Source organism: Amia ocellicauda, chromosome 8 (genome assembly GCF_036373705.1).
Source record: "Amia ocellicauda isolate fAmiCal2 chromosome 8, fAmiCal2.hap1, whole genome shotgun sequence".
In the NCBI taxonomy this organism is placed as follows: Eukaryota; Metazoa; Chordata; class Actinopteri; order Amiiformes; family Amiidae; genus Amia; species Amia ocellicauda.
In genome coordinates this window covers 34,637,019-35,192,669 of record NC_089857.1, presented here as the reverse complement: position 1 = coordinate 35,192,669, position 555,651 = coordinate 34,637,019, and the positions used below count along the sequence as shown (strand labels likewise).

At 37.5% G+C, this 555,651-nt stretch overlaps 14 protein-coding genes across 37 annotated transcripts; 9 read left to right on the top strand and 5 right to left on the bottom strand.

Moving 5' to 3' along the window:
• Positions 1 to 23,840: 23,840 nt before the first annotated feature.
• Positions 23,841 to 52,776, top strand: fancc (FA complementation group C). 4 transcript variants are annotated; one of them, XM_066711214.1, is made up of 15 exons: positions 23,841 to 23,923; positions 27,567 to 27,784; positions 29,377 to 29,461; positions 30,156 to 30,250; positions 37,592 to 37,702; positions 38,200 to 38,264; positions 39,267 to 39,431; positions 40,702 to 40,858; positions 43,027 to 43,082; positions 45,550 to 45,649; positions 46,446 to 46,521; positions 47,635 to 47,719; positions 49,324 to 49,498; positions 50,674 to 50,877; positions 51,415 to 52,776. In XM_066711214.1, exons 2-15 carry the CDS (start codon positions 27,620 to 27,622, stop codon positions 51,550 to 51,552), a joined length of 1,677 nt encoding a protein of 558 aa, XP_066567311.1. In that variant the 5' UTR covers positions 23,841 to 23,923; positions 27,567 to 27,619; the 3' UTR covers positions 51,553 to 52,776. The 4 variants fall into 4 exon arrangements, with proteins under 4 accessions (XP_066567311.1, XP_066567309.1, XP_066567310.1 ...); XM_066711212.1 differs by having other exon boundaries at positions 51,412 to 52,776; XM_066711213.1 differs by lacking the exon at positions 23,841 to 23,923 and adding an exon at positions 26,915 to 27,073 and having other exon boundaries at positions 51,412 to 52,776.
• A 154-nt stretch (positions 52,777 to 52,930) lies between these two features.
• On the bottom strand, positions 52,931 to 132,295 carry aopep (aminopeptidase O (putative)). Of its 4 annotated transcripts, XR_010817607.1 has the most exons (19): positions 132,256 to 132,295; positions 130,159 to 131,763; positions 129,283 to 129,449; positions 128,360 to 128,504; positions 127,715 to 127,963; positions 117,994 to 118,183; positions 115,413 to 115,519; positions 112,675 to 112,777; positions 111,445 to 111,552; positions 110,642 to 110,685; positions 105,520 to 105,580; positions 103,241 to 103,303; positions 102,604 to 102,687; positions 69,237 to 69,353; positions 62,167 to 62,253; positions 60,170 to 60,316; positions 57,454 to 57,614; positions 54,714 to 54,781; positions 53,227 to 53,336 (listed from the first exon to the last, which is right to left on the bottom strand). XR_010817607.1 is itself a non-coding variant. In XM_066711210.1 (17 exons), exons 2-16 carry the CDS (start codon positions 130,947 to 130,949, stop codon positions 60,176 to 60,178), a joined length of 2,457 nt encoding a protein of 818 aa, XP_066567307.1. In that variant the 5' UTR covers positions 130,950 to 131,763; positions 132,256 to 132,295; the 3' UTR covers positions 52,931 to 53,336; positions 60,170 to 60,175. The 4 variants fall into 4 exon arrangements, 2 of the variants coding, with proteins under 2 accessions (XP_066567307.1, XP_066567308.1); XR_010817606.1 differs by lacking the exon at positions 54,714 to 54,781 and having other exon boundaries at positions 53,234 to 53,336; XM_066711210.1 differs by lacking the exons at positions 54,714 to 54,781; positions 57,454 to 57,614 and having other exon boundaries at positions 52,931 to 53,336.
• A 594-nt stretch (positions 132,296 to 132,889) lies between these two features.
• Positions 132,890 to 198,795, bottom strand: dock8 (dedicator of cytokinesis 8). Of its 3 annotated transcripts, none has more exons than XM_066711207.1 (48): positions 198,619 to 198,795; positions 186,315 to 186,420; positions 182,537 to 182,712; positions 181,212 to 181,283; positions 180,637 to 180,745; positions 179,569 to 179,781; positions 178,218 to 178,303; positions 177,212 to 177,278; positions 174,759 to 174,908; positions 174,181 to 174,261; positions 173,511 to 173,670; positions 172,622 to 172,755; positions 172,394 to 172,487; positions 172,049 to 172,211; positions 161,213 to 161,330; positions 160,947 to 161,017; positions 160,369 to 160,513; positions 159,841 to 159,942; positions 159,276 to 159,371; positions 158,173 to 158,407; positions 157,534 to 157,698; positions 156,984 to 157,159; positions 156,210 to 156,305; positions 155,628 to 155,723; positions 155,227 to 155,376; positions 154,256 to 154,369; positions 153,653 to 153,808; positions 153,280 to 153,419; positions 151,386 to 151,552; positions 150,703 to 150,857; positions 150,067 to 150,249; positions 149,670 to 149,802; positions 149,096 to 149,177; positions 148,610 to 148,706; positions 148,158 to 148,289; positions 143,052 to 143,204; positions 141,731 to 141,889; positions 141,498 to 141,598; positions 140,853 to 141,045; positions 140,491 to 140,634; positions 139,984 to 140,115; positions 139,204 to 139,338; positions 138,908 to 138,997; positions 137,361 to 137,597; positions 136,919 to 137,062; positions 136,117 to 136,223; positions 135,067 to 135,237; positions 132,890 to 134,541 (listed from the first exon to the last, which is right to left on the bottom strand). In XM_066711207.1, exons 1-48 carry the CDS (start codon positions 198,669 to 198,671, stop codon positions 134,505 to 134,507), a joined length of 6,276 nt encoding a protein of 2,091 aa, XP_066567304.1. In that variant the 5' UTR covers positions 198,672 to 198,795; the 3' UTR covers positions 132,890 to 134,504. The 3 variants fall into 3 exon arrangements, with proteins under 3 accessions (XP_066567304.1, XP_066567303.1, XP_066567306.1); XM_066711206.1 differs by having other exon boundaries at positions 132,890 to 134,556; positions 198,619 to 198,794; XM_066711209.1 differs by lacking the exons at positions 186,315 to 186,420; positions 198,619 to 198,795 and adding an exon at positions 185,183 to 185,237 and having other exon boundaries at positions 132,890 to 134,556.
• A 4,446-nt stretch (positions 198,796 to 203,241) lies between these two features.
• Positions 203,242 to 220,214, top strand: cbwd (COBW domain containing). The gene is made up of 16 exons (XM_066711204.1): positions 203,242 to 203,393; positions 204,088 to 204,228; positions 204,522 to 204,608; positions 205,391 to 205,487; positions 205,922 to 206,013; positions 207,681 to 207,740; positions 208,381 to 208,418; positions 210,479 to 210,525; positions 211,448 to 211,534; positions 211,621 to 211,665; positions 214,544 to 214,600; positions 216,600 to 216,651; positions 218,372 to 218,440; positions 218,854 to 218,919; positions 219,354 to 219,483; positions 219,826 to 220,214. The coding sequence occupies exons 2-16, from the start codon at positions 204,114 to 204,116 to the stop codon at positions 219,897 to 219,899; spliced, it is 1,116 nt and encodes a 371-aa protein (XP_066567301.1). The 5' UTR covers positions 203,242 to 203,393; positions 204,088 to 204,113; the 3' UTR covers positions 219,900 to 220,214.
• A 2,080-nt stretch (positions 220,215 to 222,294) lies between these two features.
• Positions 222,295 to 224,625, top strand: foxd5 (forkhead box D5). The gene has a single exon (XM_066711205.1). It carries the CDS (start codon positions 222,711 to 222,713, stop codon positions 223,758 to 223,760), a length of 1,050 nt encoding a protein of 349 aa, XP_066567302.1. The 5' UTR covers positions 222,295 to 222,710; the 3' UTR covers positions 223,761 to 224,625.
• A 2,257-nt stretch (positions 224,626 to 226,882) lies between these two features.
• Positions 226,883 to 257,863, top strand: pgm5 (phosphoglucomutase 5). The gene is made up of 11 exons (XM_066711203.1): positions 226,883 to 227,707; positions 231,101 to 231,263; positions 232,268 to 232,414; positions 232,748 to 232,873; positions 233,260 to 233,450; positions 233,667 to 233,821; positions 245,351 to 245,466; positions 248,316 to 248,451; positions 249,176 to 249,359; positions 252,573 to 252,707; positions 255,426 to 257,863. Exons 1-11 carry the CDS (start codon positions 227,450 to 227,452, stop codon positions 255,513 to 255,515), a joined length of 1,701 nt encoding a protein of 566 aa, XP_066567300.1. The 5' UTR covers positions 226,883 to 227,449; the 3' UTR covers positions 255,516 to 257,863.
• An 8,985-nt stretch (positions 257,864 to 266,848) lies between these two features.
• unc45b (unc-45 myosin chaperone B) lies at positions 266,849 to 281,881 on the bottom strand. 2 transcript variants are annotated; one of them, XM_066711201.1, is made up of 20 exons: positions 281,761 to 281,881; positions 280,180 to 280,341; positions 279,491 to 279,527; positions 278,872 to 279,047; positions 278,509 to 278,598; positions 278,169 to 278,336; positions 277,514 to 277,679; positions 276,924 to 277,094; positions 274,804 to 274,975; positions 274,338 to 274,638; positions 274,063 to 274,157; positions 273,091 to 273,232; positions 272,760 to 272,900; positions 272,505 to 272,632; positions 271,798 to 271,864; positions 270,222 to 270,335; positions 269,636 to 269,751; positions 269,306 to 269,423; positions 267,825 to 267,980; positions 266,849 to 267,506 (listed from the first exon to the last, which is right to left on the bottom strand). In XM_066711201.1, the coding sequence occupies exons 2-20, from the start codon at positions 280,339 to 280,341 to the stop codon at positions 267,246 to 267,248; spliced, it is 2,781 nt and encodes a 926-aa protein (XP_066567298.1). In that variant the 5' UTR covers positions 281,761 to 281,881; the 3' UTR covers positions 266,849 to 267,245. The 2 variants fall into 2 exon arrangements, with proteins under 2 accessions (XP_066567298.1, XP_066567299.1); XM_066711202.1 differs by lacking the exon at positions 281,761 to 281,881 and adding an exon at positions 281,493 to 281,576.
• Positions 281,882 to 284,430: 2,549 nt separating this feature from the next.
• On the top strand, positions 284,431 to 345,755 carry pip5k1bb (phosphatidylinositol-4-phosphate 5-kinase, type I, beta b). Of its 3 annotated transcripts, XM_066711199.1 has the most exons (16): positions 284,431 to 284,597; positions 313,728 to 313,804; positions 313,922 to 314,000; positions 315,305 to 315,376; positions 316,514 to 316,644; positions 319,134 to 319,251; positions 321,654 to 321,806; positions 321,962 to 322,261; positions 334,601 to 334,806; positions 335,545 to 335,628; positions 336,015 to 336,063; positions 336,549 to 336,633; positions 337,509 to 337,664; positions 339,303 to 339,441; positions 341,366 to 341,483; positions 344,370 to 345,755. In XM_066711199.1, the coding sequence occupies exons 4-16, from the start codon at positions 315,305 to 315,307 to the stop codon at positions 344,370 to 344,372; spliced, it is 1,614 nt and encodes a 537-aa protein (XP_066567296.1). In that variant the 5' UTR covers positions 284,431 to 284,597; positions 313,728 to 313,804; positions 313,922 to 314,000; the 3' UTR covers positions 344,373 to 345,755. The 3 variants fall into 3 exon arrangements, with proteins under 3 accessions (XP_066567296.1, XP_066567295.1, XP_066567297.1); XM_066711198.1 differs by lacking the exon at positions 313,728 to 313,804; XM_066711200.1 differs by lacking the exons at positions 284,431 to 284,597; positions 313,728 to 313,804 and adding an exon at positions 308,900 to 308,985.
• Positions 345,756 to 347,742: 1,987 nt separating this feature from the next.
• On the top strand, positions 347,743 to 357,061 carry fxn (frataxin). Of its 2 annotated transcripts, none has more exons than XM_066711196.1 (5): positions 347,743 to 347,936; positions 348,444 to 348,532; positions 350,443 to 350,563; positions 353,823 to 353,920; positions 355,952 to 357,061. In XM_066711196.1, the coding sequence occupies exons 1-5, from the start codon at positions 347,811 to 347,813 to the stop codon at positions 356,088 to 356,090; spliced, it is 573 nt and encodes a 190-aa protein (XP_066567293.1). In that variant the 5' UTR covers positions 347,743 to 347,810; the 3' UTR covers positions 356,091 to 357,061. The 2 variants fall into 2 exon arrangements, with proteins under 2 accessions (XP_066567293.1, XP_066567294.1); XM_066711197.1 differs by having other exon boundaries at positions 347,745 to 347,930.
• A 2,006-nt stretch (positions 357,062 to 359,067) lies between these two features.
• On the top strand, positions 359,068 to 414,354 carry LOC136754927 (tight junction protein ZO-2). Of its 8 annotated transcripts, none has more exons than XM_066711192.1 (24): positions 359,068 to 359,155; positions 370,154 to 370,274; positions 394,604 to 394,657; positions 396,109 to 396,233; positions 396,737 to 396,839; positions 397,026 to 397,641; positions 398,648 to 398,751; positions 400,035 to 400,188; positions 402,989 to 403,100; positions 403,481 to 403,608; positions 404,261 to 404,324; positions 405,506 to 405,656; positions 406,389 to 406,497; positions 407,528 to 407,747; positions 408,207 to 408,391; positions 408,867 to 408,962; positions 409,075 to 409,154; positions 409,419 to 409,629; positions 409,784 to 409,884; positions 410,491 to 410,712; positions 411,086 to 411,196; positions 411,984 to 412,322; positions 412,415 to 412,500; positions 413,270 to 414,354. In XM_066711192.1, the coding sequence occupies exons 3-24, from the start codon at positions 394,613 to 394,615 to the stop codon at positions 413,436 to 413,438; spliced, it is 3,531 nt and encodes a 1,176-aa protein (XP_066567289.1). In that variant the 5' UTR covers positions 359,068 to 359,155; positions 370,154 to 370,274; positions 394,604 to 394,612; the 3' UTR covers positions 413,439 to 414,354. The 8 variants fall into 8 exon arrangements, with proteins under 8 accessions (XP_066567289.1, XP_066567287.1, XP_066567288.1 ...); XM_066711190.1 differs by having other exon boundaries at positions 359,083 to 359,241; XM_066711191.1 differs by having other exon boundaries at positions 359,085 to 359,320.
• A 2,855-nt stretch (positions 414,355 to 417,209) lies between these two features.
• fam189a2 (family with sequence similarity 189 member A2) lies at positions 417,210 to 437,921 on the top strand. Its single transcript, XM_066711183.1, has 11 exons — positions 417,210 to 417,823; positions 421,538 to 421,594; positions 425,198 to 425,308; positions 427,920 to 428,039; positions 428,485 to 428,592; positions 428,956 to 429,089; positions 429,662 to 429,794; positions 430,449 to 430,521; positions 431,266 to 431,403; positions 435,635 to 435,921; positions 436,512 to 437,921. Exons 1-11 carry the CDS (start codon positions 417,533 to 417,535, stop codon positions 436,731 to 436,733), a joined length of 1,674 nt encoding a protein of 557 aa, XP_066567280.1. The 5' UTR covers positions 417,210 to 417,532; the 3' UTR covers positions 436,734 to 437,921.
• Positions 437,922 to 438,449: 528 nt separating this feature from the next.
• On the bottom strand, positions 438,450 to 511,032 carry apba1a (amyloid beta (A4) precursor protein-binding, family A, member 1a). Of its 3 annotated transcripts, none has more exons than XM_066711179.1 (14): positions 510,923 to 511,031; positions 481,163 to 481,299; positions 462,561 to 464,240; positions 454,742 to 454,843; positions 453,835 to 453,874; positions 452,797 to 452,942; positions 450,276 to 450,308; positions 448,730 to 448,816; positions 446,532 to 446,717; positions 445,805 to 445,984; positions 444,297 to 444,509; positions 443,059 to 443,178; positions 442,444 to 442,584; positions 438,450 to 441,549 (listed from the first exon to the last, which is right to left on the bottom strand). In XM_066711179.1, exons 3-14 carry the CDS (start codon positions 464,157 to 464,159, stop codon positions 441,478 to 441,480), a joined length of 2,919 nt encoding a protein of 972 aa, XP_066567276.1. In that variant the 5' UTR covers positions 464,160 to 464,240; positions 481,163 to 481,299; positions 510,923 to 511,031; the 3' UTR covers positions 438,450 to 441,477. The 3 variants fall into 3 exon arrangements, with proteins under 3 accessions (XP_066567276.1, XP_066567277.1, XP_066567279.1); XM_066711180.1 differs by lacking the exon at positions 510,923 to 511,031 and adding an exon at positions 509,876 to 510,498; XM_066711182.1 differs by lacking the exon at positions 450,276 to 450,308 and having other exon boundaries at positions 510,923 to 511,032.
• Positions 511,033 to 512,851: 1,819 nt separating this feature from the next.
• Positions 512,852 to 534,253, bottom strand: ptar1 (protein prenyltransferase alpha subunit repeat containing 1). Of its 3 annotated transcripts, XM_066711185.1 has the most exons (9): positions 534,137 to 534,253; positions 531,969 to 532,138; positions 531,036 to 531,086; positions 528,281 to 528,347; positions 527,528 to 527,632; positions 525,532 to 525,754; positions 523,661 to 523,968; positions 522,936 to 523,232; positions 512,852 to 513,324 (listed from the first exon to the last, which is right to left on the bottom strand). In XM_066711185.1, the coding sequence occupies exons 1-9, from the start codon at positions 534,220 to 534,222 to the stop codon at positions 513,276 to 513,278; spliced, it is 1,356 nt and encodes a 451-aa protein (XP_066567282.1). In that variant the 5' UTR covers positions 534,223 to 534,253; the 3' UTR covers positions 512,852 to 513,275. The 3 variants fall into 3 exon arrangements, with proteins under 3 accessions (XP_066567282.1, XP_066567281.1, XP_066567283.1); XM_066711184.1 differs by lacking the exon at positions 512,852 to 513,324 and having other exon boundaries at positions 516,798 to 523,232; XM_066711186.1 differs by lacking the exons at positions 512,852 to 513,324; positions 531,036 to 531,086 and having other exon boundaries at positions 516,798 to 523,232.
• A 1,193-nt stretch (positions 534,254 to 535,446) lies between these two features.
• On the top strand, positions 535,447 to 545,771 carry LOC136754923 (cilia- and flagella-associated protein 95-like). The gene is made up of 6 exons (XM_066711178.1): positions 535,447 to 535,773; positions 536,144 to 536,255; positions 537,198 to 537,319; positions 538,098 to 538,166; positions 539,944 to 540,013; positions 545,438 to 545,771. Exons 1-6 carry the CDS (start codon positions 535,739 to 535,741, stop codon positions 545,633 to 545,635), a joined length of 606 nt encoding a protein of 201 aa, XP_066567275.1. The 5' UTR covers positions 535,447 to 535,738; the 3' UTR covers positions 545,636 to 545,771.
• The last annotated feature ends 9,880 nt before the right edge of the window (positions 545,772 to 555,651 follow it).

Sequence of the window (555,651 nt, the reverse complement as noted above, 5' to 3'; positions counted from 1 at the left end):
CGGTCTCTGTAACATTGGCCACAAAACCAAATCTTTTTCCCCTTTTTAATACAAATTAGATTTTGGTTACATGAGTTTCACAGTTTTCACACTGAGGTCAAATGACAATAAAATTCTCCCAGGACACCGATGGCAGTGTGTCCGTATTATTTATTTTCCTCCTGTAATATGTTTCAGTGGGTGGGGGAACTCCACCTACATTCCTCGCTTGCAGTCTGCTCTAGAAGCTTGTTATGGAGAGAGCACAAATTAACTGAAATATTTAGACGCACAAACAAGCGAATGAGTGCAGGTTGGCGTGCCATTTAAATTGGATGAGACTGTGCATCCATGGATCCATGCATCCATCCACGCTGCTTTTCCAGGGAGGAGGGGAAGAGGGAGTGTGAGGGGGTGGTGAATACTGTAAGAAGCAATGTTCATCACTGGTAATGCTTCACAGCTGTGCCGCTGCTCCATGAAGACTGTATACAGGTGTTGGGCATTAATTGCCGAGCATACCATTTCTTATGGGAGATTCCTTTCTCTGTCTCCTGGGAGAGCTGCAGCTAATTCCTGAATATTAAACGGCAGAAGAGAAGCCCTTTCTCTAGACCCCTGTTCTTCCTGTAAATTGACGTGTTCTGTCCACAAAGCGGTTTGAAGTTGCTAAAAAGAAAGCAAAAATAAATACTCTTTTTCAAGTGCATTCAGGTATAACATTTGTTTTGATCATCTTTCATTCTGCACTTTATAACCCATTTAATCGACTGATAAAAGGGACCTGACATGTTTTATCCAAGAGGCTTTAAATTACTTTTTAAGCTTTGGTACATTTTTTTAAACTCCGCTGACCTTTCATATACAGCACATCATGTGCAAAAGTACACATGTCTTTAGTATAAAAAAATATTCACAGAAACTTGGAAACAAAGCATAAACCTATCATGTGCAGTGGTGTGAAAATACTTTTACACTATATAATAGGATGTGTGAGAAATGAAACATCAGAGGTCATTTTCTTCCTGAACACTTTAATTCTTCCCTGTGCAATAAAATCCAAAATAAACAACTCTGTCATGGTGCTTAAAAATGTCTGCTTGTTTTATTAGATACATGATGTTTAAAGTAAAAGTGAAAAATGCAGTATTATCAGCCATAAAGATGCCAGGATCTTTCTATGAAAATAATCTGACATTGAAGACTGTTGGTCACCATGAATTCCAACTATAAATAAGCAAACTAATGAACATGTTTTCTCTCCAGACTTAAAAGATTCATCTGCCTTATTGTTTGTGGTGTTAATTGAGAAGGAGTTTCAAAGTTTAGCATCATCACATCTTGGCTCCTGGCCCAGCTGTTGTGACAATGGATGGAGAAAATATGTTTTTTAAAAGAAAGGTTTTTTAATTTGGACGTGCAGAGCATTAGTTCGAAAGCAAGACTTGGATTACATTTCATACGACAACATTATTTTCCTTGCTCACATCTTTTTTTAAGTCTTGTACATCACCACATTGCTGGTAATGCTAAACTCTCCAAATGTACTTATCCACTGAAAGAATGATTGCTCTGTTGACATTAACATAATGGATTATATTTATACTGCCAGCATCTGCAAGATTTACTGATCTTTTATTAGAAATCAAAAATAAATCTGCAAGAAACATTAGACAGAAGTGTTTTACAATTCAGTTCTTGAAAAAAAATGTGGAATGATAGATATTTAACATTGAGGTAAACACCTTGAAAAACACTTAATACAGTGTTAAATGCATGTACCTCAAGCAAATGAATTAAAATGTATTTGTAATTTCAAAAATGTTTTAAGTGACAACCACACTTTATTTATTACGTGGGTGAATGGAAAAGTCAGTTACAAGTTAGTCCAGCAGAGTTTTGCTACAAGGCCAAAAAAATAAGTCCAACTGGAAAAGTGTTTTTAAAGACTGGGAAATACTAATTTAATTATTCAACTTGCCCACTGAAATGTAAGGAATTCACAGAGTAAAAAGGAGTCTTAAGTAAACCAAAACAACATGAATATTTGCATTTCACACACACACAGAAGGACATGCATAAGCAATGTAAATATACACTCATAGAGCACACAGGCAAACAACTTTTAACAAATATTTAAAATACATTTTAGCAAATGCACATCCTTCCTGTTACCCACAGTCCCGTGCAGTGAGCCCTAAGGCTTCTGGGTTGATTGATTTTCCTTTGCCAACCTGCTGTCAGTGTGGCCATGTGTTAGCAGTGAAGACAAACTCACTGCAACAGTTGATTCAAGTAAAGCATGGGTAAATGAAATTAAAGTAAGTAATATGCTATTCTTATTTACATAAATTCTGTGATGTACCAAAAAATTGTGTTGCAATTCTCGTAATCAATAAAGTTACCCATATTACCAAGTGTCTAACTATGATTTCATTTTGTTATTTATTTTTGATTTGATTTGCTTTGCTTTATAATTACTGAATTAACTTTTTGGCTACCTGAGGAACTAATTAATGTGTTCTGGATGCTGACAGCACGAACATTCCCATAACAAGTAAATATACTTTTAAATCTTTAATTTATATCTAAAATAAGACAAGAAATATTGGAAAAACCTTCCTCAACTCTTAATCTGTTGAACTGCTAAATATTTAGCATGTTTTTGCATATGATCTGATTGGAGCAGACCTATTTCTCTATGTGTGTGCTTCCATTTAGAAGCTAATTTCTGAGAGTTTTTGTTTAGCACATAGACTCTGTGTGGGAGCCCAGTGAGCACATTGTGTCATTTCTTTTGTTTAACTCTTTTGTTTGATATAATATGTTGCAGTTCCATTCCGTTGGCAAGTGTGCTTGTTGCCCTGGGAGTTTAACTTGAGCACACAGGCATCAGTGATGTGTTTGTCACTCAGAACTGGATCAACTCATAGGTGACAGTGACCTCTGCCTGTAAGTGACTCAGAAAGCTTTGCAAATGAAAATATTTCCAGGCAGGTTTATGTGTTTGAAGTTGAATCAGAAGACTTTTGTCATCATTTATTTCCAGATGCATGACTGGCAGGAAACAAGACAAAAATGAATAAATTAGCTGGTCTAACACTGGTAGCTCTAGGAAAATTCTTTACTACTGCCTGATACGTTAGAAATGGTTCCTGTGATGAACCCCACACCCACAATACAATGCATACAAACAAACAAATGTCAAATACCATTGCATTTGAAGCATCATTGAAGCCATTTCCACAGGTAATGCTTGACATAAAATGTAAACAAATACAGTATTGGAATTCAACTTATACTGGCTGACGATGAACCAGTGTTTAATCAAATTCTGAGATCAACAAAGAATAGATCTGAGTCTCAAAGGAATTTGCATCTGCCATTTCATGCTTCAGTATCCATCATAGATGTGAAAACCTGGCAAACTCTCCTACAGAATGCAGATTATTCTTGGACTCACAGCTTAGATATGTACAATTGTTTCATTCCTCTCTCTTTCCAAGTTTAAATGCAACTGTATAATTTACCAAATGCCTCTGAGGTTCAAAACCGGCATTGAATCATTAATGATGAATGGAATTTAGAGAGCCGAAATCAGGGCTTTTAATGAAAAATGGAAGATGAAGTTAAAGGTGCTTTTTTTCTTTTAAAGTTCAGAACCTCGGCTCCAGCTGTTTGGCAACAATAGGTTTACATTTGGAAAGTAACACCCAAAGGCACACTGCAGGGACTATTGTTATTAGCCAGGAAAGAAAGAAAAATACAAAAATTCCCATGAATTCAAGATCAGTGCACCAGTGTATTGGGTGGCTATATTCAATATTTTTGTCAAATAAATTAATATAAGTGGTCATTTGTTTAAGGAGGAAGCTCAGTCCTATTATCAGTATATAAACATAAAATTGCTACATAACAAAATTTGCACATGTTTCAAAAGGAGTGTAGTGGTGAAATCAGAAATCATTAGTAACAGCACCTGAAACTGATTGCACTACATTTTCAGGGTTTAGAGATGATTGCTCTTTGTGCTTCAGACTAACAGCCTCTGTCCCTGAACTTCCTGTGTATGGATGGTGACCAGGCTATTTCCAAGATGGCCAAATGCTCTGATCTGAAGGATCACCTTATTTTGATCATGCCTTAATTTGACTTAAAACACATTATTCCAAACTGAAGACTTCCCTGGAGCTTTTCCTAATGTTTATCTAACAGCTAAGATCACCTATGTCTTTTCGATAGAAGGTTTGTAAACCTAGAGAAAGACTGATTAGAGTAAGCACACACTTTGACTTAATGATGGCGATATTCTTCATCATCAGGAACAGTTCTGGTGACACAAAACCCGTTAACATGGAAGTCAGAAAATAAACTGTTCCTCATGCCTACACTTACACAAATGCATTGCCAGAAAACACTACAGGCCAGTATGGAAACACAGAATAAACCAGTTTACTTGACTATTGATTAGCTGTGCATGAATAATTCCAGCACCTACGGCACATCCAGCATCATGATTAAGTTATCCCACTTATGCTCTATATGTTTAGAACAATGTTTTGATTATTTCAATGGTCTTTTTAAAACATCAGGTTGAACATATTAAAAGGGATAGAGCTTAATTTCCCATGGAAGCTAAAGAGAGGTATGTTGAATATAGATGCTCATTCCAAATACTTCTCTATGAAATCTGTTACATCTATGCTCAAGAATCCTGACATTATTTAAAATATCCCACATTAACAATTAAAGGAGGGGAATGATCCTTTATATATTAATATGAATCTGTGTGTGTGTTTTTTTTATTCCTTTTGTGTGTGTGTTGTAAAATAGACCCTTATAAGCATACATCTAAAAAATGTATATGTTTGAAAATGTGGAGTGAACTTTGAACTCTACTCTCTGTCGTTCTCAGGCAAAATCTTTTCTTTTTTTTAGTTTTGCTTTGCTTTGACGTCTGGTGTTCAAACAGATGTACTTTTTTCTAAAGCACTTCTCTTTAATCCAGTCAACATGTAAGTTAATAGTAACATTTAAAAATCCCTGGTTCTCATCAAACGTGAACAGGCTACTTATGTCTGTACTGTTTTGTGCTGATGATATCCTTCAAAGGAGCTTTAACTCAACTTTATTTTTAGGTATTTGTAGTGTGTTTCTTAGTAAAATGATCTCAATTTATCAAAAAGATTCAGTTATATGTAGTGTTCAACTCATTCTTTTTATTTTTTGTTTTAATTTTTATACTTAGAAATAAAATAGCTTTGTGAAGCTTATGCATCTTCACTTTAGAAGTTAAGTTAAAATATCCTACCGGAAATGGATCACACAACTGGCCTAGACAAGTGTGAATTCAAATGTTCTCAGCTGAGTTATTCAGAGTGCAGAGCCAAACTGGGATGAGCAGCAGATGTGCCTCAGACTGAAATAAGTCAGAGTTTAAAATTCTGGCTGCAAAGAGCATCAACTGCAGTTTCAATGTCCCACTTCAGCGAAACAGCATCTTTAAAAGACAGAAAAGAAAAGAACTCTGTGTCAGGGGAGGTCAACGTGATATAAACAAACACATGTCAACTGGTTGCAGTTTCTGGGGTGGGGTGCTGCCCTGATTTTATTTTGGAGTTCTGGGGATGGAAGAAAGACTAAAGCAGGAATTGATATCCTGGTAAACATTAGAGAAAAAAAGTCTCACTGAAAAAAATTGTGTGAAAGGCAGGACTCCCATTTGCATTTACTATTTATGTCATTAGTACCATTGGTACCAAGTACCATTAACTTGCATCCATTGAGTATGTATTGAATGGAAGCAGGAGCACTGTGCATCTTAGCCATGAAAATCTCATATATTTTGGAAGGACTCATTACAACACAGCTTTTGGAATAAATATAAATAGGTTTATACTGTCATACAGAAACATATATATATATATATATATATATATATATATATATACACTCACCTAAAGGATTATTAGGAACACCAAACTAATACTGTGTTTGACCCCCTTTCGCCTTCAGAACTGCCTTAATTCTACGTGGCATTGATTCAACAAGGTGCTGAAAGCATTCTTTAGAAATGTTGGCCCATATTGATAGGATAGCATCTTGCAGTTGATGGAGATTTGTGGGATGCACATCCAGGGCACGAAGCTCCCGTTCCACCACATCCCAAAGATGCTCTATTGGGTTGAGATCTGGTGACTGTGGGGGCCAGTTTAGTACAGTGAACTCATTGTCATGTTCAAGAAACCAATTTGAAATGATTCGACCTTTGTGACATGGTGCATTATCCTGCTGGAAGTAGCCATCAGAGGATGGGTACATGGTGGTCATAAAGGGATGGACATGGTCAGAAACAATGCTCAGGTAGGCCGCGGCATTTAAACAATGCCCAATTGGCACTAAGGGGCCTAAAGTGTGCCAGGAAAACATCCCCCACACCATTACACCACCACCACCAGCCTGCACAGTGGTAACAAGGCATGATGGATCCATGTTCTCATTCTGTTTACGCCAAATTCTGACTCTACCATCTGAATGTCTCAACAGAAATCGAGACTCATCAGACCAGGCAACATTTTTCCAGTCTTCAACTGTCCAATTTTGGTGAGCTTGTGCAAATTGTAGCCTCTTTTTCCTATTTGTAGTGGAGATGAGTGGTACCCGGTGGGGTCTTCTGCTGTTGTAGCCCATCCGCCTCAAGGTTGTACGTGTTGTGGCTTCACAAATGCTTTGCTGCATACCTCGGTTGTAACGAGTGGTTATTTCAGTCAAAGTTGCTCTTCTATCAGCTTGAATCAGTCGGCCCATTCTCCTCTGACCTCTAGCATCAACAAGGCATTTTCGCCCACAGGACTGCCGCATACTGGATGTTTTTCCCTTTTCACACCATTCTTTGTAAACCCTAGAAATGGTTGTGCGTGAAAATCCCAGTAACTGAGCAGATTGTGAAATACTCAGAGCGGCCCGTCTGGCACCAACAACCATGCCACGCTCAAAATTGCTTAAATCACCTTTCTTTCCCATTCAGACATTCAGTTTGGAGTTCAGGAGATTGTCTTGACCAGGACCACACCCCTAAATGCATTGAAGCAACTGCCATGTGATTGGTTGGTTAGATAATTGCATTAATGAGAAATTGAACAGGTGTTCCTAATAATCCTTTAGGTGAGTGTATATATATATATAAAAAAAAATCTTTTCAATATTCATGTAAAACCATTCCCATCTGTTAATGGTTTTATTAGCCTTTGTAGAAGAATTACAGAAAACCCAGGTAAGAGCAGAAACATACATTTAAATAGCTCTAAAACTCTGAGACACGTGTATTATTTAAAACAAAATATGAAAGCTGTTTGCCTGTCCCTTTAAACAATGCCATGAACCAAAGAACCGATTCCATTCTAGCTCAGCTACAGCCAAATTGCTACAGCTTGGCTGTTTTATCATTATTTCCAACCAATGCTCATCCAGTAGTATACTTTGTGGAAGCAACATTACTTTCTTAAAGGTTATCATTTTAAGCTATACAAGTTACTAAAATAGAATGCAAATGTAAAAATCACAGATCCCTAACTTATACACTCTTACTGATACATCAGTACATATAGACCAATCATTTTGGGGACTGCAAGAGCTACATTTTAATGGTCTGTATATTGGATATATTGTATTGGAGAGTAGCAACCCCTTGAAGTGAGCCACACCCAGAGTCTTCATTTTGAGAAGCTATGGAAGGCATTTATTTCAATTAGCTTTCTTCTCTGTAAGTCAATGTCGATCCACACACCAAACTATTTGAACATATGAATGGAGTTCAGCACGTTTATTTAAAGGAAGATTTACATATGTTTACTATTACTATGGCAGAGTAACGTTGCTAAAAGCCTGCGTTTATATAATTCTTGATGCATTAATTTCTTCACTTTTTGAAACACTCCTCTGTCTGTCAAAGCTAAAGCTGGTTTTCTTAATAGGACAAAAAAAAATGCAATGATGTATGGAAACATGTGCGTCACCAAAAAGGGAAAAAAAAAAATCTAATTCTAATGTTTAAATACTTTCATGTGTATTTGGGAGGGTTGGACAAATGTATGATCCTGCTAATCCAAATTACATTACAGCATTTAATTTCACAATGCAATCTGTCATCCTTACACCAGCAAGACTCCTTTGACCTAGGCATAGCATTCCTATTTTCAGGTTGTAATAGGAAGGAATGCAGTATGTACAGAAATGCAGATTAAATGTTCTACTTGCTTAAACTTCACAGGACCTAAACGTCACGATTGTTCATTAGGTTTGATAAATTTACATAATTTAATTACACCTTGCTGTTGTTTTTCTTTAGGTTAATTTTAAGTTGCTGTATCATTTACTTCAAAAGCACACAAAGCACCTAATATATTATGCCTGTATTTGTATTGCAGTTCTGTTCTACTTGCTTTTACATGACATTACGTTTTTTTATTTCACACATCTTTACTACCCCTTATTGGCATCCTTTTCAATCACCACAATGTAATCACATTATCCCTTGTGGCTATATCACATTAGACATGATCTTGGTAATGGATTATAATTATTTTATAATTATTTATTATCTTATATAACAAGATCTTTAAACAAATGCGTTCAAGATTCACATGTTGTTCCAGCACGGGCAACACTGGTTTACCAAATTAACTCAGAGCCTTTTAAGCTTTCAGTCAAATGCACTGTAGACTGGGTTAACTATGATGACTCCTGTGTATAGTTTCTGAGTTTTAAATGCAGATTTTTATTTTACTGCTGGAGGATTTTTCAATTCAAGATACAAGGACTATGCTCAGTTTGTGTCTGGGTGGGAAAGGAACCATATTAAAATAACTGGAACTACTACTGACTACTGGGCCCAAGTTAAGTTAGTGAGGTAGAATTTAAAATTCTATCGTTCTAATGTCGCCTTGTGATTGCTTATCCTGCTCTTAAACATTTGGCAAATGCTATGCTTTATGCTTGTTAGTGTTATATCAGGCCGTTTACTTTAATCAGGCTGTATAACTCCTGCCTTCCTGCTCAGTCCCAGCCACATAGGAAATGTATTCACACTGATGTAAACAGTAACTTTTCAGTTTTTGTCCTACACTAACTAGACCTGGATTTTTTTCTGAACAAAATAAAGTCCAGTTTGATCCCACCTTTCATTTGAGTCTGTTTACTGTGTCAGATCACCAGTCAAATGGAGGTGGCAGTGGGAAACTAAAGGAGTGACTTAAAAATCCCCTACACTTCCATGCAGGTGCAGTGCTGCATTAACAGAAACAAATAAGGGAGACCTGCAAAACAAATTTCATTTACTGCCTCAGAGACAGCCTGATCGGGTAAACTGTTCATGTCATCCCAGCACATAGCAGTCATATTTCTCTGTCTGTAAACAAGATGTGGGAGGACCTCACTGTTTCAAATTGGTCACAGGGCTTTTCAGGAGGATTCAAAGCTCTCTTGGTAGACAATAAAGACCACTTTGAAAAAATCTCAGGAATCGCGGTTAACTCTTTTTGAAGGTGATTGTGCTTGCAATGAAACTGTGGGCTGCCTTAGTCAACACTGCAATAGGCAAACCAACAAACATAGTTTTTCCACTAAATGAAACCAATCTATATCTTAAATGAATCACAGCCTTTTTATTATATTCCTTTCTTATATTATCCAGGGCAACTTAAAATATACCACATCTATTTGCATATAATTACCCTTTTGTATAGCTCAGGTTTTACTGAAGCAATCTCACATAACAGTAGTTTCCCCCACCTGGGATTAAATCCACAACCTTTTACTTCAGAGGCCAGAGCCACTACTAACTAACCACTACTCCACTGCCTGCAAAACTGAAGATATTTTTTTAAGTTTTTCAGAAACCCTGATTAATGCTGGAATATTTTCTGTGACATTCCTCCACTGGGAAATACAGATGAAATATCATATGCGTCTGGGGACATAGAAACTGATTGTTTGCTGCTTTCACACTAAGTGAGTTTTCATCACCAGTGAAGTTTCGGTGTGTTTAGACTTTCTGCAGCAGTGCTGATTTTCATTCTTTGCAGGAAGCAGCCCTCATTACTCGAAGCAGTGTGTATTCCCCTGAATGAGAAGCTTTTATGAAAATGAGATGCCTCTTAATTTATTCAGCTGTTAAACCAAATTACATCACAACTGGTATGTACCCACAGTGACCTGTACTGCAAACTTCAATTAATCATGGCTAACCTGGTCACACCATCTAAAAAGAATAATATTGTGGCGTGGACTGCTGCAGTTACAATTCGTGCTGGTGTGTTTTTGTAAGGGTCCAAATGCATTTGCTTTACAATGATGACATAATTTCCCCTGCCTTGACACTTTTGCCTTCTAATGAAACCCCTAATGCTGTAGCTCTGAACAGGCCCGAAAATGTTAATCTCTTTCTCTCCAACTCCAAACAGCCGCTCAGGCAGCAGTGGAATGTGGCGTTTTGCTTCAGAAGACAATGCCTGTTCTCTAACGAAGTTGCTCTATTAACTACACATCTGCAAGGCATCCTCAAATATCTCCTTGAGATTTGCGTGATTCAGCCAGAGCGAGCTTCAACAAAGACTTTCCGAAGAATAACAAAGACTGATGTCCTGGAGAGAAGACTCCTCATCTGAAGCATATTAACCCAAAAGCTTACTTATGAGTTTCTGTCGAGTCGAACCTACAGATGTGCCGCCTGTGTGGGAATCGTAACAGTTGATTTGCTCTGGTGGGTTAAGTAACAGTGTCTGGGAAGCTGTGGCTACTGCCCAGCTGCAGAAGAGGAAACAGAAGCCACAGTGAGATGAGGTTTTATGATGAGCAGGTGACAGTCATTTGGTGTCAGGCCAAACAGACACCTGCTAACTAAATGACTGAACACATGGAAATCTAAGTAAGCAGGAGCTGCTCACCTTTAGGGATGTAACTTTAACATTTAAATTGCAAATAAAAACTATATAAGCAATCAAATATAGATGTTTCTACCTTGCTGCATTGATCATATTTAATAATTATTTGTGCTAAAAAACTACAACTTAACTACAGGCCCTAATGGCCATGGAACTGGTCTTGCAAGTCCTGACGTCATGTTCATATAGGGTATGGATGGTTACTGAAACACCCCTAAAGGGAGTAGGGAGTGTTTGTGGCTATTATTCTATTAACTATATCCCCATATCACAAGGTTGAAAATCAAGATAAATAAAAAAAAATGTCTAGCATCTAAGTCTGGAAACCATAGACATCACCAGATGTTGGGTTTCTTCCCTGGTGATGCTCTGCCAGGCCTGGACTGCAGCTGTCTTTAGTTCCTGCTTGTTCTTCGTGCTTTTGGCTTCAGTTTTGCCTTCAAAACTCAAAATAAACCAATCAGAGCAATAACAAAAACATTAGGTGTGGCCAAATCAACTATTTGGTACATTCTTAAAAAGAAAGAACAGGAACACCAAAAGGCCCGGAAGACCCGGAAAACAATTGTGGTCGTGTAAAGAACCCTATACAGCTCTGGAACAACATCCTATGGACAGATGAGACAAAGATCAACTTGTACCAGAATGATGGGAAGAGAAGAGTATGGAGAAGGGAAGGAACTGCTCATGATCCGAAGCATACCACCTCATCTGTGAAGCATGTTATGGCATGGGCATGTATGGCTGCCAAGGGAACTGGTTCCCTTGTATTTATTGATGATGTGACTGCTGACAAAAGCAGCAGGATGAATTCTGAAGTGTTTAGTGATATATTAGCTGCTCAGATTCAGCCAAATGCTTCAAAACTCATTGGACGGCGCTTCACAGTGCAGATGGACAATGACCCGAAGCATACTGCGAAAGCAACCCAAGACTTTTTTAAAGTGGAATGTTCTGCAATGGCCAAGTCAATCACCTGACCTGAATCCATCTGAGCATGCAATTCAATTGCTGAAGGCAAAACTGAAGGAAAAACGCCCCAAGAACAAGCAGGAACTAAAGATAGCTGCAGTGCAGGCCTGGCAGAGCATCACCAGGGAAGAAACCCAGCATCTGGTGATGTTTATGGGTTTCAGACTTCAGGCAGACATTGACTGCAAAGGATTTGCAATAAAGTATTGAAATTCACAATTTAATTCATGATTATGTTAGTTTGTCCAAATACTTTTGTGCCCCTACAATTGGGGGGACCACATATAAAAATGAGTGTAATTCCTACACCGTTCGCCCAATTTGGATGTAACTACCCTCAAATTAAAGATGAACGTCTACACTTAAAGCACACCTTGATTGTTTCCTTTCAAATCCATTGTGGTGGTGTACAGAGCCATAATGATTACAATTGTGTCACTGTCCAAATATTTATGACCTATGTGAAGTACAGTTAGCACCTCAATCATACTAGATGTAGGCCATGCCCTAGCAATGGTAAAGTATGTATTACTTTTTCAGTTTAATACTATCCGAAGGTGGCCAGCTTTTGTAGGAGAGGATTTGTTAACCTCTTAGAAGTTAATAAGATGTCATGAGATCTCCACCACTGTTGTCTACTCCAGATGTGAACTTGTCATCCCCACTCCACACTTCCATTGTTCGTCACCAGAGGTCATCATCCCCCAAATTCTAAGCTGTCTTTCTCATTCCCCAGCATCAATCATCCAATTGACATTCCACAGCACCATGTGCACTTGCAACTCTCACCTCCACTCTCATTGGATCAGCACCTCACATCCCTGTCCCCTGCTTCACTCTGCTCTGTATATAAACCCCCTGTTCCTTGAATTGTGTGCTAAGTCTTGACTTTCTTCATTGTGTCATCTCTAAGTGTTTCCCCTGTTTTGCCTGCCCCCGACTATTGATTCTTGGATTCCCTCTTCTGCCTTGTTTGAATGATTGCCTGACCTCCTGCCTGCCCCCTTGATGACTCTTGCCTATTTCTAAGGATCCTGTTTGCCTGCTCTCGATCCTCGCCTGTTTCGATTCCTCGGTGCTTCTCCGCATCTGGGTTTGTCCCTTCTGTGCCTAGTCTGACATGACACAACAACTGCCTACAAACATGGTAGGCCTCTGTACATCTAAATATGACAACATGACATTGTTAATAAGCAGTTTACAGCAGATTGTTTCACAAATATGAAACTATTAGATCCCTCTATGAACAATTTAAGACTTGTCATGTGCTTTTTTTTTATCACCTGGTTGAAACATTCTTTAGTCTCTTGATAGAGCTTTTTACTGTTGCCACAGTTAAATTGTATTCACTCTTAAGATTTAGAACAGGGGTATTCTGTTTCAGTTTCAAATCTGTTGAAACATTTGTTTTGTTAATAACATGTTTTCAGTTTGGTACAAAGGCTTTCTAGGCATGGTGTATCTTTCATTTGTGTCACAGCTAAGGCTGTCCAATTTAGCTGGAGCACTATCGACCACGCCACCCTCTGTTTAACGAGAGAGGGAACTCATGCCACCAACCACACCCTGCGTGCAGGTTCGGACCATCACCCCAGAACGCCACAATAGACCCAGGTAAATTGTATTTATTCCAATAAACAGAAATGAAAGTCTGCAAATTAACAATCACTAAAATCGCTTTTAATAAAAAGGGGTGATATAAGCTAAAACCCTAACCTAATGACAAATTAATACAAAAAGAGAACCAAATGCTAGTAAAAATATACAATAAAAATAGCTATACACCACACTAATAAGAATCTTTTTCCATAGGCAAAACAAACGCAGATATTAAATGATGGTAAATATTCATCCAATCACTATAATAATGTTTGTTTGGGGAGTAACAAATTTGTTTGTAACCAAACAGTGTAAGCTAGAATAACTGTCTTCATCCTCCCTCATATAGTTGCTGTTGCAGAAGCCCTCATCAGGTGAGTGGAAACGTTCTTAGGTAAGCTATACATTGGGGAGTACAAATGTTAATCTTCCTGGCTTCTCTCTTTGCAAGTTTCCTGCCGACTGCACGGAGAAACACCCCTCAGCAACACAGCCTCCAGGTTAGTAAGTCCCGTATGTAAACAAAACCCTGTTCCTGTTCAATGTCTTTCCCCAACAGATTAAGCTCAAAGGGTAGAGAAGGGGAGAACGGCAGGAAATCAACCCAGCAGCTTGGCGTCTTAAGCTTCTCTGTACTTCAACACTCCATGGAAGTAACGAAACTGAAAGCGCACTCACTGCAGCCTCTGGAGGAATCCATCCCTCTCTGCCATGCACCGCATCTGTATTTCTGCCCTTCTGTGCCATGGTGATCTCCTGACCCGTTCTACCGCTTCCCCTTCTGTCTGCCAGTAATCTGTCCCATTTCCAATGCGGGGCCGTCAATGACAAACAAGGTTTTCAAAATGGGAAAAAAAATGCACAGCAAAATGTATGTAAAATAATGTATTCCATGAATTCTTGTTCATTTTATAGCTCTTAAGATGGCTTTTTTTTAATATAAGATTTACTGATTATACCACCCAAGAAATGTCAGGTGGCACAACAGTATATTAATAAAAAATATATACTTTTAATGTATTTCCCACAACTGGAGATACAAGTACATATTAATCATTGTACTGTCTAAAATACATAAGACACACTAAATTTCCCTTTAAGTTCTTTATTTATGGGGCTTTTATTACATTTCTTACAAATGGATACTTGTTTATGTTTTTAAGCATCCAATTTCCCATAGGGAGAAATGTAAAAATTATTTGTATACATTGTATAAGGTGTTAAAGCTATATTTATTGACTTAACTTTGCAGTTGCAATGACAATTGATGTTTTAAAATATAATTTTGCTGGTTGCACCACCTGCCATGCTCAATAACAGTTGATTATCACAAAATGAGAGAGAATTTCATGCATTAGGCTTAGGCTAAGTTTTGTTATATACGTTTTTAATATTACATTTTTAATATGGAGATTATAAGGAATGCAGGTACAGTGCATCCGGAAAGTATTCACAGCGCTTCACTTTTTCCATATTTTATGCTACAGCCTTATTCCAAAATGGATTAAAAAAAAAAGCACATGTACATAAGTATTCACAGCCTTTGCCATGACACTCAAAATTGAGCTCAGGTGCATCCTGTTTCCACTGATCATACTTGAGATGTTTCTACAACTTGATTGGAGTCCACCTGTGGTAAATTCAGTTGATTAGACATGATTTGGAAAGGCACACACCTGTCTATATAAGGTCCCATAATTAACAGTGCATGTCAGAGCACAAACCAAGCCATGAAGTCCAAGGAATTGTCTGTAGACCTCCGAGACAGGATTGTATTGAGGCACAGATCTGGGGAAGGGTACAGAAAAATGTCTGCAGCATTGAAGGTCCCAATGAGCACAGTGGCCTCCATCATCCATAAATGGAAGAAGTTTGGAACCATCAGGACTCTTCCTAGAGCTGGCCGCCCAGCCAAACTGAGCGATCGGGGGAGAAGGGCCTTAGTCAGGGAGGTGACCAAGAACCTGATGGTCACTCTGACAGAGCTCCAGCATGTCTCTGTGGAGAGAGGAGAACCTTCCAGAAGAACAACCATCTCTGAAGCACTCCACCAATCAGGCCTGTATGGAAGAGTGGCCAGATGGAAGCCACTCCTCCGTAAAAGGTACATGACAGCCCGCCTGGAGTTTGCCAAAAGGCACCTGAAGGACTCTCGGAACATGAGAAACAAAATTCTCTGATCTGATGAAACAAAGATTGGTCTGAATGGCAAGCGTCATGTCTGCAGGAAACCAGGCACCGCTCACCACCTGGCCAATACCATCCCTACAGTGAAGCATGGTGGTGGCAGCATCATGCTGTGGGGATGTTTTTCAGCGGCAGGAACTGGGAGACTAGTCAGGATCGAGGGAAAGATGAATGCAGCAATGTACAGAGACATCCTTGATGAAAACCTGCTCCAGAGCGCTCTGGACCTCAGACTGGGGCAAAGGTTCATCTTCAAACAGGACAACGAGCCTAAGCACACAGCCAAGATAACAAAGTAGTGGCTACAGGACAACTCCCGCCTGGACTACTGCAACTCCCTCCTGGCCGGCCTGCCTGCATCTACTACCCGCCGCTCGAGCTCATCCAGAACTCTGCGGCTCGTCTGGTATTCTCTCTGCCACGGTTCGCACACGCTACTCCACTGCTCCGCTCCCTCCACTCCCTCCACTGGCTCCCGTTACCGGCACGCATTCAGTTCAAGACATTGACCCTCACCAACCCTGTCTTGACCACACTGCACCAAGCTACCTTCAGTCACTCGTCTCTCCATACATCCCCTCCAGACCACTGCGCTCCTCCAGTGCCAGAAGACTAACTCTGCCTCCTCTCCACTTCCCTTCCTCCAGAGCCGCTCCTTCTCATCCTTGACCCCTAAATGGTAGAACAACCTGCCCACTGAAGTCAAAACAGCAGAGTCCTTGACCTCATTCCGGCGCTTACTCAAGACGCATCTTTTCCGACAGTACTTGTAATATTAGTCCTCTATCCCTGCTAGATAGCACTTTTTTTATTATGCTTCTTGTGTTTTTGATTGTTTTCCTCCTTGCTCCCTTTCCCGTAGCCCTTGACTGTGACCCTACATCTTGACAGCACTTAGCTTTCACCGTCCAGGATGTAGGAAGTCACTTACTGTACTTGTGTAAATTGTAAATTGGAATTTGTAAAATATATTTTGAATTGCTATGTTTTAGCTAAATTTAATTTGTAATGATTGATGCCTTGTACTTAACTGTATTTTTGCACTTATGTTGTAAGTCGCCCTGGATAAGGAAGTCTGCCAAGAAATAAAAATAATACAAATAATAATAATGTCCTTGAGTGGCCCAGCCAGAGCCCAGACTTGAACCCGATTGAACATCTCTGGAGAGATCTGAAAATGGCTGTGCACCAATGCTCCCCATCCAACCTGATGGAGCTTGAGAGGTCCTGCAAAGAAGAATGGGAGAAACTGCCAAAAAATAGGTGTGCCAAGCTTGTAGCATCATACTCCAAAAGACTTGAGGCTGTAATTTGTGCCAAAGGTGCTTCAACAAAGTATAGAGCAATGGCTGTGAATACTTATGTACATTTGTTTTTTATTTTTAATAAATTTGCAAAGATTTCAAACAAACTTCTTTCACATTGTCATTATGGGCTATTGTTTGTAGAATTTTAAGGAAAATTATTAATTTAATCCATTTTGGAATAAGGCTGTAACATAACAAAATGCGGAAAAATTGAAGCGCTGTGAAAACTTTACGGATGCACTGTATGTGACACCTTTCAAATGAAAATAGATAAACTGTACTATAATTGTCTGCATAGTTGATCATGATCAGACAAACTATATTACCAAGTTTTTTTCATAAAAACAGAAATGCGTTTTATTAAATTGACACTTTTGACTTTTTCCTCCATTAAAGTGTAAGGGATATTTTTAGATGAAAATGTAGTGTTGAAATACCACTCAAATTGAAATTTGTAGAAGTTGTTGGGTGGAAATAACATAAGAAATGAAGGAATAATGTGCAATTCTAATAACCTAACCAATGCGGAAAAGTTTAGAGAAAATTTGTGCCCCAAAATGCAATAATATGTTTGCTATATTAAATGTATGAATTGATAAGCCTGACCATAAATTCAGTATTACATACATTAACTATAAAACATTCTTTCATGTATTACTCTGTGTCACTGTGGACTGGAGGCTCACAATGAGATGTTGGGTTAATTTATTTAGTTCAGGTGTTTCTTTTGAAACAAAAATGAATTAAAATAGATGCACTTAATTAACTTAATATCATACAGAAAATTTATTATGATCATTCAAATGTATGTAATATATTCAAAAACATGAATTAACATGACTTTTTTCCATTGGTGTGACTGTAATTCTGGTTGCACTGTTTGACTTATTGGTTGCTTTTCAAACTCAATTCAATTCTAACAAGCATTAACTTGGACACCTATACTAACTTTTGGCCTTGAAGTAAAGTGTATACAAACATTTTTTAAATAAAACATAAATTGCTACAAAACCATTTTTGTTTTGTAGTTTTCCAGGGGTCATACCACTTGACAAAGTAAATTGACCCACCCTCAACATGGCTCAAAAATGTCAAATTATCAAATATTTGTGAGAGAATTGCTAATCTTGTTACTGCAGCATAGGGGTCATTTGGGGTTTTCTTTTGTGATGCCATCTCCTGTTCATAGTTTTCTTAAAGTGATATTACATAAAAATGCTTTTTTGCATGGGTTGCGCCATTTGACATTTGGAGAAATGCATTTTTCAGACAAAAGGTTTTTTAAATAGAATACATTTAACATAGCACTGTTTTACAACTTTTAATAATTTAAAAGCAATTTAACATACAATTGTGCCAAAATATTTGATTAAGAATTTTATTGAGTAAAATAACCTTTGTTATTTGTTCTCTGCATATATGTTTGGATGGTTGCACCACCTGACATTTTGGGGCTTTGGAACACCAAAACTCAAAAAATGTATTATAATTAAATAAAATGAAATTGGTTCCATATAAATTAGATATCATAGAATAATTTTATATATTACATTTAAAAAAATGTTGAGGAAAATAATGGCTTCAGACACAAAAAAATGCACGTCATGTCATTGACCCAGGGAGAGCTACCTTGTTCATCACTGATGCTCTGTTTCATCTTGTCCCAGGGCAGGGTGATTAAGTGAGGATGCCTGGTGATGGAATGCAGGGGGACCCAGGTGAGTTGTGCGGCGGTGATTCGATCAAAGGAAACAAATTATAATAAGGCACATGTGCAATTAATAATAGTGAATAAAGAATTAAACAATAAGGTGAAGGACATATCGAAACACTATATATCAAATATAATTACCAAAACAAAATACACACAACTGTATTGAATAAAGTGAAAGTGAAAAATAAGTGTAATAGTGAATAAAGAGCTCATTAACCCCGTCCATGACACTTGCAGCAATAATGTTGCATCTTTCTCATATTTTGCACTCTGCTGAAGAATATAGAAATATTTCCAAAAGTTCCTCTAAACCTTTTTCTTTATTTTCCTTTGTTGTATTTCACTGAAAAATTATATAATACAATGTATAAATGAAATTGAGAGGAATAAAAAAAAAAGGTCTCTACTATGTTTAAACTACCATTGTCTTCAGTGAGCAGGGAAGGATTCCAATATATTCTAGATACTTTAAAATTGTCTGGGTCTTGGTTCTTTTAAATTAGTTGGTTTTAAAAATTCCAAATGGAGTAACTGTGGCTACACATACTGGTTAATTATGAAAGTGAAGAAGGATAAAATAAATATCAGTCCCACCAGGCATAAAACCTGAGATGATCTGAGTTGCAGTGTTGATTAAGAACTTGCAGGGATTAAAAAAGCAGCCTTATATAGAAACTGCCAGGTGAGGTCAGGCAGAGATAGCACAGACTGTGGTAAGTCCTCCAGTCTCTCCGAAATCTGGATCTCCTGAGTGCGCTGAAGCTGGTACTGAGACGTTAAGAAACTCGTCTGCCTTGTGTATTGTACACTCACTTGCGGGTTGCAGGTTTTTGTAGATGTAATGGGGCTCATAGTGTGTGAACTCGATTTGGTGATGTCATCCTTCTCTGGACTTGGTAGGGCATTCAAAATCCCGGGTTAGGTGTTTTGGGGTAGAGAGCTTGTTACTCTGCTGGTGGATGTGTGCATGAGACATTGGTTCGAATGCTAGTGGGGATCTGACTACACAAGCTGTATAGACATTCAAATAGGTACAAAGACATGTAACAATTGTAGTAATGTACAAGTGTACCTAACTATACATGCAGGATAACAAACACTGCAATTACAACCAGATTTTGTCCTTCGTTAAGTAACACCTAAGCAAGCCTTACATGGTTTATTTTAAACGCTCTGGATTGGGGCTTTACTGACTAATCAGCACTACCAGCTGTGCTTTTCTTGGTCTGCTTGATTCTAGGACAGGATCCAGCGGTTGATATCTTAGCTGCTTAAAATTTCTATATTATATTCCTTTTTTTTTTGGTTTATTGCTGGAATTTCGCAACCTGCCACCCACTTGGTGATCTCGGGATCTGGCCTTCTTTCCGAAAGCCCTTCCCTGACATTCATTGGCATTGTTAATCACCGAACAAATTTAGCTATAAGTTTCAAACAAGCATAACAGAAGCGGTTTCACTCTGGGCTTTCTACCACACTTTTTTTCATGTTCCTGCTTAGTTGCCAAATAAGTTCTTCAAAGGCTCGATTATTTTTTTGCAACTACCAGAGGAATCTGGCCTCTGTGACCCAAATTCACTTTGACTGAAATAGGGTGGAAACCATTCTAACCACCGAGAGTAAGGAAAGAAGACAAATTAATTTCCTACATTTGTTTCATTGCCAGATTTGGGGGGGTTCAAATTATGCACTTTTTAATAATGAAATGATACATATATGAAACTTCAGTGAGCGTCACGGGGATGTGGTGCCTCAAGAGTGAGTGTTGACACTGGTGACTGGTCACTGAACCATCTAAAAATCCCAGTGTTACTTAATATATATTCAAATACTACCAATGAAAGTAAATTAGCACATTGCATCATGAGATATCAATCAAGCATCCCTGTGTACAAGTAAAGAGTAATATTTTCCAGGTCAAGTGGAATTCCTCTGAAGACAAATAGCATCCACCCTGTCAGCATGTCCCTCCTGGCTCAGTAACAACAAAGGAATGGCCCATTACCGTTCTCATTTCAGAGGATACCTCTGCAAAATATCTGTTTTCAAAGGGTCATATCTCATATCTCACTGTACCGAGCCTGTTTAACATCATTACATTCTTTCATATATATAATATATACATATAGAAACAGATATATGTCAGTGTCACTAGTGTTCAGTTTTGCAAGCTATAGTACAGAGACTAAAACCAGCCACATGACAAAACATACAGAAATGATGGAATACTAAAGAAGTGCTGTTTCCTTTATTTAAACAACACATTCCCCGAGTTATAGATTGACTCTACTGTCTTCTTTGAGTCACTCAGGGGATATTTATCAGACAAGCTGCAGTGTTCCAGCTCTGCACAGGTTTGTTTCAAGGTTTCTAAGGGACGGTTTTGAAGAATCTTGAATTCCTGCAGTTGGTATGCAATCAGAATACCATTCGGAGTTCAGCTTCTGCTCGTGTAGTTGAAGACAGTCTTCCTATTGTTCACAGTTTCATACAAATTTTGGTTTCTTTCCGATGGAACCTAAATAGTTCAGTAAACACTGTAGTAATCCTGGGGGTTAATCTTCCTATATGTTGTGGAAAGTCGGGCTACATAAACATGGTTTATATGTGCCGGTGGTGAGTGCTTGGTTTAAAAACAAAATAATGATATATCCTTCTTATCTGACTCTATTTCCACAATCATATTCATGCACGGCTGAGATGCATTGGAGTGAACTGCTGATGATGTTCCTTCTTACATACTGGCACACGTCCAGCAACTTCAGATTTGGTCCATCGCTCTTTCTTTCCTGTCTTTGTGCTGCGATCACTGGCCATGACAGGAGGTGTGGCTTTGCCATTGCTGGGTGTGTGGCTGACCTCTGCCATGGTTTCAGAAGTAATGGATGGCTGCAGATTGAAGAACGCAGGCTTTGAGAAACTTCTCGTCCATTCACACTCGTTTCCAAACAGTTCTGATTCTGTGGGATCTCTTCAACGAGTGACTTGAGATTCATAGATCAATATGTTAATATCTACTGGACAAGCATGGTGGGCCAAATGGCTTCCTCATTTTTAATGCTGTTTTTGTTGTTGTTTTATGTTTAAAGACATTTTCTCAATTAAAGTTTTTAGCTGGAAACAAAAATAGAACTAGGGAACTAAGCTGACAGTTTCTGTAAAACATTGTTTTTTTGGTTTGATTATTATTTATATATCCTTAATGTTTTGTCACCTATGCGTACTACATCAACTACAGTTTTTTTCCTTGAATCCCTTTTTTTTAAGATAAAGGAGTGCTCTTTCATAACAGAGGGACATATTGTAAAAAAAGAGGTGTACTCACATACCCAGAATGTGAATGAGAAATATGTTAGTAAACAGTGAATTCAAAGTGCATTGATAATTCTGTTTCTGTGGGGAAACCAAATATACAGTACATTTACACAAAGCAAAAATACTGCCTTGGCACTGCAACTTGAGTTGAACTAGTTACCATAGACATCCTTTGCACTTCAAAGAGCAACCATGTAGTTTATTTAAAGACAAAGTTGAAAAATGAAACACTAACAGATTTAGCAACTTGTTTTTAATAAATGTTGGTTTATACATCAGTTTCCAAAAGCAATGCTGTCTGGTTTTCCATTGAAGTATTGTTAGTCATAAGAGCTATGGTGTACCACGTTTTTTTTCAAGGGATAAATGGATGATGACGTATGCCATTCTGTCAGGCCATGTTATGACACAACTGCTGTTTACTTTTTGCAACACGTTTTATTTCTTAACTAAAACATCATTTTAAATATCTGTGTTGAAAAAAATGTACCCAGACCGCCAGATATGGGAAATAAATCATAAAAGTACTCAGATTTGTATATTTAACATTTTCAATGTCCTGAAGTTCAAACTATCATATATTGTTTTTATATATTTTTTTCCAACTTTAAACGGATTTGTTTCTAAGGGAATTGATTTGTATTTCGCGTTATATCACGACAGACAGTACTGACACCTTATTTGCAACTTTTTGCTAAACCTTTTATAATGTACGCCTTATTCCTTATTGGTGGTGTTCAAATTGAATCAATGCAGTTTTTAGATATGAAATATGAAATGGCTAAAGAATGGCTCAATTGACAGATGTAACTTATTTCTGACAATGTCACAAGCTTTATTTTAACTTCTTAATACACGTTTGAAGGGTATTTTACTCAATTTTCATTCAATTGGCATATTTTTGTATTTGTTCTTAGCAGAGCGCCACCTGCTGTCTCAGTGTTGAAATTGTATTAATTGTAACTGAATAGTTCCTGCGTAAGCTATAAAGATTAGAAGTGAATCCTCTGCAGCATTTAATTGTAACAATAATCATCAGGTATACGGACAAATATTCAAGTCTCGCTAGGAGCTCATTTACCAAAAAAAAATATTGTTTACTTATGTGCCTGTACATATGTGTGCAGGCTTGCGATTCATTAAGTGGGTGGCTTCTTAGCATTTTGCCTGACATACTGAATTAATTTCCTGGGCATGCATAAACCCATTAAAACCTCAGTGGTTCATTTTAATTAAATGTGACCAGCATTGGCCCAAATATGAGGTTAAACATCTTCAGTCTTTCATCTCTAAAAAATGTTAGAAAAAAATTGCACAGCACAAAGAAGACATTAAAATTAAGGTTAAAAATGTAAATATATGTTTTATGTAATATATGTAACTGCTAAGCAGTAACAAGATAAGTGTGTGTGTTTGTTTTTTAACTAATTTAAAAATATTAGTTTTTCAGGTACTTCAGTTAATATTCCTGTCAATTACACACACATTCAACGAGCATTTTCACAAATACATGTCATTTTCAAAGAATAAAAGCCCCGTTTGAACAGCTGTCTGTGAAGGGTTACATATCATTTCTGGATAAAACATCCTAGAATCTTTCCCAATGGAAACAGTTGTATGTATTGCATGAATTTAAACAGCCTTATTAAACTGTCATATTTCATACTCATTCATCCGACCCCTGAAGGGTACAATTGCAAAGCGGCTCTGACTTCTGCAGCGCGTCTCCTCACCTAAACAGAAGCACATGTGCTGCCCGCGCTGGGGCCCCGCCCCGCGGCTGCGCAACAACGAGGGAAGTTTGAGTTCAGCCAATGAGCGGCCACTTCCGCCTGCGCCGGCCCGGCGCGCTGCGACGTCTGTGAAGAAGCACCGGCGGCGGCCGCACAGTGGCGAGGAGTGACTGCGAGGTTAGTGTTTCAATTATCTCTCGGTCAAACACAACACACAAAAGTGGAAAACGTCATAAAACACCACACATTATTGCACTTTAGATGTGCCGTACTCCCTCGACAGCATGTACTTTTCCCGGGTAGTCCCGACATGCGTGTTTCGCGCTATACTTGTGACTTAGCACACAGAAAATATAAGCGAAATGATTTTACTAAAATTAAAATACATTGTTATACGATTGTGAAATTGCATCGTGTGCCTGGATTGAAGTATTCAGCAGCATAACGTGCATGTTCTTACACAGGCATGTTTACCATATAAATCACACAATTGGGCTATATATGTATGTACAATAAGCGGCTCTCTGCACATTTCTAGCTCTGCAGTGGTGAGCTCTACTGCTGTGCACTGTCTTCGCCTACACTAGACCACACCGGCCCTAAACTAGTGTTGGTCATTAAACAGGAACTTTTATTTTCATGTTAAACTTGCTAAAGAAAATGGCCTGATTTCTGCACTACCATTCTGTTATTCTGTAACACCGACCGTAATATGTTCAAGGTGTTACAGCTATCCCACTTTAAATATCATCACTTTTATGTTTCTATGTATTTTTTATCCACTTTTCCCCCCTATTGAGTGAATTCAAAAATGTTCACCATCCACTTCTATCCAGATAAGCATAAAAACACGTGACTGCGGCTGTCACTTTGTATTGCGATGCAGTGAGATGAACCTGATTGTCTCTTCTTCCCAACTGTATATGTGTGGAGAGAGACAAGCCAGATATTTAATTCAAAATTCAAATCCCCAAATAGGTAGTTGATTATAGAGATATTGCTTTCCATTACTTCCTCTGTTTTTGTTATGCTACCTTTCTTTCAGCATGTTTTTTCTTACATTTAAGAAGCTGTGGAGTCACGTTTTTGAAATCGTCTGCGTGCTTTAAGCCTAACATTAGTAATGTTATTAAATTCTCTTGATTAAATGTCTTAAGCTATATACCTATATTTTTTATTTATTTTACAACATAGCCTATATATGTTTGTTAGGTATTCAAATGTTATCAGACATGAATGAAAAGATTAAACTGTATGGCTCGAGCAGATTTTTAGAAATAGTTGAGAAAATAAACTCAATGGGAAGCTGATCTGTTCAGTGCTTCAGTAATTTAATTAAAAACATGAATATATTGTTAATATTTTATGTATTGTAAATATTTAAAACATATTTCAGTTCAATATCCTTGTAAAGTTTTAAAAAGATGGAATATTTCCATTAGTGTTGGTGAAATATTTGTATTTATTTGATATGAATTCAGACGCTAGTAATTGTTTTTAATCTCATTTCAGCTACATGTTTTTTTACAAAAGTAACCACTGTTTGTCAACAAATATTTATAATTACATTTTCATTGATGCTACAGACATACACTTCTCTCTCAGTTGGAAAACACAATACAATTTATGTCAGATAAAAGTCTGACAGTTCTTTTTTTCTAGTCAGTGTGCACAACATTATTTTGTAATGATTGCAAATTATTTGGTACCCTATCTGTTCCACCTATCCTTTTTTTTTTTTCTGGAGTGGAGCTATCCCGTAAACAGCTTATTGTTCTTTTCATCTTCCTTTTTGTAATCCTGATTTAATTATAAATGCGTATATTTTTTCTTTCTAAACCAGTTTTAATTTTGATAGAGAAGCAGACATTTTTCTATTATGTTACTTCTTTAAAGTCTGTTGTGTCTCTTAGGGTTCTTGCCTAATCAAACATGTGGGCTCTGTTTCTGTGCTGTTATGCCTAAGGGTAAGAGTTAATTAACTTATTAAATCACAAGGTGGATTTGAGCAAATGCTTTCTTCTGTAGTATTCCTTTTTTTAATTTAATGAAGAGTAATGGAGATTGTGTATCTCAGAAGTTTTCATTAAAAAAAGACCAGCAAACTCATTATCCTGTGATCTATGGCCTTCGGTCAGTGTGTGTACAATAGTGCACCGTACGCCACTTCTATCAGGTGTACATGTTAAAATGTGACTGAATGTTGTGTTCATTGTGTTATAAAAGCTCAACAATCACATAGCATAAAGATAGTCAGTGTAGGAATAATGGAATCAGACATGAGGTATTGAGAGCAGAGAAATGGGCAGAAAGCGTTTGTGGATAGAGCTGAGGCTCTGTTTACATGACCATAGACCTGCAGCTGTAATGAAGTGGGGAGCGGGAGGAGCAGGCCACGGGGCTGGCTGGCTGGCTGTGTGGCTCTCTCTCCCACAGACAGTGCAGCTCCAGTACACTCCCTGGGAGCTGAAAGAAAACCAGGCCCAGCAGCAGCAACAGTAATCAGGGGCAAGCAGAGCTTGCACTGGGGTCTGGCAAGCTCTTTGTTTCTCAGGCACCACAGCCAGAAGAAACAGAGGAGTCTGAGGCCGGAACAATGCAGTAAAGGGCTGAATGAGAGGATGGATTTTACAGGTCCATAAGTAACATGTTTCTTATCACAGACTTAACCCTTCTAGGTCTACTTATCTATTTGATCAAATATAAGACCAAACAAAGGTATGTGCCTTGGGGTCATATTTATTTATTTAAAAGTTTTTTTTTTTTTTAGAGAGTATTATTTTTCAAAGTTATGAATGGCTGTAAACAATATGGGTCTAATTAAAACTTGGTATGTGCTTTGGTGCAAATGTTTCTGATTTTAACTTCTAGAAAACTGATGTTGATTAAGTACAATAATTATCTTAGTTCTGATGTATGTATAAATTGCATTCAGCAGAATCTGTTTTTAAGCCTGTTTAAATTAAGGTGTTCATTCCAGCTGTATCTTATCAGAAATTGAATAAAATTCTGTGCTATGGGGTACTGGTTTAAGCTGAGAGAGAACAAAGAGGGTTTGTCATTTAAAATGTTCTCTCTTCTCTTTTTTTATATCAAGAATTAAATGATATATTAATGCATTTGAAATGTATGTTGCCATGGGGCTTTCCAGTGAAGATCATGGCAAGACATAAAACGTTTCGTGTAAACAGATGATTAAATATGCCTGCTTTGTGTCTGTTGCAGGCCCATAATTATGTTTAAAAACAATGTAGTGTGAAATAACAGTTGCCAAGATTGAAAACAAGTTTGAATTATCTCACATTCATGAAACTATTTCTGACAAGGGTAAGGCTGTTTTTGTAGCAAAACTGAATAATTTGTATGTTTCGTGTTATGTTTTTTATTTCTTAAACTGGTAATTTTCCTTGTGAGAACTAAACTATAAGGAATGCTACAGATGCTGTCCTACTGTTAATGATGTTAATTTGTTAGAAAAACATTTGTGCTGAGAGTGAGGAGGTGCTAAAAGTTAAATTTGAGCCCTGAGACTTTATTACACCCACTGCCATATATAAAATAGCAGTGTTTTACAGCTCAACTAATGAAATGCTGGTGATGACAAATTCAGATGGTAAAAATTTGAGCCCCAGCTGGGCAACACATTTAACAGCAATTTTCTGATTACAACTCAGTCACTGTAGCCTTGGCACAAAAGGTTCATTATTTTTTTTTCCACCTTGTTCATTTTAACAAACTGTTTAGCATTTTTTTGTAATGGAAAGTGGACAGAAGTAATTCTGTAAAAAAAAAAATATATATATATTTTTGTGCCTTTCAGTCCCTGACTGTCCCAGTCTGGCTGGATTGTGACAAGCAGTTGCGTGTGGCAATATGGCCCAGATGAGTCCCACCACTGAAGAACTTGTGAAATTTTGGCTGGACAAAGCAGTTGAGTGGGGCCAGGCCACGACCTTGACATCCCAGCAAGATGTCTGTCTGCACCTGCAAAAATTGAAGGCCTTTCTACAGCACATATGCCAGAAGTTGCAGCACATGGTAAGTTGTCTTTTAACAGAAGCTACAGTAGCCATGTTTGTCCAGACAGTGGAGGCAGACAATCTGCCAGGAGCTGGACTGAATAAGCAAACTAATAGCAGCCTTGAGACTTTAGTTGCTAAACTAATGTTTTACTGGATCAAGTGCTGCAAATTGAGGGAGCGGTCAGAGGCAGTGTGAACAGGAATGCTACTTCCTGTAATTTTGATTTATTGTGAAAGGGGGCCTTTATTCTGCATTGGTCACCTTGTCACACCAGACTTCCTAGCCAATCAAGTTGCCTCAGTTCCTGGCACTTTGGAAAAACTGTGGAGTCCATTTGACAGGCCTTTAATTGGGTCATTATGAGGCCTGCACAGGCAAGATATAATCATCCCTCTGATTTTCATAGTTTTGAATGCAAGTCAGCTGAGTGACATAATCAGGAACTTTGGGATGAGATCTTAATTAGAAATGAATTCACCAGGAAAGTGACTTAAATTACTCCTCAACAAAATTATTAATTTCTCACTGGGACTGTGTACATGCAAAGAACTGCATAAAATCAAATATAATGTAAATGTAATGGGAAAACTGGAAAAATAAGAAATGGCAACTGCTTCTAATGTATTTAATGGAGTGTCCATCCACCCTTAAAATCAGAAGTCAAAGAAGGAACCCTTTTCACCAATTTCAATAGATGCCTGGCCACATATCACCACTCCTTCAGCTGCACTTCTTTTGTATAGTAAGAGAAACTGGGGTGTTTAATCATTCCTGGTTTGCATCACTACATTCAATGGCTTCTAGGTCACTGTAGCCTATATCTGTACGAATGTGTGATCTTTGATTTGCAAAAGTTTCACTTTTTTGGTCATGCTCAGTATGCCTCCTGCCAGTTCTAACTGTCTCACAGTACTGTTCATTATGAGCTGCAGTTAACTCTGGGAACCATGTGTCTCCTTAATCTTACAAGTCAAACACTATTCCATTATGTAAAATGAGCCATATATTGTGATGAGAAACATTTTACATTTCTGATTGTTTTATTAATTATATAATAGTAATAGCCCCTAGACTTGAAACATCTCTGTTAGGAAATGGAGAAAAAGCATTATAACAAAATGAGCCAAAAGTTCATTAGAAATATATTTCTTTCCTGCTGGTCTAAAGACCTAATAGAGGGTTTGATTTTCAGTCATTTCAAAGCCAAATGGAAAAATCCCAAGGACCTCACTGGTTGGGTGTCTTGAATACTGTTGTCATGACCTCTTGTCAAAAAATATGCCTCAGGAAAATCAGGCTCATGCTGCTAGTGAAAAAATATTATTTTAAAGAACTACACATTGGTTTAATTAAAACTGGCATATGTAAAATTTTGCAGTTATTTTTGTTGCCTTGAAGCTTTTCTGTAGTTTAATTACTGCAAGTAAATCTTGAAATCCTCAGAACAATGCTGAGTTTGTTATTAAGACGACAACCCCCCCCCTCCTTCAAAAAAAGAAACTTTAACTGAACCTATAAACTGCATGATAACCCATCCCCAGACAGTAAAGTTTTTGTGTTCTGTTAGGTCTAATTCTGCCTTGTTTTGGGTTGCTGTGTCGTTGCAGAGTACCACTGTGGCCATGAGAATGTTTCCCCTTGTTGGCCAGTTGTTTGGAAGACTGTGTTGGAATCCGTATGTTATAGCGGATGGTAAATTTATTGCTGAACAGTTTTGCTGATTTTCTTTCCCATTTGGGACAATGTTAAGCTGTTGAACTTTTACTTTTCCATTTTGATGCCAAATTTTCACATCATTGATATATGTATATATTTTACTGATGCTGGATTATAGTACAGTGCTTCAGCATTGTGACTTCTGCTGAAAAGAGGTTTTATTATTTTGTTACATTTTTCAGGCCTCTGTACTCTCAACTACTATTTTATATTTGAATTGTATGTGTATTTTCTGATATATTTGATTTATAGTCATTTGGAAAACTGTAGCAACTACTTGCTTTCCCCATTTTGCTATATGAGGGGTATCATCCCTGTCTTTAATAAAAAAAAAAACAGTTCTGAATAAGTGGACAGATTGGACATAGTGAGGAAATGTTTAACTATATTACAAAATTGTTAACAGTCAGCCTTTCCAACTTTTCTTTTTGCTTACCTTAGTAAACAAGATTGTTCTGCCAAAGTATCGTGAATAAGTTTCATTAGTGTGAAAGTCTGCACATTTATTGAAAATGAATTGTGTAAATTGAGTGTAACAAGAATCAGTGTACAAGGTTAGTTTATTGTGGTAATCTTTTTTTTTTTTCATTACCTCTGCTGTCCAGATGGGGAATTGACTTAGTTAGTATACCAAAAAAATGAAACAATTGTTTCTTTTGTTTCCAAACAGAAGAGAGCCAGAGGAGCCTGCTTCAGTGTTTATGGTGTCTGTATAGCACCGAACCACAGAATACTGTAGAACTCAAAGCCAACAACTGGATACGGGTATGAGAACAAACTTTAACTGACCTGTTTTCAATTGCAATGACTTCTTCCATGTCTGGGTTATTATATAGGATTTTGTCAAACTCTTTAGCACTTTGTACCTAGATGTATTGTCTATATTCATTCACATAGTTGATTTTACTCTGCCCTTGTGATAAAATGTTTGAATTGTATTTATTTTAACACTTAAAATGAGAGAGACACACTTTATAAACAGTCTGCTGTCCATAAACAGACAGGTGTGTAACCTTGGAAAGTACATTTACATTGGAAGCAGTGTTATTTTTTTCGTCACTCACCCTCAGTGTGTTCTATCAATCAAGTGTAATTAATAGGGTTCAAAACAGGTGCACATTAAAATCCAAGTTAAATCTTCTTGTATCAGCAGTGCGAAGTCCATATAAAGGGTCAGAGTGTTGATGTAGAGGCATTCCAGTAATGCCTCCTGATCATTTTACTCTCCACAATACTAGTGCTGTTTTGATCTCAGAAAATGTGATTCATGTACAAACAACACATTTACATTAGAATATCTCAATTGAAAAACCTGATCAAATTTCATGATAACTTTATAAAGTAAAGAATACAGTAAAGCCTTGTAGTCTAACCATTTCATACCTAGGTGTTTAATTCTTGAAGTGCTCCTGCCTGCCCTTCTTTTCAAATGGTATAGTTTGGGTTCAGGCTATTAATTAATAATGTGTCAGTTTATCTGTTGGAACGTAACAAGACTGAAGACTAGAATTGGGGAAGTGAATAAATCCCATCCTTTATTTTTTTAGCGAGTTTGAACCTTTCATATGTTTTATCAGCAAATATACTTGGCGTCTAAAGAACATTCAAACAAATAAAAGCATCCACTTTTCATCTTGAAATTACCCACTGGAAACCGCTTTGTAATGCCTCGCTCTTGATAAATTGTTTACAGTACAATTCCAAATGTTTAAGTCCTTAAAATCGGCATCATTCTGTACAGTAAAAAAGATAAATATCCAAAATTTCTGTTGTCGTTGCTGTTGTTTAGCAAAGTATTCTAAATTAGGTAGAATACTGAAATGTTCTCCACAATACAAGAGTTTTAATGAAAGCAGTCTTTCAAGTTTGCACAGTTTGAAAAAACAATCTGATACTGAAGCTTGTGGTGAAGTTATTGCCAGATTAAACAATACATCAACAGTACATTACTGATGGTTTTGCCTAATAAAGCCTTTTTGATTAGGACAATCTTTTTAAGGAAACTTTTCATCTGCCAGATGTTTTTCGACCAATTATAAAGATGGGCTAAGGGTAGGGTATTATGGAAAAGTGTTTTAAGTGACATTAAATAAGTGTTGATTTAAAGGGTTTAATTGAAAAATTAGATGTAAACAATCTTCAATAGGTACACATCACAGTTTCTTGTGGGCAATCTCATTTGATATGTGATCTGTAATATGATGCATCTTTTCATAGAAATAATAGGAATGCTTTCACTTCAATGATTGCAGTCTACTGTACTTGTGTTCCTTAGAGAGCATGATTAAATGTTTAATTAAATGATTAAACACTGTACAACAATTTACAATGTATTGCATGTTCATTTCATGCCTCCAAACACTTTTAGGAGAAAACTGAACACCCCAACCAAACATCTCATCCCAAATAAAGTCCTTGGGACTTCACTTTAATGCAAACCCTGTTGCTAAACTAAATGCATATATATATACCTCACTAAGAGTATTCACACAAAAAATTGCATTTTCTTTTAAGAAATTATATTGTTTTCTTAAAATTAGAAATGATCAATTCAGTGATGGTTGACTTTTCCATGATTCTCATGACTTGCAATACATTTAGAGCAAATGAGAACCCAGCATGAAACAGTACTGTATGTACGGTTTGTTAGCAAATTCCCAGTACAGTAATGTATAGTAATCTCTTTTTGCAGATGATCAGATTTATGTATGTATTTATTTATTCATTCTCATTGTTGATACCCTGACAGTCTGAAATTAAACATCAATGGCTGGGTGTTTTGCGCATTGTTGAATGTGCTGACTTGCCAGAGCACATGCAAGAGATTACGACGATGAGACTGTTAATATTATAATTACTGTGTTGAGCAGACAGTGTTGGCAGAAATTAGATCTTAGATTTCCTTTAATCACTGTCTTTCCCATAGTGTGGGTGGTCACAGTGTGCAGGCAGGGGGGGCTGTTGCTGTGGAGAGTCCTCTCATGTGTGCCTCACATCGTGGCGACTGCTTATTCTTTTGGTGCGTCTTAATGGACGGACGTACGGTCATCTTTACCAAAACAACAACATGCCGTAAACCTAAGAGTATGAGATGGAATATAGGAATTAAATATTTATTATAATGATGAACATAACACATTGTTCTGCTTTTGTTGATGTTTTGCCATTTTGTTAGTGAGAAATCATTTCAGAAGCACCTGGATTTTATAATATATTAGAAATGTACACGCCAATAAGAATAAAGAATGCTGCTTTTAGATGTTGAATTACAAAAGACTAAGAAAAGCAGAATCTGTGGTTTTGAGACGCCAGCCTGATGTTTTCAATCTGGGCCTTTGGGTTTATTTCTGTCTCGCTGTGCTTACTTCTGGAAACGCCGAGATAATTTTCTTCACAAATTTTTCTTTTGGTAGTACAGCAAAGTACCAATTATGTTCGTATATCAGCGGTGCTGCTTAAATAATTTTCACAGATCCAGAACATTAGCTTACTAATTAATTAGCTCAATGTCAGCTTAGCTTTCAGGCCCTTTCACTTTCTGTAACTATTTAAAGAAACTGCAGTGAATATATTAACAAACAAACATAGCCTCTAAAGTCTCTCCAGCACTCTCCAGTTGCATTCAGGAATCGAGATGTGAGTGTGTACAACCTTGCTAGGCTTACGAATCAGGTGTATACTACATGTGCTGAAAGAATAGAATATTCTCAACTAGTCACCAGGGAAGGAGAGCCAGGAGTATTGCAGGCTGGGAGTCTTTTCTAGCAATTATGCTAAATCTGGAATCCCATGAATTGCCAGGCCCACACTTCCACATCTGAATGTCGACCATGTTTTGATGGTTTTCTTAGTGACTAACACATGGTACTTCAAGCTCTGGAACTTTTCCACTTAGAATCTGTGTGGTCTGCACTACAGTAGCTTGGACTTGTTATGCGCTCTTTGGTGAAGGACATGGGGTTGGAAAATGACCACTTCCTCCCTTCGTAGGTTCAGAGACTTTCACCTACTCAAGCTTTGTGTTCGTGTGTATATCTGACCATGACAAACCTAGATTCTCAGTTTTGTAGGAGGTTTTGGTTTATAGCATTTGACTATGACTTTATAATTGTTAACAGCAGTCGAAATTACTCGTCTAACCAGCTGAGATCCATTGACCCTACCATGTTTTGTTTGCTTGTTTCTTTTTTTTTTTTATCAAACAGTATATGTATGCAAAGCATTTTATTCTCTGAAAGATAAGTCATTCAATATAGGTGATATTATTTAAGGGTTTAAGCTTTATTTTTTACTAGTGCTTTTGTCAGAGTGTGAGTTACTTGTTTTTGTACATCAGATGGGAATAATTTTACATAATGAAAGAGTCTATGGTAAATGACTAGCGTGCTGAGGACCAATAAAAAAACATAGAACAAACCACTATAAGTACAACAACCCTTTAGGCTGACAAGAACAAAATTAGTTTAAATTGAATAGACTTCAGAAAGTGGTCGATCAAAACCTTCCATCAGGCAACTAGATTATTTTCCAGACAAATAACTGATGCTTCAGAGAACAACAGTCATGTTCCATTTTTACTCTAAAATAAATGTTTTTGGTATTCTGCTACCCTGTCTTTTAATGTAAACAAGACTATATTGAGCTCTTGGGTTTGTTGGAGACTTTTTTATTGTTGTTTAAGAATCAAAACCCCATTACTAACTGAACAAATGCATTCCTTTGATTCATTCCACAAAAGAAAAGGGAGCATTTGTGAAGTTTGAGTAAAATATTGTGATATTTAATAACGCACTTAAAGAGCATGCCTTTAACTTTACTGAACTTAAGTAGCCTTTGCTCCTGTACCCCCACCTTTACCATAAAATACCATAACAAGCTTGATGCACATACTGTTTAGATCTGGTATTGCTTGAGTATAGAGAGAGACTCCTTTTTATATACATCTTGGGGGGAAAAAATGAAAAGTTAAAAGCACATTTGGAACAAAAGTCCGAACCAGCCAGTTATCTGGTTAAAGTAATCTTATGCAGATGATAATGACATTTCCACCAAAGTTTTGTGGTAGATAATGGGGGAGAATTAAAGCGAACACACGCAGTTCAGGGTAGATGCCTGTTGTGACATGACACTGTACATTTGGACCCAATTTTGTTCCGTCTTCTCTGTCACATAAGGATTTAATCAGATTGGTACAAAGCAAAAAAATGAAACAAGTCTCATTTTGAAATGTGTCAATGGCTGCCTTGTTTTCAGCTTGATCTGCTTCTGTACTGGGATGTTGAAAAATGCTAAAGGTTTTCTGGAGTTAGTGAGGGAATGAAAGAGAGAGAGAGACGTGGCTCAATTAAAAAATCTGCAGTCTGTGTTATGATTGGATGCAAGTGTGGAAATTCAGTGAGTTGTGTTATGTCAGCATCCTTCTTGGGAATCGGTTGTATAAACATCACGTGAATAAATGTATAGTTTGTTTAGGAGAAAAATGCCTGAAACTTTTTGTGAAAATTTGTTTTCTTTAATTATATATATAACACAAACAACAACACATAAAACATTGGACATTCAACATGGCAGTTAGTCTGACACGTATTAACACAAGTAGGGGAAGGTGAGCCAGTATAGAAGGTGCGGTTAAGTGTGAATATATTTGGGCCGTAATATTTGGTCTTGTAATTATTCAATCTGGTCTGACTTTTAAAAAGTGCAAAAGTACAGCTTTTGAGTATATGCATTCTAGCTCCTTTCATCCATCTATCCCGACACAGAACAATTAGACTTGATAGCAACACAAATTTGTATACCTCGGGGAATGTTGTCTAAACCTTTGTGAAATAACATTTTCAAATTACATTTATTTAACTATATTCTAGTGAAAATATTAAAAAATACATGAAAACAACCTGACAAAATGAACTTTATATATTCAAGCAACATGATAGAATTGCGATTGTATTGAAGAGATGGATACAGTGAGGGAAAAAAGTATTTGATCCCCTGCTGATTTTGTACGTTTGCCCACTGACAAAGAAATGATCAGTCTATAATTTTAATGGTAGGTGTATTTTAACAGTGAGAGACAGAATAATGACAAAAAAATCCAGAAAAACGCATTTCAAAAAAGTTATAAATTGATTTGCATGTTAATGAGGGAAATAATATTTGACCCCTATCAATCCGCAAAATTTCTGGCTCCCAGGTATCTTTTATACAGGTAACGAGCTGAGATTAGGAGCACTCTCTTAAAGGGAGTGCTCCTAATCTCAGCTCGTTACCTGTATAATAGACACCTGTCCACAGAAGCAATCAATCAATCAGATTCCAAACTCTCCACCATGGCCAAGACCAAAGAGCTGTCCAAGGATGTCAGGGACAAGATTGTAGACCTACACAAGGCTGGAATGGGCTACAAGACCATCGCCAAGCAGCTTGGTGAGAAGGTGACAACAGTTGGTGCGATTATTCGCAAATGGAAGAAACACAAAATAACTGTCAGTCTCCCCCGGTCTGGGGCTCCATGCAAGATCTCACCTCGTGGAGTTTCAATGATCATGAGAACGGTGAGGAATCAGCCCAGAACTACACGGGAGGATCTTGTTAATGATCTCAAGGCAGCTGGGACCATAGTCACCAAGAAAACAATTGGTAACACACTACGCCGTGAAGGACTGAAATCCTGCAGCGCCCGCAAGGTCCCCCTGCTCAAGAAAGCACATGTACAGGCCCGTCTGAAGTTTGCCAATGAACATCTGAATGATTCAGAGGAGAACTGGGTGAAAGTGTTGTGGTCAGATGAGACCAAAATCGAGCTCTTTGGCATCAACTCAACTCGCCGTGTTTGGAGGAGGAGGAATGACCCCAAGAACACCATCCCCACCGTCAAACATGGAGGTGGAAACATTATGCTTTGGGGGTGTTTTTCTGCTAAGGGGACAGGACAACTGCACCGCATCAAAGGGACGATGGACGGGGCCATGTACCATCAAATCTTGGGTGAGAACCTCCTTCGCTCAGCCAGGGCATTGAAAATGGGTTGTGGATGGGTATTCCAGCATGACAATGACCCAAAACACACAGCCAAGGCAACAAAGGAGTGGCTCAAGAAGAAGCACATTAAGGTCCTGGAGTGGCCTAGCCAGTTTCCAGACCTTAATCCCATAGAAAATCTGTGGAGGGAGCTGAAGGTTCGAGTTGCCAAACGTCAGCCACGAAACCTTAATGACTTGGAGAGGATCTGCAAAGAGGAGTGGGACAAAATCCCTCCTGAGATGTGTGCAAACCTGGTGGCCAACTACAATAAACGCCTGACCTCTGTGATTGCCAACAAGGGTTTTGCCACCAAGTACTAAGTCGAAGGGGTCAAATACTTATTTCCCTCATTAACATGCAAATCAATGTATAACTTTTTTGAAATGCGTTTTTCTGGATTTTTTTGTTGTTATTCTGTCTCTCACTGTTAAAATACACCTACCATTAAAATTATAGACTGATCATTTCTTTGTCAGTGGGCAAACATACAAAATCAGCAGGGGATCAAATACTTTTTTCCCCCACTGTATACGTCATGTGGATACGACATTACTGTGCAACATTCAGAAAACATTGGTGACAGCGTGTGGTCAGGGTAATTTGTTTCAGTGTTTTTCTGACACTGTCAAAACCAAAATACAAAGTCGCACAATGTCAGAATTAAACGCTTTAGCTGGCATGAAAGCACGTGTTACCCTAGTTTAAAAACAGAATTACTACATGATTGTGTTTTCATTACTACTGCAGTGACTTCCCTCATTTTGAGAAACATTAACACAGTGACCAATTAGGAAAATAGATTTAAGTAGGCAGTCGCTTCACAGAAGGGGGAACAAGTTAATTCCCCCTTTAGAGCCACTAGAGGGCAGCACAGGTTTTTTAGGAATGACTGTTCAATGATTCACCCTTAATGAGTGCAGATACGCAGCAGAGACTTACATTACAAATTCAATAGAAGTATTGCCTTTGGTATTGATAGCCTGATGTAATGCTGATTCATTTATCGAACAATATTTAAAAAGTAAAATGTTTTTACATGACCCTTGATTTGTTAGTTTTCTTTCCATCGTTTGTCCTTTTTAGAATTTATTACGTCACCTTATTTCTGAGGAAGAAAGCAGCACAGTGAGCACTTTCCTTCAAAGTGTTGTCTACATAAGTGAGGATGAATATCACTCAAGCCTTGTCAAAGATGTAAGAAAAAAACTTTGTTTATTGATTAATTGATGTACATACATTTCAGTTACATTTCAAGTATGGGCACACTGGAGTAAAGAGTATTGATTTCCATAGTGCACACCAAAATAAGCAATGATCTCAACACATATTGACTTGGGATTTTGAGTTTTGAAAGTACAGTATTGTTATTAAAACCAATTAAAAATCTATTTAATATGTAATAATAATCTTGTCTTAATCCCTCTATATTTGAAATTAAAGTATGAATCTTTTATTAATAAGTATTGCCACTTTGTATTAGCCAAGTCTAAGGTGCAGCTCAGCCTGAACAAACATTAATAATGGTAAACCAATCTGAAAAAATAAAGGGACCACGTGCAAATGGAAATTATCCCAACTGTTAGCGTTAGCCTGTAAAAGGAAAGGAAATGAGCTAGTCAGATTGCCAACTAAAAATAATGCCATCTTGTCCTCTGCATGTGTGTGTAACGTGTCACTGACTTTCTTGACAGATGGTTTTGTCATTAGTGACAGAACTCAGAGGAAAATACAGGGATGGAATTCACATATCTGGAAGGTAGGAATTAAGACATACTATTACAAGAGTGGCTTATTGGCTGAATATGCATTTGTTAATGCGAACTATGTCAACTTTGAGTTAAGCTCTCAGTCAGTGATTTGACTAAAATAATATGTAATAATCTTCCATGAAAATGTGTATTTATTTATAATTACTTGTTCTCCATAAGGTTTTGGTGACTTTGATGACATTGTCCCCTAACATATTTGATTATACTCACTGTGGGTTTAGCTCACTGCATTTTTATTAGAAAGACCACAGTATGCTGATAGACTTTAAAATCTAGCAATTTCTACTCTTTAATTCAGCTCATGTGTCTGAGTGTAGTTTGGTGTTAGGTGGATTAAGTTAATTAATTTGTGCCACATATCTTCTAAGATTCTCCTGGGATTCTGTAAATTCCTCCAAAACTCATCAAAGCATTAGATGATGTGACCCTTGTAGAAACAAATAAATTACATGTACAAGAAAAAGTGTGGCATTATATTGGCTTTATTGCAGTAGCCATTTAAAAAATGGTCAGTTAAGAAACCATTGCTTTTAGCATCTGGGTTCATGTTCAGTACATTTAAATGTACTAAGTGCCATAGTAAATTTGTCCTGTATGTGTCATGCGACTAAAATGTTTTACTTGGCCAGCTGCAATGTTGTTTTTATATTTTTTTCTTTCTATTGCTGTTGATGTTTTTGGTTGATTCAAATTCTTCAAAGTTTTCTTATATAGAACTGAGTACTAAGTGCCTACACTCTGGCACCCCCTATAAGAGCTGGCCATACATCCTCTCTCAGGTTGTCATGAAAAATCACTTCTCTCAGCTAGTCAACCCCACCTATTGAGCTTTACTTCAAAGTATTCTTAATGATATAATATGCCTTTTAAAATCCAGCCATTAAAATCCACAACCATTCACTCTTGGATTAAGCAGTCTTGTGCCTAGAAAAACATTGATAACCTGCTGTTTTATTCTGTGGTTTTCATACAAGATCTATATGTTTCAGGTCTCCCTCTGATAGACTGCGAAGCTTGTCCGTTTTGTGCGTACCTCTGGTGACCCATCCAGAAGCAGCTCCTTTAATTCACGCTCTGCTCATGAGCCCTGAGTTTGGTCAGAAGGGAACTCTCAGCACCGAATTCTTGGAAGCTGTCAGCAACGCTCTGCTGAAGTGAGTACAGACTAAGGGCTGCACCTGTCCCAATGTAAAGCTGAGTTAATGAGGGTAGACAATGTTGCTGGAAAGCAGATCTAGTAGATACTTTTAAAGCAGGAGTTCTTACCCCACAGAGGGGGTCCAGGGGAGAGGTGTGAGGTGCCTTCCAGCTGTAAATTGTTTTAATAAATTCTTCTGATATATGCAACTTTCAGTTTTTTTTTGTATTCTTGCTTCTGCTGGATCAAGTAAAATAAACTCAATATATGGTTGCTGACTTATTGGGTATACAGAATCCCTTTGTCCTCTTAATTATTGGTTGACTGATTTTCAAGGGAGGTGTGAGGGCAAAAAGGATATGAACCCCTGCTTTAAAGGTATGCATGTTGTTGTTGTTTTTTTCTTCATGCAGTTAAGCTACTCTATTTATAATTTATCAGTCATATATATGGATATATTCCCTCTTCCTTTTGTCACACAGTACCTAGTAAGTACAGTAAATATTCTGTGCAGGCAGCATTGTGGAGCTGTTTATAATCCAGTTGCCTATAGGTATTCAGACAATGTCACTGGTTAATTTGTATTCTTCAAGTAGACTACATCCGTGATTTCTCCCCTATAGGATCTGTATGGTGTGTGGAGCTCTGATTTATTTCACCTCCCATAACAGTCTTTTTTCTATGTAATTCAAGTGCTTAGCTCCTATTATGGTGTTCTTTCATTCTGGTGTTCAACCTTCTTTTGGTCTCACCCACATATTTTAAACCACATCCCCATATTAGATTCACTCTGGAATTTGAGGGTAACCACGGCATTCCTCTCCTGGATGTTCCTCCTCTCATTGCAGACAGTGATTGAACTGCAAGCTCGCTCTGCAGCTGCATGGCATTATCCCTTCAGATAAAAAAATACATTGAAAAATAAAACGCCCAAGTTGTGTGTTTTGGAGGTACATCACGTTAAAACCCCATCCTAAGAAATGACAGATTATTTTTCTGTTCCATACGAATTTCAGTGTGTGTTTTGTGCTTTCATTAGGTCCAATTTATGAAGGCTGTTTCCATTAAGAAGTTTGTTTTACTGTTTGTACCTGCCAATGACAGCAGAGCCGAATGGGAAGCCATTGGGTTGGCACTGTTTTCTGCACCTGACTGGAATCTAGTCACAAAGAATTAATGGAGATGCTTCACAGAATCATATGCAGTGAAAATTAAATTAGATCCAATATACACACATTTCCATACTGCCTCTGTTGAATTATTTCTTTTGAATTGTTTAACTAAAGGAAGAAGTTGATTCTCCCAGAGCAGGGAGTCATGGGTCTCTGGCTCTGTAGTCTTCAGAGCCTTGAAGACGCCACATTACACCTGATTGACTCATCGCTCTCAGATCAGCACTTGACCTCACTGGACATGGAACACCTCATAATGGATTCTCTACTGGTAGGTAATTAGCCTAAGACAACTGGCTGAAGGGGCTATTTTCAGTTTTTCATTGAGTATGAGAATGATGCAACATTATTGAAACAAATCTCACAAGACACAGCCTTCAGTGCTCTGAATGCACTGAATGGTGTATCGAGCACTGGGTATATGAGTATATAACTAAATGAAGCTGCACTCCATAACAAACACCTGGTGGTTGGTGTTCCTTTACAACTATCAGAGAAGGATTTGAGAGATATCCTGTCTTCCATGACCTAAACTATACATTGTTTTTTAAACTTTTCCCCCAAACACAAAAATGTAAATTATTTTGCTTCAGCAGGAAAACAAAGCGATTTTCTGTGGTGAAAGTGTCTCCCAAAAGCTTAACAAGTTAATTAAGCTTTTACAATTTGGCAGTATGTATTATTGGTTATCCAACTATCATATTTTAAGTGTAGCTCTAAAGTTACTTTAGTATTTACGTATTTGTTTATATTAGACTGTGGGTGTAGGCTTGCTTGAAGTCTTTATTGCTTATTGGCTGTAATGCCCAGAAGGCAGTAACCCTGAATACATAGTTGCGAGCAGTGCTTAAAATGCAATCAGAGAATGGGAAACTTGAAATCAGTTTCACATTTCCTTTCTTCTGCTTTTCAAAAGTTTTAAATCCAATAACAATAAACAGCAACTTCTATGGCATAGCTGCCAAAACAGGATGTTTTCAAAGTAGTGTAATTTACCAACCCCACAGTGTTTGTGTTACGATAGAAAAAGACTGTACTAAGTACATCTGTTTCTACTAGGGTGAACCAAGACCCTTCAGACAACACTGTTTACATAATTACATTTTTTCATGTATCTCTTGTACCTTTAACTCAAAGAAAGAGACATAGATTGAAATAATTTATGAGAGAGTGTCTTGAGAGCTCAAGTTCATATCTTAATGATTTTAGGGTAAGATTCACAAAGAAGCACAAAATCAATTAAACAAGCTGAGGTACTTACAGAAAATAAGCACTAGGTGGCATCCGCAACCAGCATTTTCAACTTGTAAAGTAGCATACAGCTTATAAGATTCAATTGTCCCCTTTTATTATATTTCCTTGTTTTTAAGTTATTTAACTTAGCCTATGTTAGGTTTACATAAAAGCTGGTCTCTCCCATCTCAGCAATATAATAATGATAACTGTTGTTGGGCTGGCATAAAAAGCTTATTTTGCCAGTCAGAAGGGTTTTAAAAGTGGATGAATAAATATTTATTTTACTATTAGGTTTCAGTTCACTAACGAGTTATTTGTATAAGGTTCTTTTGGAACGCTAGTTGTATATTTCTGGGCAGAGTAATATTTTGTTGGAACTCTAGAATGCATTACAACTTGGGGTTGTAAATATCAATTTAGAAAGTCATATTGCTGAAAAAACCCAAGCTAAGTGCTACAAACAACAGACTGTACCATTGGAGGAGGCTGCAGCCAGTGCTGGACTCGATCTGTGATCTCCACACTTCCCTGGCCCAGCTGTGCTGGCTCTAGTTTCTGTAGAAAGCCACTGGAAGGCAGTACTCAAAGGCTACATCCTCCTTGGATTAATTTGCAGGATTGTGCATGTTACAATACACACCCTGCCAGATTAATTTTGTATTTTACTTATTGTAGTAGTGTTAACTGGGCAAATTGATCCAAACCAAAGGAATGTAAATATAAATAAGTTTACAAATATGGGAATGGATGAGTTAAAAACTGTGCCCTAATATTTATCTGCATTCATACCAGTAGCAAAGTGTTTTTTTTTTTTCATTATATATATATATATATATATTTTTTTTTTAATTCACCAAATTGACAATTTTTTTGCTTTTGCTTTTTGGCAGGGTTTATTTACCTGCATTAGTGTGCAAACTTCAATCCTATTGGTTAGTGAATCTAGCCCATTTAAATTGGAATGCTGTATGTAAGACATCGTTGGTTTTGGCATTTAGTGTTTTAACTTGGTAGCACAACGGGTTTGATGCGTTTTAAAGTAGTAACGGTCCTCCTTTTTGTTTATTTAATTTTATTTTAAGATGCTTTCACCAGTTATGAAGCCTGGTTTAGGAAGATAAAATGTAAGCAAATTGTATTGTATTGAACAGATTTAAAATAAATAAATACAGATTATAACCATGTCTTTCTTTTCTTTTTTAGCCCAAAGCATCAGCCTTCCATCCTTCAATATTTCTGATAGTTAATGACATCTTCAGGTAGGTGCTGAATTTACTAGTATGTGGTAAAAACACTTCATACCAAATGATCTTGTAGTACCACGGTCCCACCACACAGGGGCGCCACCTGTGTGTCCAGTGATTAAGTCAAAAGCCATGGGTTTCTTTCAGTGCTGTGTGTTTTTGTATTCATAGATTCCAAGCCCCCCAGATTGCTGTTTGTTAGCTGTGTTCAGTATGAAATGGTGTGTTGTTCAACTACATTCCTACCATCACTGTAAAAGGGCTGTTTTTGACTTTCCCCTCTATATCGGTCTTCAGATAGTCACACAATGAGCTTAACCTTTCTTTTTAACTCTGTGATAGTGTTGAGGGTCGACACACTTGTTACAGTCAGATAAGTACATAGAGACTAGGGAGGGGCAGGTTAGAAAGATAAACCTCTACAGTACAATGGTTTGGTTTATTTTTACACTTTGAATCATAACAGTGCAGTGTTTAAAATACTTTTCTGGCAAATGCAGTAAGATAATTAGAATTCTTTGAGTGTCTTCAGTTTTTGAATTTGAGTGGCTCCTGAGGACTGAAAAAGAAGAAGAGAAGTGAATGTTTCTTAAGTTCTGATCATGAAAATCGGGAGGATGTTGTCTTGCATCATCATGCACTTACATTGAAAAGATAATGTTTGGAAGAAACCCCAGGCAGTAGTGTTGACCGTGCAGGGCTCTTCAGTGTTCCTGGTCACATATAGGCAATTTTCAGAGGTTTTAGTCACACAAGGGTCTAATCTGAACTCTGCAGAGTGCAATCTGTCACAGTTACAGTTTGGGGATCTATGTCAAATTTCCATATGTGCTACTTTCATATTTTTTATTATAAAACAGACAGGGCTCCAATGACTCATCAAGGCTCTTTATTGGAATTTTATGTGTCAGATTAAGAACCATTGTCTGTAAATGGAATGAAACATTGAAGACATTGAAAAATTGAAGAAACATTTTCAACATGACTTGACTGATTCCAACTCACCTAATGTGGCCTTGAATGGTCAACAAGGTCACATGTAGACCAAACTAGTTCCTTTTAAACCAACATGATGAACTTTTAAAGGTTGAACAGAAAGTAAAGTAGTTCAAAAGGTATGCTCTACAACGCCTGTTTCATCAGAGAAATGCTCCCCTAATCTAAACCCACATAAAACGCCAGTATAATGTTCTACTTTGCCTGTACATCAAAAGATGGGTTGTGCATTCAAAAGCAATAGATAAAACACAAATCCACCTAGTGAATATATGTGCAGACAATTAACTCTTCCTACATGTCTAAAAACAATAAAGAGAATATGCTACGAGAGTGCTTGAAGTGGGATCCAGCACAAGATGCATTTGCTGGCCTTGGACTAAATGAATCCTGCAAGAGAAGCTTCTACCTGCTTTGACTTGAGTTCAGACCTGCCTGAATATCCCCTGACTTGCAAAAGACCATCTGTTTACTATCTGCTGTGGGCAACAAGATTAAAAATTCATCGGAGAGGATTAACGGGAGACCTGCCATCATCCTCCCGTGGTTTCACTCTCTGTAATTACAAAGGTGCCTTTTAAGACCACTCTGTTCTCTGATCATCTGTGTTTGATCTTGGTAAGGCAGTCTCCAATAAAATGAAATGCATTTATTACAGATCGTATCCTTTAACATGGCTTCTCATCTTAGTTTTTTTTCTGGGGATGCTTTTTAATTTCTAATTACTTAGCCCATGCATGGCGTCATGAAAATCAGTCTTTCTATAATACTGTAGAAGTCAGTTTCTACATGAAGAGGGTCTTTTGTTGACTGATTTTTTCTTCTTCCCTGTATATGGCAGAGCAATTATTCCTAGTGCAGGTTTAATTTAGAAAGCCTTACACCACTTCCTTTTTCAGGATGATAATGGCCCCATATGCTTTAAGTTAATTTTGAGATTGGCAGCCAGCAATTTAGAGTGTGATTGTGTTTAAAGACTATTCATTTTAGCCTGGTATTTTATTTTAGCAGTGTCTATAAACTGGAAGTGTGGAAAAATAATCAACTCAGAGAGTCTTTAATGGGGTCTGTATGTGTGTTTTTCTAAAAATTCATGAGTTCATATTTCTTCATTTGGGTTTCCTCATGCTCAACAAGAATGGTCTTTATTTGATTTTAAAAAAAGCTTGACATTAAAAATGGTCTGAACTCATGGTGTTTAATGTGCAGAATAGTCAAGTATTATATATAGACACTACTGATGTCTAAAAAGTATGTGCTGAAAATAACCTTTGAAGGAGTGGCCAACAATGTACTAAATGGACACATTGGTTTTAAGTTCTCTTGTATTGTTCTTTTCCACATACTGGAGTTTGTGTTCTCCACATTAAGACTATTTTACTCCATTTAAGTGGTTAAATTTGTGTTTTGTGGTATATTATACTTAATGCAGATTTAATAGTTTCTGAATTTATTTATTGTCTAATTTTGGTTCTTTATTACCCAGGACTTTGCTTCTGGAGTCAAACGGAGACTTTGTGTTACTAAGACTTATAAAGATGTTCACTTGCTGTTTTCTCCAGTCCTTTCTGCTTGTGGAGGCAAAGGTAGAGGATACAAACCTTTTTTTCTTCTTCAATGCAATTAATTTTCACCTTAGATAGGCCTATATGATGAGTGGGAGTACATTTTACATTTTCATCTTACATTCGTGATTGGCTTTGGTTTCTTACTCAAGTGTCGTTCTGCTATTAAAGGTCTGCAGTTGTGAGGGATACAAAATGCAACATACACTGTTGTGTGTTGTATAACTTAGCATAGACTAATTGACTAACTAGTCAAGAATTATATGGACAGAACTGTCAGAAAGGTCAAGTGAGTGCAGTTACAGTGTGAACTAGTCTACCAGTAGTTGATATTTAAAAATAATAAATGCATACATCTCTCTGGTCTTGACTGAATTGTCATGCCACTATCTTGATGTATATATTCCATGGATGATGTATGATCAAAATATTTAGCATTAAAACAGAGACAACAGTTAAAATGTGTACAGTTTCACAGAGTATTATGTATGCTGTGTTATTGTCCAATTGTTGAAGATGATAAATGAGAAAAAGATGAAAAACAATAGTATTATATTATCTGCTGGTCTTCCTGATTAAATTTATACAGAAACTGTATTTGAAACAATTTATTTTTACTATAACTTAGGGTTATAACCTCACTTTATAGACAGCATGAAAGAAAGCCTATCAGATTCTATCGATCAGCATCACTTTATGATCTTTCAATGGCCTATTGGAAATGTTCCACTCCAGACAAGTAGCACCCAAATTAAATCAAGGGCCTAGCCATCCTTTCCCCTCATTCCGTATATTCATCATATTTGTTTTGTCGCAGGAGAAGTTGCCCTTGAAGGCTTTCTTTCCTCACAACCCTCAGTCTCTGGTGATGGCACTCCTGATGCTTCCCTCAGGTACCGTCTCCAGGCAGTCCCTGCTTCAAGTTTCAAGTGCACCCGCTGAAGAAAATACAGCTTATTAAATATAAAATGTTCTCCTGTTTCTGCTTACAGGGAGAATAAGCTGCTTTATTTTTCATGTTCTACAGATTTAATTCAGACTGTGTTTTTTTTTGTTCTTGTTTTTTTTAATTCTGCAGCAGGCTTTGAAATATTACCCCATAGAAATATTTTCCTCTGACTGTATATGTGAATTGTAGACAATGCCCATATCCTTTTTTCAAGGTTTATTTTGTTTTGTTGTTTTTAATACAGTAACCACATACTCACTTACATTTTTGAGATGATAAAAGGAAATAGGAAGGAAACTGAGCCCTATCCACATGTGACATACCTTCTGCTGGCTAGTTATAAAAGCTTGTCTAAGACACTGAAACTTGACATATTAATACACCTATCACATCATTATTTTTGCTTCATGTAAAGGTTTCATCTATGATTTTTTTGTCGTAAAGCTACCACTATATTATAGATGAAGGGGGAAAATAGCCAAGCAGAGCTGTAATGAGACGATACATTGTTGAAACTTTCTCATACTGATCTTATCACTCTAGACTTAAGTAAAAGCACACATTTTACTATTTAAGATTAGATGCAACAGCAGTACTTTGGACTAGAATATTATCTGCAATGTTCACTTTAACTGCAGCAGTATTATCCTTGGGGAAACAGGCAACCAGTGAAAAATTGTGCACTTAATTATCATTTATAATACTAATTAGAATGATTAATATATGTGTAAAATATGCTTTGAAATGGTGTTTCATGGAAATAGATTCTGTCTCTTCTATTTATGGGGTTTGGTTTACAGTGGCCAGACGCAGTTACCACATGGTTAATTTTGTAAAACTAACACTAAAGGTAGTGCATGTGAGTGAGCACACTGTACATTACATTTTTTGCTCAAGAATGATTGCGTTTACACCTCATAACCAATGCCCTGTTCATATGATGAGATGTATGTTTTATGTATTTTATGTGTCTCCCAGTCTGTTCTGCTCCCACATTCATCTGTGCAGATGTGTGTGTTGACCCAGTGTTTATATCTCCTGGCGTCTCTCCCCACAGATGTGCCCCCACAGGCATGGCAGCAGCACACAGAGTGGATCAGCCACTCCTTAAAGAGAGCCGTGGAGGGCCAGGAGAGCGCAGGGTGGGTGATAGGAGACGGGAACAGTAAATATTCTGTTTCTCCATGTTAGTAAGGTGAAGCTTTAGGAAAAAATAGATTGATTAGAAGAGATGTAAAATTAAGTAGTGTGTTCAGAATAAATTAACTAGAGTTAATATTTTGTGGAATTTACCATTTTGTTGAAGCAATTTGTGGAAGGTATTTAACTACTACTGGTTATCACAGATTAATTGACCACAAACAATTATTTACCTGTGGAATGTGCAGTGTTATTTTCTTTATTCTGCCTTTGAAATGTTGTAGTGTTAAATAAGTGTAATGAGATGATGTTGTGTTGTAGAAGACCGCTGTGAGTGCTGCTAGTATTAAATTAGATTAGTATTGATATCTCTGGTGGTTATTAGTGCTTCTATCCTGAATAAGCCAGAAGATGTATAGTATTTAATTTATTTACGTGTCATTGTTTGTTTAAGATAAACCCACATTACATCCGTTAGAGCCTTTTAAGTGCGTCTAATCTGAGGAAATGTGTGAACCATCAGCGGAATTTATGAATATTTGGAAGATACTTTTTCATTAGACGATTTCACATCTTGGTGTACACTTCAGGATTAATGGCTGATTTGTGTGTTTGAGTGTGTTTTAAAACCATTAGATTTGTAAGTAATTTTGGTGCATCACTAGACTACCAGCAGCAGATAGAGATCGCTACACTGAAAATGAGCTCATAGAACAGCCCTGTAAATATTCTGTTTATCAAAACTGAATTATTTATCTTGATTTCATGTCAGCTGGCCCAACTTTAAGGTTGATCAAATGTGATCCTCACTATGCCAGTGAGAGAGTCTGTAACTCACCATAAGACTCGATCACAGTAAAGTCTTCTTGATTCCAAGTACATGATTTGAAGTTAGCTGTGGAAATAGGCTGTGCTTTCCAAAGCCGTGATGGAAATCTTAATTTCTTTCCCCTTGGTTTGACAGTCCACTTGAGACTGTGGTTTATGCCACTATGCAGGCGGAAACTGTGCTCTATTTTTAGTATAATACAAATTCCATTTTAGGAAAGATTGTGTACAATACTATATGGAAGTGGTGTCAAGTATTATCTGTGTATTATTAGGGTAGCATTGTGGAGTTGTGGTTAGGGCCCTGGACTTGGGAGTGGAGGGTTGAGGGTTGTGGGTTGTAACCTTGAGCAAGCTTTTGTACTTCAGCAGCTACCTTAATCGTGGCCTCATACCCTCACTACTTTACTTCACAGATTCTGCTGCATTGTTTCTTTCCGAGTCCAAATGGTGGGAAACTACATTAGAGAACGGATCAGACAGCAGAAAAAGGCGAACAGCTGCCAGGGATGCAGGAGTGCATTAGACAGATTTAATGATGAAATTAGGAAACTTGAGAGTAGACTTGATCAGAATCAACCCCAAACAAGCACAGCTGTTTCTTAAGGCAAATTGCTCTTGAGGCAAACAAGGGTAAAATGACTGCTCAACGCTTTGTTTGAAAACTTGGCACAGAATAAGGAAAGGGATGTAGTGATTTTTATTTTAAGGTTGGGTAGGAATTATAAATGTGATTTGAGTGAAAGATAAATGGGCAATGCATTTGATTTCGTTCCAGATCGGGCCAAGACCTCTTTGAGAGTTGGTTCTTGCTGGTCCGGTGTGGAGACTGGGTGGATATCGCTGCACAGCATTTAACTGCGTCACAATCTGAACCCTCGGAGGCACTGCTGTGGCTTTTGGCATTTTACCATCATCCAAACAATGAAAGCCAGCAGAGGACTGACTCACTGGTGGGTTTGTTTGGGGGATAGTTTTCGTTGGTAGGAGAGAAACATGAATCATAACCTGCTAAAGAAAATTAAATAAAGACCACCCTAGGAGTTAGTATTATGAACATGTATTGCCTTACAGAATACAGAATATACATGTATATATTATTAACTCTCTTACAGTTATTAGTACACAAAGGAATGCATTAGCATAACAAATAAATACAAATACAATTAATATGTAAAATGTATTAGTCTTTTAAATGATTGTGACAAACCCGTTTTAGTGTCTTCAAACCTCGTTAAATGATAGAAATAAACGCACAACCAATTAAAACAAATTTTCTCTTTTTTATTCTATTTTTTTAGAATATATATTTAATTGATTTTAGTACTAATTAAAGCTATAGTCCACATTTAAAGAGTATACGAGTAAATCAGAAAACAATTTTTGTTTTATTTTAAAATATGTAATAAAGCATTTTAAATAGATATACAAAAACTTACTTATTTACCTTACATTTTCATAATTCACATATCTCAGTTCTACATAATCACATCTGTTTCTGTATAAGGATCTGATTAGAATAACGCTCCTTTGTAGGTTTTTCTCTGATCTCAGTTGCTCTTGAACTGATTCGTCACCCATTTGTCTGGGTGAAAACCATGTGCTGGCTGGCTGCAGAGCAGAACCAAATAGTTTAAATTTTCACCCATAATTCTACATGGGATGTTTAATTTAGTAATTTATTAATGTTGTTAAGCACTAAGACTAGAAAGAAAAGAGAAAACCACAAAGGCTTTTGTTATCAGTCTCTCATCACTTAAGGTCAGATTGCTCTGTGAGGGGGAGGTATTGATCCGAGTCTGCAGTGTGTGTAGCGTCTCCTCGAGGAGGAGTCCGACTCCTCTTCCCACAGCTCACACTACACCGGTTTACGTTCTGATTATATAAAGAAGGCAGAACCTGGCTCCATGCCCTGGGCCTGTAATTGTTAGGGACCAAAGTCCGGAGAAATTTCCATTGCACCCATATGCTATTAATTCGTTTCCCAATGACCGCTGTAGTGTTTCAATTTCCAACAAAAGTGCTCACTTCCCTTACTCAGGGGTTTGCTTAGAGGGGATGAACATAATGAAACCACCACTGTGCTCTTATAAACCCTGCGTCTTTAATCCCCTTCAATTCCCCGCAGGTGGCGGCTAGAGACGTGTGTGATCAGCTGAAGGTGCTCTTCAGCAGCACTTCTCCCTCTCTGTTGCATCTTGAGAAGTTTTTCGGCCGCGCAGCAGCCGGCTCTCAGCACCGCCACACAGCGCCCCTCATTCAGCAGCTCTTCGTGAACTTTGTGCTCTTCTCTGATGGTGGACACACTGTTGCCAAGGAGGCTGTCCAAGCGGTAAGACTCGGTTCTAATAGAACGTTGGTAATGAAGGCTTGAGACAGTGAGTGGTTTGTTTGTTCGTTACATGGTGATCATGATCCGTAAATATTTGTATAATCCCGTATTTATGATGAGCTACATAGCTGTGCTGGTTTTGGGGGATTTCGTTTGGTTGGAGTGAATAATTTTCTTCTGAGTAAAATCAACCAGTGTAAAATTCCAAAAAGATCCATTTCAATTATTTGTAATTGACCTATTTGCATAGTCTGCATGTATATTGTAAATCAAAGAGACATACATTAATTTTAGGAACACAGTGCATCCTATATGGAGGAAATACAGACAGCTTTTTTTACACATGATTTTATGAAATATGGGGTTTAAGTATTCGAGTCACTGTGCTCTGTCTGTTTCTCCCCACTCGTTTTTTAAGTGTAGACTGATAGGGTCTGTGATTTTAGCTGAAACACAGGAGCTGTATTTAGCCTGTAACACAACATCAAAAAGATAGACCACCTTTCAGAAAGGCTGTTTTCTTTTTCTTTCTAGCAGATGATGCAAGAAAGTTCAACAAATGGACTGTCTGCTCTCCTAGCTGGTGTTGAATATAGACTAAACAGATACGGATTAATGGACGTCAAAGCTCTTTCAAGACTGAGGACAATGCAGGAAAGTCTTCAGAAGCAGTGAGGTGAAACCGAGAACATAAAACATGCCACATACTGACACAGATTTGTCATGACTGTATTAACATCCATACAGGAAAACTATATTAAACACTCATCTGTCAGATATTTTATATACACTATTGTAAAACAACATTTGATATTTGTTTGTAATTAAAAGTGATATATTCTATGCCTGATGTAAATATTTAATGTAAATATTTAAACACTGGGTCAAAATAATTTCTGGGAAGTAAAACAAATAGCCCAATGCCTTAATCTACAAGCTAAAACAATGTATATATCTGTTCCCGGCATTTTGTCATTAGTAATTCTGAATACCCTGATAAGAAATTAACTGGAGGTATTAATTACGTATATTCATAGCTAAATTTTCCAACAGGCTCTAGATAAATCTCTTGTGAGTTGTTAGACCAATGCCATATCTCAAAGTCCAACAGCTGTATCACAGTAGGTGAGATCATGCAGAATTGTGATACTGTATGGCACCATACAAATATTCATTACCCCTAGCAGTCAAAAATATTTTAGCAAGTGTACAGGAGTTAGACTCACAAAATAAATGTTCTCTACATGGATGTGCTAATCAAGCCCTTGGGTTTCCCCTTTTTACCAGCTAAACAGAGTACAATACTGTTCTAAATGAAGGTATGATGGCTCTCGAACCTGTTCAGTTATTAAACTATGAACATAGCATATTACAAGGCTTTTGGGCAGCTCTTTAATTATGATATTCTGTAGATAATAGGTAATTTATCCTACTTAAGCAGATGTATTTATCCATGATCTTATCTTAATTAGTCACCTTGCGAGAATAGTGTGAAATGTAATTCGTAAAAGCTGTATTTTCTATAAATTCCCTATACAGGATTGCTTTTGAAACTCAAAGCCCACTTCCAGAAGCGTGTCCAGAAGGGCAGGAACCGCTTTCATTGCTTTTTATGACTGGGCTCCACAAAGCTGAGCTTCCGAGGCCGAGTGCAGGTTTTAGAAGCAGACATCTGCATTCACATTCTTTCTGTCTGTGTCATCCAGGCCTGTGTAAATCTCTTATATTTATACTACTGATTTATAGTGTTTGACATTTACCTTCAGCTCAAGAAGCTGGAGGCCAGATCTTACATTAAAGGCTTTTTAGCCATGTACACACTTACGTTCTTTTAAATGCAAATGTTTGGTGAGAGTTTGTGTATTGTCAAAGCATACTGATTAAAAAAACATTATTGTTCGTCTTGTTCCATGGAAAGTTGAATGCAGTTATGTATTCTGAATATTTATTTTTGCCTGAACCCCTAAAATATATTTTTATACCCACCGTGAACTCTTTACTCAACATTTCAAGAATTACTGTGCAATTAAATATAAAACTGCATATTTTAGCCTTTAGCTTTAATGGGGTCTTTAATGAACGCTGTATACTTGACACAAAAGGGTGGTATTGCTCTCCTGATAACAACAGTTCTTATCTGAGAAGCCAAACACTGTTAAATTTAATATAGCATACAAAACCGAATCAGGCCCGCTATTCAGTTTTATTACAAAAATATAAAAAGAATCCTATTGAAACATCATTTCGGAGATAAACTGGTTTATATTTGTTCACACGCTACTCAATTATTCAGATCCACACAATTTCCCATGACCCAATAAGTTCCATTCCAGTGATGTATTGCTCTTATATATCTATAATAGTTCTGCCCTGCTAGTATGAGCTCCTGTGAAGCTTTGTAGTGAGATCCAGTGAGCAGCTCTTTGGGGCTCTCCTTGACTCGCAGCTTCACACCGGCCCTGGAAAAGATGAGCAGATAAGAATGAGCAACATATCAGTTGATTGTTTTAGCAGCTCTACCGCCAAGTATGTTAGGTACAGGACAAAGAAATACCCAAAGTAGGTCCAAGTTTCACATGACATTATTAAGTTTTTTTTTTATAATTCAATTAAATCTACATTTATCTTTCAAATCAATGCTGCGTTGCTGAACATGTAGGTCCCTACAGCATTCATGCTGATACATGCTATGATATACATTCACACACACACACACACACACACACACACACCAAAAATTGGCCGCTACAGAGACCGAAAAGCTGGAGAATAATGCTCTATTGTCTAGTATATTTCAAATGAATAAAGGTCATTCAGAGACTGAAAAAAATACAACAAGGCCAACGGAACAATACCTTTGTATCCTTGACTTGACTATGGGGCCAGACTCCTGTTCCTGCTGAACTGAGCCAGTATGTACAATTAGAACTGTTATCAGCTCAGTAGGCACAGGAGGCCAGGTCCAATCTCACTGCCACCCCAGGGCACGGAGTGACCGTGCCGACCCATTGCAGGCATTTTAACACACCACTGAAAAGAAACAAGATCAACAAAACATGGGGAAGAAACATTGTGTCTGTGAGACTCGAAAAGTGGGGGGGAGGGGGTTTACCTCTATTTGTTCATTATTGAGCCAAAATTAAATAGATGTAGCTTTTCACGTTCCATATTATACCGTGCTTATGAAACTGAAGACCTGTTTTGTTTAGTTTAGGCAGCTTTTCATAAAAGGATAATTGGAAATAGTTTGTCCTGTAGTGTGATCACAGTGAACTCTCTGCACTGTAAAATAAATAAATAAATACATACATACATACATAAGAACCGTGTAGAAATAAAACTGTCCCATTGCCTGTAAATCACAAAGATGGTGAATGAGTCACTTTTCTTCCCCACCATTTCAAAATCTCATTACAATCCATATAAGGCTTTCTACTCCATCAACACTGCTGTACACCACCAACTGCAGCTCCGAGATATATCCCTTTCATTTCCATTTAGATAACGTAATTCTAAGAAAATAGGGTTAATATGGAAATGCACAATCCTTTTCCTTTCATGTCTTTGGTGTTGGGTACCCTATTCCTTTTTCAGCATTGTATTACATCACCAACTATTAAATCATAGGAAACATGTTGATATTCAGCCTACAATGTGGCTTTAACAGCATTCAGTTTTAGTCTCCACAGCAGAATTCTACTGGCCCTTTGTTTTAAGTCGAAACATTTGATAACTCCTCCCATAACTCTTGGGTAAGGCTATTATGACTGAAGTTGGTTATACTTAAGATCCTGCTTCAAGGGTATTCTACTCTAAACAATATTTAAACTTAGTACCTTTATTTATTGTTGTTTTTCCAGTGTGCAGAGGCAAGAAATAGACACTTCACTGTTGATGTAGATCCCTAATGGAATAAAATAAAATATATATCGAACTCTTTATACCCAGAGGTAGTACTTCATCTAAATATATTAGTTAAGGAGACCTTGATGCTTCACAATACAGTGCTCTCATGGTTAACAATATTAATTGGTACCACAAATTAAGTTATCATTAATCAAATATAGGAAATATATTAATACATGTTAATTCGTTCCAAGAAGATGGATGCCATAAAATTACAGTGCTGAAATGTATACAATTAATGGTTATATTACATCAACCTGCGGCAGTACAATGTTTAGGCATTTCTGAATTTCACTTTTAAATATGTTCAAATAGCCTATAGTACATAGGCGTGTACAATGACAGTTCTCCTCAACACGTGACGTCATGCGACAGACAATCCTGATCAACATCTTGCTGCTACTGTTCGGAAGCGCGTTAAAAATGATATCACAAATGAAAAGATGTATCAATTGATGCATTAACATGTTATATTATTGTTTTGTAAAAAGTTGTAGAGAACTTTACAGTGGGATGTTAAGGTGTAGATGGAGAGGTTGAAAGAGAGAGCTGTTTTCACAAGCAACTGAATGTCCGAATCTGAATGTCTTTCCTGGTGAACGAGAGTCTGATGTTATTTTGCAAGACTTTGAAAGCTTAACAACTACTGAGTTTTATTTTTTTAATACTATCAGATTGCTAAACTGGTGGCGGCGGGGGGGACAGTATTTTTTGCTAATAAAACTCCCACCTGTGTCCCAAATGTGCTGTTGATAAAAAAAAAAAAAAAACCTGAGGTGGTATTTTGGATGTTGGTGAGCGCTGTAAAGTGTGGAGTGTGAGAATCTGTTTTATAGCTGAAGTGATAAATCTGCCTACAATGCCCGAAGCAAACAGAATGGTGGGTGTGGCTAAAGGAAGAGCACGAACTATTAATAGCTGGGAATTTAGAAAATAAAGCTCTAATAAGCCCAATGTGTGTGTGCTGTGCGTAGTTATGCACAGACCTGTAATTTGAAGCACACTAACTGGTTCACAGCCTTATGGAACAAAGTATTATTGTCAACTCGTGTCTTACTGTACCCTTTTTTGTTTTCCATGACATCAACAAGTTATTGCACTTTTTTTTTTTAGACATCATTAAAGTTTTACTGTCAGTCAGTAATGTAAGAATGCTCATGACAAATAACATTAAAATTGCCCCCTCTGGAATTTCTGACTGGATTCTTTACAAGTCTCGACAACCTCTACTGTTCAGTTGAGTAACTTATGGTTTTGGTTATGGCTGTACCCTTTTTTAAATTATTTTTCATTATTATTATTAAATGTCGAATCACAGTTTCTTCTAGAACCTCCCAGGGTGGAATTACCAATTGGTAATCGGCTCAGCTGATCGCTTGATCTTCTGTACTAACACCAGTGAGATATTGGTAGCTCATATGTGTTCTTCAAAATGTGGGCTGCCAGGCAATCTGCTTCTGGACTAACTCAATCTCACCACAGCACTATGGGCCCACACATGCCCAGTAAACCACAGCAATTCGTTCTGCACCACACGCTAAGGCAACCCTGGCTAACTAAAGCCCCACCAACCCCTTCCAGTGCTATGTCAAGTTTGTGCCTTCCTGTGGATCCTAGTCACAGTCAGCTCAGAGGGAGCCCAGATACAAACTACTGGTGTCTGGACTTCTCATGGTCCTTGGTTACAGTGTTATTTCTTGGCAAACAAGCAAGCTGAATAACAAGCTTAATTATCATGTTGAGTGTATAGATATTTTTTATGCATCTATACATTAGATTGCATACATACATTTAATGTATGCACCTTATATATTGTAATGCTCCCTTTTTTTACATTTTTAATTACATTAAAATGTTAATGTAGTAAAAACTACACAATTAGTTCCACTCATGTAAACTCTTTAATACTTGTTGTGCTAAACATCTATAACTCTTTGAACTTAACTAATGTGACCTACTTTACAGGGAATATCATTCAAAGATTGCGAAACCAGGCGTTTATGAGAGATTAATGACAGATATTCTGCTAATTAGCTAGATCAAATATGTTTCTTTTTTTTCCAATTACTTCAGTGACTTGCATTATATATTGGCAGATTGTAACATATTAGAAATTAAATATTTTTTTCATTTAACCAAAATAGAATGTGGAAAGGTAGTTTTAAATATGAATAGGGCTTAGAGAAAATTCACCAATCCTCATTGCTCCTGTTAAGCTATTAAGAGGATCAGCATTAACTTTATATTTGTTGTTACTTAGTTACTGTAAATATAAATCAAATTCATGTGCAGACATTTTTCAGTTGTAACAGAGATGCGCTATTATCTTAAAATAGATATTAAGTGAATTATTAAAGGAGACTAGGAAAATCTGAGAGGAAACCGAAGCCCTAATAGCACAGTTCTAGTTCTCAAAGTATTTGTAAAAGGAAAGTTTGACTTAAAATCCAAAGAATCTGTGAAGCACTCAACTGAACTGCGAGGTATTTTCATAAAAGGATCACATTCATTGAAAGTAGATCACTCTGTGGTGCACTCCTATCACTTTCTAACATAATCTATTAAACAACTGTAACAGAATCATGACTTTATCTGAATTTAACTGAAGTACATTTAAAGCACAGTGAGTGAACATTTCTGAAGTGATTGTTTTTTTGTTTTTCCTCTTACCAGCAAGATTTACAGTCAAGCTTTGAACAAATCCAGAAGGAAAGCACACACAATCCCAGAGCAGCAACACGTTTCCTTGTGACAGCTGTTTTCTTTCTGTTCCTAGTAGTGTCAGAGCCTGGTTTATTTCTCACCCTCTCTTCAGGTGCAGAACTTAGCCACTGTGAACAAAGAGGAAATAAATCACTGTTCACCAATCAGCTAAGCTCTGCACCTTGTTAGAGAGGTCACTTTCTGGCAGCATAGAAACATCATCGGCAGGATTGTGTCCGTTCTTTTGTTTTTCTGAACGGCCGTGCAGATCGATCTTGTCTGTAACTCTCACTTGCGATAGTGCCTCCGGTTTCCATAACAGCCGCCAAGGCCGTGGTTGTGTGGTAATCCCTGGCAATGTGATTTTTATCTTAAGTCACAAATCAGCATGCCAGGAACCCACACAGCCACAACATGAAAGGAAACCTGCAGATCCTCTCTCCCCAAATTCTCCACGCTCCACTAAACAAGGGATATTTCCCTCATTAACCATGGCTCTCAGATTGGGAAAGGTTCCAAAATAAAATGCAGTATTTACTCAGCCATTAAAGTGGAGCCTTGAACTGCACAAAAACACACCAGGATGAATAGGATTTGGGTGGAGTCAGTGTCTGGTGTAGACATGAGAAGAACCCTGAGCTGAGCTGAATGAAAGGTAAATGAAGACATGTCAGAGGCTTTGTAATTTGGAAACATGCTGGAGAGGTGAAGCACTGCTGGTGACTGAAGCGGAGCTGTTGTCTGTAAACGCACACAGCTGTCATCCCATCACTTAATAAAGTGCACTTAAGCCCACAACATTTCCTGGGTAGAAGAAGTACACTAGCGCTTTACTGTTTATCCTTAAATCACGGAAAGCCATGCTCGGTGCATTTGTTTGCTTTTCCCCATTGCCTTTCCTTTGTAAATCATCCTGAATCCCTCCTTATGTTGGACTGTTGGAGTTTCTTTTGTCTCGATGAGAGTGCCGTTTGCGTGTGGAATTTCAGGATAAACAGTTTAAATACCATCTGACAGGCGTACACAGAGCAGCGGTGGAGGCAGCTCACATAATTATCAGAAACGAAGAACTGAAAATCGCAGCGCTGTTGTTTATCAGAGTCTTTTGAAAACTTGCTGACCCCTGTTTTAGATTTGTTTGAGGAACATGTTCCGAATTCCTTCTTTCTCCCAAACAAATGTTGGAAGGTCTTCCACAAAACCACAGAGTAAGTTCCTTTGGCTGTATGAAGAGGGCAAACTCACTTCAGGGCTGTCTTTAATAAGGCCAAACTGAAAAGCAGTGAAAGTGTCTCTCACTTTTGGTACCTTCGTAATACATTTGGTTTCCTAGTTAAATGAGATGTATTGTTCGGAATGTATATAAAACTATTGAAATACCCTTTGTGCTATTATTTGTGCGTGAAACACTTAAAAATGTGAATGAAGTAATTAAAAATATACTGATATATCAAGAGCAACAAAAGGTATCCTGGAAGTATGGCTCTAGCAGACGTCATAAACAAAATACTCACACTGCCTTCAAACTATTCCAATCGCTACACACATGTGCAGACCTGCGTTCCTGTACACACACATTTACAGTTCAGTTGGCTGAGGTTTGCCAAGCAAGATAGCTGAATTTGGATATCACAAATCAAGTGTGAAAGTATGTTGGCACAGGGAGAGCAGTCTGTTAAAGCATGGGTGATTTCATTAGTGAAAAATGTGAGGCAGGCTGTACAGGGAGAGATCTTTAAACTACAGCTAATTGAATCTAGTCTTAATGTGCATTTGTAAACTTCAGGAGTTTATATTTGGATGCACTTTTCTATTGCCTTTCTTGTTTTAAAAAAAAAATAATTTACAGTTTCTTGCTGACACTTATTTAAAACAAAAATCAAGTTTACTGCCGTGTTCTAGTGGAGAAAGTTGTGTTCTCTCTTCAAGAGCCAACACATTATTCCAGTGACATTTCAATGTAATATGTGGAATCAAATAATCTGTTTTACACTATAGTCTACCCACAGCCCACCTTTAAACCTAACAAAGTAAGGTCTCGAACGGTAGAGCAATGGAAAGCAAGACCTGAAAGAAAAAAACCTTCATGTTTCTTTGTAGAAACCTCAAGTTGTTCAGATAATACATTGTCAAAGAAGTGCAATACCCAGGGGCACAATATATATTTTTGCCATTAGAAATGTTTACATAAAGGTTTATTGCTGTATTTCCTTACCCCCCTCCATTTTAAATGATATCTAAATGCACAGTTCACTAGTACGTATAAGGTAGGCCAAAAACATAATCAAGCCTGATCTTTTACTGATACTAGTAGTGTAGTGTGTTACTGTTAAAACAGCAAGTGAAAATCTGACTAAGACATTTTGGGGAATATGGATTCCTGATTTGCAGCCTAAACATAAACAAGCATACACTTAATTGTGGACTGGAGGAGTTTCAAAATTGACAAAATCAAGGGTGCCCAAAAGAGAGCAGCAATGAAGGCAAATCTACCCCATAGTTGTTACATTCCACACAGCCAAATGAGGACGAATACAAGAAAATCCAAATACGATTACAAGCACGAATAACATGTAATACAAGTATAATGTAATACAAGTAACGGACCAGTTGGGATAATTCCACTAATTTCCAGGGTGTCCGATACATTTTGTCAGAAAATGTGCATTTCCAAGTCCAATACCTCTGTTCAGAAAATCATCTCCTCCACAACTTGCTTGGAAGTCGGGTCCATTTCCTCCTGCACTGCTGAGAAGCACCGTCTGGCCAAGTCCTGCTGCTTGCCATCCTCATTGACCATCAGTTCCCCATACAGATAGACCCCCATAGCCTGCAACACAACATAACAGTTGTTCAGGTAAAACAGCACCTCGGTGCCCTGGACGAAAACCCACCAATGCAATGGCAGGAGGCTGAATAGTAGCTGCTTTAATGTGTGTTTGTCAGCTGGAGTATTTTACAATGTATCCAATGGTCAGATTGATCTGCAATTCTGTATCTGGTTCGGACTTACTGCTTAATGTTTCGGAAAAGTATGTTAATTGAGCAATTATTCGGATTCAGATAAGAAAGGAACCTTGTCTAGTTCTTTTCCACCACAACATAATTCTGATTCATTCAGCAAATGCTATAGGGATGGATATAGATGCAGGGGGGAAGAAACTTTACAGAACAATTGATTTTCTTTGATTAAACTAGACTAGCTCTCAATAAACACCCTTTCTGAAAGCCGTACTTTCCTGTACTCGTGCTGGTTTTGCATGGGCTGCTCAGCCTTAAATCCTATTACACTCCATTCTGCTCGGCCGAGCTGCGTTCACGCTCCCTGGCCTGATCTAAAATTCAAAGCACTTTCAGCTCTGTATACCCTAAACAGAGGGTCATATTTAACAGGTGCCCAGGTCCAGAACCCGGTAGTGTGTGCTTTAAGCTTACCTATGCATTTCTTTAACAGAAAGCCAGGGGAAATGAGACTAAGACTGGGAAATACAGTAGCATAAACCACTGCTATCAATTATTTAAAGGTATCTTCAGATCCCCACCCCCACCACTGCTGACTTGCCACAGTTTGTGTGAAATCATTGTAAAGCTTTTATCTCTAAGAAATACGGTGGGATCATGAAGAAACTATTCCGTCTAGTTAGGTGTCACACTGTGCTCAGCTCCCACACATCTGAAGCCAGAGTAGCATGAGTTACTTTGAATCATATTAAAACACTACCTTTATCTCGGTTATGAGAGAAACTGGGGACCACTGTGCTTATGCAGAACGAAGGGTTTTGCAAATGCTATTGATTTATAATTTGTTTTTAGGCCACACTGAAGTGCTGCAGACGCATTGCATACACTAAAAATGTTAAGGAATAACAGGAATGATGTGTTGCTGTGGCATCTGAAGGTTTGTCTGCAGTGTGAAGGGCAGCCCGAGGCCGTGCTTTAACATTCATTTTCATCTCCTTTCCAGCAAAGTGCAAGCAGACAGTAAAGTCCTAAAACACTCAGTATTGAGTCCACAGGTCTCTGTAAAATATCCCACCCCACTCCCAACAACTACACAGTTTGTCCTGTACAGCTTCATCACTAAGACAATGTTCTAGCAAAGACATGAAGGAAGTGGAGGCTCCAGGATTTCACTTTATTGTTTTATTTTTCTTTTGGCTATTTTCCATCGGTTCAATGGTAACGTAGAGGATTTCTTTACTGTCCTGGGTTCTGATTACTTCACTTTTTTAAGCACAGAAAAAGGACACAACTGCAAATCCACCATAATCCGCCAAATCAAATTTGCAAGGGGAGAGGAGGCGTTTCTCTGTCACCACTCAGTCTCACTGTATAACACCAAACGAGGAGAAAATACAGGCTAGCTAAATAACCCTCCAGGGATACCATTGTACTTGACCGTTTCTCAGAGTACTTCAAACTGTACGGTCCAAACGGGAGTAGTCAGGGGAATAAAGGGGTTACCTGATAGTTACTATAGGAAGAGTAACACATTTCTCCTGCAACTTTCTTTTAAGGAATATATAAAGTGTTACACCGAATTAGCTTAATCAAATTAAACTCCATTTGAGCAGAACTGAAACAGTCAATAATTATGAACTTGCTGTCCCTTTTAAGAGCTATATTGTTGATCGGGTTCAGAAGAGCAGAGTGAAATAAACGGTTAAACTAGTGTCATACCTGATCCTGCTTTAGAAAATGTCCCACATGTCCATATGCTTCAGTGTGTTTGTGTTTAATAACAAGCTCACACCAGCGATGTCTCACCTGCAAAAGAAAAAAATCTATAATTAATTCTGGAGACCACTGTATAAATACCTTAGGAACTCCTCATGAAAATCTGCAAATAACTTTGCCGATTCCCCATGGTTTATAACACTAGCATGTTACACTGTTCCATTTCATAGCATTCGGAGGCATCTGTAATTCATTGTAAATAATTTAAAGGGAAAGCCAATGGAGAGAAACAAGATGTTTTTCTGCTGTGTTTTAGGTGAGCAGTGGGATGGGAGGTCTTGAGAACAATTATGTACATGTTTGTATTTTGGGAGGTAGTTTAGACAAGGTCAAGAAGTTCAGGGGAAATAGAAAACAATATATCTCCCCACCTCTTATTTGGTGACCTCAAACCACAACTGGATAAAAGATGTTGCCCATAAATAATGAGTATGTTCTGTTGAAGGATAATTTAATCCATTACTTGACTCTTTATTTTTTGGTTCTTGTTGTTAAGATGGGTATCACAGACTGAGGTCTTGTGCTTTTCCAGTGATAGAAGAGTCTAGAAGTGTGATAGTGAGAGACTGGCCCTGGAGCAACACACCTAACTAAAGTGATGCAGCAATTTACTTTATCCATACCCACACAATTCTGCTTTTTAGGAACACAAAGTGGTGCCAGTTCTGTGACTCTTAGGTGATGATAACTAGTTTCAGAGGAGAATGAAACTAAACTTGTGACCTGCTGTGATTTTGATTTCGGATCAAGGAAAATATTTTCAACACACATATACTAGAACACCCAGTCCGCATCTGGGAAGTGCTGTTCCTGTAAGGGATAAAATAATTGTATTTTTGCCATTTTCTATTGAGGGGAACATCAATCCAAAAATACAATAATCTGAATGGAAGAGGAGGCACAGTGTCAAATGTGGTTTTAATAGCCAGCGGGAGCAGGAACCTTCAGGTTTTGGGTACATTATGAACACATACAAACTTATAGCTGGGCAACATAAAACAGATTCGATTTAGAGATGTGGACCGAAAGCCTATACTTTGCCTATTGTGGCCGTATAACAAAGCTTACATTTTTGGCATTTTAAATCTGTGGTAAATTGTCCCTGATCACAGTCAACGAGTTACATTAGGGAATGTGCGGAATGCCTAAGGACCAAGTATACTTCTCTTTAATGTATTTTATAAAGACAATTATTTTTTGTTGTTCTCTGTTTTTTCACACTAGCCCTGCTGTGATCTGGGACTATTAGATCCTCCTCAACAAAGTTAGCGAGCACACAGGGGCAGTTTTTCACTGTACTGCTGTGTAAATCTGGACCTGACAACAAATCCTCCCAGTGTCGAGGCTGGTGAAGGTCGACAAAATGAGCAATGTTTGGAATTCCTATCTGGTTTAGAGAGGAGACAAACGCACAGTTAAAAAAAAAAAAATCTACTTAAATGCCTACTAAATACATTTATCAGGGAGCTAGTAGAGACAAAGAAATAATAGGTCAGCCTAAAATCCCTACTGGATTCCAGTCTTTTCAACGCTTCATTTCTTTAGCCCCTGTGCTTTCTCAAGAAGCAGTCAGTAGTGCAGTAAAACGATGCCTTGCTTTTTCAAAAGGATCAATAGAACCACTGTTAATTCAATGCCCGGAGAGATCAGAGGCAGGCTTTGTATTATTTGCTTCTTGTACTATTATCAAATTCACATTGATTGGACAGATCCAAAGCTTATGTTTATTTTGTACAAAAGGATTGTGTGTATATGTATAGTATGCATTCCCCTCATGAAATTACAATGCAGCTAATACACCATATTGTAAAAATAAAGCAAACCGTGTAAGAAGATGCACAATGTAATGTTCCGGCAAATCCAGCTGTACATTTGCCCTGTTTATTCTACTAATAGTTAGTTATAACAAGTGAGAAGCAGTCAGACCATTGATTACTGCTATTTCCAGAGTAGTGTCTATCTCCAAGTCCACACCACCATAAAGAAAAATGTTTTATTTTCCCTGCAAGTATCTTTCTGCATAATATAATCCAAAATGTAATTTAAAATGGCATGATACTATATTTCATGACCAGGATGTAATGGGATTTTATGTTGGTGACTTGAATTGAGTTTCCGAATAAGCCTGCATTGACCATCTATAGTAAAATGTATTAGCACTCTTCTAGGTAGTACTTTTAGACAAATATGGTTTTGTATCTTTGAGCGAAAGACAACTGTAAGTATTGGCCATTTTGTGTGTACACTAAATGAACACTTCAAAATCTGGTATTCTCCTGCTTGGATATTTGCCCTTCTTAAGCAAATACATGAAACACATAATACTGATTTTGGCAGTCAGAACCTACTTCCATCCCAGACAATACATGTAAAGACATAGTTTTTAATTGGGTTTCATGTTTCCAGTTTTGCTTTCTGTCTGGACTTTATTCCTGAAGTCAACACATGAGTGTGAAGAGCTCAAGATCAAAGCATGACCTCCACAGCACATGGACCACATCCACAGAGCGAGCATTTCGCAATGGCCTGAATGAAACCCGGAATACAGCTGGGCCACTGATTGGAAAATCCAAATGTGTCACTTGATGGAGGCTTACTGTTTTACAAGGGGCTCCCTTGGAGTCCCTTGGAAAACAGTACGCCTTCATTAATCGACACCTGCATCTGCCCTGTGGAAAGTTACCATCAAGTATTGTTGAGACTTCAGTATTTACAATAAGTGGTTGATATAAACTAGTTCAGGGAGTTTATTGAAGCTATGAAAGACTTCCATTTGTATCTCCTTAACCTAAGGATAGCTGGAAGCTCCAAGTGCAGGTGGGTAGACTTAACTTTCTTTTCAAAACAATTGTGTTTCGTGTGACTGGAACAGAGGAAGCAGACTTTCTACATTTACTGTGAGGACATACATAAATGCCTAAAAATATATATTTATTTATGGGACAATGATTTATCTAAGGTGGGAGGATTGACACTTAAGCCAAAGCTTTCATTGAATGCAGGCAGTGTTATTATCTCTACACAACACCTGTAAGGCAATACACCCTGGCAATGTGCAGAGCTTTTGTTCAGAATCAAGGGTACGACAGTGTTTGATCGCAACGGCACTGAGCCCTCTGCCATAAAAACTCTGTGATAATGGATAAGCCAGATATCGGTCAGAAAAAGGAATCAAAACAAACAGAGTACTGTCACGTATTGGCAACATCTGCTGGAAACTGTGACTCAGTTTAATAGCCAAGGTCTTTCCTTTGTTGGTTGTATTTATGGTCCGCAGGAAGACAGGTTCCATGATATGAAAAATATTTTGCAAGAAATTAAAACAATATAATATGTGTACTAGTGATTTCATTCAGTGTCTCTATATCAGTGCAAAGACAAAACTATCTTAGCAATATTATTATGACAACAAAAAGCTAGCAGAATTTAGGACCAGGAATGAATTAGAAAAGAAAGATTTCTTATAAAAAGTGCTTTACACATTTTGGGACACTAGTTCCTTATCGGAATCTTTGTACTTTTGATGCATATATCCCCTTTGGAATTACAATAAATATATATAATGTATATGGAAGTCTTTCTAATGTCTTTAAAATCTGCTTCAATAAATCAGCACTCAAGTCACTTTACATAATGCATGTTCCACAGTGCCTGTATACTATATACCGCAGTTCTGATCCTATACTAATGTGCCAAATTGTATGGCTTACATCTGAACTTATGTCTGTGGTTAAGATGCCTGGAGCCAATACAGATCTGCTTTAATGTTGATTAATGAGCTGACACTCCACATGCAATTTTCGAAGTATTTAGACATTTTAATCTTATAGGTGTTTTCAGGTTACACCTGCTTCTACTGTACTTATGATTTATGTATACGTTTCATCATAAGATTATACAGAAAGGTGGAGTACACAGCCAAAGATATTACAAATTGGTAACACCATTTTTCTCTTCATGACTGCTTTGCATGACCCATCAATGGACACAGACCTCTTCTACCATGTGACCTGTGTTTCAGCAATCACTGCAAAAGTCTCCCAGTAAGTTCTTGGGACTCAAACTGGAATTTGTGTCAGGAATCAACAATAATGCAACCAAAAACAGGTGCTGATCTCATCCACACTGGGCCTTATTGTCAACTGTTGGTTTTGAGCGGTTGTTAGCTGAGTGACTTGAGTATGATTGATTTGTAAGTGAAGTTGTTTCTGGTCACTCTGGTTCCATTCTGATAGATCATGGCTAGTAATATGAGCAGACACATCCCTATGTGCGAGGCAAGGCATGGTAAAATAAAAAGGAATCTGAAATAATGGATTACAGAGAAGCATTTTATGGGAAATATCCCTGAGGTTGAGTTCAAAGTATATACTCAGTGCTTTGGCATATTACAGATTTAATTTTGAAAGACTGAAAGTTAGAAATGCCCCCAGGAGATTATTTTTTTCTTTAGAAAAGAAAAAGGGGAGAACTAAAAGAGCTGGAAACCTGCCAAGCATAAAGAAAAGGCATTCTGCTTTCTACACAGTCAAATTATTCTTTTTCTCAGGGAACTCTGAGAAGTTAAATAGGAAACTTTTCTAAAGTTTCTTGTTCACTTCAACACTTTCACTTTGTCTTTGATTGGTGTAAACACCTATAGCAACAAGTGAAGCTGGTCACTACCTCTTTCAAACAGTATTTTAATTGCATCTCAAACAGACACAGACAGACTACCCATAACCCTCAGCAGACTGGTATCACAGTACTCCAGGTTTGCAAAGCAGGTCTCTCTCTTTGGGCAGATCATCTAGGGTCTCATAAACAGACTGACTTGCTAGTGGATATGTCTAAGGTACTTACATTGAAGTCAAGCATAGCCTTTATTAAAGAGAAGATCTAAATTTTGAGAAAAGAACTAGAATAGAACATATGAAAAAAAATAAGCATGTGCTTATCTTTTCATTATCCTCATCTCTTTCAAGAGCACGAACGTCTGCATCGGAGTAGGAATAATCAAATCTGTAATGGCAGATGTAATTATGCCTTCTCCCTGCAAGCTAAATAATACCTGATCAACAGCTCTTCAAAGCCTTAATTCCATTAATTTTGAATTATGTCACCACAATGTGATGACTGCACATTATTTGGGTCGTGTGAAACGGGTATTAACCTTGTCTGTAATATATACACCTACAGCTAATTAGGATTTTTGTTTGCGTTAGTCTCGATAGGATAACTCCGGCACAAATATATGATAACTATTGTAAATACAGCCGAGGGTATAGCATAGGTTATGGTCACAGAAATATTACAGTAACATCTAAAATATATAATTTCCAACTTTAATAATAACAATATACAAAAAACAACTTTGCAAAAAATAAATAAATACAAATCTGTAACAATTCTTGATTATTGTGAAATTCAAAATCAATCTCCATGTGTTTCTTACACAACTACCCAGATATAAATAAATATGTATTCCTGTATGCAGCACTGTAAGGGAAAATGTACACTAAGAACAATCCTGTTTTTTAAAGAAGCCTAGAAAGATCAACCGAAACTGCCTTGCATTCTCCACCAATGCACATTGTTAGTTCACAGAAAGTATTACTTATAATGATGTATAAATTCCTAAAGATGTTTAAGAACTTTTGAATCCTATCCAGTCTCTGACATTCACTCTCACAATCCCTTATTCATAAACTGGCAAACACTTTTTCTCAGAACCTAAGAAAATCAACCAATTTCACTTGAGCAAAAAAATTAATATTAAACACAAACCTACAACTGACATGCATTGAGATCTGCTGCCTTCAGTCTTTTATCTCTGGTCATGCTCTCTAACAGAATAAAACCAACGCTGAACACAGCAGGAGTGAAAATGAATAAACGGGCACAGTTTTACATACACATTGCTTAACAATGTTTTTTTTTTCTATAGCAAGAAAGCAAACATGTATTGGGTTTCCATTTTCTCATTACACAAACTCTATTTTCTAACGTTCCATGGAGCATTTGGGTCACGGAATATATTTCCATTCTGTGGCAGAAACGACTTCCTGAATGTTATTATACTGTCTGGTACAGCATGTACTGTATGTGTGTTCTCTGGATGGAGACTGTGCTGTTCATGTCACAAGACCACATCAAAAGGCAGCACAAACATAATCGAAATAACCCATAACAACATGAGAATTGTGCAGACAGTATCAAACGCATCATCTTACATCAAACTGTGTACACCACTGATGTATAATTATGTAGATCCTGAACCAAGGGGGAAAGAAATATGGAATATGTGAGGATTTATGGAAAATTACATGCCAAAGGGTAATAACGAAATGCTATATTTAAACCGAAATAAAACATAATAAATCTTCTGAAGTGTCACCGCTGTTTGGGTCAGATTTTTATCCTAAACACCATTTATTTTTAGTTTGTGTAGTCCCTGGAATTTCCTGTTTGAAAACCTTCTCCTGTCTCTCGTTATAAACAGAAACTCAAATCCTTCAAAAAAAGGAAATAAAAAAGGTGGAAATGAGATGACTAAAAAGCAGAGGAAACACTCTTTGAACTGTAATGAAATCTCTGCCAGCATGTCACTTTTGGAAGCAGGATGTTCATGAGAGTCCACAGGCTTATTAAGAATGTAACTTTTAAGCTTTAGTGGAATTACAGATAATTCTATCAAAACTCTCTGAGACAAAACCATCATTATAAAGAGGCCACAAAGAAATGCAGCACTAGCGCAAATATAATTGGCCTGGAACTTGTCATACACATCGACATGGACAAATTACATAACAGGTTCATAGTGTGTGGATAACCCCCCCACTGTACGAAAATACATGTTTATTAGATGTTCAGATGCCCCTGTTTAGATTAAGTTTGGACACTATATATTTCTTCCCATTTTTTCTTGGCCCTTCCTATATATTGCAAATTGTCTCTTTCTCATTTATTTTCAAAAGGGCATCTCCAATGCTGTTTCCCAGGGGATCATGCTGTGCAGTTGCCTGTGCCGTTACCTCAGCATCCTGCGTCTGCAGACCGTAGCTCTGGACCAGACTGCGCAGTGTCCCCACGCTCAGATCGGGCTCCTCCAATAGCAGCTCCAGTAGCAGCACCAACTGCTCAGGGGCTATCTGAGGACACAAACAGAAACACTTTGAGAAGCAGGCCACAAGGGAGCAATTAAAACTCAACCTACACTAGACACCCAAGTCTGGGCCCCTATGGGTAATTATAGACTAGCAGGAGCTCCTTTTAAGTGGAATTTCAAAAGAATTATATACAATTTTGAGAGGAACAAAAATAAAAAAAGGTTTACCAACTTGACATGAAATAACGTGACTGGGGATGTATTTAGGCCTTTTATGTTATGTACTAAAGTTTAACAAAGGAAATGTTTTACAATTGGACAAAGGCACCCTACATGTGTTTGTCACAGGAGCTGTATGAGGCAAGAAATGACTGAAGTGAACAGACAAAAAAAGATCTGAAAAGTCAGCACTGTATCGTTCAATTCTTGTAACTGTTACTTGAAACTACTTTTACCTAGACCTTACACAGAGGTTACAATAAAATGACCATCTTTGGCTACCGTGTATTAATTTTGGTGTGGTTGACAGAGTTCTTTCACTTTTGCTGAAACCATATTCTGAAGCAAGAGGGATATGTATGGCCTGTTAGCATTTTTTAATTAGGACTGTCATAAGGGAGAGGGAGAAATAGATCAGGGTTACTGATTGGTTACTGTTTAACTCAGAGAAATGTCTTTGCTAAAATAAAGAAGAGCAGCAGGGAAATGCTGCCTGGGGCTACGGTGGGCTGGCACTGTCATTGGGTGCCACTGCTGGATTCTGGAGCAGCAGGTTGCCTTTACAACCAAAGGAACACTTGCATAGCCAGAAGAATTGTGCAGTGCCAGATATAGACAAATACTCACTCTTGCTATTTACAGCTTGTGTGACTCATATACCCAGAATCCTCTCTCTAACTCAGAAAGTAACCTTTATCTGCAACAGGTCATGGGAAACGGCCATTCTTAATTCAGTTTGGGGTACTTCAACTTTGTTAGCTATCCTCTGTATAGATAGCATAACCTAATATGACCTATAACTCTTGACACTGTATACATATTTGATAGCTAATGAATCACTATTTATAACTATAATGATTGTATTTATTATTTTATCTTAATCATAAGTACGTGAACAGTACCTATGAGAAAATGTAAAGATTGATACTGAAAGTAAGGGTAAAAATATATATGCAATAGAACTTCAGCATCCATTTAGAAGTAACATTTATCAGCAATAAATTCAATTCAGGGCAATAATAACTTTTTTTTGGTCATTATCCTCTGACAGTGAAAACTAATTTAATCGAGTATGGTTTTAAAAATTAAATATCCTTTAAAGCACACATTGAGAGGGAGAAAATCTTAAGAGAGTGGCTTGCTTGTCTTTTCATAAAGCAGGACTTTCAAATTTGAATGTGTGCTCTATATAGCACACATGCATGTTATTTAATGGACTGCACTGCAGGAAACCCACTTTTGTGTGAAGGTTGCTATACTGCGAATGGCATGCCTTTGGGTATAGCCAAGTCTCTAGATGAAACATGTTTCCTTTTGAAGGCCCATTACAGATCCTTAAAAAGAACAGAATCTTTGTTGTGCTCCAGTCTGCACAAAGAACACATCCTGGATCCCTTCAGATGGTCCCCTTTCCTTTCCGCTACGGTTGTCTTTTCTCACTCGGCAGGTGTGAGCTAAAACCAGCCATAAATAATGTACACCCTTTCTCTCTCTCAGAAGTGGAAACTAAGGCCGGCGCTGATCATGTGTACATTCTGAGACACCTTTTAATCAAGCCCAGACGAGGACCAGTTTTTCGGTGTCTCCGGTGGCCCCTTGTCTGGGTCATAGTGTCACGCATTCCCCCACTCTATCTCAGGCTTAAATACATCAGTTTATATACTTGCAAGGAACTTGTAGGAGCCTTCTCCTTGTAGATCAATTAAAGATTTCCATTAAAAAGTGAAACTGCCAAACCCTGACAGGAATCAATTGATAAATGGGAAACCTAATGGTGTTTTGAAATTGTGTTCATTATTTCTCTGGGTTTGCGCTGTTCAAAGGTACAGCAGTTCCGCCATAAATTAAAGGGGCCCAACGAGGGAGATAGCAGGCAGATCTGTAGCTGTTTTTCACCGTTTAAATCTACCTGTGTTGAACATCCATTACTCTGCTGTTGTTTTGGGATAGAAGTCAAGGATTTCAGTTAAAACTAGGAGAGACATATGGGTTAATTCAGAGACACTCTGAAAATGGAATGGGGAAAAAAACTGCATAAGAAGCCAGAAATAAAACACTGTCCGGTGTGTTTTTGAAGTTCAGTGGTGGCCCAAAGTAACTGAAAGTGATAAAACAAATGTATAAGTATAACCTTCTTATCTGTCTTCAGCTTTCTGGACAGTTAGTTGTGTAGTGAACCAGCTTGTGGGGACAGTAAACCACACCACTTTTACCTGAATTTGAAGGACAGAAGTAACAGTTGCTCTTTGACAGTGATAACCTCCACAGGGTTGTATGACACACTCTAAACACCATCCAGAATATCTTCTTATTTTCTTTGACAGAGGTTAGTGATTATAGGACACAAACGCACCCAATCTGCTTCTCACAAATTAGTATAATTATACAATCCCGTGCTTACAAAGGTACTGTGGGAAATTGCCAGGATATTGCCAATACGTCTAGGATAACTGAGTAAATCTGTCTCCACTCCCCATAAATAACAAAGACAAACACATATGCCTTTAACTCTCTACCGATCATTAATAATCTCAGATGTGTAACAAACAACACTATTCTGCTCTCAAAGCTTGTTTTAAATTTTAATAACAATAATGTTATATCCAACAACAGTGCAACAATGACCTGTGCTTACTCCTTTTTGCCACCCTCTTGCATTCCATGTAATTACCATTGTTAAAAGTAACAATCGCACAGATTTCCTTTATGTCACCATGCCCTTGGAATACCTGACACTGTTTATTTAGCCTGATTAGACCATAACCCAGATTCATACAGAATTCTTGTTTTTGTAGTGTCAGGGCGGTACAGTGTTTTTTGTTCATCTGTTAGAGATAAGGTCCTTTTCTTGCTGAATGTCCCATCAGGCTACTCACATGTACTACACACAAGTGTGTTGCTCTCTGTGTGAGAGCAGGCGTATGCCACATTTGCCTGATGTAGCTTTGTTAAAGGCTTAGGTGTGATAAGGTTCCTATGCTTTTTTTTTTTTTTTTTTTTTTTTTTTTTTTTTTTTTACTGTTCTGGATGATGCATGACTAGAGCTGCTCTTGGCTCAAATAAGTCCATTTCATCTCGTTAGCATGGGTCCCTATTAATCTAGGTTTCTTAATGATTCTCTGCAATGTAGTTTTTGGCATGGTCTGCTGTTCTGTAGATTCCCTGTACAATTTACCCGCTTTTAAAAATCCCAGTGATAGTTAGGAGATTTAGTTTTTACCGGTTTGTCATAAATCAAGGGAAAAAAGCACACACACTCCAATACATAAATGCCCCATTGGCAATTGTGTGTTGTACAATGAATGACAATGAAGGTACATCATAGTCTAGTATGAGGGAGAGCCACTGCATATGCACAACAAACATACACATTTCATGAGAATAAATATTGTGCATTTAAAACCTATTTTATTTACTTTTAATATACATTTAAAAATAAAATTTTATTTCATTGACATTTCCTATAGTGTATAAACACAAAATGTTGTTATTTTTTTTTATAAAAGGATAAAAAGTTTTCTTTTAACTAACATATTTTTCCATACACTACAAAACAGGCCTACTTACACCCACACAGAGAAACTAAAACAATCTTAACCCCATTTAGCAGTGTCTCTAGAGCCGATTCTTGTTGTCCTTGGGTTACTTTAAACTCCTTGCCAGTGCAGGGAATCACATATTTTGACACATTGATGGCTGCAAGATGACTTTCTCTATTTATTTACATTCGATTCCACTCGGTCATATGTTATAGACTTCATATTGAGAAATAAAGAAAAATCGTGACCTCAATACTCATTTAACAAGCTTTTCCAAATCTGCGTGAGTACCAAATAAGAGAACATCGCTACTGCTCACACAGAGCTCATATTTATAATATGCATTCAAACAAGGCAGCACATGGCAGATGTCATCGGTTTTTACTTTACACAGCTGTCTTTTGTGGTCTGCCCCTGTGTGTCAAACCGAGACAGTGTCAAGTTTCTACACGTCTGAGTCGTACATTCTGCATTCACATCCCTCCCATCCGCTCAAATACCAATCTTGTGACATCACTACTTCCTCGTTTTAAATACATTTTCTCACAAGCAGTACAAGTAAAACAATTTGGTTTACTTCACAACAACAACAACAAGTCTTATCATTTTACAATCATACTTCAACAACTCTGGTAGTTAAAACAACCCCTCTACACACTGAGCTTCTACATAAGCCTATAAAGAAAACTGCAGTAGAATAGCTTTCTAGAGTCTGCTACCTCTTAGCTGTGGTAATCCAGCAACCCATTTTACCACAAAGATGAAGAAAATAACAAATCCTAATGAAAATGGTAAAATAAAATGGAGATGTATATACTGACCTTTCGGCGTTGCAGAATCTGCCACAGTGATGCACTTATGCATCCTGGAGGGGACAGCTTGCAGTGCGACCACAGACAGGGCACAAATCACCCTAAAGAAGTACAGCTGGTACACTGAACATCCCGCCTGCCGGAGCCTGCTCTTGAATGAAATCATTGAGAGGCAGCTCTGAAGGGAAACTGATGCAGCAGCCGATTGACAGTGGCGTGATTTCTATTATTACTCCATTATCACACTGGGATCTGTGCCTAAATGATGCATACTTCCTCCCTGATGCCATTTCCTTTTATCCTGGCTGGAGTCTAAAAGCAGATCAATGGGAGAAATACATATGATGTCACTTCAATTTACAGCTACTACCTCCATCGCGCGCACACCCTCGCCGACTCGCTGGCTCTCCCTCTCCCGACCCTCTCGCTCGCTCGCTCTCTCTCTCTCTCTCTCTCTCCTCTTCTCGCTCACTTGCTTGCTTTCTCACACTTGCACTTCAATTGATTCTTCCCTAAAATGGTTAAGAAATGCTTAAAGAGCCTCACCCTACCAGACATGGGTCCTCTGCTATATTTGTCTACATTACTAAAGCAGGAACTATTTGTGCGAGTAGTCTGCAAGAATTACAGAAAATAAAAAAAGGGGGGGTGAGTCCTTTAAATACAGAAAGCAGTTGGCAGGACTTCAACGCAAATAGGTCCAAACAGAATTAGAGTAATTTGACCTTTAAAAATTATACACAGAAGGCATTTAGATGTTGTCCCACAGTGCAAGTTTTGGCGGTGAAAGGTCATCTCCTAAAAAGACATAAATTCCCTTTCATCTGCGCTTTATACTTTTGCTTAAAACCACAAGCATTTCAGGAGAAAAGAGGCCTTGATACAAGCATTCTTGCTTGTAAAAGAGTGCCTTTTCTCCTCATTACAAGATAAGAAAGCTTTGCTACTGCTCCAACTTAAAGGGATTTATGGGGCCACACCATCCTTTCCGACTGCGTTTTGAAAGGAAAGGAATCTGAAGTCGTAAACCACTTGCATGGTCAATTTGCATCTGGGAACGTCAATTGTTTTGGTATGACAACAACCTAAGTCCTTTGACTCTAAAGCAGGAACAACAAGTGTTTGTCATGAACACTGCGAAGGAAACATTATTTTAAATGGATTAAATAGCACAAAAGCTGTCAAAAACATATATATTTCATAGTGATCTTTACAATGAACCCAGATAAAATAATTTGTTGTTGTTTTAAAGAGCACTACTGAACTACTCATTACTACTATGCATTTGTATCCTGCAAAGTAATCAAGATAATGGAATATTTTTGTCTTAATTCCTGCTATTATGTAGACAATAGTTTTCTTACACCATCAATACCATCACAATTTCGATGAAGTGCATTTTAATTAAATTTTCATTTTACACAAGAAGTAGTAAGTGAAAGCAAAACATGACAATGAACAAAAGCAATTATAATACATCTATTGTAGCAACTATACATCATGTAAAACAAATCAGCAGCACTCAAGTTGAAGGGGGGGATGTTTAAGAAATCCTTAAACTACTGCAGAATAAATTAAATTTGACAAACAGAATATACCATCACTATTAAACTACAAAGCACAAAATGTATGACATCTAACACGGCTATTAAAGAGTTTCAGATTATGGAAATTGCGGGAGAATGGATTTTAATTGACTTCATACACATTTTCCCTGAAGACAAACCTGTATAAATTAGTGAATTATAAAACCTGGGCTTAAAATACTATGCTGCTTTAGCATGCAATTCATTACCAAGAGTACCCCCGTGTCCATTGTTTGAAAATCCCAGAAGTGACTACCCACAGTTTTATAGTGGAATAACCAGTTCTCAAATAACATGTGAACAAAACACTGGCACAGGCAGTAGCGGACTGGCCATCTGGAGCAACGGGAAAATTCGACCACGGGCACGATGTAAAAAAATCATCTCCAGGCCCTGGTAGTTCGACTAGGCCGGCCTAATAAAATATAACCACAGTACATTGATCTAACAGCTATCAAGGGAAGTCCGCTTCATTTTTGGAAAATATCATGGAAAAGCAACGCAGTAAAAAATGCAAAAGTGCGGCTGAAAAAGTAAAGTCCCTTGACTCGAATGCAGTCAAATGTAAGGAATTTAACCAACGTATTCTGTAGTAGTGCTGCTAGTAGTGCCAATGCCAACAACGTGCATGTAGCAGACCATGGCATGGAGGATGCCCCAGCCCTGGTTCAAACTAGAGTAGAACCAGAAGAAGGATACAGCAACAGCATAGCCGATGACGATTGTTAGTCTTGCACAAGCAAAATCAGTACAGTGTGCAGTAACAGCAGTAGGCAGGCTGGGAGGGGGACAGATAACACAACATCAATATGACAATTCGGTGTGTGTTCTGTAGAGCGCTATAAAAATATAGAGTGTGTGTGTTCTGTAGTGATGCAGCTTGGTGATGTTATTAGGGTCTGTAGTGTGAACGTGTGTGCGTCAGCGGGGCAGGGGCGGCTGAGTATCCGTGGGCCAGTTGTGGTGGGCCAATCTGGGTCAAAGTCCAGGTCTATTAGTCCCAGTCCGTCCCTGGGTAAAACTCTACATAACTGACATAGGCATATTTTGTGCATGTTTGATGCCACACAATTACAACCACACAGGAGTCGCTGTTGCAACTGATGCATCCCCAGTCAACTCCGAACACACAGCCAAAAGTGCAGAGAATGTGCAGTCATGTGAACCGGTTATCTCCGCTCCATACTGCACAATATGGTGGTTAAAATACAGACAAAATATTTAACCTTACTTTCTAGTATTAGACATTTTATTTGGAAACACTGGCCCTATTAAACGTAGGGGGGCATTCATTGTGAGTCCAACGATGGGGTGGGAGTGCTGCTGAGTGTTAGTAAGTGTGTGTGTGTGTGTGTGTGTGTGTGTGTGTGGTGAGGGAATAATATATTCTTATTTTTTCATTATGATAATTACTTTCATAGATAATGTTATCGAAAGCAATAAAACAACATACACAAAAACAAATCAACCCTTTGAAATATAGAAAAAGTAAAAAGATGGCATTGGAGTGAATGACAGCATAAATTTCAGCTATCAGCAAATACATAAATAAATAAATAAATAAATAAATAAATACATAAATACATAAATAAATAAATAAAACTGGCTTCAGAGCAATCTCCCTTGGCACGTTATTCTACACACTAAGAGGGCATTGAAACACAATCCCCAGTGACTTAGTGGGGATCCTGTACTTGTCACTATAGTCTACTCTGACTATGACTATCACTTGTCATGAAAAATAAACTGTAAATTCTTGCCCTGCTGGAACCATTCACACTTCACTGACAGCTATGACACATTTCTCAATGCCGACTCTGTAAGTCTTTGGCAGAACAACTGGGAGTTGTTTCTTGGGACTGCTAAGCAATGCATTGGAAATGTTAAGCAACAGCAAAAAAAAATTAAACATGCAGCATGCAGTGTCTGATACAGAGCTGGGGAGAAGATAGATGACAGTGTAATGTTTAATGAGTTGATATAAGGCTTTAAAAACTACTCTTATTCACCTTCCTTTCGCGTACACTGCCTTCCTCTCTCATTTGATTAAGAAACACTGGTCCTATTATTGTAGTACCATGATAAGGAGAACGAATTACTAAAGTAACATTAACCTTCTGTTCTGTATAGCTTTCGTTTAATAGGTCAGAAGAACATTTGGCCAACAGAGACTTTTTGGGTTCCCTGATAGCAAATTGGGTTCTAAATCAGTAGCTGGTCTTTCTTGCAAGACTTCAAAGAAGGTTCAAACATATTTGACTGAAATCTTCAAAGACTAAAGGCTAGTGCCAAAGTAAACTCCAGACTCCGCAGTGCAATCTCGGTGAAAAGGCCAATAGTGATGAAATTAGGTGGGTGTGGAAGTATGTGTGCTTTAGCTTTAGTGTACTTCACTACACTTTGTGTAATGACAACATCCATCCCCATTCATCCTGCTCTAGATGTTAATTCAGCAGGGTTAGTTCGTAAGGCAAATATGAGTTTAAATATAACACAGAGCACACATAATGATGTATGTAGCAAAACACTGAATACATAAACATATAATCAACATGTAAGTTTGGATTACATTACATTGTTCTAGAATATTGCAGCCCACTGTGTATTGATGGGTCAATGAATTGGACACTTAAATTAAAGCAACAATTTAAGGTGGTGCTTGAAATACTCTGTCGAAGATTTCGACATGGGCCACATACAAGAAACTCAGTTGTTTGAAAAGGTCCGCATACCTCTTACCTCAAACCTGGAATTCACCCACTAGCACTTCCTCCAACTCGTTTTAAAGTATCAGCAAGTATTTCATTTTGTGATTAACAAAGTTTAGTTAAATAGTCAGATCTGCAGTCACATTTGAAAGTCATTAAATCTCATCTAAATTGCAACTAGGCAATAGCTTTAAAAACCTGTTGTTTAGAGCTTCCAAAAAAACTTTAGCCTACACAAAGTAATCATAATTATACCTCATGTTCACTCAGATATCCTTTTACTCTCACCTTATTATTAGTCAGTGTTTTTCTTTTAAATAAAGTATAATTTCTCAAGTACAAATCCACTTCCAGAATAGTCTCACAGAGAGGTGGTCTGATGGTTTATTGCTTTTTAATTATTTTCTTGTGGTAAAAATCTGTACTGAATAAGTTTTTATTTTTTAATCTTTTGAACATAGGATACAGATGTTTAAAAATAGATAAATACAATGTTTCTACACACTGTGCCAAACTATAGCAATCTTAATTTCTAATCTTCAGGCCTGGATAATAATACCTTTTTAGGTCAGGAGGATAAAATGGTTGTTTATTTACTTGGTATTGGTAAAGCTTATCAGAGAGTAATTCAGATGTCTGTTTTTTATTTTTTAGCAACAGGCACCAGATTCTTTGAAAAATCTGTCTATTAGAATCTGTGCCAGGCAAAATAAACTCACCATTGCCAGAAGACAAAATGCAAGCACTAAAAGTAGTTACCACTAAGGTATGATTAAAATCCCATAGAGTCCCTTTCACAAAATAAGTAACTACATCATCAGATTGTGTAGTAAAATACTTTTTGAGATTCCCTCTAAAAAAGTTAGATCCATCCATCGTGATGTTGAAAGTATTCACACCCTTCATTTGAATACATTTTATATGCAGATTCATTTTGATTTAATACATATTGTTCATTCAATTATATTTCAGTAATGCTGTTGAACACAGATTCAACCGAGAGAAAACTAAAAAGATTCCAGTGAACTGAAATGAGCGAAGACAGGGTCTCTGTAAGGTTTGGACAAATCCTTAAATTTCTTAAGATTTTCTGAAAAACGTGGATGGTTTCTCATTTTCTCCAGGCTTAAGACCATGTATTGCATCATGGCACAGTGCTAGAAAGCAATAAATCATTTAAATCCATAGAAGAACAAATATCACTAAATAAATATATAAATATATTGCCTTATTCTGCACTTCGATAGAAAATATTTCGAATACCCATTATTTCAAATGGGGAGATTCCATCAGACAAATTACCACATCTTTTAGGTGTGCACAGGAGATGTAATGTACAGTCTGCTTTCTGATAGTACCATATTGATCTCATCCAGCAGTAAACTGTAAATTGTAAGGAATGTATCCAAAGAGAACAGATGGCTGGAATATAAACACTTGCCATTAAGGATTCACCTCTAAAAAGAGAGTAGTGCTGCAGGAAATCCTGGAGAGACCCAATACAGAAGATAGAAGGTAATAATAAAATCAGTAATAATCATGGCCTGTGACTGCGTTCAGTCACATAGGGACTTAATGAAAATGAATAACCAGGACAAAATTGTTGAGGTTCTGTTAAACAAAGAATAGGAAAGCATTACTATTGAACTTTCCTTTACAAATAGGTTAATCTTCACAAGTGATCAGCTGCAAAGGTTTCAGCGTAGAAATCTCAGACAAAATCACAGTTGCTGTAATCCATCGGCTCTTGAAGCTCGTAAACGCCCTTGTGAGACCCTGCTTCCTATAATTGTTCATGCATTTCAATGGGAATGTCATCAGATATTAAATATAACAGCAAAGGGAGGTGAGGGATTTCTAAAAATTACAGTATTTTGAATCACTCAACCTAACATTTATTAGTTTATCAAATTCATTATTTAATGCTAAAATATATGTATTCATTTCTTTGTTCGTTTGTTTATTTTTCTACTGGGAATCCAATTATTAATCCAATGATCCAATTCACTAAAAAGATGAGTGCAAGGTGGTACTGTGGGAACCAAGTTTCAATATTATAACCAGCTTCTGTAAAAATACAGGGTTCTTTTTAATTGCATAGGAATTGATGAATCACTCTTGTGATTGTATGCCACTGCTGCTTCTACACAATACAATGCCACAATAACAAAGTCTGTTTGTTGCACTCGAATGCCAAAACTGACTTATGTACTTTCAAGACAATACACTACTGATCGTTTCCAAATCACATTTTCCACACAAAACAGCTATTTTCTGCATGTTTCTGTATACCATTTGAAATTCAACAGAACATATCCCTTACTTTAGGAAACAATGTATCAATTTATACAACAATATAATTTTTAAAGTTCAAATCTCATTTTTAAAGACTTGTCTTGGCACAGTGTGCATTTCGCAGTAGACAAGTATTTCCCCCCCTCAAATAAAGTAGTTCATTACTGGAACTGAAATCAGATTTTGCTTACCTAAGCAAGAGCTCTGTGTAGCAACTCCTAACTGACCCTTGCTGTTCACACCTGTGTGTTCTGTGCAGTTCATACCACAGTTGCTTTAGTTTAACACTGTGCTTCCCAGGCTGCCGAGCAGAAAATCATAAAGCAAATCTCTGCAAGTAAGACAGCTGAAGTAAGTGGCATTTACTGAGTAGCCTGTCTCAGATCTAAAATATTGGAACGCTGAACTGACAGTAAAGAACATAATATGCTAAAGTAGCTAGTGCCATGAAGAGCCATGAGCCCTAACCAAATCATTAAATAAATGAAACCTTGAAAACATGCAAGCATTCTTTCCATCTACAGTGAGGGAAAAAAGTATTTGATCCCCTGCTGATTTTGTATGTTTGCCCACTGACAAGGAAATGATCAGTCTATAATTTTAATGGTAGGTGTATTTTAACAGTGAGAGACAGAATGACAACAAAAAAATCCAGAAAAACGCATTTCAAAAAAGTTATAAATTGATTTGCATGTTAATGAGGGAAATAAGTATTTGACCCCTTCGACTTAGTACTTGGTGGCAAAACCCTTGTTGGCAATCACAGAGGTCAGACGTTTCTTGTAGTTGGCCACCAGGTTTGCACACATCTCAGGAGGGATTTTGTCCCACTCCTCTTTGCAGATCCTCTCCAAGTCATTAAGGTTTCGAGGCTGACGTTTGGCAACTCGAACCTTCAGCTCCCTCCACAGATTTTCTATGGGATTAAGGTCTGGAGACTGGCTAGGCCACTCCAGGACCTTAATGTGCTTCTTCTGGAGCCACTCCTTTGTTGCCTTGGCTGTGTGTTGTGGGTCATTGTCATGCTGGAATACCCATCCACAACCCATTTTCAATGCCCTGGCTGAGGGAAGGAGGTTCTCACCCAAGATTTGATGGTACATGGCCCCGTCCATCGTCCCTTTGATGTGGTGCAATTGTCCTGTCCCCTTAGCAAAAAAACACCCCCAAAGCATAATGTTTCCACCTCCATGTTTGACGGTGGGGATGGTGTTCTTGGGGTCATTCCTCCTCCTCCAAACACAGCGAGTTGAGTTGATGCCAAAGAGCTCGATTTTGGTCTCATCTGACCAGAACACTTTCACCCAGTTCTCCTCTGAATCATTCAGATGTTCACTGGCAAACTTCAGACGGGCCTGTACATGTGCTTTCTTGAGCAGGGGGACCTTGCGGTTGCTGCAGGATTTCAGTCCTTCACGGCGTAGTGTGTTACCAATTGTTTTCTTGATGACTATGGTCCCAGCTGCCTTGAGATCATTAACAAGATCCTCCCGTGTAGTTCTGGGCTGATTCCTCACCATTCTCATGATCATTGAAACTCCACGAGGTGAGATCTTGCATGGAGCCCCAGACCGAGGGAGACTGACAGTTATTTTGTGTTTCTTCCATTTGCGAATAATCGCACCAACTGTTGTCACCTTCTCACCAAGCTGCTTGGCGATGGTCTTGTAGCCCATTCCAGCCTTGTGTAGGTCTACAATCTTGTCCCTGACATCCTTGGACAGCTCTTTAGTCTTGGCCATGGTTTGGAATCTGATTGATTGATTGCTTCTGTGGACAGGTGTCTTTTATACAGGTAATGAGCTGAGATTAGGAGCACTCCCTTTAAGAGAGTGCTCCTAATCTCAGCTCGTTACCTGTATAAAAGACACCTGGGATCCAGAAATGTTGCTGATTGATAGGGGATCAAATACTTATTTCCCTCATTAACATGCAAATCAATTTATAACTTTTTTGAAATGCGTTTTTCTGGATTTTTTTGTTGTCATTCTGTCTCTCACTGTTAAAATACACCTATCATTAAAATTATAGACTGATCATTTCTTTGTCAGTGGGCAAACGTACAAAATCAGCAGGGGATCAAATACTTTTTTCCCCTCACTGTATAAATAGTAAAAAAAAAAAAAAAGCAAATTGATCTGCATGGTAAAGAGCTTTCAATTTACACTAGCATGCTTGAAAATTATGTGTTGCGGAGGATTACACCCCAAGGACCACATTTAACATTTGTTTTTTTTAATCTGATAATTCTGTTCATAGCAAGATCTGGGTGTCTTGTATGTATATTATGTGTACATGTGAGGTTTTGTGCAAATGAAGGGAGGACTTTATTTTTTAAGGCTCTTTGTTTGCAGATTGTTCCAATATTACTATAATCACAAAACACACCTCTGTGTTCAGGGAACACTTGCTTACTAAACACTTTACAGAAAACAAAGCTGCCAGCTGACAGAGCTTCATGGGCACATAAATAAGCAGAGCAATAAAAAGACAGACATGAAACTCAGTCACACCTGAAATTAAAGCAATTACCATAATAATAATAATAATAATAATAATAATAATAATAATAATAATAATAATAATTACTACTACTACTACTACTACTACTACTACTAATAATAATAATAATAATAATAATAATAATAATAATAATAAAATGTTCCCAAACATATGTGTTCAAACCACAACAATAACTATGACGACAAACATAAATTATGGCATTATAACTGTAGTTCTCCTCATTCCCAGAATTATATATATAAACAATTATTAACAATTAACTATTGTTATTATTCTATGCGATGAAGGATTTTTGGTGCAGACTCTTGAATGGATTTCTCAGTTGTGAAGATGTGCTAATTGGGCCGCTACAGGGATGTTTTTATGGGTATTTTAAATAATTTAATTAAAGTAACTCTACTAAGGCCTTGTATGTCTATATTAATGTTCAGGCTGTTGCAGTTGTTCCCATAAGAGAGCATTTGAAAGGCGAGCCAGCGAATATTCTCACACCAATAAGCCTTCCTTCGGGACTGACATCTAAATGAGATGAGTCAGAGAAATGGATTTTCCTGTAAGAAAATATTCTCAGGAACAAATAGGAAACGCTCATTTTAGCTAGTGCAGGAAAGAGACATTGGACTTCATTCTGTTCTCATATTAATTTCTATTGTACTTATCTGTTCTAAAGCCAATACAGCGATGTTTCCCCGAGTGCTCAGACTTGGATTGCATCTTAGTCTGGTGAGAGTCTCTGTACTAATTTTGGGATAAGGCTATGCAAAAGAGCACTGCCGATCTTCTCCTCTTCACCAATACTGACACAAATATAAGTCAGTCTATTTATTTTTACACCTAACAGCTGTCTTAGGAGATGGTATCTTGGTTTCCTTGCCATGGGGTTTCAACAGCGTGATGGCTGATCCATTGAATTTCTCAGTTTGAAACTGATCGATATGAATGAATATTCATACTACTAGTTCAGAGTCCTTGATCGATAAAGTGTCACTTTGGCAAAATGTTTCTTCTCTCTCTCTCTCTCTCTATATATATATATATATTACACTCACCTAAAGGATTATTAGGAACACCATACTAATACTGTGTTTGACCCCCTTTCGCCTTCAGAACTGCCTTAATTCTACGTGGCATTGATTCAACAAGGTGCTGAAAGCATTCTTTAGAAATGTTGGCCCATATTGATAGGATAGCATCTTGCAGTTGATGGAGATTTGTGGGATGCACATCCAGGGCACGAAGCTCCCGTTCCACCACATCCCAAAGATGCTCTATTGGGTTGAGATCTGGTGACTGTGGGGGCCAGTTTAGTACAGTGAACTCACTGTCATGTTCAAGAAACCAATTTGAAATGATTCGACCTTTGTGACATGGTGCATTATCCTGCTGGAAGTAGCCATCAGAGGATGGGTACATGGTGGTCATAAAGGGGTGGACATGGTCAGAAACAATGCTCAGGTAGGCCGTGGCATTTAAACGATGCCCAATTGGCACTAAGGGGCCTAAAGTGTGCCAAGAAAACATCCCCCACACCATTACACCACCACCACCAGCCTGCACAGTGGTAACAAGGCATGATGGATCCATGTTCTCATTCTGTTTACGCCAAATTCTGACTCTACCATCTGAATGTCTCAACAGAAATCGAGACTCATCAGACCAGGCAACATTTTTCCAGTCTTCAACTGTCCAATTTTGGTGAGCTTGTGTAAATTGTAGCCTCTTTTTCCTATTTGTAGTGGAGATGAGTGGTACCCGGTGGGTTCTTCTGCTGTTGTAGCCCATCCGCCTCAAGGTTGTACGTGTTGTGGCTTCACAAATGCTTTGCTGCATACCTCGGTTGTAACGAGTGGTTATTTCAGTCAAAGCTGCTCTTCTATCAGCTTGAATCAGTCTGCCCATTCTCCTCTGACCTCTAGCATCAACAAGGCATTTTCGCCCACAGGACTGCCGCATACTGGATGTTTTTCCCTTTTCACACCATTCTTTGTAAACCCTAGAAATGGTTGTGCGTGAAAATCCCAGTAACTGAGCAGATTGTGAAATACTCAGACCGGCCCGTCTGGCACCAACAACCATGCCACGCTCAAAATTGCTTAAATCACCATTCTTTCCCATTCAGACATTCAGTTTGGAGTTCAGGAGATTGTCTTGACCAGGACCACACCCCTAAATGCATTGAAGCAACTGCCATGTGATTGGTTGGTTAGATAATTGCATTAATGAGAAATTGAACAGGTGTTCCTAATAATCCTTTAGGTGAGTGTATATATATATATATATATATATATATTACCTGAATAAAGATCCCCTTAATCAATTATTTTGAAATATATATATATATATATATATATATATATATATATATATATATATATATATATATATATATATATATGTAATTATACACCCATGACAGTGTAATGTTTCCTGTTGAAATGAGACAAGGGCACTTGGTTACCCATGTTAAATATGAAAAACTCCTTTAATAATAATACTAAAATAAGATGGCAAGGAGGCTTCACAGAAGATGTGACGTGTTTCAAGTAGATTTGCAGAGAAATGTAATTCGATGCAAGAAAATCAGAAAACAAAAGGACTGGCAATTTAGCTTCTTGTTATCTGACAAATAATGTTGATAGAACATACAAACACAAACGAATGTCTGAAGTGAAGGCTAATAGACCAGACATTCCATTTGTTACTCTCCTTTGGGGACTCTCGCATGAAAAGAAAACTACAGTTCTCAGGATACCATTTTACGAAAATACTTCCCCCTTCTGAAAACCACAGTGGCCCGATTAACTCTTCCCCATGCAATTATTGTGTCCACAGCACAAAAAGATTAAATTCTAATCCCTGCAAATTCTTAAGGTGGTTTTCTATTAATTTGGCTAATTTAAGTATAATCATACATCATTAGCAACATTTTAAAGAAAACAGAAAAGCCTTCACAGATCAAACACAGGATTCTAGCCCTTTTGTGAACCTTGCAATCAAGACGATTTATGACTCAGTGGCGTTTCTGAGAGGTGAAAGCATTGAAATCATGTTTTTGATTTCCAAATGCATTTTGTGTCATTCTGCAAAGAAAGGAGATAGGGGATCAAATTATATTTATCAATTTTAGGTGCTTGAACACTCCCCACTGTGGCTTGGCATGTTATCCATGAAGTACTCAATGCAGTGGTAAAATCTTTACAATCCCCTTACAGTCATCCCTAAGCTTGTAATTCCTCATTAATACTCTCTTTCTGGAGGGTTTAAAAATTAGGGTTTGTAAGAAAAAAATTACTTAATCATTAATGAGATTCCAGTTTGGAGAAAAATGTCTTGAAAGGCTCTGCAGCTAAAATATTTAGCAAAAATAAAATAAATGAATAACGATATAACAAAATAGATGCTGCTGAATATATAATAGAGATTGAACTATTAATTAAACAACTTGAGATTTGAGTCCAGTTTGCATCAAAGAGTTAGACAACCAAGGTGACAAAGCTCAGACTCTTAAAAAGGATGACAGAACATTCACATTTTTAAAACATTTTAACACCGCCTTTAAATGACATGTTTCTGTATAGCATATTGAGCATATTTTATTAAATCTGTCATTCAATATTGATGTAATTATTGACATTTGAATCTTGAACTTTTTGAAGGCAGAAGGAAAGGTCAAATTTCTGAAAATAATTCAAACAAAAATAATGTAGTCTAGATATGAGCCATTGGGGATGTCAAAAAAGAGTCCTCCGTGGTTTCTTGCTAGCGTATTATACCTTTAAATATGCCTTACTCCGTCCCAAAATCATGCCTCCTACCACTGTATTCACAGTTTGGCAGGACCAATGATTTGGTCCCATTTAGGGCAGTGGATATACACTCACCTAAAGGATTATTAGGAACACCTGTTCAATTTCTCATTAATGCAAGTATCTAACCAACCAATCACATGGCAGTTGCTTCAATGCATTTAGGGGTGTGGTCCTGGTCAAGACAATCTCCTGAACTCCAAACTGAATGTCTGAATGGGAAAGAAAGGTGATTTAAGCAATTTTGAGCGTGGCATGGTTGTTGGTGCCAGACGGGCCGGTCTGAGTATTTCACAATCTGCTCAGTTACTGGGATTTTCACGCACAACCATTTCTAGGGTTTACAAAGAATGGTGTGAAAAGGGAAAAACATCCAGTATGCGGCAGTCCTGTGGGCAAAAATGCCTTGTTGATGCTAGAGGTCAGAGGAGAATGGGCCGACTGATTCAAGCTGATAGAAGAGCAACTTTGACTGAAATAACCACTCGTTACAACCGAGGTATGCAGCAAAGCATTTGTGAAGCCACAACACGTACAACCTTGAGGCGAATGGGCTACAACAGCAGAAGACCCCACCGGGTACCACTCATCTCCACTACAAATAGGAAAAAGAGGCTACAATTTGCACAAGCTCACCAAAATTGGACAGTTGAAGACTGGAAAAATGTTGCCTGGTCTGATGAGTCTCGATTTCTGTTGAGACATTCATATGGTAGAGTCAGAATTTGGCGTAAACAGAATGAGAACATGGATCCATCATGCCTTGTTACCACTGTGCAGGCTGGTGGTGGTGGTGGTGTAATGGTGTGGGGGATGTTTTCTTGGGGCCCCTTAGTGCCAATTGGGCATCGTTTAAATGCCACGGCCTACCTGAGCATTGTTTCTGACCATGTCCATCCCTTTATGACCACCATGTACCCATCCTCTGATGGCTACTTCCAGCAGGATAATGCACCATGTCACAAAGGTCGAATCATTTCAAATTGGTTTCTTGAACATGACAATGAGTTCACTGTACTAAACTGGCCCCCACAGTCACCAGATCTCAACCCAATAGAGCATCTTTGGGATGTGGTGGAACGGGAGCTTCGTGCCCTGGATGTGCATCCCACAAATCTCCATCAACTGCAAGATGCTATCCTATCAATATGGGCCAACATTTCTAAAGAATGCTTTCAGCACCTTGTTGAATCAATGCCACGTAGAATTAAGGCAGTTCTGAAGGCAAAAGGGGGTCAAACACAGTATTAGTATGGTGTTCCTAATAATCCTTTAGGTGAGTGTATAACACAGCAGAAGTGGGCTGCTACCTTGTCTAACAGAGGACAGCTGAAAAAACAAATGCTGGAAGGACAGGAATGACCCTGCAATTGAATATGTCACAAAGAACTAGAGTTGACTGTAGATTTTGATTTAACCTCAAAAAGTAAAAGGAACACCACTACATGGGGAGGTTTAATTAATTTTCTGTCAATCACCACCAGAGCTGTTTAATGTAACCTAAATTAATTTGTTGTTTCACGACCAAAACTGTTTTTACATTTAATAAGGCAAGGTATGTGATATAAAGAATTTTTGCAATGGAAACAAAAGCCCCACTGTATAAAAGTTGTTTTTTAATTATTATCAAAACAAATGGCTGTAGGTCAATTTTGACAAAGAAAGGGCAGCTGGGTGTATGGGATTTCTGGACAAGGGTACGGTTTTTATAACAACATTTAATTTAAAAACCAAGCATTCATATGTCAATGGAACAGACCATTACTCTGTGGGCAAGAAGAAGGCTTGAGTTATTTTGTTTTTATTTTACTATGCAACATGTATGTTTCTCCCCTAATGTCACTATTTTAACATGTGTCCTTTAATATGCTTCTATACCAAACCGTAAAGACATGCTTAATAACTCAGTCCTGTGTGTCCTTGTCTCCAGTAGTCCTAGGAAGAGACAGTGTGCTTTTTAGAGAAAATAACTACATTTCATCATCTTCACTTTTAGGAAAGAAAACAGAAGAATAAGCAGATGTTCAGTGAAAAAAAAAAAAAAGAAAAAGGCTTGGAAAGAAACAGCAAATACCTTAAGGTAAATTTTGAAAGGGATTCTCCATTACTAAGGGCTGTACAATGCTACATATCCTGTTCTATATATATATCCACTGCCCATCCTAATACTATTCATTTTTCTGACAAAGAATAATGACACATTATAAATCATATTTCATCAAATTCCAAATAAAAGAAAAAAAGTAAAAAAATGACCAAATAAGTAAATGAGAAGTTGCCTGTAATAGATGAGGACATGATTAAGAAGGGAAAGATTAAACAATGACAAACACAGCGATGACCGACACATCTGACACCATGAACTTGAATCCCAAGCGTTACAGAACCACTATAAAAGGTTATTATTTATGCAAAGCACAAAATAAGTGCTGAAAAAGATAGGCCCCTCTCCCAAATAAATGTCTTGCTTTCAACTGCATGCAATTACAACAGCACTCCTACATATAAGGAGATGTTTGTATGCCTCGAAAATGTCTCTTTCCTGCCAAAACTAAATCCTTGTCTCTTGTCTGTTCTTTTGTTATACATATTTATGCGCCATCCTCGGTTTCTTTTACAATAGATTTTACATTATATACAGAATAGACCCAAAATAGATTATATACAGTATATTTTATTAAACAAATAAAAATGATTCAATCTTTATTAACCCCACTCAGATATATATATATATATACATACCTCTGGAAAACCACTTAACATTGATTTCTGAACTTGGAGTGGTCTAAATATTTTCCAGAGCTATATATATATATATATATATATATATATATATATATATATATATATATATATACACACACACACACACACACTAACATTAAGATCTTTCAAAGCTTCTTATCCAAAGACAGAATGTGAAATTAATCATGTTTGTAAAACATCAAAGAAACATACAAATAAATTAAATATCCCACTGAAAGAAACTGTATCTTGAGATATAGGAGAGCACCATAGGGAAACTAAGATTACAAAACAAGTCTAATTTTCTAATGCAAAATAAAAATAGAAAATAGAAAACAACAACAGCAAATTGCAACAGTGAGTTAGGGGGGAAATGCTGCTGACCATTCTGTAGGATGAACAGAATCACAAACAAGTTATTAAGCAGATTTATTATTATTTGCATTCTCAATAAGATTTACAAAATACATTTTATATGGACCTAGGCAGACTTACTGACTGTGTATTTGGTATTTAGATGTGTTTTATATTGCTTTCTTTCACAAAATGTATAGCAAAGAGTTTACAAAATCAAGGCCTACACAAGTAACTTAGAAGACAACTGAAAGATTTAAATTGGTTGCTAAGCATTTCTTTCTTGACTTTTACATGGGAATTTTGAGGCTTCTCGTTATCCAGGAGGTGAGAGAGTTTGTGAATATCCTGCAAGTGCGCTTAAAGGATGCTCAGTATGCTTTGTATGGCGCCTCTTTCCACATGATGGACAACAGATTAAAAAAAAAAATCTTGAGTTTCTGTCCTTCCTCATTATTTAAAGTGTCAGAAATTCTACACAATACTTTCCCTCAAGGAATGATTCATTACAAAGAAAATCCACTTCGGCCTAAAACCCAGTGCCCATTCTTTAAATGCCCTTTTATAAACTTTTCAACAAGATTACAATAAAAAGAAAATTACTGACTTGGTATTGTATTTTACTCATTATGGGGCATTTTGGGTGTATGGATATTGTGTCACTTCACATATGCTGTTACTAGCACAACCTTCCAAAAAAGATTGCATTAACCAAAGGGGCTAACCATATGGTGATGGAATAGGTACTGTGCCTAAATTTTGAGTATTTTGAGCACACCAATTTAAACAACCCATTTCTTCTGTACCTGTGATATGGTGATCTGTTGTGCAAATGAAAATCAAATAACTGTAGAAACACCCTTCAAAAATGCTGATCGTTCAAACGTATTAATAAGTGAACTATATTCTGTAGTAAATGCCTTTGAGTTTATGTGTGTTGCTGACTGCACAACCAGCCATACAGACAGTAGAAAACCTTAAAAGATGGACTTTATAAAAGAGCTCACTGTTCTATGCAGGTGGATGAAAAGATACAAAAAAGTAAAGATCTTCTTTTAATGCCTCATGCTAGTTCTGCCAATTACATTTCTATTTCCAGTGAGACAATCAGAACATAATCCGTCTTTTCAAGCTTCAAAAGTGTCTAAATAATGACAGACACAAAGAAACCTCTCCATGTCCACAGTCACAAGGATAATTAAATCTAATTAGATGAAAAGCCAGAACAAAAGTCAATGGCAGAAAAATCTGGTTATATTTTTATCCTAAAATGTACTAAACACTGTCTTAAAAATACAATAAAATAAACAAAACTTAAATATATTTCATTTGAATTTGGTGTTACAATATGTAAAACTGAATTTTAATTGTAATAAAAACATTTCTTCTTATTTAATATAACAAATAATTTACAAATGCCTTCATCACACTTTTTTATTCTAATGTAAGTGTGTGCAATACATGGCATATGGTAACAGCTTGAGAGGATCAAATGTATAGCTTAAATAATGCAAATAGCAAAAGTCACACAGACTCCCAAATCTGCATACCGCCCTCCCTCCTACTGTGTCTGTCCGACAGGTAGACCCATAAGACCAGCACTGTCATGTTTAAGCCTGGCCATGTTATCAAATTCAGTATAAAACAGGTGTTACTAAAGAACTCAGCTCCCCATTTAGATGGTAAACAAATCAATGCTACTGTCAAAAATAATCAAGCTACAATCATGCTTAAGACACCTTCTGTGATTGAACACACATGAAAATTAACCACAAGCTCTGTGATACTACAGCAAAGTAAAACTGCTGAAACTAATCTAAATATGAAACCTGAGAGGTTTTACATAATCTCCCACCTCCTGAAGTAGTCAAATCTTTCTACGACATTTGGTTTCCTGACTTTGTAATGTTTGTTTGTAATGTCGACCCGTTTTGAAAAGTCTAAACGTTTTTTTCATTATAAACATTGAAATTAATGTGGTCTCTGCTTCAGCTGGCTATGTCGACAAGTATGATTATATGGATGTGGGATCAGAATCGTTCCCTATTTGGAATGGAAATCCATCAGACATTTTATTGGTTATTTCTTCTTATTTGCGGTCACATTCTTAAAAGACATGCGAGTCCCTTGCTAGTTGTTCTCATTAGCTTTCTTCCAGGGTGATGAAGCATGTAATTGCCATTAGAAATTCATTCTTATGTTCAGTGCAGTTTTGTCTCTTGAGACTGATTACATACAGAAATAATGAGTTAACTATGATTGAAATGTATTTCAATGTTAATCTTACTGTAGTAGTCAAAGTTCAGTTTTTATATGTAAACATAGCAACATATATCTCATAAGGGTCACGTTCATTTACCTGGACTTTTGCCACTAGTCTCTCAATTGCTGCAAATTTGTCTGTGGCATTCATTCAAGGGAATGGATTTGAAATTTGACTTTAGACAGGAACTTGACATTTTCTAAGCTTATTATGATCTTGGAAATGGAATATTTGGCATCCACTTGAATTACTGAAAGCCAGGCAATAGGATCACAAGATCAGTCTTAGAATCACTAGAGTCACTAAGGACAAAGCTGTGTAACTTGTTTGATGAAAGATATGTCAACCCTATTTAACTTAGCTAAAAAATGCATATATGTATATATACAGACACATATACATACACACATATACTATAAACATATAGCGGCCAACCTAAAACATGCACCACATGTTTTTGAGGTTGGTGAAGCTTTACAAATGGATGATCCATGTCTAGAAGTGTTTAAAATTAATTATAGCCTATTTGGAAAGTTAAGCACATGACAAATGTTGATCATCGGTGACTTACATGTACTCTGTATTGTCTGTAGAATATTGGGAGTCAAAATTATGAGTCTATTTACCTTCCATTAGTGGTAGAAGCCTAACTGATTGATTGGGTGCCTAAATAATTGCTTGGGTCCTTCCTACTGCAATCCTGGACAAAAAATAACATTTAGTGAGCAAAGATTCTGAAGTAGTTGTTGACATTGCAATATGCAATAAGATTAATCTCACAGGTGTTTAGCTGATGCTATTTTAGGTTATCAGGCTGGCAGAGGAAGCAGTTAGGCCTTTTGGCAATGCAGGTAATGATGCAGAAGACAATAACAGAAGGATACAGGCTCGTTTACAGACTTGTATTTTATATAGTCTCATAGGTCCCAAACCTAAATGTGCATTACAAAGGCATCTGCACTCCAGAACTGCATGTGCTCAGCCAGGACATAACAACTCCAGCACTTTTTTAGATGCCACACCAAAATTGTGGACTACATACTCCGTATAGTTATAAGAACATAAGAAAGTTTACAAACGAGAGGAGGCCATTCCACTCATCATGCTAACTAAGTGATCCAAGGATCCTATCCAGTCTATGTTCCCAAATTGTCAGCTTCAACCACAACGCTGGGGAGTTTGTTCCAGATTGTGACGACTCTCTGTGTGAAGAAGTGTCTCCTGTTTTCTGTCTTGAATGCCTTGAAGCCCAATTTCCTATTGTGTCCCCGGGTCTGTGTGTCACTGCTGATCTGGAAAAGCTCCATTAAAAGTAACTATGGCTAAAATTATCTTCCTATGCTCCTAGCAATTCACACACCTGGACTGAATGTAATGCACTATTGAGTCTTGGCAATATATTTTAAAACCTACCTACCTATATATATATATATATATATATATACACTCACCTAAAGGATTATTAGGAACACCTGTTCAATTTCTCATTAATGCAATTATCTAACCAACCAATCACATGGCAGTTGCTTCAATGCATTTAGGGGTGTGGTCCTGGTCAAGACAATCTCCTGAACTCCAAACTGAATGTCTGAATGGGAAAGAAAGGCGATTTAAGCAATTTTGAGCGTGGCATGGTTGTTGGTGCCAGACGGGCCGGTCTGAGTATTTCACAATCTGCTCAGTTACTGGGATTTTCACGCACAACCATTTCTAGGGTTTACAAAGAATGGTGTGAAAAGGGAAAAACATCCAGTATGCGGCAGTCCTGTGGGCGAAAATGCCTTGTTGATGCTAGAGGTCAGAGGAGAATGGGCTGACTGATTCAAGCTGATAGAAGAGCAACTTTGACTGAAATAACCACTCGTTACAACCGAGGTATGCAGCAAAGCATTTGTGAAGCCACAACACGTACAACCTTGAGGCGGATGGGCTACAACAGCAGAAGAACCCACCGGGTACCACTCATCTCCACTACAAATAGGAAAAAGAGGCTACAATTTGCACAAGCTCACCAAAATTGGACAGTTGAAGACTGGAAAAATGTTGCCTGGTCTGATGAGTCTCGATTTCTGTTGAGACATTCAGATGGTAGAGTCAGAATTTGGCATAAACAGAATGAGAACATGGATCCATCATGCCTTGTTACCACTGTGCAGGCTGGTGGTGGTGGTGTAATGGTGTGGGGGATGTTTTCTTGGCACACTTTAGGCCCCTTAGTGCCAATTGGGCATCGTTTAAATGCCACGGCCTACCTGAGCATTGTTTCTGACCATGTCCATCCCTTTATGACCACCATGTACCCATCCTCTGATGGCTACTTCCAGCAGGATAATGCACCATGTCACAAAGGTCGAATCATTTCAAATTGGTTTCTTGAACATGACAATGAGTTCACTGTACTAAACTGGCCCCCACAGTCACCAGATCTCAACCCAATAGAGCATCTTTGGGATGTGGTGGAACGGGAGCTTCGTGCCCTGGATGTGCATCCCACAAATCTCCATCGACTGCAAGATGCTATCCTATCAATATGGGCCAACATTTCTAAAGAATGCTTTCAGCACCTTGTTGAATCAATGCCACGTAGAATTAAGGCAGTTCTGAAGGCGAAAGGGGGTCAAACACAGTATTAGTATGGTGTTCCTAATAATCCTTTAGGTGAGTGTATATATATGGGTAGGTTTTAAATTATATTTAAAATATATATATTTTTTTTAAATATAGTGTGTATATGAAGATGTTTTATTATGTTTTTCTTAATAAAAAAAATATATACATAACCTGTATTATTTTTTGTAATGATTTTTTGAGCCATTATTAAGCAGAATAATCGTATTACCTAACTTTCCACAGTAATGTCCGTGTTTGATACTAACCTCTGTTTAATATTTGCCAAAGACAAAGCAGTAAATTATCTAGAGGCATCAATAACCGGTTGCTCCTTAAACAAAGCAACATAATTTATACCACATGATACAGTTCTATCCTTTGGCCATTTACCATGTATGGAAGAAATAAATTAGTTAGTGCTTGATTTATTATAAAACAAAAGTTGTATTAATCAGGAGGTCAATGAACGCAGTTTAATTGATCACTTATTAAACAAACAGTTTTAAAAACAATACTGAAATTCTTAATTCAGCGTTGTATGGTTAAAAATCTGTACATGATATATGCAATCCATAGACACAAAGGGTTGGGAGTATTTTTTCAGCTGTGTGTGTGTGTGCGTGTGTGTGTGTGCGTGCGTGCACATGTGTGCTCTGTGCTAAGAAAGCCTTTTTTTAACACTGTTGCTCCACAAGGTTGTTTTTCAAGTGAAGTGTGCAGAGTAATTGGGATCACAATGGTTAAGCAGGTCCTCATTAAACCATTTTAGATATGTATCTGTTTTGTCTCAGTTGATCAGAGAACCCAACCAAATACCTAGTTTGATAGACTTTTGAAGCATTCTTTTAAATATAAAAATGGATAGCCAAACATATAAAATATATAAGACAACCAAAATTGATTATTTCCATCTTCAAACATTGTATCCCCTTTCTATCTCTGACTTCACCTAGCAGGAAATCATGCTTGTAATGGGCCATTGAGTACATGATATTAAAAACAATTATTCAACCCTTGCTAAAATGTATTACATCTCAATAGCCTAAAATTGTTTCTTTAAGAATATATCAAAGTAGGGATACAGAATCCTTTATTTGCACCTCGGTGACATAAATAGATTTAATAAGAAGAAAGGCACAAAAGCCATCCATCCAGGTTCAAAATGAAGATGAAAAAAACAGATTATATTACTTATAGAGACCTACATATGTAAATTGTTTCCCAGTGAACATACATGAACACCAACATAAAAGTTAGTAACAAGAGTCAAGACATAATTTAGATTATGATTATTTAGATCAAAGTACATGGTACAAAACTGTCATGTTTACCTATGATGTTGACTTTTTAAGTAAACTCACAGTAAAAGCTGCCATCACTTCAACTCCCCTGACAGGCTTACAGAAAATATAGAGCAATTTTAGTTCTGCTTGTCCAGTGTTTGAAATATTATTGTCAAAAAAGGAGCAGAAATGTGCTTGATGTCAAAATGAAGAGTAAACACATCCATGGTAATAATTCAAATTCAACTGACTTTAATGAGAACATATTATGAATACCTTACAAAACAAGGTTTTATTTCAAGGTTTCTAAAGATGTAAGTATTATATACAGTGAGCTTTTTTCATAGCACAAATTCTGTCATCTGTTCAACCTGTAAATGTTCAAGTAGTGTCGTTGTTTTCTTCCAAATAATCAATTTAGTTGTTTTTTAATACAATAATGACCATTAACACACAGCCAGACAAAACCTGTATTACTTAAATTCAACAAACAAAGGAACAGGTTTAAAAAAAAAATGCTACTCTTAACAACAGTCTCACCCTGCCATCAACCAAATTTAAATTATATAGGATGACCTTTAAAGGAGAGTGAAAAAGAAAAGTGCAGGGAATATACACCTTGTGCCGATATGTGATTAGGACTGAACTGAGCCAAATGAACATGGTAGTAATAAAAGTGTGTGACATACTATCTAGAGTATGTGAAGCATGTCATAGCTAACAAGGGTGAAAATCAGGATTAGAAAAGCATGCAGTAAAATTAGAGCGTAACGGCCTCTTGTTTTTTACTGAAGGTTAATATATTTCAATATTAATCAAATGTGTATGATGATTTGTCCTTCCCAAGTTGAATTCCAGTCTTGATTCTCAACAATCTTTTGTATTTACTAAAATACATACTGTGCAATTTTATTGCTACACATTTTCCTCCTCTTGCCCAGAACTGAAGTAACTGATCTATGTTTCTGGAAGTGTCATAGGAGTCTTGCCACGTGGCAGTAGGATACCATGCATCCTTACAAGTGTCTAGCTGTGGAATGTGCCAGACTGATAAATTACAGACAGTCAGAATACCAGTAAAGGCTAGTTTGATCCAGGGCTGTGAATTTCATAGCAAATTAGCTCTTAAGGATTGAACAACAGCATTTCATTTAAAATACATAATGAACAACTTTTTTCTGTGTCCTTCTTTCAACCAGTTCATCCTGGATTTCCTTAAGGTAAAGAAACTGGTCATTTACAAGTGACTTAACACTGTAAATCAGTGTGTTTTAAAGGGCTGTTTTACATTTTTGCTTACAATTATAGCAATAGCATTATACAGGACAAATGTATTCTCTTAAAAATAAAGTTATTCAAGGAATGCCATCCATTTCCCAGAAGATTTTAAATAAAAACATGTGATAACACGCATTGTCTCACATACTCTGGCTTGTCTGTACCTCATTGTTTTATTCTTTGAAGAAGCACAACCATTGATTTTCCATATGGCTTAAGATATGCATCAGATGATCATGGATTTCACTGTGCAGATTAACTTTATTTTTCTGAACAGCTGCACATTCTTCTTTCATACAATATGCTAGGGCAAGTCCAGCCCAGGCCAGGATTTGACAGTTAGAAATTAGCCAAATAAACTCCAGCTCAAGGGAACTGACCAGAAACATGACCGTAATTAAAAAAAACTACTAAGTGACATGCACGATCATGCTAATAGACATGAAAAAATAAACACTTTTTTTCTCTTTTATTTCTACCCAGACTGCTGTATTTTATACGAGTAAATGTAAGAATTGCATAAAAGGAATAGGAAAATACGGTGCATTATCTAAGTTACTGATTCCTAGTAATAACCATGTTAATGCAGCACCTATAATAATTAAATGATAATTCACGTTTAAGTAGATAAAAAAGTAGATATAAAAAGATACAGGGATGAACGAGGGTGTTACAAATGGAAGAACATGCTGAACATAGTACATGTTCTAGGAAACAATCAAAGGAAGTATGTGTGAAGATTGCTATGTTAATATACAGTACTGTGTTATGATACTAACAATAGTAATATCATAGCAATGAATATTAGAAATAATAATAGTGATGGTAATAGACTGGAAATCAGCATTCTGGGGAAAGCTGCACAGTGATCCTTAACCATTAATAAGAATTATTAACCTTCTCAAGAGAAAATTCAATGAAGGACATGTCTCTCATCATAATATCCCTCTATTGTTCGCAATCTTGTTAGCACACACCCTATGAACTCTGTTACACACCTAGTGAATTCCTATTCATTCAGTCATAATCCTCTGATAGAATACATTCACCAGCTCCATTCCTGTCTTGCACCACATTCTATTTTTTAACACTACGATTAAGGTCAAGTGATCCTGGTTGTTTCTTAACATATCTGCATACATTCGTAGAGTAACATTGTAATAATGCATTTTTGTGACTCCACGGAAAGGTGGACATCCAAGCTAGGATCTCAAAATGCCTAATTGTTTCGGCCAGTTTGACGTTTTGGTGTTGTAACAAATCAAATTACAGGATCCATCATGATGTTAATGGGGTAGATTGCTGCCCAACCTTTTGTTAAAACAACAGCACTGTGTGAGCTCTGACTATGGCAGCAACTCTGGCAGTGACAGCAGTCGCAGCAGCAATCACAAACCAGACCTTTGGCAGGCTGCTTCACCCTCCAGGCTCAGCCTACATTATCATTTAGGTTATGCCCTGGCCATTATAAAAGTTCCCATTTACATAGTAATTGAGATTCCAATACACAGCTACATTTCCAATTTAATTGATTAACAGTCAAAATAGTACTTTTGGGTTAAAATGGATGGTTTTATCAATCATATAAATCCAATTTTCACCAAGAACTGATGCTGCCCAGCAAGGATGGCAATGTGAATAATACAATGGAAGACTTTTGTAGCATAAAACAATAGTTAATGAGAGCATATTCAAAGGCAACAGGACTGCATTGTAAAGGATGGTTTTACTCAGTGTAGATTATTAGAATAGACACCATTGACTACTTATTTAAATCAACAAAAAACAAACACCTAAAACCTCTTCCCACAGTACAGTACATAAACAACAACAAAGGCAACTGCAAAATTACCTCTGATTTCCCAAGTTCAGCACTGTGATGGACAGGAGTTTCAGCACAAGCTGTTTGGCTTTCCAAATCAATCAAACATTTTGGTTGATGTACAGTACTGTGAAACACTTATTCCACACAGACTGGTTAAACAAATATGCTCGTACTCAAACAATGTAAAGTACATATCAATCTGAAGTAAAAAATGGCTTAGATGTGAAATAGATGAGGTGAAGAAGCAGATCTATCAAGTGGAAATTAATAGAGATATTGTAGCAGACAACACATTTTCAACTTGTGTCTACAAGAACTAACACACAAGTTATGCCTCATGTAATCCACCAAATCTACAGAAGCTATGTGAAACTGTTCCTTCACCAGGCTTAATAGGAGTCCCAGCAAAAATGAGAGAGCCCTGTTTATGAACAATGTTTTTTTCAGTTCCAGTCGGAAACAGTAAAGATATGAAACTGCCCGGCACAGTGCCCTGCCTCCCACTGGATTAAAGGAGCAACAGACGTGCGCAATCCTGTTAACGGAAGCATCAGAACTCCCACCTATAAATCCCTGCTGTATTCTCCACACACCCCGAGCTCAGAGTGTTCATTTGCTGCTAAACATAACACTCTTCCACTCTGGATATCTGGTATCCACATTCATCTCCCATTATTAACCAACATGGTCAAAATGTGAAAAACAACACCCATGCTAGAGGCCTACATCAAAGAGCTCTTGAGGTCTGAGCTACATGTCACTGCTTCCACTGAAACAACTTCAACTGCAGTAGCTCTGTAGGCCCAGCAAGCCACCCACTTCAATCCTTACACCTCTGAGCATATTTATTTGAATGGACATCATCACATTGTTTAATTTAAAATCATATTGGAATTTCATAACCAGAAAATGACATATAACACAGCATTAGAGTTATTACAGGAAAATAAATTTATAACATCATACGTCAATAAGTACAAGCCTCCTGCTTTAGTGGATTTGGTGCGGATTTGGATAGTATTCTATGACTCAATCGTGGGTATTTTTAATTCCACTTCTGCTTCCAATGCCCAAGCATCTTTCAACCAAGGAGTGGATGTGTGTGCTAGCTGGGGACTTCCATTAGGCTTAGCCTTAGCTTTCAGGCCTGGGTTATTGTTCCACAAAGATTTATAGTGCTAGATAACCGAGACAAACAAAATGTCATCCTCCCCAAATCCCCCAAACCCCCAGAATTCCTGCAAAATGGTTTTCTACAGGTTGCAGAAAACAATACAGGATCACAGAACCAAAAAATGTACAGTTTTTCATCCAGTCAAGTAGATGTGCAACCTAGTTAACCTTGCTCGTTTATAAAATTACATCATGTCCTACACTCTGGAAGGTGGTACCAAAGGCAACACAGTCAGAGAACAGCAGCCTATTGCTGTATCATGTTTTTTTATGTACAGTAATAGGTCATCATACCCTTGTCATTAGCATGCACAAAAAGTAATAATGAAAATTATAGCAAAATGAAACACATTACTACAAGAGCATGACTAATATCATCCCCAAAAACATAAGGCAATAAAACTCCATTCTCTCCTGCATAGACCTTTCATTTTACATAAAAGTGACCCTAATCCTTCAGCTGCACAGGAGGGGTAAGCTGTTGGCATTCAACCTCAATAATTATCTCTGATGTAATTATCTGTAAACTTCAAACTATTTGTGAATGCGACTATGCAGAGCCAGCTTCTCCTAAATTAGAAATCACAGGCTGCTTTATGGTCTGGCTGTCCGGGGGGGTTGTGTTTGAAGCACATTAAAGCGTATTATAAAGGAACACTAATGTGTGCACACCTGGAACTATAGCAGGTTGCTGCAGAACAAAGGTGCACAAGTAATGGCCAGGGGATACATGCTTTATTTCAGGATCCTTTACACATAGTACTCAACAAACGCTGTCTCTGTGAAAGCAAAACCTCCTTTGTTACAGAGCTGGACACTAACAGCAGTATGCTCAACCTACCTTTAATGTTATTGAAGTTATTCTCATTTAGTGTGCAGTGTGCAGTTTCCATAATAGTGATGAATAGCTGGGCTAGATGTTGTCCCAGAAATGGGGATTTTATTATCAAATTATTATTATCATTATTATAATTGTCCAAACCAGAAGTAGGCATTTCTGTGGTTCGGCTTTCTTTGGTGTGGCAGTGGTTTAGCACTCTAGAGCAGAGAACTCCATGATGAAAAAAACAGGATGTTCATCATTTAGTGAGATCATTTTAATATTAATAAACTTTGCATGCAGCCAACAGGAGGAAACATGTGACTATATTTATAAACAGTTCCAGATGCAGTCACAGTCAATACGTAGGTTCTTCACATTGCAAACTCCCCCATAGGAAATGTAGTAATCCATTTTGTTTTGGACATTACCCAAGGTCTTTGCAGGTCACTGCTAACATATCTTGAGAAGTCAGTTCTAGCCACTTCATTTATGGTTTGATGAGAGAAGATGACTGCCTTTTACTTTGGCCTTAGTAGGACATAAATATGATGGTACCAGAAGAAACTTTTCAAACGTTACACGCTTAAGTCTGGACTGAATTATTAATCATTATTGTAATACCCTTTGTAGAAATATGAATAAACGTCCACTTATAAGATACTCAGTAAGAAGCAGAACAGGTTCGAAGTATGTTAACACACAGGGGACAAATAACTCTGTCTTTGTAATAGTAAGTTTAAATAGTCAGGAAACGACTCAGAAAGGATACAAAGACATTTCGCAAAATACAAAACATACAAAAGCACAAATAATGAAACATCTTCCTTCACTTTAGTGTTGTTTTATTCTTTATACATTTACCTGCAGCCATATCAAAGAAAAACAAACCATCACTTCCTTGTTTACTACATTCACTTTCAACTACCATAAGAAAACATGATTTATATTTGCATATTAATTTGTTTTAAGCTCTTGCCAAACACTTTTTGGCAGACTGTATTGCCAATTTATAAAAAAGTTGACTTACACTTTCTTATACAAAAACAAATACATTTAATATAATTGTGTGTGTGTATGTGAATTTCCCATGTCTCGGGTATGATATCAGGGATACAAGTTACCAAAAAAGGAAAATGTATGAGATACTGACTGTATCAAACCTGTCTCAAATAACTCCTGGCAAAATCAAAGCCTTTTACGTTTTAAGCTGTGCTCTATTCAACATGGTTATCAAGGATAATTATTTATTGAACAAGCTGAATTGAAGCAAATACTTTGTCCTGTAGCCTTTTCCATCAATAGTGTGCAGGTTATTTTAAGCCATAAGAATTGATCTGAAACATGTTATCGTAATAACAATGCTTGGGTAGACAAATTAAGAAAACCTAGGTCAACTCATATGAAAAGCAAATAGCCCATAATCTATTTAAAGCTTGCATAACAGTACCTACCTCTTTGAAGATCACCTTCCCTTCTCCCCTTTTCCGTTTGCTGCCCTTTCTGTGGCTCTGACTGAAGCGAGTCCATTTTGCAACCTGCGGTTCAGATCAGAGGAGACTGGGGAGTTAAAACTCCACGACAGAGCGGCAATCCAATATGAGTAAGAGACTATAAACAGACTTTAGACACACTTTCCATTGCTTCACTGGAAAGAAATACTTTCCTGAGGCCAGAGCAAAAAGACAAACTAGGGAAACCCACTTAGTCAATTTTGTGATGTTTGATCTGATCAAATTTTGAGCTGCTACGCCCCCATCTCGTGACAATTTAAGATGCACAGATAAAACCAATTGTTGACCTCTTCACTACATAACTGGCTTAGACAGGGTAGCGTTAATCCTCTGAGATACTGACATTTTCAATGAAACACTGAATGTGATCGAACATTGAAATACTGTCTCCCCTGCAAAACAGAAATTAAGGCAAGCATTTTTTCTTTCTGAAAGGGTAACAAATGTTTTACATTGCATAATATAATGAGGCTCCAAATCAAATTACACATTACAAAAATCACTCACTGAACACGACATTTGTTTTGATTTTTAAAGGTATTAAAAGCACAGTAAACATAATATATACATGACTTACCTCCTCCTTGACTGCCTGAACCAGATTATTGTGAAGCCAAGCATTACTCCCTTCAAACAATGGCTAAATAAAATAATATAGAATAAAAGTAGTAAATGAAATTTGCCGCTCGGTAACTTCAGTTCACTTTGTTTTCTCAGATTGTAAATTGCTGTGTAACTCCAGAGGATGAACAGCACTCTTATTAACTTCTGCGTTGTATACTGCTACACTGATCTTTAGGAAATCTCTGTCCACAGTAACTAGCACTTACTATGTTTTTATCACTACCTATTTAAAAATATATATAACATGTGAAAGAAAACTGGTCAGACCCTTCACCTCTGTCCAAACCCTGCTACCACCAGTTGTTGAATCCTTTGAGTGACTCAGACCTCCAGAAGCCAGTGTGCAGAGCTTTCATTGTAATCAAACACTGCTCACTTGCTGGTCACACAGGGGAGGGGCTTGCTGTGACTGTGTACACACACACACACACACACACACACATACGCAGAGCCACACACATTCATGCTCTCATACACACACACTCTCTCTCTCACTCAAACACAGATACAGGACATATAGTAAGAAAGTTCAGATATCAAGTAAAAATTTCTCGATGAAGGATTCTTGGCCTCATTGAAATCTTGTTGTTTTGACTTTTAAGATATGCTCAAGAAATAAATCCTAATAAATAATGAAATCCACCATCAACACCACAACAACATTTAAGAGTTCACATATGGCTGAGGACTGTAATGCACATAACTACTTTCACATTTTTAAAAATGTAACTTTTTTAGATCTTTATATGATATATGAAGACTAATTAGTTTGTTGTATTTCAGAAGCTCACACAAAACATATCTGCAAAAACACTTATTTTATCTACTTGTTTTATAGACTGTTTTATAAAAAGTAAAATGGTAACAATAAAACTTAGCTTGATTTGCTTTTAAGATAAACCAGAACATGTCATGTTTAGACACCACTGTTGAAGGTTTTTTAATATTCTATGTGGAATTGCTTGGTGTCGATGTATACTGGAAAAAATCCATAATTTAGGCTGAGTAAGAATTAATTATCAAATGCAGCCTTTTATAAGTGCCAGGAATGCAATTAGCCCCTGTGATGTTTGGATGTAAAAGTCTCCTATCCTTACAAAGGAAAGCACAAGTGCCTGTATGATAGATTCTAGCAATTCACTTTGGTTATATTAATACATTCTTGAAAAACATTAAATGTTTAGATACATTATCAGATAATGTATTTATTAATCTATACAGCTTTGACAAATCCATATTGATTTATAACATTTTATCATTAAACCCACTCTTAACTAATTTTACAGGGGATACAGTGACTTGAAAAATATAAATAGAATTATTCTGTTTGCCTGGCATTGATCACTTATAAATTTTCAAGCTGATCAACACCCAGTTGTCAAATAATACTTTGCATATTCTCTAAAACAAGCATGTTTTTGGGAAAGACCTAAAATACATAAACAAAGAATTTTATATGAAGTACAGTTTTAAAAAGGTTGACATGAATACTTTGTAGCACTGTCCATACTGGGTAAGACCTGTGCCGCATAACTTCAGTTTACTTCAACTCCTCTGCTTGTGTAGGTGGGTGAGTGGGTCTTGGGGAATGTGAACCTGATCCAGCATTGATCACTCGGGCAGTAAACTTGTATTGTTCACTGGATACCACACATAACTGCTCTCTAGCAGGGATAACTCCCCTCATTCCCTGCATAACACAGCTTTTGTTTTCAGCAGTCCCATGGTAAAAGCAAGAAACTGCTTTCCTTTTTTGTCTTTGGTGTTGTTGTTGCTCATATAACTCTGGAATGTCAGAGTACAAATGTGAAACATACTTGAAAGCTTTATGTATCCATAAAGGAAATCCCTTTTCTTATAAATAATCACTCTAGACAATCTTGCAGAAGATGCATATTGGACACGCACATGTGGTTCATATAGTTAGATGAGGTTGAGTGGTTCTTTGGCATAAGAGGGTCAAGCGATTTGCTCAGGGAAACACTAATAAGAGGTGGTGAAAGGATAGGAAACCCATCCTGCTGGAAAACAGCAAAGAATTTAGATCTAGTTTAAAGGTTGGAAGCAGACTGCTGGACATTACTCTCTTTATTCTGTTACCATATTTCTCTTGACATTATTAACAAATATATGTTGTCCTGCAGTTGGGGAAAACTTTATTTAGATTAATATTATGTATTTATTAGCTGACTTTGCACAAAAAAAGCATTTACAAATTAACAAAAGACTTACCTTTGGAATTCCTGCACTGTCCAGCCAATCTTGATAAATGGCTTCAAGGGTAAGGCCTTGTCTGGAACACAACCATGTAATAATAATATTAGTAGTAGCAGTAGTAGTAACCATGATAAGAGATCAAGAGCAGCACCTACACTTTGGTAGCAAATGTGGTGTGGTATTTGTGAAAAAAAATCTTGTTCTCAATTAAGTACAACCAGCAATATATTTACTCCTACATATTTCTAAATTGTTAACATACTTCAACCCTTTTGCCAATGAGAGAGCTGCCAACAGCAGTGCAAAGTTACAAATACTCACTGAAACTTTTCAATTCATTAAAACAATCGCCTAATTTATATAGTAGTCAATTAGACAGAGCTACTGTATGTGTAAATATATATATATATATATATATATATATATATATATTTTTTTTTTTAATCTATTCTACCCTCGTTTACAGAAATACTATGCTTTACGATTGTGAAGCAATTCAGTCTATATAAAATGTCAATAAATTGTTGCTCCATACCTGTCTAAACAACTCTTAATTTGGTACCAAGAACACTGTGTCTCACACTCCCATAATACGAATGGCTAGTTTTGCCTGGGTCCAATTGCTGAAATTCCAGACACCTGGTCATTGAAGCAATAAATCTAACTGAAAGGAGTTATGATTTGCAGCATTTAGGTTAATGCTCATTTCTAACCTCATTTTCATGGGTGTACAAATCTTTGGAAAGGTCTAATCAAATACATACTTCAATCATAGAAATGTATAAACCCCCATAATAATGGGTGAGCTTAGCAAGAAAGTAAAAAACAAAACAAAAATTAAAAAAGAAAATGCTACTAAATAATTAGGTTTTAGGAACGTGTATGCACAGCTGTGATTTCTAACATAAGGTGATATTTTAAAATGGTATGCAGTAAAATACCTACAAAACATACTGTGTTGTACTGAAGTTTTAGAAATAATCTTAAATTAATAGTTTAATCTGATTATTTCTTTATGGGTTTTATTTCAGAAGGACTGTCCAGGTGTCCCTGTAATTTTGACTGCCAGTGTATACGACACATTGTTACCACTTCAAGTCAAAGACACAACATGAACAAAGTAATTAGCCTTTAAACCTCAATTAAAAATAAGTGGGGCTGGTGAGCTCCAAAAAATAATGCAGGCATGGGAGTAGCAAATCATTGCTTCATTAACTTTGTTTTGAAAGGATCAATTCAGCAAAGGAAAAAAAAAAGGAAAATGGGTTTTCCCCCATTGCAAGGGTGTTTGGCTTTTGCCTCCAGTAATGACCTTAGTGAGGGCTCCAAAGTGGTTTCCATTAAACATCTGCTCAGCATATAAAAAAGTAAAAGTCTATTGGCTTACTCTTGGATAACAAAGATATATATTTTAAAAAATCACTGGGGCATACTTTGTCTAGACATCTAAAGCTGACACTTTATAAAGTGTGAATACAGGGAGACTGCTAAATATAGTCAGAAGTTATATGTTCTGAAAGCTGGAATTAATACATTTAAACAAGACTTGTGAATGAAGCCAACAAAAAAACATACGACTACATAAAACATATAAACAAGTATGGTGGACACATATGTTCATAATTGCAGGGCGGTCTATTGTGTCACGTTTACAGGCAACTGCATATATCAATTCCCTACATGGTCAGTTTCAATGTCATGGAAATGTAATGTAAGCTGCTATATTTACTTTGTCTACATTCTCTTCTCTGATTTGCTAATCAAAAGATAAACAAATGAAAGAGCGGACACACAAGCCTGGTAGATGACAATATGGTACAAATGTATTTCTCTCTGGCAACAAATTACTGAAAAAAGCCTCATAGCCAGACAGCATAAAGAAAAATCTTCATCCTTGTCTACATTAATTATGAGCTAATGAGTTGTTTAATTGTTTGTGAAACAGTTGCAGGATCATTGTAAAATTACATATAAATTAAGATTCCAGCTTCTCACCACAAGTTCATATGTTGATTTTCCTGGAACTACAGAGGTAGAACTCTAAAAGGTAAAACCTTTTCTAGGACTGATACACTAATAATGTAAGGACAGTGCATATACAGTTAGGTCCATAAATATTTGGACAGTGACACAATTGTCATAATTCTGGCTCTGTACGCCACCACAGTGGATTTGAAAGGAAACAATCAAGAAGTTCTTGAAGTATAGACTTTCATCATTAATTTGAGGGTAGTTACATCCAAATTGGTTGAACGGTGGAGGAATTACACCCATGGTCCCCCCAGTTTTAGGGGCTCAAAAGTATTCAGACAAATTAACATAATCATGAATTAAATTGTGAGTTTCAATACTTGATTGCAAATCCTTTGGAGTCAATGACTGCCTGAAGTCTGGAAACCATAGACATCACAAGATGCTGGGTTTCTTCCCTGGTGATGCTCTGCCAGGCCTGTACTGCAGCTGTCTTTAGTTCCTGCTTGTTCTTGGGGCGTTTTGCCTTTAGTATTGCCTTCAGCAAGTGAAATGCTGCTCAATTGCATTCAGGTCAGGTGATTGACTTGGCCATTGCAGAACAATCCACTTCTTCACCTTAAAAAACTATTGTGTTTCTTTCACAGTATGCTTCTTGACATTGTCCATCGCCGTCCAATGAGTTTTGAAGCATTTGGCTGAATCTGAGCAGATAATATAGCACTAAACACTTCAGAATTCATCCTGCTGCTTTTGTCAGCAGTCACATCATCAATAAATACAAGGGAAACAGTTTCCTTGGCAGCCATACATGCCCATGCCATAACATGCTTCACAGATGAGGTGGTATGCTTCGGATCATGAGCAGTTCCTTCCCTTCTCCATACTCTTCTCTTCCCATCATTCTGGTACAAGTTGATCTTTGTCTCATCTGTCCATAGGATGCTGTTCCAGAACTGTACAGGGTTATTTCGATGTTTTTTTTGGCAAACTCTAATCTTCCTGTTACCTGTTTACATCTTATGGTAAACCCTCTGTATTTACTCTGGTGAAGTCTTCTCCTGATTGTTGACTTTGACACAGATACGCCTACCTCCTGGAGGGTGTTCTTGAGCTGGCCAACTGTTGTGAAGGGGTTTTTCTTCACCAGGGAAAGAATTCTTCTGTCATCCACCACAGTTGTTTTCCATGGTCTTCCAGGCCTTTTGGTGTTCCTGACCTCACCAGTGTGTTCTATAGGGACCACCTATAAAAATGGGTGTAATTCCTACACTGTTCACCCAATTTGGATGTAACTACTCTCACATTAAATATGAAAGTCTACACTTCAAGGACATCTTGATTGTTTCCTTTCAAATATACTGTGGTGGCCTACAGAGCCACAACTGATGACTGTATTTATTAGAGTTATTTAAACATACAGCGAGGGAAAAAAGTATTTGATCCCCTGCTGATTTTGTACATTTGTCCACTGACAAAGAAATGATCAGTCTATAATTTTAATGGTAGGTGTATTTTAACAGTGAGAGACAGAATAACAACAAAAAAATCCAGAAAAACGCATTTCAAAAAAGTTATAAATTGATTTGCATGTTAATGAGTGAAATAAGTATTTGATCCCCTATCAATCAGCAACATTTCTGGCTCCCAGGTGTCTTTTATACAGGTAACGAGCTGAGATTAGGAGCACTCTCTTAAAGGGACTGCTCCTAATCTCAGCTCGTTACCTGTATAAAAGACACCTGTCCACAGAAGCAATCAGATTCCAAACTCTCCACCATGGCCAAGACCAAAGAGCTGTCCAAGGATGTCAGGGACAAGATTGTAGACCTACACAAGGCTGGAATGGGCTACAAGACCATCGCCAAGCAGCCTGGTGAGAAGGTGACAACAGTTGGTGCAATTATTCGCAAATGGAAGAAACACACAAATAACTGTCAGTCTCCCTCGGTCTGGGGCTCCATGCAAGATCTCACCTCGTGGAGTTTCAATGATCATGACAACGGTGAGGAATCAGCCCAGAACTACATGGGAGGATCTTGTTAATGATCTCAAGGCAGCTGGGACCATAATCACCAAGAAAACAATTGGTAACACACTACGCCGTGAAGGACTGAAATCCTGCAGCGCCCGCAAGGTCCCCCTGCTCAAGAAAGCACATGTACAGGCCCATCTGAAGCTTGCCAATGAACATCTGAATGATTCAGAGGAGAACTGGGTGAAAGTGTTGTGGTCAGATGAGATCAAAATCGAGCTCTTTGGCATCAACTCAACTCGCTGTGTTTGGAGGAGGAGGAATGACCCCAAGAACACCATCCCCACCGTCAAACATGGAGGTGGAAACATTATGCTTTGGGGGTGTTTTTCTGCTAAGGGGACAGGACAACTGCACTGCATCAAAGGGACGATGATCTGGGGGCCAGGTGCCGTCAAATCTTGGGTGAGAGCCTCCTTCCCTCAGCCAGGGCATTGAAAATGGGTCGTGGATGGGTATTCCAGCATGACAATGACCCACAACACACAGCCAAGGCAACAAAGGAGTGGCTCAAGAAGAAGCACATTAAGGTCCTGGAGTGGCCTAGCCAGTCTCCAGACCTTAATCCGATAGAAAATCTGTGGAGGGAGCTGAAGGTTCGAGTTGCCAAATGTCAGCCTCGAAACCTTAATGAATTGGAGAGGATCTGCAAAGAGGAGTGGGACAAAATCCCTCCTGAGATGTGTGCAAACCTGGTGGCCAACTACAAGAAACGTCTGACCTCTGTGATTGCCAACAAGGGTTTTGCCACCAAGTACTAAGTCGAAGGTGTCAAATACCTATTTCACTCATTAACATGCAAATCAATTTATAACTTTTTTTAAATACGTTTTTCTGGATTTTTTTGTTGTTATTCTGTCTCTCACTGTTAAAATACACCTACCATTAAAATTATAGACTGATCATTACTTTGTCAGTGGACAAACGTACAAAATCAGCAGGGGATCAAATACTTTTTTCCCTCACTGTATTATAGCATAGCTTCTTACATAAAATATTTTCAGAATGCCCCTAATAATTATCATTATTTGAAAAACTGCAACATTTAACAAATTGAAATAAAACTCGTCTTACTTTTGAGTAAATATTTTATCAGCTTCGGAAAATGATATGTGCGATGTGCGTACCTACCTCTTTATCTCTGGGAAATTCTCCAGCAACCTATGCAAAAAGTCCTGGGTGAACAACAAAGAAGAGTTGCTTGTTTGCCTTTCCAAACATATTTCTGTACACTACACAAAATTCAGAAATGTACAACTGCTTAGCTATGATGCAGGAATTCAAAATGCTTAATCTACATATTCACACATTTATACATAATATTTCAAAATACGGATGTTTAGCCTACCTACCATTAATCAATCAGACAAGATAGAGCTGATAAATATGCAGGGTTGACTTTCAGAGAAGTGTATATTAAATTAAAACAATTCATTTCTGTTTCTGCTGTTAAGATATGATTGGATGGCAAGACATGAAAAACAGCAACAGGGAAAAATCTGATGCCAAGCCATACAAATCAATGCCTAACTTTCTAGAGATATTTTTATATTGCGTTTTATTTCCTAAATATAGTACACAAATCAATAAAAACACATTTTGCCCAGTGCTTCAAAGACACAATGCCTCCTATTATTAAAGAGCTGTGCAGCTTATATGATATCTTAAAATCTATGTCACTTATCTATTTCAGTAAATATTATTGAAAATGGGAAAAAAAGACAACCTACAAATTGAAAAAGCACACTAAACTCTTGGCTGTTATGAATGGATCACAGAGCTGTTTCATAGTGGAACAGTTGTCGTTTCTCACTGCAAAATGTCTTTTTAAGTAGCATTTGCATTTTACACTTATGGAACAAAAGCAATAACATCTGGATCAAAATGTATTCTGGTTTCTACTCCACTTTAGAAAATAAACATTAACGGCCTACCTGAGACAGAATGAGCTGACCATGAAATTCATGCACAAAATGGCAAAAGAACTGAAGGAACAGATCTTCTCCTATTTTACTTGCCAGAAACTGGAGAAGAAAGTATCCCTTTAAAACAAAGAGCAAGGTTCCTAAATATATCATCTTCACTTCAAGGAATTAAAGGAAATGCTATAAAATGTTGGGGTAGGTACCTACTATGCACAGAAATGCATTATTTGACTGTCCCCATAGGACTATTGAAACTTAAACAAAATTATGTTTACCTAATCTTTTCAACTCAAAGGATTATCATTAAAATAAAATAAAGTAGTATAACCTCAATTAGTATTTAGAATTACTATAGAGAAGTATATCATAAATTGTGTGCAGTTCTGTAGATGACTACATCCTCAACTATTTAGGAAATATAATTACTACTATGTTTCGAAATTGGTTATTTGTTGTACATTATTAACTGGAAATGTATAGAGATTTTTTGTCCCCCCCCCCATTACATTAAAAAGGCTATACTGGACAATATAAAGGAACTAAAGCCATATGTGTCATCTGTTTATTGTGGTAACAGTAGAAGGAAGGCAGGAAGGAAGGAGCTACATAACTAAATAGCAAACTCTTAGAATGCTTTTCTGACTCATCCATTATGACCAAGATATTAAAAAAAAACGCATATTTCATCACTCAATGTATTAGCTAGAGGAATATTTTAAGAGTAATACTAGGTAAATGGCATAATAAAAACAAAACAAAAAAAGAGATATGCACTACACAAACAGAAAAATAAGACACAATGATATTCTTAATTCCTTACATGCTCCCGTGTGAGTAACACCCTCTCTTAAATGTTTAAAATAAAACAGTCAAACACATACCGGTTGAACATTTTATTACTCTTCTTCTGCTATCCATATTAGTAATAAAAAAATCCCACTCAGATTCAACTATGTGAAGGTTTTTTGTTTTCATGTAGAGTAGAAGACAAAAATTTTAATCATTATAAAGCAGCTCACATAGACCTAGTATCCATTCTCTTCCTTTGCAATTCCTGAATAATTTATTTCTCATTAAAATGATTATCAGTTTCTTTTATCACTTCAAAAGAGTGGAAGAGAGAATAGTATATTTGACCTATGAAATGAATGTCATATTATTTTCTTGATTTAATGATGACATAGTAATAACTAAACGTGCCTTGTGTACATACATATTGTTGTTGTTGTTAGAGCTTACCTTTAAATAGTGAACCTGCATGAAGACTTTTCCTGGATTGAGTGCATGTTTGACTAGGGAGGTACCCGAGTCACTCACCTCCCCAGTCCGTTCTCTGTTTGGCCTATAAAACACAACCCACAGCAGTCATTCTATCATTCTGCAGAAAACAAATTGTCAATTATTTTGGAGTACATCTTCTTTGAACTTATATATACAGCCTATGCTATGTAGCTAAGTTCATGCATTATTTTTGCTGTGTTCTTTAAAACACAGAAGGCCAGGAATAATAATCAGCACAAGAACACTGTTCAATGAATCTGTCTGCTGTAACTCTTCAGCTTTTTCATGAACTTTACTTGCACACCGAAACCCTAGGGCAATACAATAAAACAGTACCCTGGGAGGGGGGCGGGGGGAGTGTATTTGATGTTGTGTTCTGTAATTAGTCACAAGTTCAGCACCAAAATCAATCCTTTCTACATGTAAGAACCAGCAAGCAAGCTATTAAATAAACTCACAGGGTCCTGGGAATTAACCATAGGGCAACATGCTCAACATAGCGAAAGCTAAACTACAACAAATACACACACAATAAAAGTAATTTTTAAATGGATGTTTTAAGGAATGCCTGAGAACAAAAAGGTTTCCAAATTATAAAATTACCATGTCAGGCCTTACGGGGGCAGCTGCTGTTGATAATTACAACAATCAACATTTATCCTCTCCGGTACTCCGATAATGGACCTCAAATGCATTCCAGCGTATCTTCATATCATCCCAAACATCTTAAACTCTGCCTATTTTTAATCTTCTTAGAAGTCACAGAAAACCTAATTAATTCAGCTTTTTTAACTTTACAGATCTTTTTTATTCCAATTGTTTCATTGTGTTATTTAGTTGCTACACTTGGTGATTATGTGATTTCTATATATTATGTATTTTTCTCTGCTGTAGCAATGTTTGTTTTTAACTGTCGCCATACATACACAACTCTTGAATGTCTGTTCTATCTACAGAAACCTTTATTTTTTGTAAATCTGTGCTTTTTATTAATTTAAATTGTCTACATACTAGTAATGCAAGACAAACAAGCCAAAGCTTGCTCATGCAATTATAAATATAGCACCAAAATGAGCAAATATATTATTCAAATACGCAAGTAAATACTTCCAAAAAAGATACTGATAGCTTGTAGCTCACATTGAAACTTGTTAAAGTAACAGGTTAACCAGATAAGCTCTTTATCGCAACTGCACATTTTTACAGTTTTCAAATAACTGCTGTCATTTTAGAAATGCATCACAGACCTTCATTTAAATATTTTCCTCCGGTATGGCGGGAAATGATAAGCCTGACCCTTTTGTATGAATACCTATCTCACTGAACCACATACAACCTGCATCAAGCTTTGAGTGGTGGAGATGTGGCCCTGTGTGTACTATAACACTGACACCAATTCATCAGAAACATATAAGACAATGCTTCTTTGGAGATGAAAGCAAAGAAGTGCCTTATTAAAGTGATTCATCTTCTCCTCCAGAGGCTGATCAGTCCCATTTCAGCTGTAAGATTATTTTGAACATCAGTGGGAAATTAAATTGTGTGTAATTCAGATGCCAGATGAATATTTCATCATAAGTAACTGGCTTAAAAACTAAAACTATGGCAGGAAAAAACAACCCAAAAAAGGTTTAACCCTCAGTATGTATCTGAAATGTGAAATAAACGAAAGATGTCATAACTCTCTGCCATAAATAATCTCCTTTCATCAGACATCAGTATATGATTCTTGGTAAACTCGTGGTAAGCACAGGATTTGGTTTTATTAAAATAAATAAAAACATTTGTATTGGAATGAGTGTTGTGTCAGAGTGGTGAAAATCCTTCAGCACACAGTCACACCTTGTAGTAGGTATTGCTATGGACCAGGTTGTTGAACTGACAACAAAATAACAACAAGTCACTTTGTATCATTGAGCACATCACTCAAACTGATATGAACTTAGAATATGGCAATATTTCTTTTTGAACCGGTACTCTGACCAGCAGAAGTAAAAAGCTGTACATTTAACAGTGAATTAGAACTTTTTATTCAAAGCAGTAAAACTGGAACAAAATAGCTTCCATTGGTTCTGTACAAAACAGAAAATGGGGAGGGGGGAGCACAGCTGATTGAAGTTTACACTAACTTGATCCATCCCATAGCATTTGCCAGATGTCATGGCCAATACAGAAACCACGTGTAATATAGTATTCTTGACCAGAATGTGGAAAATACAATAAAAACAAACAAATGATTTACATCAAAAGTAATGTTTGGTAAGAGTTGGTCTAATGATTGAAGCTGCTGAATGATATAAGCACAATGCTCACATGATACAATGCATTCATTTTTTGTTAATTATTATATAATTAACATATATACACTGAAACGTTGTTCTTATACCAGTTAGCAGAGTTGACTGTGATAACAATAATAATACAAAATCTGAATTTATATACAGAAATATAACACATATAACACAAATTGAATAATGTTTTAAAAAATAAAATAAAAATATTTTAAAAAATGAGTATATAAATATAGATAGGTACAATAAAATATAGGATCTTGGCAGGCATACCTACAGATACCTCCAGTCACTAAAACCATTAAAAATCATGTGTTTGTCAGGGGGAAATGAAGAGGGGATACTGATTTCATGACAGTTTTCACACTGCGGCGCTGCAGTGTGAAAAGCTCACAGACGACACACCTCAGAATTTGCAGCTCCTCCTCAGAGTTTTGGAGTTCGTCTCGAAGACGCCTCCAGCGCAAGAGCGCCTTGAGTTGGCACAACTCCTGTGCTTCCTTCTGGGAAAGCTGGAAAAAGAAGAGAAGAGGGGCCCTCCTGAGAGTCTCTGTATCACCAGCTCCACACTCTGAACCATAGTGCGATCAAATATGCAACCGATCCACTGTAGAAGTGTGTTTTTCCCCCACAGGTGTTTTCTCTATGTGTGGGTTAGTGGTAAGAAGCATAAAGAAATACACACTCATATATATTTGAGATATTTTAGATATTTATTCAGAAATGGCAGCCCTGGTGGAATTTTAAAAGGCATTTGCATTCCATGTGGCAAATGGAATATTTCATTAATGTTATTAACCACATATCTGTGGGTGCCAAGTAAAGCAAATACTCTTTAGAGGGAATATGTATTGTTAAGAGATCTGCTTAATTTAGGTTGAGTATATTTAGTAATAGATATGGATTAGACTATGCTAAATGTGTGTATATATACATTATATACATATACATACACTTTTATTGTTTCCTGTAAAGCTTTTATTTTTTATTTTTTACTTCACAGTATTTAAAAATTTGCAGACAAAGTTTATCATCCTCAGATAAAATTCTTGGACTGTGTTGCCTTGGTCTATGTTCCAAAGGCTCCATAGTCTCAATACAGTTTTTAAATGTCTGGAATGCTTATAATGAGTAATGAGGACAGAATGGGCTATGTCAATGTGCAGGATATTTCGGTCTCATATTGGCAGCTGATGTGAGACACTGGGGCTATGAATTCTCATGGAGAAGAAAGTGTGGTTGCCGGTTAATTGTTAAATCATTTAAAAAAATGCCTATTTGTGTGTGTGTTTTGGCATAGCTTTTTGTGCTGGGGAGTAACTCGAGATACGCCAGGTAAACCATATGGCTGAAATCTTAAGAGACTCAATACTACTTCTGCTTGTAGTTTATATGCCACTCGGAAGCTATTGTAAAACAACTGAGCCTACCTTTATGGCCACACTGCCTGAAAAATGTGCTTTTGCTTTACCTTGAGGAAGGTAATTAATTATATACGGTGAGGGAAAAAAGTATTTATCCCCTGCTGATTTTGTACGTTTGCCCACTGACAAAGAAATGATCAGTCTATAATTTTAATGGTAGGTGTATTTTAACAGTGAGAGACAGAATAACAACAAAAAAATCCAGAAAAACTCTCCACCATGGCCAAGACCAAAGAGCTGTCCAAGGATGTCAGGGACAAGATTGTAGACCTACACAAGGCTGGAATGGGCTACAAGACCATCGCCAAGCAGCTTGGAGAGAAGGTGACAGCAGTTGGTGCGATTATTCGCAAATGGAAGAAACACAAAATAACTGTCATTCTCCCCCGGTCTGGGGCTCCATGCAAGATCTCATCTCGTGGATTTTCAGTGATCATGACAACGGTTAGGAATCAGCCCAGAACTACACGGGAGGATCTTATTAATGATCTCAAGGCAGCTGGGACCATAGTCACCAAGAAAACAATTGGTAACACACTACGCCGTGAAGGACTGAAATCCTGCAGCGCCCGCAAGGTCCCCCTGCTCAAGAAAGCACATGTACAGGCCCGTCTGAAGTTTGCCAATGAACATCTGAATGATTCAGAGGAGAACTGGGTGAAAGTGTTGTGGTCAGATCGAAATCAAAATCGAGCTCTTTGGCATCAACTCAACTCACTGTGTTTGGAGGAGGAGGAATGACCCCAAGAACACCATCCCCACTGTCAAACATGGAGGTGGAAACATTATGCTTTGGGGGTGTTTTTCTGCTAAGGGGACAGGACAACTGCACCGCATCAAAGGGACGATGGACGGGGCCATGTACCGTCAAATCTTGGTTGAGAACCTCCTTCCCTCAGCCAGGGCATTGAAAATGGGTCGTGGATGGGTATTCCAGCATGACAATGACCCAAAACACACAGCCAAGGCAACAAAGGAGTGGCTCAAGAAGAAGCACATTAAGGTCCTGGAGTGGCCTAGCCAGTCTCCAGACCTTAATCCCATAGAAAATCTGTGGAGGGAGCTGAAGGTTCGAGTCACCAAACGTCAGCCTCGAAACCTTAATGAATTGTAGAGGATCTGCAAAGAGGAGTGGGACAAAATCCCTCCTGAGATGTGTGCAAACCTGGTGGCCAACTACAAGAAACGTCTGACCTCTGTGATTGCCAACAAGGGTTTTGCCACCAAGTACTAAGTCGAAGGGGTCAAATACTTATTTCACTCATTAACATGCAAATCAATTTATACCTTTTTTGAAATGTGTTTTTCTGGATTTTGTTGTTGTTATTCTGTCTCTCACTGTTAAAATACACCTACCATTAAAATTATAGACTGATCATTACTTTGTCAGTGGGCAAACGTACAAAATCAGCAGGGGATCAAATACTTTTTTCCCTCACTGTATATTTGTTACATCGAAGTGTCATGACTGTGGAGGGCATTTTTCAACTGAAATTAAATACGTGGAGCCCTTGAATAGGCTAGATCATTTGTTTCAGTAGATACAATATGAGTGGTGTTACCTGTTGTGCACGAGCCCAAAATACATCTTCCAAGTAGGTGGCAAAACCCTCACTGATCCACTCTTCTGTCCAATCCTGGGCACCAATTGCCAGTCCAAACCAGGCGTGGGCAATTTCGTGACACAACCGGGCTCCACAGAGGTTATTCTTCCCAGATAATACACTTTGTGACAGAAACATTATGTGCGGGCTGTGTAAATAGACAGAGAGTAAAACATACACATGTATGTATGGATATATATTTACATAACATAAAATATAGTCATACAAAAATATTCCAGTTACAAAATGCACAGTGCAGATATACTGTACTGACATCTGAACAAACTGGGTTACTATTTAAAAACCTATCATTATGAAAGAAGAAAGACATCATTTAAGTCTAATGAGCTTTACAGCTTTGGGAGCATTTGGGATGGATGAGTTGCAGATACATTTTTTGGAAATGTGTGCCTCTCCCTTGCTGCTATATTTTACACAACAAGTGCATTCCTGGAAACTGTTAATAACCCAAAACACACAGGTATTTTGACCAAACAATTGTAAGTGAATCAAGAACAGAAATGTGAATAAATATAGCCTACATTAGTAAATAGACTCTAATGAAGGTTGATTGCAGTCAAAGTGTAGACAAAGGAAGAAAACCAACACCCATTTCTTTTGTGTCCTCAAGCATCTGCATACCAGCATAATGGTTAGCAAATGTGAAATGCACATAATGTAGGTACTTCTTTATAAGGTGTTTCGCCTTCAATTCATAATTTAGGGACACATAAAATCTCCAAATTAAAATATTTGAGCCTTTTCCACATTTATTCAGTAGCTCCTAAAAGTAAATTAGCTTCCTGATTGTCATGTGTTTAAACCAGTAAGCAGTAACACATGACACTGTGTGTGGTAAGACATAATATACAGTACTTCTGTCTGGCTAGCTGAAGGGAAGAGCTAGACAAAACATTTCTGACCATGGAAGACATTAATAATGTTATTTTTTTTATATATATAAGACCACAGAACATAGACCCATAAGTGTCAATGCTAAGTGATATACAAAAGGAATGACATTGATAATTTGGTTTACATTAAAAACATTTTGGTAATCTCATTCTTTCTTCAGATACATACTCCACAACTTATAATTTTGGGGGGAAAAACATAAAAAAGAGAGAGCAATAAATTACCAAAATCTAAATGATATAAGGCAGTGGGGATAATGTAATTATTGTTTGTATAATAGTTCACCTGAAATGTAAAACTAAAACATCAACAACAAGAAGTTTTCAAATTATTCTTATTTAGACCAACAATTCTCCATCCTCTTTCTAATGTTAATTGGTAATGTGAAACTCCCTCTCACCACCAATGCAGAGACTCCTCAAAGACCTGTTGCTGCTTTTCACATGGCACAATGGACACTGCAGAACCGCACATGCAATGTAAGGACAGACACTTCCCAATTATACCACCCAATGGTGCAGAAATCCATTCACGTACTGTTGTGCAGTAAGCCTAGTAGGGCTATGTGGTTGACTCCTGTATAATCGCAGGGCACTGTGGCAATCTGAAGTTGTTGATGGTAACTCTTAGCCACAGAAATCCAGTGGCACAGCATGGATTGAACTGAATGCTTTTGATAGAGACGTTTACCAGAAGAGTCACTCAGGAGGCTCCCAGAAGAGTTTCTTTATCTAGAAATTCACTGCCTGGCAATTAAGCAATTCATCAAGTTTTAAGCAAGGTCAGAGAACTCAAATGTATTCTGTATTTACATTTTTTTTCAGAAGACTAGTTTGTGTAGTTGCTATTCAAATACATATTGTTTTCACATAACAGTAAAATGTTTTATTTCATTTCATTATAAGGTTTCTTGTGGGCTTTGGGAGCATGATTTGCTAGGTTGTTTTCTTGCATTTACTGCAGAGCCTGGGTTTGTTTTCCTGCAATTTTATATGGATGGGATAAAATGATATCCATATGTTCAGTGAAAAGATATCCAAGGCTCACAGCCTAAACATTTCCAAGATAAACAGCAACCATGCCAAGCAAACTGTGGGTGTATTTCACCTGAATGCTTAATAGTGAGGGAAAAGTAATATTTCAGGTAAGGTAATATGGTAAAGAAACGTTTTTAGTTTTTTGTTCTTTCATCCATTAAAACATATCTGGTACAAAGAATACTTTGGAAATGAAAACCTATTTCATATAAAGGGAGGTATAAGGGGTCTTTGACTGTTTAAGAAGACACACACACTCAGTGTTGCTGAAGATCAACATATTGCAATGGGGGGGGGTAAACCACACTCCTTCTGATGTGACAAACACTTTCAGGAAAGAAAATCTGTTTACCTCCCGTATTTGAAACATTCAAAGTCTGTTATGCATGATTCATCATTGCATTAAAGTAGAAGACCTTAATTTGAATACATGTTTTAAAATGTGACTTGTAATAATAACCTACTGTTGGACCCCCTGCAAAAGACAACAGGAACAAAGGCATGTGTCGTGTTGAGACTGGAATCCTTTATTATTCTAAAATTAGTTTTATGAGTTTATTTTGTGCCATTTGTGCGTTAATCTTATTCCATAAAAAGTCAATAAGCTGTTTGTTGTTCTCTCCTACACAAGACAAAGAGTTCCTTTCAGCAATTGTTGCGATCTGTGGGAATGCCTGTACATGCTCTTCGGCAAATAAAGGAATCCATCAGTGACAAATGTCAGCCCACTGCTCCATTTCATACATAACAAGAGTGGTATTCAGGCTTGATATTTCACTGTCATATCAGCACTATGGTTTGTTACAACTTTATGCCTGACATATAACTCAGACAACACCGGCGAAAAAAGTTGTCAGTAGCTAATTAGCAAGTTATTGATTAATTTGCTTGTTGATATAACATGAGATCGTTACGATATGCTTGAGAAGTACATCTCCTTGTACAGCTGGAAAGACAATACTTCCCTTTCCTTGGTTTAGAAATATAAATAGATGTTTTGGTTTTGTTGTCAATGTATTGCCATAAAATTGAGCCCCATACTTTTCTACTGGTTGTCGTTCTTTTTTTTTTTTAATAAAAAATTGCAATTATTATAAAAAGTAAAATAATTATTATTTTGGACTCAAATTTAAATGAAATCATTCAGAGAACTAAAAAGTTAAGTCAAAATCAATTGCAAGAGTATGGCCAGATGGAATTTACAATGATAGCTTAGAAAAATAGAAGTTTAATAGCTTTTTTCTGTATCTGAGGTTGGTTTATTTTAGACACAGGCTTATTTGAAGTAACTCCTACAGCTCCCCAGTTAAATGTATGACTTCAAATGTCTGGCATTTCTGCCTAGTTGCGGTTCAGACTCTTTGGAATGAGATTCACAGAGAGGCTTGAATGCCTGTCCATTTTGGGAAAATCACATGTGCTAAACATCAGATTCTGAAAATAAAAATCACAGATATAAAAACCATTATTGAGAAACCAATCTTCCTCACACAAGAGTGACTTATCATTGTAATTAACTACAAATTGTCAGGACCAGAGTAAATACAGACTACATCTATTTAAAATGCTGTATAGACATGCAGGCTATATAATGTTTTTTAAGAGCAATTCTACTATTTTACATAGTACCTCAATGTAAACATTTAAGGAATAAGAAGCAGTAATGCAAATACAAGTAGCTGGAGTTGAGTAAGAAACAACCCTGGACGTTTGTAGCTACTGTAGCAACACAAGGAGACATAAGGTTACTTATTTTCTGTACCCAGCTTGTGCTTCTAAATGCTTCACAACTGTGTAACACAAACAGCGGCAAGCATAACAATAATTTTATGGAATATTGTTAAAAGTTTTCTGAATTAAAAAGTACTAAATAAAAATCCTCAAATTAATTTGTTTTATAATGAAACCTTAGACAGTAATACAGAGACAGAATAAGAGATCTAGAGATTAATTATTGTCCTTATCACGAAGTATAAATAACACATTGCAAATACAGTGCCTAGATCTTTCCACGGTTTCCTTGCCCACCTGAGTTTTAAAATAATATTTTGACATCCTTCTAATTACAGATTCAATGTGTATGCATTTTTTATGTTTGCAACGTCCCATCGATAAACCATACATTGGATTTGTGGAAAGAATATGCACACATATTAAGATATTAAATGGTGCAATGTAGTGCTCAATGAATCAAAGCTACTCTCTGAATAAAACTAAAAAAATGCAACCCTCTCCAGACAAAATATAAAACAAATTCACTCTCCTGAAAAAATGATTGCACACCACTCTTGTAAAACAGAAATAAGGACAATCTCTTGTTGCAAACATTCTTAACAGATTCTGTCGTCCTTCTAGTGGCCTGTTTTCTCCTTCTTAATACAAAGTTATGATATGGTAGTGATTGATTAAAAGTTTCCAAAATAAATCTGCTAAAACAACAAAAGTAAGCATTTAAAGAATGCACCATCTGCTGGAAAAGCAAATTATCACACAAGAAACTACTTACTGTGACTGGTGTGGTTTGTTTTTTTAAGTAAAGAAAAAAGTTAGCAGCTTTAGATTTTTAAGTATCGGAGTGCTACCTTTCTTTTTAATAATGCAATCTTGCATACTTCAAGAGCAACCGTGGCAGAGTAGCAGTTTATTACAACAGAGAGTAAAAATACAATGCATGTTTAAAATCTTAATCTGTGCAGCTGCATTCAAATTAACCTACAAATGTGCAGTTGCATGGAAATGTATTGATATGCTTGACAAAATGTGACAATCTTGCTTTAATGAGACAGTTGCAGGAGCCAATTTGATGAGGAACATTCAGAAAGACAGAATTTCATGATGTGTGAAGGGTTTACCAGATTAAGATACATGATTTGACTGAGAACATCCAGCGACCTGCAGCACTAAAACTCATCTGAACTGAGTATTTAGTTAAACTCTGATTCTTTCGATGCTTCTTCAGGTGGTTTAATTTGCAGTGCTGAGACGAAAGGGTTAAGCAGAACGGTTGTGTAGCCGAGAAGCTTAAATAGATGGTAACCTCTATGACAGATAATGTTAGGAAACAGAGCCCGATAATGAGGGTGGAATGTACTTTGAAATAACAACACAGTTTCTAAATTGGACACTGCTATCGTCATTAAATGTGAAGGACACTTTTGATAGAAGTATAGGGGCTCACTTTTAAACTACAGAGGGGAAGATCACTCCTCCCACAGCAACAAATAACCTTGTCTTTTGGCGTTAATTAAAATGTTCAGAACACTTCACATTTTTCTACAGGGTCCTGATGATTCTTTTTTTTCTTCTCCAGGTGCAAGAGTGTGTGCAGCTTTCTTTCAGCACAGCTTTTGTTACAAAAAGCACTCTAAAGACCTTCAATAAGGAACACCTCATCCTTGACGGCTTGATTAACAACTGTCTTTCATGCCAAGGCTAAGTTTAAAGCCCAGGTCTGTCACACACTTCTTAAGTTACCTGGCAATCACACCTCACTAATAAAAAATAACAGGAGGAAGGAACTTTACTGAGACCAGAAAGAAAGATATAAATCGTGTTATCTTAGTCTCTTTTCTCCTCCAAGAGTAAACATTCCAAGTTCCTTTCACCATTCTGCTAAATACTGTAGAAATGGGGTGCCTTATTCATATCTGTTGTGAATTTATTTCCAGGTAACTGTAATCCCTCTTGACACTATTTCAGTCAGTTTCTGTCACAGATTTACAGGCCCTGCAATTTAACATCAGATCAGGTATGTATTGACACCTAAAACTCAGTAATACCAGTGGTATAGCTATTTTTTCCTTCTGTGCTTATGCACAAGAGCACATCTGCAGGATTCATCTTGCATTTAAAGGTGGTGGTGAAGAATAGTTCCAATGAGCTATTTTTTTTTTTTAATACTAATAAGCATAATACTAATAAAAGTAAAGACAAAACACTGAAAATCTGGTGTATGTAATGGACTGGAGAACCCAGAACAAATATGGTATTTGAAACAAAACATGTCAACATGCTCTGGTAAATAGATATTTCTTTCACTTTTCCAGAGAGAGTTAGATAGCATGAACAGTTGCTTAAAAATGGAAGACCATTATAGTTATGCCAACATTCCAATGTAAATAACGGTAAAGTGATACTTTAGGGTTTCCAGAGGTCTATAATGGGGCCATCCTTTGACAAGTGCAACGCACAAAGGTAAGTCTTGATAGCATTTGTGATGTCCATCAACAGAACGGCATTTTGAGGCAATCAAGAGGACAAAGATAAAAGATTTTGAATGGGTTCCACATTTGTCTTGAAGACATTCTTCATGAAGCATTACGATGAATTATTCAATTATTCTATTAGATTTTAAGGATGATACAGACATCGCTAGACAACAAATTAATAAAAATCTACTTTATGTAAGAAGCTGGTACTGCTGTGAAGTATTTATACTACAGTCTCTACACTGAGAGGTTATGTTGTGGCTGTAAATCATAACAAACCACAAAGTTTCTCCTTAAAGTATATTTTCTTTTGTGACTTATATACCATTAATATATTGGTTGATTTTAATGGTGTATTTATAGAAGTCAATGGAGTTTTGGGAAATACACTGAAAGTCTCCATCAACTCTTGGGACCAGAAAATGTAATAAACAAAGCCAATAAGGTCAGCGTCAGTGGCTTTCTCATACACACGCAAAATACACCAAATCAGGGATAATATCAGCATTGGAAGAGTGTATTGCCTTATGTGGCCCGTTCTCTCAGATGTCTGTTTAATTGAAACACATTCAATATAATTATAACATGTTTTGATGGCTGTTCAATAAAGCTCACACCTCTCCCACACCTTCCTAGGGAATATGTAATGAAAACATTCTTGATTTTGACAGGATATTTGACATGGTAATGTGTTCATAATTTTTATTAATAATATTTTACAAGAACCATGACAGAAGTTTCATCACCTGCAATTACATTTTCGTGAGTTTATATTAAATTTGAATCGTATCGTATCGCGAAACTAAAACCCAATATGATAACATATGTTTATTTTATCATCTATACTACAATAATAGCCAGAAAACCTCAATATGCTGCTTATTCAATACAAACTTTACATTTCTCACACGTTAAAAGATAATTGTTGAACAATGGATATAAAATAGATACTTTACCATTTTAGTTGTTTCAGCTGTAAAATTCAGATCAGTATACTTGCACATCTGAATACTAAACTGAAGAAACAGTGTAAAAGTGTTCAAAAACTGCCACAGATACCCAATGTGTGTGACACTTCAAAGAACTTCAGGATGACTAGACATGTCTTAATAACATGCTTTCTACAAGGTAAACTGTTCAGCGAATGTTGAAAGCATATCTGTTGCAAATTAAAACAAATAAAAGCAAAACATTTAAATCCAGATCAAATATATTTTTAATATAGGTGTATTTAGGCCTCAGATAAATAATGTCTTGCTTAAAGAAGCCAGGTGGCACGTTTCAAAAGACTGCCTTGCATTGCTTGAAAGAACAGTAAGATAACGAAGTACACATTATTTACGAATACAGTAATGGATAGTATACATCCTGCTATATTTTCGTTGCAAAATCCCTTCATTCATGTGGATATTGTCATCTCACAGAAATGTGGAAATACAGTATATTTAATTATTATTAACATTTTTAAATATTAAATAATTTAATATGTTAATGATAATGACATTTAGCATATGTATAAAAAGGCATAAGGAGATGAAAGTACAGAGACAAAACCCCAGAGAGCAGTGGTCTTTTAAAACTCTCTCCATACGAGTTGCCACAGAGACAAATTTAGAGCTCTCTAGTGAAGCATTCAATATCAAGTCCACATTCAGTGTTTCACCTTTTAGTTTTCAGTTCTGAGAAAAGTACACCCACTGGTGTATGGATTAGGAGATTGCTGAAGTATCTGAGCATCTTAATCATAAAACCCTCCAATTCCAGGTGAATACCAAGTCAAGGGCCTAGGAAGTAACTCTAATTTCTTAGTGTTTTAGATGAACATTGGATCTATGGATTTATATTTACATTGACATTTGATCACTTATCCATATGATGCACCCTCTGTGGCTTTATATATCAGTCTGGCTGTAGCTGATAGTGTTAACACCCCACAGGGGATACATTTACAAGGTGGGAAACTAATGGCAGTTTGTTGCCATCAGGGCCTAAGAGCACCCACTAGCTAAATTAAAGGTTACAGTGCTTCTCTTCTATGAACTGGATCATTTTTAAACAGAAATTATAATACTCAGGCAGCAGTCTCAGTTCTGACCACAGTGCTAGAGACATACATCTAGGAATGAGCTATAGCTACAACACTAAATCAGTGTGATGTTCATCATAATACTGGTAATAGTAACATTATTTCCAGGTAATTTTCACTTCTTTCTTTCTCTCTGTCTTTTAAGAAGAGATCTAGAATCTCAAATAATACTGCATGTCCTTTTCATGAGCAAATGAACAATTGCCTTGCTGGAAAATCAAAGCCTTTGTCCCAGACAGTGGAAAAAAATGTGAATTGCAGAAAGGAACATGGTATGTTTTGGAAAGCGGAAAAAGCCAATCAAATATGCTATGATTTGATTTTTAACAATTTTGCCTTTCCTGCGGTTTTCTTCTATCAGTGTCTTGACGAAACACATCCAGTGCTGTCCTTTACACCCACTGCATGAATTATTTCTGTGTAGAAAGGCTTCCTCCACCACACCAAGCTGTACGTCATATTACATTAGTTGGTTTAATTCCATTTTGGGCTGACATACTTCCTAATTTTTTAGATTACATCACTTTGAAGTCCTTCTAAGAGCTAATAGCTGTTGTTCAGAATAATCTTTTGTCTCTCTGAAATATCCCTCTTTAATGCAGTTCATCCCACAGTATCGCACTGTACTTCCTCTCCCACATAAAATACAGCTTCAAAGTTCAGCTCTGAAGTACTGCAGGACATGTAATATTTGTTAAAAACACCTGTATAATACAAATTGAAAACTGAAATAGATACATTGACTAAAACCCAGCTGTCAAGATACTACTGTATACTACTTGGCACTGTAAGTATTCTGTCATTCAAGAAGAGTTCAGGTTGGATATTTTAATATTGTGGGATGGAATGGGCTGATTCCCAAACTCTGGAGACATGAGCTTCAATCCAGCTTAGATTGATGACCTCATTTTTTCCCAGTGGATATCAAATTACAAACCAACACCCACATCAAGGTTTACACATTCAGGCACAGCTGGTTGGTGAGACTTGGAGGAAAATAAAATGGCTGCAATGGCTCCTGCTGTCACTGTTCAACTTTAGTTAGAGACACAGTCATACGGTATAGCATAGCAAGGAATTTGATTATATTTACACAAACATATCCCAAAACATCGAAACGTTCTCATGGCAGTATGTATAAATGAGGGATTAGACTCACATCTGTGTTCTTCAAATCTGCCCCCTGCTTCTGGTTTACACTCCATCTGACATCTTAATTAGTCAACTGAACTCATTATTCAATTTAATAAGCAATTAAAATTATTATTTCAGGTCAATGCAAGTAGTTATTTAAAGATATCCATTAAACCTGTTGGGTTTGAATAATTTGGACCTACATCAAGGGGTTATGTGGGAATTGCAGCTGTAACAAGCTGTAAAGTAATGGTGTCAGATTGGACAGGGCCCAGTGTGTTCGGGCTGAGGGAGAGTACCTTGCCATTCCTAGACTGGAGAAGCCGGTGGGGACAATCAGCACGTCCAGTCTGGGGAAGGGGTGGGCGCCCAGGACAGAATGCGCCGCAGACAGGCAGGAAGGCAGCAGGGGAAGCAACACGTCTTCTGCCTGCTCCCGTAGACAGGCCGGAGCAAACACTCGGTGAGGAATCACGGCCTGCACCTGAGCTTCCCGCCTCTGGAAACGGCACGGGTAATCCACATGGTGGCACGGCGTCTCCGTCAAACTGCAACACACAAAGAATTTCACTGCACCGAAGGAGGAGACTTCATGTATTAAATATCAATGTAGTATTGGATATGAAAAGCAGGAAGATTTAAGTTTTTCTGATCATGTGATCTATGTAACCGTATAGTAGGCTGATTTGCATTGTTAATTTAACTCAAAATTGGTTTCACAGAGAATCACACTAGTCTTCAGTGGGTTGGTAGAGAGAATATTAATAAAATGAAATCTGAAATTTACGGGGGAAAAAAGGCTATATCCCTCATTCCTCAATGATGCAAACTAAACAGTTGCTATAAGCAGATCAAGAAGAATGAACATAAAAATGATCATTTCAATCAAAGTATATTTCCCCAAACAATTATACGTTTTGTTTTGGGGTGGGTATACAGGATACCTGCAAGCTTCTGCAGGAATGGGAACAGTCTCTCTGTCTGCTGTCGATGCTTCTTTTCTCTCCGCCTTAATCCAGTGGCCCACTGCTATGGTGAAAGTGGATGCGGGCATTGGCATCGTGACATAATAAAACCACTGGGACGAAACTGAAGAGAAGAAAATAAACTTGTTAGAAAAGGATCTGCTTTTCAAAAAGAAAGGCACTTTTTCCAAAAAGTAGCAAGAGTAATTAAAGTAGGTTCTATTATTGAATATAGACACAAAATGCAGGTAAGGAATTACATGAGGAAATTTCTGTGGGCAATCAATACAAAAACACGTTAACACCTTTTTAATCAACAGTCATTTGACTAATGCTCTTTTTTTTCATATTGGAAATCACAATCTAGTGTATTCCTCAAGCCACCTTCTGGACAAGGATTCAGGAACATTAAATTAACTTTTTATTGTGAGGAATGAAAATGGGAGGTGGGGGACACTGGCAGTCTTATTTATGGTATGATGATATTATATGAAACAATTTAAAGCTGGCATGTCAAGTCTCTAGATTGTGAGGGTTTACATTTTGAAATTCCAGTCCACAGTTTAAGATCTGCTGCTGATTTCCAGTGTAGTCATTGACAGGGGTGGTTCAATAGCACGGGTTTATTAGCAACCCATCAAAGGGTGCATATCAAGCAACATTCAGCATAAAGGAGATTGGTGAACGGGAACACTGGCGTGGCCGTCAGTACAGACATGCAACAGTCCAGGATACAGCTGTGAAAATCATGCAGAACAAAACTTGAACAAGTTAAAGTAAAAAATAGTTTAAAAATATGTATATTTGTAAATGAAAGAGGCCTGTTTTTATAAGAAAAAATATTATTAAGGCAACTAAATGAACACTTCAGCATTCAGAGTAAACTGAAAGACAGGTAGCACCTTCCTTGTGCCGGGCAGGTTGGGCCTCTTTCTCTCCACTCAACAGAACTACACACTCCGGCGGCGCCTCAATAGCAGCCTGCCATGTTGACATGGCAACTGGGGGCTCCTGACATGGAAAGAGGGCCCGGTTGTTAATGGGAGACCCCACAGTGTACACGCAGGCTCTGCAACGACAGCACAACAAAGCCTGCAGTTAACGATCACGGGAAAATGAAATTCACTTTAAAAACATAGTGTGTCAGTCAGGAACTTGTTTACAGTGCTGAGTTATGTTTCTCAGTATTGTGAACTAAATCAAAAATACTTATTTGTGATGATTGTGCGTCTTACAATACTGTTACAGAAAGTATATTTAAAGAATTAGACCAATAATAGTAATTGGGAGATGAGTTAAGCTAGAACAAAAAACACACTCCAGGAATTAAATCTAAAGTCGTTGAGCAAATGTACACAGGTGTCTGGCTCTAGCATGCAGAACAGGTTCCCTCCTGGTCCTTGAATGTATTGAGCTTTATGATCAATTTTAAATTGCAAATTCTATTACGCATAGTGTCAATGCTCAACTGTCAAGACTAAGTGAAAATAACTATACAAAAATAAAGACATGGGTTATATAAGTGATCTGAAAAACATTGTTTAGTTAAAGTGTATGAAGTCTGCAACAGTACACCTTCAGTTGATTATATTGCACCTAATGACACAAAACTGCCATTAAAAGTCTAAAACTTCTAAAAATGATAACTGCCAGTGAACCGTGGCAGCCGTCCAACTCCAAAGAGTCTCTATGTGTTTAAGTCTCTATGTAGAAATCCTGCAGCACATTCATTCAGATCCTGACCGGCACTGTAAGAGAGTGCCAGCACACAGACCCACCTGCCACTTTGGTCTTTGGTCCACCTAACTGACGCGCCCTCAGGCATGGTTTCATAATAGATCCTCAAGGCATGAGGGAAGTCACAGGGAGAGTGAATTCCCTCCTTTCGGATTTGTAGACTCCATGAATCAGTCTCAAAGGAAAGGTCCCCACATCCTGGAGCTTGACTGCACTGCATGTATAAGTCATGCTGCTCCTCCCAGCATTCTGCCGGTAGAGTGACAAGTTTCTGCACGCTGTGACTCCGGAGACAGTCTGTCACCCCGTGTGCAAGATCCTCTTCCACACAACCGCTTCGCAGCTCCTGGACACCTCTCACGGAGGTCACATCGACCTCTTCAACCTTGCTCACTGACAGATCGCAACAGTCTAACACCAGGACAAAATCCTCCCTCTCGCTGCAGTCCTGCTTTGTACTGGAAAGAGATGTCAACTGCGAGTCACCATGGCAACTGTTTTCACCCAAGGTATCCTTTCCGTCACTTCCACCGGCATCAGTAGTGTCAGATGAAGCTGAATAAGCACTCACACCTTTCAAAGGGAACTGCGACCGATCAGGTGTCTCCACTCCACTGTGCGGCGAATGCCTTTGGGGAAGGGGCTCGCTTGCCTCAGTATTACATAATTTATGGCCACCTTTCCCGGTTTCAAAGAAAAGGACCACGTTGCCACTGATGACCTTTCTTTCAAAGTGCACAGCCAAGTCCAGCACATAGTGTCTTACTAGCATGTGGTTAGTGTTGGCTCTGAGGGGCAGATCATCTTTACTGGGGTCCAGGTTCATCTCCATTTATAACACTGCGTTTTAGGTCTTCTTGCATAGAAAGTCTGTTTTTTTTTTTATCAAATAATTAAATAGTCACAGGCCTCAAGATTTATGTTAACTAGTCATGCATTTACCATGTACAGTAAATTGCATGTTTTTTTCCCATGAACCACAGTCTATAATTATGCCTAAGGCCAGGACTTCAGAAATCAGATTTCATTTGTGACATTCTTTGTGATCCCTAAATAGAAACAGCTGCACACCGCAGTTGTAAAAATGCCTTAATTCAGGCCACATTAATTCCACTCTAGAAATTAAACTGCCTACAGCATATCCGAGAAAAGTGTTTTAACTTCCCAACTGCTTTCACGCCTGTGATTATTGTGATTAACTGAGTTTAGATTATGTTCCATATCTGTGGTTTGGTCAATTAAAAAACATATTTAATGCAGAAATAATTTCATGAATTAGAACTATTATCCAAACACTCCAAACACACCTTTTTTGACTTAAATAGAATGGAGTAATATAAGAATATTCCTTGTTCCCTTAGTAACTTCTTTACAAAGTTTGACTGGGGCTGATTATGCTTTACCATTTATTCTGGGTGCAGCGTGACAGCTTGATCCCCTACACAACATAAATCTGAAAGTGCCAACAAACTATAAACAAAGAAGCTCTAAAACCTTTTTTTTTCAATACTTAAGTCCCAAGATTTCAAAGAATAGCATGTTGTCTTTTCTGACACCACATCCTAAAAACTCCTCTAGGTGAACAGGGTCCACAGTAACAGGTGTAATTTGCTCCCCCTGCTGCTGGTAATGTGCACTGCACGGCTCTGTCGAAGGATGAAAGAAAAAATGATCAATAATCAATGGTCTCCATTATGCTAACATTACCTGCCTTATTTTATCAGGAAGATTTTGATTAAAAAAAAGCATAGGAGAAGACAATTTTTAAAAAGCATAAAAAAGTGTAGTAGTCTTTACTACAAGTAGCTATGGCCCGTGTACAGATGCATACATACGAATGACAATAGTTCACAAACAAGCGTCCTTAACAAGCAACACATAATATAGTGTATAATTTAAATTATTGTCCCATAGATAAGCCTTGATGAATATAGTGTTTAAGTGGTTATCCTCTCGGATCATGTCCGAATAAGAAGGAAATATTTAAAGTTAAAGGATGGCACTTAATAGTTAACAAGACTGGTCATGGATTTGCTCTCTCTATTGGAAAGTACTAACTTTAAATAAACAAAAATAGTGATACAACACAAAGCAAAGAGCAACGCATTTCCCGGGACAGCGACACATCGCACACAGACCTGAACGCGAATTCCTCTCATTGCAGCTTCGGCGCGTTTTAATGACGTCATCGTACCGTACCAGGAAGTTAAATAAGTGTCAGTCTGTATGGAAGTCGCTTTTTGTTTTTTACCTTACTTTTTTCATTGCGTAATAAATAAATAAAAATTTTCTATGAATTTAAATGAAGCAACTGACACTAATACATAATAAATAAGTGGTAAGTCGTGCGTTGTTCTGAACAGGGTTTACTAGAAGGTACGTCTTAAGGTGCTAAGGTAAATTGAAGCCATAGGTACAATCAGGCTGCACCTGTCCAACTATGCTGAACATATCCGTCTCAAGTACTTGTTTGCTGTATGCTACAAGTGATTAATTTGCATAACCTCACACTTTCAGTAGGTACATTATACGTTGACCAACTTTACTAGTGTTAATTATCCACAATGCAATTAATCAATGGCGTTTTATCGTAAGATATTATTTTCTATTTTGTCACATGACTTGGACACTGACACTATAGCATTGCTGGTGGAATGTGAAGTTTTCTTTAAAATTGAGATTACACTGCCATTATATGACTGTGACAGCTTAAATACAGAAGAGAATCAGTGAAGATTACAGAACTTAATTAGAAAATAAAGACACGTTACATATTTGAATAAAGATTTATTACAAAGGTAAACATTTCCATGATTTCACCTTAAGTTGTATCAGCTCAGCTCTTTGTACAAGAAAACTCTTTAAGATTCCAGTTATTTAAAACAAAAAGTTTTTTTAATTAAAAAAAGCAGCAAATTGTATTATGTAACAGACTGTAAGATGCTATGATATGTTCAAGTTGAGAAAAAGAAGAAAAAAAGATCAACAAAGAAACACTTCCTTCTGACACTGTACCTTATTTTCTCTTGCAGACTGTTCTGATATTGGAACATATTCTGCTGTAAACTAAACAAATATTACATCATAAACTAAAATGTACATTATACAGAGATACTTTAAAACATTTTTAAAATGCTTCTGAAATAATATGCCTAACCACATTTTTTCCGTTTTTGTTGTTGTTGTTTCGTTGTCAAACTGAGAAATTCCAACCACTGTCAGGTGCTCTCCCTGCTCTTCACGACTGGTCATTAGTTTTGTTTCACCCCATTCATAGGATTGATTTTTATGGGAGTGGTCCATGTAACATATACATTGAAGTGATAGTTTTGTTTCACACTGTGCATTCATCATTTATATTCTTATTATTCATATAAAAACTGGCCTACTTCATAAAAAGGCTATAATCTAGCAGTCTTTCACGGTTCCAAGCAAAATAATTTTTGTATTTGACAAAAAGGCACATTCTCCTTAAACTATTGTTAAGCCAATAAATTAAAACATCTACACAGAGAAGCCTCTGTGTGTTATATACTTTGATGTCCTGCTTGGAATATGTCTGAGTGAGACAAATGTCTGTGGTACCTTGAACCATTAAGGCTGGTTGTACTGTATAGTAAATTAAAAATGTGCACACAACATTCAAATAAATAAAAATGAATGACAACTGTATACATCTAATATAATTTCCATAAAATCTAATGTATTTCTACTTTGTTTATTAGTTATCATCTTTATGTCTTCTACAAGAAACTGTGGAAGAATCTGCTAGTTCACTGCCAGCAATCGGCAATGGATCTCATGCAAATGAAGCTCATTCACCGAACTAAGGCCTGCATGACATTTCTAAATCTAACATTTTTACTTCTATGTGTATGGTCAAGTCTATGTTCTACTTTCAAATGTTAAATAAGTATGATATGATAAAAACAATAGCATATTTACAAACAACTAAAATATAACTGTACAGTGCTGTTATTTCTTAAGTGTGCTTAGTCACTGGACCTGCAGAGACTACTGATATGAACCCTTTAATCTTATAAATGAAACCAGCTTTTAAGAAGTAAAACTCCAGATTTCTGAAATGTGTTAATTAAAGGCTGGGGAACTGTAAATCACATGACCTTTATCAAAAGCCACTTCGCACAAATACTGTGCTGATGTAATTTTTAGGCAACCTACTTCAGTCTTCTATTTTTTTCCCCCCTAATTATATTAAGTGCGTGACTTTTCATCAGAATTAATTGTGACGTCAAACTTATAACTTTTCTCATACATGGCCTCTGCAATTTTCAGCAAATAGAGATCACATTTCTCTTCTCTCCCACAACTGTTGTTTCAATCGAGATGGTCTTCTGAGCACACACATGGGAAACCGCTCATCTCTTCATGAATTTTCATCGGCTGTTCTTCGGAAACTATGTCTTTTAAAGGATTCCCTTCCAAACAAAGCGAAACAGAGGAAGGAAAGGTTAAACACGAACAAGCTGCCTGGTGTTCAGTACAGGAAGTGTGCCATGGCCTTAAGTGTACAACAGACATCATTTGATGTTTATTAATCAAAACATTTAAATAGCTGATTTACCTCAATGTATGTTATATAAATGTGATTGTAAAGGAGTTCCTTTTTAATGATGGTACCATGTACTGCAACCATTTTCTTGCTCATTTCCACATCTTGTCAGACGTACACTAGAGATGCTTCCACTACAACTAATCTACAGTGTAACTCAGATATAGCCGATTCACAACCAGGCCAAAAAAACGAGATTGAGTAAATCAAGCTAGGAAATACATTTAGAATGCTAAAAAAAAAAAAAAGCCATGTGGAATCCAAAGCAGATGTTTATGTAACTGGCCTCACTGTGTAGAAACTGTAGATTTAAAGACAAGTAATGTGTAACAGAAGATTATTCATTTCACTTGTTAAAGTTGAAGGGAAGGGTCACCTGTTTTCAATGCGAGGCTTGATTATAGGTTTATATAGTTCTGGGATCTTTCTTTCAAGCATTGGCCTTAGGTTTTCTTTCAGTCTATTGTAGTTCTTTTTGAGCTCCTGTTGATACTCCTTTTGGTCAGATGCGATAAGATGTTTGTTCTTCTCCACGGCCTCTCCACACCTATCAGAACGTCACCATAAGAAAAAACATGAATTAACAGAACTGCACTCACAGGTTTATATGAAACACTGCTATGTGCTGTGGGTTTACTCATTCTATTAATCTTACAGTGTCAATGAAGGCCTTTTCAGTTTGACTGATATATTTTAGCATGACTGATTGAGAACTAACGTAGCCTATTTCACTACTTGAAAATTTGACAGCTTTGACAAACGTTGATTTGTATATTTTTTGGCAATGCTGAGTGCATGCAAGCTTATAGAAAGAAAACATTTTCTAAAGTAAAATAAACATTATTCAGGGGGCTGGCAGCAATCAGAGGAACTTGACATCAAAAGAGCTAATCTAAGCCAGGTTTAGGTGAGAACATTCCCTTGCAAGACACACATACACATGTATACATTTTCCATATATGGAATTTTATATTTTTCACTCATTACTGAAAGGGTTTAACTCCTAGCGGGATACAGGCACTGTTTTACTAAATGTAAGGTGACAAGCTTTCCTCAGCCAGAATTGAGGTCATGTACTATGTAGAGAGTAGTTTTTGTGAAGGGTGCCATAACTGCCAGTATATATTGTTAAGTTTAGTGTGACTGGTTCAAGGACAATAATGATGAGATCATTTCATGGCTTGACCAGAGTCCTGAACTCATGTGCATTGCCAGAGGAATTGTACAGTATTCCATCAGAAGAACTGCAGTGATCAGCAAGGCCAAGGATGGGCCTACATACCCTATTAACTATGAAAACAAACTGTGCTCCTTTGTATTGTTCCAAAACATTTAGTAATACGACATTATATCAAGAACACAAACATATACAGAACCATCAAAGGACAAAGACAACTAAAACACCTTAGATCACTGTTTTACTTACCGCATAATGAACTCTTTAAAGCACAGCCTCAGTTTGTTATGGTGTCTGAAAAGCTTGGGGTCTCCTGGGATCTCATTCAGAAACACCTGTGCTACCTCTAGAGGCCCCTTAAAAAGACCAATAAAAAAAAGGTTTGCAGGCTGGCAAAAAGAGGGTCTGGGTGTAAACAGATCCAATCCCATTCCAAGATGTTAAGCCTAAACATTAGCAAGTAACATCAAACCTACAATATACATCAGTGATTATGCTGTAAATGTACACTTAAATAAGCATCAGAGCAGTACCGTTCAGAAAGTATTTCCTCGATGTAGCCTGCTTGCTAATAGCCCCATGTTGTGAGGGTAGGCTGCTTCACTGAAGTTACCTCTGTGCAACAATACATAATCTAGACTGCCCTTTGGTGTTGCAGGATTACTTGGTTATTATTCTAGGTTTCGCTGCATGTTTATGCCTCAAAGGCATCTGGAGATTGAATTAATGTTTTGACTACTGAATCAACAACATTAACCACTATATAAAACTGTAACAATCAGAAAAATAACATAAAACAGTCATATTGTTTGTGGTCAAGTATGAAATGTGTACTTGCCTTTGAAGTTTATATAGATCTGTATTCTTTATGCCTCATTATGTTCCTCTTGCAAAATATCACATTTATAGTTTTGAACTTTCCAATCTAAGTTCTGATGTCTGGATGTATTAAAAGTTTGTAAATGGATAAATTAGCCTGAATCAATATGAAACAGAGACACCCTGGCACCGTTTTTAGAGATGCATTGGGAAATCACATCTAGCAACAAACCTGATTGACTGTGGCCCCCACGGACCCTTGCAAAACCATCTGAAGCATCTTGGCATCGGGCTGCTCTCGATGCGTGGCAACTGCCAGCTCCAGGGTTTTCTTCTGCATGTCTTCAATGGCAACTTCAATGGGTGTGAGATCAAACTGGAGCCAGAGAAAGACAGGGGTGTGTCAGAACCCTACATGACTGGTAAATGAGAGATAAGCTGAAAAGACCTTATAAAATAGAAATAAAAATCCTCCTAGAGTACTGGTATTTCTTTAATGAGCTGCTGTGAATTCCAGCATTTTACAGCTAAGGGTATCACACTCTGCACAAGAAGTGTGCCATTGTCACAAGTAGCCCAATATGTTTCATGGTGTCTGTCAGAATTACTGAAAGATGATGTTTTAGAATGACCCCCGGTTTCTTCATACATGGACCACTACTGGGCTCACTTACCTCTTCCTTCTGAATGACATTGATCCGGGTCTTGATGTATGGAAAGGCGTGCATGGTGGTGAGGATGGTCTTGCGCTTGTATTGCTCATTGAGCTCTCCCCTGGGACGCCCGCTCTTTGTGAAGGGGGTGGTGTACATGAACCGCCGTAGGTTGAAGTTCTTTTCAAAGTTGGTCAGCCTGTCTTTCATCTCGTACTCGTCAAAGAAAGGTTCCACAAAGGTTATCTGAATGTAAGCCTAAAGAAAGGAGAGAATACATGAACCGTAAACAGTTAACTTGGTACAACTGAGGCAATGTTTCATGGGAAGAAGTATTATATACCGACTCTAGATACATTTGATCAATTAGAAGATCAAACAGAGTTTCCTATTGACTATTGACTTACTCCACCAGTGGCTGCTGAAAATACACACAATTGTTCCCATAGCAGGACCTTTTTGTATGCAGATGGAGCTTATCTATTGATAATAGAGGCCGACCGATACAGGTTTTTTGGGTCCAATACTGATACTGATACCAATAATTTGGATGCTAAATTTCCCCATTACCGATATATCTGCCAATATTTAAAAAAAAAAAATTTAGCATGCAAAACAGACATTTTCTAGCATGGATCCCTCAAAGCTCTCCCTATCAGAGAAAAATTGTATCAAATATGCACTGAAGGCAGGTTTTTTTTAATTTTTACATTTTACATAATCAACTTAACATTAATTTCCACCATAAATAACAACCACAAATCAAGCATTGTAAAGATAAATTAGAATAAAGGTAGAATATAAATACAAAAATATGCATGTTCTATACATTAGAACAAAGACCAAGATATATGAGCAATACATACACAGATAGAAAAATGTGCATGTTATATACATTAGAGCAAATACTATGATAGTGTTCAGTGCTGGTTTGGTTTATATTTGCACACATCAGGTTCTCTCAAGTCCTCCTCAGTGCTCAACACTGCCAATTCCACGGTGGCAGGTTATAGTACAGGCAGATGGTTTAAAAAAATATATATTTAAAAATGCCCTCAAAAGTGTAACTTATTTAATACATAAGTTAAACATATTTGCAATACGAATCACAGCCAAAACATGATGTAGGATTTGAAATAGTTTTATAAATATCATGTATAGTTTCAGTTTTATCGAGCATTGTCTGAGAGATGCATTTTTCACTAATTGTCTTTAGATGTTTTAGTTTAGTTTAGATTTTTAGTTTGAGAATATTGGTGCATTATCGGTGGAATATGTGCCGATACAGATATTTATGTAAAAGGCCTATATCAGCCGATAATATCGGTGCTCCGATATATCTGTTGGGCCCTAATTGATAATTTATTTAAAGAATATTACTTCTGATTAAAAAATATTGGGCTACACAGATGAAAACAGGCCTGGTGGTTATTTTATCAGGTAACGTATACATTTTACCTGGTCAAAAATACCTAATGAAAAGTATCTGATTCCTATTGCATATATCCTATTGCATATATCAGCACGATCATATAACACCGGTTCTACAAATGTAAACCACAACATACCTTGTTAGGATTCAACTTGGTTTTGTCAACCGGAGCAGAATCCTTTATCACCTCCAAGGCGTCTTGTCCAAAGCACTGACTGTAAAAATTCTGAATCACAAAATAATAAGAAAAGAAAAAAGGTTTCAGTAGTTTACATTTATTCCCTTCTGGCAAACATAAAAGGTGGAAGTCTTTTCATTTTATGTTTTTATTTTAATTAATGGTTTTGAACAACATACACTAATTGCAGTCAATGTTATAACTTCAAAGACATGCTTCTTTTTAGAAGAACATAAGAACATGCTTCTTTTTACCTCTAATCGATGGGAGATTTCCGGAAGTTTGGTGATATTAGGTTCCTTGTAAACAAATTCACGTTCATCCAGATCTCCAAACTTTGTACCATAGAAACCAACACGGAAATATGTTCCAAACATTCTTTTGTGACCCTTTGAAGACAAAAGTTAAAAGACATGTTTTTGTATATTCGGCATACAGCAGTTGGTATTTTCCTTCAAAGACGATTTTCATTGGGAGATTTATTTTATCTGAAGTTCCTGAAACCTGGCCAGGAATTGTGTGTGAACATCTAGAGAAATGGTATAAGTTTTACTTGAGAGAGAAACACATTTGCATGATTTCAATACTTGTTTTAAGGTGTTTTTTTTTCTGGGGGCTGTTGAGGTGCCTTTGAACTATCTCAAAATGGCTGATTTAAGCAATGCATCTATATAGTTTATTCTGTAATCTGCTTCCCCATAAGTAATTCTAATTGGATTTTTTTTCCATCAGTTAAAAAACACAACATTGACACACTTGTTTTGAATGTATGCAAATCAACATGAAAAAGGCAAATAATATTTCACTTAAATAATTTCATGATATTTAAAAATTATTAAGAACACTTCAGGGACATGTACAAAAGCAAGGTCCACAGTTGCTGGTTTGTACTAGAATGTGGCAAATGTATGTTGTTTTGTACTTTTTTTAACAAAACTGTACACCTTCCAAAACATGCATCTGTGTGCGTTGTTTAAACTCTTTCAAAATGTCAGTATCCACTGCGTAGTCCACACTTTGTGTGCACATCTCACCTTCTGGATGATGTTCTCAAAGGCTTTCTGCAGCTTATCGTGGGTGGAGCACAGCTTCCGGAAGTCTCTGTGAGCCTCCAGAATAGGAATGACGATTTTGTAAACCTCATTTACAGTTTCATACAATCCACCCTGCAATGATAAGATTCCGTAAAATAAGCACACACAATGATATGCTTGTACATGTGATAAATGCCAATATAGAGTTGCAATAGGTGATTGCATTTAATTAGCACATAATGAGGCAGTTAGTGTAGTGTCTAATTCTCAGTCCAGTTCTCCAGCTCCTTATGATTATTATTGTATGACAAAACATCAGTAAATCTGATTAAAAAGACCAAACTTGGGGGATAATTTACTGAGAGACTTTATAATACCTTTTGGCCATAATGGTAACATTTTTCCAAAACACTACAAGGATATCACCTCATCGGCATGAAAGTGTGGTCCCCTGCACTTTAACTGTGAAGGTAGAGCCCTCCCCTAGAAGCCTCCTGAATCACTCACACTGCTAAAGAGCTCTGCGGCCTGTTCCAGCAGCCCCACCAGCCCATTCTCAGTGAAGTACCGGCCCGTACACATCCCATCTTCATCTGGGGACAGGATGTCGTCTGACACTGCCGACTCCTCCAAGACGTTAGAAGAGACATTCTGGAAAATCACAGCAAAAAATATAGTAAAATCATAGTTCTTTAATTAGTAAATGGAAATGAGGAGTTACATTGAAAAGGTGGTACATTCTGGTAAATGTTAGAAGCTGGTTCACTTGGTCACAGACCACTAGCCGCTACTTGTGTGCAAGCAGTAAGTAATAGACATTCTCCAGGAGTTAGTTAGAGCAGCAGGAGTACGCAGGTGTTGTGCGTTACCTGGAAGCTGACACTTCCCACGGGCAGGTACTTGTGGTCCTCCAGCATGCTCAGATACTCAGCCACCAGGGCAGCTGCATGCACCAGGCACATGGCAGCCTCTGTGTAGCACTTCTTCTTGCTGTGCTTCTCTGCCATGTTCTGCAGCCAGGTCAAGCGCAGGTCAGGAGACGTCTGATAGCCCTTAGCTATTCTGGGGGGCGGAACAAATCGACAGGCCGTGATCAGTAAAAGGAGCAGTGCGTTCACTCTCTAAATTCCCTGCCTGGCAGTCCGCGAGGGAAGTGATGTGAAAGGTGTCTGACCTGAGTTCACAGAACCTGAGCTGTAGGGTCACAGATTGTAGGGAAGGCCGTATATATCATTCACAGAGAAAGATCAAACCATTCTGGAGTAAACCATGGAGGCTGTATTGTGTTTTATATTGATGTACATATCCGACACTGTTTTCAAGTTACCAAAGGACCGGAAAACTTATTACAATTAATAGTTTTATAGATGAGATGTAGGCACAACATGTAGCAGCAGTATCTGGTAGCTGTATAGGGCCTAATGTAGATTTTGATATTATACATGAGGAACATGACACTTGATGAGCCTTTGGGGCTGCTGTAGGAACTGAAAAGCCTAGACTGGTGAATCTACCTATACATAAGGTCCATCAGCATCTCTGGGTCTTCTTGGAACTCCCTCATCTTCACAGTGTCAGACAGGATACTGTTCAGGTTTCTGAGCAGCTCGTCAACCTAGAGACAAAACCATAATTATCTCACTGCACTGGTCATTCCCTTTGTTAGTCTGCATTGGGCGAAAGCTTAAAAGGCCTCACTTCCTCATGCATGGTTCCAATTCATGTTTCCAAATTATTTTTGTCTTACTTGTAACGGTAATAGCGTGGGCTGCATCTCACTGTCCTCATCCGCATATGCCAGGATGGTTCGTAAAGACCTTCTCAGGTATTCTTCGTGAAAATCTGATGATTTACCCACAAGGGAGGCTAAGGACATTGTCACTTGCATCTTCACACGGGAGAAATTCTGGAAATGAAGGCAAAACCAATGACAAATTGTTCTTTGAATGCTTATCTGCACTATGGTGTATCTTGAACAAAAACTGATGTACTATGATGAAGATGATAGAAACATGTAGAAACAATTATTTCAGAATTATTATTCCTTTTGACTATGTTAATTCTTTATCAATTACAAATACTTGTAATAGTGGGACTGAATGTCCACATTTCAGAAAACATAATGCATGCCTGGGCAATTGATATATTTACTTATTTTTGACTCTTCAATGAGAAACCTACCAACTTATTTTTACTATCAGAAAGTACACACTGAAATATACCACTAACAGGAACTTTTCTTGTAATGTGCCCACACAATGGCCTGAAATACATCCTGCATCCTGCTTTTCTATGTACTGAATATTTCCTTTTTATAGGTAGCCTAATTACATATGCCTATATGTTAAAGATAACTTTCAGACAGGTAACCTTGTGAGAGATTCCAGTTTTAAAATCAATAAATACAATGGTAACTGTACTGCTTTTTTCTACACTGGTGGTACCATTGTTTATGACCAATCTCATTCAAAGCTCTCTCTGAAATGTATCATGTTGTACAAGGTTAAACTGTACCTTATGAATGACACAGTTCAATAAAAATAAACCTTCTGTGGATCACTTTAATCTTACTTAGTAGAAATCTGAAGAGCAACTTAATCCAACATATCATTATCCGAGTGTTCAAGTTAGAAAAAACCTTTTGATGTTGAATATTCAATATGTTTGGTAACTTCAAAGAAATAAATGTATTTTCCAGAAAAAGATAGTGCTGAAGATATGTAGGATTGACTTCCATTATCTAGTTCTGAGTTCTCAACTAACATTTAAGGAAAAACACCACAAAAAATGTATTGCACTTCATATTGAAATACCAATACTGAAAATTAGACAAAATATCACTAGGTGATTCTTAGAAACAGAACAAGTCCAAACCACACAGGCCTAAGTAAGTGTGGAGTGTAGGAGTTTTGTCCAGCATTTCTTTAAAAAAGACCAGGGAAAAACAACTTATTTCTCTACTTACTATACTATACAGCACTGCTGCCTACAATTATAGTCTTCAAAACCTAGGTGTATGAAAATGCGTCTCTCTGGTAAGTGGCAGAGGGGAATTAAGCCTGACTTACATTGGCAGAGCTGAAGCTGTATCTCATGATGAGGTAGAGGGTGGCACAGGCCTGGCTGCGGTTGCCATCAATGCAGCTGCTGCAGTGCTGAAGGACTTTCTGGCACAGATCTGCGCATTGCTCCGCTTCCTCTTCAAACAGGAAGTCACCAAACTGGAACACACAGCAGATGCCAATGGCTTGACAACTCATAAAGTTACTCCGACAGACAAGATGACAAGGTACAAGGTGACCGGTGACAGGGTTTAAGAAACTTAAGCCATACAGTAAAGAGGCCAGACATGGTGGATCAAACTCATCACAGAGAATTACTAAAAGAAAAGAGGTTTAACTTTCAAGACAAATTAAAACGTTATTTTTCATGTCGTAAGCACTGCCCAAGGGGGAGGGGTTTCTGCGCACTTCCATAGGAACCCGATCGAAAACGTCATTCCATCAAAGCTGCCATTGGCCCCTGCGTATGTCACTCAGAACAGGTCCCGTCCTACTTCCTGTTCTATAAACATGACATCTGCGCAGGTTCGTTCTCTTTTGCCATATCGCTGGACCCGAGAACATGAGCTTTCTGTGTCTTTGTGTTGCATTAGACCTTAAAAACTGTGTATTTCGGCTGGCTGTCTTCACTAGTGTTGTTCACCACCATTTCGCTACATCTCTGTCTCTATTGTGTGTCTTATTAGTTATATTTATATCTAATTTCGATCCTGTCCCTCCGCGCACCAGAGCTCCAGCTGCACTTTCGGTTTCAGTTTCAGTTCACAATTAGAGATTTTCAAAATAATGATCATGTTAATATGGTGCCATATATTATCCAATTGCTTGCTGTGTTGGTTCTTTTTGTCCACAGGGCTTTTTCAACCACAGCAGGAGCACTAGCAGTGGCAGTAAAATCCGAGGCCAGGCCACCTGGCCTAAGCCTCAGTCTGTCAAAAAAGATCTCGCCCGCTAGAGGTGCTCCTCCACTGGCTTGCGTCTGCACTACAGTCCATGGCTGCGGTTTTGGGAGATCTCACTCTCTCAGTTTGCTGGGATCGAGCTCTGCTGCGCTCCACCATCCACGGGTGCAGCCTCGCTAAGCCCTGCTTCGGCTGGTAGCCTACCTCCCTCAACCCCCCGGACCCTGGACCCCGCGTCACCCGGAGTCCCCAGAATCCCCAGCACAACACGGTGTGGTTAAGCCTAAGGGCCTACGCGCCACTTGTATCCTGCACCTGGTGTTTGGAATATACAGTGTTCTGTCTGGCAACAACAAGGTTGTGTCTGGCTGGTGTTGCAGTGCCCCGTGTCCAATAATGTTGCAGAGTGGAGACGCAGTTACAACAGTCTCTGGCCCACTCTTACACCTCCCAGCAACTACAAACTATAACAGTTGGCTACTCCCTGTAGTTTCAGGCCTGTCCACCCCCCTTCTGAGGCATGGTGTGGATGCGAGTAAGGGACCCGTTGCAGTGTGTGGCACTTTGCAACGAAATCATCGCTCTCCAGGAGAAGCAAGCAATTTGAGAAGCACCCCCACTGGGGCAGCATGGGGGATTCTAATCCCCATACTTCCTAGTACCCAAGGGAAAGGGTGGTTTCCTCCACAGCTTGGATTGGAGACACCTGAACCACCACCTCAGGGTGCTGCGCTTCAGAACGCTAGACCTGCGCACCATGTCCGAGGCCATCAAGCCTGGTGACTGGTTCATTATGGTGGATCTGAAAGTCACTTATTTTCACATCCCTATTGTGCATGTACACAGGAAGTTCCTACGCTTCGCCTACGAGGACCAAGTTTGAGTTTGCTGTTTGCCCCTTCAGCCTGTCGCTAGCCCCACGCACAAGTGCATGGACGTCATGTTCACCTAAAAAGTTGGTGGCTTTTCATCCTCCTCCCTTCGCTTCGGAGCAAGAGTCGGCTTCACCTGCTCTGCCTGTGTGGGATCTTAGGTGCTATATGGAACGCACTAAGGACATTAGGTGCTCGGACCAACTGTTTGTGTCTTATGGAGCACGGCCACAGGACCATGCACTTTCAAAGCAGTGCCTCTCACATTGGATTGTGGACACCATTACCATGGCCTACGAGTCCACCAGGACCCCGGTGCCTGAACACTTGGTGGCCCACTCGACTCAAGGCGTTGCCACATAATGGGCCCTTTTTCAAGGCGCCCCCTTGGCAGACATTTGTGCAGCCCATGGGCTCTGGCTCCTGATTTCCTCTCCCAGTCTGCCCCAACAGGATGCACCTGAGATGGCGGTTAAGCGCATCCTGATGGAGCTATTTGAAGCGTGTCTTTCCCTTCCACCAGACTCTGCCTTCCAGTCGAGCACCCAAGCGAGGACTTGCTGATAGGCTGTCGATGTGTTCCCAGGGTCTGTCATGCAGCCTACAGGTACGTTGCCTTATGAGGCCACCCTGTATATAGTTCATTCACTATTGCATTGTGTTGCGGTGGTGCATGTGTCTGGCTTGTCCCTGCTATATATACACTCACCTAAAGGATTATTAGGAACACCATACTAATACTGTGTTTGACCCCCTTTCGCCTTCAGAACTGCCTTAATTCTACGTGGCATTGATTCAACAAGGTGCTGAAAGCATTCTTTAGAAATGTTGGCCCATATTGATAGGATAGCATCTTGCAGTTGATGGAGATTTGTGGGATGCACATCCAGGGCACGAAGCTCCCGTTCCACCACATCCCAAAGATGCTCTATTGGGTTGAGATCTGGTGACTGTGGGGGCCAGTTTAGTACAGTGAATTCATTGTCATGTTCAAGAAACCAATTTGAAATGATTCGACCTTTGTGACATGGTGCATTATCCTGCTGGAAGTAGCCATCAGAGGATGGGTACATGGTGGTCATAAAGGGATGGACATGGTCAGAAACAATGCTCAGGTAGGCCGTGGCATTTAAACGATGCCCAATTGGCACTAAGGGGCCTAAAGTGTGCCAAGAAAACATCCCCCACACCATTACACCACCACCACCAGCCTGCACAGTGGTAACAAGGCATGATGGATCCATGTTCTCATTCTGTTTATGTCAAATTCTGACTCTACCATCTGAATGTCTCAACAGAAATTGAGACTCATCAGACCAGGCAACATTTTTCCAGTCTTCAACTGTCCAATTTTGGTGAGCTTGTGCAAATTGTAGCCTCTTTTTCCTATTTGTAGTGGAGATGAGTGGTACCCGGTGGGGTCTTCTGCTGTTGTAGCCCATCCGCCTCAAGGTTGTACGTGTTGTGGCTTCACAAATGCTTTGCTGCATACCTCGGTTGTAACGAGTGATTATTTCAGTCAAAGTTGCTCTTCTATCAGCTTGAATCAGTCGGCCCATTCTCCTCTGACCTCTAGCATCAACAAGGCATTTTCGCCCACAGGACTGCCGCATACTGGATGTTTTTCCCTTTTCACACCATTCTTTGTAAACCCTAGAAATGGTTGTGCGTGAAAATCCCAGTAACTGAGCAGATTGTGAAATACTCAGACCGGCCCGTCTGGCACCAACAACCATGCCACGCTCAAAATTGCTTAAATCACCTTTCTTTCCCATTCAGACATTCAGTTTGGAGTTCAGGAGATTGTCTTGACCAGGACCACACCCCTAAATGCATTGAAGCAACTGCCATGTGATTGGTTGGTTAGATAATTGCATTAATGAGAAATTGAACATGTGTTCCTAATAATCCTTTAGGTGAGTGTATATATATATATATATATATATATATATAACATGTGTAAACAGCAGGACTGTGGCTTCGTTCTAGCTTGTGTAGACTGGAGCTTACTGCCACTGTTCCCAGCTGATGGCGCTCAAGTTGTTCTCACTATCTCGCTGTGTACATAGTTCCTTGGTCAGCCGGTCTGTGGCCCGCTCTGGCTGTGTGCCATAGAGCAAGAGGCCACTGCTGCTGTCCTCAGTGGTAAGCACTTGAGCGGGCTCTCGTGTTCTGCTGTGTACATAGTTCATTTGTCAGCTAATGTTGCCCTTCGTTAGCTGGTCTAATCAGCAGGCATCAACTGCTCCTGTGTTCCGCGGGTGGCGCATGAGTTGGTTTCTGCGCCCAGTGGTGTATATAGTTCGTTTGTACGACATTGTAGAGCTGGTGTGGCCTCATTCCTAGCTGGGCTATTGGAGCAAGCGACCAATGCTCCCATGTTATGCGGAGAGTGCATGAACGGTTTTCCTGCACACCGTAATGTTTATGGTTTGATTGTCATGATAGAGCCTGCTGTTGTCCTGCATTAGCTGCTCTAATAGGTGACAACTGCTCCAGTGTTACGTGGAGGTGCATGATCTGCTTCTGCACCCCACGATGTGTATAGTTGTTATGACAGCACAGTGGAGCTGGCCGCTCTGTACTGTTCAGTGAACGTGATTTCTCCTGTGCTGCACGGAGGAACATTCATGCTGCCACACTGTATATAATGTTATGTCCAGCTGTGGCTACTCAGTTGACTAGTCAGCTGTGTGTTATACAGTGGACCTGTGGCCCCGCTCCTGCAGCATCAGGGGTTCACTGCCATGTTAATGTGCGGAGGGCGCAGAAGTTGCTTGATTGCCCGCGCCATATATTATGCAAGTAGATATACAGCCTCACTCCTAGATGCACTAGTAGAGCAGCCTGCCTTGCTATTGTAAGTGGAGGGGGTAAGAGTTTATCTCTGTAGCCCTGCTTTGTATATGCTGATTGCAGACAGTTCCCGGTAGATCGTGACTGCAGTCCTCGCTCCTGGACAGCCCAGGTTGGCCCCAAGGAGCCTCTGTGGCTCCTGTCTGGAGTTGTGTTGCTGAGGCCCCCTAGTGGTCACCTTGAGGCAGTGCTTCCTTTTGCAGATAACCAGGATTGCATTCGCAACCTATCATTCATTCTTGTGTCTCCTTGAATCTGAATAATTACTATTAAGAAACATTACTATTAAGAATTAGTAATAGACTTGAACTTTTAAACACGTTCTCCTTTACCTTATTGTATGGAAAGGAAAAAGATGAAAACTTTCAAGTTAAAAAAACATGTTAGGAGGCATGTTCATATTTACAGTAAGGAAACAAAGTTAAATATATTCTGCTCTATTTTGTTACAAAGTAAAAGCACCAGGTCTATGAGCGCAATACCTTTACAATGAGGGATCGGAGCGTGCTGAAGCAGTGCGCCAGGAAGGAGGTGCTCTGGTTGCAGCTGAGGGAATGTAACAGGACTCGCAGCACCCCACCCAGGGTGTCCTTGCAGTCTGATGGAGAAATGCCCTGCAGAAACACGAACACAGTGGTAATCCAGAAAACAAAATGGAAAAAGACTAACTGATGTACAAAATCTAACTTTTTATTTTTTCTTCTTTTCAACATTCAATAGATCATGAAGATGTCCCAATACAAAGTATGAACATTAATTCACATATCAGGAAATGCTTCTCGAAATGCACAACCAGGCTAACAGAATGCTCAGTGTTCAACAGAAAGACAATGTACATAACCTTAGAGATGTGAGGTCCTCACGGTCAATGTCTGATAACGAGTATTTGCAAAAGCAACAGAAATAATTATGTTTTGGTGACTGATGCTCTTACCTGGATGAGAGTTTCCACCAGGTCTAAAATTATCAAGTTGGTCTCCGTGGCCAAATTTCCACTAATGAGAGCTTCTTGGTCGAGTTCTGCCTTTGTTCTGAATAAAATTAACAGAAATTGATTAAATCAAATTGTTAAACACTAACTGGAATCAAACGCTGAATTTAATATGGTATCAACTGCTTTGCCAAAGGGGAAATTGAAAACTGACCCTAAAATTTCCCTTAAAATTATATGCTACTTGTACTCATAAAAAGTTTCCCATTACAAAACACTCAAATGGGAGAACTATTAAAGGACAAAAAGCAGTTTATTTTTGTCTTCTCATGTATTGATTTAATTTGTTTTAAACAACTGAAATGGCAAACAAGGACTTCAACCAAGAAAATGAACTGAAAGGCTTAGAAAAAAGGCTTAGTAAAACCATAATAAGCACATTCGTGAAACACAATCAGAGTACTAGAGGCATTTTCCATAAGCACTTACTTATCCTGCCTGTCGTTCGTCTGTCTCCACTGGGTCAGATCTTTTCTCCACCTCAGGTTCTCGTTTTGTGCCCTGTCATTGCCTGGGAAAAATACAAACAGGTATGTCAGGTGAGTTGGTCTACTGACCGCAATAAAAGTGCCTACAGTCAGAACTTGAAGGGAGACGCAAGTAAAATGGCAAACATTCTCATTCTAAATTCTTGGAAGGGAATGAGGACCCACATATCTAACACCCTGTACAGTGTAAATATGAATCTAGGAAATGGAAAGATACAGTGAAAAGACTGTCATTTTTCTTTCTTAATTCTAACTTTACTCTCTGGAAAATAACTTTGACATGTTTCCAACACATCACCAACTACTATTCGGTTGTAGTTTCATAGTTTCCCATGACCTATGAAATCACAAACGCAGTGGTGTTCTTTGAGAAGGTAAAATAGCATGAGTTTTCACTCTGAGCCTTTTCGGGTCCTTCCCTCATGTCTTTCAAAAATTCAGTTTGGTCTGATGGAAGGTTCTGCTCAAAACAATGTGGGATTCTAGGGATATGGCAGACGAGCGGCTGACATCACCTGTGACCCCCCGGCGTTTCATCATCTCTCCCCGGGCACCCATGCCCCCCAGCAAGGCCTCCTCCAGCCGCGCCTTGGCAGCCTGTGATTTCTGTAGTGCCTGGGTGCTGACCTTGTCTGAGCTCTGCTTTCCCTGGAGGAAAAACAAAAAAAGGACACATCCAAATGTAGATACATCAAATGGCATACATGTTTTTTTCATTCTCTTCCAACTCCATAAGGGTCAACAACCTCTCTTTTTTAAGACCGAGCCTCAGAGACAGGAATTAAAAATAACCCCATTTATCTGTAGTCAATAGTAAATCATTCTGGGAAGAAATTACTGTGTACATTATAAATGGATTGATTCTGTCATCCACACGTTGACATGATTGTATGATTGAAGATGGGGCTTTACCCTGTACTCAAAACAGGAGACGCATATATACAGCAGCTCCAGCAGTCGATTCAGCTGGGAGGAGGGCAGGTCTGCAGTCCACTTGTGAATGAGGGTTTGATCAGCGTTTTTCATTATCCACAAGAAGCAGATGAGCAGATTTCGGCTCGTTTCAGCTGACAAAGTGCCACACTGTTTACCGCTCTGAAAAAAAAGATTCTTAATGAGCACCTACTGATAGAGCACGGTTTCACTCCAGTAATGGACCCGACTGCTTAACTGTCCCTTGTTTTTTAACTTTGTACTTGTCTTTCCTTTCAAATGTTATCTGTCCTGCTGCAACTTTGAACTACAGTTATCATCTCAGAGAGCTCGCTGAGGACACCCCAACACTGAGAAATAATGTATTCAAATATTCATTAACTTTTGTTTCACATTTATGAGCATTATTTCTCTCACTCGATTTAATGAATCATGCTGTTTAATGACTAAAACAAACAGATAGATATCAGGTTATAAATAAGAGCACTTCATCATCACAATTGGTTATAAAACGGACAAAACCTAAACAGAAAATTGCTAGGAATAATATAGATGTTCTGTTGCTGCTGGCAAACAATTTCATAGGGATTTATAAAGTATAACGGCCTCCCATACCACAGATGATGACAACGACGCAAGTGTGGCTTTTCCAAGAGTGTTGAAAGGATTCCCTGCTATCGCCATAGCAACTGATTGACTGATAGGTGTGACAGCCTCAGTCTCCTCCTCTAGTCCTGATGTCTTTCCTTTCCCACTCCAGGATTCAGCAACTGCAAGGACATCGATTCCAGAAGGAGTGGGTACAACATATTATAACATTCATGAAAATGTCCCTTGTACAGCGAACAGGACAATCCCAGATGAGAATCCATAAATATATTGGGAACCATGTCAGTGGCGCTGCACGATACTACAACAAATGTACTGGCATGCTTGAATCCTTTGACTCGTGTGTTCATGCAATCTATGAAAAAAGCGGTAGAACAACTAAGAAATGTTTTGGGAGTCCATAAAAAAAGATAATTTGTGGAAAAGTATTAGTTTAATCTCTTACAGCACGCTACTGCACCAGTACTCCGTTTGTGAATTCTGCCCAACATCTGCCATAGCTTATAAGGAAACAGGCCAACAACAATATCTTCAATATCCAGAGCTTTTACTATAACTTAACTGACAGGCACAGTGAAGTCCTACTGCAGTTTCCATAACATGATGCTCGATTGCTTGCTGAGTGTATTTCTATTTGCCATCTAATGCATCTGCCCTCACATAAAAACCCTGCTTTCTACTCTACTGACCTGTGAAGTCCAAATGGCTGAGGGATTCCATAATGATGCCCACCAGAGGGAGGTACAGAGCAGCTATTTTTGACCTGACATCGGGACGGATGCACCGATTGTCCAGGTCATGTGAACACAGGAGGCTGTATATTGCGTTGATGGCTTTCTTTTGAACTTTGCATATTCTGAAACAGAAAAAAATAAAATGCCATTAGGCCAACTGAGAAATTAAGCACCTGCCATCTACAAAACTTAACTTATTCAATGTTTATTTACAGCTGATGACACTATGATATACAGTACTGTGCAAAAGTTTTAGGCAGGTGTGGAAAAAATGCTGTAGGGTAAGAATGCTTTCAAAAATAGACATGTTAATAGATTATTTTTCAATTAACTAACTGCAAAGTGAGTGAACAGAAGAAAAATCTAAATCAAATCCATATTTGGTTTGACCACCATTTGCCTTCAAAACAGCATCAATTCTTCTAGGTACACTTACAAAAGATTTTGTAGGCATTTAGTCAGGTGTCTGATTAAACAGTTATACTAAACAGGTGCTAATGATCATCAATTCAATATGTAGGTTGAAACACAATCATTAACTGAAACAGAAACCACTGTGTAGGAGGAATAAAACTGGGTGAGGAACAGCCAAACTCAGCTAACAGGGTGAGGTTGCTATAAACAGTTTACTGTCAAAAGTCAAACACCATGGCAAGACTGAGCACAGCAACAAGACACAAGGTAGTTATACTGCATCAGCAAGGTCTCTCCCAGCAGACATTTCAAGGCAGACAGGGGTTTCCAGATGTGCTGTCCAAGCTCTTTTGAAGAAGCACAAAGAAATGGGCAACGTTGAGGACCGTAGACACAGGAAACATACTGCAGCAGTTGAAAGACACATCATGCTTACTTCCCTTCGCAATCGGAAGATGTCCTGCAGTGCCATCAGTTCAGAATTGGCAGAAAACAGTGGGACCCTGGTACACCCATCTATTGTCTGGAGAAGTCTGGTCAGAAGTGGCCTTCATGGAAAACTTGCGGCCAAAAAGCCATACCTCCGACATGGCAACAAGGCCAAGCGACTATGCATGAAAACACAGGAACTGGGGTGCAGAACAATGGCAGTAGGTACTCTGGACTGATGAGTCAATATTTGAAATATCTGGCTGTGGCAGAAGGCAGTTTGTTCGCCGAAGGGCTGGAGAGCGGCACACGAATGAGTGTCTGCAGGCAACAGCGAAGCATGGTGGAGGTTCCTTGCAGGTTTGGGGCTGCATTTGTGCAAATGGTGTTGGGGATTTGGTCAGAATTAATGGTCTCCTCAGTGCTGAGAAGTACAGATACTTATCCATCATGCAATACCATCAGGGAGGCATCTGATTGGCCCCAAATTTATTCTGCAGCATGACAACGACCCCAAACATACAGCAAAAGTAATTAAAAATGATCTTCACCGTAAAGAAGAACAAGGAGTCCTGGAAGTGATGGTATGGCCCCCACAGAGCCCTGATCTCAACATCATCGAGTCTGTCTGGGATTACATGAAGAGACAGAAGCAACTGAGGCTGCCTAAATCCACAGAAGAACTGTGGTTAGTTCTCCAAGATGTTTCGGCCAACCTACCTGCCGAGTTCCTTCATAAACTGTGTGCAAGTGTACCTAGAAGAATTTATGCTGTTTTGAAGGCAAAGGGTCGTCACACCAAATATTGATTTAATGTAGATTTTTCTTCTGTTCACTTACTTTGTATTTTGTTAATTGATAAATAATCTATTAACGTCTATTTTTGAAAGCATTCTTACTTTACAGCATTTTTTCACACCTGCCTAAAACTTTTGCACAGTACTGTACATCAGATTCTGTCGTAGTTTTATTTCTGTCACCAGACAGCCCAGACTGTCTCACTCACCCATCGACCTCCATGTCCAACGCTGAACTGAGCTCGGTGAGCAGTAGTCCGGTCAGGTAGTGCTGCTGTTTGAAGTCTTGAGAAAGATCAAACATGTTGGCGATCTTTTGGTCCTGAAAACTGGAACAAGTGCTTGAGGTCTGTCCGAATAAGAGATCTAGTTAGAAAGCTAGGAGATGGATGATTTGTGGCAAACAGGTATCTCCTATACCTTTGGTTCTGTATTACATGCATTAAGAAGGACTGTGAAAAACATGTGCAGACTGATTAAACATTTTCAGTTGCATTCAAATATGTAACTCTAGCAAACAGTAAACAAAAAACCCAAGTGACCCCCTTGTAGTGCCAAATCTCTCAAGAGATGCAGATTTACCTGGGAGGAGACTGAGGGGCACGGGGAGGCGGGGGCAGAGGCCGGGTTGGCGAAAAAGAGATTGAGATTGAGATAGTGCTCGTGACTGCACAGAATCCGTAGGAACTCTAGCCTCATTGATATGAGAGTGGGGACAGAGATCGCCTTGGCAGACATCTGAAAAAGAGGCAACTTTCATTTGCACCAAAGAACACACACATTAGAGAAGCCCAAGCACAGAAGCACCTCAGCAAGGAAATAAATGGGATTCTAAAGGAGAAATAAATAAATAAATTATTATTTTGAATCTCATTGGAGCAATGAAATGCAATGTTCTTTGTTTTTTGGCATTTTTATAAATACCAAAGTGAAAGCTACACCTAAAGCTGAAAATATTTGTGCATACTGAACGCTCTTGCTTTTCTTTTCATACTGTCATGCATAGCATTATTTCTGGAATATCTGATTACATCCTTCTACATCACGTATTACTATCCTACTTTACTTGCAGTATTCCCTATTTTATAGTGACATGTAGAGTGGCTCGAGATGGAGCTCATCACGAAAGGGCAGTCTCTCAAATACAACACTGATTGAAATTTTTGCCTCAGTGCAGAGAGTTACCTGATTGCAGTAGTTTCTGACGAGGTGGAATACATAGCCACGGTCCATGAGAGACAGAAGATCATACAGGAAGAATGCCAGGCTAATGTTGATCTTCTCGGCTTGTTCAATTTCCTGCCAACCAATCAAAATAGTCAAGTGTTATACAATGTCTGTCTATAAAGTCAGAGGCAATCATTTACATGATGGTCTATTGATTGCTTAAGTCTCATCTGTCACAGTTTGCACTTTAGCTCACAGCTGGCCATTTCAGTCTCATCAGTAACTGTTCTGCTTTGTTTGGCCAAAGACTCAGCCTGATTAGATGGGCTTTGTGAGTCAGAACAGAGTTACAATTCTAGGGCCGTGGAGCTGTAGAGCCCGGACTCCTAGCATTGCCAATAAAATAAATGGTGTGCTTTATCCACTAGCTTCTGTCCCCTTAACATCATGTTTTACATAGAAGATAACTATGTTTTATGGGAGAAACCATAAAATGAATTTGAAAAGACCAGATGTATCACAGTCTGTAAAAGAAATATCCAGTTCTGCTGCTGACATTACACTAGCTGGAAATGTTGAAAGCACAGAGATGTCCAGGCCACAGACTCAAGACAGTTTGACCACACAGCCACTGCATTACTGTTCTCAGATCAACAGGCACCAATTGGGTCTGTGCCTCGCAGGCCAGAAACTGCAGCCACAGTGTGCAGTACCGCGGTTAGCTACTCTGCCATTTACATTAGCCAGCAGGGTATGAAAAGCTTCCGATTTCAGAGAGCTCACGAAAGCCAAATCACAACTACAATGGTGGCGTCAAAACAGTATATAAGGTATATGGGTTGTCATTCCATTTCCATTATGAAGCCAAGACATTCTCAGCTGTTGTGTTTATCCTGCAGCATAAAGTCCCTTTTTGGAGTCTCTGTTTAAACGAACAATGAAGACACAGGTATTATAATGCAGTAGAAGGGATTAATTTATTCGTTTACCTTCTGCTGTTTGATCAAAATGGTCCCGATCTCCGCAGTCACAACATTCACTATTGTGGTGATGTCATCCTTGAATCTGTCAGAGAAACGGTTCCTGCGAGGGGTGTCTTGTTTCTCCATCTGGAAGACATACTGTGCCATGCTCTTCACCTACAAGATGAACAAGGTCATGTCAATTCTTTTAAAAATAAACCCTGTAATATCTGTTTATTAAAAATACAAACAAAAGTATCAAGCTGTGATGGAGAAATATATCAAAACCATATATGATAAAATGTAAGGCACATCTCGGTCTTTTCTTAGGTGAAGAATTCTTCAGGACCTCACTCTGAACGTTAATGAGTCTGCAGCAACACAGGTAAACAAAGACATGGGAAGAGATAAAGTCAAAGGATTCGTACCAAGAGTTCAAAGAAGAACCAGGCATATTTGTAGGCATTTTCTCTGCACACCCCAGTACTGACGACCATCTGCAGAGCCAACTCCTCATGAAATAGCTAGAAATAAGAAAAAGAATATTAAAAGGTGGATTCATACACTGTTTCAGAAGTGCCCTGTTGAACACACTGCTGTGCTGTGAATATCATTGATGAAATGCTGACAGAACAAGGTCAGTAAAACTGAGGGTTCCTGATGCAAAGACATGATCATTTGCGAAGCTAGTTAATAAATAATTATTTACTCCTGCAACTCAGTATGTGTTTGATTGCTACACAGCTGATGTCATGTGATTGATATACTTTTCTTTACTGGATCTATTTTGGATGATCAAACATTTATTAAATCATGTGCTGTTCAGTAGTCTCCTTTTAGGGTCTATATGTATGAGATGTTTGAAATCACTTTGTTGCAATGTTACTCAATGTACTCTTATCTAAGAAAGAGATGTGCACCGAATTGTGGAGTGTAGCACACTTTTACCCATTGCTGACAAAAAGACAGCATGGATTATCAAATGCTGACCTCTAGTGGTCACAACCTACCTTTTTATTTGTTGGTCTTGGCCCCCCTGCAGTATTTTGGAAGTAGTTGCTGACTTCTATATAGGAAGACATGCGACTGCCAGGATTATTTAAGCCCTGAAATGGAAAACAAAATACAAGAAATAAAGCTGCAGTTCAGAAACTCTACAGATGTGCGTCAGCAATGTTATCTTTCATCCCACCACCGAATTATTTACCTTTCTCAGCTGCTAAAGCAAACTCCACTTTTATTTTGATTGTGACCCGCAAAATAACTTTAATCTAGTATTTTGCCAATTTACACTGCACAAGAAGGGGAAGTCTGCATATTTTAAAGCAGGTTGATTCTTGAGCAAACAAGGACATTAAATAAAAATAAAAAAACACATCAACTGTTATTAAGGAGCTACTGTTAAAGGAACACTAAAAGGATTGAGGATCATAGTGAAATACACTTCAGAGCACATAAACAGTGGCAGGATGAATGACAGTGCTCTTAAAAAATGTGACCTTAAATGTTTTGTTTTTACAGCGTAGCTTATAGCATTATGCCCTATAATTTTAATTAAACGACTATAATCAATGTCATGTTTTCACTATATTATAGACTTTTTGCATAGCTCACCATCAGTTTAAAGTGTAATTCGGTCACTGAATGCAAGATGCACCGGTCAAACCCCCAAAAAAAACACACAATTTCAGTTTTCTAATTCTCTCTCTTCAGTTTGGACAAAATCCTCCCTGGATCTGCAGCCCCGGGCCGTGTGTGATGTGCTACAGTGTGCAGCAGTGTACCTTGGCAGCTAGGATGTTCTTGACCTCCTCGTCGTCCGCAGCCTGTGGGGCAGGGATGTCCGGGTTGCTGCTGCTCAGGACCCGAGACTGCAGGAGTTTGGAGCCCACCGAGGAGGCGCTGGCTCGGCCTATTGTGTTGTAGCGGCTCTCTGGATGAAGCAGGGACATGCCAGAGCCTGCAGCCAAAACACAAACACACACCTCTGCAGCAAAGTACATCTTAACCCAGGTTCTCACCATTGGTCCCTAGTATTGGCTTCTCAGGTATGCGGTCTGAATAATGAGCATTTCCAGCCAGTGTGCAGAAAGGATAGAAGAAACTCCCTATCAATTTACCCCCCATTATGCAGTGACTCCATTAATATAATACATGTTGTTCATTAAACTATACCTATTTGTCAAAGGTACCATTCCAGAGTGTGCCAATTCATCCCAGGGAAAACTTTTCAGTTGACTGAATAAAGACTGAGTGAACTGCCAATGTGAGAAAAAGCTATAAATACTAGTTATTTCTTAGATTAAGCTGGTTTTCTTGTAGAAAAAGTATTACCTGTGTTCAATATATCTTTTTGTGTGTCTGGAAGCCTGAATACATAGTACAGATACGATGCCAGGAGATAGTTTCTTCCATGCTGGTCCTTGCTGAGCTCACTGCTGTTGTGGAGGCTGTTCACCACGGACACGATGGACTCAAATGCAATTTGGGCGAGATTAGCTGTGGGAAAAGACAACAGACATGATCAGTGGCTTCTTTGATTAAAGAAGAGAAGGCTAAACCCTATATTCCTTTAATGGGGGTGATACTGATTACTTAGCATTAAATAAAGGGAACACAAAATGGCACAGCAGTGAAATAAAAAGTGAATAAATAAAAATGTCAGCACTGAGAAATGGCTATGAAGACATGTCTGTCTGACTTCCTAGACTCTGTTCATGTAAAATCACAGGGTCAGAGCAGAATTACCCAGAGCCCCTGACACCCCATCTCCATCTCTTTATATCTGACCATCTCTCTCTCTCTCTTTACCCATTCACGGTACTAAAGCGCAGAAGTACATAATCTGTCTATGTATTATTTTTCATTTTGTTACTTGAAATACATGACCTCACTCCTCCATACTTTGCAGGAGAGAAAGAGGCTGACTCTCAGGCAGGACAGTGAGGAGCCTGTAAGAGAGTTCACACCCACCTGTCTGTCCTGCGATGACCATGGGCTGCACAACCAATTTGAAGAGCTTATCCATGACCTGGTGCAAGAACAGAACCAGGGGCTCCAGGCGGGACGAGGACAGCGAGATGATGCTCAGCTTCAGCTCTTGCTCCAGTTTGCTCTCGGGAATCTTCTCCTCCAGAACCCGGATGGGAAACGTCACCCTGTTCTCCAGGGCGTGACAAAGAGTGAAGAACCGCTCCAAATGGTTATCCTTGAAAGAATAAAAGAGCAAAGTTATCAATAAAGAGCTGATTATAACCTGAGGGGGAAGGAGGCCTGATTAATAGCTAACTATTAATAAATAAGTGATTATTTTATAGGGTTAAGAAAGTGCCATTGTTAAACAAGGAATGGGTCATTAATCAGTAACAATACAACCCATTTAACAATTCACATACTGTTTGAAACACATACACTTTAAATAGGCCCTAACCAAATTATTATCATACAAGTAACCACACACACGTAATACCATGTTTATTGATCATTACAATGCTATTTTAGAGATATTTATATAACTAAGACCTTAAAAGATTTTGAGAATTAGCAGCTACAATTAACACTATAAACAGTATGAATGTCTATGAATAATGAATAATGGTTTACACTGCGCAACTATTGCTTAAAAGAACGTTGTACTGGTCTGTATCCTTGCCACAATCTTGTTATGCCAGGCAATTACAGGCTAATATTAGAGTGCACTAGTGTGTTCATGTCCCTGGGGTTACATAACTGAATTATCTTGAGTAAAAAGCACAGATAAAAGAGTCTTCTGAATTAACCTAACAAATCTCCTTCACTGTAAGTCATACAAGCACTACAAGAACTGTAGCTTTTATAATACTGTCAACCTAATACCAGCTGGGAGGAATTTATGCCACATATAAATTACTTTGAACATTGAAAAACAATACGTTGCTTTAAATGCACAAAAAAATATTATGATTAGTCGAAAATAACCAATGAAACCTTACCTGAATAATTGGTTTTCATTATAATTATAAAACTAGGAAAATAGACAAAATGATAAAACACCTTTAAAAAAAGAAAAAAGAAATTATGCAAACTATACAGCTTACTTGTGTGTGCACAGATGATATCACTTGTGTTTCAAGGCTGAAGACTCCTTTGTGGCCTTCCATCCACTTTATCGGAGGATTCTGCACAGGGATTTTCTGAAATACAGGATTATTATCATTATTATTATTATTATTATTATTATGTATTTATTAGGAGACGCCCTCATCCAGAGCAACTTACAGTTGACATAAGAAACATTTCAACACAGTGCACTAATACTTCGTAATGATGTCACCCGGTTATTAAACTAAAGGCATGCATTTTACATTGTTACACAGAACTTGGAGCTCAGAATGGCCGAACAGTATTACATCTATGCTGCATTTAAGCCCTTTATGTGTCGATGAGATCATGTACACAATGGACAACAGTTGGCATGTAAAACTGGAGCTGGGTGAAACCTCACAACACAGTCAGTGTGAAAACAAAATATATCAAAAGGTGAAAGTACAAAGTGGAATATTTCTGTAAGAACAAATACAGCCAATGTTCTCATATTATTCAGTGACATAACGGTCTTTATAGTTTCTGAGAGATCCTGAGTGGGGTGAGTGCTGAACATACCTCGGGAGAGTGCAGTGAGTAATTAGCGGGCAGTCGATCCAAGGCTATAGGCAGGCAGTTTTGTCCAGTCTGCAGTCTATCATTGTTCACAATAGGAAGCCACTGTAACATGTAATAAAAACATCAATCAGGTATTTCTTAAAAAAATGTAAATGAAAAATAATAATTCAACAGCAATATTGGGAAATCTGATGTGTGTAGCTACTCAGAAAACATGTCTATGTGTATCTCTATTTAATCAACAGTTACCTGACAGCATTTTGGGAGTGTATGTATATTAAGATGTACTGGAGAATGCAGCAGTGAATTAAAGGATAAGTCCTTCCTGTTGAATTGAAGGGTCACTTCTGATATTAGCTTTAGTTTCATTTCACCATTACCCAAAAACTAGTCCACAGACTTCTCTTATGTGTGGTTTAACGGATTAATAAACTCTGGATTGCTGTGCCTCAGTTGGGCGTTAAGAACCAAGATGCTGAGCCGTGACTTGACTACATGATTGAAAGCAGGAGAAAAGCCGATGCTCACAGAGAAGCCGATGAGGGTCTCCATGTTGCCCGCCTGGATTTGCTTCTGCTGGCAACTGATGTGGTAGAAGGTGAACAGGAGATGGTGCCTCTCTGTCAGTTTGGCTGGCAGCCTAATCTTCACTTCTTCATAAAAGTCAGGAGACCTAAATAAAGGGGTGAGAGTGCCCGTCACTCGGATTTTCCCCCTTACTTAGAGAGACTAAAGACTTATATTCTCCTGTTTTTTAATCACAGAAATGGCTGTGAAACAGTTACAGAAAGTGAACACTGTTGAAGATTTTTCAGAAAAATTGCTATCCTAAATCCTGTATTTTTTCCTAAAATATATGTAGGAGATTTTTACCAAATAACCTTGACACAAGTCTGACACATCGCTTCAGGGTAAACTATTTTTATTCCAGAAATATCCAGTACCTATATTGTTTTTAATGGCCAAGTAGAAAGCACATTATCCTTGTACAAATGACACAACTTCTAAAAAGTATATTGCTCCAAGTGATTGAAAAACTAATCCTGCTTTCACTTTCCATTACCACTGCAAACAGAATAAACAATGCATGACTCCACTCCACTTACTTATTGTGATATGTAACTGAAGTATACACTTCCTGGACAAACTCTGCACCACTTGACTTTCCAAAAATAACCTAATTGAATAAAGTGAGAAGATGTTAAAACATGCTTTTAATCAAAACACAATACTACATTTTAATTATAAATAACATAAATAAAACGTTTGAAATACCAGAATAAATTAATATATAAACATATATTTAAAGGCCTTCTTATTACTATTCATTAACAGAAATAGAAGTGAATAAATTAAGCTAGTATATATTTACAGGCATTGCACAGCTGGCGTCCTCCCCAGACATAAACTGGATTTTGATAGTGATGTTCCTGGACGAAGTCAGCCGGGTAGTCAAGCTCAGCCTTTGAGGATAGACGTAGAGCAAGTTTCTGAAAAACAAAGGTTACAGTTTTTAACTGAAACAGGTCAAATTCAATCATGAATGTCGATCAACAAATTACATTTCAAGTCAGTCTCTTGTTTTTTCTGGGTGTGTGTCTGTAAGTATGTCTACCAGTGCTCCCCAGACAGTGTGCCATGGCACCTTGCTGAGACTTCAAGCTTCACCAGGTGTGCCACAAAAGTTTTGAAAAGTCAATAATAAATAAATAAATACTACTACTAAATAATTTCAAATTAATACATTACTGACACAATTAACAAAGATTGCTGTGTTGCAAATGATGTATGGTATGAAGTTTGGTAGGTGTGCCTTCCATATGCTACAGATTTACCATAAACATCCAATTCCTTATTCACAGGGAAGTACATAATCTTATTTACAAATTTTACAAATCCTTTTTCTAGTCTTGAAAGTATACCTGACTCAACAGGTTTCTAACACAATTTGAAGATCAGAACAACATTCTGAACCCTCAAAATAATACTCTAAAATACCTAAATGTAATTGTGAGTTCATTAAAACCTTCATCTCTAATTCCTCAATTTGTAATTGTGAAATTCTTCTTAATCACCCAAATCCTCCTTCAAGATAAATATGGAATATAATAAACGCAATACCTAAATAATACTCACTCTTACATTACATCAGTAGGTTACCTGCCTCATTTTAAGGCCAAACACCATAATGTCCAGCTAGACTCATACAAATCCACACATATTTCAGTTAAATCACTAGAAGAGCAACCCTAACCTTAACGACAGCCTGGGGACTGGGGACTCTTAACCCAAGCCTGGACCAAAATACAACCCTAATTTGATCACTGAATCTCACTAGAATAATAAACTTGTAACCGATCATGGTTAAATCTATTGTCAAAAGCCACTTTCTACTACTTAGAAACAAAAACGTGATTAGGTACCGATAGGGCTGTGCGATATGACGATATATATCGTATGACGATAGAAAAACGTCTATCGTTTCATATTAAGCTATATCGTTTATATCGTAGTGTCGCAAATTGCCATCTTTACGGCAGTATTTTTCGTCATTAGGACGCTTTGCGTTCTTCCCGGTTCTTCCATACGTGTCGGATGCGGCAAGAAATGAGCATCAGAAACAGACAGACATGAGAGAGACGCGACACACAATAACACACAACCAAGAGATTCGTTAATGCGCAGGCGCACACGGTCCGCCCCGCTCTCGTCGCCGGGCTGAACTCGATCTGCAAGCACCCCCGCTAATATAGACTGATATCATTTGTATAAAATTCATAATAACGTTTGTTTGCATTTTAATAAATTGGAAAGCAATGCAAACACATGCAGAATGTATCATTTTCTTTTTATTAAGATGGTGAAGTGGTTCAACAGTTGTATTATAATAATAATAATAATAATAATAATAATAATAATAATAATATTTTGTATTAACATCGTGCTGTACCGGTCAGCAGAATCGAGACGCGACAGTCACAGGAGAAACGTCTGTCCAGCAGATGTTAATGCGCCGCTATAGACCCGGCTGTGCTCAATCTGCCTCAATCTGCACCTTTACTGCGCATGTGCTGCGTGATCACTATTACTGGTGCGACAGTAAATCATGCTGCGTGTCCATGTGCTCTGAGGAAGAGAAGTCGAAACGCGTAGGCATTGTGATGTTCACTTTCTCTAATAAATCATTTGAGACATCGGTGAATATGGACTGTTTTTAGACGGGAGCTGCTGTACCATCGTAATATAATACAGATAATTGTTCTATATAAAATCCCTGGGATAAGGCACACCGCATTTAAGATTTATTAAAACTATTGTAACGCCAGCTAAACGTATGTGTGTGTGTGTGTATATATATATATATATATATATATATATATATCCCATAACAACATAACACATGTAATAGTAATCACACAACACTTGCCCTGTAATGTGTTGCATTCTGCATATATTTACCATGACAGCCTATTTGTTAGTTTTGCTTATTGAAGGATTAACGAAATACTTGTAGTTTGAATGTCTTTGGTCTTATTTTGTGGCTTGATTGGATAAAAAAAAAAATATCGAGATATATATCGTGCGTCGCCCAAACTTCTAAAAATATCGAGATATTATTTTTAAGTCATATCGCCCAGCCCTAGGTACCGATCATTTAATATCATATAATGCATGGCCAGGTCAAAATCTTGATTTAGTCCAGTCCTTTGTTCAATATCTCCATTGAGCACTAGAGGTCTCTGTTCTTCTAATTTATACAGGTTAATTCTTGGAAAGTTTAGGGATTTTCTTTGCTTTTGAATGCACCTTGGGTCTACAGAGCATGTGCACATCTTTTAAATAAAAAAGGGGAATTACAGAGTGAGATACGCTGATATTAATCAATGACGTCACATACAATGTAATATTTTAACAAATTTATAAAATTGAGAAGTTTGTCAACAAGGGCAGTGACACAACAGTAAAGGGGGAAGAACTGACTGAACGCTCACTAGTCTAAATCGTTCATAACCATCCTTTGAGCTCTGTGCTGACTATGTATTGCTCATCACAATAAGAATAAGGCAAGAGCTCTTTAATCTGATCATTTTTGTTGTACACCTAAAACATAGGGTCACACTTTATAATACATACCCATCATTCTATGGAACATGTATATGAAACACATGAAAAATCAAGTCATTTTAGTGCTACCAGAATTATGAACAAATGAAAAACCCCAGAATTCAAATTGCAGAACGTATTATACAATCACCTCATCTCTGTCCTCTGACATAGTGTTTAAATGTCATCATGCCTGTAGTATTAAATTATTCTTAAACCTTGGAAAGATGTTTACACACTCCGAGTCTGTGAGACTACACTGACGTTCAGCTCGGCCACCGAGTTGATTTTTGCCTTGTTGAGGACTTGCCAAAGTTCAAGAAAGAAAAACACTTTCCCTGAAGGCAGATAAATACTTAAATGTGTGTTCCCTGTGTTATCACAAATATCTGTATTATTGTTTGGCCTAGCTTCACACTTTGTAACTCAACAATTTCACTGTTTACATAATTTGCAAGGTAACATTACACCACAAAGTAATAACAGGGGATGACATTTTAACCATGTCAACTAAGTAATACACATCTGTAGTATCCAGCCAATTGGCAATGGTTGGTTGAAAATGAACAGCATAGGGATTATATAACATGCAAATTAGCACAGATGGCTATACTGAATTTCAAACAATCACTGACCAATTCGTTTTTGAAGTAAACTGAAGTTGACAGAAAATGTCTGAGAGATGCCACTACAATTTAGTGTGATTGTTAACAGTGTGAATATGTGAATTCATATGGTTCCTTTGGACGCATTGAAATATTACACACAACTGCATTTTTAGGAAGAAAGGACTTGATTTCTAATTTGATGCCCTGAGAAGCTTTAAAAACATAAATCATTTTACAAAAATGGTTACTAATATAACTGACTACATGCTATAAAAAAGTAATATTTGCTGAAACAAATGCATTCACTTACTCTTCATGTAATTATCCATATCAAATGTACAGCCTAAAATCTTCCGAAGAGAAAACATCCAAAATATAATGAAGTGAACAGAGTAAATAATATTCTGTTTGCAGGTTCATGAGTTAATGGGATGGCATTTTTAAGGAAACTCCCTCTTGGTTTTGTCATGCTGATGCTACTGTACAGTCACATGACTTCACAAAGATTCAAATTCCCCCATACTAACCCTCAAGCCCTGAGTGCCAGTCCCCCCTGTCCTAACAAGGGAAAGCAGGATCCAAAAGATAGAGACAATAATGAAGGCGGGCTATGTTGTTCAGTGGTCTTTTTGTATCCTTGGCCTCGGCCTCACTGACAACAGTCCTGGAAAAGACCCAGAAGAAATCTTTGCCCCTCCTGAGCAGGTTGGGGTGCATTCACATGGTCTTATGCAGCTGGCATCAGTACTTAGGGGGAATTCGCAGTACATCAAAGAACACATGGAGAGGTTCTCTGTACACCTGACAGTCTACAACAAGGCGCTGTCCGAGCTGAGCAAGAAGAGAGCAGCAGTGTGTAAGACATGGTCGGGTCTGAAGAGGGATGCCCAGGTATCTGCAGCTCAGAGTGAACGGCTACAGAAGCGTGCAGAAGTGCTGAGGCAGCAGCTCAGAGCTCTCATGGGCTACAAAGATTCAATGGCCAATCGACTGGCAAACCTGGAGGAGAAGGTGCAGTGGATCTCACAGCCTGGAGCAGCAGTGCACAAACCTCTAGATCTGACTCATCTCAAAGTAAGTGTGATATTGTATTTGCCAACAAAAACAGAAATACATCAACATGAATTAAATATATAAATGAGAAATACCATGCTTGTTGTCCACATCTATGGTTTTGTTGTTAGATGATACATTCATTAAAATAAATAACCAGTTTCAATGCCCATGTGTGAAAAAACTGATCTAAACTAATTGTTTCTACAATATGTTGCTACTTGTATTTGTATGATTTTCAGTTTTAATATCCATGGTGAACTAGGAAAGAAAAATGTATTCAAATAATTATTAACAAGGTTTTGTGTAATCCCCCAAATTTCAGTGCTCAGGATACAGTAAAATTATGATTATTCATTTATCATAAAACAGAACATTTTCTGTTATAGAATACAGAAGAGTTATTTTAAAAGAGGCTGGTTACTTGACTGCACAACAAGTTTAAACTACTGCCTTCTTACTTATGTTGCATGAATAACTGCATATGTTATGCAAATCCAACAATCCAAAGAGCTAAAGTCTTTCATGTATAATCAGTCCTTAATAGGAGTCCGGACACAACGCCTTAATGAACTGGAGGCAGAGGTAGTGACTCAAGAGGAAGAGATGGGACTGCAGGAACAACACACAGATACTATGCTAAACTGGATTTGATGTACTGTTTTCTTCCTACACAAACTATAGCCAAGACTTCACAAACACATAATATTTCTGCCACAGGTTTCCACACTGGATTTTCAACACACTCATAGCATTCATATGTCATACCTGACATAGCATTTCAATTAATACAACTATTTTTTTGTTATAAACACATAGCTAAGACGCCAAGAAGTGACACAGGTTTATAACAGCACAACTTCAACAATGCTTTACAGGTAAATTACTTAAGAAGATGACATTTTTTATGAAATTATGTTCATACTGCAGCAAAATGGGGTGTAATGAAATTGTAAAGGATGCTCTTAAGTCCTGGCATAATAATATAGTAATATTTAATTAATTATGATATTTAACTATCATAATAACAAATTCAACTCTGTTAGTTAGATCAATTATGTCTCATTTTATTTTTCAAAAGTTGGGTATTAAAGACTTAAAGCCTTAGTCCAATACCACTAGTATGTCCATACTAGTGACTCTGTCAATTATAATAACATTAGCCTAAAAAAAACACTAGGACAATAAAATGTTCCTGGCATTGGCTAATCAGATGGCCTTCAGTCTGTATTCTCAGGCCTCCTTAGAGTAGTGTCTGTGGACTTCTCCCCAGCAATACAAGCATCACCACAACATTAACTATGACCTACAGTGAGGGAAAAAAGTATTTGATCCCCTACTGATTTTGTACGTTTGCCCACTGACAAAGAAATGATCAGTCTATAATTTTAATGGTAGGTGTATTTTAACAGTGAGAGACAGAATAACAACAACAAAATCCAGAAAAACGCATTTCAAGTTATAAAAGTTATAAATTGATTTGCATGTTAATGAGGGAAATAAGTATTTGATCCCCTATCAATCAGCAAGATTTCTGGCTCCCAGGTGTCTTTTATACAGGTAACGAGCTGAGATTAGGAGCACTCTCTTAAAGGGAGTGCTCCTAATCTCAGCTCGTTACCTGTATAAAAGACACCTGTCCACAGAAGCAATCAATCAATCAGATTCCAAACTCTCCACCATGGCCAAGACCAAAGAGCTGTCCAAGGATGTCAGGGGCAAGATTGTAGACCTACACAAGGCTGGAATGGGCTACAAGACCATCGCCAAGCAGCTTGGTGAGAAGGTGACAACAGTTGGTGCGATTATTCGCAAATGGAAGAAACACAAAATAACTGTCAGTCTCCCTCGGTCTGGGGCTCCATGCAAGATCTCACCTCGTGGAGTTTCAATGATCATGAGAACGGTGAGGAATCAGCCCAGAACTACACGGGAGGATCTTGTTAATGATCTCAAGGCAGCTGGGACCATAGTCACCAAGAAAACAATTGGTAACACACTACGCCGTGAAGGACTGAAATCCTGCAGCGCCCGCAAGGTCCCCCTGCTCAAGAAAGCACATGTACAGGCCCGTCTGAAGTTTGCCATTGAACATCTGAATGATTCAGAGGAGAACTGGGTGAAAGTGTTGTGGTCAGATGAGACCAAAATCGAGCTCTTTGGCATCAACTCAACTCGTGTTTGGAGGAGGAGGAATGACCCCAAGAACACCATCCCCACCATCAAACATGGAGAGGGATTACACCACTGTAATGAGCTTATACACTATGAGCCCCATGACACCAGCACAAGATTACTTGTACTACTAGATAAATAGGGACTACCACCAAGTGTGGGACCCTGACAATTAGCCTTGCACCTAGTTAAGCAGCTGATACACTTTGACAAACTCTCAACTGCCCTTTTCTTAGTCTTGTATGAAAATAAATGCAGTAAAGTGTGCAGACATGCTTAACAAAACTTTAATAAAGTCACACATTGCAGGCCAATATAGACAATACTCTGACACTGATATTGACTGCTGAAGATCTGTCTCTCTTAAGTTGCTTCTTCATAGCTATCCACCATCACTGTAAGTGTCACTTTCACAGAAAACAGCTAGAGACCGCAATTACGAAATTCTCACCTCACACGGGTCCAATACAAATTGCACCGGAGGCTACATGATGACTCATCACAGCAAGGAACAACACTCCTATGCTCCACGGTGCAGCTGCATCCAAAGTACACAACTCCCAACATCTACTCAAGTTCTCTGGCATATCTGGCAGAGGGTCTGCGTTTGTGTAACTGATTCCTGATGCTTCAATGCTTCAATTGAAACAGAACTATGCTATTATTAAGTGTCATTAAGCAAATACAGCGCCCAAGAGACTAACTTAAGTCTTCAGCTTTGCCACAGTCTACACCTATTTAATACAATCCTGAACTCATTTTCAACACAGGGATTTCTACATATTAGAAGTGGGTGCTTTTATTCAGTTCTGCAGTCTCAGCCGTGACAACACTGACTTGATAAGATGTTCCTTCCAATCACTGGTGAATCATCCGCACTGAAGAAAAATTTAATAAGATTTATTTTCCAAGGATAAAGACTAATTCACCACACAGGACTGGGAACTACTACAGTACACCAGAGAGCTCTGCTATTGTGACTAAGCAGATATTTCTTTATGTCAAACAAAAGTACATTTTGAGGTATATTTGAACTTCAAAGTAAGATTCAAATCAAAATAATAATAATAAATAAATAAATAAATAAATAAATAATAGGCTACAGCTGAATTCCTTCTTTTTTGCACATTAAAAAAGTTTTCTCCTGGTGAGTGATGGAGAATTAATTCTCTGTAAAGACATGTTTACTGCACTTGGGTGACTGATTTGACAATGTACTCTAAAAGAAGTGCTCAGTCATTGGACATAAGTTTATTGCCAGGAAAACCTGATTTCTTATGCAACCCTGTGAACAAACAAGCTGCACAACACAAAGTCGATGGGAACATGGAAGTCCATCTTGTAAGAATTATGTCTATCATAGAGGCAGATTTATTATAGACATAAAATTTAGCAAAGCTTGCCATGAAAAACATTACCTCATTAAGAGGGTTTTGGTCTAATATGACAACATATAACACACACACACACACACACACACACACACACTACACATTTATGTTGTAACTACCCAGCTTAATTCCATCATGCTACTGAAACAAATGGATCTATACATATTTCTGCTACTTATTTTTTAATTGGCGTCACCTGTCGAATTTCCAAATGTGAGGCACTGAATTGAATATGTGTATGTATTCAAAAGAAACTTGTATGAAATAAATGTACACAAATCAAGTGGAATTACAGTTCATTACCTATGTGAAAAGTAATGCTGTTTTAAGATAGTTGGATGATTTTAGATTTTGTGATCTAGTCTGCAAAAGCCTATAAACAATACCCTTCAGAGTTCCAGGGTTCTTATCTCTCCACAAGGAATTCAGACAATTCTAGCTCAGTATGAAATATACATCCTATCAGCATTTAGGTGTGAACCATTACTATTTTTGGTTTGTTATGACTGTCTCAACACAGAAACAGTTCTGTGTGTATTTCCTCTAGGTACATGGTGTAACATGTTATATATTGTTCACAGCTTTTGCACTGTTAAATCAACATAATAAGTATAACAACTTATAAGTGCAAACCGTAAGATAATAAATTATTAGTTAGAACTTATTTTTGACTGGATATTTGTATTCAAAATATTGGTTTTTCATTTTTCTGTGATGTCAATAAAGTCCTTCCGATTTGAAGCAACACTATATAGTCTATTTTGAATGCCAGCAACATTTTTTAGTTTACAAAAGTAAATAGAATACTTCTATTGTATTTGAGAGATTAGAGTATGATGTTGCTTTGATAAAGTAAGAGGTTTAACTACAGTATAACTATGCATTCTTAAAGAAGAGGAAATAAAAAGCATACTGCACAGAGTGGTCCTCCTTGTGTTGAATATCAGAACTGAGATATCTATAAGTCACATGAAAATATGCAGTTTTTTTTTCCTTTAGGTAGCTGAAGCACTTTAAATATGTCCCATGGTGACACGTTGTTCTGAGACATAAAAGGAAGCACAAATTGTTAAATGTGCTTACACATCACGTTTTGACATGATGTTTAGAGATTTAACATAGGTTCTCTTATTCTTCACCAGAACAGATTATTTAAAAAGAAACCCCAACTAGGGATGCACCGATACCACTTTTTTTTAGACCGAGTACAAGTACGAGTACTTACATTTGGGTACTTGCCGATACCGAGTACCGATACCAAGTACTTAATAAGGCAGGATTTCTCCCATAAAAATGACAATTACCATCAAAGTGCAATGCATTTGAAGAACGTTTTTATTTGTCAGATGCACTCTGGTTGATATAAAATAAAATATAAATAATATCTGAGTATTAAATAAAATGTATAACAGGAGGCTATTTCTGACATTCAAAAATGAACATAAAACTTTCTGTGTAAACAAACACAGCCTCCACACTGGCACTGTCTCCACATTTCAATGAAATGTCTAAACTCACTGAATAGCAGTACTACACCACAAAGCCTACTGTAACAGAACGACTGAAATAGTCATCATACATTAGTGCCCTGTCTAAGGGCTAAGCCTTTCTTGGAAAGGTGAGAGGCAGGTTCTTTTTGATGAAGAGAATCATCTCAGTATGATCAGCTGTGAGCTTACTTATGAACCAGCACGAATACATAATGTGCAGAACACCAGGTGAATATTTGTAGTTTGTGGTCACTCAACTAAAGTTTTTTTTGTTGTAGTACATGTTGCATTTATTTTTACTTCTTAGTTAATGTTATTTTGTAACTATTTATTATTAATTAATAATAACAATTAGTCGAGAGAGAGAGACGGGGGTGTTTAAAATAGGGCTAGCACAATTATTGTTATATTTACAACATAAAACCATTTATACATATTTTATTAACTCGAAATATTAAATACATATTTTACTTTTTACTTAATACAACATGAAGTGCTTTGAAATGGATCCGCCTGTCTATTACAGCTGTGTACATCAATGCAGAAAACACGCTTTTCAACAGGGCTGTGTGTTGCATTAGTAACCCGGCAGTGTCTTATTCCGTGTGCCCGGGGGCAGCTGGCTGAAGGCAAGAGGCTCCTTCAGTCCTGTATCGATGCTGAAGCCAACAGCAGTCTAAACGCCACACCAGCAAGCCACCAATACAAATCTGTCCGATCAGAGGACAGGCAGACAAGGTAGATCACCTGCGATTCTTCAATTTATCAAAATGTGCGCATAAAGGCAACATAAACAAAAAAAAAACGTTTTGCAATAAACTGTGTAAACTGGTGTAGCTATAAATCGGTATGCACATATCTTAGCAGACTTGTATAATATAACCACAATATAAACATAAATAACCAGTTAGAAAACACTTTGAAATGGCTCTGTCATACAGCTGCGTATCAATGCAGAAAACACACTTTTCAAATCTACAGTGCCTACACTAATACAAAAATTAGCATCATGGTTAAACAGCTGACTGATCAAGGCATTGATCCAGAGACCTGGGTTTGCAACAAGATCATTTAGACATTAAGGAATATTCAATCTAAATCAAAAGAGACAGACCATGTGAAATTTGTAACTGAATATGCATATTGCTGATGAAGTGCGCGACGAAAAGATGTAGTGGTATCGGTGAGTGGTATCGAAAAATTTCTATCAATACGAGTACGAGTACGAGTACATGAGCACGGTATCGGCCCGATACCCGATACTGGTATCCCTAACCCCAACATTCACATTACAACTTTTAAAATGTTTAGAATATATAGGTTGTTCACCTTGTGTTAATGTAACACTCAGTCAATAATATCAATTAAAGGAAAGCTCAGATCATACCTGTATGTGCTGTGGGGAACATAAACCTCTCGAGATGGGAATTCCAGAACCTCTTTAACGGCCCGTACGTTCTTCTCAGAAACTGGCCGTACCGGGATCAGCTCAGAGGACAAACATCCTGACATAGTGTCTGGAGCTGGGACCAGGTCCAGCTTAATGGTTCCTTCAACGCAAACACAATACCGGATTTAGGCATCTGTAAGTCTTCACACATACAAATGGTTTTCTATTACACAATACAGGTGTATGTAAAAAAACTGTGTTTTTAATAAGGACACTTTACATGATATTTCGACAATTTATAAACTTCTAGAGCAAGTAATAAAGTGGGTTGTGGTGACTCACCTGTCATTGTCTTTATTCTTCTCTGCAAGGATGAGGATCTTTTAAGATCTGCTAAAAACTTGAATAAGTCCTCGTCACTTAGTCGATCTCCCTCCTAGTGACAGAAGTACATGCATTTGGTATACTCAGCCGACTGTAACAGTGATTTGATACACTACTTTGTATATCATTGCGTATTTTTAATATGAGTTCCCCCATCTTAAAAGATTGTGCTGGGAAATTATGTACCTGTTTGCAGAAGGTGCTGATGGTAATAGTGGCTGGTTTGAATCCTGTCAAGTTATAGTGATCTTCCAGAGAGTTAAACCGCTCAGAATTTCTTCTGTATGGTACTAGGTTTCTTCTATCGCCACCAGCTCTGCCTACAAATTCAAATAGGAAACAGAAACACACATTTCTTTCCAAGCTCTATGTATATGGGTTATACAACAATGGAACTAGACCAAGTCTAAATGTCATTGCTGACCTTCAGCACAAACCTAAAATAGAAAAGACTGAAAATACAAATCATACATGTAATTGAACTATAAACCTTTGATCTAATCAAAAGCTATGAACTTTAAACACTGTCAGGGCCTTCATATTAGCTTTATTTAGTCTTCAGTTTTTTCAGTTCTTGGTTCAATAGCTTTTTTATTAATGTCATATAAAAGTCAATTTCTTAAATAATTACTGTTTCTATGGAAGGTGAATTTCACAGGAAGTGATGATGTACATGCATATTTTGTGGGAAAACTTAAAAATGGTGTATGTGGACAAAACAAACAGTGTCAGAGAACGTCAGTAACAAAAGTTTAAATGGCAAAATTTGACATTTATCATGAGAACACCGGTTTAATGTAAAAATGTTAATGGAGGTCTTGACCCACCTGAGAATCACAAATTATTAACTTTCTTTCATTATCAGAGGGTACTTTAATTATAAATAAAAAAGTGATCAGTTAAGAGATTGCAATCTGCAATTTATGGGGAGGTCAAAGTTTCAGTTTGGTCTAGGCTCAAAATGTGTTAGTTACAAAAAAAGGTAATCATACCCAGAAATGCATCATGAACATAAGCATGCAATTTAATAAAGTAACTGAACTTAAATGATGTTGAATTGAAACAGAACTCTTACCATTCATATTTTCCAGGTCTGTAACATCTCTGTCCAAGGTGGCTGTGCTGATCACACTCATGATATTCACAGTGGCCCAGGCAAAAGGCATCCTGTATTTTCCCAGCCTCTGGCAGAAAGATTCAGCTTGATTTCTTAACTTCTCAAGCTTGTCCTTATTCTGAAAAATGCAGGACCACTTTTAACAAAAATACACGCAGAAGAAGAATATTATCTCTATGTTATTACCTGTGTTATGTCTTTGCTTGGCAGAGAGTTACTCATCTTCCTGAAATGTACAGTTTTTTTATAAACCTTATATTCTAGGAATTAAAACCAAAATGGGTGAAATACTTTGACAATAAAGACATGGGAGAGGCAGAATTGTCTTGGAACCTATTCAAAATGCCATCAGTAGCTGGGCTTCAATCAATGCACAGGTTATTGCTAAAACAGCAACAAGAAAAATATCTGTTCAAAGCACTTTCCACATATATTATCGACCATGGTATTACACTGCTGTGTTTATTTGAACGTGATGTCAGAACTTTGGTTTTATCTTCATTTATCAGATAAAAAGTAAAAAGGGTGTTCTGTACTATGTGGGGGTCAGCTTTCTGTACTTTAAAGCATACACAGGCATTAAGAAGTGATTTGTAAAGCCCCTTTTGAGTGTAACAGCACGATTTACCTTAGAAGCCTCACTCTCTTTCATCACCATGTATGGTTCTGCACACTCACTGATCTCCCCCTGCTGGAGGACTTTCTCAATCTGAAACACGGGACACACAGGACAGACACAGCATGAGACAAGCCTTAATAGGTCTTCATTTGATATAGTAAAATAGCATAAACTGTAATGTTCTTGGTTGTTCCCAGTAAATTCTAATTACAAACGTGTAGTTGTGTATGTGGAGCTTTACACTACAGCTCGCTTCAGTGCTCTTTAGGCTGCCAAACCATTAAAGCAGAAGAATGTCTCCATCATATTTGGTAACTAGGAAACAAGAGTTCTGTTCAAGAAGCACTAAAAGCGTATTTTGTCAAATACAAAAATGTACAAGTCAGTGAAGACCATTTACTTTCTATTATGTACCTTCTTCTCATTTCTCACTTGCACCTGCAGTACCATATTTGCTACTGATAATACAATGACTTTTGATACAGGAACGGTAGATGTTGAACAGTCGGTCAAGAGGGTTGAGGCTGGACAGAGTGTCAGGGAGGCCCACAATGTTGACATCAGTGATAATTCATTAAAGCAGGTACCTTGATGACGAGGTAGATGTCTTGAGAAGGGTAGGTGATGGAGAAGATTGCAGACCTGGCCTGGCTGGATGGAGCAATCTGAGGTGTATGGCCACGCACAAAGCTTTTCAGTGTGTCAGAGTTCAGGTCACAGTAAAAGTTCTCTGAGATCTAAGGAGAAGAATAACGCCTCTCTGTTAACTCACTGAAGATCAGTACAGGCAGCATTCTCAGAAATATTATTACACTTCAGCTGGATCAGGTCTTAACCCAGGGGTTCTCAAACTCTTCCAATTGACAACCCCATTTTCAATCAAGAAAACAAGGGGTTTAGCGCTGGCAAAGTGTGGTCTGGGAAGGCGGATGCACAAATGAAGTGCGGTCAGGGGGAGGGGAATGCTGGCGAGGTCTGGTAATTTATTTTATATTACATTTCAGCCATTCTCTTGCAACCCCATTTGCATGTCAGGTGACTCCACGCGAGAATCTTAATCCATAATTGACCCACACTGAGTTCTTACACAGTCTGATAACTGCAGTTCAAATTTCCATTAAGCAAATCAGACCTACAGTATAAATGCAGATCAGCGCATAGCCCTGTTGGTTACTGAAGCTTTATTGGTTTTATTGCTGAGAAACCACAGGCTCCTTCCATTAAAATGTGTTTGTCAATTGCCTGATAAAACTCACATTCCTATGGCATGTTAACTATGAAATACAGTGCTTTCCTAATCATCACAATGTAAAGAATGTAAAACAGGGCATTGCTCCTTTGTCGAATGATATTTCTGTGGTTCACATATTTGATAAAAGCCAACATTTTGATCATTGGCATTTGCTGGCCTTCACATTTCTAAAACATGGGATAATTAATGTTATAGTTAATTATCTCCTAAATCCATCACAAGTATGATTCTGATTTAAGGACTTGTCTTAATGCAGAACATGTTACTAAAAATATCTAAAGAAAAAACAAACACTGTCTATTGCCAGCATCATTTACTTTATTACAAGGAATTTCCTGTAAAAGAAAAAAATGCTCCTTAAGCCAAGCAAGTTGAAGAATATTAAATTAACTGCTCATTCTGTGTTAAGCCATTTCTTCCTAGTTATAAATTCATTAGCTTTCTTTTCTGTTAAAAGGAACATAATCTGAACAGGACCAGAATTGTCCTGTAAAAGATTGAATGAAAAATACAAATCAGATTATCTTTAGATTCACAAAACATAAATCAGAAAAAGTTGTGACCACACACTTTTCACTTTTGATTTTGGAGAGATTCTGGAAGACATATTCTATTGAGTATTACTATAAAAATGCAGAAGTCTGTGTAGTACATAACTTTGGAGGCAAAATACTTTGTGGGGAGATGAACTGTTCTTCGGATTAATTATGTGAAATAAATCAAGCTAAATGCTGATTCTACAGTTCGGGTAAATGCAGCTTATTGCTTTTATTCCAAACAGCTGCTATCATTAAAGCCATCTCATCATGGTGGATAAAGTTAATCTAGAATATTTTGTGCTGACAAATAAGAATTCTCATTTTGCACACAGTTCCAAAATTGTTTGACTTACAAGCTAATTCTTTACATCACCACAGTCATCCCTACTTCCACAATTAAGTGGTTTATAAGCTGTGCAATGTCCCATAGAGTTTTGTCATAACTCACCAATAATTCAATAATTATCACATTGAAAACGTCACTACAAAACCACACCAGTGGCTCTGCAGATACACTCTATAGATCACCCCAAAACAAAAATGCAGACATGTATAGAGTCACAGACAAATGTATTAAAACTCTTAATATTGTGTCTTAGCTTTGTTTCTTATGTAAAAATAATGGGGGAGAAAATAGTAATATGGTACCCATATGACCTGGAAATACAGTCAAAACTAATATTGGGGAAGTGGAACCCACAGGGGAGTCTAGGGGGACAAATCAAAGATTTCTGCTAACTGAAACAATGTTATTAACAAATTAATTCCCTGTAATAAATTATGTATTACTATTCTTATTGATCAATGACAGTGAGTTGTAATAGAGACTGCAGTATATATCTATGCAGGTACAGCAAAAAGTATTGGCATGTGAACATCTATTATACTAAATCAATTAATTAATGACATAAGACTAGACCAAATCAAAACTTTGACCTCCCCATGACTCACAAAGTACAAACCTGAATCCATTTGCGTTTTAATTTATTGAAAGAAGCCACTTTCCACTACTTATAAATCAAAACATGACCGGGTACAGGTTTGTCATTCATGTTTAGCGGGTAGGTCAAAGTTTTGATTTTGTCTAGTCCATAGTCTTAAATGACGGCTATGACTGTATAGCCTCATTATCAACTGACAAATCGTCTCAGCCCATACACATTTTAGAGGAATTTAGGAGCACTAACACAAAAGATTTTAAACTATGCACCCATTATCTAACATTGACCATTAAAGAACAGTTACTCACCTTTTTCTTTTCTTTTAAATCATACAAAGCTAAAGTGGCAAACAATGGTTCAATCTCAATCTCAAACCTGAAGAAAAGAATAAAACAACACTTTTGAATACAAAGTAATATTGTTATGAAGAGTGTTAAAATATAAAGTTTCACTGGTCTTTTAATTTTAAGAGCACAGAGCTACATTCATAGACTAGAATTACTAATAGGAGGAATAACACTTCTATATCACTGTATTTTTATCACAGACATAATTCCCAAACAAAATAGTTTTCAGGGCAATCTAAAATACATACTGTTAATATTATGTAAAATACACATTTAATGCGTGTACTTAAAACAATAAGTCTCGCTTTAACTGAAGAAAACAGCTGTTCAATTCCTGTCAGCACTGTTACTACTTAGAAAACAGAATGGGGAGTTCAATTTATATTTTAAGTTTGCCAGTTGTCAAACAAATATGATCGGTTTAATTTACACAGCCGATGTGTGGAAGTTTTAAAGTGTTGTGTGGCACGTACTGAGTACAGTAAACGTGGCCAAACAAATAAATAGAGAATAGAAATAAAACAGATGTTCTTTATTTGATTTTAAAAACAAAATTGACCAATGGACAGTTATATAGTGCTTCTGAGGCAATGAATTGGGAAGTTGCAATTGGTCTCTTCTCATGGGAGTGAGAGACACACATCAGTAAGTTGGCTACAAGCCAAGGAATGCAAATAGTCTAAAACAGGTTAGTGAAGCAAGTCACTATCAGCAGTGAAACATTTAAAAAGACACAGTACAGTTTTCGATAGAGAGTAAGAAAATAATATAATTCAATTCCAGTATTTACATGATTTTTGTCTTTGACCTGTGTCATATTACTTTTTACTTTTAGTGATTTTCAATTCCACTCCTCTAAACAAATAATTACACATTAAAAACTTCTGAATTCCATAAAACAGTATGCCTTCTGTGCAGCATTTTAGAATTTATACAAACACAAGGAATGAGGAAAGTGCAGCATTACTTAATGGCCTGGCATTTAACAAGAATCCTGTGGCCCATATGTTCCTTCGGGCAGTCGGGAATTGGCCGTATTTCCACAGCATCCTCCTGTTACCAAAGCAGATGGGAAAGATTACTACACATATTCTCTCATTTTATGAGATGAGATCTGCCATCACTCTGAACAATTATCTTGTGATGATTATTATCTTATCTGTAACTAGCCCTACCAGTTTTTTTTATTTTGGACCTTTAAAAATTACAAGGTCACAAAATTGAAATTTAGCAGTAATCTCATTCAAAAGTTAACCCTACTAGACAAAATGTACTACCTAAAGTGGTTAAACAAAAAACAGAGGTGCAGGTATGAAAAAATCATGGTGAACCTCATTAGGTGGCCATGGTGGAGCTCTTGTTGTTCCAGCTGTATAAAATGTCTGTGGTTATTGTAAGTCTGCAGGTTTTCAAGAAAATATTCCATGGTTCCCAAGAAATACAGCCAGTGATGACTCAGAGTTTAGTACTGCTGTCTTAAAGATGTAGGTGCTTACTGTCAATTTTAGAGACATTTAACCAATTAGTTGAGGGACTCTTCATGTGTGCGTTGTTTAATCTTGTGCAAAAGGGTAAAACCAGCAGAGAAGTAACTAATCAAAACTCTTTGATGTAACAAATTAAATATTTATGTCAAAAAACAAGGAAGCGTGTGAACAAATTGTATATCATCTTTTACAAAAAAAAATGTTCAAGAATGATGTAATCATTTTGCTGCATTAAAATTGTGCCTCAGGGAAACTTAAATTTACTGCACAATGATAATTTTATATATAGGAGATACTGTAACATAAATGATCTCAATTAGAAGCAGAACTAATACATTTTCTTTGGAAATAAGTTGATGTGCCTGAACATCTGAAAGGCTGATAATGAGTAGTTTATCACAGGCCTTTAAGTCTAAGCTGCAACGTCCTAATGTAAAGAAGGGAAATTGCTGGTTCCTGCAAGAACCATTATCCACCTGGAAACCGTGAATTCAAATTCTAAGGCAATGAAAAAATAAGGTATAAATCTTTTGTGTAAAATTTAATTGGTTTATTTTTGGCTTCTCTTTATAAAATGAACAAGACAGATCTACACATCTATAATTGTGAACTGTTCATTTTTCAGTTAGAAGTTAGGCACGATGAAGAGGTTAACATTCGCTATGAAAAACAATTCACTAAGCAAGCAGTTACATCACATTCATTGACCAGTTACACCCAAATGGAAATGGGCCAGAACTTTTTAGAACTGTTAGAAAGCCTGGTTTTGTATTTTAAGATCTATCCGGAGTGACTCTGTACCACCCTGGTGCCATGCGGTCCAACGCTCACCTCGTCAGTGGGGGGGTACAGGGCAAAGAGCTCTGGGTAGCGACTGGCTTGGCGGGCCTCGTGGTTGTGTCTGTCCAGGTCATCAGGGTTACTGAACTTCAGGAGGTTCTCAACACGGCTGTCAGGCTGCAGGCCTCGCAGGTTAAAGTCTGTGGCCGTGAGTGTTGTCCGGCCAGAGTCATCGCACAGGACAGACAGCGAAGGGGACTTCACCTGCAGGCAGGACAGGGCAGGGTGTCACAAAGGCCTCCACACATCTTTTAGTTTTTTTAATATGAATCTTTACAATGCCTTAGTTTTCGATTAATTATTTAAGTATTTCATAGTTGATGTTTAGTTTTTACACAATGTCACATAAGGAACCTTTTCAAAGCTTCCCCTATTATTCATATTTTTACACAATCAAGTACATGTTTTGATTTAATCCAGCACATGGTTTCACATTTAAGACACTTTCTTGTATGCACTTCCTTCCATGTTTAACGACAGGGATCATCCTGTGATGTGCTACTCTGTATCAAACACTGTTCCACAGCTCCACTGCCTTTCAACATACAATGAATACAGTACATACAATATAAATAAATATACAATATTCATGCCAGATGTAGTCTTATGACAGATGTTTATTTATATTTTAATTGGGACCAGGGTGGCAGACAGATCCCAATTGATCGTCTCATTAAGAGCTCGTCAGGTTAATGACAGCTTTAGGGCAGTATGGGTATAGCAGCATACTCCCTGATTTGTTTGTGAAATACAACTTCAGTAGCTTCCTGCCACTTAATAAGCATCGATCTAACCCTGTCTTCAATGGAGACAGAGCACTGACTGTCAGAGGCCAAGAAGCAGGAAGTTTCAATGTCTCACATAACAAACAAAAGCCTGAAAAGCTCAACTTTGTACCATACCTTGGCCATCATCAATCTGAGCATGCCTGCTGTGCTTATTGCCTGGACAGCAGGCATATTAAAATAAACAGTACTCAGTAGAAAGTGGACTTATTAATATATAGAGTTGCAGGACGTGTATAGAGATGCTGCACAGTGGTACTGCAGCGCTGCCTACCGAGTATTCTTGGTTATCAGGGAGGACATCAGATTCAAAGGTTTGTTTCTGTAGCAGTTTGTGCAAGCCAGTCCTCTCAGAATATATAGTCAAACCATCCCCCTGGAACCTGTGAAGATGAAGACATTTTTATAGTATTGCAAATGCTCAACAGAAGAGAATAAATAAAAATGTCAATGTTTAAACACCCCCTTACTTTCAGAGAACTGCTCTATTTTTAATAGTACAGAACCAAGCTCAAGGTACTATATTTACATCGAAAATATTATTATATGGACAAAATCTATGTTCCAACGCAGAATGTTTATTTAGTTTTTTAGTTTTTTTAAGGCATCACTGGACACAGGTATAACTGAAGAGGTTATATAAATGTAGCATATATTACTTTAAATGAACCAGCAATTTACTCTTCTTCAGCAAAATGTACTGCAGTAGCAATCACCTGGGCTATAAAATCACTCTAGTGAATTGAAGTAGAAAGAAAGAAAGAAAGAAAGAAAGAAAGAAAGAAAGAAAGAAAGAAAGAAAGAAAGAAAGAAAGAAAGAAGTGAAGGTGAAAGTGTTACCATATTTACCTTCTGCTGACAACCAGCCATGGCTCAGTATAGGTCTGAACACAGTCCCTGATGTGAGGGTCCAGGTCCTCCCTGCAGCACACAGACCAGATGAACAGGAGTGAGACACACTCACTATCTCACCACATACACCAAGCTTCTCCTTTTCACTTATCAAACCTCTTTAAACTGCAATGAGTGAAAATAAGTAACACAACTCTAACTAAAATCTGAAGGAAAAAAAATAAAACTTCTGCAGCTGAACAATAGCCATCAATACAACTTGCTTGAGTAACCTTGTGGAAGATTGAAAATTAGTACCACCATTTAAACTTATTATTCAATTTTGCCCAATATAATTGTAGGATTGTGGACAGCTTTGTGGCACCTTTCTAGCAGAAGTAGCAGAGCAATGAGTCTGAAAATGGTTACGAACACCACAGGGAACACTTCAATTCTACAGAGAAGCAACACCAACCAAAACCTCCAACAACTTGGAACTGAAGGAACAGTCCAAGGTATTTGATTTCCTTTTCTGTGCTTTTTTTGAACATTCCTCGCTTTAAATTAAAGGATTTAACCAAGTCTCCATCACTTAACTCATACATTTTGACAGCTTGTTTCAGCTTTAAAACATGAAACTTGTTTACTAATGATTGATGTTCACTGAAGACATTCACTAGTTATTATTATTATTATTATTTATTTATTAGCAGACATCCTTATCCAGGGCGACTTACAAAATATAAGCGCAATACAAAGTTCTATCTTCTAGGCAAAAACGTATGGTTATATTACAAGAATGTGTTAATAATGAACAAAACATTTTCTATATCACTGATGGCATTGACAAATGTTTATTCATTTTAAAATCTAAAATGAAAACCCTGAAAGAACATGATTTAAATAACGCCTGAGACAGAGCTTTGTGTATAGGGTCTGAAAATGTGCTCATTCTTGATTGGGTTTTTTTTCTACTTTCTTCCCTTTAAACAATGATTTCATAGTTTAAAAATACTTGAAGAACTTCCACACCTCTGTATAATTTCCCAAACATAAAACAGTGATACTAGCCATCTGCCTGTTACAATGAACCCTTAATGGACTGCCCTGTCCCTTAAAGGAACCTAAAGGGAAATGTGATTGCATCCTCAGACAAACTGGTGTACCATTATGATTAATCTCTCAGTAATATCATTCAGAATCAACCCATTCAACAGAACATTCTCCATTTATGTGCTGATAACTCATGAGATAAAGCATGAGATATAAACAAGTGATCAGCTGGGCTGTCAAGAGACACATGCTCATTTTTCTCTGCTGAGTTTCCATGGAGAGGAACTTACCCTTCCTCAGGGACGGAGTGATACACCGTCCTGCACTCTCGGGGCACAAACTCCACTGCCAGGTCATCTTCAGGGAAATCCCCCAGCTCCTGCATCAGCTCTGAATCGCCACTGTTCAGCTGAGTCATCAGGAATTCCTCCAAATCCAGTGGCTCAACTGCTTCATAAAACTGAGGCTTGAAGGCCCCAAAAGGCAGAAAAATAAAACATTTAATGTGGTCCAAAGCAAAAATCCACACCAAACCGCTTTAACCTGCCAGTGCAAAGACTGCTTAGTGTGGAAAGACCTCTACATTGTGCTTAACAGAGCTCCAAACCCATGGTATTGAGTATGATAGACCAGGGACTTTCAAGAATCACCTGGGGTTTGTTTGAAGGCTTCAGTAGGCCTGCTGTTGATCTTGAATGTATTTATGTTCTACACTGGGCAAACAAAATAAACTTTTGGTCAACCAAAGCTGTCCTTCCTTCTGACCACAAACACTCTTTGCTTTATTGCCTTATGCATTTTAAGGCTTTCTGGTGATATAATATTTATATAATATATTATATAACATATATGGTGAGGCAGAATATGATAGATTAAAGTTGCAGAGAAATGGCTCAAATAACAAACATTACAAATTAAAACATAACTACGTAGCAAAGGACATCCCCCCTTCACAATGTTATGTAAGTAGACTGCATCTATAAGGCACAACAGGAATTAGGCATTTCAAGATACAGGCAATATACAGCAAGACAAAGACATTTCACACACATTCGTAAACCTAAGAAATAGTTGAAATAAACTGAAAGTGGTGAAATGGACAGACAAGTTCAGTGGTGATCTGTCTAGACATAATCCAACATGCAGAAAACAGAATTCAGTTTGCATTACTCCCCTATCAATTGTATAGCCTCAGGGACCAAAACGAATCACATTCCTGGGGTATGTACTGTGCCTTCATTTAGCTGCCGAATATGTTCTCCATGACTGTGACTGGAAAAACCTACCACTGTGCAGAGCCAAAGCAGAAATTAATCCCAGATCCTTTCTGTTCCATACAAGAACCTTTCACTGGGTGTGCTGGTTTAATATCTTCCAGTGTTATCACAACTGACAATCAAGGTTGTCCCACACCATTGTTTTCCAACCAGGGCACCATGTCGTGCCATCAGGCATGAACAGTTTTGAAAAATCACACATCAGAAAAACACAACCTGTACAATATATATTCATAAATAATACAGTAAACTTTAAAACAAAGATACCTGTGCAATCAATATTTTCAGTTAAGCAGGTGTGCCTTATTGCATTACATCAAAAGATTACCTACCTACCTCAAACATCCAAATTTCAATTATTTCAAACAAGAATTAAAGTAACTGTGCAGTGCAGGACTCAAAGACCAGATAGAATACAATTACATCAATAGGGTGGCTTCACAATGTTAGGCTATAACAAGCTAAGGTTTAGGCATATCAAAATGTAAACCTAAACTCCTCACTTAATTTAACTGAAATGCAAACATTAGCTAAATTACTAAACATTACATTGCTACATTCATCTGTATCCCTAATTAAACCCTAGCTTGGTCAAATTTCCTAATTTCTGACATACATTTTCTTTTTCATTGTGAATACCTTCTCCTATGTCCTGCCGTTTAATTAACAATGACTCTACTAGATTCTAGTATTTGAGTTCCATGTGAGTATTTCATGTTGTTTCTGGACAGTTTAGTGTGCATTCTTCTAGCACAACAATACAGTTACAGTGTCAAGTATACCAAAACAAACACTCCAGCACAAACTCAGCATTAACACAACCAGCTGGAAATGAAACCCATAAAAACGTAAATAACAGGAAAAAGCAGATGACACAAACTACCCCTTTCAGCATTTTTAAATGAGATCTATGAGAGTTGCACATACACTGTATCCTCCTCAATGAAATTCAGTCCCCTCAGAACAGTATGGTCAGCAATGCAATAAATCAGTATTTCCTTTGTAACTGAAAAGCTCAGTGGAATGATAATGTCAGGGCTGCAGTCTAGCAGACACAAATGCTAACCCTAAACAACAACCAAAACACTTGAGCAAGAATACTTGAGTTCAGTTATTTTTTAGATCCACTTGAAATACATTATTTAGTCAAACTTGGCAAACCCTATCACAACATGGACCATAACTAAATAATTGCATTCAGAATCTTTTCAGCTACACTTTCTCACAGTTTCTCAGATAATAAACAAATTAAGGCAAAGGCAAGAAGTATGAACTGGACTGAACTTAAACAATATTAACACCAAGATGTCTACTCACAACAGGGGTGTGACTTCCACTAAACTTGTAATAGCAACATGCATCTGTAAATTTGCATGCTGCATTATTGTATATTGGTCAACCAAATTATGCAGGAAATACTATCACCAGTGCAATTTACAATAGCAATTTTAACTATTAATGCCTATTTAATAATTAGCTAAATCAATCCAACCCTTAACAGCTAATGCAATGAAAATACAGAAATAATACATTAATAAAACATGCACTTTACAATATTTGAGCGGATTAATATAACTTCATAATAAAGATTGAAGAGACCAATTACAATTTCGATTTTTCTCCACTTGTTTGTTTATCTGATATATCAAATAGACTTACCCGGCTGATTTCTCTAAATCTAAGAGAGAAGCGATAAAATGGCGTCTTCCGGAAATGAAACCTACAGTTGATGTCTACAGGAGGTTTTTTTTTTTTAAACCCTTCCTCTTCATGTGGAAACCACAAGACACGCCAAACACAGAGACACTAAAGTCAGATGCTCTACATCAGGATGTGACCTCAATGGAGTTGCTCCATTTTTTGAGTGCCATCACATCGGAGCACTAATATGCACCAACTGACAAAATCGTACCCATGTGAAGCACAGAAACAAAAAACATAACAGAGAATATAATCTGTAGTAATTAAAAAAGAGGACAAGCATTTCTATTTAAATTGTAGGACAGGGACGTATGTTTTCTGGGGCATTGCAAGGCCTGATAGGAGACTGCTATGAAAGTAAACAATATATCACTGATAGCTACCAGGGAGGATATTAGAAAGACAGTAAAGGGTAAAACCGTAATAATTGAAAATGTGTAATAATGACAGTGTAAGATGTTGTCGCAGATTCAGAGTATTCTTTGAATTGATCCATTTCTGCTTGTGTTTATTTATATTATGATATTTTTTTCCTTTCTGACGTATTTTCCTAGTTGATGTATCACTCATCCCTGACTACATACATGTGTATCTTACGTCAATGTTTAACAACCAATCACCTGTTACAAAGATTCAATTAACTAATCTTTCACACAGTCACCGTTGTGGTCAGAAGGTGTCACTATTGCACGAGTATAGATACTAATTTGGCATTGGCAATGAATCTCAATTGAGTATCTACAAGCTACCATTGGACAAGGGCTTGCTGGAGACTACAGAAGCAACAATGGGGCTTGCTGTGCAATAGACGATGGGAAAAATAAACAGGATTAAAGTATTATGGAATGCTGTACTGTTCAAAATCCTTGTTGCTATATTTTTTTTGTATAAGCTCTAAGGTAAGCGAAAATCCATACTTCACCTAGAAAAGCTGACCCATTTTCATTGTAAATCAACAACAGATTCGGGATTAACAGCAGATAACTTTTTTACTGAGGATTATGAAGATAATACAATATATATTTATATAATAGAAACAGCTCAAGTAGAAGATTAACAACCAGGGTTTACATTACAGCATGATACTCACCATTTGCACCAAGGGGGAGGATGATGAATTTGAGTTCTGACGCTGATGCAATGCTCCGGTGCCATAACCTCCATAAAAGTGCTTCCTTACTTCTGCAGATGAGTGCCTACAAAAATTAAAAAGCATTTGGTTAAGATGCAAAAATCTGTGAATGTTGTTAAGCTAGCAAGTGGATTGATCCCCCCCTCCAAAAATAAAATAAAAGTAAACCATGTTATTGCTAGGATCATATGAGAATGAAGGTGTCAAGAGTTACAGCTGTTCTGCACATTTCCATAACCCATTATCTTAATCAAGGCTATAAACTCCTTATGCCTTAGATCCCAGGGCTAGGAGTATTGTTAATTTATGATAATGAAAGGAGCATTTCCCAAGACATGACAAGAATGCAGCATTCATAAAACAATAAGCCATTTGTTCATAAATTGGGAAACATACTGCTTGGAAGCTGTCAAACAACACTGTAACACAATGAAAGTGAAAAGTTCATACTGGATGCCTGTAATAAGACATATTGTAAGTAACAATGTGATTTAGGGTGGATAAGAATGCAGAAGAGAACTAGAAGAAAAAGTGATATGTTCCTGTGACGTTCAACAATCTATGAAATTGTCTATGAACTGGGGAAAAAAGAAAATAAAAGAAATACAGACAGCCTGCATGTCAAGTTTCTTTCTTGTTTGAACAAATAATGTAGAACACAACTTAATGAATGCTTTTCCTTGACATCATTATCTTTCACACCAGTGATATTTATTCATTTTCAATGCTGGGCATTGCCTTAGCTATGCTGGGGCAACAGTGTCCTGAAAAACAACAAGTGTATGAGTATACAGAACTTGCCTGGCAAAGGCAACTGGTTTTGCCAACTACAAAACAGAAGCAGCTTTCTGTTTTTGCTTCAAATGAAGCAGAAAATCGTTCAGACAGTATAATTAGAATGCACAGAAATGTTACCAGGACAGCAAGGCCAAAAAAAAAAAAAAAGAGCTGAACAGACCTCCCTCAGACCCAGTTTCTCTTAACAGCTTTCTTCATTCTTTTCATTTCAATTGCTCTGTTTAGAGCGGACAAACATCCTTCCTTTGGAGCTCCACTTCACAAGGGAGCTGACGAAATTCACATGAAAATATAATGCAGCTGATATCCAAAAAGACACAAGCACACCAGCCCATAGAAACTCAGCTCAACAGACCTGCATTGTGTGCAGGCCTTTATGTGAAAATGTTGCCAAATGGGTCAGTGTCCAAGTGGTACTCAAGCTCGGGATTATTCAGCCTGAATTCATAATCATTAACCAGCAATCGCCTCTTGTGCGCTACACTGCTAAACATGAATTTACTTCAGCTGGACGTCAAAATTCAAAAGTACACAGCCAGAGAGAATACAGACTTCGCTGGTGTTTGGCAAGTCCTGCCCAACAACACTGGTAAAGGATGACATGCCCTGTATCCCCCTGCTTCCTGAACCACTATGTGACAATTATAGACATGCCATTTAAGGTTACAAATGATAGTGATTGTGTAATATTTTCATTGTCTTTATACAGTAGGTGATTCATGGATTTCCTTACTATTCATAAAACTGCCAAACATAAGCTGGACCACAAAATCTTGCTTTGGGAAGAAAGCAGGAAGCATTTTACTGCATAATGCCTTCAAAAGATAAATTAATAGTAGGCTATTTTAAAAGCAATGAACAAAACAAGGACACATTTTACAATCTAGCCCCTGACCTGAATCAGCAGTAGTAAATGTCATGGAGATAACTTCAATGTATGTTTTCCTTTTGTGAAAATAAATAGTTTAAGACCATTTGGAGTAAACGTTTTCAAACAATGTCAATAAACTTGTCCTTCAGAAACCTATAGCATTTTTCAATGTGGAATTTGATAATACCTTTTAAAAGACAATATTTGACATACTTTTCATAGATGTAAATGTGTATTTAATGGAAATTCAAATGAGATCACTAAACATAAGAGTGGAAATCACAACACTGAGTACTGTAAAAACACATTGAAACCATAATAAAGTCTTTAAAGATGAATGAGTGCGCTTTTCAAAATTACAGCATCACAAATCCCCAGTGATGCTGATACAATTATTTAACGATTATACCTGTGATCCTCGTTTTCATTGCCCTCACGCTGACACATTTATTCATTGAACATTTACTGCCCAATCAATCAAAATGTCAGCTGATGGCTGTGAGGTGCACATCAGGGCTGCTCTCTGTCTCTGACATCACCAGCAGCTGTGAAACTGAATGTTTGTCCAGATCGCATTGTGACGGAAGCACCTGTAGGTGGCATTTCTCAGTCTGCTGACAAATATGTCAGAAAAACCAACCTCCAGGACACACCCTTATTCAAGGACATGAAACCTACCCATTTTATAGGTCTGAATTAGTTACAGCAGTGTGTGGAGATGTAGAAGTTATCATTTTTGCAAGGCTACGAGTTGTTCTTTAAACAACAGAATGGCAAAACAACTACTTCACAGTGTAAATTGAACCCTTCCTGCAATGTTCAAGGGTCACAATCTAGCAGGCTTTATTGTCTGGTTACATCATCACATTACACATAAGAATGGGGCTAAATTGGTTCAGCTTATGATACATTCACCTCAGCTGGAAAGTACCCCAGAATCACTAACTATTGAAGACCACGGCCCTACTTGGTGTTAAACAACACTGAAGTTTTTGTATGGGCAGGTACAATAGATGTCTTAAACAAACCAAGTGGGTACAGGCTAGTTAATGACTAATTCAGAACAGCCTCACTAGAAGAATGCACTATGTAGCACAGTGCACTTCAGCCATTCTTCAGCCACTGTGTGTACGGGGGATATGACTATAGGGACATAGGGACTTACAGATAAGAGCAATGCTTTCCCTATCCTTTAAACTATTATGCTTTAAAATATTATCCTTTAGTCTCTTCTGCATCAGTCTGACATTGAATTCAACCTCACAGCTCATTCATTGTATTCCTTTACAAACCTAAAGTACAACTATGGCTTTTTTAAACTATACCTCTTATGACAGATCTTTAAATAAGGGAAATCTACATGCAAATATTGCAGGCACCAGGAACAGTGTTTTGAATAAACATACAGAGAGCGAGTACATATACAGACATTAATACAGGCTTTCCCATTATAAAATGTCAAAACCAGATACACTCCTAATGTGTAGATAGCAAGCAAATAGTAAAGAGTCCCTTAGCAAACTATTTTCTTAGAATAAATTAAACATATTTCTTTAGTTGTTAAGTAATATCTACTAAATAAGAATGCAACTTATCAGCCATATGAAAAGCTGAAGTGCTGCAGTTTTGACAAGCTGCTCTCGTTTACTCACAATACATTAAGACGTTAAACTATCAATGAATTACATCTCTATGAATTTTCCTTTGCATACACCAGTAAGTAAAAGTAAGTCAAAGCGCAGTTTTGTAGGGTAAAGTGTAGATTCATCAGAATTAAAAATACATGCATTTGAAAACCTTTATTTTCATATTAAATCAATACTGCAGTTTCTAAAGCTCCCCTATTCTGCACACTACGTTTTTGAAATGCTTTCTCTATAAATGGTCTTTGAACTGCTTAAAATAGGAAAGCAGGTAATTAGAAGGTGTGTTAAAATGCAGCTATGCAAAAGTCAACACCCTCCAAGCTAGCACACTACAATCTATACAAAAACAGCAGTCAACTGTAACCCTTGCTTTACAGAGGGATACGCTTTTATCTTCCATACACAGCACAAGCAAATCAATCTCTTCCCAACAGGAAAGTGTTTCCGTTTAAGCTTTAGTATTTAATGTTTTTTGTTTGTTTCTTAATAAAGGAGTAAACATAAAATGCAATGTGTAAGTATAATGATCTTTGTGTCTTTATATTTAGAGTTTTCGACAATTACTGAACAGACAGCACTTGCGCACTCCCTGTACACCCCAAGAAGAGAGGCAGCCACACTTTAACCCAACCATTTTCTTGCCGACCACAGCTGTGATACTGAACCCTGTACTGAAGGGTCCTGCAAAAGGGCTGATAGGATAATTAAGCTTTCATGTCCCTCAAAGTCTGACCTTCTATTGAGGTTTCACAAGTTACCCATTTTTTCCTGAATTGTTGAGGGTTTTGTTGAAGTGAATCTTTGTACAATGGGGAGAGGCCGGGGAAATCGAACTTCACTTCAGTCTTTGCCAAGCAAGATGTAAACCAAAACCACCAGAGGTTACGCTCAGACATTTGAGAGATCTGTGCTTGATTATTGTGTACATTAGCAACAAACGCCCATAGTTGTATTGAACTCTTATTGAGCAATATTGGCCCCGTCTGCTGTGTGTACTTCTCAAGGCACAAAACACCAAGAAAGAAGACTGCAATTATGCAATACACAATATAACCTCATTATATTTCCCTTGCCTGCAAAATTCTTACAGCTCTATTCGAACATGAGGTACATTTGCATATAGAGTGACTCAATACTCCCGTGGGGCTCTGTTTAAATACTGTAGGGGAGGCCAAGAATGGAAATAAACAGAGGCCATTGACCGGGAGGTAAACAGCTTTGCTGCCCAAAGTTTGCAAAATAGCTAAAAAATACCAAATAATGGTGAGGCAGAATTACAAAACAGTTTAGTTCACGAACTCTCACTGTGTCCATAAGCCTGCCAACAGTGTATCGCAGGGCAGGCCACAAAGAATATACTCATTTCACAGCTGACTGGACTGGGGTTATGGGGATTTAAGGAGTTATCTGAGCTGCTGAAGATAACCAGAGTCACCCCTATAGAAAGGCACAGTTCAATCAGTGAAGTGTAACCAAGAAAAGCTATAAGTATGGCAAAATAAAGGCATAAGTAGGACAAGTCCTTAAGTAGGACAAGTTCTGACAAAAAATGCCAAGACATTCAGATGCACTGTTGACATAATGCCATGTGGCATTTTTGCTGAAAAAGTACATGAGTTGATCTGACATGGGGAATTATTAGATGACATTATAAATTGCCAGCAGAGGTCCTCTTCGCCAGTAAACAATGAAACTGAGACTTCTTCTTCAATTAAACCATGGGTATTAAAAGGATGCCCAGTTGTTTCAAGAATGAGAATTTGCAGGTGGTTTAGTAATGACTTCAGTACAATGTTTGTGGCGAACAGCAGAAGAGAGCTTAGCTTACCTCACCAACTGAAATTTCCTGTTGTAAATATAGCCCTTCCTGTGTCTTTGTACCCAAGACCCTCCAGTAAGCTTTTGTGCTGCGGTTTTGGGCTGGAAATATCTTTTCTATGATTTACACAAGACCACGATGGGCATACTGCAGAAATTAAGGAGTCACCATCTTTTCTACCTACAGACATTTCTCAGTTTCTAGAGTATGTATTGCACTGGTTTTCACATTATATCCAACACTATTCTCATTTTCCTTTTTTATTTGCATGCAGTATTTATCAGCACGATTGAACAACATCACCGGTTAAATATTAAAAGGCTTTGGATGGCCTTGCTGAAGGCAACATTTCATAAATAACAATTCTCTTTGCAAAGCACAGAAGGGAAATGCTAGTCCTAGAAAAAAACATCTGAGCTCACTAATCTAGAATATCAGATAATTACACAAACTGAAAGCTTTGAAGACACACAGTCATCATTGTTATGATCGTGATGCACATGGCTATCATTAGAATGATTATTATTATCGGAAGAAGTGGTAGGAGGAGTAACTACTCTATGTAATGTGACATGTACTTACTTTTCACAATGAAATGGCCCATACTACTGAAATCCCTAGCTCCATTGAAGGGGAGCAGGTACAATAGTGTGGAGATTGCTGAATCACTGATCAGCTTTCACTTGACCCGGAGGTGTAACTGGTCAGTGCTGAAAGGAACTAAGAATAGCCAATATCCACTGCCTATTTCAGAAAATATCAAGCCATAGACTCAACCTAAGACTGGAAAATGCAATGGGGTTTGAAACTAGAAAGTTCCCAGTTCAATTATTTTCTGAGCTTATCACCTTATAGAAAAAAAAAGAACAACAATAAAGGCTGGGTTCCATTTACTAATTTATTTAACAAGACTTTTTAAGTAATTTCAGACATATTTGAACTCCCACCAACAAACTTGAGAATGAAACCTCTTAACATACTACACATATTTCAAATGCCAGTTTAATAAATGTCAGCTATTAAGGTCCATTAACCTTAAAACTATGAAAAACAATACTCAAAAAGGAATAACTTACACAATATTCCAATCAACAGAGTTTCTACATTACCGGCAATCTGGTAAAAATACTTTAAAATACAGAAATCTGCCAAGATATTTATTGACCTTAACCAACTATGAAGGTTGTAAGTTATATGTCATATGTAAGTTAATAGCTGTGTGTCTTTAAGGTCTACAGTTCATTCTTTAAATCACCATCTCTGTACTGTAGCTAACTGAACAATACTTTTTCAGCTATATGTATACCTCACATATCAGACATGCCATTCTGGGCCATTATCTTCACATTATCATTAGGCAGCATCATTGTAATCAACTATTTCAAGGAACACGGGAATGCTAATGGGATCCATATTTTTGAAGTTCCCTTGGCAGCTAGTGTCAGCCTAGGTTTTCTGAATGTTTAAAATTCCTCTTGAAGAGGCATGCAAGTTCATTCAGCTCCCGACAACATCAGCCCCAAAGATACACCTTTCCTGTATGGCCTGAAGCTAAACAAATTCCCTTTACGAATGTCATTCATTCAATTCACTGAAAAGAAAAAAATATTCAGGATGCATATTCATATCACGGCCTTAAAATATACAATCCTTAAAAAGTCCAAGATTCAAAAGAAAGCAAACTGTGTGACTCAGCAAAAAGTAGAAGGCAAAGGCACATCTTGTGATGAGAATGAAGTCCTTGTCGGGATTCACTAGGCCTAAGTCAAAGAGGCCGACTGGGCCACTGTTTCCCCCAGGCAAAATTTGTTTAAGACAGATTTCTGTCCAAACAATTTCCAACAATGTAATGCAGAGCAATAAGGTTATTTGTGTACTGCTTTTCTGGTTTCCTGTGAAAATACTGAATATTGAATATTCAATCCATGATATTTTCTAAATCATCAGAGCATCTCATATAAAATTGGATATTTTCTGCTTTGTTATTTCCCGTTATTAGCTGTCCTTTTATTTAAATAAATGACCACAGGTGATGCATATCTTTTTGAAACTCTATGATCACACAAGAGTTTGTTTTTCTATGAAGACCTGACTGAAACACAGCTGCAGAAACCTTAGTATCTGAGCGTTACCTAAAAAACAATGCCCAAAATAAATAGTATTTGGAACCTTCTTTCCCCTTCTTCATTCTACCTAAGCAATGCATTAGCTTCTGGAATCGGGAACATTCCAAGTTAAATATTTTTCTGATCTTATTTTAGATTTGCTAAATCAAAGCCAATGTAGTTAATATATAAGTTATTGATCCAAATAGGAGGCATGTGTTTTTGTTTGTTTGTTTGTGGGTTTGTTTGTTTTTGATTCTTGTTTTTTCTCTTAAAAGAACATTTTTAAATGAATACACTGCCATAAATACTCCTGCACAGACAGATGCAGTATGTAAAATGCAGGGTGATTCTTCGGTCTACTGGTAACTAGCAGGAGAGGTAACAGCCTAAACAAGTTCTACTTCATAGTTTGACTGCCACCTACCATACCCTGGAAACACCGTCAGCCAAGAATCTTTACTTAGATCTTGACATCCCTTTTAAATTACATGTTTGAATTCAGGCCAGGACCAAATTCAATCCTTAGTCCACCCGCTAACTGCAAATTAAAATTACATGTTTAATTAAATGAAAATGCATTTTTTTGAATGATGATTCTTATTTCCACCTAATGCAAAAGCCAGCATCAAACACTGTGTTTTTAATTTGCAACTGGTAGTTCTGATTGAATCTAGTCCTTAATTAAGGAAGCCAATTAAACACTTATTAACACACCAGCCTTTTTCATTAAAAAATATATAGGTCTAATTCACTCCAATATTTCAATACGAAATTTAATACAAACATCAAAAAAGTTGCTCAATCGAATTATTGCTGCTGGCTTTGAATGAGTGAAGTTTACTTATTGCAACATTTCAGGACAAAGCTGATTGTTTAATCTTGTAAGTCAGTGCTTATGAGCATGGCCTGCAGACACATGAACTGCAGAGAAGACCTTCCTGTTTAGGTGTTAGTGGTTGTGTAGTTTACAGTAACAGTAACTAAGAATTACATCTTCTAAACCTTCTGATGTTTCACTTTCATGTACTATTCTCAATTACATTTGAGACAGACAATCTAAAGACAAAAATTTACAGGGAATTACAATAAGATAACTTGGTAAGGATCACAACAAATTATTTCAATGGTGTTTCTTTTTCTTGAACTGCTAAGAAATGCATACCAACAACAACAACAACAATAATAATAATAATAATAATAATGTGAACCACCTAAATACTAAAACCAGAGCATCAGACTCCTTTCCACGTAAGAAAATACAGTAAGTAAATCATTGATTGACTGTGTTATTATTTATTTCCATCCCATCTCCATAGTCGGTGCTGCCAATATAAATTACGTAAGGATTAAGACACAGATGCAGGCGGTGCAATCTGCGTTGCGAAACCAGCTGGATCTCTGCTTTTATCTCCACTAACACTTCTCCAATATCTACAGCCACAGCTGACTGTGCAGTTGTGGTTCTATGATCTGTAATCATTATTTGTTGCATGTCTTCAGATGACCACATTTTCTGTTCCTTTACTGTGTTTGGTGATTTTTTTAAGCTTCTACCCTAACTGTCAATGGGAGGTTACCAGCTGCAGCTGCTCATATCACCTGAACAGCAGGTGAATACTTTACAGTGGTCAGTTAAAACAACAGTGGCGCCAGCAGATACTGACATAAGATAGTTAGCATCATGAGATAACCTACATCATAAGACACTGCTGAATCAGAAATCCGGTTTCAGAAAACAAAAGTAAACAAGACAAACACCACCACAAAACTGATACCGATGTAATATGCTTCACACTTAAAATCCTGCTTGTGGCAATATTCATTGATTTGTATAGTATTATGGAGTGGCATAGCTGACCACTATTCCAAAAGCTATTTACAGCCCCAGTGTTGATAGTTCAAAGAAGTTCTCAAATAAAACAATCAGACCAAAAACAGGGGGTGTCACAACTACCACAACTTGGCAATTATGCAGACATTAACTTCACACATGGGCTTCCACCCTTTGCAACCCTCAAAGTAAACTTCTTTCCCCCAGACTCTCGGTCATAAAGATTTTGTTCTGAGAATGGATAGCAAAGCCCTTTCACCAGGCCTGCACAGCTCACCCACACTAAGCACACCGCTGCCTTGCAGAAGCCAAAGAACAATGATAAAAGGAAGTGTATTGTTGGCATGTTACTAGGAACTACTTAAAAATAAGTTCCTATTGAAAAAAGTATAACTTCTTATTTTGGAGGGTTTCATCTGTGTGGTCCTGCCCTAAAAATAAAATCAATTTTGCACTAGGAAATGACAATCGATCTGCAAAAGCCTCGCTGTCATTATGTGATTTGCCTTATGAAAGCAATTTGATTTTTCATAGTTTCTTAGACAATGAATATGTCAGTCAAGATATTTTTGAGTCATAATAAACATAATCAATATAACCTACAAATGCAACCATGCTTTATGTATACTTTGTGCAGAAACGCACTGCTCATTCAAAACATTTTCAACATAAAATCAATACTAAGCTCACACATTAAATAATACTACCACAACTACTACTACTGGTATCACATTAGTTCAACACAATGTTATACAATCCCTTTCCAGATATACAGTAAACCAATGCAACCTATTTCAACATCATGGTTTATTCCCAGGTTGTGTCTAATATATGGATATTAATGATTGAATTTGGCCCTCCACTTTGTTTTCAGCAGCTTTTCATCCCTGATTCAGAAGACTGGAACAACTCCATGAAAATGAAACATAATTATTATTAGAGAGATGCAAGGGAATCTGTAAATGTACCCCTCTTTAATAATGGACCTGGCTGAATGACACAGAAACTGATTAAATTGTCTCTCCTTCCAAACATAAGTTGAAACTTAAAAATGGGGAACTTCAAATAGACACAAAAAATCAGGCTGTAGCAACGACTCCTAATAACACATTCAGGCCCATATCCTGTTTTACTCAACGTGTACAAAGCTGCTTGACATGATAACTAAATCAATGAACCACAATGTAGATGCTTCAGCCTATGATACATCTGACCATAGCCAGCCATATTGCTGAGAACAGAAACTTGACAAAGTGCAGGAGTCTCTGTAAAACAAATACCCGGTAGCTGGTTACTACAATATAAACTTAAACTATATTGTCAATCCAGCAGGGAAACCAAATGAGAGCGTTAAATTATGTAAACCAGGTGGCAAATGTAATTGAGTGATTTTCATCTGACCTAACGGACAGCATCAGGTTGTCAGTGAGGTTATAAACTATGTTTTGAAAAAATGTTGTCATCCATTTTAAGTTAAAACAGCCTGGAGGCACATTTCCTGGAAAAGGGTTCCCAATAAATGCTGTGATGTACTGGGTAAATATGTATCAACATCATTTGTCTTTCTCTCTGGCAAACTGTGAGCCTAATACATTCACTTCACAAACAAGGTATAAAATTCAACCAATGTTCTCTGTTACAACGACTCCACACTACAAATGTTTTACTAGTGCATAATTTTACATTAAAAGTCATATTTTTAACATACTGATGTATCACGCGGCATGAGCAAAGCTACAGCTTTCTTGAACATCCTGCAATTTCTTGGCTTGGCTACATTTGTTAAGCTGACAGGATGTAATGCCAATTGGCAATGCTAAAGCCGAGTGCACGGTAGGAGCACTTCCTTTATATATTTCTACTTAAGCTTATAATCATTTTTTTAATCATTTTTTCTGTAACTTTTTTGTTATTGTTTTTGTGTTTTTTACATTTAATAATTGGTTTGCTCCATTGCATATTTCTATTTGTGGGTTTTGCTTGTAGCTTACAACATCCTCTGTTTAAAGCCTGGTCACAACATGTATCCTCCAATGGTCTCATTCATTTCCTTCACACCTGGTTATTGTGGAAGACCGGTGACCACATTCATTTCATTTTTAGCACTGTACAGCACTGGATGCTGTATTGCTCGAGTACATGCTTTCTCTGCTGAAAATAAAGAATATAAATTGATTAAGGGAAATGATAAAAAGAGAAGTAGATACATGAGCAAATGTCAGAAATAGGAAATGATGCAAACTGAACTCACCCATTTGTGCAACAGCAGCTAACAGCAATTTTGTTCAGTACTAGTTCAAATAAACATTAGTTTCAACTCATGTTAATCCACAATCATTGCGATCTACAGGGGCCATGTATTTGTTTATGTAGAATGAAAGCAAATTCATAAAGCAATTAGAACATAAGAATTGAGAGCAAAGATGAACCTTTTAAACAAATAAAGCAATGACTTTAGATATATATATATATAATGTAATTCTGGTTTCCTATGGGTTAAGAATCAAAAGTGGCACGAAATTGGCCCATATACCCACACAACCTACAGCATCATATTTCATTGAACATTTTAAAAGATAATTTAAACCTGAAAGTAGGACAGAACTCTGGAGTCTGTGATTTGGGATACATTATCTCTATTGAAACATACAGAGGCTGACCTGTGCAGTAATTTACTTGAAATTTGAAAGAAAGTTGTTAGGACTCAGTCCAAGTCTTGTCCACAGCCTGACTCTGTAATTTCCAGCACATAATGACTATTGATATAGACGGGTTATGCAAAATAGCACTGTATGTCGCTTGTTCAACAACGTGTGCAAGTAAACCATTTTAATAACGTAAATACAGAAACATTTGTTAAATAATTCAATCTATTCCAAATTTGTATTTACAGGATTGTTAAACGCATTTATTATGACGTGATATTAAATGCCATGATAGGCAAAATTAAAATGACCAAAACGTTGTTCCCATTTTCAATAATAATAATACTAATTTGAATTATCATAGCCGGAGAAGACTGGTTACGCTACACGCCCCTTGAATTAACACTGAAAACGTGTAGCAGCCTGCAACTCTGGATTCCTGCATTCGCGAATGTTGACAGAATAGAAACGTGTTGCATAGAAAGCTACAACAAATACCCAAATCAAAACTTTGATAAACCCGTTCATGTCTGAAAAGGCTCACCTGTTGAGTTTCAGAGCAAAGGCTCTTCTGTCCGCGGCTGGCAGCGTGGCCATATGAGGTTATTCCAGTCGCACAGCACTGTCCGGCTCGGTGGCAACTTTCTCGGCGCAGCAGTGAATGTCATGGGGCTCCTGCTGCTCCTGCTGCTCCTGCTGCTGCTGCTGCTCTGGGTGGAAACTTCCGCATTTGCACTGTACACATGTCCTGCAAGAGAAGCTTTATACTGCTGCGGACTGCATTGGGGGATTTGCTGAAAAGGGTCTTTAATAACACAGAGCATCGATAGCAAACACTCGCACTATTGTCTCTTGGCTTCATTGTTGCATTGTTGCATTGCTACAATGAAGGCACGATACAATATTGCGAGGGGTTTAAACCATTGCTACACAATGTATATCATTCATACAAATCATTGACATATATAGTGTATGTTATTTATCGTTCAATAAACAGCTTTCTCAAAAGTGCTCATTTATTTGGACTGTAGATAAAGAAGTCGCGCCACTGTTGTTTAAACTTTTGCATTGCTTTTGATTGCTTTTCATAAGGTAGTAATATATGAAAATATATGGTAAATAATCGTTTCGTTTAATCACTGAAGATATGTAAACTGGCCATAAACAACATACTTAGTTGAAGTAGTCTGTTTACATCAAACAAATTAGAAAAGCGGGTGCCAGTTTATTTGTATTACACAGTTACAGTTTATACCCTTCCATCTGTGAGTGTTGAAATCTATACTATAGAATATTTTATATAGAATTTAATTTAAATCACTAGACACAGCCCCATCTCAGTTGCCTTCAAACCTGCAGAGCCTGTTTAAACTGCTAGGGAATGAAGCTCTTATCCCTGATCATCCTGTGGATATTGCTATAAATAGGTTGGGGATGTAAAATATGAGATCATATCAGATGCCAAGCAGTTCAGTATAATCCAGTTTGAGGTTGATGCTGGCTGTATAAAGGTTAAATTTAATACATTGGCATGCAGCATTCTGTCTCCTTTACATGTAAATATATATAGTATGTTTCAGGGGATCAGGAGGTATTATTATTAGTTATTATTATTATTACAAAGTGCAAGAATACAGTTCAGTACAAAGCATCAAACATTACAAATTCAAATTTACATTATACAAAGCAATTCAAAGCATAATACATTTTACAACTTCCAATTTACACAAGTAAATACAATAAGTGAGGTCATACATCCTGGAAAGTAAAAGCTAAGTGCTGTCAAGATGTTAGGTCACAGTCAAGGGCTATGGGAAAGGGAGCAAGGGGAAATCAATAATACAAGTATTAGTAATGCAAGAAGCATGGTCAAATGTCGTGAAGTGTTATCTTACAGGAGAGTAAAAGGACTAATATTACAAGTACTGACTGAAAAGATGTGTTTTGAGTAAGCGCCGGAAGGAGGTCAAGGACTGTTGGCTTTGGTGGGAAGGTCGTTCCACCATTTAGGGGCCAGGGATGAGAAGGAGCAGCTCTGGAGGAAGGAGAGTGGAGAGGAGGCAGAGTTAGTCTTCTGGCACTGGAGGACTGCAGTGGTCTGGAGGGGATGTATGGGAGACGAGGGACTGAAGGTAGCTTGGTATTGTGTATGACTGATTGTTTTTATGCTAGAGACGTAAAGGAGGTGCATGGCTGAATATGTGAATTCTGCTGGGAGACAAAACTGTGCTGAAGCAAATGATATTGTTTATATTATTATTATTATGTCCCATTTGGTGTTTTTATATATTTTAAAAGGGGATGGTAAACTTAACTTAACATTTTATGATTATGATATATCTTTAGAAATATGTTTTTCATAATTGAATAACTTGTTAGAAATGCATGTTCAGTGAATTCAGAGGGCAAGGTATCAGTGACATATACAGTGAGGGAAAAAAGTATTTGATCCCCTGCTGATTTTGTACGTTTGCCCACTGACTAAGAAATGATCAGTCTATAATTTTAATGGTAGGTGTATTTTAACAGTGAGAGGCAGAATAACAACAAAAAAATCCAGAAAAAAGCATTTCAAAAAAGTTATACATTGATTTGCATGTTAATGAGGGAAATAAGTATTTGACCCCTTCGACTTAGTACTTGGTGGCAAAACCCTTGTTGGCAATCACAGAGGTCAGACGTTTCTTGTAGTTGGCCACCAGGTTTGTACACATCTCAGGAGGGATTTTGTCCCACTCCTCTTTGCAGATCCTCTCCAAGTCATTAAGGTTTCGTGGCTGACGTCTTGCAACTCGAACCTTCAGCTCCCTCCACAGATTTTCTATGGGATTAAGGTCTGGAGACTGGCTAGGCCACTCCAGGACCTTAATGTGCTTCTTCTTGAGCCACTCCTTTGTTGCCTTGGCTGTGTGTTTTGGGTCATTGTCATGCTGGAATACCCATCCACGACCCATTTTCAATGCCCTGGCTGAGGGAAGGAGGTTCTCACCCAAGATTTGATGGTACATGGCCCCATCCATCGTCCCTTTGATGCGGTGCAGTTGTCCTGTCCCCTTAGCAGAAAAACACCCCCAAAGCATAATGTTTCCACCTCCATGTTTGACGGTGGGGATGGTGTTCTTGGGGTCATTCCTCCTCCTCCAAACACGGCGAGTTGAGTTGATGCCAAAGAGCTCGATTTTGGTCTCATCTGACCACAACACTTTCACCCAGTTCTCCTCTGAATCATTTAGATGTTGGCAAACTTCAGACGGGCCTGTACATGTGCTTTCTTGAGCAGGGGGACCTTGCGGGCGCTGCAGGATTTCAGTCCTTCACGGCGTAGTGTGTTACCAATTGTTTTCTTGGTGACTATGGTCCCAGCTGCCTTGAGATCATTAACAAGATCCTCCCGTGTAGTTCTGGGCTGATTCCTCACCGTTCTCATGATCATTGAAACTCCACGAGGTGAGATCTTGCATGGAGCCCCAGAGCGAGGGAGACTTACAGTTATTTTGTGTTTCTTCCATTTGCGAATAATCGCACCAACTGTTGTCACCTTCTCACCAAGCTGCTTGGCGATGGTCTTGTAGCCCTTCCAGCCTTGTGTAGGTCTACAATCTTGTCCCTGACATCCTTGGACAGCTCTTTGGTCTTGGCCATGTTGGAGAGTTTGGAATCTGATTGATTGATTGCTTCTGTGGACAGGTGTCTTTTATACAGGTAACGAGCTGAGATTAGGAGCACTCCCTTTAAGAGAGTGCTCCTAATCTCAGCTCGTTACCTGTATAAAAGACACCTGGGAGCCAGAAATCTTGACAGGGGATCAAATACTTATTTCCCTCATTAACATGCAAATCAATTTATAACTTTTTTGAAATGCATTTTTCTGGATTTGTTGGTTGTTATTCTGTCTCTCACTGTTAAAATACAACTACCATTAAAATTATAGACTGATAATTTCTTTGTCAGTGGGCAAACGTACAAAATCAGCAGGAGATCAAGTACTTTTTCCCTCACTGTATATTGTGTGTGTTTAACTGTCTGCTATTACACTGTAAACTTAGAGGAACCATGTCTGAAAGCTTCATTAGTTTAAGCTTAATAGTGAATACATTTTACATTGATTTTGAATTGATGTAGGTCCCTTGTCTTTAGCTGAAAATGCTGTGAAGCTATGCTGTTTTCTGTGCTGAGCTGTGATAGATTTAAATATTGTTTTTTTTTCCTTTGGCGTTATTTCCAGCTAACTCACAGGATATTTGTTCGCTCATAGTCTTTCTTTATTAACGGTTATAACTCAAGTCTGGGATGTAATCAAAACCTCAACAGACAGCAAAGATCCAATCTGACACGGAAAAGGCTTTGACTCACAGCACAGAGCTGTGAAGAAGAGTGTGGTGGTGTGGTTCTGAGCAGCCTCTCCAGAGGGATCGTGAGATATTGTATGCCTCTGCCAGTGAGATCCCTTTCCTCCACACCACACAGGTGTCAGGTAGATTCATACACCTGCTGCCAGACCAGGATAGATTGACCCACCACCATGGCACCCAGTCATCAGTGTCAATTGATGAAAAATGGGAGTTGGGAGGAGCTCAAGTGGATCAGGGCATCAGTAGATCAGGGCACAAGCTGGACCAACTGGTGTGTCTGAGCTGATGCTGAACTGGCTCATACACAGCCCAGCTTGGGGAGAGGCTGCTGGACACTAATTATAGAGCTTTAAACTAGGGCACTGATTGGGTTTTGATGGAAACTTCCTTTTATAAACACTGTGGTGTGCTAGTCTGATAAGAGTAATGCTAAATGGTCTGTGAGTGTGCATATTTTAATACATTTGATTATGTACAATTATGACTCTAGTTACTGCTGCAGGAAATGTAAGTATGTATGGAATAATGTGGGTGTATGCATTTGTCTATTAATGTATCAATGTGTAATATTATTAAAACAGCGGCCTCTATTGTTTGGCGATATATGTGCAATAACAATACCACTGCTGTTTTTCAACATTTTCACTCTCTCTGTATATTATTCTTTATATATATTTTTTTTGCAAAGAAGAACGGGTTTTCGTAAGCGTTACAATCTAAATGAAAATGGCATGGTATTTTCTAATTCAATTAGAAATCGTTTATTTATCATTGGGAACCATAGTGCATGTCTGAGAGGGAAGGGATATATCGGAACACAGGAAGCTGTGCACCGGCTTTTGTCAATGTAACGCTGTGCGAAGTACAGCAATTTTAAGTTATAATGACCAGACTGGGCAGTGGATATTAAATAACAGTGGCTGTTACTGTCAGTTTATTTTACTGGTACTCTACTATTAAAGTCAAGGTATGCTTTTTTATTTAAACCGCTCATGTGTCATAAGCAAAATAATGCATGAGACAGAATTTAGGTTGCAGAAGCCTTAGAATAGCATGTGTCTGATTTATGGTATGGTTTTTAAAATGTTATGTGTATATATACCACACCATTAATATTAATAAAATATGTGAATCAAACGAATACCTCAGTCAAAGGTGTAAGTTAACCGCAGTGTATTTAATTTCTCTCTGGCAATGCGACGGCTCGTTTTATACACATTACTTAATCATGCCATTTTGACAACGCACCTCCACTTTCTCCTACATTTGCTCTGTCTTCTATTTTTCTGAAATGTGTAGCATTTTGAATCAAGATCAGTTTAATTGCCTGTTTCGGTGGTGGTGTTCTTTAGCATGATATGTAACTGTTTATAGTTGGGCAAAGGCATCATATTTATTATGCATTCAATAATTAATCAATCAACCTGTTAAGTAATCAATCAACATTTACAGTCTTTGAAAAGCAGTGACATGTTACAGCCTCTTTGCTTTGCATGATATCTGCCAAAGGTAATGCCACCTGATTTTATTATTATTATTTTTATTCAGGTGAGATTCCAGGATTGTATCAGATACACTGGATTGATATTTAAGAAATGAACTTTACTCATCATACTAAAGATTAAAACCCCTGAAACTGTTGTCCCTGTTGTTTTATAAAGCATCCTGGATTCCCCTTGATGCAGAAATGGACGATGTTTTAGTGGAAGAAGATGACGACTGTCCTGAGCTGATTCCTATTGAGAGGAAGTCAAACACCGCAGCAGATCAAATACCAGTGACAATCATTACTGGGTATTTGGGTAAGTCTTACAACACCCTGAGGAAGGAGAGTGTTTGTTAGCTTGTACAGTAACAGTTCCCCTTTACCAACTAGGCATGTCTTTAGTGTCTTTAGTGTTTTTACTGACCACGCTTGGACGTCCGAAAAAAAATATTTATATAGGTTTCTGTAACTTTTGAACATATTTCAACTTCCAGCATGAAGACAATGCAGTTCACTTATTCATATATCTGTTAATGATTTAATGAATTAATGAATTAATGAAGGAAGGAAGGAAGAAAGTAATAGACATGTCTATGTGGTTTCTGCCAGGTTCTGGAAAGACGACTCTTTTGAATTACATATTAACAGAGCAGCACAACAAGAGAATTGCAGTTATACTGAATGAGTTTGGGGAAGGTAAGCAGATTATGTGTTCTCTTAAAACATACCTTTTGACATTTCATATTTAATAGAATGAGTCCAATTGTTTCATTGTGTATCAGTGGGTATTTTTAGTTCGATTCCATTAAGTGTTAAAATGCTAAGATTCAGAGCGGTCTGCTCCATGGAAGTAAAGGCAACACTGAACGAATATCACTAATATTTCATGTTCATTTTCAATACCAAGTGTTATCACAAGATGGCATTAGTGGACTGTTCATTACATTCAAATGTTAACGATGGCAGTTGCTTGAATAAAAAATTGGAAGTTTGACTTATTATTAACTGTTCTTCATTTATTCAAAAAAGAAAAATGTAGGCCTATATAGTTGTTTAATATAATATAATGCATTGTTGAAAAGGAAATTAGAATCTGCATTATAACATATTTATGCAACATTAACATTTAAAATGGCTGTTGTAGTATATTTAACGTGACATTGTTATATTTCATCCAGTAAATTCTGGACTTTCTGTATTTCCGAAAAATAAGAACAACTGACTAAAATAAATGTTTGACTTATTATAAAAGCAATACTTTCTGTGGATTCAGTATTCCAACTATTTATTACAATGATTCTGAACTCCAGATGTATTTATTACTATTATTATTACATTTAAAATATGTTTTATTAAGGACTGTACAACTATATAATTTATTTTTAATACAAAAGTTAAATATGTGGTGTGGATGTTGCCACTAGGGGGCAGAGTGGAGCAGTCCTGCTTTGACTCGTGTGCACTCTCTCTCTGTGCAGGAAGCGCTCTGGAGAAATCCTTATCAGTGAGTCAAGCTGGGGAACTGTATGAAGAATGGTTAGAGCTGCGCAATGGCTGTCTCTGCTGTTCAGTCAAGTGAGTTCACTCTGCCAGCTTCTGACCCTTCATTATCACAGAGCCATTCTTATAATAAGAATAACCCAAGGACAGGATATGAGGATTGATTTGTGGCGGAATGCATCCTGTAATACCTGATGTGAACTGAATACCTTCAATATTTTAAAAGTCCCTAGCTGCTGTGGCTGTTGGGACAGGGATTTAATTACTATTCACTACTTATTAGACTTTGTTGAGCTGAATGTGTTTTGGATGGAAATGTTTAAGCAAAACTGGTCTTTTCATACAAAGCCTTTGTGTTTTCTCCAGCAGATAGTGTATTGTCTAAATGGTTTTGCAGGTTACTTTTTGTAAAAAAAAAGTTTTACATCCCAATGGCCAATTTTATGACTTAAAATATATCACTAACCAGCATGAAAATTCATAATCTGAGCTAGAGTCTGTGTTTACAGGGACAATGGTTTGAAAGCGATCGAGAATCTTATGCAGAAGAAAGGAAAATTTGACTATATTCTCCTGGAAACCACAGGATTAGCAGATCCAGGTAAGGTTCAGCAGGTGATTCTGTATCGGTTTTATACAATTTAAAATTAGATGATCAAACAAAGATTGATAATAATCTTAAATCCTAATTTAAGTTAACAGACTTCATTGTTATTTAAGTTAATTGTCATTATTTTCTTGTTTTGTTGTTTCATTATTTTGTTTTTTGTGCTTTTCAATATCAACCACCCCCCAAAAAGGTACTACTTTTTTAAGGAAAATTTAAGCTTTCTGAGCTTAATAATAATTTGGTCTTAATATCATATACCCTATGTACAAAACATAAGGGGAAAACCATGCCCCAGAGTCAAGAAACTCTCTACTTTGTAATGGAAAGCAAGCTGGTAAGATATATATTTTCAGTATAATTAATGAAAGTGCTAAGTAAATTCATATAATTTCCATTATCAGGCGATTGTTGCCATTATGTGTTCACAAAATTAGGGCTGTCAGGTATGCTTGCTGATTTTTGCTTAACGAAGCCTGTATTCTTGCATAATTCCCTGACAGATTTCTTTAAATCAATTATTTGCCTTTGATTTTGTAAATATTATTGTACTATGTGCAGTTCTTTTTAAACGCATGCTCTGTGCATAGTATCTATTCTTTAGAAACCAAAAAGTTTATGGTTCAAATGCCAATATCACAGAAAAATTATCTTGGCGCTCGTGTTTCTACTTTAGAAGAACTGCGCACTGAAGTTCAAATAAAAGTAATTCCTGTGCTACTTACTTTTGATCTGAAACGAAGTTTAAAAAAAAAAAAAAAAAAGGAAAAGAAAAATTGATTCAGCCCCTGCAGCAGGGGAAATCCTATTTCATGAAGATGGGAAAACTATTAAGGCTTTTGGAAAGAAAAAAAAAATCAATAGGAATCAGTAAGTCATTAGAAGGCGAGGGCCTGGCTGTATCCTGGATGAGTAAGCAGTGCAAATAAGTGACAGGTGTTTGAGGGCTGACATGAGTGGCAGTCCAGGGCCTCGTCAGTCGGGGTAGATGGCTCAGGACAGTCTCCGAATGAGTTCACTCAGCCTGCCTGTTCCCTGGAGCTCCATTCGTGGAGACAGAGCTGTCACTAATAGCTCCTTTGAGGACAAGGGAAGTAAAATACTATCATTTCCACATCAAGATTTTTTCCCCCAAAACCTATTGCACCGTTACGTGTTAAATCGGATAAGTGTCACCCTTTTTTTTTTTTTTTTATTGTCATATTAAATATTTACATTGCTTTCTTTTTTTCCTTGCCTAACATTTTGAAAACAAGTGCAGCTTGGGCACATTCAGCTTTGAATTAATTAAAAGCACTACTGCACCGGTTATTTTAGAGGCTGCCACAAATAGTGAAACAGTATGTAAAGGAAATCGGCTTTCTTTTTAGAGGTGTTTTTAAATACTAATGGCAGTATTGACTGTTGGTTTCCATTTAGACCTTTTTGGAGGAATAACATTTATGAAAAATGTAAGTTAGAACACTGACAGGCAAAGCTCAATTGATGTATAAAGATATTCAGAGACGCTAAGTTCCCTGCACTGTATAATAATTAAAATAATATTAAAACAAAAAGTGCTTAACACCAAGTGCAGTGTCCCCTGTATCTACAATGTCTGGTGTGAAATGTCTGTGCCTGCGGGTAGACTTACAGCTTGACCCTTTCTGTTTCTCCCACAGGAACTGTTGCTTCTATGTTTTGGGTTGATGCTGAACTGGGAAGCGATATCTATCTTGACGGTAGGAAATACTTCTTTACCAATTCCAGCTTTATAAATGAGAATTTTTTCCAAATAACCGGTTGGTGAACCAGCCCCACGCAAAACTGGAGGAACTGAGGACATTGTGTTGCAAGTCACAGTTCCCACTGGGAATCAAAACCATTGGTGCCAATTGGAGCTAATGACACAGCTTGCCCTTAACAGCCCATTTCCTACTGGCACCTGGAGTTGCTGCTTATTGCTAATGTTGTTGCCCAGCCTAATCTCAGTGATTCTTGTCCCACAGCCAGAAACTTCTAGCCAAAAAAAATGTCTCAAGCTGGACTCAAACATCAAACTCGTATTTCCCCAGATGTAGGACTTCAACTTATGCCTGTAGAGGTTTATGCTGGATTTGCAGTGATCTTCTTTACTTTGCATCTCCAGTGTGCTTCCACAGTACCTTGGAGGAGGTACACATAGTCAGTGTTTACAATATTCCTTAGTTTGGTGTCTCTTTGGTGGCTTTTGTTAGTTGTTGTAATCTCCACTTAATACTAACCCCCCACCTCCAATACATAAATGTTTCTTCCAAACTGAGACCAACTTTGTGTATCAAGTAGTATCAAGCAAGTGTCCTGTGTATAATGTAGTAATCTGCGTTTACATGTTCATTTCAGGCATTGTAACAGTCATTGATGCAAAGTACGGCATGCAGGTAAGGGTTTATTTCAACATGTGTATTTCTGAAATTGTCCCTTAAATCGAATCACTACATCAGTGAGACCAAATCAATGTGCATTTCATAATCCTCTATAAATTAAGTTCTTCATTTTTAATTCTTTATTGTATTAAACAGCACCGTTTTAATTGATACTATTAAACATTTTCATATTTTGTTAACCATTTTGTGAGCATTTATAAAGTACAGTGATGCACAACAAGGTTCTGTGTTACTTGTTCTACAAACTCACAAACACTTCACAGAAGCAGTAAGAGGCTAGACTATTAGTCTGTACATATTAGAGAAATGTTTTAATGTTAAACGCCAGTTATTTAAAAAAGAACCACACAAATATATACATCTCATTGTTCTGAATCAGCTTACATGCAGAAAAATATAACTTGATATGTTATCTGCGGTACCCTTTGGTTTACTCTGAACAGTGCAGCCTTATTGTTGACAACCGAACAACTGCAGTGCTAGCAAAACACTTCCTGTAAATAAAACCGGCAACAAACATGTATTACCTTGTCTGAAAAGATAAATCTTTTTTTTTTTTTTGATCTTTGTTTTTGAAATGTAATCATCCAATAAAGACTCTTAAACTCTAATAGTGTGTAATCTATCTATTAACCTTTCCCTTTATTCATTCCTACACATTTATCAGATTGTTATCTAAGGTTGTACTAGTAACCTGCTATACAGGAATAACACTGGAGTAGGGCAGGCTGTTTTTGTAAAATGTGTGGTCTATTGAAAGAAAACGAAAGGTTGGTGTTTAACAAGACGACGCAACTTACTTTCTTTTACAGAATCAAAAGCTGTCACATAGCCATCCTTTGCTAGTTGTCGAGAGTTTCCACCCCCTTTCTCTAAAGCTTCCACTTGTGATTTAAACAATTCAGAGAACAGCAGTAGTAATGACACCTAGATAATAGGCAGCAATTTAAGGGTGTCATGCTTCACAGATCTAGCCCTTCACAGCTGTAGCTGCGAGAGCCCTTGCGTGGCCCGGGAGCCAAATTGAAACTGAAGGGGTAATTGATATCAGAGCCTATCACTCTAATGGGATTGTCACCCGTTGGTCTGAAATATTCATTTCCTAATCATGGACAAATGATGGGGCAAGTTGAAATGCCAATTCTAAAGCTCAGAGGGACTGACACCCAGGCCAAAGGCATTGTTCTTTTTTTATATGGATCTAAAAACTTGGCAACTTTCAATAGCGCTCAATTCATAGCGGATGAGTTACAAAGAAAAGGTCAGAAAAAGGGTTGCGATTTTATGCTCTCTGTTATTACACATTTAGCGTTGACAATAAAAAGGCTCGGATTTGAAATGTATAAAGGGATTAGGTGATATAAGAAAGTAAATAGGGTTATCTTGTAAGGTCAGATTGTTTTAAAACGATTATATAGCATGGATCAGACACATTTTCTTCCCTCATTCTTCTTCATTTACGAAGTGTCACTTTTTAATTTACTGAGACATGCTAAGTAAAATATATTTATATGGGTTTGCTGTTGGCCAACAATATTAGAAGATTGTCTAAAGACCTGTCTAAAGACTCAAAACAGAGGGAGGCTTTTGTTATTGATTTCCACAGAATGAAATGAGATGTAAACTTCGTATGTTTCTACCAGTCAATAAGGGAGGAAGGGAAAACAATTTAAAAGCTTTTTATGTTTTACTACATTTAGTTGTTTTTTTGTGTGTGGAATGAAATGCACAAAGGATTAAGGCTTCTTTATTTTTTTTTATGCAATGCCTTACAGAATTGCAATATACCGAATCTTCTCAAATTCTGAAAAAAACAAACATTGCATTAATGACTGAGTAAATTCAATCTATCATAAATACAGCGTCATTATTCATGTTATTTAAATTTCATTAATAATATCTAGGCTATATGACTACAGTGTTTAAAGGTGCCCATTCCAAATTTTTTCATAAATGTTTGCAATGAGTATCTGTTCAACAAAGCCAGATGTGGAAAAGTACTGTTTTTTATCTTGCAGAAATGAACTGATTTTGGTTTGTATTTTATGTCACAGCATCTTACTGAAGAGAAACCAGATGGACTGATAAATGAAGCAGCCAGGTATTGAAGTGTTTGGGGTTTTTGTATGTTATTTTGACCAAAACGGGATGGATACTGCGTACAAAACTCTTCTCTTAATTACTGGCTATCAAGTATTTTCTTGCATGGAATTTTTTTTTTTTGTGGAAGTATAGCCAGATCTCAAGGGCATAGGTGTCGCATGGCAGAGTAATCGTAAGAATGGCAGTTCTGGTTTGGCGAGGTGACCGTATTTGTGTAGGTTTTATAGAATTCTCTGTGAGTAAACACTTGGAATTGTGTAGCGATCAACAACAGGACTTGCTATTACAATATATACAGAATTTTGGAAGTTATATCAGACTGTTTTCCGGTGCATAGTAAAGCACTGTAACTGAAAAGTCTGTAGTGTAGGGATGTAAATTAATGTCTAGTGTAATTGATTGCTTTAATGTGCAACTCATTCAGTTAACTCAAAATAGTTTGACAAATGCAATGCATAAAGACAAGTTGTAAAATATGTGAGAATTTGAAAAGGTTAATTACTAAATAGAAAACGTGAGCTGTATACTTAAAATAATTTAGTAGATTACAGGGTTATTCCTTTTAGGTACAGTCTGATTGTGCAGAAATTCATATTATAAGAAAATAAAACTGCAAAACACACTTCCAGTAAAAGTGGAGCCATGTTTCATTCAGTTGTAGACTAAGATAATTTAATTCAGCTTTAGATTGTACAAATTATTTATGTTGTACATTACATTTTGTGTTTAAAGCTTGAGTCCCTTGTGTCCCAAGAGATTCTAAGAAATATGCACAATACTATATTGGCGGATACACACAATGGGAAGGAATGTCCATTGTACCAGGAAAGGGTCCAAAAGTGTGTAGTTTAAACAGATTTAATCGGTGGTGATTTGTATATGTAAATTGAGAAAGCAATAAACTCATATTTCTCTTTCAGACAGATTGCATTGGCAGACCTGGCCATCATTAATAAAATAGACTTAGTGGAACAAGAGGAACTCCGTGAGCTCAGGGATACTGTCAGGCAAGTTTTTTAAAATATTCACAATTTCATGGTTTTACTTCCCAACACTGTGCTTTGCCTTGTAAAAATTGTTTTGTTTTCCACAGGTCAATAAATGGACTGGTCAGAATTTTAGAAACTCAGAAGTCAAGGTATGTAATTATTCCTACAGTTAGAGTTATGTATTAAAAGGCCTATTGATAGTCCTGTGATGTTAAAGAGAAGCTCGAACAATAGGTCAAGGCTTGTTTTAATCTGGGGGACAAAGCTCCTCTCTGAAAAACAACAACAATGCCTTTGAGCTGTACCTAGTCCACGTAATACAGAATATTATATATGAATGAAATAGGAACAATATGAACATCTCCTTTGGTGTTTTGTATTCGGCAGACACTGTAGTATGCGAAACAAAAGTAGTTTGCAAATGTTAAGTGGTATTAGAAACATACCATTCGATGACATGTTTTTTTTTATGGTAGGAGATATTGATAGTTAAAATGTAGCAGCCGGTGACACCTCCATTGCAGGGACTGATTTGTTAAGTCAGAACAGTTTCACTAGCTGGCTGAGCTGTGATATGTCAACAGTGATCATTGTTGATAATGATTTGACAACTTCAGATGTCATCCTGGTTGAGCTTGCTAGTGTGTGGGCAGAACCAGCAGGGGGAAGCCTGAATCCCCTGGGGTAATATGCATAGGAATGGAGAGCTCTGTGAAAATAATCACCATTCACCTCAAAATGTTACAAATGTTAAGTAAAATAGTACAAGCAATGATTTGGTGTCCTTGATAAAATGTATATGATGAAGTCCAGAACAATCATTGAAAAATACTACCATTTCTTTAGAAGCTTCTAAGCCCTATGAACCCACTTTACCATATCTGACTCTCACTGTTGAGCTGATTCCCCAGAGGCCAATCACACAGATAGACTTACTTTCCCAGCTTTTATTGAATCGTGTGTCAATAGGGGGTTATAACATGTTTCTTTCTGTGAGCTGTGCATACTTTTTAGCAAAGTGAATGAAGTCATTTCATTTCCAGTAGTAACTGTGCTGCTGAATTCTTATCTCCCTGGTCCTGTTGCTTGACCCTGTACCCCTGCTGGGAAACAGGAGTCTACTGAAAGGCTCACCAGTACCATCTGTCATGTTCGCGTTTATGGATCACACTCTTGTTATTTTCCCTGCTTTGTTCTAGTAGCAAAGGTTAAATGCATTGTACAAAACAGTTAAAAAAAACTTCAGAGCCCCCTTGCACAAACACGACTATACAGAAGTGTCAATTTAATGTGCATTCCTTGACATTTTGGTAATTATCTCTCAGACTCACACTGGGACATTGACTTTGAAAATACTAAAGTCTAGGCCGCACCAATTACTCTCATCAAGGTAAAGAGCCGTTTGATTTGTATGCGTTTTGCAGTTAAACAGCCAGTGCTGAAATTGATACAACAGATTTAAAATTCAGTAATAAGAGGAGGAGTGATAGGTTAGGGATGGGTTAGTAGGACTAGACTAGACTAGAACCACAGCAATTAAATATCCTCGTATTCATGATCAACACAACTGTGAGGATAGTTGCTCTAAATTCTCATACACCCAAATTTCGAAAAGAAACAATCAAAAGAGAACAAATATGAAAAAGGAACTTGATACTGGCAGCATTATGAGTCTTGGGAAGATGTTCAGCAGAGACTACAAGAATACTTTATGGGCAAACAACCTGTATTGTGTGTGAGATTTTCCAAAAGCATTCCTCTTGTCTTTTAAATTATCTTTCACTTTGCATGGAGAAAACAATAAAACATTTTAATTAACAAACGTGACATTTCCAGTGTAAAAAACAAAAACAAAAAAAACTGTCAATATTTAAAGTGGGTTAAAGTGGCACAGAGATACTGTTCATCCACAGAGTGAACAGGGGAAGGCTGTATCATAAAAGCATGTTTCTGATGCAAGATACTTGAGGATGCCCAACTATATTTACCCTACCCACACATGGTTTGAAAGCTGGTTCTACCAAATCACCTTGTGGAGTAGTGTTTGAGAAACTAAATAACTATTCAAGACTTTGTAAAGTAAAAGAGAATAGTCAGAAGAGTTAGTATCCTATATATTTAATAGTTTTTCACTTTGATATCGTTATAAAGGCCTCGCTTCCAAAGACTGCAGTTATAGGCTACAACAATACCTGAGCAGAATATGTTACCATTTTCAGTGTGACGTTTCAACCTGAAATATTTGGATATTGTTTGTTTTTGAATTTGGCACTTTATTTTTTATTCCCAAACCCCCCACCGTTTGACAGTAATTAATATATACATTTAACCCTTAGCAATGTTTATCTCCAGTCTAATGTAAGTAATTAAAAAGGTTCAAAGGGCTACATATTTTACTTATGATATCACTAACCTTTATTAAATAAGAGGTTAACCTCGTTCACTGCAATACCTACCTTTCACAGTGTGATTGTTTTTCAGACAGTATGAGTATGAGTTTTTGGAGTGCTGCTGGCAACTGACAATACAGACACCACATGCTACAAAGGAAATTGGTGTTCATATGCTGGCCACTGTACCATAAGAAGCTTGTGCTGATGAAAATGCAAAGGGGGGGTCTCACCAGTGTATAGAGTTTAATAAAAAAAGATTAAAATAGCTGATTTACAAAGACACTTGTTTCAGCCTTATATTTTGATATCTGCTGTTCAATTTGAGCCGTGCATAATCAAAGGCACATAAAGCTGAGAACTTTGGATTATATAAATTAAACCTCACAACCTCCAACTGTTTGAAAGTTAGCGTATTGTAAATTATTACATAGGGCAACACAGAGAACACTTGTACTGCATTGTTGTATTTCTGTCTTCATTTTGTTATTCCAAAAAAATAAAACATGTTTTTTAGATATATAGTTCAGGATGAATGTCAAATTACGCTTTTGTGTTAAGATTGTATTATTTTTTCACATAAATACTGAAAAAATTGCACTTATGCCACTATTATTTGTGTTGTTGTTTCTCCCAGAGTTGACCTGTCCAGTGTTTTGGATCTTCACTCATTTGATAGTAAATCTGGAGCAAGGTATGTTATTTTGTATTTGTGCCTCTGTGAAAAGGATTTTGTATATGAAAATCCATAAAATGTTTTGAGCCTGATCTGGTCTGTGGTGGCAAGTCAACCTTAACAAAATTATTGTATGAACATTGTACCTCATTACCCGTAATGTAGTTATGTGCTTAAACATGCTATCTTAGTACAGAGCAGCTACCATATTATGCCCCATTTGAATATGTGCAATATGAGATCATTGGTCCTGGTCTAAGCAATTATACTAACTAGGGCAATAAATTCAGACCATCTTTCAGTTGCTTTATTAAGAGATCTTTGGAAGATGCTGAGATCAGAGGACCTCTGTCTTCTCTCAATCCTGTTTCATCCCATGAAGACTGCAGTGATCTGGTGAAACATGAACTGTAAAGCAAAAGACAATGCTTCTCAAAACTAAACTGCTTTTACATTTTCATGATTATCTTTCTGTGTAATATTGCAATGTGTATCATTTTGTGGAAACAAGCCTCCCAAGCCTCCCCCTCCCTCAAGTCTATTAGTTTGAGAGTTGGCTTTTATATAAATCATGCTGATAAGTAATTGGAAATGTTTTTTAATAATAGCTGAGAAAAGATGCAAGCAAGTCACTTTAAATAGGCCACTTATGTTTGGATCTATATGAATTTCTAATTTTATGCTGTAGGTAAATTCAGATATTGCTTCTCCAGTTTAAATTTAGTTTAAATCGTTATGTTTACGATTTTAGTCTGATTACCACAGCAAAATACTCTTATTGTTAAAGCCAAGTAATCAGAATGGAATAACTTTTTTTTAAATGCCAACCAGCTGTGTGGGATTATTTTTTTAACTTGGTAGAAAAGAGAAGAATTATCCTAACAAACTTGTCTGCATAGATACCTTCCCTCCCTTCTTTTAAACCCACTGTTACCAATTTACCCCCTTTGCAGACCTACCAGACCATTTGTTTGAAGTTCCCCCCCTGTGACTGCCTCTATGGCACAATTGTAAATAGTATAATCTGTTGGACAATGTTCGACTGCATGTCTTCTCTCAGCATGTCTGAACACCGCAGCTGACTGTTACAAAAAAAAGGCTCACCGGTGTGTGTTTTTTCCTTTTTTATTTAAGCAGGCCCATGAGAGCCTGGATTAAGAAAGCAAAGTTAAACTTTTCTAAGCAGCAGGCTAAGCCAAAACATCTGCAAGCTTCGTACTGAGGGCTTGATTTGGAGCTAATTAAGTCCTTGTATGTGTAGGGAAACACACAGGAACTGCCTGTGTCCTTAATTGTTTCTAAACAGTTACTTCATATGGCATTTTAAAAACCCTCACTTGTATTTTTACCCAACAAAACAGCCATTCTCTTAATCTTTTAATTTATTCATAATTTTATAATTATTTTTTTCACAGTAAATGTTACCTTTACCTTATTTATTATATTTTATTATATTTACATTTGTTAGACTTAACATGCACCTTCATTGGGGCTTTGAGGAGTACAGTAGATTTCCTTTTAAGACTTTTTCTGAATCAACTCGGTTCCACTCTTAGATCACACAATTACATTCTGCGCTCTCTACAGTCTCCCAATTTGCTTTTGATTAAAAAAAAAAAAAAAAGTTTTTCTCTCTGCAGGTGCCTTTCGCATTTTTTTCTTGAGAAATCCAATGCAGACACACAGTATGAACAAAGACATACAATGCTCCCTCTTGTTCCTGTTCACAGTTATAAGGACTAATCTATTTCTGATGGGATTTTAAAAGTTTGAACTGAGACAAGGTGAATTATATGAGGTGACAGAAATGTACTATTGAAACCCTGACAATGAGTTGTGAATGGAAAGCACAATATATGCATCAGAATCTAACTGTATACATTATTTTGTCTATACCCAGCATATTCATTGAAACCTACCTGGTAGTTTTAGTAGTCATTTTCTGTAGTTGTTATAGGGTTATATACATGCAGTTGTGAGGTTTAGCGTCCTAATGGGATAATTGCTTCCTTTCTAGTTTACAGGAAAAGCTGCATCAAATGCAGACGACACAGCCACATCTAGACAAGGTAACCGCCTAATGGAGAAAGTTGCATTTCTTACCTGCCATGCATGAAAATGTTTAGTTCTTCACATTGACCAGCAGTTGATAGTTGGTGTGTTTGATTGATTAATTGTGTCCGTATGTCAAACTTCAAAGCTGTTTTATTTGTGGACTAAATGCAATAAACAATATATAATTTGGTCCATGATGCACATTTTTAAAAGATTACACTTAAAAGTATGTTTTTTTTATCTGCTGTCTTTTTCTTTTTGTGGTGAAACACTTTTTATTTTACAGATACCTAAATTAAAGGGTTAAAAATGTGGATATGTATGTATGTATTCAACCATGAGCTAATACAGTAATTGAAAATATTAAACTTGTTTCCTTATTGAAAATACTAAATACTAAAATACTAAATAAACATTTTAAATAACAGTCCAACTGTAATATATGTGTCACATAGCACTGTGACTATGTTTTGTCAATAATAATAGCTATGTATACCTCATTTATTCATGCTGAGGGTATGAGGGCTGTTATATATATGCAATATCATTTTGTAGCTAAGGAACCTTTCATTTAGTTTGTTGAGCTGGATTTGCATATATATATGCTGAGAAAAACACTGTGAATCCTTAGGTTTTACCCTAACCCTCACCATTTATTGATTAAGAACATCTGCAAAAAGATTCATTTCCCTGTTGCAAAATATCCACAAGTGTGTAAAATATTGAAAACTTGCAGCTTGGCATCTAAAGGAGGATTTTCATGAAACCCTTTTTGTCTGGGCAGCACATCACTTCATGGCATTCCTTGAAGCCTAATTCAACTATATTAACAGGGTCAAAGGGAGGACATTACTTTTAGTGTAAGACCAGTTGTTAAGCCATTTCCAGTTTGAGAGTCTGGTATAATGAGTGACATACAACAAGATCCTATGAGTACGTACCCCACAAATTGTTTTAACTGAATGCCTCTAACACTAGTGGGCCGCTGTCTGAAGTGAAACAGGGTGTTCTACATCTATTTTCATTACTTTGTTCCTCGCTGAGCCCTGAGTGCCATCGTAAGACTGCTGCCACAGTGTGGGGTTTAATGTCCTCCTAGGAGGGGGTTAAATGTTTATATTGTCATCTGTTTTCTCTTTCTCCTTTTAGAAACGCAAGAAACCCCTACTGAGCCGAGCCCAGTTGCTCTTTTCATGCAAATGTCTCTGCTAGTTTCTGTTGTTATACCAAATAACAAGGAAGTGTTTAACTTTAACACTTACACACAATACCTAAAGATCTGCAAAGTGCCTTTTAATGCTGAGAGAGAATTCACACGGGGACAAAAAAGCAGATTACATTTGTGTGCTTCTGTGGGTGTTTGTGTTTCAGCATTTAGATATTTTCAACCAATACAACCATTGGTCTTTTTTTTTTTTTTTTTTTTTTTTTTTTTTACTTTTAAAGCATTATGTGTTTTTAGTTTAAAGATTTTAATGAATATTTTTTAAATTTTAACATTAACTTGAACATTCAGATGAGCCCTGCGTTTAAGCATCTTTAACATTGTTTTTGTCCTCGGGTATGTTTACCTTTCTAATGCTGCCATATTTATAAGCTCTCAATACTGCTGTCCTAATTACTATTTCTTAAGACTTAAGACTGTTTCTTAAGTTAAACCATAAAGGAATTATGTTGGTACTGCAAAAAATAATATAAAATAACAAGCCCTGTATATCCCCCCCTGTTTTTCAGAGTATTCTCACGGTAACATTTGAAGTACCTGGGAGCGTTTCAGAAGAATGTTTAAATTTGTATATTCAGGTAACTAGTATTCTGTGAGCTACCCATCCTTTGCTTTTTTCATACAGTAATTTCAGATACAGTGATTTTTATTTTAAACCCATTGAAAGGGGTGCTGTGATTAAATAATCTGTTTTCCATTTGTATTGTGGTACATGTATACTATTGTAACAGGGAGGGTAGCAGCTTTTTTAATTGGTGTTTTATCTATATTATTGTGTTAATAAACATCTTCATCGACAAAATCTATTTATTTAAAAAAATAAAAGATTGATCTTGATCTGTAGATTAAACTATGGACCGAATATATATAAAGAATGTAGGATGACTACAAATAGATTACATTTAAATAGTAATTTTAATGGTCTGTATTAATTTGTTTGATTGGTAAACAACAACAAAAAGATAAAAATAGTATATGCATGTTTTTTCAGAACATTTTGTGGGAGAAGACTGTTAAGAACAAAGCTGGTGTGTTAATGAAGATCATTCGATTAAAGGTAAAATATTGTCTCAATAACATTCATCTTTATATTTTGCTGTGCTATGTATATATTTTTTCCATAAATTTAACAAATCAGATCTAGCAGCTACTGTGTTATCTGAAGGGTTTGGGGTTTTAGTTTTAAACCATTACACAATGAATGTGAATTCAGGCTGATATGGTAGATAATCTGCAAGTTGCACATTACGAAACAAGGTACTTGATGGCAGGTTTCCATTGGATAGAAGCAAATAACATTGGAACAACAAAAAGCTGCCATCAATAACCAGATTCTTACAATGCGATGTGGCTGGGTTGATGTTTGGATTTAATCTGGGCCATAGACATTAAGGAAACTTTGTATGGAAGGAACTCTATAAAGATGTTGGTAATGTATGACGTGTATTTTCTTCTGAAAGCATTTTTAATCTTCTTGTGAACTGAAATCAGGGGATCGTTTCCATAGAAGACAAGCCACAGCAGATGATACTACAGGGTGTTCATGAACTATATGACCTGGAAGAAACTCCACAGATATGGGATGACCCAGAGCCCAGAATCAACAGACTGGTGTTCATAGGTGAGCTTCAGACAAGTAATTACGGGTTTAATTTTTGCAAATGAGAAATGAGAAAAAGCCATATTTATTATAACAGCCTAAGGTACAATTAATAAATGTAATAAAAACAACCTATGGTAAATTTGTCCCATTTTGTGTATGCTTAATATTTGTACTTATAATATAAATAGATAATTTTCAGAATAATTTATTTAGGATCCTACTAACAAACAGCAATCTGTCTGTGTTCATGTGAAAGTAGTAACTGATTTGTACATCTCTTGATAGCAGTAATGATTTGTGTGTGTGTGTTCATGTACTTTGCATGTTGCATATTTATTTACGTATTTCTGTCATTTGCAGGTAAAAATCTTGATAAGAGTATCCTCAAGGATCTATTCATTTCAACAGTTCTCAACCAACAAAGCAGTGACTAGCCAAAGGACTTCTGTGTGATTCGCATCCATATGGTAAACAGAAGACAAATTAGTAGCAGGGAAGGAGTTAAACATCCTTTTAGTAAGTGTTTTAAAGCTATATTACTTCAGAAGAAGAATATATCTAGAACTATAGTTAAAATGAAAAAAATGTTATCAAAAGGTAAAGAGAGAATAAATACATGTTGTTTACTTTACATTTACATTATTTTCAAATAAACTTAAAAAAACCTGTCTTAAACACAATCTTGTAAGTCCTTTCTGCATTGGTTTTTGTAACATGACGCTTCTAAATAAAAACATAATTTAAATTCATTGTTGAATGTAACTTTAACAAAGACATCCTTATTATTATTATTATTATTATTATTATTATTATTATTATTATTATTATTATTGACATATATGTATATGTGTGTGTGTATACGCATGTGTTTGACACCATTTGAGGCCAATAGGTTATTATCGTGTGCAATCTTCGTGCAATCAGGGTAAAGATACCCTGAAATTGTGTGTCGGATGTAATTTCTATATGTATAAATGTTTTGTAAAGCTGTTCCTTTAAATTATAAATGTCAATGACATGAAATTAAATGTAAAACTCGATGGCTTTTGAATACTCTGTCCGCGTCCACAAGGTAATTGTGCTGACTAACGGCGCTTTAGTTTCCTGAAGTGGTGTTATTTTAGGGGCTCATTCTCTGTGATACCTAAAGTCAGTGCGTTAGTACAACATTTCACCGGCCTGGTTGATCTCCCGAAAGAAGAGCCATTAAATGGCAGGAGATTAACACCTGGGTGTTATTGTGGAGGTGAGGAGATGAAATCGCTTGAGGTGGCCATTCATATTCTGAATTTTCAGGAAGTCTATGCCTGTGAACTGCATAGAGGGTCATTACATTTAGAAAAGAGCCTTAGCCCACGGTATATGCCATTGAAAACTGTTGTCTGCCATTTAACATGACCTATCTACATTTTTAAAGAAGAAATAAAGGAGCAAAGCAACACAACATTAAAGCCGTTTCTTCAGTGCTCGAACTGTAATGCTTTTCAGAATGACATTAATTTATTACATGCGGTAATATTTGAACTGTTTTTGAATTGTAAACTATAAACTTCCATATTAAGAAATGTATATTAAGCAAAAATTGAAAAATCAGCAGCACAGATGGCAATTCTGTTAATGATAATATCATCAATTTGAAGTAGTACACACACACACAAATGTAGTTTAACAGGTTGTTTGATTGTTTATATATATATAACCCAGAATACACTAGTTTTAAATGTGGAATTAATTAAACATGTTCTTCTGATATATATGTTTTTTGGTCACTACATAATATGTGTGTTTCGGTCTCTTCAAAGACTGGAGGATAATCCAAACCGTTGGAAAGATTTGATCTCGCAGGCAAGGAATTGGTGGGGACTTTTTTATTTTTTGTTGTCTTTTTTAGTTTAAAATGAAGGTCAACGTGCAGCCCCGTTTAAACAAATATCCATGAAGTACAGGTTGTTTTGAGGAGTTGTATCCATTCATGCACTTTAATAAAACCCCTTTGCCCAGCGCCGCAGCTGTCATTTCCTATTTAATTCTGATGTTGATGGCTGTGTTTAATGCGCTCCAGCACCTTTTTCTCATGCAAACAGGGGGCCGATCCAGGTCCATTTTCATGGTCATGCCACCTGCCAAGACCCTAAACGCTGAAAACTAAACTTAGCCCTTGGGGGCCAAGGAAAAGAAACTTCACCAACGGGTTTAATCTTAGGCGTGGTGTTAATATTCACAACCGTGTGCCTCTTGTTTATCTCCCACAGAGCTACTGTGCTGCTCCTTCCTCATCTCTGGGAAACCGAGTTTAAATATGTATGTTTAAATAATGTTGAGATTTTAGGCCACAGTAGGACTCCCTACAGGGCCAAAGATAGGAATCCTGAACTAAATTAATGTTCATGTGTCCGCTGATTCTTGACAATGTTTTAAAAACTAATAAACGCATGTTAAATTAAACTCTGTCGTATGCATTATATATACATTTATATAGCCTATTAATTGTTAAAGGACGTGTTAGAAATATGTATTTTATTCAGTAAAAGCGCCAAATCCGTTTGACTTAAAAACATAATAATTAATGAACAAATAGGGAATACAAATGCGAAAAGGAATTATTGACATTTTAATAATACCACTTGGCTTAATCATTTCTGACACCGAAATGACTGCTAAAATATTTGTAGTACTCTGCAATCTGAAAACCCTTTGCATGAACTCTAAACACACAGTTATTAATGTTTGCTTCATATGGGGAATTGCTAACCTAGCTAACGCACAATGTTCTTACAACGTTGTTGGCTGGGATAAAAGTAACTTTTTGACTTAAAAGTAACTTTTTGACTTAAAAGTTCTAATTAGGTACGCATTATACAATATTTCAAACGAGCCCAATTGTAATTGTATCGAAAATTAACTTTGGCCTTAATATAAAGTGATGCCACTAAGCAATTAGCACTTCCCACCACTTACATTGTGAATAGTTACACTGGCTTTGTTTTCTGTTTTTTGGGGGCATTGTCTTCTATCGCCAGCTGTGAGTTACCACTTCTGATAGGCTTGGACATCCAAAGAAAAGGGCAGGGACACTGGATCCACCCCTCATAAAAACTGTATCTCACGGAGACCTGCCATTCTGCCTGTTCTCAAGAGCCAGGACGGCGGCGAGAGGAAAGGGTCTCAACAAAACAAGTCCAAGTTTTCCTTTACATGCTCCGCTCTTATCAGTGCCAGTAAACATCCTCCGGGTCTCCAGTACCATGACCCTGTCTAAAGATGTCGAAATACCTCAACAGCAAACCGTCATCCACCTGGAAGAGGATGAAATCGACATCATTGGGGAAGATGACCTACACGATTGCCGACTTCAGGACGCATACTTGTCCCAGCGAAGTCCCAGAACCGCCTCCCCGGGGTGCGGCGCGGAGCTGGACTGCTGCGAGGCAGACTCGTCCGCGGAAAGCGAGAGCAGCTTCGGCGCGGAGGTCCTCTCCTCCAGCAGAGCCCAGAGCAGCCTGGTCAAACCTCCTTACTCTTACATTGCTCTGATAACCATGGCCATCCTGCAGAGCCCACAGAAGAAACTGACGCTGAGTGGGATCTGTGACTTCATTAGCAACAAATTCCCTTACTACAGGGAGAAGTTCCCTGCCTGGCAGAACTCCATCAGGCACAACCTGTCCCTCAATGACTGCTTCATCAAGATCCCCAGGGAGCCCGGGAACCCCGGCAAAGGGAACTACTGGTCCCTAGACCCGGCTTCCGAAGACATGTTTGACAACGGCAGCTTCCTCCGACGGAGAAAAAGGTTTAAGAGACACCAGCCGGAGTTTGTCAAAGACGGACTCGTGTTTTATCCCAATTTCGGTTGTTACCGGCCCTATGGGCGACCCTATGCAATGCAGGCCCAGACCACAGCTGCGCTTAGATATATCCCAGTCCAGGACAGAGTGGTGATGCCACCCGCTGCCCATCCTCTGCAGTACCAGGACGGCAGCAGCAGGAAGGTGCCCGGCCCCAAAGGACTACAGGTGCAGCTCGGGGAGCCGTCTCCGGATCTCGACGCCGCCGGTGGGAGGCCGAGCAAATGCTCATTCAGCATCGACAGTATCATAGGAAAGACCTCTTCATTTTTGCAGCACGCCAGCCTACAGACGACAGTGGACTATTCGCCTTTCCTGCAAAGACCCGCGAGTTGTTTGCTGCCTCCACTGTTATCTGCTCCTCCGAGAACTGTGTTTTGCCCCAGTTCCCTCTTAAGTGCAATTTCGTCCAGTGAAAACGTGCCGATGCCCTACCCACATTGTTGACTCCAGATGTAGCCTAATCCAGACATTCAAAGTATCAGACATACAACGAAAATATGGACAAAGTAACTGTCTGCTTGTCATACTGCTGTCGATTTTAAACAGCGCAAACTGGCATTTACGCATCAATGTAGCCGGCTGTTATCAATGGACCATTGCGTATATGGACATTCCATTTAAATGTATATAGGCTATACAACTGCACGTTTTTGTATAGCCAGTCATTACATGTTTAAAGCATTGTACATGTATAAATAACCCTTGCTCTTAAGTATATTTTTAAATGTAAATACATAGTCTATTAATTTATTAAGTTGTGTATTGATTGGCTTCCCCGTGCTTTCCTGACGCACTCATGCATGCTTCACGTTGTATGGGAAAATGGTATTGTATGTTGTGACATGAGAATAAAATGTGAAAAAAACATTTTCATTTTTCTGTCGTGTTTTTCACACGCGCATAGGTACACACTTATATAATGAATTTAAACTGAAATGCATTATCTATCTATCTGTTTGACTATGTCGGAGTGCATATTATTTACGTGTAAGTTTGGCTAAAACAATGAAAGCTTCAATAATTGAAGAAAATGATGTCTGATTTCATATACAGCTCTGAAAAAAATTAAGAGACCACTTAACATTGATTTCTGAACTTGGAGTGGTCTCGTCATTTCTTCCGTGGCTGTACATATGAATGGATGAAGTGCGCTGGGGGAGTAAAAATACAGACTGTATCTGCGACAATGCACGCCAGTTTTGTAAGAAGAAATCACATTAGACATTTATATTAATAACCGGATCAAAATAAAATGTGAAGGGCACAATATTCCAACTGAGGGGGCACTGCCGCCTTTTGCCCCCCCGTGGTGCCGGGCCTGATCTTGATACCCTTATTCTTTGTACAAACCGACATAAATCAGACATCAATAATGCGTTCATGTCAGAGAAGGTGTATGTATCACGTTCAGTCTTTTTAATGCAGGAGTTGGTTTCAGTTTTCTGCTAATCACTGATATCGTGAAACCTATTTTCTTGAAAACTTGAATAAGTACCTTGTCTGTAAATTGTAAGTACGTTTAATGCTTATAAAGACTACAGTTTATTTTGATCTGTGAAGATACACGGATCAAGCAAATTGCTATAATAAAGAGGATTTAAACCCAATGTATGTTATCCATGTTATTGTTATCACCGGCTTCAATTCACCCGGCACAGTGTGAAATCATTTCAATTAGGGCGTTATTTTTAAGTAACAACAAGTGAGGAATGTTATGCATCTTGTTTGTGCAATTAACACATTAGTGACGTCTTACCTTCTTTTAAGTGATATCTATCGGTCTGTAAAACTTTAAAGGTATTCCGTTAATCCAATCTTGACTGTACATCATCATTGCGCTAATATTTTGTAAGTCGCCCTGGACAAGGGTGTCTGCTAATAAATAAAATAATAATAATAATAATAATAATAATAGTAATAATAATAATAATAATAATAATAATAATAATAATCATTAACCTTTATCTATCCACTGCTGGATTAAGGCCTCCCCAAAATATTTCCACTTGTTTCACTGTACAGCGTCTTTTCCAGGTCACACCAGCTACTTTTCTATTTCATCAGTCTATGTCAATATTTTATTTTCTTCTATAGAACTGAATACTTCATTTAATTGTATACGTTAACCATGAATCTTAATCATATATTTATATATAACAATATTTTCAATGATTAGCCTACATTCAAATGTTAGCTGTTTTTCTTTAATGTAGTGATGCTCCCCTCTAGTGGTTCAAGATTGAAATGATTTATAATATATTCCTACACAGTCCATCCTTGCGCTGTAAACTTCGTACAGTGATTCAACGTGACACCTCTGCAAGTGCTTTTGTAACGGATATGACCAAAACTATTGATTTATAAACTATTAAAAACTCAAAACATATTGAAAAACAATAGTGAAATGTATTGAATGTATAGAATACCTGTCCTCACGGATGACCTGCTTACTAGAACCATAAAATAATACACATTCTACAGTATATCATGCAAAAACTATTGTTAAAGAATGGAAAGAAGAAAATAATAATAATAATAATAATAATAATAATAATAATAATAATAATAATGTTCTGCACTGAGTGGTTTCCTTATTTGCAGTGACAATAGAGGAGATGAGGTTCATTCATAATTTACATAATTTGAAATTGTAAGTGTCCAGATAAACTTGGCCATATTATTCAAATGTAACTGGGATATTCAGAACAATCTAAATTTTTGCTATCATTTGACCGTAAATAAGTTATTTGTTAAAGGTATAATTACCAATATTCAGAAAATGTTATACGGTTTGGTGACCATGCGTAATTTGAAACAAGGGATACGTGAACAGGCGCCTGTACATGTTAGTCACTTCTGTCATATACTGCAATACTTTGTTTCTTCAATATTGACTTTGAGGTTGCGTTTTTCTCTGCTGACTATAATCCAGATTTTATTGAATACAATACTCACATTGCTCTACATTATTGGGGGAATTTAGGAAAACGACTCGATACATTATTTTGAGATGGGTAGACAAAAGTGCAACCCCGTTATTCTGTAAATAAATACAGAAAGAAGAGAAGAGGAAGAAGGAAACCGTTGCAATGGCGCGTTGAAACACACGGTTGCGCTATTGGCCGCCTAACCTGCGCACTAATCAGACAATGCAGCAATTTAAACACAACTGATCAACAAAACAATAAGCAATACGACTATCACTACTACTACTACTACTACTACTACTACTACTACTACTTATTATTATTATTATTATTATTATTATTATTATTATTAATATTATTATTATTATTCAAGCCCTTACACGAAACGATATTGGATTATTTAGTATGCATATACATATTTAAAATGTCTATACGCTCTAATTAGGAAATCAGTCTTTTATTCTATTTTATTGTATATTAAATGGGGGTGGGGGGTGAGATAAGGTCATAACAAGGTGCTCTGTGATTCTTTTAACAACCCTAAAACAGACACAGGAAAGATATCCACTAACGGTTTATGCTGACAGCATTTGACTCTCTACAACAAGTGTTGCATCCAGTTCCAACAGTGGCAGAGCACAATCCTCTCCTCTCTCGCCGGGCTATTTCTGGCTCAGTCGCAGCTGATCGCGAAGGTTTCTGGCCCTCCCCGCATTGTTGGCAAGCTGTTGTCCTTGTTGAAAGACCCGTTTGAAAAGGGGGGAGTTGTCAAACGACGCCTGGGCTGGTGAGCTTCTCTCAGGAACAACCACAGTGGACACATCGTGGGGTTTGTTTTCGCAATTAAGTTACTTGTTTCCAATGGACCTCTAGAACAACACAAACACACAATACAAGTGACAATACTTCAGAAACCGAAACTGGAAGAACCCACCACAGACCCTGTAACGAGAACTCATCCTGTTTTTCTTTTCTTGTCCTGGAACCAAGAACCTCTTCTGCCTCAACAAGCAGGCAAGTGCACAGGTTCATGCAAGTTGTGTTTGTTTGTTGTCGTGGAAAGGACATAAGAGGCTGCATCGAGATATTGCACACTTCCAGTACGTTAGACGGCTGTTTATTTGAGGATAATCCAGACGGTATTACATCTCCAACACCGAGAAAGGACACAGAAAGACGCACCTAGGTGGACTGTGCAGCAGGACCATGGAGGCAAGCCCTATCCCTGTCGTGACGGTCCAGACGGTCCCCTATGATGACCAGCGCCCCGGGAGCGGCGGGCTGAGGAGGAAGACTGTGGTCTTTGAGAGTAAGAGGAACTACCTGCAGAACTTCATCCAGAGCGTCCTGTCATCCATCGACCTCAGGGACCGCCAGGGCTGCACCATGGTTGTCGGTGGAGATGGGAGATACTTCAGTAGGACAGCTACTGAGGTTATTGTCCAAATGGCGGCTGCCAATGGGGTAAGATGAAATAACATTTTTTTTTTATAGCAACATAATATTAACATTTTAGTATATATCAAGCCGGCGATAGATATAGTTGCTTTGATGTTTAATTGGTGAATATATTTTGAAGAAAAAGTTGACTCAAAGGATCAGCTATTCAAAATATTCAAGTAGGTTTTCACAAAGAAACATGATTTTAAAAGATTGACATACTTAGTTGAAAAAATGAACAGGCTACATAAATCTGCTCTCTTAACAGCAACCTGCTTTGAATTCAGGATCATGACTTACATTCATTTGTAGAGTAAAATATTTGAAAGTAGTTCAACATTAGTCACCTGTTTTTGACCCAGGTCTTATTTGGAAGTAGTATAGTTAGACATGCTTATCAAGAAAATGTTGCACCAAAGGGAAAGATGTCTCTCTCCCCGAAAAATCAACAAAGAAACTATACAAAGCTGACCCAACTGTATATACAATTATTTTAACTCACCCAATCTTTTGTGTTGTAATACAATAACCAAATGACCAACTAATAATAATAATAATAATAATAATAATAATAATGTAAATGTACAGTACAGATTAACAGTGTTATTAACTACAGGGTGTGTTAATGTAATGTTGAGGATTGCGAATCGCAATTTTATCTTATTGTTTATGTCGCAGAATGTAACCTGAAAATAAATATATATTTTTAAAGTAACGTGATCTCCATTATCATCATTATGATGGACAACATTATTATCATGAGAGTTACAAAGTGGAAGTGGGAGGTGCTCTGTTGTTCTATTGAAAGATTGTATCTATCTTTTTGTAATTCATATAATTAATTTTAGTTAATGGTATAAAAGCTGGATATCTGGATTCTTTTAAGGAATTTTACAAATATGATACATTTTTTTTTCAATGAAAGAAATATAATAGTAGTTTTTTTTATTCAATGGAATATATATTTATATTACAGATCTATTGATATGCAGTGTATCTAATATGATTTAAAAATAGATAAATCTAAATCATAATTACCACAAGTAACATATTATTGTTATTTCAGAAAAATAAGCAGTTCAAATCAGGCTGATATAAAATACAGGCATTTTTCCTCTCCTCTGTCATGTCATTCCTCCTCCCCATCCTGCCTATCCACCACCATTGGCTCACCTTTCATGGAAGTCCCCTCTGCTCCCTGGCACACCGATGAGAGTGTCCCCCGAGCACTTTGCACCGAAATATATACATCTTTCCGCTTGATTAATTCATAAAAAATATACACACACTATGGACAGCCTGAAAATGTGCGGGTGCGGGTGTTGATGAGGGGGGTAATCTCAACCCAAATTATAGCAAAACCGTTTAAGAGAAAAGACAGGTTATACGTACAGTTACTGAAGAATGATAATGTAGAAACTATTTTTAAATTACCACTTTCAAACACCTTCATGACCGTTTTGAATTCCTGCCTGGTTGGATTATGTGGGAAGCAATGTGTGCAGATACAAAGTCAGTTACAATGTAAGGCAATGGCCGCACCCTGTTGTTTAGCCGGACACATCATTTATTACAACGGAATAACTAAACCCTGCCAAACATCCCAACGCAATGTAATACACAAAACTCCATAACTGGAATTCTACCTTTGAATTTATTTAACACCCATTTCATACCTCATTCGACTCCTAGACAATGTTTTGCTTTTTAAAGCTGACAATATATTTATTTATTTTTAGATTTTGTTTAAATGCTCTAAAGAAAATATTTAATATCTACTACAAATTGAATTATTAAATAGACAGTTCCTATTGATGTTACCGATTCCCAGGATATGTTTTCTAGCCTAATTTGTGGCTAGGCCTGACTATTTTAGCACTGCTATGTTTTAAAAAGATATATGTATGTTTGTATTTTATTTAACATTTAAAAAACTTTCTGGATAAGCAATATTTTTGCAATTAAGTGCAACAAAATAGGATTTTAGAATTTGTGTGGTGTGTTGAAACAATAGTTTCAGCCACCAAAGGGCTTGTGAAATGACTGTCCGTTACAATGTGATCAGGTCTTCAATCTAACATGAGCTGGGCTCCCTTGAAAGCTGTAACTAAGCATTAAGATACCTTCCTGTCTATTAACTTTTATCACACTTCCCTTTGGACAATATATGTAAAGTAATATTACAGTAATTTAGCATTTTTCCCACAGAATAGGACAAAGTCCATAAATAATGGAAAGTAAACTCGTTAGAGAGCCAGCAGTGTTCTTGCTGCACGGGTCTGACGTTTACATCTCAGATAAATATGGGATGGTAATTCCTAAGAAGCAGAAAGTTATCCAGGGATCTTTGGAATGCATCGTAGAGCTTTCTAAATGACTCTCTGAAGCCTTATATGGATGTTCTGCTGATACATTTACAGAGACATCATCAACAAACACACATGTAGTTATGTACAGATATTATGAATCTATATAACATAAGGGTTTCCAGAAAGAGGCTCAGTTATAGTCATGTTGGCTACACATGCAGGAGCTTTATTGTTAGACCTGAACCACTATAGATGGTATGGTGTACTAAATCAAACAATAAACTGAAACAAGTGGATCTGTTACAGTCATTTGGCCTAAGCATGAGGGGATGAAGTAAGGCACCTACTAATATTAGAAAGGAACGAAACATTTCTAAACTGTATGACTCATATTGCTGAAATAAGAAATGAACTGCAAACCAGTGGAGAATTCTGCACATTCTTGGTAAACGGGCAATTTTTGGTGTAGAGAGGAATGTCACCGATTCAGCACCTGAGTTGTTGTTTACAATACAAAACAATGCATCGTACAGTAAAGTTCAGAAAATCAATGTTACAAAAGTCACAACTCCATAATTTTCTTTTTATTCCTTTTATTATTTTATTATTATTCCTATTACTATTTTAGCAGATACAAAATAATTGTATACTTGTTCAATATCTTATTCACTTCCAGAATTCCAGCCTTAATCACAATAGAGCCACAGATACAAATTACAAACTCCAACAAAAGCAAGATGCCATTCATTAAGAAAATATGTCAGAGGAAAACATGCTGTCACACTGCTGACTGCCCAGAGGATCATAGTATTTACGATCACAGGTGTGGGTTTAGGGGGGACAGGGGAACTTGTCCCCCACAATATTGAGAGCATCAATTTGTCCCCCTCAATCATAGGCTTAGCTGGGGGATGGGGGAGACATGTTGGAGAAGCCAGTAGCAGTCCCTCCCACCCCCGCTCGATTAATTAACATATCATTGTCAGGTTAAAGACTTTAGTGTGCATGACCCTGACCATGCCCATTAGGGGGTGGGAAAAGGCTATGATTCAATGTTTTTGATGAAGCAATGAGAGTGTATTGACTTTTGTTTTATATTGCACTCCAGATTGGTCGCCTGGTTATTGGACATAATGGGATTTTATCTACTCCTGCTGTGTCATGTATAATCCGAAAGATAAAGGCAATAGGAGGCATCGTTCTCACAGCCAGTCATAACCCAGGGGGACCAGGAGGGGATTTTGGGATCAAATTCAACGTAGCCAGTGGAGGTGGGTGCCAGTTTTAAAATGAAGATTTTGCTGAAAATTCATTGTTTATCAATCATTGGGGCAAACTCACCCAGTAAAAGACCAAATTGATTATATTTATATATACCCAATATACCCAAATTCTTAACATACTGTACATTCTCAGGATTCTTGTAACTGCACAAATCATAGGAAATTAAAAGGGATTAACAATTAATACAAAAAATAAATAAATACCACAACATTTTCAAAATCACATATTAAATAATGTGTCCTAAACTGGACTTTAGTCAATCTGAGGTGATTTGTGTATGTTGAGAAATAAAATGAAATAATTATTAAATCATATAAATAGTCTGAATACTGGTGTCTGACTCAGGGGAAGAAATTGTCCTGTCAAGTGTCAAGTCCTTGGCCCAAAGGTCAGGGTTGTACTAGCCTTAAATAAACACCTGTGCATAGCATAGTTTATCCCTTCCACTGACACGGCACATTCCTCACTAAAACATTTGTAAACCTTTATTTGGGTTCTTCAGTAATATGCACTGGAATTCAAGCAATGTTACATTGTATAAATAGAGCAAAGTTGATTTTATTTTACTTGTCTGTGACATCGGGCTCTTCTGGGAGGTGCCCTCAGTACTTCACTATACTCTCCTGCTTGTTCCTTAGGTTTCATGTTTCAAGGAGTTACAGATCTAGCAGAAGTTGATGTAAGAAATTATTAGTTTCTATCAAGGGATTATCCTGAGCCATCATATGAAAATACCCATCAGCTGAAAAAAATTGAAAGTCTATTTTCTAGAAAGATTGCTCAGTGTGGAATGTGTCAAGAAGTGTAGGTTTATATTTTTATTTTATTTTATTTTACTAACTAAGCATTCCCAGGAACTAGGAAAATTAGTTACACCTGCAGCTGAAGTGTCTCGAAAAGCAAAATAAGGTGTCCAGCCTGTACACATTACACATCCACATTGTACATTGACCATTACACATGTCCATCTCCCTGCTCTCCCCCCTACCAGGCCCGTCCCCAGACACTGTGACAGACAAGATCTTTCAGATCAGCAGGACCCTGGAGGAGTATGCTATCTGCCCTGAGCTCCGACTAGACCTCTCCAAACTGGGCAGACAGGACTTTGACCTGGAGAACAAATTTAAACCATTTAGAGGTACTCCACATTTTATACATTTAATTGTATGGGTTTTTCTATTTTCATGTTCAAGTTGATATGTTATACCTTATAATGAGTTAAACAGCTACCCTCCCTCCAGGTCTCACTCAATGAAGCTGATCCTTATCTCTACTGGGTTTCCTGGTTAAATAATGTAGATTGGTTTTATGCCAATAGACATTTTATTTCTAAATGGAATGTTACATCTGTGGTGAGAGTATAAAATTGTTTAACAATGCTTACTTCCTTGTCTTATGTATGACTTTGAACGTGCCACAGATTGTATTTTGAAGCTATTGTGTTCCTGAACTTTTATTTGTTTTCTTTCAGTGGAAATTGTCGACTCAGTGGAAGTTTATCTCAACATGCTGCGCAGTATTTTTGATTTCAGCGCCATCAAGGGGCTTCTTACTGGACCAGACCAGCTGAAAATAAGGATAGATGCAATGCATGGAGGTACAATAGAAAGCTTCATAATTAGACAGTGGGTTACAAAGAGGATTTTAAAGTTATGCATATAAATCCTGTGCTTGCATCAATACTATGTGGCAGGTGCACTGGAGCTCAAATTTCTCAACTGACTGCAGACCAAGGCCATTCTGTGTTAAATCATAGGCACACTTTTACACAAATTTGCTTGTTTTCCACTGATGAACACATTGAACGTTTTTTTTCCCTTTTAATTACGTGATTCAGCTGTATGGCTATGCACAGCCATTACCAAGGACAGAGACATGTATTTGTTTTTATACTGTATTAATTCATTAAATGTTACTGGTGTTGTAAATGTATAGAAAGGGCCACATTCATGTTACTGCTGACTGGTTTGTCTGTGGTTTCAGTGATGGGTCCCTACGTGAGGAGGATTCTATGTGATGAGCTGGGGGCTCCTGCCAACTCTGCCGTCAACTGCGTTCCCCTGGAGGACTTTGGGGGCCAGCACCCTGATCCCAATCTTACATACGCTGCGTCTCTGGTGGAGGCCATGAAGGGTGGCGAGTACGGCTTTGGTGCAGCATTTGATGGAGATGGGGTGAATATATGTCTATGCTGGGTTGAGGATTTTGTGGTACAAGGGGGAGATGGTGGTATTATTATCACCCTGGTTTAGTTTAGTGTACTTAGCTCAAATGTGCAGGGTAATAAACATCATTAGTGATGTCCTTAAGCCATACTGAATGTAGTATATTTTAACGATCTAAAACAGGCCCTTGCTACATTGTCTTTTTTTGTTGTTGTTCCTTTCTAGGATCGGTACATGATCCTGGGCCAAAATGGTTTTTTTGTGAATCCCTCAGACTCGGTGGCTGTGATTGCAGCCAATCTCTCATGCATTCCCTACTTCAGACAGATGGGAGTCCGAGGATTTGCAAGGAGCATGCCCACCAGCACAGCCCTGGACAGGTAAGGGAGTTTTCCCTGCTATGGGTGAAGATTGCCCAAGTATAGGATCTTTTCTAATGGTAAGACACATAAGGGATTGTATTGTTTTGCTTCAGGATACATGAGGCCAATTATACCTTTTCAGTGTTTGATCAGAGGTTTAGTTCAGTTCAGCAGCTAATGTGCCACAGTACATTTGATACCTGAACAGCACTGTGTAAATTAATTCTCCATAGCTTCAAAGAGTAATGGTTTGAATCATAACAGCTTGTTACAGCTGTTGCACTGTTACAAATTCTTCATCTAATTTTAGAAAGATTAAAAGTTTGGAAAGCTTAATAAGAGTTTTATTATGAGTTTTCAGAAAATATGAAGGATTTTTTGGGACATTCCGAGACAATGCTTTGCAGTAGTGATTGACAGCTGAAGTCTCAGAAGCAGAATGTTAAATTGGGAAATCAGATATCCTCAAAAGGTGTCCAATTTGCCCATTTACCCATTGACTGCAAGTGGGAGCTTTAAAAATGTCTACTTTCATGTGCTGTGTAATCTGTTGTGTCTTGCTGAGTATGTTATCTTGGAGCTCAGGGCTTTTACTGACTTGATGTTACTACCATGTGGACTTGTAGGAAAGTGGAACAACAATTACTGTTACAAGATAAATGTTTCCCAAAATGTGGATGGTTGTGTGTCTGTAAGTAAACCGCTGGAAGGTCAATTACTTTTAAAGTAAGTTATGAGATGATGTGTTTTTTCATGGAGCACAAAATAAATGTTCTTTACAAAGCCGCAACATTCTAAAATGATTCTTGATGGGCTGTTGGTTTCTGTCTTCAATACTTGAATGTGGAAGATGCAGGATAATATACAAATGTTGTACTGTAAAGGTTGGCTGTCTTTTATGTTTAGGGTTAGATGTTAAGGGGAGTGTAGATTGATGCCCTTTTCTTATGTATTTTTTCTAAATGGACGGTAGACAATTTTCCATAGGCCTAACTATTCTGTTATTTGTTTTGAATAGTACATTTCTTCTACTATTGATATATTGGTATTCATTTTCACCTTGTGTTTTTTTTACTTTCAATGTTATGACTGTGTCTGTGTGAGAAAAAAATTACATATTTCAGTGGGAAAATTATCAGTACCTCCTAACAACCACACATGGAGATGAAGTGATTGTGTACACTGGGTTTTACTAAGAAAGACTTCTTGGACACATATGCTTATCAGGCTTATGCTTATACAGTCCCCTCACTATGTTCTGTGGGAGTGGAACGCTGAATATGTCTCTTATTCTTTGGCTATCAGTGCAATAATTTCAACGCTTGCTTGCTGTTGGATGTCCCAAGCAATGTCTGCTTGGGTGGTCCTTCTGGACTAGGTGATGCAAGGCTTGTGAGAAGATCATTAAGAGTGCCTTGTGACAGCAGATAGATTTCTTTAAACCAACTGGTGCTGGATTTCTCAGACAGTTGTGGTGGGCTCACGCTGATGGGCCTTTCATAGTGTCTGTGCAAAACTTTTGTGTGTAGCATGTATTCGTGAGACATTAAAGCATGTGACCAGTCAGTGCCAGTTGGAGGTCTAATAGTGAAGAGAGACACCTATGTGTCTGAGCTTGTATCAGGGAATTGAGTAAGGCACTATTATGGAACTCCACTTCAAACCTGTTAATTGTAATTTATTCTGTTAATCATTACAGTATTGTGCATTATTGAATAGATGAGTATAAAACATATTAAGTGTTATTGTGTGTGTGGTATTAAGCTAGAATAGAAAATATAATATTTTATGGCATGACAATATGTAATATAGCATATGTAGAAATACAGTAAAGCTGGCGCTCACTACAGTTGAATCTGTCATTGGGTAAACCAAACTTGGCTATGATGTACAAAATAGAGGAGAGGAGAGAAGTTTCAGCAGTGTTCATGCCTGGCCTTGTCAGAACTGATGTATTTATACTATTCACAACGTGGTGAAAGGATTTCAAGAACTTGAAAATGGGTAAATCCCAAAAAATATATACTTACCCCTTGTGACAGGCTGCTGTCTGTCACGGCACGGCTGCTGCTGACATCCGCTGATTAGGTGCTCATGTGCCGCAGCTGTGTTGTCGCTCCCTCACAAACAGGCTGCAGACTCACGGCTGCGGGCAATGAGCACCGAGGCGACTGTGACGTCAGTGGCAGCTGTGCATTGTCTATTTAATCCCTCTCCCTCCCCGACGGGGGCAGCTAACCGACAGGAAGGAGCACTGAGACCTCCAACCCTAACTGCCCAGAGCCATTGTGTGGACGTTTTTGTTTTGTTTTGCTTTGCTTGTTTTACCCTCTTTGTTTTGTCCCCTGTGAACCCAGTAAAGCCCGGACACCACCGGAACCCGAGACTCTCTCCCTTTTTGTGTCCGGCTTCTACACCCCAAAAGCTCCAAAACTCAGTGTCACTGCGAATTCTCATTTTTCAGCTGAAACCAAGCCCTTCCATGTGTCTTTTTCTTTCTGTTCAGTCTGCTCTGATGCCTGCTTCATCCTTCTCCCTTGTGACAGGCCACAGTGCTGGGTATCACATATTAAGGCAGCTGACTACATTCCTGCTCCATCCGATTCGTCTGCTCACCTGCTGTGCTCTTTGCTGCCTTAAAGCACTGTTCACACTCAAATGCCCATCTAATACTTCTAATACCTCTCTCTGGGAAGGGGCCTTTCCTATAAAAGCCTGCTTTTTCCTGTTGAGCTCTCTCTTTATGATGATCTTCCACTGCATGCTCTCGCTTTCCCTCCCACATGTTATAGTCCTCAGCCACAGAAGTCCCCTGACAGTCGAACTGTCGTAAACCTAATTCCTTCCAAACCCATCCACTTTAACTGTCTCTCTGTGTATCGGGAAGCATGCCTAATGTTTTTTTACACAAGCACAAGGAGATGATTATTAAAACAGACTGTCACATTTTTACAGTATTTAGGAGCATGAACTCATATTGGTTACGGCCAACCTATTATCATTCAACAGATTGAAATCAAACATTAATTGTGAACAGATCTATTGGTGAATGAACAATTTGGTAAATAAATAAGTTTATTATTGTAATTCCAGCATGTTTACAAAATTAATGTTGAAATTGCTTACGTTGCAGTTACATGGGACCAGAATCAGAGCACTTACGTGATGTGCTTGTTTGCTTTTCTATTTATCCACTCTTGTGCTGTTTGTATCAAGTCTGCTCCAGTCCAGCTGAAGAGAGCTGGCTTCAAATCAAAATGCTTCCCTTACACTGGCATGAACTGGACACTGTGATGGTTTTATTGAAAATGTAATGGAAGAAGTCCCTTTTGATCTTTCTGTAATTCCAGACATACCCCTGTTCCACAAATACTCTGTGTTTTCCACTCCTTATGTTTGTTCTGAAGTATTCAGGGAAGCATTTCTGCGAAGAGCCATTCACAAAGAGTAAGCTTCCATTAATAACAGTGTGAGATCACTCACGACGTTCATGAAGAAGTTTTCAGGAAGAATAAGCTCCCATAAATAACTAGAGGATCACTTTTGACATCAAGTCTTATTAGACCCCTTATGCAATGTGAAGTGTTGGTTTGCAATTTAATAGACTTGTCTTTCAAGCAGGCTATTATGTTGTGATATAGATTAGTTTGTAACAAGATATTGATTTATTTCTGATATTTTAAAGGCAGTATTTTATATTTTATATACCACCCACCACAGTAAGTCTCATTTTAAAGCATTATGTATAGATTCTAGATATTCAATGTGTCTTTTTTTCACTCTTTTGGAATATACTTAGTCTGGGACACATTATTCTTTGCCAGGCTTTCTGTATATGAGTCACACACTGTTGCAGTACAAAGTCAAGAATATCAGAAATTAAACAGAATGGAACTGAAATACATCAATTAATAAAAATGTTCCTAAAAAATTACTGTACACATCAAATAAATGTAACTTGTTATACGAAGTCCATTTTAAAAGACTGCGAGGCAGAACAGTGTGAACAGTGTGAACAGTGCATATGTGTACAGTATCTGTTTGTCCTGCACCCTGACAGCTGTTTTCTGTTAATGTTACACTTAAATAATTTTTTCCATGATAGCATACAATAGCTAAAAATACCAGAATTAAAGAAAATGATAGCTGTAGCTGTATGTAGGATAGCAATGTAATCTGGAACTTGTGTAGTGTCTTCTAGTGTGCTCTTTAATACGGATCCACTTTCCTTCACAGTATTCTATAGTGCACTGTTAATAGTCTGTTATTGTCCCATGTGTAGTTTTAAAGCTATATTGCAACTTGACCCAGGACTGTGACCCACTTTTCCTACAATAGAACTGTTTGTCAGCTCAGAGATTTGCAAGGAAACTTGTGGTAATAAAGGACTGCGCCACTTATATTAACCCTGGCAGCAATTTAGGAAATGACCTAATATCTGCCTTTGGTGGCAGACGTCTATGTATGTTGCTTACTGTATGCTACAGATTTTTTACTGTCAATAAATTGTGCCTGATCTGTCTTAAAACTAGTCACTGCAGCGTTCTAGTGATAATGAAATAAATACTGATGCCAAAAAGAGGTTTTCTTCTTCTTCTATAAATTAGGAAAACATGGACAGTGAACCAGTGAAACAACACCAAAAGAATATATGAATAATTGCTTAAACTAATCAACAGAAGATCTGTGTTTTAAACAGGTACATGCATTTTGTTTATGCAATTTGCAACACAGTTGGAAAGGTTACAGAATCATAATAATCCCTTACAAACTGTTATTTACCGTATGTGGGATATCTTGTGCTAGATAGGAAACTGGTGTTATACCACTGGAATAGAACAATATAGGGGGGAAATGTTTTGATAACTTCTCAATAACATGTGTCTGGCTACAAAGCATGATTGGGTAGCACAATATTAAGATGTGCACTCAGGGAGAAATTAAATCAACACAAGAGGAAACATCTGCTTAGCTGTGACCCTAGAGGGGCAGATGTTTTGCTTGTAACCTGGAGGGATAGGAATGGAGACTCATTGGAGTTCGCTGCTGGTAGCAAGAACAAACCTTTGTTTACAGTGATGTGTTTTTTTTAATATTACATTCAGTAAAAGTAATCATTATTTGAATACTCTTTAAGCTTAGTAGATATGAAGAGAAACATATGTATTTGAATGTTCTTATTCAGTTAAAAAAGCTGAAGCTGAGAGATGGGGCTAAACTTTTTAAATTTAACCAGGAGATTTATCTATTCATTAAAAAAAAAAAAAAACGAGCATTATCCCAATCTACTGGGAAGACCCCTCCCTCTATTAGAATGTGGGAAGAGTAATGGAGAAGTAAACACCCCTTCCCATATTCTTTCCTTTCCTTTAAAATTACCCTTTTTTAAATCCACAAAAAATATTGCAAGTAGTGTCTTTTATTCTCTCTGTCCAGTCTACAAGATGGTTTAGCCTACAGTGCAAATTTTGAAAAGGCTTTAAAGAATAAAACAATGAAACAAAAATCTATATGACTATTAAAAAGTCTACATACTGCAGAGTTAGTACTATATACTAAGTATATTAAGAAAATATATTTGTGGATATACATTATATAACAAAATTAACATTTGACATAGCAGTCTTGAAATCAATAACAGACTTGGAAGTCAGTTAAACAATTAATTAGCATAAGGCATTCATCTGATTAAATGACCAAAGGCACACAACTTTCTGAAAGGTTTCTTTTATGATTTTCTTTCCATTTTGTTCCTTCCCATTGGTTGTCAGAAAATTACTTCTGCAAAGCACAATCAAGCTTCTCCTTTTATGGTAAAGCCATGTAATACATTAGTTTATTATGGATCAATGTACTGTCTTGTCATGAAAGTATATAATTACTGCTTCTTTTGGTTCCTTTGAGCTTCAGTCTTCTCCACAAGAACATAAAGAATGATAAAGCGATACATTGGAGATGCTCTGAACCACATGTTGCTATTTTTTGCTGTAACTTACAGCAAATGCGAGAGCTTTATACAACATGGAGATCTAAACAACAACAGTGAATCGGTCCTTCGGGAGCAAAACACTTGGAAAATATCTTTCTCATCGAGTCCCTCCTGAAACCAGCAATGAATTACAGAAAGCATGAGATTAGTGCTCTTGGCTCTGTGGCACTATTAAAAAAAACTATTAAATTTGTGAACCCCCCTTATTGCTTCAAACTCCCATTTGGATTTTGTTAAAAAGTTATTCAGAGTTTTATCTTGTTTTATAATGAACCCCATTGCTGGCAATATGTTATGATTTATGTTTATACTGTTATATGCTCTTCCCAGAACAGATAACCCCAAGCACAATCTACTATAAACCTATATAGGTGAGCTCAGCGTGTCTTGCAGTTTTATTTATTTTTGACACAGTAGTGTCAGCATAATCAGTCCAGTTCTTTAACATTCATCTTACTGGAGCTGAAATATGGAAACATTATGTGAGTTATATGAAGAGCCATTTGTTCTCATATGCTTCTGGAATTCATGAAATTAAACATACTTAAAACATTTGTTGAAGAAGAGAACAAATAAATAATTCTACACTTAACAAACTGAATGAACAAACATTTTTTAGTATATGTGTGTATGTGTGTGTGTGGGGGGGATTACTTCACAAGCGGCATATTAATTATCATGCCTTTTGCCAAGAAAACACCCTGTTTGCCATGGGGGAGTGATGTTGTAATACACCAGTTGTGGAGTCCTCCCATGTAGGCAGTTGATTTTCCTGTTAGTTATAGGCTATATATTTGGAGATGAACAGGCATGACTTAACATTTATTGATTCCATGATGCTAAGATTACATGTATAATAATAATTGCATTAAATAGCATTGGAGCCAATGGCTTTTTACAGTAGGGCAAATTAAGCTTGTTAAGCTGAATTTACTACGGGAACACGTGAGCATAAGATCTCTACAACAGAGCTTCTCAGGGGATGGGCAGGTATTCACCATGAACATGTTTCTTGAATTGTGTATCAGTTAGTGGCTTAATCGAATTAATTGAATTGTTAAAGGCGCAAAACACCAACAATGTTTATCCTATTAATTATTGACCTAATCCTAATGCTATGCCAATATAAGATATGGATACTCTTTATGGATATGGATACAGCTTTAAATATCACACAAAAAATAAAAGGTTACAGTGAAAGGGGATCTACCACTCTACTATTACCAATCATGGAATAACTGTGCCTTAATGCTCGAGCTGCTCTCCGCTGGTGCAAGATTAACAAGTCAGTTGCTTACTTTGGCTGGTGCACAGAAAACATCAACAAAATGTCTAAGGTCAGAATTTCCATTTACTTGTAAATATGCCAAGATTCAGCAGAAGCACACCCCCCACCATATAATTGCAATTTATTATCATTCTTATTTGGAAATCCCCACTAAAATATTTAGCTTTCATACTGAACCAATTTTTTAAACCATGAGAACATCATCTGTGCATTTGCTGAGGGGTGTGTCTGGAAGTCTGATTGAACCTGAACTGACTGAAACAAAATGTCTGCTAACATAAAAAGATAAAAATGTGTCTGTCTTTGTCTCATTGATCAGTAATCACAATATCAATGCATATCAGTGCACATCTGTGTTTGACGCATGTCAGTCATATATGGCAAAACGAATTGTGAAGAAGATTGTTGATGCTTCATGTTTTTTAATACACATACATGTGCTAGGAAACCTTTTTCATTGCTTGAGTTAGGATTTGCTGTAGGAACTGACAGTTAGTACTGGAATTAATGAGCTAAATAAGCAATTAAGATGGGCTCATGTAGTAGGGTTAAGTATAGAGAGGTGTAACTGGAAGAAATGGAAACTACATGCTGGCCATTTGTGTTGCAAATCTAGCAGGAACCACAGGTCTAGAAGATGTTTGCATTTGACTGACAATCTGGAAATGAATTCACTCTGCATATCAGTATGCAAAGGCTTGGGTTTCTCTGAGGCGGTTTTTCATTGTGCCTCCCCTCTTTTCTGTTATTTTCCCCCCTAATGAAGTTTTTCAAAGTTGTGTTTTCCTTTTTTTCATTACATGATGTAGTACAGGTTAGAAGAGACTGCATGACAGCACATAAACTTGGCCTGGGTTATTGCTATTGGAGCACATGGCCCAGTATCAAAAACAGTTGCCAGAAGGTTAGTTTGCTTTGTTCCTGCGTTTCTCCTTATTAAGTTATTGGATGAGTAAAGCGAGGGATTAGCCTTCTTGCGAGGTTCAATCATTTCAGGGCTTAGAGTGCTGCATGGTAATTTCTGTTCCAAGATAATAAAGTACACATGCATTAAAGATCACAGCATTTTTTTCCCATACACAATCATGCGCATTATATTTAATGCATTATGTAAAGCACATTGCCATATAGATATCATTTTTTAGACTGACATAAGCATGTTTATCACAAGTTGCCTCACAAAACAGTAAATGTTAACAAATAAAAACCAAATCAAGCAAATAAATAGACATAGAATTTGAGGACCACGGACCGGATTAAGTCAAAACTTTGACCCCCCGCTAATAGAAAACTACAGAACTATACTCAGTTGCGGCTGCATTTTTAGTAAGATGCCACTTTCTTCTAATCATAAATGTAACCGTTATGATGTATGGGTTTTTAGTTTGTTATCAGCGGGTGGGTCAAACTTTTGATTTAATCCGGCCCCATGTATAGAGTGTTTTCTTCCAATAAGCATCAATTTATACTTTGTCTATGTTTATTTAAAAATAAAAGTCTTCAAGCTGAAAAACATTGTAACATAAATACAGTAATCACTCTTTTATCCTCTTTCTTTAAAAAAGTGGAAATTGCTCTGTAAATAAAGGAAACTATTTGTGTATGCATCTGTACGAGCAGCAACATTTTGCTTTGTTCAAAGGCAGGTTCAAAAATACTTCTGTGTATTCTGTGTGTTCAACAAAAACAAAGGTATTATAGATACTAATTATACTAGTAGTGCTTTGGGTTATATATTAACTTATACTAACCAGCAGTGAAGTGTAATAATAGTCTCTAGTTTATAACAGCCTGTCACTGAAACAATTTGCAAATGGTTGCCAACTAATATAAACATAATCTTAAACATGGGGAAATATGGTAACCATTCCAACATGGCAATCCATCACAGTAACACTCATTTGTTTCTGCTGTTAACTTCAGAAAGCTGTAGCAAGCTTTATTATAAACGACCTCATATGCCATTAATTTATAAATACAGTACCTCATAACAAATTCATGCAACTTAAACACATTGCCAACAGGTAGTTAGACCAGCAACCTAAAAAGTATAAAAGACAAGATTTAAATCATGCAGTAAAGCTGAGACTGTTATACAAAGACAGACTCCTACAGCAGGCACCTTCTTTTAGCTTTACTGTGTCATTTAAGAGTTTCATAAAGATGTAAACTGTGTAAGTGTTGCAAAGTATTCACCTCTCATTTGATGCTGTTTATAGTGTGAAACATTTGCTATTTTTCCAACCCTCTTTTAACAGAATAGTATTTTGTTTTAGGTAATGGCACAGTTTATATTATCTGCACGAATTTCAGAGCCGATCACATGAATTTTGTGTGTTTTTTTTTGCCTGCTAAGTATTTTCCATGCCAACAAACTATTACAGTCAAAAAAATGTAGCCTATACACAGATTTTTGAAGACTAAAGAAGAGGTCCCTATTTTTAATTTTAAAATGAAATAAAAGCTTTGTTGTTAGCACATTGCATTATAGTTATGTTTAGACAAATTTTCGGTTAACATTTTTGACGCATGACATTTCTATATATACAATTAAAATATCATATTTATAATGCAAATTTTAAAATAAAATTGTTATACATTTGATTACATATTTTTTTCCATTTAAAATTTACAACTAAATGACAAAATATGTCAACATATGCAGTACTTTGATTGGGCATCTACCTGGTAAGATAATCAGTTATAAACCACACAGGGAGTAAAAAACAATATATTTTTTAAAGAGGCTTTGCAGAGCACTTGAATGAACTTATGCTGGCAGGAAGACCGACATATCTCACATGTTGAAGTCAAGAGAGTCAAGTAAGGAAGCTGTGAGATACCAGAGACCAGTCCTGTAGTACACAGTGTTTTAGGCATGGATATGATAAAGAAAGCTTTTCTCTGCCGACACGTTCCTGAGCATTGAGTATGTAGAAAGTAAGCATATCTAGTCTTAATTACATGCTTACATAATTGCTGTACATTTTAGTAGATATTTTATTTTTATAATTTGTTTGAATAAGTTTGCCTGTTCCCTTTCTTTACAATTTCTATATATTTGCATATATGCAAGTAAAGATGTCTTATATAACTGCATTATTGTTTATTTTAAGATATTTGAAGATAACTTCCATTTGACATTCTACAAAAATATATAATAAATAGCACTATATGCTGTAGTTTACTCTTGTACACTTTGAAGATTAAAAACATTTGCAACCTTTGCTTCTGACAGAAGTGTGGATTGTGCAACTCTCTATTTCCATAGCAATACTGTAAATAAATTAACAGTAATGTGTGAAGCATGAAGCATTACCTTGAATTAACAAGCTCCAGGCAGTATGCGATTCAGATTCTTATAATATTCCTTTTTGAAATTAGGAAATCAATTCTTGTTTTCTCTCATTATCCTTTTAATGAAATGGAAAAGCTGTCTGGCTGTTATTACCTTCTTTATCCAAGTTCCATATCCAGGCATTTCTTGAAGAATCACAGGGTTTTATCCAAGTCCATATGTAGTGCCACTCTGTAGGTAAAGAAATAGTACAGGCTTTCAATCCTGCAGATTCTTCCCATTTTCTGATTGCCTTGTTCTTAAACTGCAAGCCTTTAAGTCCTTTATTTGTGAAAGAAAAGCAAAAGTGTATTTTAAATATATAAAATAACGTAAAGACACTAAAGTATTGGTTGATAGGCTATATCATGAGCTTTGTTGATCAATTGCACATGAAGTGTAAAGATCAGCCACATGTTGGCAAATGAGTAATGAGAAATTAAGTTTAAATATTAGGCTCTTACAGTGTTCAGTATGGTAAAAACTTCTGTCTGATGTGAATTCTGGGATGAGAGGCGTCAGTCACTGTGTCTGGGAGGTCACCCTCCTAACACCACGATAAATTGTTCACAGGTGTACTGGGAGTGTAATCATTGGTATGCTTCACAATGTCAGAACAGAACTTGGGGAAACCTTAATTTCTTTAGGAATTTGAAAATATCCCAAAAGAACAAAAGGAATCAAGTTTTTGCAATATGAGACAAAATTGCTGGAATGGATTAAGTTTTGCCCTAATATTTTGATATTTTGAGATGTACCTGATGAGGTTCATTTAGTTTCTGTGTTCTTATTTAGCGGGTTTTGGATAATATAATCTAAAATGTTGAGGAAAGAAGTCTTGTCTTCCATTATTATTAAATCAGATTTGGGAAGATTTTCAGATTGTGTGTCTCTAACCTGTTTTGGTGATGATTCTTCTCTGTCTTTTCCCAGGGTGGCCAAAGCTATGAAGGTGGCACTGTATGAAACCCCCACTGGATGGAAGTTCTTTGGGAACTTGATGGATTCTGGGAGATGTTCCCTTTGCGGAGAGGAAAGCTTTGGCACTGGTGAGTGACACCTGTTTCAATTACTGTTCAGGGTTTGGAATGCATGCCACCATGTACTGCGTGTAGGAAAAGATTAAGCAGTACAAACATTTCAGTTCATATTAGTTTATATATTGTACAGGCTTGGGGGGTTTATTTAAAAATGTTTCTGCAAAAAATAAGCAATTGATCACTATGTTTATCCTATTTCACCCCATACACGTTTAAACACCATACAATATCATTCTTGGGTTTCAAGTCAGCTTCCCTGTGGTCTCACTTGAAGTTGATTTTTGCAGTAATTGGTCTGGTATCTCAACACTGTTTCCTGGAGTAAAAGTAGACAACTAAAACAACTTAATTGAATGTGATGTCTTGTGTACATTGAAAAAATAAATTAAGCATCAATTCTAGCATGTTACATGTTGCAATACCTTTTAAAACATCTTGTTTGTGATGTTTATTTGGACAGACAGGGAGTAGATTTAATTGAAATCTTAAAAGAACTGATGAGGAAACACATGAAATCCTGCTTCAGCATACGGCCTAGACCGAAATACTATCCTATCAGAATATTGTACAGTTGTATTGCAAAGTTCACAAGATAAGTCATTTCAATCATAACACCATGAAGAGCTGGCTAGTCTTGCAATAAAATATTGTCTGTGATATTTCACTTATTTTTCCCCCACCCCCCAACTGTGTGTATATCTAAAGGGTAAATTTGCTTTGTTCTTTAAATCATTATGTCTTCATAGATATCCTTATTCCAAATAATAGCCATGCTTCTCCTATAAAAGGAAGAAAGACAGTGAAACATCCTCTTCCAGGGCTTTGCTTCCCAGACGGCTTTCTTGGCAGCCGGTCAAGGAATTGGAAAAGCACAGCTTAATTATTCCATTTCTGTAGCAGGGCTCGTTTGGAAATAACATGCTGCTGATTTTCGGAGAAATGTCATCTGTATGCTTTGCAACCCTTTTATGGAAACTACAAGGATTGTTTGCTGCATATCTGAGATGTGTATTTTGCACCAATGCCTATTCAGTATACATCTACACTGTGAGATGTAATCTAACAGATCTCAAAGTGATGTCTGTACACTAGAGGATAAAACACAATGTATGGATTAGACAAATCAATAGAAATGTAGTATGAACCACCTGATCACCTGGCATGAATTACTAATGAAATATAACAAACCAATAAGCTGTAAAATAAAGTACGTCACCTTTGCCAAGGAATAGTCAGTGTGAAAGCTGTCAATTCAGTTACTCTGCTCAATATTTTGCTATAGCAATACAGTATATGAAATCAAAAAATGAAACAGATGGAAATAACGTCCTTTAATTTGGGTGTGTAGGGGGGTTCAATCAGACTATGTCATTTTCAAGCAAATCAACATTAGTCAAGGGAGCTTACATTTCAAAAGATGATCCAGCCCTGGGCTGGATACCATAATAAGAAATCAGAAATCCTGGAGCAAATCAGTCAATCAGCAAAGACAGCCACAGAAAATTGACAGCAAATTATGTTTATTACTTCTTAATTTATTTATGTTGCGGTAGAGTATGTTAAGATAAAACATCAAAAGGAGAAGTGAATGATTACATTCATTTTTTGGATCACTACTGGGATGGTTTAGGCTCTTCAGTGCACATTTCTGAACATTAAAGAACAATAACATTTTTCTTTAAAAACTTTCCCACAGATCCATTAACATATTTTTGAAGATAAATGGATTTAATTAAATTATTGATATTCAGAATATATACCAATGAGTAGGCTGTCAGAAGCATGAAATACATACAAGTATACAGGCTTACACTGATGTTAACAGTTCAAATAATGGTCATAGTTTTCAATCATTCTGTCCAGTCTACCCCCTTTCTATGACTTTATTTGGTTCTGGTAATTTAATTTGGGTACAGTCCTGTGCTTTTTTCACTGAGGAAAAGTAACTCATTTCACATTTTTTACACCAACTGATTGTATTGTATCAGGCATCTGTATATAAACAGTAAGTATGGAATTTCCAGATAAGCCTGGTGTCCTAAGAAACATTGAGCAGGGCATCTTGGGCACAAGTAAAGTATATTTACAGAGCAGGGAGTGTGAGGCAGATAGGGGATCGGATATGGGTTTGTAGTACCTGTGACCTTTCGTCAGTGTACCAGTGTCCTACAAAGCTTATTACCAAATTTTGCAGCTTATTTTCCATGCACAAGAACAAAGCCCTGGAGTAATCGCCTCTGGAGGATCACTGCTGGACTAACTGCAAGTACTTGACTAAAAACAAAGATTGGCTGAATTTCCAAAGATTACATGGGAAAGAGAATTTTCAACTCTCTAGATGCACTGATATCTTAAATGACTAGAAATGTGTTGTTTATTCTGCAATTGGAAACTCCTTTCTATTACAGGACTATTTGTAATCAAATGTCACAGTTATAACCTAGCCTGTCCTTTTTACTGCATAGCCTACTGCAAAAGTAAGAGATAAAAAAAAAAATCCAACCCTATCAATGGCATGATTTTGATTTCCATCGTCTTTTTTCATAGTTTTTCCAATTAAATTATTTAGCTGTGTGTGTCAGTGGGTTTGAGAAAGCCGCTAACAAAATGTGTCAGGTTCTGTCCTTGCGATATAGTCACAGACAAATGTGCCCAGACTGTTGAATGGTGGTCCCGTTGTACAATGATAGGAAAACCATCCCACAATGGATTGACAGCGATTGGGGGATAATGGTTTATACATGGTGGCATTGCAGTTCTTGTGATGGAGCAAGTTCATGTGTGGTGGCTCAGGAGCCAGCTGTGGATATTTCCTTGTTCCACTCCTGCCCCTGCTGATGATTCCCTCTCTGCCCCAGGCTCAGATCACATCCGTGAGAAGGACGGTCTGTGGGCAGTACTGACTTGGCTGTCCATCATTGCGGCCCAGAAACAGAGTGTGGAGGAGATCGTGAGGGACCACTGGGCCAAGCTGGGGCGCAACTACTTCTGTCGGTGAGAGCTCCCACCCGTCATTAAAAAAATAGCTTCCTGGAGGGGTATTTATATGTATTTCTTCCTTGCTCACAGTAGTGATGTTCTGTTCTGCTCAGATTAATGCTAACTGGCCAAGCTGAAACCCACTTTGGACATCAGGGACCAATCCAAGTATGGTCATGGCCATAACTGCAGGGACAGGATAGTGGAACTGGTGACTCATGTCACTGATGCTGACCTGTTAAGAAATCAGAGAAATGTTAGATTGATGAGAAACCTAACAAGTGGAAGGAAGCGATTATATATAGAAAAACAAACAACCAAAATTGAAGGGACAGTTGGTTTGTTTTTTAAACTCTAAAAGCTTGATTCAATCCCTGTGAAAGTGTCCATCACTGATGCCCATGTTTCTGTCAGGGAATTCTGCAGATTGTTGATTTCTGTAAGGCAAAGGGCAGCTTTGATATATGTATCCACTATCCAAAACACTTATTTTGCCAGTGCTATGTGTAGTCCAATAATATGCAGGTGTTTCTTTTTTTATCTACAGCATCTACTGCAGTTACTCAATTTGATCTATTTTTTTTCTTTTTTCATTTTGAATGAATGAACTTCAGAGCTTCGGTTTAACTAGCACTGGCAAATTAGTATTAATTATGTTGTTTTTCATTTTACTGTGTCTGCTTAATATTTTTTAGTGCTGCATTCACAGGTTGCCTTTATCCCTGCTGTTTTCCATTAGGTTTGATTATGAAGGGCTGGACCCCAGAGCTGCCTTCTACATGATGAGGGACCTGGAAGCTGTGATTACCGAGAAATCGTTTGCCAGTCAAAAGTTTGCTGTGGGGAACCATGTCTACAGTGTGGAGAAGGCAGACAACTTTGAATACACAGACCCTGTGGATGGCAATGTGACCAAAAACCAGGTCAGAGGCTCAGATAACTCGTTTGAGGTGGATCATGAGGGCTGATCTATTCAAAGAAATTCCATGTCTAATTGTAATTGAATCAGGATTGTATCTTTCCATTTTTGATCAGCAGTGTTTTCTTTGAAGTCATTTAAAAAGGAAGCATTCATCAAACATTGCAAAAGTATTTAACATTATACTCACTACTCATTATATTAATGATGGTCAAAAGGCTTACTTTTAACTACAATTCAGGAAGTGCACCCCATTTTTATTATAGTAACTTTATCTTTACATTAATTGTTACAGTCATAAACAATAGAAAAAATAAACTGAAATAGCTCAAATATGAAATTAAAACAGGTGGGTCCATTATTGTATTTTATTTTATGTTTGCATTTGTTTGTTTATTTGTTCATTCAGATAACAAATTTAAAACATGTTATGAAGTTCAGCCTGCAAAAATAAAATAAAAAAACACTACACATTTTTGAAAAAGTCTGACCAGGGCAGAAAAAGGTAGTGATTAATCACTAGATGGCAGCGCAGTACAAAACAAAACAATTTGTAAACAAAGTATGTTGACTGTCAAGCAAATTACAGTACTAAGTTTAAGTTTAATAATTCATAATTGAGATACAAAAGGGACATCAGTTACTTTACGGGTTATAAATAATTAAATTATCGTTGTACTTATATGTCTAAGATTCTCTATTTATAAGTCTAAAGCTTACCAAGACCAAAAATATCATAATTTTTTCCCATGGGAAGAGCACAATTTGTAATCAGAGAAGCGCGCCCATGGTAGAATTAGATTAAAAAAAACATGTAAACATTTTTTATCCTGAGGATAAGCACAGAGGAGGCCTTATTCCTGTTTACATTGCTGTTTTTGTATTACATGTTGTATGCACCTACACTTACAAACTGTAAGGGGTACGTTTTGTTTTTATGTATTCTTCTGAAAGTCTTTACCTAGTATGTTCAGCTGTCTGTAAATGAATACCACGGTGTGTCCATTGCAGCATACAAACCTAGCATGCTTCTACTTTTCAAATTCAAAATGAAATGCACTTTTGAATGCCCTGAAGTTCAAGGCTGCCAGAGGTTTGGGTTCCAAGAATGTATAGAAACGTAGAATGAAATATGACAGGAGTTTATAGCAGTCTGACAGATGGAGCAGAACAGTTTACTGAGCTTCAAAACATATTTCCTCTCCCTGGCACACTTCCACACAGTGTTCCAGAAAAGATAGCCTTGGCCGCAACCCTCTGTTCTCAGCTGAGAGCCTCTGTCCTATTGACCCCCACTAGTGAATTCTGAAGCTTGACAAGATCCCCTGTGCTTCCCTTTGAAGTCAGGGTCTGCACTTTTCTGACATTCCTTGTGCTGTTCAGGATCTGAATCGAATTTCTTTCCAAACCTCCCCTTAGCAGAATTAAACTGACCCACACTGACAAGGAAAGCATTTCACTTTGCAATAGCTATGTTTTGGAAAACATCTCGTACCTATTATCAGTATATAAGCAGCAGATAACTGGAATTCAGTCATGGCCAGTGTAAAGATAATCAACCAAATTAACCAGGTCTTTTTAACCTCTTTAATGGTGCAACAGGGCTTCACGTTTCTCCTTTTTTCAATAATTCTAGAAACTCTCATTGTGCTAAGGTTAAAAGACTCTTGCTTACTTCTCCCTGGTCTGTATTTTTTTATCTTGTGCATTGTGAACTGTGGGACAAAGCCACAGAAATTCTAGACAGCCAGGATTGTGTCAGCTGTCACCCTTCTCCCCAGCGCCTGTCTGGTGGGGAGGCAGCTGTCCTGGGAGCCACCAAGGCAATCCAGACGCAGACAGCGCTGTGAATGACACAAGGCTATACACTGTGTGTCCCAGCTCTTTCACAGAGCAATCACATATGAGGATAACAAGTGATGTTGGCACCCTAGGAGAGGGATTAATGAAATATGCGTCACAAGTCTTTTTTATAGTTGACTAGTGTACTACAAAAAAGTTGAAAACAGGCTGTGATGCCAATGGATTTTTATGTTACCATTTGATTTCTTTCTGGCTGTCTCATTCTTTATCCTGAGGGCTTCATTGTAACATTGCTTACATTGACTCCAGTAATAGCTTGCTACTGTTAGGAATAAGCGGATACTTTTCATTACCTCTGTAAATACCTCTGTGGCTCATCTTTTGTGTGTGATGTAAAACTGAGGAAGCAGTGACATCTACTGGAGATAATTTAAATTAATTGAACTGTCCAGGCTTTACTGTCTAAACTGCATTCACACTGGATGTGAGTGAAGAGCTAAATATGAATCCACACCTAGACGCCACACAACAAAATTGGAAATAAATGCATAACCCTGTTGACTAATGTTTAGTAGTAAGAGGCTTTGACATTGTTTTGCACTATATATTCACCATCGTTGTTATTAGTATGGCAAGCCAAATGATCATATCAGAGATATCTGCAAATTATTTCAAGATATCTTGAATCAAATACTTCAGATATTTTTAAATGTTTTCAAATGTACTTGAAAACAAGATATCTACAAATAATTTCACAATATCTGAAATACATTTAGAGATTTCTCAAAATAATATATTGTATGTTGTCTGAGATTATCATTCCTGTTCACTCGTTCATTTATTTCTATGTACACAGATAGTGATACTCTTCACAAATCTACAGGAAATTAATTTGATATATCTTGAAATTATTTGGAATGCAAGGACCTACACATCTGTATGTCTTCCTAATCCCTTCATTTTGAAATAGTGCTGTACCTCAGATTAGATCAGATCAGATCAGCCTCTGTTGTTTCTTGTTGGTTTGAGACATGTCTATGTACACCACGTGTCACAAGGATATTAACTTTGATTCTGATAGGTCAGATTCCCTGGAGTCGGGCAATGAAAAAATAAATAGTTCTCAAAGTGACATCGCTTCTGCTATGGAAATCCCATTGGAATTACTTCTTTAAAATTCAGTCCTGTGTGAATGCACCTTTCTTCAACTGCATTTAATCAGAGAAAAATTTAAATATGTGGATTTTAGAGGAGATCTTTTTCTTTAACTAGATCAAATGGATTGTTTGTTTGTTTGTTTGTTTGTTTTAAATAGGACCATGAAATAAATATTTGCTTTACTTTAATATATAATTTCTGCCTTTAATATTTTCCCACACTTTTTCCCCAAATGCCCCTGCTCTTCTTCTCACAGGGTCTGCGCATCATTTTTGCGGATGGATCAAGAATTATTTTCCGGCTGAGTGGATCAGGCAGTGCAGGAGCTACCATTAGGATCTACGCTGAGAGTTATGAGCGGGACCCCGAAAAACTGAACAGAGAAACACAGGTATCTGCATAAACACAGCACTGAGTCTGTTGACCGTCATAACGACACTTTACGAATGTGCAAGTCTGCATAAATGTATTTTATTACCTAGACATGCATTGTCATGAGTATTATTATAGACATTGTAAAATGATGAATATTTAACCATTATACTAGACATAAGTAAATGTAAACTATATATCTCAAAGAAGAGTAAGTATATTAAAGGTCACAAAATTAAGTGTGCATTGTATATCTATGCTTATGTACAGAACCCTGGCTTGTTGACATGAGCAGTCCTAATTTAAAAATAATACAACTGTGAGACCAGAAAAACAGGAAAGAGTCCGGGAGATCAGTGTCTGATAGTGAGGGTTAGTGTGTCTTACAGGACTCAACACAGACAGTCATGCGCAGGGGTGATTTACACAATTGTTGCTAAAGGACTGACTGACAATATAACATAATAAAACAGTATAATTTGGCAGGACTATATCTACTGTATCTAACAACACCTGACCTCTAAATTGTGGAAGCAGAGACACTTGCAAAATACGAGAGTTCATGTTTTTGCTTATACAAGCCATCAATGTGCTTGGATGTCATTGATGCTGATTTATGGCACAGAAATTGTATTGGGGAATCCTGAAACCCGGAATCCAGACTCTTTGGTTTAGTTTGATTTGGGCCAATGGATGGTCACCACTGACATTCAGTGAAGGAACAATAACATCTACCTGATACATGGGGGCTATAGACATGCAATTGGAAACATATTTGAAGCTTGCTAGTTTTAAAATGCTTTAACAGTTTCTAATTAGGTATACTTGTATTGGTAATTGATAGTTGCAGAGCTTGATGATGTGTTTAATATTTAAAAGGTTTTGAGTTGAATTTTGCTACTATTTCCAAAGCATTCTTTAAAACAATGCTTAAGCCTGCCAAATTTTAAAATCGAAATATGGATTTGATAAAGGACTGTAGTTACATTTATCTAGTTAGATACCTGTATAAGGGTAATAAATAAATAATAATAATAAATAGATACACCCGAACTTAGTACAGCCGATAATTTTAACTGGGTTCAGACACCATCTTGCTCTTATTATGGTGGCACATACCATGTTTATGGCATTGAAATTGGTGATTTGCCTAAGCCAGACACTATGAAACAGTTCAAATGATCAATGGACCCTGATAAGAGGTTTATACACTTGTCAGCTTTTATGAAACCATGCTTCCTTTTACGTTTCAGGTTCTATAAATTAGGTAATTGTATGATGTTTTGTCTCTAGACATGTTTGGCTTTACTGATTTTCCATCTTCCACAGTACTGGATGTGACTCCACACTCTTGGATAGAGAGATTGGCATTATCTGTAAACACCACACACTGCCATCATACATTACATTTGCACTCTTTACTACAGCTCTGTACAACTGCAATACACATTAATACATTCAATTATGTACTCTACATTTTAATAAACTTACCCAATTGAAGACTTTGAAACTGTACAGGATTACTGTCTGTGCAGACTCGGCAAAATCTGAACACAGACAATATGTATATAGATATATATATATAATGGTAATAACCTGTATATCAAGATGTTGGCAATAGCTGTGTTGTTTTTGGTTTGAAAGTCATTCCAATGTTCAGAGTATTTATTGCTTTGGTGGAATAGGTTTGAAATAAGATAACATTTTATTTCGCTTTAAAGGATGGTTATAAAAAAAAATGCACCAAATGGTTTTGGAGAACAATAAATACGTGCCTGTATAACTTACTTAAACTAAATCTTAGTTTCTATTAACCTGCAAATATGTTATTTTAATTTAATGTAATACCTTAATTAATTAATAAGTTGCTTCTTTCACATGGCAAGCGAAACATAAACATAAACAGGGTGTATTTCTTCAATAGGCATAATATCCGGTATCCTTCTCGTTTATCTGTTTTAAGGGTGATTTCATGAGTTAATGACTAATTTAATTCAACAGCCAAATATATATTTGCATGCAAGCTAGTGATTTGTACATGTCCTTTTACATGTCCTGACTTTAGACCCAGTCTAAATTATAAGTTACATAGGATGTCAGTGATATCTAAGAATTAAGATCCTTAAAGTATTTGTGACTCTTTCCATTTGAGACCTTATGATGTTCACCAAGCCCACCAAATGTAAGTGATCTGAAGAAAAAAATAATGAAAACATTGACTACTGCCTTATTATAAAATATGATCTAATAGAAACTGACTGTCATTATTAACATAGTAAGGCTTTTACACTTTTGCATGCCTTTGCCATGTGTTTTCTGAAGGAAATCCACCATTTAATATGATCCTGATTAATTCAATATTTTTGGTTTTTCTTCCCCAGGGAGGTCTCAGTCCAGACAAATACCTGTCAAATAAAAACATGCTGCATATGTTTTTCTTTCTCCATTTTGTTATGTATATATTTTTTGATAACTAAAATATTAAGTCAGTTTCATTGGTGTGACTCAATTGGCATCTTAAGGTTTTAGTTCAAAGGTAATTAGTTTTCCTCTGAGTTTCACGTGAGTTTAATTCTAATCTAATCTATCAGTGCTAAACAAGCAACCTATACAGGTACATTTCACTGTAACAGACAATGATACTGTACTGATGAAACATGAGGTAGTAAATTCATAATGTGTGTATTATTGTACATGTGTGGATCATTTTGTGACATGGATGTTGATTTGGTTGCAGGCAGTGCTGGGGCCCCTGATTGCGATCGCACTGAAGATTTCTGACATCCATGAACGAATGGGTCGCAGGGGACCAACTGTCATCACCTGAGCTCGTCAGCTCCAGTGCAGCAGGGGCCAAAAAGAGACACTCTTCAATGAGGTTCCAGTTTCTAAATCCTTATTCACTGTTTGTGCCATTTTTTAAGGGCTACGCCATGCTTAAGTTAAAATGGTTTCACTGTAGTTGACATTTTTTTTTTGTTAATTTGTATTAGGTTCCTTGCCTTCTGAATCATTTTAACCGCCTTTTAAAAATGTACTATTCAGTGCAGGTTGCCACGCTTTAATATACAGTGCTTCCCTGGTCTACAATTTTGCTTGCTGTGCTTGTACATTGATATACACAATTAAACATTTGAAAGGTGAAAAGGGATCTCTGAAGAATTCAAAAAGTATGAGTTTTTGACATTTACTGTAATTTGTTTCAAGCTGCAGTATTCTTTTAGAAATGTGAATATGTCATAATACACACCGAGGGACATGCATAATGTGTTATATACTCAATCTGTCATTTGATCTTTCAAAAACATTGAGTGGTTGGATAACTTTACAAACATACAATTTCCATAATCAGGTTAAAAGTTAAAATGAAATAAACAACTTTAATGCACATAGCCTCATCTGATATAAAGTAATTAAATGCTAACTATAAAAAACTGCATGTATATATGTATGCGTACAGTGTTTATATTACCAAACATACCAGTACAATGTCTTACGTGCAGGGTGTGTGGAAGTCCAAAGCTATATAACTGCTTCAGTGCGGCACAATCATCTGATCAGGCAGTGTTTCGGGGTAGACTGGTAGTTAGTTGCCATATTAAACACAACTGTTGGTCAGACAGCAGAGACTTTATGCTTTCTGAAGTGCATAAAGTGAAGGCTATGAAACACACTGGAGTGGGAGCCAGACCGGGCAGGCCATGTTGATGGAGAACAGAGCACAGCTAACCATTAAATGTTTCACAAACAGATATGCCAGACATGTGGCCAAAAGCCCATCACAGAACAGAGCAACAACCACACAGGCACCTGCACTGAGTAGAGCACCACATAACAATGATCACACATGAGAACAGACAGAGGAATTAATATTTGTGCCAAAATGTATGTATAGAGCAATGGAGACACATCTAGAGTGATGACCTTCATACTATTTTCTACGAATACGTCAGCCTGGATTTTTCAGGAACCAAGAGAACACTCCTAAATGCAGAACATGGTCCCAGCAGTTCAGTGTGGAAATGGCACTGAGATGTTGTGGGCATGTTCTCCCATTACTTCCGACCTTGGGAGGAATGCCACAGTAAAGCATCCCTTTCTAGGACTGCTGTAGAAATTAAGGCCATTTGCAAAATCATTGTCAACATCTGTGTTTTGTCATATTGTCCCTTGTCACAATATGTTTGGTAATATAACAAAGATTGATAGATGTACACAAACTCTGGTGGTCATAATTATGTGGACAAGAAAGTAGGAATCAACTTACAATATATATATATAGAATTGAAGAGAATTATCCTGGTGAAAAGGTAACTGTGTTTACATTGCAAGCATTTTACTGCAAGTGTTTTTCATCAGAATTGTCCTCCTGGTTTGTAGTCAAAACTGCACACACTATAGGGAATGTATCACACAGCTATGTCCAGCCAATCAGCTTGCTCAGATTGTCACCGATTTCATGTCCCCCTCATCTCAGGTTCAGAAAGTTGTATGCACCTACTCACTCAGGAGAATGTACATTCTGTTATGAGGGGAAATAGTTTAAAAAGTATACATTATTATATTTCCTGCTTGAGCCAGAGATTAATGCAACTTTTTTTCTCTCATTCTTATTTTTGTAGGATTTTCAGTCCCCATAATTCTGAGCAGCAGGGTATATATATATATATATATATATATATATATATATATATATATATATATATATTCATAGCCTATGGATAATTCTGTTATTTTAAACAACAGATTTTCTCTCAGTGTTTTCAAGTAAACTACCCTTTTTACACTGAGCTTTTCACTTTGTGTTGAATTGTTACCAAAAGTTAGATTTTTTTTTCTTGTATTTGTGAATTCTTTGTAATCTTTGAAACTGAAGTATATTAAAGTTCCTATATATAATTTGATACAGTGATTTTATAATTGTCACAATAGTTAACATTTACAGTTTTTTGATGGATGTTTTGGGGAACATGAATTATTTCAGGGAGGCTCTGAATGAATACTGCAGTAAGTAATTGTTGAAACAATGTTTTATATTCCTGAGACAAAACACTACTGCATATTTTTTTTGCTATCCTGTTTGTTTTATTAGGTGCATTTTAAATTAAATTCACATTTGCTATATTTAATTTTTTTTAACAAAATGGAATGAAATAAACCCCTTTTGTGTGAAAATGTGTATTATATATATATATTAATTGGGAACTATTCTAAATATATTTACAGGAATACAACAGCTCTTTAACTTGCATAACAAATAACCACATTTAAACATTTTCCATTTTATTATAGGCCAACCCAATGGTGGTCTCTATTCCACATCAGAGATCCACACTGCTGTGGAATCTAGTGTCTCACATGATGACCATGCAGAACAAGAGACAGAGGCAGTAAAGGGTGGCTGGTTTCTCATGGCAGTAACTGGTTTGGGGAATACCTACAGGATGCTGGGTCATGAGCCACAACACTACTCTAGTGTGCCTTGTGATTTTGATCTAGATTTAGATTTAGGTAATGAGCTGCCTTCCACTTGTGTGGGGTAATGATGAAACTGGGCTTCCCACAGTTAGCCAAGACGGACATTAAAAGAGGACCAAGCTATCTTGTATTATACAATATGGGGATAGTAATCTCTAAGAGGTAAAACAACAGAGTCCTCATCTTTTGGGTATGAAACTTAAGGACTTGAAAATATCAGTGCTAAATACTGAAGGCAGATGAACCGCCATCATCACGGTGGAGTTCAGTTTTAACAGAATAGGCCAGACACTGGCCTCCCATGTTGTTCAAGGCCCTCGGAGAGGATATTCACTTCTCTGTTGTGGTCATTGCAGTTCAGTGTTCTACAGGTGCCCGTTATTCTACAAGATCCCTCCTCACATTTCACAGTTTGGAAAGCTCCTTCATTTGAAGAATTATGATTAATCGGATAAATAGACCAGTATATCTCTTTAAATTGAAGTTATTTATTGACACACATTGCTTCAGATTGCTTCTTACATTTTAAAATCATTAGACATTAATTGTCAAGTATTTACACACAATTCAAGCAATTGACTACAGTGTGTTTACACAGGATGGGAAAAGACAACAATTTAGTTTTTTTCAATACATAGAGAACATCATTTGAACTGGCTCTTTTTTGTATAAAAGGTAAAACTTTGAAATTCAAACTAAAAATATGTGTGCTTGAATTTGTACATTTTTTTCAGCAAACATTAATCATAATGAGTATCTTCACATAAACATACATATGCTCTACAAGGGTGTTTCAGAAAGTACAGGCAATTAATAAATAAAGCAAGTTACCAGTTATCATTTCTTGACAATAAACAAGTGTGCAAAAAGCACGAATGAGAGGATGCTTTCATAAATACAGCCATCAGTGTTGCTTGGTGGAATGGCTTTGACCACTTGGTTACAGCTAGAAAACATTGAAGTAAATGTTCAACCATGAAACAAGCATGTACATATGCTGTGCCTCCAGAAACCCGTTTATCTTCTTTGGTGTGATTAATCAAACTCCAGCACTTTACTTATCTTTACTGGACATTTTAATGAACACCTCTGATTGATTACATGCAGTTCATAAATACGTGGGGCTGCGTGGAAAGTATGCCCTTCTCCATTTTGTGAGTACAGATCAAGTACAGTGCCTCTACACTGAAGACAAACATCTTGATACAGGCTTGATGTCTGTAGCAATACATTGATTTAAAGATGTACAGAAATGCTGGAAGAGTCACTGACCATCACTGTCTTGGTCAGGAATCTATGTTTGACTCAGACTCTTGAAAATAAATGTGATATGTTTTCATTACCATGTGCTCCTGTTTGCTGCTGTTTGCTGGACATCAACTCAAGAGTTACATGTTTCCAGCACTGCTGTGTAGACCCACCCTAAATCACGGTCATCTTCCACACATCTCATCTCTTACTGAGCTTGCTTCTCTAGAACAGCCCCTGCACTCATACACTTATTGCACATTCTCCTCAGAGGAATGGGACATATTTTCCATTCTCCTAATTACAGTGCCTGGGCTCTCTTCAGCTTTACAACATGCAACTCAACATTACAGTGTGGCTGCAGGCATGCATTTCATACAAAATGCAGCCATGCACATAGTAAAATGTTGATAGTGTTAACATCAGGAAGTCTGTGTTAAATGATTAATTCTCATCAGAAGCTGCCTGAACAGGATATTGTGCTTCCAGAGTGTTGTTTCGAGTCATAGTTTCTTCATAGGATGGCGGTTCTTCTAGACTGAAGGACTGATCCACAATGCCCGAACTGCTCTCTGTGTAAATGGGTGGAGCGATACACTGAATTCCGTCTTCGATGACAACACGTCCCACAGCAGACACTGTGTTTCCTCCCATAGACTCTGCATACGAGGGCGGGTAGAAATCAGGTCTGAAAATAAGTAGACAAAAGAATACATTAGTATTGCGTTAAAGAGAAATCAATGAACAAATCAAGTTTTATTTATTCATTTGTTTGTTTTGTTTACTTACTCTTATGATGGTTAAACTGCCATTTGTTTCACTTAACAACTGACTGTTATACTACAGGCCCCTCAGTGAGGTCAATCCACTTTCATCACAGTTTGGACACATCTCCTCATTGAAGTGTAAACACAGGTGATACAGCACTGTGAATGCATTCGAGGGGAACACTTCAAAATGCATCAAAACTGAATTGCCACAGAAACTGAAGAGTACACAATGCTATTTTTCAAATGTCTGCCATTCATTGGAATCAGAGCAATGTTTAAATACTCTTGTACACTGTATTATGCTATTTTAGAGCTTTTCCAATAGTCACTTCCTCAATTTAGTTCTTGAATATCAAAAAACAGGCTACTCAGAACTGTGTGAGGTTCCACACTGATTAGTAAATATAAGAAGGCCGTGCAGGCACCCGGGGTACGACTCTGCACAGACGTCTCACCTGTACACTGTGTGGATTAACACCGTAGGGTTTTGATGTCGCGTCACGCTGTGTATAAATCTTTTGTTCTTCATTCCAAGGCAGATGCTCCACGAAATTCCAGCCAAGAGAATTAAAAAACCGAATGTTATGCAAATATAGGCAAGTATGAGTTTTACTGTACAAGCACCTGTATTCGCCACAGAGATGAGGAAGGCTCCTAAGCATATTATTGAGAAGCCAACCACAGGCAGAGCCATACGCACTAGAAAACATATCTGCCTTTCCACTTCCATTTTCAATTGCTCTGTAGGAGTTTCCTGGGTGATTGCATGTTATAACCTCATCGCATGTTCTTTTTATACTATACCAGGAGGTGGCCTTTGCCATGTGAGGTGACGTAACAATCCAATACAAAGTCGTTGCTCATTAATAAATCTGCTAAACAGGCATGACAGTATCAGTTTGCACTGCAGAACACAATGTAACTCCATGCTCAAAACAACTCACTGGGGTCAAAAAATTCCATTCAAAAGAGCAACTAGCAAGAGATATGTTTACAAGCATTTTATAGGGATCTGGCTCATTCTTTACAGTGCATGTTTTTCACAATACAGCAAAGTTTACAGTATGTTTTCTGTGATCAATGGGACAGAATATGTGCAAGAGCTTTATTATTATTATTATTATTTATTTATTTGTGTATTTGTTTACTTATATATTGCATTGGCTTTTTTGAATGCATTGTGTTTCATATGTATATTTGTCTTGAATACTGTATACAACAAAAGAGCCATACATAAAATTAATCATCAATTGCATTTCAAAATACGCAGATTAATATTATTCTGTGATAATGTGCTACCAGCAAGTATTGTTAATTAATACAGAGGTTAGTGAGTAATGTGGTTCTTCATATATGATATTTGCATGACTACAGTCAGGAAAAGTAGAGGAGTACAAAATCATTTTTACATTAGAAGCTATAATAACTAGATGAAATAAGCTTAATTAATTATATTTTGGCTTGAATAATTCAAAATAAAAGAAAATAAATTGCACATTTTAATTATTTTCTGGAAATTATATACTCTAGTCATTGACATTTAAATGTTGTGCCATAACCTTTGCTGCAAAAGGTTCTTCTTCTTTACAATGTTCTACTTTGAAATACATTAAACTATCCAATTAACAAGTCAGTACAAAATGTGTTTATTGCTTGGAAACCGGGGTACTGGCTTTTCTCCAATCATTCAAATACCTGGAATGTTGCTGCGTGTTTTGTATTGCAGCTCAGAACCCTGTATTCCAACAGCATTTAAATCGCTCGAAACAGATAGGAGTGTAAAAGAAAAACTGAACTTCTGAATTCTCCTCATTTCACTATTAGTTATTATTTATTTTTATTTTAAAATCTTAAAGTCCTTATCTGGAATTATTTGTATAGCTCATAATTCTACGTCGACCATTTTGTAGTAGTACGTATGCCACTGAGAAAGGTTACTGAGGTTCAAAGAAAAACGTGTTCACTGACTTGTTCAAGTTATGAATTATGTAAGTATTTTAATATTATTTTTTGAAAATATTAATAATCAAAATTCTATTGTTTCTGGAATTTCCCAATACTACGAGTACTACTACTGCTAATTATTATTATTAATAATAATAATACGTTAAGAGAAGCATAAATTATAACTCTCATATAAAACTCCCACTGTGAGTGATGTATCAGTCAGTTACAAAAATGTCACTGGTGATGAAGCATGTCGTGTTTTTTGCTTTGGCAGAAGCGCTGTTGCTAGTTTTAATACCACATATATACTGTATTACAAGATAATTGTGCACTTATCAATCATATAATAATCATCATTATCAATACTGCTAATAATAAATAGCTTATTTATAAATGTACTAGTGGTTTAGAATGAAACATAACATACCAGTGTTAATTATTTGATGTGGTGGTATTTATAGACACAGACGTTACTTTGCCGCAGTCCTGCAGGCTGGCGCATTGCGTGTGCGGTATCCTAAGGTCGGCTGCGCTTACACCGCTGGCAGGGCGACCTCTGGAGTCGGTGAAAGCATTAACTTCGAGCTCAGAGCCATTCTTCAACAGCCACAGTAAACCACACATTAGTATATTTTATTATTATATATTTCGACATTTTCCCCAGATGCTCAGGAGGAAGGATTTGAATTTGAACATTGCAGATGCATTTATTTGTATTACCTTATTTACAGTCCAGAACTACAGTATTATACAGAACTAATATGGATTCTGTTGAAGTTTACCAGGCTAACCCCAGGTGTCCCATGATTACGAATATTGCCACCCCCCACCCTTTGCACTTGAGAGTTGTGTTCAGTAATGGCAATTTTCAGTGGAAGTCTAATTGGACCAAATTTACTATAATTATTACAATCAAATGTATGGATTTCAAACTTTCCTCTTGATGTTGATATGATGCACTCCATAAATAAATTATACCTTGAAGATAATAACTATGTCACTATACAGTGGGGGAAAAAAGTATTTGATCCCCTGCTGATTTTGTATGTTTGCCCACTGACAAAGAAATGATCAGTCTATAATTTTAATGGTAGGTGTATTTTAAAAGTGAGAGACAGAATAACAACAAAAAAATCCAGAAAAACGCATTTCAAAAAAGTTATAAATTGATTTGCATGTTAATGAGGGAAATAAGTATTTAATCCCCTGTCAATCAGCTAGATTTCTGGCTCCCAGGTGTCTTTTATACAGGTAACGAGCTGAGATTAGGAGCACTCTCTTAAAGGGAGTGCTCCTAATCTCAGCTCGTTACCTGTATAAAAGACACCTGTCCACAGAAGCAATCAATCAATCAGATTCCAAACTCTCCACCATGGCCAAGACCAAAGAGCTGTCCAAGGATGTCAGGGACAAGATTGTAGACCTACACAAGGCTGGAATGGGCTACAAGACCATCGCCAAGCAGCTTGGTGAGAAGGTGACAACAGTTGGTGCGATTATTCGCAAATGGAAGAAACACAAAATAACTGTCAGTCTCCCTCGGTCTGGGGCTCCATGAAAGATCTCACCTCGTGGAGTTTCAATGATCATGAGAACGGTGAGGAATCAGCCCAGAACTACACGGGAGGATCTTGTTAATGATCTCAAGGCAGCTGGGACCATAGTCACCAAGAAAACAATTGGTAACACACTACGCCATGAAGGACTGAAATCCTGCAGTGCCCGCAAGGTCCCCCTGCTCAAGAAAGCACATGTACAGGCCCGTCTGAAGTTTGCCAACATCTGAATGATTCAGAGGAGAACTGGGTGAAAGTATTGTGGTCGGATGAGACCAAAATTGTGCTCTTTGGCATCAACTCAACTCGCCGTGTTTGGAGGAGAAGGAATGACCCCAAGAACACCATCCTCACCGTCAAACATGGAGGTGGAAACATTATGCTTTGGGGGTGTTTTTCTGCTAAGGGGACAGGACAACTGCACCGCATCAAAGGGACGATGGACGGGGCCATGTACCGTCAAATCTTGTGTGAGAACCTCCTTCCCTCAGCCAGGGCATTGAAAATGGGTCGTGGATGGGTATTCCATCATGTCAATGACCCAAAACACACAGCCAAGGCAACAAAGGAGTGGCTCAAGAAGAAGCACATTAAGGTCCTGGAGTGGCCTAGCCAGTCTCCAGACCTTAATCCCATAGAAAATCTGTGGAGGGAGCTGAAGGTTCGAGTTGCCAAACGTCAGCCTCGAAACCTTAATGACTTGGAGAGGATCTGCAAAGAGGAGTGGGACAAAATCCCTCCTGAGATGTGTGCAAACCTGGTGGCCAACTACAAGAAACGTCTGACCTCTGTGATTGCCAACAAGGGTTTTGCCACCAAGTACTAAGTCGAAGGGGTCAAATACTTATTTCCCTCATTAACATGCAAATCAATTGATAACTTTTTTGAAATGCGTTTTTCTGGATTTTTTTGTTGTTATTCTGTCTCTCACTGTTAAAATACACCTACCATTAAAATTATAGACTGATCATTTCTTTGTCAGTGGGCAAACATACAAAATCAGCAGGGGATCAAATACTTTTTTCCCTCACTGTACCTTCATTATAAATTATATCCAGTAAAGGTGAGGTTATAAAGTTATACAGATATGAAGTTGACCATATTGAGAGACATGCCACTGATATCAATTTAAGAATATAGGATTTCTAATCTTATTGATTCTAAAATAGATTAAACTAAGTGAAGCATCAATTTTTTTACCTAAACTTTCAAGAAATAGAGCTATAATACATTTTCAACCTTATTTTAATATCCAGAGTCAAGACAAGTAGAATGTAGAAGCAATTTATACAATTCATTCACATCCTTCTGAAATTCAGAGAAAAGGTTTAAATGGCCCCTGACATAACACTTTATGTTAGAGATCAGAGGTAGCATAAAGGGCAGAAATAAAAATATATAAAAAAAACTATAAAATATTAATTGAGTATAAAATATGTCTATCTATGGAGGAAATTACATTTTTATCGCATATGTTGTCTTGGCTGAAATACAGTTGTGCTCATTTACCTCTACTGTAATTTGTCAACTGAGGCGAATATGAATGAGTTTTTGAATTACTTCAATGTCTTAAGGTGAAAGAAAGAATGGTCAGCATTCCCCAAGAACAGATTGTTGGTAATGATCAAAGGTACGAGCTGTTAATGAGTAAGTCATTGATTCTGTAAAAGTGGTAATAGAAGCTGGAAGCATGAGTGCTCAGATATGGGTTATGACAGAGATTGAGCTTTATCAACAAGCCTGTTAATCTTCTACCGGCTTCTGCTTTTTATTTTTACTGTAGCAATAGAGAGAAATGTAGGCAAAATGGATCCAATTGTGGAATTCAAGTAAGAAAAAGTCTGCCCGCCTTTACTTGATCTATGCAAAATGAAGAATGTGTAAAATAAAGGTCAAAACAACATCCTCGTATGTAATTCTGTAGACAAGTACGGTAATATACGCATACAAATAATACAGTGAATATAGATTTTAGTGTCAGGACTGTACCGATTTGATATGCAAGAAGAAAACCACATTATTTCTACATGGGTACATCACACACCACTAAATATATAGATTTATTGTGATCTATATTGTGATAAAATACATTGGAGGTTATTTATACTCCATGGAAATAATATGAAAAGCATGCTCATTAGTTTCACAATGTGACTGGTTATTGTAAGCACAAAATGACTGCATATGCTGGATTTTGTGTCAGGATTTCCGCCACAGAATTGTTTTCCTGCATATTAAATTATTAACTGATTTGCATTGCTTCCATAATGATAAAAGTACAGTGTTGTAGTTACTTGTTGGCACTTTATTGGCCAGACAAGTTAAGATAACATGAAAGTGGATTATAAGCAAAGCGATGATTCGGGAAGGAAACTCAATTATTCACACACAGAATGAATCAGCCCACTGGCTTCCCCAGAAGAAGAACACTCAAACGAATGGCAGGGCTAGCATAGTTAAACTCGCCCATAACAGCGTCCTCTGCCTTGCATTTGAATTCACCTCCACCTCCTCCAGCCTCCAACTGTGTCATGACTGTAATAATAAGTATAATAATATCAGACGTCCACCTGACCAGAATACAGGGTTAAACAGCTGGAGCCCATCCATATTAGTTTGGCTTCCTAGACACACCAGACTTGATGAAGGAGATTAGGGTGGGGAGACTTCAATTTTAATTCAGCATTATCATCATCATAATCTTGAAAGAGAACAAGACCCTGTATGTTCTCACATACAATCTAATAATAATAATAATAAACTGTTTCCAATTATATCAATCACCAGTCATATATGTTGTACATATATTTTCTATGTAAATAATGTAGACTATTGTATTTTTCTTAAATACTGCATTTTATATGATAAATAGGCTCATCAGGTTCACCCCAGAAATGTATTTCAAATATATTTTAAATGCTGTGTATTATCAGACTGCCCAGCATTTACTCTGATTAACTTTAAACATACATAAATTGATTCTTTAAAAAAATCCCCATCAAAACTTATTTTTTACTTATAACTTTATAACACAGTATTTTTTTATGTAGATAAATAAACGCATATAAACATGTAGCCGCCATTTTCAATCCTGCTACATTAACTAGCATCAGTTAATGATTTGCATTGTTGCATTATCAAATAAGTCAAAATAACATTACCACAATCTTAAATCAACTTTATTCATAGGCCAAATATCTATGACTGGAACTCATGAAAAACATAATAAAAAAGTACATTTTTTTCAGATCCAATTTTTAATATAATTTTGAGAAATAAAAATGTAAATAAATACCAAAAGTATACATTTTTTTGTCAGCCCTACAAATACAAAATACAAAAAACAAATACAAGTGCACACACACAAGTTAAAATTGCAGGAGCTGGGGGGGAAAAAAACGATACTGAAACATAATACTATCCGTGTCCTAAGGATGACTTAATTCTGAGCACGTTTTGCAGAAAGCAGACTACGTGGCAGTCCCTGGAAAAGGAAAGGTGTGGGCCAAGACTCCAGTCCTGGTTAATAAGCTGTTCTGCATTGCCATGGCAGTGGTTTTAAGAGTAGGGTTTGATCAGTCCTAACTCCATCGCACTGACTAGGCAGGCGCGGGCCACGTCAATCACATTTTGCTTTTTGGGGTTGTCTTCTTGTTTGCCGATGACGGTAAGGATCTCCAGCAACTCGCACTCGATGAGCTTCTTGGCCAGCTCCTTGTCTGCGTTGATCATGTTGTAAATGATCACCAGGCCCCTGTGCTGAATCTCCACATTGTCATTCAGGCACAGCCTCTGCAGGATCTCCAGCCATTGAGACGTCTGCAGGGACAACAAAAGTCACAGCCAACCACTCACCTTCCATCTCACTGAAAACTACACTTTTAGATCATTTAGATCAGGGGCGTCAGATGGGAAGAATTGTGCAAAACTTTCTGTTGCTACTATGCCTTGCTTTCCTGTTATAGACAGTTAATTCAGCCTTTCCACAATGTATCTAATTCAGATTCCCTGCCTTTCTTAAACAAGACAGCAATTCTATTCCTATCCTGCTCTGGGAACTCTTTTCTGCCATAGTGAGCTAGTATAAGTGGAGCCCCAGCCCCAGGCTGTTTGGTGGACAATGGAGAATACACTCACCACTAGCGTCATCTTGGTGCACAGCTTCTTCTGGGCGGCAGTGAGCATGGCCAGGCCTCCAGCGGCAGCTCTCTGCAGCCTGTCATCGTCCTCCCCACACAGCAAGATCAGGAGCTTCAACTTATCATTGCCATCCTCCATATACCGCTCCTGGACCTGTCAGCCAGAGCATGCAAATGAAATGGTGCATTATCCCTGAGTCCCTCTGTTGTACTGACAGAGTAACACTAAAGTTATTGTGCTCTTTCTTAAAATTCTCCCTTATATTGTGTCAGAATGAAATGCAGTGTTGTGCTGAATGTAGGCATGCTTTCAGGCAAACATAATACCTCTAACAGCTATGTCAAATTACATACAGGGGTAAAATCTAAGCAGTCACATTACATACAGACCTGGGTTGCAGAATCTGCAGCCTTTTGGAATGTGTTTATAATAACTTCCCAAGCACATGATTATAATTCAAGTGTGTTATGGTGTGGGAGGTAAGAAGCTGAAAGCATGAAGTTAATCTCTTCTGTGCAATATTAACACTAAGTGTTGGCCTCCAAATTTAAATAGTTTCATGACTTTTACATAATGACATCATGATCAACATTGATCTGAAAAGATGGACTCGTCCTGCATTCTCCTTACCCACTTTCCATCTTTTTCAGAAAAACAGAACCAATTATGGACAGGAACAGCTGTCTGACAATAAGTTCATGCTGACATCTTGATTAATATTTAAGCCAAATGTATACAAGAAATAATAATAATAATAATAATAATAATAATAATAATAATAATAATAATAATAATAATAATAATAATAATATATTGGACAGTGTTTAAGAGTGTAGTGACTTGACCTATTTTGGTCTATGACTGAAGATCAGTTTAGGGGTTAAAACTGGTGTTTCCAGCACATATTTCATGTTTTTTTTTTTAGTCATAAAACTGAAAGCTCTCATCATAAAAATGAATTGATCTTGACCTGTTTGACTAAGCAAAAAGAAACAGATCGGAAAAATAACATAATGCTGTCTTCATGTAAGTACCCTTTGGTTCGTAAAACTAGCTGATAGTATGTTTTTTATCAATGATTTAGGAACTGTTTACCTCTGAAGAACCTGTAACAGCCTTCTTTTATTTAACAAGGGCTCAAAATTGTATATAATGCAGAACAGTGCTTGAAGAAGAAAGGCTTTTTTCAAGTAAGAAGCATGCATTGCCATGAAAGATATAAAAACATTATGGATACCTTCGAAATGGGAATTGCATTTTTATAACACATTGTGTTTCTTTGTTCGTTTTGCAAACATTTCCAAATGAAGTGACTAACTTTCAATCACAATTTGATGCAGTAAATAAACCTGATATGGACTATGTTGCAGTGTATATGACATCCAGTCTCAGTATATGGATAATGTAGATTAATGGGAAAAAGTTCCACTTCTTTTCTCTGACACGTATATGAGTTTGGGACAAAGCTGGCAACTTACATCTTTGCAGACCACCAAATTGCACATGCACTCTGTTGCTGCTTGGCGGATCTCATCATGCTCCTCAAACATGTAGTTCTCGATCTCTGGCAGTGCCTTTTCCTTTATGATTTTAACCCTAAGATTCAGGGGGAAAAACATCATCAATGGGAAAGCATAATGTTATGTTTATGTTGTTTTCCTATTTAGTTTGGTTTGGATTTATAGAAAGCACACCTGAAGCAACAGTAAGTGTTCCCCCCTGTTATACAAATCTACCTGATATCTGATATATACGATCAGGTGAGTGCCTTTTACTTGACAAGGTAATAAACATGGTTTTAAACACACCTCAGTTTTTCAGACATCCCAGCCAGGTTTGTGAGAGCCATCAGAGCTTCGAAATTCTGCAAGCCATCTCTCTCTGTGTTAAGAAGGCTAACCAGAGGCCGCACCACTTCATAGATCTGAAACCAAAGAAGACCACTGTCACCCACTAACATTGATGTGGCATCTCATCAACTAAATGTATCTGTAAATGTAAATGTATCCAGTTGACTGCTAACTTTAATTCTGCCAACTTAGTCAAATATGAATGTAGACAATCCAAAATAAAGTTTGTGTATGCTGGCAACCACTTTTGACAGATGTATTGGCCTTAAAAGTCCCTGAGACACAAAACAAGAACTGGACCAGCACAGTTTATTACCACCCATAAATAAAAACTGAATATAAATAAATATACAATTTTAGCACAAAGAACTGACACCAGGAAGGAGTTGTGTTTTATATAGGCACTGAATAATACTTGCATAATACTCGATATACTGGGATCCTTCAGGGCAAGATGAGCAGTGAGGTAGGATTACTTAAAAATATATACATTATAAATTGCAAAGTTTTCTAGTTGCTGGCACAAAGCTAGCAGTCTACCTACCCTCTCTCCAGGGAAAGCAATCTCCGGGTTGGAGCATGCAGTTATTTTGGCCAGTACATGAGAAGCTCTGGTTTTGCCAGTCTCTGTGCCTTCCAATGCAAGTGGAATGAGTGCCTGTACCAAATGAAGAAAAGAGATCAACAAGTGTTCAAGCTCTGACACAAACCTTTAATTGTACTAAGTTGAATTATACCACAGTGGAGGTGAGAACAGCTGGGTACATGAAGACTGATCATACTGGCTCTCAGCAGAGCGCAATGCTGTCAGAATGACTCAGAATTCAGGACATGGGGCCGTGCAGCCGCAGACTGTCAATGGGGAAGCTTCTGAAACTCATTAACTTTTACAATAAAGGGTTTTAATCAACAGCTACTCCAGCTTGTGTTACTCCTTCACAATACATTCCCTACGTTGCTTGGATTCGCTTACCATCAGCTTTCCCTGCCAATACTGTACATATGCTGAACATGTTTGAAATGATCTTTATTCCACCAAAATAAAAACAAATGGACAAATCCCAGGCTCAATAACACAAACAACCCCCTTTCATGTAAAGTAGTAGTCATTTAAGTAACAGTTGCTTCTAACGCAATATTTGAACTAAGCCAGATTAAAGCAATACTCTGACCCACCTGATAATAGCAAACTGCAAACATGTATGTCATTACGACTACATTTATGAGAAGAAGGAAGTTGCATCCTACAAAAGATGAGTACAGGACTATAGTTTTCTATAAGGGTTTGGGTCAAAGTTTTGATTAAATCCCAACCTTAGTCTCTTACAAAATATAGAAATATGTATTGTAGTGTTAGCTACACATCCATTACTTGGAAATACATACATAAACCAACCACAGTAAAGCGCGAGATTAAGAATTAAATACATTTTTTTACCAAAACAATCAATCACCAAAACGAATTATACACATATCTGACCTTAACCACACCACAGTAACTCGCCCGCAAAATAAATAAATAAAATATGTTTATTCATTTTTTTTAAATCATTAAAGCTAACCTCAGGTGTCAGTTTGCAATGCTTGTTTGTTTTTGTTTCTCATAAAAACACTTCACCTATTTCCAGTTGACCAATGTAAATGTACCATGATGGAAAATATTGATTCCAGTTTCAAACTTAATTAGATTTGATCCAAACATCACAGCAGATGGATCAATGCAGTTCATATAGGTATTGTACCCATCTAATCCCTTTAAACTCTAAAATTACATTTTTATTTTTTTTAGCTAGCACTGTTCAGATGCATACATTGTGAATTGAGATGCATTTTTACTCATTATCTTTTAAAGGAAAAATAAATAAAAATATTCCAAACCTTTATATTGTTTTAATGGCAAGCTATAAAAGGATCTGTGAAGCTGCTGTATACAGATAGTAAATAACAAATGATCTAAACATATTAATGAGGTTAATTACTGTATGGATTCCTGCACATTTCACTGATTGCTTATCTTTTGAACTCAAATTAGATATCTGAATTATAAGATAAATTGTAGAGTAGAGTAGTGCACTTTGAACACTGCTAGAAGTCATGTTTTTGTAGTCACACCACCTCACCTTGCCACCTCCTTGAGCAACTATGGTGCCACGGTCCTTTGGATCCTCAGACAAGGCAAGGAAAACTCTAGATGTGCAAACAAAATTGATTATTCATAAAAGCATCAATATCACATGTGCCAGTTTTCCTATTTATATTTTAATTGAGTGCTTCCTTTTTCATAAATTGTATTTGATCACATTATGTCTCTATATTTAGTCAACAGGGTGGAGGGGGGCATCAAATAAAATCTGCCAGACTTTCTCAGGACACAGATGAGCCAGAGGAATCAATGACTCACAATAGTGCAGCTCTGTCAGCCCCTAGTGGTGCTTCAATTATATGAGTAAGATGATTCACACAGCTTTTTCTCATGGCAAACACTTGCGAACTGTAATGCAGAACAGATCAACAAAATCTATGAACTATACTGAACTAGAAATAGTTCCCTAGTGATTGTTCAGTTGAGGCTCCATTGGGATTTAAAAAAAAATGTGATTTTTGGTGAGTCTTGCTCCATTGAATACTGTGTTTCTCACAAGAGGTATAAATGAAGGTCCCTCCACTATGTGCTGTTGTGGCTTTTCTCTGCAGACTGTGGGGATCCTTCTGTACGATAGAAAGTGCTATTGATGCTGTTTGTGATCAGAACTACTTAGAGTAAAATGGTATGTAACTGGCAAAGTTTATGGTAATAATTAACAATGAAGACATGAACAGTTCTCACCTTGACAGCATCTCTTTGGTCTGGTCGGTCAGAATGGCGTTGTCAGCTTTGACCATGCAGGTCAGTGCGGAGATCACACCTGCCTTCAGGAGCCGTTTCACTCGCTTCTCAATAAAATCTTTCTTGTCCTAGAACGGAAAAACAAGGTGCTTTATTATGATTCCTGAGAAAAGTATTTCCGAATTGCTCATATTGTGTCTCTAAATGTCTGTTTGGGAGGCCTGTTTTTAAAAATCCATTCAGAAGCCCTCCTACCTTGGGGTGCTGCTCAGGAACGTGCTGCTTGGAGAATTTGGCCAGCTGGACAAGCTCTGGAATAATCTCCTTTTTATCGTAGCTGTTGGTGCAGTTCACCAGGGTGCAGGCCACTGCATACAGAATGGTCTTGTCGGTTGACTGCACACAAAATAACAAGGGAGTAAGTGAAATGAGGAATGTTTGTGACATTTAAGGTTATTACAAAACTAAACAATGAAACCCTTCACAACCCTTCAACCCTCCTTTTTTTTCTCATGGTTGCCACTCTTTACATCTTGATCTCAGGTATGATTCAGCAAGGTGTTTTCACAGTGAGTCTTTTAGATACCTTGGAGAGTTCAAACATGGCCTTCAGAGCCGCTTCATCTTCCACAAAGTCATCTTTCACATCTGCGTCATTCGTCAGATAGGCTAGACCCTCCACTGCCCACTTTTTTGTGCGGACGTCAATGTTTGGATTGATCAGCCACCTTAAAAACAATTGAGAAAGGCAAAACGTCAAAGAGCAATCTGAAGTGGCTTTAAACTGCTTGAAGAGAAGAGATTTAATATTCAACATATTGTACAGTAAATAGATAATTGGTCATTACCACTGTCAGTAAAAAAGAGAAAGGGAACATGTACCAAGGTTGTTGTGTCTGTTGACTAATATTTGGAATTTAAATACTTAGATAGATAAATACTTTAAATAGATCTTCCTGAAACCTCATCTGTTCTTGTGTAGAAGATATTTTCTTTAATCTCAGGCTGAGTAAGATTACTGTATACACATCACAGATTTAATGTGTGTGCATGTGTTCCACTCAAAATAATATATAAACACATTATGTATATGTGCATAGTATCAAAGTGGTTAAGCAATAGAAGAAGAAAATGTAATGTAGTCATGGGAAGTATTTAAGTACTTTAATGGGTACTAATCTTTCAAGTTCAACCTTTCAACTAATTGATTTTTCTTGCTGTGGTTGATGAATACTTAGATAATGTAGCGATATTGAACATTACATAAACACGTAAAGCAAGAGTTTATTTTTCTGTAAATGGTGCATATTGTGTGCAGTGTAAATACCCACACTTTACTCAAGGCTCATTCAACACAGTTTAGTTTGATATGTCAGCAATCAGCTTCTTTGTCTGACAAATTGAAAGCAAACAGGTTCAGATTCACTTCTGCAGTGCTGATCACAGAGACACTTCAAGAGCATAAACAAATGGTGAATAGTGCAAATATCTATCATCACAAAACTAACAGAGATATAATATAATGAAATGTATAAAATTAGGTGCAAAGGAGACTCACTTTCTGCACTGTTTAGCCAGCTTTTCTGTAGACCCCTCTGCAAACTGTCTCATACTGTAGTCATCACCGCCAGCAGAGCCCAGCTTGCAAAGACCCTGGAAAAGGAGAGGCATACATACACACACATATCTCAAGTCTGTAACTGCAACTTTAAAGCAAGTACACATTTGTTTACTGAGAATGAATTGGGAGAATCGCTTACTTTCCAAAAGGATAACAGCCAATGACATGATGTTGGATGCTCATGTTTTCCTGAGCTTCAGTATTATACATACCACCAGAGCTCTGATCTTGATCTTCTCATTCTTAGTCTTCTTGTAGATGTCCTTGAGCAGGGACACTCCATTGGTGATGATGAAGGTGGCCCGGCTCATCTTGGTGGATGCATGGATGAGGGCCTCCACTGCGACCATCTGGTCAATTTCACGCTCAGAGCCACACAGCGCCACCATCATCTCCATGACCCCCTGCATGCCCACGATCTTGTTCCCCACATCAAAGGGGCCCTGCAGCAGACCCGACACGGTCTGGATTGCATGCAGGTTCTTGTCCATGTCGTTGGGGTCGAATTTGCTTCTGCAAATCGATACAACAAAAAAGGAAAATGGCAATCAACTCTACCTTCCTTTTGCAAATATTGTGGGTGTCGCAACTACCACTGTGATACAATTACAAAACACTTTTTAAGAAAAAAAATAGAAAGTTTTGCAGATTACAAATCTGTGGTGGTTTTAGACTTACTTTATATATTCCTCACATATCTCCCTGTAGTTATCTCTCTCAGGGTCACAGCGCAGGTCATCGTACAGTTTGTTGAGGAGGATGCTGGCAATGAGCTGAGTGTTCTCTGTCATAGGCAGCTGGTCAGGGAGATCTGGCACCTGTCCAGCCACTTTCAGAATTTTCTTCAAGCCTGGGTAGAAACCCTGGAAATCAACATCTCTCTCGCAGAATGGCTAGATGTTTACATTTTCACCAGACCATTCTATGCAAGCTAATTTTACATTAGAATGGTAATAAAGGAATATTATGAATTATTCATGTCATTTTATTGATATCCCCAAATTGATGAAAAAACATCACCTTTTTAACCCTGAGATTAAATCTAATGAAGCCGTATGTGGGGATAGAATGTCAATCACGGTGGACTTCCTTCAGGCACAGTGCCTTGCGAAAGTATTCACCCCCCTTGGCATTTTCCCTATTTTGTTGCCTTACAACCTGGAACTAAAATAGATTTTTGGGGGGTTTGTATCATTTGATTTACACAACATGCCTACCACTTTGAAGATGCAAAATATGTTTAATTGTGAAACAAACAAGAAATAAGACAAAACAGAAAACTTGAGCGTGCATAACTATTCACCCCCTCAAATTCAATGCTTTGTAGAGCCACCTTTTGCACCAATTACAGCTGCAAGTCTCTGTGGTATGTTTCTATAAGCTTGGTACATCCAGCCACTGGGATTTTTGCCCATTCTTCAAGGCAAAACTGCTCCAGCTCCTTCAAGTTGGATAGGTTCCGTTGGTATACAGAAATCTTTAAGTCATACCACAGATTCTCAATTGGATTGAGGTCTGGGCTTTGACTAGGCCATTCCAAGACATTTAAATGTTTCCCCCTAAACCTCTCGAGTGTTGCTGTAGCAGTATGCTTAGCGTCATTGTCCTGCTGGAAGGTGAACATCCGTCCCAGTCTCAAATCTCTGGAAGACTGAAACAGGTTTCCCCTCAAGAATTTCCCTGTATTTAGCACCATCCATCATTCCTTCAGTTCTGACCAATATCCCTGTCCCTGCCGATGAAAAACATCCCCACAGCATGGGGATGGTGTTCTCTGGGTGATGAGAGGTGTTGGGATTGCGCCAGATATAGTGTTCTCTTTGATAGGCAAAAAGCTCAATTTTAGTCTCACCTGACCAGAGTACCTTCTTCCATATGTTTGGGGAGTCTCCCACATGCCTTTTGGCCAACAGCAAATGCATTTGCTTATTGTTTTCTTTAAGCAATGGGTTTTTTCTGGCCACTCTTCCGTAAAGCCCAGCTCTGAACTTAAAGTAGTCCTATGGATGGATACTTTGCTCCTCAGCTCCTTCAGGGTTATCTTTGGTCTCTTTGTTGCCTCTCTGATTAATGCCCTCCTTGCCTGCTCCGTGAGTTTTGGTGGGCGGCCCTCTCTTGGCAGGTTTGTTGTGGTGCCATATTCTTTCCATTTTTTAATAATGGATTTAATGGTGCTCCGTGGGATGTTCAAAGTTTCAGATATTGCTTTATAACCCAACCCTGATCTGTACTTCTCCACAACTTTGTCCATGACCTGTTTGGAGCACTCCTTGGTCTTCATGGTACCACTTGCTTGGTGGTACCACTTGCTTGGTGGTACCACTTGCTCGGTGGTGTTGCAGACTCTAGGGCCTTTCAGAACGGTTGTATATATACTGAGATCATGTGACAGATCATGTGACACTTATATTGCACACAGGTGGACTTTAACTAATGATGTGACTTCTGAAGGTCATTGGTTGCACTAGATCTTATTTAGGGGATTCATAGCAAAGGGGGTGAATACATATGCATGCACCAAATTTCCATTTTTATTTATTTTTTAATTTTTTAAAACAAGTTATTTTTTTCATTTCACTTCACCAATTTGGACAATTTTGTGTATGTCCATTACATGAAATCCAAATAAAAATCCATTTAATGCAACAAAATAGGGAAAACCCCAAGGGGATGAATACTTCTGCAAAGCACTGTAATAAGGATATAAATTGCATAGTCAGGTTCTAATAATCCACAAATATCCACAACTATATGTACAAATATATAGCAGTTATACAACACCTTTTCTCTTTTCTCACCGTGGTCAATTGTGAAGATGGTCTTGGAGTTATCTGGGCTCTTCTTGTTAGTTCTGGGGACGTTCTTGGTCAGGAGGTTGAGAGCCTGGTCTCTTCCATGTCCAGAGACCTTCTTACTCGTGACCATATCCAGCAGAGCTATCATAATGGCTTTTAGGTCCTTTGTGGTATCTATAATAATGAAATATTGTTTTAGGTGTTAACAACTATAATAACCAGTAAAATGTATTTATTAGGGCTTAGGGGGATGGGGTTACAGAAGGAAATGTAAAGGTGTAACTTTAACTCTTATAACTGACACTTACTCTTTACCATAGGTATTCTATTATAACCCTAGACATACTTGAGATCACACAGGTTTTGGCTCTCTGTTAGTTTCACACTTTCTAAACATTGACCCAATCAAAACAGGCAAGGCCAACTGATACTGGTTCTATCTCAGAACTAGGTCCTGTCTTATATCTATTCCAAATCCAGGTCCCCCACTGGGATGTCAGGGGAAAAGAGGATTGTGTACAGCATCAGATTTCAACTCATAGAAATCATACCAGCAAGAAAGGGGTAAATAAAACAGCAGACAAAATCTTTACCAAGAACTAGGGCCTCTTCCTTTCCATGTTCTCTCTTGTCCTCGCCAGAGAGAGAGTCATAGATGCACTGGAAAAGGTTACAGGTGGCCAGAGCAATCTCTTCATGGTCCACGGCCATCAGGCTGCAGAGTTTCGCAATCCCAACCAAGTGAACTATAGCTGTTGCCTGCAATAGAAATGTATATGCTTTTTTGTAGATTATGAACTTCAAAAGTATTGCAAGAAAAAAAAAATCCTCACACACTGAAATTTAATAATAACCTTAACTGTAAAAATATCTGTAGATCATGGATATGGTTAACTTAAAACAAAATAAAACTTTGGCTTTAAAAGTCACTTTTGGTTTAGAAGAGGAAGAAAAAAAAAAGATGATGATGATGATGATGAATATTATTATTATTATTATTATTATTATTATTATTATTATTATTATTATTATTATTATTATTATTATTATTATTATTATATTGTTATTATTATTAAATATTGTATCAGTATCTGGAGAAATATATTTAGAAAGTATAATTTTGCTGATCAATATAATGAGAGTGATGGTTGGGGCTCCCAGACTTAAAACTTATTCTTCAAAAGGCCTGAACACACCAACCCATGATAAGTGGACAGTCCCCTCTCTGTCACTGGGTTCCCCACTCACCCTAGCTTTATGTCCAGTGCACATCCCAGACAGAGTCCTTATGGCTGCAAGAATCATCTCTGTCTTATTCGTGTCAATCAGCTGGAGGAGCAAAGCAACCCCATTGTTCTGGAAGATTCTCTCAGCTCCAGCATCCTCTCTGGCGAGGACAATCAAATTGTTTGCAGCCTTGATAGGAGGGATTAAGAACATGTTATTAAAAAAAAAAAAAAATGTAGTGGAGGCTGAGCAACAGCTTACTTATCTGCAAAAGCACAGCTTTCATTTCAATATTAAAAAATGTATTTAGAATATATTTTATTTTTTACACAATAAAAATGTATAATTCTTCTTGACTAACCTTTTCTTTCTTATCCTTGTCTGACTCTTCATCAAACAGGATGTCAAACATGTTTTGAACTCTGGAGTCAGTGGAGAATTGTGTCTTCAGCTGCAGAACAGAAAAGGAACCTCGTGAAGAAGATGTAGATCTCAGACCTTCTTCATCCAGTACCTTTTCTTGGTCTTCTTGACAGGTCTAACACCATTGTTATCAATTGAAGGAGTAAACTCCGCCAACGGGTTACTTGCACTATAAAATCTACTTTGCAAGTTAAATTTGTTTTTCAGTGGAGAAGAATGATAGTGTTTTGACTGTATTTCAGTCATATGTAATGTTGAAACATCCAAGTTCACCCAGATGTACGCCAAAGACAAGACTCACCTTGCCCTGAATCTCTGCCCCTAGCCTCCGCAAAGTGTCTAGGAAGGTTTTGTTTTTGGGCTCAATTGTGGCACATCTCTGAACATCCTTAAAGGCCTGGTCCAGTTTGCCTAGTTTCTCCAGAGCCTGGCATCGCCTGTACAGGGCTTTGATGTCAGAGGCATCCACATCAATAGCTATGGAAAAATGTGTTAAAAAAACTGTAATGAAATCATGATCATTCTGCATACTTTACTCAAATCTTTCTGCTGCCTGCATAAAATCCTAATACTGTACTAATATCCTGGTGTGGGGGACTGAACATACTTTGAGAAAACACCACAGGAAAATAAGGGGCTGGTTTTCATTCATTCATAAGAAATCTGACAAAACCAAATTCAAAACCGAAGCTGTGTTCTTTCCTTAGATCATTGATATAAACTGAGGGCTTCTTTCCTTTTTTTTTTGGTAACACTGCCAAGTTTCTTTATCAGTAATTTTGCTGCTTATTCTGTTTCAGCCTTGTCCTTTGCCACTTTTGAGGTTTACGATATTTCACAAGTTTTATTGCTGTAAATCAAATCTCAGAAAAGCTGACTCATTTTCATTAGATTTCCACATAAGGTATGTAAACACTTACCTTTTGATGCATCTGTTGCTGCTTGTGCGTAGTTCTCCTAAACTCACAAACAGATTGGCCAAAAAGCAATTATGGTGAGAACAGGAAGTCATCATCAATAAGTGATTTATCAGAAACAAATTTGAATTCAGGACATCCTTTTCCAGGTTTATTATATTTTATGGCTTTACTTGTTTACAATAGCAAACCAAGCTACCTAGGTGTTATTGTGGATGGATAATAAAATATGTTATGTCCAGTGGTAAACTCTGGCTTTTCAATTAACCTATGTAGTTCTTTTAAGTTAATTAAATGCATATAAACTGGATTCAAGTTAGTTAAGTACAACACAATTTTAAAATACAAATAATTCCTGACATGCAGAAGAGTACATATTTTAAAAAATTAGAGTATATAAAATTGTGTCCATGGGGAGGAACAGACAACTGCCTCCACAAAATGTCTCCCTCCACCCATCCTTTTAACCCACTAGATGCTGATTGAAAGGCTAATTCTAAAAGACTAAGGGCTGGATTAAATCACAACTTTAACCCACCCGCTAATAGCAAGTGCCATCTTACTAAAAATGAAGCCATAACTGAGTACAGTTCTGTAGTTAGTTCTGTCTATTAGCGGGTGGGTAAAAGTTTTGATTTAATCTGGCCCTAAATTCAGTTATTTATTTATTTTAAATTACACTTAGCTGTTACCTTTTTCAAGTAGCAGGCTGCTCTGTTCCTATAGAGAATGGCCAGAACCTTTTTGTCTTTGCAGAGTTGGATGGCTTTTGTGTAGCTCTCAGCAGCCTTATCATATTCACTCGCCTGGAAGTGCTTGTTGCCTTCATCTTTTAACTCTATTGGATCACCCATCTGCGAGAAAAGGAAAATGTTAGTTTGCTGTTTTGTGGTGTTAGAACATATGTGCAAACACACCAATGTATGAATTATATTACAGACATCTCATTTGTTTCCATTCTTGAGTCACACTGACAATGATGCTGATTGCACTGAACAACCTGGAAATCGAATTTACTGTCTTGACATGTAACCAGCTTGTAACCCCCACATGTGGCGACAAGTGACTTTCAGGAGCTGTTGGATGCATCATGGCTAAAAGACTGTGCTTCAAGCTAAATATATAAATATATATTATTTAATTTACATTATGTAAGAACCATGACAGGTTGTGGTCAGTTCACAGGTGGCATATACACAGCTATAGGGATCCTCTGTTTTGATACAGCACAAAAGATTAATACTTTAAACTATTTAACTGGAAATTAGGTGATGCATTGGAGATGTGAATTGCTTTAAAAAGTAATGTTTTTTGGGGATAACTGCTATGCTTAATCTTTCAAGTAACACAATTTGACAGATGAGATTACTCTGCATTCCTTTATCCCCAAATGTATACTATCACTACTACTACCAGACTCACACAGACACTTGTCTGGGGACTTTGAATTGAGTTTAAAATATTTTTGAGTACATTAATAAATATAGTTACAGAAATTACAGTGTTATATTATTTGAAAAAAATAAAGGATACAATTTACAAATGAAAATACAGAAGTTTAGGTCTCTGCTGATTTCTACAATAAAGATTCAAAGTACACGTGACAGAGACGCCTGCTTTTCTTTCAACAGGTGAGATCATCAAAATGTGAGGCCTCTCTTTGCATTTGAAGCAAAGAAGGTAGAAATTAAACAAGATTTTTACTTTTTACATTTCCAAAAGTGTAAATTCCAGTTAAATGATAAAATATAATCAGTTGCATATTAGTTCAAACCAAAACCTCAACATTGCTATTAAGGTGTTCTATTTGATTAAAGTATTTCATTGTTACATCAAGCTAAGCAAAGGTGGCGAAGCTAAAGATTGAAGATAAATATGTATTACAAAATACATAGTAGGATAATTAAAATACCATAGTAACATATGTATTTGACATTTTAAAGTAATACCACAGTGTTATCAAACAATAAAAAAACAAAGTGATCTGAAAGGAGCATTTTCCTACCGTTTTGCAGCAATTTCAAGACAGAAAGTGAGACAGAGCTCTTGACCTGATGCACTCACAACAAATGGCCCAGCACATGTTATCTCAAACTTTAAATCCCTGAGCTAATGCCTTATTTGGGCAACATTTTGAGCCCCTCTGTGTCCTATCGCTGTCATGTTGCTGACACCTTTGACTGCCTTTTGTCATGGTAAACTCACTTTAAAAGTAACACCAAACTGGATTGCCAACATGCATGAGTAGAAAAATATAAAAACAGCAAACATACCTTGTCAAATGAAAGTTTTTACCCACTGTCTTTGGTCAGTTAGTTATCACTTTCGTAATAACTGCGGTGTTGCTTAACTCTGTCCTCGGAGACTGACCACCTTACACCATATATATCTCAATGAAATGGGCAAAAGCCAGGGCAACAACACTACCAATGTAAAAGCAAAGGGGGGCTGCCCCAAATAAACAACCTCAGTTTTTAAATGCACATTTATTTACATATAAAAAAACTATTAAAAAAAAAGATCTATCCAAAAATAACCTAGATTACATTTTGAATGTTAGTGAAAACTGATTATTTATATATACATATTTTCTTAATTGTAGTCACCCCTTTAAAATGTGGTTTGATCTTAGTCTGACTATTTAAGGAATAGATTTGACAGCTGAGAATTCAACAGCCAGCGTTTTGGCTGCCTTATGGGGGTGAGATAGCCTTCAACAGCTGTAGGTGCACCAAAGGCCTAGTAACTTCTAGAAGGTGTTTTCTCTGTCTCTACTTCCTGGGTCATTCAGGAAGATTCTTCATTGCATGCAACTGATGTGACTAGCTTTTTGTTATAGTACTAGATTGTATCTTGGAAATAAAAGAGCATTTTATTAAAAAATACACATGAACAAATGTAGGTATCATTAGGGAGTGAAAATGTTGTATTGATGTAGAAAATTATACTATTTTATGTAAGAACCATTTTATCTTTGTTTTCCAACCCAAATACATGTATGTGGTGCTTTTAACCAATGGACTCTTTCAGAAAATAAACTTGAATATTAATGGCGGTAATATTGCTTCAGTATCTAATTCACTTCTTGTCTCCTAAATGCTGCACATCCTTTCATATATTTTGACACCATTCTCCAAAACAGAATGTTTAGGTGATAAAAATAAATCAAACTATGAAATGTGTGCTCTTTTTCAAAGATTTATGGCATAACTCTCCTTTTTATCTGCAACCTAGTCAATTCAATTTCCCCTCCATGTGGTATTATGAGCAGAACTATACATTCAATCTGTGGAATCAGTTCATTTATTTATACCAGTGCAGTGCTTTAAAGACTGTGCATTATTTATATTTCATGTAGGTACTCACAAGTCACATTATATATGGAATGTGTTTAAAGTACAGGGTAATGTGCATTGCATATTTTTAATGCATTGCTTTAATGTCCATATGTGTCACATGAATGTATCATATATGAAGAAATACATTAGCTACTATATATGGAAAAGTACATTTGTATGCAGAACTTGTTAAGCTGTTTTGTTGATTTAATGTAGTATGTGGATCTTGGATTATGTGGAACTAATGTGAATAATTGTGTTAGATATAAACACAGTATAACATGCATGGTGTTAGTCATACCTAATGTTAAGAATCAATTCACACCTTCAAATTAAGAGAGAAGCATTCATTCCATGATGGGAAACACATACAACAGAGCCTGATAAACATAATTAAGAATGGTATCAACTGCACTTACTATTGGACAATACTTATGTATTAGGTTACATATTAATAAATATAAATGGTACATTAACAGCAATCATATATGTTTTTAAATTGTGTTAAAATTAAATGCATTTTCGTGTATTTATTTATTTACATGTGGTGAAATATGTAAATGTATAATATTTAAATGTGTAGAATTGTGCTAAATTATAAACACTGAACATTTATTAAATATTTGTAATATATATATTATATATATATATACATATATATATATATATATATATATACATATATACATATATATATATATATATATATATATATATATATATATATATATATTAAGTATACTTACAATACATGCCTTTTCCATATATTGGAAGAGTATGAGAAGTGTTTAGATATTTTATTGATCATAACATTTAACAATTTTTAAAGGATAATTTTATATATGGTAAAGAGTTATCCAGTAGATGGAGACACAAAAAACCAACCGGGTTTGATCATCTTCTAAAACTAATTATAATGTATTTTTAAATTTCTCTTTACGTACCTTAGTAATAACTAACTGTATGAGTACGTGTATGCATATCAGTGGTTTGCCAATCCTAGTCTCAAGCCCTTGAGGTTTCTCATTATTTTTAACTCTTCAATTACTATACACTTGAGGGATTTAAAACCCAATTAATCACACGAAGGCACAGAGGAGATGAAAACTAGAGAGCCCTGTATTTGCAGTCTGCAACTGGCCACCACCAGATCCAATTGGTATGAAAAAGCTAGGATAAATGTTGAATTGTCTATATGTAGCCTATATTTTATATGCATGTTTTACATTTACACATTCTCATAGCTTTGAAGCATTTTAAATATCGCGTTATGCTACAACATATCGAAAGGATGTTATTGTTTTGAAATATATGCAATAATATGCAATATGCAATAATGTAATAATGATATACTGTCAGGTAAAAGGAACTGCATCACCACCCTTTCAAGCTGTAGCCACACCACCCTCAGCCTGCAGATGGCCTTAGAACATAGGTCATGTAGAATTATGCAGATCTGAATTATGCAGATCTGCACTTCTGCACAGATCTGCAGAAATCCGCCCATGCTATTGGTGGAGCGGCGCAGATCCACGCAAATCTGCGCTGCACGACCGCGGCGCGCACAAAGAGGCGGAGACTTCGTGCCCAGACTGGCGCACGCAGCTCGCTATGTACAGCTACGCCGACAGAGGAAAGCAGCGGCGGGCTCCCGTGTCCCGCATGTTGTATGTACATCCCTGGAAATAATATTAACTTGGGTCATTGGAAGGGACACCCCAGTGCCGATTTTGAAGACCCTCACCTGCTCCAAAACGACCAGAATCGACAAGGTGAGCATCCTCTTCCATTTAAGCATGGGCAAAACAACACCACCACCGCACTCCCCCCTTATCTACCTGTATAAACGAGCAGCTATTCAACTTAATATACCTTTTATCAATCATATCAGCGCATTTTTTAGGTGTGCCTAATGACTTTCCAAACGGTCAGCTAACGATGCAAATGAAACGGGTGAGCCTTGACCTGTTGTACTGTGTACTGTATGATCAGAAGTGTTTTCTACAAAATGCGAGTTTTCCTCTATAGCCTCGGTTCAATACCCAGATATTCTGCCAGCCCAAACCAGGGTTGACTGCCGGTCCTCTTACTTCATATTATGCTACATGTATTTTTCAGGAAATCGCCTTTTATCTATAATAATATATATTTTTTAAATACATTAGTGTGAATTACATATATGGTCAGTATTGATGAGAACAGCACTGGTGTTGTCTGCTCAGTGTGTGGACACATTTATGATTATGCCCAAAAGCTATTCTGGGGGGAAAGTCTAAATTACGTAACATTGCAGGGAAGTGATGGCTGGCTTTTCTAATAAACTTGTATAGATCTAGTTATAATTGTATTTTTACAGCAGGAAACCAAAATCAACGATTTAACATATATTATTTAAATGTGAGAGTTGATCTGTTAATTTATTTAAAATGCAACAACTTAGATACATACTGTAGTTTGCTGGAGAAAACTATAGGCTACCTTTGTCACGTCCTGTGACCGGTTCCCCTTGGAGATATTGTTTTATACACCAATTTTTGTCAATGTTTATTCTCTACATGTTTTTCTGCCAAAAAGGGATTACTGGTCCGAAAATAGTACATACACATTCAGTACATATGTTGTTTCTGGTGAAATGAATGAAAATGTGTCAGAATATGTGTGACAATGAATTTGTACATTTTATGTTTAAACATTTGTGAGAATTATCAGGCAAGACTGCGGTTTGTACTGTGGCTTCCTCATCCTCTACTAGTAGTGCTTGTCTGAGAAGAAGGAAGTCTGCAAACTTTGTGAGGGTGTTCTGTGATGGGCTGTGCTAACTTTTAATGTACTGATTATGGTTCCTGGGTTACACAATGTACATCTTTAACATTTGTAAAATATCCATACTTTCATGGGGAGGAATTAGAGGGTCTGGAATATATTTGTGTACATTTCAAATGCAATTTTAATCCAAATACAATGCTACCCCCAAGGAATACCCTATCTGTTTTTAGACTAAACAGATTATAAGTCTTACTCCCTAATTATTATTTTATTTTTTTCATAAGAAGTAGTATTAGGGATGACATTCATTATTTGGTATCAAAGTCAGTTCTAGTGTGTTCTTGACCAGCCTCAAGCAATCGGGTAAAGGATTGACGTCAAATGATTTGTGTTTTCTGATATGGCTTCTGGTCCTGAACTTAGTAGGTTTGCATTTATGCACAGAACGGCATGCAATGATAACACAGACTCCTGTCGAATTCTTTACTTTGCTAAATGTAGGCTCTGTATTTACTGTACTGTGCATAGATGTACATACCTGTTTGTAAGTAGATAGTACCTTTTGAGTAAGCGTATAGAGTATTTGACAGTGAATTAAAATAGACAAGGCCAGGCCTTTTTAGGTTACTCTGGTGTTTGTGTGACAGAAGATGTTTACCTCAGAGCCTTTTGTTCATACATTCAAATGTATTTTGGTCCCCTCTTACTGATAGCTTAAATATTCAGTATTATTCCCTTTTTTCAACAGATCTAAACAGATCTATTAGAATTTAACAGAGTGGTAAACAGATTTAATTTCTATTGTGTTTGTCAAAGAGTGCATTCACTGTATGAAAACAAGGTTGTGTAGGCTATGTTTTCACAATGCAATGAACCCCCGGGGAAACTTGATAAGGTGGAGGAACAAATGTATATTATATTGTATTCAGCCTTGTCCCACAGAAAGGTTTTATATTTCATTCTCAATATTTCCTACTAATGGAACATTAGTACATTGTATCTTACTTGTATTTCACAAGTTGACTTTTATACCATATAAAAATAAATAAATAAAATCTTGTCCTCCAGATTGATGCATGCCACCTGAATAAATAGGGGAAAAATCATCATATGACTGAAAGATTTATGGATTGGGTAAAATGTGTCCTTCTGAAAAATGACAAAAAATGTTATACTGTAATCTTATTAGCTTTGCACAGAGCAAAGTCATATTTGTTATAAATAATTAAGTTAATTCCAGAAAAAAAAAATTGTCACATTTATATACACTCTTGTGGTTACCTCTCCTGGCATGCATTACACTGACACTAGTGTAGTGTTGTATGAGGTTCTGGCACTTCAGAGGGGGGATTTGAGACCATTACTTCAGGCAGAATTGCTCTAGGTCTTTCAGACCCTTTGGTCTCCATTTGTGTACAGCCTTCTTGAGTTTGAACCACACATGTTTTATTGGATTGAAGTCTGGAGAAGGAGATGGCTAGTTGTGAGCAGTTAACTATCTCTTTGAATTGCTGGGTGTATGGTTTTGGATCATTGCCATTTTGGAACGTCCATTTTCAGTCAAGCTTGAGCTTCTTGAGAGAGGGAACTGGGATTTTGGCCTAATCGCCCTGGTACATGTGGGAGTTCATGATTCCCGCTACCTTAACAAGGGCTCCAGGACCCGTACAAGCAAAACAACCCCACAACATAATACACCCCTACATTATTTCACAGTGGGCAGGAGTGTTTTTTCAACATGAGCATCACCTTTTTTATGACAAATGTAATGCCAATGAGCATGTCCTAAAAGCTCAACTTTTGTTTTATCTGACCATACGATATGTTCTATGCAATTGACATTCACATTTGAGTCACCTCCTTTTGTGGTTTGCCCTCAGAAGTGGCTTATTCCACGCAACCTGGCCATGAATGCCACATTAATGCAGAAAACATTGTTTCTTAGTTTTTGACACTTTGTATCCTGATGATGCCAGTTTGACTTGGAGATCTCCAACTGTAGCTTTTGTTTGCCCCATGAACCACTTGTCTCACAGGCCGTGGTGGCAATATACTCTTGCATCCTCTTCCTGGCAGGGTTCCTACTGTACCAGTAGCCTTACATTTCTTGGTAATGGACACTACAGTGGAGAAAGTGGTAGATTCAGCTTTTTGTGGATTATTTTATAGCCATCCTTCAACTTGTGGAGGTTATTGACTTTTTGCCTGCAGTCTTCGCAGAGCTTTCAGATCTTAACCATGATGATGCATGCTACTACTGAATATCTTCTGTGTGTTACCTCATTTTATACCCCAAGTAAACCGGAAACATTCTGAGTCCTCTATATAGTTCCAAAAGCAGAATGTTGTTGTAGATTTATTTTTGTTGGATTTTATTTAAAGGAATACTTAAAGTCGTGAATAAATGTGACCCTTGTGTTTTCTGGAATTATGCTAGGCCTAATTATTTCTGACAAATGTGACTTTGCTCTGTGCAATGCTGATAAAATTACAGCATAACATTTTTAGACTTTTTCAGCAGGACACATTATCCAATCCACACATCTTTCTGTTCTGCGTATTGTATTTTGTACCCAGCATGTTAGAAACAGCATTCTCAAAGGTCTGTTGCAAAAGAGTAAATGCATGCTAAATAATTTAATTGAATGCAGATAAAATAATTTCATTTTCAATTGAATTCAGATGTATTCAGATTAACTATATTAGATAGCTAGAGATATCCATTTGTCATGAGAAGGCATTGGGTACATTTTCAGCTCCCGGAAAATTGATGGGTTTCCATTTTATTCCAGAATAATGACTTACAGTAATACATTCAAACATCAACTGATAACAAGTCACAAACTATTGCTTGATGGGGTCCTTCCATTTGCTGGAGTTTTTTTTCCCGTCTTCCCAATGGAAACCACCACCCTACAATACATGGCTTGTAATTAGCAGGTAGGTTAAAGGCCTGATTTAATCCAGGCCTTCATATACCTCAAGTTTTTGGCACCTGCTGTCTCTTGCAAGTTTTCCTGTTACATGAAAGATAAAGTCTGTATAATTTTCACATTCCAGTGTTCACTGTCTTTAGATTTCAGTCTAGTTGGATCTTCTCAGATGCTACATTCTGTGTATGCTCAGTGGTGACAGTTGGCAGCCTCCACTTGTTTATATTCACTGGAGAACATTTCGGATGTCACTCCATTATTCTAGACGTGAAATACAGTGAGGGAAAAAAGTATTTGATCCCCTGCTGATTTTGTACATTTGCCCACTGACAAAGAAATGATCAGTCTATAATTTTAATGGTAGGTGTATTTTAACAGTGAGAGACAGAATAACAACAACAAAAATCCAGAAAAACGCATTTCAAAAAAGTTATATATTGATTTGCATGTTAATGAGGGAAATAAGTATTTGATCCCCTATCAATCAGCAAGATTTCTGGCTCCCAGGTGTCTTTTTTACAGGTAACGAGCTGAGATTAGGAGCACTCTCTTAAAGGGAGTGCTCCTAATCTCAGCTCATTACCTGTATAAAATACACCTGTCCACAGAAGCAATGAATCAATCAGATACCAAACTCTCCACCATGGCCAAGACCAAAGACAAGATTGTAGACCTACACAAGGCTGGAATGGGCTACAAGACCATCGCCAAGCAGCTTGGTGAGAAGGTGCCAACAGTTGGTGCGATTATTCGCAATGGAAGAAACACAAAGTAACTGTCAGTCTCCCTCGGTCTGGGGCTCCATGCAAGATCTCACCTCGTGGAGTTTCAATGATCATGAGAACGGTGAGGAATCAACCCAGAACTACATGGGAGGATCTTGTTAATGATCTCAAGGCAGCTGGGACCATAGTCACCAAGAAAACAATTGGTAACACACTACGCTGTGAAGGACTGAAATCCTGCAGCGCCCGCAAGGTCCTCCTGCTCAAGAAAGCACATGTACAGGCCCGTCTGAAGTTTGCCAATGAACATCTGAATGATTCAGAGGAGAACTGGGTGAAAGTGTTGTGGTCAGATGAGACCAAAATTGTGCTCTTTGGCATCAACTCAACTCGCCGTGTTTGGAGGAGGAGGAGGAATGCTGCCTATGACCCCAAGAACACCATCCCCACCGTCAAACATGGAGGTGGAAACATTATGCTTTGGGGGTGTTTTTCTGCTAAAAAACAACTGCACCACATCAAAGGGACGATGGACGGGGCCATGTACCGTCAAATCTTGGGTGAGAACCTCCTTCCCTCAGCCAGGGCATTGAAAATGGGTCATGGATGGGTATTCCAGCATGACAATGACCCAAAACACACAGCCAAGGCAACAAAGGAGTGGCTCAAGAAGAAGCACATTAAGTTCCTGGAGTGGCCTAGCCAGTCTCCAGACCTTAATCCCATAGAAAATCTGTGGAGGGAGCTGAAGGTTCAAGTTGCCAAACGTCAGCCTCGAAACCTTAATGACTTGGAGAGGATCTGCAAAGAGGAGTGGGACAAAATCCCTCCTGAGATGTTTGCAAACCTAGTGGCCAACAACAAGAAACATCTGACCTCTGTGATTGCCAACAAGGGTTTTGCCACCAAGTACTAAGTTGAAGGGGTCAAATAGTTATTTTCCTCATTAACATGCAGATCAATTGATAACTTTTTTGAAATGCGTTTTTCTGGATTTTTTTGTTGTTATTCTGTCTCTCACTGTTAAAATACACCTACCATTAAAATTATAGACTGATCATTTCTTTGTCAGTGGGCAAACATACAAAATCAGCAGGGGATCAAATACTTTTTTCCCCCACTGTAGTACTGTTGCAGTCACTGTGCAGATGCACTTATTCTTATACACAATATACTTTCTGATGTTAATGGTATTGAAAATATGAATAACTTTACAGCTATGTGTGTGTATGTATACATATATGTATCTTAAAATATTCTCATATAACATGTATAAGGTAATATAGGAATAGGAATTAGATATATAAATGTTACATAATATGACATGATAGCGATACATAATGAACCTTGCTTCCAAGTGATTTGTCATAATGTAGCGCATGGAATTTTGCCCTGTACAAAAACTCATACCCAGTTAAGAACATAAGAAAGTTTACAAACGAGAGGAGGCCATTCCACCCATCTTGCTCGTTTGGTGTCCATTAATAACTAAGTGATCCAAGGATCCTATCCAGTCTATTTTTAAATGTTCCCAAATTTTCAGCTTCAACCACATCGCTGGGAAGTTTCTTCTAGATTGTGACTACTCTCTGTGTGAAGAAGTGTCTCTTGTTTTACGTCTTTAATGATTAATTTCCATTTGTGTCCCTGGGTGTGTGTGTCCCTGCTGATCTGGAAAAGCTCTTGATTTTGAAGACTTGAATCAAGTCCCCATGTAGTCTCCTCTGTTCCAGGGTGAAAAGGTTCAGTTCCCTCAGTCTCTCAGTAGGACATTCCCTTCAGACCTGGAATACGTCTGGTTGCTCTCCTCTGAACTGCCTCTAGAGCAGCGATATCTTTCTTCAAGTGTGGAGCCCAGAACTGTCCACAGTATCCAGATGAGCTCTAACTAGTGCATTGTACAGTCTGAACATCACTGCTCTTGTTCTCAATTCTGCACTTTTGACAATATACCCTAACATCCTGTTTGCCTGTTTTATTGCTTCCCCACATTGTTTGGATGGAGAAAGTGAGGAGTCCACATAGACTTTCCATTCCTCCCATAGTGTAATTATAGTGGACATTTGTGTTACCTAAATGCAATACCTTGCACTTGTCCACATTGAATTTCATCTACGAGGTGTCGGCCCACAATTAAATATTATCTAAGTCCTTTGGAATACCATCTCGGCAGCATGGGTTATCTGCTGAGACACCTATTTTAGTATCATCTGCAAATTTGACAAGTATGCAAACTATCCCAGAGTCCAGATCATTAATATAGATTTGAAAAAGCAAAGGCCCTAGTACTGATCCCTGTGGAACTCCACTAACAACCTCACTCCAGTTAGAAGCAACTCCTATAATCGACACCCTCTGTTTCCTATACATCAGCCAGTTCATAATCCATCTACTTACATTACCCTGAATGCCTACAACTTCCATTTTAAGGATCAGTCTTTGGTGTGGAACCTTATCAAAAGCTTTTTGAAAATCTAAGTATATCATATCATATGCTTTCACATGATCTACAGCTGCAGTTGCATGTTCAAAGAACTCTAATAAATTAGTAAGACATGATCTGCCTTGTCTAAACCAATGTTGACTATCTCCAAGAATATGGTTTTCATTAAGATGCTCTATTTTCTGTCTAATCATTTTTTCCAACATTTTACAAGTAGTGCAGGTGAGACTGATTGGTCTGTAATTTCCTGGCTCAGTTTTGTCCCCTTTCTTGTGGATTGGTATGACATTTGCTATCTTCCAGTTGTATCTTCCCCTGTTCTAAGTGTCATTTGGAATATTTGAGTTAGCGGCCTATAAATAATTCCCTAATTTCTTGAAGTACTGTTGGAAATATCCCATCTGGCCCAGGTGATTTGTTTGTTTTTAATTCTGCTAGTCCCTTTAGTACCTCCTCCTCATTTATCCTGATCTCTCTTAGGGTTTGACTGCACTGGTTGTTAACCTGTGAGATGTTATCTGTTTTTTCTTTTGTAAAAACCTCTGTGAAATACTCATTTAGATCTTGTTCATTTTCCAAGATACTTCCATTTTTGCCCTTCATCTGTTTCACTTCCTACTTTATTGACCTCTTTCTGTTGTAGTATTGATAAAGCTCTTAGCATTAGTTTTAGCTCCAAGAGCTATGTTTCTTTCTATTTCCCTATTTGCTTTCCTGATCCCTTTCTTAAGATCTCTTTGCAGTTGAACATATTCTTTGTATTTTGTTTAGTCTCTATCCCTTCTGTATGTGCTATACAACATTTTCATTCTCTTTGATATTTTTGGGCATACTTCTATTAAACCATTTTGGCCAATATTGTTTGGTCCTCAGTTTACTATGTTTTGATACAGATTTCTCCTGAGCCTCAAATAGTATATTCTTAAAATATAACCATCCATTTTCAACTGAATCTGTATCCAGTGTACTCCAATCTAACTCTGTGCCGCCTCATGCCTTCAAGGTTTGCTTTTCTAAAATTGTAGATCATTGTTTTAGACTTGATCCTTGTTTTTTGAACAAATGCCTCAAAGCTAACCATATTGTGATCACAGTTTGCCATTGGTTCTTTAACTAGAGTCCCTCTGACTTTATCTTGGTCATTTGAAAAGATCAAGTCAATGCATGCGCTCTCTCTGGTTGGTTCCCTGACAAATTGAGTTAGAAAGCAGTCATTTATCATCTCAACCATTTCTATTTCTGCTTCTGTAGTTCCAACTGGGCTTTGTCAGTGTGTTTGGGAAATTGAAATCCCCCATTATAACACCCACATCCTTGCTACATGCAGTCCTGATTACACTGTACAATGCAACACTTTCTGAATATCTGAGTTGGGTGGTCTGTAACACACTCCTACCACTAATCCTCTGGATCTTTTGTTAAAAAGTTTAACCCACAAAGATTCTGTTTGGTTACTAGGATCTAATTTGAGTTCTTCTGCCTCTGTCATTTTTGACATATAATGCTACCCACCACCTATTCGATTTTGCCAGTCCCTCCTAAACTGTGTGTATCCTTTCAGCTTGTATTCATCCCCATCATTTTCTGTAAGCCATTTTTCTGTCACTCCTACAACATCATAGTCACACACTAGCACTGTGGCTTATAGGTCTAACATCTTGTTCGTTATACTCCTGGCATTGAGGTACAAACATTTCAGGACTTTCCTACTAGTAGTTTCCCTTGGTTTTCTTTCCTTAGTGGAACATGTCCCATTGTCAGAGCTCCCTGCCCCCCTGGTCCCTAGTTTAAAAGATTCTCAATTACTCTGCACATACGCTCTCCCATTGCATTAGCCCCCTTCTGTTTAGATGTAGACCGTCCGGTTTGCACAGGTCCCATCTATCCCAGAAGAAATACCAATGCTCCATAAATCTAAAACTCTCTTCCCTACACCAGGATTTCAACCATGTGTTAAACTTTCTAATCTCTGCCTGTCTCCCTGGCCATGCATGTGGTACCGGAAGTATTTAGGAGAAAACTACTATGGAGGTTCTGCTCTTTAATTTTTTTCCTAACTCTTTAAATTGTCTTGCAGAACCTCTGCCTTACCTTTTCCTATGTCATTGGTTCCAATGTGGACCATGACCAGTGGATTCCCCCCCGGCTTTGGCCAGTAGCCTGTCTACTAGTTTAAGGAGATCTGCAACCTGAGCACCAGGCAGGCAAGATTCCATGCGGGTCTCTTTATCACTAGAACACACTGTGTTATCTACACATCTAAGAATTGAGTCTCCTACTATAACTACCTCCCTCTTCTTGGGGGGAGTGGGCACCTTGGTGCTCTGGTGCTGAACTGCCCTCCCATCACCCTCTGAGCTGTCATTGTCCAACTCGGTGTCCAGCAGTTGGAACCTGTTGGGCATTTCTAGTCTCTAAGGGATGTGCGCACCCTTTTCTGTGGTTACAACCTTCTATAACCCAGCAGTTCTCTATGCTTCCCTGCTCTAAGGTTTCAACTCTCCTAGGTTTTGGCGTGCACACCATCTCTCTCATGGGCTGATTAACTAATTCTTGTATATCACTAATACAGCACAGATCAACAAGCTGAGCCTTGATCTCTAGGATTTCAGCATGCCGACAGCGTTCACAAATTAAATCTTCTTGGATGAGTTCATCCAGTAGGGCAATCATTCTGCAAACCTGACACTGTAGTGGCCACATGCTTCTAAATGTTACAGTCTCTTGGTTCCTAATCCCTAGTCAACTGCTTAACTTTTTGTCACTGAGAAACAGTGCAGCTCTTTCTCAACAGCTGCTTTAAGTAGCTTTTGTCTACCTGCCACCAATTCACACCTAACTGGCTCCACCTGGAACAGAATTCCTGTTTGTCCTTGACTAAATCACCTTTCTACAACCTATTTACTTTCACCATCTCAACAGCTGAACTGAACTGACTTCAATTAAGGCAAACTACAGACAAGATTAACTTCAATTAAGGCAAAGTTAAAACAAAATTAGGAATGCTAAGACTGGTCTGAAACTAGGAAAACAACCTGTACAGTTAGATGGTTAATGGTGTAATTAAGTCTATTGTGCCTGCTAAATTGAACTATTAGGTAAGAATCAATTGTTGATGTTAAAACCAAGGTCTCTGTAGTAAGTTCAAAATAAAATGACACTGACTGTTAAAATCCCTTGAATTCATTTGTATATTGCAGAATTATGTAAGGGGCAAATTAAACTTTGACTTGTTACTGTGAATCGTTGCAGTTTTACTGTCAACAATTGGACAGATTCTCATATGCAAAAGGTTGTTTTCTTCCTTGTATTTTTTCCTCTTTCCTCCTAGCATTGTAGGATTTTAGTATCACAGCATATTAGGAGTATTGAGAATGTATATTCTCAGACGAAACTTAAGGCATTATAGGTTTGACCTGAAAGCTTGCCAATCGATGTATTTGATCATTTTGTGCATTCCCCCGAATTGCCGTTTTCTATTGCATCAGATTGCGGTTTTGTTTGCAAACCCTGTCAAACAATGAGAATTAACATATATTTGAGGCAATGAGGAAGTGACTGTACTTTCTTCAGTCTATTCAGTCTCCTTTTTCAGATTGCTTCCAGTTTTTAGTGTCATAAATATTGGTTAGTTTTTTGAGAGACATCTAACTGATCTAGAGTTTTGTTCTTTTTTTTTGTATGTTTTTGTTTAGTTATATAGTATGGACATCATACCACATATTTCACATAAGTCAAATAGTTCAGTCTGTTTTTTTTTAATAATAATTATAGTGTTTTGCTTTTAATCACAATATGGAAAACTTTTTTGCTTAGTGTTGTTTGTACGTTTAGAGTAGAGGGATGCAGTTCCCAGACTTGCCATCATCTGAAGAGCTACAGAAGGGACAAACATTGATTACAGCCTTGAGGGAGAAAACTGATTTATGTGACAACAAAAGAGAAAATTGTTCCCAAAGGAACAAGGATGTAATTTAATTTTCCGTTAATCTTTGTTCAAAAGATTTTAAGCATCTGAACATGTAAAAGTATAGGCTATAAGTTTTCATGAAGTTGGAAAGTTTGTGTACTCATATTATGGGTGCTTTGCCTGTCACAACACTTCATTCTACATATATATAGACTATATTTGTGTGTGTGTGTGCACGCTTTGAATGCCTTAAAGAACTGATAGGTTGAGATGTCCCATATTAATCACATTTTCTCCATTTCCACTACACTAACAGTTAGTGTCCAAGGAAATCCAAGATTGAGAATGGTTAAATAGCAGTTATAATGACTACTAAATAGGGAATTCTTGAGTATGAATATTAATGGAGCCTGCAATTTTTGGAAAAACCTTATTCCCTGCTAGCACACAATGTTGCCACAATGTAATATTAACATTAATATTAATATTACGTTGCTACAAAGTTGTGTGTTAGCTGGGTTAACACCACACCCAAAAGAGTTTTGCAATGTCATGAAGTTCAAGAACCACCCAATCTGAACTTCACACATCAGAAAAAATATTTTCCAGGAAAGCAAAAGTGAAGTTTAACCACAAGTGCAAGTGTGTGCACTGTGTTTGGGGAACTGTATGCACAGGAATTGTATGGAAAGATGGCCATATTGTCTGTTAAATAAGAGTGAGAATTAATGACTAGTGGAAATCTTAAACAAACATACTAAAAAATATATGGTAATGGAAAGGAATTCTAGATAAGACGTATTACAATTTTTTTCATGTATATGCTTAAAACTAGACATTTATTTTTTTGAAATTACAGGGAACAAGGAGTTTTTTTGTGTGGTTGTTGTTGTTATGTAATTATTTTAAACATTTCTGCTCTATTTGAAACAATGGGGTGCGGTCTGGCTCAGCTGAAAGACCTGTTCTGGAAGTTCATGTGGGGAATCTGCAGTCAGCAGGAAGTTCCTGTTTCACAAATTTGCTTGTCATTAATACAAAGGTCATGCTAGTGAGTTTGAATAGGAAAGCAACAGATGCAAAGTACCTTGGCTGCTAAAAATTGCCTTGGCAACAGCTAATAGTGTTGTCTACAGTCTCTTATGTGTTTTAATATTATGATCTAGTTATGAGTTATTTTCAGTCAGTATGCAGTAGAGGAAAACTATTCCTATCATAGTTTTAATAGTGTAATAAATGCAGTGATGGCAATGTGCAAGTACCCAACATTTAACCATTAAAAAAAAACAAAAAAAAAACTGGTCAGAATAAACATAATTTAAATATAGGCATAAGTGTTTTTATATGCAAAAATGAGTCCCTTTTTGTATATTTTAAATATATGGTGTATATATAAAATATATTGTAGTCTGTAATTTGTATTAATATAAACTATATGGTGAGGTTAAATTCTACAATATTGTTTTCAACATTGGCATACAGTATTAAATATACATATTTCTTCAATATGGGAAGAAAGGCTTGCAGTTTTATTAGTTACAATTTGGTTAATATTTCAATCCCAGTTAGTATTTCATTTTATTATTATTTAAAATATTTGCCAATGATTACCTCCCAAACACCAGCTGTTAAGGGGGAGCCACTATGTGCAATTATCCATTGCAATTTTTCAATGTGTTTAAAGTTTTATCAGCTGAAAAAGGGAACTACCCAAGAGACAATAATTGTACAGCTCCAAAGAGCTAGAAAAGCATTAATCTTTAGTGTATTTCTCGCAGGTCTGGGTAATTTAATAAGGCTACAGGCCTAGCTCTGAGCACCACTTAGAAATGCGCTAAAGGCAGGTGCAGAGCCATTGAATATTTTAGTGAAGAAAAAACGTGACCACGTTTTGCATTTAAAGACTTGCACAACGATAACAAAAAATACCCAGAGGGTGATTTTTGACTTCTTCTCATGTAAATTATCTACATTTTACAGCCGTCCTCTGTAGTCAAATACTGCTGGTTTATGTTGACTCCACTACATCTATATTTAATATATTTGTGTTTTAATAAAATGCTTTATCCTAGGGTGTTGTGATAGTATATCAAAGGTCTGCAGTAGCTTTTTTGTTTTCATAATTGAATTACCTTATTTATTTTGGTTCCTGATTATAACTGATAAAAAAAAGTGAACGTATGAAAGAATTTGATCTCTGGACACAAAAGATGTTAGATAAATCTGAATGTTGTAAAAGCAACAAAACCCTTTGAAACATCATGAAAACATCCACAGTACAATTTCTGAAAACAGAACTGCCCTAATACCTAAAGTAATGAGTCTGAAATTGCTGTGCTGAGAAGGAAGAAAAGAAAGCTTCTGCAAGTTTCCATTGGGCTTGAGGTTGTTTACTTTCTTGGAGGGAGTCGGTAGAGCTTAATAGCTTTGGTTGATAGGTTCTAGAGATTTGCTTGTCACCCATGGCAACCATTGTTTTAAAAACCACTTATTTGAGTTTATCAGTTTGCTTATTTCTCTTAAACAAATATAACCTGAATTTATTCAAACATCCATGTCTGTTGATTTAAGATCTAATTAACCTTAATTCGTAAAAGGCAAGGTCAGGACGTGCTTTGTTATTTTGTGGCTTCCCTCTCTAGTTTTGATCACTTCACTCATTTAGATAAAGTCCAGACAAAGAAGGAGGAGGCATATTTTGTAGTGTGCAGTGACTTGCTAAATTTTACAAGTTTTTAAAGTTATTATGATTTTACTACGAAATGGGAGGGGGGCAAGGGTACAATAAACGGCCTCATGCTTGGTTAACTGAAATCCCACAGCTTTTTGATTACATAAGATTCCTCAGAGTACAGCCCTAATTAAATAATGGTCTTCTCTAGAAGTTTTAAGAACCAAGCAAGAACCAAGTCCCCCTATAATGCAAAATACCATATTTCTAAATCTTGAAACGCCTCTAAGCTAGCAACAGTTTTTTACTGAATACTAAAGATTCTATCATAATTGTTCAGGTACTACTACTACTAGTTCTTAATCTAGTATTATTTTCTTATATCATAAAGGGTTTGTTTTTATGAAGAGCTATCTAATTTCCTACCTGCAGTTTAAATAATACAGTCTTGTGTGTGTGTGTGTGTGTTTAATCACACTTTATGTTCACATACATATTGTTAAATTCCAAATTGCTCATGAACATGTCTTTAGTGCCAAAATATGAACTTAAAAGTCATACAGCAGGTGTTTCTCTTTTTCATGTAAGGTAAAGATACAATTCTGTTTTGATAGACAAGACTATGAGCTACCTCCTGACTTTTTTTTTTGTGAAAAGCTCTTTTTGTAATTTAGCACCAATATTTGGTCAACTCCGTCAGACACTATCAAACCAAATTGTATTCTGATATAAACAACCTAAGATAAGTTTGATTAATTAAAATGTTTGATTATAGTTAATGTGTTTGTAAATATGTGATAAAAGTGTGTTATATACATTTATTTTTATACCTACTACATGAAATCCTCCATCACCAATTCGTGTTGAAGTCCTACTCTCTTTTTTAGATAAATTACAAAAAAACACTTGAAAAGCACTGGGTGTTAAATAACATGTATTTTATATATGAACCCTGTTTAAAAATCAATCTGATGGAGTTGACATCAGAGCACATGAACAAGCTATCCAACCATGGACAGAACTTTCAATGCTAATTACGTTAATTGATTCAGGAATTTTGAATTTCGTCATTTTATTGATCAAAACATTTGATCCTCATAACTGCAGAATGAGAACTAGATAAGAATGAAATGCATCATTACAGTTCATGGTACACTATGTATATCAAATTGTACATAAAAAACAATAAAAGTGTTCTAACACTAAGACATTATATGAATAATATAGAGTATTCTTATTCCCTTCTATTACATGCTTTGTAAGTAACCTTTTTGCTGATAAGTTGATTATTAGAGGAAAATAATGTGGTAGTCATCTCTGTCAGTATAGCAGTCAACTCTGCCAGACAAAAAAAATCTTGACATCTGATGGAGTTGACAATCACCACATTTTACCTCTTAGCAAAGCAGAACAGGGAGCAACCATTTAGATTTTTTCAGTCTGCTAACTGGTACTACAACCTAATCAAAATAAACCTATTTTGTTCATAAATCAATATCAAATCTTAATTGTTATGGCTGATGGCGTTGACAGCTTAAGGTTGTGACCCTGATGAAATCATTATATTTTGTTGAAATTATCAAAAATGTTAACTCTTACCAGACCATCTGCAGTTATTTTGCACTCAAAGGCAACAGGAACTGTGAATGGGGTCCTAAGAACATAACTATCTATGAATGTTCCTGATATATAACCTTTTTTTAAGCTGACGGAGTTGACACAAACCCTGTACACTTTTTTTGGAGGCCTTGCTTCAGCATAAATTAGATTCTTTGTCACACATTACTATGGCCATGTTTTAAGCCTTTCAGTAATTATGAGTTTTTGAGAGATTTTACAATTTTTAACCCTTTTTTTGAAATACCTTGATTTGAGGTCTGTTGTGTTGTACAGTGGATTTCTTGGGAGACACAACAGTTTAATAGGGAAAAATTGTAAAATTACTTGATCAGTTGTAAGCATGCATGTCACATAGAGTAAAGACTTGATCACATTTTCCAAATTCTAATTAAATTTTTTAGATGACTTTTGTCCCATTTCTTAAGAATGCCTGACAATCAAAAGAAAAAGGATTATTACACAATCAATTCTAGTGTTTGTTCACACAATAACAAATATGGACTATTAAGACCAGTGGTTATCCTTTTTCCTTTATACTGTAGTACTATAAGATGGGAGGGTTTCTACTCTGAATGCCCTTAATTAATTGCACAAGTTGTAGTAGGTGAAGAAACACTCGTGTAAAATTGAGTGTTGCAACATTGCACAAGACAATGAAAGCTGGTCAGCTTTGCACACTGTAGTGTAGGATCTGCTGGGTGGACAGAGCTGTGGTTTGGTGTTTTGACTGTGCTTGGAGTGGAGTGAGCTGTGGGCCTATATGAGAGTGAGGCAGCCAGGCCACAAATTTGGCCCCCACACATTTGACTGAAGCACCTGCTCTGTGAATGGGAGGAGACTGCTGACCACAATCCTAGGGTTTTAATACACATTTTGTTCTTGGTGAGATTTAATCCTTAATGTATTAAGTTTTATATATTTTTTAAAACATGCTAATCTGATTTTGTTAAAAGTTAACAGTAACAGATGTTGAGGTTTTCAGATTGATTTCTTTTTGTGATTCTATGTACTTAAATGACAATATGGATGTGATGTTTGTTTGTCAATTTTTCATTTATATGCTCAGTATATTTCCTTCAAGTAATTGGGCTGTAAGAAGGAAGAAGGGTTCTATAGTATTTACTTTGTGTAATTTCAATTTGATTAACTTTCAGGGAAATGTATTTTATGATATTTGAGAATAAGAGAAATCCCCTTCCTCTCCCTTCTTCCTTGACTACAATCATGTTTGTACAGGTCCCTGATGTACCCATCCTCATGCTTATTGTTCAATATTTGTTTTTGCTACACTTACAGTGAGGGAAAAAAGTATTTGATCCCCTGCTGATTTTGTACGTTTGCCCACTGACAAATAAATGATCAGTCTATAATTTTAATGGTAGGTGTATTTTAACAGTGAGAGAGAGAATAACAACAAAAAAATCCAGAAAAATGCATTTCAAAAAAGTTATAAATTGATTTGCATGTTAATGAGGGAAATAAGTATTTGATCCCCTATCAATCTGCAAGATTTCTGGCTCCCAGGTGTCTTTTATACAGGTAACGAGCTGAGATTAGGAGCACTCTCTTAAAGGGACTGCTCCTAATCTCAGCTCATTACCTGTATAAAAGACACCTGTCCACAGAAGCAATCAATCAATCAGATTCCAAACTCTCCACCATGGCCAAGACCAAAGAGCTGTCCAAGGATGTCAGGGACAAAATTGTAGACCTACACAAGGCTGGAATGGGCTACAAGACCATCGCCAAGCAGCTTGGTGAGAAGGTGACAACAGTTGTTGCGATTATTCGCAAATGGAAGAAACACAAAATAACTGTCAGTCTTCCTCGGTCTGGGGCTCCATGCAAGATCTCACCTCGTGGAGTTTCAATGATCATGAGAACGGTGAGGAATCAACCCAGAACTACGCAGGAGGATCTTGTTAATGATCTCAAGGCAGCTGGGACCATAGTCACCAAGAAAACAATTGGTAACACACTACGCCGTGAAGGACTAAAATCCTGCAGCGCCCACAAGGTCCCCCTGCTCAAGAAAGCACATGTACAGGCCCGTCTGAAGTTTGCCAATGAACATCTGAATGATTCAGAGGAGAACTGGGTGAAAGTGTTGTGGTCAGATGAGACCAAAATAGAGCTCTTTGGCATCAACTCAACTCGCCGTGTTTGGAGGAGGAGGAATGACCCCAAGAACACCATCCCCACCGTCAAACATGGAGGTGGAAACATTATGCTTTGGGGGTGTTTTTCTGCTAAGGGGACAGGACAACTGCACCACATCAATGGGATGATGGATGGGGCAATGTACCGTCAAATCTTGGGTGAGAACCTCCTTCCCTCAGCATGACAATGACCCACAACACACAGCCAAGGCAACAAAGGAGTGGCTCAAGAGGAAGCACATTAAGTTCCTGGAATGGCCTAGCCAGTTTCCAGACCTTAATCCCATAGAAAATCTGTGGAGGGAGCTGAAGGTTCGAGTTGCCAAACGTCAGCCTCGAAACCTTAATGACTTGGAGAGGATCTGCAAAGAGGAGTGGGACAAAATCCCTCCTGAGATGTGTGCAAACCTAGTGGCCAACTACAAGAAACGTCTGACCTCTGTGATTGCCAACAAGGGTTTTGCCACCAAGTACTAAGTCGAAGGGGTCAAATAGTTATTTCCCTCATTAACATGCAAATCAATGTATAACTTTTTTGAAATGCGTTTTTCTGGATTTTTTTGTTGTTGTTCTGTCTCTCACAGTTAAAATACACCTACCATTAAAATTATAGACTGATCATTTCTTTGTCAGTGGGCAAACGTACAAAATCAGCAGGGAATCAAATACTTTTTTCCCTCACTGTATTTAATAGGCCTACTCTTGTATTATACTGAACTTCCAAATGTAATGGGACAAGCACTCCTCAGCGGTTCATGGCTCATACCAGAGACTGTATGCAGAGATTGGTTAGCATCAGTACCTATGGTGAAATTTTGGGGAACAGTCTGCTGTCAGCATATATTGAGATGATGTTGAGGAGTATGTCTATTAACATGATAACAATGAGTTGCCTGCTCAGACTTCTGTCCCTAACCCCACAAGACTCCTCTGGGTTGAGCTTAACTAGTGAATGAAGAAGAGGCCGTAGAGACCAGTCTCTTCTTCTGCACTAAGATTGGGACCATCTGGAGGAAGAGCACTATTCCTTTGGTTAAGTATCAAAAAGGCTTTCTGCAGTTCCTATCATAATACATTCAGTAATAGAGTATGCACTTTGTTTTTGTTTTTCAAACCTTCATGCAGATGCAAGTTTGATACCTTTTAATAAAGTGTTTTTTAAATATTTTTTTAGAAAGCTGTTGTAAGAAGACAGTAGCCTACTCAAACAACCAAAAAATATATTTTTTAGGGTTGAAATGGAAAACAATGTAAATACAATGTGTTATATTTTACCCTAATCCTGCATTTCCCTGTTATCCTTGTTTGGTTTTAACTTTCTAACACCAAATGCTTCAGCTCCCTGGGCTTATCTCAGTCATGAGACAAGCTGAATGTCAACAGGACTACATTGCTCAGTGCAGCAGCAGTAGTGCAGCTGTGTGTGAGCAAACATGGAACAAAAGGCCCTTCATTTGGCATGCAGTGTCCTTACAGCACACTAACCCCTCCTCCTGTCCATACTGTTGACAAATTGCATCAGCAAAACAGAATACAGACTGTTAATTTCATGAATATGCACATTTTGTTGCAATTCTCCCTTTCATAGTAACTTCCAGGGAAATTTTGCTCCAATGTAAACCTTTGCAAATTTCTGTAAATGAATTAATCTTTTTGTGAAATAGAAAATTAACATGGTTTTCATTTAAACCTAGTTGGAGCAAATCATGCAGTGGATTATACTGTCTTGATGTGCATGGTGCCATACATTGGTGTTACTGGCAGTTCAGTTTGCAGTTCACCACAGTATGCAATCCGTAGCCCCGTTTGACAATATCAACAAGCATTTGCACTTTGTATTGCACTTATGTTGTAAGTCGCCCGGGATAAGGGCATCTGCCAAGAAATAATAATAATAATAATAATAATAATAATAATAATAATAATTTCCCGCTTTGACACCTGCCTCTCAATCATTTGCATATGATTGCTCCCTGTTTTCTTTCTTTCTTCTCAAAAGCAATTACAAATATTGATTCTAGTTGGCTTCCAATTCTCCTTGGCACTGATAAGATTCCATTGTAAAATGCTCTTAATGCATACTGATTGTTAGAACTAACCAGACAAAGATGCATATGTTGCACACTCAAAATGCTTTCTGCCTGTAAAAGCTGCATACCCCTCAAGAAGAGAGTAAACCAGCACAATTGCATGAATACTAGTTTTAATGAGAATCGCTGTGCATTTCAAAAGCAAAAAACATCAAACGTATCATACGTTTTGTAAGTTGTTCGTACCCCACCACCTCCCCTGAATATAAATCACACTCCCTTTCCATGGAGTTCCCTCCATATACATTAGAGGAGGATGCCAGGCACTAAAATAGGCATTATTTATTTCCTATTTGCAGTGCATGTATGAAAATAAAAGTTAGTCTGTTTAACCAATGTAGATAAAATGTGAAAAACATCTGTGAAATACAACCTGCTTAGATAAAATTATACTGGGATTTAGCAACAGATAAATAATTATTTTATTATTGCAAGGCTTTAAGGGAAAGTAAGCTGAGTATTAATTTTTCTTTTGGCAGTGCTCACGATTGTGTGACTACTTTTTTTCAATTTATGGATGAACACAGGCGTTTCACAGCATCTGCAGCATGCAACTCTGTGCAGGACTTTCATATATAGCCTGTAGTACCATTGCACTTATGTTGTGAACATCATGGTTTGTGTGACTTTTTACTCGTAACTTATCTAGTCTGTCAGTACAGCGTGTAGTCCAGACCGAGATCAGTCTTCAGCACAGGAAGCTCTTAACTTGATTTTGCACACCTTTTTAATTTACATATACATTTTTTCTACATTATTTACATGGATTCCATAGAAAGAGTTTCATAAACACTGGAGATGACTTTACCCACTGAAGGTAAACAAAAATGCTCTTTTTTAATAAATAGATACATGCAAAGAGGTTTTACAACATAGCTTTCTTAGCACTTTCAGAGGGCCACAAGAGTTGAATACCCATGAAATGTACATGCTGGCATTATCAGTGAATCCTGTCCTCTCATATAGGGCATTGTTGATGGAAATGCATGATTACATAGTTACTTCCTACAACACTAATATACAAGTACTTGAAGTGACAAGATTTCATATTTGATTTCTGTGTAATCAAATACCAATCTGAAACCATTAAGCTTGTGAGTGCAGCAGCTGTCCTTCACTACCGTAATAGTGTGCTGGTGTGACAGTACAGGTTTTAAAGTGCAAGAGTTCTTATTCCATGTTAATGTCACCATGAAATTTACATCCTCTCTACCTAGAGTTTGCTGTCACGTTTCCTTTTATGAACAGTTACTGTGTATGTTTTCTAAAGTGTTCAAATAGCACAATTTAAATTACTCAAATGCCAAAATGAGTTGGGATACTGTCATGAATACACATATTTGGTAATAATTTACTATGCAAATAACTGTCATTCCTTATTATAAAATAAATAAATACCAGGCATGGAAAGTGCAAGGCACTAAAATGTATTGAACCAAATACACTTCACTTCGGAGTATTGTTTTAATAAATTATAGATTTATTAGTTTCCTATTTGACTTATAAAAAGCAGTGTTTTTGCTGTTGTTTTATTGGAAGATGGTACATTTTAACAAAAGCGCTAGATATTATGCATAGTATTCATAATATTAATTTGTTAATTACATTGTTATTTTTTTAGATATGGAAGTTTATAAGAAGAAGTGACCAATACCAATCACCAAAGCTGGTAAAACCTGCTTTGGCAACTGCATAGTGAAATCGGATCAAGTGATTTTTTGCCTCGAATTGTCTGTGATGTGTGTAAATCCCAGAAACAAATGATTTAATCACTCTTAACACCATTACAGCACCAAAGGATGTGAATAATATAGAATTGAAAGGATTTTAGAAGTTTTAGGAGGTATGACAATTACCAGCAGAAAACTAAGCAAATTATGTAATGTCACACACACCCAATTAGAGGAATTAAACATTGTTTTATTATTAAATAAAGTAATGTATGGATTTGAAGCAAATAATCCTTAAAATTCTTTCAAAGCCTACAAACATTTTTATTGTACAATAATAATTAAACAATCTTGATACATAAACTTATTCTTATTCTTTTAAATCATCAAATTATGTAAAAAATGTTGAAACACAGGACCATAATTGGTACTTTTACCAAGAATTGAGTGCCATGAAAAGCTTTAATTTTCTGGCACAGTCACAAAAAAGGGAATTTAAATTGGTGTAATTACCTTTCCCTGATGTTTTAATCCTTTGCACAGTACAATATTCTACAGACCTTAGCACTAGTGAGGTTGGGTTTTAGTGTGAATTGTAGATAAAAACACATTCCTGGGAGGTTAACCATGAAGTTCAATGCTACAAGCAATAGCCTATATATTTTCTCATACTTCATTAGATAAATAATTTATCAGAAATTCATACAAAATTCTAAATTAATGCTTTTTGAGAAATCTTATTACATTTACTAGAATAGGCAATACTATACTATTCCAAAAAGAGAGAGAAATCCATATTTTCTTCAGCAAAGTAGTTAAAATACAACATGTTATGAGAGCTCAAATTTCACAAGCTGTAAAACAAATAACTGACCTTTGACAACTCGTATTCTCTGCCTTTAATTTCTGTCATGCTTAAGAGCTTTATTGCTCTTATGTATTACAGTAAACATTTAACTGTGACGTGAGATAAAGTGAAAGCAGGAGTTCCAGCCAGGAATCGGTTAGTCATGTTACGTTTCAATAACATTTGGAAATAAATTACAAACATGATTTTCTCCATGGTGTTGCTTTCATGAGCAGACTGCCATAGGGGTTAACTTAGAGGCTCTTTCTCGCATTATTCTAAGGAGAAATCAAAACCCACTTTATCAAATCAAAACCCATGTCATCAGCAGCCTTTACTGATCCAATACTGTCCATCTATAAAACCATTAAAAGTGGTATGAAACTGAATCAGGAAAGGGGTTTTGAAGAATTCTTGCTTTGTTTGATCTTGAAGAATGAACTTGAAGCAATATGTACTGGTCACTGAGGTTAGCTAAATGAGGTTTGAACAGATTTTACAGCTTGTCTAAGTGTTTTCTGGTGTTAACATACCAATAACATGGTATTTTAACAGGTTTTCCTACTTTCCTTTCCAATTCCCTATCAAATACCCGGGGATGCCATTTGACCTGTTCACACTACATAAATAATATATGTTGGTTGTCTGTGAAGGATGGGTTAGAGGCAAGCTCCCTCCTGCCTTCTGTTTATCCCATCCAATTAGGGCTACAACTGTGAAGGACCGAACTGAAAGAATATCAGTATTGTCATGATAAATATTTTATTATTATTATTATTATTATTTATTTATTGGCAGACGCCCTTATCCAGAGTGCAAAAATACAGTTCAGTATTTGGTGGAAGTGAAGTATTCATGAACCCTTTTCAACCAAGGGTAATGGGTCTTCAGCACCATGATCACTTAAACTACCCTTCAGTTTTGGGAATTCATGTCATTTCCTCTATTGTAAATGGTTTGTACATGTGAAACTGCCAATTAAGCTCTACCTAGTGTATAGTGTTAGGACCACAAATCATCTTTGGCAGTAAATGGTATTAGGTAAAGGAGGAAAAAATTGTACTGTCCTGGAAATTTGTCACCATACGTTATGGCTTGAGCACATTGCAGGAGCATACAGAACATGGAGTAAAGTGTTTTTTTGTTTAACAGTGCAGCGGAGAATGAACAGTCTCTTTAAGTGCTCTAAGCCTGCCAAATTAAAGAATTTTAATCTTGTACGGATGTTATGTTATGAACAGGAAAGTATTGCACACCCCACAGTTATGGGCACTTTCTGGAAGCTTATGAGTTTTCAGTTCTCAGAGTACCATTATTATTGAGCCAGCACAGATATTCAAGTTGAATTCAATTATTAGTATACGGCTATGTTTATTTATTCTTTTGGCTGGTGGCTTTATCCATTATAATTTAAAAATGACAGAAAGCATTGTTCATGTGGTGAATTACAGACTCTGTATTAATAACAAGCAATATTACATTGCAACAAAAGAACACACAGAATAAATATTTTATTTTATTTTATTTTATTCTATTTGTGTTTACGCATTGTCATGCATTTTGCATTTGGAAATGTCTTCCTCAGGATGTGTAATAAGATACAGAAAATGTTCAAAGTGAAATCTGGAGCCAGGGAAAGCAGTGACTTGATCATATGCAGAATGAATAGCAATAGGAAGAACAAAGCATGTCACCAGGAAGAACACCTACAGGAAACATTTAGCTGGCTTGGGACAAATGCTTATTTAACAGTGTTTATGGTTAATATGGACAATAATTTTAGAGCAGACAAAACACAGGTTTGAAAACGATTAAAGCTGCATTATTTCTTTACTGATATTTATAGCTGATTGTTTCTACTACTGTTTCGATCACTGTCTGTAAAAGGTTTGGACTTAAAAGTCCGTCAATAAGTTTCAGTAACAAGGGGACCTTCCCATTCTTGGCTCCCTCTGTATCCAGGAAAGCTGTTTTTTTTGGCAAGTACTGCTGATGGATGTTTTCTGGAGCCAAGCAAACTGAGATTTTGAATACCAAGCAGATACATTTTAACTTAAGTTATTTGAGATAAAATGTTTTTGTTCAAAAGATGAACTAAAATGTACCTTCCTTCCAAAATATGCTGTGGGAAACATTATGCAATGTACTGATGAGATTACAGTGAGAACAAGTGTGTAAATCCTTCTTAATAGGAATCAAGGTTCAACAACAATTTTACTATGTTACTTCACTTAGTGCAGTTCATTTAGTTTCTTATGGTTTTAGGTAGTGTTCAGGTCCTCGTGACTTTTCATCAGAAATTTGGACTGTAAAGTGCAACTGAGTGGTATGTAATGATTTCTTAATTTTAATGATGAAATAAGAAAGAAAAAGTGTTTTTAGTTAAGTATTTATTCTTTACAAAGCTGTTCAGCCAATGATTAATTTGTGTTTGTGTGTGTGTGTGTGTATAACTTTAGCTGCACAGCTAGGTACCTGTACTTTAAAGTTCAGTTAATAGAAGGGCTTCTGAGAGATTTAATGATTGGATTGTGAATCTATGCACCCAATTTAAAGCACATTTAGCTAAAATCATTGACTTTCTATAAGCAAGTGAGGTACTTTTCTAATAAATAAGTTACATAGTCAGCACAGTTATATAGAGAATAGTGGATGGGTGGTCATCCACACAAAGATTTTGTTCCAGCAAGAGGACTGAATTCAGGAGAGAGACCTTGAGGCTGAAATTCAAGGTCTTCTGGCTGCACTGCTCGAGATTAGAGACAACCTTGCTTACCGCCTGGCAGCAGAAGAAAGGACTTGGGCTTGCAGTTCAGCATTAAAATGTATTGAAGAGAATGTGAGGCAAACAGAATGTTAAATAGTTTATCTTTAATGTTCTTGGAAGTCTCAAGTAGGCAGGTACAATTGTCTACAGATTTTTCCTACAGAATAATTTCCTACAGATTTTTAGCCCTTAGACATCCAATATTTTAATTTCCCTATAGAGAAAAACTTTTTTATCCATTGATGATATCCATAGCCTATATTATTATGATTAGTTTTGTTTAGGTGATTTATGATTCAGATAATTTAATCATGGATTCATTTGAATTATTTTTTTATAATAATAACAATAATAATACTATCATTATTATTATGATTCACCTAATATTCTGCCAATATAAATCCTTTCATTTACTTAATCATGAGATGACCTGGTTATTCTTTCTCTTGTTGCTTTCAGTAGCTCTGTTTTCCAAATTAAACTGTAACGCCACCAACAACATTTTTGATTGTGATTTCACGCGGCTTGCATTAATTCGGGTCAGCCAGAAAGACAAAACTGTCTGAAAGAATTGGTGTGCATGTCTGAATTGATAAGCAACTCGGTTTGTACAAAATAAACTGAGGTGAAGGGGAGAGTTACTTCGTTAATTGAAAAGGTATTCCAAATGTGCAAGATTTTGTAGCATGTTTTATTCAGGTATAGAATAACTGTAGGGTCAAATGTTTTTTTTTTTTTTTTTTTTTTTTTTTATTAAATACTACACATGCATTCCTTGAACATCATAAAAATATTTTTTGCTATTTACTGTATGCATTTGGATAATTTGTAAGCAGTGTCTGCAAATGCATAGCCTACTTCAATCCATAATCTTACGTATTATGTATTTCTTTGAACTGAATTGTTGCACGGTCCTGTTAATTTCATCATGCACATATATGGTTCTTCAATTAATGAATGCTCAGGAATACTCTCAAAAGCACAAAAACACATTTTTAAATTACCTGTGACAGACAGACAGTCTCTTCCCTGTGGCACTGAAAAGCAGATGAATGAAAAAATCTGTGCCTTGTTGTTTTGTCATTTATTTTATATATATATATATATATATATATACATACACACACACACATATGAAATAAAGGTATTATAACATTACTGAATTACTTTCAGTTTTTATCAGTGACATATAGAAACACAAAAGGTTTGATCTATGTTAAAATGTTGTTATTTCAGTCTGTGGCATTTGTGGATTTAATTCATGTCAAGAAGCAGTCTGAAAGACAATGGAAACGTTGACTCAGTTTCCATTTCTAGTCCTTCTTGACAGTTATGTGAAAGACAGCAGACAAAAAATGATCTGCTTTCTGGGTCGTAATTTTGCATTACATCTGTAGCCCTTTGATGTCTGTGTCGAAAATTTCATCATAAATGTATGATGTAGCTGGAATCCAAGAGTTTGATCTTTCATGGTTAATAATACAGCTATTGAAAGTCAAATCTCTGAGGCCCTGTTGTTGGATGTTTGGGGTTAAATCAAATTCTGAACTTCAAGGGGCGTATAATCAAGTTAAAACCACTGATATATAACTGGTGTTTGTCTCCTGGGAAATACGATGTCTTATGTAAGTTAACAAAAAAGTATTGCAGGTGAACTTTGTTTTTTATACTCATCAAAGCTATCAATTCCTGCCCTGGAAGATGTAGGCCTAAGCTCTAGATAATTATCTTATCTCTGTGCATGTTTGCAAGTGGTGCTGCTATGTGTTTATGAATGTATTAACATTGATGCCTCGTATGCTACCATTTGAAAGTCAGACTCTGTAGAGTATAATAAAAATGACTTGAGAAACTGCTCAGATCTCTTTATATCACATTTGAGGTCAGTCGAGTCAGATTCTCTTCTGCCTTATTTGACTTTTGAGATATTGTCTTGGACAGTTTTAAAAGATACAGCAAAGCACTTCCTCTTTGTAGTGCATTTGTTGTGTTCCTTTGAACTACTGTACTAGCTAGACAATGAGATTAATTGGTTTGCAATACCAGTACTTATTGGTGGGATGTATTTAATACAAAGTTTTTAATTATCAGAATATATGTATAATGTTTTGTTTGTAAGTTTTCATAATGGTCAATAGCCTAATGCCAAAACTCCTTTCAAAGACTATAGCTCGTATCCTTATAAGGCTATTAACTTTCCGTGATCATTGCCCTGTGAATCACATTAATTTCTTGCCCAACACACAAGCATAGGATTTGTATTATTTCACTATAGACAATTAATTCATGGTTCTCATCATCCGTAACTGAGGTTGTAACAGAATTAATGATATGATCGCTGTAAAGCTGGTGCCCGTATTATTCATTACGCAAGATATTAGATATACAGCTCTTTAATGTTTTAGCTGTGAATCCAGCAAACCTAATAAGTGAGAGTAGCAGCAGCAGAAGTGGCAGCAAGTGATGTAGTGATTTCTAGCTATTGGAGGCTTATGTAATTCATTCCATGGTGTAGTCACATTGAAATGCTGCTGGTTGTGCCATTGCAGTTGAGCAGCTGGCTCTGCACCATACCACTAGAAATAAATTACACATTTCAGGGGTTGGCTCCTGCTCTCCAGATGAGCACACAGGAGCCAGAATATTGATAACAAGACAGCACTGCAGTGATACTTATACCCCAAGGTTCCCTTCTCCCAGGCCTCTGTGTCTGTGTGTATATAAATATTTATAAACATATATGTGTGTGTTTGTACATTTATGTAGAAATCCCCTGTGCAACTTGTTGCTGATTTAGGATAATTTGCTGTGCTGCATCGCTATGCATCGTCTCTGAGTTAATGTGCTTGAAACTCAATCTAGATCACATTTGTAAAATTGTAATACAGCCCTTAGTAGTACTAGCCTATTCATATATTATTTCAAGCATGAAGAAAAGCACAAGGTAGGGAGAATTAGATTGCATTTTTGAAACAAAATATGTAAATGTGTACTTAGGTAATAAGGCTGTTAATGTCACATTCATCTACAGTTGTCATTTGCTAACTGTAAACTGTTAAAACGTTAAGTCATTTCCAATGACAATATTAAGAGCTTGTTTTGTTCTATTGTCTCAGAATAATTAATTCAATATTATATGTTTGTTTTTATGAGTAGAACCTTGCTTATGTGTTTAATTGTTCACACCGGAATGCTGATAATACATTTACTTTCATCATAAAAGGTGCTGTTTATATACATTTGATTAAAAAGGCAGAAGAGTAAAATAAGGATGTAAGATCTGCATTCTTTCATGCAAAATATTGACTTGTCTCATAATATCCCTCTTAGCATTCCCTTCCTTGTGAACATCACATTTTATCTCCTTCCGTGGAACCATGGCAATTCACTTACTGTACAGTCCTCCCCTACTAGCCTCTTTAACGCTTCCTGTGAGCTGATTTGATAGCTGTTTCAAATTGTTCTGATAGCTATCTTCAGCCTTATACACTCCATTACACAGTTCAAAAGCGAGTAAATGAGGTAAAACATCAATAAAACATATCAACGGATAATTTAATATCAAATGGAAACTGTAGCTTTGTAATGTTCCAATAGTGACTGCTCAGTGATTTTATGTAATGTGTCAGGTGTTGACTGCTTTCTTATAATTTTCTTATAAGGCTCTAGTGATACATTTGAGTCAGTTGTTTTTCTTTTTCTTCTCATTTTGATAAATGAAGTGTAATTTGTAAATTTTGAATGAACTAGTCCTTCAGGTTTCCTTTCAACCATCAATGATCAAGTAGCTGTAACAATGTTCACTTTAACCTAATAAACAAAGGATGAGCTTAGTTATGGAACAGAGAGCTCAATCCATTTTGTTCCCAAGTACCAGGAATTAAAGTCACTAAAATGTGGCTACACAATTAGATTCAGTAACAATAACTATTTTATACCTTTCCTTGTTTAAAGATACAAAAAAAGATTTCCCCTTTCGTAATTTATTATGTATAGAATTACAATTGTATTGTATTGGTTTATATGCCATTTTTTAGATTATATACAGAATGCTATGCTTTGGGAGAGCCCAAGTATTTCTTAATTTCATTATTATTCCCTCTACAGATACAAATACAGAATCCCTGTCTTTGTGGACCATGTGTAGTAATTGAAATTAACGTGGCAAAAGACCTGGCTAAGCTTCTTTGTTTTAAAAGATTTTCCTCAAGACTTATAAGTTGTTACAATGGGAAAACTTTTGTTTACGCTTTTGCTGTCGTTTGCCTGAATGCTTCTAAACATTTGCTTTTTAATGTCAGTCTCCTATGTGGAGTACAATGCACCAGCTGCAGTACACCTGCTCCTTGATTCAGGGATATTCTCTGAGTGTGATAAGGTGATGCCACATTCAATTACAGTCTAAACCATGAACACACAATTAAACAGGAAACCAATGCCTTATTTCTATATCATATGTGTATAAGTGTATATACATGTATTTTATTTTTGACAGAAACCCAGACTTAAGGATCACATGAATGAACTATGCAGTGTCCGTGATCAGCCGATGACTTACAGAGGTTTTAAGCAAGGTATTTGTCAAATTTCATGCATAACATTCTTTAGGTTTCAGTTGTTGATAGCCTATGAACTAAATCGCAAGAGGAGTAAAGGAGCACCATTAAGGAGGCTAATAGATATAATATGTAGGGAATACCGTGCGTAATTTCAATACTTGGCTGTTACACAGTAAATTCACCAGTGTTGAATTAACTCCAACAGTGTTAAAATTAACTCTAAAAAAGTGTTTATATAATCCATACTCAACAACAGAGTTGGCATTTTTACACTGCCTCAGAGTTAAAAGTTCTGCTCTCAGGGAGTTAAATAAGCAACTCTTAAAAGTGTTCGTTTTATTTTATTTAACACTGCACTACTCTCACCAGTGTTATTCCATTAAATTGTAAAACCCCTGTTTACTCTGCTTTTATCAATCAAACGATAACTAGCATTACCACAAGATTTGCTTTTATACACTCTGGATGATCACAAATGTGTGCATGTGTATAATTGATACTGTGTATTAAAATCTAGCAGTCCTTTGTTAGAGAGAGAGAGAGAGAGAGAAAATATATATTGGTTTATAATTTACTTTTAACTAAATAAATACCCAGACCCAATCAAACACATAAACTGGTCAGGCATATACAGGCAATGCTTACAAACACCACCACAAACCAATAAATAGCCAAACATTCTGGTTTGGGGTTGACTCAAAGACATGAGTTCTTAGTTAGGGTAGAAAAACACAAATATAAATACATTGGTGGGTAAAGATACATTTTACCCTGAAACAATAATTAATGTACACTAATTAACATTTATACAATTATTAAGAACAAAATAAAACCATAAGACAACGATTATCCAGGAAATGGTAAATTCTTTGGTTGTACACAAGTACAGTGTAAAATCAACACTCTTTAATTTGACACCCAGTATTAACACTGACTCTCAAGATGGTTTAACTCTCAAAGTGTCAACTGAATCTTCTTAGTGTTGAAACATCACTGATTTTAACACTATATTATTAACACTGGGATTTCAACACTACAGATTTTGCTGTGTATAAGCACTAAAAATGTGATGTTTTAGTAGAACTTATTTTATGAATTGAAATCATGATTTATAAAATCATATTAAAACAGCAAGGTTCAGTCATCTAATGTAGAACATTCCTGTGCCCTAAGTAAGGGAAGATGCACTTTTAAAGAAAGCCATACCAAAAAGAAGATGCCTTTGAAAAAGCACTACTGAAAATTCTATATAAATTCAAAACAGTGTGAATCCTTTGTGTTACTTGACTAGACTAACTGATTTAATCGTACTTTCTCAGATGTCGACATCAACCACTGAAAATGGAGTCGGAGTGGCGGGGACACTAAGCGGAGAGAAAACATACAAAAAGGTAAGACTCAGTGATTGTTATTACTCTGTTATTACAAAGATAAGAATACTAGAAACATGCTTTCACCTCCTTCGTGACTGGAAATGTTTCTCCATTGCTCATTTTAATAAGGTCAGATGAATAACAAAACCAACCAACATTGACTTTCCACATCACGAGAACAAACAAAGCAGAGGAGTAAATACGACCGTATTGCTGTAATGTCTGAAATAAAATTACACTCATCCAAGACAATGTTAAAATATTTTAAAGAAATATCCTTTGCAGCACTTAATTTATAACTATAGGTTATAGTTTGTGAAATAAAATATACTGTTCCTTAATGTATCTCTTTCTTTATATGTGTGTTATTGCTGTTACAATAACAGCTTAAAATACACACTAAATACTTTGTTATATATGAATATTATCTGTATATTAATCCTCAAAAAGACAGCTTTATAGACTTTTTACACATTAATGTCTCAGTCAATTTTGTACATTTATCTTCAGCACATAGAGTATTTTGAAACATATTTAGAGATCAGAAAGATTATGTATTTTTTTTTAATGTTGTGAAAATCCTGCTCTCAGATGTTGTACCATTAAGGAGTTGTGTAAGAATATTAAATTAATCATTTTTCTTGTTTACCTACAGTAAATCGTACTTAACAGCTTATGCATTTGCCACGATGGCAGAAACCAATGTGGCAAGCCAGGAATCGAGAACATTGTTGTGTTTAATCAGCTTAAATGCCATTTTGTTCTGTTACACTTCAGAGAGACCCAAAGAGTGCAGGGAATATTAGAGTTCCCATATTAAACAAGCTTACTACGTGGCACGAAATAAATTACATAAATAAGATATCTTTGTGCTTATGGTTATTCTGAGGTTGACCGTGTATACCTGAATAATATGAGGCCTCAACCTGATCCTTCCTGCCCATTTGTTGAGTAATGAATAAAAGCCATGGAATAGTTCATGCTCTGTGAAAAGGAGACCTGTTTTATATAAATGTATTAATTCATTAATTTATGTTTAAGTATTGGTCATATGTTCAGGTCATTTACATGTTTATTTAAAAAGTACAGTTAGTCTAGGTGCAAGAATAAGGGAAAACATCATAACTTTTTGCTTCTGTCTAAATTTAATTTCAGACAACATCTTCTGCCTTGAAGGGTGCTATCCAGTTAGGAATAGGATACACAGTTGGTAACCTCACATCTAAGCCAGACAGAGATGTGCTTATGCAAGATTTCTATGTAGTAGAAAGTGTGTTTTTACCAAGGTAAGTCCTTTATCTGATACAATCCTTTTTTTCTGTATTGATTTTCAATTATCTGAAAATGAACATGCTTAATAAGATCATCCTAGATTTTCAGATGAACTACAAAAGTAATAAGTCTATAGATATCTGATACATATGGTAATACCAGTTGATTACATTTGATTATATAAAACAATGTCAGTTTACCTATTATTATTATTATTATTATTATTATTATTATTATTATTATGGCTTTTACTATTTTGTTTTCGGTGGCCTTGTAGACTGAACAATGCTGTGTTTCAAATCCTAGTACAGTAAGGCTTCTGAAATGAACACAGATAGGCTCTGACCATTGGGCCTCCCAGGGGTGTAATCTTTTGAAACACATGAGAGGGAGAGGGAGAGGGAGAGAATATGAAAAACTATTTACGTAATACTGTAAGACACTAAGCAACCATGTATATTAATTTTGCATCGAAGATGTAAAAACTATCCAATATACCTCATAGAATATAATGGAGTACTAACTTGCAGCCAGTGTGAATAAAGACAATAACCTATTTTAGTGACTTAGCACAGTGTTTAAATACGCATTTAATAAGTTAAAGATGTATTTTTAGGATTAGGAATGGGAGTGAATTGCACTAGCTGACTTTTGCTATTTCTGTGCTTAGAGGGCATTCTAAAGGACACTAGATCCCGGCTGATCAGTTTATTTAACAAATTAATTTGTACTTATGTTTTTCTAAATCATTTTGTTATGGTGATTGTGAAGTTAGGTGTGGATTTCTCTGTACTTTTCCTATGGTGGAATGAAAATAAGGCTATTATGTGTCACTGTAAATGTAGCTTATTGTAATTTATAAAAAAATAATAATAATTCAGTACAGCTTGGTTTTTTGGAAGTGATTGTTTTTTTTTTTTACACTGCATATATTGCTTAGATTTTTAACAAAGAAGACCAAAATGAAATGGAAATTCTGACTGACATATGAAGAGAGTTGTAGATTGTCATATGCAGAGATAGTCTGTAAAGATCAGTTATCCCCAAATTGTTTTCCAGCTCAAGACTTCAGATGCTTCTCTTGTATGTCACCCTCTCTGTAAGCATTCAGCTTTATAAACAAAATTAAGGTTTTTAAATCACAAGGTATCTGGGGACACACTACCTGAGAGAGGATCTGACCTTCAACTTTTTTATATGTTGGGCTGAATCAGATATAGCTGAGTTGAAAAACAAATTAAAATAATGACTTTCCTTTCATTATTGCAACTTGTTGTTTTTATTCCTAAAAAGTAAATGTATGCTTTGAACTCAGAACTCTAGGTTTACTCTTTTTTTTTTTTTTTTTTTTTTTTTTTTTACTGAACTTCCACAAAATCACCTACAACTTTGCATACATGAGGGTCAATCATATTTTCAAATTATCTGTAATTATCGCAATGGCAAGTTGATTTGCAATAAAACGATTCACAAAACACAATGTGTTATATTGAAACTAGACTCATGGTCAACTTTTGTTTCCCTTGCCAAACTACGTTTTAGTCAGTTGTGTAGCATTGCCACTGGATAACAATTTAGACTGAAATTAAATGTGTCACTCTTGTGCAGGAATACCACAACAGAGCTCAGTTTGTCTTCGACTCCATGCTAGTTAGGTAACTTTTGCATATAACTATTCCCTTCACCAGCATAAAAACACTCAGGCTTAATAGTTTTGCCTTACTCTGAAACAAAGGCTTACTTGTCAGTAGTTCCACATGATAATTAATGCTCAAAAATGTCTGCTAGGTGATTTCATCAGGGGGCCAGGGCATCACTGCATTAATTTTGTTAGTGAGACACAGAGATCTTTTGTTGGGTGTAAGTAAATTGCTCTTGTTCTCTTGGAAATGATTTAACCATGCACTTGGTATACTGAGTCTTACCGTGTTGATTTGTGTTCTGCACTAGAATGCTATGCCAAAATAATGTGTCTTATTACAGTAAAGAATTTGATACTGTTCTTTGTACTGAAACTTGATTCTTTTTACATTTGGCAATGGAGAGTTGCTATGAACTAGCATAGTATACCATCAAATCCGACCATTCATACATCCAAAATATATGGGGATAAAATGTGTGGAATCTCTGTTGCTACAATTTAATTTAAATTTTTAAGAGAATATCATAAACTCATCCTTAACATTTATGGAATATTACTTTTTCTTTCTGTCACTAAAGTTGGGAACCTGCCACTTTGGGTATCAGACCGCCCAGAAAATAATTTAAGCTTTCAAACTAAAACACTGACCCGCTTAGATCACTCATTTAAAGGCCTGATTTTCCCTACTCCAAAACATTGCAAATGTATTTTAAGTGAACGTTATATGTTCATATATTTTGAATATTGAACGCACATACTTCTATTGCGTGTGAATATTGTTGTTGTTTTTTTCCTCCGGGTGTCAGAATGGTATTTACCGGTATTTTTCTGTTTTCAATTATATTCTATGAAATTATCCAGTGAAGGCAGCAACTTGACTCCTGCGCATCACTACCCAGATTTCCGGTTCAAAACCTACGCTCCCTTGGCATTCCGATATTTCCGAGAGCTCTTTGGGATCAAGCCGGATGATTACTTGGTAAGCCTCGTTGTTCTGCTGGCCTGTGAGGTGTGTTTCTGGTGGCAGCCACAGGAACAGTCGTCCATTTCTCACTCCGGCCCATGGCCTCGTCTGACCTGTGAACAATCATTGTGCTCGGACTCTGGGCTCCAAGATATTTCACAATTACAAAGTGGGATCTTCTGGGCAGAAAACAACACCACTCGTTTTTGTGCCAGAGAACAGAGATATAAAGCTGTCATTGATTCAAGGCCTGTTTCTAAAATACAAATTACAAAAAAATGTACACACAAACAACAATTATGTGATCCCAAGCATTGCACTTAAGATTTTAATTCATAAGAAGTTACTTGTTATAGACATTTTATTATTTGAACTTACTTTGCCCTTTACACAGTGCAAAAGAATGTGTCATATGCAGGGGTTTATCTGTTTAAAATAAATAAATAAATAAAGGTCCAAGATCTCAATTTAAGAATATATGTGCCGGGTGATGCAATGCAAATATATCTCACATCCGTCATTTTACTGTTATGTTGCAGTTAATCCTTCAGTCTTGTAAGAGGAATTAATTAATTTTATCCATCATTTTGGTTATATATAGTTACACAAAAAGCTCAGATCTTACTTTTTTGTGATCCAGCACATATGAAGCCCATGTCACATGAGGACTGATTGCTCAGCACAATGATCAAGACCTCTCTTAGTTTATTTTCCACCTTCTGATACTAAGTTGATCGATAGATAGAAATGCTAATTGGATGCTTTGTAATGATTATTTTAATTGTCTGTACATTGAGATGAATAATTTTTTAATTACTCATGTGAATTGTGTTCATTAAACACTAATTGATGCTTTCAAGCAGTGGTTTGTAATACTTTGTATCTGTATTGAAAATGAATGACCTCATTAAAGGGGATGTCAAATGTATTTTTCTTTCTAGTTTATAATGGTTTGGCTAAAATGCAATACTTTAAAAAAATCATTGTTTTTCTCAGGTAGCAGTGATTTCCACTATTTAAAGTGAGTTTTGGAATTTACTCACTTTTGCAATGTGATACAAAACAATACACTTAATTGAAGTGCCTTGTTAATGTGCCAGTCTGGAAGAAGTAGTGTAAGAAAAGAAAATGCCAACGCACTTTTTACAGTATTTAATTAGGAAACACTATAGCTTTTGCAAACTTTTTCTCCTTAATATTTTATTTGTTGAATTGTGCAGGCCTAGGCATAGTGTTGCCAAATATAATATTCATAAATAACAACAACAACAACGCCAAAACCAATTAATACAGAAGGAGAAAAACAGATTTATACTTGCATTGCACATTGCCCTGAAGCACACACAAATTTAAATGTGTTGAGGTCCAAGCTGTAAGAACATAATATTGCTGTTGGCATCTAATCAGAAGAGCTGTCTCTAGTGGGTCTTAAAGTTGCCAGGTCTCTGAAGGCTATTTTAAATGGATTACTAAAGGAAAAAAGATGTAGGCAGATTTCAGTCTCCCACAGCAGTAACATTCAAATGTGTTATAAAAAAAAATAAACATAATTTGCATTTTTCTCTATTTAGCTATCTATCTATCAATCTATCTATCTATCTGTTGTCACCTGTTTTTCCATTTGTGTTACATTGCCACTACGAGCAGCTTAAAAATATTCTTTTAAAGAGATCTCCCATCTGGCAGGGGTTGGGTGGATTCTAAGCCATAAGGGAGTCCTCAGCTAGACACACAACAGCTCTCTTGTAGTTTAGGGTTGTTTTTGGTAGCTGCATCAGCCCTCTGTCCAGTGTCCTCACTGTGCTGTTTGCTCTGTGAGCTCTTTTGAAAAGATCCAGATGTCCTGTTAGAGCACTTTCCAAAGGATACACAAGCAAATAGGACTAGACACAGTATCTTGTATTTGCAGTGAATACACCCTTTCCCGTCATTGTGGAAGCAGTGGGTAGGCTTTAGTTAAATCCAACCGGAAATGCAACTGACGCAAGAATGTAGAGTACTAATGAAGTTTCAGATGTCAAATGTAGGGCCCAGGTAAAATGATAAACCACAGCAAAAAAACAATTCCTCACATAAAACATGGTTACAAATCTGAACTATATTAAATTAAGATTGAAATTCCAATGCCTGTTGCTATAGTTTTGTGCAAGTGTTCCATGATTATATATTTTGACGGAAAACAGTTTGAATGTCCTATATTCAAAACATCACATAAGCATATGAAAAGCTTAATCTTAAATCTTAATATTAAAATTGTAATCTCTTTTGATTGAAGAAAAGCTCAAATAATTATTATTCAAATACCGTTGTTTTTAGTGACTAGAAATGTTTTGTTTTTTTGTGATTTCTGCCTCTAACTGAGGGATGTCATAGAAAAGCTGCTAATCCTTTTGCTGTCTTGTGTTCCCCCCCCCCAGTACTCCATATGCAATGAGCCATTAATAGAACTGTCGAACCCTGGGGCCAGTGGATCTTTGTTTTATTTAACAAGTGACGATGAATTCATCATCAAGACTGTTCAGCACAAAGAAGCCGAATTTCTGCAGAAACTCCTCCCGGGTTATTACATGGTAAGCGATTTAATTTTCAGTTATCTCCCAGAAATAAATGCTCAATTACATTGTATGCTGATAACTCAAATATGTCCTCCTGTATGCTGATAAGTTAAATAATTTCCAAAAAAGCTGAGGGTTTAACGTATTCCTTTTTTCTTTACTGTTCACAGAACTTAAATCAAAATCCAAGGACACTTTTGCCAAAGTTTTATGGCCTTTACTGTGTGCAATCTGGGGGAATAAACATCAGACTGGTGGTTATGAACAATGTGCTGCCCCGCTCAGTCAAGATGCACTACAAGTATGACTTAAAAGGGTCGACATACAAGCGCAGGGCATCGCGGAAGGAGAGGGAGAAGTCGACGCCCACGTACAAGGACCTGGATTTCTTACAGGACATGCATGAAGGCTTGTACTTTGATGCAGAGACTTATAACGCCTTAATGAAGACCTTGCAGCGTGACTGTCGGGTAAGTTCCTCCTGTCCATTTTGTGAACTGATTCAGATTTGCAGTGCAAATCCCTGTTTGTCATTTGTCACGTGTGCCCAGATTGCAATTTCCCAATTAGGTTCATATAGTGCAGACAGAGGATCTTGGTGTCAAATGTTAGTGGTCTCAGAATGTTTACTCAAAGGAGAAAGCTGCATGGAAGTACAGGAAACGCAGTGATATGAGAAAGCTGATTAAATCCACCAACAGGCACGATTAACCAACTACTTCTTAAGAATAATCCGACAATTAAAGCTCTACTAGAAAGTACAGAATCAATTAATCGGCTTTTTCCAGCCCTTGATGCAATGAAAGCACCCTTAGTTTTGGGCTCTGTAGGCAGAGATGTTCATACCTTGGAGCATTTTTCTTGATACTGTGCAGGAAAGTTGACCAATTTCAAACGTATTCTGTGGTCTTCAGACATCTACATTTTGAAGAACTTGGCAGGATTTGTAAGGGAGTCCTCAGCTCAGAAAATGACATGCAGTTGGAGCAATATGAAGGAATGTGTAGCTCCTTCCACTTTCACTTTGACATAATAAGTACATATCCAACAGTAGAAAGTAAAAGTAAATGTAAATGCCAGTCTTGCTACAAGATGCCATAGTGGGACAAATACTGTCTGTCGTGCTCAAAGAACTCATATATGAACATTTTAAACACTTAAACCCATTATCCCAGTATTAAAACTGCATACTTAAATTCTATGGGTGAAATGTTCTTTAGAAAAATGTGCTGTTAGTGTTTTGAAAGATGCCCTTAATATATGTAAAAGATGGCCATTAAGATGGTAGACAGTTTGCCTTCTAATACACTATCTGCTTCATTGTGAACCACTTAGCTTTTATATAAATGAATAATTATGTGTGTACATATGCAGCTTTTTGAATGTCTGGACACAGTATTTCTCATCACAGCACCTTCTTTAAAACTTTCATTAGTTTCAGTTTTTTGAATGTGATGAAATGTTGCTGTGTAACACAGGACAACATATGCAATAAGAAAGGGGAAGGCAAAACTCTTAAGAAAAGCATGGTTTTAAGAAAGTATGTCTCATAATTCTCAGTATTAATAGACTAATGATTGAATGAAAAGCCCTTTCTATGAATGCCCAGAATACACATCAAGCTCATAAATATGCAATGTTTGAACGTTAGAAGTCCAGTGAAATGAAATCCACTCTGCATCCTGCTCTCTGGTACTAACTTTTTCTTATGAATTAAAGTATGTAACGTATTATGTTTATACTTGTTGTTGAAGGTAACTGGCAATGATTTCATTGATTTAGTTTCATGTTCTGTTGGTCAGATATTATGAAACAACTTACTTTGTATGCAAAAATAAAGGAAAAATGCATGTAAAGTCAACCAATGGACTATGTTGAAGTCTTAGAGCTTTTAGATTATTGACAGAAGACCAGCATGATAAGGATTCAGTGACCTCACAAGCTGTTGAGCTCCGCCGAGGGTGTAACTTAATTAATTCCTAATAGAAGAACGTTTTTTTTTGTGTGGTAATAATATTAAATAGATTGTTTTATTATTATCATACGTCAAACTAGAATGGCAAACAAGTGAATCATAACGTTGAGGTTTTTTTAGTTTTTTTTATGTGGGTAATGATTTACTTTATTTTTTTTTATGCTGAGGATTTTTTCAATTATAAAATCAAATGGCATCTAGGCATTTGTATCGCAAAGCAAAAACTAAAGCAGAATGTTTGAGCCTCACAACAATGCCCTGCAGAATGTGCTGTGTAATGAATTGAACTGTGTACTGAAACCTGGGCAACACAGACACAGTCCTCGTGTCCTCTCCTCACCTTCAGCCTGAGGAATGTGTCCAGGGGCCTATTGCTCTCGAGTATGAAACAGTTCAAAAGAGATTAATCAAAAACACATGCAGCACAATGTGACATCAATTATGAAGTGAAATAACAGGAAAGGTCTGTTTGCGTAAGATGTTGCTTTAAACTTTTTTTTTTTCCCTCTGTACAGCATAGTCTAAATTGCTGGGGTAATTAAAAAGCTTTCAAAACAATAGATTTTAAGCAGAGAATCCCATCTCCAAAACAAACAAAAATGCATGACTTGCACCTTCTAAATATAACATTCATTATTAAACCTATTCTTAGACCATTGATGTATTTGTTGTTGTTGTTGTTGTTTTGAAGATTGTATTGCTTTAAAGCCCTACTTCAGCACTGACCGTTATCATGACATCCGTGATTAGAAAGTTGCTTCTCTGTGGTTATATAAGGTTTGTTGCTCAGATGTATTGTATTATACTTACAAAGCTTGTGCATGTTTTGAAGGACGATGAGCAAAAAAAAGTGCTTATTTTAGGATTTAATTATGCAACAATTAATTGAATCTGTTTTAATGCAAAGTCAAAAGTACAGGACATGGTAATTCATTGTGCGTGGATAGTTAAGTCTCTGACGTCTGAAGTAAAATCCAGGGGTCATTGAGGAAGCAATTAGACACTGCTTTGGGGTTGACAATATGCTTTCATTATTAATTTATTTGCAGTATTTGTAATAGCAAGGCATATGCCATTGGTTGAAACAGATCCCAGAAGAATTGTTTTGTTTTATTTTTTTTAATCGCAATGTGCTTGTATGACTGAGAGATACTTTGCATTGTGCTGGGTATGAATTTAATCCCATAAATACGTTCTTAAAAAGGTCCCTCCTTTGGATTGCAAATGTGTAAGAATTAACTCCTTCATACACAAGGGAGAGGTTAAGCAGTTATAAAAAAACTGAACTTTGAGCTCAGTGTTATTGTGCTCCTATTTATACATAATCCTGTCAGCCATGCAATCTGCTGTCTAAGCAGAAATGTAGGCTTGGTTTTTTTTGCAGTGAAGCCTATTCACAACTACACTACCATTGTCTGAAGAAGGTGCAGAACATATTATTCATTATCATTACATATCATTACTCATGTTTCAGTTTTTATTAAAATTCAAGTAGATGATTCAAGTCTACCCAACCACATACTCAAATAAGATTCAATAAATCCATGCAGTTATTTAATAGTCTAATCCAGTTGTGTTAGAATATAAGAACATACAAAAGTTTACAAACAAGAGGAGGCCATTCCACCCATCGTGCTCGTGTGGTGTCCATTAATAACTAAGTGATCCAAGGATCTTATCCAGTCTATTTTTGAATGTTCCCAAATTGTTGCTTCAACCACATCGCTGGGGAGTTTGTTCCAGATTGTAACAACTCTGTGTGAAAAAGTGTCTCCTGTTTCTCTCTTGAATGCCTTGAAGCCCAATTTCCGTTTCTGTCCCCGGGTCCATGTGTCTCTGCTGATCTGGAAAATCAGCCTTTCAAGATATTGAACACTTGAATCAAGTTATTTAATATGTAAACAGACATGTGTGTTGCACAGTAAAGTGGATGTAGGGCTGGGCGATATGACTTGGGTTTGGGCGATGCACGATATATATCTCGATATTTCTTGTTTTTATCCAATCAAGCCACAAAATAAGACCAAAGACATTCAAACTACAAGTATTTCGTTAATCCTTCAATAAGCAAAACTAACAAATACCACATGCAGGCTGTCATGGTAAATATAAGCAGAATGCAACACATTACAGGGCAAGTGTTGTGTGATTACTATTACATGTGTTATGTTGTTATGGGATATATATATATATATATATATATATATATATATATATATATATATATACACACACACACATACGTTTAGCTGGCGTTACAATAGTTTTAATAAATCTTAAATGCGGTGTGCCTTATCCCAGGGATTTTATATAGAACAATTATCTGTATTATATTACGATGGTACAGCAGCTCCCGTCTAAAAACAGTCCATATTCACCGATGTCTCAAATGATTTATTAGAGAAAGTGAACATCACAATGCCTACGCGTTTCGACTTCTCTTCCTCAGAGCACATGGACACGCAGCATGATTTACTGTCGCACCAGTAATAGTGATCACGCAGCACATGCGCAGTAAAGGTGCAGATTGAGGCAGATTGAGCACAGCCGGGTCTATAGCGGCGCATTAATATCTGCTGGACAGACGTTTCTCCTGTGACTGTCGCGTCTCGATTCTGCTGACCGGTACAGCACGATGTTAATACAAAATATTATTATTATTATTATTATTATTATTATTATTATTATTATTATTATTATACAACTGTCGAACCACTTCACCATCTTAATAAAAAGAAAATGATACATTCTGCATGTGTTTGCATTGCTTTCCAATTTATTAAAATGCAAACAAACGTTATTATGAATTTTATACAAATGATATCAGTCTATATTAGCGGGGGTGTTTGCAGATCGAGTTCAGCCCGGCGACGAGAGCGGGGCGGACCGTGTGCGCCTGCGCATTAACGAATCTCTTGGTTGTGTGTTATTGTGTGTCGCGTCTCTCTCATGTCTGTCTGTTTCTGATGCTCATTTCTTGCCGCATCCGACACGTGTGGAAGAACCGGGAAGAACGCAAAGCGTCCTAATGACGAAAAATACTGCCGTAAAGATGGCAATTTGCGACACTACGATATAAACGATATAGCTTAATATGAAACGATAGACGTTTTTCTATCGTCATACGATATATATCGTCATATCGCACAGCCCTAGGTGGATGTCATCAAAAAATTCATGTCCTGGTCTCATTTTATCACTGCTAAAAATGAACTTCAGGGTAAATAATACAAACAAAGAGACCAGTGCAATGTGAAGGAGCATGCACAGTGTAAAACAGTGAGATGGTTGAGGCGGTATGTGAAAACTGAAACATTAGCAATCCACAGCAAGAAACATATGAGATGCACAGTAATTTTATCAGAGTTTTAGGTTATGGGTTATGGTGACCGCTGTGCCACCAGTACTTTTTAAAGTCCCCCCCCATTAATGTGTCTATGCACTTGTGGCTATGTATCTGTAAGAATTTAAGTAACAATGTAAAGAGAAGACCTGGTATACTTTGAAACCCTGATTTGTTTAAGTTGCCATCATTATATTTTGTTGGATCCAGTCTTATGAAGTAATATTTGATATGTTAACTGTGAATATAATAGAATACTAAACACATGCCAAGTGATGAAGTAGCCTTCAGATTCAGTGCCCTGTCGTATCAATTCAATCAATCAATTTTTATTCAGTATAGCATCCGTTGCAAGGAAGTCAAAGGGTTGTTTACAGATGTGAAAGGAAATAGACAAATGCATAAATAAACCGTTAGGCATGGAGGAGAGAGATACTAACACTCCTATAGGATGATAAACTGTTATAGAGGAAAATAAATCTCTGGGGGTGATTAGTCAGCCCTCAAAAGTAAGGGGTGGGGAATACCTCGTCAGCCCGTGGGGCAGTAGGTGTCTCGTCTCTTGCTGGAAGATGGAAAAAATAGATAAATGTTTAATGCTTCTTGTAAGGCTAAATCAAGGCTTGGCAAGTAGGGGACACATCATGATGTCTGGTGACAATGTTTTGTTTTGTGATTTGTTTATTGCAGTGTAAATATTATTCATATATTGTGTTTTGGAGCATATTTGCTCAATGTTTTTAATATAATCTTATTTTAGTCTTTGGACACATGATAAATACTTGGCAATCAGCCCTTAGCACCTCAAGAGTGCAGCTGTTGATGAGAAACAGAACCATTAGACTTTTGCACTTCATGCTATTAGAAGTAAACAGAAAGACTATCAACGAGTAAAGATTTGCAGTAGTCTGCTAGTGTAACAATTCGGATATTTGAACCTTAAACCGTAGTTGTCAGGGGAATTCAAGATGTCACTAAGGTGCCTGAATGGGAAAGGAACTGCATAGGAAACAACAGAATAATAGAAATATGATGCGTTATCTGCAGCAACAGGTTTCTTAAGAAAAAAACTCTTATTTCCTGACAGTCTGAAAACATCCATCCGGTATGGCTGCTCAGAAGGAAATTGATAAGGAAAACAATACTGACTCAGGCAAAATCACAAGGTTCTGTAGGGTCTGCTCCAGTCAAGCCAAGTTAAATAGGTTATAATGTTTATGGCTTTAAAAAGAGTTGTCACATACATGGCAGTTCCATATGTCCTTGTTTTCTAACTGGATATTTAATGACCTCTCAAAAGTATTTGTTTTATATGTGCATCATATCTGTTCAAACTACATTTCAGTTTAATTATCTGAATATGAGTGGCCTTAATAAGGGATAACTATAAATTAGTCTCCTTGCTTAGCTATCACATATTTTCATACTGAGCCATTTCAAAGGAACTTTTCTCTACAGGACTTTCTCTAGTGCTGTTTTGACAGTTTAGATAGAGCGTCAAGACATTGTTTTCATTTTAAGTTTCAAGATCGCCACCTTCACAATTAATTTATATGAGGGCTCTGTGATATGAATTAACTATGGATATATATAGTGCCTTTAATTGTCAAAACAGACTTGACTATTATTGAAGATCTTGTAGCACATTCAATCTAGTTAGGCACAGCATGGCGTGAGAAAAAAGTACACTCGTGTTACGTTAATTGACAGCATTTGTTTTTAACGAAAGGAAATCTCATTATAGCACTTGCTGCTGAGGGTTAAATAATTTAACAATAGTGAAAGAGGAGGTAATGCGAGGAGTTTCAGTAGAACAGTAAGTCTTTGAAAGAGACGAGTGGAGACACCTAGCTCTTAAACTACATTCCCTTTCCAAAATGTTGGATTTGAAGGAAAATTACCATAATTCCAATAAGTATGGAGAATTGAGTTTGACACAACAATGGTATACATTGTATTTGCTTCTGATATGAACTGTATTAATTCCAAGAAAAGACATCCCCAAAGCAACTACTTCTAATAAAAGCTCTATGTCGACTTGCTGCCTGCAATTAATTTGCTTGTTTTCTTTAATTTCAAACTCATGTCTGTATTTTAACCTTACTCACCTAAATTTTAAAAAGAACTATGCCAAACATGGATAACTGGGTAGTTTTACATAAAATGTAGAAAACAAAGGTTTCCTGCTCTGTTTTCTTATCAGCTGAGTGAGGAGAGAGAGAGAGCTGGGATTATGCTTGTCTAATCTCTGCCATGTTTTCTGCTGTAAGGCTTACATGCAAGCCCAACAACTCCTCAGCAATGCCTGACATTAGCTTTGCTGCTTGTCACAAAGCTTTATTGATTCAGAAGCCAGCTATTTCAATATGCCGTGCCTTATATGAAGATAGACTGATGCAAATAGAAGAGTGGGTAGACAAGGAAAATGTGAACAATTTTCACAACAACAGAATTTAAATCTCATTGGTGTGGCAACCAGCATTTCTAGTTCACTCTCTGAGGTTTTGACAAAATCAAGTCCAGACTGTTTTTTTCCCTTAAGTGTTTTCCATTATAAATATTAATATTTATTGTTGTAGTTATCACTGAAATCATATAAAGACTTTTTTTTTTAAATTTAGCTGGTATCTTGTTGTATTAAAGTCTTGATGTTTCTTGGGTCTCATTCCTTCTTTCTTGTCTGTGTTTGCCTCTCGGCTTCATAATTTATTAACATCCGGGCTGTCCAATTTCTAGGGACATTCTAATGTGTCAATTAATATTTATGGAAATGTCTGTATAATCAGTGATCAGACCTATCACTGAGAGAAATATTCAAGACACTCAGTCATTTTAGAAGGGTTAGATATGCCATGGAGGACAGTAAGTGTTCTGCAAACTAAAATAGTCTAAATTCAAATAATACTTAATGCAACTGTGTGGAAATAGATATAATCTGATTTTCCTTTCCTTAGAAGACTGTCTTTGGCAACATTAGATGTTGCCTTTTGAAATACTTCTATGTCCTGATTCAGCCTTTTGACTTCCCTTTGTGAACACAGGCCCTCTCTAAAGTATAGATGTGAAAAACAAAACCTATTCCTTCATTTATTGTCATTATATAATCATCTAGATGTGAGCTATCTGCGAAAATACACACAGAATACACAGAATACACACAGGGCAGGAGTAAAACTTTTTGACTTCAGCAGCATAGTTTACCGTGTAAACCATAATGAAGTCAGTTTTCTTTTACTTGTTCTTGCTCCTAAAAACCCACTAGCCTTGTTTCTTTATTCAGGACACTCTGATCCCCTTACTGCCGTCAGTACTCTCTAATTGTTCTTGCAAGTCCTTTGAAGAAGTGGTTATTTATTGCAAATTGTGTTTTGGGAGGGCTGCCAGGGACAAGAAAGTAGGGCAAAGGGATAAGTTTACATATATCTGCCTGACAGACATAACATCTTAATAAGACACCTTTTAGGTTCATAGGTAAATTATCACAGACTGCAGGCTTTGTTAGGGTGTTTTACAAGGATGGAATTTTACTGGTTTAAACCACAAACCACATGTTGCAGGCCAAGATGTCTGACTGGAAATTAAAAGGCATCTGCATTCAAAATGTTGTCATATGGCTGAAATAAGTGCTACAGCAAATGCTCAATCTATGACTGTGAAAGTTAGCAGAGTAATGTAACATCCTTGTATTTTATTTATGCACTTAACACATGCTAAAAAACTATTGGTGACTAACTGTGCTTTAACATCTGCTGGTGTTTATGAAATAAAGTTAGGTATGGTAAATCAAAAGAAAAATATTTTAACAGATAGCACATGTGACATATACACTCACCTAAAGGATTATTAGGAACACCATACTAATACTGTGTTTGACCCCCTTTCGCCTTCAGAACTGCCTTAATTCTACGTGGCATTGATTCAACAAGGTGCTGAAAGCATTCTTTAGAAATGTTGGCCCATATTGATAGGATAGCATCTTGCAGTTGATGGAGATTTGTGGGATGCACATCCAGGGCACGAAGCTCCCGTTCCACCACATCCCAAAGATGCTCTATTGGGTTGAGATCTGGTGACTGTGGGGGCCAGTTTAGTACAGTGAACTCATTGTCATGTTCAAGAAACCAATTTGAAATGATTCGACCTTTGTGACATGGTGCATTATCCTGCTGGAAGTAGCCATCAGAGGATGGGTACATGGTGGTCATAAAGGGATGGACATGGTCAGAAACAATGCTCAGGTAGGCCGTGGCATTTAAACGATGCCCAATTGGCACTAAGGGGCCTAAAGTGTGCCAAGAAAACATCCCCCACACCATTACACCACCACCACCAGCCTGCACAGTGGTAACAAGGCATGATGGATCCATGTTCTCATTCTGTTTACGCCAAATTCTGACTCTACCATCTGAGTGTCTCAACAGACATCGAGACTCATCAGACCAGGCAACATTTTTCCAGTCTTCAACTGTCCAATTTTGGTGAGCTTGTGCAAATTGTAGCCTCTTTTTCCTATTTGTAGTGGAGATGAGTGGTACCCGGTGGGGTCTTCTGCTGTTGTAGCCCATCCGCCTCAAGGTTGTACGTGTTGTTGCTTCACAAATGCTTTGCTGCATACCTCGGTTGTAACGAGTGGTTATTTCAGTCAAAGTTGCTCTTCTATCAGCTTGAATCAGTCGGCCCATTCTCCTCTGACCTCTAGCATCAACAAGGCATTTTCGCCCCGCACAGGACTGCCGCATACTGGATGTTTTTCCCTTTTCACACCATTCTTTGTAAACCCTAGAAATGGTTGTGCGTGAAAATCCCAGTAACTGAGCAGATTGTGAAATACTCAGACCGGCCCGTCTGGCACCAACAACCATGCCACGCTCAAAATTGCTTAAATCACCTTTCTTTCCCATTCAGACATTCAGTTTGGAGTTCAGGAGATTGTCTTGACCAGGACCACACCCCTAAATGCATTGAAGCAACTGCCATGTGATTGGTTGGTTAGATAATTGCATTAATGAGAAATTGTACAGGTGTTCCTAATAATCCTTTAGGTGAGTGTAGATGTTTCAAGGTACACAATAAAGTCTGAGGTATTATAGGTATTGGAAGTTATAATCTTTGAAATCAGTCCTAAGAATATGCTCACATTGTCTTTAAACATTTTCTTATGTACGATTTACATAATTTAGATGATTTTAGCACTGATTTTATGCTTTTGTCCTTCAAAATTTAATTGAATCCTTCTTGTGATTGAAAACCTGCTTAGCTGTTTTGAATAGAAAATATAGAGGCATTCAGCATGTAAATTTAGTGACTCCTTCAGATATTCAGAGGATGTCAGCTGGTGCACATATACAGACTAATTTAATTTGCCAGTCAAATGACAGCCTGTGCAGTAAATACATTAACCCTTCTTTGTCCTTGAAATAAACTTTTATGAAAGAAAATGTTACAATGTTTCTTAAACATCATATTATAAACACCTTATTGAACATAGCTCACTGTATTTGTTTTTAAAATAGTAATCCAAATGTATATATACTGACTCTGAACTATACTTTGTTACTATAGTCAATTAATAATAGACAATTATTAAAATGCACATATTCAAGCTGTGAAACATTAGGCCTACTTTTTAGCAAGTTAAACTTGTTTTTCTGACTTTCCCCTCATTTCTAACATTTCAGACCCCTAACAACACAGAGTAACAAATAGTGTTTACAGTTCACAACACATAGAACTATATTTGCCATATTCCAAGCTTTCTTCACTGTCATTATTTTTCAGTGTGTATTTGATGGTGAAAGTGATACAAACCAATATAAACCAATATGGTTGAAGCTGCACTGATAGCTGCTAAAGGGCTAAACACAACGTAAGTGTTTGGAGCAGTAAATGAGGATGCTTGTGTTCAGTACACCTGAGTGGCAGTTCAACCAGACAACACAGTTGGCTAGATCTCTAGTTCTGACTCTGCTGTAGAGAAAATGCAACCTGTTGTTTCTTCCCAAAAGTGTCAATTACACAGTGAAAGACAGCCAGCTGAGCTGTGATTTGAGCAGGGGGCTGAGTTCTCATTGTCAAGAGAGACTTGGCTAGCACAGGAGTGTTAATGTGTTTTCTGCCAGTTTATCCCAACCAATGTACCATCAGTCATGAGCAGGTGTGCCTCACACATGGGAGAAAAATAATAAAAATAAAACATGATTGGGATATTATGTTAATTTCATACAGGGATATAAATTAATTAACCTGATGCCTCAGCTTAATCTTTATTCTAAACTGCTATACAGCATTGCATCACCTAAAGGAGAGTCCTTACGCTATACACAATAGTATTATATCGGTAGGTAACTTGCCCTATTTTAAGCCCGTACGGCAGCCTGAACCCTAATACTAAAATTTCAAGCTAGCCCCATAGAAGTCCATACCTGATTCAGTTAACTCAGTAAAAAAGCAACACTTACTTTAATGAAACCCTAGTCCAGACCAGAAAGTAACCCATATTTGATCATTTAATTTAAATGCAAAATGTAACCATTTTACTCAAAATAATGCTCTTAAAGCAAAATACATGTAACCGTAAGACCATAATTCGTTTTATCTATAGTTTGTTTTCCTAAGCCTCCAAATCTTACATTTTTAAGCACTAATAACAACCTGACCTGACCTAGCCAAATCCAAATTATGATTGCCAGCCCATACAATTCTACACGCATCTTAAATAACTCTGTAGAATAGAAACCTTAACGCATGATTGCTGTACTTAAAGGCATAAACATGAGTGCCAAAGAATATGAGAAATAAAGAGCAAGAGGAAGATTATGTCAAAATCACTTCCTTCCAGAATACCAGCTGAATTCACCTCGGAAACAAGACTCATCAGAAGTGTTAACTGACGTGTACACAGCTGTAATGAAACAAAGAATAGCTCAACAGAAAATCAGCCTGGGATTACACCAGAAAGAATGCAAGATCTCTCTTCTAGTGTCACTTCAGGGTTGAATGCTGTTATAGTAGTATCTGGGTGGAAAACCTCACTCAGGAACCAAATATTCCACAAACAGGAGACCCTTTATTTTCAGCCAGCGATTAAACAGAAACAAAGACAATACCAGTAGAAAATTTATGGAAAATAGCCAGACAATGCTGTGTAGGCAATCCTATACAGAAATCCTGTCACTCCCCTTGTTTTACACAAAATGTGCAACTGAAACAGATACTCAAAATAGGAACCAATCAGAGTCCTAGTCTGGGATCAACTCTGGGGCATTCATGTACTCCAGTCAACAACTAGTGCATGCTTCTGCTGCAAACTGAGCTCCAGAGGCAGAAAATGCTGTCACTATCCCTGAGGAAGCATAGCAATAAGCAATAAGCAAGATGTCCTTTCTGTCAGCTGTAAACCTCCATATTGGATACATCTGCATTATTTAGCTTGTTTGTTTCTTGTTAGATGTCCTAATGCTTTATATATCTTGTTTCCTTATTGATCTTTAGGTGCTGGAGAGCTTTAAAATCATGGACTACAGCTTGTTATTAGGAGTTCATATACTGGACCAAAGTCCAAAGGAGAGGGATGGGGAGAATGCCCAGGCCACAGGGGATGTGAAGCGACCGGGTGCCCAGAAGGTGCTCTACTCCACTGCCATGGAGTCCATCCAAGGGGGTGGCAAGTCTGGGGAAGCAGTAACCACCGATGACACGTGAGTGCTGCTGTACTGGAGAGATCTTGTGACATGCTGGCCCACTGCAATGAGAGTCGTACGCAACACACCACACTTCTTAACCATCATACTGGTTCCCCTGCTGTGCATTGAGATGATGCTTACAGCAAAGACGCACGCACATGCTCCCACTGTGATTTTTGCATCCTTCAGTCGGATCTGTCTGCCCCAAATGGTATTTTAAAAAGAGCTGCATTCCAGAATAATTGCAACGATTCAGACAGAACATACGAGCGCAGTAAATTACAGAACTCTCGGTAAACATTTCAATCTGAAAAGCTGTGAATCGGAATTCCTGAGTAAACAAACTGGATTAGGCCTCTTTAGTTAACTTAGGTCTGTTTGTTTTACCAGATATTGTTCACATCTTGATAGTGGATTTTTCAGGAACAGGTTGTGATTCTTGTGCAGAATGAGTGCTGCTGTCAGGATCCAGGTGTGCTGCTAGTCGTATGTTAGCTGTACTTTGCAATAGGTGCAATTGGAGTGCTGAGGGATCTGTGGATTACCTCACAGCTGCAGCCCCATTAATTTGTTGTCTGGGCATTATCAGCATTATCAGAGCCTGCCCTCTGCCTGGCATCAAAGCCCTATGACTTATGGCCTTAACTCAAGAGTTCAGATAGAATCAGAAGACATGGGGCAGGGCATGTCTCCAAGGATTACACCATAATAAGAGTACTAACAAAGCTTTGGGTTTGTCTTTATTTTTTACAGAATGGGTGGGATTCCTGCCAAAACACACAAGGATGAAAAACTTCTCATCTTTCTGGGTATTATTGACATTTTACAGTCATACAGGTATGAATTAATTGTTGACGGTTTAAGCTAAATTCTTCAAGTTGCTGCTCATCCTACATTGTCTGTGGTAACTGAGAACATAATTGTAATGAGGTAGACAGACAGGTCAAGTTAATCTGCTTCTGTTTAAATAATTGCACCTCTGTATGATTGGGTTTAAATGGGGTACAAAATTGTGTGTGCAAAGCAAAGGTCACTGTAAAACCTTCTAATAGTTAATTCAATAACATCCAATCTGATTTGCTTTTTAAAAGATCATTCAAATATAGTAGTCTATTTATCAGAATTCCTTACTTTGTACAAAATGGCCCATGTTTCGCTTGTTAAGTGCCGTGGGGAAATGACTACGACTGAATGTAAATGAGTTTTCCCTAATTTCCTTCAAGGTTGATGAAGAAACTGGAACATTCCTGGAAGGCTCTTGTTTATGATGGTGTAAGTTATTCAAGCTTTGATGGCTCCAAATGTCATACCCTTGATAATATTACTTAACCTTGACAGTGTTTCTTTTGACTATGCCCATAGTAATGAAATAACTTGTATAACTTTGGCAGTATATTAATAGATTGAATACATGTGTTATTTTCTATAAATGTTGTGCTTAATGTTTGCATATTTAACATTAAGTGACACTTTCACAAGAGTATGAAATGGAGGTAACTTTTACATACATACAGCTCTGGAAAATAAGAGACCTCTGCAAAATGATCAGTTTCTCTGGTTTTACTATTTATAGGTATGTATTTGGGTAAAATGAACATTTGTTTTATTCTATAAACTACTGACAACATTTCTCCCAAATTCCAAATAAAATATGAATGGAATGGAATGGCTGCCATACATGTAGAGATGCTGATTTAAGAACAAATTGCAGTGGTCATTAACTAAATGTAAGTTATTGTGCATTTTCTTTCTTGTAGGATTCCGTGTCCGTACACAGGCCAGGGTTCTACGCAAACAGATTTTTAAAGTTCATGAGTACCAGGGTGTTCAAGAAAATACACGGTGAGTGTTTTGCCATTCATTCTTTTGAAAAACTAGTTTAAGTGTTGTGTCATTAAGGGCAGGACTTAAACTGTAAGCATATTTCATGTAAAATATAACAATGAATGCTTTGTTTGTTTGAAGAGATCATTCTGAGTCTCTCAAGTATTTTGCGTGTGTGTGTGCGTGTGCGCGTTTGACCCCTAAAATGAGCAGCCACATTAAACTCAAGTGGATAAAGTTCAGGTTGGCAAGCTCATACTCGCTGAATAGATGTCTCAGTGGCTCAGCCCTAAAATAGTTATTACTCCATTGCTCATGGGAATGGCATAGGCGGTGGCCCCAATACTAGAAACTGAGGGAGGCCAAGCCACTAAACCACACCACTGCCTGCGTCACACACCTTTGCACGAGAAATGATTTAACCAGAGAAGCATGTACATGATGTTCATTGCAGCATTTAAGGTTTATATTGCTGTAAATTGCAGAAAGGAAATCCTGTTGTAAATACTGGTATCAATAGGTTTATTGACAGACCGTGATACAGAGGAAATGAAGCGCACACTTGCTAGTTTCTTTTTGATTAACCAAATGATTTAAAAAGCACCGGCTTACATTTATAAATCAGGGAAACTCACAGATCAGTTCAGTCAGTCTTAAATGAGGCATACAATTGTCATTCTAATACCTACAATTAAATAGGGAGATTTATTTTACCTCACCTTTGCTACAAGGAACTACCATCTAGAAAATCAGCCTCTTCTCATTTTAAAATAATTGAAATCATACTCAGTTACATTGTAAGTAGTATTTTTTTATGATGTGTGTTCGGACATTGTACTTCCGATATATTTGAGCTTACCATTATCAACATCTGTCCATTCCACCTTGCAAAGCTATCCGGTGCTCTCCCTCGAAGAGAGCGAGGAACTCTATCCCGGCGCTGAAGTCATCCTCACAGGAGATCCTGTCATCCCAGAGTGAAGAGCGCACTGATGACAGGAAAGAGAGGCTAATTGCAGCCAGGAGCCTCGCCAGCCTGGACGGACAAGGTACGGAACACAGCGGCACTCCCCGTCGCTGCCGGGGGGCGCACAGCACCCGTCACTGTGGCTGCCAGTGAATTAACAAGGGTGCACGGATGACTGTTTCCTGCTAATGGGCCTTGCTCTTTCCGAGTGTTGTGAGCTGGCACCCAGGAAGCAGGAGGATTGATCACAGGGTTTTAGGAAATCAAATACTTTTATTTAAATAAACACACAATGCCAAACATCTTCAATGGGAAAAAGCAACAACACATCTTTCTCGGTCACTGATTGCTCAGTTTCTTGGTGTTCTCTCTCTCAAGTCAATGAAGCTTCTGGGCAGGCATCAACAAAGTGCACTTTCTCAGAGCCACGTGACCTCACCCTGTCAGAGTGAGCAGACACAGTTCTGTGCTTACCCTTGACTTCCACCTGACTCTTTTAATGTACTTCCTGTCAGCATTCAGGATGTTCTTTCAGGCTTTTTGCTGTAAAGGAAATGCTCAGATATTTAAAGCTGACTGTTATTTATTTATTTATTTATTTATTTATTTAAACAGCATTGCTTGGGGAAAAGATGGAGAAATGTGACTGTTACAGAGGGTTTGCAAATCCTACATAGTTATGCCAAATAAAGACATTCAGTGAAGTCTCCAAGAGGGTTATTACAGATTGTGGACATTTTATGACATTTTTGCTGCCATTGCTTTAAGTAGAACACTGTCTGAACATTACAAGAGACCTTTCGGTTGAGAAGGAGCTTTGTCAAATATTGATTGGGAAATTTCAATGGGGCTGGTATATGGTTAGAAAACACAAGCAGCAATGTACTAGTAATGCAATGAGTCATTAAAGCCCTTACTTCCTAAAACAACAACATGAAAAGACTTTCTGTGGTTGTAGCATTAAAAGTTGGTTTCTGTTTAACATGAATTCCTTAACTGCCACTCCGCATTATTCATGCACCAAAAAAGTAACTTCCTTTTGCAACAAAATAAATCTTAATATTATGCAGATATAGTTTAGTATTTGAATATTGTTTAAATAAATAAAATTGTAATAATTGAATATATTGTGTAGCATTGTATATACACAATATATCAAGACATTGCACACTCCAAGAGTAACATGGTGTGAAAAGCCTTTACTGATTTGCAGTCCACATAGAAATGGGATAACATTATTTTTTAGAAGCTGGAAACACAGGACAGATATTGATTCCTCTTCTGTTAGATATTACATTGTGCACGATTTACAGTGAATTGTTTAAAATCACATGCAGCCCTATATAAATAGAAACTTTTTTTGGTTAAACAAATGTTGGGTGAATAGTATTTGTCCACATACAGGTGACTAGTATTCTTTGTGGTAAACCCACTGGCAAACACTAATACTTCCTAGAGCCTTGAAACAAAGCAAACTTGTGTGTCTTTCATTCTTACAGGTCTAGGTAACAAGCCACACAGCTGCTGGAAATAGGTGTTATCTAATCCTGTGTTGTTTATATAATCATCTTAACAACTGAGAGTTTGAAATTGATACCTTGCCTTTTAAATGTAAAACTGGTTTCATATGAGCTGTATAAATGGGGCTGTTTTAGTAAAGTTTCATTTTACTCAAGTTTCATTCTCCATGGTTCATGTCTTGCCTGTTTTTGTGTTTCAGTGTTTGGGTCCTATCATCGTCCAGACCTGGTTCCACCCCCTGCTCTGCATGAAGCCTCGTCCATGGCCACCACCATATCCTCCTCCTCTCTGTACAGCAACGAGCACTATCTCCCAGGCAAGGCTGGGGAATCCTACAGGTACTCCTCCTCCTGCTGCCCGCTGTGTTTCACCGCTGCGCTACACTGGTCAAGATTTGCACACTTGCTGCCAGTGCTGATTTATGTTAGTTGCATATTCTGATGCTTCTCTGTAACAGCCATACATTAATTACAACCTTCCTGAACATATTTGGATCCAGTTTTTTACATTCACTTTGACTATGTTATTATAGTTTATATATATTTGTCCATTCCTACAACTGCTAAATGATTAAATAATGGTTCAGAAGATAGCCCCCCTGGGTGTATTGATGTCTACAATGAGGTACACACAAGGGTTTTGACTCAAGGGTAAATTAAGCAGTTTACTTAAGAACAATGTGGACCTACCAGATAGCATTTAAGAATTTAAGACCTATCATTAAAACCTTTCTTCTGCTGGGAAACAAGTCTCTTGATTGCCATTCCAGTATTTAATTACTAAGGACTGGCTTTTAAAAAGATTTTAAAACTATAGTAGTGATAGTATATTTAGGTCATCATTTACAAGCAGTTGACTGACCTGGCTTGGTTTGATCAGCCATCACAGTATAAATGTTTTGTAATGTTTGCTGATATGGTTACATTGTAATGTATGTTTTCTTTCCCCTCACTTAAACTAATTTACACCAGCAGTTAATAGGATCTGTCAGCTGTAGTATGTATCTAAACCATGTTTTATACCTGACATTACAGTAACACCATTTATTTTCTGCTTATGTACAACCTGTTGGTTTGGGGTTTGTTCGTGTTTGCTACAACTGAAAGTTGTTCTATTCCAGCTAGGATTTATTTTCTATTATAGTGTATGTGAAACTGTCTCTAGTATAATGTATATGCAAATGCAAAATAGAATGAATTGTAACCCCTGAACCATAATGTGCTGATGCTCACATTGCTTTTGGCTATTTGTGCTCAGAATACAAATAACATTTTACAATCTAAAGCATTATTATGTATTACATCTCTTAACATGCCCACAGGTATGTATTTTTAATTATTTCTGAAGGAGCTCTGCTTTTAAATTAAATCATGTTTAAAAGTATTGCATTTTTTGTATATGTTGCTATTAATAATTAGTTATTTTTACACCCAAGACAGACTTCATAGATTGGAATTAATTAGGCCAGGCAATTTTAAACATGGTCTTTATATTACATAAAAATTGCAACAAACCCTTTAAGGCCTCCCTCTGTAAACTTAAGGCCTGCTGCTCAAGGAATGTGACAAGGTGAAACCATTGGTGGGATGGGATTGGTTGCTATGGTTCATTTTTAAAGATAAGAATCGTAAAGGGCTTTAAGCTGTAATTACTTCCAGTAAATTGTAAACAGAGGCCTGTGTAGTTAAGAAATGGATTGGAAGTATTGCATCATAATCTAGCCTGCACTACTCAAGTCATGCATTTAATAAGTTTGCTTATTGAAAGATTGTTTGCCTGTACTGTTGCAAGGTGGGCATTACAAAGAACAACTACTGTGAGTTTACATCATATTGTGTACGTGCATTCTAACCTGAATTTTGTTTGGATATATAAATAAAAATGCAGGTATGTTCAGGACTTTGCATTGGTGTCTCTTCAGTACAAATAGACTGAATGTATGGAATTCATTATAATGTCAGTTGATGCCAGAACAGTAATGAAACTATTAACAACAGGACGAGCATGATGTCTGAATTTCAGTTGGGAATATTCGTATCCCTATGCTAATGCTTGGGATCCCTGCGCTCAGCTAAGGAGCCTTGCAAATCAAGCAAAACATAGAAAACTGGCGTCCCGTCCTGGGCGTTCCCTGCCTTGTGCCTTCTGCTATCACCAGGACCCAGTACTGGAGGAAGCGGTTATTGATAATGGAAAGATGGGTGGACTTTCATGTCTTTAATTTCCACACTTTGACTGATCTCTCTCTATTTTATTTTTTAGAGAGATGATGGCCTCTAGCTCTACCTTTACTTTAGAAGACAGTGCTATCTGCCTGACCTCCGAGCAGAGCACACTGGATATAGACAAAGATGATGGCTCAGTGTTGGATGTCTATTTGGTAAGTGCTTTTCTGCAGGTTATATGCAACGTTCAAACAATTTTCCACAACAGACATTTTCCTTGAATATTTTATTGTTGGCTTTTTTTGTTTTTGTCTTTGTCGTGAACCAGATTTATATTGGTTGGACACTTCCTATAGTTTTAGAACACCATTTTTCAGTGTAATTATCAATTGCTTAAATACAATGCTCAATGTAAAAAAAATATTGGCACTACATTGTTTTAATTTAAATATGGATAAAGTAATCTAACTTAATAATTGTGCTGTTAATTTGCAGTCAATTAAAACAACAAATGAGTACACAGTAAGGATAATGTTCCTTAAAATACCCTTTCAGCCGTCTGACTACTAATTCACATCAGGAGGAAAGCTTCAGCCCTCTGTACACTGGGCTTGTGCTGTAAGCTTTGAAGGATTTGTTTATCCCTTTTATCTCGTGTTACAAGGGTACTTGTTAAAAAAAAAAAAAAACTACGATTTTAATATTCTCCACACACACTGATTGGTCTTCAGGCACTGTGCAGTGGCTAAAGGAACAGCTATATTTGAAAACTGAGCTGAAGTTGCTTGGGGTGTTTAGGGTGGTTTGTTTTCTGTAATCCATTACACACATTCGTGCAAACAAAGGATTTGCAGTGCCTAACGTCATGACTCTTGGGGTGTATTCTTGGGAGAAAAAAAGCTTTTAAAACATGATCGTCAAGAAGCTTTTCCAAACCAAGATGAAGAGAGATAAAAAAAAACTGTTTATCCCCTGAATGTTATTTCTTCTAACATTGTCAATGCTGAAACACACACTGGTAGTTTCATTTAAGAATAGAATACACCACAATAATGGAGCTAAGTAGGACAGCATCTACGGTATCTTTTGTAATGTTCCATAATTAGCTTAGCTTACTAAGTCACTAGTCACATTCATTACTAGTCGGTGCTCGTTTTTTGACATGTAAATTCCTACGAATGTAATGAAATAGGTGTTTAAGCCTGGCCCAAATCACTAAGCCAATTCTACATGCATTTACAATGTAAAACCTTACTATAATCATACTATTAAGAGCTTGGGCCATTGTGTGTTACTGTTTTGTATGTCCACATGTCAGCATTCTTTAAAACAAATAGGACCAGTGAAAATAACCAGCACTCTCTATATTCCCACTCTTTAAGCTTTATGTAATTTATAATATCTAGGGTGAATTACATAGGACTTGTAAAACAGGCTGTCTGCCACCTTGCATTACCTTCTGCATACCTGTGCCTCACTGGAGTGTGATGATATGGAAACCCAGTCTTTAAGTCTGCCAGTCATTTCCAATCACAATCCACTGGAAAGGAGGCTGTGAAGGAAACATCTGAACTGAAGAGAGATTGCGTGTCTTCGGCGTGTTGCTATGCATGCTAGTCCTCTCTGCCTGCTTTAACAGACAGGCTGTTGAGCTGCTCTCAGTTTCAGCCCATTCACCTGGAAAATTGCCTTTGAGTTTCTGGGGAATTTTCAGAAATCAGAACGGTGTGAAGAAGTTTTTTTTCTATTCTGTGTGCAAGTCCTACATATTTCCTAGGCTGTCAACGTCAACCTTTTTCATCCAGCTTGATAAACCAGATCAATTCCTTATAAGACTTAAAGATTAATTCGAAGTCACCTTAAAAGAAAAAGAAAATCGGATAAACCTTAGATTATACACTCATGGTCTCTGTATACTTGATACCTAACCTTACAGTGAAGCCTCGGCTACATTTTACGGGACTTAGCACAGGAGCAGAATTGAATTTGAATTTGAGCATATTTTCTTACTTCAATTCATATCAACATTTTCCTGTGCAAGAATGTTTGAAATATTTTGTTTTCCATGTTGATCATTTCATGGACTGGCATCCCATCCTGGGTGTATTCCTGCCTTGCACCCTGTGCCTGCCGGGATCGGCACCGGCTTCCTCATGACCCTCACCAGGATAAGCGGTTTCGATGGATGGATGGGATGTTGATAATTTAAATTTTTTGCTAATAATTAAACTAAACTCAAACAGACTAACATAGCTAATCCCACACAAATGCATGCACACTAAGATCTAATTCCAAGAAGACGACCTGTCCATAAAGTTACTAAGTAATCCCCTTTTCCCTTTATAAATATTGCTTTGTCTTGTGTGACGTTGTTCCATTGTATATAACAGCTCCTGAGTTAAGCAGGATGTTGTTAAACTCTTCAGATAGGTAGGGCCAGGAATATGCAGGCCTGATACTGGTTTGGTTTTTTTGTTTGCATACAGGGTGAGGATTCTCAGCAATGGTGTATGCGAATTATAAATGCATTTTACTCTCACGCCACAGCCTATTTGAATGAATTAATCTTCCGATCTCAAATACTTCCCTTTTTTTTTTTTTTTAATATCTTCTTACAACTTTTCTAGTTTGTGCACTTCAGCAAACATTTGCACAACCACATCAGAACGCCTTTCATCAAATTTACTGTGGAATCAGTGTTTACCAGTTTAGCAATCGCTTCACTCCCCCATGTCTGCGGTGTCTTGGTTGCCATGGTGGCCTGAGGCCTGGGGAAAAAGGCTCAACTCTCGTCATACACTCCTAAGCTGCCAATCCCTTCCCTCCTGACAGACGTTATAGATCTCCTTCTGTGATCGAATTATCATCCACTGCTTTTAAGATACTAGAAAAAGTTTAGAATTGTGCTTTATATACAGGGTATTTACAGAAAGATTAGCCTACCTTGGAACTTTAAACTGATTTCAGAGCAGCTTCTGCGAGGTATCAAAAAAGTAAAGCACAGGAAAAGATTTGGCACCTATACATATTTAATGGTAACTGTAATATAAGTCAATGTATTGGTACTGACATGGTTCTGTTTTCTGTTTTCTGTTTTCCAGTAACCTGTGACAGCTGATAACCAGAACCTTATCCACTCCCGAGTCCTGGAAGTGTAGGGCCAGCCTCTCCGCCAGAGACTGCCAATCACAACTCTCCGCTGGACACTGTGCCGACATCATGCAAACCCATGGCCCCATTCCCACAGCCTGTCTGGTCATGTGCCCAGCATTCATGCCAGAGCTGCTATGTTCTTATCATAAAAATAACAATTGCCAATTCATTGAGGACTTCGGAAAGTTGGACTGGAAAATAAGGCATTTGATGTAAATCTCTTTTAAGTTACATGTGATATTATTTGCATGTGTTTAAATTGAGTTGAGTGAATATTGTTATTTTGCTTCTTAGAGCATGCCAAATCAGTCCAATATTGTAAAATCTCTAGAATATTGCTTTTAGTTATATGTATGTGTGTGTATGTGTGTGTGTGGGGGGGGGTATGAATATGTAAGTATGTATGAATGTATGTATGTATGTATGTATACGTATATGTACATATACATACATAAATGTTTGACTGAATCTTTTTTCTGCTGAACAGAACCGATTTATGCCATGTTTAATAGTTGCACTTGCTTTATAGAAGCTCGCTTTAACAATGAAGTTTACAGTGGTTGCTTTATAGTCAAGCAGAACCATTATATTTTGAAAACTGCACTATCCCCTTCTGAAGGACAGACTGTTTTACTCTGAAAACACTCCCTTGGCATAGACAAAGTATGCTGATGCCAATGTAAGCTCACAATTATGATACTGTCAAATTGTAACATAGCATTGGGAGGATTTGAAAATACCCTTTTTCCAAACTGTTTTGTTATGAAATTGGAATGAATTGTTTCACACTTTTGACATTGACAGGCATAGTCTGTAACGAAGTTTGAAGCATCAGAAATATTGACCATTCAAAGCAATATAGTTGTTAAAGCAGATGAAGATGAGGTTACAAATGTTGACAAGTGAAAATTGCACAGATTTAACCCAGGCCAACGGTTTATCTTTGTTGGTAAGGCTAAAGATAGATGGATTAATAAACAATATATATAAATGGGTAAAATGTATTCTGTTTTTGTGATGCACAAAGCAATGTCTCAGAATACATTTTCTCAGGATCCTCTTTGTACAGAATGTGTCTTTATGCCTTGCAGCAAGCGATAGTGCATTTTTAACACCAAAGCTATTTAAATGAACCCTTACCGACAACATTAGTGCCCTTGTAGTCTATGATAACACCTGTGTTGCTTTTAAAAGAGACCATAATTTATTGAAAAATGAAATACCATATTATTTGTTGAAGATGAAAATATTTTATTCTGAAAATGTAAAAAGCTTGTATTTATAGAGAAAATAAATGACTATATGTAAAATTAAAGCCTTTATGCTGAATGAAACTGGTCTGTTTCTTCCAGGACTTGTTTCCTTGCACTGCCTGCATTGTCTAATGATTGTCCATGATTGTACTTGATACACGCATTATCACATATGACTCCTGCATTAGAAATGTATGACTGGGGTGATCCCTGAAAAATACCTGTATTCACATGTGCTGAATATATCAATTATTCATTTGTCCTGTAGATATTTGGCGCCATCTAATGTGTGTTTTGTGTATTGTGTATGTGTTTATTAGGCAGGCAATGTTAACATTTTCAATGCCAAGCTTTAACTACAGTTCCAGTGGTGTAGCTTTATGTTTTTCAGGGCATGAAGAAATTAGAATTTAAGATAATTAACTGATTACAGTGGTTCACTTCAAGATGGAAATCTTATGATGTATAAGAAAGTGTTTTCATTACAGTACACCACACAATATGTTAGTCATTTTACCACTTTTACCACATTACACATTTTCTTGTTATTGCCGTGGTACACCACACTCGCAGCCTCATCTTTGGTCCATAGTATAGCTGCTTATTATTTTGCCCCTGCACCACTGGTCTGAGTATTGTATGCGTTTGTCAGTCTGTGTGTGTCCACCCTTCTGTTATGGCATCATTAGAATGGGTGACGAGGTGCATAGAGCAGATCTTGAAGGCCACTGGTACTCAGTGCAAGATGCTCCTAAAACATATTGATATTATTCAACAGCTTCTAACCTACTTCACGCTGGAAAAAGGCGTCTGTCAAGAAATACATATAAAATATAAATTATTCAACCCCTTTTTCACATTCTATTGCGTTTCAACCTGAAATCTTAATGCATTGAAATGGGATTTTTTTCTTCTGATCTACACAACCCAAAACAAAAATTGAGGGATGAAAAAATAAAAATAAAAATCTGAAAAGTCTTCATTGGACAAGTATTCACCATGTAAAATCCCACTCTGAATTCACAAAATTCACAATCCATACTGTGAAGCATGGTGGTCTTGGCATCACGTTATGGGGGTGCTTTGCATCAGCAGGGACTGTGAAGCTGGTCAAGGTAGAGGGCAAAATTAAAACCTGCTTCAATCTGCAAAAGACCTAAGACTGGGATGGAAATTCAGCTTTCAGGACAATGACCTCAAGCACACAGCCAAAGCAACCCTGGAACAGCTTAGAAACAAGAAAATGAATATCCAAGAGTGGCCCAGTCAAAGCCCGGACTTGAATCTGTTTGAGAATCTGTGACAAGAACTGAAGATTGTTGTCTACCAAGAATCACCATCCAACTTGAAAGAAAGAAATATTGCACAATCCAAATGTTCAAACCAGGCAGAGACTTACCAAAAGACACACAGCTGTAATTGCTGCCAGAGGTGGTTCTACCAAGTAGCCGGGTGAATACTTCTCTAACCACACCATTTCAGTTGTTTTAAATTAACTGTTGTTTCACAATAAAACAAATATATCGCCACTTTAAAGTGTTGAGTAGATCAAAGGGTGGGGGAGGTCCCATTTAAATGCATCAAAATTACAGGTTGTAACAACAAAAGGTGATACAAGTCCAATGGGGTGAATACATCCAATTGCTCCTGTACATACTATTACTGATGCATACTATTGCCTAACCACTACTGCTTCAATTGCAAACTATCATTAATATTACCCTGCCATTATAATCACTGCCATAACAATAATACATATAGAGTGATGCATCATGCCAGACATGCAAACAAGGTATCTTCAGATACATATCTTTACATTCATAATTATTATTACTATTACTTTGATTAAATGTTCGCAAACAGATTAACAACAATAACAATAATAACGTTAATACTGAATGACAATATATTTTTCAACACTTGGTTAACGATGCTATTTCACAGACCAAAGTCCCGTTCTCCTAGCGCAGATTTCCGCAGAATTCCTCCCATCTCATTGGTGGAGCTGCGCAGATCTGCGCTGCAAGAACGCGTCTCAAGGCAGGCGCATAGCCAGCAGCAGGCCAACACAGTCGAGTTTGAGAAGTCGATCGTTTGAGACTCGATCAGTAGACGACGCCGTATGTCTGTTCAATAATGTCAGTATTAAGACATAGAGGGCTTTGCATGTGCACATTTATACGAAGCTGCATCGTCCACAGAGCTTCACCAGCTGCACTGATACATGGAAACGCTAACAGCCTGCGCTCATCCGCCGTAAGTGTATGAATTCATGTTTCCTTTACTTCAATGAACTGCAGTCATATTTTCTTAGCTACCGAGGCTTAATAGAAGGGAGGCCAAATGAGTTATTTAATTCAACTCGACACAAAACATTAAGAACTAAGTCAAGGTTAAAAGGCTTTATTGTATACACAGCCATCAAACCTTCACTAGACAGCAGCTGCCGGAGACCTTAGTCTACTACAAAACCAAATGTCTCCCTCAATTGATATTTATATCCATCTTACTTATAGTGAGAGTAAATGTTTAGAGGTGTGTCTATTGATTGGTGGTGAAAACACAAAATCAATAGTCTATATAATGAGCTGTTAAGGTTTTTGCTTTGCAGTGTAACATAAAGTATTACTTATGCCTGTGATTGTGGTGGAAGGACACAGTAGTATTTATAATTGATGCAGTGTAATTCCACCTCTAACTGGATCAGACTTTTCTTGTAATAAGATATAACCTGCATGATCTACATGTTTGCATGTTTCATATTTTCAGACTTTTAAAACGGAACTGCCTGGAAAAATACAGAGGAGGAAAGTTCACATGACAAGCTTCACAGCCACTGAAAATGCACCAAGTTCAAGGTAACTCGGCTGTTTTGGTTTTATGTATCACCAGGTAAAGAACCAGAGAAACTAACATGGAGATCAGTGTTTTGCTGTTATTATTTTAATTGAATTGCAGGTAATAACCATTTTACTGATGGTTTCATTGGATTGATGATTTTATATTGTTGAAATTGCTTTTTGAATGATATTTCAGGTCTTTGTAATACATACATATTGTAATGTATTACTCTAGATATGTAGATTTATTCTAATGTACAGTGCATCCAGAAAGTATTCACAACGCTTCCCTTTTTCCCCACATTTTGTTATGTTACAGCCTTAATCCATTTTGGAATAAATTAATATTTTCCTCAAAATTCTACAAACAATACCCCATAATGACAACGTGAAAGAAGTTTGTTTGAAATCTTTGCAAATTTATTAAAAATAAAAAAGCACATGTATATAAGTAGTCACAGCCTTTGCTCAATACTTTGTTGAAGCACCTTTGGCACAAATTACAGCCTCAAGTCTTTATGATGCTACAAGCTTGGCACGCCTATTTTTGGGCAGTTTCTCCCATTCTTCTTTGCAGGACCTCTCAAGCTCCATCAGGTTGGATGGGGAGTGGTGGTGCACAGCCATTTTCAGATCTCTCCAGAGATGTTCAATCGGGTTCAAGTCTGGGCTCTGGCTGGGCCACTCAAGGACATTCACAGAGTTGTCCTGTAGCCACTACTTTGTTATCTTGGCTGTGTGCTTAGGCTCGTTGTCCTGTTGGAAGATGAACTTTTGCCCCAGTCTGAGGTCCAGAGCGCTCTAGAGCAGGTTTTCATCAAGGATGTCTCTGTACATTGCTGCATTCATCTTTCCCTCGATGCTGACTAGTCTCCCAGTTCCTGCCGCTGAAAAACATCCCCACAGCATGATGCTGCCACCACCATGCTTCACTGTAGGGATGGTATTGGCCAGGTGATGAGCGGTGCCTCGTTTCCTCCAGACATGAGTTCAATCTTTGTTTCATCAGACCAGAGAATTTTGTTTCTCATGGTCCGAGAGTCCTTCAGGTGCCTTTTGGCAAACTCCAGGCGGGCGGTCATGTGCCTTTTACAGAGGAGTGGCTTCCGTCTGGCCACTCTCCCATACAGGTCTGATTGGTGGAGTGCTTCAGAGATGGTTGTTCTTCTGGAAGGTTCTCCTCTCTCCACAGAGACATGCTGGAGCTCTGTCAGAGTGACCATCAGGTTCTTGGTCACTTCCCTGACTAAGGCCCTTCTCCCCCGATCGCTCAGTTTGGCCGGGCAGCCAGCTCTAGGAAGAGTCCTGGTGGTTCCAAACTTGTCATTTACAGATGATGGAGGGCACTGTGCTCATTGGGACCTTCAGTGCTGCAGACATTTTTCTGTACCCTTCACCAGATCTGTGCCTCGGTACAATCCTGTCTAAGAGGTCTACAGACAATTGCTTGGTTTGTGCTCTGACATGCACTGTTAACTGTGGGACCTTATATAGACAGGTGTGTGCCTTTCCAAATCATGTCCAATCAACTGAATTTACCACAGGTGGACTCCAATCAAGTTGTAGAAACATCTCAAGGATGATCAGTGGAAACAGGATGCACCTGAGCTCAATTTTGAGTGTCATGGCAAAGGCTGTAAATACTTATGTACATGTGCTTTTTTTGTTTTTTATTTTAAATAATTTTGCAAAGATTTCAAACAAACTTCTTTCACGTTGTCATTATGGGGTATTGTTTGTCGAATTTTGAGGAAAATAATTAATTTAATCCATTTTGGAATAAGGCTGTAACATAAAAAAATGTGGAAAAAGGGAAGCGCTGTGAATACTTTCCGGATGCACTGTATATTTCTGAAATAGAAGGCTAGGTTCAGCATTTCATAAAAGCTCTGATGGGGATTTGATTAATTGATTTCATACTGTCCCAGTGTATTACAGGAAGCTGCTTATGAAAAACTATCGGAAGAAACCTTGGATGCATTGGCAGAGTACTTTGAAGATCTTGCAGATGAATCATTTACTTCAGCAGAGTATGATGTTGTGTTTTCAGTGAGTATATGACTTTTATTGAGCTTTTTTCCCCTCTCATATCTCTTTCATTTTGGATGCATAGCAGTTTCTTTCATACATATCACTGTGTGTAAGTGCTGGGTCTTAATGTTTGGTTCAATTAAAATGTTTTGCATTATTCTGTCCACTAGATGTCACTGTAGGGTTTTGAAGACATATGTCCACATTTAAAAACAGATTACAAAGTACACATAACTGTAGGAACATTTATTAATGTTAGCAAATTGCAACAGCCTTATTATTTACATTTTACTAATTTATTGACATTTTCAATAGCCAGTCAAATCATATATAAATAAAGGCAATGTGATTGGCTGTTATGCTAAGCAGCACAAGAAATGCAGCCTGGTGGCTCATGGGGAAGTTCCTTGTCTCCAAATCAAAATCACTCCTGATACTCAATTCAAGTGATAACACAAATGATACCTGATGTCTTATCGCAAAACCAAATGATGCATGACAGACAAACATCATAACCAAGAGAAAACACACAACTGACTAGAGACATTATGAGGTCCTAATATATGCACAGTACTACTATGGACAGTGTCTCAGAAGTTAGGCTTCAGAAAGTGTTATTGACTTTTCCACAAACTAATTGCTCAGGTAGGACCAAGTTGACTACTTCCAGGTGTTGATATAGGCATTGTTTTCTCTGCTGAATTAATACATTCATTTATATCAAGCTTTTCATCTCAAATCTCATGTCATATTACAGGATATAACACCAACTCAATACAAAGAAGTCATCAACAGCACAGCTATCTTTACAATGTGTAGGAACAATTCATTTCCCTGAACACATGACTCCTGTATTGTTCGGTAATCAAATGCAGTTATGCTGTGGGAGGCAATTGGAGGGGGTGTGGTCTGCTGTCTCACAGTGGAGTATTGTCTCCACATTGACTGAAATGTACTTGTCTGCCCTCCAACACAGCTCGAAAAATGTGTTTAAGCTGTCATCATGGCACATGGACCAACACAATACTAAGGACATATTTCTATTTTGTGAGTGTATAAATTAAGTCTTATTTCCAGTTCCGCCCCTGTAGTAGGCTACATGCAAAAGCAGTATGTCCTCATTTTGGTGTATATTTCATTATTATTATTGCACTGCATGGTGGTAAGCTGTATAGTCTTTCATGAGGAGGAATGATTAATCTTCACGATTAATCTATGAATCTGTGAATGGAGACAAAACAAACATATCCCAAAAACATTGTCCTATTAATTTTATTTTAAGGATTAAGAATAACTAAAAAACAATCAGTTGTTAATGGTGATGTTATAAAGCGTTTCAGCTTATGCAACTTAACCCTAAAATAGGAATTTTAATGCTTTCTAACATGCATCTTTGAACTACGCAGACTTAATAGATTATAAACAGTGAAGTCATGAATCCCCATCAACAAATGGTCTCCACTTTAATGAAAGCATTTCACAATAGTCAGGGGACCTGCAAGATGGATCACAGGTTGACAGGTGGTTTATTTTGCCTTGGCTCAGTTGAACAGTGCAGTGGTTTGCAGAGTGAGGCAGTTATTAGTTTTCTGCAGTGTGCAAGATTGCATCGACAAGTTTTTGGCTAAGCACAGCGAGGTGTGGACGAAAATGGGATTGTTTAGATGTTTCAGTTTCCTCAGGGATAAAGGTTCCAGTAAGAAGCAGATTGTTTTGTTTTTTTTGCAATGCAGCATTAAAAGGGTGTGTCAATTAAGATTGCCAGCTAACCTTTAGCTTTTTAATACAATAGCTCTGTTGAAAGTATATTGGAATACTTACATTTCCCTTCCAAAAAAAAAAAAAAAAAAGATGGAGAACTATGATCAGTCACTGGGGAAATTATATTGTAAAACACCTGTTTTTGTTTTGTTTTTTAATTATTTTTGTTTTAATCACACTTTTCATAATACAACAGAGGGGGAATTTACAGTAAATGAACAGTATAAAACCCAATGGGTGTGTCTTCTAAAGTTTCCTGACCTGTATGCAAAGCTTGTTTAAACTGTTCTCCTTATCCTGGATTACTCACTGTCTGATAACAGATACTGTTGCATTCATCTCAGTTTTTATGTTGTTGAAAATTAACTGCTATAGGGGGTATGCCACTATTCCTGTCAAGTGAGATTGCTCTTGGGAACTGAATAGCATATGCATTATTTTAAAACCTGACAAAAACTTTGACTTAAACGGCTTCCCTCCATTTGAGAAAGTACAGAAAGGAGTGTCCCACTGAATAGCCCGGGGGTGTTATAAACAGGCTTTGTGCTGACATGTTAGTACTGCTCAATATTACACAGATCTCTGGCGAAGAGAATACTCAGTAAATACTCAGCCTTAGGATAATTGGACTCTTTAGCTGTTCTAATACCTTGTGACAAGCAATGCGTTTTCTAGTGAATTAATAGAAATTGGTCTCTTCCTGGTTTGTCATTCCAGTTTATCCCATCAGTGTTCTAAGACTTTGGGGTAAACACTCTGACCTCAGCCATGAAAGGTTTTCAGCAGTTCTCCATGACCCATTGTGTGGCACGCCCAGATTTGTGGCAGGGTGTATCATTATGTTGCAAGATGTATGGACCGTCACCATAAAACTCCATCTACTCTGTTGTCCACAATATCACAATATTGTGTGTGTGTATATATATGTGTGTGTGTGTGTGTGTGTGTGTGTGTGTGTGTGTATATATATATATATATATACACACACACACACACACAACACACACTTGGAGGCGAATGTAAGTGTGGTATGATTTGTATTGATGTTTTTAGAGACAGCTCACTGATCAATCACTCAAATCTCTCTAGTCTTCCTGCATTGTTCAAATTAAGCCTAAATTCTTTTATTATGAAGGACATATTCCTTGCTCTTGAAAACATCAGTATAAACCTTAAATATCTTCTGCCACTTGATGAGGGAAGGGATTGTCAGAAGATGGAATGTATGCATGAGAAAAAGTTGTGTTGTTAATCTCCAACCCATCCTAAGTAATTTTGGTATTCCAATGAGAGTTCTTCTTTATTATTGCTTAATTTGGATTTTAATTAATTGGTTTTAATTTGGAATCCTGCTGTGTAGTGCTGATTTAAAATTGCAGATTTGATGTAAGGTCAGTTTGACCCAAATTTGCTTTTAATTCCAGTTATGATTTTGCTGTAGATGCGTTTAGATTAGACAGTTGTTGTAGTTTGTGGCTAAATAATTTTTTTTTAACCTTATTATTTTTCCAACTAGAGTGGAGTCCTTACAATTAAAATAAGCAAGGAGCATGGGACTTACGTGATAAACAAGCAGACTCCAAACAAACAGATCTGGCTCTCCTCTCCCGTAAGGTATGTGTTCTCATTAAGAAGTTCTTTCTAATTAAAAACACAGCATGCGTCTTTCAATGAACACAGCATGAATGTAGGATACATTTTTGTGTTCATTTTAATTCCCTTGAATTCCAACATTCAACAGTGTGCGCCAGTGTGAGCTGATCATGGGTAATTTCATGAATTAATTAGAGTATGCATGTGCCTATTTAATTAATTTAACAGTTTGTTGCTTATTTCTTATTTTTTATCTGATGTTTTGAGACTTTTTTTGTTTGTTTTGTTTTACAATGTAAGGAAATATCTGTGTTTCTGACTAAACGTTTTCTCGCAACATTTATCGTTAAGTTTATTTAGCCCTTTACCAAATCAAAATTTGACATCTCTTGTTTTATTGTCAGAACCAGTGTTCGAATTGAGGGGGGGGCTGGGGGGAGGCCCCAGACCCCCAATAAGAGTTAAGGGACCCTCCATATGAGAGAAACAAATTAACTTAGGGCGTCCAATGCTATTTCATTGAATACAATTCAGTTTTTTTGTCAAAATTAATGTTGTGAATGAGGCGACTTTGTCCTCTTCTCCCAATGTTCATCAGTGTTCCAAATTAGATTTTTTTCCTCAGTGAAGTTCTAAACACGATCACGTGCGCAGACTCGCCGTTTTGTCAAGCAGTTTTCAGCTGCCTGGTCAAGTTTTCACCTGCTAAGTAACTGTAAACATTAAATTCTTCTCTGATTTAGGATTGTCGTTACTTGAGTTACTATAACTATCCAATTTTTCACTTTTGTGCTGAACAACAGCTAGTTTGTAATGTAGCCTCTAGATTATATTTTTTATCATTGGCTAGCTAAAAGTCTATGTATACCACTGCCTTGGGGTATATGTTTTCATGCAAAACATAGTTTGTTTTGTTTAATTATGTTTAACAGAGTTTAATTGTTGTTGGGTTTTTTACTACCTCATTGTATACATTAAGGATAATCACACCACGTGTTTATATTTAAGGAACAGTATTTGATAGTATTTATTGTATCTTGTAAGACCATTTGAAAGTTACTTATGGTCATAAAGAGTGTGTACATTAAGGTTAATGACAGGGCCTACCTGTTAATACTTAATTAATACTTAATAACAGGGTAAGTGGTGATTTTCTATATGTGTATGTGAGGACAATTATATTTTATGACATTTTTTTTTTATTCTGTTTGAAAAAGATACAAAATTAAAACTGAAAGGACGTGGTAGCAGGACAGAAGTCTTCATTGAGCAGTTAAACATTTTTCAGAAATCAAAAAGTTTCTGAGTTAAACAACTAGCTTCAAAGGTCTTCTATCATGGTCCCTGCATTGATGATGTGCTGGAAGGCATATTGGCCATGTCAGTCAGTTGATACGTGACCAAAGCAGGTGTTAGATGCTGTCTCGGTCGCAGTGAAATTCGGTACCTCTCCAGTTCTGGAAACTCTTTTGCGGATTTGTGCAACTATTCCAGTTATGACAGCAGCAGAGGAGCAAACATTCTGCACACTAAATGTCAGTTGATATGTGATTTTTCTCCACACGTGTCTCATAGTGATGTGTGCCTGGGAAGCAAAGATATGTTTGATGAGTCAAAATCTGCCTGCTTTCATGGAGATTTTGAGCTCAATTTTTCAACTTCAAAATGACTGGAGGAGGCCTCCCAGACCCACCGCCGTTAACACCTCATTCGGCTTCACCCTCATTTTGGCCCCCCTCCATGAAATCCTGGATACGATACTGCTTAACTCTTACTGTTTCCCTCCCCTTCCACCTTGGGGACCACGCAAGACCTCTAACACAATTCGAACACTGGTTAGAAACCCCTTTCTACTACTGTAAATCATAATGTGATTGGGTACAAGTTTGTAATTTGCAATATCACTGGTAGGATAAAGTTTGGATTTGGTCTAAGCCTAGGATACATTCTGTTAGTAATAAATCATTTGTACATGTTTTAGAGAGCTATGTTTATGAACTAGAAATGTCAGGACTGTTTCCACTGAGTCTTCTCATGCTTTTGTATTTGCAGTGGGCCAAAACGGTATGACTGGACAGGAAAGCACTGGGTCTACGCACACGATGGGAAGAGTTTACATGATCTGCTTACCAAAGAAATCTCCATCATTTTCAACACCAAAATAGATTTATCTGGTTTAGTACACTCCTGAAGTGAAAACTTGGAGCGAAGCTGCTGAAGATAAATGATTCTAAATGATATAACTATTGAAACCTTTTGACAAAATGTGATTAACAAATAGCTGATATTGCCATTGCAAACTCTCAAGTATCCTGTCTATGTCTGTGTCTGTGGCAGGGTCTACTGTAAATACATTTTTAAGGATTAAGCTTTTACACATTATATGAATTGCTTGGCCTTGTGAATACCGTGGCTCAAAACCTGTAAGGATAGAAACAGGGTACAGATAAATTAATCCCCAGAAATAATAATAATCATAATTAAAATAAATTGAAAATAAATACACTGTACATACCAGTCACATTCCCAAACTCAATTTATACTTAGAACGAGCCTTGTTCTCAGTCATTCTTGTGGTAGGTCTAAAGGGTATTTTTCAGCTATTGCAGCTTGGATTTCTTTATATGGACACACAACATTCAAAACCATGCATACGTTTAATTAACCTTCCTTTACAATTTCACAACCATTAGATGTGATGCTGTACTCTGCATTTAATCATAATTGACCTTCATCTTAAAAAGGCATTCAAACAATAAAAGATTAGCTTTATAATATATATTTTTAAAACGAAAATTACAAGCAGTTTGGTTTATTGCAGTTATACCCCGGAATCGACAAGATAGCTATAATATTGTCATAGGGATGAGAGATGCCAATGTCCAATCGTCTCGATGTTAACATATGTATATTTGATTTAAATTGTTATGCTTGCCACCTGTTTCTTCAGCACTCTTTCCCAATAACGCAGGTAGTTACTTTTAATATCAATTAGGGAGTTGTTTCCAATATGCCATTCTGCTGCTATTAGTTCCCCAGGGAAAATATGTACAAGAGTGAAGTAGTTTAACTTTTCTCTGCCTGAGTTTTAATGGTCAGATTCCTGCTTGAGACCCATTGTAAGGTACCTGTAAAATAAATAAATACAATTTTACTTTTGAACGTCTGGAAGGTGTTATTTTTATTATTCATAGTATTGTTATTGGTAAATCATTCCATGAATTATAAATATGCTAACAAGAAATAGATGGAGCCTTCTGTTTAATATTTACATGTGACTCACTGGGCCAATAATCACACAATTTGTTTTTTCAAATTCGGTTCAGACGGCTAATACACAAGTTTCTTTATCACAGAAATGATCTTACTGTCCCCCCCTGATTCATGCAAATGCACTAGTGAATTGCTTCTTAAGAGCACACTGTAAATGTTTAATTACAGGAGGCTGAGATTGCTTTTCCTATCTTTTTGTTTTTTAAAGGGTCGTGAATTTGAGAAAAACTACCCAAAATATTCTGCAGTAAGTGTTCCGTTCAAATACTTCTTTGTTTATGTCGATTTCAGAGAGCTGCAGCAACAATGAGCAAATAATACAGCTGCTTTGAATACCTGACAATATTTCTACCATTTTGTTTCATAAATACCTTCTGCAAATATAACCTATTCTTAATCAGCAAACAACATTTACTGATATAGGTTAATGAGTATTTAATCTGGTTTGTTTATACATTTAAGGACATCAAGGTTCTTAATTTTATTTTTTTCAACCATTGTGTTAACACTCCTTTTCCCATATCTACTCTATTGTCTCGTTTCACAGACGCAGACCAGTACTACATTAGGACTAATCAATGTTATTTTAGGTAGAGTAGTCCTAGACTGGTGCTAAGCTAGGTCTGTGAAACCAGCTCCATATGTATTTGCAATACAGTATAGACTATAGAGAGAATAATTATACATCAAGAGAATTCATCTTTTGCACTGAATTAAATAAATCAAATGCTTAAAGGCCTCCTAAGGAGCTAAACAGGGATTAAACATCTGTCAGGAATTGTATGCAAGGGCCTTTTAAACAGTTTAAGAGGTTTTAATTTGATTAATTCTCTTAGGCATACGATTTTTTTTCTTCTGTCACCCTCAGTCTGTAAAGGACAATCTTATGCAAGAGGATGAATCAAAAGAACTCCAGCCTTTTGCATTCAGACCATCTCTTTTCACAATCAGGAGGGTTTTTGCTTGTGATGTTTATCATCAGGACATGTAATCTCAGATTACAGGCGTTCCAGGAAAAGTGACCCGTCTGGTTTAAGGCTGGTGTTCCTATCAGTTCATGTCTTGATGGTTGCACACACTGTTACACTACACACGTTATAGTTGTGATTATACTGTACTGACACAATAGGCCCACACACTGCACACAATCAGATTGAATGTGGTCCTTGAAATGCACTAAAGAGGAGCACTGTGATTCGTGTGGAGAATGCTCTGCAAATGCTCAAGTCCTGACATTCAGCGGGGATTCAAAGAAATGTGCGCCCAGCCGGCCGAACAGGATCTGCCAGGTGGTGCAAAGACAAAAACAAACTGCAACCTGTCAGCCTCAAGCTTGAAAAATGAACGGGTTGCATTTCAAACAGAAGGGGGGACCTGTTTGTGCAAGTTAATACGTCATTTGTAGAACGTAATTAGTTCTAGAATACATACTTCCAACTGCAATTCGAATTGTATTTTCATATAAAACGCTACCCAGGCCACTTGTCCTTTAGTAACATCTTAATTCAAATTGGTTTCGTTATTTTAACTGCATATGTGCATTTATTATATTTGCTATATACCACACTGTATGGCATCACAGGTGTATACTTTAATATCCTCCAGGTAAAGCGAGAACACAGCCTTGTTGGTGACGCATAAGAAGTATTTATTTCACCTGCGCTCCTGTTTGGGTAAGGATAACTCTTTCGAAACAGCGGTGACTTTTCTCAAGCGAAACTCGCTTAGACAATGTAGTTGCGGTCGTGTGGCACAGATGTCCGCAGTTGGGCGCGGATCTGCGCTGCTCCACCAATGGGATCGGTGGGATCGTGCAGATCTGCGCAGAGGTGCGGAAACCTGCGCTGCAAGGACTCGACCTGTCGTAATGAAAGCGTACCTGCCGCGGTTTCAGCGACACGCCCTGAGCTGCGCTGCGCTGGGGACGCTGGGAGTGAGTGGCCAGTGGCGTCTGTTGGAGTTTGTTCACTGTTGTTAACAAAGGTTTGCGATTGGAATTGGTTTTCATTGAAAGGAAGATATTTGATCTAACTTTGTATTATTTTCTACATCTACATATTGAACGATCGGTAAGCTTGAGTCTTTTTGGGATAGTTTTTGTATTTATTGTTAAGTCCTGGTCCACAGAAACCAACTGCGACTGAGTTAGTAAGTATTGATCGCACCTCTCTCCTCCCGACTCGTTTCTGAGGCTTTTTCTGATCAACGTTTTTGAAAGTAGAAGTGATTGGTATACTGGAAACTTATTGGCAAATTTAGGGCATGATCGTTTTATTTTACAAATGTTTTATACGACTTTGTTATATTACCCCCTCCCCCCAAATAACCCTAACACTGATATCAAAGGTATTTACATTCTCTTCATACTGTATCCAATATATATATATATATATATTTCTTAATAGACACTTCCCTGTTACAGTAACTGTACTGTTTTCATCCATCCAGCAGATCAAATGACCATGGCTATTTCTATTTACTGAACTTATTCTTCCTGGTCTGGGAACTGCCATATTAAATTGCAAATGGTCTTTGTCAATACGGCATTGGTCATGTTGATTAAGACATTACACCATATTGAACAGTCACGTAGGGATAGGGAGGAGGTGCACTGCTACAGTTATATAGTCTGACTATAAGTATTTCAAGTTAATCTTCTGGGTACTGTGGTGTTTTTTTGTATACACTAAAATGTATTGAACATATATTTTGTTTTTCGTATACATGATGCAGTCAAAGGCCCCTTTAAATATCCAAATCTGAAATAAAATCCGTGCACTTCACCTTGAGAAAACCTGCACTTGCCTTTCTGAATGCTGCCCTATATTTTCGGTTTCTGACTGCCTGTTGTGGTTAAATAATACATCATTAATATGATCTGCCAGATGGCACTGTACTAAGGAAATGTAGATGTTTTAATATCTGGCCTGACATGGGTTGACTGCTCTTTATAGAAGTCATACAAGAGAGGTTAACACTGTTTTCACCCAGACACTATTGTAATATACAACTAATAGTCAAGCCTCGGATCTCTGGTGACCTGCAGAGGCACTATTGGATGAATGGAAACGTACAATTGCAGTTAGAATTAAGCTACAGTGCAGTATGATCAAAATAATGCAGTGTCAAAGTTCAAATACAGTCATGATTACAGCATTATATAGGACTCCTAATGATTTGAATGCATTTCCAATTCACACAGAGACTGAGCTTTAAGGACTGGTGAGTGTGATGAATGGTGTGTGTTTGAGCAGCCCAGTGTTGACATATTTGGTTTATATATGAAATGGTAAATAAAATCTACTTTGATGGGTGATTACTTTAGAATTCCATGGCGATTCGTTGTGCTGATTTTTCCACCGTGAGTCGACTTTAGACCATGGCTTCAGTCTGTACATTATACAAGAAAATGCTCTGCAAAATAACGTAACCCATCAGACGCAGAATAAAGTTGATTCTGCCTAGCCGTGTAGTAGGCTATTAGGCACATGTTGAGTGTAACCTGTTAGCAGTCCAATTTAGAAACATAAATCCAACACATTACCTGTGTGCAGAGTTTATCATTGAAGGAAATGGCTGGATACAAGGCCAATTTATGGTTTATTACCTATCCAAATGAAGCAGGCTCCTCTGGTGGCATGCACAGCCGGGGTACTCGAGTACCCCGGCTGTGCATGCCACCAGAGGAGCCTGCTTCATTACAATACTGCTTCATCTAATTGTTTTATTAAATGACCCCCCCTGGCGAATCTAAACTTTAAAAAGGTTGAACATGGTTGTTTAGGTGCTGCACTAAATAAGGACCCGGGCCTGTACACTCTCAAGACACATTGTCAAAGTACATGGAGTACATCACATTTCAAATATGCAGCCTTGTTACCAGGACAGCTCAGGTAATAGAATTAGAAATGGAAAATTACAGAACTGCAAATAAAAGTTAAAAGGTTTTCTTTCATGCGTATCAGTTGGCTTTTTTTATGTGGGGTCAAAATGTTTCCCTTTTAATGTGTTTAGGGCTTTTGAAGCTCTTATTTTATTAACTTTTGAGTTACCCAAAGAACTGGCAGGGAGGGGCTTTGTAACAGTGCTAAATTTGTGTCACAAAATGCTTTACAGCTGAGTTGTTCTGTGAATAAAAATAAATGAAATTGCACATACACACACACAAATAAATGTTACACTATATTTGACCTTGTTAAAAAGGACACTTCATATATATTTGCATACTTTACTTTGTTAACTAGGTTATTACCTGTATATTGCCCTGCCAACCTCGTTAACATAGACATTATATGCATATTTTATGTCCTGTGAATTTCAAACCAAGTCAACCTGCAGCTTTCAAGCCACTTGATCTGGCAGCCAAAATGAGCTGATTTACAAACGCCATTTCCTGTGCAATGTGAGGAATAAGAGAGTGCATATTTACTAATAGGCCTACTACTTCTTAGAAACACTTCAGTCAAATATTAAAATACAGTTGATACTTTCTGAGACAAACTGGCGTAGCATCCAACACAGGAAACACTCCAGGGATTTTTTTTTTTGTTTTTTTAATGAATTGGCTGTCCATATAAATCTAAATATAACTGAGCCATTTCCTAAGCCTCTGAGATTGTCTTATCACATTCTGTTTTTTCCTGCAATTGTTCCCAATGCGTGGTGTGACCTGGCTTCAGGTTGCAGTGGTAGAACTGATCTAAGGCTCACAAAAACATTATCCTCTGGTTGGTCTTTTCTCAGTTTTATTTCTGATTTCCTAATAGTGCTGTTACTATGGCATCCCCATGCTGGAGGGGGAGAGCACCAGTAATGACTCGGCCTGCACAGGTCCTATTACAGTCAGCGCTCTTGTTTCACTCGCTGCACGTGGACTTCCTACAACATTTTGGGGAGCTCACATTCAGCAAACTGACTTCATTGCCTCAGCTTTATTTGGTACAGAATTCCTCCTGAGTAACCGTTTGGTCCAGCCCACCCCAGTCAGCATTTACGAGACCCAGGACTGACTCATAATGGCATAAATATAAACCACTCCAGTGTGAAATAAACCGCAGGATCTTCATTTAGAGAAGAAAGAAGCTACAGCTGATTGTGTTCTGAAGCACCTGCTGCATTATGCAATGAATATACATAGAAGTCAAAGAAAACTAGTTAGAACTGGTTTGGGCTTGAAATACCAATTTATGTTGATTTATAGGGGCTTCCTGTAACAGTACATTGCATACTATATGTGTGTGTGTGTTCTTTGTGTGTATAGCTTCAGATTACATTTGATCCCATATGAGAGGAGAAATGCTGCTTATGTAAAGGCATTAAGAGACTGCAAATCATAACATTTCCTTTATACATGAAAATTGAATGGGGTTGCTTTGGAATGATTATGTTGTGGCAGAACAGTTACATTACACAACCTGCTTCAGCTGAAGGGTCTTATTCCAGACAATAATGAAAGATGCCGATTACACAAACCCTTCACAGCATTATATGGGAATCCCCACGTTGAGCAAAGTATCAACCAACTCTGTTTAAGATCCTCCGTATCGCAAAGCTCATGCATTTTGTTTTTAATTGATAGAAAAATAATCGATCTAACATGTCAGTCGCATGCTCATCAGTCAAATTTTTCAATGGCATGTGAATCTGTCAGGACACCACATGACTGGTCTAAGCCAGTGTTCATTCTTTAACTATTTTTAATGTCTGCTGCAGTCTTAAGTGCCTTAGCTGTGAAAGATCAATGAGCATCACATCTTCACAATCCCAAAGCTCAATACATTCTTCTCCATCCTGAATGTTTTTTTTTATTTGACGTGCATTTCTATGTTCTCTTGATTTTTGAGTCTATTTTTCAGAAGACACCGTAGCAGGGTAATGCAACATATGGTCCTTATGGTCTGTATACAAAACCCCAAAGACAGTGCCCATATTTCAAACCAGCACATTGATCCTTCTATTGATCATTTGTATAATACTTTTGATGGGTTACATACACAAAAAGTGTCATTCTTGAGCTGGCTTATTGGCAGATCAACAAAGTAGATATCACCTGCCAGTGGCAGATTATTTTTTTACTTTAACATTCTGCTTCATTAAACATGTGTTTGTTTACCATTTCATAAAATTATGATGACACCTTACTGGAAGAACACAAACACAGTTATGGATATCATAAAATATCTAAGAATGAACCGACTTCACATTTGGTTATTGTCAGTAGTATCTAAACTGACTCCTAAGAGAGGAACATTTATTAATGATTAATGAAATGTAGCTCATTGTTTTCAGTGTATTCTTCATCATACAATCTGCATTCTTCAGTATAGTATGGTATAGTAATATGCACAAAAACTCCTAAAAAGGTGTTGTGTGAAATGATTGTTTGAGCAAAATGACCAGCCCAGAACTTGCTTGATGCGCTGCATTGAATGTGTTGTTTTGCATGTAATTCATTTCTCTCCTGTCATTGGGTTCCACTTGCTGCAGTGTTGAACATCTCCAGAGATGAAGATCTTTCTAGCTTCGTGATTTTTTTATGAGCAGTACAACTTTTTTGGTTGATTGCACTTTCTGTACATAATGTTTCCTTCCTGTACAACATCCTGCATGCATGTGTAGTTGATCCTACTTACATTAGAAGGAGAGAAATGTTCCCTTGTCACACCAGCAGAACAAAATGTTACCCGCGTGACAAAAGATCAATGTTCATAACTCAACTTGGGTTTGGATTAAATCCAAACTTGAGCCACCCCCCAATGACAAATTGCAAACCTAGTAATTGGTGACCCAATGGAAACCTGTCATCGAGAACTCTTTGTAATTGCAATGTGATCGAAGTTCTGATTGATCCCAGGCCTTATCATTCATCTTTACTTGAATAGAAGTCCGACATATGGGGTTCATAAACTATATGCTTTATTTTCTCTCTTTTTATCAAGTAATTTGAAAAACTGAGAAATCTGTTGGACACTGGATTTGAAAACCTACAAATTGACATTTAACTAACAACATAGTATATCATTAAAATAGATGCCTTTACTTAAATTAAGAAGTTCTTAATTTTTTATCCTACCCACAGATGAATCTTGAGCAGAAGAAGCAGTTAATAGATGTCAACTCTGTGTTGTGCATTAATAATATTATTAATAATCTGACTTGATCAACGGCCTCTTTCATGTAGCACTTCATGAAAACACTTGTAGTTGTCTTCAGATGATCCTAGGCTGTGACAGAACCCAGCATGCCACTACTGAAGACAATTTCTCACAGGACTAAAGCCTTTGATGATAGATTGATTTAATCTTGATTTAAATCTCTCTGCTCATCCATCAAAACTTAAATGTAAGACGATAAATGTTCCAGTAATTCTATTCGTAAACGTATAACAAATATCAAAAGTGGTACACTTTAACTGATGGAACTGCTGAAGGTTACGCAGGCCAGAGAACATTTAAAACAATGAGGCAATTTTACCAATTGATCATGTTTGAGTATTATCCCACAGCACAGTACACAGATGTTCTGTATAGTGTATACTGGTAGATGGGCAAATGGGCATTGTTGCTTTCATAATTAAATCAAATTAAAAAAGACTGGAATTCTAGAATACTTAAATCATACATGTAGTATGTGCTGAAAGGGGTTGTTGTTGTATTGTCCTGATTTATGGAACTTTAATGTGTACTGATTTTTTATTTATATACTTAATTATTTTAATTCATTTGTTTGTATTTTGGCACCGAATCCCTGTGCATAAATAATGGAAACTGCACAGAAGAGAGGATGTAATCCATTCGTGCAAGCTGCTTGTGTATTATTCTATTCCCAAAGCTGCGTTCCCTTGATGCTTTGCCCTGCTGCACTTACAAGTGATTATCTTTTTAAGGGACAAAACGGCATTCTGAGAATCCCATCATTGGTACCCGGTCAGAGAGTGGACACTCCTCTCCCCAATTTAGAGCAATGCCAGGTGTTATTTTTAGAATGAGCATCAAAAGCTCCGAAAGGGTTAATGTTCCAAGGAAAGGTTTAGCTTTTGCTGTTGTTGGGGATTATAGGAAATGTGGGAATTTACATTATCTGTCGGGGCTTAGTACCACAATTATCCCTCTAGAGCATTTTCATTAGTGTAATGTTTAAAGATCTTTAGAATTATGTAAGAATGACGCTCATGAGACTCAGAAAGCAAATTCTCGTTTTGTTAACCAAATCGTTTTCTATTGCTATGTGAGAATAAAAAAATGAAAAAAAAAACCTGTATAACTGAATGGTAATCTGGTGTGCGCCATAGTTACAAGACTGCATATAGCATAGTAGTAGTGGTGGTGCTAGACTGTACAAAATGAAGTACAAGAAGTATATCACTATAATGCAAGCGGCTATGGGTATCGCTCCTTTAAATAAACGTGAGCTTCTTCCTCAGAGTCGGAACTGCAACCTTTGGAAACAAGCTGGGTGAGTGTGAACGATTTTCTGTCAAAGTTTGAGTAACCGGATTCAAACCACAGGCAAATAGAGCAATCGTAAATAAAAAGTTCAACAAAAACTAGATTTCTAGATGGACTGATTTTATTTGATTTTATATGCATTGCTATTTAAAGGAGAACTGATGGCTATGTGAGAGTTAATACAAAAAAGTGGAAGGGAGGGATTGAAGTCTCCCCAGTACTGGCAATGCTGTTTGTTTAGTTCCTTGTTTGAGACAGAATAGCTCTTTTGGGAGCACATTCGGTTCAGGGATTGTTGCAGGACATTTGTTTAGAAACTTTAGCTTCTGTTCTGCTTTATACATCATCAAGGTATAGGTCTAAATATCACTGAACTGAATTAACTTAGTTTTGCATAGAATGCAGACTTTTACATTTAAATATTAGACTTTTTTTTCTCAGCTACTGAACATTGCAACATTTTGTTTCCCGAGAGCAGATAAACATCCTTATTATTAGATGGTTTTTAGTGTAATACTCGATAAAACACAATTTCCTGTGTAACAGCCTGAGGCAGGCTTAGCAGTAACAGTTAGCCATATTCTACTGATATGGGCTGAAGTTTTGATCTTGGACATCACTTGTGATTAAAATACACCAATACCTGACTTTACAAGTGCTAGTGAAGATACTTAATTTTATTTTCTATGCAGCCACAATAAATCTGAGGATCTTTTCTGTCTTCAAGCAGATATTAAGTATAGTTAGGAATATTGTTTGCATTTGGATATTGATCAAACTAGTTACACACATGAAACTGAATAATCTCTACTTCAGTAACTGAAGGCTTGAAAATATGTTTTCTTAGCTATACTGTATGTACTCTTTCAGTGTTAAAGGTTATTTTGTGCTTGAATGTGTTTATTTGCTCTGTATAAGTGCAAGGACTGGTTGCCTGTTCTCTCACTGGGTGCAGCAGCTAGCCTGTGCCTCAGTACTCTCCTACTCGGTGCCAGTTAGTGTTAGTTTGTTACACAATTTTTTTTTCCTTAAAATAATTCAGTTGTGATGCAAAGGTCTTCATACATTTGTCTCCCTGTGTCTAATCCAGGCATATTTTCATGTCATTAATAGTTATTTTTAAAAAGTCTATGAATTTACTGTAGAGCAAAGTATAATTTAATTGACTTACTGGCATGTCCCTGCCTAACTTGTTTCTTTGCGGTCATGAACCCAATGGGAAGAATTGAATCAGAAATAATGTCATTATAAAGTACATCACATAATATCCAACTATGACACTTACATAGCATTACTGTAATCATACATATTATTGTGCATTATAGATAGTGTACAATTGAATGTTTGGAAAGTGTAGTTATTCAGTAGTGCAAAGTACAGTGTTATGAGTTAATGGATATCGTTTTTGTTGGAGTATTTGTTTTTTTAACAGTTATTGGAACACTTTATTAGATTTTTCTTTTTTTGTACAGTTCTCAGTGTAAAGGTAACTTTAGTTAAACGCTCTTAAATACTGTCTAGAAAAGCAAGAGGAAGCTGGGGACTGCAATGATAGACTTGCCCCAGTCCTCACAGGTGAATCCCACAGTATCCCCCACAGATGTTATAAATTAACTTTAGGCATTGTTCAACATGTATATCTCCAAATGTCAACAGTGACTGGGAGTGGACTGTTGATTCATGAAGTTGATTATCAGGCACAAATGGCGATCATTGAAGACAGCTTTTTATAGGGCTGGAGGTGTTCAAACATGACTTGGACTGCAGGTTACAAAGGTTATTGTGTGAGTGGTCACATCATAGCTTTTACTCGCATGACATCTATTATTTGCTGAAATGTGTAAAAATAAAATCGTATCTGGTGCATACTACACAGAAATATGTACAAAATGGCAAACTGCGATTATTGAAATTACCATTAAGTTGCCAGCTGCTGGGATGAGGAGCAGAAAATGCCTGTGATGATGTAAGAGGCAAGGCTGGCAGATTACGGGTTGTTGCCATTCTGGGAGCGTGGTCCAGCAGCTGTCACAGCCCTTGCTGTTTATAGCGGAGCCTGTCTATCCAGCGCCCCTATTCTGTGTGGATTCTATAGCTCAGGGAGATTCCACCTCTGTGGGGAATTACAGTGTCTCTTACAAAAGTTACGTAATTGTGAAAAGAGCTTTTTTCCCCATTGACTGAGGCTTTAACCTGAATTTAAATTAAAACGATGCTGTGGGGTTGTGCAATAGTAAGCACTCTTTGATCTTTGCTGGCCTATGAGCTGCTGAGCGTATTTCACTGCACATCAGCATTCAATGGATCTTCAAATGGACTTCAATTCTGCACACACACACATAAAGATGCACATCTGCTGTGTAGGTAGACATTAAATATCAGTTCCTTTAAAACAACAGTGCTTACTAAATTAATCATACATGGCTCCCATGTGAGAAATTTGTTAAAAGGAAATGTATATAATATACGTTCTTTCAATCTTATTACAGCTTCATGAAATAATTAAAAATGTTTTTTTATGTACAATGTAATTTGGGAATTCTGAAAGCTCTCCCAAAATAATTATTTAACTTAACTATTTCACCTTCTACACCTGGGGAATGTCTCTATCGAGTCCCTTTATATGAGTGTGTACTGTCTCCCTAAGATGACTCGATTGTTTTTCCATGTGAAGATGAGATTTCACCTTTATATAATCTCGTTTTCAGACCTCAGTAGATGATATGGTGGGACAGTAAAAGCAGCTGGCCAGATCTTCCACTAGCAAAGGGCCGGGGCCATGGAAAATATCACAGATCTGTGTATCCAGTTTGGTGGAAACACCTGCGAGAAAAGCCAGAGGGCACTGCACCTATGTCAATAAGAGTTTTTTTTCAGCAACTGCTTCGCACTGGATTGCTTGTCCTTGTGGTGGAAGAAAGTTTTTGGAGTCGGGAGTTCTAGTCCAAATTTATTACGTGCACAGGAAAAACGGTAGACCCACAACTCAAAAGATTTAGCATAAATACTGTTCTTCAAAAGTTTTGAGGTAGTACAAAGCTTTTATACCCCCTCTGGGACATACCCCCAAGGGGTTTGACATTTTACAAACAGTGTTTGAATGGACATTTCTAATAACTAGCAGATTTCATTGGCATTCTGAACTAAGCCTTCCCATCCATCAATATTATAATCAATACTCATGAATAATAATCATTAACCTCTACATTGCCAATTGCATTAGAAGTTAATTTGCAGATAATACGTTGCAAGAAAGGAATGTGAGTTGCTGATAACAGAAGAAAGGAGTGATAGAAAAGTTAAGACAAGAATGCAGGCCATTATAGTTACTAACATGAACTCCATAGTCATGGCACAGAAAATACAAAGAAAGACTAGAATATATATTTTTCCCCCACATCCTTCAGCAATTCAGTTAAAATAGCCAGTCCACCAAAATGTAACTTTCAGTAAAGCAGAAAATATATACAGAAACGTACATACATTCATTTTATACATATAGCTCTGGAAACCACTGGAGACCACTCCAAGTTCAGAAATCAATGTTAAGTATATATATATACACTGATCAGCCATAACATTATGACCACCTGCCTAATATTGTTTAGGTCCCCCTTTTGCCGCCAAAACAGCCCTGACCCGTCGAGGCATGGACTCCACTAGACCTCTGAAGGTGTGCTGTGGTATCTGGCACCAAGACGTTAGCAGGAGCTCCTTTAAGTCCTGTAAGTTGCGAGGTGGGGCCTCCATGGATCGGACATGTTTGTCCAGCACATCCCACAGATACTTGATTGGATTGAGATCTTGGGGGAATTTGGAGGCCAAGTCAACACCTTGAACTCGTGATTCATCAGACCAGCCACCTTCTTCCATTGCTCCGTGCTCCAGTTCTGATGCTCACGTGCCCATTGTAGTCGCTTTCAGCAGTGGACAGGGGTCAGCATGGGCACCCTGACTGGTCTGCGGCTACGCAGCCCCATACGCAACAAACTGCGATGCACTGTGTGTTCTGATGCCTTTCTATCACAACCAGCATTAACTTTTTCAGCAATTTGAGCTACAGTAGCTCGTCTGTTGGATCGGACCACAGGGGCCAGCCTTCGCTCCCCACGTGCATCAGTGAGCCTTGGCCGCCCATGACCCTGTCGCCGGTTCACCGCTTTTCCTTCCTTGGACCACTTTTGATAGGGAAACATGCACCCCACAAGAGCTGCAGTTTTGGAGATGCTCTGACCCAGTCGTCTAGCCATCACAATTTGGCCCTTGTCAAAGTCGCTCAGATCCTTAAGCTCGCCCATTTTTCCTGCTTCTAACACATCAACTTTGAGGACAAAATATTATCTTGCTGCCTAATATGTCCCACCCACTGACAGGTTATTCACTTCACCTATCAGCGGTCATAATGTTATGGCTGATCGGTGTATATGTAGGTCTTATTTACTCCTGCCTCTCTCTCAATGTGTTGTGCTGAAATAGAAAATGTGTTTTTCTATGAATATTGTGCAATGATACTAATGGTATACTCTGCCTATAGGGATCAGCCCACATTGTTCAGTGCCACCTGCACCTGGGATAGGTACTACTGGACCACTGAAGCAAGGTACCTCACAGAACACACATATCTGCCGGTGCCGAATTTTGCTCAGCCTCACCAGGTATGTGTTTATTTGATGTATTGTTATGGTATAGTGGTGGTGAATAAACAAATACTGTATTTAATTTGCACAGATAACACAGATAAAAAATGAATAATGTACATTTTAACTTTTTCTACTAAGCTCAACATTTTCTTTTGATGTCTAATTTCTGTTGTTGTATCTTGTATGTTTTCTTATGTTTTTCTGTCTTTCACCTTCCATTAAAGCTGCCACTGGTCTCATTTAACTGCTTGCATTTTCTAAGGCATCTTTTTTGAGCATCATTCATTAAAGAAAGCAGATTTTCGCAGTACTCCTGTCTGCTGAGCTGCCTGCTCTGCCCCATGAAGAGATTATATTAAGTCTGAAAAGTGCTCTTGCCAAGCTGAACAAGCAATATAGAAAAGGCAGAACAAATAATAAGTAACATGGAGGATTCACCAGGGATTTTTGTGAGAGGGTTTAAAATGTGACCTGGGAGAGGGTGCAGGAAACGAAACGCTGTCTGTTTCTGTGTGTCACTTGCTTCAGGCTCTTTGAAGTCAATGAGTCAGAAAAAACGACAACAACAGCAACAGTTCAATGTTGCACTTAATGGGCTTCTCTGGGACTTAAACAAAACAGCCAGGCAGGTTTACCAGAAATAACATCCAAAGGCACACAACACTGATTATCCTGTAGGGTTCAGGCAAATAATCCTGAAATAGTCATAGCTGTTACTATTATAAATCATTAAACTTTCCTCCTTTGCCCAGCAGACAGATTTAACTCCTCTGAGTGATGATGAATTAAGCTTTTTGAATCTTAACATGTATTTCAACTCTACGCATGACTATTATGGCCTGATTTCCAGTATGAGTGAACATAATTTTAGAATATTCCATTAAGAAGAAGCAGTGCTTGGGTTTTGTAATGACACTCGTGCTATATACTATTTTCTACTGCTGCAGTTAAATTTACAGAGAATATGTTACTGGCTTTCCTTTCCAGGCTATAACTCTGCTTCCCATTTAACATTGAGCTTGCCTTTATTGGCAAAAGGTTGATAAATGATGCTGCCTTAATGTGGTTTGAATCTTTGACTTTGCTGTGCCAGATGTTTTTTGGAAGGCCAGTTTGTATCTTTTTGGGCTGAAGGTGTCCTGTAATACAAAAATGCCTAATCTGCACAATTTTGTGATTTAAGTATATGTAGTGTACAGCCTTTTCAAGGTTTCTTGCTTCTAAGCATTTTTGGGAATTACGTTTTAATGTTGTAATTTATTACTGCATTTGTATTTATTAAAGCATACACTGTATAATTATTCTAAATCAAGTGCACTACCTAAGAGTTTAGAGTTAAGTTAAATCTGATGGGAATGTGCTCGTTTGGTGTCCATTAATAACTGAGTGATCCAAGGATCCTATCCAGTCTATTTGTAAATGTTCCCAAATTTTCATCTTCAACCACATCGCTGGGGAGTTTGTTCCAGATTGTGACGACTCTCTGTGTGAGGAAGTGTCTCCTGTTTTCCATCGTGAATGCCTTGAAGCCCAATTTCCATTTGTGTCCCTGGGTCCGCGTGTCCCTGCTGATCTGGAAAAACTCCTCTGGTTTGATGTTGTTGATGCCGTTGGATCAAGTCCCCACGTAGTCTCCTCTGTTCCAGGGTGAAAAGGTTCAGTTCCTCAGTCTCTCAGTAGGACATTCCCTTCAGACCTGGAATACGTCTGGTTGCTCTCCTCTGAACTGCCTCTAGAGCAGCAATATCTTTCTTGAAGTGTGGAGCCCAGAACTGTCCACAGTATCTAGATGAGCTCTAACTAGTGCATTGTACAGTCCGAACATCACTGCCCTTGTTCTCAATTCTACACTTTTGACAATATACCCTAACACTCTGTTTGCCTTTTTTATTGCTTCCCCACATTGTTTTGATGGAGAAAGTGAGGAGTCCACATAGACTCCTACATCTTTCTCATGCGTTACTTCTTCCAGTTCTATTCCTCCAATAGTGTAATTATAGTGGACATTTTTGTTACCTGCATGTATTACCTTGCACTTGTCCACATTGAATTTCATCTGCCAGGTGTCGGCCCACAACTGAATATCATCTAAGTCCCTCTGAATAGCCTGTGCTGCTGAGATGGTATCTGTTGAGCCACCTATTTTAGTATCATCTGCAAATTTGACAAGTTTGCTAACTATCCCAGATTCCAGATCATTAATATAGATTAGAAAAAGCAAAGGCCCTAGTACTGATCCCTGTGGAACTCCACTAAACAACCTCACTCCAGTTAGAAGCGACTCCTCTAATCGACACCCTCTGTTTCCTGTACATCAACCAGTTCATAATCCACCTACTTACATTACCCTGAATGCCTACAGCTTCCAATTTGAGGATCAGTCTTTGGTGTGGAACCTTATCAAAAGCTTTTTGGAAATCTAAGTATATCATATCATATGCTTTGCATGTTCAAAAAATTCCAATAAATTAGTAAGACATGATCTGCCTCGTCTAAACCCATGTTGACTATCTCCAAGAATATGGTTTTCATTAAGATTCTCCTCTATTTTCTGTCTAATCATTTTTATAAGTGATGCAGTTGAGACTGATTGGTCTGTAATTTCCTGGCTCTGTTTTGTCCCCTTTCTTGTGGATTGGTATGACATTTGCTGTCTTCCAGTCAGTTGGCACATCCCCTGTTCTAAGTGTCATTTGGAATATTTGAGTTAGCGGCCTATAAATAATTTCCCTGATTTAAAACATTTGCCACACCTTGTTAGTTTTCCAAGATATTTCAATTTTTGCCCTTTATCTGTTTCACTTCCTCCTTTATTGACCTCTTTCTGTTGTAGTATTGAAATAAAGCTCTTTGCATTAGTTTTAGCTCTAAGAGCTATGTTTCCTTCTATTTCACTCTTTGCTTTCCTGATCCCTTTCTTAAGATCTCTTTGCAGTTCAACATATTCTTTGTATTTTGTTTAATCTCTACCTGTTTTGTATGTGCTGATGCCTATCAAAATGTCCAATGGTGTATGTAGAAGTAAAAAAATGTATATCTATATTAACCACACGTTTTAATGCTTATTATGGTAATCTTTCCTTAAAACCCATCATGACTGAAATGAATGGTGAACCACAGCAAATATCACTTTTGCTCACTCAATCTTAAACATCCCCTTCAGTAGTAATTGGTTTATGTGGTCTGTTTTTTACAGACCAAAAAGTTTGTTTAAGAGGGTCTATGGCGAAACAGCATCCTGACTGAGCCTTTTGTGACAGACCACATCCTTCATAACAGGACACCCACATCATTATGAGCTCATCTGAAGGCTTCTAGTTACTATGCATGGTGGAATCTTGGAAGTAATTTGTGCAATTTTATTAAATTTAAATTGCACACCCACATTTTTAGTTGTAAAAACTTTGTAAGGGTATTTTGGCCCCAAACATACAAATCTTACTGCCTGCATAACTGAATATCTAAGAACAGCAACATACACGTTTCAGACAAATATTCAAATATTGCCAAATGTTTATCTATTTAGCCCTCAACCAAACTTCTGTCTTTTAGACGTTCCTATAGTTGTTCTAAACAAGTAAAATATTACCATAAGATTGACATTGCTTTTTCTAAAAATACTAACCATCAATGAATGAACAATCTCTTTGCTACTTTTAGTGCAGCTATGTTGTTGAAAATGCCTATTGCTGTTCTGTAGCTTTAATAGTTACTTTGTAACACGGGAAACTGACAATTAGGCTTGAAGTGTCTTGCTCTGAAATCTATAGCATTGATTTATACAATCTTGTTTGTGCTATCAGCAAAGGCTTAACGTGACCTTCAGCCATCGATCTGTTTGATGACTCAGAACTCCTTTTTCTTTTTGTTGTCAGTGAGGATGATTGGAATACCCTGATGTATTATTAAACCCTGAATTAAATCGGAAGGTCAGATGAGCCTCCAGAGGTGCTGTGTTGGATGCTGTCAGACGCATACTGGCCAGCCGGCACTCCTTGTCTGTCCTTTGGCCACTCATACCCTCTTAACTTTTGCTATAAACATTCCCAGTCAAATGGAACTCTGTTTCTATATCGTTCTGAATTACTGAAGGAGTTTTTTTATTTTGGGTAACTTGCATTTGTGTTTGTTGTTTTCGTTTGCAGATTTCCTTTGTGTGCTGTACAATTTCAATGTTAACTAAACCAGAACTGCAGAAGAGTTACTGTTACAATTACCCAGATGTACATGTAATTAGTATTAATGTATGTTTCCCTCCATTGAAAAGAAAAGCAAATGGATATGGCATCCTTGTGTAGTGTAATTGCTGTTGACCAGATTAGTTTCCAGTAGCCATAAGCATGTCTCACACTTACCCCTGCTGCTCTGACCTGTGGATTGATTTTTTTTCAGACTACCTATAAATTATCTATTAATATGTATATCAGTTAGTAACTTCAAATCTGTGACTTTAAGCGCTAAAAACCATTGTAAGTCTACTGCAGCAAATTCATGGTTCAATAAAGGATTAAATTAAGGATTACATTTTCAAATAATTGAACCTAAGACAGAAGTAATAAAACTATTAACAGAACCTAGATCTTCAGATCTTCAGTGATACAGGCCTCCCCTTTTTATTTCATTAAGTTATTCTTAACAGTTAAAACATGATCTTCAGAATGTTCTTATTGGTATTAATAGATGTATTACATCAATGCATTAGGATGGTATGAATTTCCTGGTACAAACTAATTTAAGTGAGAAGCATTCATGTGATTGTATCCAGACAGTGGTGCATGCCAATTCCTTGATAACACATTATAGTGTTGATGTTGTGAAAGATGACTTGCATACAGTATATGGTTACAGTTAGACCTTAATTGGCAACATGAACTTTGGGTAAGGGGGGAGGGGGTGACTGACCTAAATAGAATGCTGAAATGTTGAGGGCATGGACAAATATGATAACTGAATGGGGCACATTTCTATTGCTTTACCAAGACAATAATGCTGTGGCACTACCTTTAACATTAATTGGATTTGATTGGGACCTCATGCGTAACACAAAAGGTTAGGAACTGACAAAAGAGCACTGTTGTTTCTTCTGGGGTGAGGAGGCACATTGTGAAAGAACTGAATTCACTACACAGCTCAGATTTATGGTCAGATATGGCAAAGTGCAAAACACTTAACATAAAGTATATAGAAAAGCTTTTGAATGAAATTGCAAACTAAGACTACTAATTTCAAAAAACTTGAAATGGTAAATTGAGAGTTCACATTAGGAGGTCATCTGATATTGGCAAACAAAGATGCTGGAGGCATTTTCCCAAATGAAACGGCTGTGTGTTAAAATCAGTGATACCCCCTTCTCTCCATGTTTAAAAAGACAGAGGTTTCAGAACTGAGCAAAAGATGTACCCTAGGGAGCAAAGTAGACGGACTTCCTTATTTCTGTTGAAATGCACTGTATTCAATATTCAGTACCTGCAGAGTGTACATTATGTGCGTGTGGGGGCTCATGTGCGTGGGTGCATTGCCTTTACCTCAACGAATAAACATTTTCACTTCTAACTCATAGTGGGACCTTTTCCATTGTTCTAATACATTGTTTAAATATTTTGTATTTTGATATCAAATTATCCCGGATTGCTAGGTGTCAAATGATATTATTTCAAAATGCCTGGTCAGTAACTTATGGACTATTAATAGATCTTAATACTACGTGCTTTTACAAATTAAGAACTATTTTATGTTGGTTTGTTTAATGTTCAAATATTTTAAAACATCATAACACATACCGCGAGAGTAGCACTAACATTTTAAATTTAGATTTTTTTTTTAATAGACAATTAAGACCATTGATTGTTAATTTTGAAACGCAAATCAAAACAACGGAACAATTTTCTGGTTTGGTGGACATCGCCTTTGTTTGCTTTGGAACTTTTAAGCCAACAGCTCAATGTAACCGTGTCGGAAGAGTCTATTTTGGTTGAAAGAGGGAGGTCGGAGAAATAATGTTTTTATATTTAACCCTTTATTTTATTTTTTTACCATGAAGCAAAACCTAATTGTTTTAATCTTGTCGCCGGTCTATATAAACACAATGAGTAATGTGATATCAGTATAGATTTTAAAGTCGCTTTAATAAATGACTAGGCGCATAGCATCCCTCATTTCACAATGGTACTTTCTGAAGAAGGTTGTCCTGGTTAAGTTTGTTCTCCCTGGAAGAATGTTTCAGCTCGGTGGGTTGTTTTAGGATAGTCAATGCGTGGACGAAGAGCTAGACCTTTAAAAGAGAGCCTGTAACGCAGCTGTCAAAAGCCATGTTGGACATCGAAGTTTAAAGACCCAGCATACGGCTCATTTACTCCGTTTTTTGTGTACATATTGTTTAACGACTAAACATTGTTTTTGAAGTATCCCAAGCGAAGGATGCCGGTGAGAGGGGGGAGAGTGGCTTATCCAAGCAGACATATATCTGAAGGTTTTGGCGTGAGTAATGGAAGTGCTGTATCTGTTTGTTTGTGTACATCTGCATGGAGATTTAGTAGATACGTGTGTATGCTCACCTTTACGTCTGTTGATGGGTTTACATTAGTCACACACTTATCTGGATTTATAGTATGTATTTTAACAAGTTCTAACGTGAAGTGCGCATGCGTGCCGTTACCGTGTCACCTGCTGAGTTTTGAAAATGTAACTTTAGAGCAAATGTCGTTTCGTTGCTTTAATTTCTTCCTTACTGTGAGTGTAAAGAGACCGAGCACTGTGCCGTACATTTAAAGAAACCCAATCTTAGTGTTGACTGTATCGGATAGATATACGACGTTTAATAAAGCGCTGTTTTAAGCAATGTTGTGACTTTAACCTTTGACCGGGCCTACCAGCTAAAACGAGCGAAAAGATGCACATTTTGGGAGTATCGCAAGCTCCGGGCACCAAAGCCGAGTGCGCCTGTTTGTGTGGCGAGCTGTCACTCCGCGGCGCAGGAGCGGGTTGCAGCTCCGGTGTATGAAACTGATTCCGCCCCCCCTTGATGGGACTCGATGTGATTTTGTAATATTAGTGGACTAATGCCGTCTCTTTTAATCTGGACTCGGGCTGTGACCGCTGTCTGCCAGTTTGCAAACTTTCATTTTCCGAAACGACAGATTTCCTTAGTCATGCCAGCTGTGTGTGACGTCTTGAGAACATCAGGGTTCTAAAAATATGAAGCTGTGTGGTTGCTGTTTATTATTTTATTCTCCAAGTTATTTTTTTATGATATTGCTGGTAGTTTGCTGTGCTGTTTGTGTATGTATTTTTAGACAGTTGTCTGGCTAAGTACATTTTGGAATGGAAACCATGTAGCCAAATTTGTCAAGAAAGGATGCTTGGCTTGCCATGAACAAACAATTTGTTCATGGCAAGCCAAGCATCCTCTGACTAACCCCATACTATATGAAATTACAGGAGCAACTGTCTTTCCTGCCATTTAGTACCTCCACACAGCTGGACTAAGGAAGTATTGATGCATGGTGGTTGTTATGGCTGAGATAATCACCCTTATCTCCACTTTGGAACTCTTGAAAATATGGATAGCTTTCCAGTTTTTATTTTGTAGTCATTTTCTGCAGACGGTCCCTTCTGACATGCGTGTTTATTATTTTGTACCATGCCCGTTGCGGCTCTGCGTGGTCCCTTGACTTACACCCATTGTATCAAGTGAGTGAAAGCTGTTACAGAAGCCTTGGAGGACAGTGCTCAGCTGGGTCATTGTCTGTCCAATGTTCTGATAGTATTAGGGGCTGACTTACTGTGGCATAACTTCTCATTAACAACCAAGTGTGTACAATTCACTCCGATACTCCATTCAAATTGGCTGCTTTGCTAATCCTTTTCTCAGAGCACAGAGTTCATGAAGGATTTTGTTTCTCTGTGGAGTCACATTTGCAGCTGACGAAATAAATACCTTTTAATTTTTATTTAATTGTTTAATCTTTTGGTTTGTTTAGGTTTCTCCTAAAACAGCCCTCTGCTTTGTTATTAACTGAATTATATGCTATCTTATTGAGTATTATGTTTTCATCAATAGTATTAATCAGACTCACTAGTAGTCTAGTGTACCATAACCAACATGTCAGAAGCAAATCGCATGAAACCTTAAATACACTTGTTTACTACATCATTAGATCATCTACACCATTTTAACCCTGATCAACAGGGTTAAAACCATTACCATTACAGAGCGTTTTGACACATCTTTGCTTTTAAAATCTGCAGTGTGTGTTCAGCTCCTGTGTTATGCTCATGTATTTCAAAGGTGTTACATTCTTTTGTATGCATTGGCATGGGTAGATAAGTGAGTTTCAAATAGTCTGCTTCACCAATTTGATTGGCTCGAGAGTTGAAATGAATCAATCTGCAATGCAGTGTGAGTAGTGCCTTTTTCCATCTACTACAAGTTAATTTGTTTACATGAAGGAAATCGTCATCTTTGCTGCTTGTTTTGAAGAGAAAGAATGGATGGAAAGTAGGATCCCTGTCTACAAGTAGTTTTGTACAAAGGTGTTGTGGCCTAATCCCCCTGAAGCAAGAACTGTGTTTTATTGGAGCAGGTAGCCATGCAGTAACTACTAGGAGTCAGTTGGCTTGATTTTCACATGCCAGGGGAACTTTAATAAGCTGACCCTGTTACTCAAGCCTATCTCGGCAGGGTGGCCCTCACAGTCTTGGACTGCTCTGCTGCTTTGATTATAATGAGAAACCAGTTTACCACACACCCTTTGTGGCAGCCCCAACAGGACTACTTGAATGTTCATCACAGCCCCTAGAATCCCAAGAGGTGCTGTGCAGTAGCAAGCCTGACTGCAGCTGTTTAATTGAGGGCATGCATTCCCTGCCTTGGCTCCCTCAAATTAAGTGCATCCCAGCCCTGAAGATGAGCAGTCATTGCTGTCATCATGTATGAAAGCGTGTATTACACCATACTGGCTTGTCACCATATATTCAAAATAGTACTTTAGATGCATTTGTCACGCAGTTATCTGTAAGTAGTATGTTCTTTATTGTGTCTTCAGGGCTTTTAGAGCAGTGAACCGGTTAGGAAACAAATATATAAAGTAGGTCAGTTTTGCACTGGTCAGTCTAAATGCTGAGACGTGTAGCTATATGATGTATAAAACATGGAGTTCTTTTTGACTAAACTTTTGCCTCAAAATCTGCCTTTGATTTCAGTGCCCCCACCGAAAAAAGAAAGACAGATAATGACTAGGGAAGAAATAAAACATTTAAAGGCCTATTGGAACCTTGAATTAAACATTCAGGGAAATATTAAATATTACATGTGAACTCGTTTCAAAACCATGAAATAGCAGGGGTTATAATTGGATTCATTATTAACACTGATAGATTTCTTACGAAGAATATGTGCAACTTCATCCTTTCATCTAGTAGCCTGTGATAATAACACCTTAATTCTGAAATCTCCACAATATATATATATATATATATATATATATAAAATGTGTGTGTTTGTGGATCTCACAGAATCCATGAAGCAGAAGTCTTATTTTTCTTCAGGCTTTTATGATTTCTAAATAAAGTTTTCTTAGTCTTCAAAGGAGATGGCTGGATGGTTCATGGCCTAGTAGCCAGTTTGGCAGTCTTAGATCTATGAATGCGTGTTTTCTTGTTTTCCACTCCAAATTACTCCAGATTACTTCTGAGATCAGGCTTATCTTGGAAATTGCAGGAAGAAGAAAGTTTACTGTTAAATTCCTATACTGCAGTGTTCCTCCCTCAAGTCCACCGGGATAGACAGGCATATTTAGCTTTTAAGAAAAAAAAAATGGTAATCTAAAATGAATTCTTACACTGTGGTATGAAGAGTATCACCAATATTTTATATTTATAAATCACGTACAAGAAACCCGCCAATCACAGAGCAGCATTTCATATAATTCCTGTACCTCTTATCTTGTGTATTAATGTCATCCTGTGTATAGAATTATTACAATTTAAAATTCTTCAGTTACTAATGAATTATCAGAACACTTAAATGCTAGTGGTGCAAGTTTGCAATGGTGTCCCAACAATTAAAATCTGTTTGTTGTGTTGTACTGCATTGTGGTGGTGTAATTTTACACTTAAGATTATATATTTTTTAATCTTAAAAACAAAAAAAATCATCCAGAATCCAACCCAGTCATGTTATCTGTTTATTTCAGTAGCTGATATAAAAATAAGCATTATGGAGATTTACTAAAATATTATTCTCTGCGGAGCTTTAACATACAAGGTTAAATCCACTGCATACCAATATATGAAAGTGACTTCTTTGGGGGTGTAGAGATTTATTTAATTTGATTTGTTTACCTTTCTTAGCTTCAGATTTGTCAAACCCCCTGTTATTTTCCACGTCATATTGTCATTTTCATAAAAAAATAAAATCAATAAGAAGTCCATGTTGACCTGTTGCTGTTGGTGTTCCAGACAATTTTTAGATTTGAAATTAGTATTTTTATAAGTAATGTGAAGAAATTGGTTTTAAATGAAAAGCAAGATGTGTGATCTAAAAAGCACACACATTTGGGCTAATGTTTAAAAATAACTTGAAGCAAAAGTTTGCTTCAGGTGCTTTATAACACACACACAATGTTCTTATGCTACCACCTGTTGTCAACAGAAGAATAACTCATATTATGTTTTTAATTGATTTATTTTTAATTTAGTGGTTTGTTCAAAAATAATTTTAAAAGGTCTTCTAAAAGTAAAATTCTGTGTTTTATGTGTTCCTAGACCTATTTGTCATTGAACCATTTCTAAGTGTTTTGGTAATCTAGCCTGTGGTAATCTATGTTTGTGAATTAAATGTTCAATACTACTTGATGAAAGTACATTTCATCATGATTAAGAAAATCAATTAAGTATAAATTAATTGAAGACAGTTCTTAGATTTATCCGGCAAAAACTTGACTATATTTTTATTCTGTAATTAACATGTTTCGCTAAACAAAACCCTGAATAATTAATGGAAAACAAAGTAAAATTAAGATTGTTCTATGTGATTTTAATAGTACTAACATAAGAAATGACTAACTTCCTCTGTTACAGCTAGAACAATTGAAGGAGCCAAAACGATTGATTGCATGATTGATAAAAAGAAGGATGTAGGCTTGGTTTCAGGCAGAAGTTATGAAACTGAAGAGAAACCAACAATAAAATATTAATCGCACTAGTCAAATGTTTTCAGTGTACATTTAAATTGAGGCATTGGTAGACTTTTCTTTGCATTAGCGCTACAGATAGACCTACCCTTCCTTATTCTCAGCTTGTTTATTATTAAAATAATTAGATTGCAGGAAATCCTGTAACTTTAAGGGAATGTCAACTTTGTGCCTGATTCTTTTAACAGATGTAGATTTGATAAACACGTGCTTGAACTACAGTAAGGGGGTAAACAGTACATTCATTAAACCAACTAGTAAAACTTCATTAAATGCATCTGGTTATGTAATAAAAATATGAAACATTCTATTCATTTGTATTATCTAGTGAGATTTGCATTGGATGTGTCACTCGTAAAATAAAACCAAAATGCTGATACAGTTGAGGCATGAGAGGGTGTTGTCAGAGATAGTATAGTCTTCCTATATAGTACCGTAAGTAGTATATCTCTGGTGTCGGAGGCTATGTTTCATTGTGTGCTTTCATCACATGGATATTCTCTTCTCAATATCCTGCATGTGTTTATTGACAATTTGCAATGTCAACTTGCAGCAAGAAAAGAGTGGAATGCGCTTTGTGTGTTTTGGATAACACGCCCAGACAACAAGCGTGGGTAACATTTTTGTAACTGGTCAATTAACGCTTCTGAGTTCCCAATTTTATGATGTTAAAATATTGCTTAGTGTTTTCTTCATCAAAATTCATACAAGCCGTTTTTAAAAAGTAGCATTCAGTATAAATATGAATGTGTTGGGGGAAGAGACCATTTTGTGTTTTCATTTTAAAAGTGTATTTCACATATTTGCGGTACCTGAAAATGAAGCACTGTGGAAATCCATTTTGGCATACTGCTCAAGGAATTCCTCCCTGGGCTGCACCTACTTGAATGTGCTTCTACATACTGGAATTCAGTGTTCTACATTGTTATCTGTCCAGCCGCTTTAACAGATACACAAAATAAACAGTCTCAGCCTATAATTTGTGCCTGACTTTCTGCACTGTAACCACACCGCTTGGTTGAATAAAAGTAACATTTCCATATTGTGTAAAGAAATTCAGACCGCTTTACCATAAATCTTCATTCAGTCAATAAAGGCTCTAGAAATGTCTGATTCAAATGATTAGAAATTAATGTCTTGTTAAGATGTATCCTCCCTGTTAGAGAATGTTTAGGTTCAAATTCTAGTAGATTATAAACGTCACAGGTGGATTATAGTTCACATCAAATAATTTTCATATAGATGTATGAAGTTCCGGTTTTGGGGTCTCTCATTCCAAATAAACAGAACAGAATTTTTACCTTTTCCCCCCACTTGTTACAGGTCCTGTCTAAGCAGTCTTTCGTGTGGTTTCTGTACTGTTACAGATATTCTATTAGGGACGTGTTAAACGGCTTGCATGTCCTTTTAAGGAGAGAACTTCCCAGGATCACTGGCATTTTGAATATTAACCCAGGAAAGCAACCTATTGGTGTGACGACTGTATTACCTTGCAACTAGGTAAAGACAGCTGTAATTGGCTGAGCGGCAGAGAAAACATGGGCCGACCTACACCCTCTGCCTGCTTTTGATTACTTTGCAAAGGATGGTGGGAGAAACTCCTGGTATTTTTGTCCTTCTAACAAAAGTGGGGAAGGAAGCCAACAACCTGTACATGTTTCAAGGTAGTGTAAATTAAAGGTTTAGGTCCTTTTTTGTTGTGCATGGTGATTAGCTGCAGGGCCTGGGGCCTCCTGTAGCTTTGTCAAAGATTAGTACACAGGAGGGAGCTTTTGAACCAGCCGATGTAGGCGATCACCTGAATAAGAGACTCCAAAATGGCTGTCAGATTCCAAGTCCAGGTAAGGCTTGCCAGTAGCTGGATTACAGGAATGTCAAAGACAAGGCTACTTTGTTTTTAAAAATACAGAAGTGCTTCATTGATGATTTAAGAATACAATTACCTTTAAGCCTGTGAAATGTGTTGGTTAATTTAAAAAAGAACAAGGTTCTTTATAGTAAATGTTATATTCCAATTTAAAATGTTTTGTTTACATTGCTGGTAATTTAAGTAATTATTGTATACATCTGTAAAATATATGTGTGTGTGTGTGTGTATATATCATATATATATCTGGAAAAAAAAGAAAAAAGAAAACTGACCTATGAAAGTATTTCAGACGTTTGAGGCGCTTTTAGTAGCAGACCTGGTGTTCTTGGTATTTTTGTTATTTTTAAGAACACTTAAAATGTTCCTACCAATAACAATTTTATCTTCTTGATCATTTCATAAAAAGGTTTTGAAGGTATAAAGTATGAAATATGTTTTAAATATTAATATCTATTGCATAGTGCAAACTTGTGTTAATATTCACATATAAAGGACCCTGGCCTGTATAACGTTAATGCATTATACATATTTGTCTGCTTATGAAAGTTTTATTGTTAGTTTAAAGACTCTGTCAGTTTATTTTGTCTTAATGTATTTTTTGACATTAATATACCCTATTTCAATCTATATCTGAAAAATACAGTTAACAAAACGTCTATTTATGCTTCTTATTCAGGCATCTTCATTTTCCAGATGTATGTGCACAACAGGTCACCAGTGTCAACCATGTCATATCATTGCAGTCCAAATTGTGTGATGCTAGAGCAAGTCCAGGCAGTTTTGGAATGTTCTAGAAATGTAACATCTGCATAAATGTGTGAAAAAAGTTTTGAATTTTGACTAAGAAAGTACACTGTAGAAAAAGTAGTGTCATTGTATTTGGTAGTTAAAATAATTAAAAAATGAATAGTGCCAACTAGTGTTAATTCCCTTTATGAGTCTGCCTTTTTCCCCTGATGATACTAACTGGTGTTCACAGGTACTTGTGGCAAAATGTGTTTGTTGGTGAAATTAATGTTGCTGTTTTTTAAGCATTTATTTTCTTAAAGAACTAGAACCAATATTTGTTTTTACACTTGATTTCACTGATCACATTATTTTTCATTTATAAAGTTTCTTTGGTAAGATTGGGGTAAGAGTCATCGCCACCACATGTTTGATATTTAAACAGCATTTTCTGTAATAAGGAAATGTATTACAGTTTCATAGTACTCTATTTTATTTTTTAATTGTATTTACCTTCCAGGGCCTAGAATGTATCTTCCCTTCAGGCTGTATAATAAAATCTCTCGTTGAGATACTGAAACATTTGAAATGCTGGCGTCTGTCAGCTGTGGAAGCTCTTGTTTATGCCTTGACCGACTTGCCCTTCATTGGAATGATTTGTGGAGGCGGTAGAAAAGTTTGAGCGGTTTATTGCCTAAATTGTGTGTGTTAATGGAGGCAGTACTTCACATGCCAGGGTGAAGAGGGCTGGGGACATGTGAGCAAAACACTCTTCCTGAAGCTTTTGAAGAGCAAACAAACAATCTGAGACATTGTAAGTATCTTGCATTCCTGATCAGCAAGAAATCCTATCTTGGAAAAACATCCAAAGGACACTTGACCAACCTAAAAGAATCAAAGCCTTTTTTCCTCCATATTACTTGAAAAGTTTTGCTACTTGAGGAATTGACCTGGGGCTGTTTCTCACTGTTTCCAAAATGGTCCACCTGAACAGATAATTTACGATACAAGATGTTTAATGAGCAGGCTTTTCCAAAATGGCAGTGCCCTGCTTTTCAGATTTTTGTATCATTTTATGACTTGGTCACACGGTTTATTTTACTAAATATATCAAATGGCTTCATAATTTTTAGAACATGAATTAGATGTAATGGAAACTCCTGCATCAGTTTTAACATTTGCAAAGCCTTTGGGCAGTGGAAATTGGCTAACTTTTAAGGAATAAGTTGACACCCAATACTTCACAGGGGTTTTTCCCCCAGCACATCTGTGGCTTCACTGTTTCTAGTTTCATAGTTCATAGTTTCTAGACTCCTTTGAAGATTAAAGCTATCAATTAATGAATTTGATTATGCTAAAATCTAGTTTAGTTAAATAGCTTTTATAATTGTTGCTCTAATCATGTCTTTTAGAGTGTACTATTGAACTGTACTTAGGAAAATATCTTAATCCAAAAGAATGTTAGGAGAATACATATTGCAGTAAGATTTGTTTTGAGGCTTTTGTGTAAATGCATAAAATAATTTTAACTACACTTTAGACAAGTCAATGCACTCCTAATTTAACATTTCAAATGGTAACGGAAAAAATAAAATATATAGGGCTTGCCAAAAAAATTAGTGTTCAATATTTTAAAGAGAAGAAAAATACTATTTATGTAACCAATGTAGTTTATGTAACTGGAATGCTTTTTGGAAGAGATACAGAGAACAATATTAAAGCATAGTAAGCAGTAGTGAAGAATCAATTATAACCTTGAACTTTATGAAATAGAAGCTTTTTTTTCCCTATAAGGCTTTCTTTAGAAACATTGTTCTTGGAGAATAGGGACTGTTTGTCTAATTTCTTAACATTAAATACATTCCTGACCCCTTGTCATCAGGTAAACCAATGGTTTTCCTTATTCAGGTTTACTAAATTTCCTGTGAGTCACCATTGCGTAGGAGCTCAGTTACGTTCCCAGGTTAAATGCAAGTATTGTTTAAAACCCCACACTTAGCATATGTCTCGCACCTTTTACGGTCCATGTGTTTAATCATCTGTCATATTTTACGGTGAAGCTATGGACCTTAGTCCAGCAGCAGGGCTCTCTGCTTTGATTGACAGGTAATGGAGGGTTGGATATTTGTCTGGGTTTGTTAAATAAGGCAGGAACAAGACCACTTTGTTTTTATCTCTGATGGTGAAGAATATAGTAACTCCAGTATGCTTTCATAACAGCAGTTCGTATCAGGTATCTGTACCTAAAAAGAGTATTGAAGGACAACTTAACTGAAGTGGGATGCCAAACACCATGTACAATATTCATTTTTTCCAAAAATTATTGCATAAACAATAATGGTTCATTGAATGACAGTCTTTTTTGATGACCCACTGCATCATATCTCATTGTGATTTTTGGTTTTAATATTAATATTTGAATTTAGTGCAGATTAAATTCTTGCATAATATCCACAGTAGGAACTCCTTAAAAATGTGTTGAATCCAGATGTGGTGAGATGGAAACATCCTGTGTGGTTTTAAACAGCTGCTCTGAATGTGAACCAAAGCTCAAGGATACACATGGCTTTAAGATGCCGTGCGCCTGGGAGACTTGACTTTACCAGCTCCTTTGTGATGACATAAATGAGCATTGACAGTCCTGTGAGGAGTCCTGTCTAAAGAACTGAGAACCACCTGCAGATGAGCCGAGCAGAGGCCCATGATACAGACACTTTATGGCACAGTGAGAGGCAGGCAGAGCTGGTGATGATCGGTGCTGCTGCAGGGCTTCACAGTCACCACTGGAGAGGACTGTCCAGCTCCACGTGCTGTAAGTTCAGCAGGGATGTGATTGAAAGAAGTACTGTGGCCTTGCCTTTATTGGATCAAACCAATGTTTGCTGCTTTACGTGCTTGATCTTGGGTCTGTTTGGGGTGAGAATAGTAACCATAAATGTAGGGGGGTATTCGCTTTCTTGAAAAAAATGAAGTCCTTATTGTGCTTATATTGGTTTGAAAAAGATGGCGTGGTGTTTTTTCTTTGTTCTGAAAGGAGTGTGTTGTTTTTGAGGAAGGGGAGGGTTTTAGAGTGCAGCCGCTGTGCCAAGTGGAGCAGGCTGGGCTGTGGGTCGGGCCAGCTTGCCTCACTGCCACTACTATGCTTCTGGCCTGAGGGCGGGGTGCCTGCCTGCTCGGGTGAGAGCATCAACTCTTCACAGCACTCATCCGCTCCACACTGACCAACCAGGGGGTGACTGCTTCCACCACATTCAATCCATGCTAGCTGTGCCTGTGATGCAAGAGTGAAAACAGTGTCCAGACTGCGGCTGACCCAGCACTTCCCTTGTGCTAATGCTTTTGATTTTGTTTTACTTTTTGTAATCGTTTGGCAGTGGGAATTTGAAGAACGTGTTAATATGTGTTGTGACTGAGTGTCTCGTAGCACAGATTTTAGGTAGACTTATCTGAGATGAGCCGCTTATGTTCTAAAATTTGAGATTAACTAAGAACTGAGATAGTCAAGGACGAATGTTTGCAAAGCCTTTGGAAATGAGAAAATATGATTCACACTGGGGAGTAAGACAAAACTTGTATATACATTGCATACATTTGATACATTTAAGTGTTTTTGAAAATACTTCATATTTGATTATGTATTTCTACAACTAATTAATTCATTCTTTTAATAGTGTACCATTTTTAAAGCATCACACCTCATGAATGTTTAGAAATGTATTATTCGTTATTTACTACTTTAACCACCTTTATACTCAAGCTCTCAGTGGCCTACTTACATTTTTGCCATACATTCCCATTTGGGTTGGGATTCAGGTATGAGTTGTAAAACTAATTGAGTATGTTCCTCTTCAGTTTACTTATTTGCCAACTTATTTCTCTGGTTGACATTTTAATGGAAAGTAAGTAATCATGTATCTTAATCATAATTGCATTACAGTATTTTGTGCATAACGTCCTACACTTGGAATTTATTAATTTATTTTATGTATTTATTTATTTTTAAGATTGGTCTTAGACCTTTTTAGAATTAAATGGAGCATGTGGTTAATACTGTTTATTTATTTAAATGTTTTGCAATTACAGTTAAACATCAGTAGGAGTTAACTGTGGTAAATGCATAAAATATGATCTTCATTCTCAGTGTCCTGGGTAGAATGCTTCAAGTATGTCAGCAAACGGCAAGCTGCTGAGGCAGAACAGTTTTGATGCATAAAATCATTGGTTAGAAGGGCTCTCAATAATTTAGCAACTAAAATTGGAACTCTTTGCTGTCCATACTTGCATATACAGCTCTGGAAAAAATTGAGACCACTGCAATTTTTTCTTAAATCAGCATCTCTACATGTATGGCAGCCATTCCATTCCATTCATATTTTATTTGGAATTTGGGAGAAATGTCAGTAGTTTATAGAATAAAACAAAAATGTTAATTTTACCCAAACTCATACCTATAAATAGTAAAACCAGAGAAACTGATAGTTTTGCAGTGGTGCCAAAGTTAACAAAACGTAACTTTTAAAGTCAAGGGTAGTATGTTTGGAAGCAATTAAACTAATGCTGACCTTTCAAGTTGTAAAAATAATTGTGTAAGGCATTTAGGCTTTGTTTTGGTTGTTTTAATAAAACAGGTTAACCATTGCTCTTTTAATTTATTTTTTCACCCCACCCCCTGCTTCAATTTTTTCATTTTTAATAAAAGTTTTTGCAACAATTCATTTCTGAAAGATCTATATTTCCCTCAAAGGATTGACATAAATTAGTTTCCTGCTTCAAATCAGTTTTTGGATTGTATTGTTTATCTTAGTAGTCCGGAGGTACTGCATCAATCTAATCAATACATTGCATCATTTTATCACTATTGATAGTCAAAATTGCATGGGCCCGAGACAGCATTCTGGATATTAAGTTGATAAAAAGCTTTTATGGTTTTAACCACATTTCAAACAGTCTAATTTTCTTTGACCTTTATTGATTCAAACCACACTCCTAGGGTTAGATAGAGATTTTTGAGTAGCTGCGCAGTATGCATGTAGTCTATTTAATAATTGAATTATTCAATAACAACATTGCTCAGTAATCCACCATTCCACAGTTATTAGTGTTTTGGTGTGGTTTGTTTGTGAGGTTTTCCCCCATAACATAAATTACTTGCTATATCATAATTCTGGAAAACATTGCCCCAATGTTCATACCTACTTGCACAGTTTAGCCTTGTGGTAGTTGATATAGAAATCTGTGATATCTGATCTCTGCATTTTCAATCAAACTCTTAGATATAACACAGGGTGTTCATGTAATGATAAAAATCAGTTAAATGTATTTTGCTGAACTTTATAGATGTAGTGATATTTAGTGTATAATCCACTGTATAATCCACAGAGACCAAGCTGATTTCCTGTGTTTTCATCATGCATACCAGGGGGTATACAATCCCTGCTCACAGTCCAGACCTCCACACGTTATTTCCGCCACAATGCCTTTGCAATCAGTACATTATAATAGAACAGTGCTGAAGCAGCCTTGTTAACACAGACTGATAAGACAGAAATACCCATGTGTTGATAGTATTTAAGATTAGGGTTCCCAGGGTGCAGCCCCACTAGACATTTGAAGTCCCACATGACTCATGATCAAGCAGTAGTAAGAATTATAAACGGTATGTTTTTGGACTTTTTGTAATGCTCAGTTTGTAGCTTCTTTCTTTCCTGTATTTTTTTTTAACCTCTCCTTTGACATTTAATTACCACTGTATGCTTTACATCTTGTTTTGTATCCACAATGTGACAGTATTATGTACACCTTCAGTTCTGTTTCTTTTTGAGAATAAAGTAGAAACTGCTTACTTCCCTAATGCTCTGTTAAGTCTTTATCATATGTATCCAGTCAACTGGATAATGTATTTATTCATCTGACAGTTTAATTGACTTCTCCTTCCCTTCTTTTTATGCTGTGTATATTTTTGACAAACTCCTTGTCATAAATGTACATTATTTTATCTCTTTCAACCTTGAGGTAGTAAATAATTGAAGGAATAATATTAATATATGTGGTAAGGATGAAAGTGGGTGGATGGTGATACCTAACAAAAACTTGTAACACTTTATCTATATTTTGAAGTATGTCGTATGTTGCATATCAAGCTTTTTGGGACAGTTTTTTTTTTTTTTTTTCCTCCAGTTGCTGTGGATATTGACAGCAGGATTTGTTGTGTATGTAGGCCAGCATTGTATTAGGATTACGTAAGTAGGGAAGATGAATTCTGGAAATGGTTGAAATTGCTGTGTTGTGGGCGAATCCTGCAACCAGACGATTATTGCAAATATGAAGACCGTGCAGGCGCTGCAGAGAAAATGGGCACACACCGTGAAAACCCTCAGGATTCTCAGAGGTTATGTGAGTTATTTTTAGTCAAGGGCTTTAATCCGTTTTCAACTCTGGCTAATTAGATTTGAAAGAAGTAGTTCAGGAGAATGTGTCTTGATTTCATCTCCTTTAAATGTTGTAGAAGTTTGCCAAGGTCTCGACATTGGAAAGGTGCTGCAGAGTACTCCAAGATGTGGAAAAACCAACAAGAACTGAGGAGCAGTTTTATTTTACTGTACTCGCGGAGTAAAAATGCATCTAGCCTGCTTAATCTGGTGGGGACTCAAACATCCTGGGATATTATGCTGTCAACCAAATGGAAGATTTTCTTTTTCTTTCTTTTTTCTGTTCAGTTGATTCCTTTTTCCTTAAACAGGTTTGGCATTTCTTGGCACTGCTTTTGTATTTCTTTGTATTTTGTAGAATTTATCCTGTAGAACAGTAAAATAAGTAGTCGTGCTGTAGACTAGTAAAGGCACTTTCAGTGGTAATTTTTGAGAGTTTTTTTTGAATTTTTGAGCAACTTATGTGAGGTATTTTTTTTTAAGACTTCCTAATGTTCCTGGAAAAAAATTGAACATGTTTACATTCTGTCAAAGTTTTAAATTATTCTTCAGAGCACTGGATATTGTTCTAGCTAGAATGATTCCTACATGTTCTAGAACATTTATGTAAATCAGTTTGGTGAAAGAACTCTGTTGTTGTAAGTACTGTTTTATGGTATTTACAAAAAACATTTTTTTTCTCTTTGGCTTAATGTCAGTTTTAGCATGAAAGAAATGTTTCAATAGAGTCTGTGTTATGCAACACGAATATTTACTATCTTTGTGATGCCATCGCACAATTATGAAGTCTTAAGCATCAGTGTTTGAACTGTAATTGTATTGTGTAGGGTTTGTGAGTGGGAGGTGGTGTGGATTCCAGGCACTGTGTTTTTCTGTGGCTTTTACATTGTGGACATCTACTGTCGTTCACAGACGCTTTTGTTGTGCTTTGCTAGTCATTCATTGTGCCCTGCAGGGGGCCCATTGTTTTTAATAGAAATTGAACAGGTTTGTGAGGCAGATACATTTTTTTGATTAAAATTGTGCTACAGCCTCCAGGGTTGGAGCAGAAAATGAGATTCGTCAGAGCTGGAGAATCTGAACTTTTCTGGGAGACTTTCACTTTTTCTCCGGTTTTGGGGTAATTGTGTTTTAGAAAGTCAATGGCACTGAGGTTTGGACAGATTTTTTTTTTTTTTTTTTCTTGTCTGAAGTGTAATGTTTCATTTTTTGTTGTTTTTATTACCCATTTACTGTGCACACCATGTGAATATGGTACTTGCGCAATGTTTTGTTTGGAGCAGATTCTTCTGTGTTTCATGCTATTTTTCACACCTGTAGTCCCTGCAGGTGCTCTAATTGAAGCAGTCAGTGAGTTGTGTGAGTCTGTCTGAGACTTTGCTAAGAGCAAGAAAGTGCAATGTGTCCTCTAGAGGCCTGGGAGGGGGGTGGGGGGGTTGTTGTGAGGCTTATTGACCTCACTGCATCATGGAGATACTAGTGAGCAAGCGCCAAGGAAAGCCAGACAGTTTTGAGGCAAAGCTGCATTCAGATATTATAAATGGAGTAGTCATTGGCTTATTGCTGTACCTTGCATTGCTGGTGTTTATGGGTGGAAAGATTTTTGTTTTACATTATGTAAAATTAATATATTTTCTTAAATTTGCTATGTAATTTGTTTTATTATGTTTTACTTTTAATTCCCACATCTTTACAATGTTGCATTTAAAAAATGATTGTACAGTTGTAGTTGTTTCTAATATTCAGTGTGTGTAGAAGTGGAGATCCCCCTGACGTGCATGAGAGTAAACCGGACTTTGCCAGAGGGATTTTCACATCATATTAATTTCCCTGTATTACTGCAAGGATACCAACCCCCCACCCCTTTAATATTTCTACATTTCTGCAAGAATTTGCACTCCTAATCAGGACTGACTCTCTTTCTGAAGGGGTTCGCTGGAAATGCTTCTTTCTTGTTCAAAACAAGCAATTCTGCCAGCATCTCGCATCCCAATATGCATTACTAAATTTGTTGATTATGCATTAAAAAGTCTAGTTTGTTGGTTTACAAACCATACATTTGAAATGCTTGAATTTATGTTTGAATTTAACAAATCAGTTTTAAGTGTCTGTACCACAGGTGTAGGCTTTGTTTCAGTGTTGTGGGCTTGGTATGTGGAGTGGTGGGGGGGAGGGTTTGGTGCTGAGGGTACTGACGGTATGTGCAGTTGGGGGGGGGGGCTGATGCCTTTTCAAAGTGCCCAAAAACAGCGTCTGCGTGGTCCTAAAGCCTTTTACTAACACTTATCAGTGACAGTTTGTTCGTACACTGGGACATGCATTTTGAGTAGGGGGGAATCATCCCCTACACCTATGTAACCAGGCATACATTATTGTGGGGGACAATTTAACATTCTCTCAACATTGGGGTGTGTGTGTGTGTGTGTGTCCCTGTTCCCCGCTAAACCTACGCCTATGGTCTGTACTAATTGTCACCTTCAGTTGGTTGTTTAGAAAATATCCAGAAGCACTAGTTGCTTACTTTGTTGTTACAACAATGTTCAAATGCTTAAAGACCCCAGATACACTGTGCAGCATGTCGAGTGTTCAGTACTAGTCTTCCTTAATATAAGAACATAAGAAAGTGTACAAACGAGAGGAGGCCATTCGACCCATCGTACTCGCTTGGTGTCCATTAATAACTAAGTGATCCAAGGATCCTGTCCAGTCTATTTTTAAATGTTCCCAAATTTTCAGCTTCAACCGCATTGCTGGGTAGTTTGTTCCAGATTGTGACAACTCTCTGTGTGAAGAAGTGTCTCCTGTCTCCTTTACTGTTTATGGCTGAATTGGCTGAATCTTTACTTTTTCAATCTATATTTTTCAACTATATGAACATATGGTACCTGTCCTTTTTTTATTCACCCCTTTGTGACATTCTCAGCCTGAAACCTCTTTGTGGTTTGTATTTGAATACAGTTCACTTTTTCTAGAACTGAAATATTAACTCATACTCCACCCAATTCCAAGGCTGGGATGTGTTCTTGTACTGCTTGATTAAGACTCTGAATTAGGACTTTGATATAGGCAAACTGAATACATTTAAGATTTGTGCAGATTTCATCGTCAGAGTTGGAGTTACAGATCCCACATTGATGTGGTTTGTTAGTAGTCATTCTGTGAAGCACAGAATGGTCTTCAATGCATTAAAACATTGGTTTGCTCATATGAATTCCTGAAGACCTTTTTTGTTTCCAAGACAGAGGATATATTGTTAAATGTGTTTAGAGTAGGCATTCACCAGGTTTCATCATTAATATGAGCAGTGTTTATTTTGAAACTGGGACTGATTCATGTTTTTAGCCATTGTATGAACTCTGCTAGTCGAATTCCTTGATCAGTAGTGTATAAACCACGTGACCCATTACAAAATATTGTGTTAATTGTACAGTGAAATAAGGCTTTTGGTTTCAAAGCAACCTTTAGCTTTATTGGTCAAACCACATTGATTGACAGTTACAATTTTAAGGAATGTGTTACATTATTAAATAAACTACATTGTGAATATAAGCAAAATGTATCTTCTTTAAAAAAAATAAAATAAATAAAACTAAATGTTTTCTTTATCATTTCAAAGTTGCACTTAATCATCCTGGGAGTTTGTACTTTTTCTAAATTTAGATCTTGTTGTGGTCAGTGGTTGATGGGTCTATATGGGTAAAACTAAAGCTCTTTGTTTTGTGTTGCCATTTACTGTATGTATGTATGACTTCGGTGCCTTACTTTTACCAGGTAATTACTGCATGGATGCTTCCAAACCCTGTTTTTTTGCACTAAACATTGTGGAGTTGCAGCAATTTAGTGTGGACAGATCTAAAGTCTACATATGTTTACTGCACAAAATGTGTTAATACAGGCAAATGGGGAAATCCTGTTCAGTGTCTCCAGGGCAGTGTGCAAAATAAACACATTGTAATTCCATGTGTTTTAGTGTTTAAACGATGTTATTGTCTTGTGTATGTTTTGAGAAAAGCACACCTGTGAATTATTCATAGATCCTGTAGCATTGTGTGTGTTCATATATGTTATACAAAAGGCCTATAGATTTAAAAAGATATATTAATATGGTTATTTTTTATTTTTTAACAGACCTCAGGAATGGAGGAGACCATATGGGAACAGTTCACAGTCCCACTACAACGGGTAAGCCTTTTGTTCTAGAAGCAGAAGCCTTTAAATAATTGTTGCAAAGTGCTACTTCTGCTACATGGTGGTTTGCTTATGAAGCAATCTGTGACCTGCAGTCTTTCTTAGAATTTCATCTTGCTTCTGAAGATTGTTCTGAGAAGCACAACACTCTCAGACGGAGATAATGCCTTTTTCTGAAGCAACTGTCGTGTGTATTTCAGCCATCTGGATGTCAGGTGTCAGTAGTTCAAGAACAGCAAATCTGTGAGATGTAATTGTTTTAGTGCAGATGGAGAAAAAAAAACGTTCCTGCGAATTATTGTTGTAATCCCCGATCCGAAACCATTGGGTAGTCCTGCTTGGCCGCCAGGAGGTGGCTGTCTTCACCCCAGGCACCCCTCTGCTGGAGCCTGCCAGTTCGGTTTAAACTCAAGCGGTCGGGCAGGATCCTGCATTCTTTCCCTTCTGGTGGTGTTCATGGAGATTGGCCTCTCTAGCCAGGAGTTATGTTTCATATGGAATTACATACATCTGAGTGGATTAAAAAAAACAATTCAAACACATTAAATTTTACACTTGAAATGCTTGTCAACTAGGTGCTTGGCTCTACACTATTGCCAATGTTAAACCTGTGACTTAGGAACAGTGTGTTTACAACACGAAAAGTACATGCCATAAGAAATTACTTTCTGAGAAATGGAATGACAGTGCCCAGATTAAATTCCTTCATTCATAATTGCAGCATTTAACTGAAGTGAAAATTGAGTTATTTATAACATGAAAGCGCTTCTTAATTTTTTGTTTAGAAAGCCTTAATGACTCAATTTAGATATCACATTTCAAGATAACATCACAAGACTGGTACCAGGAAAAAAAAGCACTGTACTGCCAACAAAGGACAAATTGCAGGATGATTACAGTTGACTCCTGGAATTCAGGGGCCAATGTAAACATGATGACTCTTTTATCAGGAGCTACATCTTTTATTGTTTTGGTTCCTGTGAGAGAATAAAGGTCACAATACAGTAATCTGGGTTACCAGTTTAAAAAATGATCTCGCAATCCTGCATGGCTTATGATCTAGCCACAAATATTGATGATCTGTACTATGGGGGGCAAAGAGCATCACATCTGTGTCATCAGTTTATCAAAGGGTTTGACTCTAATGTTCACTTCATTCATTCTTTGTAGATTTAAATTTGGCCAAATGCCACAAAGCTTTTAACTTACCTTAATCATTCTTATGTTGGCATTTAATAAAGCATTTGGGATTAACTTGCACTCCTTAATTATTATAACAACTCAGGCACTTGTTTACCTTTCCGACAAAAATAATAATACAAACAAATCTATTTCTATATATATTTATACATTTAATGTCAATGCTGCATCAATCAAATGTCCATGGCTAACATTTATTTTAAGACCCTGAAGAAATCATTCCTCTCTTTGTTCCCATCATTAAGGACTCCAAGATGGGTTTTGGAATAGCAGTGTCTGGGGGACGGGACAACCCCAACATAGAGAATGGCGAAACATCAATCATCATTTCGGATGTGCTGCAAGGGGGCCCTGCTGACGGGCTGTTGTTGTACGTACTGCTTTTTGATGATTTCTTTCATTAATACTGTAGCTTCCCTTACAATAAATGTAATCCTGTGGCTTAACTGTGCAAACTAATTGATGCATTTCTTAAAGCAGTAGTCAGGTTCATGCAGTTGATTATTTGATATTATGCTTTTGTTTAATTGTATTTGCTTTTAGCACTGTTGGTTGTATAGATCAGTTACGTCAAAAATAATAGCCTTGTATTGTTGCCAGGAATAATGAAAGTAAGGCAACTAGTAGCACTGAACTCGGACTCTTCATGCATTGCAGACTGTGAAACCATGATTAACATTTTTAATCTTCTGTATCTGGAGGTTCTGAGTCCTGACTGAATATGAAGTAAAGAAAATGAGAGCTCTCTTAATATTTTTCATGATGTTACACTACAGAATATAGGCCTCCCTGTTATATATTTTAGTTGGTTTGCTAGTTTAATTGTATATCCTTTCAGATGAAACAAACATTTTTATTTTATCTCCCTGACAGTGAAAATGACCGTGTGATTTTGGTCAATACAATTCCAATGGACAATGTGCCTCATTCATTCGCTGTGCAACAGTTAAGAAAATGTGGGAAAATAGCTAAAATTGTAAGTAAATGTTTCATTTAAAAATTAAAATTCAGAGATCTTTCAAACTAGTTGAAATTTAATAAATGATTTATGCTTCAGAATGTTTTAATGGAGTGCATTTTCACAGTCACTGTTTTTACGTTGCATCAATAATCGGGAAATGCAATATGTTCATTGACTGGTGTGTTCATGTGTTCGTTCCAGACGGTGAAGAGACCCCGCAAGGTTCCTATTCAGATCACGAAGCGCCCCCCCTCCCCCGAGGTGGAAGACCGGGTGTTCAATGCCGCCGACTACGATGACGACTACGACCGCAGGAGTGTGTACAGTGCCCGCACTGACCCTGGCTGGCACGGTGGTAATGGAGGCCTCGGCTACCCAAGGGATGCCAGCTTGGAGCATGAGCGTGGGGGCTACCGGGAGCCAGAGTACCGGGGGCGTGACTACGGCCGGGACCACGGCCGGGACCACAGCCGGGGCAGGAGCCTGGAGCGGGACCTGAGCCCCGACAGGGCATACAGGAAGGATGGCAGCCGCGGCCGTACCCTGGACAGGGAGCCCAGCCCTGAGAGAGGCTACAGGAGGGAACGTAGCAGGGGCCGCAGCATTGACCGCGACCTCAGCCCTGAACGTAATTACAGCCGGGACCACAGCCAAGACCGCAGGCCCATTCCCAAGCAGGACAACAGGATGTTGAAGGCCCACAGCCGGGACAACCTGCAGGACAGCAGCCCCTCTCCAGCGCTGACCCGACTCAGAGACAGAGAGCCTCTGGAGAAACCAGTCAACGTGCTGCTGCTGAAAAACAGGCCTAATGAAGGTAGGGCTGGGGCCACAGTGAAAGCCCTGTTACTTCTTAATTGTAATGTGTGTAGCTCCAATTACTAGCTTTAGCTATATGGTTCTTTTTCTTTCCATTGTCTACTTTCTGTCCATTGTTCTGTTAATTGAAGGTAGTATGAATATATTGTATACTGCAGAGCTACACAATATATTTATTTTATACTGCAGAGCAAATCATTTCCAGAAGGGGTTAGCTTAAGTGCAATATGAAGGGTATATTTGATCTCCCAGATGGCAACTTATCCAAGTTATTAACTTAAGCTGCTTGTAATATTATAAAATTTAGATAACTTTTTTTTTTAAGATGTCACTCATCTGGTTGAGTTTTTGCATTATGATGCATTAATTAGTGATGCCTTAGCCACTCGATAAAAATTGACGATTAGACATAACCTCGGTCTCTTGATTTTCAAAGAGCTCGGTTTGTCTGAATATTGACCTCCTTCAACTGTAAATCATGACATCAGATCATAAGTAGAGCATTCTTGGTGTTTGTTTCCAGTTATCAGGAGATTGTCAGCTTACTATAGGTTGGACTTTTATTATTATTATTATTATTATTATTATTATTATTATAATAATGTAAATGTATAATGTAAATTTGAATTTGTAATGTTTGATGCCTTGTACTTAACTGTATTCTTGTACTTTGTATTGCGCTTGTGTTGTAAGTCGCCTTGGATAAGGGTGATGCCAAGAAATAAAAAATAATAATTATACGATTTACCCTTATCCAGGCTGACTTACAATTGTTACAACATATCACATTATTTTTACGTTTACCCATTTATACAGTTGGGCATTTACTGGAGCAATCCACTCTAGAGTCCAGAGCCCTAACCACTCCTCCACACTGCCACGACATAGAATACATAGAATCAGAATTCCTTTGCTTGTTCAAATATCTTTAGTAATATCTTAATATCAGCATTGGCTGAAATAAAGTTTTCACTGACTCCATTCTTTTTTCCCTTTTACTGTAGAATATGGTCTTCGGCTGGGCAGTCAGATTTTCATCAAAGAGATGACCAGCACAGGACTGGCAGCCAAAGATGGCAACCTTCAAGAAGGCGATATCATTCTTAAGGTACACTTAATTTCTGATTTTATCAGATTTGTTTAAGGTTTTTGTTAATTTTGTTTCTTTTCAGTAAACATTATTCCTATTGAGTAAATGCTTTGGAGACTTAAACTATGCATACACAAGACATTATTTATTGAGTAAAATGCTTTCCTAGTCCAGGCTGAATGTTTTTGTGTTTTAAGAAACCATGAATCAAATAATTGGCGATACAACTATCCAAGACAGTAATTTGGACAAAATATATTTTCAACTGCTGTGACTATAAATCATTGTACCAGTGTGTTGCTGACAGGGCATTTGTAAGTATGAGAAGTGCTGTGCCACAGTAAGAAAAAATCAAACCAACAAAAAAACGTACAACTGGTTACTTAAAGCTGTTGATAAGCTAGTTAAATTATGTCATTAAAACTAATAATCATATATGGGTAAAAATATCATGCTATACTCCCATGCCTATAATGAACAGGCTGGGGGGGAGGTGAAAAGGCTGTGTACTGCCGAAGCCATTTTACCTAAAACAAAAACGTTTTAACTCAAATGTAGCTGTCAAAAACTTACTCACTTGACCACATGCACTTCATGTCTACAATGTCACTGTTACCCCAGAGAAAGTACAGTCTCTGTGGTAAGGTGTTATTTCCCTTTGATACAACCTTGACATCCTTTTATTTAATTGTTATTATGCAGAGTTTCTGGCTCATTAAAAAATGATCTCATTTTGGAGGGGAAAAGCATAAATGTTTTATTTTATCAGTAATCCTACTAGTTATAAGAGAAAAGTGTTCCTTGTTGGCTGTTAAATTGTCAGATTTCGGAGAGTCTGTATTGTGAGCTACACCAAGCTGCTGCATTAGGCCAGAGATACTCGAGAGATCCTGCTGTACTTTGACATTGTGCAGTCTCCCTTGGCAAGTACAGAAATTATTCAGGGGTTAAGTCTGCTGCTTCACAGACTTCATAATGCCTGTGGGAGCTTGTCTTACTGATCTTGCATGCAATGCTTAAGGGTATAATGAGGAGCAAACAAGAGTGGACTGAAATATTAGCCTAGATTATACATTCAATGCAGATTTCACAAATTAAGAAAAAAAGGATTAAAAATAAGAATTTCAGGTTACCTAAAACATAGGAAAAAAAACAAAAAAAACATAAATTGGTTTCATTTTCAGTGTCATCCACTGATCTGAACTATGCCACTCAGAAATAGTGTTCACATTGAATAGGTTGTACCAGAATGGAAAGTTCGGGTAGAAAACCCTGTATTTTGCTCTTCTCCCTCAACCCAGATCAATGGAACAGTAACGGAGAACCTCTCCTTGAACGACGCCAGGAAGTTAATAGAGAAATCACGTGGGAAACTTCAGCTGGTTGTTCAGAGAGACAACAGGCAGACTCTGATCAGGATTCCCGCCATGGCCGATAGTGACTCCGAACCGGATGGTGAGTAGCAATGGGGTTTCCTTTGGATGAACACGGCTGTAAACTGTTATGTGTGCTCGTGGGTCACAATGAAGGACTCTCATTTAGCTTTCCAGTTTAGATTGTCACGCTTGTTTTTGATTTTGGAAATGACCACTACACTCATGACTTTGCTTGTTTAGGTTTTCACTGTGTGCTACACAGTTCTCGGGGAAGCTAGTTGACCTGTAGTGCCATTTATTGGTATCAATTTGGCTTATGCGTTTCTCTTCCTACATATATAAAATGCTGAAAACCAACAAATTAATAATTCTCTTAAAATATGAATTGCTTTAGCTATCTTTATTTAAATGTAATAGGGCTGCTGTTAGGATTCACTGTCATTTATTTTACTCTGAACTCTGGCAGCTTTGAATAGCACCACTATTAGTCAGCAATACAATATCAGTACTCACTGATATTCAAGGGATTACAGTTCCTTAATAAGACAAGACAGTATGTTTTTATCAGGTATTTATTTAGATAACAATTGTAGCTGTGTGAACTAGGAAGACTATCAAGTGACTGTGAATTCAATCACTGTATCTGACGACAATGGTAAAATTATATTTTGAGAAAACAACATTTTAATGTATAATCTGTAGCGGTGAGCAAGGGTACAAATGGAAACCTTAATATTACTTAGGATCTTTTTTAACAGAAAGTACATCCTGTTTTTATGTTCTTTTTTTACAGATAATATGTCATACTTTTAGCTGAAGGACCCTGAGACACAACATAACAGTTTGGTTGCAATTAATCTGTTAAATTACTCTGCCGCCACAAAGGTGTAATGCTGACAAGTCTTGCATTTCTTTTGCTATTTTTTAACCTTTTTTGCAAACAATAAAGCACTATTTTAATCAGTATTTATTTTGTTGTGTGCTTTTTTTTTAAAGGAGAAGTAAATGTTTAGGTAGTCATAATTTAAAAAAGTTTTAAGAGACACACTTTATAAAGTATAGCCAATGGTCAAATGCATTCAGTTTTTTTCACTGACTTACATTTTTAGGTTCACATGTTAAATATTGGTGAAACCTATAACCACGAACCACTTCAACAGACATCAAAACAAATTTTTTAAAGATCAATAGGGCATACAAAAGTAACTTTAGAACTGTCACTAGTGCTCATGAGCAGTGCAGAAAAGTGTGCTAAACAAGGGGTTACATAAGCAGATTTGAACAGGCTTTCTTCATGACTCATTCTTCACATTCATCTCATGCTTTTTATAGCTGAAACATTAATTTTGTGCAGCAGGGTGTGGTTTATATTTATGTAACATTTTTTGATGCTAAAGAATTTAGGGATGTGTTTCAAAAGATACAAAAGGTGGGAGTTTAAGGTCAGGAAAATGTATATTAAGAAATACACATGCAATATTTTCAATGAACTTGGTGCATTTATTAAAACAAAATGCTGTTTTGCTCTCACCCACCTAAAACAAATTGACTTGACTAGTCCTTACATTTTAGTGGAGGAAAACCACATAAAAGCAGGGTGGTTTTCAACTAGGTAAGCTTCTTTAGATCTTTTTTTAATCTTGAACTGAAGTATTAATGGCTGATGTGGACGAAGCTGAAGGGACCATTTGTAAGAGCTGCATCTTTGCCCCCGACACATTCTGTGTTCATTGTGACCCACATAGTTCTGAATGCTCAGACTTTGAAACATGAACCTCCGTTCTGGCAGCTTTATCTAATGATTTCTTAATCTAGTGATTTTCATGCTACTGCTTTGTCCTTCATTTGTATTTTTTCATGTTCTTATGTTCTTCATTTATTTGTTTCTGATTAGCAATGTAGTGTTCTTTTCAAGGCTGTTTTTGTGGGTGGGGGGTTAACACAATACTGATAGAATACATGGTTTGCATTACGCTAATCTGTCAGACTTCCTCATGGTTCACCCATGAGTAGTTTTGAATAATAATAATAATAATGGATTTACATTGAACAATGGAGTTAGTGCCAATGTCAATGTATGTTTCACACATGCTTGGTCCTCATCATCCTTAATACTCTGATATATTGCATGTGTGGTTCATTTCCTATCATTTCAGACCTTTAAAGACCAATTCATTTGAACATCTTTCATTCCTGAATCCATACATATTTTTAAAGATTAAAGAACTGTAGTGGAATTACTTGAAGATGCAGTGTATTGATGAACAGAAAAATATTCTCCAATATTGTATGGTCCAGTATTTATTGCCTAAGCACAATTTTCATTGGTCCTTAAGGGGGCAAATAATCTTTTCAATAACTTTTGCTTGCCTTTTTTAGCTTCAGACTTAATTGACGGTTTAATGTTGCTGCATTATTTTGCATCTGCAGACAATAAAATGCAATTGATTCTCAGAACTGTCCTGGGAAAACCATGAACTGCTATCAGAAGAAGAATTTCAAACAATACAGAATTTTCTGAATAATAACTAGCCAAGGTAACAACAGAATACCTTACAACTACAAATCAAGGATACAGGCCTTTTAAATTCCATGTTTCATTCATTTGTTTTTCCCAGGACAATTCAAAATATTTTTCCAGTCTTGCATTTGGGTCATCTTACAAAATAATGGTTTAATCAGCTGCTTTTATTTTCAGCATTTTATCAAATCTTTAGGATACATGTAATCGTATTAATGAAACCTCAAGCTAATGTTTGAGGATTACATTTTTCTGCTTGTCTGGGTGTAATTCTTTCTGCTGCAAATAAAAAGTATGTTTAAATATTTTAGGCTTCCACTTTCTGTTGATGGTTCTGTGCTTTCCTCTGTCTTTTCAGATATCTCAGAAATTGAGTCGTATCGCTCTTACTCCCCCCAAGATGACAGGAGATCGCATCATTCTGATCTGTCGTCACATTCTTCCAACGAAAGACTGAAAGAGAAACCCAGGTAGCTGACAAACCACCATAGCCAAGTTGTCCTAGAAATGGAGGCCCAGGAAATGGAATCAATATCTGATAAATGTATTAATAAGCAAACCAAAAACAATAGCAAATACATTTTGTATTTTTATATGTATTAATTAGTGCCAATTGCTAACACATTAAATGGGTCAAGGCAGTACTTGTCCCAATTATTGATACAGTGGTACAACTAGATGAGTCCTGAGCTTGCTGTCAAGAGTACGACACGGAAATCCCGATTGCTAGTTTCCCTTTTTTGAACAGTCAGCTCAGCTTAATAAAATGTTGAGGACTTCAAAGACTTCTTTCAGGAAGCATAGGAATTTAACTTTTAGAACTTGTTCATTTTTTTTATATTTTTTTAAGGGATGATCCTCCAAACCGACTGGCAAAGATGGGGGGGATGCCCACACCATTCATGGTGACTGGGGACCTACTGCCTGCCCCCGTAGAGGTGGAGAGAGAGGAGAGCCATGGGACAGAGGCAGCACCAGGTAGATCAACACTCCTCTGAATTTCTAAATGTGCCTCTAGTGGGGAACAGAAGCGGTATTTCTTGTTTTGGCCTTAAATGCCAATGCCAATAAAGGCTTTTCTCATAAGTGCGATTTTCAGACATGGCACATCCTACTGGTTTTATATTAGAACTTCAGCAAGTTAGACTTTTAACCATTTATCATGGTTTTTTATGGTTTCCTTTATGTCTCAAGGAAAGCCTTTCATAACAGATCTAGTATATCTAATGATATACATTCAATGATTCCTACTGTTGTTTTTGGGTTACCAAGAAGTGTATCCACCTGACAGTAATTTATATATGTTGCATGTATGCATGAAAGTCACCATAATAATAAGGACTCCAGTCATTAGTGTGTTCACATTTACTGAAAACATTGTATAGAGATTTTTAGCTATAACTATCGTCTGCTTTGAAAAAATAATTGGACCGTTAATGACTTCATATCAGTTCAGGCCTTTTATTTTATATTACTAATTGCAATAGGAATTCTACAGATAACTCCAAGAAATATGTCATGTAGAGAAAAAAAGACTTGCATTACCTTCAGTGCCTACAACAGATTAACTCCTGCAGCAAGCTCAACAGCAATTATAATTTTTCAAATTAGTTTTAATTATGTTTTGCAGCTCCAGTAAATACAGCCCCCAAAATTCTTCTGCTTCCCAGTCCTGAAGATGAAGAGATATATGGGTGAGTTTCTCAGTTATTACAGAAATCAGAGGGTTCTTGACATTTTGCACCAAACATGTTGAACAGTTTTCTGTCCGTGTTTTCAGAACTAAATGTAATCAACAAAGAAAGAAGAGAAACATCTAATTTGTCTTAATTTATGGCTTGTCCACCTGTACAGGACACACCTGTGTCTACTAAACATAAACTGCTCAACACTAAGAGAAAGGAACTAAATTTGCATGTTTCTTGTCATTGAGAAGACATTTATTATTTCAATAATAATCACACAGTTCTATTAATTAACTGTCATATGTATAGGGTTTGCTTTTAAGTGGCTCCAGACATCGCTGAGATGCTCTTACTAGCACAGGACAACTGTAACATGTTTCCTCAGATAAATGCACTATCAAATCATCTACTTGTTTTCATACTGAATGTCCATAGTGCTAAGCACTATAGCGAAGACTAATGTAGCCATCCGATAACACTGAGAGTCACTGGTCAAAGTTCACTGTCGTGCAGCAAGCTGAGGAAACAGTCTGACCTGGAACCAATCCAATAAATCTGTTAAATTATAAAATATGAATCTTCTCACTTTGTAATGTTTAATTTTTTAAGACAAGGCTGAATTATATTTAACCTAGTAGAAGTAAACAAGTAGAAATAAATGCCCAAAACCTAAAGTCTTAGATTAATAGATCTTTTCGAGAGTTTTCTTTTACTCTATTGCTTTTGGATGGCAATTTGTTATTATAAATTTCAATAGATACTCAAATGTAAAACAGTCTCCAGCATCACCTGTTCCTGTTGCTGATGTTTTTGAGTGATATTAACATCTTTCCCCGAAACCAGCTGTCCTCTGAGCTGGAGGAATATTCATTTCTAATTTGATCAGACTGATGTTCAGAGTTAAACTTATAGCCTTTGGATGTTTACACATCACATGTAAATTGTTTCCTCTAAAATAAAGTTAAGCAGGGTGAAGGGGATTGTTGATCTTTTATCTTTTTTTAATAAGGGTTAATATTTTGTATAGTATGATATACTTCACAGGAAACACCTTGGAGATTTATACATCAGTGGCAAAACACTTTTTTGTAAAACACCTTTTAAATAATAAAAAAAAAAAAGTAATTTTAATGAATGTAATATTTGCATTACTTAAAATCCTTCATGATTCATTTTGAATTCCCCTGCAGGCCCAACACTGTCATGGTGAATTTCAAGAAGGGCGACAGTGTTGGCCTTCGCCTGGCAGGAGGCAACGATGTGGGGATCTTCATCGCAGGGGTGCAGGATGGCAGCCCGGCAGAACAAGAGGGGTTGCGCACAGGGGATCAGATCCTCAAGGTGAAGGGAACATTAGTCACACACAGCCATCAACACACACATACAGGGCTCTGTACCCCGGCTAGCAAACCACCTTGCAGTAAGGCCTCAGTCAAATGGGCAATATTGCATTTCCAGAGGGAGATCAGCACCTTGGGACATGACCTGCCAGATGAAAGTGGAATCCACAGAACAGCATTCACTAAATTCTCAGTTTGACATGGATTTGTTTTTGTGGCTTTCACACAAACTAACTTGCTAAAATATTTATTGGAGAAAGTTTGTGCAGACATCAGCTTGTCAAAAACTGTTTTTCAATGGCATTTCTACACCCCATGATATGATTCAGTTTTCTGTTTGACTGACAGTTATGTACAAGGCCAAGTCTTGTGCTATGTGAACAATTACATAATAACATTGTGTGGTGGCTGTTCATTTGAATATGACAGAGCTCTGGGCCTAGACAAAAGCAAAACCTTGCCCTGTCCTTGAATTGCAAACTTGTACTTGTGGTTTAATTCTATTGTCAGAAAGAACTTTGTCTTACTCATGAATAATAAAACCACAATATAGTCAAAGTTTGTAATTAGCGATACTAGGCAGGTAGGCCAAAATGTTGCTTTGGTCTAAAGGGGTTTTTCACCACATTTTTCATCTATTAATCTTCTTAGACTTGTAGCAATCAAATGTTTTCCTTATCTAAATTATAAAACTCTGCTCTCCAGACTAACAGACTGGTCTTGTCCTATTCAGGTAAATAACATTGACTTCAGAGGCCTCGTCCGTGAGGAAGCTGTGCTGTACCTGCTGGAGATCCCCAAAGGTGACGATGTGACCATACTGGCACAAAACAAGTCGGAAGGTATGTGATCAGAACAACTTATTTTTTTTTCATAATGCAGGGCTCGTTTCCTCTTTAGTATACAACAACCATTAACAGATGACTTACAGTTTATATTAATTACCAATGATCTGGGGTTGACTTGTCTCAATGTATGGTACTAGATAATATATATATAGTACAGTGATTTACACATTTTATCTGATGATATAAAAAATAACACTGGTGTAACATGAAACTACTATCTATGTTGTCAGCAGCAGGAAAATAAATCTAGAAAACACGGTGGCATATAAGGGCAGTACTGCTATCTATTATATCTGAGCCTCTGTTTTAAATGGATGATGAATCTGTACCCTTGAAGACAGGGAGTAAGGGAAATCCTCTTCAAGATTGAAACCTTTTTATGCTCATTTTTAAGCTGTTTGCAAGTCAAACTCTGTGCAACTGTGAAGACGCGGGTCAGCAGTTTGAGCGAGTGTTGAATTTGTAGGGCCCCCGGTTTTAGCTATGCCTCCCGTCAGGAGGTGACCTATGCGATGCTGCAGGCTTCCTCTGACCTCTGCTGTTACTGGTGCTCTGTGAGTGGCTCTGTGGGACAGAGCGTGGCCCCAGGGGGGATGACTGTCCACTCCCCGGCACTGCTGCTGAAACAAATCAGCCTGAAACAGGCGTGGGAAACATCCTGCAGAACAGCGTTGCATCAGCCAGTTGATTGAAGACTCTGGTGTTTAACCAGCTCAAGCTCAAGTGCTAGTCATTACGTCTCCAATAAGTAAAGCCCTGGTAATTTAAGTAGAAACGGCTTACTTCATCAGAGGGTAGCTGTCAGTTGATTAGACAGTGAGCAGAATCTGGACAGGTTTATGAACAAGTGCTTTCTGGGTTGAAGAAGCATTTTAGAAAATATTTTCATGGTGGTACATTTGATAATCAAGAAAATGGTTTGATTTTTGCAGAGGGATATACCAACAAAAAATTGAACTAGTGTTACTTACGTAAAACACTTTTTTTATTTTACATGTCACTTTCCACGTTTCCTCCTTTCCAGTCTACAAAGACATCCTGTCCTCTGGCCGGGGAGATTCCTTCTTCATCAGGACGCACTTTGAATATGACAAGGAGACTCCGCAGAGCCTGGGCTTCACCCGAGGGGACATATTCAAAGTGGTGGATACCTTGTATGATGGCAAGCTGGGGAACTGGCTGGCAGTAAGAACTGGAAAAGACAACCAGCTGCAAGAGAAGGGGATCATTCCTAACAAAAGCCGGTAATTCACAGATAGCAACTCTCTTCACTGACCAAGCTTACGATTGTCAAGGGGCTTGTCCTGTTCACATTAACAGGATTGTATGTTAATTTGAGATTCTTATATCATTACATTTACATGCAATTACATCAAGATTATATATGATTCTAAAAGTAGGAATATTTTTATTTTGAATGGGCTTTTGAATTGCATACACACACACACACACAATTTGAAAGCCATGAAAAGGACAACTTTAAATACAAAATGAGTGCCTCCAAATAATCTTATGTGAATCCTATTCCTAATAAATGGCCCAAAGTATGCATAAGGGAGTGGTTGTCAATCAGCTTACTAGTATTTTTTTTCTTGGCCAGGTAGGCTCTTCAGACTGAATCTTGATGTGTTTTGATGGTCTGCAGATGGCCTCAGATTAGTCAAATTAGTCAAAATGCCGTCTTCCCCTCAACTCTTTGTTAGAGCCGATCAGATGGCCAATGTCCAGAATGCCCATAAAGGATCAGCCAACGACCGTGGGGATTTCTGGAGGCTGCGAGGACAGAGAGCGGCGAAGAAGAAGGACCTGAGGAAGAGTCGGGAAGACCTGAGTGCTGCCCCTGTCAGCACCCGCTTCCCAGCCTACGAGAGAGTTGTTTTGAGAGAGGGTGGGTCTCTTTACACGTACTGCCCCACTGTTTGATAAACCTACCAAACTCCACTGGGAAAACGATAACATGGCAGTACAAGCACACATTCTGCAGGTGGATAACATAAGTGACCCCACGTTTAAAGATAATATACTATACTAGATTAAAGCGACATGAGTGACAGGCAGTTTACCTGGTATAACTCTGTCATTCCCAGTGTTATATCTATTTAGTTTCTAGCCCTTTGTTTCACTGTGCTGAAGTTGTAATTCAAGCTTCTTTTGGGTCATCATCTGATGTAGTTTACTGCTGTAAAATCTAGGCACTCCTTTCAGTTTCATATCCATCCCAAACACTTCACATTTGAATATCTCTTTGGTATTTACTTTTTTATTAAGTGTGTTGATTAATAGCTCTTCTTTGTTTAAATTAGAAACAAACTGGTTAATTACTGAACGATTCTTGTTGAGACACTGTTTGTGTTTCATGACAGCTGGTTTCAGGAGGCCTGTGGTTCTGTTTGGTCCAATTGCTGATGCAGCGAATGAGAAACTGGCTGCAGAACTTCCTGATGAATTTGTGGTGGCTAGTAAGTAGGCCTTTAACTGTGTCTCATCATCAAGTAGTCAGTTAATGCAAATTAGAAATATGTAGAAGTAGAAGTACTGCTTCATATCAGTGACTCGTTTATGACTTTCCAGAAACTGAGCCCAAAGATGCGGGGACAGAGAAATCTTCGGGTGTGGTACGACTGAACACAATCAGACAGATCATTGAACAGGTAATCAAGGCCTTTGGAGGTCTGTTACAGGAATCATTAATATGGTGGTAGTTTTGATCAATTCATTAAACTGGAAAATGTTTTGTACTGTACCAGAAGTATACGGATTTGTATAACTTCCTCTTATGACTGTTTTTATTATTTAATTTCCTCTGTCCTCTAAAGTAATTTATTGCAAACATGGTATGGTTTTTATTTGAACTTGTTTTGTGTTCCCTAATGTTTAACAAATGTTTTTGTTTTTTTTTGTTTTTTGTAAACTAGGACAAACATGCTTTGCTGGATGTGACTCCCAAGGCTGTCGACTTGCTGAACTACACACAGTGGTACCCCATTGTGATTTTCTTCAACCCAGACAGTAAGCAGGGAGTAAAAACCATGAGAAACAGAGTGATGCAGGGATCAACCCGGAGTGCTCGCAAGCTCTACGAACAGGCCATGAAACTGAAGAAAACCACCTCTCACCTCTTCACAGGTGTGTGCGTTCTGTCACCTGTAAATTAACTTTATATGAAACATTCATCCACCATCGCTATTTTGCATGTTCTGTAAATGTTAATTGCCTGAATGCACAGTAATGTCGCCTGCCCTAACCTATCTTCCTGTTCTCTTCTCTCCAATCGCTGCAGCCGTCATTGATTTGAATTCAGCCAATGATGCATGGTATGGCAGTGTTAAGGACTCAATTAGGGAACAACAAGCTCTACCTGTTTGGGTGTCTGAAGGAAAGGTAATCTGCATTTAGCATTTATACATACATGCTTATTCGTATTCTTTTAATTCTTAATTTGATGCAAATGTGTAATGCATTCATGTGACATTTATATCTCTCCATAACTATACAGAAAAAAACATGGATTTTTATTTATATCCCATTTTATTTATATAATTGACAGTTTAGCTCATAGAATTATTGTATATCAGTTTTTCATGATTAAGTTCTAATAGGATAAGAGTAATCCAGATGATAATAGGGAAAATTTAGCCATTTGCTTTGCCATTTTACTTTACTTTCAAAGTAAGATGTGTGTGATGGCTCCATCAGGATTTAAATCAGGTCAGTTTTGCTTCAAAGACTTTGCTTCATTGAATGTGTACAAATCAACCATGTGGACAATTTATTTTGAATCGTCTGAAATTGTCTTCCTTTCCTTTCCGTTGCAAGACTACCAACATTTTATGTCAGTCCCTGAGCAATCAAATTCAAAATGGAGTCACGGCCCTGCATCTTTGCATTTAGATGGTGTACAAGAGCTTCAGTGGGTTGTGGTCTACAGCTTGCTTTTTGTCTGTTTTTTGCTTCTTTTTACAAAGATCCATCATGTGTCTCTTTTAGCTGGACGGGACGGAGGAGGTCCTGGACCTTCATGACGACCGCATATCCTACCTGTCTGCCATGAGTGCCGACTACCTGAGCGTTGACAGCAGATTGACCAGCGACTACGATGACACAGCCGACGAGGGTGGGGCCTACACTGACAACGAGCTGGACGAGGGCATGGAGGAGCCCCAGGTCTCTGCTATCAGCCGTTCCTCAGAGCCCGTCGCTGCTGAGGAGGTATGAGAGCAAACCACTTGAGGGGGGGGCCAATTGTGTTTGATCAGAACCAGAAAACTTATTTTTAAACGTAAACATTTCCCAGAAGGATCTCTAACAGTGTTCAATAAAATCAGTGCTAATTTGTTTTTGTTTTAAATATCTGGTTCCTATTATCAATGATTATCAAATAATACTGGTTCTTAAATCAGTCTGAAATTCTGAAGAAGCTCTACTGCCCTCTGCAGTTCAAATATGGCATTGCAAACACAAAGCCCAAAATGTTATGATCATAAGGTTATACAATGCAGGCGTTACTAAGGATTGTTTTTCATGCTTTGGATTAGTAATTATTCTTTGATGCTGTGCAACTCACTTCCCCCTTTTGTTTCAGAACCTGCGCCGGCCCAGTCCGGAGCCCAGGGGACGCATACGGAAAGCTGGGAGCAGAGAGGTGCTGAGAGACTCCAGCCCCCCTCCCTCATTCGTCCCTGAGCCTCCCAAGGTGAGAGCATTTTCTCTGGACAAAAACAAAAGCGTATGTATGCATGTATGTATGTATGTATGCATGCATGCATGCATGTATGTATTGTTTAGCAGATGCACATATCACAGTATACAAAGTTATGCAAAACATGTTACAAATGAGCAAAAATGACTTTGTATGATGTGGTCTTAATAGAAGTCCTTTAAACTTGATATGAAACCCAGTCCATGATTCTGTACTGGGGAAGTTCAAGTGCCAGCAGAAATGCAATGATATTTATATTAGTGGTCCATGCAGTGGGGACAAAGCTGGCATAATTATCAAAAATATGGAGGCATTTACAATTAAGGCAACTAAAAGTGCAAGATTAAATGCATATGAAATGACACTTAGTCAACAAGTAACAAGCAAGTTAAGGAAGTGCACTAAAGTTTATTGTAATCAATCCTATATAGCTTTATAACAGCTTATCTTTCTATTTTCTCATTAGATTTTATTTTGTATTACAGAGTAAGCATCTGTCCTATGTACAGTACTATGTACTGTACTTGTGTAAATTGTAATTGGAATTTGTAAAATGTATTATTTTGAATTGCTATGTTTTAGCTAAGTTGAATTTGTAATGATTGATGCCTTGTACTTCTCTATTTTTGCACTTATGTTGTAAGTCGCCCTGGATAAGGGCGTCTGCCAAGAAATAAAAAAGAAAATAATAATAATAAAATAATACAGAAGCAATAAAAGCAAAAGCTAGAAAGAGTAACCAATACGAATGCTGTATCTCTTAACCACTGCCATGTTGCAGGCGAAGCTCATGCAGAGAGAGGAAACCACCCGGCCTCATTACGATTCAACCCGGAGCTACGACTCACACTCCAGCAGCCCCGCGAGCAGCGACCTTGCCCGTAGCCATGACGCATACACGGGGAAGCCCCAGCCCCCGCCCGTGGCTCTTAAGCCCTCCTTCACAGGGCGAGGCCCTAGAGGAGCCCCTGAAAGCCAGCCCCCCAAGGAGGAAGAGGATGTGGTCACAGAAGACCCCGTGGGAAAGTCTGTGCTGGGGAAAGTCAAGGTCTTTGAGAAGATGGACCACCTCGCACGAGCACAGAGGATTCTGGAGCTGCAGGAAGCGCAGAACGCAAGGGTCAGTGAGTTCACTGTCATTGATCACATTAGTTCAGGAATGTACGCTCAAATAACATAAGTCTCATCATTTTCTGTTTCCATTTTCTTCAGGTGGAAATAGCTCAGAAACATCCTGATATCTATGCTGTCCCTATTAAAACGCAGAAGCCGGACCACAACAGACCGCAACCGATAGGGTAAGAAAGCTGACATTTGAGATTTAGACAGGAGCTTGTAACAGAACATCAATCTTTCGTGTGAGGAGGATAAAATATTAGATAAATAACTAAATCCCCACTGCATGAAATCCCAAAATGTTATAAACTTCTTTAAACCATTTACCAGCTGGGCCTCTCAAGTAGATTGACCAGTTAAGGCCTTCACTACATGTCCAGGTTGGGCTCTGTAGTCCTGAGATGGATGGCTGCAGACTTGTTATATTATTGTCTGACTAACCAGGATTTCACAGAGGGGCACACACTGCCAGGGTTTAGTGGATTTGGAGCCGGCCTGCATTTTTTCAGCTTGCCATGTGACACAGGTGCCCAGGTGCTTAGAGCATTTGGAGCCGGCCTGCACTTTTTCAGCTTGCCATGTGACACAGGTGCCCAGGTGCTTAGAGCCTCTTTCAGATTCATGAGCTCGGCTATTTGATCTGTGGGCTTGCAGCGTAAAAAACAGATGGCCTGACAGTGTGTACTACAGAGGATACATGTATGTTTTAATCTCTCCCCTACTCGGATGGGGGTCATACTGGTCAATCCAGCTGATGAACATTTGGAGGTTATAAAATAATAAACCCATGATTCCAACCTTTTAAAGAAACCATTACCTTACTGATGCTCTGGTTCCTTATTTGTTGTGCATCCAGTGAAAGGGCAGATTGAGTTGTCATTGGTTCTTCATAAACATCTCTCTGTAAACCGGTTGGGCTTTTCAGCTAATGGATAAACGCTGTCTGTTCAGTTCCAGCTCCAGGCCAGAACCTCAGACCCCTCCCTCAAAGCCGTACTCCGAAAGCCAGACATACTACCACAGCGACGAAGAGGAAGAGGACTACCGCAAGCAGCTGGCAGACCAGACCAAACGAGGCCTCTATGCCAACCCACAGAAATACAAAGACACTGAGCTGTGAAAAGGGCTGTCCCAGAGGAACCTCGCAGCATCATTCCACGGGGAGGCTCCCGGCACATGACAGAGCTGACTTGGAAGCCTTCTCGCTTTTAAGTAATTCTTGCTTTTGCTTCAAAGAAGTTCAATTATCTGTCCATTTGGATGGGATCTCAACCTTTTGTCTTTTTCATCAGGAACTTTTTTTTTGCCCTTGCCTATGCAAAAATAGTAGTCTTGATTTTACCGTAAAATGATTTCCATTTGTTTTCGTTGTATTAAAAACCAAAGCCTGTAATGAATATTAATTTACTATGAATCCAAATTACCCCTCCCATTTTCCTCATTGCGTTATTCATCCTAGACTAAGTTCTGTGAATTATTTTATATATGTCACCAGTAGTCTTTAACTATTTTCTCACCTGCGTATTTCTGCCTTTTTGACCATGCTCAAATATACTGTAAAATACACTGGAATATTGTTCAACTTAAAAGTGCCTTTTCTTTATGGGTAACACTGTGGTGTGCAAGATGGGGAAACAAATTGACAAATTGAAGTGATCAAAGGGCAAAATATAGTTACTTCCATACCTAAATACAGTATATTCCATGTTTTGTAAGCAGCATATTAACAGCAAAAAGTAATGTATTGTATAAAGTTTCTAAAACAAAGGTTGGGTAAAGTATGTGACTATTAAAGGTATGATTGATTTAATTTTGTTTTTCCAGTTGCACACACTTGAATGTTTTACACTTGCTTGATTCTTGTAACTTGATTTACTCACATGTATGTATATAAGTGCTACAGTTTAATTCAAGGCAGCCACTGTGTTTGTATAATACAGCATGTTTAAAACTAGAGCACGTGCTCTGGTTACAGGTGTATCTTTGGAGGTTTCACTTTACAACACCAAATAAAATAAATCTTTAACTTAACATTACAGTTATGAGTTACGTTTTTCATTGTAATGGGCTAAAATTGCAAAAAAAAGTTTAAAGTTTTAGGATTCCATAGTTCATGGTACTACAGTTACGATATGGTCTTTCCAAAGAGAAAATAAGTTTCTTCCTCCTATAAATTTGTCTGCAAAGTAAGGTAAGTAAGGTTTGTGTGACATGTATCCTTTTATACCACTGTTCTCCATTCTCCATTAGTTCTCCAGTTCCTGCATGGAAAAAAGAGGTGGGGGGAGTAAAAAATTATATTGATCCCTGACCTCTGCTTTGCTTATCACTGTGCTGTAAGAACTCCCCCCCCCCCCCCCAATTAACAATAACATGCTGATTTAGAAATTATGGGAAAAAGAAGGACAGGTTTATGGAAAAGAATTTAAGAACATAAGAAAGTTTACAAACGAGAGGAGGCCATTCGACCCATTGTGCTCATTTGGTGTCCATTAATATCTAAGTGATCCAAGGATCCTATCCAGTCTATTTTTAAATGTTCCAAAATGTTCAGCTTCAGCCACATCGCTGGGGAGTTTGTTCCAGATTGTGACAACTCTCTGTGTGAAGAAGTGTCTCCTGTTTTCTGTCTTGAATGCCTTGCTGCATGTTCTCCATTATGATGCTGGGTAATGATATAAATGCCAAGGGATGCATTTTAAAATTAATTTGTCCCTGGTGTTTTTCTAGAAAGTTAAAAGCGCTGTTCTGGGGATTTAAAATTCCTTTTGCACCTTGCTATGCCTTGTTCCCTCATTATCTAGCAACAGAAAAGTAGCCAGATGCAATCCCACTCAATCTGTTTGGGCAAGATAAAAATAGTGCCTGATAGCATCCCATAATGAGCAGTTATTATCTGAGTAGATGGCATCCCATAAAAATGGACATGGTATACTGTATCTACAATAGAACTCAATCTGTGGTTTTGAGTGTTTACTTCTTTAAATAGATTTTCCAAGTAGCAAAGAATATGTATTTCCAGATCACTGAAGCCTATTTTAGAACTGGGATATAAAACAGGCTTACACAGGGTCCTTTAGAGGTCAAGGACTACATTCAGTTTTATTTATATACTTCAACTAATGTAGAGTAGTAGATTTTGTTCAGTTGCTGTACATTAATAGTTTAAATAATAGAGGTGTAAAAAAAAAAGTGTGGCTTTTGAAAATGGTATTCAATGCCAGGTTTTTTTTTCCCAACACTTAGAATAATCGTCAGTACATCCTCTTATATGATTCTGCACTGGGTATGATGCTCTTGCAATGTGCTAAAAAAAAATAATGGTTATGCATCCTTCCTTCCAATCTTGGCAGCTAGGCAGCTGGCTGGCACATCTCGAGATGGAATTGACTGTACAGATGATATGTTTTTAGTGTAATGTAATAAGTTTATGAGGGAGGGAGAGAAAGAAATGCATAGTACATTTTTTTACCCATTTTGAAAGGTAAGACTACGAGATATGCACTGAACTCTTATTAATAGATGTTAAAAAGTAATGAGTTTGCTACTTGATTAAAATAACCAACAAATCCTCCCCTTCCTAAATCAGTGTGAAAATGATACTACAAACAATGAAGATTCTTTGAGATGCATCTAGAGGTCCATAACTTCTCAAAGTGAGTTTTTAAATCTCATTTTAAATCTCAAATCCACTAGTTGGCAGCTGCTTCAAATTTAAATTTTATCAGACAGATGTAAAGACTGAGCTTATGAGCTCGCATTGTGGATATATAGTGTGATGCAGTCATTTGTGAATAAACCTCAGCATCAAACTTTGCAATTAAAAGCTGCAGTGTCTCTTTGTGGCTGCACCTAAATTGAAAGTTGCTTTTTTTCTTCTGCTTTGCAACCTTGCGTTTCTGAAGATGCACAATGTCACGAGGTTAGTGAAAGCACTCGGAGATACATGCCAAGAGAGCTGCTACCCGGCTGCCTGTGACCCCCGTCACCACCGCAACGTGCTGGCACATCACAGCACACCTTGCTCGAGTGAGCTGTACATAAAGGTTAATGTTGGCAGAACTAGATGTTGCCTCCTGCCTACCATACATTATGAAGAAGGATATCTGGAGGGGAAAGAATCAGATTAAATAAATATGATAGTCTTCTTGCTAATGTACCATTTTTCACTGCCAGCTAATTGTAACATCCAACCAGATTTAATAATTTTTTAAATTATTATTAGTTTATTTTATGATTTTGTGAAGACATATATTGTTTAAACTAATTTTCCCAATTCAGAGTTGGAGCTTATCCATCTCAACCTGTCCTGGAGTGCAGGAAGAGGTCGCACTCAATGGCCGTCTTCATTTTAATGGTGCTAGTAATGAGATTTCCATAAGGTTCACTTTGGAAGGTGCATACCTCGATAAAAACAACAAACAGCTAAGGACAGAGCATCCTGGATAATGCTACTTTTAAATCTGTCTGCGGAGTCATGAATGCAGGCAGAAGGCATATTTTTAAAAGATAGTATATTCCCCTATTACCATTCATTGTAATGTATCTGGCTGCTACTATGAATAAGCACAGTCATGCTGTTTCCAGTGGCCCAGATTGTATTTATTATGGTAAAGCTTTATCAAAGGTAGTTTAGAAAATAATACATACAATCTGGGCTGATCTACTGAACTTAGTAGAAACAGAGTTCTTAAAACTCTGGACCGTTTGTTTGAATTCCTATTATTGGTCATCTTCAAAGGTTAAGGATTTCCCTCACCCAGTAATATCTGTTTTACATATTGGCGTCAACTCTCTGTGGCTAAATGTTACAAGAGCATATTACCTCCTTGTTTATTCGCAGGCAAACTTTTGAGATAGCTCAAACTTAACTGGAAAACACTTGAGATACTGGATCAGCAGTCTGTTGTGGCCTATTATTCCCATGCGGTCTCGCCAGTGAGAGCCACCACCGCCCCCATCTGTCCCTGTGCCAAAAATGTGAAATGCAATCCAAGCACCCGAGCGCAGGGCAGTTATTTTAAAACTTGAAGCTCGGCCGCTTTGAGAAGCAACATGGAAGCGAGGGGGAAATGTGCAGACTAGGATTTATATCTTTGGTTTTTATGAAGACTGCATTCAAACCCAAGCGAAGGCGCTGACATGATTGTGTAACAGTTCGCTGGGCTGCAGATCCGCGTCGGTTTTGTTCTTCCAGCCGCCCGGATCGTCTCTATGTCTCTGCCCGTCGTGCTCCCCGGATCCTGCTGCCCCGTCGCTGGGGTCTCTCTGGCGTCTCAGCTGACGGACCCCTCTTTCCGGACTCGTCCCCGCTGCATCTCCTCTCGTATGCCGGGATCTCAGTCCCGACTGCTCCCGGCTCTGCTGCCCGGGAGACCGCTGCTGTCGCTGGGCTTGCTGCAGCTGGTGCTCGGCTGCTCCATGGTGGCGCTCTCCTTCGGGGCGCTCTCCCTCAGCAGCTCGCCGCCCATCAGGAACTCGTGTCCCTTCTGGGCCGGGTCCTCGGTGAGTGCAAACACACCGACCGTCGTTCAAGAAATGCATTTCATTTTAATCCCGGTGTGTTATTGGTGTCAAGGCATGTGTTTACACCGCATCGACCACGACCAGGCACTTTGCGTGTGGAAATAAACATGCATGTAGGAAAGGGAGAGCGATATATGTTACACGTTTCTTATTGCCCGGGAGTTTGGGGGGCTCGTATCTTGTCGTGAAGGTGCAGTAATGACACTGTGGTTGGGACAGTACCACCCAAATATGACGGGCCATGTGGGCTGCCAGCATCAACAGGTAGGGCCTAACTTGTCCCAACTGTTTTATAGAAAATAAAAGCGTTCATAATGTGTATAACAATAATTCTGTATTTCAATGAAATATTTGTGTAATTATTGCTCATATGCAATAGTCTACCGATCATACGTATATCTTTATGTCTAATGTATATGTTAATGTGGGATTACTGCAATAGCCAATTAGGATGGATTTGTGTATGTGTACTCCTTAGAGATTAATTAGTACAATCCTGTTTTGGAATTGTGTACTGTTCTTAATATCAAAAATGTCAATAAAAATACAAATATATTCAGATTGTGTCCATTACACAATCTGCCTACTGGCACTGCACACATATTAACACTATGTAAGATGATTAGGTGAGCTTTGCAAATTTGCCAAATTTGGCAAATAAGACTGCATTGGTTAGTAGTGATTGGTTATTGTAGCAGGTATATACTGAGGTTGCACACATACATGTATGCAAAAGGCTGCCTTCAGTATGGAGCTGGCATGCAAAAGGTCTTTGTGAGCTAAAATGCCAGTCTGCATTTCTTTAGCTTAGACTCCATGCAAAACATTTCTCCCAACACGTAGTTACAACACAACAGTCAGCAGCTATACGAACCATTCATCAAAAACTAAAAGCGTTGCTTCGGCAGCTGGGCCCAGTTAGGATCTGCGGGCTGTGGAGCTCCTGTAGAGTCCTGGGCTTCGTTGAATGTGATCCTACCATCTCAGTACCTAATAGCTGTGCGGACACACCTGGATGCTACACAAATCCATGTGTCTGATTCCAGCCAGCATTAGATCGTTCTCCATCCCGTTCTCCTGTTCCAACCAGGAATCTGCAATACCTCCAGGATGCCATTGTCCAAGAATGTGTCTGTAATCTAATACATGATGATATAATACATGCAATAATGTCATACATAATGATTAGTGAGAATTATATTTGTTGCCCAAGTGTCACTGTGTCTCGTGTTAGATTTGCCTGGTTCCTTGTGCAAACTTCTTGAAATTGACTCGTTTACACCTGTGGAATGGCTCTTTCTGTTGCTATTGGAGTGTATTTTTTGCTGTATTAATGTTATTTGTGTTATACAAATTGTCTACTAGCAATGTCAGACAATCATTGAGAGTCTACAAGCATCATTTGGACTAGTTAACAAACCAGTAGGCTTTAGTGGAAATCTTGATGCACCACATCACATCTGAATGTAACAGTAACCAAGGAAGCAGTTGCAATAAAGCTGTCACAAAAATGACTTAATACTCTCTGTGATACACAACTTGGGTTTTAAGTACACCTTGTTATCATGGAGTCTATAAATGAAACTATAATTTATAAACTCTATAATTTGTACACTCAGGGTACATTTTTTGGGGGATGTGTTCAGAATTAAAGTACGATTAAATGTTGCATTAACAATAAACTATGATGTTGTCTGACTGATGGGCCAACAGAGCCTTGGAATGCCATACTCTTTTATATTAAATGTTATTTAATGTAATGCTACCTGTATTACAATAAATGCCACAATATCTCTGGAGAATTAGGGAGTAGGAAGAGGGAGATGTGTTGTTTATTGAGTCTTGGCTAAGTGTTGTTGTTGTCATTATGGGGAAAAAAAACATGTGACACTGGTTGGGAATCTTGTAGACCCACAATACTGTATTTTCTGTCCACACGTGACAGTTTAAGGATTATATGAGCTGGTGAATTTCATTGATTTGCCTGTGGTGCTGTAGAAACCAGCCCACGAACAATGCCTACACATTTCACAGTGTTGCACTTTGGAAGAAGATAAAACTCCTGCCTCACTGAATTTGCACCTGACGAATGCAATCCCAGTGTGTTTAAACAATTAGTTACACAAAATATTAAAACTATGGTATGGGCGAAGTTAATTATTTACTCCAGTTATCAGTGCTTGACAAATAGAACCAAATACATTCCTCTGTTTGTAAATTAAGTGCTCACTGGCATGCTTCCCTTTCAAGGGTCTGTATAAATCGTTGCTTTTTAAACAAATTAGTAGCCCAAACACTGAAGAGACTTGCCTAAACTTGTCCTGTCTCCGTCAGTATCTCAGATCTTGAGATTTTCCCTACTGGATATCTCCATGGCACAGTAGCCTAGAGTTAAATGGAATACATCTTCTGCAGAGTAAACAATGCATTACTGACTAAATTGCTGTTTGTCAGGTTATATATTTTACAGTTTACAAGAAGTGTCAGTTATTTTTTGAAGTCATAATTTTATTTTAAAATAACATAGTCATGTCAAACAGGGAAGACATTCTGTTGTGCCACACCTGTCTGTTTTCTATAATGTTTACAGAGTGACTTCTAGTATAAGTACCAAATATTCGTACAATATAGTTACATATGTAACCACTTTGACAGTCACCATACTTGCGTATCATTATCACAGTTATGAATACACAAATGTACATTATCACCATTTGAGGTAAGAATAAACTGACATGGACTTCCACTGAAATACAGAAGTTTACAACCAAGGTCTCTAGTTGTCTATATCCTAGAGAGTACCAGTCCTACAGGTCTTATTGTAGCTTTAAATAGTCAATACACTGAGAGCTGGAAATCATGCTGCGCCAAATAAATAATTGCTCAAATTATGTGGTTCAAAGCTATAATGGGAGGAAAGCCTGGCCTCCTGCTTTCCAGGCCTGGGGTTACAGGTCCTCCCAGGCTAATGAACTGCCCTGCTATTTATTTGATACTTATTTGAAAATGGAGGATCATGGGAAAACCCAAGTGATAGATGAATACTGGCTTTGACAATGTCAGACGAGGGCATAATTTGGAATCGAGTGAGTCCCATTTTATGTAGTGAATAATCTGGTCATACTTTTTAAATTACAAATGGTTTTGTCATCTGTCTCATGATGTGCATGTAGTCTCGTATTTGGGTAAAAGTTTGCAAACCTGTCATGTGATGAAACCACTTGAATTTTATAACATATCAATGGTATTGGAGAAATCAAAAACATTTTGATTTAACACCGTGATGCTTTGCCAGTGAGCGGTCTTGGTAGAGTAGATGCACAGGTATTTAATTAAATAAATGCACTAACAAAGCCTCAGGGTTTTTCTTGGTGTATTTTTTGTGTGTTTTCTCTCAGAAAAGTTTGGTGAGTTCAAGGGGAAATTGCTTAGCATTAAATTGGGTTAAATAATCCATTTTTTTTTTTTTTTTTTGCAGATTTATTGTGTTACTGCTTTTTGAACATATAGCCAAATGGGTTGGGCTTCATTATGCATAATTTCAGACATCAATGCAAGGCATACAAGAGAGGAACTTTTGATATTAATCACAAAGTCTGTTCCAGTGAAAATTGTTCTTCGCTGCGCTTGTTAATATAAAATTACGTTGATTGCTGTTATGCTGATCTTTTTATTTCTTTCGTTTCTCTGTAGGTAATACTCTCAGGAATTATTGGGTTAACAACATGGAGGAGACCTATGCTACTTCTGGTTGGTGACTTCATAAATACCTAACTGCCCTTCTTTCTCTGTGCATTTCAGATTTACACTCTGTGTAGCAGCTGCTTTCACAGAATTACATCTTTACCCATTTGGATAAGCCAAAGAGATTTTATATTTAGCTGTATATCAATAACAACTGGAATGCTCATATGTACATCTGCCTAATGTTTCAGAATCAGCCTGCATTCATTAAGGAAGTTGTTTTGATTGCATTTGAAGCAAACATCATTTTAGAAGAGCCAGGCCAAAGAGAATCAAGTGGACTGGCTGAGGACCAGCCGATAGCATCATGTTGTTCAGGGTGTTCCCTTTGGCTCAGTAGGGAAAGCTGGACTCTAATCATCTCACTATTCTTCAGCTTCCCTCCTGACTAATTATCCATTGAAGAGGTGGGAGATCTCTCCTTTTATAATTCTGTAGTCTGCCATCATGCAGTAGGTTCCCTGTGAGAAATGAAATACTTTTAAACAGTGGGACTGCTGGATACCTCTGTCTCCTAGAAGTCTGATTTTAGCTTATAGCCCTCAGGTTTACAATGATTACATTCAATAACCCTGTGAATCACCGCCATAGTACAACCTAGAGACAGAGGGAGATGTTCACACAATGCATAATGAACTCAGAGCACTAGTGAACTCGCAGTGCTATTCATGAGTGGCTTAAGGTTGGGAAACTGCAATAATTTCAATGTTTTTGTAATAGCTTCTAAAGATATGGTTACTTTAATTTTAAGCAGAAAAGCAAGGAGACCATTTTTTCTCAGTGAATGTAAATCCAAAGCTATACTGCATTATAGCAAATTATGATATTAACTTTAGATGTCAGCTTAATACGCCAGCCTGTTCTATTTACATTCCTCATATGTCATGTTTGGGATACTTCTCATTCCCACATCACAACTGGTTAACAATGAAGTCATCACTGCATTTTGTTTGCATTTTAAATGGTTCGTTTTCCAGTTATCAAGACAGAGTGCTTTAATCCAGATTTTAAAAGCAGAAAAGAATAGTGGTACACTCTTAATTCAAATAAGTAAAACTTACCATATATTATTAACTATTTTAGGTAAACGTCACACTGGCTAAGTTAACCCCCTTACAACCAACAAAACGCAGCGCCATATCATTGTATGCCTTATTTGAGATTTTTGAATCTATGTTTGGGAACACTGAAACTATGCAACTGATTGCAAGCATTGTTGAACTAAGTACTGAGCATAAGTGTTTCCCTTAAGCATATGTTGTATTATATATTCGGAGTCACATGTGGTTTAGTATTAACTTTGTGTATTACCAAAACATTACTGAAAAGTGAAGGTTTAGTAAGTCTGTGCTTTTTAAATATTTATTTTATTCTAAATCTTTTTTTTCCAGTTAATAAATGTCAGATTTTTTTTTTCCAGTGTAGATAACCATTAACTAAAATGTACATGACATTGACTGTACAGGATGGCACACTAAGCTGGAATCGGGATGCCATAAAATTCCTGGCCCTCTTGAGCTGGATGAATATTGGTATATATCTGCTCATGCCATAGCACTGTTATTGGCTGAAATAAATGCTTCATACCAACAGTCAGGAGGTCCCAGAGACAACGGACTTCATGGCAGCAATTTGAGTTACTAAATATGAACAATGCTGGATTCCTTGGCAAGAGGCCTATTTTTATGAAGCTGAAGGAGAATCATACTGTCATCTATTCCAGTCTTGTCTGTATCTGTCACCGCGGGCTCGCCTGCTCAATAAACTTTAGCCTTTTCTTCAACCTTTTAGCTTCAAAGCAACAACACTGAATTTCTCACTGGAGATATGAAGTCTATCTTTCATTTGATGTTTCTTGTGCCTACATCTTCATGTCCACAGGCACTACATATTTCCACCAACAGTTACAGCACACAAAAATAATAATCTAAATGGATTGCGTGCCACTGGTGTACTGAGGATTGTCTCGCGTTGTTTGGAAACACCAGAAACTGTATGAGTGAAAAGGTATTGAGGAGGTCTTCTCTTGTAATTGAGGTTGTACCAATTTTAACTAGATTAAATTGTGCTTTAAAATCCAAGCATTGTGTCAGTATAGTTGGAGTTTGCCTGTAGCGTGTGTCTGAGGCTCCAAAACCAGATAGGCATGTTGTCAGTAAGATTTGCCCCTTGGTTTCTAAGCCTACTTGCCAATAGAATTTCCTAGCACATCTTGAAGCGTCATATGCGAAAGAGGAAAGGGAGAGAGGCCCGAATTAGCCTCCTGGTCGAGCAGTGTCAGGCTCACATGATTAATCACAGTGGTAAAGATAGCTTGTACTGGGAGCAGGCCTTTTTGTTATGATTAGAAGGGACAGATTGTATGAAGCAAGCGTCTTCTCTCAGACTTCCTCTGTATGTCAGTGCAGGATTTCAGGGTTTTGTGTAACTGTGCTCATGACCAGGTGTCCTGTTGTTATTAGTGTGAGCTGGGAAAGGACTTAACCTGAAAGAGACCCTCTGGTAGGATTCCCAAATGCAATTAATAACCTTTTAAGTTGTGTTTAGTTGCTAGTATATTCAGTAGAAGAACTCTAAACAAGAGACAGAGGAATCTAAACATACTTAAAACTTGGTATAAATGACTTTGTTTGTCCCACAATGCACTGTTGCTTGGTGAGTGTTTCAGATCATAACAGACGGGTGGTTTTCTGTTTGGTAGGACAAGATTTTTTTTTAAGATTAAGGTTTCCCAAGGTCAGCTAATTACTTCCTGAAGGAGCCAGTCCTCATGAAGCAACCATCACACACTCATTACGGTCATCAGACTTCGATAAGGACACAACAGACGAGTGGAATATAATAAGTTCATTAAACTTTAACATTTTGTTGTCTGAAGTCAGCTTACTGGCCTTTAACGTTCAACCAAGATGTTTAGTTTTCTGGATGTGAATGAAAATGTTTAAAGCCTGCTTTCACTAACTTTGATGAGGACCAGGCTTTGACTACACAATTTAAAATAACATTGGGTAGACCAAGACTAGTTCTGATCTAGGTCTATGGAACCAGGCCTCAAATACCTAATCTGTCTTTATTAGCATACACCAGGGATCCCAAATTTAGTTCCAGGAGGGCTGCAGTATTTTTGATTTTCAATCAAACTGGACCTCTGAGTTATTTAATTTATTTGTTGTATTTATTAGACAAATATGAAATGTTTTAAGTTATAATTACAGTATTGGTATTATTATTCATTCAACATGCATTATTATTATTATTATTATTATTAATATTATGGTTTGCAATCGATGGCTTAATGTTCTTTTCATTCAAGTTCTGCTACTTATAACATAGTAGAGCAGAGTAGTATTAAATTGATCAAATCAAATCAGTTAATCATGGCAGCCAGAAGACAGAAGAATGTGGGCCCTCCAGGAATTGAGCTTGAGAGCCCAAATTTAATACATATGAATAGTAGACGACTGGCACATTTAGCTGGTCACTTTGTAGACATGAAGGGTTTTGTCTAGATGGGTCTGAGGAGAAAGATCTGTCTATGGGGCAACCGTTCGACCCTGTGTGTTTCTTGCCCCCGTCACTGTCTGTCTCTTTTTAAAATCTGCATTGCAGGTGAACCTGTTTGTGCTGCTGTCAGTCCTCTGTGTTCTCCTCAACCTGGCTGGCTTTGTCCTCTGCTGTCAAGGGGCCCAACTTGTCTCCAGCATGTCCAGTTGTCATCTGGTAAGAACATCTCCAGATCTCCTGACCAATATGGCTCCCGTACATGTTTTCTTCACAGTAACTGTACCTAGTAGCAAAACACAGATGTCAGGCTGTGTTTCATGTATATCACAGTGTTAAGTTAGACCAGCGCTCCAGAAAAGAAGCATTAAAACTGTTTCAGGGGGAAACTCAGGTGTTCACATTCACAAAGCACGTTGTTCCATATGGTAATTTCCAGTATGCTTGTGCTGTCCATCAGTGCTGCTGACATTGATTAATTTTGCTTTGCTTACCCAGAATGCTCATAGAAGTACAGTCATTTTAAACAAACCTAAACATGGGGCAGTGCTCCAGCATGCCCACTCTCCCTGGATTAATTACTATGCCACTTTGTTGCAAGCCACGCTATTTATTGAAAGTGAAGTCGCAGGGCAGCCTCTGTCCAGGGCTGTACTTCATCTTGGCTTCCTGCACCTAAAGTCCCTTATTGCTGCTCTATGAATTATTAACTAATTCTTTGCAGACTGTTGCTTTCTAAAGCTTTAGGAGTGAAGCACACGTAAATTCATGCTCTCATCCTAGGAGGTTACTGAGTTGATAATATTGTACAGATGTCAGAGTCCTATATAATTCAACCTGCTAACAGTCCCTTCCTGGCATTTAAGCTCCCAACCGTTTGTCATGTGAGGTGATGACATCGTTTCTGTAAAGTGTTTTTTAAGTGAGGACAAGGAGTACCTGCAATGAGATGAACAGGTAAAAAGGCATGTAATAGACTGAAAGATGCTGGCATTTAAGAAGGAAGGATAGAATGACAGAGGAGATTAGAGATTATTATATTTATGTGGCGAGTGATGTAAAGGATTAATGCAGGTCTCATAACTGGGGATATACCGCAATTATCTCTGACCTTCCTGTTGGAGTTGAGCAAGTCTGCGAGTAAAATTAATGTCTGAAGGAAAGGAAGCTCAAACTGATAATGATACCTCTCAGATACCTTGATAAAAATGACTTTTAAAATAGTCCTTTGGAAATTGAAGACCAGTAAGCGTGGAAGGAAATTGATGTGATTCTCTGAACTATTTTACTCTCTTTTTGCTACTTCAAGCAGTTAACATTTACTTCAAAGGTAAATATTATAGTGGAGAAATAAGCTTTTAAAATCTTGTGTGTGAGTGTTTGGAATTTCAGCCGTAATGTTTAAACTCCAGATTTTCTTCACCTTATTGTCACATTTTTCACAAATTATTTAAGTGCTTGTCGGAAATTGTAACTTAAAGCTTGTAGACTTTAAAACTATTTTACCTTAAATAATAATTTATAAGTGGAAAAATTATAAAGATTTTAAAAGGTACCTGTTGTACTTTCTGTTAGTTCTCAAACTCGGTGGACTGTATTCCTCAGTGATAACGGACAGATTTACTTACTTGAAATAGAAATTCAACTATTAATTATATCATAATGTAGTAAGACAAAGCTCTATTAACAAAATCTGTTTTTACTTTATATCATTGTAGTAATAGTGAAACATTAAAATATATAATTTTGCTAAACAAACAGGAAGGGATTTACATGTGAAATCCATCAACTTATACAATTGAATTATAGAAAAATATGAAACATTTGTGATAATAAAATAGACATGAGTTTTCATGCACAGACATTGAAATTTAATAATGTATTGAACTTCTATGTCCTATAAGATATTTTGCAATATATTGTCTTTGGTTCATTAACCATGATGTACTGTTTACACACATTTGGCTCAACAATAACCTCTGTCAGCCAATTTCCATGTCTTGTTCTTGGGCCAGCAGCAAAATGTAGTGCTCAACAAGATTACCCTCATCTTGGACTTTTTATTATCCGTGGTAAATCAGATTTTAAAGAGGAGATTAGTTTTCTTGTTGATTTATCGGTTTAATTTCCTTTTGAAATGTAGATTCACACTGATGCTACAGCTTAGCTTCCCAAAAGAGCTTGACATTTAAAATGTTCTTCTGCTAGAGTCTGATAGATCCGATTGGGTTAGAATATGCTTTCCCTTCTATTTTGGCTTCCAGCTTAGTATGTATATTTTATATGGCTGTTATCCTAAAATGAAAGACAAAAGGCAAGTCTAGCCTAAGTTAAAAAAAAAAAATGTCAATCAGTCACTCATACTCGTACTAATCTAGGAAGAGTCTGTTATGAGTGCCATCTCAAGACATTGATACTGAAAAGTTCATATAGGAAAATCTGAAATCGCAACAGTAATACAAATGGAAAAAAACAAGTTAAATGTTTTCAGATATAATATAACACACCCACACACATATGCATGCTGTTTTTGTTTTGTCTCCATTCACCTGAACATATAGGCTAAACTATCTCCCTCAAGCTGTTAACATGGCTGGACATGTACTGTATTTGAATAAGCCATAGCACGGATTATATTTATTATGAGTAGAAAATTAAAATGACTAGCACGTGACATAAACCCAGCAACAGAAGTGGAATAATTCACAGTACAAGTTTTGTAAAGATCAAATCTAAATAGAACGAGTTTACACTGGTGTCTGATCTTCCAACTCCAGTTTTCATGTGTTGTTTGGAAGCTCAGTGAGTGTTTGTGCTGTTCTTGTTGCAGAGCGAAATGGGGGATATCTGTCAGTGCTGTGCAGACACTCAGACTGCCAAATGTCCAGAAGAGAAACTCCTAAAGCTTTACCCTGGGAATTCCTGCAGTACGATGCGCATGCTCTTAAAGGTACAGCGCGGAGGAACAGGCTATCAAATGTCAAACTGTCACCTGATTTCTTCATTATTTTTTAAATGTTGTCACAGTCATAGGACTATAAATAGTATAAATTACAGATACAGGAAAAGGGCAATACGAACATTAAGCCCAGAGTATTGGTTGTTTTAAGTTTTATATATATAATTTGATGTAGTTTTGTTTTCATTCAGTGCTAATAAATAAATATGTACAGTTGTAGAAGTCAATAAAATACTGTGTCAAAAGATAAGGGTAGGAATACAAAATGTATTCAAGAAAAAATAATATTGTGCAAATTACAATAAAGGCTTTAGTTTAACTTTTATTTATTTATTATAATTGAAAGCATGTTATATGTCACAGGGGGACTTTTATTCATTATTTAATTAATTATGAAACCATTAAGCAATATTTATTTTCCTTCTGTATTCTTCAGAAAGTCCTCTTTGCCCTGTGTGCTCTGAATGCTCTGACCACAGCTGTTTGCCTGGTGGCTGCGGCACTGCGGTACCTCCAGATATTTGCAGCACGAAGACCCTGCATAGTAAGTGAGTGCCAGGCAACCTATTGCTGTAATGCTGCAGGTCTCGTACAGCTTTCATTCATATTTACAGAGTAGTTGTCATATAAGACAATGAATGAGGTATGGGCACCATCCATTTTAATCCTTCTATCATTGACGTTTTTCCAAATAGATTTAATCCTTTGCATTTAAAAAATACATTAAGATCCTCTATGCTGAACAGAGTACTAATTATAAAGTATCATGACCACTTAAGCAACTTACCTTCTATACATTTTATACAATTTTATACTGTCAGCAGACTGACTGAATTACTAAAAAGTAATGAGAGCAGTTTATCCTTTTGGCTTCTCTTCTGAAATGAATCACTTTTCCCATTGAAAGGATGAGCCGCGTCCCACTGCCGAGGAAGGTGAAGTAGCGGCCCACGTTCCCGACCCTGATGAATTCGTTCCCCCTGTCCCGCCTCCTTCCTACTTCTCCACCTTTTACTCCTACACACCTCGGCTGGCCCACAGGTAGGTGGAATTTCCTCTCATTGCCCATAATTTGTTTTTCATTATCTGAAAATATGAAAATAATAAGAGTGGATAGGGTAGAAGCTTCAAAACCTCTTTGGTAGAAGCTGCAAGATTGTCTGTTTCATTTTCTTCAGTCTGAATTTCAAGAAAATATAAAATAGGTGCATAAGAGAGAGAGAAGTGACAGGAGGCCGTTCAACTCTGATCATCAAGTTTCTTGATGTTTTTATTGTATTTATTTTGACTGAGGCCTTCTGACTCTCACCTTTATAGCTTCCTATGTTTTTTTCCCTACACCACATTCACACCACGGAATGAACACTTGCATGCAGCTCACACTTGTCAATCATCCTGTCACTCCTCACATCTTCTATCATTTAGTAGTAGTGAGCTCAATAGGCTGCCAGGCAAAGCTGAGAATAATTTCAGTCCTTTGGAGGAATTCTTGGAGGACACTAATGAGGATATATAAAATATACCTGTTTTTGCTCTATGTGATCTCTTTGACTGATTGATTTCCTTTTGAGTTTCAAATGAAATGTAGAACTATATACATCTCTCTTGATCAGGATGTTTGGCAACAGCGTGATTCCACTCCCTCATATTTATGGTGCCAGGATAAAAGGGGTGGAAGTGTTCTGTCCACTAGACCCTCCTCCTCCTTACGAAGCTGTTGCAAGCCAGTCTGATCCCCCTGAGCAGGTATTGCACACACTCTGGCTTCAGTGCTTACATGTACACATCTACACAACACAATAGTGTTAGGGTGACAGATATGTCATGCAATTTGATTGACAGACCCATAGTTAATCTTTCTTCCTACTGCTCAAGTTGGCAGGTAGCAGAGGATTGAACGGTATGGTTGAACCTCCTTCCCAGAATAAAAATAACTCAAATGCCATTCAGCTCTGGAACTTCTGAGGAGTCTACTTCAACAACTGACTTAATTAGATCACTAACTCAGGATCTCAGGATGTTATTGAGAGATTCTTACATATCATGTGTATCATTCATTCATCACTGTTTTAATTTAGATCTAGAAATAGTTCAAGAAACCTTATGAATAGGTTACAGAACCGATTGTGTGTTGTTCTTTTGCAATGACATGATTCCATCTGATCTGGAAGTGTACCAGTCATGATGAAAGCTGGCTTCAAGTCAGATTTATGGGGATGTAGTTGTCCTCTCTTGTACTAACACATACCCTTTGTTTCCATCTTTACGTGAGTGTGTGGTAGTTACTTATGAAATAAACAGTTTAGTTGCTGGTGGGTCCATATTTTGTAGAAATGTAAAGAATGATGTGTATGAAAAGACTGACCTAAGACCAGTCTTCATTTCCCTGTGTGATCTCAGGGTGCTGGAGCTGAAGACACTGATTCAACGCAAGGGTTCTTGGAAAGCACAGATACAGGTTCTTCTGGTGCAGGTAGATGAATTTCCATGCATTGTTACAGTTTACGCAGCAGAAATAAGCAGGAATGTATGCAAGAATACATTTTCATACCAGATTTAATATGAAATCATAATAATTTCCAAATAAATATAGGTAGGTTATGTATCTGGCTTAAAATGACCTGCTTGATGTGTCTTGTCCATCTGGATCCTTAATAGTTTCTGTATACTCGCACATCTTGTGGCGTACATTCAAATCCTGTGTAAATGGAAACTGGAAATATTTTGGTAATTCTTATTTCAATTTCTTATTATTTTAAAATGTTCATATCATCAGAAAAAAAAAAAAGAAAAACAACCAATCAATGAATCGTTTTATTCTTCCACCATAAAATAACTGAGTGCACAGCTGTTTCCACATGTCAGACATTTCCTGTGTTACATGAGCAGGGCAGCCAAAATGCGGTCATTTGTACAGAAGTGCTGTATGGGCAGTAGGCAGTTTGCATGCCCAGCTCTTCATTTCTGGAAGTGCATTAGATCTGGTGTATGTTTACACAGGGACTGGAGTGAGAATAATTTTTATTTCACTTAGTTTGCGGCCTTGTCACTACACTAGGCTATACTTATGTTCTATAACCTGAAATTGCAGGTCTTTAACATTGCCCAATAAAATATGAATATTGTTTTAATAGCTTTTCAGATCCAGCTTTCTTGTAGTGGACAGTTATAGTTATGTGTTTAGCTAAAGTGGTAATGATTGGTTTTGTGTGTCTAGATGGCGGTTGCCCAACCCCCCCTCCACTCCTATCACAGCCTAAAACTGGCCAGACTTCATCAGCGTGCAGGAGATCCTACAGGCAGCTCTTACGGAGATCAAACAGTGATCCGGTGCTGCTGGACTTGGCTGCCAAAGGTATGTATTTGGAAACTTGAACTCTTCGCTTCCTTCAAGGTTAAAGGACCCGGCCTTCTAAGACTTGTAAGAGAAGAGGATAGATATAGTGGTTAGGGCTCTGGACTTTTAACCAGAGGGTCATGGGTTCAAATCCCTTTTAAGACTCTGCTGTTGTACCTTAGAGCCAGGCACTTTATCCACATTACTCTATTAAGAACCCAGCTGAATACATGAACCCATGTAAGTCACTTTGGATTAAAGCATCAGCCAGATAAATCAGAACTCAGTGTGTAACGGGACAGACAAACTTTGAATTATAAAGATTTGAAAAAACAGTTGTCAGATGTCTGATGGTTCATACATAAGAACTCTGTACGGTACCTACAGTGGGGGAAAAAAGTATTTGATCCCCTGCTGATTTTGTACGTTTGCCCACTGACAAAGAAATGATCAGTCTATCATTTTAATGGTAGGTGTATTTTAACAGTGAGAGACAGAATAACAACAACAAAATCCAGAAAAACGCATTTCAAAAAAGTTATAAATTGATTTGCATGTTAATGAGGGAAATAACTATTTGACCCCTTCGACTTAGTACTTGGTGGCAAAACCCTTGTTGGCAATCACAGAGGTCAGACGTTTCTTGTAGTTGGCCAGCAGGTTTGCACAAATCTCAGGAGGGATTTTGTCCCACTCCTCTTTGCAGATCCTCTCCAAGTCATTAAGGTTTCAAGGCTGACGTTTGGCAACTCGAACCTTCAGCTCCCTCCACAGATTTTCTATGGGATTAAGGTCTGGAGACTGGCTAGGCCACTCCAGGACCTTATTGTGCTTCTTCTTGAGCCTCTCCTTTGTTGCCTTGGCTGTGTGTTTTGGGTCATTGTCATGCTGGAATACCCATCCACGACCCATTTTCAATGCCCTGGCTGAGGGAAGGAGGTTCTCACCCAAGATTTGACGGTACATGGCCCCGTCCATCGTCCCTTTGATGCGGTGCAGTTGTCCTGTCCCCTTAGCAGAAAAACACCCCCAAAGCATAATGTTTCCACCTCCATGTTTGACGGTGGGGATGGTGTTCTTGGGGTCATTCCTCCTCAGGGACAAGATTGTAGACCTACACAAGGCTGGAATGGGCTACAAGACCATCGCCAAGCAGCTTGGTGAGAAGGTGACAACAGTTGGTGCGATTATTCGCAAATGGAAGAAACACAAAATAACTGTCAGTCTCCCTCGGTCTGGGGCTCCATGCAAGATCTCACCTCGTGGAGTTTCAATGATCATGAGAACGGGGAGGAATCAGCCCAGAACTACACGGGAGGATGTTGTTAATGATCTCAAGGCAGCTGAGACCATAGTCCCCAAGAAAACAATTGGTAACACACTACGCCGTGAAGGACTGAAATCCTGCAGCGCCCGCAAGGTCCCCCTGCTCAAGACAGCACATGTACAGGCCCGTCTGAAGTTTGCCAATGAACATCTGAATGATTCAGAAGAGAACTGGGTGAAAGTGTTGTCGTCAGATGAGACCAAAATCGAGCTCTTTGGCATCAACTCAACTCGCCGTGTTTGGAGGAGGAGGAATGACCCCAAGAACACCATCCCCACCGTCAAACATGGAGGTGGAAACATTATGCTTTGGGGGTGTTTTTCTGCTAAGGGGACAGGACAACTGCACTGCATCAAAGGGACGATGGACGGGGCCATGTACCATCAAATCTTGGGTGAGAACCTCCTTCCCTCAGCCAGGGCATTGAAAATGGGTCATGGATGGGTATTCCAGCATGACAATGACCCAAAACACACAGCCAAGGCAACAAAGGAGTGGCTCAAGAAGAAGCACATTAAGGTCCTGGAGTGGCCTAGCCAGCCTCCAGACCTTAATCCCATAGAAAATCTGTGGAGGGAGCTGAAGGTTCGAGTTGCCAAACGTCGGCCTCGAAACCTTAATGACTTGGAGAGGATCTGCAAAGAGGAGTGGGACAAAATCCCTCCTGAGATGTGTGCAAACCTGGTGGCCAACTACAAGAAACGTCTGACCTCTGTGATTGCCAACAAGGGTTTTGCCACCAAGTACTAAGTTGAAGGGGTCAAATACTTATTTCATTCATTAACATGCAAATCAATGTATAACTTTTTTGAAATGCGTTTTTCTGGATTTTGTTGTTGTTATTCTGTCTCTCACTGTTAAAATACACCTACCATTAAAATGATAGACTGATCATTTCTTTGTCAGTGGGCAAACGTACAAAATCAGCAGGGGATCAAATACTTTTTTCCCTCACTGTCCCCGGATTCATTGTAGAACAACAACTGCTCCGTTCCTGAAGGATCCCAGAGTAGGATTCAGTAATGTGTGTGGGTAAACTATTATAAACATTAATCATTCTGTATATTAAAAATGTCTGAATGTGCTTGACCTGATTTAAACCCCTCTGAGAAGAACTTTTAAAGGATACGTTTTAGCAGAGGGAAGCTAGAGATATACAGTATACACTTAGTTTGAATAAATTAGATCTACTCTGTATAAGCTTCTTAAACTGTTTATTTCGAACTCCACTGGCATAGACATTAATGTGTTTTTTAACGAAGCTGAAATTGGTTGCCAAGATGTACGTAAAATAATCCATATCTCATACAATTTTGGCACACATATAAGACCTTTTTTTTAATCTAATTTTAAAAACACAACTCATTCTGTATTTGCTCTGAGTCAGGTTAAGGCTGTTGCTTATGACAAAATTGCTGATTGTGTTGTACGAGTGAAAATGGATAAACCTGCCTGCAGTGATTGTGGGAAAGAGTGCGTCAAATATCTAAGGGATTGAGAAGAAATTATGAAGCAGATCTTAAGATCATGTTTGTCAGAAAAGCTGATGCATCAAATAATTGTTGTGCTGCTTTGGTTTCACCGAAAAGCAATGTTAGACAGTGGAGCTGGGGAAAAACAGCTGGTTTTGAATATCTCCGAGGAAATCCTTGCATGGTCATTAAAAGCAGTTGTTTTTTGTGATGTTACCATATTGGAACACAATCCTGGATTTTTGGATTATAAACAACCATCAGAGCTTTACTGGATCAAAACAAGTTATCACTGACACCACCTAATGGTTAGTAAAGAACCTTTTATTTGTGCCCATTGATTGCTGAAGTTGTCTTGCGTTAGATATGACGTGAATTTTTTTAATTTCTCTTGGTTGAAAAGTAAGGTAATCTTAAATTCAAGGCCATCTTATATTCGGGCCAATAGTCATTTGTTTGATCCAAGAGATATCTAAAAAGGAAAAAAAATGCACAGGGAAAATTAGGAATTCAGTTTTGGCCCTTAACTTATTTTGTAGAAGCAAATCTGAGAGATGTGAATAGAATCCAGCCGAAATAAACACAATCTCCAAGTCTAGGATGCAGCTCCAGTAACACAAATGGAATCAGGAAACCAGACACCAGACAGAGTCCTGATCCAGTATAGCCCTGATCAAACGCACCACAGGAGCGTCTGAGCACCAAATGTGTACAAGAATGTAACACAGGACACATAGTGGGATATGATACAGATTATTCTTTGAACGTGAAAATATGTTAAATCCATTTTTAGCTCAGGTTCAATCGTCCTTTGGAAGAAAGTCAGTGGAATCGACAGACTAGTAACCTGCAATGTGCCAGTTCTGTAGTATCTGGTCTCGGAAATGGGTCTCTTTTATTTGTACTGTGCACACTGTAGACGTTCCTCTGACAAGTACAGGTTATAGGTTAAGCAACTTGGGAATGTTGTGCGGATCAGCGAGGAATTACAGGGGAGGTCAGAAAGCCTCTCAGCCCTCACAGTTAGTGCCTTCAGCTGTCTTTCATTGCTATTTATTTGATGACATTCATCAATTTGGTGCTGTGTTTAACATTCACACCATTCCCTGTTGCTTGAAAAGTTTATATTTTTTTCTGATTTTATTTTTGATGAATCAGGGGTCTGTTTCATGGTCTATGATCTTCAGTGCTATCTGTAAGAATAAAAATACACCAGTCATGCTCTTGAAAAGGGTAGTTAATTTGTGAGGCAATCAGAATTCCTATTTCACAAATGACACATGGCCGGTAGACCTTTAGTATAGCTCTGTTGACATATCAACATGTACGTATGTTGTTTAAGGAGGCCTACACTGATGTCCTCCTGTGTAGGTGTTTAGTGTAATGCTCAAGCCTGCTGAAAAGCTGCTCCCTGAAGCTCACTCGCTCACTCTTTGCACCCCCCCTCCAGTGCTGAGCTGCGAGGCTGCCACTCAGACCGAAACTCGTCCAGATCAGGCGACGGTCACTCTGCGACGTGGGCGGCAGGCTCAGAGAAGGCCCGTGCCCCGGCCCAGCTCCCTGGTGGATTACCAGAGCTACAGGGACACCAAGCAGCTGGTGGCCCGGTTCCTGGAGCAGTCGTCCTGCACTATGACCCCTGAGGTGCAAGAGCTGGTCAACAACATCAAGACCGTGCTGAAGTCAGACCAGGAGCACATGGAGGAGGCTGTGCTGAGCGCCAGCTTCATCGACCAGGTCAGCACACAAATGCCACCTTCAGTAGGGACTCGGAGTTTCGTCTGTGCTACCCATAACTTTCATAAATTGATTTACACTCAATTAATGTCCTTCAGGATGTTACCTTGTGAATCTGAAATCTACCTAGAAATGGAATTACATCAGGTATTAAAGTACCTGGAAACAAAAAAGTGAAAAACCAGTAAAGAACCAAAAAGTGAATTTCCAAATTTTTAAATTGTGGGTTAATGCTTCAACTTTTGAGATGTTATGTTTTTCAGTATGCTGAAATTATCTGATGGTGGGTAATATTTGTTTTGTGAATAAAATACCTTACATTAAAGTCATAGGAGGTCTGCAGTGAAATACAGTTTGATTTAACGCAAAGGAAAACCAAATAGTATTTATATATTTTTTTTATACATTTATCTTATGTCCATACTTTAAAATAAATTTATCATTGAGAAAACATGCCTTAGAAGAACTTAATGTAAGTAAGCTTTGTTCTTTTCCCTTAGAAACTACATTTGAAATCATTGGACCATACAGTGTGTCATGAACTTGTGGCTTTCCTAAAATCTATTTTGTTTATTTGTGTAAATCCATAGGTCATAACGGGCTCCCAGGCACAGCAGCCGCAGTCCCAGCCTGTCAGGACTGTGCAGACCCTGCCCTTGAGGAAGCGCCCCGGGATGCTTCACCTGCGCAGCTGTGGGGACCTGAGCACGTTCACCAGAGCAGAGGCCCTTGTAGAGCGGCGCCGGTCCACCAGGTCAGACCAGGAACGGCCACATAGCCTCATTGGCGTCTGCAGAGAGACGGTGCTCTGAGCCCGGTGCAGCCACTGCTGCCAGTCCCAGCACACACTCAAACACTGAGGGCTCCCGCCTTTTGGACCATCACTGAATGAAGGTGATCTTATGAGGAAAAATAAAAATAAAACACTGCGCTGCTCTCAGGCCTGCCCATCCTGCACATCCCACTGGGGGTCTAGAGGCCGTGAGTGCAGGCCTGTGGGGGTGGACTTGGGTTCTTATCTTGGGTATAGTTGTCTCGCCTGTGTAAATTATTTTTAAGACGGGAGCTGTGACAAACAGTTTGTGAACGCCACAAACAGCAGCTTCTCTGGAACATTGTTTTTTTTTTTTTGGCAGACTTCTTTTACAAGGGGTCAGAGTTCACTCCGCTTTGAGTTGCTGGAATCTTGTTTTCCTTTGGAACATTTATAAACTGGATAAAGTCATTTGGAAAGGAAACCATACAGTGAATTAATGGTATAAATATTACAGAAATAAAAATATCTTCATTTATTTTTCCCTCAACCATCCAAGGAAGGCTCCTGACTTGTTGTTGCCCTGACTTTGAGGTGAAGGAGCCACACTGTGGTTCTGTAAGCCAGTGCCTTTTATGTGTACTGATACAGGTTAAATGTTTTTGAGTCACACAAGCAGCATGTCTCATGGGAGGAGCTTGAATTCAAGAAAGTTGTGATACAGTGTTTTAGAGGAGAGCAGGCATGAGTCTCTCTCCTGTGTGTCAAGTCATCTGAATGCACCCATTTAAAATTCTACATTTAATTCTTTATAAGTTGTCTTAAATGTTGTATTGTGCCAAAAAAAAAATATATATATATATATATATATATATATACATATATAAATACACATATGTGAATTTAAATGAATCACCAGAAGGGATGTTAAGATCATATATTATATTGAAAAACAGATTGTTTGCCATGAAGCAGTAAATATTGAAATCCTCGTTGTGTAGAAAATACGTAATTCTCTTCCGTTCAGTTAAACACTCTGCTTTGGGGACTCGATTTGCATTTGTGTGTCTCTATATAACAAATACAACCAAACTGTGGTACTTTCTATTAAGTGCCTTATACTTTTACAGCTACAGAAAATAATGTAATACGCTGGGTATGTGTGATAAAACAGTAATGGCACATTGGTGTTCTGTGAAGCTTATTTATGACAATAAACATCAAACCTAAGAAAAGGGCAGCTCTTTCTCTGGAATAACATCACAGGTGTCTGATTTCCTATTCAGAATTTCAGCAGTGGGGGAATTCTTTGGGACTTCACCTTTATGTTCTTGTTTTTCTTAAGCTAGGTCTGGCCTAGAAACATCTCGGGGACTAAGGAGAAGCAAAGCTGTAGTGCTTTTGTCTCTGTCTAGACAGTCACCACCCAGTAAGATCTGGGATATAGTAGCCTTGCAGTGGAGCTCCACGGTACTGTGTGGGTGAGTTGACCAAGTGCTCAATGTTGATTAATACCTAACATGGCCACAGAAATGCTCATGTAAAGACAAATATATCACAAAGCAGCCAAATAAATTCTTAATATAATGCTGGCTATGCCTTTCTTGCTGTGTATGTACATGCCTATCCCCAATAGTAAGTGAGATGTCTGCGATTGAAGTTCATCGCTGTATTTCAGAGTGAGCATAGATATTTGACTTCCTGTCATTTCAATAACTAAAATCAGACATCCCCCTCCTATTTCCATTCTAGGAACAGTGAACACTCGCAGCTCATCCTTCTGCAAGTCATTTATTGTTGTAAATAATGTTACAAACATTCTTGCCCTGGTAAAGGAATGTAGCTCAGTATTCGTAACATCACAGAAAAGCTAGCAAATAAATAAACATTGCCGTTGCTTTACAGAAAGTGTTTTTTTGACATGTTGACAAACAAAGTTAAGATTAATTACATTCAAAAGAAGTGCATTATTAACACTAGAGTTGCCAAACTGACAGCCATCACTGACTCAAGTGTTTTACAAAGGACAACTTTGTTACATTACAATACTCTACTTTCCCAAAGCTTTACAGGATTCTCTATTGCACCCCTTTACTGAACAATGGTATACCTTATATTCTAGCATTGTGCTAAATATATACATTAATTTCACACAATCATCTTCTGTTATTAGATAAACACAACCCATTTAAGTCAATGCACATCAGACTCATCAATATCTGTTTACACTGTCTTTGATGACTGAAATGCCAGTCTGGAGTTTATATGCAACCGAGCCACACAAGTGCAACTGATGATCAGCATTATACTGTTGAGCTGGTTTTGGTTAATGTGAAGTGCTCGTACTACACTTCATATCAAACTATAAGCATGAATGATAAGCTTAATGATGACTGAATATACCATGCTAAACAAATATAGTCGCCATACTTGTTTTAATTAATGAAAAAGTAACAATAAGGCCAATATGAATTTGAATAATAAAATCAACACTTAAAAAAATGTTTGCAGATTTAAATTATTGTCCGCACACTTTGGTGCAGCAGGACGTGAATCAGTTTCTTAATTCAGCAGTGCATTCACCAGAGAAATTCTGAGTGGCACGGCCACCTTTGTAAACATTAATCAGAAGCACTTAGTCCCGACACAGCTCTCCAATCTCTGCCTGATACCTGGAGTGGTGCATTAATGTATACAAACGATAATCACAGAGCAGGAAAGGGGGAGCGGGGCGGAGAGAGGTGGGTAGAAGAATAAATTAGGTCTGTCAGCATTTCCTTCACAGTATATATAACATATGACATGGATTACTGGGGCAGTTTTTCTCTTCTTTACTTTGATATTTCTGAGCCAGCAGATGTTAAAGAAATAAAAAAATAATAAAAAAAACTGATCACTAAAGTAATACAATTTTCAATGTATTGTTTTTGTTTGTAAACAACAACAAAAAAAAAACATTGCATAGATCTGAAAAAGCAATGTGTAAGTAACCCACATTCCACATGGATCTGCTTTCTTTCACTCTCATTCAATGATCATTTCATTATGTTAAACAGGACTGAATCCTAGGATTCACGTTCTCCCACCAATTACCTCCCTTTTCATTGTTAGCTCTTTCAAGTAAAAAAATAATACTGTTACACAGTGGCTAAATAAGACATTGCTCTATCTGAACTGCAAGATTGCACGTTTCTCCGCATTTGAAAGTTCTTCTAAAAAAATCAATAACTAAAAAAAGAATCAAAGAATTAAAATAACAACAAATGCTTCCCTAAGCGAGTACAACTGAAAATATTCAGTTTTTGATACTTAATGTACCATTGTCCTGTTTTGAGTACACCTTTCTGTTCTTTAAAGCAAGCTTTTATCCTGTGGAAAAAAATCTTAAGACTTCCTTTTATGATTCACAGCTTTCCTTCACATTTCTGTAAATGCCAATTCTAAAACTGGCCTCTTATCTCCAGTATTCAATATATGAGAACATACTCATACTCAGTTAGCTTTTTCAAGTATGAGGAGGGTGAAAACAATCTGCCCTCAAGAAAAATAAGTCCAGAAAGTAAATTATTCTTCCAAATATTTAAGACTGCTTAAATTCAACCCAAGGACAATAATTCATGTTCAATAGGATCATGTTCCAGATAAAAGGAATACTGTACTTACATGGAATGTTTCAAATAAATGTACAATTTTGTAAACAGCAATTTTTAAATAACGTATCATCAAGAAGATGGAAATATATCTAATTTTAACCAAGGTGTAGTCTGTACAGTTTATTTCTAATTTTGTTTTGCTTTTAACTGTTGAAATTTATCAACACCTGTATTTACAAAAAAAAATGCAACAAAAAATTTAAAATAAATTAAATAATATATATATATATATATATTTACTAAGTCGTTTGAAGAAAATTACTTGCATATTAAATGGGCCTTTAAGTTATTTTCCTAGCTGAAACAAGTGCACAAAAGTAGGTAGCAAATTAGTTTTGGCAATGCAATTTAAAATATATCTAATACAGAGTGATTCTGATTTTTTTTTTATTGTTAGTGAGTCAGCTGGCCATCAGTGCCCTTCAGCTCAGGAGCTGCAGTTTCCTGTTTGATCACTGAAGTAACCCCATGACTGTAAACTTAATAATAATTGATAATCATCTTTGCCATATTGATCCTTCAGAAGGTAGAAAGTAGGTAAAGTCTTAAGGATGCTTCCCCTTTGGCAAATTCAATTCAATACAAGGAGGTCCATCAGTAATAGACAAGAATCCTGATTGGTTTTGATATCTGCCAGTGCTAGCAGTGCCTTAGGTTTCATATCAATCTTGGTCCAAAAAACAAAAACACATACAGTTGTCATACAGTGAGAGCTGCCATTAAAATGTAAAACTGAAAAATAATCTACATAAAGTCTAATAAAACCAAAACAAAAACTCCCTTCTTATTGTTGAGAGGCTTTCAGAGGTGGAAGTACAGTATTACTTTTTGCCTGTGTCGGACATCCTTGTTTAAGTCAATACAACAGGAAGCTGGCTGGTTTGGGAAAAGTGCAGAGGTTCGGCTGGCTGGAGGAGGAATAAGACTAAACCAAACTTGCAATAAATATTTGATCTCACTGGATGGGATCACACCAAAATGCGCTGGTGAAAAAAGATGCCTTTAAGTCTCACGAAATGACACACGCACACGCACACACAAGAACACGTCGGGAAATGATTCAGCGACACAGAAATGCAGCACTATACACACGACCACAACTGCAAGAGCTGCCCTCCGTAGGCAGGAAGGCGGGGGGGGTCGGCGGCCTCAGATGTAAACGGGCTGTTCCTGGGCAGTCAGCAGTCTGTACATGGCAGCTGGCATCGTCTTCATGTGTATCTGAGGGACAGGAAGCACACGCACAGCAGATAAACAAGGGAACTGCTACTGGGGACAAAAGATTTATACATGGATTGCCCAATACTCTGTTTAAGGACCTGTACTGAGTGTCATCCTGATTATGCCAAGCCTTGTGTTTGGGTTTGGTTTGCCCCTTGACACAGTCAGTATTGACCAGCCATTCTCACAGTATTGTCCCACTGTGCATTTTTTTTATATATTTCTTAACAGACGCCCTCATCCAGGGCAACTTACAATTGTTCACCTATCACATTATGTTTTACGTACAATTAACCTTTTATACAGCTGGTTCTTCACTGGTGCAATCTGGGTACAGTACTTTGCTCCAGGATACAACAGCAGTGTCCCCCACCTGGGATTGAACTGATTGAAGCTTACAGACTTCCTATTGCAAGTGACTTGGTGCAATCTAAGAGTACTGTCCTTGTATTACAGAGCATCAATTAAAGAGTGTTTTGGAAGGATCTGAAAACACTTATTTCCTAGCATAGATTTCAGACAAATTGTGGAGCAATGTGGTGCCCTCCTGTGTCATGTTGGATAAAAACAAGCCTTTAATAACATAATTTATTGTTGAAAGAATAAAGTATCCAAGTGAGAAAGACTTAGCATGTCCTGAGGACGTCTAATTTGTCCCAAGGTGCAATAAAGAAATCCCGAGATGGCTATTGTTCAACCACAAAGAGAGACTTTTATCCCCTTTAGAAGTGTATTTATTTTCAAATATGAAAGGAGTCCAATGGGAGTGTGGATGAATCAAAGCACCTCCAAAAATACTTTCCATTTTATAGTAAAACACACCCCTTGTGCTGTAAATGTGAGGAGAGCAGGGGAGGGAGGGGAAGGGATTAGGTGGGAACGGCTGCACTTTACCTCTCCTACAGCATTGGACAGGATGTGGACTATCTTTTCGTGCGGGGTCGCCACAACACTCTGTCCATTTATTTCGATGATCCGGTGACCGACTCGAACTCCCCCACGCTCGGCTATCCCTCCTCTCATAAGGCTACAAATCTGTAGGAAGACCAGGGAAGAGCACACTGCAGTCTTTGTATGAAACCCCAGTCACTCAGAAGTAGATCCAATGAGAAATCATATACATGTCTACATGGAAGAGACCTGAGGGTCAGGACTGAGAAGAATCCCTGGCTCTGTAAAATGAACTACGCCTTAACTGAAGAACAGAACACTTCTCTCCTGCATGTCGTCTGTGGTGATAATTGCGTTGAGTTTTATATTGTACACAACACAAAACTGCACACCTTAAAAAAATAAGCTGTGTAGATACTGCAGTAATACATGACACTAAGATCATCAGCACTTGTGTGCCAGTTAATTGGTTTTTAATTCCTGGTGTAAATGGACTCATGTTTTGATTTCTGAATGAGGTTAAAGAGCGTGGCCCTTTCTATAACTGTTTGGTAAAGATCGGTCTATGGTAGACTGCGGGACTCTTGTGCAGCTGCAGTGGTTCAGGCTAACACTTACAATTCCGTTCTGAACACTGAAACCCAGCTGGTATCTCAGGTCTGGTCTTCTGATGAGGACTGTGGTCACTGGCGGACATCTCACAATGTTCAGCTTGATCCGGGATTGATTTTTTAAACCCTGAAAAAAGAATTATAACAGTGATTTTGGGCCAGAGAATGCTTTTACAACTCAGTGACAGTGAAGGAAAGGCCAAAGGGAACATGATTTCATTAGAGTTTCCCACAGCAGTGTAGGAATATTATGCTTGGAGTCACCCATCTTTCACCTACTACTATTCTGTGTATGTAGCTGTTGCAACAATGGAATTAAAGTCACAAAAAAATTGTGCATTCTTGATTGCTGCATTGCGTTATAATTTATTAAACAACAAGCACCACAGCTTTGAAAAGAAGCCTGTTAATATGAGAGAACGCTACCCAATTCTGTCAAATTGTTGTACAATTAACCACCAGTTCAGAGCAATACATTCTTTATAGTGTTTCCATGATTTACATTTTAAGTACCAGAATGAGCTTAAAAGAAGACAAAAATAAACCTGAAGTGTTACAAACGAACACCCTATAAGATTCACACAGACAAATTAAAATACATTATGAGCTACTGTTGACAGTACTGTGACTGTCTAATGGTCTGTATCTTATGATGTGCTGTATTATATCACATGTGCTCTGCAAAATCCTGTGTTACTGTTTTTTTGGTTTAAATACTTGGCTTTGTTAACGGACTGTTGCAGAAAAAGAAACTACTCCCAAAGAGGCAGACTAGGAAGGACTGTGATGTCACCACATACACACAAGCACTAGGTTCGATTTACAGTAACTAATGCTGTGTGCCTTCCTGACCGGTCAGGACTTCCCTTCTGTTTCCATGTCAGCACTGTGCCAAGATGGGTTTGACAGAGCCAGAAAAACAGCCTGCCTGTTCACTTGACCCCCATACTTCAGATACAGACTGAGACAAGTGGTTAGCTCAGAGCTGCTGCTTTGAGATTAATTCAAAGCCACGTTCTTCTGTGAAACAAACAAAAAACAACAACATGTGGGCCTTAGTCAACGCACTCTGACTCTGAAACAAGCTCTGCTCTGACTCCTCTGTTTGTGTCATAAGTTTAAAATTTGACAGTACTCAGTCGTCAGAGTTTGAGATTAGATGACTAAATTAGACAGTAACCAGTTCAGGAACAAGCAATACTGATGTTAGTTAAAACAGACAAGGACTCGTATAAACAGAGGAACCTTTATGATGCTCTGGCAGGTAGACAGTGGTAGTCCCACCAGACTGGTCCCATTGATGGACATGATCTGGTCCCCAATGTTCAGCTTCCCAGACTTCTCCGCAGGACCGCTGTGCATCATGTTGGCGATGATGACCGTAGGCAGGATGGACCCCCAGCCTGACTCCACAATCACTACCCCCAGGATCTCCCCCTTCTGCTTCTCAATGTAAATCTGGGAGGAACAACACAAGACTGATGACCACAAGCCCTCAAAAAGGATTCTTTAGAAATTGAGGATTCAGAGGAGACCTATAAAACATTCTGGGCACTGCCAATCAGAGCAGACTAAGAGACTGAGCTGCACTGTAATTCAAGTGGAAAAGAAAATAGCTGGATGATCTTTTCATAAGGCCATACAGCAAAATACTTTCAAATAAAAGAGAAGCCTCATCAAACTTTAAAACAACATGACTTCCTTTCTCAGATAAAAGCTTCCTCAACTGATACTGCAGAATACATTTCTCTCAAAGTGCAATGGTCCATAGTAGGTGGGATGTCAAATTAGAGCTGAGTTTGCTAAAGTCTTGGGCTGCAAAGTGTGAGGCAGGTCTCAATGGGACCAGGAGAGACAATGCAGAGGATGAGATCCTCAGACCACAGGCATCGGATGCAGAGGCCAAGAATGAAGATAGTAAGAATGGAAGATAGGGAATATTGTGTGCTTTATTGCAGTTTGCAGGGCCCTTCCTACACACACTGCCATCATCTCTTCACCCGTATCTTCCCGTAGGGTGCTGCAAACCCATGAATTGAGGTTCGGCTGAGAAAAGGATGATGTAGTAAATGAGAGTGACCCCAGGTGCAGAAACCAATAGGACATGGCATTTAGCAGTACTGTTCACCTTAAATTGTACCAAATTGAATCAAATGCCACCTGAGTAAGACCTTTAAAATGATTCTTGAGGGACCTTATAAAACCTGAAGGAAACTATTTTTCTGGTTTATATACTTTAATAGCTGTCTCAAATGATTTACCATGGGAGGACAAAGGTAGGTCACCTTGCTTGCTCCCTTACCTTAGTTTTTGATGTTCGCTCTTTTAATATTCCTTTACAATATCATGGCTCTAATGAATTTTAAAAAGAACTGTTTCAGTTCCTATCTGGAGCAAAACAAGCTAGACTATCGCTGACAGAAACATGATAAGCTCTTCTTCAACCTAAACTACTGATCGGAAATCCTCTTGCATTTTCAAGAGGAAGGGTGTTTTTCCCCTGATAATGAACCTGAGAGCTGACACTAAGATGGTGAAGCATCTTGCTGCTCTATTTCATGTTCTGTAAGCGTTGGCTCGACACCAAAGAAACAGGGGAAAGCCCTCGAATTCCCAGCCAACACTCTAATCTTCGCAAACCAGCTCTTCTCACTGGACGCCAGGTCTGAGGCTGCTGGTTTCTCCTGCGCGCACAGGCGATAATGAGGCTGAATGAGGGTGCTAATCCGACTGTAGGGGGATTGTTAACGTACGTCTTTGCAGTTTTCAGACTTGGAGAAGTGGATGAGGTCATCGTTGTACATGTCCTGGGTGTTGAGCAGGTCACTGTACTCCTTTTGGCTCAGATCCTCAGGATTAATACCATTGGCTCGAAGGAACTCCTGGTACGCCACACTGAACGCCTGCCCGATGGACTGAGCTATTAGCTGGGCCTGTGGAGGAGAGCACAAAAATCCAGCAGGAGTCCATATGTTAATTACAGCAGTTCAAACTGTTCACAAGACAACAAGACAAGTTGAGATAACATTTTCTTTCTTTTCCTGCTCCCCTGGTCTAGTGAGTGTGCTGGCTGCAATCTGCTGTTTTTCTTCTGGGGAGTTACTGTGAAATTGCTGTGGGAATCAGTTTCTACACATATTAAAAATGATCATTCCCTTTGCTCAAGAAATGTCACGTCTAAAATGCGGATGAAAAACTGAATTAAGTCTGTACTTATACCAATGTGTCAGCTAACCGCAGAGAAAGGCCTTTGCCTTCTTATTAGGTCATAACCTTTGAGGTTGGTTGTCAATCCTTGTCATGGTCTAATTGTCACATTATAAAACAGGTCAGATGCGTGGCAGTTAATTTCAGTTATAACCCAATGTTCTGTGGTGGTGTAGTGTGGTGGGCAATGAATTGGCAGAAGGTGCTAGTAGTTTGTGTGAATGTAATTGCTATTGATCGCAGGGCTGTAGGGTGTAGGAGGGCGAGCCTTACATCCTCCGACTCAAAGACATGGCAGATCATCTTGTACTGCCTCTTCTCGTCCTGCGCAGGGTGGGAGGCCTCCACGTTCTCTTGAGAGTTGGATCGAGGCATCCTCCGTCTGGCCATCAGCACCACAATGTTCCCGATGTCGGCGATGTAGGAGATGGTCCTCAGGGGGTGGTCCATCATGGTCTCCTATCAGGACACAAGGGACAGATAGGACAGGGATGAACGGCAGGGGAACCACACAATCAGCAACTAACTTCCAAGACAGACACCTGTTTTAGGGGACTGAAAGCAAGTCAAAGCGTTGCATATAAAGGGTAAAAATGAAACAGTGTCTGCTTCCCTTGCTCAGATCGAATCCATAGGGATATTTACAGGTATATAGATTAGAGTTGGGATAAGTTCCTTTATGGTCAATTCCAAGTCCAACTCAATTCAAATTGAGCCAAATCCACAACTGCCCCAGGTGTATTACATGTCTAAAATGTTTCAGATTTCCAAGCAATATTAAAAACAATCGTATCCCGATCCGCTTGAGAATGTAGTAATATCTCAATGGCAGGTTCTTATATTTGCCATGGTCAGGGGTTATTGGGTTATATGTCCTTCAGGCAGTTTGCTGATCTTCGATTGTTGGATACACTGCAATAGAAATGGCATCTTGCTTTTATAAATGGGTTTCTCAAATAGTCCAACTTAGAGCAATAGACAGAAGGAATTCCATTTTTAAATACACAGCAGAAGGTCCTATGGACATTGGGTCTAGATTTATGTGCTTTGTGGACTGTAACCGCTCTTAACATTTACAATATGTTGCACAAACAAGAGCCAAGTCCTGCAACATTGCGGGTGACAAGATCTATTTACAACGTTGCCATGGCCCACAGACAAACATTCCCTTACTCAACTCTCTGTGACCTGTTTGCAGCCTCAACACCTTCTGTCAAACGCATTTAATCTCAGTACCTTAGATTCATGTCAAAATGGTGGCATTTTCAGTATGTCAAACTAATACTGCCCAGCAAGTATACCCACTCCAGTAATTCACAAATTATTAAGTTTTTGTTGTCAGCTGAATTCTTAAAGTACCCCCTCTGGGCCAAGGAAGGGCTTGGGTGGAAGACAGTTTGAATACACTGTGTCCTGGTAAAGCAGTTTTATTCTAAATGATGCTACATTGCAATCAAAGAGGCTGATTCACAGCATGAATACTGAAAGCAAACAGGGATTTTTATAAAAATGTATCCATTAAGCCACTCATGTATTTTCCCCAATTTATAATTCTGTTTCTACAATCTTGTTTACAATGTAATAAAAATGGCTTTAACATTATTAACAATAAAGGACACCTTACAAAATGGAAGCGAACTATATATTGCCCTCAATATAGGAGCACAATTAAATAAAGGAGTGTGTCATCAAATCAGGTTGGATAACTTTTTATCTTCAAGAAAAAAGGAGTTTTGTTTCTATAAATTAAATCTGTCCAATTACACCAAAATGTATGAAAACAACATATAGATACCCATAGAAAAACATAAGTTATTTCAGGATTGCCCCCAAAAAGGATTTTTTTAATTAATAGCTACTCTATGGAAAGGCACTAAGCTTATTATTAAACTCACAGCTTAAAACATTTCAGAAACAATTCAGTGCATTGTCCTGTCTTGCCAAATTCTACAGAAACGAAGACCACAAAACCCTTGGCACCTATTAAAATGTACGGTTACAGCATTAACCTCAAAATAAAATGTATATGTCTATCTCCATTAGTGCAAGATGCTCCATGTGAAATTGATTTAAAGTTCCACCCATGTAATTAAAAGATCCAGAGCTAAGATTTTTACCAAATGGAAAAATATACAGACCTATTAAAAAAAAACTAAAAACCTACTTGAGCAAAGGTCTAGAAAAATGTTGAGAATACTATGAGGAAACAAAAAAAAAATTGCAGTCAAGTATTTTCATCTAATATATATCAACAACAAAAAATGTTGAAAACATATTTTAAGTGTTGAATGTCCTAATTATATCAGCTTTTACATTATAGATCAAATGGCCTCCAATCTTGTGAAGAAGAAAAAAAGTCTCAATATTGTGAGGCACCAGTGGTGTTAGTGTTTCAGCAATGTAATATGGTCAGTCAGAAGGCTTTCTAGGACAGTCAGACACAGACAGACAGACAGGTAGGTCAGCAGTACCTGTGAGTCTGCATTTAGCACTTTGATTCTCTGAGTGGAAATGAAGAGGTCCACTTCGGTCATGGGCTGGGATTCTCCCTCTGGTGCCTGCAAAGACAGTATTAAATGACTGGTTATTGTTTCTGTTAAAGCTGTCGCAGCTGCTGTTATTAGTATTATTAAGGTAAGAATCGTCGTCTGCTCACAAGGTACAGTTATGTAAGCCGTCAGTGAAATCACAATCAGAGAAATATTGAAGGCAGATGTACTTTTGTAATTGCCCAAAAATACACAAACAGCTGCAGCGACCAGGAATTCTTCTGAAAATACATACTGGGATTTTGCATTGTCCAAATTAAATCTATTTAAAAAAAAATATATATATTATTGTTTGCAAGAAAAGCTGTTTTGAACACAAAGCAGAATCATTTTGTCAAATTCCATTTTCAGGGCAATTCATTCTGAAAAACTTAAATCAGAACATTTATATCCCAGATGGGTGAAACACACATGAAGCTCCTACAGATGGACACACAGTATTTTGCCTTCAATAAAACTCAGATTGTCAGCTTATTAATTATACACCACCCTCTGTGGAACAATCCTTTGTAAACCAAGGAAAGTAAAGATCCTCTGGCAACCTTTTCAAGAAACTTTGACTGTGATCACAAACACGTCAGCTTTCCAAGAAAACAAATAATTACATGTTCTTGGGTGCTTTAAAAATAAGCACATGCATGTGTCTCAACTGGAGCGCTGCAAAGAAGCATGTAGGATAAACTGGAGTACAACACCGATTTCAAGCCAGTTGCCTCTCACCAAAACTGAGCTTAAGAATATCATATAATAATATCTTCTAAGACAGTTGATACCTTGGTGATCATATAGAAAAGGTTTCTTGGAAAAGTGACAACAAAATCTTTGAAGTAGTGTTATTTGGGGACCAGGTATAGTAAAGGCCACCATATTCTTAGTACATGTAAGTACACCAGCCCCTAGATTATGTCTATCAGCCCTAAAGAGAAGCAGCACTGCACATTACAAGCACCACAATTAAAAATGAAATAATACAATCACAGGAAAACAGAACTACAGTACATACTAAATACTTTTATATCAGCAACAAAAACCTTACCACAAAAACCAGCAAAATTGCTACACAAAAACCACACAAAAAAGTACCACGCCCACAGAAGAGTTTTCTGCATCCAGCAATCTTTGCACTGCTTATCTGACAACTAAGTGCTTTGCCATTACAATTAAGTTTCAGCTCAGCAGCTCCCTGCACAGAACACTGTTTCTACTCTTTGCAAAAGCCGGTCATAAAAGCTGACAATGTTTAACATGAAATGAGGAATGTCAAATAAACACACACAAACAAATGCACAATTCAAAAACAATAAGTGATCACAAAATTAAAAAACTAAATTATACAAGCCCCTTGGGTTTTTTTTTTTTTTTTTTTTTGTGCTGGATTCAGAAAATGTAATTAAAGAGAGAAATTAAAAAAGGCAAAATCGCAACGCAGCAGGCAAAACACATCAAGCCAATGAGGTATTTACTGCACCTTCTTCCTGCTTTTGGCTAATTTCTGGGCCATCTGCTTAGCATGGAACAAACAGAGACAGGAGAATGGTTAGAGCACCACCAAACAAACAGTGTCAGACAGGGGGAGACACACATTGGTATAGCCCTGAAAACTCAGGACTGGAGTCCAATCTTAACAACCTCGGGCTGGGACTGAATATAAAACGACCTAATTACGAGCAGAGAGAGTTACAGATGTGCAACCGTCTCTCACTGCCCAAGGCCAATTTCTGGGTGAGGGAAAGGTTTCAGTTTGTCATCTGTCATTATTGTGATACAACTGTCTCAACTCAAGTGATTCCAGTGGCCTTCAAAAACAAACAGCAAGGCAAGTGTCAGCCAATATTTAACATGGAGTTCAAAATACTTGCTTTAGGCCTGCTTCCACTTTTTTATTTATAGAAAATGCAACATACATTCATACATACATACATACATACACACAATTTTATTAGAATTGTAACATTAAGATTTTCTCTACAGCCTAATTGATTTCCAAACCTTCCAATTGCCTGACCCTATTGGCATATGCTCTGTGGTATGTTATTAAACAATGGTATAATATAAGGGATTTATACATACCTACATACATATATTGTAATATGTATAAAAAGTTTGTTATTGTCCACCAGGTGGTGCTCTTGTTTTCATTAACGAAATCAAACCAAATGGGATAAATTGTGATTTTAATGGGATTTAATTATGTTTTGGTTGCTTGATTTGACCTGATTGTTTGTGGTTATACATTCAGAGTATTCCACAATAAACAGAATAATATACTTGAAGAGTACTATTTTCTTAACATGCTCTCATGATTACCAACTGACAAAATCAGGGCAGCCTAGAAAACTAGACACTTAAAAGTGGCAAGATTCAGGAATACTTCCAATATATCTGATACACTAGCTCAGAGCAGGATGTGGTGTAGTTTTCTTTTTCTTTTTACACTATGTATATACAATACTATTGTATAACAAGTGTTTTATTTATTATGATACTATTGTGATATAGGCCTAATTTACTATACAACACTATTTATTTACAATGTCACAAGTGTCACTATGACAGTGTCTGAGTTTGTGGTTCAGATTGCTTGTCTGTAACCTTTATACAGTAAGTTACTTTTTAAGCCAAAAGAGCAATAAACAATGAAAATAGAAAAAAAATATTACATGGAACAAAACAAACAAACAAAAACTGAATTCACTATCACAGCAGAGTGACGTATTTAAAATAATATGGGGAGTTCCACTGTCTGACAAACAAAACAACACTGAAATTAAAACGTACAATGACTGGAGAAACATACACTTAGGATGTGGGCTTTATTTGTGTGATAAAGATAAAGATATATAAATATTTGATATACCTTGATCTTTGCATAGAGCATTTTTAACACCCAGGAAATAATGCTAAGTCACATGCCGGAGGCTGGAAGCATGATACAAGAAAATGTACCAGCAAAACTAAATTGGCCCCATACATGTCAACAGAGGGAAAGGAAACAAAGACCCAAGAAAGAAAAGCAAACACTTCAACCTCAATCCCTTTTAAGTATGCCAAACTACTTCAGCACTCATATTGAACTGGATAGGATTTGGTTTTTGAAAACTCTACATTTATTGTTGTACTCGTGCTCCAGTTGAAGAAGAACATCACTAAGAAAATGTATTTATAAGGTTTCACCGGGAGAAAGGAAATGATTTCAGTGCAGGGAAGATGTGCTGCCTTTTAAATAATTACTGCTCAACCAAGGTATTATGAATTGCACCGCCCCTTCCCACTCCAAATACAAAAACAGCTGAGTCACGTGACCTCTCTCTTGACTGGTGCAGCACAAAGACACAGCGGGAGCATCACCGGCTTTGACAGCACCAAGACCGAGAGGAAGGCCTGTGTGCCGGAGGCCGGTGTCGGTGTCACAGTATCGTGGACAGCAGCGTACGCAGGCTGCTCTGAGACACTGGCCATTGGAGCATAGCGCACATTTCAAACACAACTAGTAAAGGTCATCCTATTGAATGTCAGCCATGGTGGAAAAACCTTTTAATGAGAAGATGAAAAGGCAAGAAGCCTGGCCAATCTGCCTGCCATCAACACCTAAGAAGTACAACAAAGAAAAAAGCTGTATAACTTTTTACAGTTCCTTGTAGGGTCATAATGTGTGTGGTTAAAGAATCATTATTAGATCAAACAATCATGTTTCAAAGATATGTAAAGATCTGTCTGTTATTCTTGGCAAATACGATTTTATCACACAGACTTCTGCTTGACAGACACCCCCCCCCCCCCCCCCCCAATTATACCTATAGCTATATCTATCTATGTATTATCATTTTCAAGTGATCATGCAACTCAGCAGTCTTATTAATGAAACCCTGCTGTTCGTCTGCAAGTCTTCACTACAATTATACAATGTGTTGAAAGGGGAAGGGGGCGGACGGAGCAGGCAGTGTCAATAGAGCAGGGACATTAAAAACACCCTCAGCTGGACTTATCACCTTGATTCTGCTGACAGCCTCCTGGGCCTGCATCATGCGCACATTCTTGGAGGGGGTTTTGTCTGAGAGCAGCTGGGTGGAACCAAGGTAATTGGCTGCAAAGATGATGCCGTCAATAAGGTCTTCAGGGTCACAGGGTCCAGGAACTGCACAACACAAGACATTATTTCAAAACCAGGGCCTTGCAGGCAAGAGAAGACTTGGCTAACCTGTCGATTGAAAAGCACGTGCCGTACTTACTGTGGTGACCTGACAGCTGAAACACGCCTCGTTTCATTTTGCTTTTGAATGATTTGAGGCGGAAAGTGGGGGACCACCTGCTGCAGGTCCATCCTTTCCTTCTGACATGTCTACTCGTTTAATTAATTCTCTGAACGACACATAGTACATGTAAAAGTCTCCTGAAGCCAGAGCCAGAGATGTCATGTAGACTTTCGAAAATGTAATTAAGCAACGTAAACAGTACAAATTAGAATAAAGCACCAATATATTGGATAATCTGCTTTTACAAATAGGCTATTTCAGAGATAAATTCAAGATATATTATATAGATTATAAAACTAGATATTGTATTGTAGAAACAGATCATTAGGGCTTAGACTAAATAATCCATTATGCTAAAAAGGGTTGCTGAGGGAAAATAAATGGAAACTAAAATAAAAATGAAACAAACTATCTGCCTAGTACACGCTGAATGAAATCTTCAGCCTGGTTTAAAACATCTTTAGACATTAGAGGAGGAGATACTATAGGGATGTGCATCCTTCTTTCTTCTCCTCATCAATCAACCAACCTTTATTTAATATTGGACCCTTTGCAAGCAAATTTCAGCAAGCACATCACATGAGCACAACAAGCCAAACTACAGACAGACAGGAAAACAAACATTAAAAGGCAGCAGGGAATGTGTCATCTAGCAGGAGGCCTTTATCAGAGCCTGTAGCGTTTTTCAGGGTGGTTTGAGGTGGCGGGAGTGTACTTTACTTTGTCATGTCAGATGTCATTTTTATTTTGATTTTTTTGTAATCAAATACTTACCTTCGACATAAGTTGGAAATGAAGCCAAACTTTTCCTTGACTGAAAATTAAAACAAAAGAGTGTTTCAAGCACAGCACACACAAGCTCCAAATCTTCAACAAGTGCCTGCAGGGAACTCAGCATTTTCTTGACTACATATTGATAATGCCGACGTTAAGAAAGATAAATCTAACATCTAACGGGAAGCCTCAAGAGTGGATCTACAGGAATTAAAATGTGAAAAGTTAGTCAAAACAGATAAACATGGCCAATATGATCAGATAATCTAGAAAACCTTAGCTTCAGATCTAAGTTTGTTTTAAAACTGTCTATTTTCTACAGTAGAGATAATTAAAAATAGGTTTAGAATTGACTAAATCTTTTCAATGTCTGAAATGGGGAACCTCACTGGTCTCATGAATATATCCCTACATTACAAATGAAGAACATACTGCTCTGGGTTTGCAGTTGGCCTTTTCACTGCAGTGGTTATAGTGAACTTCAATATGCACTGCGAGGACAGGCACCAAAGGATGCACTAATTTGAGCCATTTATTTCAGGCACTAACAACATCAAACCTGAATTCAGAGGGACAATAGCCCATATACCATTCACAGTTAAGTTGAGCGGACTTAAACAGCTATTAAGTACACCATTTAGCAATCAGAACTGGCCGGCGCAAATCCTGTGTAACAGAAAACAAAACGTAAGGCTTTCTCGGTGATTGCTTGCTTAGTTTACCAAGACTGCAATTCTTTGACCGAAATAGATGCTTCCAGTACAAATATATAATTCAGGAATTCCAGTGCGAGCACTTTCAAAGGGTTATTGTTATTTTAATAGTAGTTGTAGTAGTAGTCATACTAGTAATTTAGTATTTAGTATCATTCAATACAGTAAACAGAGCTGCTGCTTGGTGAGCTCACCTCTTTGCTGGCTGGCGAGTCCGAGGTATCGCTGCCATCATGGAGGTGCTGTCGGCCGGAGGACTCTGCCCCTTGTGGGGAAGTGGAACCGGAGCTAGGAGACTGGGGGACGAACGGGAAGAAGACAGGCATCACTGATGGGGGGAGACTAATCATTTAATTTTGAGCGACACATTGCTTTCCTGGGTCCCCTAGTAATGCTCTTAACAAACAAAAGAAAAATGCACACTGAATTGTTTTCATATATACATACACAAGTTAGTATTCTCCACAATGTGCATACTTGCTTTTATTTCCCTTGTAAACACTTTTTCATTTTATTCAGTAGAAAACAAAATAATTCTCAATAGGTATTTGTTTCCATTTCAATTTCAGGAGTATCCCAAGACACTGGCACAATACACTCAACTGCTGAATAATTTCTTAGGATATATCTAAAATGAATGAAGCAACTATTTTATTTATTGAAGGTTTTCAATCATGACTAAATGTTGTTTAATTCAGATCTGTCTTGTAAAACCCCACAACATATAACCTACAAGACTGGCAATTACATCCATTTTTTTAGAATACTGCTAACAGGAATAGTAGAATAATAATTAAAAAAAAAAAAACGTATATTATTTATGTATATAAAGTTTTGAGATGCAAAATGTAAATAACATCAATCCAGAAAGCCTACATAAGCAGAACTATAAAGCAGGCTAATCACAAAAAATAAACACAAAACTTTTTCAATACAATATGACCAAAACTGTCCTTAAGCAACACAATGAGAACCTTGGAGAACTGAATATATCATTGCCAACAAAAATAAAACCTACCCAGACGCATTATTAAACATCAGTTCTGGTAACATGCTAGATAAGTGCCGTAATGGATTATAACACCCTGTACGCTCTGGAGAAACGCACTATTCCCAGTCTACCAAGAAAATAAAATCTTTATCCAAACCTCCTCTGCATTCTGATAATCTACTTGGTACATCCAGAAGTTTTCCATCGTGACTTTGGACCCGTTTACACAAGGGTCTAATCTCCACAAACCTTTGGCAGCAACTGAGTATCCTGGTGAATAAGTAGTTCTCCCGTGTCACAGCGTGTTCAGAATCTATAATGAAACTGGGGATGGGAGAAGGGCTTCTATTACCACCATCGCAACAGTAGGCTTGGGTTAACCTCTTCTCTGCTGGGCTTCGGCACTGTGCCCACATCCACACTGTGCACGAGTCAGAGCCGCGTACTCAGTCTAAGCTGCTGTGTGCCTGGGCAGCTGATACAAATTGTGCTGCCTATGTACTGACAAATACACATTCCCTAGGTGCAGTGTGGAATAATAATGTGTCTCTTCCCAAACCCATCATCTGTATGCTAACCCTTTTCACTTTTGAAATTCTGCTTTAATAGACAAAGCGAGCACACACTCAGTGTTCACAGACTGCGTCATGTTCTGTGTCAGTTGTCCTTCAATTTACTCCTTTTCTGATGCATTACATTTATCCGACTTTCCATCCATTTGTCGCACGAGTGGGTTAAGTTCATTTTGAGGAGTTCCAGTGTGCTACATCGAACGTTTCTGACCTACTTCTCAGGGGTTGGACAGTGTATACTGCGCTCTGGCAGATTGCACAGTTTACTTATAAAGTAAAAACTTAATGGATGGTATAGAAGTCTGCACTTGATTCAACACATAATTTGAGAGTCTATCAAAGTGTGGCTACATAGAAAAGAGCTAAAGGACACAGTAGTCAGTCAACCACTCAGCTTTAATAAAGGTTCTCACTATATATTGTTTAAGAAAATACATAATTACTAATGTTCACCTATACCACAAGCTAGGCCCTCATTTAACCTACGGAATTTACTTTAAAATCACTAGATATTACTCCTACTTTCTGATACAAAATCAACATTTCATATCCATGATGTATAACTGTATTGCTGGTAGAAATTGTGTAATTGAACTCAATAAGTAGGGCAGTAATGTAATGGATTCTGAGTATACAGTGCACTCAGAAGAAATACGTGTTTCTCCTTTTGTTATGTGAGCTCTCCTTAATTATTTAGAGCAGATCTTTTTGTGCATCTTACTTACACTAAATAATACATGTTGTGAAAAAAAAAAAAAAAAAACTTCAGATAAACGGCACAGAAAGAGGCACGAAGACGAGGGGAAAATGACTCCACACCGAACCAAATTTTCACTGACAGTGACAAACAGCAGTGGGTGATAACGTGTGATCAGGAGTCAATTGAATGTAATGTGCTTTTTAAATTGATCACTAAATAAAACCACTGGGGTTTTGGAGGATGTCAGGGAAGCACAGAAAGCCAGTGCCGATGTGTTAACTCTCTGCAATTCCCCATATATATTTTAACCAACAGCTTTCTTTTTTTTTGTATTGTTTAAGGTCTCATTAAATATAATGAAACAATTATTTACGTTTTCCTTTCCCTGTGTTTTTGGGTCTAGGGAAGCATGCAAATTCTAATATATTATAATCTACACATTAAGTAAAATCTATAATAAAAATGATGATTCAAAAATATATACCTTCTGGAGCCAACTAGGGGGTTATTTCCTATTTTTACTATACACCTTTAATTGTTTTTAAGTTTCCCCAATAAACTGTACATTGCTTTTGGTCTATGTTGTGAAATAAACAAATTATCTGACTCTTGTTATCTTGCTAGTGTTTCTGAATGCCAATGGATTCTCTAGGCTCTCTAACTAAAGCAACATAAAACAAAACAAGTATGCCATTCGGCCTCCTGATCAGGTTGAATATGAAGCAATTCCTGTGAGCAACATGTGCTGTGTAATGGACATGGTGTGATAAAACCCCAAAGAAAACAAAGTTCTATGTCTGGGTTCAGTCTCCTTCAGGTCACTTTTGCTGATCAGCGAAGACCGATTCCTATTGAGAACAAAAAAACTGCATATTTCGACATTATTACACCCACAAGATAAACATGCTGTCCAGCACTCTCTGGAGAATGTGCAGAGGGTGGCGGTTGCAGTTTCAACACAGAGCACCACGCTTCACAACAAAGATATTAATCACCATGACAGTAGTAGCAGGAAACAAAAAAAAACCTTCCCTGGGGACATTAATAGAGACACATCCTAAAAAGACAGAGAGGGAAGAATAACAGGGTTAGCTGTGCACCAGCATTTGTTTATCTTATTATTTTTTCTGAACCGTTGAAAGCAGTTACTGTAGAGGTTTATCGTGGAGACAACATGGTGCCCGACTGTCATGCAGAAACAGGGTCTTTGTCTCCGTGTTAAATAACGATTTCAAATCTATGCTGCAGCGATCACAGAGGGGAACTTGACAGAGTGTGATTGGAGCCTTTTATTTATCTATAAACTGTACCGGGGGATAAATCAAAAACAAACAGAACACGCTAATTGAAGAGCAACGCAGAGCAACTGAAAAATGACTGCCCTACCTGAGTGTATGCTGCATCCGAGGCAAGATATGTTTGTAGCCTAATATAAAACTAATTACCGTGATTAATCCTGAAATCAGACACAGATCTTTTGTGATAATTTAATTGCTGTCGTGACCTTTTATAGGCAGTGAAACAATGCACAAAATGCACTGTTGTAAATTTGAATATTGCCTTTTACAAAGGGATGTAAACATAATCATTTGTAAAATTCCTGTGTGGAGATATTTACTGATTGTTTTTGAAGCTAAAGAATTAGAACTATACAAAGGTGGGACTTCTTTACACACATGTTGTTTGTGCATGGCATACATTATTACGTTTTTTCCAGAAATGCATTCTGAACTTCCTCTCAACCACACAACTCACTTCCACATATTAAGCTGAATCGGCCCCTCTTGTTCATCACCCTTATGATCTGATACTCTTGCTTTAAGCAGAATAGTACCAATGACAATGACAGTGTCTATGTGTGACTACTCAAAATAATGATGAAACCTGACACTGCATAGCCATGGTGCAATTTTGTAAGCAAATATCTTTTCTTTTTGTTTTTTTAGAAAACCAGAATTGGACACAGATACAACTCTTCAGGTAGTCCTGTATGGAGCTACAGTGTCTTTCTGAAAACATACATCAGTGACATCGGTGTTAAATTCATTAGCAAGAAAAATAGCATCAGTTCTTGCAAAGATAGTAACATTATATTGTTAAAGGTTTAAACATCAAAAATGTTTTTAAAAAGTGTTTGTTTTAATGCCCTGTTTATGGACGGTCAACCACCTTCTATATAGGTTCTGTATGGTTCATTTTCTAAGCACTAAGCAAACTCTTGGGGATGTGGTTCAGTTTGGCAGGACTGTAATTGAGCGCAATGTCAGACAAACAACAAGGACCGGAACATTGAATCCTAAGATTTCCAATAGTTATGGTTTAAAATTGTTTTCTTCTTCAAAAACATAAACAGTTCCTATTATTGGCACAAAACACTTCTATGGTTTAGTAGTCTTAGTCCTCGGTCTTATTTTTTAAGAATTTCCTTGCGTCTGTTAGCAATTTCCACATTATCAGTTACTGAAATACCTCCTTCTAGTGGTGAACATTAGATCTTTATATACTGCAGCTTAAACAATACCCCCAACAATTATAAAAGACATTTGAACTGAATTATTTTCATAGTGGCATTTTCACAAGCCCTGACTTATGTTTGGTAATTTACTTGATATTATAGAGATTTTAATGGATAATGTTTGTGTAATTATACACCAGTATCCAGCAAACAACATTACACAATCTTACCAGTGTCTCTGTTTTAAGTCTCTATTTAAATTAGTGTAAGAATGCAACTTTTATGACAGTCACTGACATTGCTTTAGCACTTCCCTGCATCAAATCTCTAAAGAAAAAATAAAAGCCTTGTCCTGACATTGGGAACTCAAAAATGCAGATATCGTTACAGGGAAGCACGGCACTTGGACAGAAAGAGACTCAGACGTGCACTGATGTGTCTCCTGGTGTCAGATGGCAGTTACTCTGGAAACCAAGTGTCCTTCTTTAAAAAGCACACTGACTGAACCATTAAGAACAAAACAGAGGCTTTTAAGTAAGCCAGTTTCAAAGCAATATGTTCTTTGCACGTTACTCGGGACAAAAGCAGCTGGAAGCCTGAGGTTCTCTCCTAATACACTAAACACAGGGCTGTGCTCTTCATGACAGTCTGGTGCCGTAACACTGTGCATACCTATTCTACCAGCCCTTCTATTCTAATGAGCATGGGGAAGGTGGGGGCAGAGTAACTCAGAATCCTAGATAGGCAGACTGCTATGGGCTAACTAACGTGACATTTAAAGTGGGATGTTTAATTTATTATTTATTGATATACATATTGTATGTGTTGGAGGAGGGGGAGGGGGAGGGGCGAGTGCGTTGGGTGATTTTCTATCTAAGACGACATCGCATTTGAATGGTTATATGTAAACACGAAACCCCAGAGAAATGTAAGGGTCTGTTAACACCCAAATATTAATAATCTAGCTGTCAGCTTGTGTGGTGTAATACTGAACAACGAGTAACACATGGAATTGAATAATTTAATAAGTCTACGGCACTCATTTAAAGTGAATATCTCATTTCTGATTACATTTGAGAAAGGGGAGGTAAATGTGCTCATTGCAATGACTATATATTGAACTCAACTTAAATAAAAAAATAAAAAAGCCTGGCATCAGTTAGTTTATGTATCAGTTCTGTATATTATTATTTGTTTTAATTGTTCTGATCCTTTGTAAGCCTCTCATCTTCCACAGAGAAATAGTTCAGTGTCTTTGCTGAATATAGTATTACTCTATTTAGGACAAGGAAGATATTCTGTGGCACACAGAAGTCAAGCCAATGGTTGAAGCCTATATTTACATCTCCAAACAAGATATATGCTTATTTCAGATTTGAGAATCACATGAATTTTCAGTATTACATTAAAACTGTCAGTGAAAACCTATTACAGTATATCAGTAAAATAACAATAAGGCAATACCTATCCATAAAGCTATACACCCATCTTAATATAACTCATTATCAAACATCACTCCTACTATCGTGATTTTCAGAGAAAAAAAGACATCCTTTCCATTAATTTATTATTCAGATGTACAGAAAAAGAAACTGAGAAATACTTATAGTCTTATAGTCAAACTTCTCTATTTCATTTGTGTTACTGATGAGTAATGAACTGGACTGTTCCTTCTTGTTTCATCTATCATATTTTTGAACTTTGTATTGCTCTTATGTTTTGTAAGTTGACATGGATAAGGGCGTCTGCCAAGAAATAAATAATAAAAATAAATAAATAATAGGTGTAAATCAATCATTCTTGGTGCCCCACAGCATGTTACTGAGTAAAAATATAAATAAATAAATAAATGTTCTTAAAATAATTAACAGTTTCCTTTCCCTAACCCCCTCCGAAAGAGCTGGATTATTGGTGCTCTCTTATCAGCTTTACTGATTTCCTTAATTTCAGTATCTGAAAAAAGTACTTGACATATTCAGCTAACATACTTACCGTCTAATTTTAATAAATCAATCACTAAGGGTATTCCTTTACAGTTCTGCAAAATAAGAACTGTGGTTAATATGGCAATTAGAATCAGGGTTAGTTATCATGGCTACAAATGTATATATATTTTTTTTTAATTGACTTCAGTTGCGTTTTTTTAATGCCACATATTTCTAAATTGGATTATGAAATCACTTACTGGAAATGATTCATATTAACCTATTCAGCTATATTATATACTTATATTTAGCAAACTAGTCATGTATTCATTCCAAAATTCCAAAACATCAATCAACAATCAAGATGTGTTTAAGCTAGGCCTAGAAATATTTTACTGGATACATTGTAAGTGTTGATTGCAGCTTTTTGTTTTCTTTGTTTTTCCGGTACATGGCTTGATAACCTATTCCATCTCTGAACCCAACTCTGTTCCACAGAAATATCATATTGTTTATGTGAATGACACCTGTTTGTGCTTCTAAAAATCCTTAACGCAGAATCTGTATGCTTCCGATATAAAGTACCTAGTTACATTATGTAAAAGGAAATCTTGAAAAGGTTCAACATGCACAGCAATCTTGCCTGTACAAACCATTTCAGCCTTCTCTCTCAGTCTATATCAGTATACTGTCAATGGCAGGGGGACAACTCCATTTGTACACTTCTGTTACATTACATTTCCAGAATATGAATAAGCCCTTCAGGCTCCGATAAGCAAAACCATTCTATTACACAAATAGTTTTCATTTTCAACTGACAGGCAATTTATTTTAGAAGCTGGTAATGATTGGAAAAAATGTGTGTGTGTGCGTGCATGTGTGTGTGTGTGTGTGTGTGTGTGTGTGTGCGTGTGCGTGTGCATGTGTGTGCATGTGTGTGAGTACTTGTTTCCTGTTAATGTGTTGTTATTATTTTTTTAAATGTTCAGATTTTACATATTTTTTGATTGTTTTGCAAAATGACAAGCTAAATGTTTTCTAGACAGACAATTAACACACTGCAGTATATTAGTTAATGTAATTCAAAAAAATAAATGCTGTATCATTCATAAAAATAATTAGCCTTGCATAATAGTGTTTTACATAAGAAGTTAAAAATGATTGCCTCCGGTCTTCTTCAGTAATTAAGCGAAAGACACGGCCTGTTTTAATTATCTTAAGTAAGCAAAAAAAGTGGGTCTCCCCCCAACCTGGAGTTTAAAATTGATTTCTGAAACAAATCAAAATGATAGACTTATTAAAAGGATACCAGTATGAAAGAGCACACTGTTAATGGACCACCATTACACAGGAGACTAAATCATACTTACATCGCCACCTAGAGGCCTCTGGAGGTCACAATCTCTGGTCGGACTGATGTCTTGCCTCATCACCCAGATGGGCTCTTTGGGCTCGTCAGGAGTGTAGGGGGAGCGGATGGTCCTTGTCTTCACTTCTTCAATGGCTTCTTTAATGTCTTTGATGGCCAGTGAGATGGCATCCCGTTTCTCCTTGTTGTGCCTCTGTATGGGCTGTTCCCCAGTCGGGCTGGTGGCAGATGGTCTCGGGGGGGTGTCCCCTTCCTCTCCACGTGGCTTGCCCTCCTCTTCCTCTCCCTGCTCCTGCGCATTCTGCTCTGACTCCGGCTGCTCCTCAGAAGCAGCCTGATCGAGGCTCTGGGAGCTCATACTCTGTTTGACCTCGGCTACAATCTGATCGATGTCCTCCTCCTGGTCATAGCTGTCCATCCGCGGGTAGGGGGCAAACTCCGCCTCCTTTTCGGGGCTGTCGGACTCGCCGTCGGATCGTTCATCGTAGTGGTGCAGCCGAGCACCAAGGGCTTCCTGCCGGTAGCTTTCCCGGTCAAAGAGGCGGAAGCCAGGCCTGCTGTTCTCAGGCTGCTCTCCCTCAGGAGGGGGGGTGTCCCCAATCTCCTCATAAACATGTTCCTGCAGCCCGTAGTCAGCGTAGGGCTCAGAGTAAGGCTCGTCCTCCGTCTCTCCTACTTCGCCCGGCTCACCTCCGCTGCCATGGAAGAGCCGGTGGGTGTAGACATAACCAGAGTAAGTGGTGTTCATGGCCTCCCCGTCCTGGTTGAGCGGTCGGACGTGTGGCAGCGGCTCCCGGGGAGGAGGAGGCGGTTGTGGGGGGGGTTGGACTGCTCCCCCATGCTGCTCTGCTTCTGCACTCTCCGTGTACTCCTCCGCCTCGGGCCGGTAGTGAACTGCATAAGTGTTCTCGTCCTCCACCGCCTCCCCTCCGGATGTAGCCTCCGGGTCAGGCTCCGGGGCCATGACGGCGTCGCCCTCGGCTCGGTCGGTGTGGTTGTGGAAGCCACTCTCGGTGCTGGCAGAGCGGGCCAAGACAGAGCCGCCCTGATCCTCCTCAGGGTCTTCCCCCTCTGCCTGGGTGTGGGGTTCAGGCTGTGGCGGCGGCGGCGGGGGCGAGGGTGGGGGCTGGGGAGGCTGCTGCTGTTGCTGCTGCAGCTCTGCCTCCTCGCTCTCTCTTTGCTGCTGTTGCCGTCTCTGTCTCTGCTGCTGGGCTCTGGCCCGGGCCTCACTGTCAGCCTGTCTGCGGTAGCGTGTGACCGCCGCTCTGGGGAGGGGCTGCTGCGGCTGCTGCTCCGACTCGGCCTCCTCCTGGGCCTTTCGCTGCCCTCGTGCTCGGCTCCCTCCTCCTGAGGCATCGTACCTGCGGTAGCGGGTGGCGGGGGGATGCTGCGGGTGCTGGTGGGGCTCCCCGGTGTCCTGGCTGTTGTGGTTGTTGTGCTGCTGCCGTAGCCGGGGGCGCTGGGCGAGGGGCAGGGCAGCGGCAGCATGCTGCTCCTCCTCCACCTCTGGCCGCTCCAGGTCCGCCTCCACAGCCTCGTTCAGCCCCGCACCACTGCTGCCAGGCTCCTCCTCCAGATCCGCCTCCTCTAGGTGGTTCATGGCTGGCTCGGGGACTGTGGCTGCTCTACACTGAACACATGGCCGCTCTTCCTCCAGGGGACACGATGCACAAGGCACAGGCTGCAGGAAGAGACAGAACAGAGATAACAATATTTAAAAAGGTTTCATTCCTTGTCTGTGTGGAGTTTGCATGTTCTCCCCATGTCCAGTTTTCTCCGGGCACCCCGGTTTCCTCCCACCGACATGCGGGTTAGGTTGATTGGTCTCCTGTGTGTGTCTGTGTGTGTTGCCCAGCGATGATCTGGTGTCCCAACAGGGGTATAATTCCTGCCTTGCGCCCTATGCCTTCCGAGATCACCTGTGGCTTCCCCGCGACCCTCACCAGGTTAAGTGGTTTCGGATGGAAGGATAGATGGATGATGGATGGTTTAATTCCTGCAGAAAACACTGTTTCTCTGTTATCAGATCTATTTAACATACAGACCTGGAAACAGTTTAAACCTAATATAGACTTGATCATCAAAACAACCTCAGCTGCCCACAAAGGATTACATTCTCTTCCATCTATGCTGGGTCTTAAGTGTGGCTCCTACTATCAACTGACATCTTTCGCAAAGGAAAACAGAATGCACAAAGTGTTAAGGCATCTAAAAAGTGCGTGATGTGTAATAATCAGGATGAATGTTTAATTACATTTATTAAATGACTATTCAGTTTAAATTAGAATATTACTCCACACTGAAATAATAATGCGGAGAACTGAGAATTGAATCTGCTTTTACTTCCAGGTTGTCTTGTGTCATTGAGAAGATCACCCCAGATCAACACTGACACCTAGTGGTGACATTTTACTTCTACATCTCAGGAGGTACATTATGTGGCAACCTTATTCTGCTTACTATTACTGGAATGCTCTGCATAGAAAACAATAGCTGGCAAGACAATCCATTTCCCTAAGCCTTTCCTGAATTCGACTGCATGCCCCTGAAGATTAACTTAAAGTTTTGTCCCATTTTCTATAGTCATTTGTAATGGGAATTTTTGTCAGTCAGTTTTAGTAGAACAGACATTGCTTTAGCCAGCAGGTAGAAACTTTGAGAACATGGAGACCAAGCATCTGAATAACCTGACGACAGAGAGCACTACTGTGCTGTCTGATTTGAGAAATCAATCCATCCATAAAGTTCACGGTCATTAAAAACAAAACAAAACAAAAAACAGGACAATCTCTGAAATCAACACTGGTTATCTTTTCTCCCCAAGAATATGCCATTTTCAAGATAAAAGAAAAAGTCAGATTAAATGGGACAGTGTGTGTTGGGAGAGGGGGTTGGGGGAGGGTTACTGCCTGTGGAAGAACCCACATCATATGTGACACATTCATTACCAGTTAGCGAATCCATCAGGACACATTTTATCACAGTTCCTACATGCACAATGTCAACATCAGAGGCTTGAAAAACTGCCATTTTCTTTTATTTTTTCCTGGCAATTTTTTTGAACAGCACTTTGAAGGAGGAATGTAATGTAATTTTGCATCTTGTATAAAAAACTGGGCAGAGAAGAACATGGTTGCTGAAAACCTTCTCAACACCACATGCAGCCCCTTGCCAGAAGCCTGACTAGTTTTTAAAGTTGCGACTTGGTGGCAACATTTACAAAAGTGAAATGCTCTTCTAGAAAGTGCATTACATGGAATGCTGGCTCATGACTTTTTGAGGATGGAAAAACTCAGTTACTGGGTTCATCGGACAGTCTGCCAAGCTCGAGATCACTAAGCTTTTTCAATTTCCCTCAGGTAATACCTCCTTCTTCCCAGTCACATAATTGTAATCTCAACTACATTTTGAAAGAACAGCAGTAAAAGTACGACTTTCAATAATGATGAAAAATATTTTTTTTTTTTTACCAGAAACATTTGTTTTGATGAAAAACAATACAGCACAAACTGAACATATTTCTAGAGTAAATAATCAGGATACTATTCACACAGCCTATGCAAAGTATTATACTGGCACTGTAATGGTTCAGTTCAATTTCTAACTCTATGTAAATTGGGTATGCACAGTTTATCACAAACACTCAAATCGACTGCAGTAGGACTAGTATTTCATATGAGCTGAATATATGGCAGAGATCCATGGAAGGAGGCCCTCCTGATGTTGCAAAATAAAATAAATAAAAAAACTGAGGACTACTAGGTAATTATATAAGCCCCCTATTTCATGGATTATATTTATTTAAATAATTGAAAATAAATAAATAAATAACACACAGCTAAGAAGCAATAATCCTAATTCAATACAGCACTACCCCCTTGGGCTTCTTGATCACATGGTTTCATTTCAAATTGATAAAAAGCTTCCTGATTTAACTTTATAAGTGTCTCACTTAAGAGGAATCAAACCATTAATACCAAATAAAGGCAACCATCGACACCAACCGCTTTAAAGGGACTAGTGATCTTGTAGAAAGGCAAATATTTAATAAAGAATATATATCTAAAGCCGTCCTTTCCAGGCGTTCAAATGCTACCATGCATGATTCATTAAGCAGACTGATTTCGCTGGTGGGATTCCAAAATACGCTTAATTTTTTACATTGAAAATAATAATAATAAAAAAACACCTAGAGAAATGTGGTTGCAGGCGCAGCTCAACTACAGATTTAAGGAAAAAACTAATTTTAAGGTTGCATATGTGAAGGAGAAAAGAAGGAGGCAAAAAGCCTGTTTAATTGCGTTGACCTGCAGGGCACAGAGGAACAGATGACTAGGAGGAGGGGAAGAACTGAGTATGTAAGGGGGTGAATAGTGTGGGGATGGATGCGCTCGTAAAAGGTTAAGGATGATGGCAAAGGACAAAAAATACCATTAGTCTTCATGGTATCTTTCTGTTCCAACATTAACCTCTTTCTAACTCAAAAAGAACGGTCAAATGCCTGTTTGTCTATAGGAAATACCAGCCTGTGACCAAACTGAGAATGTCAATCTCATTGCAGATTGAATAAGGCTGTAATGATGAAAACTTAGAAACATGTAACTTTCTCATTCCTTTTTTCCATTTCAACCTATGAAATATCGAGCCCTCTGCCAGAAAACCAAATAATGGGTCCTGCAAGGCACATAACAGTGCCAAAGTGCATTACAATATTGATCAATAAAGCCAAGAAACTGCCTCCAGAAATATCATGGAGGATATACATGTTGTGGAGAATGACTCACTTTTTCAATAAACAAACAGTTTGATGAGGGATTAGAGTAAAAAAATCTGATTAGTTTGATGGAAGTGCTTTATCCAAAATTAGGCTCCTTTGGGTCCATAGGCGGACTACCCATCGGTCAATTCATGGAAATGTCAGAAGGGCCGGCCAATTTTTTAGTTCGGTGGGCCACACATCTCCAACAACCCACAAACACATATACGACCTTCAATGAGCAGCCTACTTTTGCGAGAGATGATATTTGATTATATAATTAAAGACTTCATTTTCAAGAAGGCTGTGTTTAATTATGCAGTGACCCAAGACACAGCACCCAGACTCACGGTACAGGACACAGGTACAGGTGAAAAACTCAACAAGAACAAAGACCAACAGGCCTACGGGGGAGAGAGCCGTTAAGAAGCCTGCTGTGCTGAGCCAAGATTACTGCGTTTTTATGCTCCTCGGCCTCTCTCCTCTGCAGGCGACTCCAGGGCTGTTGGACTCCAGAGAAAGGTTTTCCAGAAGGGAAGAAGGTGAGCCCCTCCAGACACTCTGCAATCTTTTTAAACTCTCTCCGTGGGGATCCTCTAAAATATTCTCTCTCAACAACAGCAAGGACAAATTAACACTGATGAAACTAGACCACAGAGGATTTCGCCACTGACAGGATAATGTCTAGAGAAAAATATGTTAGGGGCCAGTCATTGGCTCATAGGATTTTTTTGGGGGGGGGTTTCCTTTATCTTCAAATGTTTCTGAACAATATAGATGTACTGGTTTTATAGGCACAGCTGACATCGGTTTCTTCATTTTGTTGATCTGCTTCTGCTGGCCTTTACAGCAAAGGTTTCTCATTAAAATATCATAACATTTCAGTGGATTTAAGGTCAAATGACTGGGGAGACAAGGACATTCATTTCAGCGCCTGTTGTTCTGCTTTCTTCCTTGTAATTTAGACTTAGTCTGGCTGTGTATGGTCATTATCTTGATGTTAACCCTACGCATACTAGTTTCCTTCCTGCAGGTATTTCAAGAGGTTTTTATTTTAACATTTACTATTCATTACTGAAATAATAGTCATCCTTAAAAGGTATAACCTTTAAGCATTACTGAACCTCAAACAAATTTTAATCCTCATATACGGTTTCCTCTGGCAGCTGAAAATACAACCTTGTTTTATGATATTCAAGTGGGCATAATAGCTTTATTCTATGTTCTTTTGACCAGTTTTGAAGATTTAGTGTCCATTGTAGGCATTGAGGATATAGTATCTCTCTGACTCTCTCTCCCTCTCTTAGTAAACACAACTGCAAATATATAGTCCATTAAATGGAATGTAAGCTTTGATGCTTGCACTCTACAGGTGCTATACAATTTTGTAACCTGTTTTCATAAGATACCTCCTCCTGTTTGTAAGAACTGGTTGGCATTCTTTAAATGGCTTTTGTCTCTCTTCATCGTTATTTAAACCATTAATACACTGATGCAACTGTTGTAGGTGGTATACTAGCATTAAAGAATGCCTCAAGACAAAATAAATAAACACTACATTTAATTAAAGGAATCTACTATTTAAAAAGACACTGTGATACATCTTTCTTTCCTGCAGACCCATGCGTAATATATTATTATATTCCTCTGCTGTTCTAATTTCATTCCAGAGTTGGCATATGTCAGACTTACTTTAGGCAGACATGGAGGTTGATGTCAAATTAAGGAAGTCAGAGATACTTGAAAGTGGAGGATACAATTATTGCTGTCTTCATAAATCTTCATTAAAGGTGTCCAAAGGGACTTTCAATAGGTCAAGTAACAGAAACCCGAATCATCTGTATAAGATATTGTGCAATTTGTTGTTAAGTACTTCAATGCATATATGCTGTCCCTGTCTTTGTAGACTCCTTTTCGCTTAGTGTGATAAGAGTTCTTTGTCAACAAGGATTTCTCGCAGTTTTATTTTAGTATGCACAAAGCCCTAGATATATTTCAATAAGCCTATCATCTCAGTTGTTTTTCTAATATGTTGGGTTGCCAAGATTAAAAAAGAACAACCAAAACAAAACAAAATGAAGCGGAGAGACAAAAGTACTATAAGAAGGTGTTATAGACACAGATACCTAAATATGTTTATATCTATCTATTTACTAGTGAAGACAGAGAACAGAGTCTCAAAATAATGTTTACTGTTCCTCCTTAATTACATCCACATGGACACCCATTTCAAGTGAAAAGCAAACGTTCAGATAAGAGAAGCGGTAAAAGCTTTTTTTTTTATTCTTTATTTAATTTTGTATTATTTTATATACAAACAATCAGGTAAAAATAAAATTTAAGTTGAAGTTACAAGGGCCTCTAAATTCCTTTGCCAAGTTTGTATTGTCATAGTTGGGAAATGGTACAGTGCATGTAGGACTAAGAAGAAAATATGAAAGAGACCTTATAAGAGATGACCATGGGATCTGTTCCTCTGTTTTCCAGGATCAATGTCACCTCCCTCAATTTCAAGAATGACTACCATTCAAGCAAGGATGATGAAAACAGTTGGCTGTATCGAGACTACCGCCATTCTCTTAGCATGGCCATAGTTTGCATATGGTCAGTATTTGTTTTATGACAAACTCAATTGTTTTTAAGATTATGGGCCTAAATGTATGACACACTTGCACTGGCACTGCAGTCTAATGGAAGAACGTGCTAAAATAATAATGTTCATACAAGATGGGGCAACAATGCAGCTCTCAACACCAGAGACATTTCTATTTGTATATATTTTTCAAACAAAGCATTCAAATGTGGTTGATTGTTTTAACTTACTATTATTCTTTACAAATTCATTGCTAAAACATGTGCTGTACAAAGCATTTATAAATGACTGCCAGTCATAAACTGATGGGCTACTCCAAATGATTAAGTATTCAAAACCAGACTATTACTCAGGAAATTGTCATAAAAATAAAGCAGTCAAACAAGACCACAAATGAATGTTTTTTCCCCCCAGTTTTAATCAACAGCTGAAGCTGTCTGGACTGATCCTATGGGGAGCAAATTTACTCAATTCCACTAATCATTGGAAACACACCAGCAGTGTGCTGGCAGTTTCATTTGAAGACACGTCTCCCAAACAGTGTCCTCCTGACCCCCGAGTCGGGTACGGAATGAAACACAGCACAGATACAAAGCAGATCAGTCATCAAGCTACCAAAGACCATTCTGATGTTCAACCACTGAGATATGTCTCCCTAATGACACAGCCCAGCATTCCTTACAGTCACACACAAGCGGCATGTGCAAGACAGTATAGCTGCGGTGCCATGAAACACTGACTTAATAAAGCTGGTACTGAACAGCTCAGTGCAGAAATGTAATAAGCCTGCTGCTGAAAAACAGCACACAGCCCATCAGAGCTAAATTAATTTGCACTTCTCGTTGTGCGACAACGTGAGGTCAAACAGACCTGTAAATAAAGAGCCAGCCTTCTGCAGCGGAATGACAGGAGCTCACCAGCATTAATTAGCACGTCCAGCTGTGCCGCTCTTCGGAGAATACAAACCGCATGCACAAAGTGATAGCTTTAACCTTGATGTGTGCCTGTGCACCCCCCACCCAAAATAAAACACAGTTCAATCAAAACCCATCCTGTGCCAAATGACCCATTACTGCAGAGGGGGCCAATTAGGCACTGTATATTAATGATATCAATATTCAAATGAATCTGTTAAATGTATTTCTGTGAATCATGGCTGGCGGTTCCCTTAATTCACAAATGATGAATAAGACTCAGTGCAGTGCAGCACAGGAAGAAAACCAAAATTAAGGTACAGTACGAATGCAGTACAACAATAGGCATATTATGAATGGAAAATTGGTGTATTTATTATTCTTTTGCTACTGTTTCAATATATGAAGATATTTTTTAAGTAGGCAAGAAACATAAGGTAGTACTAGTACGCGTATTGTTATTTTGTTTTCCCCTATGCTCCCTTTCCCTTGGCCCTTGACTGTGACCTAATATATTGTCTGCACTTGGCTTTTACAATCTAGGACGTAACACCTCATATATTGTATACACTTGTGAAAATTGGAATTTGTAAAATGTTTTATGCCTTGAATTGCACTGTATTTATGAACTTTGTTTTGCGCTCATATTTTGTAAGTCACCTGGATAAGGGCGTCTGCTAAGAAATAAATAAATAAATAAATAAATAAAATAAGGAGGCAAACATAAGATGTTGAACAGTCATTGAGCCCAGTTCAGCTATAGTAACTTCAGAGAGATTTTGGAAAAACATACATAAAATCAAATGCTAATAGACATTACATAAACAAACAAACAAATAATTTTCCAGTACATACATCATATACTATTAATTTATATGAAAATGTATTAACCATAAATAAAAAACATAGGTCACTTTACACCGATCAGTCATAACATTATGACCACTGACAGGTGAAGTGAATAACACTGATAATCTCGTTATCATGGCCCTGTCAGTGGGTGGGATATATTAGGCAGCAAGTGAACATTTTGTCCTCAAAGTTGATGTGTTAGAAGCAGGAAAAATGGGCAAGCGTAAGGATCTGAGCAACTTTGACAAGGGCCAAATTGTGATGGCTAGACGACTGGGTCAGAGTATCTCCAAAACTGCTGATCTTGTGGGGTGTTCCCAGTCTGCAGTGGTCAGTACCTATCAAAAGTGGTGCAAGGAAGGAAAAGTGGTGAACCGGCGACAGGGTCATGGGCGGCCAAGGCTCATTGATGCACGTGGGGAGCGAAGGCTGGCCCCTGTGGTCCGATCCAACAGACGAGCTACTGTAGCTCAAATTGCTGAAAACGTTAATGCTGGTTCTGATAGAAAGGTGTCAGAACACACAGTGCATCGCAGTTTGTTGCGTATGGGGCTGCGTATCTGCAGACCAGTCAGGGTGCCCATGCTGACCCCTGTTCACTGCCGAAAGCGCCTACAATGGGCACGTGAGCATCAGAACTGGACCATGGATACCACAGGACACCTTCAGAGGTCTAGTGGAGTCCATGCCTCGACAGGTCAGGGCTGTTTTGGCGACAAAAGGGGGACCTACACAATATTATGCAGGTTGTCATAATGTTATGGCTGATGGTTATGGTGTATATTATCATTTTACTGGAAACTGATTTTTTTTTTTTTTTTTAACACAATAACTCCCCACTTATTTGGATTTACCCAGAAAGTATCCCAAACAGTTGCAATTATATTTTTCAGTCTTCTGTCCAGTTCATCCGTAGACATTTCATGGGTCAGCCAACCCACAAATCCAGTCCAGTTTCCAAACCGGTTGACTCCATAATGATATCAGACAAGTGTTTGCTATAATTAAAAGTAAAACAAGTGCTCTACAACAATTACTCCTAAATCATTAAAAAGAGCACCAAGGTACACACGTCTAGCTGTGAACTCCCCAAGACCAGTCTTAATACAGTTGTTGACTGTGGTATTACTATTTGCGATTATCAAATTGTTCAAAATTGAAAATTCAGCTATCTGAAACATTAAGGCTCACACATTCAACCCAGTCATTTTTCTGTATTTAACAGTATAATAATGGCTACTTCACATGGAGAATATTTAAATTTTGTTGTTTTTTAAAGAAATACAAGTCACTGGTTAATTCAGCTGGTGGCTCTATGTGTGCTGGCAATTCACTAGAACAGTGGACTCTGGGCAAGGACCTGCAATTAAACATCTACACAGTGTATTTCCAGTGAAATGAGTGAATGAATAATACCCATAATCCCTGTGAATGTGAGTGGCTCACCTTTTTTTAAAGGTACAAGGGCAATAAAGAACCAGCTTCTGGAACAGTATAATTATTTGCCAAGTGAATAATCCATCTGTAAAATTATTACTCTTACTTTGTTCACATTTCCAGCATTATTCCCTTCCCCCCATGCATTTGTAATTCCAATAAGGTATAGAAGCATTTTAGAATAAAAAAGTATGGCATACCATTTTGTTTGTCGACTGATCCTATATAAATTTGTCTCTGAATTTGCTTGGCTGGGGCTTTTAGCATCTGAACCTCACTCAGCTAGGGGCTAATCAAATTTGCCCTAGCATTTACTTCACATGTAATACACAGGGCTGTATAGAACACTGCACTAATTATATTATAGACAAATAGTACTGAAAGGAAAATTAAGCCAAAGGTCAAGGATATCATTTTGCCTCTTTGATCTTCCAACAAGTGGTGAACACTAATGCACTTTTCTGCTTGTTTTTGTTATGCTCAGCTGATATAGTTATACATACAATCTGACCTTTTAGCAAATGTCTGACTTTTAGGCATTTCACAAGGACAAACATGATTAGATACTATACACTGTCAGATGATAAAACGTATTTATTCATTTAACTTGTTTTCTGATATGAAATATGAGGTCATTGTACATGGACTGGAGAATACTGGTACACTGGTTTATCCTGATTTCATGCAGATTATAGCATTTTTAATACTCATGAACTGTCATATATTACATACATGCTCAATCCCATTAGGAACATTTATTTTTATGTGACAGTGATATATAATAACCATCTGGCTCTCATAAAGACAGAGAGAGAGGAAGATTATTCTTACTTCTTAATACAAATAACATTTGAATAGCCAATAATTACTTGGAATTCCATGACATCTTATTTCAAGAAATCCCATAAAGTTTTTTGTAATGAATATTTAGGAAGAAATAAATCTTACTCTATAAAGCTTACATTGGAAGTCAACCACACAGAAAATTACAAATGTTATTCTGCTTGAACAGGATTAGTTAATTCCCATTAGTAACTATGAAAAATGATTTAGCCAGTCCTTAGTAATTATTTAAATTATCTTGAGTACAACAGACGTGGATATTCAGAATATTTGAATTATGCTTTTATTAGAAAATACAAACCTCAGGACAAACCTTTCACTGAGAAACTCCCAGAATAAAGAGGCAATCACGGAAATAAAAAAACAATGCATTTCCCTTTTATGTGAGAGCAAAAAAGTTGAAATTCACAGAATCAATGGTGCATTGTACATTGTGATGGTATCTGTTATTAATTGACTGATTGTTGTATTGTCCAGTAATGTTTTTATGTGTTTGAATATGCATGGTGTTTTAATGTTTTTAATGCTTTTTTTTTTTTATTGCCAACTGTTTGCAAAATAAATTGCCTTTTCAGGAAATTAAAGATTTTTGGATTTGGATTTGGCCGTTTAATTTATTTTCAAAATGCTGCCCGTTTCTTACAATGCCGTGCTGCCAAACCTGCCTCTGTGTGTAAATCTGAGTTGGTGTATAATGGACAGAGTCATGGAGTTTACTGTTATTGCTGTGATAAATATTGGGGAGGAAAGGGCCTAGATGAATGAATGCAATGAAAAAAGCATGGAAGTCAAATGCAGTGCTATAGTTTCTGTGTCCCTGGAACTCTTGGAGAGCAGAATATGTGTCGCACACACATATCCTTGAATACCCCTGAATCAAGGTCTCCATTCAAGCATGCTGAGCAGCTTCTGTAGAAGAGACGAGTCCCTCAGAGAGGCTAATATCTAATGTAACAACCTAGATTAAGCCTCCACGATGAACAACATGCTTTGCCATTCCCTGTTACTGTTATATGAGGACACAAGAAATGTTATGAACCAAAAAAAGGCCACTCTGCCCCTCAAGGCTCATTTGTTCCCAAACTATCAGGCTCTCAAGTAGCGCTTTTCTTTCCTTTAGGTATAAGCACTGTCAAGAATTATGGTGTCTAAGAAAATATATATTTTTAGTGAGAAATGTATGATTATAATTTGTTTTAATTATTTAAAAACAAAACGTTGAACAAAAATAAGGGTGAAGATGGATTAAGCAATTTGGTACCTCCATGAGCATCCCGTATAACATAATTCTAATGCAAGGGGATTAAATTAGCCGTTTATTTAATTAGTCTGCTCCAGATTTTACCACAGCTGTGTTAGTTTTTTCTTCAGATTGGTTACAGAAGAAGCACATGGATGCACTGATCACAGCTGTTGTGCAAGACTTTCTAAAGGGTACATTTTCGGTCTCTTTATCCACCAATGGAAGAAGATTAATGTTCTTTTGATACTACTAATATACAGTTGGCATATACACACACACACAGACAATTGCCTCTACAGTGGTCTAGGTTGTTTTATTAGTCTGTATAATGGTATCTACTCTAATACAATTATACGAAAAATGAATTGTTCACACTTACAAAGGCAAGTATTTTGACTATACATGTTAAACCTAATTTAAATGTATACACATGGCTTGCTTTGGCACCTGGCAGTTAGCATTAGCAGGTTATTACAAAATATATTTGTCATTTCAGTTTTTTTCTGCTTTGTTAATAATGAAATGTTTTACAATTCGGTTTCTTTTTGTTAGTCTTGTTGTGGCTTTTCTTGTTCTCTTTTTTGTTGGTTAAAGGCTCATAACTCTCGATAAGTACGTACCTTTGTGCGGCTGTAAAATGTACAAATGAAATGCATAATGCAAGGATCTATATCTGTATTCACTCTACTACAGAGTGGATCCCCTTGTCCTTTTGTTCAAGGGCAGTTAAACCTTAGCTCAAGGATGAAAACAGGTTTCAAGTCCTACACACATCTATCATAATCATCCCAGTCCTAATGCTGCTGACTAAGTTCCCACTCCACTGACTTGGAACACAGCAAAGATCTATGAATGTAAAAGTGCCAAATATGGAGGAGGTACTAAACACACTATTTCATGAGCAAATGTAATAAAATAACCTCTGGTGCTGCTTTGAATAAAGCAAATCAATAATCCAAAGCTCAGGCTTTTGCACAAAAACAAGACATACATTTTGATAGTAACTGGGGAAAAAAAAAAACTAAAAAAAGGGAATGTATTTTGCTTCTTCTTGATGGTGAAATCAGATCTACTACAACTCCACATTCTGCTTTGATTGCTCCGAACACTACAGAATGATACGGTTGTTTTTTTAATTTCTTGATTTTTCATTCTTTTTCATTTCTGTTCCTGGAATTTGTCTCTACCCTTCTACCCAAGGACAAAAATACAAATATCATCCAGTTCTATCAATTTCAGCTATAAATCTAGACATTCTGAGCAGCTATAACTTGACTTAATGAGGGATCCCCTTAAACAGAATTCCATAGACGGGGTCCATACTAGGATTCATTAGAAGAAGCCCATTTTGGAGGGAATCCAATGAGAAGAGATCTGCAACATCTCTGTTTAAAAGCCCAGGTGGATAAGCAGAGGAAAGCAGACAGCTGGCAGGAGAAGGAGGTGGGGGGGTTCATCCTCCACTCTTAATGATGACTCCCACAGGGGGCAAGGGGAATGGTGCGGGCTGCCGGGCCAATCAGCACCACAAAGAAGTGAGTGAGATGCACGGGGGGCTGTGGAAGCACAGCGTGAGCATGATGAGAAGTATTCAGAAGGGATTTCAGGATGCCAAATCAATGCACCTACATCTCTTAGCTCTGGTGCTTTACAGCAGTGAAGAGAGGACAACCTTTTTTTTTTTCCTCCGACTGGTGGCTGTGTTTCTAATCTTCGTTGAATTGCAAGTTATCAGTTTAATCAAGGGAGGGTTTGCTTGTATGTTAACATAATCACAGATACATAAAAATACAAATACATGAAAGGTTTTTTGTTCATTAAAACAAAATCATTTGCAAGTTTAAACTGATATTTTGAAAAAAGGTTTTACTGTGTCTCCTAGTGATAATATATGTTTCAGAGTTATAGTCTAGGCAGTGCACACCGAGAACCCATTATTGCAGCAGGCCTTAAAGAAACCATTAGAAATAATCCTGCTTTAAACCCAACTCTATATGGGAGATCTGCTACAACTCCATGTACAGTATAGATCTTTAGATGAGCCATTGAGTAAAAACTTAATCGTAAAAATAACAATCACATCAGCATCATTGATCCCCCTGTTACCACAGAGACAGTACATAAAGGGTTTTAGTTTCTAAATGAATACGATGTGATCACATTGCAGAGCCAGATATTCGTTTTTCTTATCTATGACAGCCATAAGATATGACTGAAGTGAGGCATTTTATATTATGGCTCCTACTTTACTCAATATCAGCGCCTTGTGTATTTATTTATTTTTCCAAAAACAGCAGAAATAAAAAAAGTCTTTCAACAAAATCAGGTTATCTTTTTAACTTCCTACATTAGGCAGTACATATTCATGAAAAGAAAAAAAAAAACATGGCATGTTTGCGTATATACGGACTACCTCGGGCTGAAATTTACATGAACCGGTTCAAACAAGGCAGCTCCTTCTTTGGCTTGTAGGAGAGGATTATGGGTATATAAAGAATTGAATACATCCTTACAAACATTTGTACATCGCCTACCCTCAGCCATCAAGGCTTTTTCCAGAAGACACTAGATCCAGATGGATGGGCTAAGCTTTGGACAGTCTCTCTGATCTGTCAAATTAATTGTAAACTTTGAGATAAAACTCCCAAATCCCAGGGAATCTGCACAAGCTGATTAATCTCTGACACCCCTTCCTGTGCACTGCAGGATAAGCCGGGGCGATGCTGAAAGGTTAACACAATTTTGATACTGGTATTAAGATAAAGGGCAGAGGCAAATAAGGATGCAATGCCTCAGCAAGGAATTAAAAAGACAGGTGCTAAGAGGGACCTATCACTTCAAGTTGATGGCACAGCAAGCGCATACCTATCAGAGCAAACAAGGATCTGTCAGCAGTTCAAGTCTTACTTTTTCGTAGAGCTGTGTGTGTGGAGTACAATGCAATGTCTGCATTTATTATATCATAAAGAAGTTGAATTCCATGTTTCTAAGCCAAAGCTCTCATAACTTATGCCCTGTGTGTGTTGAGAATTACTCCAAAACGTTTTTCAATATTATTGCAGCAAGAGACAAATGAAGAAGGAATTATAAAGCCAAGAATGCTATTCATAATTTATGCATTTAATTATCTGAACGGCATAGGAATCAGTATCTACAAAAAATATCCGTGGCCAAATGCAGATTTCACCTGCGAAGAATAAAAAGTTACACATAAAACCATTATGACAGACTATAACTGTAGATATTTTATGGTTCAATTTAGCTCAGTCATTCCCGTTAAACTATTACAATGCACATTCCTACCTCAATCAGAAAGACACATAGTGCTTTTAAAAATGCAAACTAATGGAGACAAGAGAAATGTACAGAACTCCATAGCTAAAGTGGTTTCTTCCATTTTTGATGATGACTTCACAGAGATTTGCAGGCATCCCCATAATTCTGACCACCAATTCTGTCGGTGTCTGTGCATGTGTGTGTATCTATATCCACACAGCAGCATCTCTTGCTGAGAAATTAACACATTCCCCCAAACTCTAGTGGAATGAACTTCTGCAGCAGCCTATGTGAAGCTATGGAAGCAGATGGTGCTGACAGTGGGAAGCAAATTGTCTGCGGTCCGTGCAAGCTGATGGATTCAGCCATCTGCCCACTGCTTGAATTAAACTCAGGCAGATAACCTCTTCTCTGGCTGTGCAATGGGATGACAGCTCCTAGGGCCAATAATTTATCTGGCCATTAATTTATTGGCTAAGGTCTTCCTATTGAAACCCCTGGAAATGTAACAGCAAATGTGCTTGGCAGTACAGGAGAACACATACCTTCAGGAAAAACAGACAATAAGGGAGTGCTTTTTCTATCTGGGGAGCACAGTGCATTATGTCACATTTCACTGCTTGGTACAGCCAAGAGCTACTGAGAGGACTGCACTTATACCTTGGGATTTATTTACAAACATGTCATGCGTAAATAGAGTAGAAGTGAATTTTCTCTCGAACAAACTGATAAAGCTTTTATAGATATCAATGTAATTATGAATGTAAAATATTGTACACAAATATATGTTTAAGTATTTGCTATAGAACATAAAAAGCATGTCTACACAGAGAGAGAGAGACTGTAAATATGCTGAAATATTATAATGCATTGTATTTATTCAATAGAATCCAGAAGCCATTTAACCTTAAAAAGCACTAAGGGGAGCCATTGTTAATATTTTTCTATAAAGTACCCATAATTATCTGTCAACTGACAGTAAAACATATTTATTAAATACATGAGAAAAATAATGAATGTTTATGTCACTGCTTCACCCTTGGAGTGCTGTAACAGGCCTGGTTGACACAAATATCTACAAACATTGAAGGGAAAAGAGTTAATGTACAGTTGCTTAACTCTCAGGGATTTCCTAGCAACTGCAAAACAGATTAAATGCTCCACAGGCACAGTTCAGACTGCTCTAGAAAGATAAAGAGACTAAATCCCACACAAGCAAACTTGCATTTGTGGAAAAAAGGCTCACAGCACTCCCATATTATAGGCATTTAAAACTTTACTTCATAAGAGACCTGAAAATAGCACTGCCACTGTTCTGTAATTAACATCAGCAAGTGCAGAACACCTAGGTTACCAACCACAAATAGACTCATATAGGCAAAATAGCATAACGGTTGGACCACTGAGAACTGGGAAAAGGTGCTTAGGTCAAACAGGCAATTATATGGTAATTAAACACAGTCTGTAGGTGAGGCATAATTTGATATACATTTTACAAATGCTTTAAAAGACTGTCATAACTGAAGGTCTTTATGCTGCTCTATCATTGCTGTTTGTTTTGGACCCCCTGGGGCTTCATACAGGAGGAGGGTTTGTCAGGCATTTCATTCTAACTGCATTATCCAACTTTCAAAGCTGGAAGTGAAAGCATTCTGGTGTGTGGTTGTATCTCATCAGCTGGAAAGCTCTTTGTATGTCATGGAGTAATGAGTTCTAAATCCTGTACACAAACAAGTGTGGAAGTGTTTTGAAGCCACCCAGTGATAAACGGTTTACTAATTCCATAGATTTTGAAGTACTGTTCCAACATTTCTTGCTAACAGGATGAGAAAAGCAGTTTAGACTTTTTATGCTGGCCTCCTCAGTCATAGCACTTAAAGTCAATTGAACATTTATATTCTATTTTAAGTATGAAACTAATTCTGTAATTCAGTCCTTATGTTTGCAAACAAAAGTGAAGGATCAGAACAAGATTGGTAGTGCTGCCATCAAGCAATGGGAGAACAGTGTACGCTAAACGCTTTTACCAATGGGGCCCTTGTTTTATTTGACTAAAATAGTTTAAAAAGCCAAATCATGCAAAACACAGGGACCCACTGGCAAGAGCATCACTTTTTTTGCATGACTTGGATTTTAAAACTGTATTTCAGTCATGCAAAACATAGGACCATACTTGTGAAACATTAAGATGAAGACAACATAATATTAACTACCATCCTTATCAAGAACACAGAAGACCTCTGTCCAAGGCTGTATATACCACAGTGGGCATTAATCTGTGTCTCACTGTTGTTCTTACAGGAAGGTAAGCATAACCGTAAAACCTGAGGAGTATATCCTGATGCCAGAGAGCAGGTACAAGTTTACATTCTAAGATAATTTAGGGACTGAACATGGGGACTGATTTCCAAATCAGCTACGCTCTTAGATCAGACCGCTCTCCTTGGTTGCATATGCATCCCCCCAGTATCAGACATATCAAAATGAGGGTGATGCAGTAGTGTTTTACATAAGCATCCACCTTTTCATTCCATCAGAAAAGACGAGGAGCAAAGATAACCCCAGGTTTGTTGAGTTCCAGTTTAATTTACTCTCCCTGACACCTCATCTCACAGACTGTTCTGGACTGTAGCATATATGAAGAAGGCGTTGTTGTGAGAAGATCTCCCTCCCTCTCCCCAGCACTCACCTTTCAAGGTCATTTATTACTCTGCTAAATGGTTGAACGCCTCAGCTCCAGCGGCGGTACAGTGTCTGGCTGAGCGGCTCAATCTCATCAGACTGGCTGTGGTGTAGTAATTACAGTTAGATCAAACTGCAACCACACTGCAGGGAAAACAGACAAGGAAAAGGAGATTTATAGATCACATTGGCAGCAAGCATAATATAGATTTCATATCTGGTTTACGGTTTCTATGCCATAGTTGCCATTGCATAGTAGTTGATGCATTCGTTAGATCATTTTAGTCTTTGTTTTCAATTTCAGTCTTCAGTCTGACTATAGTGTGCCAACTGAAACAAAAATAATAAAATGCATCTAAATCTGCAGTAGAGGTTTCTTTGTGAATTCATATTGGGATCATTAACAAATGAAAATCAGGAGAAAGGGAATTAAGATTAATTGCAAAGCTACATTTTGATTCTACAAATACCCATAAGGACAACAGAGAACAAGCTGGTAATGGAAAAAATACATAAATATTTATCTAGTTTGGTCTGGCACTATTATATTCCCACTTCCTGAGAATAATAAGAAAAATCGAACTTTTCCAACTCAAGGTCAAGGTCAACACTGTAGCACCTTAATATTCCAGAAGGTCCTACAAGACAGTAATTTCGCAGGTTGTACGAAGGTTGCACATTTTCGACAACTTGGGTAAAAGCTGCCAGACTGTGAAGCACTCTCCAATTACAGAGAGAGCGTGAGAAAGAGAGCCAGAGAGGATTTTAGAAAGTAAGAACGATATGGGATACAGTTGCATAAGACAGAACTGAAGAGGCACTCAGAAATGTGGTTTCTGAATAGTTACCTAAATAAATGAACTTGGCTAGTTCCCAACTAAATACCATCTGAGTGCCACCAATTTGTATGCAATGGGGGCTTCCCAGCGATACACATGCAACAGCTGTTAAACCTGTGCATTTGCAGCTAAGATCAAATCCTGGCAAGTCTTATTTAAGCCATAAAATCCTTGAAACACTTCTCCATTTCATTTTTAGATCATACTGCTGTGATGCAACTTTCATACCCATGTAACAGATGAAACAATGTGCCACCTTTTTCTTAGTTTGTTTCCTACTTTGTTCCGAAACAATGATTGATGGTTTATAGAGAGTATGTCTTGAAATACCTGCTGCTCAAAATGTAACCTAGATCTGGATGAAGATCACATGTATGGAGATAATATGGCGTCCGTACACTTCATGCTAATGAGTAATGAGGTGGGTATGAAATAAAAGCACTGCAGTAACTAAAATAGAACAGAACAGCAAAAATCCAGCGTGTGAACGTGTAAAAGTCTGCCTGCACCGTTTCTCAGCTTGTTAACTAGTTATGAGCACATTTCCATGAACAGAACTTCACAGTAACAGAACAAACATAAAAATGAAATACGGTATGCAAAACTAAATAGTGTGATATTGATAAATTATGTTTATGCATTGTTTTAATAAATTCAGCATGGGTACCTTCAAAGTATTTTATATCACAATCCAAGGATTAATCATCTATGGTTTTCATATTTTGAAAACCAGAGAGGATTAAACTGACTGCATTACAGTATTTGACATCATGCTTAAGGCATACAGTGTACTTTAATAGGGGTATGAAAACTTGATGTTAACCTATATTGAAAATTAGAAAATGGAGAAAAATAAGCCAAGACAAGGCTCTGGAGGTTGGAGCCACACAGACATGAAACGCAGCGATATCTGTTTAGCTTCTAGCTGCAATAGGGATGAAAATATGGATTTTGTTTTCTACAAGAGCAAGTGAAACTTGTATCGTCTAGAGAGCTGTCATACTAAATTCAAGTTTTTATTTCAAAGAATCTATTATGTAGCTCTGACTTCTGTAACATTGCATTTTCTTCTTCGTCTTCTTTTCTGGATGGAGACACATGAGCTCTTGGTGTGCTTTGTCTTTGTGATTTCTGTCTATCAGCACTCTGATATGTCTGCCTCTATGTAGTGTGTGCACTTGTTTCAATGTAAGTCAGAGGATTCACTCTTATTACGGTTTAACATCAGTCTTTTGCCTGATGCTAATTTACATGACTGTGGCCCAACTGAACTGAAAAACTAAGCTTGGAGCTCTGTAGAAGTTGCCATGATTGGAACGTAAATGTCATGAATCTGAAAAGAGGTTTAGCCTGTAGGTCTCTCTCCTGTGCAGTTCTTGAGCCATTCAGTTTAGCCCGGCTACTTAAGCCTGGTCAATCTTAAAACTTGTTCCTGGTCATTTCTATCAGCCCATTTAGTAGAATGATGACAGTCACCTGCAGGTATGACTGAGTATGCCAAGTATGCACATTTAAGCTTGCCTTGGAAAACCAGATGATATGTGTAAAAATTCTGTATAGACTCTTGTAAAAAAAAAATGTAACACAAAAAAATTGTGTCAGGAATCACCAAAGCCATTATTAGACAGTCCCAGATTTTCAGATTGCCTGCACTACAATTCCACGTTTGTGGATATGTAATGAAATGTCTACAGTCTCTGCACAAGTTCATGGACTACTCTGAACATAAACTGTCTTTATGCCTCGGGACTGACCAGAACACTTACTCTGATTTAAAAGAAAAGCATTACGAAAAGCTTGCTGAGAGAGTATTAAAAACATCCTTCAACTTGGTTTCAAAATATACCCGTAATATGGGTTTAGTGGTCTTCTATTTGCCTCCAGCAGTTATCTCACAACACCATACAATGACTATTTAGGTCACACTGGATGCCTATTTGAATACATCACACATTCTTGAATATATCTGCATATGGAACAATATAAATCTATATTTGTACATCTATTAATACATTACAAATATATAATACCGGCATGAAATCAAGGTAAGTATTTTTAAATATATTTAATAATATATATGAGTAAGTGTATGTTTGGTTTCTTTTTTCTTATAATTACTGTGAAACGCTGTCAGTTCCTACAAAAGGAGATGAGTATTTTAATTTCAGCATAATTATATCTTTATGCTTGACTAGTGTTTTATTACAGATATATAACTGTTGTTGCTTTTCATTTCTTGTGGTAATGTTTTGCTCTCTCTATATTTTTAACAATAACATTCAAATTATACTACAGGTTTCTGATTGTAATACCTCAGAGTTAGATCAATAACTCAGTTTGTGCCTCAGGCAGTACCATCTTCTACTAAGATAGATTGTATTTTTGTGTCTCTAGGATACAAATTGCACAGTAAATATTGGAAAGAAGAGCATAGAGTCAACCAGGATACTTAAAATTCAGAACAGATGCTAACTATGGCAGATATTATAAATATCAAATACAAAAAGGGAAAGAAAAACACGTAATTTACTCTCCTGGCCAAAGACCGTTTTCTTCTTTATCAATCACCATACCACAAAAAAAAAAAGTTAAAACCATCCTGTAACTTCCAGCCTGTCCTTTTCCACATTAACTTGTTTCTATTAACAAAAAAGTCAGTGTAGAAGGGAGTGGTGTTTGGTGCAGTCTCATCATAAATCACCATCATTTGCAAAACATGTATTTATTATTATTATTATTATTATTATTATTATTATTCATTTCTTAGCAGACACCCTTTTCCAGGGCGACTTACAAAATAAAAGCGCAATACAGTGTGCAATAATACAGTATTTACAATTTGACTGCGAACTGACAGTACTGAAAGTCTGGCCTGTTTGAATCAAATCGATTATTTGTAAATTGTTTTTACAGTACAGATAGCATCCCCTGGAATTCACATCACAGTCTTTAAATCTCCACACAGACTAGCACATTGGGTCTTACTATTACACTGTATAATTTGAACATGATTTTGTTTAAATTCTACTAATTTCCCTATACCCAAGCTTTCTGTTGGTCTTTTTATAGCCCTTCCTACGTTATCTAAATGAGGAACAGATGAGTCAGCAGCAGCCTCAAAATTCTTTTCAAGTTCAGAACCACGCAGTTGATATTTATAATGTATGCTAGTGCTACCTGCCTGCAATCCTTCATAGCATTAGATGGCATTTACCAAGTGTCTGTTCAGTCCTGATATTCAATGATATATATTTTGTGAACACAAATTCATCTTGGCAAATAATGCTGAACAGGACGGGTCAGTTATTTCAGTTTAGATTAGGGGTTTCAATAGGTACAGAAATCTTGCTAGAAGAAATTTAAGGTGAGACTTCATCTTTTCTAAATCCATGTTGACTAGCCCCTTGATGTTACTGTGTAGATAATCTTATTATTGAACTCTTTCACAATGTAATGAATCATATAAGACTGATTGGTATGTAGATGCTCAATTGTACCCTTGTACCCCCTCACCCAGAGAGAAAAAAAAAAAATGAAATACAAAAAACATTTTCTAATAACTTCAGCAAACCCAAATTCACGATATAGGAGTTCCTTGAGACTTGTTGTATTTCTTTACCTAGCAGAAATATTTTGTTGTTTCATTTATGCTCTTTTTCGACAGGTAATCACTACTGGATGTCTTGCTACTTAACTTGTCAGGAACAGGTAAATGTTTATAACCGTGAAACAGGTATAGTTATAGGTATAAATAATTAATAAAAAAAGGCTGCTGCAATCATAAAAGATAAGCAACATATGGTGATTTAGCTATAAGTTGTAAGATTTCCAGCTGGTACATGTTCAGATGGCAAACACAGACAGCGATACTGTCAGGGTAGGTGTAACTATACGGCACTTAAAGCAACATTTCAATGCACCGTCTCGCAGGTGATCACCTTCCTTATCCAGAAAGATGACTGTTACTTAATGCAATGGGAAGATACCACTGCAACAGCAGATGCTCTGATGAAGTGTAAAACTGTTCCCCAGAGGGCCATAAAAAGCATCATGGTCAAATAGGAGACCTTATAGACAAACCTTGCTATTGGCAATCTCTAATGCCAGTCCTTCATTCAGACCTTCAAAAGGGCACACTCCGTTATATCGCTGTAGTTGGCCTTGCTAGTAAAGGATGGACTGCAGAGAAATAGTTTGCCATGACTCTGGGTTCATCAACAAAAAGGTTCTTTTGAATATTCAGATTTACCCACTTCCGTCAGTGTGCCTGGCAGAGTTTCTGTTCTGGGTGACTAGTCGAATTAACATGCGATGACTTATAGTGACTGCTATGAACCAAGGCAATTAAAATGACTTTAATCTGCTTATTTGTGCTCACTAGGTGATGGGGTTTTCTTCCACTCGGAGGCAGCTTCTAGCTTTGTCAACATGCTGCATCATCTCAGCGTGAAATGACAATTAATCTCCTACACTGTGCTCAGTTCTGTGGACATGTTTCTCTCTCCCAACACAGTAGGTTAGAGGAACACATCATTTGACCGGTTTATTATTTTGTTAAAGAGTTACATGAAATTATGTTTTTTCATAAACCTTAGATAAATCCCTCCTGGTACTTATCCCTGTAACTGCCCGAGAAGCCTTTAGAACCAGGACCTCCCTATCCTTAGTATGCTTCAAGAATAAAAATACCACACAGTAGGACTATTTATCCTTGATATATTGAATTACAACAAACACAAGCAGACAAGTTAGACTTATGTCAGAGGATGTGGAATATCAATAAAAAATCCATGTCTTTCTGTTTGGTTTATGTTTTAAAGATTTGTCCACAGATGACCATATACTTTTTCCAAGCCACTTCACACAGCTCTCATTCCATTTTGAAATATACGTATGGTTCCAAATGCTGTGGAAAATCGGTTTTATTGTTAAAATGTCTATACAAAATATGTAAAATGGTATGAGAGCTGCGCTAAAAATAGACTGTGAGATTAACATGATCAGGAAAATTTGAGTCTATAAATCACAATGCCTCCCGGCCAAACAATTAATTTGCTCACTGTTTATTTTATTTTATGTAGACCTAAATGTTTTGTTTTCTAGGTTTATTTCACAGGGTCTATCTCTAAAATGTACAGCTTTACTACGTGTAGTATGTAATGGTAGCAGACTGGTTCCATCATGCTTGAAGAAGCTTTTAGTCACTGTTCTGTGTCCTAAATTTTAGATTAAATCCTATTGTTTCAACTAATGAAAATGTGTTTTGATGATCATTGGATATTCACATATATTTTAGGATGGGGTGGTGAACTGCAGTGACAGTTATCCTCTCAGTTCTAAAACTCCTCCAAAAAGCCTTTAAGTTTCAGTTTGTCCTGACTGACTACACATCTCCCCCTAGGTAATGAGCATCTTTTGCATCTGTAGCCTTTAAAATGCTACTGTAATTGTGCCTTAAGATACTGCACACAATAAAGCAACTCATGTAATAAATATTATTATTTCAAGTGTGAATAAAAAGCCCTTTTAGTTGTAAACCAGTCTTGAAGTGAATTGAAAATGTATCTGCAGTTGCAAATAAATTAGAAATCAGAGCATCGGAAAATTCATCCTTCCCCGAGTGTTTGGTGAATGGTTGCAAATTTCATAAACCTTTGAACACTTAAATATTGTAAAGATAACTGTCTAACTCAAAAATGTGAATTTCTGGAAGAAGTTACTAACTCTTAGCTTTTTAAAATCACTTATGTGAGTATCTCACTGCCTGTGTAGAAGGTCTGCATTTGTAATTTTGTGTATTATTTTTCCATGGTAACAAAACCAAATTCTTGAAATCTGACATGAACCAAATCTGGAAGTAATTAGATATTGGATTGGTAGCTTAGAGTCAGTGTACAATATCAAAGTGCAGAACCGACCGTGTATTAGTGTAGCAGATGTCAGAAGAGACTGCAATAAATAATATAACATCAAATAATAATATATCACATTCAAAAGTATGCCAAAAATTAGGAGACACCTTCATTTCTCTTCTGAAAACTGCATCACTTTCCATAAGTCCGAATGAATGCCCGTTTATTTTGATTCTTGAAAAGGATTAATTTTCATGCTGACAATAATGTTGTTAGTCATGTAGCACGTACTACACTGTCCTCAGAGAACCAAGCGTGTACCTCTCAGAAGAAAAAACATGTTCAAGTGGTATTTTGTATAATCAAATCTTACACTGTCAACGCAAATCTAGATTCAGATATGATATTCTGTTCGGAAAGACAAATGAATAAAAGCAGAAGATAAAGAGGGACAAGAATACAGTTATTAATTAATCTAAACGCCCACTTCAAGAATGGGTGATTTATTAGAGCAATCAATAATGGTATACTTGGGTGAGCATGCAGAACCTTATTCTATTAAGAGAAGCCATTACTCTATGTCTTCATACTTCAGAAAAACAAACCACTTCAGTGTGCCATAGGAGTTCTACTTATTCAGGAAAGACCCCAGACCTCTATAAATATAGCACCTCAAAATAGCGTGCACTATATCAAGGACAATAAGGAGGTTAATACAGAAAGATGAACAGTTCCCTCACTCTGCAAAGTAGCAGACTGTTAAAAACCTTCAAGGCAGTTTGAAATGTAATGAGGGGTGAGGAATTGGGGTAGCTTGACAGAGGGGGAAATAAACTTAAATCTTAGTTAGACTACAGTCCTAAATCACACAATCAACACTAGAAACAGCACGAAATAAAATATCTTACCATCCAGTAAAAAACTAATTTGCATTAAAAATAAAAACAACAATTGCATACAAATCCATAAAAACATTGTCATATTGTTTTTAATCGAAGTTAGCTAAACTTAGAAATTAAGTTTATTAACAAAAGCATTGTAGAAAAGGTACCAAACGCAAATAAAATAATATTGATTCTATTGCACAATTTACTTAAGACCAGTGTGTCCCAACTTTATGTAAACCCCTCAATTCCTAAACCTTCCTTTACACAACCAGGCTTACGGTTAGGGTTCCCATTTGAAATAATATCCAAAGCCTACAAATCAATTTTACTCCAAAATGAAACTAGCAACAATATTAGTCTAAGTCAAAATAATCTATAATAACATTTTGTACTGTTAACAACAATTGAAAAGGTCAGCAATATCATCCAGTTAGCCTACATGTTAGTACTGAATGACACTGGTTAACTTTCAGAGGGAGTTGCAAACAACTATTTGTATGCTGGAGGTTTTGGAGATGCGAACGGCAACACAGACAATGCACACTATGTATGTTGTTTTGAAGCCTTGCTATTACTATGCAGCAGGCATTGTTTACATGATCAGTAATTGCTCCCTTTGGAACACATGGTGAGGATGTCCTTTGGAGAGAGCATGTACTCTCCAGTGCTCATCTACATAATGGTTTGTGGGAGGCAGAACTATGTGAACAGAGTAGGCAAGTACAATGCTTCACACATGCTGTTCAGCACTGATTATTTTTTATAACACCTGCATACTCTCTTAATAAGCATTTTGCTCCTTGTGAAGATTTGGCACACAGAAAAATTCAGGGACCGCAGACTATATCTTGATTTTCAGATCTCGTTTTCACCGAAGCAGTAGTGTTTAATTTGGTACACCTTTGAATTATTTGTATAACAGGTTTGAGGGGTTTTGCAGACTTGGGGCACATGACTAGATTGTACAATGTATACAACTAGATTGTAACTGGCCAACAATCGCATTTTAAAAAGGATTGGTTTAATAATGGGAAAAAGGCAAGCAGCCTATTTCTTAATGCTTCTCGGTTGAAACTCAGCTCATTCAGGAAAATAAAACTTGGGAAATATTTGTGCAGATTGTAAAGGTGACAAAAAACAGCAATTATTCAGAATCAGTGGTTTGCCAAAATGCATAGACTGCTAATCCACGGATTTTGTTGAAGGAGATCAGGTTAATACCATAGCTAACAATTAGATTACTTCAAAACAAAAGAAAACATTACTTAATACACACAATATATATGCTATGATTTATTGTACCACTGATTTTGGCATAATATGTAAATAACAAAAGAAATGTAATGTTCACATTATTCTTCATCCATATTTAATAGTTGTTTTTAATATTAATACCAAGCTGGTCAAAATGCTTTAATATATGCTGAAGGTTACTGTACAGATTTACAATTACCTTATTTGAAGGAACCAAGTTAAAGAACTCTAGAGAAAGGAGAAATCAAAGACCCTTTGGTGAATTAATTAAAAATGCTGCTGCCAAATAAAAAAATAATAATCTGAAAACATTTCAGTTTTGAAGTATAAACATGTTATTTGTCCTCAATCAAATAAACTGGAAGTGATTATCATTATTAATTTCATTCTGGTCTCATCGCACTGCGCCTTCTTTTTTCGGGTAGACGAGACATATTTGAATTATATCCAGTATCAGTCCCAGTAGACGGTCTTGCAGTCTTTAAAGTGTGCAGTTGCACTGTTCTACGTGGAAGCTGGCAACTGACAGAGCACTGATCCATCAGGCCAGATACACAGAGTTGACATTATCTCCTTTCAATTTGTGCTGCTCTTGTTCCTGAGCAATTGGGATGCATTTCAGTGGGATGGCCTGGTCATGGGAGTCTGGCTGTCCACTGCCCTACTGGAAAATGAATTGAAACTGCTCTTCACTATAGCAGGTAGGTAAATTACCTGGAAAAGACCTCTGTGTCTAAAACCATCTCCAAAAAATAGACTTTCAAATACCTGGCCCGAGGAATAATGAAGTGAATTGAAGTTACAATCGTTAAAAAAGGGCTGAAGATTGTTTATGAAGGAGAGGAGACTGGAAAATATATAATGCCCCCCAAAATTATTCACATTCTTGATAAAGATATATATACACACACGCACCATTAGTAGAGGCCTGTGTTCAGTGTGACTGAAGAACAGTTTCAAAAGCCAAGCTATGCAAAATGAAGGACCCTAATAAGATGGTCTATTGGATTGACTAACAAAAACCTTGTGCATTAGACAGCACAGAGAAAGAAACACCTTGTGCCACGAGGGTGTCTATCCCTTGAGAGAGCTGGGAATCACTCCATATGATTTCATTCTCCGAGATGAGCAGCACTTGTTCAGTATTATTCGTGAAAGAATTAACTAAATCTTTGTTAAGGTCATGACAAACATTAATTCATAGAAGGTTTTCTCTCTGAATGCTCGTTTTACTATTGGGCTTATTTAAAAAAAAAAAAACTAACACTTTCTAAGAAATAACCAAATGCATCTCACACCGAAGTACCATAAAAATAAATACGTTATGCTCTTTATGTTAATTCAAAATCAAATCATTTTCAGTAGAGCATTCAATTAGGCTTTTGAAAGAAGCAAATGTACCAAAATGAAATCTGTTTCACTTCCAAACTGTGCTAATACAGTTGCATTGTTTGTTGCTTTGTTGTTTTTGTTTCAGAAGAGATTTTTTCATCTGTAAAAGTAATCAAGTCTCCTCTCCCCAATAGCAAGCAAATTATGACAATAATGAAATCCAATTTAAATAACAGTTTTCCATTGAAGATGCCCACAAGGCTTAAATGCATCTCCGTCTCCTAAATACAAAATATGCTTCATTTAAGTTTGTTATAGTCTACAGCAAGTAACAATTACGTTTTTCACTACCAACAGTTAATGTACAGACTTCTAAAGATCCAGGCTGCTGCGTTTGTGTGCCTGGCAGCAACAAGTGCTCAGTTGTTTGTGTGGCAGGAAATGTGACTGGAAAAGCTATTAACCTCACAGTAAACCCCATTAATTTACTATCCAGGCTAATTTATAGAGACAGAGTAACACTTTGTTTTGGCTTCGATTATAAATAAAATAGCATACAAAAGAAATGAAAGGCCTAAAGTCAGTATACTTGTGAATCTGACAACACAGATAATATATGTTAAATGTTTTAAATATAAAAATACCTGTTTAAATTGCACCTACCTCGTTTTCTAGTGTCGTAGTAATGGTAACTGTCTGGCAGAAATGGTAGACGTCTTTATTGTACACAAATTGACTTTGAAAGGGGGCATAACATTTCTAAGTATTCTAAGGAAATACCACACACACACACACACACACTACCAAGTACTTACTTTTTTTTACAGAAATATGAAATATACTTAATCAACAGTTCTTTTAATTCTTTTGTTTCTCTCAAAGTATGTCTTCTGATGTAATAATCTGCTTAAAAAATATCTATTAGGAGGGTTATTTTTATATAATTTCAGGAACTGTAAATGAGTGAGTTTCCATTGGGGAAGTAGGCTATCCCAGGAACTTAAAACAGGAACAGGAACTTAAAATTGTTTTACAAAAAAGGCTGTATAATAAACATTTAAAGACAACTTGTGTCCAGCCCTCAAGTGAACAACCAGAGGAATGCACAATACAGATTTTTGACTGATCTCAGTTTTAACTGTATCCCAGTGCAATGTTTAAAATCCAGTGGCCATGAATTGCAAATACAGGCAATGCCTAAGTATATGGGTTTCAAACAAGGATTTGTTCTCCATGTAAAAACCTGACTTAAATAAGAGACAAACAACATCCTTATAAACTCTTCCCTCCCTTAAGCAACATTGTAAACAAAGCCATCAAATAATAGATTGACTATGTGCTTTACTTTACTGACCCAGAGCACACATGGTTGAATAAATGGATTTCACCATAATTTCATCATTATACCATTCCCCTTGCTGTAAAATCACATATAACACAGAAAGGAGTAAGCCGTGCTTTTTCAACTTATTCACAGAGCAGTTCCTACAGTACTCTATTGATTTCCTGGCTTTTCTCTGTCCCCCTTCACAAGATCTGTTGCAGCCACCTTTGTTCTTGAGCCGGGGCTGTACTGCAAAGAAAAGCTCTCTATTCGACTTTCCTTTATGTAAAAATTTAAACAAATCTTAAGGTAATGGTTTAAAAATATACCGTATGCATATTTACTGTTAAACGTTACAAGCATTTTAAGAGGATGCATTTAAATTGAAAAATGAAAACTCAACTACACCAAATATGTTTATACAAGGTCAAGAACATAATGAAACGCAGGCTCAGGGGATATTCAGATAGAATACTAATGCAAAGAGTTTTGCGCAGCAGATTCACGTATACAATTTTTTTTTTTTGTTTTTTTGTCTTCACACCAATGCATTATTACAATTGTACTTATTTATATCAATTATATTGTCACAGTGAAGAAAGCTTTGTCAGTTATTTTATCTGTATCTTATTACAATTAGAGCGGCCTTCAAATTCAGTTAGACTGGAGGTTAGTAGTGACCTTAAAGAAAATTGTACAAAAACAAAATTACTGCTAAAGAGATGGAAGTACGAATGGTTCAAATCAATTGCCCGTGAATGTATTCACTTGCTTAGATCAGGGACTTTTCTATTGAAAAGCTGTAGTGTAACCAAAAAAAAACTGAGCATGAGCACTTTGCTTGTACCAATATGAATTAAACTACATTTTACTAAAGGCTAGATTATATGTATAAAAATGTATGGGATATATATATATTTTTTTTTAATTAACTCAGAAAGGATTATAAATATACACTGTTAGAGATTAAAAAGTATGGTGCCATTCAGAAGAGACAACATTGCAGCTGTGCTCATGTTATGTAGTATGAACTTCCTAAATGCTCAGAGCCACACAATGTATAATAGAGGTTCCGGAATTTATACTGTGCTCAGTTACCCATGACAAATAAATGCCACATATTTCAGTCCAGTGTCTCTGTGAATGATAATCCGATGAGGAGGATCTACTTGTGGAATATGAAGTGTGAGGTTAATGTGTGTGTGCAGAGAATGACAATTATTCTTATTACTCTTATTAAGGTGCATGGGTATTTCATGCCAAGATGATTGACACCCCACCGGCTTCACAGTTTAGTTTAATATTATTTAAAAACTCTCAACCGAAACGTAGTCACCTGCTGTACATTATTTGTATGCCAATTTGGTCAAGGCATGCATAATTCAGGATTCATTTCAGGAACATTATTACCAAGGCTTATTTAGCAACCTTAATTATGTAATTTGCATTTGCGAGGAGCAGAATAACAGAAAGAAAATATGTTTATATGTTTTCCCCCAATGCACCACTGCGTTACAAAAGTGGCTCATCTTGCCGAGCTTCTTGTGCGATTCCACACTAGGCCTTCAGAACAATTACAAGAGACAGAGGCTTCCTTGTCAAGCATTCAGTCCAGGCGCCACAACAGACTCCGCAGTGTGATGACACTGAGACTCAAATCAAACCACGAGCTCAGTCAGGCTTCCAAGAAACTAAATATAGGGCAACCTAGCTGTGCCACACAAAAGGCCAGAGAACTTTAGAATTCAATATGGTCAAATACATCTGACAACCTCCTCTCTGTCAAGATTAGGACAGTATTAGAATGTCCGTGTTCAGTAAATGTTAACTGCATTAGGAAAATACAGTAGATCTATAGAAAAATTGAATAAAATGGGGGTGGTTTGTGTGTGTGCTCAAGGAAAATATATACTGTCTGTTTTTAAGGAATACTGTGTGAATTTACATTCTCAAAAGCATCACACTAAAATAAAAAATTGGGCGAGGAAGATCCTAGAGACCATACTTATGCTAATAATAGTTCTCACACCTAGTTTTAATGTGAGCTGTTGTCCTTATTTAATTGTGGAGCAATACATGTGGGGTGCAATACATCTTTGATTTGAAGCCAGTGTCCTCCACAAGGAGAACAGGAATGCCAGCAGACTCTCAGCACCAGCTAAATCCAAGGTCTAAATAATGTATCTGCAGCCTGAGCAGCCACTGAACTGCTCTCTTCCCCCAGACAATATAAATCTAGGACATCAAGCTAAAAAAAAACATGGAACACACAGAAAGATTCTCACCGATATACTGTAAACAGTCAATGGTAAATAGACTTCTTTGTTGAGAGGGTATAAAAACCAATTGATGGATTAAGGCTTGGCAGATGTAATGGTAAGCACTGAACTGGCAACTAGCAATTTATTTAAAATCAAATCATATAACTTATTGCACATGCTTTCCTTGGCCTTTCTTTAAATTATCTTTTATACTCTTGGTTGGTTAAATTGAAAACTATTACCATTATTGGAAAACATATTTAAAAAATAATCTTGTTAAACTGGCCATTGTTTATATTTTCAAGTTGTAAAATAAATGCATATATCCCCCCCCCCCACACACACACACACACACACACACACACAAAGCCAGTCCCCTGACGCAGGGGGTTTGAACTCTCTTCCAAGAAGGGACGACATCACCGTACCGAGCTCTTACACTGTAAGCCATGGCAATTTTAGATACATAGTTATGTCACCTTTAAATGCAAGCTAGAACTTTTTTTCAAATATTTTTCCTTTGGGCAAGATGATCAGGCTTATGAAAAAGCCACACAGGAGCCTCAGTCCCTGTGAGTCACGTAAGGAACCGTGCATTGTGAGCTTTTTACTTTTAATTAAAATATTTTTGAAGTTGTCCTTCTGTGCCAAATGAGAGCACAGAAATATTAGATTAGTCTGAGATGAGAGCCAGTCCCATAAGCCCATCAGAGCTCACTCAAGGTGTGTAATCCCTTTCATAGCCACACAGCATCTAGTCTGTGTCTTGAAGTGTCACCATATATTGTGTTGAACAATACAACTGTGGTATCCAGTCATGAATCTTTATAAACCTGAGGGTTGAGTTTCAAAAACCTCTGAAGACAACCTTGTGCATTTCTACCTTATTTAACTTTGACAGTGCCTCCTAAGAAGCACCAATAATTCTGGCTCAGGAGTGACAATACAATTACAAGGTCTACTCTGTTCTTTGCAGATTGTCTCTGATATCGGTGAGTATTATCACTGACATTTCAACAAAAATCAACACTGTAATTTAAATATCTAATTGGCCCAGTTAGCCCCTATGTACTGTAAAAAATGTCAGTTTGTCTTCATATCCTGCCAACTGTAATGCAGTTCTAGAAAAGCTGTGAATGTTGCTGAATTGTCAATTATGGTGTCAGTCTCATAATAAGCAGCACAAGTCAAAAAAAGCTAATAGAATCTTTAAAACCAGCCATCCTGGGAAAACATATTCATTTATATCCTGTCAGCTCCTTTTTCATGAGTAATACATTACAAATTGTATGAATATTCAATTGATAATCCTGTATTAAAAACAGGGCTTACTATATTACATTCAGAAAGAGCACAATATACCCGAGGGTCAACCAAAACAAGTTTCACCTTCTTTGAACACACACACATATATATATATATATATATATATATATATATATATTCTGACATGAATCCAGTTGCATATTTTTAATGATGCACATAAACACTTTTTCTTTTTCTCTTACAGTTGATGAAAATACAAAATTATAACCTGTGGATGAAAAATATTAACATCTTATCCTGCCTTTGTCCTTGGTGTGCTGTTACTCCTGTTAGTTAGTTATCAGCAGCTCACATTCCTTTCTTGCAACATATCTGCAAATTACCTTCCAATGCAACTGGCAATTCAGAGGTTAATGATTATTATTCATGAGTAATGATTATAATATTGATGAGATGGGAAGGCTTAGTTTAGAAAATCAATGAAATCAGTTGGTTATTGGAAATGACCATTCAGACAGTGTTTGTAAAATGTCCAACCCCTTGAGGGTATGTTCCAGAGGGGGTATAAAAGCTTTGTACTAAGTCAAAACTTTTGGAGAACAGTGTCATGCTAGCCTAAAATCCTTTGAGTTCTGTGTTGCGCTGTTCCTCCCGTGCACGTAATAAATTCTGATTAGAACTCCCGACTCCAAAACTTTCTTCCACCACAACCCCAAGGGGAAATAAAAACACATTCATAGTATTTGACAGAGAAATAATTACAGTATATCTATATAGGAATTAATCCAAGGGAAAACTAATTTAAAATAGCTAGATGCAAGAGAGCAGGGTTGCTTTGTCGTGATGAAAAGGAGCTATACTAGATGTTGTAAGATGAGGCGATTGTTACCGTACCTGTTGTAACTTTTGTTTTCTTTTACAACTTCCGTGGGTTCAGCAGACAGACATCAAACTGGGGGTTATTTGAAAGTTATGTGACCATGGTACAAGGGTAAAATGTTCTCACTGAAAATATAACTTATCAAGAGTAAACTTTTCAGGAACAAGCAGCATGATGTATAGTCTGTCACACAAAATGATTTCTTATTACACCATCTAGGCCAAGTTAAACCCCTGGGTGGTTAACTGATAACCTTCTTATCAAAGGCACCTTTGCTACAGTTAAACAGAATCACAGTAGCTGTAAATCCACTGCAGTTTGAAAGCTGAGTGTTTATTCTCTGTATTTTTACCATCTGCCATCATTACCAGGAATCCAATGCTTTGCTCTGGTGCCACAAATGATTCCAGCATCAATCAGCGAGCAAGTCTAACAGATACATTTCAACTTCAAAGTGGAATGTTCCATTCTCGATCAACAGAGGTGTAATGATGCACAAACATACAGTATCATTTATCTCACCATTTTTGCACATTCTTTCTGCCGCACTTCTCTGGTGAACACGCTCGGTTCACATCATTGATGAATAATACCATGGGCCCTGTAACGTGAAACCGACTGGAAAGATCTCAATCCTAAACAGTTCACCAGGGCATTAGTGCTGTGCTGAAGCGCTATATTATTGATGAAAATGTAAAGATTTCATGTTCCATTAAACTCAGAAACAAAGATGAACATATGTACTGGGAAAATAATATTGAAATGTATAGTGATATAGTCTCCATTAACATGTTGTTTTTCACAGTTTTACATTTTTTGTTGTTGTTGGTTTTAGCAGTATACACAGTCCTGCAGATAACAATGTAGAGAGACTGCTGCCTTTTCAAAGACTACTATCCCCAATTAATGCTAATGTCGATTCTTAAATTTGCTATTTTTCTTCATTTGTAAATGAGATTCAATTTACATTCCTGTGAATAATTGAAGGCCGTGGGCATTTTTACATGGTTTGCTTTTACTCATCTTTGATGCAATGCAGTTTGAGCAACAAATGATGAAAAATAAAAAGATTGCTCATTGATGACAAAACACAACTTTTAAACAGCTTGTGAAGAGAAACATGAACATATCCAAGACAAATGTTACATTTTCTTTGAACTGTCATACAGCGCGTCACATCATGACAACTTTTAATATTTTCATTTTCTGCGCATCCAGCTTTAAAGCATAATATTTTCTTGCTGTCTTTTTGATATAGGAGGAAACATGTGCCCTTCAAAGTATTGTCCTATTTTCCTTTGTCAACAATGCAGGTAATATAATAGGGTAAAAATGAGTCTGTATTATATCACATTGCTCTTGCTATACATGTTTGTTTTTGGTTCCAAAAACATTACTTGTAAAAGTTGGATTTTCAGTGTTTGCCTTTAATTATTAATGCCACTTCCCTTGCAAGACCCAGATAAGGACAACTGCAAAAAATAAATAGACCAGATTATTGTATCTATCTTGACACCCCATCGTTATTACTATAGCCACAGTTTGGAATCAGATTTTGTAATTTAATTAAACAAAAACAGAAGAAACGTCAAGTAACATTTTTTCTTGTTATAATAATGTTTTATAACACTGAATCAGTTCAAATGAAAACACATAGGCTTACATTTTAACAGGGAGTAGGGCTTTAAATTTGCAGGGACAACTCAGTAAAACCACACTATGTGTCAGCTCTAATAATACTGTACAACACATTTAATCCACTTTCTGTTAAGGAGAAAAGTGAGGTGGAAAGGAGCACACAAGTGTTTAAATATTTTGTCATCTTTATAAATTAAAGCCTTCTAATATTAAACATGATTACATTTATGACATTTGCCCATCACAATGTAGTTTCATCAGAGGTTTCATACAGCCTAATACTTGTTGATGGAGGAATAAAGGATGCAATATTTCCCAAGACTGCAGTGCATGTCTCTTACAAACCATTGGGCTGTGAAAACCGGATCGTTTTGATGTCACATATTCAATGGGAACCACTGTGTAATAAGCTTTCAATGAAAACCCATGGTATGCCAGCAGTGCGTAATCTTTCCTTGCTTGACAGTGCCGCCAGATGACTGCTGTACATGAACAGAGCTATGCAGAACATTTTAAATGGCCATTTAAAAACAGCCCAGACCACCATAGCTGTGGAGTGCAAAACAGTTAAATTGCATTTTTCATAGTGACTCATGAATCCAGGGCATTGATGTCTAAAGGTCTCACTGTTTCAGTTTCAGAGCCATATCTAGGGAACTGCAATGTGCACAAAACACTACTCTGTGATCCAAGGGAGAGACAAACACATTTCTTCCAACACAGGACCGCTGCTGAGCGCAGCGGACAGGTGCACTTCACTCTTGTAGATCCCATGATCTCAGCTCAGCTCAATAGTCCAAAGTGACCTGTGGTAGGCAGGTACTAGAGGAGATGAGGTGAAGGTAGCTCTGCTTTGAGCAAGGACCCCCATGGCTTGACAGCTGGAAAATCCCATTGGTTTAGGTCCTAGATAGAGCTCGGGCTATACAGTCTGACTGATGGACACTCTACAGTCTTCACATTCCTGACTCAGGACTGGACTGCTGGGATGTCTACAGGTTATAGAGAAAGGAGGAAGAGCAGATTCTACTGTTTTCAAATGCATTTACCCACCATTATAAACATAAACTATCCATCATTTCCAAAAACTTTTACATGAAACACTATTTGCAGGTCTCAGTTCCAAAGAAATCTCATTTGATGGTCTGTTTTAAAAACTATTTCTCCATATCATACTGCTATTCCCCTAGTTTAGGTACCATATGAGTTACTCTCTCTGTGTTAATTGCAGTTAAAAATGAAAAATGACCACTGTGCATTAAAAAAAGCAACGCACAGGGGACCCACATGTGACAAAGACAGTACATTAAAAAATGAATAGTTTAAATCACCCACACGAATGAGCAGTGAAAAATTATCTTAAGTTAATTGAGGTGGGGAAAAGGGACTTTGAAAGCCTTGGTTTAACCTTTTGCAGGAAAAAATATTTAAAAAATCTTCCATCCCATACAAGGTTTTGTATCTTGCTCTATAAACATGACTGACCAGAATGGAGATTCAGCGAGCTATATACAATACATCTACTTAAAAGCATAGGAAGATATTGCTTCAGTGCTTCAAAGCCACCACAAGGCTTGTAAATACTAAAGCACGTACCCTGTCTGCAGCCCCACGGCACAAAAACCCCAGTCAAGCTGTTTGTGCTTTGCACCTTTCAGAGAGCCAAACAACACTGAGTACTGCAGCATCACTCAATGCAGGGGAGAGACAGTTCATCTGCATGCACTGCAGTGCACACAACAGCAACAAATCACACCAGACAGGTGTTTCCAAGCCAGGGTCACTACACAGCACTTGGCACATATCAAGGTCATCTCTGGAGCCGGAGGCTTGTTGAGCACACAGTGGACTGTACAGCAGGTGACCTTACAACAGACAACCTTAGAAGTCGCTTCGCCACAGCAACGTTCAAGATAACAGAGCAATGTGCCATGGCAAAATAAATTTCCACACATTTTCAGAGGAATTTAGCAGAAGTTACTTCTGCCTTGAGCTGCAATACCAATCACAGGACAATGGCACTGTGCTCTTGTGGGAGCGAAAAGCCAATTCCTGCAACCGAGAGGAAAGCACTGAAGAACTATTAAAGAACATCAGATCTGTATCTGAAAGTCTGAAAGTATAAGGACAGGTCCTTAAAAGAACATGGGGGAAAGATATCTTCACGAGACATAAATATAACCTGATGGAAAGGAAACTTGGCAGTGAAATGGGGACTTTATTTTTAAAATTAAAATTGTTCTACGACAATATTTTTGCCCCTAAATTTTACTTCCACAAGTGCCATTAAAAATATTAATGTAAAACTAGCGAATTAGCCTAATTCTCAAGATTCAATTCAAAAACCTCTACTTCTATTATTCATAGGCAGTTAACAGTCCTGTCCACTGCAGTAACTTGCCTTTATATATCACTGCTCTATAGCAGCACTTGGTGCCTAACCTTGAAGATTTTGGGATAATTAATATTGAAAACAATTAACCTCACATTCATCAGCCTCACCAAGTCTCTCATTTCTTAGCCACTCCTCACAGCCCACAATGAAAATGTAAAGATGCAGTTTCTCTGTAAGGAAAGAAGCAAGTGTCCATTGTTCATTTGGAGTATAATGTCACCCTTTTCCATTGCAAGAAAAATTAACTGCCTTTAATTCATTTGTCTACTACATTTACAAACTGCATAGCTATACATTTAAAATGTATTCATACATACGTACTAAACATACCTTCAATTATTGACTACAACCGAAGAGACATAGAATTTATTTTGTATTCAATTGATCATATTTATTTTATAATATTCTAACCTGTAACCTCGTCTTTTGTGTTCACATTTTCAAATACATTGTGTCTAAAATAAAGACAGCTCTTGGCATCAAAATTGCTGCTGTCTATAGCACATCAGTCATGTTCAATTTCCAATTCTCACAAAATAAAGAGACATAAAGCTAATTCAAACAGAGGATATGCTTGGAGCTAGTGTTACACTTGCTTAGAAAGACTGGTAAGTGACAGAATCCACTGACTATAATAAACTGCTTAGTGAATCTATAAATGAATATGATGAAGTAGTAAAGACGAATTAAGTTTCAAATATTATTATCCAAAGCTCCTGTATCTTTTAATTAAAAGACCTCCACATCATATTGAGAGCGTATTGGAAATCGTTTCTTTTTTTTTTTATGTACAAAGGCTTTGGCAAAGTTCACATGAATCAGTATGCATGGAAATCAAAGACAACAGGGAGACACGATTGTTCTAGGACATTTATCCCTTAAAATATAAAAGCTATAAAACAAATAAAAACAGCAGGCATTTAGTTACAGCTTTAAGAAAGACCATATGTTCAACTGAAAGGATTGGAGAAAAAACAGAGAAAAGAGATCAATAAAATGATTATTTATCTCAGCTGCTGACAGTAGTGAATGGCACAGCAGGACAAATTAAACTCTAGTGAAAATCCCCAGGGCCACCCAGGGGTCCCAATAACGCAAGGCTGCAGATGTTTCATTTTTCCAAGTTTCATATTTTGGGGACCAGACAGAATTTAATATAGCACGTTTAAAAATTAATAGGTTCCCTGTGGCTATAACGCAATATCAGTCACTAATATAGAGAAGGGACAAAAGAAAAATGGCAAGGGTAGTATTTTTCTGGTACTTAGGTACAGGTGGGTATACAAGGAAACAGGCCTATATAATATAATCCAAATAACAGTTTACACTACTTATCATTACAAATAAATACATAAATAAATGGCACGAAACAAGTAAGAATTAAATTTGTACTATAACCTTTTACATACGAAGCCTAGAGAATTCAACCTCCGTCATGCCGCAGAATCCAATACAGAACACAGAAGACATTGTGATACCAACTCTAACGGTGTGATGGCAACATTTTCCAACTCCAGTCCACTGGATTATATTCAAACTCCATCCGTATTATATATTTATATCACAAACCTAACTTCTATAGTAAGAGTTGGGCATTCACCGTTTAGGTTCTTTCGTCAAGTTCAGTATATTTCTGCATGTAGAGCTGCATTATTTCAATACCGTTATATAGGCCTATATGGGGTAACATTTTGAAATATAAGCCCAGGGGATAGCTGGTTGAAGCTCTGGCAGAGTTGCAGTAATTTCTAGGGACACACGGAAAACAGAATTAGCAAGAAAATCCTGTTTATGTTCATTGTGCGCACGCAAAAAGCATACATTTCAAGAATTACAGCTTCAACAAACGCTACTTCTATCAAATTTTATGACGTGACTGCTGCTGATGGTCTATTTCTTTATTTTTTTTTGTTTAATGCGAAGAATCCCCGAGGTATTTACTAGGATGCGGCAAGGGAGGCATAGAAGGTACACCCCACAGTAAATTTAATCCAGAACAGATACAAAAATTAAGGTTATGGTGCTGCAAAGTAAAAAATAAAGGTCTCTTCAGGCTATGCAGACACAATCATAGATTTAGTAAGTGTTGTACAGTATAAAGCCTCTTTTTCTTAGACTAACCATTGCATCTCCTTTCTGCAGTCACTTTAAAAGCCTGCGACCTGAAGCAAACAATTTCATCATCCTTGCTGTCCTCAACACACCATCAGCTAAGGCCAATCACAGTCAATTGAAGCCTTCAGGACAGATTTTCTTTCTTGCAAACGTATAGCCTCATATCATCAGATCAATTTAGCCAGAAACCATACATACACCCTACTTGTTACGAAGTATAGTTTTTGTTTTGTTTTTAATTCAAGTGCATCAAAAAGGGCCTCACCAAAGTTCAGATTTTGGTAACACGCCAAATTTGTCAATGGAAGTCTGAACAGTTGCTGGGTATGGCCGTCTACAGTCCTTGTGCAGCTCAAATCGCAACAGTCTTTGATTGTATAGTCTGCATACATAACTATATGCATTATGCATAATGCATAACTCACACAGAACAATCCCCGTGAAGTAGAAGACATAGAACAGATAAAAACATACATACACAAACAAACACACACTACAGCAGAATGTACTATTATTATGAAGTGAGTCTAGCCTGGTATACTCGATAATACCAAAACTTCTTTCTTCCTCTTTCAATCACCAGTGAATACCATGTCGCTGTTATTTTACATAAAAAATACTAATCATATCAGGAGTCGGCGGTTCTGATCACTGTGCACTGAATACATTCTCCACCATTGAAAAACTGAGCAATTTTAGAAAAACCTTGCCAGTTCACTCCTTTGAAATAGAAAGTTGAGTAAATCAATCAACCTGACAAATTGCTGCAGAAAAAGCAGCCCCCCCACCCCCCCTGGAGCAGCTGTGAGCCCTGACCCAATAGCAGTTTTCGACTGTAGAATCAGACAGACCTCTTCCGAGATCTTCCGCTGTGTCCTGTCACAGAGGGCACAAGGACTGCTTTTACAGCCAGCATGCTCCGACTGCTCTCTGTCATTGCAGTGACCTAAACACTGACTCAAAAGCTAATTATTTCTACATCAAGGATCAATGAAGAGCACACACTAATGCATACATTCACAAATGTGTAATGGGTAGCTGCAATATTTCCAATTAACCTCAATCCTTGTATGCAACATATTGTAGGAAATACTTAAATTAACATAAATCTAAATAACGAATCAAGATCAACACAAGATCTCAAACAAACCATTGAAGATCAACACAAATAAATGAATAGGGGAATAAAGCATTTGAGTCTGCATTTAAACAGGAAATAGGGAATATTAATTTCCTCAAACTTAGTTATTGTAGCACAGGATTTTGTGTTTGTTTTTTCACACCACTGAAGCATGAATTGAAAAATGAGTAATTTATGCCCCCATGGCTGAATGATGATGAGAAACCAAGCAGTGACACGGAGCCACTGAGAAAATGACTGTTTAAAATGATCATATTGCATGTCATTTGGAAGACAATTTTGACTGCTGACAGTAATGCAATTAAGCGTTCTGAACAATTACATGCAAGACACAGTATGCAATGGATGGTGAGAAAAATCTGACTGAAGCTTCCAAGATTAAAGTTTTCAAAAACAGGGGATTTCAGTTGTTAAGCAGGCTTCCAATCAGCAGTCTGTGCATCCATTTGAATGCACACCTCAAACATTTTTTTCATTAATGAATTCCATTTTAGTGTGATCCTTTAGTTAGTGATTAAGATATATAAATTCCTGACTGTTTTATGTAAAAATATATACATAAATTGATGGGGGCCCAAACGTGGTAAGTCTTAAAAAAATACACAATCTCAGTTTCCATAAATTCATACTGGTCTTCAGAGGCCGAACTACAGAAGAAAAGCTAAACAGATGGCATCCTCTTAAAAAGCTAACAAACCTCGATATCCTATCTCTGTCTGATTGCAATATCTTTGTTTTCCAGTGCAGCACTCCTCTTGTACTGTTTAAAACATCAATGCAAGAAAAACATGTTTTCAAAATCCAGGCCTAATGCAAAACTGTTCAAATAATGAGCCAATCTGTGGCAAAAATGTACTGATCAAACTGGAATATTTATCGAGGCTAGCTGCTGTAATTTATATTCAAAAGGACCCATGTTATCTCCACAGGTTGAGTCCTATCCTGAGCCCCTCGTCTGCGCTGAGGACGCTGTCAGAACACAGGCAAGCAGTAAATAAAATATTTGATATAATCTGACATAAACGGGAGTGCAGCCTGCCACTACACAACCTTAGAGGCATATCTGGGCATACTGTACATTTCAGACTACTCAGATCATACAGTAGGTACAATTACGGTGGAAGTCCATACTCAACAAAACTGGCATTGGCTCGCAGCGAAATAAGGAGCCTCAATATTGAAGGAGAGATCAAAGGGACAGACTGCGAAAGCCAGACTATGATTACCACACCTCAGGGGCCTTCTGTGAAAGTTGCACTTGTGGAGCATACTGCATGCAGGTGAGAGGAGCGCCGGGCACATTCACACACACAGATTCCACCGTGCTCGGGGACATGCACAGAATTCAACACTCAATCACGGAGGCCTCAATCTGGCATGCCAAAACAAATGCGCTTGATAAATAGACTTGTTACCAGCCTTAACATCAGCACATCAAAATCCCTCACGCCCCAATCCCTCCCATTGCGTTACGCGCTTGGTAAACCTAATGTTTGCGTACATAATCAGTCCAAGGAGAACAAGACCCAGGAGAATTCGGACTGTGTGCAACCCTCAGTCGTGCGATGTCAGGAAGCATAAGTTGTGCATGGAGGTTAACAGTGTGTTGAAACAGATTCACATATTGTCCGATATGAGATTTCATATTCAAGTCTTTCCACAGAATCTCTTAGATGACGGGCATTTAATTGTATGAAACGCAGCCGTGGGGCTCAAGCTATAAAAGGCCAGCATGGAGTCCGAACCCTACAGCAAAGAGATCAACATTCCTCTTAAGCCAGACAAACCAGGGCAGGTAAATGCAACTGCAGTGCTACACTGGGCGAGCACCATCAAAACAGAGGGCTGTTGAGTCATCTAGGGAGATTCTCTGCCGGCTAGGCCCTTTCAGGACTGAGCACGGTCCGTGGGGAGAGTGTCTCCCAGATGGCACTTAAACTCCACTGTTTCCATTCCAGTTGACAGCATGAAAGGAGTGAATGGGCCTGTTAGCATCCATCCAGGAGGACGCTGTATGTTTAAGATCACTTCCCCCCGAGGAGTACAGTGAATTCCAAACTGGAGCATAATTTAAAATAAATAAATGCCCAATTGCTGACTGTACAATCAAATAATGATAAAAATAAAGAAATAAGTGACAACTGCTTTAAATATTGAATGAGTACCTTCATAAATAAAGTGGTGCAAGGTTCCTCTAAGACACCAAACATGATAACAGTAGGATTCACAAATGACAAACAATCAGCCATTACAGTTCAAAAAATAATGTTCTTCCCTGCGGATAGAGAACGCAGGCAAACAAGTCAAGAGCGCAAACCCAGTCTGTCATCACCACACAACTATATTACTGCTTTTCTCTTGATCCTCTGTGGAATACCTACAGGTCAGAAGCAATTTTCTTGTGCAAATTGTACACTGTCCCCAGGAATACCTTTCTTTCACAAACCAGAAATTAGTAGATCCACAATGAGGATGTAACTGCAGCTGAAAACAAACACCTATAAAACAGGTTATCTGTCATACTTCCAATGCAAACTCAACAGATAAATAACCAGGTTACAACAGCTATCTTTCTACCACACACTCTATCCTAATAAAAATGTGGAGTCTCCTTTCATCACATATTACAATTTCACACCTCAGTGAAACAAAATATATTGAATACATAATATTGGATACTATAGCCTAGGTGCTCATCAGAGTTTGTAGGCAGTTTGTATAAAACTTTAGGTGCTCTATTAGTTAGTCATGCTTTTTATTTTTCTATTCATTCATTCACATAACAGACTAAATGTTTGCTGATTCCTTATTTATTTTGTTTTGGCAGCACCAGTGTATGGTAGTCTATAATGTGGCTGTCTAGAAAGTGCTATTGTTTTGCATGGTAGCCCATTTCAAGCTGTCATGTTTTCGGTTTTATTTCAATTACAATAGTCAATGCCAATAAATACATTTAATTATTATCTAGGTAGTTTGCACCAGGCTTTTTCTTAGCCACTGAAATCATTCTGATCAAAATGGTTGATAGTTCAAATGTTGGTGATAAATCCTACAGTACAGCACCAGAAATAACAGGGCAGAAATAGCTACAAAGCAGTCCAAAACATTTGTCTCTTAAATTAGATATAACTGATACATGACTACATTTGGATGTCCATATATTACACTGTAAAGTTTACAAGATATTGGCGTTTAGTGACTAATTAAGATATGGACTCATCTTGCTGTACGCCAGCCTACATAATATACTTATACTGGTCAGCTTTTGCTAGGACTTTCGAGAAAGAGCAGTGGTATTCTTTGTTATTACACATTTTAATCTGCGGGGTGAATTCAGATGTGTTGAACAGGACACACAGAAATGGTTTTCTTCTCTTAGTAAGAAACAATCACAGCTGCATCCCTAGTTGCATTAATTTTGAATATTGTCTAACACCTAACTTTTCACATAGACAAGTGTCAGGAACTTATTGTTTTTTTGTGTGGGGAAACTGCAGTGTGTCGCCCAGTCACAAACTCTGCAAACATGACCTTATTAATAACTGTCCCCAATAAGAGTCCCCAAGACTAATTAAGCAGTTTTTATATCATTATTTAAATTATTTAAATTCATACTATGATGGCATGAAAATCATAATGCATCCTGTACATTCATTTATTAGAGCAACAAAATAGACCACTAGCCAAAACAATTAGGACTTTTAAATGTTTTGCATGGATGTCCATCTTTTTCAGGGAATTACTCCATAGTAAGTTATGCATAACATAAATCTACAGTAAAGTCAAACATGATTTATAATCTGTTAAAAATTCCAGAGCTTTCAAACACTACAATGAACATTCCAAGTCATAGTCATAAGACCAAAGGTCACAACAGCAGACATTGTGAGAAATGGCACTGTGTTTCGTTGAGGGAGCTTAACCCTATTGCTGGATAAGACCTGCTGCAGAGCCCCGTGTTGCAATTAACATGCTGTTATCACCCATTGCAGCATGTCTAAAGCATCCTCAACAGGGTTCAAGTGAGATCATCTCTCCACCCACTCTTTTGGATCCTGTTCATTATAGGTAGTCTTCGTCCACGCTCAACATGGGCAAGTACTGTCACTGATCAAAATGCACCAGGAGAGGGGTTCATTTTCAGATAGAGGATCTCATCTGTGCATAAATATAACAACAACAAGGGTGTTGTCCTGGACCATCATTCCTTTAAAACCCTGTCCAGCTCATATTATGACCAGTTTCCCTCTATTTCTTTCGTGATGTGTTATATGACGCAGGAAAACATATTCCCCATGTCTCCTCCAGCTCCTGCCCAGCTGCCAATACAATCAGAATAGGATCTGGGCACACCAAGAAGGAGGGATGGCACCCTGTCACAGATGCATCACTTACCATGGTCCCTAGCCCATCGAAAATGAAGGATCTTGTGGATCTCAACCCAGACTCACGAAGGTCTTGATGCAACATCTGTGCAGAAATTCCAAGTCATTCAATATTGATATGACAGTGAGATGTTGCGTTTTTTTTAGGTTCACCACGATGCCTGATAATGGAATTGTTATTTAAACTAGGTCTGTTTTCCTCTTACCAATTACATTTCAATCTAGAGTGCTTTGTAGCTAGTTGAGGTGTATGCCAATCTGTTTTAAAAAGCAAAAGCATGTTTGCAATTATATGTAAATTGAGATAAATTGAATTTAATTAAGTGCTGATTTTAATGTCACCTAGAAGGTTGATCTTTAGCACAGAATAAATGGCTTTACTATATACTGAACCATACATTGTCAAATCACAATGACAGGCGATGTAAATCTGGAATTTCCAACAGTAAGGTAGTTAATTGTCCCTTTAACACAACGCACCACAGAAAACAGCCATGATTGTTTATCGTGTAACCTGGTCACATCTCATTTTCTCATCTGCATCACACTCGATGTAAAGTATAGTTGGCAAGTACTCAGTCATATATTGCAAGACAAGCAAATACATCCAATTATTCCAAACAGTATTAATAGGTAATATTCAACTACGTTTTCTTGGAATCGAGATATAGGCAATACTAAAATAAACAAGTCTGCACAGATATAAAACTCTGAGGATTTCATATCTGGACTTTCTGTTTGCATATTTACAAAAGGCTGAAGTAATCGCAAATATGCCCATTCATCTTTCCAGCTAAGCAATAAGGTAGCAGCGCACCTGTTCTGCACAGTAGTGATTGCTTACTGCGCAAAACAGCCAATAATCCTGTACACAAGACCATTCCGTGACCTTACTGTGACAAATACCCCTTCTTCACCCAATTTCATTGTTTCACGGTTTCAAAAACGCACTACAGCACGACTGATCTCCAGATAACACAACGATGCACTGTACTACAAGTACCCATGTCTGTCCTACCTGCGTTGTACATAAATCGGAGGAGAAAAAGGTGCAATGCTGCAGAGGGTTAGTCGAGCCCCTGGATAAAACTAACGAGCTGTATTCATTCAAACGCATGCACAATCCAACCCTACAGATCCCACAGCTTTACCTGCAACGCATCCACCGCTGGATCTTCGCGTCTGGGTCCGCCAGTGCGGTTTTCACCTGAACACTATCTGACACACCAAAGCTGCAACTGGACAAGTATTTGGCAGGAAGGTTGGTCCGGGATGCTACGGCGCAGGCGCACTCTGCGGCCGCCATTCAATTGTACATGCAGGGCACTATTTGGCAGAAGCACAGGAGCGAGCAGGTCCCCGCGGAGCGTCGGAGCAGCTGCAGAAGTGACAGCCACCCCCCGAACAAACGCGCCGCAATGAGTGGTTAGTTGCGACTGAGAAAAGAGACGTCAATTTGAAATGTCAAAATAGGCCAGGTTAGTCTGTTGCTTCTCGTATAGCATTTCCTTCAAACCCCCTCGAAAGTTTTCTAACGGCATCCCTCCATCTAATGGGGATTCCACTCCTGGAGTCCTCAGTTCAGATGAAAGTATTCAATGCTGATGGCCACCACGTATAAATGTGCACATCACACGCAGACTCATGTTATTCCCGATGCCAACTAACAGCATCCCCATCAGTGTCTGGGCGCCCGACAGTTAATCACCTCCCTGTCTCTGTACAGAAAGCATGACATGTGAGCCGCAGGGAAACGGGTGGTGTATACGGGCTGGCGTTTCTAATAACACACAGGCGCTGCTAATCTGTTTCATCAAATCACTTGTGCTGTGTGGCCACGGGATGTGAAAAGAAAAGTGGGCGTAAGCGAATATTTTCCTCCCACATAATGAGGGTTATCCCCAGCACGATCCTTTGTTTCTGTGCGCTAAGCCCGATACAATATTGCGAGTCAGCTGGCACAGTTGAAGAAGAAGAAGAAGAAGAAGAAGAAGATGAATCTCAGCACACAGGCCCGGGGACTGACTGGGATACAGTTGATCTCCCAGGTGGATGTCGAAAACAGTGACATGAAATACTACATCGGATAGAGGAGCAGCGCCGTGCTGTTGTTGACGTGCATCATGTCCGCGATGCTGCCTTTTGCATAGACCGTATAGCCGCAGATGGCCTTGCGAGATTAAACAGACGGTCCATACCTGTTTGTCATCAGCCCTGTTCCTGCAAGCCTTTGATCCTGCTCCTCTCTGCGGCTCCACCATCTTCCCTGGCTCCGGATCCCAGCAGCAGCTGTCAGTCTGGGCCCTCGCAGCCCCTCCTTCACTCCGGTGACATCAGAAGGGATTGCAAACAATGTGAAAAGCATCTTAAAACAGGGGAAATTGTATTCATGTCGTCTATACCCAGGCTTCCAGCCTAATCGCACTACTTTTTGGTTTAATATTTGATTTAGTTATTGATCGCACGATGGAACTAGTTTAGATGGTGGTGATGGCAAGTGGCAAAGGAAAACGCACATTGAGTATTTATAACAGCTGGTTAGTTAAGTTAATTAAATGCTTTATAGTGCAGACAGGTGGTAGGCTTAGTGCTGAAATGTAGCTCTCTATCAATACCCATCATAAAAATGGCATCTATGTGTCATAGGTCCGATTGTGTGTTTCAGGATTTCATTACCTCAATGCTACTACAAATGGTCCATACACTGCTCCTATACAATCTGTGCATCAGTCACAACAGCACAGTTTGATGTTTGAAGTTTGATTTTTGTTAAAAGACCAGCTAACTAATGTAGCATAGGGTCCAATTTTCAGTGTTTATTATTGACATCAATACATTTCTGCATTTGTATTTAGAAATGTGTAATTATTTTGTATACATATGGTATAGATACATACAATATTCACATTCACAAATTATTTTTACAAAATGTTATAAACAACTTTTAGTTGCTTTCTTGCTGCTGCTAGGAGAATAAAAATGCAATTTTTGGACATTTAAAGCCTGTTTTTCTACAGTTTTGTAATGGGAGGAATGTAGACGTGTCATGTTCATCTAATCTGTTAAGCTCTTTATTATGCATTCAAAACCAACTGTTTATTCCACAATCCTGGTGAGATTTAAAGGGTTCATTTTTATTGGGCTTCAGGAACAATCTGAAAAACAGCTCTGGTATAACAATGTTTTCTTTGCTGTAGAAATGTTCATCACTGCCTCTAGCCATCAACACCTTCAGTGCTAATATGAGAAAAAGTAACCCGCTGTCATGTGTGAAGGTGTAATATTGCTTCTGAATCCCATCTTGAAGCTGGGGAGATTTCATTTTCTTTACACAGGTTTAGAAATTGTGGACGAATTATGCTAGATTGAATTCCATTACAAAACATGGAGACAATAACTGCGGATCTGCATAACACAGCTTTGTGGCCACAGCGAGACTGAGCATGTTCAAATGTTAAAGAATATAAACAAATATGAAAAACAGCAAACCTGTTCTTCAGGAGGCTACATTAATGTGCATTGAGATGCACTCAATTATCACTGCCAATTTTACTTGAAGCTTGAAATCAATTAACTGTAGTTTATTTCTATAATTTAAATTAATTGGAAATCTTATTTTGTGAAATGGCTGTCTACAATGTATTTGGGCCACATTAGGTTTCATTTTTTTTCCATTTTAATTTGGTGCCTTAGAATCAGGCTTACATGCATCCATATTATATTGTTAGATTTTTGTCCAGAATAGTCTACATAGGATACAAATGATGGCCTTTTGGCATTAATCTTTAGGTGGATTGAATAAAGCCCAGTGTGGAAAACTTAGATTAATCCATATATTATTTTTCCTCATCAGACTACAGTAAGTTAATACCTTAATGCATAATAGACATGAGATAGGTAAATGGCTGTGACTGGGATATGAATCAGTAGCTGACCTATCCCATAGCAAAAAGGTTTTCTAGCTTGATGAGGTAATGAGGACCTGGGCTACTCATATCAGTGTGTACCCAGAAGATGTTGACATAAACCTCCTTGTGCGGATCAATAAGGTAGAATTTAAGGCATGCAATTGATTCTAGGAATTCTGCTAAAAATAAGCCTGAAATAAAGCAAAACACAATAATCTGTACTGAGTCTGGACAACTTTATAACATAACAGTTGCTGTATAGTGTTGCTGTATTCATTTGTTTTTATAGATACACATATTGGAAACAAATACATTAGGAATGCCCCCAGAAAAGTATAGAGTCAATTTAACAGGTGAAAAAAAGAAAAAGGAAACCAATATATCAGAGATGGTCGTTGAAAGGTTAGTTTGCATACAAGGCAAGGGACTTTCTATTTTCAAGTGAAGTGCTGGTCCAAGGAGATTAATTTAGAATGATCATCCATGAAGATAAATCCTGCTTGTGCCAACCTATTTTGACTTGAAATGGTACAAAAAAAAGTGGATGACATTTTAACTGTGGAAAGAAATGAAAGGTATGATTGTTAACATAGACAACAAAAAAATCCTCTGCATTCATTTGACAGTCTGTCTCCTTAGATGTTCAATGGCAGTCAAAATGATAGAGAAGCCCAATACATCTCATTGAAATCCTATAAAAGAAGGAAAACCATACATAAACCATTGGCTAATACAAAAGTTAATTTCAGTTTCAAAAGAAAATCTAACAGTGGATATGTACAGTGGTGATCAGAATCTAAACTGAGACAGGTGGAAAATATGGTATAAAATGGCTAATTGGTCTGGTAGTCAGTTGCTGGTTCTATAAAATGGGGGAGTGAGAGGGTTGCAAAGGAGTGTATGTGAGCATGTATCTATAATTGGTTTTCACATGGAAGGGTATTCTGGGTAGGAAATAAGTCAATACATGTGCAGAGACAGAGGGAAAACAGTGATCATTTTATTTGTTGAAAATCCAAGGCTGATTCCATATGAAATCTCAATATTCTTCTCTTCAGAGGTAAGTGTGCAATGAGAGTCTCGCAGAGAGCCGGCCTCGGTCCCTCCATTGAGATCTGCAGTACAATTATTTCTTCCTGTACCATCCGTTCTTTTCAGATTCGAGTGAAGGAAGGAGAGAGGACAGAGAGGGTGACAAGTCCAGCTGGAGCAGCCTCCTGCAGTTGGTCGGCTGACCATCCTGCTTCCTTCTCTTTCTCTCCTGGTCAGAAATCCACGCTGTCTTGACCTCTGTCGGCGGATTCTAAACCGTCCGACATATCGAAGACAACACGACCATCCACTCGACATCGACCACCTTCCGTCAACCTTGACCAACCTGGACTGTCGACCTCGACCACAGCTATCCACCTCTCGGCCATCCCTCGTCGACCGTTCAACCACATCTGTCGACCTTTGTCCTACTCCGTCGACCTCTCGACCTTGATGTCGACCTCCCGACACCTGTGTCGACCTCTCGATCCTCGATGTCGACAAAACTCGACATTCTGATCGACAACATCAAGGGGGACAGTATCTCTTGTGAGGGGTTTGGTGAAGTCCTTCTGCCTGTTCGTGTATATAGAGGGTCAGGACAAAGACGACATCGGGACAGATCTATTTCTATCTGGGATGAAGCCGAAAGGGGCATTTCACAGGTGTTCCGGTTTGCAGGGCAAGCTGGCCTCGGACGATGGGTATGACCAGTGGGTGCGCTGCCCGGGAGATGAACATGCCCAGTATGCACTGATGGGAGAAGGGGGCTGTGAACACTCCGCAGCCTTTACGGAGGCCACGCGCCGTAAGAGGGCCAGGAACTCCCCGCCGTCGAGAGCCTCAATGAGCCGCTGCAGCAGAAGCTCTGCACGCCGCTCTTCTGTAGGCTCAGCTTTGCGCAGACCCCCCCACATGGGCCACTCCATGACAACAGGACAGACGGCGGTCCTCTTCCTCCTGGGCTTCACCAGCAAGGGTGCAGTCCACTTCCCCCTCTCCGTACGAGTACGAGTTCAGTGTGCTGCCATTCGGCCTCTCACTGGCTCCCTGCACGTTCTCAAAGTGCATGGATGCAGCCTTGGCCCCCCTCAGGACAAAGAGGATAAGGATCCTGAACTACCTGGACGACTGGCTGGTGTGCGCAGACTCCAGGCTTCAGGCGGAGGAACATACAGCAGAGATCATATGTCAGGTGACTGCACTGGGTCTCGCAGTTCACATATAGAAAAGCTCCCTCAAACCCGCACAGACAGAGTGGGCTTCTTGGGAATGAGGCTGGACTCTCAGGTCATGTCCAGAGTCAGAATCGAGTTGTTGGAGAAATGCCTGGCATCATTCAGAAGAGCATCGACTCTCCAACTGGTCAAATTTCAAAAACTGTTGGGGCTGATGGCCCCTAGAATATTCTCCCCTGGGCCTTATGCACATGTGCCCATTACAACGCTGGGTAAACGCCCACAAGCGAGACATAAACACCACCCACTGACAGTGACCTCAATATGCTGGCAGGCACTGTCCTGGTAGAGAAATCAAATCAATCTGTGCCTCGGCTCCCCCCTCAGATGCCTGCACAGACGGGAAGTCATCACCACAGACGCCTCCGGAACAGGTTGGGGTGCTGTCTGGAATGGGATGGGAGTCAGAAGAGTGTGGAGCGGTCTCTGGTCGGCCATGGCCAAGACAGTTGTGGTTTGCGACGCTGGCACAGATGATCAGTGCGGATCCATGGCAGCCTCCACTTCGACAGGACTTGCTAAGACATGCAGAAGGATTGCTGTGGTACCCCAACTCAGCACAGCTGCAATTGTGGGTTTGGCCCCTGAAAGGCACCGCCTGATATCTATGGGGCTGCCTGTTAATGTCGTGGAAACGCTGCAGTCAGCCAGGGCCCCCTCCACCAGGGCCCAATATACTTATAAGTGGTCAACCTTCCAGAACTGGTGTCTGGACAGACGTGTGGATCTGGTGTCATGCCCCATATCGAGCATCCTGTACTTTCTGCAAGATCTGCTTGAAAATGGGAAATCTGCATCCACGCTGAAGGTTTATCTGGCTGCCATCTCAGCATGCCATGATAAGATTGAAAACATCTCCCCAGGAGCACATTCCCTGGCAACCCAGTTTCTAAAAGGTGCGAGACGTTTGAGACCACTAATAAAGGACACAATTCCAGCCTGGGACTTCCTGCCCAAGGTCATGTTGCCATTCCACATAAACCAACCAATTGTCCTGGAGTCATTCAATCCCCCTCCACATACATCGGACGAGGACCGCAGACTATACGCACACTGCCCTGTCCGGGCCTTGAGGTGCTATATGCGGAGGACTGCGCACAGCTGCAAATCCGACCAGCTGTTTGTCTGCTACGGTTCCACCACTAAGGGGAGGGTGGTTTCAAAACAACAATTGGTGGACTGGGTGACAGACGTGATCCGGCTCACCTATGAGACTGCTAAAGTTCCCATGCCTGAACACATCTCATTCTACTCAACAAGAGGACAGGCCACGTCGTGGGCTCTATTTCACGGTGCCACAATGTGGCAGGCCGGCTGCACCCAAGCTTGGGCACCCAGGTACCGCTAGCCCTCAGGCACCATGAGGCTCTGCTATACTTGTCATTATGGGATTGGGCTTAAATCAGGTATCAAGACTCACGACAGCTCTGGTATAGTCTTCCCATTTGGTAATGTCCGTCTTTCGATTTGAAAGGGAACGATAGGTTATCATAACCCCGGTCCCCTGAAAAAGAAAGACAGCCATTATCCTTCGGGAGACTGTCGACCAGACAACCTTTCTGATGAAGAAATGGCAGGCAGCTGCAGTCAGGAGGAGACTTTTCAGAGACGCCGCGGACGAGTCTTCCTCCTGCCAGCAGGGCCCCTATTGGGTAGCTTTGGTACATGTTTTCACTAATTAGCAGATCAGAAGGCTCTTCCCATTCGGTAATGGCTGTCTTTCTTTTTCAGGGAACCAGGGTTATGATAATAACCTATTGTTTTGTTTACAGAGGAACTTGTGTCAAGGAACAAATGTGATGGAGGAGAAATTATGTTCTTGCTAATTTAGAAAACAAATGACATTCCCAGGCCTTCTCTGAATTTCCCATGAGAGAAAGAACACAAACACAAAATTCCAACCAATTCAAGGAAAACTTTATTTCACTTGGTAAGCAGCTGGTACGTGACAACTAAAGGTGAACACAGGTCTTAAATGTATTACTCTATAAAATAAATACAAAATTAATTAGAGATGAGAAGCTGTATTTGAACTTGGAGTTCACCTACCTCTAGAATACAAGTGAACAATAAATAAAAGACAATACAATGACCAGTCAGGTTAGAAAAGAGGTACACAAAAGCTACATCTGTTAATGCTCATCGTACCTTCATAAAATAAGTATTCTGCATAGATTTCTAATTGTTTCAAATATTACAACTGTATATATTACCAAGTTCTGTTTTCTCAAATGGTAGTTAATTGATAAGTTCAAGTAATGCTAACACATGGAAGGCAATGTTTGTAAAATGAAAGATGTGAAATCTGCTGAGGCAGTTCAGCTGCACAATTCACAGATGCAGTATTCATTACCTGCCACAGCAAAATATTTCTTCTTTAGGACACATCAGAACAATATTAAAAACAAAATCAAAGCAGTGAACATTATCACAGGGTTGAAATGGAAACCCTCCAAAGATTATCAGACAGAATCAGCATGAATATCAGTTTTATGGCTTTAAAATGAAATAACTGGTTAAAAAGTATGTAAAATTAAGTTTCATATTGATCTTTCTTGGCAAATTTGCTCAGCTCCTTTACACTGGGCCTGTTTTTTTTCTCCCACTCAACAGACCTATGAGCAGACTTTTTGTAGCTGTTCAGAGGTTCTCCACCCCCTACATACCTGCCATTATACACAGCACATATTAAACATACAGATAAACCTTCTAGTTCAGAAGAAAGAAGTAGAACAATTTAATATAGAGATGCAAAAAGACTGAAAACTTTAATCTCAGAGGGATTCAAACACTATAACAGACAGGACATACCAAGGTGCATCTAAATACTCCTTTTATGAAAGATGACAGCAGGCAACAACCAAATCATCAATCAATGATGGGTAAATATATTATGTATACATACTATGCACTTAGACATCATGCAGTTTATCCTAATGGAGCTCAAAAATGAAGAAAAAACTAAAAAACTGTGATGCACTAATTTACCTTCAAATGTTTTAGTGTTACATTTAGTATATTGGCTAGAAGCATCAATAACAGACCCTTTGTATCGTCAGTTTAAGTTCCTTGAGCAAATACTTATTATCTATTAGCAATTTGTTTTCAAAAATCTGTAAACAAACGCATCTGTCAAAGGAAGCTGCTTCTTACTTCTATCTCCAGTGCAGTACGAGATGACTGTTTGTCATGTGTGCTGTACAAACTTCACAGGTTTCACATTTACCGCTCAGGCTTAGTAATAACCTACAAATGCATAGCTCACACTTCACAATGATGATATGCGACAAAGGTAATAGGGTGTGATCTGAATTCTATGCAATAGGAATTTAATGACTGGCATATACCTATCCCTCTGTTGTCACATTGTAGTTTGAATATTAAGACGCTGTACATAGGCTGTCATACTAAAATTTCAAGATTTTCTTTAGAGAAAATGTATCAGATCTCAAAAAAGAATTATTAGTAACAAAATCTTATCATAATAAGACCTTTATCTCCAAGTTATAACCTTGATGCAAGGTCTTGGTTAAATAAATAAGCCATATTGTACATAAAATCATAATCAAAGTGCTACTATGTGTAAATGTCTGCTCGAGTACCGTAACGTTTCCACAATACCACTTAGTCCATGTCAGTTGTAATTTGAGTATTCTTTAGCAGTAGCTAAATGAAATCTAAAGGTCAAATATACTACTGAAACCAGTTATCTCTGTTCAAAAACACAATGCAGTGGTAATGTGAAAAGTTCATATAACTCTCCCCTTTTTTAAATACTATACACACATCATCGTCTGGAGGGATTCAGTGCAGATCCTAACGCAGAAGTATTTTCTTAGCTTGAATGTATAAATTACTTATTTTACTATATTTTATATAGACAAATTGTGAAGAAGATTCAGTAATCCATGGAGTTGACCTTAGTAACTTGATATTAGTAACATAAGTCTCAAAACTTAAAATACATAAACGTGGATTACAAAATTAACATATCCGACAAATCCTGAATCACTTCCAGTTTGTACAGTAGGGGTCTTCATATTTTGGTAATAGCATGTCTATGACTTACTGGTAAAGAGTTGTCTTAATGTTGTGTTATATGTAGTTAGAACAACTTTATGGACTATTAGAAGTCAGTTTAAAGTCAATGTTTACGAAGCACAGACGATTCAGACACTTTCCAATACCTGGGTTGTGTTTTTAAGATTAAACAACTATAATATTTTAAAGATACCAAACTCCCAGTAATACGGAAGTACAGTATGTTTAAGGCTTTTTTGTTTTAACACTGTTCACAATCACAATAAAAAATAAAAAAAAAGTATCTATATTGCAACACACTGATCTCACAGTTTGTAGGTAATATGGTGCAAGACTGGCTTAATTGTAGGTATTAATTTGTCAATTGAACAATCTAATTTAACCATCATAATGTAATCTCTATATGATAAACCACCCCACATCCCTTAAATGTACTACACATTCATGTTCACTTTAGAAGTAACCCCTTCATTGCTATACTTTTGATACACAGGAAGATCCACGGCCTTCTTGCTCTACGCACAATGGGATACAAGCTCATGGATTGAGTGCCAAACTAATAAACCGAGGTCCATTACAGGCAGAGTAAACAGGACAATTTGACACTGAAGGATAATTTGAACACAAAAGCTGAGGAAGACTGGTCACGGCAGCACTCTCACTCAAAATACTGAGTAAAGACAATAACTCATCTATATATATATATATATATATATATATATATATATACACTCACCTAAAGGATTATTAGGAACACCATACTAATACTGTGTTTGACCCCCTTTCGCCTTCAGAACTGCCTTAATTCTACGTGGCATTGATTCAACAAGGTGCTGAAAGCATTCTTTAGAAATGTTGGCCCATATTGATAGGATAGCATCTTGCAGTTGATGGAGATTTGTGGGACGCACATCCAGGGCACGAAGCTCCCGTTCCACCACATCCCAAAGGTGCTCTATTGGGTTGAGATTTGGTGACTGTGGGGGCCAGTTTAGTACAGTGAACTCATTGGCATGTTCAAGAAACCAATTTGAAATGATTCGACCTTTGTGACATGGTGCATTATCCTGCTGGAAGTAGCCATCAGAGGATGGGTACATGGTGGTCATAAAGGGATGGACATGGTCAGAAACAATGCTCAGGTAGGCCGTGGCATTTAAACGATGCCCAATTGGCACTAAGGGGCCTAAAGTGTGCCAAGAAAACATCCCCCACACCATTATACCACCACCACCAGCCTGCACAGTGGTAACAAGGCATGATGGATCCATGTTCTCATTCTGTTTACGCCAAATTCAGACTCTGAATGTCTCAACAGAAATCGAGACTCATCAGACCAGGCAACATTTTTCCAGTCTTCAACTGTCCAATTTTGGTGAGCTTGTGCAAATTGTAGCCTCTTTTTCCTATTTGTAGTGGAGATGAGTGGTACCCGATGGGGTCTTCTGCTGTTGTAGCCCATCCGCCTCAAGGTTGTACATGTTGTGGCTTCACAAATGCTTTGCTGCATACCTCGGTTGTAACGAGTGGTTATTTCAGTCAAAGTTGCTCTTCTATCAGCTTGAATCAGTCGGCCCATTCTCCTCTGACCTCTAGCATCAACAAGGCATTTTCGCCCACAGGACTGCCGCATACTGGATGTTTTTCCCTTTTCACACCATTCTTTGTAAACCCTAGAAATGGTTGTGCGTGAAAATCCCAGTAACTGAGCAGATTGTGAAATACTCAGACCGGCCCGTCTGGCACCAACAACCATGCCACGCTCAAAATTGCTTAAATCACCTTTCTTTCCCATTCAGACATTCAGTTTGGAGTTCAGGAGATTGTCTTGACCAGGAGCACACCCCTAAATGCATTGAAGCAACTGCCATGTGATTGGTTGGTTAGATAATTGCATTAATGAGAAATTGAACAGGTGTTCCTAATAATCCTTTAGGTGAGTGTATATACACTGCATCTAAAGGATTTCAGAGAGTAGTCAAATTAAAAATATTTTCAAACTGCTAAATCTGTGCTGCAGCACAAGTGTTTTCCTAAGAATAAAATCACCACCTTCTACTCCGGTATGTGTTAGAAGCAATATAACCCAAAAGATACAGGGTATCAGATCTGTGCATCATCACCAGTAATAGAAGTAAGGGATTTAAAAAATGTAACTGTGAACTCACACACAATCCCTGTGTATGGAAATATATTAAGGAGCAAAATTTAAAACAGTTCATCCAACTACTGATCACTAGTTAATTTTGCATATGCAGACCTGAGGTAATGGTGGTCTAAAAACAAATTAACAATTCCTAAATAAGAAGACTTATTACATATTCTTACTACTGTGATAACATAGATATATGAACAGATCGATTAGCCTATGATAAAGAGTGTGCAAAACATGATTTACATTTTGTTTTAAGTAGGTCACAGCTGCAATTAAGTGTGTGGCTAAATAATAATAAACTACACTTCACAATTTGATCACGATGATTTTCATCAGGTTTTTTATCTCCTTGACAAATCTTGATCTGGTCGGTCAGTGTCTTGGTGGAGTCGGACTGTTGATATGTATATATCCACACGCACACACTTGTCATAAAACAAACGATGTAAATTATGCACATCAAATAAGATTTAAAAAAATGACTGTTTTGCACATCTTTAGAATTACAAGATAGTTGTAGGTGTGAAGTCAAAAATGCAAAAAAACATATTAAGGAAAACCATGTTAAAATGTTTGAACAAAGTCCTGTGTTTGAGTAAACATGGTTATAGCTTTAATAAATAGTCAGGTTGAATAAAAACATGAAGAATGTTAAAATGGCGTAGAGCTTGGCTAAAAGAGTTAAGAAATTAATACAAATTTAAGACTCCAAAATTCCCCTTCAAATGGAAACCCATGCATTTGCAATAGTTCAACTCAAAGAAGCAGTAAATGCCCACCAATTGTGCTTAAATGTGATCCTCACTATTCACCATTATAATATTTTAGATCTTAAAACCATCATAATCAGATCTATCAATTATATAGCCAAGTTTAATGAAAATGCTTTATCCTCTTTTACAGCCAGAAACCAGTTATGTCAAAAAGATTTTTAAATACAGACAGAAAAACTCATCGTGCTTATTGCAAATTATACCTCTTATTTGGTGGAAGATGTATTTTTTGTCCCCTTCACTTTAAATCAACCATTTAGGTTTGGCAAACCAAATCAAGGGAGTCTTTACATATACATTAATTTAGTTTCAGAACACTTTTTCCTTTTCCCCTGTAATTCTCTGCATTATTACAATTTAAATATCTGAAATTGAATTATGCACATTTTACCACTTTTTAAATTCTTTTTTGGTTATATAACTGTTGTGAATGTTTCTGAAGGCTTTTGACTAATTGTGATTTTCAATGGTATGTACCAGCTAATAAACAACACATTTTTTAAGTTTTATTTATTCTAACCCCAAACATACACCACAATGGTTTTATGCTGAATATGCTGAATATCTTTCTTCACAAACAAGTAATTCAAGATTCAAATTCATATTTTGATTAGTATTATTTTTACAACCAAAAACATCTCAGGTCCATTTTTAAATGGTGCAGAAGACTGAAAATTATTATCACCACTGATACTTCTATCTGGGAAGAATATATTTCAATAAGCCTAAAAATACTGAATTCTACTTGAGCTGGGAGGTTTCCATCAAAGACAAACCTGATATAAATAAATAAGCAGTCCTAGAGTCATAAATGAGCAGCCGGGTTTGTTTTCTGAAAGACTGAAAATTTGGTGAAAGTGGCGAAGTGTTTTCTAAGAACAGAGAAACCTGAGGTATTGGAGCATCCTGAAACTGCACACCGCTACAAAAATAGATCGGCTTTTCATAAAACCTGGCATGGATTTTCATTCTGAAGGGGAATTAGGCATTATACCCTTCCTACCCAGCCCAGTCATAACTGACCTATAACAGTATCTAGCCATTTCTTGTAGGCGGTGGCAAACCTGCTTTGCTCTGTGCTCCTGCAGTCATTGAGAACCTTTGCTATGAATCTGTGCTCTGATGGTAGTCCGTGGCAGTCTTGCAAGGGACCCCTTTTCAGCCGCTTAGTCTCCTGGGTGTAGCCCTGCTTGCCAGCGTCCAGCACCACATCCACATCCATGTCCTGTGCAGTCTTGCCCCCTGTAGTTTCGCTCAGCGTATTGTTTAATGTCCCATCACTGCTCTTAAGGACTGAGGCCTGCCCACAACCACGGTAATGCTCTTTGTTCCAGTGATGCCAAAGGAAGAAAATGTGCCGTCTATGAGACAAGAAAAAAATAAATGTACTAATAATTACCTTCATTCTGAAGATTACCTTGTTTCTTATAGTCTTTGCATGAACTATTAGACCACAGCAACAACAAAAATGCATTTCTCACCCCCCAAACTGTTTAAAATGCATTACAAAAATGTGTCCTACAAAGAAAAAACAATTCTCAATTGTTATTTAACGACAGCAAACAATGGATTTCATGACACACAATGTTTCACAAGAAATGTGATGTAAAATATATAAGCACATTTGTCTTTATATAAAAAAACATAAAAAAAACACTTTATACTTGTCCTACATGTACAAAAGGCATCCATAGACACCTCATACACATTTTTCAGATTGTCTTTAAATTTTCACATAGTAAATGCTTCACAATGTTTGGCAAAAAAATAGAATGGCCTTTTTGTTTACCTGTGACACCACAGTGTTTCATGGCCAGGATATGATTCAATAAGGTCAGTGCAGAGCTGCATTTCTTCATCAAAGAGATCTGGCACTGCTGTCCTCTGGGTCTCTACAGACACCCCCTCTCCTTTGGACAGGCTAGCACAGTGTTCATCAGGAGAGCTGACAGCCAGGGAAAGGGTATCTTTGTCCAAAACAATGCTGGGGTCTCCCACCAGAGACTTGAGTAGGAATTGGCGGTAGTGGAACCCACTGTGGTCTGACACATGCATGGACACCCAGTACTTCACACAGGAAAGTTCATCGTGGAGAATCTGCAGACACAAGTTAGATGCCTGACTCTCTCTAGTCTATTCTGCTCATTCAAATGTATGCCATATAAGCTGGGATCATAGCAAATATGTATTGAAAGATTTACCTGGCAAAATATATTCAAAATATATGTCCTTATAAGACTAATGACCCTTAGAAATTAAGTTTCTCAGAGATGCATTGAATAGTGAACCAATTATCTTTGTTTTCCTATTATAAAAGCTTTTCTTTTACATGGCCAAAATGTAAAAAAAAATGCAGCCACTGATCTGCTTCTAAACAATAGTTTGTACAATGCTGCATAAACATTGCTGTAATTTGAAAAACTGCAGATCTTACCTCTTATTTAACAGGACAATATTCATAGGTGTATAAAGTTAAAGTACAATTTTTTTTATCTACCACAGCACACATACACATTAGTATAATGGTATTGGTCCTAAAACATAAATATAGACAATGGGCAATTAATTTGGTGAGGGACTATGTATGCGCAGGGCACTCCCAAATGAAGGCTCTTGGTCATTAGTGCTCAAATCCTATATGCAAACTGTTGGACTATAATCATTTGCGGAGGTGGTGAAATGTTAATTACATTTCTTTCCATAATTATTTACCATGCTTCAAATACAATTTTAAATAATGATCACCCTTGTGCATTATCCCCGTTTCTGTAAAACGAACACACCAATTTTAAAGGAATCTACTCTTATTAGGGGAAGTTAAAAATATAATTTGTCATTACATCTGTGGGTTCAATAACCTCGATCACATTAGAAACCAAACAAGGAATAACAAGACATCATCTGACAACAGCATATGCCAAAAATAAAGAGAGGCACAAAGTAATGTACCGTTTTTCTTTTTTAAACCTTGAAATCTTTTGATTGTGCCTTCTGGCATATGCTATACCCAAGATACTATATAGAAAATGTGAGTATGCAATTAATTCTAGAGATGCTGTTAAAGAACAGGCCATGGATCCATTTAAGGTTTCTGGTGCACTGATCCTTGTGATCCTATCAGCTTCACTGGTTTTGTAAAATGTATCGTTGTTGTTGCAGGGACAGCCTTTCTCCTGTAATGCCTGTAAGCCAATATGTAATCAAAACCAGTGATGTACTCGACTTCAGGTTTTGAGTGACAGTTCAAAATAAATGTACTGGCCCATTTAGATCAAATATGAATACAACAGAAACACTACAGTGATTTGTAACACAGCAAGGTTGACAGTAGCTGACATTCCCCCAGAGAATGATGTTAGATATTGTTTAGAAATCATTACAGAATTATTGTGCTAAACCCTTACAGAAGTTAGGTTTTTCCTTGATAAAAAAGGAAACAATAAATGCTTTATAGGATTACAGAAGGTTATACAACAATGCCTTGAAAGGAAAAAAAAAAGTTTATTAATGTACTATCACTGAACATAAAACTACATGGAATTGTATCAAGGGGGGGGCAGTGATTTGGAGAGAAAATGCAGATCTATTCGTGAGAAACTGAACCCAAAGTAATGACCAACATTAAGTCAAAGACACTCTGCCAAAGTGCACAGAAAGTACCTTGATGTTTCCCTTGGCCAGGTGCTGCAGTACCCAAATGCGGTGGGACCAGGCATTGTAGTTACTGGGATACCTGCCCGCCGCCTCAGAGCACACCTTCATCTCCTCCTGCAGGACTCGCTGCAGCCGCTCAGCCTGAGCCGGCCTGTCCGCCTCACCCTGCTCCTTACAGCCCGCGCCCTGCGGACAGCACTCCTGGAGTACTCGCTGTAACACCCAGCGCCTGTCACAACACATTCCCCACCGTTACCATCTCTTAGCCACACTGAAACGCAGCAACAGAGTGAGGAGCAGGGAAAGGGATTTCAAATCAAGCTGTGGGCTTTAGAAGCAATCGCCAGCTCTTGTTTTTTCCTCAGCAACTTACTTTCTTTATTGTAATTTCTGTCACCGTTTCTATGCTTTCTACAGCAAACGATCAGTCAGGCCGAGCATTGGGGGGAAATCGCCTTGACCAGATATTTTCATTCAGTTTTCATCAAGTTTAAAAGAGGTGTTGTCAAGGTAGCTCTACAATGCAGTCTGTAGTTAATAGTAAAGGACTACACTACACTACATGGTGTCTGCGATATTGTTTTATAACTTTGCTTTTATAACAAAATAATCAGACACTTATGAGGTCTTAATCCCATTGTGTTTTTAATTTTATTGTTTCAGAAATAGCTGTGTTGGTGCTTCTTGCTTTAGATTCAAATGTGGGTCAATAACTGCTGCTCTTTCCTGGACTTCATTCATAATGGTGTCTTAAATCAAGTCATCTGTGAAAGTATTTTATATTTTGCTTAAACTCTTACTATATTACTTTGAATACTAGACTAGTCAGATAGTAAAATGAACATTGATCAGCAGTAATTTATTAGAAGTATATTATCTTTGTACAACCAAAAAAGTACTACTTGTCGCTAACAAATTCAACATCCATTTTCATGTTTTTCTTAATATCAGTTGCTTGATTTAATAAATGTAAAGCTTTCATTTCTATAATAATTAAAGTTGTAATTAGAAATGCATGCCCCCCTATACGTCACCTTAAAGCTTATGATCTTGAATGAACAGAAACATGACCACAGACAAAACCAAGCAAATAAATAAGAAATGACAATGTATCACACTACAAAAAAAAGATAAGCGCTATGGGAAAAAGCTAAAGCAGAATTATTTTCTCAATATTGAAAACAATGTTTTAGAATCCTGTACCTGTGCTGACAAAGAAGCAAAGAAATACCAGGTCAAAGTCATTTCTACACTATTTATCCTATCATCAGATAATAACTGATGCGGAGCACCCATTAATGTCCCCCTAGAAGACTGAGGGCAAGCCAGTTCTCAAAGAAAGCAAAGGAGGTCATGCTTTATGCAATAACTGTTTTCAATTCACTTGACATGTTGCTTTCTTGGTTCCAGTCATTAACAATTGAAAATTCTTGTTTCTACATTTTTTTTATCTACATGTCCTGGGTCATTAGTCTATCTTTGCTGTCAAAGCATTTCACTGCCAAGTGCTTACAAAGACTATTTGCAAAAAATGTAATTAATCATTTTCCAGCATGCCTGTGTGCAAAATAGCAGTGATGCAGAGAAAGTCTTTATGTATGGACAATTTGACATTCAGAGTATATTTTTTCTCACAGCACATGAAGGTCAATTACAGTGCATTCATTCACATGCAAATCAATTTATAACTTTTTTGAAATGCGTTTTTCTGGATGTTTTTGTTGTTATTCTGTCTCTCACTGTTAAAATACACCTACCATTAAAATTATAGACTGATCATTTCTCTGTCAGACGTGCAAAATCAGCAGGGGATCAAAAACTTTTTTCCCCTCACTGTAAAGGCATTCTGAAGGCTGATATAAAGCAATATAACCTGTACAAATAAAAAATCTCCTTCTCACAAAGACTTTCTATATTCCATCTCGACCTGAGCTGACGTTGTATAATTTTGAGATATATATTTTTTCTAATCATGTATGTGTGTGTGTATGTTCATAAATACCTGTGAATCCATGTTTCTGGGCTTTTAGGGAACTTAGTGAGAGCCAGTTTACCCAAGTATAAATCTTTTTCTGGATTTAATGCCCCACACTGCACAAGTTCTTTCCTAAAAAGACAAGAGATAAAAATATTTATGCACTGAACACTTCATCAGATTCAAATGTATACACAGCTCTTAAATAATGAATATCCAGGATTCTGAATTGTACTGTTCTTTTGATTTCTTCCATAATATCTGCACTGATTTGTTGTGCAAGGTAGACATAACTTGACTTCTTTTGAGAATCCGTATATAATACAATGTTTACTTTTAGTTAGTAAATATTTCTAAATGCATATACTACAGTTTTATTTAGTTTCCATTTCCATAGTGAATTATGGTATTTTTGGTGTATGAAATTGGTTTCCAGGAACAGAACCATAATTTATAACATTGGGCCTATGGGAAATAAGGGCTCAACTTATAACCAATTAGGCTAGCACAGCTTGAAAAATATACTGTTCTGCTCTTCTTGTTTATGATCTTGATATGCAAATTCTTAAGAAAGAAAAGTTAGAAATGAAATGAAAAAAATATACTGAAAGACTAAGTGCCCCCTTGTGGGAGGAGTAAAAATGGGTGTGGTATTAGTTTGTTCTAAGCTCAGAAAGAGAAAGAGAGAGAAAGAGAGAGAGAGAGAGGGAGAGGGAGAGGAAGTAACAGTGTGCAGAGCGGAACACGCCTTGGCCCTGTCATGTACTTAGTGTGCCATACCTGACATTCCAGGCAGTGGTGAAGTCAGGATTCAGCAGCAGTAATGTGCAAGTGATATCTATCAACGCTGCAAGAGAAAGATATCAAGTGACAGACCAAGCCAACTGGAATTAATAGAGGTGTCTGCAGAGCTTAATGAGCAGAGATTTCATAGAAGCAGACACCTGCCACCCTGGACTATAAACACTACAATCAGTGCAAACAGCTTCTCGTTCTCTTTTTTTTTTTATCCCACGTATAACAGTAGCTTCCTTCACATCAGGAGACTTGAAGACATTCACTCAGTGTTTGGAAAAGCCAGCAGTGAATGACGTGTACCACGACTGCCTCGAGTGCTTTTCATTTACTTCCTGCAGTTCGAGGACAGAGGATTGTCACATAATATGGTTTGAACAAATCAACTAAATAAATAAACAGCTGTTGACACAAAACAGAATGTGGTTCACATTTCTTAAGAGGTAATGAAACTGCAAATGAAGATGTATATTTATTTATGTATTGGTATAGGAAACATCTAATTTACTCATGACATACCCTTGTTTTAGGAAAATGATTATTCAAATATAATGAGCTCATCATGTACAAAACCATGTTTAAACTAGATAATAGTAGTGGTGTGATGCATGATTATTTTTATAATCGATAAGAAATACAAAATGTCAGATATCATTACTCTACAACTACGAAAAGTACTAGAATTAAACACACCACATTCAATTCATCAAACTATAATTCCAAGAGCCAGTTTCGTTTTATCCAGTCACCAATTTAAATGAGTAGGCTACATTTAATTATATTTAAATATTACACACAATGCCAGAGTGATGCCTGAACCCTTTGCTGGCACCCTGACACTCTTCTCTCTTGTGCCGTCTCTCTCCCTGGTCTGCCATTTTCACTACATTATCATAGCAACATGTAAACACTTAGTTCGCATTAAGAAGTCAAAAATTTTGTTAAACAAAACGAGTCCATGATTTATTTGTTATTAAATAAAAAAAATGTTTATTTGTTCTATGCTTTAATTTCAGAGTACATTGAGACATTATACTGTATACATTTCAATAAAAACTGGAAAAATGTAGGTGTTCTATGAACTTTTGACCAGTAGAGTAAGTCTCTGATCTCTGAGCTTGTAATACTCTTCTTCTTTAGAGTGTTAAAATAATACTACCCTATACCAAGGTCACACAGTGTAGTAGTACTCAGGGCTTCGAAAAACTAAACTATTTCATAGATTCACACCCACTCTTCTTCCATTTACCCTATGGAAAGCAGCTACTGAACTGAAATTGATTGTTGGGTAGGGTTTATGATTTAATAAAGAACTTTGTTACTTCTAATTGTCTGCATCTACTCTTGCAGCTACAATATCAATGTAGAATAGTATGAAAGGGTTAGATAGCCCTGACCTGGCATTTTAAGTGGAGACTAGCATTCTTGGCTCACAGTAGTTATATTTACAGATTTATTTATGATTACATTGGCAGGCTTGTATAGCGGAAATAGAAGAGAGCAAACATGAACTCTGATATGGGAGTTCCATTTAGGGTTTTCTTGTTATTGTTATTGGGGCAGTGAAAAGGGAAATTCGCAGATTGACAGTTGTCTCCAGGGATGCAGAATCTTAAAGCGATTTAATTAATTTTGCCAAACTGGGCTTTCACTACACAAATAAAAACATCCTCAATATAGAAAAGTATATGACCACACAACTAATATGCGTATCACTTTCCCAGATCAACATCCCTTGAAGCAGTTCAGTAATTAGAACAATCTGTTCAACTGTGCTTTGGTCTTGCCAATTTAACAAATGGATGTCTTTTCAGCAATATCTGTCTTGCACTGCAAGCGTCCAAATTTTTTTACCTCACACTGCGTTTTCACATCTGGACTGTACGTATCAGAGAAACAGCTGCTATAAACATATCACACCAATATCACACGGATGATGTGGTTTACTGTGCTTCCTGTTTGTAGGAAAACCAGACATTTTATGTAACTACCTTACAGATATATCTGAACAGTTCTGTGTGTTCTTACTTCTGCAGCTCCCCCTCCCTCCCCAGAGAGAATTTAATTAGGGTATTTATAATACATTGTATTTAAGGAATCATGATAGAACTGAACTACTACAATGACTGACTTAAAAATAAACTCCTATAAATAGCTCTTCAATTCATGGAGTTTGACTTGAAAGTAAAAAAAAAAATAAAAAAAAATGACTAGGTACATTATCAAGGCTTATCATTACCAATGATGTGGATGTATAAAATATAATTAAAAATAATTTACAAATATTCCTTCAGTAAAATAAAAAAACAACCCATTCTAATAGTTATAGCAAATTACTTCTCACATTTAAAAGAAGCACCAGAGATATGTTTCCTTACTTATTTTAAAAACATAAGTTTTAATATAATAATAATAATAATAATAATAATAATAATAATAATAATAATAATTTCATAACCAACTTGTTACGAAGAACACTGTCACAACATGGACAGGTAAAAAGAAATATTAGCCACACTGAATTCTAAAAATGACCATATAAATAATTCTGTAGTAATTGAAATATTAATATATTAAGTTGCAATTCCTGCTTTTTATTATTTGTGATCGAAAATGTAATATTTCAATAAGATGTCCTTTATAAATCTGGTTCCAGTGCCTAGGAATCACAAACACACTTATTTAATAATTTAGCAAAATAATACAAAAAAGAAAAAAATATATATACAAAGCTCCCTACCTGCAACTGAAATGTTTTGTGATGGCTGCACATCATAGAAATATTCTTGATCTTTAAATAAAAAGGAAAGCCATTGCACTAAATGCCACATAAACCAAAACATTTGTAAGCTGGAGACACAAAGCTCAACATGATGAAACTGACCAGGAGAGAGATCGTTTAATACAGTGTCTAACCAATTACTGGCTCCAATTCTTCCAGGAAGCTGAGGGAGAAGGAAACCTGTATCTAAGTCTGGTATCCGACCCGATGTAGATCAATAACAAGACTGGGATTGCTGAGAAAGCCTGGCTATTGTCCTTTGCTAACATGTGCAGTATCTTTAGCAGCTCCATCAGTCTAAACTCATCCGTATCCTCCTAGCGCTGGCACATTACTATCCCTAGGCAATGTCTGCAGTCCACTGCCCTTTACAGCTCTTAACCTTTTTTTGACACAAATCCTCTCTTATGGTCATTGTAAGTGACCAAACCCTGACCAACCCTCTGTAAAATACAAAGAAAATAAAGAACCCAAACACCACATCTTATTTACTGCTTTAAAAGTGATCAAAAAGTTGTGCAATGAGTTTTAATAATTTGCCATTCTGCTCACTTACAAATTTCTATATGGCATTTCCAGTCCTGGAGTACCCCCTACCCTGCTGGTTTTTGTTCCAGCCTAGGTCTTAATTACTTAATTGAATGGTATATTGCTTTGTTAGGTCAATTAAGGGTGCAATTAAGCAATTAAGACCTATGTTGGAACAGAAACCAGCAGGGCAGAGGGTACTCCAGGACTGGATTGAAAACCTCGGTTATATGGTATAGGGTTTGTTAAATTGTACTGATGTACTAATGTACCGATTGGTTAATCTTTTTTTTTTTTTTTTTTTTTATGAATCACATTATTAGAAACACCCTGTTTTACTGCCCATAAAATGTGCTTGCTTACCGTCCCGGTCCAGCCATTGCTTGCGTTGTCTGAAGAGCAGCAGTTTGTTGTGGACATATGGCAAAAGAAACTTGACACACCAGCTTTCCACACCAAGCTTATTTTCCACAAGGACTATGGGGCTTCGGTTGTAGCGGGCCTCAGGACAAGGTATTAAGCCAATTTCATCACTGAAAAACAAAATGCAGACCAATACGAAGTTGAATCACATGAAATAAAACACTACCACTACATACATCAATCAAATTATTCAGGTTTTAATTGGGGTTGATATTTGTATGGTGTAAAAAAATAAGTTAACTATAACATTTAACTAAAGCAAATATATTTAAAGTAGGTAATAAGCTAGGTCATTTGCTGACATATTGTACAGTAACAAAAAGCTCCCAGAGTAAACTAAAAGACAGTAACATTGACGGAGTTAATGCTGGAAAGCAAATGGTGAGCTGTAGAAAATATACAATTTACAGCAGTGTAAAGTAAACCCAGGACATTGTGTAAAATACAGGGAAATAAATGCTACTCAAAATTAATTATACTCTATTTACATTGCCATTCATTCATTCTACTAAGTGGCTTAGTGTTCCATTAGGAACAATCACGTCAGTGAGACTGACAATTTATGAGGCTCAATCAGGAGACGGTAATAAGCTTTATATTTAAGTAAATGGATTTATCCAAACAAACTCTAACCTCTAGCCTTAAAATTACCCGTTTGATTAGTTGTATAATCCTTAATTTTTTTTAAACTTATAGCCAAAGAAATAAATTATGACCAAAAATAACAACAATTTTGAGGTATGGTACCATTCTTGTTATTCAGTAGAATTTTCATAGTGGGAAAACCTAATAATAGTTTAGATTAATTGGCCAAAGATGTGTCCGACAATTTCTCAGGTCTACACCATAGAATACTCTGCTGTAATCTGAAAATTCAAGTGGTTTATATATTGATACATGTACAGATAAACTGTACTATAAATCCACACTGAGACAAATCTAAGTGGATGATGCAACAATACCAACAAAGGTATAATAGTAACATTTTAGTATCTAACATTGAACTGCCTACATTTAGCAGAAAAGGGGAACCAACAGAAAAGAGAAAAGGCAGACTGCAATATCAATCAAACTTGAGGTGAAAAGTATATTTTTGATTCTATCATTGAACAGATCCCACATAAATGTAGCATGACGTTTCCACAACGAAAGTGCGTCTCATCTAAATTAATCATACATGAATGTACATTTTTCTAAATATCTAAAATTATACAGTTAATGTGTTTTAAGATATAGTTTTCTACCAATCAAAGATTAGGATACCTGCAGTGTTCACGTCCGGATATCATTGTCATCTGCTGTATAGTTTATCAGCACTGGTATATGTTTTAGTTTTCTAACATGTTACAGTGTCTTCTGGGCATGTGGTGCTACATTATTGTTTTGTTTTCTTCACACATATACATATATGACACTAGCTAAACATTGTGTGGCACTGTGCATGGTTCAAACAACTATAAGTTAAATACAGTGTTACTGCACACTCAACTCAACCGGTCGCCCCCACTGTTTTAATTTGGAGCTAACAACACCCATACTAAGTAAAACTGTACGGGTTACTATAATGTACGAACACATACAGACACATGCACATATCCTGCTGCACACGTGTCTGTACGTGTATGACTATGAGTCTTGTGTATGATATGGCTTGTTTGCATACACGTCATATCAACCCTGCGCTAATGTACCCATTTGTTTAATAGATGAATACTTTATTCACATAATCTTCAGTAATGTATATGCAATCAACTTGAGTGCTGTGAGACAAAAGTAGGGTGCAACAATGTGCATCCCAGGCTCTGTTCAAATTCGTCAAGCCAAAAATCTTTCACTGGCAGTTAGCAGATTTCTACCACAGCGAAATTAGTCCGACCTGCTTAGACAGCATATATAGGTATATATTTCAACACCAGTAGAGGCACTTGTTGTTAAACTTTATTTGTATTAATACCATAACTGAGCACCTCAAAATCGCAATGCATTACAGTCTCCTCGAGCACAATCACACTGTAAAACACCGTCAGATAGTTGCTGCTTTATATAAACCTGCGAATTGGTTTTAAAATATAATATTTTCGTCTCAAGTCCTGGAAACAAACACTTACATGTTTGGATTTTTCTTGAATGCGTTGTTGATGTCCTTAACAACTCTCTGTACCAAAACGTCCACCTCCTCTTCCGACTCTGCCATTTTTTTAATTGTATTTTTATTTTTTCAGAGCGGCGCTGATGATGTCACCAGCCCATCTAACTAGATCCGGGTCACGCCGAGGTCACGGGAAGTGTGCAGAGAGGCCAGGCAGCACAACAACAACAACAACAACAACAACAACAACAACAACAACAGTACACAAATGCACGCTTTTCAAAGAGTTTGGGAACGATTGAAAGACGATCAGATTTAATCAGAATATGTCATTCAGTTTTTGTAATATTTAATATCTCACGTTAATAGTAAATACTCAGGTTGTTATGCATTAATATTTAAATTCACTTTGTGTTTAATCACAGATTGACAACTATGTAAATTAGAAGAGGAGATTTAGCATAATTCCCCTTGGTATGTATTATATTGGACTATATAGGCTACTATTCTTATCTCACAATATATTTTGGCATAGTAATGTATAATTTGTCTTCCCTGTTGTTACACAAGGCATTTATTATTATTTATGTATTAATATTATATTGCACGTCAGCCTGCAGTTTTTAATACTGCTCGGCCCATGACAAACGCATATTTGCAAGCTGAATACGTTAAGGCATCCCTCTGTTTTATTTAAATGGATCTTAATGGCCTAGTTCAACTTGTGCAATGGTGAGGACTTTTTTAAGGATTATTAAATGCTATAGCACTAGTCAGAGCAGGCAGGACAGTGAAGACACAACCTGAAAATCATTTAATAACATTTTCTAACCATACATCTCACAGACACACAATATTCTCCTGTAGAAACAGAGCAGGTTATTCTAGGTTGTGTGAATTTAAACCTGGTTTCGAACAGATCTTTTTAGTAAGATTATCTAGAATGTAATGTATTTCAAAATGCTTTGCACCTGACAATACGTTTGCATAATATATTATTTAATATTTATCATTTCTATGGTAGGATACTGGTTATATCATTGACAATTTCTAGTTAGTGTGAAATACTGGTTGGGTTCTTGTGGCGCAGAATCCCAGCGATCCCATTGGTGGAGCCGCGCAGATCCGCGCAGAACTGCGGGCATCTGCGCTACAGGCACTCGATCTAAGGATCAGTGATACTAGTACAGTAACATTCAGTGGTGCGCCTTGGTAACTGCTGCGAGTTCATAGCAACTAGATCTATTTTGTTTTTACAGCCATACATTCATGCAACTCTAATTACATCCCATTTTAATGAATACAAAGCTTTATATTTGATATTTAGATCAAAAAAGAAATGAACGCAAAACGTGCTGTGCAAGGAGGCAGCCCAAGCACTACTTTTACAGCGGATTCAGAAAACTTGTCTGGAGCAAGTTGGTCGAGATGCGGCGGACTGTGTGTGGTTACTATGTGCCGTGCACAATAGGTGATGCTGTAAAAGTGGGGAAGACACAATGCATCGGGAGTGAAGAAAGACAAGAGTCAGATTAAAGTGAAGTGTTATACAACGCTGTCGGTCTAATTAAACCCGCATTTTTATAAAAATAAAGAGCACTTCAACTTTTCATCAATCCACATGTATTACAGCAGACCCACTCTTGTGTCAAACTGGTAAGCATTATTTGAACTGTAACGTGATATATTGTAAGTATTACAATAATGAACGTTTAGCTTTTGACTTATTTACCTATACAGGTATATCACAGTGTTCATTAGGACGTGGCCTTACACAATCTAAAACTTGAGTAGCCTATTTCATTATTGTTCTATTTTAGCTGCAGATACATTTCTAAAGTTGGTGCAGTGTATTTGTCAGTGGCATCACTCTAAATATTCACCAATTGTATACCCAACAGGTGCATATAATTTAAGAGAACATACTTCCTTTAATTAATGAAAGATTAGTGGTATATGTACTTTGTACAAAGTTATCATGGCCATGTTTTTTTTGTTTTTTTTTTGTTCTTTTTTCTCCATCAAGGCATCAGAGCCGAGAGGCTGAGCCCAAAGACTATGACCTGGCAGCCTGCCCCCTGGGGAAAAAACATTTACATCACTCTACTTACAGACATCTTGGAAACACTATCAGTGCTGTAAGGACTGTACATATTTTCAAGTAGACTACCCTAAAACAAAATTAAAGTCATTAGTAAATGATTTGGTGATACAGTGGGTCAGTGAATGGTTTTGATCTCAGATAGTAGCAGAAAGATTAATATGTAGATATGAAAATCAAAATGTTGAGACGTAATGTATGTCATGGACATTTCTGTGTCACTGTAATGCAGGAGGACCACAGGTCTCAAAATATGTTAAATATTAGGCCTATGCTATACTGTAAAATTACTATTGATATAGTTTAACACACTGACTCCTACAGTCGCTATAGGAAATATTCACCCCATTGAACTTTTTTTAATTTTGTTGTGTTACAACCTGAAATTGTGATGCATTTAAATAAGACTTTGTTTTCCCCTTGATTTACACAACATACTCCACTTTCAATGTAGAAAAAATGGGGGGTGAGAAAACAAATACATTAAAATAAAAACCTGAAATGTGTTCATAAGAAAAGTATATGAGTACCTCCTTTGCCATGACACTCCTAAATATGGCATTTTCACAGTATAATACCATAGAACAATTTTTCTGGATTCATCATGTTTGTTATGAAAATAAAAATCCATCTGTGCTTCAATAACCCTCAGTATGTCTAGACACATTTTCAGAGCATGCGGCTTTATTTAACTCATCCAAAGAAACTTTGAAAAGAACTGTCTTCAAATAACGTGAATGCTTCTGAAGAGGCCACTCATTTTAATTTTGTTTTGCTGAAGATAATGAAAGAAAGCATAATTTTCTTTTATGCAAACACTTAACGAATATGTATTTAAAGTGCTGAATATTCTGTAAAAGTAATAATAGAACATGCAAATACAGTGATAGTCAATGGCAGATGGAAGCATAGGTCATGGATCATAGAGTTGTGCTTATTTTTACGTTTGTTTACTAATGCATGTAGTCATTTTTTTCAGGACTGGGGCACCACAAGTGAGGCACAGCTATCTCAGTACTTCATAAAGAAGGATTATGAGATCAGAGAGACCCCTAAACCACTGCTAAAGACAGACAACCTTCTTTCTATTAACTTTGACAGGTAGGCCTAACTGTTTTTCATGCAACTTATTAGTTGATTAGTACTTTAATTTAAAAAGCTGACAATAGATAACTACTAAATTACATAATGTTAAGTACCAACTATGATGTCTGAAGCAAAATTAAAAAATATAAATGTCTGTCCACTTAATTAACATTAATGATAATTAGACTCTTATCATTGTAATGTTATGGACAGAAAAGTAAAGCAAAATGGTTTGGATATGTGCATTGCTATAGACCAAAACTTCTGTGTATTGTGGACTAGATAAATACATCCAACATGTTGCAGTTGTAAATTATAAGCACTGCACTCAAGTATTGTAATTGCAATTTGCCTTTGGCGAGTGAATCAAACTTTTGATTGGGTCTGGGCCTTAACATAATATAATGAATAAAACTTTTACTCACTTTATAGTCTTTGAGGTTTAGATAAATTATTCAGTTTTGCTGAATTAAAAATATATATATTTCATGTCCTTTCAATATGCCTGAGCTCTAATGCTAATCTTGAAACCCATATACAGAGGAAGTTAAACTGCACCATGGTAAAGCACACATAAATCCTGATCTTAAAACTTAAAAGCACTCCTTAAAACAAAAGATAGTGAGAGGCACCTTCTAACATCATTATCAAAATGAGTTACAAGGCAAAATGTGCTTCTAAACATAATTCTAATATGAAAGGGGTGCACATACTCCAGTTCACATGTACGCTATTTCATTAGGACATTTCTAGAAGTTTATATGTTTACCCAGATGTAATTTGTGTTCTACAGGGAAACGTGGCGCCCGAGAACAGGCTTTGAGGCAGTATTGCCATGTCATCCTCCTGGTCACAATAAGATGCAAGTATTCTGAATCTGTACTTTAAAACGAGGTCTCAAATACAGGCCTTTTCTCCATTTATCCAGTGAACAAATGGCTCATGCAGATATCAGTATCCCAGGATGCTGTAGATATAGGCATTCAGTATTATGTTCTGATGAGATTCTCTTCAGTATGGGTTGTTTGCAAAGTGAAGTGAGTAACCTTTGGTGCAGTACTGCTTTGTACCGTTTGGTGGAGCTGCGTAATGTACTTTAAGGGCCATTTCATAGGAAGACAAGCATATTAAAACTATTAATTATTCCCAGACTTCAGATGCAGAAAATGGCTTTCTAAATGTGGCATAAGATCAGTTATAACTGTCAGTTAATATCACAGCCCAATACTGAATTGCCTGGAATGATATTGGTATCAAAAAAACTCTGATCAACAGTAAAAAAATAATAATAATTAAAGCTAACAATAATTATATATAACATACATGTTTGATGCATTTAAAACAATATGATGCAATTCACAGTTTCTTCATTAAAAACAATAACGTGTTCAGATCTTTGTTTTGGACTTTCTTTGACATTTTGCTTTAATCAAAAGAGAATTAGGTCAGTTTAACAAATCACTTTCTCTGTTTTTCAACATTCTATGGCAGATGTACAATATGAATACATGTTGCACTGATACTAGCCCTGCAAAATAAGTCAAGGTAACAGATTAGGTTTACATGGGTAGGGTCTAAAGTGGGGTGTGTAAACATAGATTTTACAGTATATTTGAAGAGCTATTAGAAATTGACTGGTAGTGTATTAATTAAACTATTTCACTGTTGATCTTGATTTTTTAGCAAATGATTAGCACATTTTCAAGAAAACTGTTTTAAAAAAGAAACTGGTCCCTGGATTAAATCAAAACTTTGACCCACCTGCTAATAGCAAACTACAAACCTATACATCATAGTGGTTACATTTCTGCTTAGAAGAAAGTGGCAACTTACTCAAAATAAAGCCGCAACTGAGTACATTTCTGTAGTTTTATATTAGCTGGTGGGTCAGCGTTTTGATTTAATCCGGCCCTAGGTCTATATCAGGTTGCATAACAGATGGAACCACAGTGTGGAAAAAATTAGGATTTCCTGAGGTTTCTTAGTTAAAACTATTTCCCAAATAAAGTGCCAGCTGTAAATACCGTCTGGGGGAAGTTTCATGCAAATAGTCAACATTGCAAGTTGGCAACGTCAGTCAAGGAGGTTTATTTTCTGCTGAAGTGTGAGAGAAGGAGCACCCGATGAAAAAGGTTTTATGCAATTTATTCATGTGTGGTTGCCCCAGTAGCAAAATAATGCTATAACATTATTATTTATTATTATTTATTTCTTAGCAGACACCTTTGTCCAACATATTCTAATGACTTGAACAACTGAATCATAAAACCCTGCATGGGAAAAAGAGAAGTACCATAACTAAAGGTTAAACAGTAACTGAAAGTAACTGAAACTTCAGGAAAAGTGTTTGCGGTAAAGTTAACTTACTGTATAGGATATAATTGGTTCTTCTATTAATATATTGGTACAGAGCAAAACTGGTGGGGAAGACTGGTGGCTTTATGCTTTATTTCAGTCTTTGTTTGTTGTCTTCTTTTTTATGATGAACATTTTTTTTTATTTTGATGAAAATATTGAAAACACTGCTCTTCATTTTATATTTTCTGTAGTCACTGAGAAACCGCTCTAAGTGAACTAAAGGTTGAGATTGTCAGTGTTTTCTATTATTATGAATCTGACATGAAGAATTTGTCTTTCAGTGACTTGAACACTACTTATGCAATGGACTACCTTCCTCCTTATCCTTTATGTATGTACAACATTCAACCTGTAAGTAAAGAATCAGCAAACTGGTTCCTCCTTTTAATACTAATATGGTATCAAATACATAGATATTACACAAGTAACATCCATTTGGAGCCAAAAGAAAGTTGGTGTTGTACCTTGAATGCTCTTTTGAATGTATCTTAAGTCAATTAAATTAAATAAACTTTAAACAGATTAATTTGTTGGGTTTGTCTTTAGCCAGTGAGAATCCTGGATTCCAAGTATTGCAGCCAACTCTTAGTGGTATCTGTGTTAGATTTAGGTTATGAGCTTTATATTTAAGTTGCATCCTGAAAGCCAGATTATTTATTCAATCCTGGTACAATAATCCCTCTCTTTATGTGATTAAATAGTCTACTTTATTGGGCTTGTTATTATTTTTGTATTATTTTATGTTAATAGTCAGAGTAAATGAGAGGTTCTTTGGAATCATTTCTAAAAGCTGGGATAGTTTAATGGGTTGTCTAGTTTTTCTTCCACTTAACTGTTACCATATGTTTAATATGATTTGTAATTCTCTCCACTCGAATACTTTGGAGTGTCCAACTGGAAGCGAAATAGCGTGCTTTTGAGCCTTGAGATGAACATACGTTTCTTTTTAAACTTTCTGTTTTCATTATGAACAACAGGAAATACAAAATGTGTATAAAAACAAATTTAATATTAAAGGACAATATTTACATTATAGCAGTTATTGCCGTTTTGTTTAAGATATCTGCAGATATTTGTATGAAAAGTGGCATAAATCATGCTTTGTCTGACTTGTGTTAACACTAACTCATCTGCCAAGTTCTAGTTGTGATTTAGCTCTGTCTGTAGTAATCAAGAGAGATAGATACCAGCATCAAATTCTGGGGGCCAAGATAAGACACTGCTAGGTTTTGGTAACCTGCTTAAGCTACGGTAGTATCCCTCTGGAATGCTGTGTCAGGTTTGAGTGATGAGGAATGACCATTGAAAGAATGTGCTTTGATGAATGAAAGGAGACTCCCTGGCATATAAATCAGGAGGTCAAACATGCTGGGGGCTGTGTTACTCCAGCACATGACATTCCATAATCAACTAGGTGTATACCTGAATAGAAACTTGGTGAACAACTGACAAATAAGTAATAATCTCATAAAATAGAGGAGCCATTCTGTTTACACTATATACACCTGAATTGCAAGCTACACCTTTTTATAAAACCAATATCAAAAACCAATTGAGTTGGTTGTGCACTGTTCACTGTGCTTGTTCTCACTTGTGGCTGAACTGACATTTGATAACCTGGGGTCAGTTACAGTTGTGAATTTATTGCAGAGCTCTCTTCTGATTTGAATAACAGATAGCACCATTTTATCTGAGAAACATCCCCTGATCCATACGGTGTAAATTCTGAAAATGCATAATACAGGAATATAGTTTGGGATTAGCAGATGCTAAGATTAAATATGGAGTTTGTAAGCATATGTTCCTAATTTGCTAGTGACATAAATTCTGTTATCAGGTTGTCCTCATTTGTACAGGACAGGAATGTGCTCTGAACCACACAGTGATTACAAAAGGGCAGGTTTCCAGTACATAAGAACATAAGAAAGATTACAAATGAGAGGAGGCCATTCGACCCATCATGGTCGTTTGGTGTCCATTAGTAACTAAGTGATCCAAGGATCCTATCCAGTCTATTTTTAAATGTTCCCAAATTTTCAGCTTCAACCACATCGCTGGGGAGTTTGTTCCAGATTGTGACAACTCTCTGTGTGAAGAAGTGTCTCCTGTTTTCTATCTTGAATGCCTTGAAGCCCAATTTCCATTTGTGTCCCTGCTGATCTGGAAAAGCTCCTCTGGTTTGATGGTCGATGCCATTCATGATTTTGAAGACTTGAATCAAGTCCCCACGTAGTCTCCTCTGGTCCAGGGTGAAAAGGTTCAGTTCCTCAGTCTCTCAGTAGGACATTCCCTTCAGACCTGGAATAAGTCTGATTGCTCTCCTCTGAACTGCCTCTAGAGCAGCGATATCTTTCTTGAAGTGTGGAGCCCAGAACTGTCCACAGTATCCAGATGAGCTCTAACTAGTGCATTGTACAGTCTGAACATCACTGCCCTTGTTCTCAATTCTGCACTTTTGACAATATACCCTAACATCCTGTTTGCCTTTTTTATTGCTTCCCCACATTGTTTTGATGGAGAAAGTGAGGAGTCCACATAGACTCCTAGATCTTTCTCATGTGTTACTTCATCCAGTTCTATTCCTCCCATAGTGTAATTATAGTGGACATTTTTGTTACCTACATGTATTACCTTGCACTTGTCCACATTGAATTTCATTTGCCAGGTGTCAGCCCACAACTGAATAGTATCCAAGTCCCTTTGAGTAATCTGTGCTACTGAGATGGTATCTGTTGAGCCACCTATTTTAGTATCATCTGTGAATTTGACAAGTTTGCAAACTATCCCAGAGTCCAGATCATTAATATAGATTAGAAAAAGCAAAGGCCCTAGTACTGATCCCTGTGGATCTCCACTAACAACCTCACTCCAGTTAGAAGTGACTCCTCTAATCAACACCCTCTGTTTCCTGTACATCAACCAGTTCATAATCCATCTACTTACATTACCCTGAATGCCTACAGCTTCCAATTTGAGGATCAGTCTTTGGTGTGGAACCTTATCAAAAGCTTTTTGAAAATCTAAGTATAACATATCATATGCTTTGCATGTTCAAAAAATTCTAATAAATTAGTAAGACATGATCTGCCTCGTCTAAACCCATGTTGACTATCTCCAAGAATATGTTTTTCATTAAGATGCTCCTCTATTTTCTGACTAATAATGTTTTCCAACATTTTACAAGTAGTGCAGGTGAGACTGATTGGTCTGTAATTTCCTGGCTCAGTTTTGTCCCCTTTCTTGTGGATTGGTATGACATTTGCCATCTTCCAGTTAGTTGGCACATCCCCCGTTGTAGTGTCATTTGGAATATTTGAGTTAGGGGCCTATAAATAATGTACCTAATTTCTTGGAAATATACCATCTGGCCTATGTGATTTGTTTGTTTTTAATTCTGCTAGTCCCTTTAGCACCTCCACCTCATTTATCCTGATCTCTCTTAGGGTTTTATTTGACTCTACTTCTCTATTCACATCAAGGGAGAGTCATTTTCTAATTGAAACAATTGTCCCAATGTCCAGCAGGTATGAATAGTGAAGCACATCATACTATTTATGTATGTATGTATGTATTAGATGCCATTACCAGCAAACTTACAGTAGTCACACACAAGAAAACAACAACACTTATCACCAAAACATTACACAATATTACAGTAAGTCAAATTAAGAACAATATACAGAATGAGTCCTACATAAATTGAACTAAAACCAATAGATTATACACTACAAAAGTTACATCAATATACTTTGGGAGGCAATCTGAACAGAGTGAGAAATTAATAGAAAATCACGTGATTGTGCCTGTGATCCCTTGCCAATGTGTAAGGATAACAACATTAAAAAACAATCTTGAAATAGCAACATACCAACCCTGCCTTTTTTGGAATGAGATATGAAGCTCCTAATCAAGCACTGTATCATGAAACACTGGTGGACTTCAGAAAGAAACACGCTGTACCAGGTCCACTGCTCATCCTTCTTTTGTTTGTTTGTTTGCTTGAATTTTGGCACGCATTCAGACACATTCGTTGCAAGTTTCGTAATTTAATTAATCGGGATCATTTTGGACTTAACTAATAAAACATGATACAACAAAAGACCCGATAAGAAGGAATAATATTCACTATATTGGACAGATGGAAATTGTAAAAAGGTAACAACTGTATAACTGAATCAATTGATTGAAAAATTAAGATATTTTTAAATTTGTATCTAAGTCTTTCATGATCTGACCTGAATAGAGAATGATAGTTCTAATTCAACTAGTTGTATGGATGTATTTAGAGAAGCATTGCATTGAGCATTAATACTCCTTAAGTGTTTATTTTTTCTTTCAACCAAATTCCCATGCAAAGTTAAGCACTGTACCGATAACGCTATAATATTTTCTGCTTTGTTTTGATATTCTTATTTGGTGTCTGACTGTTTCGTGTTGTTGTCTATTTTCATTTGTAAAAGTTGATCTGGTACTGAAACTATATGACACATGAACTATATTCAACATAAAATAAAGAGCTCCTGTAAATATCAGAAATACAACTCTTCTATGACTGTTTGGACCTACCCCTGCTGACTCATATATTTATTATAACTGTTGAATAAACTGTGAAAGAGTTCTGTTGGCAAAGACCTCTCTTCTTTAGATGAGCTATTTCAAAACAGATTTTGGGCCAACTTGCACTGAAGTGTTTTTGTGGAATTTCCAGAGTCTTCTTAATTCACTCTTATACTAAGATTCTCGAATATTACGTTTATGAGACCATTTGTTACTCAATTGGTATATGTCTGTTAAGCGGAGCATCCCATTAGATAGACAATATGCCAATCTAATATTCAGGCTCTTTATGACATCACTGCTGTTCTACGTATTCAATGCAGTTACCTTAGCAAACTTTAATTTAACAGTTGTGCTATTCAGGTTATTCATCCGCTCACATGGTATGATTGAGGTGATTGGAGATGATACAATTCTACAAAGCATAAATAAATACAATACTATCAAAGTAATTAAGTTTGTGAAAATGCTGGCATATTTATGTTTTAAGTTTAAAGCCAGGCCCATACAAATCTAAACCCAGTTAACCCAGAAGAAAACCAACTCTAATCTTAACAAAAGCCTATGTGTACTGGTAACCCTAATTTGTGTTTTATGTCCAGTATGGCACATTCAGTGTCACTCACAGTTTTATTTCATTCAGATAGTATAGTATCTGTTATTGACTTTGGGCCGGATTAAATCAAAACTTTGACCCACCCGCTAATAGATAACTACAAACCTGTACATCATAGTGGTTACAGTTATGATTGGAAATAAGTGGCATCTTACTAAAAATGAAGCCGCAACTGAGTACAGTTCTGTAGTTTTATATTAGCAGGGGATCAAAGTTTTGATTTAATCCCAGCCTTTGTTTCTGCTGGTATTAGAGAGACAGAGCCATGTAGGATTGCTGGACAATTTAAAATCTGCACTGGCTAAAGACCCTGAAACAAACAGTCATTTACTCCAATTATCTCAATAACGTGTTCCATCAAGTCATTAACACTCGGTTGGAGTGAAAACCAGAAGACCAGGACAAACAACAAGAATGACTGGGCTGATCCAATAAGCCTGTGTTCAGAGTTGTGATAAAAATAGCTGTAAATGATCGCCATATAACATATAAAATACTTAATGTATAGCGTCTTTTAAAATTAATTTTCATTTGGGGTACGAGTGTAAAGATGCCCTTTTGTTTTTCTTAACAAACATACACTTGTTTCTTCTCTCCCAAAGAGTGCGAGAGAGCAGCCTGACTGCTCCTTGGCCTATAAAAGATGCCAATCGCAGTTCACTGACACAGCAGACTACCGCAGAAAGGGCCGCAACACCTGGCAGGACGAGAGCGGCCTCTACAGCAACCGAGACATTAAGAGCAGGGTCACCCAGCCCAGCGATCCCATAACTCTACATGTCATATCGTTTCCTTCTTAAGGAAAAAGAGTCTGTGGTTTCAATTACTTTAGCATATGTAATGCCATTCCTGGTTCCCGTGTCATGTTCTTTACATAGTTGGTATTTGTTTTTTGGCACTGGAGTTAGTGAACCAATAAAAGCAATCTTTGACAGACTCATGGTCATTTTTGTTTTTCATATAGAAACTGTAAAAAATAATAAAGAATAGAAAAAATAGAAACTCCTGGTGCAGTATAGGTTAGTTCTATTGTAAAGAGAAGTCATGAAGGGAGATTCCCCAGCTCTGGACATCACAGCAGTGAAAAGGGATAGTTGAGGACAGGCAGCCAGTCCTTATTCCTCCCCAAAAAAATATTATGCTTTCTTTCCAATATCCTGTGTTTTCAATTCCTATGTCATCAATGGGTATTGCTTAAAACCTGCAATAGGACATGCTTCTGCCAAGTGTTTTTCTAAGTTATAGTCAGTTTTCTGAGAAGCTGCCGAATTTCCCCATGATCCTAATTTCCTTTCCTCACACTCACACTGCCTGTCACTACTTAACCTTTGTCCTTTTGGACTGCACCAAAGGATATCATATGTTTTCATTTTTTATACAAATCTTAGATCGTATTTATGTATGGTTATTTATTTATCTGTTTACACATGGAATTAAACCCAAACAGGATTTTTAAACATAATAAAAGCTTTTCATATTCACCAACTTTAATGGGACATAATAATTTTGGTGTACACATTTCTACCAGTACTATGGCCGATATAATGTAGAAATTACAGTTCTGATTCTGATTCCTGCTTATTTTAGGTAGTCTTGGTATTACTGATATGAAGTATCACTTGCGCTCAAATACCAAGCAGTTACTCAGTCTTTGGTAGAGTGCTTTTGGAAAATCAAAATATGTTTTTTTCCCCACTGGGAGCAAAGCGAATACCCAGCGTTGTGCCATGTTAAGTAGGTATTTTCCCTGCAGTTTCCTCAGATTGGATTTTCCTTTTCCCCTCAGGCTTTTAAAAATTGGTTTTAATGTATAATTGTAGTAGACAATAAGCCAGCATGCTACAGCACCTGGTCTATCACACTAGTCTGTCATAGGAATTTGCAGACCTAGGTGGAATACAGATAATTTGCTTCAGTGTGTGGCAAGGAAAACAGGGCTTTTTGTGAAACGCTGAGTGGGGCCCCTCCAGTTACAGGATACATAGCTTTTCATTGGCAAATTACATAATTCCACATGTCAAAGGTCCCAAACACAACCCTGTGGTGGTCAGTTTAGCATCCATTGACTAAAACACATTTGGAAGCTATTATTGCGTTCCCTTTTATCAAACTCTGTTGGGATAGGACAGACTTACAAGATCTTACAAGGTCAGCACAATCAGAGGCAGTGTCTATTGGCAGACATGGTTTCCATCTCTGTGACCATAATAAACACAGGCTGTGCAGTTGTGTGTAACGTGACCGTGTTACCATTTTCTTGTCTGTCTTCAATAATTTCTCACAAGGCAGAAAAAATGTACAAGAAAACATTTCCGTAAGTAGTTGTGCCAGCAACATTGTGCCTGTTTACAATGTCCTTTAAAAATCCTTCAACAATTGTAGAAGGAAAGGCGAAAGTTAGTATTACAAATCATATGCACAGCCTTATATATGCCAAGATGAAAAACTAAAGCTAATGTATGAAGAGAAACTTCGAACCCTTTCATTAAGTATTTTCCACCCCTCCCCCCTGGTGTTCCCATCACCGCGGCTCTGTTGTGTGTTTTAGAATGAGGTCATTTTCCTATGTCTACTACTGGGGATTTTTTTTTTACTATACACGCAGCTGTAATTACAATGGAGACTCCCACATAAACCTCATAGTGACCTGTCTGCCTATTACTGTACACGTTTTCAACAATGTAGACACTTTTTGAAGCCATCCATACCATCAGATGTCATCTGTATTGAAGACTATAGTGAATGCTACACTGAAAACATATAGCCAAAAGTTGAAAATCAAACTCCCTACAGTAACATCAGCAAAATGTATGTCCTACAATTTCCACAGAAAAACAATACATGTATATGCTGCCACTCTTTCTGTTGAAGTTTTCCAAGTAGAAATGCAACCGTAACGATTATGGAAATCGAGGTAATTAGGTAAGATAACCCTCACCCTAGCCTAAGACAAACACAAACCCTAACACTAGTCTGAGCCCTTATACTTATTTCAATGCAAAATTTAGCTGGGTTCAGGTATGGGCACCTTGGACATCCATTAATGTGTATGGTAATGATTCCACTGGCTATAGCTGGACAGGAGGAACGGAGGTATGGACGTAGATTCATGCTGCGTTTATGGCTTGGTAGGACTAAGAGTATTTGGTATAGCCAAATTTTGGTTTGGTTGTGTTTCGGCTGAGCTAGAGTTAAATGTACTTGAACTTTATAATGCACCAAAATAAAATGTAGTGTTATGCAATACATTCAGCTCAACACATTATTGTATTCAGAAGAATATGTTCACATTAGATGCAAGGTTTTGAACAATATACGTACTCATGAAATGTAATACAATCTATTTTCAGGAGGTGATAGATATATGCTTTCAAATCATCATACATTTATCCAGCTAATGAGAAACACTGGGTCTGAACCAGTTTCTTACTAAAAAGTCCCTATTTAACCTACAGGCATCTGGCCCCTCAGAACTGGAGTTGCCCATTCCTGTCCTAGTCCAAAAAACACCAGTGCAGAATTTTATAGAGAAACCACATTTATACCTATGGGAACTAAAGACCTGCCAAAACTCGAGAACCAAAGTCCAAGAGTAGAGACTTTTTTTCCACCCTGCAGTTGTCTGCAGATCGTTAGTGTCTGAGCAGGAGCACTCTACAGCTTTGAAGAAAGACATTACATGTAGAATTCACATCTTGGTTCTAAACCCTCCACAGTTACTATATTAGTCTGCTTATTCTATTATCTGCTTTCATTTTGTTATTGTGAAGTTGCTGACCGTTAACTGGATGTTGAATACAGCAAATCATCTGGTCTGCGTGGTTTAGATCAGTTTTTTTAACATACAGGATATGATATAAAGGATTGGTAATGTCATTCTGTACTCAGAAAATGGCATTGAGCCATTCCTTTTTTCTGCTACAATTGTCTTGATTTTTATGGACAAGATTGCATGTTTATTCCAAAGTGACACATTTGTCTCTCATGTGTCTTTAATGATTACTCCCCCCCACACACACACTAGTGATGTGTCTACATTAGATGGAGGAACGCCCAAAATGATATAATATGTCAGTCTATATTTATATACCTTAGGGAAAAAATCTCCACTTGTACGTTCAGAAGGATTGGTATAAGTATAGTTTTTCTTTAATGTCTGTGGCTTTGAGTGGCTATATTTGTATCTTTCAAATTTGACTGATCTGCCCTATGTAGATGATATCCACATGTGCGAGTCAAACCATTGTGAAATTTAGAACATTGTGCAAGCATGCTCATTTTCAGTAAGATTTGTCATACAATTTTTGAGTTATCTAAATAAAAAGGACAAGATGAAGAGGGATAAATTACACCAGGCACAGTATACGTCAACCCAAAATCATTAACTATTTAACTAATTTATGTTGCACCATTATTTGTAATTCCAAGAGCAAATCATTTTATTTTTTATACATATATGCATACAATATCCTGTTTTCTTTGAACTGTAATGAGCATAAATGTTAAAAAAACAAATCAAAACAAAAAACAGTAATTAATCAATTTTTAATTAAGTAATTTTTAAGCTCTACTTAAAGCATATAAACAAATCCTGGCCTTTATCATCACCCACCCTGCACACAAAATTGAGAAATAATGTGTGATACAGCCTAACATTTTTAATGCCAAGCATGCCAGGGAAACTCAAAGTTCAATTAATACAACAGGAACATCTCTGTCTGTAACTGTGGTAACTGGTCTTTTATTTGATTTGTTTTCTTTCTTGGAAGGAGATGAAAGCACACCCATAAAACTATGACCCAGTACTACAGATGTCGAAAACAACAAAGCCTAAGATTACACACAAAAATGAATGTACTAAAGTTGGTGATTCTATATTTTTATTAAAACAAATGATAATACTTTTATAAAGTGATTTGAAATAGTTTGAGGAATAATATGAGACAATGGATCCAGGTATGACACCACAATTTGATTTGCAGAGTGATTACAATTAAACTACATTTGACTTCATATACTAGCAGCACATGTTTACAAACATTTAAACCTAAACTTCCTTTTATCAGTAGTATATATATATATATATATATATATATATATATATATATATATATATATATATATATATATATATATATATATATGTATATATATATGTATATATACGTATATATGTATATATATGTATATATATATATATATATATATATATATATCCTGAAGGACAATGAATGCTTTTTAAAATTACCTGAGACTTGTTCAGTGAGAACATTTTATACACTTATGTTAAATGTTATGTTTCTTGTTCTTTACTTACTAAAATGAGTCAAAAGAAAGAAGAATGATCCCTCTTTCTTCCTTAATTTTACCAGAAGAAGTCTACATGTTTAATGGCTTCTTTCCCTGGCAAGCAACCAAAACTGCAGACTGCATGAAATGTCCTAAAAATACAATTGATGAATTGTTAGAGCTTTGTCCTACAGTTCCTCCTTTAAAGAACAAGAGTTGCACACAGTTCATGTTTTGTATGTTTCCCAAAGGACATAGACAACCTTGGCAGTTTGAGAATTTGTACTAGTGTGATACTAGGCCTCAAATGCACGACTTTGCCATCTTTCATATTTTTAACTTTTACGGTTGTTACTTTGTGTGTGTGTAAATATACAGTATACAGGCTTTCTTTTTGAACTTTCTTGAATTCTCATGATCTCTCCTTGATAATTACGGTATGGAGTGGAATGGGAAAGAAGTTAGAAGGAAGTCCGTGTTCATCTGCAAGCATATTCAGTTTTTTAGATGACTTAAGCATAGTCTTTGAAGGTTAAAGGCCAGAGCAGTTTCCATTCAATAAGTATTTTAACATTCTAGGGAGAGTGCCTGTCGACTATCATCTCTCCCCTTGTTCTACTGCAGTACCTGAAGTGACCTCATCCTCAATCTCAGTGAGAAGAGTTTGCAGTTGGAGAAAGTGAATGCATTTCCATATGAATTTACAGTTCAGCTGGATTCTCAGTATATCAGTGAGAATGTCTATGTGGCCCTGTAATTGTGACTGCCAGTATAGTTAGAGCCAGATTTCTGCAGGTTCTACACATACATCTAAATTAGAAACTGATTAAACCTTGAGGACAAGAACATGAAACATAAACCAGAGGACCATGACCCCCAAGACCTGGAGATGTCCATGCCTGTTCTAGAGTGATAAGCTGCAAAACACAGCAAAACATATTTACACAAGAAGAGCTGACAATATGAAAACAATAAGTAAGCAGATTAAAGGGGCATCTGCTACATATTAAGACTTTTGCAACAGCTAGTGTAATGATAACCTTAGATGTCATGTGTTTTCTTATTATTTGCTGACCAAATCATTCTTTCCTGGGATCGTTTTACTGCTTTTGCCAACTAAACCATTTTCAGTTTTCCATCACTTCAGGGTGCTTTCTGGAGACCTCCCGAATTCCACAGATCTTACACTGTTCTTTGAATTTTTAAGATGTTTTCACCCTTTGGGATAAGAGTTGTTTCCAAGCACAACATCTTCCTATTATATAAAGACAGCACATGCTATTAGCTCGCATCATGCTTCACTTCCTGACTCAGGGGAAATTGAAAGATTGTCCTCTAAAGCTGGGTTCTGAATAGCAGAATGCCTTGTTCTCTGTGTAAAGGTCACAGTTTCATCCCATTGCTTTGCTCAAACACACGGGAAGCAAATGGGAATCTTTCCTTGCCTCAAGCTGTGCACAACATATAACCAATAGGAAGGAAGCCCAGGCATTACTGCACTGGGCAGACCAACTTAACAGCTGTGTCCCAGATTCAGATTAGGAAAAAACCTTTTTATAAACTTTGATGATATATAACCCTCTGAATGTTGTATAATCTGGTAAATATATGTTCTGTGTATGTAATAAAGGAGTGGGACGGTACGACATTTAGAAATCTTATCATCTGAATAGTTACAGACATAACGGCATATTGTATATGTTAAATGGGAAGCCAGTAGGGTCAAGTATCACACACATAATTATGAGAGATACATAACTGGGAACCTTAAAACAGTAACACACACTGCACAACAAAAGCTTTAACATTAGACACATATATGTATGTAACTGGTGTGACTATGTAGTATTTTACTTGGTTATATCTATGCAACATGCAATAAAATATCTGAAAATCAATGGCAATATTTAAAAGGCTACTTTTATTAAAAATCTGTAGTTTCAGTTTAAGGCCTGTCATGTTTCTGATGACATTACCTGAGTTCTAGATAGTAATGATTTGTTCTTAAAGCACCACTAACTAAAGCAGTCCAAGAATCAGCATTTACTGAGAGTAACACATGGTATGAGTTACTGGTACTCCACTGAGCATAGCAATATTACAAGCTGTCTGCTTCTTTCTGGATAGAGAGACATCAGTAGGAAGGGAAATCAGCTACACCAAGACTACTGTGGCTGCTGTACATTTTAGTTATGTAATATGGGGTATTTTGTAATTAATGTTAATTAAAGTTTATAGAGAATGAGAAGAAAGAACTGAAAAACTGTAACTATGTGGCTAAGTTTTATTTAAGAAATCAAAATGTAAAAAAAAAAATCTTCCTGGGAGACCTCTAAACTCTTGAAATTAAAAACATATTTCTTTGTTGTTACATCAGATTATATCGCATCACTTGGTCATTATACTGTATTCATCTGTATTTCATCCGTTCACTCTCACTTGCGAGGTGATGGTGATCCAGACCGAAGTGTTCTCTAATTAAAAATCAATCCATTAGAGGATTAAGAATTTTAATGGAGGGTTCACTGACATCCACAGCTTCATTTACGTTTCATGTCAAACAATGGAAAGTAACTGTTTTGGATTGGTGGGTAGAGAAAGTAAATAAATTCCCATGCAGTATGCAGACACTACTAATTGTAAAATTGGCTTGCAGTTGTTGGAAGTGTTTTGGTCCTGCCAGACTCAAAGTTTATTAAACTATTGCAGATGTGCTTACAACTAGATCACAACAATGCTGAAAACAATTGGACACATCGATATCCTGATAGATACACACAGTATTGTGGAATGACACATTCAAGCCGATCCCAGATAGCACATGAAGAGTCCATGACACAGCCATTAAAGGGATTACATCATCTCCCTGTTCTTATGCCCTCAATAGGATTTACCAAGAGTCTGCTTTGAAAACTTGTTATTGAAAAAGGAAGTTGCTGTCTGAACCCACAACCTAGCTTACAAGGTCTAAATAGGATTTCTGCTTGTTCAGCTCTTGGCTCTTGTCTGTGCCTGTTACAGCTGATATACTAATCCTAACTCTCGCATAAAGGCAATCGCAGAAATCAACATACCCACGTGCGCTGTCACTGCGAAGTTCTGTTTACATCAAATTAATCAACTGTATAAAAGGCTGGAGGTCTCAAACTGATGTGTGCCTATGGGAGATTGCCATACACAACAGTACTCTTCATATTTTGGCAGAAACCAAATCCCAGTTAGAAGCATTTAACAAACAATTACAATGCCATGCTTGGCTCTTCTGATTAGAAAGCTACACAGGGCCTAAATTTTCACAATTCTACCAAAGTATGGGGAGCATTCTTCCAGTACCACAATTTTGTATAGTGAGATACAGTCTACAGTCTCTTTGTGATTCACCACTGCTTTGGAATCAATGAGTTAATAGAAAAGGTAGCTAAATATCTAATTTATTCAAAATCATCAAAGGCCTCAGATACAAACATTTGAGGTTTGCTTTTAAACCTTTATCTTTTCTTTTTTTGTATAGTTTACTCTGCCCTATTTATTGAACACATGTAAAACTGTCAATTATTTTGCACCTCTTACAAGACTGTTCTAAAAAATCCAGTTGTTATTCATACAGACCTGTCTCTGCAACTCGGCGATAGACTGGGTGAGCTAAGGACAGCTTTCCTCCAAGACATATACAAGCAAGCCCATCTGCTTATTTTCCACATAACAAGAGTCAAGAGGAGAACAGTGTCAGGCAGGCACCTAGTCCGTGTGAGCGGTTGTTGATGTGCGGTGAACTGAAGAGCCCCTTGTTCTCTGCACAGCAGTGATCTCCAGCAGCACTTAAATTAACAACTACTATTAAGGTTGTATGGCTCCTGTCTTCAATAGCCTAGTCTGGATTTAAACCAGCGACCTCCAGACAATAGGCTGCAGCTTCGATTCTTGGTTCACCTCTCTGGCGTTGTACGTGTTTTATATACGTATTTGTTGCAAAGACTGGGAATGTATCTTAGAATCGTATTTTGTTACCAAAGCAACATATTAAGCCTTGACTTGTTTCAGCAACCTGGCTCCCCTGATTTCTCTTCATGTATAAATACATAATTGTTTAAAAGGTTTATTGCAAGAGAGTGGAAGTGTACAAGTCATACTTATCCACAGGGTGAGGTGGGCAGGAATCCAGTCGCACTGAGATGGCTGAGGCCTTGACTGACAATTGTTTATGAGAAAGTTACTAAGCAGTTAGAGTAAATGTTTGCTTTATTATCTGTGTGGAAACTCAAGTCCCAGGCTTCATTACTCATTGCTTTTTTTTCTTCTTCAGGATAAGAATGTTTTTTTTTTTTTTATTATACTATTAATGTTAGCTGTTTCTGTTTTTTGATAGTGTAAAACGTTTTTTGGAGTAAGAGGCTGTAGGCATCTGCGTATCACTTACGACAAGAGCAGGAGCCAGGCCAGAAGTCATGCTCCACTACTCATAAAAGGAAAATAAAAAAACATTTTTTTTTGTAGGGTGGGGGGCAGGGCGGTTCATAACAGCGACAGCAGCGAGGCCAACAGCCTACCAGGATGCACAGACAGAGACTGGCAGACAGGTATGAGTGTAAACAGAGGCAGGAGATGGGAAACCTTCTGTCTCAACCATCCTCACAATAGCAAAGGTCAGGGGCATGCACAGGCTACTGAGGTTCAACTGAAGCCAGCACCGGATTCCTTATGGAGGGAGCCGGGCCCAGCGCACAGCCACACAAATGCCAGGCAGTGGAGCACCCAAAAGTGTCCAGGACGAAGCCATACCAACCCGCAGAGTGCACCACCAGGTGCTCAGACACTGGGCAGACTCATAGGCCATAGCAAAGCATCACAAATTCCTATTCCACTGTCTGCCCGCCATAGGACACTAACAGCTGGTCGGTGGAGTGGTATTTCATTTCCTTTATCCTTTAATCATGTTTTCTGAACTCTCATAAAATCTCAAGCCTTCATTTCCATTACCTCATTCCCTCTCTTACTTGCAGACAATCCTGCCACTCTCCAGGCTAGTAACATCACTGACAGTATGTTTACCACTGAGGGTCCATTAATTAAAGGCACCACACATGCAGTTTAAAAAAAAACACGTTCCCCTCTTATATTATCTGAGAGCAACACGACAAGCAATTTGTAATTAAACTGTGGGGGAATAAATACATCCAGTTCAATGGCATCACTTTTTCCTGGGAAAATCCCAAAGCTTCCCTGTGCCATGTGTATGACAACTGCTTTCTATTTAAAGCAGATAGCTTTAATGCAGCATAATTTGGAAAGAGATTATCTTTATTATAATTAGTTGTAATAATAGTAGCACCACTGGTAGAAGTGTTAGTAGTTGGAAAAGAAGTAGTAGTTGTAGTCGTAGTCATACTAGTAATAGTAGTTTGGAAGCAGTGGAAGTAGTTGTAGTATTACCAGCAGCAGTGCACCCGATCCTAGCAATTCTACATGCATCGAAGTGCCTAGCAGAAGAAAAATGTATATTATTTTTTGCAATAGAGGCGAGTGGGGG

Bases quoted from the DNA above. Each gene is read 5' to 3' on its own strand.
- fancc (XM_066711212.1), top strand. From the start codon at position 27,620: ATGGCCCAGATGAGTCCCACCACTGAAGAACTTGTGAAATTTTGGCTG. The intron at 30,251-37,591 runs GTATGAGAACAA...TGTCCTTTTTAG, and splicing joins AAGCCAACAACTGGATACGG to AATTTATTACGTCACCTTAT. The intron at 40,859-43,026 runs GTAGGTAATTAG...TTTCTTTTTTAG, and splicing joins TCATAATGGATTCTCTACTG to CCCAAAGCATCAGCCTTCCA.
- aopep (XM_066711210.1), bottom strand. From the start codon at position 130,949: ATGGAGATGAACCTGGACCCCAGTAAAGATGATCTGCCCCTCAGAGCC. The intron at 112,778-115,412 runs GTGTGTCGTCTG...TGTGTTTTATAG, and splicing joins GAGGAGCTGCAAATTCTGAG to GCCAAACAGAGAACGGACTG. The intron at 69,354-102,603 runs GTAGGTACTGTT...TTGTGTCCTCAG, and splicing joins GGAAGGTGATCTTCAAAGAG to ATAGCCCCTGAGCAGTTGGT.
- dock8 (XM_066711206.1), bottom strand. From the start codon at position 198,671: ATGGCCACGCTGCCAGCCGCGGACAGAAGAGCCTTTGCTCTGAAACTC. The intron at 174,909-177,211 runs GTGAGTAACTGT...TCTTCTCCTTAG, and splicing joins ATTTAAAAGAAAAGAAAAAG to ATCTCAGAGAACTTTTACTG. The intron at 153,809-154,255 runs GTAACTCTCTGC...CCTCTTTTTCAG, and splicing joins TCAGAAACTACTGCAATCAG to ATGTCTGCCAAGGCGATCTC.
- cbwd (XM_066711204.1), top strand. From the start codon at position 204,114: ATGGACGATGTTTTAGTGGAAGAAGATGACGACTGTCCTGAGCTGATT. The intron at 205,488-205,921 runs GTGAGTTCACTC...CTGTGTTTACAG, and splicing joins TGTCTCTGCTGTTCAGTCAA to GGACAATGGTTTGAAAGCGA. The intron at 206,014-207,680 runs GTAAGGTTCAGC...TTTCTCCCACAG, and splicing joins CACAGGATTAGCAGATCCAG to GAACTGTTGCTTCTATGTTT.
- foxd5 (XM_066711205.1), top strand. From the start codon at position 222,711: ATGACCCTGTCTAAAGATGTCGAAATACCTCAACAGCAAACCGTCATC.
- pgm5 (XM_066711203.1), top strand. From the start codon at position 227,450: ATGGAGGCAAGCCCTATCCCTGTCGTGACGGTCCAGACGGTCCCCTAT. The intron at 227,708-231,100 runs GTAAGATGAAAT...ATTGCACTCCAG, and splicing joins AAATGGCGGCTGCCAATGGG to ATTGGTCGCCTGGTTATTGG. The intron at 252,708-255,425 runs GTATCTGCATAA...ATTTGGTTGCAG, and splicing joins AACTGAACAGAGAAACACAG to GCAGTGCTGGGGCCCCTGAT.
- unc45b (XM_066711201.1), bottom strand. From the start codon at position 280,341: ATGGGTGATCCAATAGAGTTAAAAGATGAAGGCAACAAGCACTTCCAG. The intron at 278,337-278,508 runs GTTAGTCAAGAA...CCTCCTATCAAG, and splicing joins ACAAGGATAAGAAAGAAAAG to GCTGCAAACAATTTGATTGT. The intron at 267,507-267,824 runs GTGAGTGTATTC...TTGTCCCTGCAG, and splicing joins GCACCAAGATGACGCTAGTG to ACGTCTCAATGGCTGGAGAT.
- pip5k1bb (XM_066711198.1), top strand. From the start codon at position 315,305: ATGTCGACATCAACCACTGAAAATGGAGTCGGAGTGGCGGGGACACTA. The intron at 316,645-319,133 runs GTAAGTCCTTTA...GAAATTATCCAG, and splicing joins GAAAGTGTGTTTTTACCAAG to TGAAGGCAGCAACTTGACTC. The intron at 339,442-341,365 runs GTACTCCTCCTC...TTTATTTTTTAG, and splicing joins AAGGCTGGGGAATCCTACAG to AGAGATGATGGCCTCTAGCT.
- fxn (XM_066711196.1), top strand. From the start codon at position 347,811: ATGTCAGTATTAAGACATAGAGGGCTTTGCATGTGCACATTTATACGA. The intron at 347,937-348,443 runs GTATGAATTCAT...TCATATTTTCAG, and splicing joins TGCGCTCATCCGCCGTAAGT to ACTTTTAAAACGGAACTGCC. The intron at 350,564-353,822 runs GTGAGTATATGA...TTTTCCAACTAG, and splicing joins AGTATGATGTTGTGTTTTCA to AGTGGAGTCCTTACAATTAA.
- LOC136754927 (XM_066711187.1), top strand. From the start codon at position 376,677: ATGCCGGTGAGAGGGGGGAGAGTGGCTTATCCAAGCAGACATATATCT. The intron at 397,642-398,647 runs GTAGGGCTGGGG...CTTTTACTGTAG, and splicing joins GAAAAACAGGCCTAATGAAG to AATATGGTCTTCGGCTGGGC. The intron at 408,963-409,074 runs GTAAGTAGGCCT...ATGACTTTCCAG, and splicing joins TGATGAATTTGTGGTGGCTA to AAACTGAGCCCAAAGATGCG.
- fam189a2 (XM_066711183.1), top strand. From the start codon at position 417,533: ATGTCTCTGCCCGTCGTGCTCCCCGGATCCTGCTGCCCCGTCGCTGGG. The intron at 429,090-429,661 runs GTAGGTGGAATT...TCTCTTGATCAG, and splicing joins ACACCTCGGCTGGCCCACAG to GATGTTTGGCAACAGCGTGA. The intron at 431,404-435,634 runs GTATGTATTTGG...CCCCCCCTCCAG, and splicing joins GCTGGACTTGGCTGCCAAAG to TGCTGAGCTGCGAGGCTGCC.
- apba1a (XM_066711179.1), bottom strand. From the start codon at position 464,159: ATGAACCACCTAGAGGAGGCGGATCTGGAGGAGGAGCCTGGCAGCAGT. The intron at 448,817-450,275 runs GTGCAGTAAATA...CTGTCTTTGCAG, and splicing joins TAGCCAAAAGCAGGAAGAAG to GCACCAGAGGGAGAATCCCA. The intron at 441,550-442,443 runs GTAAAGTGCAGC...CCTGTCCCTCAG, and splicing joins TGTCCAATGCTGTAGGAGAG to ATACACATGAAGACGATGCC.
- ptar1 (XM_066711184.1), bottom strand. From the start codon at position 534,222: ATGGCAGAGTCGGAAGAGGAGGTGGACGTTTTGGTACAGAGAGTTGTT. The intron at 532,139-534,136 runs GTAAGTGTTTGT...TTTGTTTTTCAG, and splicing joins TTCAAGAAAAATCCAAACAT to TGATGAAATTGGCTTAATAC. The intron at 523,969-525,531 runs GTACTTTCTGTG...TTGTGTCTGCAG, and splicing joins TGGCCAAGGGAAACATCAAG to ATTCTCCACGATGAACTTTC.
- LOC136754923 (XM_066711178.1), top strand. From the start codon at position 535,739: ATGTATTACAGCAGACCCACTCTTGTGTCAAACTG. The intron at 535,774-536,143 runs GTAAGCATTATT...TTCTCCATCAAG, and splicing joins CCCACTCTTGTGTCAAACTG to GCATCAGAGCCGAGAGGCTG. The intron at 537,320-538,097 runs GTAGGCCTAACT...TGTGTTCTACAG, and splicing joins CTTTCTATTAACTTTGACAG to GGAAACGTGGCGCCCGAGAA.